We start from the raw sequence: 566,759 nt of genomic DNA, 5'->3' as shown, positions 1-566,759 counted from the left end.
CAGTTTATGTTTATATCAAATCAGAGAATCAGAGGCATTGATAAACCAAATCAAATTATCCTTGGGGGCAATTTCGCCCCAATAATTCAGTGTATTTCCATCAGTTCACAATCAAGACTATGAATCTACAGCCATGCTATAGTCTCTGTGCAGCCATACAGCGATGCTAAATACTAATGTTAGCATGCTAACCATTCTACAGTGATTGAGACATTTCAACACCACAAATATCAATCCCGCGGCAGCGCAGGAAAAAAACGTGAGGGGATCACCAACATCAGGAGGATTCATCCACTGGGGAACCAACAATCCATCCAATAGTTGTGGAGATATTTTAGTTTAGAGCAAAGAGGTTAAAACAACAAGTGTTTCCTCTTCATCAGACCACCATTCCCCTCTTAATATTCCTCTTTCTTACACTCACACTGGACCTGACTCAGACTCTCTCCCCGGATGAGATGCTGATCCTGGGAGAGTTCCTGTCAGGGCCACGTGTAGCCGGGGACCCGGCCAGGGAAGGGGGTGACTTTCCTGGGTGTAAAATTCAATTATCCAGCGGGTGAGCGTGTCTGAGCGTGTCTGTTGTGAGCGGTGGGCGGACGGCTGCCCGTTCCCAGCATGCGACAAGGGGGTTAAGAACCACAGAAAGGCCTCCATTATCCCGAGTGAGAACGGCCCATGTGGCTGGCTGCACTGCCTCCGCTCTCATTCACTCGCCTTTATAACAGCACCGCCGAGAGCCCCAAAGTTTCATTCTCTTTTCTCTGCTCTCGCTCCTTTTCTCCCCTCCTCCTCCCTCCCTTCTCTTGCTCTCCAGCTCTCAGAAAAGAGCCTCCACAATGCTGCTGGAGGGCTGGAGTGGATTCTTCAGCACCCCTGTGGACAGTGCACATGTGGACAACATTCACAGGATGTCTGTCAACTAGTCCATTAATCAACGACATCTCATGAAAGCACAATTAGGAACCTCACAACTCTATAACAGATTATCATCTCTAAGCACCCCTGCTACTCCTCCTGTACAGCAATGCTTGGTTTTTCTCGTCCAACTGCACTTTTTCACAACAATAATTAGGAAAAAAGCTTGAGTTGCATAATCATGATCAAACAAAACAGATTTTTTTTTAAGCGAGGACAGCTGCAGTGTGTAAAAGAGCTCATTCCTTGCAGTTTGAGCCCATCAGGCAGCAAAACTGACTCGCATCTGGCTAATCATTAGTGTGAGAATGGATCTTCAGTGTGTGAATAAGACTGAGGCCCTATGGAGGAGGCCATTGTGGACACACACTGCACCACTTCTCCTGATAAATGAGCAATTGTCTCCATCACCATTAATGACAGTAAATGACGCAGTGGGGAGCTCTCCATCCACTGTACAATATGAAGAGGACACTGAGGAACCTCGGGAGTTTTATGTGACATCACGTCCCATCTGCAAATTACTGACCAGTGGAGACGAGCAGATGACACACACAGGGGTCCATTATGAGTTCTCTGAAGGAGAAAAGTGGCTGCTGCAGTATGTTTACGTGCATTTCAATTACGCTAGAAAGTAGTGCAAATGTACGATTCACTAAACGAGGTATCAAAGGGATCGTTTTGATTATCTGAGTTGGGCTGTATGAAGTCCTTATCCAGAGTCAGTGTATTATCCACAGTAGATGGCAGTCAACACGCCTCCATTTTGGAGAAGCAGAAAGAGTACTGGCTTAGGAAGCATAGCAATGTACAGCTGTGGACAAAAATGCATTTTAGCCACCTAAAAATCTTCCACTTTAAAAAAAATTAAAAAGATCAGTTTACGTGTATGCTATATAAATTCAGTGCTTTACTCTGCAGTCAGACAGCCTTTTCCAACGGGAAATGGACGTTACATAAGCCAAGTATCACTCCCTCCAAAGCAACCAAAGCCCACTGGCAAAATGACTGTTGACACTTCAAAACTCTCCATCAAATGTCAGCTGATTTTCTCAAATTAATCTCTTATAAAACCAAAATCCGCATCACTGGTGTTTCCTAGCATCCAGTCAACTCTTTGTCCCCCATCAGCAGGGCTGGGTATCAGTACTCATGACCTTCAAGGTACTGGTTGAAATACCCTAGTACCACGTAGTACAAAACGTCTCCAGTCAAACAATTAGGACTGCACAAATAATCGCAATTGCAATAAAATCGCAACACGGCCAAGTGCAACATCCGAGTCACAGTGCTAAAATGCAATTTTTTGAAAAAGGAAAAATGTGTGAAATAACAGCTTTATAATGCAGTGCTGCATAGATGGCCTAAAAATCATGTTCTCCAAAAGAAAGAAAACATGTTTGTTTGGTATCACAGATATCACATCACCACAATTTTAAGATTTTAATCAGTGAACATGAAAATTGTCATGCAAAACTGATCATTTCCACTAATCGCATTTCATATCGCAATCAGTCAAAATAACTACTCTATGACATTTTTACAAAATCTTGCAGCCCTACAAATGATTAAGGCCGAACAGGATCAGTGTCTGGGGGTAAACAACATCGTTTAGCGTTAGTTAGCTTACCTGGAGCTGACGTTAGCTGCTAGCCTGCTACACAGTGTGGCTAATGTTAGCAGAGCTAGCGGCAACAGCTGCTCTGCCTGCAGGTTAATGTCTGTGTCTCCGCTTAATGTGCGTCACACATCACTCCAGTCGAGTGGTTATTTATCAGATTATTCTGTCACAGCCTACGTTTAACTTTATTTCCATTTTCTATATCAAAACAATGCGAAGCCACGCTAGTTTTACGAGCCGTCACCTGTCCGACTTTGCTAATTAAAAACATCCGGGATTGGGTGGGACATCAGGGCGCACGCGCTGAGCGAGAGGAGCCGCTGTCCGATGCGGCTGCAGCCCCGACTAGTGGCCGGCGGCTGCATAACACCTGTGAGGCAACCGTTAACTGACACTGTACATGAATAAAATATTGATGAATAGTTAAAACGACTAGTATTAATTTAATAATGGATTAATAATTAATTATTTTGTTTTTGAGGATGGAATAATTTCACACAAATACAGGGAGGCTAGACCTGTAAAATCTATTTATTTATTTGTTTTACAATATAATGTTAAGACTTTTACGTTATTGATTTCTGAAGCACTTTCTAAACCGTAAAAAAGGGAGTTCATATTTATCTGACTGCATGCAGCCATGTGCAGTAATATAGAAAATTGAGGATGCAATACATCGTTTAATGGAATCGAATCAAATCATTGACAGGATAATTGTAATTGAATCGTGAGACCAGTGAAGATGCACAGACCTACTGTTTACTCATGCAGTACTAGATTTTTTTATTGTTGTGTTTTATGTGTGAAGCATTTTGACAAGTGCTGTACAAATGAACTTTATTATTAGAAAACAGTAAATTTATCTTGCAGACCGCTCCCTCAATCGGTTGGTTTGTTTTGTTTTTTTTACTTTTTTTACTTACTATGCCATAGTCACGCAAAAACTACAGCCATGAATAAGTTACCTCATACAACCCCGCTTAAAAAAAAAAAACCCTGGACTCTCCCTGCAACACAGAAGAAATAAACAATAACCCAGCATGACAGAAGTGCACACAATAACAATACATATACAAATACCAAACAAGCTTTAGAGGGATTCCAACAGCTCAAAAACAAAACAGAAAAAAAAAGTAAATCATCATGACATGCAACAAATGTCCTGAATTGAACCAGGGATGCTGCAGACACAGTGTGGTATGTGCTTTAACCATTCAGCAACTGGAGAACCCCTGTTTAGTTAATAAGCAGCTCATCAAACTAAAAGTATAACAGTGAAGCATTTCATTCCTTCTGGGACTTTCCGTACTAAAACTACGCTTTCAGTTTATTACTTTGGATAAAAGATAAGATATGATATGTTTCTGTCACGAGGTCACTTGGAGTGGATTTTGAGTGTGGTGCTCTGTGAGTGGGACTGCTGGTCTCTCTCTCTCTCTCTCTCTCTCTCTCTCTCTCTCTCTCTCTCTCTCTCTCTCTCTCTCTCTCTCTCTCTCTCTGCATTACCAAACCTACACTGCCCTCATGTGGACACCTGTGGATCCCTTCAGTTTCAGGTGTGACAGTGGGAGAAGATTTAATCTCTGTAGTCCTGTGAATTTTTGTATGGTTTCAAGATTAACATGGCTGCAATGTCTTCAAATTTCTAGCAGTTTTAGCTTTTGTTTTCTAGTACAGTGATAGTGTTCTTTAAAATTTTCTCTGTGCAACACGAGATCACATCGTGATTGTGCAGCCTTAATTAAAACATACAGCAAATGACTGATACTGAACAATAATGATGTTTATGTAGCCATTTATTATTTTTATTTTCATTTATTCTTTATTTTTTAAGTGTTCCTTACTACACTTAGTGGGCATATGTATACGTCAAATTATTTAACATGTTACATAAAATATGTAATATTCTAAGTTATTTGAATAACAACAAAGTTATTTGTTTAAGGAAACACTTAAACAGACAGTACGTTTGCATACTGCATACTTTATCAACATAAAATTAAATTGTAATCTTTATTCTTTTATGTTTTGTGCATCTTTTGCTGTTACTGCAATCATAATTTCATCAGCACTGCACTTATACCACTATGTAGGGACATAAACTGTGCAGAAAACATATTATCCTAACAGTTACATAAATGTGAAAAGATACGGCTGCTAATATCCTCGTTGTAATATGTATTAATAATTAATAGACTGCTTCATTGCTTGATTCATGCTGGTTTGGAAAATGTTTATTACTTATTTTATTGCATTGGAAACCAAAGCTCACTGTAATAAATTGATAAGGTTGATGTACACAGCAGGTCACACTGCCAGTTTTAACAAAATGAGAAATGATAAGTCGATTAGATCAGTAATCTGAACGTCCCCCCATGTATGTTTTACTTCAACTGCCCACTAAACAAATCTATTCAATTTGATCTTTTTCCCCCCACAGATTATATATATAATACATTTTCTGTGTATTTTATTCTCAATTCATGATGATAAAAATGTTAGTAAACCAATGACTTTGGTAATCCCCTGACTTTTCCTGTAACACCAGTTCAAATTTTTCACTTCTCTGTGAAATATCTCAACATCTACCTCCGGGTTTGGTACAACATTTCGTTTCATGATCTCCTGACGATGCAGGAGATCAAAAAAGTATTTTGGTTGATCCCCTGACTTTTCCTTTGGCACCACCATAAGGTTCATGCCCGCCCCTCAGTATGAATTATAATAACTTATATCCTCAATCACTTTTCATCTGGTGCCATCATCAGGTCAAAATATGTGTTTGTCAAAGGCTTAAGTTTATGACTATCTACCTGCAAAACAAATGACATTCCCATCAGCCTCAGGTGTTCTTTGTAGTTTGGTGCTAATTAACATGCAAAAATAATCTTTTTGTGATAATTTTGACAGATGTTACAATATTGATGCAATATAAGTCACAATTTCAGTGGTAATGGTAATTTCTGCATCAAACAAATGATGATGATGATGATGTGATTTTTGCATCTGGAGAATTTGAATCCTGTTCCATTCAGTTCAAACAGAGTCAGGGTGCTGCTATGGTGCATGGTGGCTCACTGAAAGGCTCTGCTATAATAAATGGAACTAGGCCTTAATTAGTATTATTGGAAACACCTGTGTTTGCCTTAACTATTTCATTTCAATATGGCTGCTGAAAAAGGTCTATTAGCAAATATTAGCATGCTAACGCACTAAACGAAGATGGTGAAAATGACAAACATTATAGCTACTTAGTGGTGGAAAGTACATTTACCAAAGTACTATACAGGTTCGGGTACTTGGACTTGACTTTAGTATTTCCATATTACACCACTTTCTACTTGCTCTTCCCAACATCCCAGAGGCAAACACTGTACCTTTTCGGTCTCACTTTATTTTATGGTTCTTCCACCACCACTATGTTAGCATACAGACATTAGCATTTAGCTTAAAGCACTGTAGAGCTGTGGTGGCTAGTGTACTTAAAAACTATAGGCGAAGTACAGCATTAGAAGCCTACTCAAGTATCTTTTAAGTATCTGGTTGACAAATTACTTAAAGTACAAGTTACTTAAATAGTTTCAAGTTGTACCGCAATTTCAAACTCAACCAAATATCCCAACAGACGACTAAATTAGCTACAAGACAGGTTAATGTCATCAAATATGTCAATCACATCAAAGATTAACGTTACATATGAAAAATTAACTTATACCTAATGTGTTAGCATGCTAACATTAGCAATTAGTTTAAAGAAATATGCTGTTAAAATAGACTAGTCTGGCTGTAAGTTAGCATGCCAACATTAGCAGTTCGCTCACAGTACTATAGAGTTAAAGTAGACTAGTCTGGCTAAATGTTAACATGGTTACTTTAGCATTTATCTCAGAATACTGTAGTATTTAAGTAGACTAGTTTGGCTGTTGTATTTTTAAATTAACATTTAGCTCTAAGCAGAAAAGTCTGGCGATATGTTAGCATGCTGACATTAGCATATAACTTAAAGCACCTATAGGTTTAAATAGACAACACAGCTATATTATAGGCTATAAAACTGTTCATTATTATTATTATTATTATTATTATTTTTATTAGCAGTAGTAGTAGTATTAACAATACTAATAATAATTTTAATTTTAATTACATCAGCAGTTTCACGCTCAGACTTTTTGTTTCATAAGTAGCTGACAAAAGGTGCATTTATGTTTATAAAGTTATTAATGCATGATAAAATGTGTGTTCTGTGGGTTTTAGGTAACGTGTACCTGTTGAGAGGTCAGTGAGGTTGCACAAACAGACAGGCATCTTGGCAGCAGCAGCAAAGATTTGTGTGTAAGACAGAAAAAAAGTTTGAGCTGAAAGCTGCCACAGATCATACCCAGGAGCAACCTCAGCCCAGCTGTGGACAACAAGATCCAGATGTGCCATTGTTATTCTGTTTCACAACTACAGTCCCGTGACATACCGATGCAGAAGGGGGTGTGGTGTCACGTGGCTGAAACGGGGAGGTTTTATAGACAGGAGCTGCTGCTTACACAAACTCTGCCAGAGTTCAGCATCAGCACACACAGACAGGTTGTTCACCTGAAGAGCAAAGAGAGGATGGACGCAGCGTACAAGAGAGTCAATGGAAACTATGGGACAGAGGCAGAGACAGATGACCAGGGCACGAGGGTAAATAATTATAATAAACCTTATTTATACAGCACTGTTCATAACACAGGTTTACAAAGTGCTTCACAGACATAAAAACAGAAAATACTTGATGCATGTAGAACTTTAAACAAGCGCAGTGCAACAGAGGATGAATACAAATCTGGTTATGACACCTGATATTTTATTTCATTTCACCACCTTTGTATTTTCAGGAACAAATTCATCAACATATGTGTGTTCTTCTGTTATGGTACGGTCATTTTATGCAAATAAAAAGCTATTATTACATATATAATACAATATAATTGTCAGTTTTTACATCGCAACAACAATGACAGAGGCAGTCAAAGCTGGAATATTCCAGGTGGTACAGCAGACAAAGCAGGGAAATGTAAAGTTGCCTGAATAGAGGAGGGAAAACAGCTGATGTTACTGAAAAAATAGACAATATGTGCTGTCATTATCTGGAAAATGTGGCAAGTCTGAGCAAAAACAAGAATTACCAATGATTTGGGCTGCAACTAATGAATATTGTCATTAGCAGTTAAGCTGGCGATCATTTTCTTGATTAAATGATCTGTTTTTTTGGTCGATAAAATGGCAGAAAATGGTGAAAAATGTTGATCAGTGATTCTGAAAGCCAAAGGTGATGTCCTGACAGTTGTAAGAATCAGAGAAGTTGAACATTTTTCTTTAAAATGGACTCAAAATTATTATAAAAAAGTTGGTGATTAATTTAATGACTGACAACTAATCAATTATAAATCACTGCAGCTCCACAAATGATCAAGAAAAACAGGTATTTGGGCAGCCTGGATAATAATAAAAAATATCCTTTCAGTTATGGTTCTACAATCCATCAATTTGATCAAAACTGTGTTGGATACTTTTCACTATTTTCTGACATTTTATTGCAAAAATGAACAATAGGGGAAAACAGTCTTTGTTGTAGCACCAATAAAATTATCTGTTTTTTTTTTTATTTAAAAAAATCTGATACACTACTCTTGCAGTCAAAATAATCATTAATAATGTTAAGCTTAACTATTTGGAATAATAAGGCCTTGCAAAAACAAAAACTATCAATGATTAAGAAAAGTACAGATAAGCTGGAGTGAAAACAGTTTGTTGATTAACAATTCATCAATTAATCATTTAAGTAATGTTTCAATCAAAAATATATCCCCTCAGCCTCTCAAATATGAGGATTTCTTGCCTTTCTTAATCTTATGTCAAAATAAATTAAATATGTGTGTTTGGGGCTTAATTTAACATTTCAAGTAAAGACTTTGATAAAGCTTCATACTGGATGAAAATTTGATAAATAACTACCTGGACTGTGCAGGAATTTCTGCATCTGTAATGTATTCTGCTGTGACGCACCTGCAGAGGAAATGTTGGATGTGTTCATGTTTTTCCTCTCGTTTGTTAAAAATCCTCTCATGCGTGGAACATGTGGTCGCAAGAGCTGCAGAGGTTCGCATCAAGAGGTTAAGGGTGTGAAAGGTTCAAGGTTTAAGGTCAGACGCCTTAAATGCAGGAATTCCACGGCTTTGAACTAGATTTCATGCACTTTCTCTTACATATGGCCAGGCTTAAACAGAGACACACAAAATCACATCCAAACCCAAATAAAACAGCAATGTAGGTTATAAAATCTGACATTTACGCATCCTGTAGACATAAAAAGTGAAACTGCTGTTTAGAATTATTTGCAGCCATCAAGATAAACAATAAAAATGTCTGCATTTATTATCCCCTCTTCTATTTCACTGACTCCTGCAGTAACAGTAGCTGCCCCCCCCCCCGAGATTCTACTTGTGTTAAAAAATGCCTCAAGCATATAAATAAAAAACATAATCTTGTGCATGACTCCACATTTAAACCCTGTGTTTCTGCCTGACCTGTGTGTTTCTCTGCAGAGGAGAAGGGGCTCCATGTACCTGGAGGAGGAGACCAACAACAGGTCAGAGGTGATCTCCTGCATCTTCTCCCTGAAAGAGGAGGTCGGAGCTTTGGCCAGGGCCCTGCGGCTCTTTGAGGTAAATTTCCCGACTGGCTGAAGCCCCGAGATACAATATTATCGCGATACTTAAAGTCACCATCTGATATTACTGTGAGTTTTAACATTTTGTGATATTCACCCACGCTTGAGAATTTGGACAAATAATGTCCTAAAAAAAACTAAAAAGGATTAATACAGACACTTTAATTCCAATTATTGGTGAAAATATATTCTTTAAGGATTTATATATACAAAATATATGTAATTTCTTAAATGTAACGTAAAAACAAGAATTCACAATTTAAATCAAAAAGCCTTAAAATCTAAAACAAACAATACCTACTGTTAACATAGGTGTAAAAATGTGCTATTATCATCTTTGTTTTAAAATATGTGTTGGCCCTTTAAAGTTGTGTCCCAGTTTTCCATTACGTCCATCAGATCGTTATAAAAACATAATTCAATCAGGCATAAAAGGGTTACCTATATCCTGAGGACCCCTGTCTCACTTCCTGATTTTAAAAAAAGGCGGGAAACTGCTCAAGCACTGGTTAGCTTTCTATTTTTTGACAAATTCATTAAATAATATTGCTATAGCTCAACCACAGCTAGCAGCTGGTTAGCTTAGCTTAGCATACTGGAAACAGGGGGAAACAACTCACTTGGCCCTGTCAAAAAGAAAACAAATCCACTTAATCCATGTTATATATTGTTTTTAATAAAATACATGTTAATCGGGGTTCTTTAGCAGTACTGGTAGGTAGATTTTGTTAACTTTGGACAGTGCCAAGCTAGTTCTTTCCAGACTTAGTGCTAAACTAGGCTAAGCTAAGCTAAGCAGCTTCTTTCTCCACCTTCATTTCGAGCGGACAGACATGAGAGGGGTTTTGATCTTCTCTTCTATCTCTCAGTAACAAAACAGATGAGCATATTTCCCAAAATCTTATTCCTCTTTCACATAATAGGCTGATCCAAACAGATGGACGTAATGAATCGATGAGGAACTGAAACAAAACAAGCTATATGAATAGGGAATTTATTATACAAATGTTAGAGCATTAAATTCTAGCAGTTTTGAAGCAGGGGAAAGTAGGTTATGATGATTCGCTGTTGTTTTCTGGCCCTTTAAAGAAGAAAACTAAACAAACTGAGCTTATCTCAGATGTTTGTCTGTCGGTGGTGTGCAAACATGACAGGTGGCTCTTTGATCCACTGACCCACCTCCTCCTCGCTCCTCGTGCACTGAACTGCTTGGAAATGTAAAAACAAGTGATCACACATTTGCAGAGATGGAAAATAACTAAAATGATAATTAAAAGCACTCACATAAGTAATGTACATAAATGACTGTAGGTACTTCTATTCCACTATAGTTAGTTCTCTAAAAGTAGTTAACGGTTGTGTACTCTGACAGTAGCTAACGATAGCTAACGGTAGTATTCTCTAAAAGTAGCTAACAGTAGCTAATGGTAGTCTTCTCTAACAGTAGCTAATGGTAGTGTTCTCTAAAAGTAGCTAACAGTAGCTAATGGTAGTGTTCTCTAACAGTAGCTAATGGTAGTGTTCTCTAAAAGTAGCTAACAGTAGCTAATGGTAGTGTTCTCTAAAAGTAGCTAACAGTAGTGTTCTCTAAAATTAGCTAACTGTAGTGTTTTCTAAAATTAGCTAACGGTAATAGTCTCTGACAGTAGTGTTCTCTAACAGTAGGTAATAGTAGTCTTTACTAACAGTAACTAGCGGTTGTGTTCTCTAAAAGTAGCTAACAGTAGTGTTCTCTGACAGAAGCTAACAGTAGTTTTCTCAAACAGCAGTAATGTTCTCTGACAGTAGTTTTAGCTAAAAGTAATGTACTTGAACAGTAGTGTTCTCAAACAACAGATTTGCACCTGTAACACCAAATTGGGAAAATTTGATCTTGGACCTTCCTATCTTAAGACTAACTTAAGATAAGAAGTTTCCGTAAAATGGCCCCAGTGCTTTAACTTTTAATGGAGTATTTTCACAGTGTGTTTTTGGAAGGTCATTGACTAATGTGTGTGTGTTGTTTTAATACTCTTTGTCAATCAAACTGCCCCTTGTGTACGTGACTGGCAGCATGTTCATTGTTTAATCTTCAACATGATGCTATATCAAGGTTCAAGTTTGCTGTTCTTGCAGACACTAATTATTACACCCAAACATCTAGCAGGAAACGAGTCTGAGTTTCAAGTGCAAAACATCACAAGATAAAAGATGCTCTCAATTAAAATAAAAACCCAAACATCTGTGGGTCAAATTTTTGTGTGCTGGGTTGGAGATGTGGGCGGCTTGACTCTGTTCCATGTGCCAAATACAGCAGTAAACATGAGGATACTCTTTGAACCTATGAGCGTGCACTTTCCCGATCCTCCCCCTGCTCCACCCCCCTCCTCCCTCTCATCTCCAGCTTTTTCATAAAACAGGCCAAATGACCCCCAAACCAACAGCGCACCCCTCTCTCCCTGCTGATTCCCCATAAAGCGCAGCTTTGAAGAGGAAATGCTGCACTCCTTGTTTTTCGCTGTGTTTTCTGACTAATTGAAAACGACCGCTCTGCCGGGCCATGTGCTAACGTTTAGTCCGTTCATCACATGTTAATTTTCATCTTGTGAAGGTCTAATCTCCGTACTTCACCGAGCTGCACATGAAAACTGCCACACTGTTCGGGCGCATGTGACCCGGCGGTGTGGTTATCATGTGACGATTCAGAGTCACCGGCCGACCTTGACCTCACACCTCAGTCAGGGCGCCAGGAGGGCTAATGTCACCCGGTTTACAGAGGAGGGACGGCTCAGAGGGGTACAGAAATCTGGCAAAGTGACCCCTGCATCCTGCTGGGTTTAGGATTTAGGTAGAGTTAAGCTGGACCAGGTCACCAGTGGCACACATGTTGAAATATTTCTCTTTGTGCACTGAAACAGTGATATCATTGAACTTCATGAGCTTTTTCCTGACATATTTTTGCTTCCAAAACTGATTAAATCACCTAATATAAAACAGAATTGTTAACATTTAATAATAACCACCATTAATAAATAGTAAAATTACAGTTAATAAGACTTTATTTTATAGTTATTTCACTGTTAGCAAACAATTGAATTATAATTAATTACGTTTACTTATTATTAATATATAATTTGTCAGAATTTATGCTATTTTATCATTAGTTTCTGTAATACAAAATTAAGTATTGATTATTATGATTAATGGATTAATAGTTGTTGATCAGTGTTTCCCAAAGCCCAACATGACGTCCTCAAATGTCTTGTTTTACTCACAGCCCAAGATTATTCAGTTTACTGTCAGAGAGAAGCAAAGAACCCAAATAAAGTTCACATTTAAGAAAATTAAATCAGAGAATTCAGACTCTGTTCCTAAAAAAAAATAAAATCTCAAAATAATCAATCAATTATCAAAATAGTTGGCGATTCATTTAATAATATTTTAATCGTTAATATTACAATTAAATTTTTATATGCCATATTAAGTATTTGTTAACAATTAGTAATTGATTTGTAAACAAGGAGAAATGATTGAATATTTGAATTGATTTGAATATTGTCTGTTAATGATTAATTTGTTTATGAACAATCTTTGAACATTATTTGATCACAAAAAACATTATTTTGAAGGCTGTTATGAAGTTGAAACTGATGGTTATGATTTCTTTCATACATTATGTACTTAACTTACGTCACATTATGTACGTGAACTTTACTAAGTAACACACTTATTTTAACCGAAAGCATGTTTTTTTCTTAAACCTAACCAAGTCGTTTTTGCCCGTATTTTGAAAACCTGCCTCGATGCTGCATTTAATTCTTGTACTGACTGCCTCAAAGTTTGAATAAACCATCCAGCTAACTTCAGCCAATCAGATTGATGTATCCATGGACGCTTCTCGCTGTCGTCACACGTCAAACCACGCCCATAGCTGCCAGCAGTCCTTCTGAGGACACTGATTGGCTGCAACCCCACTGTACTGTCACTGTACATTATACCTTACTTATTATTCTCTTTGCTCTGATGGTATTTATGTTTTTGTTGTGTTGTTTGTTATTGTTTTTTTTATATTTGATTGGATGGATTGGACAAAATGGTAATATTAATAGTGAAAATAAATTATTGTACATACATATACACATATACCCATGAATATAAATGTGTACATACATGCCTGCATATCAAGAGAGAAAGAAAAAATAAATGAGAATAAAAAGAAAAAGCTGGCATAGATTTCAAAGGGAAATCAGTGCGGATGCTGGATTTTACTTTAACTCACCTCATCAGTTTTTGTGGATGAAACATCCTGTATACATAATAAGTTAAGTTAAATAATTATGATAGATTATGATGAGAAATCCACAGTACATCACAAAAACATCTCATGTCTTCCTTGAGATGCCAGACTGGAGTCTTTGATCCGTCTTTAGTGTCTCTTGGGGGTTTCAGAACCACATGACCGTTAAAAAAGCCGTTACATGTGGAATGGGATCCAGATGGGAGATGATGGGAGGCCCCGCTGCTCACGCCCTCCTCTTGTTTAGCCTATAGTATACAGAGAACAACACACTCCCTCTCCCGCCCCGGAGTTACACAAAACAAAAACACATTTTTGATGGTCATTACCATTTAAGATAGTCACGCTCATGAGCACGAGCCAGAATAATGAGTCTGGAAACATCCCGGGGGTGTCGTGTTCATGCTGCAGAACGACAGAAACCAAGCAGGACGATTTACTCAACGATTTCGTACTGAACCACCACAACATGTCCTGAATGTTTTTATTATGTGAGTCCAGTCTGTGTGCCTCGGGGTCAGTTTGCAGAGAGAGTTCAAGCTCTGACCAGAGGTCACGGTGGACAAATCTGACAAATAGCCTTCAATTAAGTAACAGCACAGCGCCCTCTAGTGGATGAATGAATACTGTACTGCAGCAGAAACAGTCAGTTGATTATTACATTGATTTTTTGTTCTGGCTCTGGCTCTTCTTATTTTCTTTTTTTTTTTTTTTTATTTCCTCTTATTTGTGAGTTATTAGGACTACACACTGTCTAGAGTAACGGATTATTGTTTCTTAAATTAATTGCCAACTATTTTTATAATTGACTAATCAGTTATGGTAATTTTTTAAGAAAAAATAATCAAAATTCTCAGATTCCAGCTCATTAAATGTCATTATTTTCTGGTTTTCTTATTCCTCTATGGTAGCAAACTGAATATCTTTGGGATGTGGGCAAAACAAGACATTTGAGGACGCCATGTTGGGTTTTAACCATCACAGTGATTTTTGACCATTTTCTGATTTTCTATAGACCAACTAATAACCAATTAATCAAAATGATAGTTGCCGGATTAATCAATGATGAAACTAATCATTGGTTGCAGCCTTGACTGTGTCATACATGTTTTATACCATTCTCCATCCACTATTTCTATTTTTAGCTCTGATTCCCATTTGTTTTTTTTTTACCTGTGTTGAGTCATCTCTTCTGTCCCACCTTCTTCTTCTATGATTCTGTGGACTGCAGGAGAAGGGCATCAACCTGACGCACATCGAGTCCCGTCCGTCGCGGATGAACAAAGACCAGTACGAGTTCTTCATCAGCGTGGACTCCACCTGCTCCCAGGCCCTGGACGATGTCATCGACGGCCTGCGCACACAGATCAGCGGCCACGTGCATGAGCTATCACGCAACAAAGAGAAGGACACAGGTTAGCGGGTGTGTGTGACTGTGGTGAGAGGATGTACACTGAGCAAGATAAGCATGAATCCTCAACATGATGGAAAAGAACAGAAAATATGTACAGATGACACGCTCCGCTTGTTATGAGAGGACATCTGTGTCTTCACATACAAAAAATGTTGAAATGTCAACCATGTTGTTGATTGCTTATCTCTTTGTGATAAGGCTGAGGATAAGAGTTTTAGAGTTCAGATCAGTGTGATTTTGAGCAAAGATCAAACAAAACTCTCTGAAAACGTGAGCCACATCTGAAAATAATCACAGAAATTAAATGAAATAAAACTGGACCATTGAAATTTATCAACATTTAATCTGATGCATTGCAATATCTTGTCATTCACCAATTATTTTGTTCAAAATCATCCCTTAACTTAAAGGAGTATTGCAATTTTTTCTGTCAAATGTTCAAAAGGTCATAGGTTTTGATACCCCCAACATCAGTTCATATTAACCCATCCTGAGCCACGTCCCTTTTCGCTGTCTCATTCAAACAGTTTAGCAAGGAAAGGGGAAAGTTGACCAAAGCATTCTTTACAATGTTCGTCATCTTAAATCATATATAGCATCTTAGCATGCTAACTTTACTCAGCATGAACATTACATTAACGTTTACCAGATTTCATGGGAAATCATCCAGTATTTGTGGTGCTAGAGGAAAAGAGTTCATCCTCTTTGGACCATGAACATCAGAACAAACGAAATTCAATGAAAGTCACTCCAACAGTTGCTGAGATGTTTCAGTCTGGACCAAAGTGGTGGACCGGCCGACCAACACTGCCGCCCCTCGAGCCACACAGCCAGCGTGGCTCAAAAAAATCAAATAAAAAGGAGATCAGTTCAGCTGAAATGATCCATTTATCACTGAGCTCAGTGTTGGCCGCCACTTCATGACCCCCCCCAGCCAGACTGGGTAATGGACAGCCAGCGTCGCCGATGAGACTGATGGCCCAGCGCCCACATCTCGACCCCTTTATTAGTTGTTTCCAGAATGACATTAGTTTAGCTTCTGAGGACCAACAGGCTAGGCAGGAACAGAGGAACCCTGTGTCCCGGTTCCAGACTAACAGTGCAGGAGAACATGTCAAGGTCACAGCAGGCAGAGACAGACAGGGCCACCATGGATCGTCCTCTGACCTCACTGTAGACACTGTGCTCTGCTGGTCAGGGTCAAGTGGACGACGGGATATTTATGGCCTGTTTCGGAGTCTGCCTGTTTATAGAGGAGCCTGGCAGGGACCTACTGTCTTCCTTGGGGCCCCAGGCTGGACCACACCGCACAAATGTAGATTAATGATCGGGCCCCAGTGTTTTTGAGTGTCATAAATCCATATGAACAAGCAGATGACACTTGATTGCTGTTCTGCTGAGTGTCAAAATGCCATGAAACTGAAAACAAAACCCTCCAGGAAAAACATCATCTACATCACCAACATCAATGCCAGTTTACCCTGTACTCTTTTATATCAGTCAAGATGTAAATAAACTCGCAGAGATTTGGTAGACTTTAAAACTGCTCAGTTAATTGTATAAAGTAAAAAATAAGATGCTTCCAGACTGTATCAAGAGTCTGTTTCCAATAAGAGTGAGTCAGAATGAATTCAGACGTATTTCTGTTTTTGCAAAAACAAAGATTAGAACAAACGTCTAAACAAATTGACAAAATGCTTTACATATTTAACATCAAAGTTTGATTAAACAGTTTTCTGAACTTATAAATTTTATAGTAATATTTGCAATTTTTGCTGTTTTATGTCAATCAACTAACTGGTTTCAGCGCTAAACAACAGGGATGCTATAATATATTAAATGTCACGATATCGCAATTAAATGAAGCGCACTTTAGTTGTCATTTTTCCTAAATATTATTTAAATAACATATCATGGACTTTTTATCGTGGTTTTGTTACATCGTTGCTAAACAATAAAGCAGAAAGGGGCACAGAGATAAAGTGACAAGAGCACAAACTTTTACTAGGAAAAACTATCTTGTATTTCCAAATTTGTGTTTGTGTAATGAATGCTTAATTGATTTGACCTGTTGAATAAAAACATAAATTACCAGTTTAATAACATGTTATTATCCTGCAGTGCCATGGTTCCCTAATGACATCCAGGACTTGGACCGCTTCGCCAACCAGATCCTCAGTTACGGCTCCGAGCTGGATGCTGATCACCCGGTGAGGACTGACTCATCCATCACTGTCTGTGTGCCACATCCTGCCTCTTCCTCTGCATATGTGTGTGTGTGTGTGTGTGTTTGTGTGTGAATACATGTCCACTCACGCCCACACGTCTTATGAAAGACGGCGCTGTGGAGATGACAGGCTGCACTCTGCCGTCTATTCTAATGGAAACTATCTAGACGCACAAATTGATGTCATTGCTTTAATTGAGCCCCTATAATTATAGATAATTGCTCCCTTTTGCCACCGCCATTAAAGCAAAATGTATTCATCATAAGCTGAAAAACCCCTCTACAAAGGCTTCATTTGAATATGTATTTGCGTGCTCTTGTTAGAGACGGAGTGCATAATGCTGTCAAAGGCCACAGGGTTTAGCCTTAGCAGAGGATTTCCACTCTTTGATTTAGCTGTGAGTGGCCGGGCTGCGATCATGAGATCTAACATGGCTTTCCTTTGTGTGTGTGTGTGTGTGTGTGTGTGTGTGTGTGTGTGTGTTTTCAGGGCTTCACAGATCCAGTGTACAGACTCCGCAGGAAGGAGTTTGCTGACATCGCCTACAACTACAGACAGTAACTACTCCTAAAAATCTTTATTTTCTGTGTCTGGAAAGAGTTTTCAGATGAAATATTTTTAAATGCGAGCGGTTATCAAAATTATCATAGACAAATTGGGAGAAATCACAGGTAGTCAGTGGTGGATTTAAAGGACCTGGGTCTTTGTGTGTGTAATTGAGAAGTATTATTCACAGGCACTACAAAGAGCGGCAAAACCCCATGAAACACCCACTGAGGTGGCTCACATTTACATCGCTGAAATGATGCTGTGCTCATGCAGCCTCCTGTCAGGGGGACATTTGGGGAAAACCTAAAGAAACATTCACTAGAAGATGTCAGCAATATGTTGAGAAAATAATACTGTTTACAACATTATTAAAGGAAACAGATTATGCTCATTATGCTGCCTGTGATTTCCTCTGGCTTCTCTGCCTCAGCTGTTGGTGATTTACACGACAGTTTTCTGATTGATAGACAGATTTGTGTTTTAATAGCAGCTACTTTAGCCGCTAGTTGGCTAGTTAGCTCAGAGATAAGACTGCATATGCAAGACTACAGCACCCAGTCCCTCTGAACATTACTTAGCATGGAAAATATTATAAATTCATGGTTTTCTATTGGTAGAATTTACATATTGCGTTTACAAAACTCAGCAACAAAACAGCACGAAACACAAACTGATGCAGAAACCTCGTGTCTTCGTCTCAGTGGTCAAATCATCCCTCGAGTGGAGTACACAGAGGAAGAAAGGGTCACATGGGGCAAAGTGTTCAAGGAGCTGAAGACTCTGTACCCGACTCACGCCTGCCGCGAACACAACCGGGTCTTCCCCCTGCTGGAGAAATACTGCGGCTACAGGCAGGACAACATCCCACAGCTGGAGGACGTCTCCCGCTTCCTGCAGTGTAAGTCCTCTGTTGCTATCGGCCCTGAGGCCCCACGGACGACATCTTCATCTATTACGTCACCTCGGTCAAGTGCGCAGTTATAACACGGGCATTTTGTGCTGCCACGACTCTCATTCATGAATTTTATGTCCACATTAAAGGCTCATTTTTATTCTTTGATTCTGTTCTGCCCCACAAAGCCAAAATGTTTTCCATTTGTTCAAACTAATACATGGTAATACTGCTTTGCCTAAGAAATTTATTCATTACATATATGCACATTTATTTAACATATTTAACTTTGTTTATTGTGTGTTTTGTCTCTTTTTTGAGAAATGAATTGCCCTGTTTGGAGGTGGAGAGATAGTCTGTAAGTGTAACTGACAATATATTTAAGAGGTGCTGCATTTTTTTTGGTTATTAGCATCATTCATTGGACACATAAAATTTGACTGACTGTGCTCCCTTTGTTTATTACAACAGAGTAAAAAAATATTACTTTTCCCCCAAAATATTACAGCTTTTCTCTAAATATTTTGGCGTTATCCTGGAATTTTTTCCCCCTAAAGTGACCCTAATATTTTCATCAATAATTTCATCACCATAATTTCATTCATTTGAATATAAAAATGGGGGAAAAATGATTGGTAAGGTAGAAAGTTACAGAATTATTACTATTTTAATGTTCTTTTCCAGTTGTAGCTGCAGTTTATGAAACATCCCCTCATTTATTTCATTTTGGAAACCCTGTGGTGTTAATACGGGAGGCCGGACCTGTTTAAACGCCCTACTTCCTATTCCTCGCTCCCCCCTCTCCCTCCCTCTCACTTGCTGATCTTATTCAACACAACCAAACACTCGCCTCTTTCATCTCTCCGTCCTTCTCACGCAGCGTGCACAGGTTTCCGGCTTCGCCCGGTGGCCGGCCTCCTCTCGTCCCGGGACTTCCTGGCTGGACTCGCCTTCCGCGTCTTCCATTCCACGCAGTACATCCGCCACGGCTCCAAGCCCACGTACACACCTGAGCCGTGAGTGTCTATACTCGATTCATTAAAAAAAAGAAGGAAAAATGCATCATTTGTGTGATGATAATGAATATTTTTTAAAACTTCTAATGCAGGGATATTTGCCACGAGCTGCTGGGACACGTTCCTCTGTTTGCTGACCCCAGTTTCGCCCAGTTCTCACAGGTAACTCAGTGTCCTGAAGTGACAGAAAAAACACACCACATCTACTCGTTAAAAGATTACAAGCAATATTATTGATTAACTGCAGCGAGGTTTGGTTATTAGTTTAGCTTTCTGTCCCTCAGGGGGTCGGTGACGTCTTATCTTAACATGCAAAGATGACTCTGTGACATTTCGTTCTGCTCTGCACAGGAAATCGGTCTCGCCTCTCTTGGTGCCCCTGATGAGTACATTGAGAAACTTGCCACTGTGAGTACTGCCTGAATGAGGAACATTGACATTGTTTTTACGATTCCAGTCTCAAATAAAAGCCGGGTCTCGAATAATGGCCGGGGTCAAAACAAACTTAGGTTATGTGCATATCAATTGAGTGGAATATATATTTCACTTTAATTCAGTAAATTCAACAATATAAATCTTAAAAAAAAAGTGTTATTGTCAGATTTTAAGCACTGTGCATGTATGTTTGTTAAACTACATGCTTGGATGGATAGCACAAGACGTAAGTGAGAAAACCGACCCTAGATGAACTGTGCTTGACTGTGTGAATCCCTGCCTGGGTTTTGGTGTGTACATCATATTTATATGTGTGTCCTCAGGTGTACTGGTTCACTGTGGAGTTTGGCCTGTGCAAGCAGGGCTCAGAGATCAAAGCTTACGGAGCTGGCTTGCTTTCATCATTTGGAGAGCTGCAGGTAAGACGCTCCAAGAAAACAACCTGTACATCGTGGACGTCGCGCTGCAGCCACATAAATAGTTTCCTTTCTGTGCTTTCCTGCCTCCCACTGACCGCCCCTCTGTTTTTAAAACACACTCATCACCTCGATGCACAACAGCAGCGGTGGCGGCGCAGGCAGTGGGTTAGTGGTCCACTCAGCTTCAGGTTTAATGTGTCAGTGGGGGAGTTGGCCTCCCTGCCCAGCGGGGTGCGGATCAGTAAAGTGGTTCAGTGGGTAAGTGGGGACAGAGACGGGATGAGCAGCTCGCTATCGAGGTCATAAGTTACATCAGCGGCTGTCAGCAGAGGATGTTCACTCTGCCAGGTCACATCAGCAGAGGAGCAGACCTGAATCATGCTGCACTTCCTGTTTACAGATAACCGTAACGGCAATAGAGACTCATTGAGAAATTTAAATCCTCCTCTTTCAGTACTCCCTGTCAGACAAGCCCAAACTGCTGCCCTTCGACCCCGACAAGACCAGCCTCCAGAAATACCCAATCACAGAGTACCAGCCCGTTTACTTCATTGCTGAGAGCTTTGAGGACGCCAAAGAGAAAGTGAGGTAAGAAAATGGTTTAAAGCTTCCTAGCATCTACACACAGTGAGAAGTTTTTGTTACAAACAAAACTCCTTCGTGCTGACATGAACGTCTCTCTGCCCTGCAGGAAGTTCGCAGCCACCATCCCGAGGCCTTTCAGTGTGCGCTACAACCCGTACACCCAGAGTATTGAAGTCCTGGACACCACCCAGCAGCTCAGGAACCTGGCTGACAGCATCAACAGTATGAAACACCCCCAACATTCATTATGTTTTCTCTTGTCTTTTTGAGCATCTCTCAACCCGTCAGATTTATCTAAAATCCTTTGAGCTGCTGAGAACGACTGATTTAAAGGATGGCACTCAGGTTATGCAATAAATTATGAAAAGGAAATAATAAATTACAATAAGTTCAAGTAAATCCCATGATATTATGGTCCAGGCTTCATCAGTCAATAGTTATCAACCCGCCGTGGACGACATAACAGATCTGTTTCTGTTAAATCATCTACCTAGGAAATTTTATTGATGTGCTCCTCATTATGAGTAGAAACAGAGCAAATAACTGCAATGAAGAGCAGTTTTAGGCAACTCTGATTCATAAAAATGTAGGTTTTAGGTTAGTTTTAATTTATTTTTCTAAGCTAAAATAAGATTTTCCTTTCTTAGTCCCACAGCAGGGAAATTTACAGTGTTACAGCAACGAAGATGACGGCAAAAATATAAGAAATATAATATAATATATTGCACACTGAATGATAATACACCTGACTTAAGGACTGAATATTGTACACTGAAATAAAAAATTAAATGTTCTATTTTGTGTTTTCTCTTGTTTCCAGGTGAAATGGGGAAATTGTGTGAAGCCCTGCGGAAGCTGCAGTAACTGCACGTGAAACCTGCAGCCGGAGCTCCCTGAGAATCCTTTTATTTCTTCAATGAAACCTGCGGTTCTGCTTAGCATGCGTGAAAATTATCTTTCTTTGTATTAAAACAAATATGCAAGTCAAACAATAACGAAAATATTGCTGTAATCCATTTAGTATTTAGCAAAGAGAAAAATGTGTAGCCTGTTACTTCTGTAGGAAAATAAGGAATGTACATGTAACAGCTGAAAATGTTACTGTCAGTATTATTACAGTATAAATGTTATGAACAGTTTTCTCAAAATAAGAGTTTTTCTTCAATCAGTATGTCTTAAATGACTTTAATAAATATAAACCTGGTATGTAAACAGCTAATGTTGCTTCCAATATGATGCAAAACAGCTGAAATAATCAGATTTTTCGATGCATTTCAAACCTAGAAGCATATTGAGAGATAATTTTTGTCACCAGCTTACATTTTGCTTGGCCCAATGAAAAATGTTTTGTATATGCATGAAATGTTTTAATGAAACAAATAAATATTTCTCTTCTTTATATCTGACTTTTTTTTTTTCTCTATTGATATTTACTTCTGACATATTTAAGTCAGAGACTCGGTGCTGCACATTTTCAAACAAAACTACAAAAAGTCCAAAAAAATTTAGAACATTTTGCGCTAATTGACTGTTTATTAATGTATTTATGAAAAACTGTAACTCCACTTTTGGGAACCCACAAGTGAAGGTTGAAAAACATCTTTATATCTGGTTAAAACTTCACTGTATGTGTTATTAAACATTTTACATTTATGTAGCGCTTAAAGTCAAAACTGATAACACTTTTATTGATGTCTGTGTCTATAATGCATTATAATCTGTCTGTAAGCACTCATAACACATTATAAAACATTTTATAATATCTTATAAGGTCAAGTATCATAATATTATCATTGTTGGTCATTTTTTGTAAGCACCACAGGCAGGGTTAGGCTTATTTCATGAAGGTATTTCATTACTTCTCTTAAAGCACCCAATGACAACTTTACAGTAAAATAGAATCACATTATAATGCATCATAACTGTGATGCACTATAAAATGATTGCAATGTATTAAAACTAAAGGAATTATAAAACACTATGATCCTTGCAATGAGTGAATGAATGAATGAATGAATGAATGAATAAAATGTCAGTGAGTTACCAGCGATTAGAACAAGGTATTATGATACCTGACCATACAAGTCATTAAGAAATGCTTAATAATGTCTTATAATACTGTTATAAAGCATTACAGATATTTATGAGTGCATACTACATTATAGTTTGTTTGAAACTATTTATTAAGTGTTTATACACTGCTTATAAAAAAAATGCTATCAAAAATATAATAGCAATTTAAAAAGTTATTAAAATTTAATGAATTTTAATGTTATGAATGTTTATAATCTAAAATACTGATTCTGCAATTATAAACTGACAAATTTAGTCCCTAATATGCTTCACTTGACACTTTTACCTCCACAGATCCAAATATATCGCATTTATGTAACATTTAATGACCTGTTTTGGTTCAGTGCCTCTGTGATTCAGAAAATTTCGATCCTTGCTGCATTTCTTTTTATTCTTTTTTTTTTTTTTTTTTTCAGAGTGGGTTATTTCCCCCCTCCTATAGGACTATTTTTGTCCCATTAATAGATGTAACATCATGACGCAAAACAGGCCTGAAAAAGCCAAACGCCTGTGCGCTGCTTGCGCAACTCATCTCCATAAAGCCCTCAGATGGCGGAGTATTTAAACCTGCAGTGCGCAGAGGTGATGATGGTTTTTACTGTCTGTGGTGAAGATGAAGACGGACGGGGCGGTGCAGGCGGTGCAGGCGGTGCAGGCGGCTCCGTTCAGCGGCAGGAAGCAGAGCCTGATCGAGGACGCGCGCCGGGAGCGCAGCAGCGGCTCCGCGGGCTCCCCGGGGCCCTGCAGGTACGGAGAGGGTTCCGTGTTCGAGGAGAAGGACGGCAGAGTCACCGTGAACGTCCTGTTCAGCCTCAGCAACGAGAAAAACGCGGGATTCTTCAAAACCGGGAAAATATTCGAGGTAAAAGCGCCACTGTTAACATTTACTGGTGTAAAAGTGGTAATATGATGGTTTAAAACTATTATAAGAATCCTGCATTTATCTTTAACTCAAGTTTAAGTCCAAACGTTTTAACCACCAGTAGAAAAATAATAGAAAAATAAAGTAAAAATTATTCATTATGCAGAAAAATGAGCGTTGTTGCACTGTATTTTATTACTGTATAATTAATACTGGTGCTATTTTTTGTTGTGTTTTAGAAGTGCCATAAAAAAGAATAAAAGAAAAAGAAAACAAATGTGGAAATGTAAAGATAATTAAATAAAATAATTAAGAATTACATAAAAAAGAGAGTAGAGAAATGGATAAAATAACAAATAAATGTCGAGAAATAAAAAGAAATCGTCTAAATAAAGGAACAAATTAATGTGGAAATGTAAATAACATATAAACAAATAATTAACAAAATATAAAATAATAATTATAAGCATTTTATTTTTTTTTTTCACGTTTATGTGTTCATTTGTATATATTTATATTTTTTAACATTTGTATTCATTTTACTGTGGTTTATTCTGTATAGTTTTTGAATGTATGGAGTCATAGGAGTGTCATAAAAAGAAGAAAAAAGAAATGTGGAAATATAAATATGAATACATATTTATTTATATTATAAATGTATTTATTTATTGCATATACATTTCTGTATTTAATTCTGTATTTTCATGGTACTCAGTGCTTGAGACAATTAATTTATTAGAATATATTTGAAGGATATTCAGCGCTTAATATATGCAGTTATAGGAGTGCCATAAAAAATAATAAATCTATTAAAGAAAATAAATATAGAAATTTGATTAGCTTCTGTATATATTTATAGTATATATACATATACATATATATATATGTATATATATATATAAATATAATGTACTATTAATGAATTCTAGTTACAAGTAGCTAACAACAAGTAGTTAAAGTCGTCAATCAGTAAATTCTGTCACAGTAAAGTTACAGCGGAGCAGCCGGAGGACAGCAGAGGGAAGACCAGAAAACTACTATAAAGATTATTACAAAAACTAAACAAAACAAGGTCATTTTGGGATACAGAAGCTTCTCCTCGGTGTCAAAGCACTGATTTTTTTGGTCTTTCTATCTGCGTTTTTTGACTCTTTTTCATTTTCAGACATTTGAAGCGAAACTTCTCCACATCGAGAGTCGCCCAGGGAGGAAGGTGAAGAACAGCACGACAGAGCTGGAGTTCTTCATGAAGTGCGAAGTTCACAGCTCCGACCTCGACGTCTTCATCAACTCTCTGAAGAGAGTCGCTAACGACGTTCGCTCCATCCCTGAGGAAAAAGGCAACTGCCTCTATTTACTATACAATCTAATACTCCTTTTATTTTATTTTTATTTTAATATAATAACATGCAAACAATAACAAAAGCACAATTTATTTATTATTTTATTCTCCTGTCCACATCTCAGTTCCCTGGTTTCCCCGGCAGATAAAAGACCTCGACAGATGCAACATGTTAATAACCAAATTTGATCCGGACATGGACCAGGAGCATCCAGTGAGCGTTTATATCTACTGCAAAATGTCACATCATTCATTAAATCGTTAAATTTAAAATATTTGTGGTAATTGTATGTCTTTTTCTGCAGGGATACAGTGATCCAGAATACAGAAAAAGACGAGCTCTCATCTCCGAACTCGCCTTCAGATACAAACAGTGAGTCTGATCATTTTTTAAAAAGTTCATTTACTTTATCTTCATTAATGACGAGTGTCTTAAAATATAAATCTGTAAAAGAATAAGACTTTTATTTGATTGTATATTATTTTATTTATTATTTTTATATATTTCCACATTTATTTTATTATTCTTTTACAGATTTATTATTTTTATGGCACTCCTATGACTCCATATGTTAAATGCTGAGTATCATTAAAATATTAAATGTGTTTTTGTAACAGAGGGGACGTGTTGCCCACCGTGGAGTACACAGCAGAAGAAGTTTCCACATGGTGAGAATGAACTGCACAGTTTTCAGAAATGCAGATGCAGGTTTGAGGATGATTAAAGTGCAGTGATTCGACATTGTGATGCTGTTGTGTTTAAAGGAGGGAGGTTTACCGGCAGCTGAGGAGTATTTACCCGAGTCTGGCCTGCAGGCAGTTTCTGGACAGTCTGCAGCAGCTGGAGAAAGAGTGTGGCTACGGAGAGGACCGAATCCCACAGCTCAGAGAGGTTTCTGCCTTCCTGAAAGGTGACAAAGACCCAGATACGTCATTATAAGCTCTAGAAAAGAGAAAGTAGAGAGAAAGTAGAGAAAAAGTGGAGCTCTGCATCCTCTGAACGCAGTGTGCCTGACAGCGTTTCTGCTTGTTTCAGAGAAAACTGGTTTCCAGCTGCGTCCGGTAGCTGGCCTGCTGTCAGCCAGAGACTTCCTCAGCAGTCTGGCCTTCAGAGTGTTTCAGTGCACTCAGTACATCCGTCACTCCTCTGCTCCCATGCACTCCCCTGAGCCGTGAGTCAACCACCTGACTTATTCATTCATGTATTATTCATCTTTTTTTTTTACTATTGTACTGACTCAGTTCAATCTGTTCCGACAGAGACTGCTGTCATGAGCTGCTCGGACACATTCCCATGCTAGCAGATAAAGAGTTCGCCCAGTTTTCACAGGTAAATGTGCTGTGATGCACCGTATGTTCTTTAATTTGAGTGAAATCTACTTGGCTTTAATAAGAATTAATTTGAATAATTTCAGGAGATTGGACTCGCCTCGCTTGGGGCTTCAGATGAAGACATTGAGAAACTGTCAACGGTAGGTTTTTTATTTAGATTTCAAACCTTAAATAATAATTTTAAAGGTGCCTGAAGTGTCATTTAAAGGGATAGTTGAGAGAAAGTGTTGCTCTCTCCAAACCAACCAAACTCCATTGGCAAAAATAGTTATTTACTTCACAGACAACAGAGAGTTGCTGCTCCACTGCTGCCTCAATTAGTTAGTTTATTTGTATTATTGTGTGACTTAAGTGAACTAGCCCTTTAAAACACCAAAGTCACCCAATAATACAAACTAACTAACAGATTGAGGCAGCAGTTGACCAACAACTCCTGTGTTCTGTGAGGTAAAATGACTGTTTTTGCCAATGGAGTTTGGTGGTTTTGGAGAGAGAGATATTCGTGGTTCTCAGTAGAGCCCCCTGGGTGGGTTCTACATGAAACCCTTTCAATATAAAAAGGCTTCTCAGTAGATTGTCCTAGTGGGGTTCTCGTTAGCACCCTTAGAGGGTGGAAAGAACCCCTTCTGAGTGGAACCATAATACCATAGAAGGGTTCTCCTCTCATAGAGGTGAAACTTTAATGTTGGGTTCTATAGGCAGAACTCTCTGAAAAGATTCCAAGTTGAACCTTTCTGGAAAGTTCAACCAGGAGAAAAAAAAGTTTCTCCTGTGGGAACAAGGCCATTAAAGAACCCTTTATGGTTCCAGTTAGCATCTTTATTTCTAAGAGTTTAGGTAATACACTGACTGTGGATAAGTACCTCATACAACCCTAATTAAAAAATAAATAAATAAATAAACAAATAAATAAAAAATAAAAAACTATCCCTTTAACACAACCAGACATACATTGGTATTTTTGTCCTTTAAATAAAAACAATTTTCATATAAAATGTTGAAAGACAAGCTTTTAATCTGAGTCTCTCTTCACTTTAATGGAGCTTCAGTGCCATCTAGTGGCTGAAGTGAAGAACTGCACGTTATATTTCTCCCTGCACTGTACAGAACCTTCATCCACCTTCTTGTTTGTGTTCCTCCTCTGTAGTTATACTGGTTTACTGTGGAGTTCGGCCTCTGCAAGCAGAACGGAGCGGTGAAAGCGTACGGCGCTGGACTCCTGTCGTCTTATGGAGAGCTTGTTGTGAGTGTGTGCTCTGACTTCACACACTGATATCTAATTGCATCACTGTCATTGTTTTTGCTTGGTGTCCTGACAGCGTTTGACCTGTCCTTGCAGTACGCTCTGTCCAACGAGCCGGAGTACAAACTGTTCGACCCCGAGGAGACGGCGGTGCAGCCGTACCAGGACCAAACCTTCCAGCCTGTTTACTTTGTGTCTGAGAGCTTTGAGGACGCAAAGATCAAGCTGAGGTATTCAGTTATAACTGAGAATAATGTAATCACTCAAATCAAGAGATAAAATTATATTAAACCTGCTGTTTAAACTGTTTTCTACCCTTAAAACACAAAAATGTGCTTTTTTTTGGAGAATTTTTTGGAACAAACATCTCTGCTGAGCATAAATTGAAGACAAACCACAACATTAACCCCTGATTAATTTCTTCTAAACTTAATTTATCAGTAAGTTGTTTCCCAAAGCTGATTTCCCTGATTTGACTGTCCAGACTTGAGATGCAAATGTCAAATAATCAATGTACTTAACTTTTTTAAATCAATTTAATTTAGTTGCTTTACTTATTTTACTTTGATTTACTCAAGTTTAACTTTTTCTTGCAGTTGCTCCTTCCATATTTGTTCCCCTTCCCTGAATTTAATGCAGGCTTACATAAAATGCGCATAAACGGCTCAACATGTCTGTGAAAGAGCCCTAATGCACTTGACAGTTTGACACCGGACCGCCCTAAGCTCTTGCAGACTTACGGGGAACGCGCCTCAAGTTCTTAAATGTGTACGTTGGAACTGGGCCCATGTTTACTTGCTAGCAGGCCTCTTCTTCGCTGCCTTTAGTGGTGCATTGCTGCGTTTAATGCTGCGCCGCCACCACCTGTAGATTAGTGGAATAGCGTGAAAGCGTTGGCAGGAATGCTTATTGCGTCACTCATGTGCTCTTGGGGATGCACAGGGACCCATGTGCAAAAGCATTGCTCCATAAAACTACAAGTCGTCAAAAACTTCCTCAGAAACTTTATGTCACTGTTTTCTTAATATTCGTCACCCGTCTGTCTCTGTGCATCTGTTAACACTCTCACCTCATTCACTTCTACAGGAGATACTCTGCAGCCATCAAGCGTCCCTTCGCCGTTCGCTACGACCCCTTTACCTGCAGCGTGGAGGTTCTGGATCAGCCCGGCAAGATCCAAAACGCTCTGAGCCAGATGAGAGAAGACCTGAAGACCCTCCACAGCGCCTTGGAGAAGCTCAGCTCGTCTTAAGACCAGGACAGGAGCAGATTTTCTGCAGGGATAAGAACGCAAAAGGGATGGACATCTGGCCTGTGTTAAAGGGATAATTCAGATTATTTAAAGTGGGATTAAATGAGATATTTACTGGCAGTGTTGGTGCATTACTCAGTAATTTATTACTGTTCTGGTGGCCTTTACACCTTAGAATTACCAGAATAGTTACAGTCACAACTAACTCAGAGTACCTGAGTTAATTTCTGATGATGACGTGTATGTGCAGTAGGTCAGGCAAAAGGATGGATGATGAGGGAGAGGGAGAGAGTCATACTTTCCACAGGTGGAAGTATTTTCATTATTTTGAATTTGTTTGGCTTCCAATGAATAGTATGAAACTAACTTTAGTAATATAACAAGTAATGTAACTAATTACTTTTGATACTAAGAATAAGTTAAGTATTATTATTACCTTTTAAATAAGTAAAGAATAACTTGTTACCCTCCCTTAGTAACCAAAAGACAGAATGCTGGCATTATATAAGCCAAATATTGCTATTTTCTAATCAACCAAACTCTAATCACCAATTTAACCTCGCAGAACACTGGAGTTGCTGGTCTACTGTAGCCTCAATCAGTTAGTTAGTTTGCGGTATTGTGTGACTTTGGTGTCTTAAAATGTTAGTTGAGATTCACCAGAGTTACACAATAATACAATCAAACTGATAGATCAAGGCAGCGGTAGATAAGCAACCTCAGGTAAAATTCCTGATTTTGCCTATGGAGTTGTGCTTGCAGAAAGTGATATTTGGCTTCTATGTCTGTTTCCTGTCTGAAAAGGCTGTCTGATGGCAAGGTAAAGCAGTAAAAATATTATCTAAGACATTTTTTAAGTGGCTAAAATACCTTTTGTTACTAACCTCGTCCATAGTGGTGCTTTGCTTAGCTTCCTACGCCGGTACTCCTGCTGCTTCTCCAAACTAGGGCTGCGCTGACCGCCATCTACTGTAGATAATACACAGTCAATCAATAAGTAATAGAACTTCAAATAATCTGAACTATCCTGTTAAAATTGTACATGAGATCTACTTATTCTCTTATCTGTGTGTATAATGTATGATGTGAAGATTATGTAAAAAGAAATAAACGTATATTTTCATGAAGAAACATCAGCGTTTTACGTTCCAGAGAGACGGAAAAGACAGAAAAGGTGCTGCAGAGAGAAGTCCAGGAACATGAGAAAGAGAGCCCGAACCACTACAATACAGGACTTGTAGGCCATTTTCTACTTTTTAATTCCAAACCAACTATTTCCATTTGGAAAAATTCTTGGAAGCCATTTATCTTCATGTGTTATTAAGCAAAGGGAAGGAGCTAATTATGAATGATTTAAGTATCGTGTTCCCTCAGCTGGTCAAGGCCAGAGCCAGCGCTGAGGCCCAGCACATCAGTTAGGGCCAGGTCACCGGGACCTCACAGTCGACCACAGCACGGTCTGCAGGGCTGCACTGCTGACAGACGCTCTTCTCTCTTTATTTCTCTTTCTCCCAGCGACTGCAGGATTTGGCCTTTGGGGGTTTCTGACGCACGTCCAGCGCTTTGATCTCCACACAGGCGACAGTGCATATCAGAGCCGCGCACGTCAAAGCTTTCCCCCTGCACCCTGACAAATAAAGATCCTAACCAGAACCATAAAGGGTTCTTTGGCTTGTAAACCTTAGGAGAACCATTTATAGTAGAGCCTTTTCTAAAAGCTTTTCAGAAAGTTCTGCATTTCACAGATGGTTCTACTTATAACACTTTATTTGGGTTCTTGCGAAGTAAAGGGTTATATGCAGAAGCATCTGTGAAATGTTTTACCCAGAATCCCCATGAGAACCCTTCAATGGTGTGATAGGGTTCTACCCAGAACCCTCCCTTAGGCCTTTCTACCGTTCCAGTTCAAGCACCTAATTTTGAACTGTTCTGAACAACAAAAATAAATTAGTTCAGAACCTGGAAAGTTGGTTTCCAGCAGTTTGGTTGGTTCACTAGGTGGTATCAAGTTTCCAAGGTTCTTTAACAGAACCGGTTCAAGAGCCAGGGATTATTTAGTGCCCCCTAAGGGTTCTACCCAGAACATTTCAACCTGCTAAGGGTGCTAAAACGAAAAGCCCTCAGAACATAAAGGAGTTCTCAGGATAGAACTCCTTTATGTTCTGAGGGCTTTTATCTAGAACCCACCTGAGGGATTCAACACAGAACCCTTTTATATTCTGAGGGTTTTTATCCCACCCAGGATGTTCTACCAAGAACCCTTTTATGTTCTGGTACAAAGAACCCTTTTTGGAAGAAAGAGATTTCAACAATCCTTGAAGAGCTCTTTCCTCTTGGATGAAAAGGGTCCTAAATGGAACCCTTAGTCTTACAAAGAACACTTGACGAATCCTTTTTTCATAAACACGTTTTTTTGAAATCAAATATTCCGAGCAGAACCTCAGCCCTTCAATAAGATCCCTAAGTTCTAAGAGTGTTGAAAAGAACAAATCACGATCATCTGCAGGACTCATAAAGCATCACCACCATCAACACGGTGGCTGGCGAACCCTCCCATCATCGGCCACCTTGTGTTGGGAAGCGTTCCCTTCCCATAATTCCACTGTGCAGTAAATCAAGCCCCGCTCCGGCCTCCCTAGGAAACCCTGTGTTTGTGGAGTAGAAAAAATTGTGTGTGAGGAGAGAGTGGGATAAAGCAAGTGGAGGGAAAGAGTGATCTACTGCTTGACAAGTGTGCACGGACACACACACACGCACACGTGCACGCATGCACGCACACTCTCTCCAAGCAAAAGTCAAACACTTTATAATTTCTTGTATCTCGTTCTACGTCCAGCGCCCTCAAATCCACAAATCCCCATTAAACCGCCGCCAGGATCCGAATCTTGCTGAGCGCTAAACAAAAGCGGGTTGCTGCAGCAACGGGGCGACCAGTAAAGGGATCCAGCTAGATTCTTGTGCCTCGCGTACTCGCCGCAAATCCCAAACGCTGTATCATCCTGACTCCAACCATAAGTGTTTCCTTTATTGATGTCAGGGCCATCCCATCCCCCTCGCTGGCGTGGCTGCCTCCTCCAGGGTCAGGAGGTTCACTTTGTCCTCAGGCCTGAGAACTCAAACAGAAACGATACTCCACAAGACGTGAGGGAACCTGGTGATTTAAGGCCTGATAAAGAACTAATGGGTCTGTTTATAGCTAACAAATCGCTTATCAATGCTTTATGGATCAGTTAAGGCAGAGTTCAACATTTTGAAGAATCTCATGAATGTGCTTCACATATTTACGTTTCATCTTCAGCTACAGTTTTAGAAATGAGGGTTCATCCTAAAGTGATCAGGTTCTACTCAGAACCATTTGCTTGTGAAGAAAGGGTTCATTGAGAGTTGCATTAAGAATCCTTTTCATCCAAGTAACCCCTTTAGGAAGAAGGAGCGCTTCAAGGATTGTTAAGGTCCTTTGAGAACTATAATAATTGCAATTTAAGGTGAACATTATCAAGGCACAATCGGGGAAACCCTGGACATACTTTCCCAACGCTGCAGCATCTGAAAGTCCAAACAACACAGCCTGTAAACAAAAGGTCCATCTACTGTCTACAGCAACAAAAATCACGTCCATCAAAATCACGTAAGCGATGGGTCACTTGTTTAAAAAAAAAAAAAATTGCAAAATTTTTCTTACATGCTACACCTCCAACCTGTTTTCTTTGGTCAACACTGGTGCTAACGTCCTTCATGTTTGTTTACCCTCCAGTTAGCAGTTTACAACCGAGGAGAGACTAATTGATAATGTTGAGAAGGGCACTTGAGAGGGCACTTTTCCACCTTTTCTTACTGGAAGGGCACTAGAGGGCCTTTCATTATGTTTTGACCACTGGAAGGGCACTCTAGTGAGCATTTTACGACATTGTCTTTGACATTGGGCCACTCTAGAGGGCATTTTATCATGTCTTGTCCACTGGAAGGGTAGTTTTCCACATTTTCCTCACATAAGAGCCATTGTTGTGGGCACTTTATGACACAGTCTCAGACACTGGGCAACTTGAGAGGGCACTTTATTACACTTTGTTCTTCTCTGCTGAAGGGGCACCATAGAGGGCACTTAATCATTTTTTAATCTACCATAGGGACATTCAAGAAGGCCTTCCCCTCCATTTGCCCCCCCCCCCCCCCCCCCCGAGTCCACCAGTGTGTCTAATAATCCAAATGTGAATAATTTGTTGATGGACTTTGGTTCAGATGTTCTGCAGCAGTTTTACAGGCGGGAAGTGATCAGACGGTCCATTAGAGGGATAAAATATCAAAAACGTATAATGCTTGAGGAGAATAAACGCTGCGCAACCTATTTTCATTCAGCAGTTTTCTTTTTGCCAGGTATTACGTAAAGGGTTTATTAACCATTAGGAAATCCAGCGGTTGCAGCTTTAGTCTTATCAGAAAGTGATACAGTCAAATTTTGATGATCAACAAACTCCAATCAAAAGCAGTGATGGAGCACTTTTCAACCGACTCTCTTCTACTCATCAAGATCAACATAATGGCTTCATTCTGGGAAAGCATTGCACAACAAACCAGCCGTGAGATTAAATCAAACACCGGCCTCAAAGAGCTCTAATCTCTTTCTTTGTTTCCCTTCATATCATTCTCCTCATTATTTTTATTTGCTCTCTTTTTGTTGAGCCCGGGCTTAAAGTTGGCAGGGCCGCAGAAGAATTATCTGAGGGGGGAAGATTAGGAGAAAGTTGGTGAGGATTTTAAGGCGGTCTGATCTCTCTTTCATCCATTTCACAGTTTGTTATTAGTCCACACACACCACGCCACAAGAGATCAGACTGTTTGTGGGGCATAATAGCTTCATTCAGGTTACATCAAAAGGTAACACGGAGGCACCGAGGGCAGCGACATTTGAGGACGTGCTTCCAGGAAAGAGGTGAGTTTGTAAGATCTCCAAGATGGATCATATGTTGCAGAAATTAAATCTTGATGCTGTTCTGCTCATCAGCCATCAGATGGTGTCCTTGAGTCATTGGGATTTGAGGAGCCACTGAGAGTCATGACTCATGTTTAAAAGGAAAGTGGCTCCGTTAGTGAGTCCAGTGCCCTTCCAATGAGCTTTTATACTCTTTGGAAAACATTCAGATGAAAATGGCAGCTTCTCGCATCCGACATTGACATCTTCCTGTGTTATACGCAGCTGCTCCGGGCACCACTTGCACCTAAAGCAGCACAGCAAATGTAGAGAGCAGAGACCACATTGGACTTGTTCAAACAAAAGCGTGGACCAGGAGAGCGGTAGCATGTTATGCTTTGTGGATGGCAGTTAACGCGTCCCGTCCAAGAAATATACAAGGTTGACGAACTGGTTTGAAAGAGTGGAGGTCTCCACGGCCTCTGCTTGCTCCGTTCTGTCGTGCAGAGGCATCGCTGCACAATGCAACCTAGTGTTTCAGCTGACATATACGTTAATAAAGCACAATAAACGGCTCTGTTGGACGCCCAAGTATGAATGCACATTTATCCAACGCTGAAGATTAAGTACATCTGTGGAAACAAGTGATCAGCTGTCACCTAGAATGATTCATGATCAAGTTAAAGGAGAAATATGTAACATATTTGCTGTAATAAATCACACAACCCCTGATCCATAAAGGTTGGGACAGACTGAGAATGCAATGATTTGCAAAAACTTTTCAACCTATATTCAACTGAATACGGTACAATGATAAGATATGTAATGTTCAAACTGATAAACTTTGTTTTTTGTAAATGTTCCAAAAAAAGTAGGAACAGGTGCATGTTCACCGCTGATACATCACCCTATATTTTAATTGTTGAAAGTGAAATTCTTTGTCATTCTTGCTTGATACACGACTTCAGCAGTCTGAGGTCTCTGTTGTTGTATTTTGTGCTTCATAATGCACCACACATTTTCAGTGGGAGACAGGTCTGGACTGCAGGCGGGTCAGTCTACAACCTGAACTCGTTTACTACAAAGATACGCTGTTATGATCTGTGCAGAATGTGCCTTGGCATCTTCTTGATGCAATAAGCAGGGACATTTCTAAAAAGACATCATCTAGATGGCAGCATATGTTGCTCCAAAACCTTTCAGCATTAATGGGGCCTTCACAGATGTGACAGTTACCCATGATGCATCAGTCCATCTCAGATGAGCTGAAGCTCAGAGAAGTCTGCAGCATTTCTGGATGTTGTTGATATGTCTTTCTCTTTGCATGGTAGAGTCTAAATTTACATTTGCAGATGCAGCGACAAGCCGTGTTTACTGACAGCGATGTATAAATGATGTGGATTTTTAATGCAGTTTTTAAATGCAGTGCTGCCTGAGGGGTCAAAGGTCACAGGGATTCAATGTTGGCTTTCAGTCTTGCCCCTTATGTGCAGAGATTTCTCTGAATCTTTTAATGATATTGTGGATTGTAGATGGTGAGATTCTTAAAATCCTGCAGTTTTGTGTTGAGAAATGTTCTTAAACTGTTGGATTATTTGCCCACACGGTTTTTCACAAAGTCATGAACCTCCGCCCCTCCATGCTTGGGAACAACTGATCCTTTCGAGGATGCCCCTTTAATGCCCAATCATGATACTGTCACCTGTTAACAATTAACCTGTGAAATGTTCAAATGGGTCTTTTGTTGCTCCTGTCCCAACTTTTTAAAAATGTGTCGCAGACATCAAATTCATAATGAGTGCACATTTACAAAAAACATCAGTTTGAACATTAAATATCTCCATCTGTCTTTGTACTATATTCAACTGAATACAAGTCAAAAAGTATTTGAAAATCAATGCATTCTGTTTTTATTTATATTTTATTCCAACATTTTTGGAATTGGGATTGTTTCAACCTATTAAATAAGACTTTGGACTGCTTTACTCATCTTTGGACGTGCAAGTGTTACATATTGCTCCTTTAATTAAATGAGTGCCCTCTGCAGCTTGGCGGGCGTACGGCTGCCTTGAAAGTGGAGCTGGCGGTTCTTCACACATGGCATTCCTGTGACAGCACAAAGAGTCCTTGTTGTACCGGAGGGCATTACAAGTTTCAGCCTCGTCTTCCATGTTTGGTCTGTGGAGCATCGATAATTATTCGCCGAGGTAAGATGATGCGCATCTCTTCCTCTCCCGGCCTCCTCGTGAACCGCATGTTTTGCATGTCCTGGAGTTGGAGGTGACCTGAAACGGCCCCAGACTCCCATGCTTACCAAAGCTTTTCCTATGATTACCAACCCTTACAACCAACCCCGCTCCTGCAGGGTTTGCTGGACCGCGGCCAGACCTCCTAGATTTTTCTCATCCAAACCTTCCTGTGGATTTTCTGCACACCACAGCAGGTGGAACAACCCATACAAAGATATATTCTTGATATGATTCAGAGTCTGCCATTGATAGTGAGAAAATTGAGAAACAGTGAGAGAGAGAACACCTGTGGTACGATGATTATATTGACTGGTGAAGTGGAGAGTTGGCACAGATTCCTCGATGCATTCCTTTGAACTACGGCTCTCTTGGCAGGACATAACAGACAGCTGATGTAACTTACTCTTAAGAGAAAAGAAAAACGAGCTCTTCGCAGAGACCTGACCAGCCAGGCTGTTTATCTGGAGCTGACCTGAAGGGCTGGTCAGATTTAAAAAAGAACAAAGCTCCAACACGCAACCAATATCGTACAAACTCAGCAGATACTCAGAAAAATATTTTATTGAACATTTACCAGAATAGAAACACGGGACCTAGTTATCCATCACGGAAAGTGCTGTCTACATCTCAGTCATCCAAAAGCAAAGTTTCCTGTCGCCGCCAATCACGCAGAGCGGAAGCGTCCGGTGCCAGCTGAGGCCGGATCCCACGGTGGCGGATCCGATCATCACCGGCTGTAAGGACATGTGTGATATGTGATATGAGACCTGAGCTGCAGAGAACATTAACGAGATAAGGATCTGGGCTGCGAAAAGAGTCTCACTGACCTGTGGGTGGCCAAGATGGTGGATGAGTAACTGACTACAGATCTTTCCTGGACATCCGGTGGTGGCGAAGAGGTTTTCGTTGGCTCGAGACCACCTGAGGAGGAGACAGACATCTCTTTAAGTGTCATCACACAATTAAACTACATCATAAATACAAATTTACTGACATTTTATTCATTTAACAGCTGCAATATAAATCAACATCAAAGTTTCATCCACATGTACCCAAAACTTTCTGACTTAAAGGGACAGTTTGAATTATTTACCACACAGCAGATCATTGCACACACTCTGAAAAATAAAGGTACTAACTAGAACCATAGAGGGCTCTTTGACCTTTCCCCAACCCTTTTTGGTTCCTGGTAGAACCTTTTATAAAGGTTTCATTGGAACACTTTCAAAACCAACATAAAGGGTTATACCTAGAAGCATTAGTGAGTGTTCCAATTAGTTTTAACACAGAACCCTGTACAAGAGGTTAATCAGAGAACCCTTCTATGGTGTGATAGGTTCACCTAGAACCATGTCTGCAGTTCTAACTCATAACCTCATACAACCTCATACAACCCCACTTAAAAAAACCTGAACTATCCCTTTACGTCCCTGAACTGGCAGGTTTTGGTTTCATGGAGACATAAAATCCAGATGAGAACTAAAAATAATAATAGAACACAACAGTTAAAAATATTAAAACCTTGTTCTTACTTGAATAACCGAGCTTTATCTATGTGGGCGGGTCGTTTCTCCTGAGGGTAACTGCAAAAAACACAAAGCCAAGATTTAAGAACATCTCACATCAAAACATCATGCAGCATCAAAGGTATATTACCCACAATCCCTCAGTCACCTGGAGCGAGTTATGTCCCAGATGAGCCAGTCGTTTCCCGCCACGGCGCCGACTTTGATCGTGTTGGTGAGACACCAGTCAGCTGACATTAGCGGAGACTGACCGCAGTCCAGGGACAGAATGGCCTGCTGGGTAACCAGGTCGTAGAAGCGAATTGTTCCCTTCTTCTCTGCCACCATCAACTGGAGAAGACACATACTGTTATAATGTATTTACATGCATTTTGCTTTTCATCCACCCATAGCTCTCCTGGTGCAAAATCTGTAGTTCTTCCTAAACAGGAAGAACTACAGGGTGTTTCAGCTTGAATTTCTAGTCTAGTCTCTACAAGTTGATTTAAAAAAAGTTATTTACACCATGATTTTAGCTTGAATCTTCACTGTAGATCCTTAGCTTGGAGCTATGATGACGTGCACGTGCACACCGTCTGAACTGGGTGTGTGTCTGTGGTGCAACAGTGTGCAAGCGGCATACGTTTGAAAACTGGTCAGTGGTCAAAATAAACCTGCAATTGATCTTGATGCATGAGGGTGAGTAGATAATGACTGAATTTTCATTTTTAGGTGAACTAAAATGTCTCATGAGCACTAAATCTGTAGAGAAAGAAGAGAGTGATTTCCATTTTATGGTCAGGTAGGATCTCAATTGGGCTCATTTGACCACTCAAGAAATGATCAGGTTTGTTTGAGCTGCTGAGACAACCATATGAGCATGTATCTGAAACCGACCCGTCTTACCTTAAAGGCCTCCTCCGGGTGCCAGCACACACTTATGCCAGGCGAGCGAAGTCTGAGAGTAGTGCTTTCATTTCCATCCAGGTCCCAGACCCTGTTTTTTAAGAGTCAGATAAATTAAGATGAGTATCAAAAAGCACACCAATAAAAATACCTTCTAAGGCCTAGTTTGCTTTTAATAAATTTGCACTAACATTTTATTTACAGAATCAAAGTCAAACTGATTAAAAATTCTTTGTAAAAACCCGTATAGTTCTCAAGTTATTGTGAAGGGGGTACCGAGCAGGACTTTTAATCAGTTCTAATTAGTAACGTTACAGATTGATTCAACTTGATATGTGAACTCCTCTTGGCCTAAAATCCAAAACAAAATCCACAACCTCCTAATTAACAACAAAGATGGGGTTTTAGAGCAGTTCCAAAAATAGCTTCGGCATTTGAGCCACCCTTAGATGCTTACATAATATCTGAAAGAATTCACCTTCCCGGGGTTTCTTTCTTTGTGGTGCTCGATATAAAACAAAACCACAGAGTTCACGGTCCAGATGGCCTATAACACTCAAGACAGCCTCCACCCTAACAGATGTGAGGTCAGAAGTTCCCTCATTACTGTTCGGCAAAATATTATGTTGTTTCTTCGAGAAAATTAAAGCTCAACTTCTCAAAAAATTATAAAAAACATCAGTCATGCACAATTCCTCAATAATTCCACTATAATAAGTTCAATTTATAAAATAAGTTCAATTAAGGCTCTGTCAACATTTTCAATGCAATTGTTAAAGGGATAGTTTGGATTATTATCTCCCGAAGGTGTGCATGCATGTGTGCATTTTATCAACGGACGTCAAGCTTGTCTCTCTCATTCTTGTAAAGGTGATATCTCAGGAACGCTTAGAGGGAATTTCTTCAAAATTGGTACAAATGTCCACTTGGACTCAAGGATGGACTGCTTAGATTTTGGTGGTCAAAGGTCATTGTAACCTCACAAAACAGGTTTTTTGGCCATAACTCAGAAATCATATGCTAAGTATGACAAAATTTCACACAAATGTCTAATAGGATACTAGCAGTGCTAGAGAATTACTGCTTACATTTAAGTAGTCAGCAACATTTATTATTATCATTATTATATAATTTATATAATATTATTTTAGCCACTTAAAAAAGATCTACCTAAGAAGTCTAAAGTATATTTAAAATATTTTCATTGCTTTACTTTGCTGTCCAAAGTTGCACAATAACATAAACAAACCAACTTCCCTGTTCTGTGAGGTAAAATGACTGATTTTGCCTATGGAGTCTGGTGGCTTTGGAGAGAGCGATATTTGCTCATGTAATGGCAGTTAACCGTCAGAAAATATAGCGAAAATATTCTAAATATGGTGTACACTTAAAACGAAGAAGAAAGCAACAAATTCAATCTTGTTCACTACGAGTGAGAAGCCAGAAAAAAAAAGAGAAAACAGAACCAACAAAATGCCATCAGCATGAAGAAGAATGTGAGAAATTAGATTTTCTTCAGTGAGTTGACACTGATGCTGCAGACGCTGTATTGTAGCTCTCTATATAGGCATTTTTTTTCTCCCAAAAATGTTTTGCGCTGGTCACTTGGCTGAAAAAACATGTCAAAGGGGATACATTATTTTAAGAAGTTTGGGAATCACTATTTTATGGCACATTGTGTGGGCAATGACAGACGACATGTTTTCGTCCAAGTTCATGTTTGCTCCTAATTTATCTAACTCCTGCTGGTTGTGTGCAAGTGATGTACAGGGTCCTCAGGCTTTTCCAGGGAAAAAGGGCCCTTTTCTCAGATCTGGGCCCTGAGCTGTGAAGACAGACTTATGCTGGACTCCTCTTTCAGGGAAAACGCCAGCCTCACATTACATTGAGCTATGATAGCAGGGGCAGCGGGGGAAACATCACCCTCGCCTGAGTCGGCGTTACGCTCCACTCACATTACAGCAAATGTTTCGCTGTGGGCGGCCCGCTGCCATTCATTTTCTGTGGAATACGGAGAGGGCAGCGGCATGCACGTCAGTTGAGGAAGAGCAGCTGAGAGAAGTTGAACAGCATCCTACTTTTGGCGAATCAAAACAGAGGGGTCTCGCGAGCAAACGCCAAGCAAGAATCAAAGCTCGTGTGAGGTTTATGACCAATCTTCATTTAAATAATAGCCGATTTTAAAGCTAAGTAAGACCTACGATGGCAAAAGCAGCTCAGAAACACCACGGATGTAATGGATCACTTAGACGGAGAGAACTGCGGGTCCTGAGACCTGGATCTATGGTTAACCACATCTGAACGATCCCTGAACTAGAAGAAAAGGTGGAGATTGGGGCTGCAAGTGTTTCTGGGAATATAAAACAAACGCTTGTGAAGCATGGGAAGGCGCTGACTGATGAGGTCATGCAAAAGACATCATCTAATAAAGCCCAAAAAGTACCTCCAAAGACCATCTAAATGTCAAGTGTGTTGTTGGAGAGATTGATGTCCTCAGTGGTGTGGTGTAGAGGAGGATATGCCCCGTCTCAGATGAAGACCTCAGTAAACACTCAACTTTTCCTGCCTCATCTCCCCTGCAGCAGGACAGAGCCCTGCCGAAACTCTGGGTTTCTTTCCTTTGCCCATGTGCAGACTCAGCCAGAGCCTCCACCGTGGAGCACGTGTGAGGCTGGGAAGCAAAAAAAAAAAGAAAGAAAGAAAAAAAAAAAAAGAAAAACCCCCAGACCACACCAGGAAAACAACGACTAAACCCTATTCTTTCAGACCACTAGCCAAGCAGAGCTCAATTGCACGCTACACCACCAGCGGCCAAACTGTGGTCAACCACTCTGCCCTTCAAATGGAGAGCACCGGCTCCCCAAAAAAACATAACCTTTTCCAAACGAGGTGAAAGACATGAGACACGAAAACACGCGTGACCGCCTCTGATAAAACACAGTGTAATTGCATAACACTACATCAAGCAATAACACTTTGCTTCCATGTACAACAGAGTTGAAAAGGACATCTGAAGTCCTGTATTGTGTTATCTAAGTGAGAAAACAGCGTGGCCAGAGTTACGGTTTGTCGATGTTTCCCATAAGTGGAGGAAACGGGAAATGCCGTTAGCGCCGTGTGATCTGATTTATTGTAGAGAGCAGAGTAAATAATCGAAGGTGACTCTCTGGAGGGAGAGAACCGGAGAAGTCGGATAATATAATCCCATCTCTGTGCCTCGCAGGGTCGCCCTGGTTGAGGTGCACGAGGTCTGCATCAGCATCTATTTCCACAGGATCCGCTCAACACTCGATTCGGACATCTGTTTTTAAAAATCCCTTACTTTAAAAAAAACGCTAAGTCAAATTTATTGGTCACATACACAGTTTACACAGTGCAATGTATAGTGAAATGTGTTTTCTGCATCTGACCCATCCTGAGTTTGGGACTGTGCAGCAACTGGGAACCAACTCTGGTTCTAAGCCAGTGTCTCAGTCAAGGGTTCTAACATAAGATATTCCCAAACCCATTAACTTTTAAATTTCAAAATGTAATTCAAAATAAAAAATTCAGATCAGGCTGAAAACCAACACTGAACGCCCACGATGATCGCTCATACTTCAAATCCAGAAATAATCAATGTTGTGTTTTTTGTGGTAAAAAAAGAAAAGGACCATCCAGGTTGATCCCAGCGCCAAGTTCAAAAGCCAGCATCTGTGATGGTATGTGGGGGGGGCATCATGGGTAACTGTCACAACTGTGAAGGCCCCATTAATGCTGAAAGGTACATGCAGGTTTTGGAGCGACATATGCTGCCATCCAGACGTCTTTTTCAGTGACACGTGTTCCAACAGCGTCGCTTCGTAGTAAAAGAGTTCAGGTACTGGACTGACCTGCCTGCGGTCCAGACCTGCCTCCTATTGAAAATCTGTGGTGTATTATGAAGCTAAAAAGGTGACTTCAGACTGTTCAGCACCTGAAGTCGTATATAAAGCAAGAATGAAAGAATTTCACTGTAGTCAATTAGTGTCCTCAGTTCCCGAACGCTGACTGAGTGTTAAAAGAACAGGTGATGTCTCACAGTGGTAAACACGCTCCTGTCCCAACTTTTTTCGGAGCATCTTGCAGGCATAAAAGTCAGCATGAGTGCATATTTACAAAAAAAACAAAGTTTCTGAAGTATAAACAGTATTCAATTGAATATAGGTCAAACAGTTTCATAACCAATAGTTTAAATAACATGTTGTTTACAAGCTATTCATTCGAACTTATTTAGGACATGATGAGTGGGTGGTGTTGAAGGTTACTAGAGCTCATCTGAGTCAAAAATAAGATTGGGACAGAATATAGGTTGGAAGCATGGATGAGATGTTGAGCTGCTCTAATTTGTTTCCCCTTAGAGATCATGAGAGATTGAGAAAAGCAAATAGAGGATTACTGAACTGAACTGAACTTATTATCACTGAGAACGGGGCGAAATGCTTTAAACCATATACATAATGCAGCGGCAGCAGGTGTGCGTTGTTCTGAGTTCGTCTGCGAACTCAGTCAACCTCAAATCCCCTCTGGGTGCTGCAGTGCGCACTTGTGATCTCTAGGTGGCACATTCCCCCACAGACGCGCCCTGATACCACGGGCTGTTTAGACTGCATGAACCAAATGTAAACTCCCCCGAGGGAGCGGGGAGTCTGCCTCCCCACCTAGATGCCGCGGCGTCAGGTTGCATGTTGGCAACGGCCGAGTTCCCACAACTGCAGGGGACAGTGATGACAAAGCTAAGCAAACTTATAGTAGAGAGCGCTGCTGCCAAACCTAACAGAGTGATGGAGAGGTCATGAGCCTATACATGCAGGCAATACACTTCCCACTCCCTCCCAGTTTCCTCCTCTCATATCGAGGCTCAGTTTGTGTGGGCTGACTGGAAGGTCCTCTCCTGTTAACTTGATCTATCCCTTGTTCCGCCTCTGTCTTCCTCCCGCGTCCCATATTTTCTCAACATGACAGAATTTAAATCTTTCAGCAGATGGAGCGCAATCCTGTTTTCTCTGGCCGGTCAGCGGAGGCACGGGAAGAGGAGAGTGGATGGGAGAAGAGGGATGGGGGAGTTGTTGTACTCTCAGACAAGAAGGCACTGAACAAGCCAGACAGCGAACAAGCCATCGATTATTAATCAATTATGGATTGAATCACCACCTCTTCTGATGATAGATTAATCAGTTTGAGTATTTTTTTAACTGGCTTCTTTTTTACTCCTTTAAGACAGTAAACTAAATATCTTTGAGCTGCGGACGAATCAAGACATTTGAGGACGTCACCTCAAGCTTCATTGACATTTTTACAATTTTGAGACATTTTATAGATCAAACAACTTATCTATTAATTGAGGAAAAAAATTAAATTAAAAAATTAATTAAAGTTTGTTTGTTGCAGCCCTAATGAGGTACTTATCCCTGTAATAGATGACAGCTGACCTTCCCCCAGTTTGGAGAAGCAGCAGGAGTACCGATGTAGGAATGCACACATCAAAATAAATATAATAACTAAAACAAACAGTATCAGTTTAAGTGTACTCTCTCTCTAAAATATTTTCACCACTTTACTTTTCCATTAGACAGCTTTGTTTGACAGGAAACTGCCATTATACAAGCCAAATATCATTCTCTCCGAACCAAATCAGTGATTTTACTTGCAGAACATGGCAGTTCAGGGACTGTGTCTCCTTATATTTATCAGAGATTTTAGAATGCTCTGTACCGAGCTCACCATTGGTTTCATTGTTGGATGATCACTTTTCATTAAAACTTACACTTCAACAATGATGAGTACGGCTGGTGGGCCAAACAACGGCCAAAAAAATGATTGCTCTACTTTGGCAGGCCCTGCATTGTTTGCAGAGACAACAGTGATTACTCACTTTTATGGATACCCTCTACATGGAAAAATCTGTTGCAAGGTCACATGGTGCAAAACCATATAATGTAAATGTTTTAGTTAATGCCGTTGAAAGTATAATGGTGCAATAAGTGAGGCAGTGGAACCTGTTGTCTCCGACTACCTGACTGTGGATGCTACTGCTGTTTATGATCAACCTACATGGGTTAAGTTGGGATGATTTCAAATTAAATGAGTTTTGTTTCGTTAAATTAAACTTTGTATTTTGAGAAAGTGACACCAGACTTTCAACGAACCAATCATCCTACAGTCCAGAATCTTTAACTGGTCATACTGTAATTAATCAAAATATAGGACTGTAAGAACATCACACAGATTTATTTTTTAATTTGCGCATTGATTCAGATTTTGAGATGACAGGAAATATGATTGTTAGGTGCACTGATTTTTTTCTCCAAGCACCATGAGCCATCCTGAGAATGGAAATGTCAAGTAGAGTGTCAAGTGAAGTAGTGACAAAATACTGAGTTATATTTTATTTTATGATAATAAATTCAGCCTTATTCTATCCTGTATCTTCCCTAGAGCTGCAGAAGTCTGCTGATTAGTTGATCACAACCAAAACAAAAATAATATTTGGCAACAATTTAGTTAACTGACTCATCTGTGTGTGTGTGTGTGTGTGTGTGTGTGTGTGTGTGTGTGTGTGTGTCATAATGTGAGGATTTACTTCTTTTTTCTGTTTTGTTTCATTGCAAACTGAATATTTTGGGGTTTTGGATTGTTGGTCAGACAGAAGAAGACATCTGAAGACGTCTGCGTGGATTCTGGGAAACTATGATGCATATTTTCCAATATTTTCTAAATTTTTCTCTAAGGATTAATTGACTAAACATTTGCCCGACTAATCAATAATGAAATTAGTTGTTACTAAGCCCTGGTTTTCACCTGCCTGCACCTTAAGTTTAAATCATAAAGTATTAATAAAGTGCACATGTTGCAGGAGAAACAGGCTGCTGGTGTAGAGGTGGGTGTCCCGGAGGCGACCCTGGCTACTGACACACTTTTTCCCTCCTCTAGCATTAATTGAAAGGGGAAATTTGGGGACCTTGTTTTAGGTCCCCCTTAGAGAGGAAAAATCTTTCTGCAGCTAATTGGATTTCCATATTTAACCAATTAGCTAGAAAAGCTACAAAGCAGCTCTGTGCTTACGCACAGTCACACCGGAGCATGTTGTGCTTAGCATCATGTTTCACTGTGGAAACACAGTCAGGACTTTCTGCACCATTAACAGAGAACAGAACTGAAAATCAGAAGCTGGGAACACACACACACACACACACACACACACACACACACACGGAAATAAAACGGTTTGGACCTGCAAGTGTGGTCATCACTGACGGAAGCAATTTGTTTCCCCTCTGTGGGCTCGAACACCAAATGGTTAATGTAGCTGGTGTGGCCCTCCATCACCTAGGCGACAGGATAGAAAAACAACATGTTAACAAAAACAGATGATCGATAAACTGTTAAAGGGAAAGTCTGGATTATTTGGAGTGGGGTCGTATGATGTACTTATCCACAGTAAGTTGTTACCTACAGTAGATGGCGGTCAGGATTCATGCGGAAGATAAGCAATGTACGGCTGTGGACAGGGTCAAGAATAAAAGATATTTTAGCCCCTTAAAAAATAAAATCTTGGATATATTTGGATTATTTCCATCACTTTACCTTGCTGTCAGAAAGCCTTTTCTGATGGAAAACCACTGTTACATGAGCCAAATATCGCTCTTTCCAAACCAACCAAACTCCAAAGGGAAAATCAGTAATTTTACCTCACAGAACAGACGAGTTGCTGGTCTGCCACATTGGCTTATTTGTGGTTTTATGTGACTTAAATGAATGTGAACTAACCTTTAAAAGCACCAAAATCAACCAAGAACACAAACAAGCCAACAAATTGAGGCACCAGTTGACTAGCAACTCCCTTGTTCTGAGATGTAAAATGACTGATTACGCCTATGGAGTTTGGTTGGTTTGGAGAAAGCGCTATTTGGCTTATAAAAATGCGGCTTCCCATCAGAAAGCGACTTAAAGTGGTGAGAATATTCTAAATGAAGCACACGCTTAAACTGATACTGATTTTTTTGTAGGTTAACCTTTTTTTAAGTGGCTCAAATACCTTTCGTTGCTGAGCCTGCCCAGAGCGGATGCTAACTGACATCTACTGCAGCTAAAACAATGATTAAGACCCCGCTTCAAATAATCCGAACTACCCCTTTAAATGAGTGTCTTGTAGCAAACTTGGGCTCGCTGTTCTGGCTGCGGCTCTGCTCTCTGTCAGTACGGCTACATTTCCTGTATCACTAAGTACCAAATGTCAGTGCTAAGTTAAGAAAGTTTGATGCCGACTGACAAGCTCAGTTCTGGTCAATGTGCTCCAGATGTTGCAGTACCTTGACTTCATGCCTATCCTGCAGATCAGAAGTCAGCAGGCGAAGCTTTCTGTCAGCTGCAGCGGTGCAAAATCTGCAAGGAGAGGGAGGAAGAGGAAAAGAAAGGGAGGATATGAAAATAAACAAAGAGAGAACATCAAAACAGAGTCAGACTGCACACTCTCAGAAATTAAGGTTCCAAATGGGTTCCTCCTGAAGGGCTGAGGTTCCACTCATAACCATGTGTTTCTGAGAAAAGTATTCCCCAAGGGTTCTCTGTTCCAAAGAACCCTTTTTGGAAGAAAGAGTTCCTTCAGGATTGTTGAGATGTCTTTTGTCAAGCGTTCTTTTTTACCATAATATAGAAGGGTTCTCGGTAGAACCCCCTGGATGGGTTCTAGATGAAAACCATGGAATATAAAAGGGTTCTTGGTGGAACCCCTGAGCAGGTCCCAAATAAAGCCCCTGGTATATAACAGGTTTGTTGGTAGAACCTCTTGGGTGGGTTCTAGATAAAGATCTAGATGTTCCCTTAGAGGGTATAAAAGTTCTGTATAGAATCCCCATAGACCTATTCTCTGTAGAACCTCTCACGGGGGCTCTGGGTGAAACCTTTCGCAGATGTTTACGCTGGGTTCTAGGTAGAACTCTGTGAAAGGATTGTAAAAGGCTCTTCCAGAAACCAAAAAGGGGTTTACCCATAAGGACAAGCCGAAGAATCCTTCATGGTTCTCATTAGAACCTTTATTTGTCAGAGTGTGCGGACCCAATGACAGACGACATCTCTGTCTACATACATGCCTGCAGCCGCCCAGACTGACACCTCTGGACGAGTGTGTGTGTGAGTGTGTGTGTGAGAGTGTGTGTGGTAGAAACTTGGACAGTGATCAGTAGAAACGCTGCCAGGGAGATTCTAATTGCACGCTAAGATAAACAGGGAGAAAAACAAGATTCCTCACGCCATTTACGCATGTCTCTGTTCAAAAAACCTGCGCGGAGCCAGGCAGAGGACTTTCCCTCTAATCAGTCGTAGTATACACCAGCGCCTGCAATTATTCACACAATTACACTAACTCACTTATGACAAGAAAAACACACACATATCACCAGAATAAACAGACAGCGGTTCACACATTCGCAGTCACAGGCACAGATGGATTTGGCATGATGTCACTACAAACACCCTTAACGTGCTTCAGGGTATTACTGCTACAGTAGATTAGATTATATTAGGATAGGCCTTCTAACCCGACAAATTAGCGTTGTACTTTGGAGTAAAGCGTGGAACACATCTGGCTCTTTTTTTTTCACTTTAATGTCAAACCCATTTTCTCTATTGATCTCCGACAATCTGGCTTAATACGATAAAAGTCACCAATAAAGGGGGAAACGCCGCAGAGTTTCAGCTTTGTTGTTGTAGAGAGCTGCGATTATTGTTTTAGCACAAGACAGAAACGAGACGCAGGACGAGTTTATCCTTCGCTGTGTGACATCACCACAACGTGCACTTCAACAGAGACCTGGAAACACAAAGTTCAGTGCAGGTTCTGTGTGGAACAGGAGAACTTCTCAGCTTAAAGGGTGAAAGTTCTTCGGTTTGGAGCTGCAATGCCAACTATTTTGATAATCAATTAATTGGTTTGAGCAAATTTTGCAAGAAAAAAAAAAAGGTGAAAATTCGCAGGTTCTTGCTTTTTAGGATGTCACCTAAGGCTTTGAGAAACACATTTTATGGACAAAACAAATGACTGACAGATTAAAGAAGAGTGAAAATAAGAGATTGTGACAGGATTAATTAATCAATTAATCAAGAAAATACTCAACAGATTAATTGATAATGACAATAATCTTTAGTTGCAGCTCTACTTCAGCTGCATCAACATTTGAATAAAAAGCCTGGCACATTGTTTTTTTCCCTCAAGAAAAAAAAAAATCTTCCATTGCACGTTACTTCATTCTGGCATAATGATTTTTGCAAAATGTGTTCTTTTCTTTTTTAAAGGAGTAGTTCAAAATTATGGGGGATATACATATTTTTGAGTTAGATAAAATACTGCCACCGCTCTCTGTGCATTAAGACGGGCGACACGTTTCTACTTCTTTGAGAATATGAGCGCTGGTGACATCATTTGGAGCTTAAGTTCATCCTGACTGACCCTGATGAAGACCTGCGTTGGTCACTTTTTAGTCTTTCTGCCGCGTGAAACAAAGGCATTTTAATTCTACACAAACCTTACAGCGTGCCTTGGAGTGTTTGTGAGGGAGACTTGTGAGACTCTGTGTGCGTCTTCTTGACTTTAAAGACTGAAAAATCAGTGTATTTGGTGGCAGTCGGGTTGTTATATGCGGGGAGTCTGGATTAAATAATCTTGAGATCTTCCCGTTACGAGCTGCTGTGGTGGACGGTGGCAGCCCCCTCTCTTCTTCTCTCTTCTCCTCTCTCTCTCTCTCTCTGGGCCCCCGTTTGAGGCAAGCCCGTGAGAACGTTGTACTTTTCCTGGAAGGCACAGCTACGTGCAGATCGAAGGGAGGGATGGAACCTGAGTGGGTAGTCATCAGCGCAATAACATGTGCGCACGTCACAGGGCTGGCTCGAGGGCCCTGTGGAGTAAACCACAGAAGGCCAGGAATTATCGCTGCCTTTCCTTTTCAATTACAGAAAGCTTAAACACCTCCGGAGGGACCGCCGAACCTTCCCTTCCACCGCTCCAATTAGGAGGAAACTCTTGCTTTCTAACAATCTACAGTTAGGCTCCTTCCCTCCTGTCCAAGGCCACCTGAAATAACTTGGCTCACATCCTGGCAGCTGCAGTGTGACACTGAGAGGCGGTTATGACTATTTTCACACAGTGCGGCGGCTGCTGCGCTCTCCCTACAACTGAGAGGAGTGTTTGTGAATAATCATCCTGTTGTGTTTAAAGACATAAATGTCAGGTTTCTGGTGTGGCCTCCTAATCCTATTACAATGGTCTGATGACCTCTTACATAACCAGAGGCAGGAGAGCTGCAGACGCCACACCTCAAACACCATCCTCAAAACAGCCCCTTCTGCTAATAAGGTCATTACTAAAACTGACTGATGACTTAGCGTCGGGGTTACCAAATGATTTCATGTCATGGACCCCCAAATAGATGCACTTTAGACCAAAAAAACCCCAATTTGTGAGGATTTCGTCTGAAGGAAACCCCTCTGAGTATTTTCAGGATCATTATAAATTATAATCCTTGAAAACGGGAACCCCCATTTCTTTCCTTGTTCCAACTTGCAAAAACTTCAATAAAAGTGAAAAAGAAATGCTATTCATTATTTTGCTGTGGACCCCCTACATCCCAGTCAAGGATTCATGTGGGTCCCCTGACCGCAGTTTGAAAAGCACACACTTCACATTATAGATGGACAGTTCAGCTCACAGAAGGGAATTTGTTTTTAACGCAGGGTCGGTGGTTTGATCCCCAGCTCCTCCTGTTCACATTTCAGGGTAGAGTTGGGCGATACGACGTGCACCGGTAGAGATCTGGCGGTACTGTTTTTGCTCGCGTAATTTTGCACGATTATCACATGATCTCACGAATCCAGCGGCCTCACAAAGTAACGTGATTTTAAACAGCAGGGCTGCTTCCTCAGGCCGCCCCCTAAAAGATGACTAAACCATTTATGTTCCCTTTATGTACGAAAACAGACTGCCCACGAACTCCCACCAGTCCTTTTACGTTGGCATGGATGTTAAGTAATAAATCCACTAGAGGGCGCCGGTCCCATTAGATGAGATGCAGTCTCAGAGACTGACGGAGGCCAGTTAGACAACCAAAGCAGCAGCGACCAGGACTCTGACTCTGAGGACGATGAAGACAAGGCAGGTTCAGGTGGTGACGGGGCGTGAAGCGGTTGACGATAGAGTTGGATAATGTTAGTTGATATTTATATTGTTCTGACACATTCAGAGCAAGTACCCTCTTTCCATTAGTATTTAACAGGCGGTTCGCTTCATATAGATGTGGCGACTAATTGACTTGTTGTCTTGAACTAACGACTGTGACGTGAGAGTGACAGTCGGTGGTGAAAATGCTCCCCTAAGCAGGTTTGTCAACTGCCACAGAAGAAGACAAGAAAACATGGAGGAGGAGGAGGAGAGTGAAATTGTAAATACAGAGCAGCAGGCATCCCAACCAGGCTGGTATTTATTTGCACCTGTTAACCATAAAACCTGGAACACTTGAAATTATTGTTCTCATTTAGAACCGTAAAGCTTTGAAAGAAAGTTTTACTGTTTTGATTCTTTCATTTTTAACTCTTAACTTTAAGTGTCATGTTGTTTTTGTTTGTATGGAAGTTAAAAAAAGAAGATAATAATCAATTGTGATAAAGTAAGGTATGATTATTTTAAATTTTCTTAACTGAATTTGCAGAACAATTACTGTATTATGATGATATATACCATTATAATATTGTAATTACATACTTTGAAATCTGTCAGCTTCAGTGTCGGTGGGAACACCTGAGATTTGGGAGCTCTCAGCTAAAAAGCGAGGCATTCAGGGGCTGTGCTGTTGAACAATTAAATCCTGAAGGCAGACAATAAGGAGACTTTAATGTTGTAAAACATTTATTGCTAATTTGGTAGCCTCCTGCATTAAAAAGGTTGCTGTTAAACAAGCAAATCTCAAGTGTCCTTTTATTTAAACCCCAACAGGACGCTTTCCAAGCAGCAGTTTTGCACTAATGGCACGACAGAGCAGCTCCTGAACTAACAAGAGGGGCCCTCGGCCTGGCAGAGTGACTCTGTCGTGACCTTGGGGCAAAAATGATCCCTTAGGGGCTGCGTCCACCAAAACATTTTTCCTGAAGCAAGCATATTTTTTTGAACTTGCAGTGGCAGCACCACATATTTACACTATGCTACAAATGCTAATAGTGTGATGAGGCCCTGAAGGTCTATTCAACGGATCTGCACATGACATCACCAGACCAAAAGGTGCTGGACACAAAGCAGCAGTACCTGATGGTGGGTATCCGGTCCAGCCGGGACTCAGGGCTCCAGGCGAGAGCATCGACCCGCAATTCATGATGGAAAGCTCGAAGAACAGTGAATTCAACTCCCTCGATGTCCATGTCCTCCTCCTGTGGAAACAAGTGTGTATTCAGTGAAGAATATACTGCATGATGCTGTACTGTAAGTAAATCAGCAGGTCGTGTGACGCTTCATCTCTAACCTGGAAGAGGCAGGTGCCCACGACCACATACTGGTTTCCACCGTAGGCCAGGAGGGAGGCAGGAGTACCAGAGCTGAAAGGACTGAATTCAACCACATGAACGTAGTCCTCACAGGCCACAGTGTACGTGGGACTGCGGCTCGAGTCCTCCTGCATGCTGAGTGTCCTGGTAGAGACAGATCAGAGGTTCCACTGTAATAGAACACAACAAAAGAGGACAGAGAAGAGCTTGTGTCATGATCATCAGAACAATTATGTTTATCACTGTGACAAGAGCAACAACAGATAAATAAATCAGTTGATAATGCAGCGTAGGCTGATACGACAGTAAACTGTATGTATCTGTGTATATCTCTCATTTATATTACAATATATAAATATTTTGATCCAAAATTGCATATCCTTAATAGAGGATTGTATCTAAAGTATCTCACCTGACTCTTAGTTTGAGCAGGACCTAAAGTGCTGCTTTTTGTAAAGACAATATTTGTAGTTTAATAGAAATGTATGAATTTATGATATTCTATGTATGTCAAAACAAAAAAACAAAAATAAATATTTCAATCTAAATCTCTACCTTAAGCAATAGGAGTGTGACAATATCATGACATGTCATGTAACATTACCTTCTGTAATTTTGCATTTTGCATTATCTTTATCTTATTAAAAGACTGCTACTGATAGGTGCACTGTATTTATTTTACATTTGACAACATTCATTGCCATATAATGTCACTACTTTTTATTTTATTTAAGAGGGAAAGCAGAAACACTAAGTTGAAATGAAAAATAAATTTTGTAGGAACAAAAAATGCTGGACATGTCAGATCCATTATTTAACAAAGGACATTTTTCAAAGCTGTTGTTGTTTTTCTACTTCTTTTTTTGGTATTGTTACATCCCTACTGAGCACTGATGTTGATATAGTCTCAAAACTTTATGTGTCACGATACTGACTGCTCATGTTCAGTCAAATGGCATAGAGGAAAACAAATATACTAATGAACTTCACTTGTGATAAATACAACGGTTCCTCAATCTCTGATAAGCACAGTTACGACAGTTAAATGTGACATCAATCTGACCAGATTCATGCCAGGATTAATGGAGAGCACGTCACACCAAATCCTATTTAAATATCTCCTTATTTTATACATCTTTGTTTGCAAAGGGACAGGGATACCTCGGAAGGCGCAATATGGTATTTTTTACTAAACTATATCGATAATTCTTCAATTCGGCAAACGCCAAAACGCTCAAAGCAGTGCTTTATTTGAGATCTGTTTAGCAATCTTATGTTTAGCTAAGGCTAAAGTAAGGACACAACTAATATTCCCACAACGAAACAATCAGTGAAAGTCCAAGTACACAATGCCGAATTTAGCAGAAGACCACTGACTTATAAAATGATATAATAAACCTCACGAATTAAAAGCTATACCGTTAAGCCGGGCAGTGTTCAGGTAGCTTCCTCGAGATGGGGTAAAATTACAGTAAAACGGCTAATATCCGGGTCATTTTGGTACAAGGTGAGGTAGCTATATTGTGTACGTTATCTTATGTGAGCTTATACCCACAGCTCATGTCTTCATTCGACAAACAAGACACGTACCGGCAATGTGTCACCCGACATTGAGCTAAAACGTGCCTGCTTATCTGGCTCAGACATGAGTGTACAGCTAGCTAGGATTTAGCCAAACAAAACTTTATATTTCCCGTTTTTACAATTTAACGCTCCGACTGACAACTTAATAATTAGCTGTTCGTTATAAGAGTCTATTCCGATTCACAATAACGTTATATTACTGAATGTTATACGTTACCAGCTTATTTTCAAGAGTTTCTTTGAATCAAATGGTGCGCGCGTTTGACTTGTTGTCAAGCTTGTTCCGGGTTCGACTTGGACTGTACCACTGTGTACCAACGTCAAGGGGGAGTTTTGCGCTACGTAAATGAACACATCTCAACCACTTCGCCATGTATTGGCATATTGTTTAGCTAAAAAAGTGTTAAACTACGTTAAATGGCACTTTGCAGTATTCTACCATGAAACTATATAAAATAACGCAGGAGGGAAATACTTTTTTTTTATTCAATCGCTCCTGTTGCTGTCTACTACAAGCTGATTGGCCAAGAGGCATACACGTCATCGGCAATTTAAAAATTCAAAACAGCTGCTTTTTCTTGTGGACGTGGGTGCGCTCAGAGGCTGCGACAAAAATAGAGGTTTGCACAATTAAAATAACACTTTGTGTGATTTTTTTTTTTGTAACAGTAAGTATAAATGTGTTTCTAGATTTCTGCATTGTATATGAACTGACTTACTTTGTACATTTAAGTTATGTCAGAAACATTGTGCCACCGAGGCCAACGACCAAAGGTTTTTCTTTATATCCTATTCAGAGATTTGCTTGAATTTTAAACTTAAAGACTTTATTTTCCTCCTTAAGAGTGACGTTTTATGGTTATAGTTGGGTTTTTACAGCAAAAGCTGTTTTATTCAACGCCGTATAACTTTTGAAGTGATTTTCACAATGGACTATCTTCTTTGTAAGTCTAGTAAGGCACGTTTTCACAGTTTTTCAGAGAATAATTTCCTTTTACTACTGTTTTAGGTGAAAAAAATGGAGGCTTTAGGGGAGCGTCTACAGCTGATGGTTAAGACCTTCAGGAGAGAGTGCCACAGGGTTTTGCAGTCTGAGAGGACCACCGTTCATGGAGCTGATGACATGCTGATGATGCTGCAGGTGGCCATGGCAGAAGTTAATAAACAGGTAACAGTTCATACCTTTTATTTAGAGAGCCTCTTTTTAATTCAGTTCAAAATAGTTTTGTTCTTCCTTCAAAAGGTTTGCAAACACAAATGCAGACAAACTGTGTTCACACATGAAAACAGTCTAAAATATAAGGAAGGAATATAATATAAGGAAAAAGCTGAAATATACATGGGTTAATGTCAAATACCCCAAATCCACAGCTGACCAACAACATCCAGGTTCAATGTTTATCTGTTCCTTTTTCAGAAATCACCTCCCCAAAGTTAATTTTTATTTCCCCCCTATACAAATTATTTTATTACTGAGTATCAAATAACAAAAACAAGGACACAGTGTGGCAGAGTGGCAACAAACAAACTTTCCTGCACATCAAAAATACTAAAACATAGCTGGAGTTTCATCCTCATCCTATTTTTAAATAACTAGAAATACAATTGAAATGAGCTTTCAGTTTCAATAAATCATATCCATAGGCAGAATCAGCAATTCCTACTATTTTTTTTTTCGCTCTACTTCCCTTTAAGAAAAATTTGAAAATGTTAACGACTGTTGCCGGTAAGTTAAAATGCCTTCAGTGAAAGAGGAATAAAGCATTGTCAATAGGTATGGTAAAAAAATAACATTGCACTTGACAGATAATGCAAAATGATTCATGATTAGTGGGAATGATAATTTTTGCATCATGATTTACATTTTCACTGAAAAGACTTTTGAAATCTGTTGGTGTCTGTACAACATATTCAATCATTTTTATTTCTGCAGAACACGATTTGGCCATGTTGCAATTTTTTGATAATATTTCAATTAATGCTGCTGCCCTAATTGTCAGTCTGTGTTCTGTGTGAGTTATCCGGCGGCCTGAAAACGAGGCTGTACGAGCCCAATTCACATCCTCGTCATGACATAGTTCAATTGAACCATCAGGCTGACTGTCATCACGCCTATAACTGATGACATTACCGCAGATTTCCGGCTGAGACCGCTCCTGGCCCATTTTTGAGCCGGGGGAGAAGGTCTCTGTGCTTTTGAACTGATTGGTTCCAGGCCGTCGGTAATTATGGCTGCTGCTTTCACTGTTTTCTCTCTTCCTGTGACAGCACGGCGGAGAGTTCAAAGTGGCTCTGAGTGATGTCCTGATGGCCTGGAAACACTTACTGTTAGACAAACTTCACCTGACACCCCCCGACTCTGCACGCTTGGAGAACTATGATCTCATCCTGGAGGCATACGAATCCTTCCTGAAGCGCTCCAACGCCGTGGACCTGGTTGATATCCTCTCCATGTACAAACAGCTGAGAGCGGTGGACTCGGACCCCGAGGAGCCCGTGAGCCCGGTGAGCAAAAGAGCTGTTTGAAATCAGACTGATGATAGTGGCTGATCAGATCGGAGTTAAGAGATGAATCATTTTATCTGTCTAAGTACTTCACTTTTCTTTTTCTGCCCAGATCCAGCTGTTTGAGTTCTTATCAGGGAACACGGAGATCTCAGAGCTGCCAGACTCCTCAGTCCCGTCAACGCCGTCCAGCAGAAGCAGGCCCTGCAGCCCACAGGTAGGCCCAGCCCTGCATTCACACACTAATAAAAGGTGCAACTTATTTCATAAATATACGGCAGAGTATCAGGGCCAGGCACAAAGAAAAAAAATGCAACATTTCAACTTTGTCAACATTATCAGCATCATTATCAACACTTTGACTTTATTCTCGACTTTCCAGTGTTAGTCTTGACATTTCGTCTTTATTTTCTATATTCTTGACATTTTGACTTTATTATCAGCATTTCAACTTTGATGTATCTTCTCCTTCTAACTTTTTTTTCTTATTCCTGACACTAATCAGAAAGTTGGATTTTATAAATAAAATCAGTTGTATAAACGACCATAAGAAACCCCTCTTTCCACTCTGCCCTTTACCCTTACAAGAAGTTTTTTTTATTTACAGGAAAATGCAAATCTTTTTCTCCTGCTGGCAACAATCCATCCATGCATTTACTTTCCCAGTCTTCAGCGTACTTAATTTCTGTCTGGAATCCATCCTGCTCTTATTGACAGGAACTCTATATCATATCACCTGGATTTAAGAGCAAAATGTGAATTCAATTACCGGGCAGATGTTTAAAACACAACACAGTGTGGGGCTGGACGACAGGAGCTCCTGTAACAGAGTCTCTCTTTCCTCCACTTCTTTCTCTGTCACTTGTGAATTTATGAGTTTTTCGTGGAGGCTTTCTGCTGCTGCACTACCAGATCGAGTGATGTAATTTTTGGAGTTTAATACAGGCTGTCAGCTGCTGTTTTTAGTGGATTTACTCCGCCAGTAAAGCTGCTGTCCCCTTTTTGGTAGTTTATAAACAAAACCTGGACGGGCCTCGAGCCAAAAAGTTTGACTAAAGGAATAGTTCCATGTTTTGGGAAACGCGCAGATTCGCTTTCTGGTGGAGAATTAGATGAGAAACTCGCACTTATATCTGCCAGAAGTGGTGGAATGTAACTAAGTACATTTACTCTAGTGCTCTACTTGAGTACAGATTTGTGGTACTTGTACTTTACTATATTACTCTATTTAATGTAACCTTATACTTCTACTCCACTACATCTGACTGGCAAATATCGTACCTTTTAATCCACTACATTTGTCTGAATAATAATAAAACACTGATGGGGACTCGTTTACTTTTAATACTTTGTGTAAACTTTGCTGGTAATATTAAATACTTGTACTTAAGGAGGGTTTTTGAATGCAGAACTTTACTTGTACTGGAGTATTTCTTCCACCACCATCTATCAGTAGCTTAGCTTAGCATTAATACTGGAAACAGGGTCACACAGCTAGCCTTGCTCCACCCAGTGGTCAAATCAACCAACCAGCATCCTTAAACACCCTTATTCACTTTTTTCGCAGAGAGTTCAGTAAGAATACTGCTTCCACTCTCATGTCACTTAGCTTAGCTTAGCATAAAGACTGGAAACAAGGTAACAAAATGTCCCTTCTTACAACTCTAAAGTTCACTAATTTACACATTATGTCTTGTATTTTTATTCTGTACAAAAACAGAAGTGTAAAAATTACGATTTGCCACGTCTTTGCTGGGGGAATTAAGTTTGAGGAGGCTGACAAAGAAATGATGCTGTGTGCCAGTGAAAGTCGGAGGTGGGAAATTCCCAGTTGAAATTCCCAGCTTCCAACCACCAAATGTTCCAGGTGCCAAACGTAAACAAGAAACATGGCTGGTCGTGACAAACTGTTGTGTCTTTGGCAAGTGTACACACACGCAAGTGAACTGGCAGCAGTGCAGCCTCCTCGCAAAGGAAAAGGAGAAGGATGATCGATGCATGTGGTAACAGGCTATTTGATTGTATGACAGTTTAATTAAACATATGAAGATGCACTTAATGTTCCCTTTTGGTTGATGGTTGATGATTTACAATGCGTGCTGCCATTGTTGTATCATCAGACAGCTGCTTCTTCATGAAGTGAAGACAGATTTGTTTTCCGAGTTTACAAGTAGGAAATCTGCCTTTCAGTGGTTTTCCCTTTAGGGCTGAACTGTGGGAGAGGTCTCACAAATAACCCTCCGTAAAACTACAAATTGTAATTTTTTCATTTTAAATGTTGTACTGATTAATCTAATGACATATCATGTGCTAATTAGTTAGCTTTAGAGTTGTTTGACATCAGATTTTGTAGACTTTTAACAGTCAGGTTAGCTGTTTGGCCTGTTTCCAGTCTTTGTGCTAAGCTAACCGGCTACAGCTTTATATCAATGCATATCAATTTTTAAGAGGTCTTCTTACAAAAAATGGTCAATATTTATTTTATTTTCAACAGGTAAAACGGGCAGTGAGAAGGGTTTTCTGCTCCTATTTGAATTTGCTTGTGAACGCCAAGAACGACATGGCGCTGGCGCAAACCCTCGACGTCCCGAGTCGCAGCCTCGGACGCCAGGCATTTACCGACATAAAGCACGCTGCACGGAACAACAACACGTCTCTCTTCTTGGTAAGAAACACTTAGCTTGTTCTTAGGCTTTAGCGATGACGTCTTCACACTTGACATCACTAGAGATCCAAAGCTGTGACATTAAAATTGGAGTAATCCTCTCTGGTGAAACATTTGGGTCTCTTTCATGCTTCTGCAGGCAGTGACATCCTTCGTGCGGGCCATCCAGCTCGGAGGGAAGGGCTACGCTCCAGCTGAGTCTGACCCACTGAGGAAACATGTCAAAGGCCTGTCGGACTTTGTCCAGTTTCTAGACAACCTGGAAGAAATACTGGGCGAGATTCCTGACCCAAGGTACACAATGCAGATTAATCCAGGCTTTCACACGCTCCCTGTCTTACTGATGTAATGCCTCCTCCTTGTGAGAGTCAGCTGTAAATTTTGGGAGGCAGTTTAAAGTTGTAAAAGTGTCACTGAGCTGCAATTCAAGGGAGTATAAGTGCAAATTACTCATTTTATTGTATATTTTATATATTAATGTTTTATAGATAGCAAACTGTAATACATTACAGGAAGTTGGTTTGCTATTTTGCTAAATTTGTGACTCACTTTCATGCAGCAAGTTAGATAAGATGTCCAATACACACATGTCTGTGGGCTAACTATAAAGCTACGTCTAGGAGCTGATTAGCTTAGCATAAAGACTGGTATCACTGTTCAAAGTTTTAAAAATGTGCTTACTAATAATCATATTATGAAGAAAAAGCCAGCCATTATCCCTGATTTCCACTCTTTATGCTAAGCTAAGCTAATCATGCACTGATTTTTTTTTATATTTGCTGTACAGACATTCAGGAAATGATAATGATATAGAATTGACTGTTAAGTCCCACCCTTTTTTGCTCTGTGCTCCAATAACTAATCATCAGATAGCTAGTTACATCTGATATCTACCATTTGCTAGCATTAACATTAGCTAACTTGAGGTATCAGATGCCTTTATACATTTTGTTTTACACTTTTAATCTTCAATCATTAGCTAGTTAGTTATATCTGACAGTAAATGATAGAAAAACGCTAGGTAGCTAATCTACACAAATCATTAGCTAGATGCCTATGAAAGCTAATTTTATCAAAACATTAGCAAATTAGCTAGCTAATCTACATCAATAATTGGCTAGTAACATCTGATAGCTAATATAAACAAAATACTAGCTAACTAGCTTAAAAATCTACATCAGTGGTAAGGTAAGTTGATTGCTTGCTGGCTATATTACTTGATAGCTTTTTTATCAATTATTAGCTAGGTAGTTACATCTGATAACTAATGTTAGCAAAACTCTAGCAAACTAGCTAGCTAATCTACATCAATAGTTGGCTAGAATTTTGTTAACATTAGCCAAGTTGTCACCAGATCTGCAAGCAACATCTTTTAATAAAAGATGAATTTTTTTTTTTTTTTTTTCCCCAGCAGAGAACATATCTCAGTTCAGGAAACTAAAACTGTCATAAAATTTATAAATTTATAAAGTTTTTTTTAGTTTCCTTGACTAAGAATAGGGAACAGGAAAGGAGAAATCCCTGCAGAGTAGGGGTCAGTTGTTAACTAATAAGCTTTGGAATTGGTGATAGGTGTATTTTTATTTATTTTAGTCTGGCTAACTATTTTCCCTGGCGTCAGTCTTCATGCTAAACTAAGTTAACCATAGCTAATATAGGGAATATGTATTTTTCCCAAGAAGTTTAGTTGTTGCTTTAAGTAGTTTTGTATCAGGAACATACTGCATCTTTCAGTCATGTTATATTTCTGTTTTATTGCCCAAAATGCATAAATGTGACTCTAAAACAGACACAAAGCCCTTTTTAAATTTGTCCCATATGATTTAAAATGATAGCTGGTGGGGTTACAGTAGGAGAGACGTTATGAGAGAGTCTGAACTTTGGACAGTCTCATGATCTATTTGTTTGCGGCCTACAGTACTTTGACTTTGTCACAGACCAGAGAATTCTGGGAACTCATCAGCTTCCTAATCGAACTACCTAAACTCAGATGTGTGTTTTTTTTGTTTTGTTTTGTTTTGTTTTTTAAATTAGCATTCTTTGTAATAGGGAATTGCAATATCAGTCAAAATGATCACAATTAGATATTTTTTCAAAATCGTTCAGCCCTAGATTCAATAAGTTATTCTTAAATCTTATCTGCAAGTGCAGAAGACAGTCTTTTTGCATTTTATTGTCGATCCGTGGTCGTCTTCTACGCTCCTGTCGACCCACAAGTGTGCAAAAGTTTTCTGCACTTTGATATTTTAGATTCTTCAGAGTGGCCACTTTTTGTTTTGATGGAAGCTTTGCACACTATTGGTATAATCTGAACTATTTTTTAGAAAAAAAAAAAAACAAAGAAAAAAACACTGAATGAGGAGTGTGTCCAGAGTTGTCACTGGTATCAGGCTTTGGATGCACAGTCTGTATTTTTCTTCTCGTGAACAAATCCCAGGAATTGATCCTTTTTAACAAGTATTATCTATCAACAGATTTATCCTTTTTAGAGTAACTGGATTCTTCAATCTTTCCAAAATGGGAAATTCAGATTGAAATAAAGCCATGAAATCCTGATGGTTGCAGCAGTTTTTTCTGTGCTTGCCAGAGTTAAATCACACATTTGCAGTGGCTAATCCCACATATTCTAGCACGAGCAACTTTCTATTTGAAATAATGCACCGTAACAAACTGCCGTATTTACTTTATTGTAGTCTAATCCTCATACAAACATATTCAAATCCCAGAGAAATCATCATGAGCAGATTAGGGGAATTCAGAGATTCCAAGAAAAGTTGAGCGCGCTTCAGTATCTGGCAGCGACTGAGGTCGAGGAGCACAATGAAACTTGTGATTCATGAGTGACTGAGTGGGATTTTCTTTGAATTGCTTCACTCTTTCCTGCAATTTCGACTTCAGGTTAAATTCTGCCTCCCCTCTGCCTGCTGCGGCTGAGAATTGAATTAAATTCTGAGCTCTCGCTGCCGCTGCTGCTGCTGGGAGTATTTCCAGCTGGGGTGTATGGGCCTGGCAGACACCTGTGCACTGAAATCACACCTGTGATCATAAAAATCCACCTGTCCCGTTCCAGCTCCTTATTATTTACTGTAATGACTCTCATCTAAGCTGCTCATGATAACATTTGGATTGCTAAAGCATGTTCATCTCTGCTACATCAAAGCCCGTCTCTGCTGAATAACTTGTTCCCCGTTTGGAGCTCGTACTCACTTTGATGAATTATCATCAAACCTCAGATCACTCTCCATACCATTACAGATTATTTTGGATGTCAGAGCACTTGGCACCACAACAGAAGTGGTTATCAGAAATGATTTAAGCTGCTCAATCATGTGAGGGCCGGGCTCAGAGGTCGGAGCCGTAACAACACATCGTGATGTTTGTGTAGAAGTAGACTCGACCCTCGCTGCTCTGCTGAGGCTTCTCAGTTCGTGCTCCTCGTCTGATGAGACGCTGATGAAGCGGGCCAACATGTGTCTTTCAACAGGCAGTGCCGTTACGCTCTCAGCGGAGTACTGTATTTCCTCATACAAACACCTTCTGTGGAGAGTTCAGGGCCCCGTGTTCGCCGAACATCTGTTTTCCCAAATGATTCTGTTACTGAGCCCCGCTCGCTCACATCAGAGCTGGGTCAGGATCGGACCACCGCCTCTATCCACCTTACTGTGACTACTTTTTTTTCTTCTTCTCGTGTGCTTTAGTGCCCTGGTCTTCAACAGGCGGTCTGAGATCCCTGGGGGGTTCTCAGAGTTGATGCAGGGGGCCGCCAAATTAAGTTTTCGGCAAAAAAGAATAAGAATAACTAACTTTTGGTAATTAAAGAGCAAACAAAGATAGAGGCCAAACATTAAAACACGAGCACAATCGTGTCAACTTTCATTTTCACTACAGTTCAAACTCGTTGGGCAATATTGCATTCAGTAAGGGATAATGTACAGCGACCACCATGAAACAAGCCCTGATAGGTTGACGTGTAAAACCTGAGGGGACTCATCCCGCAACAATGACCTGCCCACTGCACATCACCCCACAGTGACCTACCAAACAAAAGAAAAATCAATAATTTTGTATAAAATCTCAATTATTAAATGATTTTATGATACAAGAGCCATCATATTGCTCCTCCAGAGTTTATGATCTGAAGCAATGGTCTTTTTTTTTTCTTCCTGCACACACGCATCACCTCTGCATTGATTTATTAAAAACATGCAGGTGTTTCAGTCACAAAGATGTTTCTCAAGACAAAGTTTCTTGAGACTGAAACGTCTGCATGTTATGCAACATTTCTCAACAAAAAACTGCAGGAATTTAGGGATTTCACCATCTACGATCCATAATATCATTTAAAGATTCAGAGAATCTGCATGTTGCAAGGGACAGGGCTGAAAACAAACACTGAATCCCTGTGACCTTTGACCCCTCAGGCAGCACTGAATAAAAAACTGCATTAAAAAACCACATTTTTAAATTCACGTTTTACACCCACGTTTTTGGAATTGGGGTTGTAAATTCAGTATATGTAGTAGGGGGTCCCTGCTCCGTCTCTCTGTCAGGTAAGGGGTTCACGGCTTGGAAGAACGTTCAAGACCTCTACTTTAATGCACTTGACTGTTAGAAACCTACAGAAATGATATGTTGCTATGATTTTTGGACATACAGCGCAGACGGTGTGCGAGCACCGACGAAAATCCCCCCGAAACTTTATAAAGAGGAAAATCCTGGAGTTTCTCTGCTGACAGTCCATCGCTGAGAGCAGTGACAGTGCCCAGGGTGACTTTAACAGGGATTTGGAGCATATTTTCTGCTCCGTAACTGTTAACATTGGCAAAGCCGCGTTACAGTGAAATAAAGCTCAACTGGACGTTAACACCGAAACAATTACTCTGAGCCCTTAAAGTCAGTGTCCAATTAATTGAAAGTGAAGCTGCAGTATATCTTTTGAGACAATTCAGACGAAGGCGCTGGCTTTTCTGGGTTTTTTAGTTTCAGGAGAGAGTTATTCATGTTGGCAAATATTGGCTGAACTCTTGAACGCTATTAATTCCATCCAGATGAAAACCTGTGTGTTCTGCAGAAGAAAAGAGCTTTGCTTTCCAAAACAAATCCAAGGTTTTCTCTCTCTACCTATGGCACAATGCAGCCTTCTCAGCACGTCAAAGTGACTGTCACTGTGTTTGATTCTCAGCGCGTGTGGAGCCAGGCTGGTGGCTGCCATCAGGGCGGCGCTGGTGAAGGGACGCAGCAGCGGAGACGAGGTGCACGCTGCAGCTGAAGAGACGACAAAGGAGCTGAAGGAGAGGATCTGCCAGCTCCATCAGCTCCAGAAACGGGCTGCTAATGGAAGCGGGATGGGGATAAGCCCTGCCAGGGTAATGTATAGCCTCTGCTCTCATCCAGCCAGCTATCCTTTTGGCTTTTGTGTGTTTCCTGAACTCCATACCTACACACAAAGCCCACTTTATCTTCTGTAAGAGTCAGATATGTGAGCTGACAGGGCGCTGATTTGTGTTTGTGTTGCTGCTCCTCTTCCAGCCAAAGGCGTACGCGATCAATCATGCCACGGCGTTCGGAGGCCGGGACACTGTGAAGGTGCTGATGGCTCTGCTGGATGAAGAAGCGTTGACTCCTCTAAGTCAGAACAAGGCCGACCTGCTGTCTGAGGACCAGTCAGTCCTCAGTGGAGCCGAGGGGACCAGCGTCTTCACGTTGTTCAGGTTGTCACACAGCACAGACTGGGATTTAACAGAAATGCCTTTTGTTTTTTCTAATAGGAAGCATATGTTTGAGTTATTTCCTGCAGGATCAGTCCATCACTTTGGTCCAGACTGAAATATCTCAACAACTATTTGATGGCTTGCCATGAAATTTGCTGCAGCCAATCATGTTCCCATGATGATCTGTCCTTCTGACTTTGATGATCCCTGACTTCATTTAGCAGCGTCATCTGGTCAGTGTTTCAGTTCGTCCAACACTGTGCTGCATGACCATGTGTCTACAAAACTAATTTCCCATCAGCCTCAGCTGTACTTTAGTGCAAATTAGCAAACTTTAGCGTGCTAATGTGCTAAACTAAGATGGTGAACAGTGTTGAAACAGTGTTGTGCAAGTTTGAAGTTCAGTTCGGACATTAAAATAAACTAGTTCACATCCTTAGAGGAGCTGCAACAATTAATTGGTTAATCAATTAATAAATTAGTCAAAAATTCTCTAATTCCAGCTTCTTAAATGTGATTATTTTCTGGTATCTTTCCTCTTCTATGACAGTGAACTAAGTTGTGAGTAAAACGAGCCATTTGAGGATGTCCTCTTACATTGTGGGAAACACTGATCGACATTTTTCACCATTTTCTGACATTAATTCATGATTATTAATTTAGACAGAACCTCCTCCTACCAGAGACACTGAAGTCTTCATAATGGCATCTTAACAAGTGGTGCACAATATTCATGTTTTTGCATTAAAACATGAATATTAAATGGCCAAGATTACGTATATCTTTGGTTATTTACAGCAGTTGAGAGCATTTTACACTACAGCAGACAACAAACTTGAAGACCAACTGTTGAAATTTTCAACTGGCATGTTGAAATTCCGACTTTCCAGTTGAAACTGAATGCACCATAATGCCTGAGAACTGCAAGGAGGTGAAGAAGGAAGGAAGGAGGCGAGGCTCTAAAAACCTGCAGAAAATGAATTAAGAAATTAATAGAATACTTTGGGATTTTAGCATCAAACTGTGAAAAGCTGTAGTGAAAGAACAACAAAGTAATGACAGGTGTAGGTCTGTGAATTTAAACAAAGAAAATTAAGAAGAAAAAAAAACATTTCCGTTTTAAACGACCTTCATGGCTGTTCGAGTTTTACGAGGTGTCCATGGAATGCAAACACAACATGAAGTCCCTGTCCCCGTGTGTGTCAAACTCTGACACAGACAGCAGAGGACAGAGGCGGCACGTCCGTAAATGGTGCAAATGTTTGGTTTGGTGCAAACATCTAACCGCCAGTGTGGCAGATAATGTTCCGGGACTTCTGAGAAAAGAATTGATTTGCGACACAGACATTTTAATCTTTTGGCTTTGTGTAAAGTATCAACTATTTTCATTTCAAAAGGCTCAAGTCCAAGTGAAGTCACAAGTCACTGGTGGTAAAGTTCAAGTGGAGCTGCATGTCCTCTGATTTTTGTCAAGTCTAAAATCATCAAGTTTGGGACTTGAGTCTATACGTCTTAACAGACGAGGGTAAACCCTAGTCCCTGACTAAAATGCCTCTTTAAGTTGTCTTAACCCAATGACTTGCAAACATTTATCTTAAACATGCACACATAGCCTGTTCTGGATTAAACCATGTCTGTTGAAAGAGGGAGGATTAAAGCTACTTCACAGCTAAAAAGAGACTTTAAATTAACTTTTCAAAGAGGAAGATTTAACTTCTGCTTATTCCTGTTTGTGAGGAACCAGGGAAAGTCTGGAAGATCTAAACCAGAGGCGCCCAAACTTTTCCCTCGGAGGCCAAAACCGAAACTTAATAGTGGATCATAAGGCAAAAGGAAAACACCTTGTGACCTTGTAATCTTTTGTATTGTTAAGATAGGAAACAGGCAGCAGAGGGCCACAGGCTGGGTTTGAACCCAGGCCAATATTTTAAGGACGACAGCTTTAGTACACAGAGCACAATATATATTAAATAAATATTTTTTGTTGTTCTTTTTGAACTTAAAGATAATGGCGTAACGACACAGGTGCACATCTAAAATACGTTGTTCTGTATCTTCCCACCCATCCAACGCCCCTTTCCCACCTTCAGCTATCTGATAATGTCTAGAATTTATGGTTTACACTATAAAAAATATGAAAGTAGAAAAGAAATCGGTTAATACAAAAACAAACAAACAAGAAAAACTCAATGAATTGAGGGTAAAAAGAGAGAAAACAAAACAAAAGCCCTTCTATGTATCCGGTCTCTTCTATGGGAACAAGTACATCTTTTAAATCACCATTTTCAATAAAATACATGAACAGACCCCAGATTTCCTCCCCTTAAGAATATAGATTATCTTTTCCACTTAAAGACAACGGGACATTTCTCTCCACCTATTCTTGACCTGTTCGAGGTCTGGTCGTGTTTTTCCAAGAGAGGGCGAGACTCTGACGGGTCTCAAAGCAAGCTAAACGCCTTGTCGCGTCCTTCAGCGGTCATGTAAACAGTAGTAAGTTAAAAGTTAATATTTACTATGAGAAAGTAACCTCACAGAGCTTTGAATCAGATTTGAGCATTTTCACCACCGCAGCATTCAGAGTGGGAAAGCCCCTGAAACAGCAATTACACCAACATGAGACTCTACAACTCTGCAGTGAAACCATATGGAGGAAAATCCTCCCACACCACACTGGAACAATTTCTCTGGTCAAACATCTGAAATAAAAATAATAATATTAAAAAAAAACAGCCACTGGCTGTGGTCGGGGGGGAACCTACATTATGTCTGAGGTGGACGACACCGAATGGCTGAGATCCAACTTGTTACAAAAGCCCAATGTCGGCTCCCTCTGACCTCTGCAGGAAAGACAGAACAGTGTTTTTAAGACGCAGAGAGTGGATTTCTTTGACCGTGTAACCTTCTAGCTTTTCTAATTTATAAACCTCTTGTCTTCTCGTTGTGGCCCGGCCCTCAGATCCCCTGAAGTGTCTACTGGATGCTCTCCAGAACCTCTACGGAGCAGAGTCCAGAGCCGACTAGACCTGCTCAAACCCAAGGTAACGTGGGCCCCTCCGTCCAAAAAAGAGCCCCAAATCCAAACCATCAGTTACTTCAAATTGAATCAGATGTACAAACATTGAAAATAATGTCTTTACATCCTGTAATTTCTCCCTGGTATTATATTATTTATTTTCTTAGCTGAAGCGCACATCTTAACTGACTTCCACCGTTCCCGTTTGCACAGCTGTGTTTTAGCTCTTACTGTTGGTTTGAGGGTTGCTGTTTAAATCCAGGGCATAAAACGACTCATTCGTTGGGGATTCAAACCATTAACCAATCCTGATGATAAGTCATCCTATTGTCAGGGCTCAGCTCCATTTGCTTACAGTGCACAATGCAGCACACTGTATATCCGATATCGATACCTCTCCTTCCTTCCTCGCTGGCTGTGAGCTCAGCTCCTCTGTGTTTTTTTTTTTATGTTTTCTGGGGTCAATGTGAGAGAATCTGATTCATTATGATTATACAGACTTTTAATGCCAGCAAGACTGGAGAACATTGACTGATTAGAGCCGCAACTATTAGTCGAATGAGTAAAGTTGTCAACTATTTTAATAACTGATAAATCATGAAGGTATTTTTCCATGTAAAAAATGGCAGAAAATGCTGTTTTCAGCCTCTCAAATATTGAGATTTCCTGTGTTTCCCTGTTTAATATCATATTTAACTGAATATCTTTGGGTTCTGGACTGACAAAACTTATTCAAAGACTTTCAGACACTGGGACTGACATGTTTTACTTTTTTCTGACATTTTAAAGACCAAACAATATACTCAATTAAGCTAGACACTAATTGGCAGATTGATCTATAATGAAAGTAAACATCAGTTGCAGCCCTATTGCTATTACTAGTAATTTTACTGTGCTAAAACTCTGCATGCATCCATGCTTTTACTTGTATCAGAGTATTTTTTAGTGTGGTGTTGCAGCCTTCACTAATCCCACCACTGTAAACACTCCACAAATGCTGAGTCACCCAAAAAACACCGACCAGACCAGCTTCAGAAGTGAAGGTAGGACTGAAGTAGCTCCACTGTGTGTGAACTCCTTTTGAACATGTATGCTAAACACATTTTGTGAAATGGCTCCTTTATTTGATTGCGCTAGCAGATGTCATTTTAGCTCCCCACAATCTGGCTGCCTTCCTGTTTGAGTGCGCTGTAATGGTCCCTGGGCAGCTCACCGCTTCCTGAACTCGGCGAGCGGAAGCTTTCTGCATCAATTTCACTTTGAAGATGCCATATCAGTCGCGTAATTCGACTAGCAAGGGAAACTTGAAAGGTTATTGTTTCCTGTTGTCTGCCGAATGACTTTATCCCAGACTTGTCCAGCAGTTTCATCATGCACTGACGTCAACTGGCACACACAGAGATGGACAGATTTAGTTTCTGCTTTTTGGGACGCTTCCAGATCTCTTTCTCAGTGCCACAGATGATCCAAACATAGAAAAACGCTTGACAACAACTCTTTACTGTGACGTCAGTAATGATGTTTGATTGCATTTTATCTTGTTGTATCATCTCTGGTCGTCACGTTGCACCTGTTCCTCGTTCCCGCTTTTATCACCTGTGCATGAGAACACATGTCGAAACATAAAGCTGCTGCAGGGAATTGCTTGCACCTGCTTGTGGAAGTCCTATCAGGAATGTCTTGGTCAGGTGTGTGGGGGTTATTTCAGGACAGCCTGACCACACAGTGCCACGTTGGGCTCCCACCTGTTGTAATTGGATTAGATGTTCTCCGTCAGTCATACTTTGGCCGTGTCCACCCCTCCATCCCCTCCCGTTGTTTCTGGGGCGTTTCTGATACGTTTTATTAGCATGCAACAAGCAGGGTTAGGGTTGCATTTTTAGCTCCATCATTGACATGTACCTCATTCATGGGGTCACTGTTGTTTTAGGTGCTCTTTTAAGAAGTTCTTTTGAAAAGCACAAAGGCTTTGATCCCTTTTGTGCTTCACGGATCCACCCAGCTTTGCTCGCTGTATTTTTTCCCTCAGATTTCTCCTCCCCACTGTGGCCCGCTGGCCTGAAGGGTGAAATCCGTGGATTGTGATAATCCCAAGCAGGCATAGATCAAACGGTGGAGGAAAAGCTGTGGATCCGTGTGCCCCAGGGCCAGGATTGTAGTCTTCAGTATCATTCACTTTATCACTAACTAGGCTGTCCGAAAAGGCTTTTTAATGAGGTGCCGAGGCGTGTAGTTGTGATCAGATTGTAGAAAATGGTCTCTCCTGTTTTAAGAGGTGTGAAGTTGGAATAACTTATGATTCATCAGCTGTGATCAAATCAGGTGGCCTCTGATTAGGACCGCACAATTAATTGAAATTTTATCAAAAATGCAATACGGCTTTCTGCGATTTCCAAATTGCAGGAGGTGCAATGTTTGTTGAAGGAAAAATGTGTCTAAAAACATTTAAATTAATGAATATTGTGAGGCAGAGATGTCCCATCCTACACGTCAGATTCTACAGACTTAAATTTAATAATAATTTAATTCTCCTCAGTACTTTTTGAAGGTATTAACTGAATTACATCAGTTCAGTTCCCAACCCTAATAAGTGCTGATTCACATTAAATCAATTGGTGCCAATCTCTGAGATAAATGCTCTTGTAAGGATGTTAATGATTAATCATTAATTGACTAATTGCTGTCAAACTGTATTCATTAATAATTCATCAATAGCCTAGAAATGTCTCATTTGACATTGTTTAATCTGGCGAAGCCATTTGTTGAATAAGAAAACTTTAAATTGGAAAAAAAATAAAAAATAAAATGAGACTTTAAAAAAAAGACAAAACATCCATCTTGTTGATTCAGTGATTGTCAGGATTTTCAACTATCAGCTAAGGAAAACGTGCAAAATTTGCAACCCTCAAGCACAAAGTTCAGTAAAAGGTACTGTATTCGGGGTACTGGTTTCGGTACTGTATCAGTTCAAGTGTGAGTGGTACCCAACCCTAGTACTCACAGGGTTATGGGTTAGGGTTAGCCAATCAGAGGCAGAGCAGGGAAATTATAATTTTTATGCCTCCACACCTTTGTCACTTTAAGGGTACTGGTACAGTAATGAATGATATCCAACCCTACCTTTGTTTTTTTTTTTTTATCTAACGCCCTAATCATGTCAAATGTATTTTGTCCAGTACTTTGGTTTATGATCCAGTATCTGCAAAGACACTCTGATCTGCCTCAGCTGTACTCTGAAAACCACTGATTTAGTGTGCTAAAATTAAATACAACAGTATGACAACAACAAATACCGAACACAAAATCTGACACTGGGGGCCTCCTGTCAGACAAAACTTGGAAAATGGCATCCCTCCCCCCCCTTAGTTTAGTCCTCTTCCAGGATGCCTGTATCAGTTTGATCCCACAGACACTCGACAACTGAGCCAAGATGACCTGATATTGCTGTTTGACATAACTTCAGACTGCACCAAATACAAAAAAAAAGTTTTTCCAAAGGTATTTATTAGTTTGTGTAAAAAGTAAAACTCCACAAAACAGTTAAGAAATAGTTCAGAGGTACAGGACTCTTAACTATCTGTGTAACCAAATCATACACATTTAGGTTATTATATATGATTATATATATATACTCCTTTTGAAAACTGTTAAGATTTTTTTCCCTTCTATTCACTGAGCCTTCCCTGAAACTGTTTGGAGCCCCCCTGGGCTTGAAAAGCTTTGCACTAAACTCAGATGTGACCATGGTACAAAAACGATACCTGCTGAACAGGAGCCTGTTGCCATGCTAGAATTAGCATTTAGCTCAAAGCGCTGCTGTTACCAAGTAAAGCTTAACAGAGCAGATAGCATGGCTGCAGATATTTGGCACTCTTTCTCTTGTTGAGCGGTTATAAATGTGCAGGAGTGGGAAAGCACTTCTTGAAACATGAGTGCGAGCGAGGGCTTTTTTTTTTTTTTTTTGTTATAAACATTAAAGTAAAAGCCAGAAAGTAAGTTTTGAAATCCGGAAACCTGCCCCGAGTCATTGATACTGATCATCCACCGTGCCATCATATTAGGTGGATTAAAGTTTATTTTCTTTTTATTCCAGGCCAAAGAAAGAGTAATTCGATCCCAGTTTGCGTGTACATACAGAGATGAAGACGAGCTGCCACTCAACCGTGTGCTGGAGTTCCCCAGCACCAGCCAGGTCCCCACCTGTGTGCACCCAGCACCCAAACCCAAAAACATCCCAGCTTTGGAGGAGGAGGAGGAGGAGGAGGAGTGCAGCTCAGACTTGGTGGAGACACACACAGGTACAGATTCAAACTTTACTTCATTAATTCTTTCAGGTACTTTTATTCTGCTCCACTTCATGCGGAGAAAAGCTCAACACAAGCGGTGCAGCTTTCCCTTTCTGCCTGTTTCCTCTGACGTCACACAGCTGGACGGAGGCCCAGGCACACCCTCTGAGCTCCAGCCTTGAACCCTTCCCAGTCCGAGCCCTGGGACCGGTCCTTACCATCAGCCATTAAATGAATCCCCGTTCTATAAAACCTGCTCACACCCACATCTGTAGTAAAAACCAAGAAGCACACACACACACACACAGACTTTTTGCCCATTTCCCCTTCTGTCTTTCGTTCCGTGGGAATTCAGGCTCCGCTCCATCAGGTTACATGACAAATGTTAAATTTCAGCTTCATAGAATAAACACACGGGCTGCTTAAACTAGCAGCTAACGTCAGCAATTTCGTCACAACATTTTCCTTTTTTTTCCAACCAGCTTGTCACACTTGCTTTTGCTTTGTTTCAATCTTTCCAGCCAAGCCAACTTCTGAATGTCCAAATAAGGAGCAGAGCGGCGTGCAGCGGGGGGCTGCTCTCGGCCAGAGAAGTGGAAATGCCCAAAACAGAGGCGCAGACCCGGGCAAAAGAAAGAAAACTGGCACCCAGACGCAGAGCAAGAGCACCAAGAGGAAGCAGGTGGATTCTGACCAGCATGGAGGAGCAGAGAATGAGCCTCCGCAGAAGAAACAGCCCACGAGTGTGTCAGCCAAAATGCCAGGCAAGACGGTCGGCAAGGCCGCGAGTAAGAAGAAGCTGATAGCTGGGCAGGGAAAGCTAACCAGCTTCTTCAGAGTCTAGTGATGATGTTTGCACTGGTTTCATGATGGTGCAGTGGATGGACTTTGTCAAATGACGTTTACACAAAGCAGCTGAGTGTTTAGTTGTTTTTTCTCACCAACAAATCTTCTTTATAGTGAATGTTCCAGTTAAGGCTACAACTAATGACTATTTTCATTCTCAGTTAATCCACTGACCATTTTAATTAATTTAATGAAGGAAGAGTTTGATATTTTGAGAGATGTGTATTTCTTGCAGAGAGATAGATAACACTATCAATACCACTGTCATGACTGTAGCCTACATTAAATATGAAGCTAGTGCTAGCAGGTGATTAGCTTATTTTAGCGTAGAATTAGTAACAGAGGTGACAGATTTGTAAAAAGTTTGGCTAGAGCTGTGCAAACCATTTCCCTCAAATCTAGTTTCTGCACTAAAATAGGCTAACAGTCTGTACACCAACTACAAGGCTAGAGCTAACGGGGAGGGGTTAGCTTATTTTGACATAAAACTGGACAAACTGGGAGAGAGAAACTGCTAGCAAGCTAAAATGTAGAGTTGCTAACCTGCTTATAGCTCCATACCGGGTATTTAGTCTGAGCGCTAAATGCTAAGCTAGAGCTTACAGACAATTAGCTTATTTTAGCCTAAAACTGGACTGACTGAAGCAGCACTGCTAGCACGCTAATTTAGAAGTGCTCGTAGATGATATTTGACAAAAAAAAAACTTTGGTCAGAACCAGAAACAGTTTCTGTCAGTTCCTATTTCTATGCTAAACTAAGCTAGCCAGCTTATATCAGTAGCATCATCTTTGGCATACAGATCTGTCTTTGTGTGCATTAAACAAAGAATAACAAGTCAGTGATATCATTATGAAAACCATTAAATCTTCGCATTTGAGATGCAAATGATTGCTATTTTCACTTGAAAAATTACAAATTGTAAATCACTTATCAAAATGTATTCTAAATAGTTTTGTTAGTTAATTGATTCATAGTTTACACCTTCATTTTAAGTGGCATTTTATTTATTTAGCACTGTGGAAAATGTAGGTGACTTCATGAGTGGATCAATTTGACAGCAGATCACAGAGTCTTGATCTGGGCCCCGTTTCCCAGAGCCTTCGTAGCACTACGTGCGTCGTAAGTTGTATTTTAAGGTCTCCCTTAAGGTTGTCCCAACTCTGGGAAACAGCCCATAACCTTAAGGGAGACCTTAAAATACAACTTACGACGCACGTAGTGCTACGAAGGCTCTGGGAAACGGGGCCCTGGTCTGTACTTTCTTTCATCGCGATGTATGTGATGTATTTAATCACTAGTTGTATGGTTGATCTATTTAACCTGTAAAATTTCACTATGACATTAACTATGTAAATACGATGCAGACTTTTCCTTTTTAATAAACTTTTATTTTGTTTTATATTTTTGTGCACTCATTTTCTACAAGGAAATGCATTTCAGTGTAACGCATGAGGAAGATTATTTATTTTTTTTACAGCACATTGAAAGGAGGGCAGCAACACACATGGGGGGAAACATTATTCTTCCCAGCAGGGTCGGTACACTCGTCCTATCATACACCTCAGCACTGGAAGAAGGAGAGAAGACTGGTGTTAGTAAATCAAGACATTTAAAATAGTCTTGTGATATAATATATAACCTCAATTCCAAAAAAGCTGGGCTGCTGTGTAAAATGTAAATAAAATAATGCAATAATTTGCAAATAATTTTTGACTTTGTTTCAATTGACTACAGTACAAAGACAAGATACTTATTTCTTATTCACCCTTTTTGATTCACCTTTGGATTGTTTTATTTTATCGTGGGAAAGAAAAGAATTTGAGCGGTGTACAGATTTTGTTTTAATCAATTATACAAAAAAATAATAATCTTTTGGGGAATTTTCAGTTGCTCCTGCAATTTAATTGCAAAAAAAACCCTTAATATTGCAACATGCACTGCAATTTTTTTTTTTTTTTTTTTTTTTTTCAAAAAGCTGCTGTGAAATCAAGCATTTTAGGCTGCAACAAAATCCCCAAAACAACTTGCGAAATCCTGGAGGGACTGATATGCACTCATCTGAATTTAATGCCAGTGTCACTTTTCAAAAAAAGTTGGCAGAGGAGCAACAAAAGACTGACACCTTACTCCACATAGATCATAAAACCTTGAATGTAACACCACTCATTGAGATAAGTTGAGCAATAAAAGTTATAGAGCTTTTTAATCAGAAAAAATGTGCCTTCCCTGTTTATATGTATTTGTTCACAGATCGACATAACAGAGCCACAAGGACATTGTGGCATCTACGTATGTCTGTATGTGAAGGTATCAGGGTGTGTTAGTGTCCATGGCATCATGGGTAACTCACATATGTTAAGGTACTGTTAATGTTGAAAGGTAGATACAGATTTTGGAGCAACACATGCTGCCATCCAGACGTCTATTTTTAAGAGACGTCCCTGCTTATTTCAGCGAGACAATGCCAAGACACATTCTGCATGTGTTCCAACAGCATGGCTTCATAGTAAAGACCTGCCTGCAGTCCAGACCTGTCTCCCATTGAAAATGTGTGGTGCTTTATGAAGTACAAAATATGACAACATTGACCCTGGATTACTGAGCACCTGAAGTCAAATATAAAGCAAGAATGAGGAAGAATTTTACTCGTGTTGTTAAAAGAAAAGGTGCTATATCACAGTGACAAACATGCCTTGGCCAAACTTTTTTTGGAACATGTTTTAGGCATCAAATTCAGAATGAGTGCATATTTACAAAAAACAAAGTTTATCAGTCTGAATATTAAGTATCTTGTCTTTGCACTGTATTCAGTTGAATATCTGTCGGTTTCTACAAATCACTGAAAGTTTTTGAGAAAGAAAATGGGGTTGCAGATACTCACTGTCGAGGTCAGTGTCTCTGCGATCAATTTTCAGACTGTGTGCATCGGGGGCGTGGCTCAAGCTTCGGTCCGTGAGCAGAGGAAACCTCCGGGCGAAGGCCTGGTTCAGCCCACGAATGCTGTGTCCCCTCAGCCTCAGGTCCTGAAACATGGCATTGATCACTGATTAGATGTGACACCGTTAAGACCACACACTTCCACACTGCAGGATCCGAACTCTGGATCGTCGGACTGCAGAAAATTTGCAACAGCTTTCTAAGATGATCTTTTTCACTTGCAGCACAGGTGTTGGATCTGTATCTACCAGCTGATCCAAGCCGCAGGAACCCCAAATGGAAGAAATGTGTTTCCCCGTTTTTTACTACATCACAGTGGCCCGTTTTCTTCCACTGTCCCAGTTCACCCAGATGGCTTTGTTCTCTCCATCATGGCTGCCTGTTCCCCATTACCGCAGAGATAACCACCATGTTCATGACACACAGGAGACGCAGCCGCCAGATAAACTCTTTACACATTGCGGCCAATCGTTTGAGGGAGCACAGATATATCATCATTCTTCCCACTGTGATTCCAATAAATCTTTATAGGCTTGTGATCATTTGACCTTTTCAGCTAATAGTATTTCCCGGTTTTCCAGCGCTGCCGTAAAAGATTTTCATAGATGTGTATGAAATATTGACTTAACAGTAGACGGTGACCAATTGAAAGGGGTCAAATGTTCAGGCACAGGATGGAGATAATGTGCTCTTTGTTCTTGTTGAACTATGGTTAGCTGCGGTTGTTTATAGAAAGAAATCTCATACAATGAATAGTTATGATGCATGACTGTCATTGGCAGAGTTCGATGGCTGCAAACAGACACTAGCCAGATACAGTCAGTTGGGATAAATCAACTCTGGATAATTCAAATGGCTGGTAGCTAAAAATCTTTAAAGGGTTGGTTCACCTAAATGACAAAAAAGCCCTAAAAATTACATTGACAAATTCGACAACTTCTAAAAATAAGTGTCCTGGGTACTTTGGACAATGCTGCTACCAGTTTTCATAGGCACTATTTCTTTGGCAGGAAATTTCCAGGTTGTCCTTCTGTCCCATTCTTGTGAACGCGATGTCTTAAAGACACCTTGGCAGAATTTCTTTAAACTTGGTATGAATGTCCACTTCGATTCAAGGCTAAACTGATTTGATTTTGGTGATCAAAGCTCAAGGTAAGGGTGACCTCATGTCTGTCTCATTCTTGTGAACATGATATCTCAAGAAGGCTTTGATGGAATTTCTTCAAATTTGGCACACATATCTTAGGCTAAAGGATAAACTGATCCAAAGTTGAAAGTCAAAAGTCAAGGTAACTGTGGGCGTAACACAGCATAACTGTACCTTTCTGTAAAATTGTCTAAGTGAAGACAGCATGTTCCTCGATGGAAATTATTCAGTGGAATCACACGTCAATATCGTAATAACTTCAATTTTGCTCATTATTATGGAATAATCATCCTGTCAGCGTTTATTTCACAATAATGACCTGCTCACTATACATTATCTCTTACTTAATAAGTAACACATTTGGATTGCTAGATTTTGAAAAGTATGCCTTATGAATTAAAGAGCTAAGGGGGTTTTACAATTTTACAACCTGGCAACCCAAGGGCTTCTCATAAAATTGATCCATAATGCATTAAGAAAATGGCTTATTATCCATGAATAGTTATTAGTTACCCTTTAAACAGGTTCAGATTTTAAAAAGTCAAATGTGATGTGATACTTACCGGGACAATGATGATTTTCGGGCTTCCATCTTCATCCCTCACATTGTTGTCCAGCACAGGGCTTCTTCTGTACACTGGGTTAACCACGGCGGGCTCGGTCATCGGCTCGTCCGCTAGTATCAAACCCAGGCCATCTTGCTCTAACGCGCCATCATCTTTAGGTGCGGGCATGGCTACGGTGACTGAGTGGCTGCTCAGCTCAGAGAACAGCACCAGAGTGTACAGGACAGAGTAGACGGAGATCATGGTTTCTACAATGTTTAGTTCTGCAGTCTTTGTCTGATCTTCCCTCACCTAACTACTGTTGAGACTGGGCTCACAACCATCTTATATATTCAGAGAAGGGGCATTTTGCATCCACCTTGAAGGGCAAAGGTCACAGGAAATTTGGTATAATTCTTTCTTTGCAAAGTGTTCCTTCGTAAAGAAAGACGGTGAATAGCTCTATTTTGTCTGTTTAGACCTGTGATGTATTCAAAATGGATGAAGAGGTGAAACATGGAGGACTGTAATTACCACCACATCATCGAGTGGTGTCAACAAGGCTCACAGGAGGTCAAAGGGCAGGAATGAATTGTGGATCCTTTTGCTTTAAAATCCACATCCTGAAATGAACCCAGCAGGTAACAGGACAAAGGCCGACTGCGCCGCATGAAAGACGCACAATGAGTGTTCTTGTTGAGTCATTTTCTCTGAATGGTATGAGTAGCCGCACACGGCTGTGATGGACCATCCACAAACATCAGTCAGCCACCAGTGAGAATAATGACATGATGACGACGAGAAGAATAGAAGAAGAAGAATACCACTCATGTCTGTGTGCTAATTATGAAGCCAAAACCAGGAGGCAGTTAGCTTAGAAATTAAGACTGGAAGTGGCAAAACAGGTAGCCCGATTCTGTCTAATAGTAAGAAAAAATCTGCCTACCAGGATCTCTAAAGCTCACTAATTAACACATAAGAAAACAGTCTGGCACACATCCCTCATAAAACCAGGTCTTAGTTTTATTAGCAATGCTAGCTTTCAGTTGGTCTCTCTAGTCAAGACTAAAATATCTAAAATAAATACATAAAATTGGATGGATGGCCATAACATTTGAAATGGGATATTTATTTATAATTATTGTCATTTTAAAATGATTTATTTTTATATATGGCCATGTATAGTCATATCTTAGCTACGTTAGCAAAAGAACTGACTAGTTAGCTAATCTACATAAATCGTTTGCTATATCTCATAATTAATGTTAGCAAAATGTTAGCTAACAAGCTAGCTAATTTACATCAATCATTAGCTAGCTAGTTAGCTAGCATTTTGCTAACATTAGCTAACTTAAGATGCAAATATCACTTCTGCAGGTCCTCAGTAACTTTTAACTGCAACATAAAAGCAACATATTTAGTGAGCCAGACGCTAGCTAGTTATACTTCATCAATTGTTAGCTACATTTGATAATTAATGTTACAGCACAGACTAGCCTAGCACATAGCATACAGAGGTTCCAACAATGTGGGACTTGGGCTCATTACTCAAAATTAAATGTAATAACTTGACCCTTTAATGTAGCATTTGGCACCATCTAGTCAAATTTTACTTTGTCTAATACTTTGGCAAAATTATGTCATTCCCACGAACCTTAGCTTTACTCTGCGTTTAGTGATAATTAGCAAATGTTCGCACACAAACACACTAAACGAAGATGGTGACTCTGGCAACATTACACCTTAACAGCATGTCAGTTTCATCATTGTGGCTATATTAGCATGCAAGCACTCAGCCTTTTTTTTTTTTTTTTTTGGACTAAACAAACAATATGTAATATATCACTTTGCTTTAAAAGTGTTGGTAGGCAGATTTTGTAACTTTTGAACTTTTGTTACCAAGGTAATAGACTGATGGATGTAGCCTCATATTTAGTTATTTCAGAAAGTGGTAAGCAATCTTCTTATCCAACTCAACAGGAAGGCTAATAAATGTTTAACCGAGGCAAAGTAATGAGGCTAATGGGCCTTAATGTTGAACATCACCTGGGGTTAGAATTCCCAGGAAAACAACATGGGTTCTCCTTTTCCCTGTAAATGGTGGTAACCAAACAAAAGACATTTTTTTTCTTTAGAAAAAGAACTTTGAGGGCAATTTACTCATTACAACATGATGAAACAGTTGACAGTCTTGACAAAAAAAGATGCCAAAATTGTTAATGCCAACTTGCCACAGATGCTTAGAATCCTATTTGCCAGATCATGCAAAAGAAAAAATCTGGCAAAACATTAACAAATCATAGCAGGTAACAACAACATTTCCATGGCCAAGCCACTTATTAGTTGAGTCTAATTCAAACCATGTATAAAATCAAGGCTCAGATAGCACCACAGTAGCTTACAGGCAAAACAGCAATGGCTATGACAACATTTTTAAACAACACAATATCTGGCAACGTAAATCTGGCTCTACAGTCAGTGCTACCTTCAAGCAACCACAGGACAACTCAACTCAGTGGGATATCAACTCACACAACACAACCTCCAAATCAGACCATCAAGCCTACAGGCACAACAGTTTGCTTAAAGTGGCTTCCAGGATGCTAGCCTGACTGCTACCTGTATATATCAGCTCTTAATGAGACAATGATAGTCTCCAGGTTTGGTCTAAGAGACCGATGGAAGCCAGTTTCACGACAGGGAATATAGTACAGAATTGATACACAATGGCTCCCACGGGGACTTTATGTTATACTTACTATTGCCTCTTAAGGTACAAAGAGACAGAACGGCCCAGGGCTAGCTGGTTAGCATGCTAACATCAGTAGATAGTTCTGCAAAACAATACATAGACATCTTTAACATGTCAAAATGGTTATTTCTTCATTATCAGTTGATAATTTTAGTGACTGTTTTAAACTAAAATTCTTTTTTAGGTGGCTAAAGTACATTTTGTTGCTAACCCTGTCCACAGCAGTGCATTGCTTAGCTTCTGTGCTGGTGCTCCTCTTTGCTTCTCCTCACTGGAGGAACGCAGGTAATACACCGACTATGGATGAGTGCCTCATATAACCCCACTTTGAATAATCCAAACTATCCCTTTAAACTATTCATTTAAAGGAGAATTTGATATGCTGCAGCTCTATAATCAAGCCTTTGGGAGCGTTTGTACGATGAGCGCCCACACCAAGGTGGCGATCATCAGTTGACGATAAAATTCGGAGGCAAGCAGAAACCAAAGGGCCTCCATGTTGACATAGCTCCTCGCAGGCTTCTCCTCAGCTCAAAGAGCTTACCTTATTAACATCACAGGAGCCGTAGCACAGAGGACGGAGAACCGGGACATGAATAATAGCTATTGAACTCAGCTGAAGTGATTTTACTTGGAGCGGTCAACCTTTATTTTGTAAGTATTATTGTTGGAGGGCGCGGACTTCTACTGAAGGACTGAACTTGTCCACAGGGGCACAGCCGTTCCAGCAGAAGCACAACTGAACTTGTGAGCTTCATGCTCTGTTGTTGTAACCTTTCTCGCTCTTTCTTTCTGATAATCTCTCCCTCCCCTTTCCCATATTTCTCCTGATACAAGCTGTATTAATGCACTGACATACAGACACAGACATATAGATATATATATATTTAGACAGCAGAAATCAATGCAAGTCCACCTGATCCAAAGCTTCAGGGACCGTGTTACAGGAACTTCCTGACTTGTAGATCCTATCTTAGCTGTTTGGTAACCATAGTAATTAGGGTTAGGACCTGATTTAGGAAAAAAGTTCCCAAGTTAATGTTCCTATCTTAACTGACGATGGGAAAACTGCATTACACAATCATTTCATCTCCCCCAAATCTTAATAATATAATAAACTCACCAAACTTTAGGATAACTCTAATTTTCAGTTCTCCATCTGTAGCAGTAGCTAACTTAATAACTGGCTAACGGCAGTGTTAGTTAACAGTAGCTAAATGTAGTGTTGGCTAACAGTAGCAGTAACTAATGGTAGCGTTAGCTACAAGATTTGCTAACAGTAGCTAATGGTAGTGTTTGCTAACAGTAGTGATAGCTAACTTGTTTAATCTGTATGGCTGCTCTTTTATTGCTTTTCTAACTAAATGTAGTGTTAGCTAACAACATAGCTAACAGGTTCACTAACAGTAGTGTTAGCTAACATTAGCAAACAGTAGCATTAGCTAACACTTACTTGATGAAGGAAGTACTTAAGATAAGATTCCTAAAGTTAGTTAGGATTTGCTTCTGTAATACCAAATTGGAAAAAAATTCTATCTTAGACTGTTCTTTTCTTAATTTGAAGCTGAAGATGAGAGGTTTCTTTAGTATAGAGTTTGGGCTCGATCGGCATTCTTGGCATTTACAGAAAAAATAAACTCTGAACCGAGGTGAAAGTCTTTATCTTGTAACTGCTCTTCTAAGAAACAAGAAATCATTACCATAATTCTCTAACAAAGAGCATTATAAAGCCAAATAATCTTATGAGGACCAGATGTGATTCAGGGGGTATCCATGAACATTATTTACTAAATCTTTATGTTTCCACAACAGAGTTCGTCAAATCTTCGACCGATGCCAGTAAATTTTGTTCAACTACTGACGGTGCTGTCGCTGATTTACGGGCGGTCATGTTTGTAAGCAGCCGTAATTGTGTCCAGATTTGATTCGGCCTTGTGCTCGGTTTAAATTTTGAACTCCAGGAAGCTGCGGAGTACTTTTTTCATCAGCTCTGTCAGCTGCTTGCATCACCTGTCAGTTGCCGGTGCTGTATTTCAATCACACCGCCTACAGCTTTGTGTGTAAAGAGACCTCAGAAGTCTGGGCCCTATGACATCAGTAGCAGCATTGTTTTATAATCCTCTGGGGGCCAACACATTATTTCCTCGTCCTGTATTAACACGCTGCCTTTCATCACCGACACTCGTCTTCTAATAGAAAATATAGAGGAAAGAAAAAAAACAAACACTGTCACAGGCAGCAGAGGGGGAAAACAGCTCCAGTTCCAGGGAAATGTGATGCACTGATGCTCCACGCGTGATGTTTGATATCTGTGTGTTTGTGCTGCAGAGGCTCCGGTTGTGCCAGAGGCCGGCGTGCTGCATTCAGCAGAGATGCGGGTGCAAAAAAAAGTGTGTGTGTGGGGTGGGGGGGTGGGGGTGGTGTTGGTGGGACCGCATTTTGGGCAGGATTTTTTTGTTGCCCAGAGAACAGACCATGGTTTCCTGGAACAATGCAGCTGATGAGAGTCTCTCCAAGGAAAATAAGGCTCTGACATCATGGGTTCTTAAAGCACACAGCTGAGCCAACACTCTCTCCTGCTATAATCAAGCCTCAGTGAATTTCCACTGTCGACTGAAATTGAGAAAGAGGGAGAATCTCCTCCAATGGTTTAGACACTTTTTTTTTTACACTTTTATCTAGCTGCTAACATTCCCGCTGTGGGGACGAAGGGGACGAGTCCCACCGCCAACTTCGGCTATATTCCTCTGACGTTACACTCAGGGTGGGAACAGGGTCGTATAAACTTGTAGAAATCATTTCACCACCTCCTGATTAATCCGCAACTGAAGGGACAATAGATAATGAAAACCTGGAGGGACATCCAGCCATATTTCAAGCTAAAACAACATATTTGACAACCCAAACATGTATAAGATTCTCTAATACAACTTGCAACCCTGATCACAGCAGCACGACATTGGAGCTTCTCACTAAGAGTGACCATATTAAAAACCCTCCCCAGACTGGGACACATTATATTCACACCACATGTGTTTTCATCAGGACAAATATATATATATATACATATATATATCCCAGACAGCATGGCTACGTCTTGCCGACGTCGGCATGATGAATAAAGTTGCATCACCATGACGTCATATGGAGAGCGTTTGCTCATTGGGAAGACGTCGGCATTTGGTCAAAAATGCTCTCCAGACAACTTTGGCCGATGTAGATGTAGCCTCTCTACAGCTTCTATGACCTTTATTTATTCAGGTCGAATCATTCTATCAGCAAATATCTCATATCTCATAATATCTCATCTTACATGTGATAGGAATATGGTAATATGACAATGACTAAAGAGAGACATGACAGAAACAACTGGAGTCTGTTGTGTTTTCCACACACCTACGTGAAGTGGATATTAACTTCACTTACAGTTCAAACACACCAACAACAGTCCATAACCAGCACCAAACTATAAGAAAATGTTACACAGAGTCATATTTACACACAGAGCAGAGCAGAGCCTCCCTTCGTTAGCTGCCAGTTAGAAGTTAACTCCGCAGCTGTAAAAAAAAACACCGAAGCCCACCAGCTACTAGCTAGTCTAACAGCTAACGCTAACTAACGTTACCTGACCCTTTCCCAAATTCAACACTGATTTGTTGTCTAGATGGAGACTGTTCACGTGCTGGAAAGACTTATGGCTACCCAGCAATGGCTAAATTAAGTTAGAGCTAGTTGATACATTTGCTGGTCAGGTCTTAAGCATCTAACGTTTGCTAAGCTAGCTAGCTAGCCTGTTAGGAGTCGGCATCTGGGCTCTTCACCTGTGCTAGCATACCCAGTCAGGGCTTAACAATTTATGTTGCTAAATCCCGATTTATCTTGCTAACCATGTATGTCATATTTATAAAACAGATATTTTTTTTATATATCTACTTTAAGTGAGCTTACCTGAAGACTAGTCCTGGCTGACATGAAGTTGCCTCTCCGTCTCCAAAGCCTGCTCTCAGTTCCGTTGGCACCAATTGGATAACGTGCAATGTATCGATCCACAGCTGACCTATCGCAGACTTTGAACTGCAGCGCATAATCCCGCCCTCTGGCGAACCATGTCGCTGCTATGGTCCGATGCTTCTCTGATGCATTTACGGACGTCAGGAGTAGAATGCCGACGCACGATCTGAGGCCGACGTCGGCGAGACGTATGCTATAGCACATGTAAGGACAGGCATGGCTCCAGAACAAAATGACGTAGGCTGCATCTGAAATTAGTGCAACCTCTCATTACAACAAGCAATGTAAAAACAGAAAAAGAAAAAAAAAATTTTTTAGTTATTTTAAAAGTTTCAAAACTTTGAAACTTGAAAATCTCATTTTCTCAACTTTTTTTTTACAGGACATAATATTTACAATTATTTCATGCTCTTTAAAGCTTAAACTTTTAAGTTTAACTTTTAAGTTTTTGCTACTTATAACAATTAATTAATGTGAGCATTTGGTTTTACAGTGTAGAAAATTGGGCTAAAACGACCTGTTTTCTACTGCTTGTAATAAAAGGTTGCGTAACAAGCACAAATGGCTAACAAAATAGAGATAATAGACAAATAGATCCCTGTTCCAAGTGGATAAATTCACGGCTGAATATCACCACTGACCCTTCTAATTTAAAATGAGATTTGCACCCTCGGGTGCACTTGTTGGACTCTTGTCTCTATTTCTTTTTACATCTGGCCTTGGCTCACAATGACAGTAAAATGTGACACAAGGCTACTTGTAAATTTGTCATGATCAACTCATCGCTTGCCAAGACTGGATGCTAGCCTCAGGATATGAGTATATTTGGGATTAGAGACAACAAATGCTGAGTTGACAACAGCAAGAACAAAAGTTAAACCCAGCAAAGTGGAAATCCTGTGTGTCCTATTGGAAAAAAATGAATGGTCGAAGACTGATGAAGCCTTACAACCACTTTTCCTGTAAAACAACCAGTAGAATAAGTAGTAAAATTGGTGAGTGTAGTAAAACAGACCACAAGGTCATTCAAAAGACAATTGTGTGCTTAAGATGAGGAGTTGAAGAGTGTGGAGAGATTGTGTTTCAGAGCTCGGTCCAAATTCTGTGTCCTTAGATGCACCAGACCCTGAGTGCATGCAGATCAATGGGAACGGGACTGTGTTCCTTCCAGAACCATCCTGGTTCTTGAGGTTATCCAAACATCTCTGTGTTGCACTCCATGTAATCCAAAATTAGCACATATAAGAGAATGAACAGCCCGTTTTCAAGACATCCTGACGTTTGTATTTTACAATAATTACATCTGGATGATACTATACATCCGTATTCACTTTGATAATTGGCTTATTTGTTATGGCTTGGTCGCTGCCCAGGTTTCTCTGCACACAATTTCTCCCTGATTTATTTGAACTCTTAATCTTGCAAGCTTGCAGTCTGCAATTGGACCATTAGGGTGAGATAATTGATTCTGTATTAGTCATAGAAGCGGATGAAATAACATCCAGGGTAGCCGCGATGACCGGGACCTCGCCAACCTTCCCTGCTGCTTGCTGCTCCACATTTTGATCTCCGCCGCCGCCGTCTGCTGAGCGCCGGCCAGAGAGCCAATTTATCAGGGTTTTGATTGTTGTCCTATATACATCTGTTTAAAAAGTGCTGACAGCGAATGAGTGAGAGCTCGGCCGGCGCTGTCACTGCGAGCATCCTCCAAAGAGCTGAACACGCAGCTCTGGCCTCGGAGTGCACCACGCCCCGCTCTGTTTGCTTTGGCAGACCCCGCCACCTCTTAGGAAGTATCACTTTGTCATTCAGCACACACAGTATGCTCAGTTTCATCCTGCACGATGCACAGAGCCTCAGCTTCAGCCACGGCTTCATCTATAGCTGAAATGTCTTGGAAGTTTCTGGAAAATTTGGTTTGAAATAGTGCACATGCAGACATGATATCAAGACTGAGTGTCCTATTAAGCATCCACAAGAATCTGAATGAAAATAAACGCCTACTTTCTATTTTAACTTTTTGACCTATATTCAGCTGAATACAGTACAAAGACAAGTTAATGTTGAAACGGATTCACGGATACACTTACTGTTTTTTGTAAACATACAGTCATTCTGAATTTGGTGTCTGCAACATTTGGACTGAAGCATGTTTTCCATTGTGTTACATCATCTTTTCTTTTAACAACACTGTTACAAGTATTTTTTTTTCTCATTCTTGCTTGATGAACAACTTCAGGTGCTCAGCAGTCCGGGTTTTCTGTTTTCATATTTTGAATATTTTGTGTGTTGTGTCACATCTTAAGTCGGCTAATGTGAGCAAAATGCTAGCTAACCAGCTAGCTGATGACTGATGATTAGATAGCTAGTTAGCTGGTGTTTTGCTAACATAAGCTGCCACAGTGGTTCTTTATTCATCCATGCCCCCCTGAACTCTTTTTGGGCCTGCCCCCTAGTTTGGGAGCCACTGAGCCATGAGATGTAACTAGCTAGCTAGTAGCTAACAACTGATGTAAATTAGCTAGCTAGTTACCAAGCTGGCTCAATTGTTATTGGAGCACAGAGCGAAAAGGGGTTGGGGCTTAGGATGGGTTAACACAGCATTAGTATTGCACAGTGGGTTAGTACACTTATTTTTCAGTGTTACAACTGCCCCCACCAGGAGCCAGTCTGTGATATATAAAAGAAAATGTAAAAAGAAATGTTTTGATTGCACCCAGTCTTCCCTATTGCTGCCTTGATTGGTTAGTTTGTGTTATTGTGTGACTTTAACTAGCTAATTAGCCCAGCTAACGTTAGGCTGTTTGCTTTGGAACAAAACAGGTTAGCAACTTCCATGCTCATGGAGGTAAAACCTGTGTTTTTGTCAAGTCTGTAACGACATTATGGCTTCCGTTCCCCATTGTTGAGTTGGCTCAGACTCAAAGAGGCAGATTCATTCATTCATTCTCATAATAAATGTCCCAGCATAAGCACGCCAAATTCAAACCCTATATCAGGAAAGACTTGTGTGGATTTGGGTTTCCAGCAGCTTTAAAAGATTTGCACCTCTGCTTTGCAATTATCTGCTGTTTATGTGTCTGAATCCACAGGGTTCCTCATAAAAGCCATATAGAGTTTAGCAGTGTGATGTTGCGTAACAGAAGGAGTAATGTCTTTACAGGATGATGTTTCCCCAGAGCTTCTATGAGTGCATGTGCATGCTGCATGAAAATAACTCCCCAGCCATTTCTGTGACGTTGACAAGTGGTTTATTCAGCAGGAATGGTGAACAATTTGTCAGTATTTTTTTTTCTACAGAAGGCAATCGAGCACCATAAATAACAGCGCTGTAATCAAACAGTTTCTTGGACAGTGAGCTTCAGGACATTTTCTCATTAAACCACCTCACAGAGTCATGAATGTCTCACTAACTCCCACATTTTAGGCTTTATTGATCATTTCACACAAGTGACAAACAGACATTTCTGAACGATTCATCATAGTCACATGATCTGAAGTCGGTCTCCATCGCTGCTCCAAATATACCACTGAGGGACTTCTGTCTGGCTCACTTTGCTATCTATTACACAAGCTGTATTTCAGGTACCAGAGACAGTGTGTGAAGGGTGTATTGTAGCTGCAGTGCAGTTCAGACAAGGATGGCATCAATTAATGATCTGGGTTTAGTTCATGATATAATAATGACAAGTGAGGCTTTGTTCGCATTTAAAAAGTCTTTGGTTTGCACTGTATATCTGAAGATCTGGGAGGACCAGAGTTGTTCTCCAACCAGCTTCTTTTTCATTTCAGCCGCCAGGTCGACTGATATGAGAATTTATAAGGAATAGACATCAAAGCACATATGCAAGTTTGATCATTACAGATAAAAACACTTAAATTAATCGTTGAAAATAAGTTTTAATTCAGAGAGCTGCTAACAAATGTTTTAGTCGAAATAAATTAAACTCCTGGCATATTCTTAATGCAAGACTATGCAACTTTTGAAGAAAGTGACACAATCTGTCTTTCATGAACGAAAAGGTGAATTCATAAGCAACAAAACGCACCCTTACTCAATTCATTTCACTCAGGGGTTTTGTCCCTACAGCCATATTTGCTATGATATGAGCAGTAGCTTAAGGAGGCTAATGGTAGCTAGCATTAGCTACCATTAGCCTGCATAAAGCAAGAGTTTGACTCATAATTGTCATTTTGCCAAAAGTTGGATGACGTTCTCTCTGTACAGATACAGTAAATATTGAGCTAGAAGCCATTTAGCTTAGCTTAGCATAAAGACAGGAAATGGGGAGAACAGCTAGCTTGGCTCTGTCTGAATGGGGAAAGCTCACAACAAGACACAATAAAACTAACATGTAAAAACAATACAATGTGATTTCATGTCACTCCTCAACATTAGTCATTAGCTTTAGCTTTTTGTTCTCCTTCAGACAGAGCAAAGCTGGCTTTTTCAGCCTGTTTCCTGCCTAATCTAGGCCAACTGGCTCCTTGCTATGTTGAAGGGGAAGAAATCTGCCTCCCAGCACATTTGAAGGTCACACATTAGCACACACATTAAAATTAACATAATGTGATTTCATGTCATTTCTTAATGTTGATTTATAAGTTTGGACAGAGCAAAGTTAGCTGTTTCCCCTTGTTTCCAGTCAAGGCTAGCCATAGCTAACTGTCTTCAGGCTATTCCTAAGGGGGAAAAAATCTGACTCCCAGCAATAAAGCTCACACATCAACACACACAATAAAACTAAGTTGTAAAAATGACACAATATGGTTTTATGTCACTTCTTAATGTTTATTTGTGAGCTTTAGCATTTAGTCTCCTTTGACCAAGCAAAACTAGGCATTTACTCCTGCTTACTGTCTCGTTAGGCTAAGCTAACTGGCCTCTGGCTGTAGCTTGATAATTAACAGAAGGATATGAAAGCGTATTTAAAATGACTAGGTGTATTTCTCAAAATTCTGTTTCTATTTCTAATTCTATTCCTTGAAGCTAGATGCTGTTGATGACTAAATTTGCTGACTTGTACTTCCATTACATTATATTTTGGCATGTCACAGATAAACATAGTGGTATCTTTAAAGGTCCAGTGTGTACAATTTATGTGGATTTATTGGCAGAATATAGCAAAAATGTAATATAATATTCATATGTACATTTTCATTAGTGTATGATCACCTGGTGTTTTTGTCACGTTAGAATAAGTCATTTATATCTACAGAGGGTGCAGGTCTTCTTTCGTGGAAGCCGCCATGTTGCACCACCGTGTTTCTATGGTAGCCGAGAACAGATGCAGCAAACACTGACTTTGGATACTGCCTTTTGCAGATTTTGTTTGTGAGTTTTGTGCCCACCACAGGTTCTCCTACACACTTGGAAGGGGAGGGTGAGGCAAGTTGGTTGCAATCTGCAAGCTCACCACTAGATGCCACTAAATCATACACACTGGTCCTTTAAAACATCTGACTCGAGAGGATCTTGGGAAATGAGGGCAAACTTTTTATATGCCGTTATCCTGCAAATTAGATCATCAAAAGTTGCGTAGTCTCGCGTTAAGTGTTTTTAATAATCAATACCTTGGCTTCCAGTGAAGTGCATGTACACACACATCTCAGGACAGACAAAAGCACACCATGAATTTTAACAATCTTAATACAATTGGAAGAATCACAGTTCACAGTACTTTTGTCAAGTTATTTGGCATAAGGGATCTATATTGAGAAAATAATTCAAAAACAGTAGAAAAAATAGCATTTTGCCTTCCTGGGACCACAACATTGTATTTTCTTCTTCTTTTTTTTAATCTCCATGCATTCACAGATTTCACACAGATACATTTACTCGCTTACACTACTACCTTATTGAAACAGCTTACAAATAAAAACACTATTAAAATGGTGGCCACAAGGCTGTGCAAAAGGGAAGACCTCCAATGTAAGCCCTGCCATCTGTCTGTCTTAGCCATCTCTTGCAAGTAACAAACTACAAAATAGCACCATTATACAGTGGATAGGATTCTTAATACAGTTTTGTTATATGAACCATCATGTACAATGAATGATAGTAATGCATAGGTTAACATAAATGGGAGTACTGTTTGATTATACACAGGCAGAGGAGGCAGAGCCAGAGATGAGATGTCTTGGGCATTTTTTTTGTTTTTTGTTTTTTTTCTTTTTTTTGTGAGATAAAAACGACTGTTAATCCACATGGAGGCTTGAACAAACAGTCATGACTGTTGGTCCTCATGCAAGGACTTCTCAGAACTGTTTGCGTGTGTGTTTGCCCCTTGCTCACAGTTACACAACTCTCATTTACACTGTGGGTGCTTTGCAGGTGTGTGTGTGTGTACTGTTATATGTGTGCTGCATCTCACATCTCCAGGAGGACTTGTTATTTGCTTTTGTCGTTTGCAACATTTGCCGAATTATGTAGTGTCTCTTCAGTGGACTTTGGAATGGATGCTGTGGAGTTATGTTGCACTCTTTTGCCATGGTGGCTGGTAGGGCAATCCAAGCGACAACTGAAGTAACAAAGTTCTCGGCCTCCCTAAACTAACAAAATATAACAAGCCAAGATCGATCAATCATTAAACTTCACATCTTTCGCCACGTTTCCACCCAAAGTACCCAAAACCTTTAGTCCCAGGAACTACTTTTCAAGGAATTAAAAGCTTCCTTTACCCTGTTGTTATCTGCGTTTCCACCAAGATCTACAGACCTGTGAAGATTAACCAAATGAAGCCATGTTTCCACCCTGAAACCTTTAGTCATTACTTTCCAAGGAGCTAAAAGGTTCCTCTGCATTTCTAACACAGTCTAAATGCCACCAAAGACACCATAGACAAATTAAACCATGTTTCCACCAAAAGTACCTGGAACTTTTAGTCCCAGGAACTACTTTCCAAGGAACTAATAAGTGCCTTCAACTCACTCTTTTAAGCATTTACACTGTGATCTAAAGTCCATGCAGTACCCAGAATTTTAGTCCCAAGTGTTACAAGTCCCACCCCCAAAGTTCCTGTACTTCTGTAAAGTACAGGGGGACTTTTTGGGGAGTAATAGTAATGTCCCCGGAACTTAATTTAGACAATAGTTCCTGCAGTGGCAAAATACTAACTTTCACCAAAGGTTCCCCAGTGGAAAGAGTGCGGTGGCTTTAGTCAGCTGAAGTGTGAAAAAGTGACAGCTGTTTTTGCATGTCATGACAACAACGATGCTGTATGAAGCGACAGACATGCATAAACAAACTGGTTTCCGGCTGCAGATTTTTAAAAAAGGTTGTTGAGCATAACAAACCAATCAGAAATGTTCAGCACTTCAAGCCACACCCTTAAAGTTCCTTTACTTTTGGGAAGTGCAACTCCTCAAGCAGGAACTTTTTGGGGGTGGGATAAAATAACATCCCTGTACCTTAATTTAATTTTTTATTGTGGTGGAAATGCAATAAAGGTTCCTCTAAAGGTTCCTAGTCCTCTGGGAAGGTTTCTGAGGTGGAAACGCATGAGAAGAAGAAAAAGATTTTACTCTGGTTGGGTCTCTTAGAGTGCCTCTTGACTTGCTGTAACTAATGCTGCATTCCAGACAACGTCAATAGAATTTTCCCACCTCCTACAAAAAAAAGTACAATGAAACACCACTCAAAGTCAGAATTCCTACTTGTGAACTCAGGGCAAATCCATCTTCCCTATAATAAAATATATAATGGCATCTGTTACCTAATGCGTTGTTTTTCCTCCTCTGTGTCATTTATGCAAGAAGGCTGCACTGCTGAGGATTTAATTGATCTTACACTTGCCAAAGAAAGTCATCAATTTGTCAGGGTCAGCCATGTTTTTTGTTTACTTTTGGCGTCGTGCACCTGGAACGCTTTGAGGTCGGAAGTTGGAAATTTCAATTTGGAAATTCCAACCTCCGACGTTGTGTCGAACGCAGCATAAACTTTTATGACTTGTGTTTAACCTTGAACACAGGCCTCCACTTGGACTCAAATGTTGATCACCAACGTGACTGGATTGTTGACAAAAATCTGATTTGGCCCCGGTGGTGACATGTGAAAAGGATGCAGACGACAAACATTTTGCCTGATTGTCGCTATTTGACTTATTCCACTGACTTATGCCAAATGCACTTTGAATCCACTGAATGACCCATTTCTGACAACCAAACAAGCACCATGCAAAAGCAGGCCAAAAAACTTTGATTCAATTTAGCTTCTGGTTAATTTGACTCTCTGTTTTTGAAAAACAGGCAAAAGCACAATCTTGTTTTTGTAGTACCTACTGTTCCTTAAAATCCCCTCTAATGGTGCTTGATCTGTTGTTATAGAAGTGTTTGGATTGTAGACTCTGTCCTCAGGTTCTCAACACTTCCTGAGGCTTAGGAGGGATTTGGACTGGACTCAAACCTTCAAGGGACTCCACTTAGACAGAAGAACTCTGCCTTCAGTCAATGAGAAGTAGGGATTTGACTTGGGCTCAAGGAAAAATAACTACAACAATGTTTAAAATCTGATAATGAACCACCTGGTCTTTGTCCTTTAAAGCAAACCTTGTTTTTACTTATTAAAAATATCCTCAGTAATGCATGGTGCATGAAAACAAACTCTGAAGTTAAAATAATCAGATTTTAGTAACTGTTATATGTGACCGGTGACCAAGTATCCTGTCCTACCAAAGTAAGAGCAAATGAATCCACTCTTTCTTTCTTTCTTTCTTTCTTTTTTTTTTTTTACCTCCGCAAAGTTCAGGGGACAGGACGGACCACTCATTCTCAAACTGCCGTTCTCTGATTGGCTGAAGCCCAGATCCGTTCCCACCTTTCCTGGAGCCAGGGGGGATGCTGCAGCTCACACATGGAGGTAATAATAAGCTCTTGTTCGTGTCTCAGCAGCTAAACTAGTCTGTTACATTGCATTAACAAATAATTCCTCCCGATATGGAATGGTGCAGTGTATAAAATAATCACAAGATCCCTCATCAAAACCCTCCTTAAACACCACTTAGCTCTCAATCACTTTAAAGAGCCTTTCGGACCATTGTTAGCCTCCTCTTTGTTTTGTTTTACAGTGAACCATTCCACAGGGGTACCAGGTAAGGCCACTCCCTTCTCTCTTCCCAAGTCGCTGGGCATTTGTCCATTCGCTCCTTCTCTACATTCTGTAATTTCTGCCCCCTGTGTTGCCTCGACTTGAGTTTTTCGGATGCACCTCCTGCAACAAAAGAGAAACGTGTTTTAGACAAACAGCTGAGATACAGTAGATACAGACCTACAGGATGAAGTCAGCAAGCTTTGGGATAGATTTTGGGTCTGAAATCTGCATCTGTGCCCATAAAAACACAGCTGTTGTTTGGATAATGAAATAAAATCCGCTCTTGGAGGTAATTACTCTCTTGAAGTCAAACTGAAATTAAAATTCATGCTTGCCTGAAAATTAGAATATACAGTAAATCTTGGTGTTTGTAAGTCACATTTATTCTTTTGCAGTGTTCTCCAACACTGCAAAAAAATAGTTGAGACAACTTAAAATTTCAAGGCAACAAAAAGCAATAGATTTTTTTGAGTTCTGTGCCCAACTCAAACTCTTCAGTTTTGAAATAAACTTGCTGACTCATAATCTTTAGTTGAGATAATAAAATAGTTTTAATTGTAAGTAATAAAATTTTAACTTTAATGAATTTACACAATATAGTTTTTAAATACAACTTTTTGAGTTTCTGAAATTCAAAGTTTTAAGTTTACCTAAAGAAGGAAAGTAAATTATCTCACCAAAAGATTAATAGTTGGTAAAACTTTTTCAAAGGAGTCTTCTCAACGTTTTTTGTTTTTACAGTGAATGGGTTTGGATTTTTGGTACTGAATGAAATGGTCAGTACTATAATTTGATTGGTGCAAGATCTATGTGGGCGGGCCGCTGCTGCTGCTGTGTTCAGGAGTTGCAAAGTGGGAGGGGCTACTGGTTCTGCAACATTGCAACAGTACCATTTCAAAATGTTCTGGAAACAAAATCCCCGTTGTTACATAACACAGAAACACATAACTCTCCCTGATAATATAATGACCCTATACGTGCATGCATGGCTACCATTTTTATTGTCATTTTGGCTGTAATACTGCGCTTATTAAGTCACTTAATACAAAAGCATTTCTCAAATATATTAGTTACAAGTTACTGTAATTAAATTGTTTTTTGGGGGGATACTTGTACTATTATGAGTAGATTTTCATGTCTGTACATTTACTTGTACTTAAATATGTGTTACACAATGCAATCTATTGAGCACAATTTGAATTAATATACAAACTGCATTTTTGTAGCCATATCACTACCAGGCCCATGAACATCAGGACATGTGGATCCAAAATTGCTGCAGAAGGCCAGAGTTAGGAGTAAAGATGTCCATGATTAATCAATGAGCACCGTTACAATATTAGAGTTAATGACAATTTTTACATCATTATTCTTATTTTGATTGAAAGACGTGTTAAAATGACTATGGCGTGAAATTTTTGCAGGAATCCGTACCAAATGAAGATGTTTTTTTTTAAGTCTGTAGAATCTGATGTGCAGGACAGGACATCTCTGCCTCTTGACAATCATTCATTTAAGAACACTTTTTGACACAAATTTTGCCTTTAAACAATTATTTCACCTTTTGTGATTTGAAACTTATAGAGAAGATCACAATAATTTATATTTCCTGAGACAAGAGGTAAAGAGAATTCAAATTTTAGTTCGACCTCAAGAGAGAAATGAAGGATTCATAGCAGCAATACCACCGTTTACAGCGCACCACAATCCACAAATTAATGAACAGATGAGTGATGTGGAAGCCACTGCACACGTACTGTAGATACACTGCTTCATCTCCGGACCTCGCATGTGTCAGTGTGTTATGGTGCGAGGCCAGAATTTCAGCACATAATGTACAGTAGCAGAGTGGAGATTCTGCCTGGGGAGTGGGAGTGCCACTGGGTCTACCACAAAAACCACTTAGTTCCTTCTCTTGCTAATGGTTTTCTTTTTTGAGAGAAGGGCAAAAAGCACACGGTCAAATCTTAAAAGGATCACACTCTCCCGCAGGTTGGCAACTCAAGGATGAAACAGAGTCTGCATTTAGATCTCACGCTTTCTTTCTTTGGCCAAGAGATTAAGAGTTCAGAAGTAAGATTGTTTAAATGAATATATCTCATTTCAAAATAAAGGTTGTTCTGCCTTTCTGAATGTCACAGTGGACAGTGTATTCTTTATAGAGGTTTAAATGACACAATAAAAAAATAAAATTAGATGAAAAGTATCCACTGGCATGCATACCTTGAAGGATGAATGACTATGTCCAGATAAAGGTCTCTGTGGGAGGAAAATGAAGCCACTTAAGTTGGGTGGATTAATTTCTCTTGCTAAACAATAAGCTGCTAGTAGATTTGAACCTACTGACCCCTTAAAGTAACAGTGTGACAATTTGGAGAATAAGCTGAACGAGATGAGAAGTTTGAGACCATGCTCATGTCTGTACACTGTATATGGAACTACAGCCCTCAACTGGCTAGCTTAGCTTAGCATAAACACAGGTGGAAACAGCTAGCATTCTGTTAGGAAGTGCCCAGCATTTTTACATTTCATTAAAGCCCCACTTTTATATTACAAATTTTGTCAGTTTTTTTCTTGTACTGTGTGATGGAAAGCTGAGGCTCACGTTTCTTTCTGTGTGTTCTGCTCTCAGTACTTTTGTAGCTTCTAACTGAATCTCTGTGGATTAAAGTTTAGTTTCCCTCCTATGTCACTGTTTGTACTTTCAGGTATCTGCTTTATTTTACTATTTCTGTCGAAGCCGACAAATATCCATGACTACTGCAGAGTCGTTTGACCCAGGAATGAATGACAATTGTACCCTTTCCTAGTAAGGTTTTGTTTAGTCCAGTGTAAAAGGAACTTTTGTCACCCTTGACCCTTTAGCCCCTCCCTGTCTAATGACATGACATGAACCAGAGAATAAAGAAACCAGAGGCTAATTGTGTGTCATGGACACTATATAAATAAAATTTGACTTGACTCAAGTGCACCATGCTTTGGCAATAATGTCATCTTGCCACCACGGGCCAGGATGGGGTTATGACTGAGCGTCCACACGGGAATGTAGCATTAGCTAGTTAGCTGGGGATGTAGCTTGTTAACTCCCAGCAACCAGCTCAGCAGCTAATGGCTAATGGTGCCACCAAAGTCAACGCTTCACTCTCTATCATTATCCATGCTAATATTTATGCTACATTTTATGGACCAAAAAACTAGATTACTAGATTACTTGATAATGGAAATAATTGTTAGTTGCACCCCTAGGTCTAAAAACGACAGTTAACAGGGCCTGGACCAGCTGATTCCCATGTTTCCCGTCTTTATGCTAAGCTAAGATAGCCATCTGTTTTTTGTAATTCCATACTGAAGGAACAGGGGTATCAGTGGTCTCAATCTTCTCATCTATATTTTGTGTGCATGCTCTGACAGGAGATACCAAAACATCATTCCTATTCTTTTTTCTTCAACATTTCCTGAAGAGTAAACCTTTTTTTTTTAGAGTGTATCTGTTTGGTGCTGTGCTCACCTTCTTGTTTTTTGTCTTGTCTGGCTGCTGTGCTGTCCTACGCTCTGTGCCCTTGTCCACTTTGTGCCCTGCGGTACTAACCTTAGGTGCTCTTGGCATGTCTGTGTGGCGCTGTGCACGCACAGAGCGAGCAGCCTTGCCAGTCTTGGCAGGTGCACAGTACATCTCCAGGCGCCGCAGCTCACAGCTTTGGAAGCAGCACTCGTCCACAATGCCACGTGACCGCCGTGCATTGGTGCCATAGCCTGGTTTACCTGTGTGACAAAAACAGGAGGACAAATTAGATAGCTGAGGACACACGAGAATCTTTGGGTTAATACTTTACTTTTCCATTGTTCAAACAAACAGTATTCAGTATTCTCCTTCCTTTTTCAAAGCTTTGTTGAATACTTGATTCTGGTTCGATTACGGCATTCTATGTTCTGTTATTTCTGTATAGCAAACCACTACTGTGAATAACAGGCTGTTGTCATGGATGTAGTTCTCATCATAGACCACAGAAAAAGTCAGCTAAAGACAGCGTTTTTAAACGGTTTAACTCAAAACCTATCTGAAGCTGATAAAATCAAACAACGAGCGAGAAATGATGCCTGTTTTTCTGTTCCTCCTTCTGAAGTCACACCGTTTTAAAATGCACCAGTCAATTCTGAGCCACTAACATCGTAAACTGCAAATGTGCAGCGTGAGAACAGACAGCTTGACAGGCGTTTAGTGAATAATCAGTTCAGCCTCTATAAATCTGTTTTTTCCTCTCTAATGCTTTATATCTTGTTAGCAGAATTAATCAAAGAAATTGCGGCTGGTGGCCAGACACTATGCTTGTAATAAAAGCAGTGATAACGGCCAGGTCACGGGTCTGATTCCCCTGATATATGAACAGCCTTAATGACATGGATTTCTTCCGTGTAAAATTTACAGTGTATCACATTGCACACTCTGGACCCTTTTTGGCAGCTGCTTTTCTGTAAAAAAAAAAAAAAAAAAGGGTGTGGGGGGGGTTGCAGTCACCTGAACATTGAGAATATCACCGTCAGCCATTTTGGCCCAGGTATCCTTTACACAGAGGCCCTTCCAGCAAGCCCAAACCACAAGCCCTCTGGGCCCGATCAACCTGCAGGAACAGCCAGGCAGGCTTTGAGGCTGCAACCCCCGTTTGGCTATGCCTCCACTGTTCATTCACACTTTCATTTGGCGCAAGTCTCTCCGGTACAACATGGATGCTGAAGACGGTGGCACATTCTGCGCCAAGATAAAACCCAAAGCTCAAAGCCAGTCAAGGTGAGACGAAAACTGAATTGTAGTCTGTATTATATTGCTGAAAAAGCAGGTAAAACATTATTTAAAGGTGTAACACTCAGCTTTTTTACTCCGTGACCACTTCAAGTTACCATGACGCCAGTACTCACTTCCTTTTACCCCCCAGAACCCACCCTCTTTTGGTGGCCTTTAGAAAAACTCTGAATCTCCATTTACAATTCCCTGCTCACCTTGAGCAATATAGCCCTGATGGGCTTTTCCCTGTTACCAAATAAAATAATAATAATTTAATATGGCATTTACAAGGAGGAAATGCCTTTCCCTCTCAGAGTTAATAGCTCTTGGCTCAGAGGCCTGCCAGTGCTGACAAAGTGCATTAAATTCTGCTCTCTGTCTGCCTTGTCCTGACAATGTTGTTTTGGACTGAGAGCGGCTTTCATTCAGAAACAGAAGCATCTTTCTCCCCTGTCACAAAGCAGAGAGGAAGATAATGGAGGTGTGAATGAGAGGGAGGAGAAAAAGAAAGGGGGGGGGGGGGTGCAATAGGGAGGCTTTCATGTTGCACATCAGGTAGAATGATGCTAAAAATACGCCATGCACCTGCATTATTTAGGGAACAGAAGAACCGGATTTACCCAGATCTCAAAGTGCCAAAAACGGATGTGTTGAATTAAATATGTACATGACAAAAAAATCGTTTGCATTTTTATTCATTTAAAATGCAAATTTATTGGCATTTCTTTCTTTTCCTCTCAGTCATCTGGACAAACAGACTCTATTATTCCCCTGCGGTGTGTATCAGTGGGACCAGTCTTGGCTGCTATATCAACACCTGATGTCAAGACATTTAGAAAGAGAGAAATATGACAGTGAGCCCTGGCCGGCGATTATATAATGGCTGCTGAAAGCCAAAAGAGGGGCTGTGCCTCGTTGCCTGGCCTGTTTTTCAATCCCTCCCAATAAAGCCTTGCAAATTAACATCCGCTATTATTCTGAAAATAGCTTGCAACCCTGCTGCACAAACAGCTGGAAGGGAGAGAAAAATCAGCTGGCACCGGTTGTAACATGTAGGATAATCAGCTCGGGCAGGTTGGGGAAAAACACGCATATAATAATCAGGTCTAAAAGCTTTGGAGGGTTTTAAATGCTTCGATTCCATGGATAACTGCTGTAATCCCTCATAAACAAGGAGTTGTTTTCTGTTGACTGTTGTTAAACAAATAAGGGTAAACAACCTTTTCTGCCAGGGCTTCCTGCCTCACGGCCCTCCGCTGTTTGTAACGGACTGCGGGTGGAGGAGGCAGGGATCACGCATGTTGATGAAGGTCAGATTAGAGAGTGTGTCAGCGTTTCAGACATCGAGACGAGGTACAGTGCAGTTAGGAATCTCTTCAGCCCAGTAGTGTGGCAGTTTGTGAAAAAGTCACAAAAACTAATCAATAGATTTGAATCTAATCTACTAAATCTGCGTCCAATTAAATGCTGTCTTGCTTATGACGTGGCATACATCTGCTCACTGTAGCTGCGTTTCTGGGAGCCAAGCCTGAACAAAAGCACAACTTTACAACTTCATTCACTGATTTGGGTGAAGCCGGATTGTATTTTATGGAGAAAATATTTTCTGGTTCGTCCTCTGGCTGCTCAGCTTCAACTCTCAGTTATGTAGTTCCAGAGTTTCCTGATGGACAGATAGCTTTAGCTTACTTGTTGCTAAAGTAGCTAACTGCAACTGTTAGCTGCCTCCCAGTGAATAGGCCTATTCACCATGACGACCACAATCTTCTGAGACAACTGGGAATACAGTACCAAGGTTGTATCGAGGTAGTGTTCTTCCTGGGTTTGCCTTCCAGCATCCCGGGGCTAACCAAGCTAATATAATTGCTAACTGCCATTAGCTTGGTGCTTGGGTGCTGGGAGCCAAACCTTGTAAGAACCACCTCAGTAAGTAGCTTTTTTTCTGTCGTCAAACTGGCCTCCATTGGGTCTTGGAGGCTGTGTCTGGTCCTGGTCTACCCATGGTCACTAGAAGATCTCAGCCCGGGAAGAAGCAAATAAGAAGAAGCAAATAGGACTGCTCTCGGAACATGGACACTGTTGCTCTTAATACTGCTTTCAGCCTTAGTACTTTAAAAGTCATGCTGACTGTCATAAACAAACAAAACAAAATGTACAGTTCATTTATAGATTAAAATTTGTAAGTGGCCTGGATGTGCACATGCATGTATTTGACTGACTAATGCAGCACCTCTCCAGAAGATGTCAAAGTGTATTGTGGCATAAGCTGAGCCAGGTCAACCTTTCTTTTTACTGGATGACCTTGTGTTTTTTCTTGCCAGAGCTCTCACAGAGGTCTCATTGACATGAACGAGGCAGCCCTGTTCTCCCACACAATGCTGTCCGAACATGACCTTATGCTGAAGACGTGATTCGAGAAGTTAATGTGGATGTTATATGTTCTGGGATGTTTTTTTCCCCTGTAACTCTCAGTCTCCTTTGGAATAAATTGCATCTTCCATGAATTCAAGCTGACTACAGGTGCTGTCCTCCTCCACAAATGAGCAGCTATGAACTTTTCAGAACCTCCTTTCAAGTGCTTTAAAGAACATTAAATGATTTATGTTAGATATCAGTCAGCCAGCATCCTTCCTAACAGAAAACTATGCAGTAGTTCCAGCTGTCTTCAACCAAAGAGTTTAATCTGATGCCATCTAACATCTTTGGTTTGGTGCTTGACAGCCTCAGCACACATCGTGTTCATTCCTCTAAGGAGAGAGAGATGGCTGGATTCCCCCATTCCAGAGTGGCACAGAAAGCATCTGAGTTTTACAGCTTGGTCATGGTCAATAAAAACCAGTGGATTCTTGGAGCCTGTGCGCTGCTCTTCCTGCGAAAGTGTCAGGGAGTTTACGGCTGGGCAGGGACTATAAGAGCTGCTAAAGTACTGGAAACTATCTCTTTATCACTGGTACCACAAAGAGTTTATGGCATGAGTGAAGTGTTCTGCACCGTCACATTAGAATCACATCCAAATGCACAGTAGAATTAAGTGTTGTTCACAGCGTTATCAGTACAGTTCAAAATGGGTTAATTTAGGCTTTTTTGGAACAGTGTAAGACATCATTTGGAAATGGCTGAACTACTTATAAATGAAAAGATCCCAAGGCTAGTTTTTGAGGCCGATTTTGAAACTAATAGCTTGTGGTTTAGGGTTAGGGTCTGAAAAGTCATGTACACGACATGATTGGCATTCAAGTGGTTAAATGGTGAGAACAATGCTGCTAGGCAACTGCATCATGGACACCAAAACTGCTGATGTTTACGCCACCAAGGCTAACAACTTAGCAAGCTAATGAGCGGGTAATGCAGCAAATGCAAAGGCGTAATGAAAAGATTAGGCCGTTGGGAATATCAACATTTTCTCAGCCATCTCTGAAAACATAAGCAAACAACTCATGAACTTGGAGCATTCAGAAAAGTTCCACTTCGCTGAATGTGCGTTACGCCCCCTGCCATACAGCTTTTATGGTACATGGATGTATATAGGAGAACGGTCCTACCAGCTAACTTTTCCTGGACTGAACACAGCTGTAACGGAGGCCAGTTTGACAACAGGGAGTACAGGGCTGAGGTGGTTTTCTTGCTGGGGTTTGGCACCTGGAAAACTGGGGCTGAGACAGCTAGCTGGATGGCTAACAGAGCTAACAGCAGAACGGCATCTTTCCATCAGTTCACTGGAGAATGACCTTGGTACTGTATTCCCTGTCTGTCTTGGAGGCTTTTGCAGTTACATTTGGCAGCAGTTAGGGGTTAGCAACTTAAATCACAGACAGTTGAAACTGGACAGCAGGTAGATGTCATAAAACATGATCCAGTTTCACCCAAATCAGTGAATAAATAATAAGTTGTAAAGTTTTTGTACAGTCAGGCCAGGCGCCCAGGAAGACTCTGCTCCAGCAACATCATAAGGAAGCAAGAAAGCGCTTCATCTGATGCAAAATTATGGTGCGTTCTATGTACCTTGGAGGTCAGAAGTCAGAGCTGGGAATGACACGAGTTGACCACGTTAAGTCAGAAAAACTTTTGTGCTTCATAACAACACATGCCACGGTATTTTGCACATACAAACACAGCAACAGACAGTCCTGTGTGTAAGACTTTCACTAGTGTTGATGCGTGGAGCAGCCATATTGGATTTTGCGGTCAGGGTTGGTGAGGTTCCCCCGACTTTCCAGGTTGGAAATCCAACTTCAAATTTCCAACTGGGAACTTGGAAATTCCGACTTCCCAGTTCAAATGGAACGCACCATTAGAATACACCTCTGACTGCAGGATGAGTCATCAACTTTTTGACAAACTATAAAATATAATTAAGAACACTCGAGAATACCCACAAAACGACTTTTTTGTCATTTCTGGGCCAGATACTGGCATATAGGTGACATATAATGCAAGAAATGTGTGATAAAACACTTAAACATCGATTTTGACTTGATGGGAAGTTTAACAGGTCTAAAATTTTACCCGATGGTAAAATCAAAGGTCTCAGGGTTAACTAAGTTTGCACTAGCGATCAACAGTGTGCAGGGCTCTTTGTTAGCCAGTTGGTATCTACCACAAGATATCTTGTCAGAAGGGGGATTAGACAGTGTTGTCTCCCTGTGACCACATCTATTTTTGTTGAAATGTTGGTAATAAAATGAATACTAGAGATCAACAATGCAAAGGAGTCTTTGATACATTTACAAGGACAATTTATGAGACTGCCAAGGCGAAGAGGAAAGGATGCCAGAAAGGTCCAGGATATCAACTATGAATCTCTGTGATCTCTGCACTAATGCAACTCGATAAAGCCTCGTTTTTCTTTGTACAGAGGTCCTACATTATGTGATTGGATTAAACTGATGAAGGGTTTCAAAGGTAAAGTACTGTTTAGTCCCATGAGTGTCCTCAAATCCCTCGTGTCTCAACTTCTCCTAATGTACAGATCTAAATCTGGAGGATGCCTGCCTGTCCTTTTCATGAGATGCCTCTTTGTTCTGCTGGGTGGTAATTCACAGGAGGGTCAGAGATTTGTAGTTCAGGTCTTAATGGGAAAACGACACCTTTTTCTCAGTGATGGAGAGGACACAGGAGGTCTTTCTTCAGATCTCAGTGCCTTCCGCTGTGTGTTCAGGTCCAGTGTAAAACTAGGGAGGGGAGGGGGGTGTCCTGATCATCCTGTAATCCACATAATCCCCTGCTGCTGAGGGACAAGGCCTAGCTATGAGTGTGTTTGAGTGTGTGCGCGTGTGCGTGCATGCATGTGACATGCTGTTTGCACATTCTACCTCTTTCTCCAGCTCCAGTAGCTTTGAATAAAATTGACAGGGGACAAACACTGAGGAGGAAGTCTCATCAATGGCTGCTAAAAGCAATTTCCCCTCTTCTTTCCACCTTCAACTCACATGTCATTAGTACAAGCCAAAACACCTAAAAAAAATTACCACGTTTCATATTTGGCTGCTCCTTTTTATTAGAACTTCATGTACTAACAATTAGCTCTTGGCCACAAATGATGGATTATTCCATCGAGTCGTAATTCACGAGAGTTTGAGCATCATTCATTTCACAGAAATCAGCAGTAAGATTATATATCTCACACTCACTCTAGAATAAGTGTGAATATTTTAGCATGAACTGATAAAATATGAAGTGACTTAGGACAGGGAGCCACTTAGCACTCACACTTTAGCCAAAAAACTCCCATAACAGATCTGATTCATGGAATGAACATCGCAGTGAAATCACCCCACGGTCCTGCCTGCTAAAGCATTACAAAGACAACTGAGGATTTCTAGGTCAGGCTAATAATTGGAAAAACTGACTACGTTTGTGGATTTTTTTTTTCTGTTTCATAGACCGCAGTTTGTTTCATTACCTAAAAAAAAAAAAGAATTTCCACCAACTAGTATTTAGCATTTCTGTCAGGGTAGGAAATCTGTAGTCTTAAACTGCAAGTATGCTACTTTACTGGTGACATGCGTAAGGTGGATTGGCAAATGCACTGTGAGCACAGAAAGCCCACTGTCGTTGCAACACCGAGTCTGGACACATTATCAATCAGAGGGCTGCCAAGTTCAACACGGCCAGACCGGAGGGGAAGAGTTCAGGGAAAGGAGCACGCCTCCTTTGGCCGAGCTGTTACGCTGCCGGGTCCCGTATACGACAGAACGCAAATGGATTCTCCAGATATTTTAACAGCCACTGGTACATGTGGCGACCGAAAGAGAGAAGAAGGGAAAAGGAATGACAGCGAGAATATGAGAGAGCGAGAGAAACAGAGGAAGACAGGGAGCAGCATATTTTCCAAGGCACAGCACCCTGCTGCTCAAACCTCATCGTCTTTTCAGAAAAAGGATGGAGTGTTCGTGAAATACACCTCTTTTTCAACACAGGAAAATGTGGCATTGATAGATGGACGCTGTGCAGTTCAGTGACTGCACAGTGTAAGGTAATGCGGGAAAGACAAACACATTCCCTGTACCACAAAAGGTCTGGTCCTGCTTAAGAAGTGTATCTTGCATGAGGATTCATGAGTTACTTTGGCCCCCGTTCAACACTTTCTCATGAGATGAATATGGACAGCGGTGCTATACGTCTATAGCCTGTGAGAAACGTTTACAATACTGTAGTAAATCTCCGCTATCAGCAGCCAACAGTTTGTCACATTCTCACATCATCCGATCTCTGGACACCCTCAAAATCTTTAACATTTCGTCCACTTTAAGCTACAGCTGCAGACACTTCTTGGGACCATTTTAGAAACATTCAAACTGAGATATGAATCATTAAAATGGGACTGACCAGTGAGCTTGATTTTGAAGAGGAAAATTGCTAAAAGAGAATGCCAAAATCTTGTTGGTGCTAAAGATTTGAGCCTCGCATCTCGTCAAAGCTAAATGCAATTGCACAATTTCCATCTTTGATCACATAGTGATCTTCCACTGTCTCTCCACCTAAATGAAGACAACATGGTCAGTTACACAAGAGAACTCCTGCAGCAGAGGGAATCCAGAGACTAAAAAGTCTTAACTGGCAGAAAACTGGCAATCGAGCGGGCTGTCATGACCACTTCACAGCATGTGGCCGCTGCCAGCAGCATCTGAACGAACAAGACTCACAGCTTTGCAGCAGCTTGGTGGCTCTCCAACAACTCTCTGGCAAACACCGGTACACAGGGCCTGATGCAGAGAATGATGTTGACTGGTCCTGGAAAAGCTGCATGCAGGGGTGGAGGAATGTGGCAGTGGGATAGTGGGGAGCAGCAGCAAGGTGCATGGTGACACGACTGCCAGACAGATCTTTGATATTAGATGATTCTGCAAAAAACCCTCGGATTACGTTGAATGAGGTTTTGGAATAATCACTGCTGCTCTTTTTAAAGTATTTCTATAATATCTATGCATGGCAACAACAATGTCAGGGTAAGGTTAAGGTTAGGAAACTGAAGAACTTGATTAAGGGTCAGGTTTAGGGTTTGGTATTAGGACCGGGGTTAAGGGTTGGATGATACAGTGTGACTGGACACAAATTCTGGTCGCACACCCATTTGAAGTCCCAACATCCCAACCCAGTTTCACAGCAGTCCACTAAACAGTCACAAAAGGCACAACTTTCTAAATCTTTTCAAAGAATAAACTTATTATAAAGAGTGAGTCTGCATAGGAAGAAAGATGAGGTGGAAGGTTGGGTCAAATACAGGAGTACCACCCAAGAGAGACTGGGGTTCAGTTGCTGTTTGAAACCCATTGTCACTGTTGGTTGTTTTAGGGAAGTAGTTGTTTGAATCAAAACCTTGATCTTGTCCTAGACCTAACCAAGTAGTTTTAGTGCCTAAACCTCTTCAAGACCTTTATTTTGAAAGTGTTAGCAGTGCTAAGTGTCCATGTACACAAATTTAATAGATTACATTTTGTGACTGTTTCGCAAACTGCCGTTAGTCTGTGTTGAAGAACCTACTTCTTGGCTATACTGGGCTGTGCATGAACAAGATGGGAGTCTGCAGGTGGTGGACCTGACAGGTCCATTGTTGGTACCATGACCAGGTGCTAAAGGCTGTAGGAGATGTCACTGGTTTGGCTGAAGTATGAAAAAAGCATCAGTCCATGCAAAAAACCTTACTTGGGCCACTCAGGAGTATCAAAGACGTGAAGGCAGTTCAAGGAGGGCAGTTCAAATTCCTACAAACTCTTTGCAGGAACTATCTGTTGCTTCCAACACCGGCATATTTTTACTGTTGGAAACATTAAGAAAGGACTGGACTGTGAAGTCACGGTACACTAGGCCATCAAGCCCCTGTATAAACTACAGAGTGGACTTAAAATTGGATTTACATCCATTTTGGTGACATTTTGGGCATGATGTAATCACCTGTCAGCCGCACCACTCCACTTTAATTTTATGCAACACTGCCACAAATCCTGTGGTCAGTACTGTGTGTTGTTGCAGGGGTCCTCAATATACTAAACATGTGAGGTAACAGGAGTCAATCAAGATGGTCTTACACATTTCAAAACCCTCAACATGTGCACCAGGATAACTTAATATAACATTTAACTATCATCGAGCATCTTGGGCAGCACAAAGCCCAGAATGCAGCAATCTGAAAATGCCGGAGAGAACTTGTTTTGCATGTGGGGAGGCAATCCCTAGCAATAAAATGTTAAAATCCCTGCAAAAGACAATGCAACAGCTGCTAGCTTGTTTATGTTCACACCATTAGCAACCAGGTGCTAATTAGCCATTTTCAGTGAGTAGGCTGCTAGCACGGAGGTTGTTGTTGTTGTTGCCCGTAGCTACCTGCTGCCTGAAATAGGTGCCCTATGGCAGGCTTATACCCACAGGATACATGTTTAAACCATACATGTTGGAAAAATTATAGCAAAGATAAGTAACGTGGTTAGATAAGTATGCAAGACATGGGTTGAAAATTAGAGACAGAGGTGCAACAACGTCTAACTGACATTTTAAGTTGTACAAAGAACAGGAAGTCAAACCTGATATGAACAGGCTGGAAACTCACAGTGATATTAAATGAATAAATCAACTCAAAACCCAAAGTTTTGGGACTTGGGATTTGACTTGGGACATGATTGGACACACTTCAGAGTAACTTGTAACTTGCAAAACAATGACTTGTCCCACCTCCATCCTTAGCTATACTTAATTTTTAGCGTTAATTAGCTAATGTTGGCATGCTAACATGCTAAACTAAGATGGTGAACATCACCTTCTGAACATTTGCATGTTAGCACTGGGAGTATGTTACCATTTAGCTCAAAGCACAGCTGTGTACAATATAGTCCACTCTCACAGGGCTGCAAGCTTGGCTGTTATTATCTCACCGGTAAAATATATGGATGTATTTTGTGTTTTTTAATGGTTTTAGGACTGCATTGCTATACAGAGTCTTCCTATCCCCTGTTGTTTTGAGGCTCAGATTCACAGACTGGCCTCCTCCTGGCAACCAAACCTCCATGACTCACCACGTTCTCAAGAAGGTACATCTCCAAACTGCTCCAGGTTCAGGTAAGGTAAAGGCAATCAATTACTGGAGAAGAGAACCAACTCCACATGCACTATACGTACTGCTGAGTTCCCACAAAAAGCTAAAATCTTTTTTTTTTTTTTGAATTGGCAGCTGTAAAGTCTACCACATGTGGAAAAACGTGCATGTCTAAAATTACAGACAGAGATGCAACAGCTTCCAGCTTCATGCATCATTTGAAATTGCAGAAAGGTAAGTTGAGGTTAATATTAACATTGATAGTGAGCTAAAGCTTAGCCAATGTTACCTTACCAGCTAAGTAACTCTGTAAATCAATGAGTCCTAAAAGCTATTGCTAAATTATGACTTGTTTAAGACTCAAAACTCTAACTTTAGGACTTGGGGCTTGACTTGGGACTTGCCTTTGTTGATCTGGGACTTGTGCAAACACTTGAGACTTACTGGTGACTTGCAAAACAATGACTTGGTCCCACCTCTGGCTGCAGTGCTAATGTGGAAAACTGTGCAAGACTAAAATTAACATTGTTAGCAAGCTATTGTTAGCTTAACAGCTAACTAACTTTGAAAAACTTTGTAAATTGATGAGGCTGGACACTCACTGTTAACTTCTGACTTGTTTAAGACTCAAAGCTCAAAGTTTAGGACTTGGAACTTGACTTGGGTCATCTTTATTTTTTCCTGTTTCTTGTACTAAGACATGCTGTGTTCTAGGCTCTAGGCTGAAAAGAAAACCACATTTTGAAGTTGGTTAAAAGTTGTTGCTCAGGGTACCTGCAAAATGTAGTCACATGTTAGCACAACACATGATAACTAGCTAGCTAATCTACATCAATCGTCAGCTAGTTAGTTACATCTGATAGCTGTTGTTAGCGAAACACAAGTCTACATCGATTTTTTAGCAAGCTTGTTAGCTAGCGTTGTGTTAACATTTGCTAACTTAAAATGTGGCTATAGGCTGTCACTGTCCCTCAGCAACAAATTTTACTATCTTCAAAATTAGTTTTTCTTTCCAACATAGCCTAGCACATAGCATATCTAAGTATGCGTACTGTTACTGGAGCATAGAGCAAAAAGGCGCGGGACTTAGGAAGGGTCAGTTACTAAATGTTGGCATGCTAACATGCTAAACTAACATGGTGAACCTGGGGACCATTACCCTCTGAGCATCAGCATGTTAGCAGTGTGAGCATGTTAGCATTCAGCTCAAAGCACAGCTGTGTACAAGACACTACAGTCTCACAGAGCTGCCAATAAAATTTACTGATCTGTTTTGTGCTTTTCATGGCTTTGGATTTGTGTTACTCTACGCAGACCACTACTGCATCACCCCCCGTCGTCCCGCAGCTGGGATTCAAAGACCGGCCTCCTCCTGGCACCTAATCCTCCATCAGTCATGAAGTTCTCAAGAGGGTACATCTACAAAACCACTCCAGGTTCAGGTAAGGTAAAAGCCATCAATTACTGTAAAAGAGAAGAACTGCATATGCACTATACATGCTGCTGAGTTGCCGCAGAAATCTTATATCTTCTTTTCTTTGTGAAACTGGCAGCTGACAGAGTCTACCACATGTGGAAAATCTTTCATAACTTTGGGCCTGAACCAAACCATTAATAATGGATTGTTATGTCAGAACTGCACAGGAGTCAGAGGGACAATCACATATTATAAAAATAAGAAAATTGACTTTTGAGGAGATATGAAGCTCCTCCAGGATGTTTGGTGGAAATTGACTTAATTGATGGACGTCAGCCAAAGAAACGTGAATAATGAGGTTATAAACCTCAGCTCTGCAGTGTGTGAGCTGCTAATGTAGAGTCACGCTGTTCGTCTCTGACAGATAGATCAGGATACATGTCCTGAGAAACACTGGCTGCCGGTGGAACATTGCACCTAACCTCGGTAGCTCCATATATCCTGTGCTGTTCTGGGCTGGGTTGTACCCTTAATGGAAAAATCTGAGATTTAAATCCTGGATTCTTGGTGGAGGGTTTTCTTTGGGTCGCTTTCCCTCCTCTGGTGGAAAAAAGAAAAAACGTCACTGCAACATTTAGCTTCTACCCCTCCTCTTTCTTAGAGATAGTCAGCCAAATTCCACTTAAAGCCCTTTGCTCGTGGGCAAAACTGCGATTTGCCACCAACAATATCATTATTCCACTTTTCATTTAGGTTTGCTTGTTCAAAATCTGGGCTCCTGTCCATCACTTAAAACAAATGTGCACAGGCATGAATGTGAACTTTAAGAGAAGATGCAAGAGGAATGAATGAAGGAAGAAAGGGGAACATTAAATGCAGGGAAAGTCAAGACAAGATGTCAAACTGGCTGCTTTTTTATTTATGAGCTCGCTGGAGGTGGAGAGCTCGCTCTGGGACAGATACAGCCAACCTTTATGAATAAATAAAAAGGTGCACTTACTGAAATAAAAGCCTCTCTCTCCACACACAAACTGCAGCGTGTCGACCAGCTCCGCCCCGCACAGGGTCTCTGGGCCCGCCCCTGTTGCCGTTGGAGTCAGGGTGAGGACGCACAGCAGTAGTGAGAGGGTGTGGCTACAGGAGATACAGCACATCGCACTCTGCAGCACAGGGAGAGGGAGATTTTCACTGCTATTTAAAGACAGAGCAGCATGAGAGAGATTTTCTTTTAATTTAAAGGTAGAATACACAGGATGTTTTAGTTAATGTTTGTAAACACACCAGAAAGATAGTGTGGGTTGTCAAATACCAACATTCTGGGTTGGTTAAGTGTCCCAGACATTCAGCAAAAATAATGAGAAAGAAAATACAGGCAAGGTTCCCACCACACACTTTAGATTTAGAGGGATTATTTTTTCTGAGTCTATGCATTGTCTTGTTTTTGTGTTTTAGGAAAATCCTGCATAGTGTACCTTTAAAGCCACACTTTCAAAGCCACTGCTCCCATGTTGCTCAGTGGCACATCAGTGGTGGCAACACTAAACATTTTCCCACATTAAGATTGAACCCAGTGAGCTGGAGGCTTGTTTCTCTTAACTTCCAGTCGAAAAAAGGGAAATTAAAAAAGAAATAAAAGTGGCAGTGCAGCCACAGATGGTAACTTTACAGGGTTTTGGAGATGTGAAGGAAAATGTATTAAAAATCCAAACTTGCACTTGGTGCCAGAGTCAAACAGTCAAACAGGAGGCTGCTGAGCAGCTCTGATGCTCCGGAGCGCCTGTGCGCAACCGAGCGGAGCAGAGAGCGCGTCCAAATTGAAAACACACGTTTCTCCTTATCATCCCAGCCCCTGAATATGTCCTCATGAGTTAATAACAATCCATTTTAAACAATTAAATTTATAATATATCATTAATAACCACTTGGTGATGAGGCTTGGGCCAGAAGGCAGCTGTCAGAGCATCATTACGCACAAAAAGTGCTCCAAAATTCAAAAAGCAGCAGAATAAGAGATGCAAAAAAGCGCCAGGGATCTTTCCGATCCAAACTGAGAGATGGAAAACGGCTCTCCCGCCAAACCCCAGCCGAGGAAGCTGAGTGGGCCAAATATACATAATAAAAAGAATAAACACAGGACACTATCCATCTACATCACAACCCCAACCGCATGCACTGTCCCGACGCCCCATACTGTACGTATTTCATGTCCTACTCACCCCGCAGCCGCATGCAGGTTAGATATTTAGCACTTAATAATGCAGACTCAGCAGTAATTACTTTGAAAGTTGCAGGGCTGCATTAGGACTTTCTGGTGTTAAAAAGAGCGCAGGGCGCACAGAGGATGAGAACCCCCATTCATCCGAGCATGCACGATTCATGTCAAGATTTCCTGAAGAAAAAAGTCAATATCTTCTTATCTGGTGGGGAAAAATCAGCAAAACATGCAGGACAGTTGCTCAAAAATGATAAAAAATCAGAATAAATCCACATTAATCATGCATTTAAAAGCATTAAAATGCAAATAAGCGACGTAAATTCCCTTTTTTATTATTTTTTAACCTAGTTATCAGGATGCTCTGTGCAAATCAAGTGAAGGTGATAATGTATAGTGTCAAAGGAAATCAGGTAAGTTACCTTGAAGACATCACATAAATGCCACTGAAAGGAAAGAGCGCTAGACATCCCCACGGGTCTCCGCAAGACAAAGCCCGGCGAAAATGAACTTGTTTGAAGTCATTAAAAAACGGGGTAGAAAGAGGATGAGATGCGGGCAATGTCACATCTCAATATTCCGACTTTGTTCCATTGCGCAGGCTCGTTTTGGAGAAGTGAGATTTAGCGAACAGGAGACGGATTTAGAGAGAAAATCCCTCACATTTATCTACATTACACAGACATTTTCAACAGGAAACAGCTGGGGCAGCATTTGCCTCCTACTCGTCCTAAGTTATTCATTAAGGATTTTGGGCACATATTCAAATAACGTCATTTCTCTCCCTCTCCTTTTTTTTCTCAGAACGGGATTGAATTTTGATCTCTCTAAGACTTGGTTAGTAGTTCAGATCAAGATAGAAAAGCGGTGCTGCTGCCCCACCAGCAGCAGCAGCAGCAGCAGCAGCAGCTCACACTCACACAACACACTGTTTTATGCGCTGAAAGCTCGTGAAGGAGAAGTTAAAGACAAGCTGGAGGTTTAGGATGTGACTGCTGGTTGTCGTGCGTAATTTGGCACCGCGTAATTCAACAGCCCTTCGAACCAAAGTCTTATTTGCTCAAATAAATCATTAAAACGCTTCCCCACTTATTTGCCAGTGAGATACTAACCTGAATTTGTAATGAAATAAAATAAAACAGATAAATACATGTGAGCTCGAGCGAATATGGAACAATGTGACATTTTATTGGGGGAGACCAGGGACAACTGTAACATTTTCTTTTTTACATTTTCCTTAATAAGTCACAAACTACTCAAAATACAGTAGTCATCTTTTGATATAAGAAACATATATGTGTGTGCCAAATAATAAATTGACATATGTTCGCTATAAGGACAAGGCTACAATATTAAATTTAATGCATGAAACTTTAGATGGTAGATTGAAATATGTGGTTTGAATTGTTTAGATGTCAGACATCATATGCGTTTAAAGTCAAAATTGATATTTAAGTGTTTTTATCGCATATATAATGCCCTATATGTCACGTGTCCAACAATGACAGAAAAAGATGTTTTATAGATATTTTTGGGTATTTTAATGGTACTTAAGAGTTTGTGTTTTCCTTGAAAACAGTTAAAAATGGGCGTTACTATTTGTGTCCAATGAAACACTGTCTCGCTTATGAAGCCAGCGGAGCATTGAAGAAGAATACATCCATTTACCAGAGTGTTTATGGGGATCTCACTGTACCAACGCACAAGTTTATTACTTTATTCTCTGATTTGTGTGAAACTTTTCCCCCCTCTGATGTCCTCCAGCAGCTCAGCTTCAATTCTCAATTATTTATGTACAGCATACCCTGATGGACAGATAGCTTTAGCTATAGCTTTATTGTTGCTAAGCCGGCATCAGAACTGGGCTTAGCAGCTGAGTTTCCAGATAGAAAAAGAGCTTTACTTACTCAGCTGCTGGGAGCCAAATTCAGCAAGAAAACCACCTTGGTACGGTAACCTATTCCCACACCCACACCCATCCAACCCACACGCACAATACAGGAAAGAATAGTTGTCTGAATGTGTACGTCCATGCTGTGTTTTTTAGTCTAGTGATTGGCTAGATACCATGAACCCATGGGATTTTCTAGAAAGTTGGCACAAACCTGCCTGCCCCATGGGTCACTGCCACTCTCCCTTGATGCGTTATATATAGACGGTTTTAGCTGCGCAGCAGGGGGGCATAAAGCACAGTGCTGTTGGCTACTATTAATGCCAATCAATGTTTGTGATGTTTGTCGCTCCCTAGCTGCCACTTTTACAGAAAACACATAAGCAATAAGCACACTACTAACTGTGTCATGGGAACTGTAAAGCAAGTCTGTTACTATTTTCAGAAGACAAACTAACTTTTAATCAGTATAACTCAGTTTAAAGTAATTTTACTTTAAATAAAAACATATATGTATATAAATCTTGTATGCTAGCTAGATTTATTAGCATAGTTTGCTCATGTACATTTTTAACCAATACCCAAACAATACATCCAAAAGCCTCAAAATCATTTTGTGTTGAAAACTTCCTGCTTTTGTTCCACAGGCAGAGAGAAAATCCTACTGAGCATGTGCAGAGTAAGGGTCGGCACACTAGTTTGTTTCTAATTGGAGAAATTCAGTGTGTTACTACTGCCCCCTGTTGCAGTTGTTCTTGTTCACCCTTAATACGGAGCAAGTGAAAACCACAAAGCCTCATCTGAAGCCCTGTTCCCTCTAAACATTGTGCTTCTGTGCAGGATTTGCAGCTTTAATTGCACTTATTTCTGGTCAGAAATAGTAATTTCGCTGGTGTCTGTGTTAAAACTGAGTCAACAGGTGCAGATTTTGTGACATTTGATGCTTTCAAACTGAGTGGAAAAAATGTGTAAAAACAAAAAAAAAAAGGTGACTATATGATGAAGAGTCATATCTTTCACATTTCAGTCATTTCCTTGGAGAAAACTACAGAGCCGTACACTTTACTACTGGACTGACAAACACTTGATGGCACCCATTGTGCAGAGCCACCCACCCTCATCATGTTAAAGTCGGGCCCCAGTGTCCCCACTGTGTCACATCAGAGAAGAAAAAAACCCCAGCGATGACAGACCACAGCTTCACACAGGCCGACGGCTTAAAGGGAGTTGTTTTCAGCGAGGACGGGATATCAACACTGATCCAGTCGCTAAACATGAGATCAGTGCTGTGACCCAATCATAAAACAGGACACCGGCACGTATCCCAGCATGCTCGGTGCATCACAAGCAGGGTCGGATCCAAAGGGGACCAACCGAGGCTAAAGACACGCAACAGTTAGGGTTAAAGTGGGTCAAAACACGATCAAATGTCCCCGCCTGACATGGACAGCACGGCATCACGCTTATACTACAGATGCTACAGATGCAACGCATATACAAACTTAACTTAAAGGAGTGGAGTCCAACTTGAGGGTTGGGGCCCTTGAATGGGTCACAAGATACATGTAAGGGGTCACAAGTTGAAAGGAAATATCCATTTTTCTGACTTTTGTTTAATTTGTTGCTTTTTTGCAGTGAAACACTGGAATGATTCATAACAATTATTTAAATTACTAGTGTCAAAATGCTTTTCTAAAGATGTTTCCTCACATGACCAGACGTACGTTTCTGCAAAATGATTTTGCAAGATGAAACCCCTGAGGTTGAGGGTGGGGAGGCCAGAGCATCTGCGATTTAACCTACGTTACTGCTCTTTGCTAATGACTAAAGGAGTTTTCTTTTGAAAAACTTGGAAATGAACACAGATGGAGTCGCCCTTTAAAGAGTCGTTAGCCATTGAGCTAAATGACTAATTAATCAACAAAAAAAAACTGTAATCCTTAAGATTTCAGTCCTGGTTGATTTGCTGACACCTGTGGTTACCATAGTAACAGCATTGTGGCTTAAAACTACAGCAAACACTGTGAGCAGCTAAAACTTTAACAGGAGAGAAGCTGGTGTATCTGTTTACAGTGCAGCCAAACAAACTGGTTTGACTAAGATGTCCGTCACTAACAGTTACAACCGCGATCTGATTTCATGCTGCACACAGCGTGAGTCTGATCTCAACACAACAGCAGAGAAAAGTGAAGTTTGTTACTGAGGAGTTGGAGGTGTGCAGGCTACAGCCTTTTCTCAGCTAAGAGCTGCTTCCTGCAAGATTTAAAAATTATCCATTGATGAAAAAAAGACCACTGTCTTGATTTGTAGTCCAATTTTTGATGGACAATCTTTCTAGCTCTTTTGCAATGAATATATTATGTTCCCTGTGTAAACAAAAGAATATATAGAATAAAAGCCACTCTGTGTTAGTTAAATAGTCAATGAAGTGAAGTAGCAGCTGCAGAAATATTTAGTTAATACTAACAATAACTTAGAACAGGTTTGATGCGATATCATGGTATTTCATTGTAATCAATGAGATAAAATTGCTCTGGATTAGATGCACGCCTTCTTTTCCTCATAAGTCTAGGTTGGGAGTGGTGGACTCCGCCACTATCAATACGAAAGAGATTGAATGTAACCACATATATATATATATACGTAACTTTAATCCAAAACCATTTTGACAATCGATCATGAGAGTTTTTCTTTAACTAAACATACCAAAAATCGACTGCAACCATCTTCTCAAAGATGAATATTTATTTTCTTTTTGGACTTTTGGACTGTGTACTGACTTTGGACTTAAAATAATTGATCAACAGTCACAATAATGGTAGCTGCTGCTCTACTTAATACTGGAGCTGATAAGCCAAATTAACAGTTAGTTCATCAAAGGAAAATTAATTGTCGGCTATTTTGATAACTGATTAATTGTTCCAGTCAGTTTTGAAGCAAAAATGCTCCAAATATTCTTTGTTATTTATGACAGTAAATTGAATATCTTTGGGGTTTGGACTGTTGGTCAGACAAAGCATGCAATTGGAAGCAATTTGGGAAATTGTGTTGAGTATTTTTTTTTTTTTCACATTTTTTTACATCAATCATAATTGCAGCCCCTCTTGCACCATGACATTTATACATAATGAGAGTTTGCAGACGGTCAGTGCATTAACCAACATGTCTGCATTCAGATTCTCAGCTCCTTATCCTTTAACGTTCACATGCGGGTTCATGACCTCAATCTGTGACCTGACTTATCTTCCTTTCAGGACGGCTGCTCAGAGGCGAGACGCAGCAGCGTCTCCGTTTGCCTTCCCTGGCGGATTGCGTCACTGTCAGAAGCTGCTGATACACCGTGGAATATGATGATGATGATGCTCCTCTGATTAAAGAGACAAAGCTGCTTTCAGACCAGAGGATGACCTTGTTAGCATCAGATCAGGGACGTGGTCGGTCACTGATGCTCGTAAGCCTCTCTGTCGGTATCTGATCTGAGATGTGAATTTGTCACATCCTTCGCTGCCTCTTGACGTAAAGAAACACCACAATCTAACATGTAAATGCTTCATCACAGACTTTCCTGTTATCACTGTAGCTGTGGTCTGGCAGTATTGATGATGGGCTGTACATCTGCTGATGCAGTAGTAGGAGGAAGAAGAAGAAGAGGGGGAGGCAGAGGGGGGGCTGACCTTCCCTTGTTCGCCGTCTCTAATGCCCAGTGCTCTGAACTGTCTTGGTGCCAGGTTTCTCCCTCTCCCTCCTTCGCTCCGACTCTCTTTTCTCTTCGGTTGCGAGACTTTTGAACACCCCTCCCCACCACCACCGCCGCCGCCTCCCCCTCTAAACCCCCCTGCAGCCTTGTCTAAAGAGACGTCCGCCCCAGTGAACTCATTGACCAGGGAAAGGCTTGTTTTCACTCCCTTCTGGTGTAGGAAGGAGAAAGTGTTCGCTGCAAAAAATGTCAATCTGCAGGTTATTTTGATCAGGGGTGAGTTTTAAAGTGGAGATAAAATGAAAAATGCCTTTTTATCCCTTTGAGATCACATCACCTTTCATACTGTGCACCTATTTAACAATATATGAAAAAATTCTATGTATTTTTATATAAAAATCCAATCATTTTTTTATCCTGTTTGATCGCGTGAATTGTTGAACGAATTACACAATTTAAAAGATAATTTTACGTAACAAAAGTCGCAGTTTGTCATAAAACTGTTAACGTATCAGAAGAAATTAGGGAAACTACGCAACCAACTTTCTCCCTACACAAGCTAACGTTAGCCGCTGCACTTTTTTCCCAAAATATCAATGTCATGGGCACGCTGCCTTGAATTGACTCTTGTTAAGCCCCACCCCTTTTTGCTATGCGCTCCAACAACAGTTGAGCAAACTCGGTCAACTTTCTCCTTTTCCTGTAAAAACAGCATATAAGGTCACATCTTAATGTAAGTTAGCTAATGTAAGCAGGTAACTAGTTAGCTAATTTACATCTAGTTAGCTAGGATTTTTATACCATTAGCTAACTTAAGAGATGAATATGTTGCTTTTTATCCGAGCAACATCTTAAAATCATCTTTGGTTTTCTTTTCAACATAGACAAGTTAGCACATAACACTTAATGTCCTCCGGCTGCTCTGCTTCAGCTCTGGGCCAGAGTTTCTGCTAAATTAGCTTCCATTAGCAGGAAACAGAACAGAGCTCAGCAGCTCTCTTGTGAGCATGGACAGACCGGGACTGACCACAGCCTCAGAGACCGATAATGAATACTGTCATATACCGAGTTCCCTGATGGAAAGATAGCTTTACTTGTTGCTAAAGTAGCTAACTGCTAACTGTAGTGCTGTTAGGTTGGGTTAGCTGCACAGCTAAGTTAGCTGAAACAGTCCCGGGTTGCCAGGAAGCCTTGCAAGAAAACCACCTTGGCACTGTATTCCCTGTTGTCAAACCACCAAAGTAAAAGTTAAAAGAACCCGCCAAGCTACCTGTTTTTGCAGAAAACATGTAAATATGCAAAAGCAAATAGGACCGGACTTTTAAAAAATAAGTTTTTTTTCTTGAATTTGGTGCCACTTTATTATTAACAGGTGAGTGATCTACCTTGTTAAAAGAGAGAAATATTTCTAAAACAAAACAAATGCAAGAACTTTGGTAATATGTGGAGCTATTTCACCCCATTTGGAGGAACAAAAAGCAATAAAGACTTGTAAAGACAGACACTTTTTGCAGTGTTAACAGCATCCCATCTGGTCTCTCCTGCCAAACAAATGTCCGAGTCAGAAGGATACACAGATACAGACAGCGGTGCAGAATGCAAATTAATGCAAGTGGATGCAAGTGAGAGGACGGAGGAAGAATTAGAGTGGATGAAAAACGAGATAAAACCTGCGTGAACACCACGGCAGTGAGGCGGTGGAGGATGGAGGGGCTGGTACCCGGGATGGGAGGGAATGTGTGAGGCTGGGGATATGTCTGGGCACACACACACATACAGGTTCACATGAGGACACGCACACACATGTGAGTGCACATACATACACACCGCTGATTACGAGAGCAATCGTTCTCTGTTCCCTTGATTAGTCAGAGGGTTTTTCCAGCTCAGTGAGTTCACTGTGTTATATTTCCTCTTTATCAATTGACTAAAACAAAAAAAGCTTTGCAAAAACAATGAAAGAAGGGTATCTATTTCAAGTGATTGCAGGGGTAATTTGTGATTTTTTTCTTCCTGTGTATTACTTTCCCAAGCTTTGTGGTTAAAACAGGGTGTGGTGCGGGTTTGTGTGTGGCACTGTTGTCCATGCATTCAGAGCACATACTGTTATCAAAGCCCTCTGCTGTGCCATACAGTGTTCATATGGAAGAAATAAAGGTGCGTCATGGAGCAAAAGCAAGAAATGTTTTGATACGCTATGTTTCCGTAGTAACTCGCAGGGGTCACAGTATTTTGGCAAAAAGGCCAGGAAATTCCGTGGTGCCTGTTGATGATCAAAACTTACTTTTTCATTTAAAAAAAAAAAAAAAAGAAATCTCCAGGAGAGTTTAACTGTTTATGATCGCTGAACATGCTGGAAGTGGCAGGATTTTCATCAAACTGTGTGTTATCACATTACTTTCTTTGGAAACTAAACTTGGAGGCTGAACCCCACATTTACTGGTGATGAAAACAATAGAGGCACATTCTCATCGTGGACTTCCAGCTGCAGAGGCACTGGTTGTGAACTGTATGTACCAGTTCATTCAGCTAATGTGCCTCGTTCTGTGAGGCTGAACATACAACAGGAGGTCAACCAGAGGTGGAAAAAGTACACACGTTCTTAACTTGAGTTTAAAAAAGACTCTGGTGAAAGAAGAAGTACTGATTCAACTTCTTAACTCAAGTAAAAATGAAAAAGTACAGGCTCTGAAAGTGTAAAAGTAAAAAGTAACCGTTTCTGTGCAAAGCTAACTGAACCTCACCTCTTGTCTGCAGTCAAGACCACCTCACTGTTTACGTTTTTTTCATCATCTAAATCGTTTTTGTCTTGATCCATTTTTTTTGGTCTTGTATGTCTTTTACAACATTTTAGACTTATTACTTCTTTTTTGTCTTGTTAAACATTTTACGTCACTTTCATCAGGTCACGTCTTTTATATCGTTTTCATTGTTAAATTGTTTTTGTCTTTTTTTTGGTCCTGTTGCATCTTTTTTTTGTCTTGTTACACCTTTTACATCATTTTCATTAAGTTACAGCTTTTACTTTTTTATTGTTTTTGTCTTGTTATGTCTCTTAAGTCACATTCATCTTGTTACTTATTCGTTTTCGTCTTTTACACAGATTTCGTGTATGTTATGTCACTGTTCTGGCCGACACCCAGGATGACACTACACTCACGCCAAAGAGGTACGAGCACAAGCAACAGGCTGCGCACTGCAGTTCACTGAACGACCACTGGTGTCATCAAGAACAAGGATTTGAAAATTCCACACAGTACATTTAAAGACTGAATATTGGACTTAGATTTATCAGGTGGCCAGAAGCACGACTCCAAATGATGTTACCATTACTGTTTGCTAACAAGTTCACTTGATAAAATGTCACTGTTGTGTTTTCAACTTGCTCTGCTGCCCTCAAGTGCTCAAAAAACAATCATTAGAGGTTTAACCAGCACTGACAGGTTTGATTTGATTTGAGGCACTTGGGAGCAAAACACCCGAGTAGCCCAAACATTTTATCACATTATAAAGTTGTTTCCGCTAATGTTATTGGAATAAATGCAGATTTACTCATGTAGCTTACATGAAACAACACTGATGTGGACAACAAGTCCAATAGTCACTCTTCTTTGAACTCTGTTTTGGTCTCCACCAATTCTTTTAGAAAAATATCTTGCTTTTCACCTGCCAGTGCTGGTCAAGTAGGGTACACTCGCTTCAGCTGGAAACAAAGCTGTTGAGAGTGGATAGACTGAATAGTAAAATACAATAAATGTAAATAAAACCAAAACAAGCTAAAAGAGGCTAAAACACTGACTCTCTGCTGCCAAACTGGGTGATACTTCTCTTTGAGTTCATTACAGTGAGTGACTTTTTCACTTTACAGGTATCTCTTCAAATTATTACAATAAAATTAGTAGTTTGTGGAGCCTCAAAGGGTTAGTCACCAATTATTTTGCATGTGACCACTTTCAACAGGTCAATATTTACTTGCTCGTTACAAGTTATGACTTTTGCACTTCTACACACAAGTGATTTTTTTCTTCTCAGATTGTTTCATTCAAAGGATTTTAAAGGCCTAAAGAGGTGAAAGTATCCCCTCAGATTCAGGTTGGGACCCACAGCTGCAGGTGCAACATATGGCACTTACAGCAGAGACAAACGTCTACATAGCAGTGTTTTTTAAGGTGACTTTGGTCCTTCTTTGTGGAGTGTTTCCATTATATTGTACTTGGTGACACCAGGGTAATCCCGAGACCTGTTTGAGCGTGCAAGCATTCCGTCTTATTACAAAATCCAGGAATGTTCCACTGAGTTCGACAAAAACACAAAACAAATACTTGAACAATAGCATGTACAGTAATTACAGCCTTAATATGTGGTTTCAGTAAACACAACTAATCCTGGAGAGACAAACCACAGACGAGAGCCAAAAATGCACAGATTCAGGACTTTTTAGTGTCAGTGATATTGCAGCGAGCTGTCCGTCCGTCCCATCCAGCTTCTACTCATAATGTGCCGGCTCATACTGCAATTAGAGCTGGACGAGGGCCTGCGCGAGATACCTCAAAGCATGCGGGGAAGTGTACTGTTTGTGCTGATTGCTTATCCCACGACGAGCAGTGGTTTTTGGGGGGTAAGTAGGGCCACCGTTCCCTGGCTCGCGCTCTCCGGCTGGCTTGGGGAGTGGGTGCGGTGCTCCTCTCTACCCACCACCTGGCACCGCGGAGGCTATGTCTAGGAAAGAGACCTCTGCCAGGCCTCAATTACGGGGGGAATAATCCAGGACACACTGAAGCAATTACAGCCCCATATAAATCAATATGCTTTGGGTTAAAAAGTGATCTGCTCCCAACACTCTGGAGAGGCTCTGACTCAGTCGGCCTTTGATTTTTCTGAGAGATGGGAGCCGTTTCTCGGGAATTGGGCAAGGATGCCGCTCGAGCTGCTGCCGCTGTGGTTTAAACTGTCACTCAGGCTGAGTAAACAGTCAGGTGACACAGACTGCGAGGAAGAGCAAAAGATAAACATTGATCTGCTGTATAAACAATTGTTGGGAAATTTATGGTGCATGAAGTAAAAAGCTGCATAAACAAACAATCCTTCCCGTGAATTACAATGTAAACAGACGTCTTTATGCATGCTATAGTTTCAATATTTACTGCGAATTGAAATATGGATGCTAATGAAGGATAAACACTGTATTATTTATGTTTTAGGAGGCTTGCAGAGTCAAGAGGCTCCAACACAAGCTGTGGCAGCAGGGGGCAACACTGACGGCTCTCCCTCCCCTGTGAGGTACAGCTGCTGAGCCCCAGTGCTCGTTATCACTACTGTACTGCCATCTTGTGGTAAAAGAAGACAACTGACAAAACACTGGACAGCATCACTGGACCTGCTGTGATACTGTGGTTACCAGCGGTCTGCAGCCTTTATGATCACAAGAGCCTCTTTTGTCCAAAAAAAAAAGACTTCAAAAAGTCCGGAGCAGCAACCATTAAATTCTCTTTTTTCTCTTAAGGCTTTCTTTTTTTAATTTGGCGTTCAGAGCAGCTTATGGAGACTCAGTAAGACTGGCCACCCGCCAAAACTGAGGAGGAAAAGGCATCAAGCTGTAAATGTAGGCTATGACACAAAAAACTTGTGTATAGGCTACATATGTTTCCAGTTAAGGAACGTAAGAATCACTTTTTACACTGTAAAAAAAGAAACAGTCAAGACAAGTCAGTGGAAAATGGGCCAATGGAGAACTGCTAATGTTGTTGAATATAAGAGGAGTTGGATTTTTTTTTTACATATAGTGTAAAATAGTTATAACAGACTCTGTTTTTTTTTTATTCCTTCACTTGTGATGCATCTTTGGATTTCAGGATTGTGTTGTTCAGTTTTAATATGTTGCAATGTTTTGTGTTTCTTTGTTATCTAACAATTTGGGCCCACGTTTTCTGTTTTCACTTTGATTTTATCCTTTTTTTGTTTGTTTAAAGTCCTCATTTCAATTTGTGTTTAGAAAGACAGTTTCCCCCCCAAACGAAAATTATCTATATTGTTCTGGTGTGTTTTCTCTCAGTGGAAAACGGCTCATAAATGAAACTGCCCACATCGAGGTCTGTTGATTATCTTGAATAACCAGGTCAAGATTTCTGGAAAAGGACAAAGCTATTTTTTTTACTTTGTTTGTTTTTTATGGGCATCTATTTTATTAGAGAGAAGGCAGACATCTCTCTCTCAGACATAGTGGATATCTCCAAAACTCTACAACTCACACCTAGAACTATAAGAGGAAAAATATGTACTTTTGATTTTGGAGCGAACTGTCACATTAAATTTTGTAAAAAGACAGTTTACTGTTGACTCTCATTACCAGGTCGTCAAATACCAATGCTTTGTTAGAAAACACAAAAACAGCTTATTTTGTTTGACCAACAGCCAAAAATCCTGAAGATAAAACAACTAATTCACTTCATTGATGGACTGACAAACCTTTTCACATAAAATGAAGGGAACAAGAATTACATTCAAGATAGATTTATTTTAAAAATCCATATCAGCAGAAATTATTATTTGTCTTTATATATATATATTTGTACATCAGGGCCTCATAGATCATCAACATGCTTTATGGAACATGTGAATCAACACTGTAAAGCAACGAGGAGGGAAAAGAAGAGCACCAACTTACAAAATGGTCAAAATCAAACAGCAGAGCAAATTTATAAGAATTAAGAACTGAAGTGTTTTTGGTGACCATGATACCAGCTCATAACTTATCCTCAACATCCTATAAAAGGAAAACAACCTGCATGAATTTCTACTGAAATTCTATTCTCACTTCCTCTGTGAATGACGGTTCGATTTTCACCTCATGAGTGAGCGAGTGTTCCCACAGGGACTTTTTCTGGAGGAACGCCAACCCGCACTCCTCACACATGTAGCTCTTTGGCTTGCCGGCGTGAGTCCGCCTGTGTTTCTTCATGTGGTACGACAGCCTGAAGCCTTTATCACATATGTCACATTTAAATGGCTTCTCTCCTGTGTGGATGCGCATGTGCGACTTCAGATATCCTGACTGGATGAAGGCTTTCCCACACTCCTCGCACTTGTACGGGCGCTCGCCGGTGTGATAGCGGTTGTGGAGACGGAGCTCGTTGGCGGTCAGGAAGGTCTTCCCGCACACGGTGCACTGGTGCGGCCTCTCGCCTGTGTGGATGAGCTCGTGCCTCTTCAGTGACGTCTCCTTCATGAACTGTTTCCCGCAGCTGTTGCATGGATACCGGACGCCGATGTGGATTTGCTCGACGTGGTTCGTCAGCTGCAGCTTGGTGCGGTACGCCATGTCGCATTGCGTACAGGCCCACGGTCTCTCCTCGGAGTGTGTTCCCATGTGCACCGTGAGCTCCGAGGCTGAACGGTAACATTTCCCGCACTGCCAGCAGAGGAAGGGTTTCTCTCCGGTGTGTTTCCTCTGATGAACCGTCAGACAGTTGGAGGACCTGAACTTCTCCGGACACATGTTACAGATGTACGGGAACTCTCCTTTGTGGATTCTCTGGTGGATGGCGAGGTAGGACAGCTGCATGAAGGTTTTGTCACATTGTGCACAAGGATACGGTCCGGTGAAGTTGTGCTCCTTCTCGTAGTGTTCCCTCAAGCGTCTCAGTAGAGTAAAAGTCTTATCGCACATTGTGCACTGCATCGGCCGGTGCATCAGCTTGTGCCTCTCGAAAGCGGCCTCGTTGGCGAGGATTTTCCCGCACTCTTTGCAGTAGAGCGGGTCGTGAATCCTCTGGTGCACTTTGAGCATCGTCATGCTCTTGAACTCTTTCCCGCAATCGTCACATTTCATGATTTCACTCATTTCCACTTTGCAGACGTTTTCTTGGTGCTCCTTCAAAGCGGACGGGTACTCAAAGTGTTTGCCGCAGTTTGAGCACCACACGGGTATTTTCAGAGGTGCTCCCTGCTGGGGGTCAGCGGTGCTGGTTACTTCACTTTGGCTCGGGCCTGCTCTCAGATCTTTTTTCCATGAGAATCGGGCAATTTTCTTGTGACAAATAGCGTAAATCTGGTGTCTTTTCAGGCCGTGCATGTGTTTGAAACGCTTCTTGCAGTGGATGCAATGATATGGACGGTCCTCTGTGTGACACTGTATGTGCCTGTTCAGAGTTTTGACGCTATCAAACGCTCGGGCACAGACAGGACACACTTTAAGACCCTTTTTGTTAACTTTTCTCACAGGTGCAGATGGCAATTCTCCCGAAACGTCAGCAGGTGGATCCAGATTTTCTTTTTTACCTGCATCACTACAGTTGTGAGTGTCAGCTTCAGCCAAAATCTGCTCTACCGTCTTGCTCTGCTCCTCTCTGATCCCCTCGTGCCCGTGAATAATCTGATGCTTCTTCAATGTGTCCTTGTACTTGAAGCCCTTCTCACAAGTGATGCAAATAAAAGGACGCTCCTCCGTGTGAGATCGTAAATGCTTTGCGATGTCTGCAGAGCACGGTAAGATCCTGCTGCAGACTGGACACACTTTGCCCTCCGTCAGCCCTTCCAGTGGCGGCTGTGGAGCTGAGCGCTGCGTCGTCTCCCTCCTCTTTGGCCTTTTCAGCTCTCTGCTCTTGCAAATCTCCTTCTGGTGTCTCTTCAAAACATAAGGGTTCTTAAATTTCTTCTCGCAGAAAATGCAGTTATACGGTCGGTCCTCCGAGTGGGACTTCATGTGTCGCTCCATGTCAACTCGGCGGGCGAAATACTTCCCGCACAGAGTGCAGTTTTTGTTTTCTGACATTTCAGATGTGCTAGGATCTCCTGGGTCGTCTTCTTTAGCGCTGTTACTCATGTCATCCCGTTCGTGAACGCGCTGGTTGTGTCGCTTCATGTCATAATGGTCCCTGAATCGCTTGTCACAATTGTCACACTTGTATTTGAGCTCCCGATTGGCAGAATGAGTCTCCTGGTGTCGTCTCATAGCTGCAGCTCGCAGGAAAACCTTGCTGCATACAGGACAAGTCTTATTACTGGGGTATTTTTTTCTTTGCCTTTTAATTGTTGAGTCTTTATTGTCTTTTAAAACTTTTCTCTTTAGCTGCAGTCTTTTGCTTTGTTTCAGTGGTTGGAAAGCGGCAGGCTTTAGGGCCTCGCTGATGTCCTCTTCAGCAGTTTCCTCCTCGTTTACTTCATTTTCTTCATGATCGTCAGGCTCAACCAAATCTGACGGCTGTTCGAGCTGTATGTAGTCCAACAGTGTCACAGTTTCACCCTCCACCTGGACGGTCATACAGCCTTGGATCTGCTCTGATGGAGTCTCAAGCTGTATTTGGTCTGCATCAATCACAACCTTCTCCAGCTGAGGGAGGGACAGTGAAGAGAGGATGCAATTCCCGAAGGAAGACGGAATGGTCTGAGTTTCATCTGCGGGGAAAATAAGAATCCAGTTAGCTTTATGGTGAAAGACAAAATAAAATCAGTAAAAAGTGACTCAAAACAATTTAAAAGTTGACAATTAATCAATTAATCCTTGCAGCTCTAAAACAGAATGAATTACAAAGGATATGAATATAATAAAGGACAGGTTATAACACTGTTCGAGCGGCCCAGACGCGACTCACCGGTTAAATCGAAATGTCCCAGCGTTGTGTGGTAGAGGAGCACAGTTTTCAGATGCCGTGGGTCAGGAACAGAGTGCACACACTCCTCCAGGGCAGATGGGACGGCACTGAGCATAGATGCAGTCTGTGGAAGAAATACGAGACTACAGTAACAGAGTACAGTGTTTTGAGGGTTTTTTTTAATCTGTATATCCACTGGTTTTCAACATGGGGCAAACATCTGTACATGAACAGATAGACTCTTGAGTAATATCAAAAAAATGTTGCTAATGCATCATGACATAAGTTCATATTGATGGATATGGGGGATGTAAACAGTACAAATGTATGATCCAGTGAGTTATACTGTGGCACTTTTTTTTTGCCTTTGTTAACATTTTGGCAAACTGGCACCCTTAAAAGCATGCTGAGACCATGAATGTACAGATAACTGCCACTGGACTAATTTGAAACTGAAGAAAAAATTGAAAATGTGATGATCCTCAGGCAAGTTCTGCAGTTGTAAGTCAGGCTGGTCCAATTAATCAGCCAACAACTGTTATTCCTTGTAAATAGTTTGATCGGTGGACTCTGTAAAGGCCAATCAGAAGAGCCGGTCAGATGAAGAAGTGGCAGAGTCTAAAATTAACAACCGCCAACCGTCAAATGCAAGTAGATTTTCTGTTTGGCAAAACTATTGCCACACTGATGGGTAAATGTTTGCACCGAAAATAAATGGACTTTTTTCTTTAAAAATGTACTCAAACTGATTAATTTATTGTCAAAACAGTTGGTGATTAATTTAATAATTGATTAAATGATTAATTGTTGCAGCTCTAGGGTATTTAGTCGATACTCCCTGCTCTGGGAATGTCAGTTAAGGGAAGCAGCCTACAATCAGGCCCCTACTTCTACATGAAATCTGACTGCTGATGAAATCAGATGAACTAAGTGAAGACAAAACTGGTTCCAGTACCTGCTGAATGTCTGGGACTGGGAGAAGCTTCTCTAGTCTGGACAGGAAATCCAGCATTAGCACTTGTAGAGCGCTGTCATAGTCAGGCCCAAAATCTGTAGGAAAAACATCCTGGAACAAAGAAACGAGTTAACAGTTAGCACCCAACAACCACTGTATAGTTTCACAACACATTAATTCAGCGACACAAATCACAAACCTGGAAAAACTTCTCCCTCTCTTCAGCGTCTTTCAACAGCAGCTCAACTTGATCCACAAAGTTTGATTCTGGAAACTCGACCTCTGCAAAGCAAGGCTGAAAACAAAAAGATGCACAAATGTATTCTTGATAATTTGATGAGAAACAGAAGCACACTGCCAAATCTGACCTGCATATCATATTTAAAGACACCAACCTGTGCTGCCCACGTGGATATGAGGGCCTTGATCCGCTCCAGGTGCATATCGATGGTTTCTCTATCCGTTACGTGCTCTGCACGACACAATTCGAGAACCACCTGCGACAAATGATTTCACCTCAGGATAAATACAACTTGACAGAACAGCACCTGGAAGTGTTGTTCACCAAGAGCAGACAAACAAGATTCAGCGCTGGAAGATGAAAATCTTTAATAACAGATAAGACGTGCGGTGCCTCGCAGGTGATGCTGACATTTTCTGCCTAAGAAATATTAAACCTCTTCATCGGCTGCACCTTTACCATCTGCCAGGCGATTATTCAGCTTTTTATTGTTAAGATGTTGTGAATTTTGAGGTGATGTTGGTTTGATTATACCCTTTACTAACTGAGTGAAGGGAAGGGCTAGAATGAAGAGGGCTTTTACACTTTGTTTTGACAGCTTAATATCTGCAAAAGAGAAACCAAACGGCTGTAGGCTTGTTGTTTCCTTATTAAAAACATCAACTTTGCTTAAACACTTCACAGACATGTCATCACACAGTCTTACCCGTGCTCTGAGTCCCAGGAGGAGCTGAGCTTTCTGATCTGGATTCAAAAGTTCAGGAACAATTTCTGAGACTGTGCTGATGAACTCCTCCACCATCCCATAATCCTGCACGTTCCCCCTCTGGACAACCTGCCACATGGCTGCAGAAACCAGGCGCAGAGGAGGGATGAAGAGGCGAAGAGACGGCAGCAGAAGAGGCAACTCTGGAAGATATTTTAAGGTGTTAGACTGAGGGTTTATTGATTTTGTGGCTTTTTATTGAAAATTCAATGCATAAGATTCAAACATTTACAAGTCACACGTAGGTGCAAGCAAAGATGCTTCACTTAAAATAAAACCACTTCAAAGACATTTCTTTTTAACTGGCTAACGTACGACTCAGTGTAACTTTGACTGGTAAACACAAGTTCATTTAATCAGAATTCCACCTGGAGGGAGGCATTAAAAACAGCTTTACAGAAACAGCCAATCTTCTCCTTGATGGTCTTGTTTGCTTATGTAGGTTGTATGGAGGCATCATTAGTAAATTGAGACTGGTTCATAAACTCCTCATAGTAGTCTTCTATGGTAATAAATTAAATATCTTTTGATATTCAACTGTTGCATTTTTTTGGTCCATAAAATGTCAGAAAATTGTGAAAAATGTTGATCACTGTTACTTAAACCCTGAAATGTCTTGTTTTGTTCACAACCCAAAGATATTCTGTTTACTGTCATAAAGAACTAAAGAAGGTGAAATCACAGAAATTTGACTTTCTTTCTTAGACTACATTAACTCTAAATGATTAATATAATAGTTAACGATAAATTCAACAGTTGACAGCTAATCAATTTGACTAATCCTTCCAGCTCTAACATGATTCCAAACTTAGTGTATGTTATTTATTATATGGTAAGTAAAATAAATACACTTTAATTTAGGAATATAAACCATTTAAACTCAACATCAGCTGAAATAACTACAGTGTTTACATTGTTTATTAACTGTTTATTTGTTGAGCCTGTATTGCCATTCTTCATCATATTTCCAAACAAATCCCTAACAAAGTATTTTCAAAAATACTAACTTTTCCCCCATGATCTCCATAAATCAAGTAAGACTTCCTAGATTTCGTTTTTTAAACTATTTTATCAATTAAACTGACAGACAGTGAACATGGAGGCCTGCAGGGTCCCCGGTCAGTCGCCCCAGCCTCACCTCCACCAAGCTTGCCCCTGTTGCCTTCATGGACTAGCAACAGTGTCGTAATTAGGACACACCACATGAGCACCCCAACAAAGTGGTAAACATGGCTGCAGTGGTCATGACTTTCGGTGCTACCTAAGTTGTTGTAATGGTAAAGGCGATGTAATTTATCCGGTATGGCGGTACTTTTATTTATAGACTTTCATTTAAGAGAAGTGGTTGCTCGGTGTTTGTTTTGACGCTGGCGCGACCTTCACGTTGTCTTGTATTTTTGTTTTTAGCCACTAGCTAGCTATACGGCTTTAGCTGAAGCCCACGAAGGGAGCATCTGTCAACCGTTACAGAGCTAATTTTCAGCTGCTAACTAACGCTGACCAATGTGGACAGTTAGCTAGTTTACGCTATCTGTTACATTAAAGCATTTCTGTTATGATGAAATGTAAGTATGGATCAACTAGCTAGCTGGCTAAAAGCTAGCTTAGCTGATGTGAAGCTCCCCGTGGTAACTACCGCACACATCAGCCCGCTGTAACGTAGCACAAAGCCACCGCCATCTCAGAGCGGGGTACGCCATGTTCAAAATCGGGCGCACACAATCCAAAAGAAAACCTGATAACTCGCGATGGGCGACACGCGTTTCAGTTATCTGTGGCTTACCGTTTTCCGTTGGATGTGGGCTCTCCATTTTATCTCGGGGAATATTCAGTTAGATTAGTAGAATAACTCGGGTTTGTTGTGAGTCGATGTCCGCCCGACCCTGCGGTGCAAGTTGGCGGGGAGGAAGGGCGGCTCGATATGCTGTTTTGAGTGGTACCTATAAGGGAACCCTTGATTTGTGAAACTCTCGCGATATTTGTAATACTTTCTCCAGTGTCCACGTTATGCAAAGTACTAAGGCTTTAAAATTGGACGCCGTTGTGATTAGACTCTGGACGCTTTAAGGACAAAAAAGAACACATATGTGGGATCAGGTAAAGCTTACTGTATATGTTCACTCTCGCGAGATCTTTCGCGGGTCTGGGGATCCCTCCTAGAAAGGGCCTACACAGTGCGCATGCGTAGTCAGTAATGCACGTATCCCTGGATTCATTCAGCAGCCGCGGTCTGTAACAGGTTCAGGTCCAGTCGTACGGCCCGTAAAGACATTTATACTGTTAACTTCAGTCCAGAAAACTACATAGTTAGTGTAACAATTTAATCAACTTTGGGATTTCTTACCATGGAAACAGGTTCTTCTTCGCCTGGGGAATGTCAGGCTCACATGAAGCTCTTTTGTCGTTACTACCCCCTAGAGGCTATTTGAGTAAATGAGCCCAAACATTTAATTTTATGACAAGAATCTTCAGCGGTAAACCAGTCGACCCCTGCTGTTTCTGTCCTGGAAAACCTGAAACTGTTGAATATATCTTCTTTTCATGTCCAGTCATATCACAATTTAAGCCAAACTAATTGATCTGTTGTTAAAATGAAAAATATTGGGCGGTACATCTAATTGAAATAGTCTGACGAAATGTTTTTTGTTGTGTATTTATTAATTTAATGTGCTACTATAGCAGTTGTTCATGTGATTTGCTGAGAGGGGCTGTGAAATTGACTGCTGGAATGTGGAGATGCCTGAAGTACATTTTATTTTTATTATGTAATTATTACTTTATTTTTATTTACCCATGTATTTATTTTATTAATTGTGAACTTGTTTTAAGGGATGCTAAATAAATTTTCCTACTACCATGTACATCTGCTTATCTTTGGTAATGACAGTTTATATTAAGTTTAATCCCTGTAACAGGACAGTATAATATGTGAAAATATAATAAAGTGCTTGTTCAATCAAAAAATCCCCTCTGCTTTCATTCTTTTAAAGGTCATTGTAACTGATAATAATAAGGCTGCAACTAATAATTACTTTCATTGTCTATTAATCGGTCAATTATTTTCTTGATTAATCAATTAATTGTTTGGTCTATGAAATGTCAGAAAATGTCAGTCAGTGTTTCCCAAAGCCCAACATGACATCATCAAATGTCTTGTTTTGCCCACAACTCCAAAAATATTCATAAACTTAAACAAAATAAGTAATTGATTATCAAAATAGCTGGCAATTAATTTAATAATCATTGCAGCTCTAAATAATTATAATACCATGATGAGCTGGTTGAAAATCTCTGCAACAGTCCCCAGAACAGACGTATGAATTTACTGTGGTGTAAAGAACAGAATAATTCTAAATGCCCCAACCGTAAATCTGATTTATCTATTCACATATACAGTGGTATAATTCTTCGATGATGGGATGATGGTGGTCGGCCAGTTCCCTCTTTGGTGCAGAAAGGAATCTCCTCCCCACCAAAAAAAAAAAAAAAAAAAAAAAAAAGGAATGGGAGCCAACCTCTGCTCCAGACTTTTTATGACCTTGTATTTCTTCATCAGTCTGACTGCAGACAGTCCATTGGCTTTGTGAGGGAGCTGTCATGACTTTTAGTACCTTGAGTCATCTGCTCGGTCGAAGTTAAAGGATCGATAAAACACCCTGCTGCTGAACAGGGGCCAGATTTGTCACATTTATATTCAGGGGATGCTGCAGTGTCCTTGTTAAAGAATAAAGATATTCTAAACTAACACTGCTTTGTTTTCTCTTTTATTCCTGTGTTGATGTGTATTGTCCCTAATGTTTCGTGTTAATATACAGTATATATATAGTTCTTACAAATAATCAAAGCATATGCCTTTGAAATGAATAAATGTTGCTGATTATTAGCTGCAACCTGTTACATTGCTATTATTGTGATTGCAGATTTTTGTTTATTTATATTTATTTAATTTAAGTGAAAGTAATTGTAAATATTTTCAATTAAAACTTCAGGCAATAAAAAAGACAAATACGTTTTGCAGCTCTGAACTCAAACTTTCAAGTTTATCTGAAGAAGAAAAGTAAATTACCTCCAGTAAAGATAGAGATAGAGTTTATTTAAAAACTTTAGCATTTGAGTTGGGTGCAAAACTCAAAAATCTATTGTAGTGCATTGTCTTGAAGTTTCCGCGCCAGCTGCTCTGTGAGCTTTTATGCTCACATCAAAGAGAGAAATAAAATACTGATGAAAGTTGTGGTCCAAAATTAGTTTTTGAACTTAAGCGTGGGCTAACCGTTGGTCTAAGGGTGTTTCAAAACATCAAAAACAAGTAACTCAAAAATAATTTATAAAACATGGTGTTTTGCTGCCAGTAGAAATCGCTCCAAGTTCTGTACTTGTGCACTTGAGTAAATTTTCAAAGACTTATAAAAGAAAACAAATAGGCCATCCCTTTTTAACCTCAAAATACAGTCTTTGATCTTAATGGTGAATCTTTTTTTTAAAAAGTACTCATGCATTATTCATCATTAAATTGATTATTTCACTGCAGCCTGTCAAAGTTTGCCAACATGCAAAGTAACACTATGCCGGCAAACACAAAAACTGCAGCTAAGGCTGATGGGAATGTCATTAATGTTGGAAATATGAAGTCATAAAAGAAAGTATTGGTATTGACACTGGATGAAAGGTCATTTGTAGAAAAAAATTTCAGAAAAGTATCTCACAATGTTAATGCAAGTGAAAAATAATTTCTATTTCCACCCCATGATTCAGATCCGCTCCAAAGTTTAATGGGCTCTTCCTTCGCCCGTGCTGCACCCTCCCACCAAAATTCATGAAAATCGTGTCAGCGCTTTTTCTGTAATCCTCGGGACAAACAGACAAACAAACAGCACCAGAAACATAACCTCCTCGGCAGACATAATGAAGCAAAAAGTGACCTTCGTACGGTTTAAACTCTGGTCGTTTATTAGCTGTCCACAAAAGCATGTCATGGAACCACAGAAACTGTAGCACGAGTGTAACATTCCTGTTTGTTGTTATACTCCACCACATCCCTGCTTCTCACACCATGTATAATTTATATTTCATATATATATATATTTTGTACAATATACATGTTCTCATCAAAGGAAAAGTAATAGCAAAAGTTCATCCCTCCCCGTGGATTTCGAAATCTAGTGAATATCCCATGCATGTTTCCACTGCATCTAGGAGAAATGTTGTTTATTACCAGGAACAAATACGCAGGCAAATAAATGCTCAGACAAATTAATGGGAGAGTCTCGTCGGGACAAAGCTGGTGTACGAAGCACATTCTCAACAACATTAAACAAGAAGAGCCATGCGAACCGACATTTACTCTACAGCTTTGACCCAGTTTGAATCAAAAGCGCCAGTACAGGGGCAAGCTAAAGTTAGTCTTTTGCTAATGGCATAACATTAAGACTAATAGTAAAAAAAACAGAGATAAGCTAAAAGTATTTTGGCTTATTCTCTTATTTCTAACGCCATATTCAGCTGCTGCTGGATCACAACAAGACTTAAACTTAAGCTCACGGTTGAAATACTAATGCTTTTGAGTGAGGCTACAGTAACACTGGCACAAAAAGTGCTTGACATCATTTATGAACCTTTTTACCTCTGTGGAGACAAAATGGTTTGCATCTTTAAGTTACATTTCACCGTTAAATAGCAGGTTTTAATTCAAATGTGGGAGTGAAAAATGATTCAGTATAAAGATAAACATGTTGTAAAGATGAATTATTCCAACCAGAGTCAGTCTAAATAAATTATCAGCTCCGTTAAAACTAAAATCAGGGTAAAATCAACAGACTGGCAGCCTATAAGTTAGAAAGATTGGTAACAATTTATTTGACGGGGTGAGCATAAGACTGTCATAACCATGTCATGACACCTGTCATAAACATGAAGGAGTCTTTACAAATATTTATGACTATTGTTAAGTGTCATTTGGTCAATTGTGTCATTTTTAACATCAAGTTGACACTGTTTGCAATGTCGTTGTTATGACAACTTGACATTAATCAAGCCATTAATGTCTTTCTTATGACATCTTGACATTAATCAAGCCAGTGTCTTTGTTATGACAACTTTACATTAACCAAGACAAAATATCTTTGTTAATACAACTTGACATTATCCTGGACAAAAGTGTCTCTGTTATGACAACTTGACATTACCCAAGTCAGTTGGACATGTCAAGTGGACATTATTCGCTAGATTAATGTCCAGTTGTCATAACAAAGACATTGAAAGGTTATGTTGTCTTGTTTAATGTCAAGTGGTCATAACAAATTTTTTTTTATCTTGGTTAATGTAAAGTTGTCATAACAAACACATCTTGAACTATATGAACTTTGCATTAAAAATGACATAACTGACCAAATTCAACTTAATGACAAAAGTCATAAACAATCATAAAGACTCATTCATGTTCATGACATGGTTACGACAGTGTAATGACAGTCTTATGTACACACCTTAAAATAAAGTGTTACCGAAATATTCTTCTAAAATGAGTGATATACATGTAAAAGAAAATACACCATGTGATGTCACAAAATATAAACAAAGAAAAAAAAGTAAATCCAGGCTTTTTTCAGTCACTCGTTTGTCTGTTTATGTGTCTTTCAGTTCACATTTATACTTTAACTCCGTATCCTGTGGCATATTATTCATTGTACTACTCAGAGTAATACAGTCTTATGGAAATATTGCTTAATTTCAAAACTTTAAAGCATCTTTTTATATAATCTTTTTCACTTTTGTAAAACAAAATAGCTGTGGAATGTAAAATAAAATATATAGTGCTATGTATGTAGGTAAGAAAATAAAGTCGTAGGATAATATCTACTGTATATTTCCTTTTCTGTAACTATTTACAGAACTTAAAACCAACTCTTATAAGCCTATACGTTATATCCTCTTAAAATGTTTTCTTTTGGCCCATAACAAATATTTAATAAGTGATTTTTTTTAGAGTGCTACAATATTAAGATTTGTCTCTTATCTGAAGGTAGAGTCGGATTTATGCAGAAACATCACGACGTATGAGGAGACATTTGCATTGTAAGCCGTTAGAAACACAGGGAAGCATCTTTCTTTTGGTTTTCTGCTGGACGACATTGCACATCCTTTAAATATTCACCTTTCGTTGCATCGGTACATTCATAAAATACTCTACGTCCTCTGGTTTCCTCCTAAATCGAACTGAAAGGGTCGAGTCAACTGGGTTTTATTCAAATATCGTTGAACCGCATTAAGTTTTGACCCTTTTTGAGCGAGCGTGCGTCGTTTGAACAGCAGGGCTGATAACCCCGAGGCTGCTCTTGAATAATGAGTGTCCGGTTTGTCATTTTGGTCCTTTTAGAACTGATCAGATTCATGTAATGCACACCTGGTGAACAAGTGCGTAGGAAAACGCAATCATGTGGAACAAAAGGTTGAATATCCGCAGGCTCTGAGTTAATTAGAGACACAACATTTTGTTCACCCTCATCCTGCATCAAATTCACATGAAACAACACGTCTTTGTACTAAAGCCGCAGGCTGTAACAACCAATGGTCTCTAGCTACAGTATTTGTGAAATTATTATGATTTTAACTAAATATGTTGTGTGTTTTTGTTGTTGCACGTTTTGCAGAGTCTGGTGTGTGCTTATTTTGCATTGACCATTCAATATTTCCCTTCCCTCCCAGTTTTTGTGGACACATATTGTTTATCTCCTTTTAAGAATGATTTAAAAGCAATTATTGATGTGGCAATTATTTCTGGACTTTGAGATTTAATCCCTTTTTTAAGTTGAAGTATAAAGGTTTGTTTGTTTGCTTAACACTGTGAATTTGATGACTGATGAAGGCCCTCTGTATTTGCACTTCAGTTTTTTTTTCCTGCTGCTACTCAACATAGAAACAGTATTTCAACTTTAAACTACTCCTTAGTATGCCAGATAAAGACTCAGTATGTCCCAGTACAGTCAGTAGTATGTTTAGTGCAGTGTGCCAAAAATACCAGGATGTCCGAGTGCATCCGGTGACATTTTGCTGCATGCTTTTCTGGCTCTTTTGACCCGCAGTCCTCCGTGCAGCAGAATACATGTCACATTGACTGAGCGCAGACAGATGACAGCTCATGTTTACTGTAGTGGACAGCTCCAGAGTCTACGGCACTCATTAGCCTCTGTCACCATCGCTGTGGAGAAGACAAAGGCGCAAATCAGAGTGGGAGCAAATTAAAAATGCTTTGTTGTTGAAAAAAAAAACAAAAAACAAAACGCAGCTATAGTTGCTGAATTAATCCAAAACTGAGCCAGATTGAATAGTGATTCGTTTAAGCTGCAGATTGTTTTCCAACTCAGTAAACTTTAACTTCCATCCATCGTAAGCAAACAGAAAATCAAGCCTTGTTATTGTATGTTTATTGCTAAAATGCATCTTGGGAGTCGTAGTTAACGCCTACCTTGACCTTCAACTTTCTATCAAACAAAACAGACATTTTCTAACACAGTTCTTAATCTTTTTTTACTGATGAGAGAACTGGGAAAGTTTCATGCTTTTTGAATAGAAGCTCTCCAACTGTAGTTTCATCCAAATTAAGTGCAGATTTTGCACAAATCTGGGCAGAAGAAAATGCAAATTAATGCACGTTTCCTCAAACTACCATTACACGAATATCAAGATAAACAGCTGGTGGCACTAATTCTCCAGTTGGATGACATTCTACCATTTCAGAATAAAGGGTCACAACAAAAAATCTCAAATGTATGAAAACGATCTGGAAATCGAGGTGGAAATGTAGAATGTACTTTATGTTTTTTCATCTTACAGTCTCCTTACTGGTCAACATGAATCTGATGTTTTCATCTGCAGCATTTATTGCATGCAAATTTGAAGCAAACTTGAAATTTTGCAAGAAAATCCAAATTACTTGATGCGTTTCCATCCACTGGTTTGGAGCAAATAAACCAGGTTATGCAAAGTGTAGTTTTGTCAGAAGTTGTCGGTGTAGACTACGTTCATAAACGAGAAGAAGTGGAGGTCACGAACCAGAAACAAAAGCAGTTACTTGTCATTAAACCTCAAAGAAGAAAGAGAACAAACCAGTCGAAAGAAGAGGTCGTCTAGAATTCCTGTACAACTGGACAAGTTCTGAGTCAGATGTTGCTTATAGAGAAAAAGGTTAAAAACTACTTAAAGTGAGCATAAAAACTTTTTTAATTCTGTTGTTTCCATCAACTTTTTCTGATGCGACACGTCAAAATGTGCATTAAAATAAGTTGATGCAAACACAGCTGCTGTCGTGTCTCTAATAAACTCGTTAGCGTGTGGAAATTCACCTTCTGTTTCACAGAATTGACGCTACTGAGAAATTCATCTGAGGCGAAACCTAAAAGAAAAAGCGACTTTTAAGATGCATCTCGTGGTTCTACCCTGATCGTCTGGAATGTGTCAGAAAGAGCAAAAATAATCGAAGGGAACGTCGTTCAGCTGGAACAATCAACACCCTGCTCAGCCCTACCGATCTACACAGAAAGCACACCTAAAGCGGAACGGAGGAGTCAAACAAACAGGTTAAACATGCAACTTTTGCATAAACAGACACATACAGCAGGAACAAACTGGGGAGCACATTCAATGAGACTGGTGTTGTCAGCCAAGCGAGTGTAGGAGAATACTGTACATCAGTTTACAAAAAAAAAAAAGAACGACCAGCACGATGACTTTAAAGGAACAGTTTGGATTATTTGAAGTGGGGTTGTATGAGGTACTTATTAATACTTACTACCAACAGTAGAGGGCGGTTAGCACGTCTTCAGTTTGGAGCAGCAGAGGCGTACCGGTACAGAAGCTAATCAATGAACTGCTGTGGACAGGGTCAGCAACAAAATGTATCTTAGCCACTTAAAAAATCAATATCAGTTCAAGTGTACACTAAATTTAGAATATTTTCACTGCTTTACTTTGCTGTCTGACAGCCTTTTCCGACAGGAGACCGCTGTTACATAAGTGAATATCGCTCTCTACAAACCAACCAAACTTCATTGAAAAATCAGCAATTTTACTTCACAGAAAACAGGAGTTGCTGGTTAACTGCTGCCTTGTTCAGTTAGTTTGTTTGTGTTACTGTGTGACTTTGGTGTTGTAAAAGGTTAGTTTGGATTCTCCAAAGTCACACAAACTAACAGATTGAGCAGCAGCAGACCAGCAACTCCCATGTTTTGTGAATTAAAATGACTGATTTCACCAGTGGAGTTTGGTTGGTTTGGAAAAAGCGATATTTGGCTTATATGACAGCCGTTTCTCATCGGAAAGGGGTGTCTGATGGCAAAACAAGGTGGTGCAATAGTCTAAATATAGCGAGCACTAAGTTTTGATTTGATCTTTTTAGACTGTGCTGCTGCCAGAGAACTGCTGACTAAGATTACTGCATATATGTGAATAAATTACAAAATAATAGATTTGTGTATATGTCCCCTGATGGTCTAAATATCTCTCTACGTTTGTAACTAGTCGCTTAATGCATGTCTTGAATATTTTGGCAGTAAAAAGACATGTAGTTATAGGTAGGCAGATCAAAGCAGCGGTAGACCAACAACTCTGCTTTGTTAGTTTAAATGACTGATTTTGTCTATGGAGTTTGGTTGGTTTGGAGAGAGTGACATTCAGCTTATATAGCAGCAGTTTCTCGTCGGATGAGGCTGTCTGAGGTAAAGCACTGACATTATTCTAAATATAACATGCACTTGAACTCATATTGATTTTTTAAGTGGACCTTTTTTTAACGAGCTAAAATACATTTCATTGCTTCCGTGCTGGTGCTCCTCTCTGGTCTCCAAACAGGGTTGTGCCAACATCTATCCACTGCAGCTAATACACTGATTACTGATGAGTACCTCGTACAATCCCATTTAGAATAATCCAAAATATCCCTTTAAGGACGTATTTACACTGTTCTTTTAAAGAGAAAGTCCCTGCCAATCAAAATCCATCTCCAAAATCCCCGCTCAGTCAGTCAGTTTTGCAGTGGATAGAAAGTTAATAAGCAGCGTTTTCCCCGTTACTTCCCCTTGAGAAAGTGGTCCGTGAAGTAAGCTCTGCATAAAAAGCAATATCAGGGCAGCTCAGTTGAGTAGGTGTCATGCAAAAATAACAAAAAAACAAAAAGAAAAAAGAAAAAAAAAAAAAAAACAGTGTTCATGGAGTTAATTTCCCAGTTGGACATCCGTGTTTCAAGCATACGTCAGCATAGATTTCACTGAGTGGGCCGTCTTTAAGTTTAATCAGCGCTGCAGCAGTGTCGGCCTCGGTGGAAGTTCCTGTGATCAGTTTGTCCTCCGGCTGCACACAGTAGATATAACACAGTGAAACGTATCCAACATAGAAGTGACAGAATGTAAAAGTTCAAAGAGGTCCACCTAAAAGCCCGTCCTGGTGTTTGCTACGAGTCACTTTTATTGGTTGTATAGTAGGATTATATTTTGGCATGTGTCAAACTTTATACTGCAATGGCGTCCACTTTTAAAAAGTGGTGTTGTCTGTAAACCAAAGTCTCATATCAGATGATGAGAAAGCTGCTTTTATTGATTCTACTCTACCTTTTTTAAGCGAAAAAAGGTGTATTTCATGCATTTATCTTATATGAAATACGGTAAGTTTCATAATCACGATTAGGTCTAAGTGATACTGCTCGAGTTGTGTGTGTGTTTTTTTTTTTTACAGTTTTTTTCTTATTGTAAGGGTGTGAAGTGATCATCGGGAGCTATAGAGTTCAAGCCACTCTCTGATTTCGTCACGTTCGCCAACATTAACTCTCAGAATTAAAGGGAATCCCTGACGTTAAAACATCCGACAGCCGGCGGGGTGGGGCCAGGACACGTGGACGGGGCCGTGGTGTTACATGGATGCTGTGGCTCCTCCGTGAGAGGACGGCGTCACACCACGGAGCCCTTGGAGGTGGAGAGGTGGATGGAGCGGATGCGTATGGCCAGAGTTTTCTCCAGGTCCTCGAGGATGTCGGAGTAGATGCCGGGGCTGGACACGGGGCTCTCGGGGGGCTGGGGTTCGTACAGCAGCTGCTTGAAGCTGTCGAGTTCGATCAGCAGCACCATGTTCTTCAGGAAGTAGCCCTCGATGAACGCCGTGAGCTCCGAGGCACCGAGGAACTACGGGGGAAAGAAGATGATGAGTTTTTAAAGGCATACTATGCAGGATTTTCCTAAAAAAAACAATGTATAGACCCATAATCCTGCTGACTCTTCATCACTTATGACTCACTAGAAGTGTGTGGTGAACCTGCTTTCTGCCTGTATTTTCTTATTTTCTGATATTTTGCTGCGTTTGCGACGTTTCTGTGTCAAACTGTGTGTAGCGCCCAGCTGACACAGCACACAGGGTCTCTATAAAAACTAAATACTTTGACAATTTGTCCAGTTGTAGGTTGAAATAGAGACAATATTGATTAGTTTGAAGGTATTTCTCCAAAGTTGTATCTAAATCTTCGAGGGAAAAATGCTCACTGCAAAGACTGAGAGTTTACAGACAAGCTAGCAGCTCTGTGATTGCAGCGCTTTGTGCTAAATGCTAACATTAGCATGCTAACGTGCTCATAATGAAAGGCTAACATTTGCTGATTAGCTCCAAACACGAGTACAACTGAGGCTGACGGCGTGTTGTTTGGCAGTTTCTTACATAAACCAGTAGTAAACTGAAGATTTTCAGTCTGCCAGCGGTGGACTGACCCATGACTGATTCTCACCACAACATCCAAGCTGCTTTCTCTGCTGCTTCTCTCAAAGGTTTTCTACTGACACGTTCTTGCAAAGTTTCCTCTGGAAGTCAGACTTTTAAGGTCAGTGGTCCTTCCTTGTTTTACCAAAAGACATCTGGCTGTGTTCACAATCTAATCGCTAACTTTGTTTGTCTGTCATTTGGTGCTGGGCTCGAGGTGCACAGGAGGTTTTTGTCTGTTTTTCAGTGCCTGAAAACTGTAAACTTTTACTTTCACTTCAGTGAATTTACTCAATATTTTCAAAATATACTGTTTCGAGTTCTGAAATTCAAAGCTTCAAGTTTATCTCTATGATCTCAGCAAAAGATCAGTAGCTGGTAAAACTTTTTCAAATCTTAAGAACTTGAGTCGGGCTCTAAACTCAAATGTATTGCAGTTTGTTGCCTTGAAATTTTGAGTTTTCTCAACTTTTTTTTTTGTTTTTGCAGTACAACCTAAAATCAATATAAAAATTAGGAATTAAGAAACAAATGATAACAACATTTGCGGAATAAACAAATACATCTTTAATAGGGTTACGTTTATCTTTTATTATCTTTACTTGCTTATTAATATTATGTTTGCGTCTAATGTAACAGTTCATTACAAGGCCGGCAGGGAAAGGCAGGTTAACAAGGACATTTGATTAAGACTTGACAGCTAAGTTGATTAAATGTTCTCCGTCAGCGGCAGAGTGTCACCTTGGCGTGTTTGTAGAGGTCTACGCAGGTTTCCGTGGTGATGTTCTTGGAGCAGATGATCTCACAGTGTCTCTGAAGGGCCTCTAGTTGGAAGAATTTGGCTGCAGAGAGGAGCTGCAGGGAACAGTACAGCCACACAGAATGAGGCACAGGACTCGGGATTAGAAACGATAATGCTCGCGTTGTCGCTCAGCAGCCCGCGGTTAAGTCTCTCTCTTACCTCCATAACTTCAGTGTTGCGTATGTGCAGTGACTCAGTGCCTCCGCAGTACAGATACTGCATGACCAGCTGAAACACAGAGCAGACAGCCTTCAGTCTGCAGCATCATATCCACAGTTAATTCACCGTTTCAACGTCTGTCTCGACATCTATCGAGTCTGTCCTTCCGGGGAGACAAACCCCTCTTTGCTTTTGACTGATCCAAGAGCAGAGCGTCATAAAACCCTTTGAAACAATTAATAATCTAAATTTAAAGTAAATTCTAAGGAACTTGTATATTAAAAATGACAAAATACAAACCAAAACTAGGATGACGTATTGACATATAAGCTGGTAAAAGGATCCTTGTTTTCTTTTGGCGTACTGCAGGACAGCGAAGGTCAGCTACGCCTTTTGGACAGATTTGAGAGGAACAACTTCAAGAGCAGAATGACTCACAAAGAGTCGTCTCTGTATCGAGACAGGCTCCGTTCACTGGACAGTATGTGCTCCAGTTCTGAGCGTCTCTTTTGTTTGAATTTGCACCACATCTCGTCTGCCAGTCAAATCAACGTGTGTTGCTCTGTGCAACCCGAGTCTGCCATGACTGCGACCACGCGACCGTGTCGAGGTGGGTGGCCGTGACGTCCGCAGAGAACGTCTTGTTCAACAACATCTAACACTGTACAGTGTAAAGTTACAGTTACAGTTTTTTTTCATGTTAAAACATTTGTTATAAAAGCAATTAAATTTAATAAGTTATAATAAGTTGAAAAATAATCTAATCTATTTCGTTTCAAAACTTTCCACCACTGATCATCATATGTCGTAATCGGGCCCTAATTTTTTTTAGTTGCAGCCATAAGTGACTTTGTATTTTAAGACAAAACCTCCATTTAAAAGGACAGAGAGCTGCACAGTTTCTCTCAGATATAACGGGACTAAACAGAACTCAGCTCGTGGTGCTCAAAGCAACAAAAAATAAATCTGAGAGCAGATTCATGGAGAAAGAAGATTCGACTGCAGAGGGAAAAAAGATCAAGTGGAATCTGCCAAAGAAAGAAAGTAGTTTCTACATGAAACTGCTCACAGCGAGGTCTGTAAATTACCTTGAGTAACCGGGGTCATGGTTTCCTGTAAGAGACACTGCTGTTGACTTTTTCAAATGTATTTTTTGGTGCTTTGAGCTCCAAAAGCCGAGTGCCTTCTGGTTCCATTATACTGGAGATTGAGCTGAATGATTTTGTAGAAATATCTAATTGCAACTGTTTTGACTGATATTGCAGTTACGATATGCCAGAGGAAAACACATCAAAACGATTGCGGTGTGTTATTTTTTTTTCTGAGATCTGCACTAAACAAAGATGTTTTCTGAATGATGTGTTGGCCAGGACGCCTCTGCAGGACCAAAACATTTAGTTTAAAATGGTATTTTGACACACATTTTAACTTTAACAAATATTGTACACCCCGCGGTTTGAAAATTGCAGCAGACCATATTGCAGTTTTGATAACATTTTGATCCTAACTGGAGTGAAACCTCCAAAACTCTGCAACTCACTCCAAAACCATTGAGATGGGGTGAACTGTCCCTTTAATGACTTCTGGTGCTTTTAGGGTAATAAAGTTCTTACATGGAAAATATTATACTTGACGTGGCTGATCTCGATACAGGTGTTCTCCGCCGCCGGTCGGTTCTGGAGCAGTGACTTGAACCTGGATGAAAACAGAAGGAATCATGGGTATATTATAGCAGAAAAAAGGAAAATAAATAAATAAAAATGCACCAATAAACAGCAGAATTCTTCTTTACCTGGGCGAAGCTGTGAACAGCAAAACTTTATGTGCATAAAACGGTTTCCCCTCCACCAGGAACGTAACGTCAGACATCTCCTTGTTGTTAAGGAAGTGCGGATCTGGAACGAAAGAAGAAGAAGAAGATGACAACAAGATCCAATAAAAACATCCAGACCATGCCTCATTAGTCAAGTCTCCTAAACCACGGATGCAGAACAGCAAACATCCAGAGATTAAGCTAATGTGGTCATTAATTACTCACAGAGTGATTCATCACTCAGCTATCAGCGCAACTTTATCAAAATACAACAATTCCCCTTTTTCATTAGTATTCCAAAACGCAGCCAATAGAATTTGATATCCGCTCCTTTGAGCTGAACGTCCTGATAAATTAATTAGTTGTCAAAGTTTTTAAAGCATTAAAAATTCCTTCAACACACAAAACCACAAAACCATTTGTCATTTTTATTCAGATTAACCACCGGGTGGAGCTGCAGCACGGTCACATCCTGCGTTTTCATCCTCTGATTATGAGAAACACATGATGAAAAATGGAAATGTGGGATTCTGTTACTTTCCCAACTTCAAAGAGTCTTTTAATGCCAGATCAGACTGATCACATCGCATCATTACAGACGTGTGAGGACAAATATCAGCTCGCAGAACGTCATCGTGATAAACGTTCAAAGTCAGATTTGTGTGTCAGAGACGATTACAGAGACGCTGCTGCTTCATGTGTAAAAATGATAAGAATGATGGTGTTTTAACTACATTATGAACTGAAATACATCAATATCTCTATATAATGTGGCAGTTATTCACCACTAATGACTAAAAGACGGAAAGTGTAAAGACTTAAAGGGACAGTTCACCCCAAAATCAAAAATATTTTCCTCTTGTGAGCAGTTTCATATACACTGCAAAAAAAAAGAGAGAGGAAGTTGAGAAAACATCAAAATTTAAAGGCAAGACTGCAATGGCTTTAAAAATTTTCAAGTTTTGAAAAAGTTTTACAAACTACCGATTTTTTGTTGAGATAATTCTCTTTTCTGCTCACAATAAGATCTGTGGATTATCTTGGTAACTGGGTTTTGATTTGTGGTGAACTGTCCCTTTAAAGTCTTTATGGGTTAGAGTTAGCCTCAACATTTAATCCAAATAATTTAATGAAATAATAATTTACAATCCCCAGTTCAAAAAAAAGTTGGGATGTTCTAGATAAAAATCTAAATAAAAACAGAATGCAGTGTTTTGTAAAAACTTTTCGACTTGTATTCAGTTGAATGCAACACAAAGAGAGGAATCTGACGCCTGCAGCAGGTTTCCTGTTTACCTGCGATACATCACCTGTTCTTTAAACAACACGTAGTTTTTCGCCTCAACATGTTGCAGGCATCAAATTCAGAGTGAGTGTATATTTAAAAACAAGTCAATCAGTTTTAACTTTAATTATCTGTTATTCGTACCGTTCTCAGCTGAATATAAGTCGCAAATCGTTGCGTTTTGTTTTTATTTACACAACTTTTTGTGTTTGATCTTCATTAAATCTGCAAAGGAAGGCAAATATAAAATAAAATATGAAGAGTAAACCAGCAGCAGTTTGATTGATATTCCCCCGAAGTGCACAATAAAAAATACATGATTCAAGAAAACTGAATGTGTCTCATCAAACCAACCCAACACCAGTTTGACTGATGCTCCCTGAAGTGCCCCCTCAAAAAAAAAAAAAAACATGGTTTAAGTGTTTTTACAAATGAAACCTGCATAAATATTTTTTTTAAAAAACAAGCTCTCCGGCTATCACCAAAAAAAAAAAAGTTAGACCACCTTCCTTTCAGCGAAAACATGATTTGTGCAGCGATCGGCGACTTAAGTTTAAAGCCTCTAAACACCCACACAGGTGTTTTCAGTTAACCTGACTGATTGGACCTGTGATCAGGACTGTGTGGGAGTCTAGACTACAATTAACTGACATCTTCCTGAGCCTCCTGGTGGCTTTGTCGCGCCTGTTATGGTGAGATAAATCACACCTTTACTTTTCTTACTGGTAGATGAGATTTTTTGACCCGATAAATTCCCATCAAAGCTGCGGCCTCCTTCAACCTGAGCAGAGAACAACTGAAACCTCGTCTGTGGGTGTTTAGAGGCTTTAAAACTTCTTAACATAATTTAATACCTTTTTTCATGATCATATATTTACTATTATATAGATTATTTTTATGTTTTTTTGTTTTTTTTCATTTCTTGCCTTTATTACATGCCTATGATGTTATTTATTTATTATTATTGGTCTTTCATTTGTTGTTTTTCATTGGTTTTATTTGTTTGTGGAACTTAAATACTGTTTTTTTTTTGTCTTTTTGGAAATTATGTGCTGTCATGCATGGAAGGGACGGATGTGGAGGTCAAGGATCATCAGGAGATCTGGAGGGAGAAATGTCACTGTTTCCCTGTATTATCAAAAAATAATAAAAAAAGATCATTAAAAATCATTTACAGATCCACTTAAAGGTAAAATTCAACACTCTTCATATAGATTTCCAGTCAGTGTTGATGGTAAATGCCCTCAATAAACAAAAGCAATAAATTTCTCATTGCTGCTAGCAGTGCTGACAGTGCCTACATTTACCAGGATGCATTGCATGCAAGCTTTTGACACCCACGCCCATGTTGCCATGCTATTACCTCTCTAGCATGTAGCTATTAGTCTGTTTGCCAAAACATAATTTTAAGTGACATTAACACTCATGGATACTGAAAATCTGAAGCTGTAGTTCTGCCTCCAGTGACATCACTGTGACATCACTGGATAAACAACAAATTTTGTAGCTTTTTCAGTCAATATAGCATCACTGAGGAATTTATTGCTTCCCATCAACACTGAATGGACACACACATAAAAAGATGTGAGTCTTTGCTAAAACCGTCCATTATGAGATGAAGAGCTTCTTCCTTCCTCGTTACTGCAGCAGCGACTCTGTTCGATGGAGGTCTGTGTTTCCAACTGAAATAAGCCTCCTGCACATGAATCCACTGTCACAACAATCCCACTTTGAGTTTATAAATCAGTAACGTCTCCTGACAGCCTGCCATCACATGCAAAAACACTTCATTTAAGACATTTCAATATCTTCTGAGGCCTTTCGTTGAGGAAACTGAATTTAATGCTTTTTAAAAACTTGCAGAGAACCTGCAGATAAGTGTTTTTTTTTTCTTTCTCCCCTTTCTGACCTCCATTCCCTGCCCTATAATTTCCACTCCCTTAGCAGACTGATTGGCTGATTCTCTGAATAGCTTAAAGAGAAAAGGTAATTCCTGCCACAAAAGTACCCTTTTCTATGAAATTTATTGAACTGTTAATGGTTTCTGGATGTTTATCACCCTGAGTGGTTTGCATAAGCTGCAGAGCTTGTCAGCCTGTTAAATTGCATGTACAGGCCTATATATGGGTTTTCCATTGTTCAAATACTCTGACAAAGATCCAAGTTATCATTATTAAGCTTTTGCAGCAAGAAGTAAGAGTGCAGACCACTTTTCTCTTGACGTTATTTCTGATGCATGATGGAGATGTATGTCAAATATCGCGCTCTCTCGCTCAACCAAACTCCATTAACAAAATCAGTAATTTTACTTTGTAGAACACAGAAGCTGCTGGTTTACCGCTACCTTGTTCAGTTAGTTTGATTGTGACTTTGGTGTTTTAAAAGATTAGTTTGGACTCACAAAAGTCACACAATAACACAAACTAACCAACAGATCAAGGCCGCGGCAGACCAGAAACTCCTGTGCTATGCAAAGTAAAATTGCTGATTTCGCCTATGGAGTTTGGTTAGTTTGGATAGGGTGCTATTTGGCTTATATAACAGCTGTTTCATGCCATAAAAGACTATCTGACAGCAAAGTAAAGCAGTGAAAATATTCTAAATGTTGCACTCACTTAAATGGATATTGATCTTCTTAGGTGGACCTTTTTTAAGTGGCTAAAATACCTTTTGTTGCTGACCCTGTCCACAGCAGTTCATTGCTTAGCTTCTGTGCTGATACTCCTTTCCTGCTTCTCCAAACTAATCTGAACTACCCTTTTAAGCACAGTTTGGTGACCTCATCAAAGTTGGAGAAAAATCCCCTTCTGAAAAACAAGAATCTTTCAGCTTCACCCTGCTGTCACCTCCTCGTCACTGCGCTTCATTTAAAGCAGAAATCAGAAGATAAAGTCGAGGAGCACTCACTATTTTTAACTCCAGCTCTCTTACCTAAGCGCGAGGTCTGTTTCTTCTTGATCTCTGTCAGCTTAGGGATGGGGAAGGGCCCGTAGCACTGGGTGAAAATGACTGACAGCTGCTGGCTTATCACCTCGTTCTGCAAACACACACCAACACAAAGTGAGGACAGAAACTTTCACACAGATCAGGAGTTTTCTGGCCTCTGTTTTTCATGAGCTATCCAGGACAAAAATTTATGCAAATGTATGATAATATGGTTTGGAGTGCAACTAAATATATGCAAATGTGAGCGTTAATGTCACCCGAGCACATGAGCGCAGGACGGTTTGTATTCCCAGTTTTACTTTGTCTGATGTTCCCCTAACAAGCATTTTGTTTACATGCAACATGAAAGAAAGCCCCGGCGACCTTGCTGGCTCGCAGGATCTGGAACATGAGCGGCAGGCCGTGCGTGATGAGCTCCTCTGTGTACTCGTCCTCCTGGATGCAGCTGAAGTCTTTGAGCAGGCCCTGGATGAGCGGCCGGCGGTGCTGGATGAAGCAGGTACGCAGGGACTCGAGCCAAGTGTGCAGCGTCCAGGGAACGCCTGGGAATGACACCACGAGAACAGTGAATACACACACGGCAGAGACGGTCCGGTTCAGAGGCAGTTTCAAGGGCGACAGAACCGACGACCATGTTTCCATCACTTTATGGTGTTAGCGTGGGTTGAAGGGCGATTGCATGGTGGCTGTTAGGATTAGCGGAGAGTCGGAGGCTCCGGCGGGAAAATAAAGGCAGCACTTGAATATGATTAAAGAATGTCCTGTTAAAAAAATGGCTGCAGCAGTATGATGAGCACTGAATGGCATGTATGTGAAATTAACATAAATTATGACATGACAGTGGAGGCTTATGTGATTAGTTGATTAGTGGAATAGAAATTCAACCAATTTTGATAAGCGATTTATCACTGAAGACAAAATTTTATTTTAATATTTGCAGCTTTTCTCTTTTATATGATTATTTTCTAGGAGGTTTTAGAGACAAAACAAGCAACTTAAAGGTGTCACCTTGAGTTTTGAGAACTTGTGATGGTCATTTTTCGCAATTTTCTGACATTCAACAACCTAAAATCGAGTTCTTTCTTGACTTTGGAAAGAGTAGTTGATGAAACAATCTCACCACAAGGCCTCTTCACATAATCTCAGTGAGATTGGTTAGGGGTCAACTGCTGCTTCCAAGGTCTAGGACAAACGCTTTTTCTGATTTCAAGCCAACATGAAGTCTTTAAAGGAATAGTCCGACATTTTCTGAAATATGTTTATTCGCTCTCCTGACAAGAGTTATATTTTGGATTATTTAAAGTGTGGTTATATGATGTACTTATCGATATTCAGTGTATTAGCTACAGAAGGAAACTAAGAAAACAAAGAAACTAAGAAATAAACTGCTGTGGACAGAGTCAACAACAAAATGTATTTTAGTCACAGTACCAGTTTAAGTGTACATTATAATTAGAATATTTTCATCGCTATTCTTTGCCAACTGACAGCCTTTTCTGATGGGAAACGGCCGTTATCTAAGCTAAATATCACTCTCCCCAAACCAACTAAACTCCATAGAAAAAATCAGTGATTTTACCTCATACAAAACTGGAGTTGCTGGTCTACTGCTGCTTCAATCTGTTAGTTTGTTTGTGTCATTGTGTGATTTCAGTGAATAAAAACTCACTTTTTAAAACACAAAAGTCTCACAATAACACAAACAAGAGGCAGCAGTAGACCAGCAACTCCTGTGTTCTCCGAGGTAAAATGACTGATTTGTCTATGGAGTTTGGTTGGTTTGGAGAGAGTGATATTTGGCTTCTATAATGGTGGTAATCTGCTTCTCCAAACTGTGGATGTGTCGACTACCATCTATGTAGCTAATACACCGACTATAGATAAGCACCTCATACAACTCCACTTCAAGTAATCTGAACTACCCCTTTAAGCCAACATGGACAAAAAATCCTTAAAGTAATTTTCAGGAAATACTTTTATTGGCTTTCTTGTTGGGAAGTTTTTTTTTTCTCTTCTACGGTTGTTATTTCATTATACTGAGGAAAGAGATACCCATACTATGAGGATAAATTATAAATTCTGAAGGCGAGTTTCTTTACTTTAAGCTCCTTAGGGCTACGTTAGATGATAAGATTGATACCGCTCTCATAATTGTCCGTTAAATATGAAGCTAAAGCCAGGAGATGATTAGATTAGCTTAGCACAAAGACTGGAAAAAGGAAGAAAACAGGCTGCGTCTGAAATCACTCACTACCCACTACACAGTCCACTACAGAGGGAGTGTGCCATTTTGAAGAGGCGTCTGAATGTATAGTGAGAATTATTATTCCCTATTTAATGGACTTAAAGTGTCTCACAATGGTCACTAACCAAGCTGGAAGATAGCAACAGCAATGATGTAATTAAAAACAGATAGTAGTATGCAAGCATCGAGTTTATATAGCAGATGTGCAGTCGGGATGCTTGTAGTGTGTATGCATGCAGACACCTGCACAAGGGTGATAAGCCCCTACAGAACCACAACTTGTTGTTTTTACAGTTTGTTTTTTGTACGGATGCAACTAATGAGATATGACAAGTTAATTAGCGAACTTTAGAGGTGATGGTGGGTGGATTTTGTTAGCTTTGGACAGAGTCAGGCTAGTGTTTCTTCCTGTTTTCAGTCCTCAACCTTCATTTTTACTTGGAAATACACTAAGGTAGACAGCTGAGTAAAAAACACAAATAAAAGCTCCCAGACACCAACAAACACCGATAAGAAAGTTAGATAAAAGTGGAGATCGAAAATAAAAACAGTAAAAGCCAGAAAATGGATAATATTCTTAATGATAAATACAACCCGTTAAATTGAATGAATCAATTAAAACAAGATTATCTGGAAGTAAAATGAGATACAATTAAAGATTTAATTTGCCCTCAGGATGAAACGAGGTAAGCTTTAGATTGTTCTGCATGTTATTCCAGGTTGCAGGTGCACAATCAGAAAAACTAGATTTTCCAAATTCATTAACCACAGCTGGCACCTGCAGCGTAATCCAATCACTTGAGGATGTTTGGCAAGGGCCCACATAAAAAACAACAGCTCTGAAGTAATGTAATGTGGTTAAAGAACAATAAAGCCTTTTGGATAAATAAAACCCAGGTCCGTCAGGCCTTACAGGGAGAGAGAGAGGGCCACCCAACAGCTCACAATCATGAGTACGATAATTATCACCAGTGATAAATCTCAGAGCCGAGTGATAAACAGAATCCTTCACAGTTGCAGCTGAAGCTCAAGTGTATAAAATATCACCATAGTCCAAGACTGTAGTCTTTGCTGAGTTCAGTTAACCAGCAAACATGAGAGTGGTATCAATTTTCTCATCTCTTGTTAAAGGACCAGTATGTAAGATTTAGTGCCATCTAGTTGAGAGCTTGCAGATTGCAACCAACTAGCCTAACCCTCCCCTTCCAAGCGTGCAGGACAGGCCTCTTTGGCTCTTAAACAACCTCAATTGGTCCCTTTTATCTTTTTTAAAATATGAAAAAAGTATATAATTGTTATTTTATTTTAATAACCTGCTAATATTCTCTCAAAGTGTATGGTAGGCTAATTCGTTCTTGTTTATGTCTGTTGTTCACAGGGTGGGAAATGAACTTTTTATACTACCAGCCAATAAATAGATATATGTTAAAATTCACCAGCTACAATAGTAAATCGTTATTTTGTGTCTGAAATCTACCAGCCACTTTCATATTTTTCCATGATTTGACTGGTGGCTGGTTGTAATTTCCCATTAAGCACAGAGACAAATATTTAACACAGGCTGTTTAAGCAGAGTGAATTTTGGAGGGTCAAACTGGATGAAAAACAACAAACTACTTTTAATCTAGCATTACAAAAGTTTTTGCTCCAATAACAGTTGAACAAACTTGGTACCTCAGTAGACTTTCTCCTTTTCCTGTAAAAGAGACATAATGAGTCACATCTTAAGTTAGCTAGTATTAATGAATGCAAGCTAATTAGCTAGCTAATGTTAGCAAATCTCATAGCTAACTAGCTAGCGAATGATTGATGTAGGTTAGCTAGTAAATTAGCTAGTGTTTTGCTAACATTAGCTAATTTAATGTCAATACATGTCGATTTAACAGGTCCCCCAGCGACAACTTTTCATCATTTTGAAAATTAGCTTTTTCTTTTCCACCTAGATTAGCCGAGCACACAGCATATCTAAGTACAGGAAACAGGAAAGGAGGAAGTTAACTGAGGTACCAAGCTCGTGCAGGTGTCACTGGAGCACAGAGCAAAAAAGGGGTGGGACTTAGGAAGGGAAAATTTAGGAAACTGATGATGTAAAGTAAATTCTTGATTTTACCAGTCAGACGTGAACATTCAGCCCCTTGGCAACTTATATATAAGGAGATAAGGATATAAGGAGTCCTGGTTGTGTGCGAGCGTTTCATGGTTGGATGAGTAGCGGTGATTGCTGAGAGCGCGACAGGGACAGGGACAGGGACAGGGACAGGGACAGGACGGGACAGGACAGGCACAGCATGAGCACATCTCCAGGACAGCTGGAGGCACCAGAGAGCGATGCATGTGCGCCAGGGGAGCATGTATTAGTAAATCTGACCTAAGCTGCGGATGTCTATGGTGATGTCCACATGGCCGTGCTCTGCGCTATGGTACATGGCCTCTCTCAGGGCCCTCAGTTTGGCCTTTCCTGTTCGCAGGGTCCCTCCGCCGTTGGCCTGCGGCACCAGCCTCTTCTCCCCGGGCTCCGAACCCTCGGCCAGGATCTCCTCCAGGGACAGAACGTCCCCCTTCTCCTTCTCCGACTGGGCCAGGAGCTTCCGAAATACATTCCTGCAGAGAAGGAAGGAAAAGATAAAAAAAAAAAAAAACAGACAGAGATTAAAGCGAACCGAATTACACAAACTTCTTATCTTAAGACTTAAGTTAAGATAAGAAGAGTCTCAGATAAGATTTTTCCCAGTTTGATGTGACAGAAGCAAATCCTAACTAACTTTAGGATTCCTATCTTATCTGTGGTTTGAAAATCTTTTGCTTCCTGCCAGAACCTTTCATAAATGTTCCACATGGAACCTTTTCAGAGGGCTCTACCTTGAACCCAACATAAAGGGGTATACCTAGAGCCATCTGCAAAAGGTTTCACCCAGAACCCTTTCTGAGGGTTCTATCCAGAATCTTTCCATATTCTAAGGGTGCCAAGAAGAACCCTCTCAGGGGGTTCCACCAAGAACCACATTATAGTCTAAGGATTCTAGTCACACTCTTAAAAAAATAAGGGTTCATCCTGAAGGGTTGGTGTTCTACCCAGAACCATGTGTTTCTTAAAAAAACCTTTTTGAAAAAAAGAGTGTGTAAAGGAGTTCTTTGTGAGACTGCTGGTTCCTTTAAGAACCTTTTTAGTTCTTCAAGGATTGTTGAAATCCTTAAAGAACTCAAGGGTTCTTTGTATCATGGTATAAAACGGTACTTGGTAGAAAAGGTTCTTGATAGATCCCCAGGAAGCCTTCTGAATGGAACCATAACACCATAGAAGGGTTCTGTAATAGGAGGTTGTGGATGAAGCCTTTCTCAGATGGGTCTCGATATAACCCTCTACGTAAGGTTCTAGGTAGAACTCTTTGGAAGGGTTCCAAATGGAATCTTAATCAAAAGTTCTAAGAAGAACCAAAAAGGGTTCTCATATGAGGACAAGCAAAAGAAGGCTTTATGGTTATAGTCAGCACCTTTATTTTTAAGATTGTAGAATCTGTGCAGGAGGTTCTACTGAGAACCCTTTTATATTACAGTACATAGAACCCTAGATGAAAGGGATTCAAACAGCAATCTTTGGGGGTTTTATCCAGAATCTTTCCACTTTCTAAGGGTGCTAAAAAGAACGCACCACGGGATTCTACCCAGAACCCTTTTATATTCCAAAGGTCTCACGTAGAACATGTGTTTTAGTCTGCAGATTCATTAGAACAGCGTGAAACATTACAACACCCTGTATCTGCAACAGAAAGAGGCAGCAGGAACAGATGCCCCCCCCCCCGTTTGGAGAAGAATGGACTTCAACACGTATCGTAACCAGTGTGATCACAGCCTGAAGATGCATCACTGCACCATCTGCTTTAGTGAGGACGGCTCGTTTAGACCAACATCGCATCATATCCTGTTTCTGAGATTGTTTGATCACTGGTGACAAGTCAGTGGGAGGCTCACTTTGAAGCCGGTTATAAAATGTCCTTTCATTGCCATTAAAAGTCCCCCGAGAGCGAGTGCACATCAGTGAAAGAGCAGATTAACCACAGTATTTTCTCTGGCTGTGTCCACAGATCCACATTACACAGCCAAAAGTATGCAGACCCCCAAAGATGACACCTTTTTGTGACTGTAGAGCCACGAGAACATTAGTGAGGTTGAACACTTATTTTAGGTGATATGGCCTGGCTTGCAGTCTGTGTTTCAGTTAATCCCATGGGTGCTGGATGGGGTTGAGGGACACTGTTGAAACAGGAAAGGCTCTTTTCCAAATGTGAAGAACACAAGCGTAAGGGGTGTCCACATACTTTTGGCCATATAGTGTACATGAATTCCATACAAGATTATCAGCTGTCTTATTGCAGGGTTAGATACGAGGCGCTGGATGAGACTATCAAATATTTTAATCCAGACTTCAATCGGAATTTGACTTCACTTCACGCTTTGTCTTTTAGTGCATTTGCTGCCATGTTGAAACCCCCTAATACTGTTATGGTTATAGAAAGGTACATTTAACACATAACTTTATCAAATCACCTGAAAACAGCACCAGGCTGATACAGTATAACCATACAGACATAACTAGATATTCTGCTTTCTTATTTATTTATTTTTTTCTACTGATTACTGAGGCTGATAGAAAAAATAACAAAAATATCCCCAACTTATCTGCATAAATTTACCCTGACCGTTGCACTGCTGCACATGCATGAATCAAAATACAAGATGTGCATGGAGATGCATAGTCTGTGTGCCCTGAACCCTTTCATCCCTCTCCCTTGACCCCTCCATCCCTCCGTCCCTCTCCCTTGACTTCTCCATCCGTCCCTGTTGACCCCTTCATCCCTTTGCCTCCACCCCTTAGTGTAGCTCATATATATTTACTTGGAGGGCATCTGTTTAGGAGCATAATAAATAATTCAGGCTTTAACTATTTAACTTAATTAAACTAATGAATGAACGATGCTGTCACCTTTAACATCCTGCCAAACCCTGTTTAAAAATCTGGCAGTCTATTAAAGCATTGCTTGATAGTCTACATGAAAAAAAGAAATGAATCGTTGCATATTTAAACAGCCAAATCTGATTTGACTGTCAAATTCTGAGTGAAGTACAGTCCTAGTTTAAGTGTTTCTCCTTTGACATGAAGATTTCCTTGCAGAATGAAACAGACTATAACAACAGTGTTCAGGTCTTTTTTGTGTTTTCATGCCTGGTACCGGTAATTGTCATTCAGGCCCTGCCAAGGAACGACAACTTTTACACCCCAACATCTCACAAACAATCTTAATGCAGTTGGAGCCTCCTCACGACACACTGCAGCATGATCGTCCTGCTATAATTGATTGTCTTAATAATGCTGCATTGTGTTGTTGGCTTGCCACTCCACTCCACTTCCTGACAGCTCTCACTGCCCTGAATGTTAATGCGCTTTATCTTAACTCAGCTGCAGGGAAATGATGTCAAACTGGAGCCATAAGTGCCGCTGAATAGACTGCGGCTTATCGTCGCCTGCCGTCTGACAGGGAAACCCAGATATCTGCCTCTCACATGCTGCAGGATTGCGCGAGAGGCAGCTGCAGCGGGGCAGAGTGTGTAAATGGATCAATACTCTGGTAATGGATACATCTCAGGCTGCCTGGCGCTGTTGTATCGGTTCCTTTGTGTGCTTGTGATCGCCTGTATTACCTGTGGCCGTGTGCCGCCGCCAGGCTGTACGAGTTCATGTCTCCCAGCGGAGCGGACGAGATGCCGTTTCGACACATGGTCCCGATCATGGGGTCGGCTCCTCTCTCCAAAAGCAAACTCACCAACTCAAAGTTACCTGAACGGGACGACACATGAAACACATGAATATAGGATCAATACACTAAAACACAGCTTATGTTTGATGCTTTGTGGTGGAATATAACTAAGACACTGTGTTTATAAAATAGGGTGTTTTTTCATTAATATCTTGACAAGCTTTTATCAAACAAGCATGACAAAATATACACATAATATAAGCTCAGCAAGCCCCACTTACCTTTCATTAGTGATATAATTAACTTTAAAGCCACTTATTTGTTAATTCGAATGAGCTGACTAGGTCATTTTGTCATCTGTCCCTGTGCAACCACTTTGAATAACCAAAACAATTTGTCACAGTTTCTTCATAAGTGATTTTCACAGTTATTTGACCAAATGTTCAGAACTACTGCTCACAATGTCAGCAGCGATATTTTCTGTGATGTTTTCTCAAGAAAAAATCACAAACCTGGCATGCATATTGCTTCCATATTACTGTAACTGAGTTTGTGCTGAACACAAAAAATATGAAACACTTCAGAATCACTGTGTCTGATGATGCTGAAATTTGCAAAAAAAAAAAAAATATATATATATCAAAGCATCGCACAGTCACCACAGCTTCTCAGTTTGGGCTGAGACCTCAAAGAGTTATATTTCTATTTGTACTTTTTACTTCACTCCTACTTCTCTACTTTGCAAATTAAGGTGGAAAAAAGTACTTTTACTCAAGTATTCTACTTAAGTTTCAGAGGGAAATATTTTTTCTTCACTACCTGAGTTGCAAATTTTGTTCCATTTCCAGGTAAATAGGTGTTAATTACCAAGTAATACAGTGGAAATTACTTAGAAATTACCCACAAAATATCTTAAAATTTCATGGTTAATTAGGTGATAAATAACAAGTATGTTTTCATGTAGTGGGTGGTAATTACCAAGTGACATTTTTGAAATTTCTTATCACATACTTACCATGAAATTTGGCGGTAATCTGAGTTTTAGAAAACCTTAAAAAAGCGTTTCTAAAACTCAAATATCTGAGTTTAGAGTTTGATTTAAAATTCAAAAATATAGTGAAGGCATGTAAAAGAAATATTACTTGTAATGGAGTATTTCTACAGTGTGTTATTTGTACTTTTACTCCAGAAAATAATCTGAATACTTGTTTGTACTGGTGCTGAAAATGTCAACTTTCTGAGGTGAAGTAAACCTGTTTGAGTGTTTCTGTTGAAGTGTGCAACAACAACACATAAATCATCAAAATACCTTTGCACATTCACTGAATTCCACACGGTTGCTTTGAATGAAATCGAGCGACTGCAGCAGTGAGATCTGCTCCGTTGAGCACAAAACGAATCACAACTAATCCCAGATGCATTCTGCAGAGCGTCAGAAGAACAGAAACTACTGTAGGCACCAGTTTAAAGGTGATTTATACACTTCAGCACTGATCTTATCTGGTACAGTAGAGACTCAGCTCATTTAAAATCAACTGGAATGTAACGTGAATGTCTGTGTACTCGCATTTCTTATTTGAGCTTTTATATCCTTGTGAAGTTAATGTGACAGTAAAGTAAAACAGGCAGCAGGCGTCAGAGAACCTGCATGAAACCTTAGAAAGTCCCCGACTCTGTGCTGCAGTTATTCATTAACAAAATTAGCTCTGGGATTGTGGTCTTTATTCCGTCTACATTATTTATTATTTAATGAGTGGGACGTTAATAGCGCTCATTATACGTGGCCGTGCGTTTTTAAATCACTCGTTACCTTGGCAACGTGGCTGCCAGCGCCTTGCTAAGGTCAGTCAGTGTATAACACTAAGATTCACCACTGTATGCCAACTTGTTGTGTTTGAATTGACTTTGATTATTTATGTTTGAAAACTTTAATTAGGCTTAATTAAAAAGTAGCAGTGTAGAGACATTAAAGGTCCGGCGTGTGAGATTTACGGGGGTTTATTGGCAGAATATGGCAGAAGTGGAATACTATGCTCATAAGTATGTTTTAATTAGTGTGTAATCACCTGAAAATATTTATTGTTGTGTTTTTGTTATCTTAGAGGGAGCAGATCTTCTGCCAAGAACAAAGAACACAGGTCCTTTAATTCCAAGTTTGTTTGTTTTTTTTTTTTAAAAAAAGGGAAATACACTTAGTCACTTTCTTGCCAAGAATTAGTTCTGATGATTGACACCGCTCTCATGTCTGCCAGTTTGATTTGTGGCTTGAAATAGCAGTCAGTTAGCTTAGCTTAGCATAAAGACTGGCAATATATGGAGAGGGAGTAACAAAATCGCAGCAACAGCTTTTAATGATGAGCCTAAAAGGAAGCAAAATTTAAGTGCAGGAAGTGATATTTTTTTTCACAGGATGGTGAAGGCATAAGCTGCCCTACTCTGCCTCTGATTGGCTATTCTTACCCTAATCCACCCCAGTCTCACCCCTCATGCCCACACCTTTCCAATCCAATTGACCCAAATCAACAAAGGCAACGAGTTGCCTTCTGGGAGAAACGAACTGCTGGATTTATGAAGGCTAAATGATCAAACTATTCCTTTATATGCAAACATTTGGTTTTCACAGACAATTCCTATTTCCCATAAGGCCCATTTTGATTTGATAACAATATCTGCTGAAGGTTGTTTCATACATGGCTGCACAACAACTATACAGCAACACAATCATGAGAGGCAGCATTTAAAATTCTCTGCAGTCTTGACTCTCAGATAGTAATTGAAAGTGATAAATTAATTAGATGATGCTTTACAGAGTGAGAATGCCTTCTGGTGAGCTCAGAATCAAACGTGTCATGACTAATCCCTCATACGCTGCACCCAGAATAACAATACTTGGGTCAAATACACACAGCTGGGATCTAAAAGTAGACAATCTTCTGCCGCCTGTATGTGATTATTACCTGCAGCAGCGGCCAGCTGAAGCGGGGTCTCTGTGTAGTTCTCCGCCCCATCCTGCAGGGCGCCCTCCACATTCGCTCTATTATCCAGCAGCAACTGTGGCGGGGAGGGAGGTGGATGGAGAGGGGAGGGAGGGAGGAACAAACCAGGAGGGAGAGCAGGGAGGAAGAAAACAGGCGAGGGAGAGACGGTGTGTTACACTCAGGTTTGGCAGGAGGAAAAGCCTCAACTGTTGGAAACCTAAACCACCTAATTTAAAGATTGTCCGAGCTCTAGACACTGAACACACTCCTAGCTACTCTCCCTCATTAGCTTCTGTCTGGTGGGCTTATTGCTGGTGAGCTGAGCAAGAGAGAATCAGAATGGTTTCTCCTTCTTTCCCTCCCAAAAAAAAACAAACAAAAAAAACCCCCAAAAACATCTGATTGCGGTGGTGCAGATTAATAATTGAAAAAAGTCCTGAGGGCGACGCTGTTCATCAGGCTTTCAGCCAGTGTCAGCTCACACAATAACTACTGCGATAGAATGTGCTATATATTAAAAAAATGAACAAAACAGTGAAATTTGGCATCCTTGAGGCTGCGCATCAGGCTGGCTGAGCTCTGCTCTGTTTAGTTTGCCTCTGGAAGTTTTCTTCCTGCTGCTGTAGGAGTTTTAGACTCAGTTATGGTGAAACCAGGGGGCTGCGTGACTCATCTACACATCTTAAGAGCATACATTATTAAAAACAAACTAAAAGGGATAGTTTGGACTATTTGAAGCAGGGTTGTATGAGGTACTTCTCGACAGCCAGCGCATTATCTACAGTAGATGCTGGTCAACACGCTACCCAGTTTGGGGAGGAGACGAGTAATGAACTGCAGCAAAATGTCAAATTTAGCCACTTAAGGAAAAGTCTAATGAAAATAAATCTAGATCAGTGTAAGTGTAAGTTATATTTAGAATATTTTACCACTTTGCCTTGCCGTTTTCTGACGGGAAACTGTGGTTACATGAGCCAAACATCCCTCTCTCAGTCAATAATTTTATTTGCTGGTCTGCTGCTGCCTTAATGGTTAGTTTGTTTGTGTTATTGTGTGGTTTTAGTGAATCCAAGCTGACATTTTAAAACACCGAAGTAACACAATAACACAAACAACCTAACCAATCAAGCCAGTGGTACACCAACTACTTCTGCAAGCTAAGCTAAGAGTTTGGTTGGTTTGGGGTGATATTTGGCTTCAATAACGGCGTATTCTCATAAAAAAAAAAAAGGTTGTCGGATGGCAAAGTAAAGTGGTGAAAATATTCTAAATATAGCCTGTAGTCCCTGTCCACAACAGCACATCACTGTAGAACTTTAGTAATGTTATTGTTTAATTCTCCAGAAATGGCCCCTGAGCCAGGAGTTTGACACCCTGGATTTATGTGCTCAACCTGTACGTGTAAAACAGAAAGTAAAACAGCCTGTTCTGACTGTTGACCGCTGTTAATAAAGACTGATTTGAGAACTCAGAGGCGGGTAAATGTTTGTTGGCTAGCAATGATGCTAACAAAGCAGAAACATGCTGCATCGATCATCTGTGCCATCCTGTGTGCCGAAACTTCCAAAGAAAAACAGGTGTTGGCGTAAACGGATTTTCAGGTGGCTGTAGGAAGACGTGGACAGAATGGCTGAACAATTTTGCATAAATATCCAAAAGTGATTATTTTGACTGATATTGCAATTGCGCTATGATTTGTGATATTAGAGGTAATGATAATTTTTACACCATTATTCTTATTTTGATTGAAGAACGTGTTAAAATGACTATGGTGTGGTTTTTATTGCAGGAATCTGTACCAAATGAGGATGTTTTTTTAAGTCTGTAGAATCTGATGTGCAGGACAGGACATCTCTGCCTCACCACATTCATTAATTTAAAAGTTTTTTGACACACATTTTGCCTTTAACAAGTATTGTACCTCCTGCAATTTGAAAGTTGCAGAAAGCCATATTGCATTTTTGATAAAATTTAGATTAACTGTGCAGCCCTAGTGGACAGTACGGGTTCTCCGGAGGTAAGCTGGCTGCATTTTACGGTCCGTATTTTCCGCCCACGTGGCGCGCTGTGTAGCCACGTCAATTTCAGATGCTCTGTTTGCCACTTAGTGCAGGTGCAGTGAGAAGAAAGGCACTGACGTTTGAGGAATCGATTCGTGGCTCTGCTCTGACAGCAGCAACCTCAAAATTTCTGACATCAAACACCTGACAAAGCTGAAATTTGGTCAGACTCTAAAAGGGAGTCGTGTGGCTCAGAAAACGGGTCAGTGTGCGTCCGGCTTTAGCTTCCTGCAGCAGAACTCTGGGGGCAAACTGTGTGGTTTCTACTGTAGATAATACACTGACTATTGATAAATACCTCATACAACCCCATTTCAAAAAAACAAAACCATCCCTTTAATCTGGACAGTTTGTCTTGACCAAGTCCTCTCCGCATGACTTGAGAGTTACTGCACAGATCAAGAAGGAAAGATTAAAAAAAAATAACATATGGCATTATTTTTACTATTATTATTATGATGCACCATAATAATAATAATCATCATCATTATATCTTCATTTTGGTGCAAATGTCAGGGCAAGGGCCACATGGTTAATGGTTACAGGTCATAAACGTCACTACCTGCACGACAGGGACGTGTCCGTGTAACACGGCGAAAGTGAGTGGCGTCCCCTGGCGCGTTTCAGGATAAACTGAGGGGTGCTTGTTTACTGTGCTTGGCACCTGGGAAGTCATAGGTGAGGTTCAGGGAGAGAGATATACAGCCATTAACATTCACAGCTCAGGGCGGGGAGGGGGAGGCAGAGGGGGGGGAGAGGGAGCAGCGAGAAGCAGTATGCAGGAGGAGAAGTGTAAGCAAGAGGGAGATTTTCCTCTTGAGTTTTACAGAAAAAAAAAAATCTTGAGCAGCTTGACTCGTACCTCTCGTCTCTAAGCGTCTATCTGCCTGGGCACGGCTCTCTGACCACACTCTGCTCTATCTATCTATCTGGCTCGCTCCATCTCTAAACAGAGTTTCATTTCAAAGGGGAATGAAACCAGAGAGAAAACACAACATTGGCAGGGACTACAAAACACTGTCAAGACGGGTGGTGCTGACTCATGAACAAAGCAGCCGCGTCAGAGTAAAATTAAACAGCCGTACAGCCTCGACGCTGCTCTGTGATTTCTAAAGTGGCTTCATCACGGAGTAAATTATAGAAATTATTGCTAAATGTCGCCTGGAGGAGGCCTCTTTCCAGCAGACGTTTAATGTAATGTCACATTTCATTTGAGCTGCGATGCTAAACAACAGAGGGGCTGTTAGTGTTTTTTGTGTTCACAGTGATGAATTATTAATCACTTTGTAATATCAGGCGGTTTCAGCAGAAACGCGGGGCGTCGCTGACTGAAATATCCTAAAATATCACCGCTCGAGAGCAGCGTTTGAACGAAATGATTTAAAGAGTGCAAGGTTCAGTCAGTGATATGCAACAGCATCTGTTTTTAATGTTACTTAAAGGTTTAGTTCACCCAAATTACAATCAAAATGACACATTTTCTCACTTGCCTTGCAGTGTATTTAGCCATATAGTTTTATATATTTATATGAGTTTTCCCTCCATGCAACGGTCTCCTTATATTGTATGCACCATTCCTATTTTTAAATTTCCCATTTTTATAATATTCCTATTTTTATTTTCATGAGTCCTCCGTTTAAATTTATTGATGCTTCTTCATATTTTTGCTATCCACTTTGCTGCTTTGCTTGCTTGTCCCCCATTGGCTGTTTAAAGACTGAGGAAGACCCGTAATGGTCGAAACATGTTGGCACTTTAAACGATTTACCAACTATAATAAAAGCTTTTTAATATTTTCCTTATTTTTTTCCTTTCTTTGATTAGTCTGATTAGTCTTTTCCTTGTTTTCCAAGAGCACAGACGTGTAGTTCATTGAGTAAACAGAGCAAACAGTCAACTGTCTTCTTTTGCAAGAGCTTGAAAAGAGACTTTTTTTGCATTTGAGACAGACGCAGCCCACAGTCTCTGAAATCGCAGAGTTTCTCAAGTCGAGTCTGAAGATGGATGTACGGAACAAATTCCCCATGATCAAAACTTTCCTTGAGTCAGTACTCCAACACCTTCCAGACTGGAGTGCCTGAGGAGAGAGGTTTTTAACCTTTGAAGTTTTGTCAGAGAGACACGTTTTGAAAAACTTCTCCTGCGTCACAGAAGTGTAAATAGAGAGAACACTGGTTGGGTGAGTCACCACGATTTGAAAAGCCTGTGAACTGTTACTGTATGTAGACGTGTGTTTTGAGAAGCTAACTGGTTCATTATTTGCATGTTTTGTGCTAAATGAGCCTGTGTGTTATTATTTTACAGGCAGCTGTGTAACATGCCTCTGCTTACAATACAACCAACATACACAAGGAACCCAACAGGGTTTTTTATTTCTGGTAACTTTAACTTTTTTTAATGGCAGTGAGCTTGTAATGTAAAAGGATCATTAAAGGATTTAGAGAATCCAGAGAAATATCTGCATGTAAGGGGTAACACTGAATGACTGTGACCTTTGACCCATCAGGTGGCACTGCATTAAAAACCCAAACATTTGTCGCTGCATCTACAAATGCAAAGAGAAAGACATATATCAACAACATCCAGAGACGCTGCAGACGTCTCTGAGGCCCGAGCTCATCTGAGATGGACTGACGCAGAGTGGAAAAGTGTGCTGTGGTCTGACGAGTCCACATTTCACAAATCATGGACGTCGTGTCCTCTGAGGTAAAGAGGAAAAGGACCATCCAGATTGTTACCAGCACTAACTTCAGAAGCCAGTAAGTGCCCATGGCATCATGGGTAACTGTCACATCTGTGAAGGCCCCATTAATGCTGAAAGGTACATGCAGGTTTTGGAGCAACATATGCTGCCATCCAGACATCTCTGCTTATTTCAGCGAGACAATGCCAAGACATTTTGTGGACGTGTTCCAACAGCGTGTCTTCGTAGTAAAAGAGTTCAGGCTCCAGACCCGTCACACATTGAAAATCTGTGGTGCATTATGAGTGTTGTTAAAAGAAAAGATGATGTATCACGGTGGTAAACAGGCTCTTGTCCCAACTTTTCTGCAACATGTTGCAGGCATCAAATTCAGAATGAGTGTATATTTACAAAAAACTATAAAGTTTATCAGTGTGAACATTAAATATGCATTTAACTGAATACAGGTTGAAAAGTTTTTGGAAATTATTGTGTTTTATTTGTGTCTGTTTTACAAACTTTTTTGAAACTTGTAAAATATGTTTCTTTTTTGTGTAAATTGGGTGAACTAATCCTTTATTAAACACTGATCAATCAGATTGAACTCCGCTTTGCTTTAGAGTCAACACACCTGCACTAAATACAGGCACTAAACTAATGGAGCAATCACAACAGTCAACAATGAGGTCACTATGGTGGAGGAGAGTCCATGAAGCGTTTCTAATCTCGAATATTCTAACTACGACTAAAGCGGCTACACACACACTCACACACACACACACACACAGAGGACACACTGCAGAGACAAAATCAGGATCTATCACAATAAGGCTTCACTGTTACATTTAATACTCTCGGTTAATAAAAAAAAAATGCAATGAATTTCATGCGTAATACGGCGGTAGCAAGTTACACTAAGTGCACACACTTGTACAACATTAATACATTATTGATGTGGTGTAAAGCAAACTGCTGCTGAGTGTCTACAGTGTACAATGTGATGAAATGACTGCCTGCACTGAGGGTTTATCAGTGGGTTCTTACTCTACATCAGAGTGGAGACAAACTGTCACTGTTACTGTGCAAACGATGCTCGCTTATTGCTTATCATTATCAGTGCACTTCATGTAATAAGCTGCCAGGAGAACAGAGAGCATGCCGACAGACAGCAGGTGAGACAATGAAGACAGAGAGGAGGGATAAAGAGCGACACAAAGTGGGTCCATCGTTTTCACTGATACATACACACACAACAAAATAATGCAAATGAACGTTTTGGACAAAAAAAACCATGATGAAATAAATGTGGAATCAGCGCGACAGACTGACGATGGTGTCTCGTGAACACTGACTGACCTCGCTGTTGATGTCGGCTCCGGCGTCGAGCAGCATCTGGACCATGGCCTCGTCACCTCGGACGCAGGCGTACATGAGAGGGGTCATTCCCTGTGGGAGGGAGGCGGGAGGAGGGTTACGGGGGTCGGACTTTTTCATTTCTTTTGTAGAGAGGAAAGGCGGTGAACTGTATTTCTTCCAGGGCTTTTCAGTCGGTCACAATCTTCGCCTGACAGTCCCTTACGCCCTCTGCTCTGAAGGCCTGTGGTTTCGAAAATACGCTCTCTTTTTTATCTTAGTGTTATTTTGACGTTCAGTAGTCAGGTGACCTTCATTGTTGCGCTAACAATAATAACAAACACATGGTTAACATTACAAATTGGTCGCAGTTTGGTCAGATTAGGCAACAAAACCACTCGGTCAGGTTTAGGAAAACTTGATGTTTTGGGTTAAAATAAGCAGTTAGTTATGTTTGAAAGTTCAGAGTGTCAGTTTGCCATAATATATTTCTGTCATAGTTATTATACAGTATGATGATTAATCAGGCTGTCTCCCAATTAGCTCTGTATAATTTCACTATCATAGAAGAAAATTAAAACTATGACATCCTGAGATTATTGTGCAGTTCCAGTTCTTTACAATTACTGATGGTGCATCCTACAAATGGGCTGAATTATCTTACAAATATGACAATTATCTTACACCTGGCAACAAAGGCAAAAACTGTCCAAACATCACCAAAATACACATAATGTCCTTACGTTCTAATGCATTTTCAGACTCCAAAACACATTTCCAGTGATATTTTCTCAGTGATCTTGTTGTGCATTAGCAGATTAGTTGATTGGAGTGCTGTCCTGTTATGATTTGTTGTTGAGCTGTTTTTGAGACTCAAACAGCTAAATAAATGTCCTTGAGTGTACTTGAGTATCTTCATTATCGTGATTAACAAACTCCATGAAGTTTTATTGTGAAGGCAGATTCTTCGGTCATTTGTTTGTGCTACAACATGAAAAATGTGGATGTCAGCGCCATCAGAAAAGCCCTTAAGAGACTAATAGAAGTCCTATAAGGAGCCCAACAACAGCAGTAATTCTATGGGAAACCTACAGGAAGTCTTTCTTTATGTGGTGTTCTTTAAATCACCATGTTGTCCTAAGGAACCCATGAATCCCATGCATGCTAACCAGTCCCATGACTAAATATTGCACTAAAATACACTCAGTATTCATGCATAACATACGACTCAGAGCCCATTTCTTCCTCATCAGTCAGACACATTTCCAGCAGCTGCTTGCAGGCTCTAATTTTCCAGAGTATCATCTTAACGGCCTCAAAATAACTGTGTGTTTTTCGACAAGAGCGACAGCATAGGTGGGCTGTGAAACTCCTCATGTAACATCTTATATCTCCACATGCCACCATATGCACCGAGCGCTCACTCGAGCCCGACACGCCCACGCACATTATGCTTAGCGGGGCAGGGTGAAGCCGCATCTAAGAGAAAAATAACAAAAGCTCTTCACTGTAAGTTGTTCCCATTTATCCGACTATCTGGACCAAAACAAAAGAACGTTTTTTTAGAGCGTTTTGGAAGAGCTTCCATAAAACTGACTTCAATCATATGTCTGATCTGGGCCATTATGTTCAACAGAGGCCTTTTACGACTCGCTCATAACACACCGAAGCACTTTATGTTGAAGACTGATATCCCTTCGTGGTGATTCATTCTTAAATATTTCCTGGACGCCGATCTACTTAATCAGCAGACAGATAGAGAGCGATAGACGGCGGACCCTGATGATCATCGTGATGAGTTCAAATGCCTCTCAGCCGTGATGACAGGCCGCAGCTTTTATTTTACTGCTCCTGTATAACACGGTCTGGTCCCTTGCACCGTTTAACTGGTTTTACAAGTGAATAAAAGCCTTTATGTCACCTCGGCTTGTTATTTATGGGAGGACTGAGGAGGAAAAGTGTCAGTTAATGCAATTTGTGGACCTGTAAATACTGAGAACTAATTCAGGACTGTTCCAGTCAAATAATCTGACCGACTGTGGTGTGAATCAACCTGCCAGCAGCTGCAGTAAACATGAAACCACCGTGTTCTCTAAAAGCAAAAATGGAACAAAGGGAGGTCACTCTTTAGTTTACAGTACAATAATATGATATAACTAGCTGTACTTTGTTTTACACACAGTATTAAATTAGACAAAACTATAAATAAGATGTTCTTTAAAAGACAGTATTAGACTCTTCATTACACTTTATTAGAGGGTAACACATCACAACAAAACTGTACAATCAACTAAAGTGTTATTAAGCTTTATTGGGGGTAATTACAGACACATTATAACAGACCTGTACTGTAAACTTAAGTGCATTGTTTCCTCCTTATTAGACTTTATTAGAGGCTAAACTAAAGTGTATTATTTTCCACTGTTAGACCTTTATTAGACTTTATTAGGGTTTTTTGGGGGACAAATTACAACAGACCTGTACTGTCAACTAAAGTGTATTGTTGCTCGCTGTTGAACCCTTATTAGACCTTAGTGGAGGGTAAACTAAAGTGTATGTTTTCCTACCCTTTATTAGACTTTATTAGGGGGTAGTTAGGGACAAATTTAAACAGACCTGTACTGTAAACTAAAGTGTATTATTTCTTACAGAAAAACATGTATTAGACGGTAATTATGGATACATTACAACAGAACTGCACTGTAAACAAAAGTGTATTGTTGATTGCTGAGGTAAAGAGGGTAAACTAAAGTGAATTATTTTCCACTATGAGACCTTTATTAGACTAAGTTAGTGAGTAGTTAAGAACAAATTACAACAGACCTGTACTGTAAACTAAAGTTTGTTATTTCTCACAGTAAGACATTTATTAAACTCTATTAGATGGTTATTAGGGACACATCACAACAGAACTGCAGTGTAAACTAAAGTGTACTATTTCCCATTGTTAGACCCTTATTAGACTTAGAGAGGAATTAAGTGGCGATAATACACTTTAGTTTACAGTGCAGGTCTGTTGTGATGTGTCCCTAATTACCGTAGTCCTTAGTCCAGAGTGAACTGGTCACAGTCTGAACTGACCTGCATGCACAAACAGAACAGTAACAAGTTTAAGTTTGCTATTTTATGTTTCACATAATGCAAATCTTATTGTTTGTTACTGTTTGTAATGTGTTTGTACAGAACGTGGTGGTTTTTGTTGGCACAGGTTTACTGTTGCTCCAGGAGTGAAGTACAATTCTTCACTCCAGCTGTATTGATGCATGTATTGTAATTTTGCAGTGCATTTAAATGCAAAGTAGTAAAAAAAATAACAAAACCTTCTAGCATAATGTTTACAAATGAAAAAAAACACATGGATTGTGAATTGGAACGCAGATTGGTGTCTCAAGTCAGAAATCTGAAACACTGGAACCCGATACTGATATTATTGGATCAGTCCCATCTCTAGTTTCACTTATAAGTTGATGTGCGATGAAGGCCATTAAATTCATGAGCAGATGATAACGAGGACGAGGAGGAAGAGAGCCAAGTTTTAAATTACGGCTTTCTGTGGAGCGGTGGCTGTCACTTCTGCATGGAGGTGTGTGAGGACGCAGAGCCGGAGCCAGGAGTGGTGGGATTGATGTAAATGGATTCACAGAAACAGATTTCATCCAAAATTTCTGGCTACATTTTAACTACATCTGTCAGCAACCTCTTCACAAGAGTCTTTGAAGACGCTCCGGGTGAGTGAGTGACGTAAAAGTCACACGAATCCCAATTTGACTGTTCACAGTGAAGTCGCAGCCCAAAAAATTAGATGTGTACCTGATGTGAAGTCTAATAAGGATCTAATAACGGTCTAATACTGTCTAATAAAGAACATAATATATCTGCTTTTTATCTAATTTGATACAAAGTGCATCTTATTAGTGTGCTGTAAAATAAAGTGGGACATAAAGGGGCTACATATACTGTATAAACCCTACATATCTGGAGGTTCTTAGAGTATCTGAGTGGAAACCTGCCAAGAGTCTCTTAATTGGACTTAACCAGGCACGACTTTCTGACCACGGAAAATCTGATTGCACTATTAGCTTCCACTTAGCAGCGCAAGCAATAACCAATATTTCCATTGACCGGGGAAGGTAGAAAGTCCCACATGGCGTTAACACTTCATGCGGTAAGGCTGAGGTATCGACCCGACGGTCAAACCGAACCCATCAAAGTTCAGTTCAGGAAAAGTGCAGCAGTATCAAGCACAAATGGAACAATAGATCATTCCTTTGTTCCTCCTTTTATCTATAAACAGAGTGAAACACAAAGCTGCTGACAGTCTGCTTCTCTCATTTTCTCTGCTGCCTTTTACACTCCTCATCCATATATGTATAAGTTTATCTTCCCACAACGTACACATAACAATAACAGCAGAACAGATGTCTGCAAGGGAACAGATGGTGAAGCATCTATATGCAATTCCACCACAACTGCCAGATGCAACCGGCTGAGGTTTGCAAAGTTTTAAAATAAAGTTTTTTGTAAAGTCAAAGTTTTGGCAAATCTGCATCATGTACAAGTTTGATACGAGCACTTCCTGTTTGCACCACAGACAACAATCGTCTAGACTGATACCGAAAAAAGAGGCTTCAGTGTGAACGGATGATTACAAACTAGAGTTGAAATCATTGATGAATTAATTGATTGGGTGCCAAACCCAGCAAGCCCTAATAATAATGAACTGGTATCTCAGTACAATGAGTCAGTGTCTTAATGAGATACTTTACAAGTATTTTGATAAATGCTCTCATTATTTTGAGACAATAACTCACTATTTAGAGATAAAACTCAATATTTCAAGATACTAACTCATTATTTTCAGATACTTTTCCAGTGGTTCATGGCTGGCTCGAAATCTGACCCACTAATGTAGCGCCGCCTGCGCCGCCAGTTCAGGCAGTCAACTTGAGCTGCACCGCTGAGCACGTGACACGCCTCACTCTTTGTACCTTCATACCAAACGCACCCTTCCAATCGCTGCCTGCTTTTTATAGCCCCACCACCCCAGCATCCACCTGCAGGCTCCGACAGGGTTCCAGACTTTTGCTCGTCACTCCCTTATATCCCTACGTAAACATAATCTGTCGGGGAGCCTAGATGCCAAACTCTAACTATGTTTTGCTGCTGAAATAAACACCTAAAAACTACAACTTGAGTTGTCTGACTGAACTGGTTATGTGCGAGGAAACTGCGAAATCAGCTGGGGTAGTGTGGGCGGGGCATTAAGGCCACTACGGCTGCAGGGCAGATAATATTTCGAGGGGCATAAAGCCAAACTGAGGGGGCGCTGCGAAATTCCAGCCCTGGTTGGAAGGAATAAACACCAAGGAACCGCCATTTTCATGTAAATAATGTGCGTTTTGAAAGTTGCATTATGGCACAAGAATTCAGCACACTGCATGACTCATAGCGAGCAGTCTGTGCCCAGCGTGTGTGTGTGAACAGGGATGGACTGCCAGGTAATACTTGTTAGAAATTCATTGTCTTTATCTCTCTCTCTCACTATCCGTGTGTAGGTGTGCGATGTTAATGGCGTATATACATGTAGGAGTGTGTGTTAAGTGCCGGACCTGTTCGCTCATGCTGTTAATGCCATCAGGCCCCAGCAGGTTCACTGCCTGCTTGACCAGGTCCGTCCGTCCGCAGTTCAGCATCCTGAAGCCCAGATCCTGCAGGAACTTGGCCTCTGTGGAGGCTGCGTCCAGCTTCCTGGTGGCACAGAAACAATCCTCCGCCCTGCAGATGGAAACAGCAGATCCATTACTGTGATTAAGTGGGAGCTTATCTCAGAAATGGATTTTGAGATCTGTGGAGATTCATCTTCTCTGCTCAGTGACAGAAACAGAAAATCACTCAGCTTTTCACAACTTAAGCTCCTGGTATTATAAAATTATCTGCAACATTACAAGTTTATTTCAACTATTGAGCTTTTTGCGTTCAAAGTCAATTCACTAATGTTTGCATTTGTCAACACATTTTCTTTTTCTTGCTTGCTTCCAGGGGCAGATATAGAGGGGTGGCATGGGGTGACAGCTGCCAACAGGGCTGGGTATCACTACTCAATCATTTTTAAGTATTTACTGAAATAAATAATAAAATAATCTTCATCTGGGAGCTTTTGCAAGCAAATATGTGATTGTTTATGATTAAATTGGTGTATATTTCTGTCATCCCTTAAAGTCTCTATGCCACACTCCTGCCACCTCATGAATATTTCTCTAGATCTGCCCCCGTTTGCTTCTAGTTTTCTACTTTCTTCATTTCCTAAAGTAGCTTTTCTCCAGGTAAGACTTTTGCCGTGACTCATTATTACTCATTCATGTCTCCCGTAAAGCCTCTTAATTCAAGCTGCGAGCAGCTGTCACAGCAGACGCTTCCACGGGGCCACAGAGGAGAGGAGAACTTTTTTTTATCATGTTTGTCCAATGTTACGTGACAATTACAGCTGACATGTGTAAGATGTTAATTGACAATTCACACCTCTCAGTGGTTCATTTATTATTCCTCTGCAAGCATGTGAAACGCGCTAAGACCCTTAACCCGCTGACGCCAACACAGAATCACTGACTGAGCTGCCGTTTGACAAATACTGAGCGTGGCTACATGACTGCTGTGGTGAAACAGAGGGGAGAAAGAGGGAGAGAGGGGGAGACAGAAGACGGAGAGAGGATTTATCCCCAAGTCACGACGCAAGCAGATTAGTTACTGCTGTCCATTAAAAGACACAAGCACACTTCATTTAGCGACTGCCAAATCTCATGAATAAACTTTAAACTGAGATATTACAGTTTAACAAGACTAAGAGTCTGAGGCTTTACATAGCTAAATGCTAACATCAGCATACTCTCAATGTATGGCTTGACAGGGTCAGGTTTTTTTTTTAGCTTTTATGCCTTTATTAGACAGGACAGCTGAAATGAGGAAAGGAAAAGGGGAGAGAGTAGGGGGATGGCATGCAACAAAGGGCTGCAGGCAGGAGTCAAACCAACGGCGCTACTGCATTTAAAGAGGCTACAAGGGTGCAAAAGCATGCACTGCGTCTCCAGTTTAGTATTTTGTAGTCTTAGTTGAAGTCTGAATTATGAAGTGCAAGGTAGTAGGTCTGGCGCAGGGACTGTACGTCTCCGTGCTTTGGTTACGTCTGTGCAGCGACACACAGAAAAAAAGAGCTGGGTGAAGGTGAATATAGATCAGCAGGTGTGGTGATCAGTCTCACCACTGGTCTCATCGTTCTGAAACAGCTGAGCCACGACGTGCCAGCTATACCAAGGACAACTCAGCTGTATGAAGAAACTGATTTGGTGATCATCACACTTTTTTAGCAACAGTAAGATATCTAACCTCGTAGGTTGTATTGTGCAAACCTGGTGTTGTTTTCATGTGATTAAATGAAGGTAAACACCGCGAGTGCCCATGTATAATGTGCTCTAGTGCTGCTGCTTTCAGGCACTGCAGTGATTTCATGGACTGAGGGAGAAGCCTTTGATACAATACATAGCAGCTGTGCTCTAAACTCATTTCGGCGAGCAATATTCAATTCCCTGAGTGAAGTTTACACCACAACTACTGACCCACATCCTTTAATTACAACATTAAGACCTGAGGACTATGATTGATCATTAAACATGTATAATGTGTTGGCGTTCACTACCTTACTGCCCTGGTGTTTAATACTACTGAACTGGAGAAGCTGGAGAAAATAAAATCCACCTTGAGATGGCACAAGCATAAGTTCTCGGAAGTCTAGATGCCTTTTTTTTTTGTCATTTTGTTCTGGAACTGGGGCTTTCATAGGTGTACTAAATAAAATTTTAACTCCTAATAATATAATTTTATATATATAATTGTAATTTGTCCTGATGTAAATGCATGTGGTGCATGCATAATTACATATATGTATGCGTGCATGACACACGTAAGTGTCCTGGTGTGGAGGTTTGAAAATATGGTCACCCTGTCTCAGTGACAGTGCTAACATGCTGCTGGTTTAAACAAAAGCCATTTAAGTCTGGACCGATGAGGCGGCTCCACCAACTGACCAACTAACATGCAACGTCATCCTTAAACGCTGCTGCTGTGGCTCAAAAATTTCCATAAAATGACCTTATTGGACTTTTGCTGCCCACAATCACTGCATCTTTCTAATTTGAAAACTTCGAAGCCAAGGCTAAAGCAGCTGTTCTCGAAGTTTTGAGTGCCAGTTCAGGGAACCAGTATATGATTGAAGGCTGAACAGGAAAGCCTGTGAACTTGTCGCAGGATTTGTGATCGGTCTCATAATTCAACATTAAATTACTTGAGCAACGAATTAACCTGGTTGCAGGTTAGACAAATCACTTTGCCTGTCCCTCGAGATCAAACGAAGTAAGAGTTGATCCATTTTTACTGAAACTTCCTTTCCTCCTCAACTAATAACACCTCCTCCACTGATATTGCTAACTTTAGCTGACAGCACTAGCATCTATGATAGAATGTATGCATTCATTTCATGTCACGTTCTTTGAAACCCCCTGGAATGACAGCATTACATGCACCTTCATTTCCTCACACTTTGACCCGTCATAGCAGAAAAGCAGAGGTGAAACTAATAACACTGATTAACACCTGAACCAAGGTGACTAATTAGCATTTGTCGCACATGTTTGGTGTGTCAGAGCGTCCATAATGAGACAGGCCTATTACGATACATCCTGCGATCACACTGATAAAGGGAGTCATCTCAATCTGAGCCGGGAAGCTGCAATTTAACCCTTAAATGGTTTCTGTATCCTGGAGCATGCAGTCATTTGACAGGCTGTGGGAGGAGGAGCGTTACGTGGCTGAGCTTTATATTAAAGGTCATGTGATTTCATGTCAATATTAAAAAATATGAAATGAATGGTGGCACATATAGACAACGTCACTGGTTGTTATATATTTATATTTATTCATATTATGTGTTAGGGGAATTTTGTTTGAGTAAGTTTCATTTTCACAGCTTTGATAACCAGGTACTGAATGTCTGCATCATGAGGATACATCATCAGTCAGATCAGGGTATAAAGCAGAGATGACCACTGACAAATATATTTTTGTTTTAGGCTGATACTAATCAATAATATAAAGGCACATGAAATATTTAGAAAATGTGAAAATGTTAAATTTCTACCCTAAACAGACAATGTATCAGAGTTATTTTAGCCTACATACATGTATGTAACATCAACCTGCCAAGGGACTGCAGATGGAAATTAACCTCTGGCTATAATCTTGCATATTTACATATTCATTAATATGCACTGTTCCTATTTTAAATAAATTAGACAGATAAGAAAATAGCAATTGAATTTCCATAATATTTATATATGTACTTATATGCCCATTTCAGGATTAAGAACATTGATAAAATTTTGGCTGAGGGCCAGATTTACACACTATAACTTGACTTTTATGGAGAATTATTGAAGCTTTGAAGATATGTGTGCATAGCTGGACCTTTTGTTTGACCTGAGAGATTTCTGAGTTGAGCTACTGGGCTTACAGGCAGAAATTTATGATGATTAAACACTTCCTGAAGCAAGAAGGAAGCCTGAGCAACAAACTCACTTCAATTAGTAACTGCTAAATCACATGAACAAGCTTTTAACTCAGACATTACAGTTTAAGAAGGCAGCCTTTTCCGACGGGAGTAAACCAAATGTTGCCTCTCCAGACCAACCAAACTTCATACAAGAAATCAGTCATTTTACCTCGCAGAACATGGAAGCTGCTGGTTCACCGCTGCCTTGATCTGTTAGTTTGTTTGTGTGATTGTGTGACTTCGGTGAATCAGAACAAACTCTTTATAACACCAAAGTCACACAATAATACAAACAAACAAACAAATCAAGGCAGAAGCAGACCGGCAACTGCTGTGTTTTGCAGGGTAAAATGACTGATTTTGCCTTTGGAGTTTGGTTGGTTTGGAGAAATGAAGGAAGCTGCAAGTTAAGAACATTTAAAGTACGAAAACAAAATAATTCTGGCTTTTATAAGATGCATATTATCACAGTTCTTGTCAAACTGAGGGTTAGATTTAAACACTATAACTTGACTTTTTTGGAGAATTTATTGAAAGTTTTGAACAGACGGCTGCCCTTTTGTTTGACCTGAGAGATTTCTGAGTTAAGGTACCGGCTTATAGGCAAAAATTTCTGATGATTAAACACTTCCTGAAGCAGGAAGGGCTCAGTCCTGCTGGAGGCAAAAAAGACTTCCCATACTTAACTGTGGCTCTCCTTCACTCACTGAGGTTTAACTAAACCAGTGAGATTATCTCTGCCTCAGTAAGACTTTTCTTATGTGGATCATATGCTTACTTTATTTGTCGTGGTTCACAGTCCACGCCGGGGAGCAGCAGCCTGGCGGCCTGCCTCACATCGTCGCTGTCCACGGAGAAGCTTCGTCGATGCTCAGTGTGTGCGACCGCCACCCGGATCCACTCCATCAGCGGAGGCAGTACCAGGAACGGCCTGCAGGGGGAAACAAAAGTTGGTTCGCTCACATCAAATCAACGCAGCTGTAAAATTGGATCTTCTGTGAACAAATTATAACATGTAGGAGTGCAACTTAAACTTAAAGGCCCTGAAAATGTATTTTATTTATCACTATTTCATTCTGACTGATGGGATCCCACACAAACATACTTTTTCTATCCTACCAAACTTTGAACTTTTTAGGTTATTTCACAGTCTTTCTGTGCTTGTCTCGCTTGTTTGAAGCGGGTGAGACTCCGCTGGGAAAAAGGTGACAAACCGTCGTGCACCAGTCAGGATTTAAATCAGAATCAGACGACAGTTGATGGGTTGTTTGGTCGCAGTCAGTAAAATCAGATCAAACCACACCCACACAGTCCTGGTGACGAAGATGAGTTTTTGGAGTAAAGTGTTAAACTCTTTATAAGTAATACCATAAAGGGATAGTTCGGATTATTTGAAGTGGAGTTGCATCAGGTACTTATCCATCATCAGTGTATTACCTACAGTAGTTGGCTGTCAATACACCCCCCATTAGGGGATGCAGCAGTGACAGGGTCAGCCACCTAAAACATCTATATCAGTTTGAGTGTAGACTATATTTAGAATATTTTCATCGCTTTATCTTACCTTCAGATAGCCTTTTCCTGTGGGAAACTGTCATCATGTAAGGCAAATATCCCTCTTTCCAAACTAACCAAACTCCACCGGCAAAATCAGCAATTTTAACTCACAGAATGGGTTATTGTTGCCTTCATCAGTTAGTTAGTTTGTGTCATTGTGCGACTTTGGTGCTTTAAATGGTTAGTTCAGTTTCACAGAGGTCACACAGTAACACAAACAAACTAACCAATCAAGGCAGCAGTGGACAAACAACTCCTGTGTTTACGAAGTAAAATTACAGACTTCGCCAACAGAGTTTGGTTCATTTGAAGAGAGTGTTATTTGGCTTATATAACGCAGATTTCCTGTTGGAAAAGGGTGTCTGTCAGCAAGGTGAAGCAGTGAAAATATTCTTAATATAGCGTACAGGTGGACCTTTTTCTAATCGGCTAAAACACATTTTGCTGCAATGCAATGCAACGATAATCCAATTATTTGTGATTGTTTATTAATATGTGTGTGTCATATGCACAAGAACATGCATTTACAATTGTTTTTAGAATTTTAGCAATTATATTATATGTAATATGGTGATTAATGTGACTTTTGTGCATCAAAATACATTTTTCAAACTGATAATATCACATAATCCCTGAAAACAGGGATTCATTAATGCTCCGTGTTATCTACTGACTTGTTTTTTCTTTATTCAAATAAAATATCTTAATAAAGACTCTGGTCCAACACTGATAGCCGCAAACTTTGTAATTAAAGATGCCCTTACAGATAATTGGAAAGGCAGCATCACCAAATCAATATTCATAATTTATAAGTCAGATGGTCCAGAACAGAAAGAGATCTAGATGCTGCAACCTCCTCTAAATGCTGTTATTACCTTCTTTAATCAAAATCAGTAATGGGTCTTGCCTGGCTGACATGTTCATATTTCATCATTTATTTCCTGGACTGGTGTGTGTGTGTGTGTGTGTGTGTGTGTGTGTGTGTGTGTGTGTGTGTGTGTGTGTAATCATATAACCTGTAAATCACCTAATCCGTCTCTCACATACACACTTTTATGTTGTTCAGCCTGCTATTTATCTTTTCCCCCCACGGTGCAACAGCAGCTAAATTCAGGTCAGTCATTCATCAGACATTTAACCCCTTTACATCGAGTTCACAGGCAGAGCGAGCTGTTTGTTGTGCTTCACAAACAGGATTTTTCTCTTCTCCTCAGGTGCACAGAGTCACTACAAATTAGATACGAATAAGAAAACATTTGGATTAATAAATTTAAAAGGTGACTTCTTGACTCCTCATTAATGTTCCTCGTTTCCTTGTTTGATTTTTAACGTTAAGCTAACGACCATATTAACCTATCAACACTGTGCTGTTTAGTTTTCCTCAGATTCAAATTCCCAAAATGCACTGCATAATTTTTATTTGCATGTATATAAATAACTATTTATTAAACAGATTTAAATTCTGATTGGTCAATCACAGCATTCAAAGGTCTGTTATTTCTTGCTGCCTTCAAATGGAACTGGTGACATGGAAGGTCGTGTACATGACATTCTGAACTTTCAGAAAACTTCCAGTTCATGATGTCACGAATACGACCTGAGGGAGGCGTTCAAGAGGACACTTCTTGTAAACACGCTCAACACGACCCCGTTGGAACGCACCATCTGTCAGTGACAGAACAAATCATGGCTGTGTGCTAGCAAACAGCGCTAGCACTCTGAGGCAATTAGCTTAGCATAAAGGCTGGAAGCAGAGGGAAACAGCCGGCCTTGCTCTGTCCATAGTTCAAAAATGCAACAACACTTCTAATGTGTTAGGCCTACAACAAAAATTACACTGTATTTTGTTTACTTAATCTATACACAAACATAAATATAATGTAAATAATGTGAAAATCGTAAGCTAACCGCCTCCTAGCTCCGGCTCTGCATTTAAAAGGACAGACATGAGGATATCAATCCTCTCATCTTACTTTCAGCACAAATGTGAATAAATATATTTCCCAAAATGTCCACGCTTTTAATGACAGAAGTGAACAACTCACCACTTGCTAGTCCCCAAGTTAGTTTTGCTAAGCCTGTGCGGATCCATTCTCACGCTGCATATGCTAATGAGAGTAATGATAATGGTGGAATACTACCACTTGAAATTCATATTAATGTTTTAAATAATGGGTCCTTGATCGCAGACAGAGGAAGACAAAAGCAGTCTGTGATCATCGATTTAGCAAATGACAACTGTTGTTGACAGCTTAACTGTAACTACCTACCTAATTAAGCTAAACACCAGTCTCCACCTGACATCTACGTTTCCAGCTGACTTGTTTTTAACTGATGTGTGCAAACCTAAAGCTACCTCAGGTTACATTGTCTGGGGTCACAGGATCTAAACAGGAATGATAAGTGCAAGGTGACTGTTTTTTTGCTTTTTTTTTTTTTTATCATGAAATTACATGTCTGAAAAACACCTGGGAGTGAAGTGCCTTTAAAGTAATTTCTTGGTGCTCTCAGATATCCATTCAGTCACATCAGCCTTACAACACAATGCAGACAATCACTCTCACAACCTAGATAAAGAAACCCTGAAAGAAAACGCAGACAGAAAAACTGGTAATAAGGCTCTTATCCTATTCAGACGTCTTTTAACAACTACAATACCAGTCATAAGAATTGTGAAATTATGTCTGTATGTCCAAGAGGGCTTATTCTTTCACTGAAGCTACTATAATGCACACTTCATTTAGCATTCTGTCAATGAAAACTGGAGTGAATAAAGGTATTTATTCAAATACTCCTTGACAGTGACTCCTGTACAGTGATTTAATCTTATTTAAAAAATCCCTTTTAAAGTATTTTCAAACAGCTAACACAGAGTGGATGATCTGATGTTAGCTAAAATCCCCTCAAATTACATTTTGGGGTTGTTCATTGTGCTCTCATAATGTTAATAAAACACCACATGATTAAATGAGCTTTGCTGTATAACATTTATACTTTATTATAGTATTAATTTGTTTTAATGGTTTAATTTAGAAACAATCCCCTTCTTTACTTTTGCTTCCTATTGTGTTAGCTTTAGCATAACTGTTACTAACTTTTTAGTTGTTGCACCATGCCCTTTTATTTAACCTCATCTGTTAGAGTACATCTTAAATCTAAAATCTTAAATCTTTGAAGAAAACTTTGGGAACTTATTGTCTAATTAGCCACTGAGCTAAGCTAACGAGCTAGCAAGTTTACAAGCTAACTGTCTGTAAGCAAACTTGTTATGAGAAAATAAGTTGTTGTGACAACTAGCACTAGCCCAGCTGCTTAGCACGTTAGCCATTAGGACTCTCAGTTACAGCATTGACAGAGCTAAGAAGTTTACTAGCTATCTGACTGTTAGCGAACTTGTTATGATTTACAACCCTGAAAAATCAGAAGGCTAATATGTTAGCTGTCAGCACAGCAGTTGGTTCAGCAACTAGCCCTGCAAGTAGTCACTACATCACCAAGCTTCATGAGCGAATTATGTTATGAAGACGCAAAGATTTTAATCGTGCCACTTTCTTTAACATACTTTATCCCCTAACCTCCTAGTCAGATGCTAACAGTTGGTTTAGGCCCCTCAGCTACTTACATCTCTGATTGACCAAGTGTGCATGTTTTAAAATTTAATCTAAATATAGATTAAATATATTATATTTAACGGTGTCATCACCTGTAGTCTTGTTTCATTTGGTCACTATAAAGGATATTTTGCATCACAAAACAGAAAAGTGATTGTTTTTCTGGACTCAATAAACTTCATGGGTCTAAATTATCTCTGAGTCCATCTGCTGGCAGTGTCTTTAGTAAATCCTACTCATTCATAATAATTATCCTCTTAGGCTCATAAAAATGGTCCTTTTCTCTGCATTAGTAAGCTAATGACAACCTGAAGAGCCTTGAGATATACTTAGCCTTCATGTGCTTTTTGCAGTTCCTGACCCTTAAAGCGGGACTTTGAAGGACGGTCACACTTTCACACATTACACACAACCTTTATTATGATGCCCTTTTTTTTAATGAACGCTAAACAGAGTACCTTTAATGACAAATGCACTTATTCTACAAGAATAATTATAGTACAGTTCCGGGTAATTCTGACTCACCAGATCTACATTTAGATTATAATAAAGCTTTCAAAACCACAAAGCAGTCTCCAATGCACATTAGAAAACCTTAAAACACTATATTAAAGGGGCTAGTTTCATGTTATAGTCAGTTAAATTATATTATGAATCCATCAGTGAAGGTCCCTGTAGAGCTCTTCTCCCTCACGACCCTCTGGCGACTATAATTTCTTGAAAATAATGGTTACAAATAGAACCACGAACCCAGCTGAGAGAAACCATTAGGGACTGTTGTGTTTACCATGTATGCAGCTGCCTGGTCCTTCTGCAAATTTGCTGTAAGCACATGTTTAATCAAGGCAGCAGCTTTTGGATATTGACACACTGTGTTTGACTAGTCTACATTTCGTGTGCATCAGTTTCTCATCCCACAAACCAGAGCTATCCTCGTCTTTACACCTACAGTCTGCCAGGAATTTGAACTCCTGGCACGAGTTTTAAAATAAAGCGAGGTTTTCACTGCTGTTTAGTTGCTGCCGGCTGACTAATGTGACAATTCAGACCTCCCTTTTCTCAGAGCTCGTGCTCTCACTGATGGCTGCCTCCCGAAAGACATATATATACTGTTCAGGGTTTGAAAAAGAGGGAGGCCCAGTCTGGAATGAAAACACTGAGGGTAATGTTATCCGTCGATACAGACAGCAGGCCTGCAGTGGCGACCAAGACCAGAGCTGCCAGTGTAGAAATTCCCTCCTAAAGGGATAGTTTTGATTATTTAATGTGGGGCTGTATAAGTTATTTATCCACAGTCAGTGTTTGGAGAAGCAGTCCTGCAGCAGGTTGGGTACCCGCATAAATTTATGATTGCAAGCACGGGTAAAAATGAACTAATTGCAGGCAGGCAGCAGGTGAGAACAATAATGTAACACATATGTGGTTCGGCTGATGGACGACCTCACTGTCACTTATTTGCTCGTAAAACGTTTCAAAAAGTATTCGTCTTTGATGGCTGCAAATGTGATCACTATGGAAACACACTGACAGCTGCAGGAGCGCAGGTGCTGCGCCAGTTGATAACACAAGCGAGTGACTGTATGTGTTTAATCACGGTTCTGGGCGAGTGCAACTGGACTTGAAGACGATTGCAGGTAATGAGTCGGTTCTGGTTCTCAGGTTTGCAGGGTCGGGGTTGCAAAACTGGACCCGTACATGACTCTGGAGAGGAGTACCAGCATGGAAGCTAAGCAATGATCTGCTGTGCAGAGAGTCAGCAAAAAAAATATATTATACACCTTATTTAGAATATTTCCATTGCTTAACTTTGCTGTAAGACGGCCTTTTCTGACTGAAAACCACTTTTATGTAAGCCAAATATCGCTCTCTCCAAACCAACCAGAGTCCATAGGTGAAATCAGTCATTTTACCTCACAGAACAGTTTGTGTTATTGTGTGACTTTGGCGAATCCAAACTGTCCTTTTAAAACACCAAAGTCACACGATTTCACAAACAAACCAACAGATCGAGGCGACAGAAGACCATCAACTGCTGTGTTCTGCGAGGTAAAATTCCTGTTTTTGCCGGCGGAGTCTGGTTGTTATGAAGACTTGCTTATGTTTCCTGTTGAAAGGGGCTTTCAGACTGCAAGGTAAAGCTGTGAAAACTACACTTGAGTTTTTTAGGTGCACCTTTGTCAAGTGGCTGAAATACATTTTGTTGCTGACCCCGTCTTCAGCAGTACGTTTCTTAGCTTCAGCGCTGCTGCTGTGTGCTGACCACCGGCTACCGTCTGTCAATCCAATCCCATATCAAATATCAAATAAGCTGAACTATCCCTTTAAGAATAAATATTTGGGCCAAATATTCACATCATGAACTATAATCTACTTCAGCTCTGTTAATATTTTAAAATCCTCCAGATTCTTCATCATATAAAATTTAAATTTAGAGCAATAAACCAATTTTCTTGGTCGAAGACTAATTTGTCGTCAGGTAGATATTTAAAGCTCAGGTGTGTAAGATTATTTCATCTCATTTAATCATATTCAGCCTCCCTCTCATCTCACTGTGTTATTCAGGCCCTTTCTACATGTCTTCAACCTTTCAGCAGAATGCTAAATAGAGAATTTTCTCTCCGGGGACCCGAGAGCCTGCTGACATGTCACTCTGCCTGACATTCCTTATGCTCCCCAGGGTCGTCAGGATGGAGTTTTATCTCCTCGGAGTGGAGCAAAGATGTTGGAATATCTGTCCATCCGTCCATCCAAGTGAAGTCCCCCCGGTTGCCATCAATCTGCTCGATGCCTAGGGAAGTGTCAGCGCTGACCGGCCCACGCAGCATCTTACAGGATCGCTTGTGGGGCGAAAAACTTGTGCAAGAAAAGTAGGAATGTCTCTACTAACCTTTGCAATCTAGCTCCGGTGTGCCACTAACTGACAGAGGCAATATGGTTGAAAGGATATACGTGTCAAGATGGAGAGCTGCCGGAGTTTGTGCCAGAAAATGCGGGTGACAGACGTTTTGGGAGATTGGATTTCAACTTATGCAAACACTTCTCAGAGATAGAAATCATCTTACAGTTTGATTTAAAGCTTGATGAGTGGAGGCAGAGGGACACATATGGTGAACAAGTTAGATAATTGGCTAAATTAAACGGAGAAGAAGGGATTCTTGTCGTTTTTGGCTCTGAGAGTCTTTCTGAATTTCAAGAGATAACATCATAAGCGCCCGCTGAGGCTCGTGCCATTTGAAATGCTGCTTTCTGTTGCCTAAATTTGCAGTCATTAGTGAACCTAATCCACTGTGCTCAGGTAAGAGGGCCTCATTACAGAAACTTTCTAAATCTGAAATCCTACCTTATCTCAGTTTAAGATGTCATTTAAGATTTTTGGTATTATAGACATATGTTCCTCCTTGCATTTTGGAGGAAAAAAATCATATCTCATTTTAGGATAGGAGTTAGCCTGGCTCAAAACCTCTGCCACAATGGCGGACATTTTGGTTACTCATGATAATCCTGCCCCCAGACCCTGACATAGTGGTTCCTATTCTCTTGGCTTAAGCAAAGAGTTGGTGCTAATCTGGCACCGGTTTGTTGGCTGTCGAAACACAAAGACCTGGTTCTAAATTAGGTTCTGACGCTGAACAAGCCCTGGAACCACCTCAGTCGAACAGAGCAAATAGATCCACTCACACCTTGCACTTTGTTGGCTGTTCTACTGATGAACTTGGGCGTGACTTCACTTTGAGTCAACATAAAATGCCTGAACGTATCTGGTTCTTTTATTTTGAAAATTAATTGGATTTTCTCTGCTTTTTCTGTCTCTGACTTCCTGCCTACTTGTTCTGCTTTGTGCAGATTGATGCAGCATCCATCAAAAATAGACTTGGCGCACATTTGAAGCGGATGAGTCCAGGTGCCGTCTCTCCTCTTCCTCTCCTTGCAGCTCTCATTCATTAGTTCCATATTGTTGGCTGTTACTGTTTTACTGCTCTGACATGCAGTATGCTGGTGCTCAGGTTTGCTGTCTTCTGTAGAGTAAAATGCTCTCAAATTGTTGTTAATAACTGTTGGATATAAGTTATCCTAGCCAATCAAATTAAACCACAAAAACATGAACATCATGCACCATTTAGTATAATGTCATTATATAGACTCACTTTCTCTCATTACTCCTAACTATGACTGACTTCCAGTGTCCCTGCTAATCATCATCAATCCTGAAAATCATAACGATGAGTTATTTAAATTTAAGATGAAGCAGATCTACAGGCAGAACAGCCAGACACCATTAGACCATCTTTGGCAAATGCTTGAAATAATAATATGAATTACGGCGCCTCCCTCCTCCATCTACGTCTCTTACACTTTTAAAATATATTTTTCATATGTTGTCTTTCAATTTTCATACAGGATTGCGAGCATTTTATATCATGCATTTTGTATTGCTTTATTTTCATTTTATTTAGATTCTATGTTACCAGATTTTTAGGCAACCTGTTCTAGATTTGGATTTAACCTTTAGTGTGACAGCAGCATCATTTCCAGCGTTGCTGCTGGACTCACCTCTCGGTCTGTAAGGTGACTTTGGACGGCTCAACGTTGGGGTTCTCCCATTCCATCTGTGGGCAGTGCATGAAGTAACACAGGGTATACAGGGCCTCGGGCTCCCAGTGCACCGTGGTGCTGGTCTTCTGGTGGACCGGAGTCCCGTTGCTGGGGTTCTTGATGTGCAGCGGCTGCAGGTGGTGCATGGCCCGGGATACCAGATCACCTGGAGGAAAGTTTTATACATGAGAACAGTGCATGGATTTCACTAACATGTGGAAACACTTTCTTTGCCAATGAGATAAAAAAAAAAAAAAACAATCCTTTAAGTCATTATGATTACAAACTTACTTAAAATAACGAGTTGGATTGTCAAAATAAAGACTTAAATCATTATTTTGATATACCAAGTCATTATTTTGACAATCTAACTCATCTAACTCTAAGTCAGTGTGTTAAAATAATGACTAAGTATCTCAAAATTGTAAGAAACTTTTCAAAATACTGATTTAGCATCTTGAAAAATAAGAAACTTTCTAAAATATAATGACTTAGTATCTCAAAACAATGACTTCCTATCTCTCATTCTCAGGGTTTAGAGGGTTTTTTTTCCATCACACTGGCAGAAACAGGCTTCCATATAACACACTGTGATACAGATACAGGCAGCACGAGAAAAAAAAAAAGACACAAATAGAAATCTGTTAAAGATAAAATAATAACAATGTGTACTACACCGAGGGAAGATCTAGTCATTATAACAAAGTCCTACGCGTTTGTCTCAGAGCACAGATTCATTTTCTGCACCACTCCTTTGACATGTGACTACTCGCAAGCACTTCTGTGATGAAGAGGAGACGCACTCCCTCTGATTCACCGTACATTCAGTCATGCACATATGCCCACACACTCCTTGCTGAGTGGGAAATTGCTGCCTTGAAATCAAATCTTACGCACATCGTGCCTCTCTCATCAAGTAGGAGTCTGAGCTCTTACTCTGTTCCTTTATCTTCAGCGCTTGTTTTCCTCTCGTTATTTTTTCACACAGTTTTTCTTGCGTGACCATCGAGAGAGTCACAGAAAAACAAAAAGATATGTGTCAGCGTGCGCGTTGATCTGTGAAAAGCTTGGGGACTTCCTGCCATTAGAACTGTGATTGTAGGCTGATGTAGGAGACACAAATGTTTTAATTTTGTCTGTTTTTAGCTCACGGATCTTAAACGTAGCTACCAATGCCTCTATCATGAGTGACCAAACACAAACAGGCAGAAGACCAGACAGGCTGTAACATTTTGTAGTGGAGTCACAGTGTGCTCTTATTTTGAAAGATACATGTGTAGTGAGTATAGACAGGAAGTAGCTCCAGTGGAAATGCAAGTCTCTGTACAGGAGACTGCCAGTAGCTGTACAGTGGTGTTCAGTAATATAGACAGGGTTGTCCCAGTGAATCCTTAAAAGGATAATTCAGATTTTTTGAAGTGGGGTTGAAGTTGGGGCTGTTGGCACATGCCAAGTATTGCTCTCTCCAATATATCAATATTCTCTTGTAACTCTCCAGCAGAAAGGGAACAAGCTTGTTTCCCAAAACATAAAACATTTTGCTTTATTGGATGTTATTTCAGTATATAAATCAGTGGTTATCAGCCTTTTCAAGTCACGACCTTCTGGAATAATCGGGTTAGTGTTCGGGACGCTGCTGTTCGGGGTTTTACTGTATGACACATGAAAGCTCTCAAACTCACACAAGAAGAAAACTGCTTTGACTCTAATAAACACACTCAATAATATCAATTGGTACGGCTGATGTGATGTGAAAACAGTTCCTGAGTCTAAAATAATGTCCTCCTTTCCCATCATGCTTGTTGAGTAGTGTTTTCTCACTTTTTTTCTCCTTTTTTTCTCTCGATGTTCCAAAACGCAAATGTCACTTTTTGTTATTTTGGTAATTGCATTTTTTGTGCTGGCTTGTAGTCCTTTAACGAGGTGGCTGTTACACCTCTTGAGCTGTGTTTTGCACGTTTTGAGTGCTTGTTCCTCATGTTGAATGTCTTCAGAGCTGCTTTCTGGCTCTCATTCCACCCTGCTTGCCATAATATTTTACTTTATTTTATTGTGCACAATTAACTGGTGTACCCCATGTTGAGAGCCACTGCCTTAAAGAACCATGTCAATCTCAGTCAGGCTTGCTTGCTGCTACTTTTCAGTTGCTTTTTTTTTTTCGTGCATGTTGCTAGCAAAATATGTAGGAGGAGGATGTCCCCGTTCCTAATCCTGCCTACGGAGCTCCGTGGGCTTTGTTGACTGTCAGTGGGCACAACACCATCTGTTTGACACACTGGGCGATGATTCAGAGGCCTGCAACCAGGCTGCCACGTTTCCAGATGTTATCATAACTGATAGGGACGATGGCCAGAAATATGGAAAAGAATAAGACGCAAAACACGACACTGACCCAGTTAGAAGAAGCAGAGAGGAGCACCTGAGCAACGCACTGCTGTGGACAGGGTCAGCATAAAATGTATTTTATCCACTTCAGTCACTAAAAAGTCAATCACTTTAACTGTACGCTATATTTAGAATATTTCCACAGCTTTAATTTTCCATCAGACAGCCTTTTTCTAATGAGAAGTGGCCATTATATAAGTCAAATGTCAAATTTTACCTCACAGAACAATCAGTTAATTTGTTCATGTTATTGTATGACTTCTGTGTTTTAAAAGAATAATAACTCAAACAAAGAGAGTGATATTTGGCTCATATAACAGCGGAAAAGCAAAGTAAAGCAGTGAAAACTGACTGATTAGCGATAAATACCTCTAACTTTGACCTATTTGAGAATGAGAATATTTATCCCAAGGTTCTGAGGACTCAACAATTTTCAACACCAGCCGCAGAGATTAAATCAACCTTTATTCTAGGCAAAGTAGAATATATTTTCTGGTATCTTCCGTGATAAATGGGGTCCATTGCTTTAAGTAGGAACCTATTTCAAGCTGTGCGTATACGCAGCAGGAGCAGGGAACAAATGAAAGTCAGTTGAATTTTTTACAATTCTAATAGTTTAGGACACCAGAGGAGGCATGAATTTCAATGTTCGAGGTTCAATATGTGTGTGCTACGCAGGCAGATATACAGTGCTGACATTTAGAGAGCCATAATTCTCTAATTCAGGATTTTGACACCTTCACAGCAGCTTATCGATGAGCTCATTAGTGATGCATTTAAGAATAACGACGTTGCTCTGAGAGGGAAAATACTGCAGCGTGAGCCTGAAGCGCTGATTTCTCAGAAAAATTAATATCCATATCGATCTAATTATTTACCTGCTTTACTGGAACGCTGGAGGAGGCTTATCGGGGAACACAAACACTGCCTGAATCCGGAGAGTTTCATGCATTCTCTTACCGGATGCATGAGTAATATGTGAATAAAACATTATGTGTGAAAAGTCTGCAGCGCAACAGTAAACACATCGCAGCTCAACACACACTCTCTCTCTCTGATCTTGTTTGATTGTTTGCTCCAAAAATACCCCGTCTGAGGAGCGCTGGTCTGTCTTGAAACCTCATTCCTTAGACAGAATGACACGGTGAGTCGGCGCCCAAGGTTCTCCATCTGTCAGACTAAAGGCCCCTGACAGAGTTCACAGGCAGTCAGACATAAACACATCGCGCTGCTCGCTGCTCAAGTTCGCATACTCATAGACTGGTATCTAAAAAGAATTAAAGACATGAGGACATAATTGAAAACAAGGCCCTTTTTCTGTGATTGAAGATGCGCGGCGGGATAAGGCTCCGGGCTCCAGGTGTTAGACAAACATGATTAGGTATGGTCACTTACTACGATTAGTCAAATGCAGGACAGGCAGCTCCTGAAGACGCTCAGTGCCGACCAAAGAAATCATAACAAGGCTAATGCTGAGTTCATACTACAGGATAGTAACCCTGATTTCCTACAAATGCCCTCAGATCAGAAGCGAATCGGTGCTTGCAAATGTGTGAAGTGGGGCTGTGTTTTGGCAAAAATCTAGCAATATGATACGTATGAAAACTCTGAAAAATGTGTACTTTAAAAATAGTGAAGTGGACCTTTGACCTTTCTGATAAAAAAAATAAAATAACCTCATCATTTTATACTATTTGATGGACAAAGTGTGTGAAAATCAACCATGAGACCAAGTGGACATTTGCACCAATTTTGAAGAAATTCTATGAAGATGTTGCTGGGATACCACAGTTACAAGAATGGGGCAGGCTTGAGGTCACACTGATCTTGACCTTTGACCTTCAAAATCTAATCAGTTTATTCTTGAGTCCAAGCAGTGATTTGTGCCAAATGTGAAGAAATTCCCTCCAGGCGTTATTAAATGCAACAATCATTACTTGCAGCTCTGCAGGAATCCTTGACCGTGCTCCACTGAGCAGCTTGCAGACTGTTTGCTATGCATGATGGGTACTCAGTAGCATTTTGAAAGCTTTATCAGGTGGATTCATTCAGCACAGAAAGCCTTTCTACTCCAGGTACTAGGTAGGAAGTCCCTGTACTGCTCAGTGTGAGTTTACGCAGTGTGCTACTGGCCTGAATATAAAGAGGAGAAGTGAGACATTAATAACGATTAAGGAGATAAAGCAAAGAGAAGTGAAACATGCATTTACATTACAAACCTCCCTCCTCTCTGCTCAGTGGGAAACAATATAAACAAACCGTAAACCAGACAACAGAGAACCACTAACTCCAACAACCGACGACGCTCCCTCGGGGTTTGCAGAACTTGCTGAGCAGAAAAAGAACTCAGTAACCCCCCGCTTTGTCCATAAATTATAGGCCACATCTCGTTTTCTACAAACATGTTCAAACATGTTAAGATAATTAAAAAACGCCGCCATCCGTCTGAGCTCAGGCCTGATGATCGTCAAGATTTTTTTTATTTTATTTATTTTTTAATCTTCATTAATTGTTCTTGTGACTTTGGTTTTGTCAGCAGGACAACATTTGCTCCCGTCTCCTTTGCTGTAATTATCTAAGAACACTCCTATGGGGTTCATGCTTCATCTCATTTGAATTAATCACAAGGGACAGCTTAGTGTCTTCCTTTTCTCCCAGCCAAGTCCTTCCCTCTTGGAAGGACTCATTACAGAGCAAAACTTTGTTCCCTATTCCCAAAGTAAAAAAAAAAAGAAGCGGTAGAACAGCATAAAGCAAGAACTCCCCGCTATAATGAGATGTCAACACTTTCAATTCTGTCATACAGCAGCTACAAAACCCGCAATTACCTCGCCTTTCTCTACTACGTTACAACCAAAGCACAGGAACCAAAGTAAGTTTGGGGTTGAGTGTTTTCATGGAACTAATGACTTCTACATAAGAAGATAAAAGTAACTCATTTCACCCCCGACTCCACAGAAGCAAAAACTGCAGCACCTCTGCGAGGCGGGACTTTGGCACAGCAGTGCTAACGTTAGCATGACAACATATTTATTTATTTTTGTGGTGGGCTGCAGAGGACTCACTGCCTCGGTACGTGGGGCGCGTACTCTACCAGCTGAGTTTTGCCACCCCGCATGACAATATATGTATAAGCCCAACGTTAACGTGCTAATGATGGTAGTAGGTATAATTATCATGTTCACCCGCCTAGCTTAGGGTGTTAGCATGCTAATTAGCACTAAACACAAAGTTGAGGCTGATGTCATTAGTTTCGTATGTGTGGATTAATGACTACTGACCATTGTGTTGCCTCAGGACAACGTATGTAGGGTTCATGTTAATCTCCGCTGGTTGCATGTGGCAGTTGTGGCGACATTGCAGTAGGTGCTTCGCCATCTGTTGCTTGGCCGGGGTCTGCAGTCTGCTGAGTGACCTCTTCTAGTTTGCAGTGTTTTTGTCCTGTCTTGTTGTATTTAGTTGATTCAGGTAATTGATTCGTGGCTTCACACTTTTAAAATAACATACTTTTTAATCAGGCAGGAATCAAGTATCTTCAAGTCAAAAGGCGCAAGTCACGAGTCGTTTGATAAAGTCCAAACTGAGTTGCAAGTCTTAGATTTTGTCGGGTCGAGTCTAGAGTCATCAAGTTTATGACCTGAGTCCACACCTCTGCTTTATAACCAGACGTTTTGGCTTTGATGTTTGTTAAAAGACTAATTTCCACCTCACAAGTCATTAAAAACAAAATCTTTCACCTCTGACTCCTGAAAAAAAAACATGTCAACACCCCGACCACCGAAGCTTTAATGGTTATTTTCTCTCCTTTTCCGCAGCAGCTGGTTAAGGTTTCTTGTTTACATCGCCATCACTGTGCAGTATGTACTCCTCTGCAACAGGTTAAATAAAACACGGTGTAATTTTGTTCTCATAACGTGAAGCCACAGGGATCGTGGTTTGATTTATTTTACCTGGAAGAGAGTGTTTGACGGAGAGTAATTTAACTCTGCTAAGCTCTTATTGCAATGTATGAGCATGAAACCCAGAAGGATTTTTAAAACTAATTATGAGTCCAGTAATATGCTTGTAAAGTAATTATACATGTGATTGTATTTTTGCTACTATAAGACACACAATAATAATTCAAATGCTACCACATGTCAGTAGGCCCATATTAAAGTATTAAAGGTTTTATTTTCTCATCATGTATTCTAAATGTAGTTACCATTGTGTTTCTGCCTGTAAGTGAGGTGATGTACTCCATGTTAATGTGAACTCTGCTGCCCTGCCGCGCTGCATGAGGAAATCATTCACATTAATATTGCAAAGTTTGAATTCTTCCCAAGACTTTACCACCCAGAAGTCATGTGCTGCTCCATTAGTAAATGATGCACTCCTCCCTCAGTCTACAGCACATATATTCTTGTCAGTGTGTGATGGAGGGCATGGACGGATTATGAGACAACGGGTCCCTGGGTGCAGACTTGTGAAAAAGGTCCCTCACATCTCTTTTATGGGTGTATATTCAGATTTTTTTTGTTTCTTTGTCATCGTTTGTTATGTCTACTTGTGGTGATTTTGTGTCTCTTCAAGGTACTTTTGTGTCTCTGTTGTTGTCTTGTGTCTCATTGTGGTAGTTTTGTGTCTTTGTAGTATTTTTATGCCTCCTTGTGGCTGTTTTGTGTCTATTTTTGGTCTCCGTGTGGTAGTTTTATGCCTTTTTGTAGTACTTTTGTGTTTCTGTAGCATTTTCGTGTCTCATTGTGATACTTTTGTGTCTCCTGATAGTTGTTTTGTGTGTCTGATACATTCATGTCTCTTTGTGGTAGTTTTATTTCTCTTTGTGGTCATTTTTTTGTCTCTGTGGTAATTTTGTGTCTCTTTGTGGTACTTCTGTGTCTCCCATAGTCTGTTTTTTTTCTCATTGTGGCCATTCTTTGTAGTACATTTTGTGTCTTTGTAACCTTTTGTGTATTTTTTTAGTGTGTTTTTGGTCCCTTTTTGATAATTTTCTAACTCTGTTGTACTCATGTGTCTCTTTTAGTGTCTTGCTGTGGTAGTTTTGTCTCCTTGTCTTAGTTTTGTGTTTCCTCCTCGTAGTTTTGTGTCTCCTCATAGCTGTTTTGTGTGTCTTTCTTTCTCGTTCAGTAATCCATCCATAGACCGACATTTTTATTTTGTCTAAAGTCTAAAACCCACAGTTCAGACCTTTATTTAAACAGACTTAGTAATATGTACTCCTCCACTGATTTGAGGCTGTTTTTTACTCATTTTGTTCTGTATTTTTTGTAAAGATTCCTTGTTTTCCGTCTCCTCACTGATGTGCTGCAAAATTAGAGGGGAAGCAGTAGAAATTATTCATGCGAGTTCTGATAGTATTTGGGAGCAAATTCAGGAGATTCATCTCCTGCAGCTACTCAGCATGGAGGCGCTTCTGGGGAAAAGAAAGCCTGAATCCATCAAGAGAGCGAAATCTTTACTGGTTACGAGACGGATGAGCATTTGGTATCATTTTATCTTTCAGCAGGCTCAACGCACACAACATGGGAACATAATCCTCTGAATCTGATCACTAACTTTGAAACACTTTAATTACCCTGTCCAAATGGGACGCATGAAACTAAGGCGTGAGGAGTAAATGAACTCAGACAAGGTCAACAGGTTCTAGTTATGTACAAACAGGAAACAGGCCATCACACCCAGAGCGAGTACGCATGGAAATAATGTCGTAAATAAAGGCTTGTGTACTCTTTTCTGTCAGGTGGAGGCACTTCTAATTAGTCAGAACCCCATGATGATCAACAGAAGTGTGAGGAAATGCCAGGTGCAAAACAAACACATTATAGATATGAATATTTACTCATGTAGTCTTAATTATAGAAGTGCTATTGACTAACTCTTGAAACTGAAGACACATGGCCTACTTTGAATGTTTTTTTGAAGCAGTTTGTGTGCGTAGAAATAAAACTAAAAGATAAAGTTTTTTTAGACACTTTTAGACTGGAATGTTTCTTTTTTGTCGAAGGAAAAAATGATCAGTTTTAAAATCGACCCATTCAGATCTACACTGTCCCGGGCTCTTCATAACTGTTTGCACCAGAAACCTTTGCGTGTGTAAAGATCACACACATTTACAAGCCAGATAACCAACTTTTGCTGTCTGGGGTGTTAAAGGAGGCACATTTTAAGGTTAATTAAGATATGCCAGGTTCTGCACAAGTAACAAAATCACAGTATTCCCAAGTCCAATATCCAAATCACAGAACCAGAACCAAATTGCAATTATTTTGAAAAATGAAAAACCATTGTAATGAAGGATGCCCTGGCCTAAAAATCTTATTTGCTTGGTACAAAAAAGAGAAATGAAAACGAAATGAAAATTTTAAAGCAAAAATTATAATTCCAGCTAATCACATTCGTAATTTGAGTCAAAATAAACGCAATATGACGTTTTGCCATGTCGCGCAGCCTTAAAATAGACACATATTAAAATTAATAGACTTGACCAGACGTGAAGTGTTTTTAAAGCACATTGCCGCTAACTAAAATAACAGTCCACAAACAAGCCTGTAATTCAAGCAGACAAAGTCAGCCGCGCCGACTTCTTATCAAACGTGACCCCAGATTATCATGGCGAGACAACTGTTGTGTTCCCTAATGGAGGACAGAGATGGAAGACTCCTCCGCTGTCCTCTGACACACTGTCATGGCCTACAGCTCCCCGGGGGCCCGGCCGAGGACATTTAATCATCACTTGGTAATACGACCGACTCACAGCTCTGCCTTTGGGGCACATTAGCAATTCCATGGCAACTATTAATCACAGTCAATTACAGGACATGTCATCATCAACACAGAACTAGCAGATTCTTTTACCAGCGCTGCTCAAGTGGAAATTAATCACCAGTGGACTCATTTAATACGGGACATGTGGAGGAAGGCCAATGATAACCTTCTGTGTTTGAACAGGGGATCAGCTGACAGATAGTACAGCAGCTGCTTTTAAAGGGTAAGTTCTGTATTTTTTTTAACCTATTCTTCCATCTTTTTGTGTCTACGGGGCAACAATTTTTGAGACGTAATCTTATCTTCTACATCTTCATTCAAAGTCAAAATGTTAGCTTCACAGACCAACTGCTAATGTTAGCTTCACAGACCAACTGCTAATGTTAGCTTCACAGACCAACCACTAATGTTAGCTTCACAGACCAACCGCTAATGTTAGCTTCACAGACCAACCGCTAATGTTAGCTTCACAGACCAACCACTAATGTTAGCTTCACAGACCAACCGCTAATGTTAGCTTCACAGACCAACCGCTAATGTTAGCTTCACAGACCAACCGCTAATGTTATCTACAAAAAAACCCAACTGCTACTGTTATCTAAAAAAAAACTGCTAATGTTAGCTTGACAGACCAACCTCTAATATTATCAACAAATATCAAATGCTAATGTTAGCTACATGGAGACCTTTGTTACTAACGAGTAGGATATGTTTTATTATTCACCAAACTAGCCTGGCTCCCTTTGCATAAACACTAATTTTAGCTTTGTTCAGTCTCAACAAAAAGAAAGTAAAACTCACCAAAACTGTTTTGGGTAGTGGGTGTGAAAAGAATATGGCTGTACGCGCCACTTCTCTCCGCTGTTTCTCTGATTTCTGACCTCCCTCTCACTCCTCTTCTGAAATTTTCACATCTTTTGCTGTAAATTAAGGGTTTATTTTGAGCAAACAACTAGAGTTGGTGATAATTGGAGCAGCGGAAAGCTGAGCCAAGATGTTTTTGGTGAGTTTTATTTCGTTTCTGTTGAGTTTGAATGAAGATGACAATCATGATGTTAAAATTACAGTTTTACAAGAGGTAGTCTAGTTAGTTTGGTGAGAGCAATAAAATATATCTTCATATCTTTAAAAAAAATTCTATATCCTTTTCATAATGTTGTCAGCCACTTAAGGTCCTTGCACCAAGTTTTTTCATGTGTTAGCAATATTTTTTGAACCTGTATGTGGTCAAAGCAAGCTTTCGCATCAATGACAAACTGCATGTGATTGACATCATGTTCAAAACATTCAACATTATTTCACAAAACTATGTTTTATATGATAAAGGGGGAAAAACTACAGAAACCGTTTCAGGATTTCAAAGACGATGTGTGGAGAGGAACAGCAAATCAGCTTCAGTGTGGCGATGGTGTGTGTATCGAGTTTCAACAGTCTAAGCCCGTTATCTGCTCTGAAAATACACACTCTGACACATTTATCCTTAAAGTACGGGGAGCCTCAGGTCATCGTCACTTGATGTTGATCTTTTTTGCAGTGGTGCAATTTTTTTTTTAGCTTAATAATTTACTCACAAAATCAGGCATGTTGAAGTTTTGCCTCTGAATTATTATTATAGGCCTTTGGACTAACAATCTGTGGACGTCAGTGACAGAAACGAACATTTTTACTGTTTTACTTTGACGGTTGCCTGGATGGATTGTGTCGTAGCTTAGTTTTGCTTCTGCTGGCTGAAGGACTCACCTAAACACTGGACCAAGTTAAAAAAAAATTGTTGTACCCATTAGTCATTTAGACACAAACGCATGAGAAAATAGGGTCCAGGTTGAAAAATACCATTATGTTACCCTTTAAGACTCTCGGCTTGGTGATTTTATAATCCAAAGTCACACTTTTACAGTAACCTGGCGAGGATGCAATCAGAGGCCGCGTGGCCATCTGGAGTACCGATGAGTTTACCCGCTGGGCCAGTCAACCTGTGAAATAAACAGGAATGAAACAAAAGGGTAAAAATATATCCAAATGCATTTTTTCTTGTCCTGTCTGCAAGCAAACAGGCTCAGTAGAGGGAAGGCAGGGAGGGTTGGTCACAAGGGGGACCGCTGATCCATCTTCTATTCTTTCTTTTTATGCTCTGAACTCGAAGTAATGAAAGACGCCGTTTATATTCTGAATAAAACCCAGAAACATGGAAGAGCAGCAGGCCACCATCTGCAAAGGTGGGGCTGAAAAAAAAAAATCCCTAAGAGACAGCAAATAAAGTGCCTTGCTTCAAATGCTGCACAATGATTCATTCACACATCAGAGCAGCATGAGTGATGTTCCAGCCATTGTACGGTCTTGAACTGCTGCTGAAAATATCATACACACGGTTTGCTCACATGGATGACTGAGGCAGAAGGTATAAAAATAACAAAAATTAGATATAATAGAGAAGCTTTTTGTTGAGCTTAGAGAATTCGCACCAGGAAATGCTGAAAATATCACCCATCAGCTGTAAAGCAGCAGAGTGGACCGCTCACTATAGCAGCTTCATGTCCCTCTTCTTCTTCTACTTGCTTGTGCCAGTTTTAGAGAAAATTGCTGTTGTTCTTAGCCAGAAGCTAGCAAGCGTCATGTGAATCTGCATCATTACAAACAAACTTTTCATGCCAGATAGTGTGGAGAGCAGAGGAAGACTGGATGGAAAGACGAGTGAAGGAGATAGAGGGGGGTACTGAGGTGCATGCCTGTTAGCTTGCTTTGTAGACCCTCCCTTACTGGTCAGTGCAGCTTTAAAGGGACTAATGGAGGCCAGTGATGACAGGGAATACAGTATCAAGGTGGTTTTCTTGCCAGGTGTCCCTCCTGGCATCCACAGACTGCATCTGCTAGCTTCATAGCTAAGTCAGCTAATAGCAGTTAGCAGCTGGCTACTTTAGCAAAAAGTAAAGCTATCTATGCATCAGGAACCTCTAGAGTTGACCTCTGTATTATATTCACTGTTGGTCTCTGAGACAGGAAGGCTGCCGGAGTCTGCCCTCCAAACTCTAAAATACCATGAAGGATATCTGAGAATACCTACAAAATTAAGACAGGGAATACAGTACTGAGGTGGTTCACTTGCCAGGTGGTTTGGCTCCTAGCACACTGAGCCAATGGTTAATAGCAGTTAGCCACTGGCTACTATAGCAACAAGTAAATCTACTGTATCTTTCCACCAGAAAACCCTGGGACTGAGCCAGCTAGCGACACAGCTTACTTAGGCAGTTGGTGGTTGGCTACGTTAGCAACAAATTAAGCTATCTGTCCATCAGGGAACTCTGTAAATGACCTCAGTATTGTATTCCCTGTTAGTCTCTGTTCAACCCAGTGACCATTCGTGTTCACTGGACGGCTGCTGATCCCAGTTCCACTGTCCACGAATGTCAGCTAACAGCTACAGTTATCAACAGTTAGATTAGCTGTTTTAGCAACAACTAGCCAAAGCTATCTGTCAATCAGGAAAATCCTAAAATGCCTGAAAATATCTACAAAAGCACCAAGGTGGGTTTTTGTCGGGTTTGGCTCCTGGCAAACTCTAAATTAAAAAACTCTAAAATACAATGAAGAGTACATGAGAATACCTACAAAATTACAAAAGGGACTACAGTCCTGATTTGTGTTTTTTTGCCAGGTTTTGCTCCTGGCAAACTCTTAATTAAAAAACTCTAAAATACCCTTAAGTATACCCAAGAATATCTACAAAATGACCTTTTGTCATTTGACTCCATGGGAAAGTTTTGGTGTCATGCATACTTTAACTTTATTGATAAACGGTTCAAAACTTCATGTAATGTACAGTTTCTAACCAGCCACTACACCACAAAATACTCTGGAGACGGTTGCTTAAAAGGGAACACTTGAAGGCAGCAGCAGCATCTGTTTTACCCCAGGATCCCTCGACAGGGGGGTTCAGAATAATTCATTGAAATGGTTTTGAATTACAAATGAAAACAGCATGTCTGAAAATATTAAATTCATTTTAAAAAGTTAAAATCTAATGGCTTGGATCTCTGTTTTCTTCTCTGTGCGTCTATTTGTGAAAGGTCAAACATCCAGGGTGGTTCTTTTACCTGCGGTCCTCCCAAGAGGACATTTTGACTAAAGATGTCGATTGAAGGTCCCATGACGCAAGATGCTGCAAAATATTATGAAATCCCTGTTCGCTTGTCACTCCTTTGTTTCTGTATCGTGTCTGATAGAAGCAGTGCCGCAGAAACCGTCATGATTCCTCCTTCTTTCTGGCCATTAAAGCGTCCCACAGAAGCCCCTGTCTGCTGCAGCTGTCCACTCCTGGACTGATGACTGAGAGAAAAAGTAATGAAACAACACCAGAAAAGCCCGATGCGCCGACCTAAAACAGCTGCGACGGCTCATTTGTAAAAGTCCCAGGGATCCCTGGAATAAGTCTATTCATTAACAACTGTTTTGAAGTTGGTGAAAATAATACGAGACCCGTCTTGATAATGACTGAAGAGGTTTCTGAGCCGTGGCTTCATTTTGTCTCATCATCTTGCCTCACTTTTTTTTCCAGATATTTCCAGCTTGTGGAAATGGAGCAGGAGATTACACACACTATCTCTCTCCTTCTATTGTCATCATCTTTCCTGGAACTCACAGGAGGGGACTTCTAAATGGATGCCACTTTATTCTGTCTAATGGCTCTTTTAGGGACTTTAATGGCTCTTCTGTGAAGATCTGCAGAAGCACTACTGCAGACTGCTGCAGTGTATAATAAATAACTTTCCTATGTGTGGTCTTGATTATCCACTGTATCAAATGTGCTTAAATAGTGCAGCACCATTCATATTTCAGCTGAGGGCTTATTTTTATTCCTTTTTTAAGATATGCATCACGATTACAGTACGGCCGGAAATTACTCGCCCTGCTGTTTCCTGACACATGGCAACAAATCGAATCAAAAGTTCATTTTGGAAAGACAAATATGTGTACTTGTGTGCTCTGGATGACAAGTGCAGCTCATAAACTGTAGAGAAAAATATGTAAGAGAAAAGTAAATACGCATTGTTAATAATAAAATACAACTGTACAGTGGCATTTAACAAAACTAAAGCTGGCTTTAAATGATTAAAACTAGTTGCAGTTTGCAAATTACATGAAACATAAATTCCAGCTTGACAGTTACATTAAGCAGCTCAAACTTAATCAAAGTCTCCTGCAACACAATTTAACAGTTAATTTCACTAAAATTAGCTGACTAGAATAATAATTGTTTTCAAGCATGTCATTGTAATTATATTTTCATCTTTGTGTCTTATTTCGTGTAATGGCCGTCCCAGAGAATATGAACAGAGCTACTGGTGCCGTGAAACAGCATGGCAGGCTGTAAACTTTACACACTGAGTCTCTAAATCAACACAAACCACAAAACTAACTGCGATGGAAGTGGAGAAGAGTGATAGAAATGGAGCACAGACGACGCTCTGCAGCAGCAGCGCACCGCGGAGCTCACGGGGGAGGTGATGTTTGCATGCGTCTGTTTTTGCCACTGACAGGTTTCAGATTGTTCTAAGTGTTTGGAAAGGATTGCAACAGTATGAGACCTTCTTTTAAAGAGTAAGATACGTTTTGTTGAACTAGGAACAGCTGGTTTATTGCTCTTGCGGAACTAACCAGACTCCCTGTGTGAAAATAGGGATGCTTGGATTTTCATTAGCTTGTGTGTTGTATCCACTGTAACATTCACTATGTAAACTTTATGGGTAAAATGGGAAGTTTGCTGATAAAACTCAGGCGGCAGTAGAAAATTCATATTGAGACTTCTTCAGGCTGAACTGGAGTATTTTTCGGGGACACTTTTTTTATAGTAACCCCTCGAAAAACTACCAAAGTAAAGCCTTTACTCACTCTTGTCCTTGGTCATATTGTCTGTCACTTTCTGAATCTGAGATTAAAAAAAAAAAAAAGAGGCACCTTAGCCACAGCTGGTCAAAGCACTCAAAAAGAAATCCAATAGAAAAGTAATGGGAAAAAAACCCATCTTTTGTAGCCACAGAATTTTAAAAAATAAGGAAGAAAACCATCGGAAAAAGTCAAGTCACTATAAAATCATACTTGAACTTTGGCTTGTATTTGCTTGAATTGAACTGATCATCTGTATATGTGTTGTATTTTGTGTGTATTATGAAGAAATTTAATTTCTTTGCACAATCCTGTGTTGTATAATAGTATAATGACAATAAATGACATTATATCCTTGAAATACTCGTCCAAACAGCCTCCACCAAGTCTCACAGTAACCTTGTGATAAGTATGTGTGAGTTACTGACTTACTTTTGCATGCACAAAACATTCAGACTTTTGCTCTTATTCCTAAAAAGACAGTATAATTTGTAAGCTGTTTACGTGGCTAATAAAAAGGAATCTTCCTCTAATATTTGCGTTTACATGCAGCCGTGCATACTCCGATTAACATAATCATAAAACAAACACAGGAACAACAACAAGCAGCGAACACAGCCTCCTTCTTTCAGTCATTAAACCACCGTCTCGAAAAGGTTGATGTTGCAATATTTGCGCATGTTCAAAAACCAGTGGACATCGAAGTATTTTATATTATTTCAAAGTAGGTGTGTTTCTCCTGAAACTGAGGCTAAAGCTCGCTGGGCCTAATACAGAATATCCAAACCTAATATGCTGTTTACATGACCCCTATTAAATTTGTAATATTATCATAATCAGAATAATAGTGGAAAATTATGGTGCATGTGAACGAGGTCCTTCATAAACTGGCTTCCTATGAAACCTGAGACTCCTACACCTCTTAATGACAGAGGTTCAGTCAAAGTACGAAAAGCTTTTAAGCCCTTTTAGAAAGTCCCCTTTCACTGACGCACTGTTGCAATCAGTTACTGGTATTTGTCTCCAAACAGCTGCTCTGTCTTTCGTCTTTTTTTCCGGGAAACAGTGAGGTGAGAACTACGAGCAGCCTGTTCAATTCACCGCCTTATTACCCCAAAACTTCCATTAGCCTCCTGGTCTCCGTCCAAAACGCTCAATTAGTGACTCTGCATTATCTCTCAGCAGCGCTGCTCTAAACACAGAGTCTATGGTGTAATGTCCATCGTACTGCAGCAGGACTTCAGTGTAAAGTGGATGTTAAACACGGATAACTTCAGCCCGTCCCTCAGCCACTGCAGTCGCTAATATTCAAGAGGCCGGCTCGAGCAGCCTCGGCTCTCACACGTCAGGCTTATGGGTAATAATTATTTATGAAGAGCATCTGCCCGTGGGTGTTGTACCTCTCTGAAGAGGTGTCACTCACTTGAACACTTACACAGTCGCGTGAATCCGCCTCATCAGAGGAGGAAAGCAACAAAGTACAAAGTGGCAACTCCCTAACTTCTCACACAAAAATGTAATCCTTACTTTTTCAAAACTGGCTTGTTACTTTAGGTTTGATGCATTTGAGGAGAATTATGGATTATCTTTATTTTGCATCATTATGTGCCACCTTCCCAACATCAAGACTGATTACAACCTAAATGGTTGAGACAATTCCTTGTATTCATCAGTGCATATCAGGCACGACAGATCAATGTAAAAGAGGTAACAAGATATAAAAAAAGTAACATGTAACAAGACAAAAAAAGATGTAACAAAACTTAAAAGACTCAACAAAACGCACAAGCCATGAGACAAAAAGCACACATGAAGACATAAAAGAGGTAGTAAGGCTTAAAAGAAGCATTAAAAGTAACAAGTCAAAAAATTTGTTACAAGATGTAACAAGACATAATAAGATATAACAAGCCGTAAAAGCCCTTTCAAGACAAATAAAAGACACAAGATGTAATAAAATAAGAAAGGCCGAACAGACGCAAGAAAACGTAACAAGATGTAAAAGGCCTAACAAGATACATAAAATGCATTAAGATGTAAAAGACATAACAAGATACATTAAATGTAACAAGACATAATAAGACAGAAAAGACTGAACAAGACGCAGCAAGACATAAAAGACGTAACATGATGTTAAAGGCCTAACAAGACGCATACAACGTAATAAAACAAAGGATGTAACAAGATGTGAAAGCTGTAACGAGACGTAAGGCCTAACAAGATGTATAAAATGTAACAAGACAAAAAATATGAAACTGTAACGATGATGTAAGAACAAGACATAAACTTTGTACTTTGACTACATTTCAGAACCTGGATCTTTTCACTTTCATTTGAGTAAAGAGGTTGAATCAGTGCTTCTACTTTTACCAGATTCTTTTTTTTATACAAGTATCTGTACTTCTACACAAGTAAAGAACCTGTACACTTTTGACACCTCTGCACCTCATTGGAAATGCAATGCATTCAATAGACTTTAATTACAATCCAACACTTGGGCAGTGCGACAACATAGCAACGGCATGATCAGATGTCCACACGGACAAGAGACGTAAACGGAGGCCGCTGACCTTCTACATGAGCAGAAAACAAAGTAATCCCTGCTTAATCTCCAATTACAGAAAACTGGTGGTTATTAAATTCAAGAGTCCTCAGCCAGTGTTTGCGTCCTGGTGGAGCGAACCTCTCTTGAACAGGACGAGAAACAGTTTGGTCCTGTGTTTGACTTATACAATCACTTCAGTCACGGTGTTGTTGTGTTTTCTAGTCCCTTTGAGTCTGTAAAATGAAGAACACAGTTTGTTTGGGCGTGATGGGTCATTCTTTAAGTGAATCTTTGGCTCTCCTTCGTTTTTCCCCATTCGCCGCTGCCAGCCAAGCCACCACGTGATGCATTCTCAGTTGGCAAGTAAACTGCTGAGATCTTTATCCACCATCCGTCCCTGTTCTCGCTTTGTGTTTTGTGTTTGTGCATCATGCTTCAGAAATTTTGTCAATGGATTACAGAGGACAAAAGAACACCAAGGTGAAAAACAAGTCTAGGAATGCAATGTTGATATATGTGTCCTTTGTCATGGAAAAAGCAAACAGAGATGCATGTTTACATCTTCAGATGGAGTCTCTGCCTGCCTATGCAAGTGTGGAGACCGTTAGAGACACGCAGGTTTAACTTTTGTAGTTGCTAAACCACAAACATACCATGCAGTGCTGGTAGGAAATGATGTTCCTCTGGCAAAGACTCATAAAAGTACTGAAAAGCAAATTACATAGGTGGAATGGCTGCAAAGAAACTCAATACAAAGACACAAGTGGATGCTAAAAGTCACAAGATGGGAGTTGAAAGTGTTGTAACTTCAGATCACGCTTAACTCAAGGCTTTATGAACTCACACAGACAAGAAGCTAAGGAGTGAAACTGGGTGAAAATAACAACTGTAAATTACTGTTCGGATAGTAATAAGGTAACAACTTCTGTAAGATTTTATTTTGCTGGTGCAGTTTTTAGTTTTACGTGTCTTTTATTTTGACGGACCTCTGGCAGAACAGGGATCTTGCATCTGAAGGTCAGTAAATGATGTGAATATGGAGGGAAAAAGGGACAGGTTATATAACGTTACTCTGCAATATAAAATATTGTATTGGATATCTAAGTGCCTAATTGGAACTGGATCAAGGTGCTGTGTGATTCAATTTGTTTTATGACTTCATGTGATTTTTATTTAACGGTGAAGAAGTGTTTGAGTCATGAGCATAACAGCCATGCTAATGTTAGCTTCTGACAGCAAGGTTTGAATGGATAAGGAGGACTGCAAAAACATTCCAGCTGCCCAATTTGCACAAATAAAACAAAGGTAAAAATGTGCTTTCTTTTCAGTCGAGGCAGGCTTGCACAGCTTTAGCATAAGCCGCATGCCCAAAATGTTTTGAATAATCAAAACGGTCCTAGCGCGTTAGCATGCCAACATTTGCTAATAAGCACTGACGCATGTTATTAGTTATGGTGGTGGACCAATTGAAAGGCAGACATTGCCATCCCTGGAGCCATAATGGACTAAATTTGGTTGTAAAGTTCAATTTTCTTTGAACATGACAAACAACTTGAGAAAACTCATAATTTGAAGGCAAATGCATTCACTCGAGTTTTTAGTTTTGAAATGGTCATGGTTTAGGGGAGTTGTTGTTACTCCCTGATTTATTTTGGTTTAGCCTTGAGTCTGTTCTCTCTTCAGATGTTAGTTCTTCTTGTCTGTTGGTGAAGTCTACTCATATTTTCTTGTGGCCTGTAGCCTAGTGTTCTTAAAAAACTTTTATTTTTCCCTCCTCGCTTTCTTTGATTGATTTATTATTTGGTTAGACTTTTCTCTGGTTGTCAACTCTCCCTGCCTACTTTATGTAAGCCTTTTGTCTTGTTTATTTGAGTTTATTAAATGTCATTGAACTGCTCCTGTCTGCCTCCAGTGTCTGCATTTTGGTTTAAACCTGTATTTATTGAATCGTGACAGAAACAAAGTACAATGAAACAAAGTTTGCCTGTTAGAAACCCCTCAAATTTTGTATTTTAAAACTTGATGAGTGAGCTGTGAACCTGATGTGTCATTATATGGTTGGTTCTGGGGCGTTTTTAAAACTAAAAGACTCAAGTTTATCTAAAGAAAAGCAAATTAATACAAGAAAACATTATTAGTTGGTAAAACTTTTTCAAAACTTAAAAGTTTGAAATAGGCTCAAAACTTTAGAACATCTGTTGAAGTAAGTTGACTTGAAATTTTGAGTTTTCCCTGCATTTTTGTTTTTACAGTGTAGGTTATATAGACTGACATAGACAGCATTTTAAATAGGCTCTTAAACTTCAGTATGAGGTACGACTTCACCTTAAAACATTTTCATTCCAGTTCTGTGGAAACAAGGGTTTATATGTAACCCTGACATCTATAAAGTCTGATTATAGTGTATACATGTAGTACACGTTTATTCATTTTAGTATCTTTGCAAAGTCTGTGACCTTTTCTAGAATTTAAACAATAAGTTTTGTAGGTTTGAACAAAACGTGGCTCTACAGCACGAGTTTCTAATAAGTGGGGTTTAATTATTTGACCTGCAAAAAAGCCACAACCACTGGAAAGTTAGAGCATTCTGAATTAACAGGTCATTTCAAATCTTAATATGCCTTCTGTCTTTGAATTCCTAGCATATCCTAGAAGTCTAAAAATGATCACTTTCATCCACATTTAGCTGGATGTCTTTTGACCTTGAATGCTTATGAGGCTTCAGCCATTAAATGTCACAGACGCACGGCTGCAAACTGAGAAAGACTCCCACTGTCTGAGTGATTCATCTCAGAAAATGTGTTTTTACATTTTCCTTTTGAAAAATACTCCAGTTATTCGTCATGCGGCTCTTTAATCGATATTCTAATCTCTGCAGCACTGAGCTGCTATGAGTGAGTGGGATCCGGTGGCAGGTATCGGGGGACATTAAACCATTATACAATAATGAATCCAGCCTCACGTAATTACTGCAGCGTGCAGCAACAGCCTACAAGATTTTCCAGCGTGTGTCTTTTGTGTGAGATGAAGAGGTGTGTGTGGTGCGCGTCTGGAGGATTGTGAGGAGGGTTGTTTGTGTCAGCATGCCCCCGCTGTCCTCCTAAAGGTGCTGGGAGACAGATAAGGAAAATGGCCGCACCCTGTTCCAGTGACTGAATGAGCCGGCCTCTTCTTTAAAGCCAAGTCAACATTTTTTTTTTTTTCATTTTCTAATCCTCAGTGTCTCTAAGATGGACAGACATGAGGAAGTGAATGGCACTGCAGACCCCTGAGAGGACGGGGAAAGTGAAGCGAAGAGGACAAAATGACAGCAGGAACCTTTCCCAGCACATCCAGATATTGTTCTGCTTTGACGTGTCCATTAGAGAGACACTGAAAAGGTCACGAGGGTGACATTATTGTCAGCAGCTGGTCAAAATGGGATTATTAGTTCAAGTCTGCATGAAACAGGAATCGGAGTGCTATTTGCTTCCATATAAATATGTGCTTTCTGTTTTTCCAGGCAGCTAGGAAGGGACATGTGATGGATATTGATTGGCCACCACTGCCATGCCGGGCTGGGGTCCCCCTCATGTATGTCTCTGGAATTGATTTGACATAACCATGTTTTTTACACTTGTACTTATTTATGTGAAAGAACAACACAGGACAAATGTATTAGAAAAAAAAACTTTGTGAATAAACAACTTTCTTATATCATGATAATTTCAACGATTAAATCAGAAAATTCATTTATTGAAATTATCATGGCAGGTGCCACGGACCCCTGTTTGAGAATCACTGCATTGGCCGAGCTGACTCTTCCTGGGAGACTCGGACAAAACACTGTCTCTTAGACCAACAGAGGTTGGACAACAGGGAATACAGTACCATGGTGTTATAATGACAGGGCATACGATACCATGTTGGTTTTCTTGCCAGGTTTGGCTCCTGGCATCCCGGGGCTGAGTCAACAATTTTTTTTTTTCATTTTCTTTAAGATGGACAGACATGGCGAAGTCAATAGCACTGCAGACCTCTGGGAGGAAAGGTGAAAGGTGACATTAACATCAGAAGCTTAAGTCATCTGCAGTTCCACTCTCAACACAATGGGACCACAACATTTAGCCTAACGCACCGATGTACCATACTGTGGCCAGCTAGCTAACTAATTAATGTTCTCTACAAAGCTAAAAGTCAAAGATTAATGAGTGAATGTCATTATATTATTGGTCAAGTACGCATCATATTTTGTTTTACAGGAAGGAAACATGATTGGATTTTGATATATATTTTTTATTTTATCTTGACTTTAAAGAAATGCAGTCTTAAAGCTCAAACTGCATCCTGTTTTCTGTCTGGTTGCTGTTTCTCTGAGCTTTTATAAACTTGAGAAAATCACTGTGATGGACTCATTTCTCTACTTTTTTTGCTCTTGTCTCTCACCCGTGCTGAGAAGTGGGTCAGACTGTATGAGATTAGGAAAGATGACGCATGGCGAAGCAGGCAAGGTATTTGAACTCTAATATAATGAAAAATGAGAATGGTATGGATGGAGATGAAATGTAACACCTCCCTGTGAATCTCCTCAGCCCACACGAGCGCAAAGCTAACCCATTATCTTACATTCACATGGCGAGAGTGGGATAATGGAGCAGAGACGACGAGAAGGTAGTGTGAGTCACAGCTTTAAATAGGGGTGACATTAATGAAATCTTGTTGAAATATAGGTTGCTAAAAAAAGACTGTGAAGGGTATTTTTTAATAATAGTTTGTCATGAGAATAGTGCTTGTTTATGGATAGAAATTGGAAGCATATGGTCTTTAAAAAAAAGCAAAAGGAGACACTCATGTGCACTCCAGCCAAAATCATAGTAAGAAAGGTAGTCAGTAAGCAATTCCTGGAAGAAGAGAAATACCATCCCATCCGCCGTGCAATTTTCTGTACCCTTTCAAACCAGCGTACCTCTCCTGCAGCTCTGCGTCCAGAGAGGGATTCCTCAATTTGTGAAACCCACTCAGCCCTGAAGAAGAAGCACTCTCCCTCTCTGCCTATGCACAGTGGAATACATGATGACTCATTTTTTTTCAAGCTGGTTATTGTCAGCTGCAGGAAAATACACAGCAAGCGATGCCTGAATGTTTCAAGGGCACAGGCCTGTGATGAACACCAGCGTATCATCATCATCAGAGAACTCAGTTTTTGAGGATTTTAATCCTGATTTGGTGCAGCAAGTAAAGTTTAATACAACAGCAAACACTTTTTGAACAGCTACTTTGTCGAAAATACACCTGAAGATCTGCTGCAGACCTGGTGTATCTGTTTACTAAGGCTAAAAAAATTAAAAACTCTGGCTTACAATGCTGCGTCGTTTCCTGTGAAAGCCTCGTGTGTGAATTTGAATCCAGGGCAGGAGTGGCGGACTCCGCCACGACCTTTAACAGCTACTTTATACAGAAAAGAAATGCCAGCCATAAATAGCATCAAATATTGAGTCTGATTTCATGAAAATATTGAGGAATACAGCTTTAACAAATACTTTGAATGTCTGTCCTCCTCTGTGGTGGAGGCACACCCAGCTGCAGGAATGGAGGGCCTCATTGTTAGAGGCCTGCACTGTATTACATTACAGCGTTTATTTGCCCAGCGGCTGCTCTCTGACCCTCAGGGCGGCCGCTGCTGACAGATGAACGGCCTTTCTCTGTCACACCTGGTCACAATATGTCAGTTCAGCGCCTATAGAGCCTATACGTCACACACAGAGCCGCACGTGAAGGAGAACAGAGAAAGAAAGTTATCCTTCATGGCAGAGTGTCAAGAGAAATGGGGAGGAGTGCAAACACCCGGAGCATCAACTGCCCAAATCCGCCACCGGCGATCTTCTCCCCTCGCTCGGACAAAGACATGAAATATGAGCGCGTTAGATAATGGTGACCTCAGAAATAAAAGAGTTATTTTTCCACCTCAAGAGAATGAAATTATGGATATAGTGATGAATGTTGCTCTTTAACAGCCTCTTCTATTATCCATTAATTACCAAACAAGTCGGGTGTGAAATTGCCCTCGCAGTCGGCTCTGTGTGGCCGCTTCACTTTCAAGTGATCTTATTTATTGCTCAGATATTGAGCTAATAGCTCAAAATTGATCCCAATTTAAACAATTTCAATGTGCTGAGGTTTTAAATGCTTCATGTGAGGACACAGTGTCTGAACGTCAGACACCTGCTCTCTGTCATCGATTTGTTCCAGGTCTCTGCTGTGATATTAGAGGTGGGGCGTGGAGTATTTTTATATTAACCTCATTAGCGCATTATTTCTCATTATGAACATTAGTGCAATTACTGTAAACCAGCCAGGCCACCGCTGAGATGACTGGCAGCCTCTTCTCTGTGTTGTACATTGAATGCCACAAACGCTTTGCTCATATACACTGAGATAATCTGTTTAGTCTTAGGCTTGGAGAGTAACTGATTACATGTAACAAGATTACATAATTAGGGTACAAAAAAGGTAACCTAAGAGAAAGACATAATCAGATGACATTTACATTTAGTGAAAAAGGGGATTATTAGTGGGATTACAATTTGAAACTACATTTTAAAATAAAACAAGACAGTCATCATGGCCTCAAGTGGAAATACTTCACTAGGTGGAAATTTCAACAGTTATTTTGTTATTAAATCAGAGGATAGGAACAAATCACAGTGCAGTGACAAAAACATTTAAAGGAAATAGCAACAACTAATGTTAGCCACACAGACCTACTCTTAATGTTAGCTGCACAGACCAAAAACTAACATTAGCCACACAGACCAACTTCTAATGTTAGCCACACAGACCAACTGCTAATGTTAGCTACACAGACCAACTGCTAATGTTAGCGACACAGACCTACTCTTAATGTTAGCTGCACAGACCAAAAACTAACTTAGCTACACAGACCCACTCTTAATGTTAGCTATACAAACAACTCCTGATGTTAGCTACAAAGACCAACTGCTAACATTAGCTACACAGACCAATTGGTAATGTTAGCTTTACAGACAACTGCTAATGTTAGCTACACAGATCAACTGCTAATGTTAGCTACACAGATCAACTGATAATGTTAGCTACAAAGACCAACCGCTAATATTAGCTGCACAGACCACCAACTTAACTTTGCTGTGGGTGGGAGCGGGCAGTCTAACAATAAACTGTGGGTCCTGTGATTTAACCAGAAGATGAAGTCAATACATGACTTTGAAATAAAGATTAACACATTAATTTTATGGTCTGTTTAATTGAACAGCTGCAAGTAATGTCAATGTGATCGCACACTAGAACATCCAACAGGTTAGCATGTTTTTATTAATACCAGAGGAAAAAAAAAGAGGGAGTTAAAGTCCCCCTCAAGCCTGACAAAAAACCACCATGTTTTTTATTTAAAAAAATGCAATCTATAATTCATTGAAAGCAAATAGTCTGAATTGAACATGAGTGCTCAGATCAGAGCTCTGTTCAGTAAACAGGCAAATACAATATTTATCTGTAATTAAGTTTCCATCAGTGTAAACTAGATGTGACTGTAAGTAGAGTCACTGCATTAATATTATAGCAATTTACATAACATCTATAAATATTTATTCAACTACCATTCATTTGGAAAGTATGACAACCAATTTCATAGTGTCATTTGCTGGATTGTTATAAATATATAAACACTCCCAGTTTCATTATTGAATGTGAAGCAGTTTCATGAATAAAAAGAAAAGTTGAACTTGGAATTGATTTGTTGACAAAAGAAGCTGCAAAACACAAGAACATTTTAGTCCAAATGAGAAAAAAAATTCAATTTCTGATTGGAAATGTGTTTTCTCAAGGTACAAACTGAGCACCTGATTAAGCTGAAAAGAAAACCACAGGCAAGGAACAGTGATAGTGAATATACATGCTGTTATATAGCTGGTGTCCCCCTAAAATCCCTGGGTAATTGCAGCCTAATGCATGATTGGAAATGTCTTTTCAAAAGAGTGAAATCACCACAGTGCATTAGCAGATCACTGAAAGTTCCCTCGTACTGTGGAGCCAGAAAATGGCCAGATTGTGTTCCTTTATTTCTAGCTTCTATACACATGTCCTCTCATAATACTGTTATTTTTTTGTTTTTGAAATATTAATTCAATGCGGCTGTCCCCTGGTGCTTTTTGTGTCAGGACTCATTGAAATTTATTTTGAAAACATGTTCATTATTATTATTATTATTTTCTCTCATACTGTCATAGTGTGTTTTGTTTCAATTCGTGTGCGAAGGCGAAGACAGATTCATACAGAAAACAGGAAACCGCACTACATCTGTCTAAGAAGTAATAACCCCTGGCATTTACTTATCTACAACAGCCTTGTGGTAAAATTGTGGTTTTGTATCTCATCCTTGCTTCTCTGGCTCAGACTTGTGCCAGAATCGAGGAAAGGCTACTGTTACTGCATAAATCTCAAGGAATAATGTTCAAAAACGCCTAAAAATGTCACAAAACATACTTTCTTTATCAGTCCTCTTCCTGCCTGTGACTGCTTTATTTAAGCCTTGTTTTTGCCTTATTTTACATCTGTTATTCTGTTCTATGAACGACCTGCTGTATTACAGAAACTTCTTAACTTGCGGATCCTGTCTTAACTGTCTGGTAACCATGGTAACTCGCGTTAGGCCCTGATACATGAGGACAGTCATTACAGATAAACAGTTCTTATGTCAGTGTTCGTATCCTGTCCTAAGTCTAACTTTTCCACCAATTTCTAAATTACTAACTGGCTAACAATAGTGCTTGCTAACAGCAGCTAATGGTAGTGTTAATTAACAATAGCTAACAGTTGTGTTCATTAACAGTAGCTAACAGTAATGTTCATTAACAGTAGCTAACAGTAATGTTCATTAACAGTAGCTAACGTGTTAATTAACAGTAGCTAACAGTAGTGTTCACTAACAGTAGCTAACGGTTGTGTGCACTAACAGTAGCTAACGGTTGTGTGAGCTAACAGTAGCTAACGGTTGTGTGCGCTAACAGTAGCTAACAGTAATGTTCATTAACAGTAGCTAACGGTTGTGTGCACTAACAGTAGCTAATGGTAGTGTTCACTAACAGTAGCTAACGGTTGTGTTCATTAACAGTAGCTAACGGTTGTGTGTACTAACAGTAGCTAACGGTTGTGTGCGCTAACAGTAGCTAACAGTAATGTTCATTAACAGTAGCTAACGGTTGTGTGCACTAACAGTAGCTAACAGTACTGTTCTCTAGCAGTACTTACAGTTGCTGTTTGCCAAAAGTAGCTTACAGTAGTGTTCACTAATAGTAGCTAATAGTGCTGTTTGCTAACAATAGCAAACGGTTGTGTTCACTAACAGCAGTAGTTTTTACTAACAGTAGCTAACAGTACTGTTCTCTAGCAGTACCTGTGGTTACTGTTTGCCAAGAGTAGTTTACGGTAGTGTTCACTAATAGTAGCTAACAGTGCTATTCGCTAAAGTAGCTAACAGTAGTGTTCACTGACAATAGTGTTCATTTGGTGCATTCAAATGTGGTTGTGTTTACTGTGTTTAAGGGTTGAACAAACTATTGTAAATCCAACAAAATGCACAAAAGGGCAAATACTTTCTTAAAACGACTGTGCACTGCATTCTAGCTAACACAAGAGAAACAGGAGTAAAAAGTCCATTTACTGCAGACTGTTTTATGCTGTGGATTAATACACATTTGTTGCTCTATTGAATATTTCCGGTGAGACTGATTTAAGACAAACTGTGTCTGTGTTCATGGTAATGAAGGAAAATGTCAGCCAGTGCAACAGTGTGGCTCATTCATGTGTTTTTTTGGACAACAATGGAGCTCTGTGGCATAGAGGAATAAGATACAGTATATCATTTTTAGTTTGGGTGTTTTGAAGGGATTTTTTTGGCTTTAAACAAAAGCTACAACCAGACTTATCCATAAAATGCATGCATGTATCAGAGAGGCTGATTGCACACACGTTACCCTTTAGATGACAGCCAAACTGCTCTTGCAGGCTGTTGCACCTGTTCTTGATCAAGTTAAATCTGTGTCTGCGATGAGGTGTAAAACTCTGAGCAAATCTGTCTCTTTAGGTTTCTGGCAGTGGCAGATGGTAGTAGCCTACATGCTAAAAGCAGCAGCCTTAATGCGATCATCATACACTTGATAAGCAGATTCACACTCATGTTATTCAGTGACTTGTACACTGCGGATCAATCTGTTCACATAACTCCACATGAGGAGGAAATCATGCCGCAGCACTGAAACCCCCTAAAATGACTGCGAGCAGTTGGCATCAACTGTGTGACGGGCCACATGTCAACCTCTGGCAGCGTCCGACTGGCCGACCCCGGAGGTGAGGAAGCCCAGCTGAGGCAGCGCGGCGCGGGGAGTCAAACACACGGTGCATTAAACAGGAATCAAACGCCAGCCTGTGCCGCTTTTCCTGCCTTCTGATCCGAGAGCGTGACATTCTGTTCATGCATGCTAATGATGCTTTCAAAGAGTGAGCGGTTATCACTGCGTCTACCTGCACCGTCCCTGTATTCTGTGTGTATCCTTTAGCAAACAGCAGGCAGACAAAGTTTGCAGCTAGCTGGTGAACATAGTGAAGCGCTTAGCTGCTTAAAGCAACATTATGTAACTATTCTAGCTTAAAATAACAGCTTCAAACTTATTTTTATGCTACACTGACTTGCAAGAGGGTGAATGGCGTCTCTGTCATTCCCATTTTGCCCTTGTGCGCCTGTTCTTGCACTGTGCAACTTTGGTGGGCGGTTTGCAACAAGTGTGTAACACTTTAGGGCACTAAGTCACACTCACTTTTTGTGAAACTGGATCATATTTCATGGAGAAAATGTTTTCTGTTTTTGTTTCCTCTGATGTCTTCTGGCTGCTCTGCCTCAACTCCCAGTGATTTACAGAGATTAGAGGCAGGACAACGTAGCTTCTGTTAGCTAGTTAGCTTAGCCATACTGCCTGGATTTGGGGCTCAGAGCACCAAGGAAGTGTCGATGTTTACAGTGCTGGCGCGGGAGCTTTGGGCCACTGGGAGGAGGAGGTTTTCATGGTGAGGGCGGAGGGAATGCTGGCAGAGAGCGGTGCTGGTGGCGTGCAAGAACTGGAGAACCTGGAGAAAAACCACGCGGACATGAGGAGAACATTCAAACTTTGCACAGAAAGGTCCTGCCGCTGACACGAACTTCCCCAGCCGGTGTGACTTACAGTTCTTTTTACTCAGCAAGCAAATGAGCATTTAATTGGTTATAATAATGCACCTCCACATGTCAGTGTGAATGAAATGTTACTTTGACCAACAGATGGAGACCTATCCAAAGACTCCAAGTCTAAATTTTAGATTAAAAGTTTTGAAATACTGGCCCCTGATTGTGTTTTGTGCATGCGACCTTCCTATCCTGGTTTCAGACCTGGATCCAAGGTCTTATCACGGATTTGAGAAACATGGATATGCTACCTGGACTCCTGGATACTGTGTCATGTAAACACCTTTATCCAGGCTACTGAACATTCTATTGGTACAGAACTGAGTGGTTGCCATGGTGATGGATTCAGATGCAGTTACATACAGATGACCAAGCGACCTGGATACTGTAAGAATCACGCATGCAGGAATATGAACAATCAGGTTTCTCAGTTTCAACGTAAATGTCATATCCTGAATATGATCAAAACCAGGAAACCTGCGTGCATGTAAACACAGTCACTGTCCGGGCGCCAACATCTGGCCAAGTTGCACCAAACGATACCTAAATTCGACACTTCACTCCCGTGGGCCCTCAGCAATAAACTCGCTACGTTTGAATGATCCCCCCACAAAAAAATCGACGAAAACAGACGCGCACACAGATTCCTCCCTCATATACACCATAAATCTAAAAGCTCTTGCGCAGATGTTTTCCTGAGTATAAACTGTAAGACTGTGAGACGTTAAGGACGGCATGTTTCACAAACTGATTGCAGACTGAATTATTACCGTGACACAGCACTCGGTGATGGTATTTACAAGAAAAGGCTACAATCAATGATGCATAGTGAATGTCTGGTGTATAATGTGCTCTGGGGTCAAAACAAACATTCATCCAGGACAAATGTGCACAGATGCAAACACACACACACACACACACACACACAGCCACACATAGTGCAGATATCTGGAGGGGACAGGATGATGTAATATGTGACCGCGGAAAGGATGAGGGCAGAGGTGGAGGCAGCAGGGTGTCAGAGTTACAGGTGGAGCCGTTCCTTTCAAGTCGAGGTGAAAAGCCTCGGAGGCGGCGACCTTGGACTTAAAGGTCCCTGGGCGGGACTCATAAACAGGTGTTAGAACAGCTGTAATAGAACAGTTCCTGGCTGCAGCGTGTCACGGGGTGAGGGGGAGGAGAGGGAGATGGATGAGCGGACGGTAGAGGAGCAGTGCGTTGGATTCAGACCACCATGACGGCCCACATGGACGGGGAGTGTGCATTCCTTCACACTAATGGGGCTATTTGGCAGATAGTTATGGAAATAAGTCCTTGAGTGGATCTGTTTTAAGGAGCATAACAATTACTGCTGCATTTATAATATAAAATACAGTGAACTTTATACAGCTTAATTCATCAAACATTAGTGTCTGAGAGCTAATAACTGTAGTCTTAAGTAGCTAATATTTAAGGTCAAGATTTAATATCTTTAAATTAAATTTGTGGGAAAATTTAATGCCAGTTTAAGTTTAATATAATTCAATCTTCAGCAGGGTAGAAAAGGTTAAAAAACAGCATTTAAACAGATCATCATGGGCTACCGAAAACTCCCTATTCCAAAGTTAGCATATGATCAAATAACAACTAAAAAATATATGTTGATGCAAATTCTTTGAACAGAAGCACAGAACATGATGCAGTTACTCTGTGGACGTGTGACCTGAAGAGGACGGGATCTGATGGCACAGATTTCAAGTTTGAGGAAGAGAGAGAAAATAGCGAGGGGAGAAAGAGAGGAGCCAGGCCAGAGAAAGCAACAGGAAGCGGCCAGAGTTCGGGATCATTTAAAGGCGAAACAAAACAAAAACTGCACAGTCAGGGTCCGTCGTAAAAACGAACAATATACGACCACCTACAACCTAAATTAACCTTCAGTTTAGCAAGTTTTATTAAATGTAAGAAATGTTACAACATCCTTTTTGCTCATTATTTGCCTCAGGAGTAATAAATTAAAACTTTGTGTTAGTTTTGTTGGTAAAATCCCCACACTGTGTCTTGTGTGTACTCACTCAGCTCTGCGATGCTGCCCACCCGGGTGGCGAGCAGCGACTGTTCCAGCGTGCGGAGCTCGGCCTGGGTGTATCCCTGACACTCCCCGGCCCGGCCCGAGCGCTGCTGGTCCCGGTGAAGGTTCAGACTCTCCGGCAGGCTCAGGACACCTGCAGACGGCACAGAGAGAGCGGAGGCGAAAGGTCAGCAACGGATTCAACTTTCAGGAGGGGGGGTGGAAAGAGAAGTTTTCATCTGCAGCACATTTCAGCTTCTCACTTTCTGCTGATCACATTAATCTGTGACATAACAGGGGAATGCAAACTGTAAAGCAGAACACAAATCAGCACTTCCAGTTAAAATATTCAGTTGGCGAGCTCGATGCAAAACCCTAACACTCACTTCACACGCAGCAGCCAGAGAGCAAACATTTGTTAAAATGATTAAACATGGAGACAAAGTCGCAGGTTAATAGCGGACTGCCCTGTACATCTTAATTCTTTGGCGAATACATCACAGCTGCCATCATGAGCACAAACTCAGAGTGAGTGTTTGAGTGAATGAGATGTTGATTTATTTAGTCCCCGGTGATGTGTGGCAGCTCTTTTACACAAAGGTTTCATTTTAAAAATAAAATTAAACGACATCAAATACTTATCTTTGCCATAAATCATCTGCGGTGAATTTTGAGCCCTCCTGTAGGTGATATTACTCTCTGTTTGGCTTTACGCCCGACTTTTAGTTCACAGCTCTAATTTCAACAATTAGGCAGCGAGCCACGTTTGTTACTTCAAAGCTGCAAAATGAAAACACAACCTTAACACTGTAAAAAAAAAAAATCACACAGGGATCAACCGGTGTTTTCTCATGTAGATTAATGTAAATATGTTTTATTTATTGAAGTGAATTAAACTTAAAATTTCTATTATTTCTTTTCAGAACATTTCAGAAATTTAAGCCTTTTGACTTAGTTAATTAAAATTTAATAAATTATAATAAATGTTATAAATGTTGACCAGTTGGTTCTACTTAATATTTTAAGCTTACTGATGATGTTTCTCAACTACAAATTAATTAATATCAAGTTTGTTTGACTAGAAAAGCTGATATATTTTGAATTATTACAAAATTAACTCAACTTGTCTTTTCAAATTCAGTCAACTTGAAATTTGTGACCAAAAAATTTGTTGGGTCGTTTTCTCAAGTACAGCTGAGTTAATATCAAGTTTATTTGACTAGAAAGTTTATTTGCTTTAAATCGTTACAAAATGACCTCAATTTGTCTTTTCAAATTCAGTCAACTTAAAAATTCTGACTGAAGTTGTTTGCTTAACTTAATATCTTAAGCTTATTAAATATGTTTTCTCAAGTACAACTGACTAAATATCAAGGTTATATAGAATTATTTGTTTTGAACCATCACATCATTTTGTCTTTTCAAAGTTAAAGTTTTAACGCAGCCCAGACACTAACTTTTTTAAAGGTTAAAACAAGTTTTTTTTTTCTTACAGTGAACATAAACAGCAGGATGTGTATTTTCCTTTTGCTTCTTGTGATCACAGGTGTGCTCTGTGTTTTTTTTTTTTTTTTAAACACACAAGGTGCAGCAGATGATGTTGGCTCGAGAGTATTAATCCATTTAGGTGCTGTTACTGCAGCCAGGCTTTGTTTAGCCGCGGAGAATGGCTTGTGACAGATGGGATATTGAGTTTTTCGCTACAGGAGAATGGAAAGCAACACCCTGCCGAGTGCTAATCCTAATGACATGGCGCAGGGGAATACGCCGTTTCTCAACAAACTGTAATTACAAACATGGAGGAACTTAGTCAATTTGTCTGTGCGGTGTGATGCCAGCATGTAAGACAAAAGATCCTCGCAGAAGAGAGACAGTGCAGCGGGCTCAGGAGTCTCTTTCTGGAGGAGTTTTCCCTCCATGGAAAGCAAGACTCCGGATTCCTCCCACTATAGTACGTCCTCTCCTTCCCACAGTGTCCAGCCCAAGAATTCCAGTATTCCCCAGTCCCTCATCTTCCCACAGCCTTTTCCGGGGAGGTCGGCTTTTTTTGGAATCTCCAAATAATGTTTATAACAGCTTTATTTCTACTGACCAGTATTGATGGAACAGCTGGTATTAGGGCGTGTCTCAAATGGGATTCCTCGCGTGAAACTGAAACAAAAAGTGATGTTTTTGTCCTGCGGTATTGTAGCGCTTCTGTATCCTGCAAACAATGATTTGGTGATCTGCAGGGAGGAGGAAACCAACCGTTTCAAAGATTTCTAACTGCTGTTTGAACAGAATTTAAATGACTATATTTCAAGGTGAAGTCTGGAGCTACATCACACAAATACAGTGATTTAAAACTCTCGAGAGGGTTATGAAAAGACATTTGTATGACACATCTTTTGACATGCAAATCACCAAAGCATCGCTAAGTTTATGAATTAAAGATATTTTGCCAGTACATCACCTCTTTAAGAAGTTAGGTTAGTGGTTTTTGTAAGGATTTTTTTTATTGGTTTAACTTAGGATTTGGTTTATTTGGACCTTAACTAGAGTTACGGCTCAGAACTTTGCTGCAAATAAAGTACAAATAAAGTACTGCTTTGAAACAAAATGACCTGAATCTTTGGGAGCTGGTTTCACTGGAGACATTCAGAGTGATTCTAAATGGCTTTGAAGCAATTACACCTGGCTGCTGCTGCTGTTTTGAATGCTGATGAATGTTTTTTGACATTTCACTTTGTTTTCCTTGTAAATTGTTATATTTCTGCTCGATTTCAGAGAGCGCGTAATTGTGTCGCTGCCTGTCTTAAAGAAAAAAAATCTCAATGACACCAGTGAAACTCCTGGTTAAATAAAAGGTTAAATGAAAAACAAAACAGGAAAAATAAACTGGATTGATCGCACTGCACATTCACTTCACAGTAATTCATCAGGGGAAAATGTGGGTGTGTAAAGATTGAGAGATTCAGATACAGAACCACAGATTCAGATTCATGAAATTTGGGAAAATCAATTCAGAAAGGCAGACCTTTCAAAATAATCCTCGCTGCCTGCACTCCTGAGTTTTCAGGTTGAGTAAAGTTAAACTTCAACCAACATCTGTACTATTACTTGATGTGCGTCCTTTTGCCACCTCCGCCAGAGAAACCCCGACATCGAGGGGAGGCCGCATCAAAAAAAATTTTTGTACCTCTCTGAAACAGACAATCTGACAATCGCGGCCACTTCGTGCAGCGACTGTCCAGGTGAACTGAGGTGAGAACAGCTCTCAATGTTTTCACCCTTTTTTCATCCCAGAGATCAGGGAGGCGGCGGGGGAAGCTGTGACGGCCTCACTTTTACCTTTTAAACACGTCTTACGCACCGTTCCCCTCGAGCACGGGCATTAAGTATGTGTGAAGTGTGAAATGACCCCCCTTAAACCTGCATTAATGGACAAGCTGTAAACACACCTCTGACATTTTTGCACCTTTTAAGTTGTTGTAGCGAACTTGTTAGCAATTATCTGCTGATTAAACACAGAGAACACAGAGAGAAGCATTTGTATTCTTTTGAAGTTGTGTTTCTGGACACCTGATGAATGTGAGCTGCCCTCCTCCGACTCCTGAGGGAAATATCTCCCTGATAAATGCTCCTCCAGCACCAGCTAGTTTCTAATGCGTCTCTCTGCTCTGTGGTGCCGTGCAGGTTTTCTTTTTAGCAGAGGTAAGATCAAGTAATTTTCTCAAGTCTTTGCGGTCAAGTCACAAGTCAAGACTTTGAGTTTTGAGTTCTAGTTTGAGTCCAAGCTGTTGCATCTTCATCTATAATTTTCAACTCAGATTTTGCATTCAGTTTGTTTTTTGGTGAGTTTTGAATAAGAAGAACAGGAGTTCAGTAACACAGTTAGCTACCCTGCAACTTGATTGGATCCTGGCGGAACAAAGTGGATACGGTGAATTATAGAACCAGTTTGTTGGCTTTAGTGGCGTCTGGTGGTGCAGCTGAATAATGCTCGTCTCACTCTCCCCTTCCAAGCATGCAGGAGAACCTACAGTGGCAGCAAAACTAGTGTAGAACGCAGAAGGCCCTATCTAGAACCAGTGTTTGGTTTGTCTGTTCTGAGCTACTGTAGGAACATGACGGTGCAACTTGGCAGCCACCATTAAGGAGGACCTGGGCTCTCAGTAGATATAAATGTCTCATTCTAAGGTATTTACTATATGCTCTATGGTGGAAGTGATTTGTTTTTCCCTCCTCCTCCCGAGTCATTATTGTTAAAACACAAGTTCAATTGCAAGTCAAAGTCAAAGTCATGGTACTCGAGCCTTTTTTCTTACTGAAAACAGCTGCGTCTGGAAATGGCACTAAAGTAGGCTGTAAAACCAAAGCAATGACTTCAAAGATGCTGAAAATACTGAAGGGAACCACAGAGACGAGCGAATATTCTCTGAACAACGCCCCTCAGATCCATGTAGCCATTCAAGTCATTGTTAATGTAAATTAAAAAAAAAAAAAAAAAAATCAATTATAGCAGTTTTAAGTTTGTAATTAAACCTCTAACAGCAATGAGGCCGGCTAAATCCATTTCAATGAATATGAATAAAGACATGACTCAATGAGTTTTATGGAGCTGAATTAGGACTAATGCATGTTTTTTCAAACAAAAGGTCGAGGATCAAGAGGGACTCTGGTAGTTATTTTCAATAAAAAAAAGTCTGAAACTGCAAAGTAAACAACATCAGTGCTGCAATATGCTCAGCTCTGCAAATGTCAAGGGAAAGCAAAGCTCCCCCCTCAAAAAAGAAAAAAAAAAAAAGTTAAAGTAAAAAATTCTGAAAGCAGACGCCTCATGGCAAATAGAAAAGCAGGAATTCCTCAAATCTCGGGTAAAAAGGAAGCTGTCAGTTCCTCTCCATCTCCCGTCCCAGAGTGGAGCCCAGAAATCTCTTTAACGTCCTCTAATCACCAAAACCAGATTTCCACTCGCAGCTTCCTCCGCTGGAGATTCTGTGGCTTTTTGGAGGGAAAAAGGTTTGAATAATTCACAGTTCTCTCCGTAATCAAGCCTCCATCTTCACCGTCGCCACAACAACTTCTTTTCCATTTTTCTTCCCTACTATTCTTTTAATATAATCCTCTCTTAGAAATAAAGGTGCTAACTAGAACCATAAAGGTTCTTCAGCCCACATGTGAACCTTTTTTTGGTCCTTGTTGCAGCTGGAACCTTTTCAGAGGCTTCAATGTAGAACCCAACATAAAGGGTCACACCTAGAACCATCTGTGAAAGGTTTCACCCAGAACCATCGATGAGAGGTTCTACAGAGAACCCCTCTATGGTTTAATGGTTCCACTCAGAACACTCTCTGAGGATTCTATTCAGAGCTGTTCCACCTTCTGGGTGCTAACAAGAGCCCAACAGGGAGAACCTTTATATATCCCACGGGTTTCATCTAGACCTTTTGATGTTTAAAGGGTTTTATCTAGAACTCAGACAGGGGTTCTATCAAGAACCTTTTTACATTCTAAGGGTTTATCTAGAACACACGAAAGGGGGGTCTGCTGAGAACCTTTTTATATTTTAAGGGTTTTACCTAGAACCCACCCATGGGGTTCTATCAAGACACCTATTACATTATGATACAAAAACCAAAGGGTTTAAGAGTTACTTTAGGGGTTTCCATAATCCTTGAAGAACTCTTTCTTGGGTTCAGTGGGTGAAAAGGGTTCTTAAGTCTTACAAAGAACCCTTTTTTTTAAGTACATAGAACCCCTACTGAGAAACTTTTCATGTTATGGTACAAAGCACCCTTCCCGAAAGAGTTCTTCAAGGATCTCAACCATGAAAATGGTTCTTAATGGAACGCTTAGACCACTTGAGAAACCCTGCCTTGAGAAGCAAATGGTTCTGGGTAGAACCTCAGCCCTTTAGGAAGAACCTTTTTAGTACCTTTATGTCTAAGGGTGCAGGGAGGCCTTTGCTGCATTATTCATCCCGTCAGATCAAGACGTATAAACAAGTCTGCAGCTCTCACTCTCCCTCCCACTTCCTCTACATGTTATCTCTCACCAACACTTGGCTTCTCCACATAGAAAAAAAATATTTGATCCTAGGTGCTGTTTGTGTAATAAACATCAGAGGTGAGGAAGAAGTCAGTCTCGCCCCGTGGAGACGAGGAAAGAAGGAGGCGGCGGCGACGGAGGGAAGAGATTGGTGGGGGGGGGGGGGGGTGCTGACACAAACGTCTGATTAAAAAATGACAACAAGCAACATGAGACAGGCGTGTTTTATAACCTCATATTTCAACCGCATCTTTCCGTGACCCCCGAGGCAATTGGAGGAGCTCAGTGGTGTACGTATACTCGAGAAACAGTCTAATCCCAGATAAACAGATATGACCTGCATTTTCTATTTCCTCCTCATATCTATCGCCGTCGGGCAGATGAAGACGGAGACTGGGTCACGGGGACAAGACTGCTTTAAAGCTCCGAGCGGCGTACCGAACTCCCCCAGGTCATATCTGCAGAAATACTGCCGCTCGTGCAAAGCATCATAAATAATGTACAGTATATCGAGCCGTACGGGCATTTGCACACAACAGCTGTCTGTATGGGGATAGATCATTTGAGAAAAAGGTTCAATTTTGCAGAGAAGCAGAGGAACAAACATACAGCAAAAACAACAACACCAAAAAAAAAATCACATGGCCTAGAATAAAGCAATTAATATAAAACTCACAGCTTGAAACTGAGGAACAAAGATACTACTCTTTGATATTATCCAGCCTTTAAGTCTGCAGACGCCGCCGTGTTAATGAAGCAACTTCTCGACCAGGTTTTTGATGTTTACATGGCCTGATGAGTCGAAAATGGTTCAAGAGAAGAAACAACACAAGTATGGCTTCTGTTCAGTTTTGGAGATGCTAAAGGTTCAACTCAGTTCACTCAACTCAGACAAAACTGGAGTCTCTGGTGATGCAAAGTTGGTTGTTTGACAAGTAAAGCCATCTTGATTGTGCTGAAGTCAACAGCACACACGTCTTTTGAATAAACTGTATGAAATGACTGTCCTGTTAGCAACAGAGCTATGCTAATGAAGCTGCTAACCAAACAGTTGCAAACTGACAGGTTTATTTAGCCTACTTTTTTACTAAATTAATGATGTTAATCATGTAAAAAGAGTTGCTTTCCAAAATGCTGAACCATTGAAACTATTTGGAAATAGCATTTAGCTAAAATACATTTATAGATAAAAATAGAAAATACTGAAAAGCGCTGCCTGGTATGATTTGGTCGCTCACTCAAACATCCAACTGTGAGATGAGTTCAGTGGAGCGAAGGCTGCAAACCTCCTAACAAATCATTACTCAGTGTTTACTGAACCTTGATGGAGGTGAATGCAAGCATGACCTGCCAGATTTGTCCTTTCTATCAATACATGAGCTGACGACCTTGTATCTTCAGAGTATCAAACTTTCCAGAAACTCAAGGAGAAAAAAAAGCCACGATTTCAGCCTCATGATGGAAAAGTTCTGAAAGGGTTTTGAAAAGATTTCAAGCGACAGAGAGGCGTGATCCTGCAGCTAAAAATGAAAACACAACAATCAGCTTCACAGGCCCAAATCGCCTGACAACACTTAAAATATCTCAAGTGTTTTCCCAGATCCGCCACATCCACCACCACCACAGAGGAAGAAGGATCTGAAGTCCAAGAGCCACCAAAGAGACTGTTATTCCGGCTTCAGAGGCAGCGCGCACCAGTTTCACAGGTACAATGTGTTTTCGAGGAAAACAGCCCTGGTTTAATGGCACACCTTGACATTTTCAAGTATGTTTTTTCTGCACCGCACTTGTTGCTAGACACATGGTGAAAAACATTTCTATATTTGTGAATTACTCAAAAAAAAATATCCTTGTTAGGTTTTCTCACTGTGCCAGAGGTAATGCATCATTCCTGCCTGAACCTCTGCTGCCAAATTTACCAAAGTTTGAGTCCAGAACTCTCACACTTTTTATTGTTAAAGTAAGTACATTCATGATATTACTGAATATAGGTAGGGTTGCAAATAGCGCTAACCTTTATAATTGATTTATCTGCTGATTATTTTCTCCATTAATCATTTCAAACTGAAAAAATAGTGAAAAACTGCAATCATAAATTACTTAAAAGCTAAGGTGATGTCTTCAGCATTGCTAATTTGTCCGACAAACAGTCCAAAACAGTCTTGTGCAGCTCACGTTAGCGGTTGGTCTTAGCTGTAAATGCTAGGAGAGGAAGAAAAGAATAAATTGGTATTAATAAGTAATAATGATCCTTTTTTGTTATGATTCCTGAATTGATTTGTTTATATATATATATATAAATAACTAGCGCTTGGTCTGCTAGCTTGACGCTAACGCTTTTACTAACTCTATTATACATTTTATTTGCCACTTTTATATGCAGTCATGTTCAGGGTTTTGTGAGGAAAGTTTTCAGGTTAAAATTTCTATGTGAAGAATGTTAATCGAAATGCTGAAATTGTGATGTGTGCAGTTTTAAGGGTCTCTATTAATTTTGGTCTAACATCACATTTTGTTTATTCTTATGGCGCCAGCTTGATGAGCAGGAGCAGCTAAAGTTTACTTCAAAAAGTATTTTACTGACCACTTTTACACGCTGAACAGCAATGATGCTGCTGAAATAAAATTCAGAGAGACTGACTGATGTGATGTGCAGTGTGTTTTTTTTGAAAAAAGGAATCATGATATACAGTCTCTCAAAGTGCCACCACTGAATTTTTTTATTTTTTGCTAGAAAAATGGTTTCTGATTAGTTTTCTGTCAATTGACTGATTGAAAAATACGGCTCCCAGCTTTTAACTATGTGGTTTTTCATGCATTAACAAATGTGACACAACCAAGTGTGTGCATGTGTGTGTGTGTAATTAAAAGCTCATTATACAGCTCTTTCTGTCTCTTGCATGAGAAAAGCACCATTTAAAAAAAAAAGGTCCTTTAAGAAAAGAAATGAGAGACGGGACTGTCTGGAATGTTTGAGATCAAGCCCAGGGCGTAATGGGATTTCGTGATCAATGCCGTCTCTTTACATGATGGACAGTCAATCCCTTCTGACTGTCTCGACCACTCAAGAGCAGAGAAAGCTCCACTCCTTAACCTCTGAACAGCCTCCTCAAGAGAAATCTCTGCTAAACGAGGAAAACTTTTAAGAAAATGAACAGTAAAGCTCCTCGATGATGACATTTTGATCCGCAATGAGCCTCGCGCGGGCGCCGAGCCGAGCCGCCGCTCCTCTGCATGACAAGCCAAGGTCAATTAGGTCACCGTGAGGCGACGGACCATCAGCTCCAACATGTGCAGGTGCTGCGGCACCGTCCACACGGCTCAGCTCCCTTATTTTCTGCAGGAATGTCCAATCGATTTTTCTGTAGCGAGAAAGTGGCGCTCTCCCCTTGTCAGTGAGAAAACTCTGCCGGAATATTAACAGGTAGTTGCCATAGCAACAGGCGAGTGCTGCCTAACAGCGTAGTGATTGCCTGAGCTGGAAAAGCAGCATTTCTTTTTTTTTTTTCTTTTTTTTTACTGTAAGTGAAAAGCACATAGACGAGAAAACTCTTGAGCCCCAGAGCCACATCCACATGGATGACCGGCCATGTAGCAAAAAGCATCTCATCATGGGGGGATGATTCAGTCGGGTAATTGCTGCATCCAGTATACCAGTGAGACATTTATTCTCTCATCAATAATGAATGAATGTACTTGGGACTCAGACCACATTAGCAGTGAAATGGCCAAAATGATTAAACGGCCGACCCAACTGGCTAACTGCAAATGTCAAGCCGTAGATCCATGACCCCAGCTGTTGGTGGAGGCCCACAGCAGTGGAAGAGAGCGCTCCGAGCGAGCACAACTGCACCCGGTACGATCCCATTGTGCATTCATGGCAGTGGTGTGAGGGTCTAATTAGTTATAAATGTTTTAAATGTGGTCTCAGCTTTAAGGCTCCCGTGTTGAGCAGAAGCTTTCATCTCATCTGTAAAGAATAATGGACCATGTGGCTTGTTGACGTCAGCAAGCAAACCAATTATACCAATCTCACAATCATATATAGATTATATGCAGCCTCACCATATGGGAGCACTAATGCATTGTGGGAAAACATATGTTAAAGGAGGCTTAAAATAGTTCAGAATAATGTTCTTTTTCAATTTTTTTGTTCATAAAATGTTCAGAGAAACAGCAGGAATTCTACCACACAGCCAAACGGCCAGTGCCATGGATGCCCCGGCGTGTGGCTAAAATGCCCCGTCTAAAATTAAATACCCACACCGCATTTCCTGTTTTGAACTGGTCGTTGTGTCCTTAAAGGAAAGTCGTGGATTTCCTCATTTAAAACTACAGGCGACGCAACATTTCTCCCAGCAGGATTTATCCCACAATGACAAAAAAGTTGGGTATTTTTTAATGGTATTTGAGTTTTTCTTTTCCTGCAAAATGATTAAAAATTGTTGATGACTCATGCTGCACTCAGGGGAAACTTAATTCACTGATTTGGGTGAAAATTGATCATTTTTTACTGAGAAAATATTTTCTGTTTACCACTCTGATGGCCTCTGGCTGCTCAGTCTCAACTCTCAGTGATTTAATTACAGAGTTTCCTGCTGGGGGGAAAAAAAACTAGCTTTAGCTTACATGTTGCAAAAGTAGCTAAGCTGCCAGTAGTGAGAAACAGAACTGGGATCAGCAGCCTCCCAGTAAACATAACCAGTCACTGGGACTAACACAGCCTCCAGGACAGATATGGAATACACTACCAAGGTTGTTTTCTTATGTAAAGGTAGGTTTAATTGTTGCTAAAGTAGCTAACCACTAACCACTGTTAGCTTGGTTAGCTTCGGTTGCTGGGAGCCAAACTGAGCAAGAAAACCACCTCAGTACTGTTGCCTTTTCTCTGTCCTCAAAGACTGTTTTCATCCTGGTTGTGTTCGCTGGAATAATAATAAGAAGTATTTATCAAAGGCAAAAGTGACCCTAAAAATGAAAAAATTAACTCCAGGCCTGAAGAGAGAAAAACAAACCGAGTGCAGCACACATTAGTGAACTTTAAAAACATGCAGGTGAAGAGTAATGAAATGTTTTTCACCTGTGACAGACTGCTGACTCTTTTGGGGGGGAAGTTATTATCATCGCTTCCTGCTGTGTTGAACTTTGTGTTTTCTTTGTGAGGACAGACAAGGTCAGAGTCTCGACGACCAACAGGCTTTGAGTATTTTATATTCAGAGGATAATCCAACCAAAATGATGATGTTTATTTGGAGATAACTAAGACTTTTATTTTCATGGTCATAGAACAGCATAGTCTCACAGTAGTTAATGAAATTGTATCAATTTATTTGTGTAATAAGTCAAATCAATGTCTTATCCACTGTTGTTTATATATTCACTTTCAGCTTAGCGATATTAAATACGCAATGTCCAGTTACTCTTTCAAATTAAAGCAGTTTAAACCATAGATATAGAAATGTAGATACCTCATTGGCTGCTGAATGCAGCTGCATGGTCGCCATATTGAAGAGGTCAAGATCAACATGTAAACAACAGAAAGCGTCTTGACAGAATCAGATTTTACAGCAGAATCGACTATAACTCACTCTTCATCGAATTCGATTTCTTACGTTTATAGCAAACCAAGTTTCATGAAAATCAGATCAGAATTAAGTGAAATGTGGTGGAGCTTGACCTCTCCAATATGGCGGATGAGCAATCGCACATTGATTTACAATCATGGCATCTATGTTTCAATATCTGTGGTTTGAATCCCTAAACTGTGGTTTCCTGTGTGAATGTCCGATCCACTCTGACCTCCGCCTCCACTTACATGGACGTCGACGAAAGCTGGGCTGACTGTCACGACAAACAAGGACAACTCATGTCATCTGCTTTGCATTTAAACACTCAGCCGGTTCAAACTATATCGTTCTGGAAGATGCACAGGTTTAGATGAATGTTCATACAATCCACAGACACTACCATAAAAGTGGAGGGAAAGAAGCAAGAGTCTAATTAGCAGAGCTGAATCAGGACACAGATGGCTCGACAGAAGACAGGATTTAAGTACCAAATTAAGCACCAAATTGTACATAACACATGCATGCCTATATTAAGACTGTAACTTTTGCTACCTCGGAAAAAGGTCCAGCAAAGAGTTTTTCCCTGAGAAAAATGAACTCTTTTAATGCTTGTACTGTGATTACGACTCTCTTTCACAGAAGTTTCATTAATTTTTTAAAACTTCTGTATTATTGCTTGGTTTGGAAACCTTAACTGTCCAATAAGAACAGTCTAAAACTGTCAGAGATCTCAGGGAGGAGTCAGACAGGGGAATAAAAGACTCATAAGCTGTCGATGTGCTTAGAGTATTAGTAATTAGCACTTGTACTCTGGCTCATTTGCACACTTGCACCTCTGCATTCTTGCATATTTGTCCTTAGTATGAATTCCCATTTCCTTGCACTAGTTATGTGATTTATTTATTGTTTTTGTTGAGGTTGTCCTCATGCATTGTTGACCTGTACCATATAGCGGCTAATGTTAGCAAACTTTAGATAGATGCTGTGTAAGTCGATGTGTAAATCTGCTGACTTAATGACGCTGCAGTCCTTGCACTCCAGACGGCAATAATAATTATGTTTTCAAAGCAGCCAACTAATGAGAATCTTGGGAAATTAAGACAAATTCAATGTGTCATAATCCTGTAAATGTCACTGGTGGCCCCTGGAGGCTGCGGCTGTACAAAGGTTACCTAGTCTCCCTTTTAAAACACCATGGAAAATTACTTGATGTAGTTTTATAGAAGCATTAGATGTGCTCGGTAGCTGTGTCAGACATCGCACACTTGTAAATAACCCCAATTATATACATAACTAATCTCTATCCTGCAAGATAACATTTTATTTCTACAAGATAAAAAAAACCAAACTGGAGCCAGAAATAATTTAATTAGTTGGTTAAAATAAAATAAAAATAAAAAGCAGAGATTTTTTGGCTGTCTGTCATTACAGTAAGGGTATAAGGAAAGCCAAAGAGGAAGCTAATGAGGCCAAGAAACTTTAATACAAGCTGAAATAATGAAATCTGTTAAAACTAGGTCAGTGTGACATGAAGTGACATCCACTTAAACCCAGACAACAGTAAAGTTTCACACCCAGTTCCAGTGAATTCTGTATGACCTTGCAGTTTTGTCCAATCACAGCAACTTCTCAGCAAATTTGACCAATCACTGGAGCTTCCAGCATCTTCCACCAGTCACAGGACTCGTCATACAAACGTCACACATGTATGTCTCAATGAGTCAACTCAATGTTTCATTATTTCCTGTTTTTATTTTGAAAACAGCACAAGTTTTGTCACTGTTATCGACATTTATGAATGCTCTGTGCGCTTTCATATTTTAGATCTTCAAAGAGATTTTGCCTCTTTTAGGAATATCCCCCCCGGGTGCGTTTCTTCATTTACAAAAAGCATATTTTGTTAGAATAATTGTAATCGTGAGCCTTTTTGGTAAGGTTACTTGGAACACTGAATTGTGTGCAGTTTTATTCTCCCTGGAACAATTTGCCTTTTGTTAATTAATTGTACAAAAAAATCAACATTTTTAACTTGCTCCTGTAATTTCACTGCAAAAAAAAAAAATGCAACACGCATCACAATCTTTCAGAAAAGCTGTCAAGTATTTTAGGCTGCAACAATCCCTCCCAAAAAAGCCTGCAAATTCCTAGAGGGATCTCAAAGCTGCATTCCACCGTCAACCACAAGATTTTACTAGACTGTCTGGAAAACTGGGTCGGACTCTTTAGCACAGTAAACTGGTTTGAATCCTACTTAAAGGACACAGACTACTGTGCGTCTATAGATAATAAAACATCTGAGCGGACCAAAAAAGACCCGTGGAGTCCCCCAAGGCTCCACTCTGGGGCCTCTTCTGTTCATGTTACCATAATTATGCAGACGACACACAAATTTACATATCCATATCACCACAGACTGTAATCCCAAACAAGCACTCAGTGGTCGCGTTGAACAAATCGACACCTGGATGTGCCTGAAGTATCTTCACGGACCGAAATACATTTCTGATCTTCAGCCATGTTATGAACCAGTCAGACTCCTCAGGTCGTCTTTCTGTCCCCAAAGTCAGGGACTACTTTGTCTCCTCAGATGTGTAATTACCTATAGAAACAAACGTGGCCTGTGGAGTTCCCCAAGGCGCCGTTCTGGGGCTGCTTCTGCTCGACATCTGCACGCTCCAACCAGCTCAGATTACAGAAGACAACAAAATATGTTACTGTAATTATGCAGATGATGCACAAAGGTACATAAAGACATCACTAGAGGACTTTCAGCCCTCAGCTTCAGTCGGTAATTTTAAAAACTACAAACCAAGCCAGAAATCTTGTTGTATTCACAGACTTCATGAATTAAAAATGAACTAAGCACGGAGAAGCTGCATTCAGTCTTTATAACAAACTCACAGAGGATCTGCTGCAACTCTCTGTTCTTTTAAATCAAGGCTGCTTTTTATTAAACCACATCTGAGGCTTTGTCTTAAACTGCCATGCAACTTTTACTTTCCCATCTTCTTTTATTTCTGTTATTTAATTGTACTGTACTATTGTCTTATTCGCTTTTGCATTTCGTCTTGACGCCTCTCATGTTTTCTGTAAAGCACTCCGAACTGCTTTATTGTTGAAATGTGTTACACAAACAAACTTGGCCTTGTCAGTCATCATTTCACTCGTCACCAGATCTGCTTCCAAGTAACGTCCGTCTGTTTAAAACTCCAGTCGGCACATGGTGACGGTCCTCCAGACCACCTACTGCATCACGGAGAACAGCTCAGTTTGGTGTGGGTGCCGTATCCTGACACTGGCCTTATGAACGTTTATTTCGCTGGCTCTCTGCGCTGATTGTCTGCATGTTCGCTGTGCAGACGGACAACACACAAAAAGGTCTGAGAGAGTGCCACTATTATCTTTCTCACACAGTGTGAGAACAGCTCTTAATGGAAGTCCCGGCATTCTTGCTCCTAAAAGGGGCGTCATAAAGGTCTTACAGTTATTATAAAACAGAGCTCATTGAAGATCAAAGCCGAACATAAATCTGCTGCTTCACATTTAAAAGGTTTCAGCAGCACAAAATTTGACATTAGTCTATTGCACGTTAAAAATAAAAGAAGGGGCGCGTCCCGTTTTCTCTAGTTTAAGACACCATCGCCTCAGGTTTCGTTTTAATCTCCCTAATTTCATTCAAATACAGGGGATGGACGCTGGTGGGAAACTTTATCAGCTCATGAGCCAAGTAAAATAGTAAAGTAGAGTTTCTCAGCACGTCGGAGAGGATGTTGAACTCATCAACTACGAGTGAATCTGCTGCACTAAAGCATTACAGGCCTTTTGAATTTCTTTATAGCTCACAAGAGGCTGTCTGCAAGTCAGACTGGTGTGTACGTGATCTGATGAATAAAACTAAAGCACATTTCTCTGAGACAAATATGAAACACTGACTATACGAGCCAACACGGCATAACGTAAGATATACCTGGCAAGAATAAGAGCACTTTTAAAAATAAAGAAGTGGTTAAAACTAAGTAAAATCAGGAAAGGCTGCACCTGCAATTCACTCAGTCAGGCTTCACTTTGCACTCTGGACTTCAAAATGTCCTTCTTAAATCTTACGAGGGGCTGTCCCCAACTAATCGAATCAAACTTGGCCAATCATTACAAATTTTGGACAATCTGGACTTTTTCTTTTCAGTTCAGTTCAGTGTACCACACTAAATTCCTCTACAAGGCTACGAGTTTATTTTAGCAGTAAGTGTTTTAATCTTCTGTGATACGAAATCATCAGATTTTCACAAGCGTGCATCTGAGACCATCGGTGACAAAAACAGGCACAAGCAAACAAGCAAGCGTCCTCTTTCCTGTGCAGTCGGTGGTGTACAAGTGGCTGCTGCAGCACATCACCACTTCCCTTAGTCATGTGTTTCGTCAGCTACTGCAGCTAATATATATTTATGATTACCCTTATTTATAATGTCCCTGTGCATTTTTGTAACGCACACTGCCTGACAAAAGAGAAGAACAGCTGCTTTACTAGAAGAATCTCAGTCGTCTGAGGAGTCTACAATTAATGATTTAAGTCTTCGACCTTTAGGAGGCGGCCCTACTAAAAAGATGCAAAGCCGATTTTGAGAATCGTCTTTTTCTAGAGCGAATGGACTCAAATATTTATCCTCTATCTGCAACAAGTAATAAAACAGTGTTTATTGTGCAATGAAAATTGCTGAGATGAGAGAATAAAACATGAAGAAGCACTACAAATCAAATCATGGTTTGTTTTTCCGGAGGCTTTGAAGGAACAGAGAGGGAAAGTAAAGGGATCGCTAACATCTTTTCACCGGAGTCAAGTGGGCTTTGGTCATAATGATGCCATTAAAATGAAAGAAAAGGGATGCCTGTGGTGACTTATTTTATTATTCCATTTATCCAACAGACTGTTTTTATTATGGTTGTGTACTTTAAGGTGCCATGCGTAAAATGTTTTGGGACTGACGCTGCCTGCGACTATATGTGCTTTGATTCTAAATCAATCAATTCCCAGTCTTCCCCCAAATTATTATTTTTTTTTTTCCCAAAAGAAAAAGTAATTTTTGCAACACTGACAGCAGTGAAGAAAATGATTGAATCCTCTTTATTTTAGAGGTCATACTTACTCTTGGAGCTCTCGACGGCTTGAATAAATGGTGCCAATGAGTACAGATTAAGTTCTGGCACAGTACAGCTGAATCCTTGACAAATCTCCTGTAAGGTCAATAAATTGCCTCGAGCTTTCTCAGTCCAGTGTGCTTAGATATTAAATTCCAATTTGGTCTATATTTGTGTGTGTTCGATGTGTGTTTGTGTACATTCTTTTTCATTATTTCTGTCGTCTGTTCTATTCCATATTTGATTTTTCATCATAATCAATAATATTACCTTGGTTGCAATGCATCCCGAGACATCTTCTTATGCCTTGAACCTGCTGTATGTCTGCTCATTTAAAGAATGCTTGTTCTTTGTCTCTGTAATCTTATATTTCTTAACGTCACATCAATTCTAATAAAAATTTAATTGCAAATTTTTGAGTGTTTGGAGTCTCTTTTTGTGATCAAATGCATTGTGTGTGTCCTTGTTGAACGCATTACTTTAATGATAATAATGAATTTAAAAATGGAGCACAGTGTTTGTCATTGTTGAGACATTTATCAATGATCTGTGAACTTTTATATTTTATAATTTTGTGCCTGATTTTGCTTCTTTGTGGATTACTCCTGGGTGCATTTTTTTAAATTTACAAATAATTCATATTTTGTTATATTTTTTGTGATCCTGAGGCTTTTTGGTTACTTCAAACACTCAGACAGCAAGTTGTCCTAGAAAAAAACAAAGAAATATTGCAACTTTTTCTTGTAATTTTAGTTTTCTCCCACAATTTCATTGCAAAAAACTAACAATTGTTAGTTGTTAATTGTTAAAAAAGCCCATGAAATCTTGGATTTCTTTTATCTGAAAGTTCTGCTGACACTTTTCACTGTTCAAACACCCGACCTCCACCTGCTGGCTCTTAGTCCGGGTTCACCTTTTTCAGGGACGTTGTTATCGTCACTCCCCACATCCCGCTGTGCTGAACTTGGTGTTTCCTTGTGGGGAGATGCAAGGTCAGAGTCTAGACGCCCGACGGGACCAGATGGATTTGATTACAAATATGAATAATTCGTTTCATTAGAACATTTCTCACCAACTGAGATTGATCAGAAATTCCTAATATCTAAATACAACTAGGACAGTGATGTAAATGGTTTTCCAACTCGGCCTCTCATTTTTACAGCCTGTAAAGTTTCCCCTCCGTTCATCACCAGTTTTGTTTTCTCTTATGTAATAAGCACTTCAGCCTCATGGGTCCATTAATGTGGCTTTTGTAATTGTATCTTGTTTAATCTTGTGTCGCTGCTCACTGACCAGAACATTTCTCCATCCGTTCATTTGCATTCGAATGATCCATTGTTTTTCATCTCACTTGCTTCCAGAGAGAAATCCACCAGTGTAATATCTTCTAACAAGCTGGGGCCTCACATCCTCATAAATAAGTCAAAACAAATAAATGTATCCGGCCATGTAATGGAAACACATGCAGATGTGTTTACTGGGAATGATTTTGCAGCGTTGGCTCATCCGCCGCTGCTTCTCACTAACGTTGAAACTTTGTTTTCCTCTCTCTGATCCTCTCTCCATGTTTGCAGACTTTCTCTTCTCGTCATATTTGCATATTTCTGAGATGCATCACTGCAGTCTTTTTCTGTGTGTGTGTGTGTGTGTGTGTGTGTGTGTCTGTGTGTGTGTGTGTGTGCCCTTGGACTACTGTGTCAAGCAAAGCAAGCACTACAACTTTCTCTGACTGAATGAAAGTTTTGCTGAAAATTCTGCAGCTGAACATAAAATCAACTCCAAACTGACCAGCTTTGAGTTGCTAATATATTCAGATATTTCTCAGAAAGGTTTAGGTTTTGGTCTCTCAGGGGAAGTGGAAAAAGTTAGTGATAATATCCTCCATCATCCAAGTTGCTTATTTACTCATCCAGCATCCTTATCATTACTTTAAAGTCATTTTTATGGCCACCTGATGCATGTGAGACCAATATTCACTCTCTTTTTGCTCTGTTTTTGGTCTCCTCCACCACCTCCAGAGCGAAACATCTGGCTCTTTAGCTGCTAAATGCTTCATTGTGTTCACCAGCTAGCTGCTAACTGTTTCTCACTGCTGTTTGGTCCTGAGCAGGTGGTGTACAGTGAGGTTTTTAGAGGTTTTTCACTGAAAACAGCTGCCTGCTGCAGTCAAGAACGATGCTGTCAGAGACGAGAGAGTGAACCAAAACAAGGAGCTGAAAGATGCTAAAACAGAAAGAGAAGGTCAGGTGATAGTACCATTTTTTTCATACTAGCATTGTATCAGAGCTTAAAAATCAGGTATCATGACAATAATAACTCCAACTTGTACTTAAGTACAATACCTGTGTAACTGTACTTTGCTTTCCACCACTGCACATGTATCATAATACACCAGCGCACGTGATAACACCTCCATGACTCTCACAGTATTTTCACCTCCAGTAGTCTGATAATCTTCAAGGTCAGAATGTCTGTGGCAAACAAAGAGAAAAGCTTCTCTAACAGAAATGCCAGACTCTCGTGTCCACGTTTCTATTCAGTGCAAAATGTGACTTCATGAAACATATTTCTATCTGCTGTCACCACTGATGGGAGAAGTTCTCAGATCCTTTACTAAAGTAAAACATAACGATATAAAAAAAAACTCCATTACAAGTAAATATCCTGCAGTCAGAAGTTTTATCAGCCATTATATCGAAAGTGAAAGCCCCATGTAGACACTGCTTTCTTTGTACAGACTCACAAGCCAGAAAGGCTGAGGACTACATGTTTAATCCCTGTGTTTTGTAAGATTATTGTGTTTTTTAAAGGGATAGTTCAAATTGTATGAAGTAAAGTTGTATGAGGTACTTATCCTTAGCCAGTAGATTAGCTACAGTAGATGGCGGTTTGCGCGCCTCCAGTGCTCTTGATGAGATAGAGCACATATAAATTAATAATAAATGATAATAAATATATATGTTAATGCACATAAAAAGAAAAGTTAAGTAAAAATAGTGTTTTTGTTATCAACTAAAGTAAGTGATTTTAATAGAAAAGGTCAAATCTGACTTCTTAGCTGCTGTAAAAATGATAAACTTCCTAAATGATTGCAGCCAACTAAATAAAACCAACTGACATATGGCGTAGACTCTTGACGTTCCCTTGACAACTTTGATCTCTAAACTTTCAAAACCCCAAAATTAATTCGGCTCACTTTTAGCCTTACACAAACTGCTACAGCATTTACCAATCACAAGAGACATATTTGTTTTCAGGCGCTGCAGCAGATGGCCTTCCAAACAACTTTCTGGTCCTGTGCCGAACCCACAGCCGTGCAGCAAACAGTAAAACAGAAACGTCTTTAAGTAAAGTGAGCCGACACCTTTGTTTCTACGTGATCTGTATCATCATCTGCACTTTGTATTCTGCAGAAAACCAACATGAGAAGTCATGTGTCGGTCTTGTTTCGTTGCTTAATATGTCTGCAGAGTCCTCAGCGTTATGAGGAGACTAATCCTTCATCGTTTGGGCACCTTTATCACGCCAAGCCAGATGGATTGCAGGTGGCACGCCAGATGCCTTACTATATTTACGATCTCCGTTGAGACCAAGGGGGTCATATCAAGGCTTGAATTAAATCGGCACAACCTTCTCTGTGCCGCGAACGCTCCTGTCAGTCAGCCTGCTGTCTGTGTTATGCAGATATTATATATTCCAAATGAGTGGTCTGCATTCCCCTGGTGTAGATGCCGTGCGAGGTTCAGTGTGTGTTCTCAATGGAGACGTCTGACTCATCCTAATCACCGGGGGCGAAGAGACAGCGAGGCAGCGTAATGCAATCAGACGCAACACAAATATCAGCCTGTGCGTAACGAGCGGGGACGAGAGGAGACACAGTAGTGTCAAAGAGGGTCAGTATTAAGTGAATAATGGGAATAATAAAGCAAACGCACATAAACCTTTACGTATGGATGGATGTCTAATACAAATAAAACAAGGCCTGCAGGTTTTTACGGGGAACCAAACAGGTTGCAAACATTTGGATGCTTTTAATAAACAAGCATCGACACACCTTCGTATGAGTTGAAGCAATGACACTACATGTGCAAAACTGGAGCATTTTTGACTGTTTAAACTCTGAAAAACAAATCACATATCATTCTGTTGGTTTCAGGCGTGATGTCTAATATTTTGGTGACGTTTGATCAAAGACTGAGCAAAAAAAAATGTTTTACAAACACTACAAATTACATCAAGATATTAAACGTCACTGCAGACTCACGCTTGATATCTACTATCTAAAGCAGTGTTTCCCAAACCTTTTTTTTTTTTCTGGGGACCCACTTTTAAAAAATTACAAAGTACTGCGAACCAACTGACCCTTCCTAAGCCCCGCCCCTTTTGGAACCTTGGTCAACTTTTTCCTGTCCTGTTTTCAGTACCTATGTGCTAAGCTACACCAAGCAAAATGCGAAAATGTAAACTTTATCGTTACAGTGCCACCTTGAGGTCAATTACTGTCATTTTTGTTGCCTGAACGGTGGGTGACAGAAAAAAAGAAACAAAGAAACAAAGACAGACAGAGAGAGACTATTCAGAACATAAACAATAGGCGAGCGTCATTGCTTGAACCCTAAAAACATAAAGGACACTTTTTCAACACATAAATCTTCTTAGCAAATATTTCAGATGGATTTTTCTATTAGAAATCATCATTTTGCTCTCAACCAATGTGAAATACACAAGAGCAGGTTTACCCGGCCGTATTGTTTACATAAAACTTTAATATCCCGCAATCAACTCTACTTTATGGTGTGAATAAAACCTTCCAACAGAATATTCCAAGCCAACTTTGGTGTACTGACGACATAAAACAGTCCACCAGCGTTTCTAATACAACGGGGAGAAATTATCTCATCAGAACCCGAATCTTTGTCCACGAATTTCTGATTTTCTCAGCAATTCAAACAGGCCTGGTGTCACTGACAGCTGTTTCCTCAGGTGGAAAATCTACAGAGCCAGTTGGAGCTTTGTGAAATAGATTGTGAATGTCGTCATTTTGGACCAGAGAAAGAGAACAGCGACTGAAAGATTGCAATAAAAGTTGTGATAAGCCTTGATGAGGTAAACACAGCTGTACAGGTTGTTGTGAGTCGACCTGCAGAAATCAGGCCTCTTAAATCTGCATTATTCACTGATCAACTTAACAAATGTTAAATCAACCCCTCCTAGCAACCGCTACCACAGCTGCTGATCTATCAAAACAAACAGGAAAACAGAGAATATGAACACAATGTCAGGCTGAATATTAACGTGAAAATTTAAGAGCAACTTAGTGAGATATTTTCAAAGTGCAGACCAAAGAACAGACCCTTTTTTCATTTTGTAATGAGAATAATGATACTCCAGTATCATGAAACAGACTGCAATAAAATCATCATATGTTTGTAGTACTGCTGTTCTGTGAGAAACACAAATCTCTAAAAGAGTCAACTTGTGACGAGCTCAGAAAAACAGTTTTCAGCTTTCTGACTGTGCATTTTCCTGCTAATCCAAGAGGGTTTTTTCAAGATGTTTATTTTGGATTAATAAAGAGGAGAATTTTCTAAACTCATAAAGGAACACTTAATCCTTCAATTTAGTTTAGTTATTTGGTTTTCACTGGGCGGGACAGGTAGGAAAAACTAATCTGAAGAGTAACTAGTAACTAAAGAAGACAAAGGTAGTGGAGTAAAAACATACAATTATTGCCTCTGAGATGTAGTGGAGTACAAAGCTGCATAACATGGAAATACTAAATATCCGTGGCAACATCTTAATCTTAATTTTGACTATAATCCCTAATTGTGGCCAGCATGGGGCTGCCTATGGTTCCCATGCCCATGTCCCATTGGACCGAAAGCCATTTACAAGTCTGACATCCTATTATTCCAAAAACAAACATCCATTGCTCAAAAGAATAAAAAAACAAACAAACAACAAAAAACAACAACATTATCTCCTGCAGTTGTTGGCTCTGTCCATGGTGCTGAACTGGTGGGGCTCTTGCCCCAATATATTATCTGTCTGTCCTTACTGAAAACCACTCGACTTTACTGTTGCAGACAAATTTACAATGTAGGAATAAAATCATGAGAGTTTTACCTCAGTTTGTGGAGACCCCGCCTCCTGAGTCATAGAGGGTTAGTGTAACTAACCTCCCTGCAACCTTAGGGAGTGTGTGTTGTCAGAGCAGCGGGCCTTCAGAGTAATGGCCATTTGTTTTTGGGACAGCTCACTGTTTTCGGTCCAATGGGCCATTTTTTGGACTACTGGGGATGTATAAAGTTCCATAAAATGGAAATACTCAGTATCACCAATAACTATAATTTAATCTTATTTTGGACCACAGTCTCTAATTGTGGCCAGATCGGGGTGTTCACCCATTGTTTCAAAACCCCAATGGACCAAAAGCCATTTACAAGTTCAGAATCCCATTATTCTGAAAACAAACAAATGCCCATTGCTCTGAAAGCAGCAGTTGTTGGTTCAGTGACTGCTAGCTCTGTGGTGGACTTTTGGTGTAGTGGGCATTTGTTTTTTGGGATCATGGTTTGTCGGACAATTGGACTTTTGAGTCTAATGAGCCATTTTTCGCACTGTTGGGGTTTTGGACTAATTGGCCATTAGAACAATGGCCCATTGGCTCATTGTTGAGACCAATGGCACCTGATTGGTATCAACGCTGACAGGGGCCTAATTAAGTAGTTTGAGATGGTCCATGGTCCCCATTAAATTCACTTTATTTGTCAGAGCACATTTAAAATTCAGTCTGGCCTCAGACTCAGTTAACATCATGCTACTGTACATAAGACCTATAGTGAAATATAGAGGTTGTTTCTCAGTATCAACAGATGACCAGAGTCGACGTCACACAAAAACCAGACAGAAGAAGTTGAGTGGGTGTATCCCTGACCACAACATGCATGAAGGAAAACCCAAGTGACCTAATTAAGAAGCTTTTTAAACAGAACTTTTCTTTTCTTTTTTTTTCAGAACAGTCCCTCTGCTTCATCAGCTAGCAGCTACAATATGTTAACGTTTGTATTCAGTTTCAAGCTTGTACCATTTGCCTGAGGAAGATAAACAACATCTGTAAGGATGAAAATGAAACAAAAGAAACATGGTGTTCACTTCAGAAAGTACTTTAAAATTACACAGCCGCCTATAGTGCAGGCTGCATTTACATTTTAAAAGCCCTGAAAATCTCAATTAGCTTCTTGCTGTGAGGGACGAGGTGCTGCTGTACAAGAAAACACTGTTTTCTTCCAAAGCTTGAGCACTTTGGGTTATTTCACATGAGAGATTAATGATCTTTAAACCGGTTTAAAGTGGACGGGTCTCACTGGAAAAAGACACAAGGCATTTTTAGACCAAACGCTTCTGGGGACGCCCTAAGAGGAACTGCCCACCGGGGAGCTCCCCCAAGAACAACATACCTCCAAGGGCTACTTTTCTTTTTGCAGTCACACCACCAACGCTGGAACACTGAAAGGACATGAGCTGACTGATGGTTGGTATAAAAATGTCACGTCTTCACAACATACAACAAGGCTTCACTGATTCTGTCCATTTGTGTATGTTTTGTGCCATTTTTTAAGGCGGCCTTATAAACTGTTGCTTACATGAATAACTTTTTAAATACTTTTAAAAATAGTGGCACACTGACATCACTCAAGGTTCCTCTTATGCTGGAAGATTAACCTGCTCTGAACCAAAAGAAATTTTCTGCAGACACAATAAACAACTCCTTTTAGAACTATGAATAATTTCCATGAGGACCAATGAGGATTGAGCAATATTAAATTAACATATGAATATTAAAAAACATGATTATTTCATGTTTTGCCAAACCCAAAGAACTTTAGTTTAAATTTCACATAACAAATACATAAGAATACATTTTATGAAATGCATCAAATTATAATTTTATTTATTCAATTAGTGTATATAAATATAGCCTGACCAATTCTGGAGTTTGAGGCTGATATTTTAAAAAAGTGTGAAGTGTAACTGTTTTGTAGTAGAAAAAAATTTGCATTTCAGTGCTCTCTGGTGGACAAACTATGTAATGCAGTGACATAATGTCAGTGTGGAAGAACAGAATGAAAATTATTTGTTGTTTGCAGTTTGTAAACAAGTCAATACTTTAGCATGCTAACTTAGCTAACTAAGCTGCAGCTACCTGTCAAACAGAAAACAGGCCAACTCCACATCACCATTACACAAGTTAACATTACACAAACTACACAAGCTTTCCAGACTGAAGCTCAATTTCATCATACTGGGAGATTAAGAGGGATTATTTTTTATAAGAGTCTATACATTGTTTTTAGGAGAGAAAGCAGTATTTTAAAGTTGTTTTCATAGATTCAGCATGTTGCTGCAGGTACTGTGTTATGGCCACATTAAGGAGCATCAACACCACCTTTTGTTTGAGCTGTCAGTCTCAGTCTACATCAGGGCTTCCTCGCAGCGCTTCCGCTCTCAGTCGAACAGCGTTTTAGGAGAATTACCTGATCGATAATGTTGTCTTTTGAGGGGATTTTTATTTGCATTAGACAGACTGATGCAGTGCATGAACATCCAGCCGGTTCGAATGAACAGCTGAGGTGCTTTAAGGTTGCAGCATCTTAATTTAAAGGTTCCCACAGGCGGCGGAGGAGCCTGTAGGTTATCACATCAGACACGGTTTCATATGGAAAACATCCCAAAATAAGCTGCCGGCTGCCGGGGTTTTATGTACTTTAATGACTGATTTAATAAAGTTCAACATCTTGCCTGTTCTGAGAGTCCCACAAGAGGAATATTACATTTCAGCTGTATATAGAAAGTAAGTTGATTTAACGGTCAGTTCAAGGTAGCAGGCGATCACACATTTACACCTTTTTTACAGTGTAGAGACTCTTTCCACTGGGTTTTTCACCAACACTACTTTGAAAAAAGGATCCCAAAAGGGTTCTTCCTGAAGGGCTGAGGTTCTACCTAGAACCATTTACCTCAAAGAGAGGGTTTGTCAAGAATTCTTTGTAAAAACTAGAACTCCTTCGGCGAAGGTCATTTGTACCATAAAAGGATTCTTGGCAGTAACCCCTCAGCGAGTCCTAGATAAAACAATTGGAATATAAAAGGTTCTAGGTAGAACCTCATGAGTAAGTTCTAGATAATACCTTTGGAATACAAGAGGGTTCTTGATAGAACACACTGGGTGGGTTCTAGATAAAATCTGGCATACAAAAGGTTCTCCGTAAAAATCTTGACTGTGTTCTAGATAATACTCTTGGTTAATAAAAAGGTTCTTGGGAGAACCCTGGGTGGGTTTTGTTCTTGTGCAGCCTTAGGAGGTGAAACAGTTGAGGATAGAACATGTCAAGAGGGTTCAAGTGGAACCATTACACCTTAGAAAGGTTCTTTGTAGAACCTCTCATAGGTGGTTCTGGGTATAAAACTCTACAGTAGATAGAACTCTTTGAAAATGTTTAATATGGAGCCTTTATAAAGGGTTCTACCAGGAACCAGAAAGGGTGCTCCCATGGGGACCAGCCAAAGAACCCTTTACAGTTCTAGTTAGAACCTTTATTTCTCAGACTTTAGTGTAGGTACTGTCACCAGGTGTAAAGAGGTAGATTGATATTACTCAGCTCCTCCCGAGCTGCTGCCATGTGAACCCAAATAGAACACGTCTCTAATTTGGCACGGGGCGATGTTGACATTTGGAACGTGTGCCCTGTGGGAAGGGTAACGACCTCTCATTAGGATGCCGCTGCCGTACGACACCTGATCTGTTCTCTGTATTCAGCGGGATGTTCTCACACTGCATCAGTCGGCGGAACTCAAAGAAAAATCCCCTCAAAACGGACCGTCATCGATCGGGCAATTCGTCCAAAATGCCGTTCGATCGAGGCGGCAGGAAGAGACGGACCCGTTGGCTCCTGAGGTCATCCGCCAAAACACAGAACTCGGGTTGATCCTCCTTCCCCGCGGGTCGTATCAAAGTCTCCTCCGCTAAGATCCTAAAACCCGCTCTGGCTCCGGAGGGAGGGACGCTTTCAGAGGAAATTAAGCAATCTATATCTTCTGTTAGGAATAAGGAAAACATCTGTCAAAGTTGTCCCCCCCTCCTACAAAACCCTGGGGGAGTTTCAAACCACCTCTCACTTCCTCTGAAGCTACAGAAGCCTGGGAATGACACATGCAATGAGGTTATAACAGGCCTGAGCAGCCTGCCTCATTAGAAATCACTTTATCAAGTAAACTGTGGAGAGTCAAAGTCGATTCTTGACCCCGACTGTGAGATTTAAAGCTACGGAAAAGCTAGAGGGTTCACCTTTAATTGTAAAGGTTGATTTATTTTAAGCACGATGACATTCTCTTCATTGGTTAAAGGGATAGTTCAGATTATTTGAGGTGCGTGGGAAGCTAAGCACTGAACTGCTGTGGACAGAATCACCTAAAAAAGATCAATATCTGTTTAAGGGTGCACTATATTTGGAATATTTAACACTTTTCAGCCTTTTCTGACAGGAAACTACCATTATATAAGCTGCTGTATCATTTTCTCATTGGCAAAAACAGTTATTTTCAGTGAATATGGGTCCAGAGCCATAAGTTGCACACCCCCTGTATCAGTATACAACTTTGCCACTTTATAGATTTTATTATTTTTTCAGTAATTGCTTTGCATTTGGTGCAACAATGCTCTAATGATATTTAATTAAAGTAAGTCATCAGTAGTTTCAGCACAAATCTGACAGTGGCGCCCCAGAGCCCCACGCTGACAATAAAATTCTCATTATAAGAACGATCGGCAGTAGAAAAAGGCTGGGAAACGACTGCAGAAAAGCCGCATTTGTCTGGGTTCAGGTACATTAGACACACATCTGGATGCACTTTGTCTCTGCTGCAGCCTGTAGGTAGCTGCTAAAAGCCCGACACACGTCCATACGCCACGTTCATTTCATATGGGATCCCATGAGACTGAAGACTGCAGACCAGGGGTACTCAACTTTCTTTGCCCCGCAAAATGACAGGGGTCCAGGGGTCAGTTAATAAACAAAAGACTACATACAAGACAAAAAAATGAAAAAAAAAAAAAAAAAAAGGCAGATAACTCCATTTTCTTTGAAATTCCTTGTTTTCAAATTAATGGACTTATTAAATTAATTATTAACTAAATAAACATGGTACAAGTATTGAGACAAGGCCTCTTTCGTGTCACTGGACGACTCAAGATGTTTGTTAATTACAGACTCGGTTCCATGAAATGTGGGTTTGATTACCTTGAACGACAGACTGAGTGTCCGTGTTTGTTGGTTTTCACACATGCCGAGAGCTTTCAGAGGCACATGCCAGATGTAATCGCGGCTCAGATGTTGACATGACTAGCGGAAACTGGTGAGTGCTGTACATTAACTCACACACACACACACACACACACACACAGGTGTTTTCACTTGTGGCTGATTAGCGCTCTTCTCATGATGTAACTTCCAGCAGAGCTGGAACACACAGCTTCAACCTGACTGGAGGTCTAATCAAGCAGAAGATTGAGAACACCTGTGTGGATGTGCACAGCTCCTCCAGCACTACCTGCCCTGTTCAAACTGTTCAAACTGTTCAAACTGTTGAAATCTTAAAGGGAAAGTTCAGATTATTTGATGATGCTGACATGCATCGAGTTTGGAGAAGCAGAGATGAGCACCAGGACGATGTTAAGCAATGCACTGCTGTGGACCTCTGAAGTTTCTTTATTACAAATTTTTATTAGTTGTGTTGCGCTCTGACGGCTGATGTTTGCGAAGTTAAAAAAAAAACAGCTATAATAACCTTGTCATGTCATTTTTTGAGGCTTTTTGAAGCAAAGATGATAAACTATCAACCCTTGAGACTGTCACACTTTCAGAACCAGTCATTTATGATAAATTGCATCTAGGAATAAGAAACAAGCATTTATTTTTCGCCTTTATACCCAAACCATATAAAAGAAAAGTGGCTAAATAATGAAAGCAGCTCCAGATAACAAAGGTTGTAGTGATTATACTAATGAACAACCTTATTATGTCTGCCACAGATGGTCACTTTGTGCTGCAAAGCAGTAAAAAACACACTTATAAATCTATTAACAACAGCAGTCCCCTGTCTTCTGGTGAAACCACCGTTATATAAGCCAATTATCGTTCTCTCCACACCAACCAAACTCCACAGGCAAAATCAGTAATTTTACCTCTCAGTAAACAGGAGCTGCTGTTCTACCGCTGCCATGATCTGTGAGTTTATTTGTGTTATTGTGTGACTTTGGTGACTTAAAAAGATAGTTCAGATTCACTGAAGTCACACAGTGCCTCAGACAAACCTAGCAGATTGAGGCAGCAAGAGCAGCAACTCCTGCTTAAATTACTGATTTCGTCCATGGAGTTTGGTTGGTTTGAAGAGAGCAATATTTGCCTCATATTTCTCAAAAAAAAAAAAAGGCTGTTTGACGGCAAAGTAAAGCAGTGAAAATGTTGAAAATATAATGCACATTTTTTTAAGTGGACCTCATACAAACCATGCATTAAATAATCCAAACTATCCTTTTTATTGTTTTTGTAATTTTGAAATATTTTGAGGAAAAGTTTAAAAAGATTTTATGACTTTTTCTGCTGTGGATGCTTCTTTATTACACTTTTTTTTACTGTGTTGCACTCTGATGAATGATGGTTATGACTATGTTGAAATAACAGCCATAATTTTGAAGCAAAGAAAACATTTCTTTGAAGCAAAGAAAATAAAACATCAGCCCTCGAAGCTGACACATTTGAAGAACTAGTCATTTCCTGCCTAGATTATTTCAAACACTTCATGAACAGAGGTTCTGGTTAATGGGATCCAGATAAAAAAAACATTTATTTTTGCCTTTTTACCCAAAAGAAATAATAGAAAAGTGGCTGGATTATGAAAGCAGCTCCAGATAATAAAGGTTGTACTGATTATACTAATGAACAACCTTATCAACTCTGCCACAGATGGTCATTTTGTGCGTCAGAGCAGTAAAAAACACACTTATTTATCTTTTAACTGCAGCAGTCGCCTCTCTTGTGATGATATTTCACAAAGCAAAGGATGAAAATCCACTTTGAACAGAGACAATAGCCGTGACGCGAGTCAAAAAACCCATGCAGATCTGGACTGGCAGCTCTATATTTGGGGGCGATGTGACTTAGTCTTGATGTTAAGGTTGCCGACATGGCTGATGCGACCACGCAGCGGGTCACTGGGCCGCGGGGCATCGCGGCCAGTCGCGGAAGGTTGGGAAGTGGCTGAGGTTACGCAGCTGTGACTGGCCGGGGCCCCGGCGGCCGGGCCTCCGACGATTTCACACGTCCCAGCGGTGCAGCAGAGCTCTGATCCCGCAACGAAAAGAGCGCCAGCACGACAGAGATGATCAAGAGAGTGTGAAAGAACAATGAGGACGAAGCACAATGAACCTGAAGGAGAAGCAGACACGTACAGCGGGAGAATAAAATGAGGGAGAATAAAGGTGATTGATGTGTGGGGATGGCAGAGAGGAAGCTGTGAGCGCAGGAAAGAGACAGAGAGCAAGGATGTTTTTATCTTTCAGCTTCACAGTGATCGCCTGTTTGAGGACTTATCCTCTCTTCCTGGCCTGAAGGACAGTGACCAGCTCTGGCAATAAAAAAATAAAAAAATGTTGGAGCACGGCTCAACTTTCCCTGCAATAAAACTCAATGTCATTCTGCAGTGCTCCGTGCTGGCAGATCAAATACCCCACAAAGTAAATGGGGTAAATCTGCTGTTTACCTAAAGCTCGTCATGATGCAGAGCAACATTTCCAGAGGTTTAGCGCCGTCTCATCATAAACAGCTGTGTTTTGTTGTCCGATAAGCCTTAAAACTACAACTCAAACCAGCACACATGGATCATATTCCTCTTCTAACGTGTAGAAACGCGCCCTCATCAATGCATTTTCTTTGTGTGGTGCTGCTTTCAGTTGCTAAGGCTTGTAAATGTTTGCTTTTTACCAAGATGCAGTCTGCACAGAGCGATCAATAACCCTCATGCATCAATGTTTTCTCTTATATTTGTTTTTAAACAAAGCAATAAGAGTAAATTTTGATGAATCGTGTTTGATCTTAAATTGCATGTGTGTGGAAATTAGCAGTTAGCATACAGAAACGTCCGAGGCAGCAGACAAACCACAAACCAACAACCTGCTGACATGAAAATAAAGGAATACAAAAGAAAAGGAAATGGCGCCAAAGGATGACAAAAAGAAACTAAATAACGAATAAGCACATTGGGGCATCAGTGGAGAAGTTTCTCTGTTGTGGGTGGGGTGCAGCGGCGTTGAAGCTCCACCTGTTACCACAGACAGCGTTACGTTTCTCACAGATATCTGCTTGTCCTCGTCCTCAGAGGCGTCTCTCTCAAACATCCTGTTTCGCCTGTAAGCTCAGAGTATTATTTGCTTTTTAAGCGTCGATGTTTAATAGCCTGAATTTCTCCAAACTCCTTCTCTGTTCAGCTCCAGACTAGGGTTGCAAATTTTCAAGTCTATACTTTTACTTGTACTTAAGTATGCATTACTAGAAGTAATCTACTTACTTTAAAATCATAAATTGAGTATTGAGTATAATTTGAATTAATATCCAAACCTTTCATCTGCATTTTAGTGGCCAATCAGGTGATCTGATCACAAACCGACCAATGAAAACAACGAGATACAAACAAAAAACAGAACAAAACAGTGCAGCAGCACAGTAATTGATTAATGATGATCAATCATTAATCAATTACTGTTAAGATTTTAACAAATTAAAAATGTATTCATGGATATGTAATCAATTAAAATTATACATAAAATAATAAAGAAAATACTAAAAAAAAACCCAGAAATATTGAAAATGAGGGAAAAAACAGCTTTGCATCTAATAAATTATCAATGATTAATAAATAGTTTTCACTTATTGGTTCAGGAAAACGCACAAAATTTGGAACCCTAGTTTGGAGAGTTTTGGTACGAATACTTTGTACTTTTACCTAAGTATTTTTCTAACACCAGTACTTTTACATGTAATTGAGTAATATTTTAACAGTGTAACAGTACTTGTTTTTAGTACTCTTTCCACCACTGGTAACTAGTTACTTCCACCCCTGTTTTTAAGTACAGTACTTGAGTAAATGTACTTGGTTACATTCCACTGATGGACAGTGATGTAGCCACAGATATAAAGCACTTTATATTTAATGGGATGTACTTTTCCTGCGGGGAGACGTTGCTCTTATAAACGAACACTCAGGTAAATGAAGAAGAGCGGCGGATCAGAGAAATGTCAACCCTCTGACCTTTTATTTTTCACTAATGTTGAGCCGCTGACATCTCTGATAAAACCTGGACATTCGCTCGAAGTGAAAGTGCAAAGTTTAATAGTTTGTGGAAGTGTGTTTGTGGTGATTCATCTGTGTGCGTGCGTGTGTGTGTGTGTGTGTGTGTGTGTGTGTGTGTGTGTGTGTGTGTGTCAGCCAGGCTGCGGCTCCTCTCACGTTGCCATTCCCAGGCCGACTGCTCCGGCGTTAGCTCGTATTAACAGTCAGCCGTCTGTCCACTCCTCCCTCGCTTGCCGCCGCCGAGGGGGTTAACGTGACCCGCGGGCCCCTCGAATATCACCCAGCCGCAATGTTCTGACGTCCCTGGGCCGGCCCAGATGGTCGCCATATGTCTACACACCACGTACGGCGAGCCGGGAACACACCAGAGCAGACAGGGGCGAGGAGCGAGCGCCGAGGTTTGTTTACCCATGAGCCCCTCTGGTGTTTGTTATGTGTCTGTGGTGACATCTGATATTATGTGCAAATAACGTGAAATACCAAAACAGTGAAGCAAAAAGGCTCATTACTGAAAAAAAGACGTCTATAATTGTCTTAAATGTTTCATTACACCCACAAAATTAAAGACTTTATCCTGTTGTGCCTCGAAAAATCAGAACAACAGTTTTGTCTGCTGTGAAAAGATGAGTAATCATATAGTTTGTTGAAATAAATGTTTCTTTTTGTAGTGGGTGGTTTACACCTGGAGAAAAACTACTTTTTCTGCCATTGTTGATATTATCAAGATTAAACTAAACAGTTTTTTGAGAAAACTTCTTTTATTAAAGCAATAAAGTTTACAGATAACCTGAGTCTAGACTTTTAGCAATCAATCCTGTTACTTACTGACTCACTCGTGAACACTGGGCTCAGACTACAGCGGCTGTAAAATCCTTATCTGTTTGCATCACACACACACGAGGAGAAAGTTTTTTCAGAGATGCTATCAAGCATATTGTCCAAAACAATTCCTTACGTATCAAAAGTCCTGTTATTTAACGGCAGCTCCAACTTAAAGCTCCGTGTTAAACACAGACGTCTCTGGTGAACCGGCCTCACAGCTGCAAACAGACTAATAGCTTGCAGATGGATGGATGAACTCCACATTCTGTTAATATACAAAAAATGGCCTCTTGACTTCACAGATTCATAGCGAGTATTGAACACTGGGCTGCCCACACGCACCAGGCAGAAAACAGAAAATATATAACATTGGAAACGAGCTATCGCTGTAATTAAATCATTAGTATAATTGTTCTGCATGTCCTCAAAGTCTGAGGCAGGTAGGAAGGGAGGGATCTGCTGTTGTTTTTGTTTTCTTTTCTTGTAGCTGATTGCCAATTTTGTACTGATCAATGCCAGGAAATTTGTGATTATATTCATTTACCCTGTAAACAAACCGGTGGCGTCTCCCTACAGCATGAGCATGAACGAATGCGAGACGTCGGAAGAAGTTTACATTCTTCAACTCTTGCACTCACTTTTTATGTAACGTTACTTTTGACAACTATTACAAAAATTAAATTTTTAGTGAAGGACAGATTTAAGTCATGCAGAATACAATAAAAGATATTCTCCTTCCATTTAACTTTTTAACAAGGAAGAACCCTGCCACTCTGACCCGTCCCCTCCCGCCCCCGCCTCCAGTGTCCAAAGGTACAACACTGGTCTCATATGAAAAGATAACGCAGAATAGAAAGTGAGAAAGGCCTTGTAATTTAAGTGTCAACCCTTGCTGCCTTTTATCTGTTGTAGAACGGAGTTGAACATTTCAACCACTGATTTCACCAAGAAAACATCACGCAATTACTATATATTACATCAGTTATCAATCATTTATATAATCTAAGTAAATTTATCAAACGTGCTGGTTAGAGCCTCTCAAATTAGAGGATTTGCTTTTTTTCTCTGGTTTTGTCGGGACAAAATTGAACCTTTTTGAGTTTGTTATTAGACTTTTCCACAGCAGACATTTACACTTGTCATCATGGTACGAAAAGCAGATTGTAAAACCAAATGATCAAATTAATGAACTGTAATAACTGGTGAAAACTTACAAACTAACTTTAAAATGTGGACGTGGCAGAATTTTCTTTCTTTTGTCTCTGTTAAGCTTATTAAATTCTCCATTAGTGTGAACTTTACTGAACATGAAATGTAGGTTTGTATACTTAAAATTACAAACATACACTGATGTATGTTCACCCTGCAGGTAAATCTCGCCTCCAGTCACTCGCTGTGTTATAATAAATTACTTTCAGCATTCAGCATATTAAATTAAGAGGTGGGCAGGAGATGAATAAATGTAAAATATATACAGAGAGAAACAGCAGAGAACAGTCAACCTACGCGTCTTTCTCACAAAGGGTCCAATTAGAGAGAAAAGGTAAAGCGAGCATCAATTAAAAATGTGAGTCTTGGAAAAACAAACAATTTTAACAAGGGTGTAAACAAGTTCAAACAGTCGATATGGATTCAGAGAGAGGAAAATCACTTTCCTTCAAAGACAGAAGGAGTTGGGAAGTGCTGGATGTCAGTGGGACGTGACAAAGCACGTCTCAGTGCATGAACATGAGCTGGCCGCATTTACTGCAATTACTGTGTCAGTGACTCTGATTCAAACAGCTGTAAACCACCAGGAGACACCTGAGGACGAGTCACGGCTGACAGCAGGTTGGATCATGTCTTTATCACATGCACATATGGACAGATACGGTACACGGCTTCACTGGTGCACACGTACAAAAAGTGTCTGTGCTGACGGACGCTGAAGGATGAAGTGACTGTTGAAAAATCCACCGCAATGAATGAAAAACACACCATGTACAGTAAACTAATACATGACCAGAGAGTTTTTCATAACAATCAGCCTGATCGTAGTCTAAACACAGAAGGAAATAAATGCAGACTCACTCACATCTCATGCAGTTTTGTTTCTAAATACAACCTGAAGAACTCTTGTATACATCAGTCTGTCCTGCTGCTACACAAAAAACACTGAGCTGCTGAGAACTGAATCCAGAGGAGACGTATGTTTGTCATGTGGTTAATTTGTGTGTAAATCTCTTGAACAGAGCTACTGAAGGATGTAACATTTCATACTGACACTGCTGTTGGATTCTATTGTAACATACCATGACATAATGTAACTCATCGTACCTTGATGTAATGTTACATAACCTAACGTAACGTAACATACTGTGACGTAACGTAAATATAACGTAGTGTAACATACTGTACCATACTTTGACGTAATGTAACGTAACACAACATAATGTAACATACTTTGACATACTCTGACGTAACGTGAATATAACATAGTGTAACATATTGTTACATAATGTACCATACTTTGACATAATGTAACATAATGTAAATGTAACGTAGTGTAACATACTGTTACATAATGTACCGTACTTTGACGCAATGTAACGTAACACAACACAATGTAACTTACATTGACATACTGTGACGTAACGTAAATATAACATAGTGTAACATATTGTTACGTAATGTACCGCACTTTGATGTAATGTAACGTAACGTAACATAATGTAATATAACATATTGTGACATTACATAATGTACAAATAACGTAACGTAACATACTTTTATGACATAACTTTCTGTGATGTAACATAACATACTTTGACGTAATGTAACATAACGTACTGTGACATAATCTAACATACTGTAACACAACAAAACATATCGCAAATTTAAAAGGGAGTCCAGATGATGAAATTAATGAAACAGAACATTTTGGTGTGGAAAATTAACATTTTCTATTAGGAATATATATCCTGAAATATAGAAAATCTGAAAGCCAATTTTTATTCTCAAAACTAGAGTCAGTGTGACATCCGGTTCACCGATCAGGAGAATCAAACAATTATTACCATAATGTCATTTGACGAAAGAAAGGTCAGAGGAAATTGTTCTCATTTCCACAGAGACAGGGTGAAATTACTTCTCTTCCAACGTATTTTCAGGACATGATTTTAAAAAATTCTCGTTAAACTGGATGTTCTTGCAGCGCACGTTGGCTCTGCAGGAAGGAAAAACGCCCTTGTCTCTGGGTTTTCGTGCGAGTCTCCCGAACAAATCATGAAAACCACAGAAGCGCCCTTCACCTCATTACAGCATTATGGCTGATGTGTCTTCAGGGACTCAGGTGTGGTCGTATTATTACGCCTCACTTCCCTCACTGAGGAACACAATCACATCTCTGAAAGTTTTCAACAGACGCTGTGCTCCATTTTCCCGCTTCAATTATGTTCAATTATTCTCAACCGGAGCCCCCAGATGTTGAGCCAGTTGTGTTTTGTATTGCAGCTGAAGTTCTGAGTTTCTGCTGCTGATGTTTTCACAGACCGGCCATCACACACGCAGCTCACGATCGCTAGCAAATTTAGATATTTATTCAAGTCCGTCTCCTTCAAAAAACCTTCATATGCAACACGTTTCGTTTGCCGAATACATTCAAGAGGAGATGTGTTTACTGCAGAAGCCACGATCTTTTTAATCACACACACAATCTGAGGTCATGTGAAGGAGGCTGAGGTGGATGATCAGACAAACGAGGAGCAGGGAGAGCTGAGTTTGTATCCTCTGGTTCAGATTAGGCTTAGTTAGTCTCTACGGAGACTCTGGTGTGCGCGGCCATGTCGGCCCAATGTTTTTGCCCTCCAGGTCACCGTGCATGTCACATGACTGAAAACTATGAATACGACACAATTCCCAACAGACCTTATCGATTAAAACTGAGTTAAAATGTGCATAAATTAACATTTTTTCATGCATCACCTTACATTATATTGATGCATGTTATTGAAAATATATTGCATGTTTAAATACTGAGACAAACTAGGTTTTTCATCAGTAAAACAATAAACATTTTAAAAGCTTTATAAAAAAACGAAATCTTAAACTTGGAGAATTCCTGCCATAGTTCAAATTACATATTTATTGAACCGAGCCAAGTCTCTAGTGCCAGATTAAAGCCTGACAAAAAGACTTAAGTCTGTCCAAGTCTAAAGCATCCAGTTGTCTCCGGTGTCAAAGTGCTTCCACCTTCTCTGCTCTCGCTCCTTCGCCTTAAACGAGCGCTTTGAGTTGCTGAAAAACAACCATAAAACATTCATCAGGCTTTCGCTTCCAGGTGCAGATGAAGGGAAAAGAAGGAAATATTCCGACGGCGAATGTTGTGCAGGCGCCACAAATTAGAGAGTAAAATGCACTTTTGCATTATTTTCAACCAAAGCTCAATTAGACTTTTGTAAAACTTTGACGAATCGGCTACAGGCGACGTCTCTGCAGCAACACGCTCATTTATATTGATGTGAAACCACAGACTCTGACTTTAAGTTAAAGTCAGAAGTGTGAAACTCAGTGAAGCAGAGCAGTAAGTGTGTGCGTCGGCTCGATCACTCAGACGTCAGGTGGTAACCTCCGGTCCCCCTCCCTCCTGCAGCCCTCTTAACACCCGTTAACAGTGAGAACCAAGAGCCAAGTGGGACCAGACACACGGAGAACCCGGCCGCCACAGAGGGCGAGTTCTGCCGCTGTGATTATACCTCAAGAGTGTCTGGACCGTCACCTCGCAGCCTCTCCTCTGAGCCGAATTAACTGAGCACACTCCAAGAAATACGGGTTCCAAAAGGGTTCTTCATGAAGGCCTTTTCATCTCTTTTTGTTAAAAAGAGCTCTGCAGGGTTCTGTAGAGTTTGTCAGGGATTCTTTGTGCCATAAAGGGGTTCCTAATAGAACCTCCTGGGCGGGTTCTAGATAAAAACCCTTGGAAACTAAAAAGATTTCAGTGAACCCCCATGAATGGGTTCTAGATAAAATCCTTTGAAGCTAAAAAGGTTCCCAGTAGAACCCGCTGAATGTAATCAAGGTGAAACCCTTTGAAGCTAAAAAAATAGTTCCTGGTAGAACCCCGTGGTGAGATCGAGTTAAAACACTTGAAATATAAAAAGGATCTCAATAGAACCCCCTTGGATAGTTCTAGATCTAAAACACCCTTGGTGGGTCCTGGAAAAAATCCTTGGACTCTAAAAAGGTTCTTGGTAGAACCCCCTCGGTGGGTTCTGGATCTAGAACCTCTTTGGTGAGCTCTAGATAAAACGTTTGGAAAATAAAAAGGTTCTCGGTAGAACCCCCTAGTAGGTTTTAGATCTAGAACCTCTTTGGTGGGTTCCTGGTAGAACCCCTCTGAATATGTTCAAGATAAAACCCTTTGAATATGAAGGTAACACATGGGATATATTAAGTTTCTTGGCTAACAAGAACCCCCTCAGTTGGTTCTTGTTTGCACCTGTAGAAGAACAGTTTTGGATAGAACCTCCAGACAGGGTTGTGAGTGGAACCATTACACCATAGAAGGGTTCTCTGTAGAACCTCTTACTGGCGGTTCTGAATGAAACCTTTGCAGATGGTTCTAGGTATAACCCTTTATGCTGAACTTCCCGAAAGGGTTCGAAGTGAAACCTAAAAACATTCTACCGAGAACCAAAAAGGGTTCTCCTGTGGGGACAAGCCTAAGAACCCGTTATGGTTCTGATTATCCCCTTTGTTCCTCGGTGTGCAGCGGAGGAGGAGGAGGAGGAGGAGGAGGGGTGGGAGGACAGTTTGTGATTTTTGGTAAAAGAAGAAGAAGAAGAATATCCCCCCTCGCGTGTATCACATGTCAGATTAGCATAGCAGGCAGAGAGGAAGATGATTTGGCATGAATGTTGTGCTTTGAAATCTGAAATCAGACTTCACCGGCTCCTCTTCCTCCTCTGACAGCTGCCCTTGCGTGACTTTGCAGCGCTGACATGCCGCTCGCGGTCTGTTAGAAAGGAGATAAATCCTTGATGGGTGGCAGAAGAAGGAGAGACGAGGAGCTTAGTGTCGGGCTCTGACGGAGCCTTGAAGCCAGGGATCGGCTCCTCATGAACATGACGGGAGGAGTGGAGTTACATGGTCACCGGCTCGCTGCCTGTCTGCCCCCCCACCTGAAGGCTAATAACCGAGGCTCCTGATTCTCTGCAGAGCTGTTGTTAGGGAGACTATCAGGTTGCTCCTCGAGATAACAACAAAGAAGTTTTTTAATAAGAAAAGAAGCACCATGGCCATTCTTTGACTACAAAATACATCATTAATCTGCAAAGCCTAGCTCCGGGGCCCGCTAACAAAAAAAAGTTCTGCAATAAGTCTGGTATCATTTATCAACTTTTAAGCTGCAGTTTTTTTTCTGTGTTTTTTATATTAACAAAAGATCAAATTGCCATGTCTTATTGCATCTTTCAGCTTGTTGTGTGGGTGTCATCTTTCCAGAGGAGCTGAAGGTGATTATAGATCAGCAGAAGTGGTGATTTTTTTTTAAAGCTACTACAAGGAGCTTTTGACTGGTTATGAAACAGTCTAAGTTCTTACTGATGCCTTTATATGACCGATATAAATTAACAAGACCATCAACGAGAAGATCTGCATTGTCTGTATAGTTTTTCTTAATCCCTGCCACTCAGTTGGATTCCCCTCGAAATCTGATAAAATGAGTCTGTGTTTACGTTTTTCCAGGCAAAGTTACAGTGAGTAGCATGTTAGCCAGTTAAAAAGAAGCAGTTTTATCTAGATAATTTTATTTCCGACATTATATTTTATGATTACGGCACAGAAACACTGCAGCTTTTCTCCACAGGGGGCCTCCAAAATCAACAAAATATATAAGTACTTCCAGCAGCTTTAAAACGCAGGTAACAGGTCTCAAGATCAGCTCAGCAAACAGAAAACTTTATCTAGAAATGTTTTTGAGTTGATTTGGTGATGCTACTTTAACAAAATTTTTAGCACATCTCGCTTAATAATTAATGTTACACAACAGTGATGCACTGCAGTGAGTTTGAAGGAGAAAACATGCGCTACTTTTAATAAAATTAAAGTTCATTTAAAACCAAAAACATTTGTTTGTCTTGTCATTATATTTACTGATATATATATAAAAAATCTTATATATATAAGTATATTGATGTGAACCACAACACTCAAACCTCCAAGTTAATAAAGTTAGATTTCCTCAAAAGCTGCACTATCTACAGTGAGAGAAAACACTAGAAATATTTGTATAATCCTGCTAATTCCTATTAAAAATGCAAGATCATCTGTAGCTAATGTATTCATTTGTGAGACAACAGAAGGACGGTGGTTTCCAAGATGAAAATTTAAATAATGTAAAGGATATAAAAGCAGTTTCTTCTACATTTATTATGCTTTTTTTCCCCCCAAACTTTGCTCTTTTCACCTCTAAATACTACGCAAGTCGAAGAAAAATATAGTCTTGAGCTGACATGTTCAGTCTGTGTGAGAGGCTGCAAACTGTTTTAAGAGGTCAGCAGCTGAAACGGTCGGGGATCACTGACACCTTCATGAGGATGCTCTTTTGTTATCTGTGTCCGCATGGCAGCATCACATCTCTGCAGGAAGATTCGGCTCAAGGACCCGGAGCGCGGCGGCTCGCCTGTCAGGCGGGTCAGCTGACAGCAGACGGTGACGGGCGGTGCTGACTCGTGGAGAGGCCAGGGGCCGCCGAAGAACCTGGGTCAGAGCTCCGGCGGGTGTCACATCAGGGCATCGTCTCCTCCTGTCACCGCTGCGCCGCCCCAGGGGGGATGGTGGGTGACAGGGCACGCTGTCAGCTGCGCGTTTACAGCGGATGTGCCGCCTTTGACCTCCGCTGTCACCTTTTAACGCAGGTGTCAGGTAAGAAGGCTCCTTTACAACCCCCATCTGACGTGCAGCTATGAAATAAGGCTACAAGTTAAACAAATAAAACGAGGAGGGGGTTCAACAAATTCTCCGCCTCCCCTCCTGCTGGAGCTTCTCTCTGTGTCCCGCTGCCATCAGCCTGGATTAGCTCCCCAACATTACTGCAAAATGAGACAATTACTGCGCAGAAATGGCACATCATGACCGCGCTGCAGCAGGTGCGTCGGCCGTCAACCGTGGAATCTCCAAATTTACAAAGAGAAAACAATCAGAAAAGGGCACCGTGACTTCATTTGTCTTCATCTGTCTGCGGGTTTAGACGCCGATTCTGTTCATTTTCTACGACGGAGCGAAGACAGATGGACAAACAGGTGCTGATACCATTTCAGTTTAACATTTGCATTTATTTAGCTTCTAAAAAGGAAGTCTGTGAGGCTCATAGAGAAACTGATCCATGCATCTCGCTGCTTATTGAAGGAGAAATCTGAAATATATTCACCATGATGTGTCATCAGAGGCGTTAAGTTCATATATTCGCTTCTCTGTCAATAATGCCCCAGCCATGATGTCCTCCTTTTAACTGAAATTGCTATCCCAAGAATGTTTCATGTTAATTAAAGTTCAAATTAATGCAGAATGTTTGTCAAATAAGTGTCTGTTTATGAGTCATAAGAAATCATTAATAATCTTGCAGGAATCTCTAACGTTTGTCCCTCCAGGAAGCTGCGATGTTGCAACAATTACAGCAAATTCAACCAATGTCCATGGATTCTGTCTGACCTTGCAATTTCGTCCAATCACCGCAACTTTTCTGCAAGTTTGACCAATCACAGTAGCTTTCCACGGGTTCCACCAACCACAGCATTATTATTTTTTGTTTATTTCAGCACACGCCCAGAAAAGACATAAACACAAGGTTTGTCATTGTTACTGACTGATTGATCAATGCTATGAGCACTTTTGTGTTTGCTGTTTGACCTCCACATTTTGCTTTTTCTTTCTGCAGTTATTCATTTACAAATAAAGCATATTTTGTTAGATTGAGAATGTTACAACATTCAGAAAAGAGTGTGTGTGTGTGTTTTTTATCTCCCTGGAACAAATCGCCTTTGATTTTTAATGAATTATACAAAAAAATAACAAAAAAGAAAGAAAATTGTGATGTCGTTTCACTGTATTTTCACTGTGAACTTGTAATATTTTTTAGGCTTCTGACAGCCGGTTGGACAAAACAAGCAATCTGAATGTGTTACCATTGGTTCTGGGACATTGTCTTCTTTAGTTAAACCTGCAATAACCAATTTATGGACCACCTGGGGCCCCTGTGAGCAAAAGCGGTAGTGTTTCCACCATAATAACCACAATATATAATGTCAAAAATAAAATTATCTCCTTCTTATTTTTAACTGTACAACTCACCTTCTCAACAGGCTTGTTTCATCTGATTTCAAGGAGAATCTGACCCGATGACAGGCACCGAGAATAACTATTTACACAGATATAATCTTCAGTATTGAATTGAAACTGTTTCATAACCAGTTAAAACTCCTTGTCAAGCTATTTTGCTTCAGAATAAACACACAGCTGTAGTGTGTGGTGTAGATGTTTTGCCACTGAATGGTTGAATAATCTCAGAGAATGTCCTTCCACTGAGCTGCTGAGTCTTTACATGTTTCTTCTTAATAACAATATGAAATCTAAAAATAGAAAAAGCAACACATCCAGGTCTGTAGAGACCTCGAGAGGCAGATAAATGAAAGTAGAGCAAAAACACTATCTGTGGTGCAGGACTAAAAGGGTTAACGGTCCAAGAGAAAGTGTTTTTGCTGCGAAGATTTCCGTTTTTTTAAAAATATACACCCATCTAATCAGCCCAAATTGCATCTGCTGTACTTTAACTGCCATAAATTTTTTACAGTTTGTCCAAATCTATTTCTGGCACCTGGTAGAATCAGTGGTATAAAATCTGAAACAGCTCTCTGCAGTGAAACCTGCACCAAACACATGGAGCCTTCAAAAAAAAAGACAAAACAAACAGCTCTCTCTCTCTCTCGGTATGAGGCCATGAAAGTGCACGGTTTGTTTGTGAGGCAGAGCTGTGTATAAATACGTCATGAACTGTCAGAGGAGACAGCAGCTCGACCTGCATGATTGACAGGCGGGCCTACTTTAACTCCTCTGAAGCTGTTTGGTTAGAGGCGGGTCTCGGATCAAACCGACCTGCCTGGTCACATTTCCTGCTAAACCTTCAGCTCCAGGCAGTCGGAGGAAGAGGAAGAGGAAGAGCCAACCTGACAAAGACGGTCTGGTTTATACATGAACTCCTGCATGAATTAAACATGCAGACAATTCCAGGAACTCCGAGCACCTTCTGATACACAAACCAGAGCCGCGCGGAGGCAACTGTGAAGCGAGAAAAAAAAGTAAACCTGTCACCACACCGACGCGCGATGCGGCCCCACGGCGGGTCAGCCGGAATATAAATAAAAACTGCCTTGGATTGGTGGAAAACTCATACAGTACAGTGTAAATTCTGCAGAGTAAGGACAGCATCAAACTTCACAGTTATCCCAGCGTGCGGGGGCGACGTGACTGCTTATTAAAATTCATAACTCTGACCTGTAGTTGTGACGCCCCCTCCCCCGTGAGCTAATCAGTGGACGCTACAACGTCTGGATTATATGAATCATTCTCTCAAGTTTCATTAAAAACTAACAAACAAACAGATAAACAAGACAGATGGATGGAGGGAAAGCAGCACATAAGCTCGAGCTGTATGTAACAACAGAGGTAAATATAAAGGTGAGCACACGACGCCCACTCCGCAGTAATCAGACGGTAAATAATCCCCAGTGGAAAAAGAAATCAATTACTTATGCAGTAAAGTGTTGATTTATGCTGTTAGAAAAGATGCTATCTGCATATTAAAATCACTTTAGATGTGTTTTGAATTGGGATTGAACCAGGTACTTATTCATAGTCGACACGCCCACCAGCATGGAAGCTAAGAAGGTCAGCAACAAAACGTGTTTTAACCACCTAAAAAAGCCCAGTCTCAGTCTGAGTGTACGCTATATAGGGGTATCGTATCGTATCGTATCGTATCGTATCGTATCGTATCGTGTCGTATCGTTTGGAATCCGATTCCAATTCTGCTTATCGATTTTGGCTCTTAACGATTCTTAATGATCCTCAATTCCAATTTTTTGAGCGCCTGCCAGCTTTAAAGCAAAGCTATGTTAAATGCTAATTAAGTTAAGCTAACGTTAGCTAGACACCCATAATGACAGTGGTCTTTTCTTTTTGGTTTCTTGAATATTTTGGGGTTTACTTAAGCCACCTCAGTGTAACAACAGAGACTATCCATGCCTTGCAGAGCATTTTGTAGCATAGCATTTGCTAAAATGCACAAACGCATCAAATGCATCAGGAGACAGGAAGACATGCATGTATTCTACGTGTTTGTCAATAGGCATAATGTAGTTGCCGTAACAACTGCTCCCACAAGCTGGAGTAATGTAAGTAATGTTGGACCAATGTTATAATATTGCTGTCAAAAGAAATTGTGTTAATGTTAAGCCTCATTTAAAGCAAACTAAATAACAATAGTAGTTCATGAGATGCTGAAACTGTTTTTCATGTTGAGTTTTATGGAGGTTTATACTGCAGTTGCAAGCTGCGTTAGCTTTGTTGTTGTTGTATGGAACCAAGCCAGCTGTGATCCTGGACCCCTGTGTGTGCATGTTTGTGTTGCTGCTATATATAAATCTACTTGATAGACATTGCCTGTAGGTAATATTATAGCTACAAGTAGAAAACAAATGGCCACACTGCAGGAATTCATTTGAAATGTTGTGTAACCATGATTAGCGCCCAGGTGCTAGCCTGAAAAAAGTTCCCCACCGGGCAGGGAGATGAGAACCACAGATACCGATGCACCTATACGTGTTACTGCATCAAATTACTTCATTTATCATAAAAGAAGTAATTTGCAAAAATCAAATAAAAGAACGGCACTACAGTGATACTGCGCCACTCAACCTAAACAACCCCAGGAGAAATTCTGTCTCGGCTACAGAGCTCTACTGACAGCGAGGTCAAAGCCATGAAAATGTTCTTAATATAACGTACACTTAAACTGAATTTTTTAAGTGGCTGAAGTACGTTTTGTTGCTGACCTCGTCCACAGCAGTATGGTGTAGTTAATACACCGACTATGGAGCACTTGTGCAATTACTTCCTTAAGCAACCAGCCTGAAAAAAAAAAAAAAAAAAAAAAAAACACAGAAAGGTGAAAGTGAGCTTCAGGTGGGTTTATCTTCCCTGATCATAAGCAAGCAATCTTGGTGACCCAGTTCTGGGCAGAAACTCCCTCAGTACAGTTCTTTTTTCAACCGTGTCCCGCACCATATGGCAGGCAGCCCGACTCTGTGGGAGTTGACGTGGGAGTTCGGGACAGCCAAGAAAACGACAAGCCTCAGTCAGCCAGAGAGGAGAGGATATTCCTTCTTCAAAAGAAAAAAAAAATCCAAAACTCCCTGACTTTTTGACCCCGCTGCGAGCGAAAAAGCCCCCTCATCTCCCAGCCGGCCGGCGTCTTATAGTATGAGAGTGACGCAAGAAGGAGGATCTCAAAAAGTCACAGTCTCCCCGCAGCATCCTCTGCAAACCCACCTCCGTCGACCGGCAGGGCTGTTGCCTAGTTACCTGGCTCTGCAGAAGTGCAGTGAAGCATCGTGGGCCAACGTGGGGACCACTTCACTACCCACACCTACTGTGTTACCAAGAGGCAGAGAAGAAGAAGTGTGTCAAGTTGTTTTTCTTCGAAAAGGAGATAAAAACAGACGACACATGCAGGAGAAATACAGCTGAAACCGCTAATTATGATCTGAATAATACAATTTTTTTCAGTATACTCTTATTTGCTAAGTACACCTGGTGAAAATTAATGCAACTTTTCGATCATTTCGGAGGGTTTAGTTTGAGGTGATGTTGAGCTGAGAGGTGCTTCTGTTGCCTCCGGTGTTTTATCAGCTGCTGCAGTGACAGACAGGTGGCTGACTCGCAGGGCAGGACTTGAACCAGACAAATTGTGGTGAAGCGCAACCGCGACGTGTCTGCTATTTCTGTTCTTTATGTTTTCGGTCTGTCTGGCTGAGCTGAGTCGGGGGGGTGGGGGGGGTTGCGGCATGACATGACCCTTTTATATAGAGGAAAAGAGCACAAGCAGGTCCCCCATTGTCAAGGTGTATTCAAAAAGTCTGTTCCTGTCAGCCTTTTATTGCATTTCAACCAAGTGTAAAAGGTTTCTAGTGATATTTTCAATTCACAGCTGTGTATGCACAAATTCAAAATGTGGATGAAACATGGATGCATATTTTTGAGGCTTGTCTCACACCCGAGGGTTAAAAAAAAATCATTCACACAAAACATTAACCTTGACAATAGATCACAATGCTACTTTTATGTGAAAATGGTTGCTTTGCATGACGAATCATCACCATTTTAGCGTCTTTCAGCTCATTGTTTTGGTTTTTCGGCCTGCAACTTTGCATCTTTTGGTTCGCTCTCACCGCTTTGATAATCCAACCGTACACTAGAGGTGGATGATTGGTTGTTTTTCTTCTGGGTGAATTCACTGGGCAACTTTCTGCATTTTATTTTGCTAATTCAATGGTCTGCAGAGCGACAGGCGCTGCTTTGTGACTCTCATTCAGGGATGACAAGTGCACTAAGCAGGAGGGAGAATGAAAGGAAAACAGCCTGTAGAGTCAGAACATTTCCACATCTAACGTGGTGAATTATGGATTTATTTCAACCAAAACAGAGTTGACAGTGAAAAGACAATCCAAGGCGGTTTTGGTGAGTTTTTTTCTTTTGTTTGAATGAAGTGTGTATTACAGTGAGTTAACAAGACAATCAAGCTTGTTTTAGTTCAGTAAAAGAGAGAAACAGTCGCTGGTTGATGGGCTGATGGTTTGCCGATTGGAAAAATTTAACATATCGCCCTGACAGCTCGGCACCAAAGAGCAGACAGACACAGCAAAAATCAAATATCACAATACTTTTGACCGAGTACATCAATATCAACACTGCAACATATTGGTACTTTAACAAAATGATCCTCAGTAATGTGAATATAATGACTAAATGGGTAAAGGCAAAATAATAGAACAGCTAGAACAGTCTGTGAAGTCTCTGAAAATTATACCACTTTAGCGTAATGTAGCCTTTAAAAGCATGAAAAGACGACACTTAAGCCATCATGACATAGCAATATCCAAAATCCTGGACCCTGTTATTGTGGGGATCTCAGACCCCCAACCACGGTTCAAACGACAAGCGAACTACGGCCTGACAAGGAGATGAACTCCCCTGAAACCCAGACAGGAGAGACGGGTGACATTAATATAATGTTCTCAAGCCAACAACGTTCAGTGACTGTAGGTCCAATAAAAACTCTCCAACAAGACTAATTTATTAATGCAATCGATCTAAAACCAAAAATGGACGAACACGTCTGAAATTAAAGCCTGCATATCTCCGTTTTGGCCTCAATTTCCACTTTTGAGTTTTATCACAGTTTTAATGAAGCATGTTCCTGATACTGAAATGCCATTCTTTTAACATCTGAACTGGACCTTTTCACCTCCACTTTCATTTTAATAGAACTGGAAAAGTACTCAGAACAAAAATTACGTGCAGACTTGTAAAATAACCTATGATACTATATCCAGATTTATCAGTTGATTTATATTTTGTGTTAATAATCTGAATCTGCAAGTAACTAAAGGTGTGAAATAAATGTAGTAGAGTAAAAGGTACAATATTTACCCATGAAATGCAGTGCTGTTGTAGAAAGTAGCATAAAATTAATAAAAATGTTAATTTTTTTGGCAAATTAGAGGCATTGAAAGTAGCCAAATTAGCTTTTAGCAGGTCCTGTTTGTAATGCATCCTTGGATGTGCAGCCAAGTATCAGAGAATTTACTTTGATACTGAAGGAAACTTAACAACATGATGATTCAGTTCTGCAGTTATAAGGAGCAGAATTTACTTCTGTTTTCCTGGTGGATTTAAGAACACTGCATCACTCTGTGCAAAGAGGTTCAAGAAGAGAGTTTGTCTACTAAAATTCAGTACAAAGAATTAGACAATAAACTGCCTGGTCAGATCAAAAATGATGGGATCAGACACAAAATAAAATCTCTTAGTGGCTCTTTAATTCCCAGACTGCATTTAAAAAATAAAACAGCATTAATTCTGTGATTGTGAAGTTTTTTTTTAAAATCACAGTGATAAAAGGACAGAAAAATGTTTTCCATTTTCCAGATAAATGAATATAGGAACATTTACAGTAGACAGACTCTTGTTCAATGCCTCCTGTTAACAACTCTATTGAACTGCAGTTTTATGGTGTGTACAAGACCTGACGAGACTCTACTAGACAGTGCAAGACAATACCAGACAGTACTGGACAGTACTGGAGAGTACTAGTCAACACTAGTCAGTACTAAACAACACTAGACAGTACTAGACAGTACTAGACAACACTAGATAGTACTAGAAAGTGCTAGACAATATTAGACAACACTAGACAGTACTAGACAGTACTAGAGAACCAGAGAACACTAGAGAGTACTAGATAGTACTGGACAGTACTGGACAGCACTAGACAACACTAGTCAACACTAGTCAGTACTAAACAACACTAGACAGTACTACATAGTGCTAAACAATGCTAGACAACACTAGACAGTACTAGACAGTACTAGAGAACCAGAGAACACTAGAGAGTACTAGATAGTACTGGACAGTACTGGACAGTACAATGCAACTAGAGAATAGTAGTTTAGTAGTATTTATTTAGTCACAAAACTTTAAAAAAAATATCTTACACCATTAGCTCACTGGGAATTCTACAGTGCATTTATGAGATTTTATTTTATTTTTTTTACATGAACTGCAAAATGAATTTTTTCATTATAAAATAATAAATTCACTGCCACTCTCCAGGGTGCAGCCTGTGCCAGACACACACACACACACACACACACACACACACACACACACACACACACACCCGGACCTCAACCTGGCTTTATATCTCCCCTCTGGATTAGACAAAACCATACAGAATAAACACAGTTTATCAAATCAGTCATCTTACACCAGTAAGATATGATTCTGCTCATAAGTGTAGTGTATCACCACTGAAGACAACCTGCTGTTCAGTCTTTCCCTCAGTGTGGTGGAGATAACACACACAGTGATACAAAAAAAAAAACAAAAAGAAAAAAAATCACTCATCTTTAGTCTGACAACTTCATTACACTTTCATCTACTGGCACCAGTTCTGTGTTTTATCAGTGTTTATGGGGTGTTTTCCTGAACATAAACAAAAACACACCTCAGTAGTCGCTCTTTTTTCCTGCTACAGCTGCTTCCGTGTCTCCAGCATCTTAACGAGCGCTCCCTGACCTGTGAAAACGCTCTTCAAACATCCCGCCACTGCCGTACTGCAATTTTTTTAAAAATTACTGGCCGACAAATGCAGTGAAATCAAAACATCACTGATAAGATCGCGTAGCAGTACATCTGTGAGGCTCTACTTCACCATGTGAGCGAGCACAAAAAGGAAATCTCGTTACATTCGGAGGAGTGAAAAGTTTCAAAGTTGTCTGTTTTTGTCTGACAGTTAACTCAGTGACCTGAAGTCATTCAGGAATCAGACATCCAGCTTCTCCAACAAACGCCACAGAGAATAGACCCGCTATTAATAACAACCCTGCAAACGACACGTGCAGCATGTTATTAGGTCTAATACGACACCTCGAGAGGGAAATTTCAACCCCACCGCATCGCTGTTATTGTGTTTTGTTGTGATTATTAGTCCTCTTGCATTCTCTTCCCCGCTGACGGAGGCTCAATCATGTTTAAACGCAACCCCTCGCCGTGATAATTTTCACAGCCAAATGTGTCTCCCGCCGCCTCGGTCGGCTTTATCGACATGAAATAGGTTTCGATTGCCTTGAACATGATTTTCATACGTGAAGAGCATCAAGCCGATGCGCCCGAAGATTGATTTCATGGTTTTCTTCAGACTGTAACGCCTGCTGCATTAGCCGGCTTGATTAGCATATACATGAAAAGGTAGCTGTTATAATAATATGTTTCGTCTCCATTAGACATGTTCCTATCAGATATGAGTGTGGTTGATGGACAACAAATTCCCATTAATTATCCAGCTCGCACCAGACTGTCAAGATTTGAAAATAATGACTGTACTCAATCACTAAATTTGAAATTAATGAGCGCTATTAATACTTATTTCTTTATCAGAAGCAGGTACAGCCTGAACAGGCAAATAACAACTGTCACTGACATGGTTTTTCTTCTCATTAATACTCTCAATTTCTCAGGAAAGTTGTGAAGAAGTGCACGAGAAAAACAATTATTAAAAAAACTTGTTATCCAGATTTGTTCAGTTGACAAATATAATAAAATTAAATTAAACAAGACAGGGTTCAGCATTTTGCAGTTTGACAGTAATAACTAAAATGAATGTGTGACAGGAATAGTTTGACATTTTGGGAAATAAGTTTATTTGATTTTTTTTCCCACTGAGAGTTATATCAATAATACCTTCCAGGGCTCGGCAAGTAAAATGCCATGTTGGGCAAGTAAATCTATCAGCTCACTTGCCTGTCTGGGCTCGAGTGGTAAAAAACGAAGTAACTATTTTGATAATCGATTGATCGTTAAAGTAATTTTTCACACAAAATACCAAAAGATGATGATTTCAGCCTCTTAAATCTGTAGGTTTCCTGAATATCTTTGAGTTTTAGACAAATAAAATGAGACTTTTAAAGACGACATGAACATTTTTCACTATTTTATAGACCTTGCAGCCCTAGACTGAACATAACAATTAACTTTAGCATTTGTTCTTTTTTAATTACTGCTAATAAAACAGTTTGCACAGGGGCAAGTAAAAATTTATTCTGGGAAAATACATGTCTGACCCGCTTGCACAACCTGGCAAGTGAAGAAAAGCATTAACGTTGAACCCTGCTCTCTTGTTACGATGCTAAATGTGAGGCTACAGCTAGCAGCTAGTTAGCTTAGCATAAACAGTGGACGCAGAGGGAAACAGCTGGCTTAACTCTGTCCATTGTATATATGTTGTGTTATTATTGTATTTTATTATTATATATGTTGTTTTGTATGTTGGGTTCTATTTTTGGAAGATAATTTGTTGAAACCACATTTCTGTGACAACTTTTAAGTTCAAAATTCCACACGCAATTGTGATCTAATCTAAGAATAGTTATTTAATTTAAAATTATATGTATTTATTTAACTTTTTCTTCATTTACTCATTGTTTGGTGTGTGTGTGATGAGAGTCTATATTATATTTTCTTTCTTGTGCTGCCCGTCCTGAGAGTTTTATGCAGTGTATGTATTTTCCTTTTGCGTTCTCACGTTCTAAATTAATAGAATTATAAATAAATTAAACATATAAATCGATAGATACTGATGTGCTTTTACCTTGGTAGTTTAATCATAATGTCACGAATATATTTAATGTTGAAGAAGGTTAACAGACCACCACCACCACCAGTGTTTTTTCTATAACAGACAAAGGCTTATATTTGTCAGACGTGAGGGAAAATGATGCCGTCGCCTCTTTAATCTTTGTGGATTGTTTGAGGATTGATTTGCTCAGTTTGGTCCTCTGAGGCCTGAGATTTGACGAGGCTGCGTCCATCATTCGAACTCATCACGGTAGCGCTTTACTTCTTCTGTGTCATTAATAAAGGTGCCCTTTGGCAGCCACCTCTGTTGCACCGTACAGCCCTCCATTATTGTTTTTTTTTGTTTCTTTCGGGTGGCCGTAAGATGAAAAGAGTTTACCGAGCATGAAAATTGATGACCTATTTCATTCACACTTGAAGTAGGGCTCTAATAAATGAGCCTGGCAGAGTTTTGTGCTTTCTATTACTGAGTACTTGAGGGGAAAAAAGGGCAGGTCTGTACTGTACAGAACTCTATCTGAAAGGCTGAAACCTGATCAGCCCACGCTGCCGCCGCCGCCGCCGCTCTGATACGCTTCGTCCTATAGGTGTTCATCCACGGGGCTGCAAAATGGATGATTTGATTTGAAAGTAAATCAGGAGAAGCTTAGGCGAGCCGAGAGGAACAATTGGGGATGATATCCTTTTCACTGCGGTGACAGAATATCCTTCGTTTCCGAGGCCGTGTTTTCTCTCAGACTCTGAAAGGATGTTACTGCAGGCGCCGCACCTTTGTTGTCATTTACTGAGCGACTCTGTTCAGCCTGAAAATCCACGCCTCATTTGGTTAAAAATGTGAGGAAAAGTCAGGAAATTTCTCCTCATCGCTTTCTCTTTTTTTTTATATTCACTGCTCCGTTTATATACTGTAAAAAAGTTTTTGGGTTTGTCTTTTTTAGTCTATTTTATCTAGTTCTTACAGGATTTATTTCACTTTTTTATCTATTATTAATATTGCTTTTAAATCAATTTTATTGTACGTCATGATCAACAGTTTTAGTCCTTGTTTTTACTCTCTGTTTGAAATACAAAGATAAAGTTTGAAGTTGACAGATATATGAAGTTTTATTTGTTCAAACTAATTCAACTCAAAGTTTCTAGCATTTATTTTCCAAACACTTTTAAAAGACACTGAAACACTACTAAAAAGTTTGTTTGTTTATTGTTTAAGTTGAGAAAATTAATAATTTAAAGGCAACTGGCTTCACTTTTAGCTTCAATTTTTGCGTTTCACGTTGAACATTAAATCTTACGTTTTGAAATAAACTAAAAAGTAATTTATTTAGTGAATAAATGGATTTAATAAATTTATTTTGTCCAAACTTGAATTTGATCCAAAACCCCAAAATTTAGTGAAGACAGTTGCCTGGAAAACTTTTTTTACAGTTAATTATATTTTTTTGAAAAGTAAATCATCTGAACAAAAGATTATAGGTTGGGGAACTTTTTTAGTTTGAATTTGATCCAAACTCAAAAGCAGTTGCCTTGAAAGAGTTTTCTCAACTTTTTTTTTTTATAGTGTAGCTCAAGTAAAGTAATATTTTGAACGAGCCTCATTCAGTTTTCTGCTTTAGCGACGGCACTTTACCTCTGTGGATTATAACAACCTGAAATGACACCCTGTTCCCTTAACCTGCAATTCTTAATTCATCAGGAAGTGCCTCAGTCAGGTTTCTGTTATTACAGTTTTGTCCATCTGATGTCATTATGTCCACGTCTTCTCCGTCTCCCTGAAACCAGGCTGTTAGGTTGTTAAGGAGACGTGTTTTACTTTTGGGTAAAGCAAGAATTTATTTGTAAAATTAAAAAAATGTATGCCTCAATTTTATGCAACAGTTATTAATTGTTTATTTGAAAGCAATCATATAATTGAGTACATCTGACTTAAAGCACGTACGTTAATTTAACTTGTTTACTTGATTTGAAAAAACTTTATTCACTTGTGTGTTTCCAAATGAAGTATTTTTTAAGTTCTCTTTTTCTGAGTAGCAGATTCCCAGCAGTTTCAGAGTTAAAACTCTCCTGAGGATCTCTCTTATCATATTTCAAAGAAAACATACTATAATGAAAACTTGCTGTGTGTCCTTAATACACTTTGAGATAAGTCATAATTGTTTTCGCAGTAATAAAAACACTACGAACCATGATTCAGTCCCTACACCCTTACACTTTTCAAATTGATTAAATTCACTGGCAGCAGTTTCACATATTGTCTTTGTGCCGATGCCGGAACAAAGTGTCTCCGACAGGAGCAGCTGCAGCTGCGAGCTCTTTGTTTGACATGAAGAAGTGAGTTTCCAAACTGAGAAAATGTAAAAAGGAAATCAAATTTGTTGGCAGAGTCCGGCAGTATTATTCGTCTGGAAAAGTTTATTTTGAATCATCACAAAATTAACTCAACTCAACTTGTATTTTCATATTTGGTCAACTTAAAACTGAAAAGTAGTTGGTTCAACTTAATATCTTAAGCTTATTGAACGTTTCCTCAAGTACAACAAGATTAGTATCAAGGTTATTTGACTAGAAACAATTATCTGTTTTGAATTAGTACAAAATTACCTAAACTTGTCTTTTCAAATTCAGGCAACGTAAAATTTCTGACTGAAGAGTAGCTGGTTCAACTTAATATCTAAAGCTTACTGAACATGTTCTCTCAAGTACAACTGAATTAATAACAAGTTTACTTGAAAACTTTATTTGTTTTGTATCGTTACAACTTGTCAACTTGTCTTTTCAAATTCAGTCAACTTCAGTTTTTAATTGCAGCCCGGAGATCTTTTTAAGTTAGTTTTTCAGTTTGTTTATTTTTTTTTTTTTTTGCATGTTTCTCTCTCAGTCTGCAGAGTCATGACTCAGTGAAGTGGTCCAGAACATCTGGTAGTTTCCCTCTCTGCTTGCTCTCCACATGTTGGACCAGATCCAGGAACAGCAAACACACGCTGCCTTGTGCGATAATAACTCCACATATCAAAGCGAACGGTTACCTTTTTGGTCTCTGCTTCTATCTATACTTTATAATCCTTCAGGCTACTTTCCCCTTTTTGTTGTTATTTATTCATGATACCAACAGCCTCTGCGTTCCTTTATCATCACACAACTTATTTTACAGCGAGCGGACGACTTCAAAGTTGTGTAACGGATTAAGATGTTGCACGGGCGGCGCTGCAAACTCAAGCATCCTCGAGTAACAAGCTGGGGGAGTAATTGAACACTTATGAGGCTCTATCACCATCCCTCAGAGCCTCTTCGAAAAGAGTATTTAGTCACAAAGGCATAAAGCCTAAAAAGCCTCTTATTCCCCCCCAACCCCTCCCATCGGCACCTGCACTACGGCGGCAGCTTTGCCAAAAACTTTTCAAGGCTTTTTTTTCATTTTCAAAGGCTGCCAGTTCAAGGGTAAATAATAACAAGTAAATAAAAGCAGTGGATATTTGGAGGAAACCATTTCCAGCTCATAGTTGCCTTTGTTTGAATTCTCTCTGCAGGAATAAAGACGAGAAAGATTGACAGCCAGGCTTTAAAAACAAGCGATTAGGTGCAGCGACAACAGGCTCAGCTGTATTCATTTGGCTGTAATTCTCACTTTTTCATTGATTAACTGAAGTTACAAGATCTGTGTATAACAGCAGATTTTTTTTGTGATTAATAAGCTATGAATCATAATAAGGGAAGAATATTCAAAACTTAAAATCCTCATGATTTGTTTGACAGTAGCAATGCATTATGGGAGCCGCTGTGGTCAAACTAAATTGCAGACCGACTCTCCCATCATCAATAGAAGATCTTGGTGAAAAATTAATGCAACTCTGGACAGAAATAAATTGCATAAGCTTATTGTCAATCAAAACTACACATTCAAACAAAATATCTTTCTTAAAGCGGGACTTTCACTCAGGAGACCAGGGTTTGTGTCCCATGCTAATGTTGCTCAGTGTCTGCTGGATGCATAAATGGTCAACTGTCTGCAAACACATTAAATGATAATATGTCATGTTCGCAGCTTGTTTGCAACGACCAAAAGTGGCTAAAAAATTTTGTTTTTGCAAGTTTAAGATTCTTACTTATTACTTATTCATCACTTTTTTTTTGTTTGTTTGCTGTCAAAAACATTTCGGGAGTTCTGCCACCATCTTTTTTTCCAGCTGTGAGCAGCTCCTCCATCTCCTTTGCGTATCCATTGTGAATCTGGACAATTGACCATATTTTGTATGCATGCTGTGTGGTTTAATACTTCACTTTGTCACTTCTCCGACACACTGCAGACTCAAAACCTGCTTAGACTTTGTATGTGCTTTGAATTTAGATATTTGCACATACGAAAACAAAAATAAACACTAAATATTAGAGTTTGGGAGTTGTTCTAAGCAAAAAGGAGATGAAACTGGTATCATATTTTAATTTGCCAGGAAGTGCACAATGACAGTGCATCAGAAGTGTGAAAAAAAATCAGAAAAACCTGAAAAAGAGATCAACTCAAACACAGAAGAGGATTTATGGAAACTATAGTGGCTGATGCAGGTTGGTCAAATTCACACACACACACAAAGACACTATTATACTGCAGTTTGACTTTAAAGAATGGAACTTTTGCAGGATAATTACAGCCGGAGGTCATTTACTGTTGGATTGTTAATTGGTTTTCTCCTTTACGGAAACAAGTAACCAAATGTACTGGAGAGTAGTTTCACAACACATTGCCAAAAATCTCCCCGGCTGTGCTCATTAGGAGACGGGCCTCTTCTTCCACCAGGTATATCCAAAACAAAAGTTTGGATTTGCACCAGCAGGATTTATTGGTGCTTCAGAGTCTTGTCACATTCATCAAATTTCGTATTCTGAATTTCCTTTTAAATATGAAAACAGTTTGTGCGTGGTCCGGACCTGTCGTACCGTCGTGTGCAGTCAGTCTCATGTTATCCAAACTAAAGTTTTTCCACTGATGAGTTTGATTCATTCAGTTTGGAGACATTTTGAGTTTGAAAAATAAATTACACTTCATAATTATGTTGACATTATCCTGTTTGACTGCATTTCAAATGATAATTTAATTGCAAATTTACACACAAAGCCCCTCATGATTAATTTAACAATGTATAATTATGTATGTATTATTATGTATTATTATTTCTGTCAGGTGTTTGCGCTGCAGGTAATTGAAGTCGCCGTCCATGAGCGCATCCTTCACCAAAGCCATTTTCATATCGAGGGCCTTACACTAACTTACAGTTCACAGACACACGCTCAACGGTTTACACAGTCATCTGAAGTTACGAGCGGTCGCTGAATCTGACGTGGCCTTTTATACAAAAAAAGTGTGAGAAATTTAAGATAAGATTAAGAAAAGACTCTTAAGCCCAGTGCCTCTATTGAATCCTGTACAGAAAGAAACATAAAGGATTGAAAATATTCCTCTTTTTATTTGCTTTTCACTCTCTTTTTTCTTTCAAATGTTTTATTATCCATACCGATATAATCAGCATTACTACAATCATTACAATAGTTATAATGACAACAGCAACAACAACAATTGCAACAGCAATAATCGAGCAGCACACTTCACTGTGCCTGTGCTTTATTCTATCGTGTTGTATTATACTGTCTGTAAAAATGGAAAAGTCAATAAAAACTTAAATTTTAAATATAAGTAACAGAGCTAATTTGAACAGACTTAACAACAGACTTCTCAGCTGGTTTATGCTAAAACACCAGGCACTTTTCAGCCCACAAAACACACTACCTTATACTAAAATTAGCCCCGTGATGACTCTCCTGATAGCTTCTTATTAGATGAAACAGGGAGGAGGGGAGGAAGCGCTGTGCTCTGAGCGAGCTGTAGCTGCAAGGCTGGCACATCCCGGTGAAATTAATGAACTGAACTCAAACACAACATTAAAACTATAGAGCAGAGCTACTTAAGAATTTATTGTAAGTGCTGTATATCTGCAAAATCCTCTGAAATACGGAAAAACAAGAACGCGGCACAGAGCTGCTGGCGAGGAAAACATCCAGTGCCCACTGAGGGAATCACTGCTACCAATTAAAAGTGAGATGCAATCAGGCTCGACGCTCGAAAATAACAGTGAAGCTTTTGTGTTGCTTTGTGTGTTCAGAGTTAGAGGGGAAAACTACACAATTTCCACAGTTTGACTTCTTCAATCTGTGCCTGAGACCTCAATTTCAGCCTTAAAAATCGCACTCCACTCCATACAGTGAAGGACTGCACATCCTCACACGCACACTCGCTGTGTGTTTCCCTTCAAGTGCACCGGGGGACTCCGGGTTATGTAACGCCGTCCAATTAGGGAGCTGGGTCAGCTGGAGGACCAGCCGTCCACATTACAGCAGCTTCTCCTCCGCTCAGGGCGCGGCCAGTCCTTCTGCCCTTTTTTTTTTTTTTTTTCCCCTCCACTCAGAGCACTTTGGCGGCCGAACGCGAGTGGCACAAGTCGAACTTCCAGCCGCAGCGGCGGACAGGAAGGCCGCCTGGCGTCTCACGCATGACCTCACCCACTGGGATAGCATAAGATATACATAGATGATCCGTAAATATACACACCAGGAGCCAAGCATGTGGCTTTTTGCAGAGGGAAAAAGGGATTAGCAGGGGAGAAGAAATCTGCAGAAACCTAATGTTTATTTTATCATATTCTGTCTGTAAAGGTGCAGCTCTTGCTAAAGATGTTGTGCATGTGTCATGTGAAAACACCACATATGCTGTACTACAAATCACTGGGTCAAAATGTATCCAATCTGGGTCAGTATTACAGCAATTTTTCAAGCAAAAACACCCAGTCCCAGGTTGTCAAATGCATATATTTTGTGATGCGCCGAGGGTTTTTAAGCGACAGCAGCGTAAATCCATCTGCATCAGATGAAGCAGTATGAAGAATCAGAAAGTCTGGAGGAGGTGGGCTGAACGGATCAGTCAAATCAATGCAGGAATTTCAATTCCCTTGCGAAACCAGACATTATCGATATCTGAAATTTGGTGACTAACCAAGTAGTTTTGGTGCCGAAACCAAACCAAACCGCACACGTTAAGCATACAGACGCTAAAGGGTACCTTGTGCATCAGTATGAGACTCCAAGGGGCGTGAAAGACATCTGTGTTTGACAGTCTGGCTGAACATTCCCTCGTTTCAGTCTCCAGGATTTGTTGCCTTTCTTTTTCTTATAATATAGTAAATTCAGTTTCTTTTGGTGTCGGACTGTTCGTTGAATCTTTCAAGTCTCTCATAAGTACAAAAGCTTCAAAGACGATCTGTTTGCAGCTGCTCTACTGTGAGAATTTGCTGCTTTTGTCTGTTTTAAATCATTAAAAAAAAATCCAATATCTTTGTGTTTTGGACAGTTGATCAGACAATCAGCAAATCTGAGGATGCAATCTTGTGTCACAGTGACGGACACGTTTCACTGCTTTCTGTCGATCCGTCAAAGACAGAACGAGTTAATGAGTGAAGAAAACAGCCGTTAGTTGCAGCAACACATCATCATTTCCTCAAAAAACAGTGCATCCACGCCGTACTTTCCTATTTTCTCATCATGTTGCTGTGCTCTTGAGACTTAACAGTCCTCTTTTGTTCAAGTATGTTACGCGGTGGAGGAGACCAAAACAGAGCTAACACAAGGGTAAATACTGGACATGTACATAATGCAATGTAACGTAACAGCTTAGCGTAATGTAACATAACTTAAAACTCCATGGGTGAAGGTTGACTCAAACCCTGGTCTTCTGGGTAAAAGTGATTTCAAGCTTTGCTCCTGTCAAAATATCTGCAGCCAGTGGAGGTCACTACCTAACAGTATCTACAGACGATCTATACGCCCGTTTTTCTGGCGAGGACGGGCTGGGATTTAATGAACGGATGGCTAAATAAAATAAATTCAAGAATAAACAAATAAAACCAGTTTAATGTTTTAGGTCCAAAAATATCCTGGACTACAGAGGATGCCTAAAAAAAACGTGAAGAATCTCCTCCTCAGCCACTCACTCACAGAAACACAGACCCTGCTTACTTTTTCAGTTGTTTTTCTTATTGAGGTCAGAGAGAAACAAAAAGCTCCATTAAAGTGGCTGTAGGCTGCCGCGGCGAGATGAATTTACCGCCGGTGTCTCACCTCATTATTCACAAAAACACACAGTCAATTCCCCTGAATTGCCGGGGAAAGCTGCAGACAGGTAGCTCCTTTAATGAGGCACCGATTCTCACAATCTCTGTACACGGAATAAATTCTCCAAAATGTGACCAAATGAGACCTTTCTTGTGTGCCGATTTGCATAAGGCGCTTAAGTATTCCACTGCCACCTGCCGCGCAACATGGCGCGGCCGTGTTCGAGACATGACACAAACTTCCCTCAAGTTAAGAGCACAGCCTGTTCGTCTGTATTGGAGAAATCTGCAGTGCAAAATCCTCCATTCAGAGCAGGTTGAAACGATGCCGTACGCACGTCGCTACTTGGCTGGAAACTCCCGAGCAGGAAATGAAAACAAATGGTGTGACACGTTATCTTTCCTGGAGCGTGGAGTATAAATATTTCACTTTGAAGGTTTTACATCTTTGCTCCAGAAGGATCTTACACTCCTGTCCTAAATCCACTGCTATTACTGATCTGCCCCTACATACCCTGAATGGGTGGAGGCTTTACATAACACCCACTCTCTCTGCAAAAAAACAAAAAAAAAAACACACACACACACTCACACGCTCACTCTGGAGCGAGAGAGTGGCTAGAAATGTACCACAGCTGGCCCAAATAGAGCAGATCCCTCAAATAACCCTGGTCATTGTATTTTTTGCCTAAAAAAAAACAACAAGGGGGTCTGCGTTTTCAGAGGGGGGCATTTAAATGGAGAGTTCAGATTACCTGAAATGGGGTTGCATGAGGTACTTATCGATAGTCAGTCTATTAGCTACAGTAGATGGAAGTCTGTATGCCCCCAGTTTGGAGAAGCAGCAGGAGTACTGGTGTAGGAGGCTGAGTAATGTGCTGCTGTGGACAAAGTCAGCAGCAAAAGTTATTTTGGCCACTTTAAAAAGGTCCACCTTAAAATATCAATAATGGTTTAAGTGTATGCTATATTTTCACTGTTTACTTTGCTGTCAGACAGCCTTTTCTGATGGGAAAATGAGCCAAATATCAGTTTCTCCAAACCAACCAAAGTCCATAGAAGAAATCGTCAATTTTAACTCACAGAGCTCGGCACATTCTGGTCTACTGCTGCCTCGATCTGTTTATTTGTTTGCGTTATTGTGCGTCACATGAATCCAAAATACCCCAAAGTCACACAATAACACAAAAGCAATACGGTAGCAGGGCAGCGGTAGATCAGAAGCAGCAGTGTTCTGTGAGGTAAAATTACAGATTTCGGCTATTGAGTTTGGTTGGTTTGAAGAGAGACAGTTTCCTGTCAGAAAAGACTGTCTGGCAGCAAGGTAAAGTGGTGAAAATATAATATAAGTATAGCGTAAACCTTCCACAGCAGTACATTGCTTAGCTTTCATGCCGGATCTTCTCTGGTGGCATGTTGGCCGCCATCTACTGTAACTAATATACCGACTATCAATAACACCTGATTCAAAGACACATCAAATAATCTGAACTATCCCTTTAATCAGTCTGGAGCAGAAATAAAAGGAGGAGGAGAAGAAGAAGCCCCTGGCTGTGTGCGAGCTTTTCTCTCCAGCACTTACAGTGACAAAGGTGTTTTTGTGTAAGCCCATCCACGAGGTTGAACCTCAGTGTGTCTTGTAAATCGTCCACATTAGAGATATCAAACAGTCAGGAGAAGATATTATTCCTCAGATAGAGATCTCTCCCTCCAGGCTGTGAATTAAGATGAAAGAAAAGCGGCGGCGGCGGCAGCAGCAGCAGCGAGGTTTTGGTGAGTGCAGTTTGGGCTGTTTCAAGTATCTCATTTCATCCTGATCAATTTTCCACAGAATGTGTTTTAGTTCTCTAAATGCTGTGCTAATCCAATTTGTTGGCATGCTGCTTTATGGCAGTCTAAGCCCTAATGAATGAAAGGCCCTGGAGGTTTTGCTGTATGTTTGTGTGCGTTCCTTAAGAATCAAAAAGTGACCCGTTGTTTCTTCATCACAAAGACATTTTCTCAGCAGGCTCCTTGTGTTTACCTCACAGGTACCTCCTAAATAAAACAGTGTTTTCAGGAAGAATACCTGCAATCTGTTTTATTGACCCAAAGTACAGTCGTTTTCTTGCTTAATTTTGCAGGAGCCTTCTGTTGTTGTGCCTAACTGCCAGATATGATTTCTTATAGCTCTGGCAACAAAGAAAAAGTAACACCTGGAATCATTTGTTCGAGTGGAGGGAGAAAATCACCTGGAGGGATCGTTTTTATTACACAAATTAAAGATATAATGATGTTTTGCGTGGTCGCACGCAAAAATGAGTACTGCAAATAGTGAAATGGAGCCACAGTCTGTATATTAAAAAGGTTGAAACACTATTTGATGTATGAACTATGGTTGAAGCGAGTTGTTTCCTCTCGCCGCCTCCTCCCCAGACTGAAGCTCAGGCAGGCTGCAGGAGTGCAAGACGAGTGCAGCATTGTAATGTGGCAATAACTGCCAATTAACTATCGTGTTTAAAGTTAAGTTAAGCCCAAAGTTTTATGCTGAAAAAAAAGCCCACTGCTCTGAAAATAAACACTTATATTGAGTTCAGTCACTGCCTGCCAGACTCCATTAACATTTTTCTCAATTTAAAGTTTATAAACCCTTACTCTTTCTAAAATAATAATAATAATTTCTAACAACTCATTAATAGACACTTAAGTTATTCAGCAAACATTCGGCTTTATTTTCGACCCCGATTAACTTGAAACGGGCAAACAATTACAACTACTAATCCAGCCCTGAGCGTAAGAATCCCCCAGTTTTCCTGCTTATTCCTCCTGTCCGTACCCACTTTTTGTTTTCTTAGGGACTTGATTTTTCAGTTCGGCAGCTTTTAAAACTTTAGTTTCGGGTTATTTAACTTGATGGCAGAACATCCAAACACACAGCAGCATTCAGAGATTTTTATGTCGCTCGCTAGATGACAAGAGGCACCGTCATGCAATGCAAAGTCAATGGAGAGAGATAGACTGTTTTCCCCTCTGGTGTGGGCGGGGCTTAATGCGCTCTTAAATGCACTCCATCTCTATATCCAAGCGTCTTGGTTTCGCCTACCTTGGCAGGTTTAATGAGACAATAATGGAGACGCAGTGCAATCGCCAGCAGGAGTAGCTTCTTTATATTTTCTGTCCAACGTGTCAAAAATGAAACTTTTGGTTAAAGCACCTCTGAGGGGACACGACTACCTCAAATACAGGAGGCTTGTTTCAGTTGTGACGTGTTGTGATGGTAAAAGGCTCAGAGGTTGATGTCTTTTTGCCCAAAATGATTTAAACCACTTTATTTGGAGGTAAAAGCATCTGAAATGTAAACTGAAAACTGTGCCTGTGTGCAAAAATGGCAAATATTGGTCAGAGTCGACGCAGGATTTCGGTGACGGGTGATTACGACGGACAGTTTGAGTAATAATCTTGCCATTTACCTTTGTTTTCTCTCTGGGGTTTGTTTAAAACCTGTCTGCTCGTCTGACTTCCTGCCCATCAATCTTTCAGTCCCGGCTCCTCTCACCTGAGGACACCGGTGCAGACCACCCATATCTGACCAGAAATGTCAGCTTGTTTTAGGGCCACGTCTGCTCTAAAATATGTCAGAAAATCAGGAAAAATGGACATCACGGTTCCCTGAAGACCACGTTGATGCCATCATATTTCTTGTTTTGTCCGACCAACAGTCTCAAATCCAAAAATGATCAAATTACTATCAAATAAGACAAATGTTTGGCATTTTTGCTTGAAAAATGACTTCAAAATAGCTTCTTAAGCTCTAAAGTCTGCAGGAAAAAAAACCTAAAAATGCTAAAAAATAAAAATTGTGAGTGTGGTGTTGATTTGCATCATTCACCTGCATTATAAATGTTAATATTACATGACAGAAAAACATATAAACAAGCCCTGAACACATGAAATACAGCAAATCTGATCAGCTTTTCTCTCTTGGTCTCACAGAAAGGCATCAAGATGATGTATATTTCCTCATTTATTAGAAAAATCTGACATATTGATGTCATACGATGGTCAGACAAATTTAAATTGAACAAACAGAGACCCTGGAGATTTCATTATGTTAAACAATCATACAAGCAGCCAGATTAATTAAGGTTAAAGTCAGAATCAATCCAGATTAGCATGTACTTGATTAAATTGGCCAGAGTAATTAAATGGCTTCTCTCCTCCGTCAGTCAGAGGAGCAAAGTGAGAAAAATCTCCATGCTGTTCGGCGTCGAGCCAGCTGACTTTCCCCTCTGCAAAGGAGGAGGAAAAAGACTAATTCTGAGCTGCAGTGATATGAAGAATGACAAGTGGAATCCTTTCTGCACTTTTCACCGCCGCTCCAGTGATTTCCAAACCCCACCCCACCCCACACTTTATGAATAGTTTGCATGAATATAAGACGGCGAACTTAAGTGAAAAAGACTTTGTGGAAGGTATCATTAAGCGGAGGTGATGTGAAATATAATAATTCGGGCCTCACGGCGGCAGATGCCTTCCAGAGCAATAATGAACGCGTCAGACGTGGAGCTCTGACAGGAGCTTTGGAAACAGATGTTATTACATCTAAAGTTCAAATGAGGAGCGAGGGAATCAAACTGGAATGGATTTTACTTCTTTTCTATAAATGCACTAATGATGTGACCCGATTCTTTCCTCATCTGAGGGACACGATAGTTAGGTTGAGTTGTTCAGAGTTTTAATGATATTCTTTATTAAATTGAAGCTTCACAAGAGCCGACAGCTTTCAGCAAGTCAGCTGAGAATTATTGACAACTGGAAGATTCATGTCTGACAGAAACTTTAAAAATTATTAATACCATCATCCTAATTCTACTAATTCCATTTTTTGGGGGGAGAAAATTTATTCTTTAATGATTTATATATATATGTGACTCATGAAATATTTTGGTTTACTTTAATTTGGTTTATTTTCTAAACTTCCTCTGTGCCAGAAAATACTCTTGTCCCCAGGCTTGGGGAGTAATAGATTACATGTAACAGGATTATGCAATGTGGATATAAAAAAAAAAAAAAAAAACACCAAAAACAAAACAATTACAATTTTACAATCAAGAATGAAACAGTTGCCAATTCATTATCACAGCCTGAAATGAAAAAAATGCTTCACTGGGTGAAAATGTCACCTTTTTTGTCTTTTAAATCAATTAATTCATCAATAAATTGCACACAACAGAGGAAGGAACAGCTGAACAAACTAATAAACCTCACAACAAAAATAAAGCACTTAGAAAAACAAAGACTTATCTATTATTAATCAATTATTAAATGTCTTTTTTTAAATTTAAAAAAGTCACTTTTCTTTTTCTTCACTCCTCTCTGACAGTAAACTGAATATTCTTCATTTGTGGACAAAATAAAACAGTGATCTACATTTTCTGTTATTTTATGGACCAAATAAATAATTAATTGTCAGATTTAATAAGAAAATACATCACTATGAGGTCGGCCTGTTACAAGGTTTAATAGCCAAGAGTTTGATCTTTAAATTAAAATTTTTCCAGCCTTTTTGAAGGTTTAGGGTTTTATCCCAGTTCTGAAGAGTGAGTGTAAACTGAAGCCTCAAAAGAGCCATCACACACACACACACACACACACACACACACACACACACACACACACACACAAAATGACAGCTATCAACCACTCCAGCCACTCTTCACATTTCTGCCTTTTGGCTGCAGATCCAAGAGTCCCTTCTGCCACAGCCGTCCAAAATAAAACCATGTAAAGACGTGTCTGCATGTGTTGGCGTGTCACCTTGTGTATGACAGAACACGGGACGACATGCAGCATGTGGGTGCATGAATGTATAAATGTGTAAATACGACCATATGTCCAGATATAGCTCATATCTGTGTGTTTTTCATGTGAGACACAAACATGTGCAGGCTTTGAGAGCAAACTCCTGGGACAATAAACACTGCTGTATCTATACACTGTAAGCTGCCAACATGCAGCGTGGAGTGTCTTTATATTTGACTGTTTTAGTGCCAACAAAACCCTAACAAGGCTAACAAGGCTATAGCTAAGCTTGCAGCCTTGTGAGGGTATAATGCTCTTTACACACCACAAAAGAAAACACTGGATGGGAGACAATTTGAGAAGCAACTTTTACAAGTGGGGCAAAAATATATATATGCAGTTTGGCCTGAGGGGCAACCATGGCTGCAGATAGCTCTGCAGCAGCATGTGAAATAGAGTTTTGGGGGCAGAGCCACACTGGTTACTGTGCAAAAACTTTCTAACTTTTACAGAAACACAACTTTATTACTTTATTCACTGATTTCAGTGAAACTTGACTGCATTTTATCAAAAAAAAAAAGCATTCTGGCTTTCTGTCTGATGCCGGAGCTTCCTAGTTAGCACAGTTAGCCATGCAGCTAGCATTAGCAGTCCGTTTACAAGAGCTGGCACAGTCCTGGTCATTTCAGTTGAGTCGATTGTGCTCTTGTATGATCAAACTGTCAGTGGTTGAGCAGTCGCTGGTGTGTCTTTCATCAGGAGAGAAGCCCCTCTTTAAATCATTATTGTTGTGGAGGCGACCCGCCGGCTATTTTATTGAGTGGGAGGCTATTTGCTGCACATTTACCGGCTTCAAACTGACACCGTGTCAAAAAAACAGCGCGAATCATTACAACCTCAGAGGACAGAAGAGCTGAGAGGATGAGATGTTTATTTTTGATGACAACATGTGTGGATTTTGCTCTGCCCGGCTGCTTTATATCTACAGGGGCAACGGTCTGAGCTCAGTGATAGATCGATGCCAACTGTCCATGACCTGACTTCAAACCTGCGAGCTCTAAGTTTTGCCATGTTTTATGTTGTTTTAGTGCTTATTTTTCCTGTTGAATTTGGCAGTAGCATGGTGTCAGTGTGGGTATTCCTACAGTCTGAGGAGCAGCTACAGAAATCTCTTAGCACATGTGTACTAATGTTTAGCTTCTATGTTTAACAAGCTAATATTTACTATGTAAGTGTGTCTGCATGCTAACTTTAGCATGTTATGTCACCAGAAGTCATCCCAAATGAAGGCTAAGAAGAATTCAGTTAATGTAAAGATGCCTAAAAAGGGAAAATGAATGGAAGAGGAATGAATACTCTTCAACAAATGAATATTTCTCACCAGGAGGCAGCGCTAGAGGTGTCAGGGAATCACCAAAAAAACACCAGAATTCATCTTTTTAGGACCGAGAGTCTCCGTGTTGAACTTCATGTGAATCCATCAAATATTTGTTTAGGACAACACTCTTGTGGGACTAAAAATGAAAAGTGTTTCCCCCTGAACTTTAGTTATGTAAAAGTGGAAAATCCCCTGAAACAGCACTCGCTCAGAATTGAAACCAATTTAAATGAAACTCTTTTAAGTGAACTGGCAGCTGCTTTAGGCAGAGAGAGGAAGGTTTCATTCTAGGATTTACAAACCGACACCCCAGAGACTGTTGAATATATAATGCCTCCAAACCCTATTGCAATCATTTCTTTGCTCTCATGGGTTTCAGCAGAGGGGTGTTGAGTCGCCTGTGAGGGAGCCCGTATAGGAAGCCTTCTATCATTTACCAAAAAGTGCACGCAAAGTTCCTGAGCAGGAATACAAGAGTCAATCCCAACAAATCCAACTGGGTTCCAGTTACAACAGCTCCAAAAAAAAAGGGATGAAACCATAAGGTCGCAGTAAGCAGCTGTTTCCTAGAATCCTGTTCAGCTCAGTGTGGCTGTAAGTGTTTGTAATTTTCCTCCCTGCAACATTTAAAAGTGATGCGTTGACAAAAAAGTGCAGAATTATGGAGGCACCATATTGATTTTTGCTGATGTACAGTATGATGACATTTTAGAACTCATTTGGCTCGGGTTGCTGATGGTGATGCCGATATGTGCACTTTTCTTTTTTTTCCACCATACCATCTTTTTAAAGAAGAATTTGAAATGTCAATGACAGTCAGGGCATCAAACCAGTGATCTGTGGATCTTCACAACACAAGACATCGTAGTCTAACAATTGTATGTGTTTAAATTGAAAATTAAATCAAACCGTGACCTTAAAAATGAAAGTCAGACCCCGACTAGATTAATTTAACTTTAATATCTTACTCTGTATGACTGCATGACAAAAAAATAAAGTATTAAGAGCTGAACACTTTCTCATCTGCAGCACAGACACACAACACACGAGACCAGAAAATAACTCTGCAGGCAATCAAGCTAATCTCCAAATACAAAGAGGGGTTTCCTAATGACCTGCAGAGATTCTGATCTACGTCTGCACGGCTCTGTGCTAAATATTTACACCACATAATAAAAATTGGCTGAAGCACGGAGCAGCTGGAGCAGCCCGTTGCCCCTCCCACTGCTCCATCACGGCGTGCTCGCCGTGCCAAAAAGGTGTCTGATCACAGACGGGATGTCTTCCTTTTAAAAAGGTCTTTGTTATCTCCCCGCTGTGATCTGAACGTCGTCCTGTCCAAACAGATAAGAGACGATCAAAACGGAGACATCACGTCCGCGCGCCGACATCGCACTGATACAGCAAATCCAATGTGAGTTTTACTTGACCCGCTGTGCGTATACAGTATATTGATAACACGTGGCAGATGTGGTAAACATGGCGATGGAATGAAAGGGAATGTGATGTGAAAGGCAGTGAGGTCAAATGCAGATCAGATAAAAATGCTTCATAAAAAACAGTCCTGCAAACATTATCAGCAAAATGCACAGCAGAATTGTTATGTTCATTTTTGCCCCTTGTCTCGCCTCCCACATATTGAGACCACGTCCCACACTTTGATTTTCTCTGTTTTTCAAAAGTAAAACCACTGCAGGACAGATGCTTTTCTAATATCTGGCTTTTATCACAACAGGGCCGTGTTTGATGTCAATCAAACACACCTGGGTCAAACGCAGGTTATCCTGTGTATCTTTGCCACCTACGCTACGCCCAACGGGAAAAACAGGAAAACAAGGAAGTGCTGCTACAGTAGAGGCTGGGAAACTACTTTTCTCAGATTCTCAGGTTCTTTATTTTTCAATTTTACACGGAGGGGTGGGGTGATGAGACACAGTACAGAGGAGTCTCATAAGAAAAGTGTGGCTCAGACAGAGATGTGCTGATCTATGGATGCCTGCTTAAACCCAAAGATAACTGCAAGACAGATGAAGTAACAGCAGCTGAAATAACGAGGGTTTACCAGCATGTGCAGTACTCCCAGTCATACAGGTCAGCAGGCTGCAGTTACCTGTAACCTGCATGTGTGCACCCGAATCAACCAGAGTGCAGCTGAGCATTAGAATAGAAGTATTTATTTTTAGGTTTGATCAAATATCTCATTAAACAAGTCTGTCTGGGGATGTTAAGTTTCTCTTCAGGCTATTAATGTTACCTCCAAGAATAAGAAAAATCTAAGATAAGTTGGACAGAGTCACTGAAAAGCATAATAATAATGATCAGGTGTAGTTCTATAATATCTATTAACCACTATTAAACAGCAGCGCACTACTACCTTACATTGTCTGGGCTGCACCAACAAAAATGAGTTCATCCAGATTTAAAACTGAGCAGAGCTCTGTTGCACAAGTAAAAACTAATCTTTGTTCAATAAATCCTAATTATCCTATTATTATTATTATTGTACAAACTGAAATTGAATAGCCTAGTTTAATCAACATGGTATGTGCTTGCATACCCAAATTAAAATACATTTTCTAGAAAAGCAAATTAGAAATTAGCGCTGTCAAAACCCAGTAAGACAAAGGAAAGCCATTAATTATTGGCTGCTCTGTATTCCTTAACAAAATGTTACCTTATTTCTCAGCTAGCTAAAAAGATAATAAATCATGACATTGTTTGCTAAGTAACTGAGCTAAAAAAAAAAAAAAATTAACAAAATGTTGCATTGTTTGCTAGCTAGTGCAAAAGTTAGTTAGCCCAGTTAGCCTACTCATGATGGCTCTAATTTCCCCTCATGTTAGAAAACATATTAAACAAATTAATCAGCAATATGGATAAATAATACAAGATTTTAAAACAGACAGCAGCATAAATAAGAAAAAGTATTTCACATTTTAAATCAGAGTTTAATTTAGGTTTAGCATTAAAAAAAACCCCAAAAGGTTTGAGGTGGGTTTAAACTCAGTCATAGTGAAAGCTAAAGGTAACCATAGCAACAGTAGATGGATCTTTTTTTCATCACTTCCTTATAACATCAGTCAACATCACATGCATGGAGAAACAAAAGCAGCAAATTATTTTGTAACTCCAGCAGTTATTACATCAGAGGTTGCCACAGACCTCCATCTGTTTCTGGGTTTCCTCCAACAATGGCTTCACTATTCCCCCCCTCTAATCAGCTCTGATTGTTTTTCTTTTCTCTACAAGCTAATGCTAAGTGACAGATCCAGATCCTGTAACATGCTACTTCCCTAAATATCCTCTTAAGTTACACGTTAGAAGCCACAGAGACCATAAACTCTTGCTTTGAGCATGGGGGGAAAATAAAAGCCTGGCAGGATTTTAACCTTGGAGCTTGATTAAAAGTTTTTTTTTTAAACTACACCGGGGAATTTTAAACTTTTCATCTCAAAATTGAGTGAGGTCCCTCAATGCCAAATCTAAATTAGTCTGCGCAAATTATTTGGCAGGTACTGATGCGTGTTATTACATTACAGGACAAGGACAATCTGGAATCATGTATTAATTCATTTGCTAATTAAAAGAAATATTTTATTCTCATTCAAGCAGAGTCAAATGCAGTCCTGTGCAACCACGGTGGTTAAAGAGATTTTTGATTTTAGGATTCTCCTCAACATTAATCTCTAAGTCTGACCCTTTTTGCTGCTTGAGCCCCGCGGCATGCTGGGTTTACGGCTGCTACTTTTACAGTAAAAACACTGGGATGTCTTATATAATGCTGAGTGAGCTGCCAGGTGAATTAGAGGCCGGCACTTGACGGGGAAAATGTTTATAGACAGAGGAGCTACGCCTCCGACAGAAAACCCCCCTGTCGGCCCACGGAGCTGCAGAGAGGCTCTCCGCCCGCCTCGCTGAAGCGTCCTCATCAGCAGATCTGGAGCGTTGCCACGGTCAGGCCGGGTCACAACTCACAGGGAGCTTACTTTAATCAGAGGCACGCTTCCTTCCCCACCTCCTTTCAGCCGCTCGGAGTGGATTGTTGTGTGCATGAAAGGAAACGCGCTCGCTGCAGCAGGAGCTCCGTGGGACTCGTGCACCGCAGAAAGAGAAGATTGATCTGATACCCACACCAGTGACGGTGTTTGCTCAGCTGGAATGGTTGATATTGACTGCAACTTACTGAGCATGGGACAGAAAGACAGACTGTCTATATCCTTCAGTTAGACCCAGAGTTCAGTTAGAGTCAACTCACTTAAAGGACTCCTTTTACCTCAACTGTGAGAAAACGATCATCAGAATCTTCTCTGGTAGACAGTTCAATGACCAATATTTGATTTTATGAAGTCATTAAAAGTGATCAGTGTTATCAAAGGGCCCATTTTACTTGCAATGATACAAAAATATTGCCATACAAGAACATCGATGCTAGACGATTCTGCAAAACTTTCAAGGATAGATTGAGGTTAGCCTTGGGTTGTATAAAGGTATTACAGCGTACCAGGGTATTAACAAATCCAGACAGTATGATTGTCAGTACTGTCATAAATACAGGCTCTCCTCTGTCTAATAAACTGATATTGTAGTGTGCACCACGCGCCACCAGAGGTCAGTCTCTCTACTGTTGGACAAGGCACACTGCTGGTATAAATCTTGCCATTGGTCGCTTGGTCCGAGCTACATGCTGAAAATAGCAAATTAGCGCCTGGGACGCTAATTGTACGAGCATAAACACCCCCTAGCAGATGTCACCAGCGATGTAGCCATTTTAATGCCAGAGGTCACCTTCTGACGTGCAAATGTTCCACCAAAAAGTTCCCTCTCAGCACTATTTTGCAGCAGCACCATCGCTGCATCCTGGGCTTAGTGCCGCCCAAGACATTTGTGATTCATTTAAAGAAACGCAAACAAGGCAGGGCTTTTTTTCTCCTACAGCAGATTGTGCACGTGTGGAGCGAGACCTTCCTCAGCTTAACAAGCTGAGTAGCAGTAAAAAAAAGCGAGCACTGAAGTTGTCTGCCTGGCAGTAAATGTACAGTTTAGGTTTGAGTTTATCAGTGAATAAAGGCTGCAGCTTCTCAAGCTTTTTTTTTTCCATGCTTTTGTGTCTAAGTGACTAATGAGGTTTGAAATTGGTCCAGTACTGAATGAGAAGACTGATGTGATCCGTATGAACGCCATCAAAGCACCACCAAAAGTGCTTGTTTTTACCACTGACAGGCTTTGATTGTTATTCTAAGTGTCTGACAACATTATTGAAAGGATCCCTACACTGAGAGACACTGAGATATGTTTTGTTTAACCAGAATCTGCTCTTGCCAACTCATCCAAAAAGAGTACGATGATGACTTTGATAAAATACCCAAATAAAAGACAGAAACAAAATGAAATGTCTAACAATCACCAGCTCTCGTTTCTTTGAAATAAACTCTTAATATACAGCGTGGGATGTGAAAATATTGGGAGAGGAGCGAGAAGGATGTCGGAAATCAAAGTAGCAGCAGGACGAAACAACGTGCAGAGTGAGAATATTTTCACATCTCACTTGTGATATACTGTTTACATTTCGCCACATATGCATTTAAATTAGCCAGACACAGATCAGTTTTTGCTTTTTCCCTGCATCACATTGAAAAAGACAGGCACTGCTCCAGTCGAGTGGTCCCTCACCAACACAGATCAATTAGTAGTTACAAACAATACAGCTGCATGTTTCCTGTACGGCAGCGTGCATCGAAACGTCTCCCTATTGCTTTAATGTGACGGAGACAGTGAAGGCTAATTTCACTGTCATTTCAGCTGCCATTATCACAGGAGGAAGAGCCTGTAACTAGACCTCTTACTGGCGTACTGACAAGTCTCTCATCAGGGGAAATATGCCCATATTGGATCATTCCTCACCTCATGATTTGCTTTTAATTGCAATGTTCAGTGAGTGGCACGTCAGACTTTGATGCAGGAGACTGGAGTTCACCTCTCGTCCGCGAACCGCCAATCAATGATCGCATGTCTATTAGCTGACAGAGAATTTTTTCTTTAATCTCGAGCTAGTTGTCATGTACAGATGTTATTAAAAAAAAGTGTTGGAACATAATCCACTGTTTTGCAGAATTATCCAATACTGATGTTAAACTTCAGAGGAGGAATGCAGTTGTATGAGGTTATGAACACATCTGGCTAAAATCTGTCTCAAACTAACTTCCAGGGAATTAGTTTGTTGTCAGTTTCAAATGTTTCTTGATTGTGTTTGGACTTGGCAGTCAGGATAGCGATCTGCAGTAGATGATCTGAAGGTCGATGAGAGGGGGTGCCATCCCTCTTGTTAGCAAAATGACCAAAAATGCCACCCCTCTCTCCATCCTTTCATAGTCTAGTCCGCCTGACTCATCCATCTTTGTGTAATCTATGGCCCTGACCATGGCTCTGAAATATCAGCAGCCTAACTGTGCTGTGGACTGATAAACCCATGGCTCTGTCCGTGGTGCTGAAGTAGCACACGGATTTGTAACTGCACCGTTTTCTCTACATGAATAAACAAATCAAATGTGACTTGAGATGTGCCACCTTTTAAATTTTTTTTGGAATATACTCACTGGATTTTGGGTTTTTAACTCCACTGAGAATTCCACTGTTGAAGCGCAATCTCTGTTTTTACAAATGCTTTTTTCTCTCACTTCCACCCTTCTGTCTGTTTCATCTTGGATGTGAAATATTCTCTAAACTATATGCTTATAGTGTTACTGTAAAAAATCTAAAACTTCATATAGTCTGCTCCCATTGGAGCTGTTAAAATTTAACAAATCGCCTACCCCTCTGGGGTACAAAATACAAGGGTCTCTATGGCTTGACAAGGTTCCAATAATGATGTGCGACTAAATATTGCTTTTAAAAAACACAAACAAACAAAAAAATCATGTAGAATTATCAAACAGTGGTGCCGTTTAAGCGTTTTAGCATCTCTCGGCTTCCAGGTTTTCCAGCCTGCATCTCATCTGTGTTGTTTCAGCTCTTTTTGCTGTTTTTTCCAGATACAGCAAACTGTTTTTTCAATGACAATGCTATAAAAACTCACTGTACACTACCTGTCCGACACCAAACAGCAGACAGACAAAGTTAGAGACTGAAATTATGCAAAAAGTGGAGTGAGGCTTCTTTAGTGACGGGGGTGCAGTCACAGGTAGCTGGTCTGGCTAGACAGCCATTTAATTCGGCCTCCTCGGCTCCACTCACACTTCACCTCTCGACCTCTGCGAGCTTCACAATGGCTCTTCATAAACCTGACATTACTGACGCTCTGCGGTTGACCCTAATTGGCCAAAATATCCATCAATTCAAGTATTATGAAAAAGATAAATTAAAACAGAACTCTCCTTCAGCGGCGAAGTGTTTCATTTCTTACACAACATGTTTTATTTACACTGGAAAGAAATTAAGCCAGAGAGCTATAGATATTTTTACACTGGTGAATCATAGCTGCCGTCACTAATAACGAAGACAGAGATTTTGTTTTTAGTTGCAACTAGACACCAAAGGTTTATTTAATACAGAAATGTCAATCCTCTCGTCAGATATTGTGTAAGTCGACCGAAGGGCAAAACACTCCAACTTAAAGTTGGAGTTGAAGTTAGTGCAAGAGATCAACTGGGAGATGCAGTAGTAGATTGTCTTCTCCTCTTTACTCTCATTCTGTCAATGTCTCTTTCTCCTCAGGGCTCATAAGTATCACCTGGGGTTCAGATGATGAACAGTCGATGGGCATGAAAAGCCCTCAGCTGACACACAAAACCACCCCAGACTATCATTCATGCTATCAAAACAGAAAATCACACTTCAGAGACTAAATATGTACCCAGCAATAAAACCTGCAGCTGAAATTACACGTCCAGCGGGTGAAATATTACATGATTTACAATTTATAAGGTTCATCAGATAAATTTCAGTGTGAAAGTCAATGTCATCAAACTTAATATCCTGAATTTTGATTCCATAAAACTAATGAAGGCGTCTGATATTAGCTAATGAAATGTCAGGGCCCAAAATTAAGCCTATGCAGGTGGTTATTAACCATGAATAATTAACAGTCGGTGTGATAGAATAACAGAGTGTGTGATAACAAACCTTATAGTAGTGCATGTGGTATGTGTGTTGCACCCGTGGGAAGAAAATGAGACAGGCTTGTTCCTCGGTGCCTCTCAATGACATCCCGCTGATTTTTAATTTTTCAGGAGAGAGTAATTTAACACATCGGGCCTTGTTCTGGGAAGCCGGCTGATTAAAACTGGCTCTACGTATTACCCAGTGGCCACTTCCTCGCATCAAGAGACCCGCTGTAAAGCAATAGATTTAAAATCACAAACAAAATCATTAACAGCGGCCTAAAGCTGTAAATCATCGTGCTCCAATTAAACTTTTTCAATCAACTGCTGGTGAAACAACTGGTTAATTAATTGATAAGGCAAAATTAATTAATTACTATTGTCATTTATGAAGAAAAATAATTTTTGGGGAATTTTATCTTTTTGTTTTATAAATTTTAAAGGGGCATTATGTACAAATTGAAAGACTCACACTCCAAAAGAACAGGGGGCACCACATCAACAGAGTAATCATTAACTACTACTAACTGTAGCTGCCCCACAGACTCCTCTTCTGTTATAAATCATGTCGGTACTGTATTCCCTGTCATCAAACAAAAGGGAAATGGGAAACATCAAACCTCAGGCTCACTGGTTGTTGACTGCCACCCACACAAATGAAGGAAGGAAGCAGAATATCACCAAAGGAACAGGAAACTGCTGCTAACTGTAGCTGCCCCCAGAGGCAGAGTCCTGGTCGGAGCCACCGTAAATCACCTCAGTACTGTCCTCCCTGTCGTCAAATTGGCGTCTATCTGCATATCACGAGAGTAACTTTCTGTTTTTTTTTACTATTTTCTAACATTTTGCTAACCAGCATGTACAACAGAAAGGATTGCTCATCATCAGGACACATACAAAACAGCTATAACTCTCCCTGTTCCAACATCATCGAGGATCTGACTCACCCAGTAATCATCTATTTAATCTCCTTCACCTTCCGCCAGGAGACAGAAGAAACATCTTTAGTCACACATCTGGATTCAAGAGCAATCTGACCCTCCACTTCACCCCCTCTCATATACCACTGTTCTGGCATATCCTTTATACGCTTATGGAGAACTGCGGTTCCCAGAGTGTGGAATATAATGACTGTACATATGGTCTGTTACGCATTAGACCAACTCATCGTACACTTCCATATCTAATTTTATGATCATATGGTTTCGCAAGTTAGTATATTTATCAAGGGCTCGGAACAGAACAAGATTCATCCTTTTGCATTTCTAGGTCTGAGTAAATTTTCAACTGTTATTTGTATTTTTATGACTCAACTACGGTGGCCCTGAGAGGTCAACTCATTGTAGCTCAAGACATGCAAATAAAAAAAAGAAGACAAAAGAGAACATCCTCACCAATTTAACAGCAGTGCAAGTGCTGCATTAAAAAAATAAAATGCTATAAAGAAATAAAACAGGGGCATAATAAGCAATGCATTCACCCGAGCCCATCTGTTTAATAATGACAACGTAAAGACAACATAAACAAATACACACTCAAGCTAATTAGCTACAGATTTAAGTTTCAACATTCAGATGATACAAATGAGACATTATTGCACATATCTGCTATACACTTTGTATTTTGCCACACAAATGTGTAATGAGGTTAACAGCGCCTGTATCACTGAGTAATGCAATAACTCCAACAGCCACAACCGTGGCAACAACTTGCATCAACCGAAAAGACAAAGAGCACGAAGAAGCAACAAAACAGAATCAACAAAGAAGATAATTGTTAGTTACAGCCCTAAAACTAATGAAATGCTCTTTTTGGATTGCTAACTAACCATCTTGTGCCATTTGCTTTCTGCTATCTCTGGATGCCACACAGAGATACAGCAGGCAGACTGACGAGGATATTTAATAGACCATTGAATTCTGCAAAAATCCTGCTAATTACCGAGCTCTGTTTCCACCAGCGTGCTTTTGTATAATAATCCGATTAGCGGGGCTTCTTCTCATCCCGCCATGCAATACATGCACACTGACCAGATGCACAGAGAGCTCCAAATTCAGCCAAACATTTCACTTATGTGGGCTGAAACTGTTCTGATATTTCAAGGCTTAGATGTTAAGTTTTGTCTGCAGAAACTTACAGCCAGAGGAGACTGCATTTGTTCTGCATTTAGGGGTTAAAAAGTAGAAAATAAAACCAATGGCAATGAGTGTTTTTCTGCTATTTTGGACTTTATTATTCACATACTTAGTTCGGATTATTTGAAGTGGGGTTGTGTGAGGGACTTACCCATAGTCAGTGTATTAACTACAGTAATATGAGAGACGAGCCCCCAGATGCACTGCTGTAGACGGGGTCAGCAACAAAACATATTACGCTACACGTAGACCACTTTACCATGCATTTAAACAGCCTCATCTGATTAGAAATCAATATTTTATGAGCCAAATATCACTCTCCTGGTCTACCAGTCCCCAAACTAACAAACTGACAAAGCCTCCACTTCAGAAACCAGGGTGAAGTGAGGATAACGCAGCTAACGTTAGCCATGCTGCTGACTTAGCCGCTATGGGTGAGTGCAAACACCTGAAAATATCCAATGCAAAATACATCACACTCACCCCTGATCGATCTCGGTATCAGCTCAGGGGTCTATGCCCTGAAAAATGTTGAAGACCCCTGTTTCGGAGGGTTATCTCAGACTCACATAAGTCGCACAATAGCACAAAACTCACGGACTGAGGCAGTAGTAGAACAAGAACTCCCTGGTAAAATTGCTGTTTTTGCCAGTGGAGTTTGGTTGGTTTTGAGAGAGCGAGATTTTGCCTAAATAGCAAAGGTGACAACAAGGTAAAGCAGTGAAAATATTCTAAATATAGGGTGCACTTAGGTGGCTGATACTGATTTGTTTTAGGTGGACTAAAATATGTTTTCTTGCGGATCCTGTCCATAGCAGTAGATTGCTCAGCTTCCCACACTGGTCCTCCTGCTGCTTCTTCAACTGCCATCTACTGTAGGTAATACACTGAATATGTATAAGTGCCTCATACAGCCCATCTGAACTATAGATTTAATGTCTAGATAGATTTTGTTCATATTTTCTAAGAACGGCACAGTGCAGAACACAGTAACCTTGAGTGCACTGCAGTAAGTGAACATCCTGCGTGTGTTTTTCATTAAAGAACAAATGGAGAACAAAAAAACATGTCTTCCTTTTCAGGAGACACAGTCTCCCTCTCCTTGCCTCTCCCTGAGCGGTGCGTCAGCAGTCAGCCTCATCCCTCCACACAGCAGCGGCAGGATTAGACAGCAGTGTTGCCATGCAAGGCTGGAGCCAGAGTTGCCCCTGTTAATAGCTGCTGTGAGATTAAGGGAGGTAGACAGGGCAGAGACAGCTCATAAAGACGAGGGCTGATCTAAGGCATACAGGAGGCGGGAGGGAGGGGAGAGGAGCCAGGGGGGCCCAGCCAAGGTGCGGGGATACCCCCATAAACCTGGACCATAACTCTGGCTGACAGGAGCCACTGATGCCAGGGCAGGTCAGGGTTATGAAGATCATGTTTTTACCTCTGAAAAATACATCAGCTGCTGTATTAGGCGATCACATGCGCTGAGGTGATGCTTACAGGAAAAAGCTCCATCTTATCAAGTCATTTCCGTCCATAATGGAGGCATTAAAAAGCACATTTTCTTAAAATAAGTGCCAGTGCAGTACGAATATGTCGACCTGTTTTCAATAGAAGCCAATTTGTTTTAAAAGCTTTCTTGCAATGAGTGTGTGCATCCTGACAAGGGACATTAAGGCTTGTTGGTTCAGTCAAATCAAGACAATTGAAACCACATTTTGGAAAGCAGTTTAAAAAAATCACTGCGGATATGTTCACACGCTATAAGAAAATAAGACTGCAAGGACTCAATTACAGACTAAAATAACTAAAATAAAAACAACATGAGTTAAAGGAGTTTTTTGGAGTCCTTCGTGTGCAGGATAGATGGTAAAAACCCGAAGGAAGTACGTCATGTCATGAAAACTCTGTGGTGTCCCCGGCTTGGACTGCAAGGACACTAGAGGACCAGCTGTCCTTATACAAAGTCCCTTTATGCTACACAAGAAAAACCTTCTTTATGACACACACAGACTCTACAGTGGGTCATTAAAATGGCCCAGAACATCCAAAAGGATACTAAAAGACAATACCCACCCACCTCAGCCACAGCCTGTCCACCCTGCTGCCATCTGGCAAGAGATACGTAAGTATCCACTACCGTACCACCAGACTGAAGAGCAGCTTCTTCCTGCAGGCTGTAAGATTGCTTAATTCATCCTCAGCACTCCACCATATAAATTAGTTTGTTCTATATTTTTCATGCTGGTCTTCTCACACAACACACCACTCCTCCTCACCCTGCACTGGCTACTGTTGGCTGTTTGAATCCGATTCAAAACCCCAAAACTTTGCCAACCACGCTGCAAAGGGGCTTATGGCCATCTGACATCCAGGACACGGTCAAACCATACAACTCAGCCCATTCACTACGCTCTGCTACTGCACAACAGCCTCACTAAGAGGTGGTAGCGAGCAAAAAACTCTTCACATCAGACAGAAAACTCACCTGTGCTACACCTTGACCCATGAGCATTTTTTTCTCTTTTATTCTCTTGTTGGTTGAAATTTAAAATTCAAAGCGTTTTTGATGAAGTTTGATGTGACTCTTGCAGTTGTTGGGTTTTATCCACGTGGCTGAATGCCGTTATTGTGAGTCAGCTAAATGAATGTAATGTAATAATGTCGCTCCACTTGCATCAACATTGCTGAAATTAAACTTGATTTTAGAAAATACTTGAAACAAATCGATTTCCATAGGAAAAAGAGACCGCAATGACTTAATTACAGACTAAAACAAACATGTTCTGCTTTCTTTCCAATAAAAATCTGATTGTTTCAAAAGTTCTGTTGAAATGAGGGTCTGTACTGTATCGTGAAACATGGAGGCAGAATCAAGACAAATAGAGGCTGCTCTCAGAAAATTCTTAACAAAATAAAATGTTTTGCATTAGAAGCAGAGTGAATTATTCTTCCTGTACCCACTTTCACTTGACTTGACTTGAGAAGAGTATTAGAGAGTATATCTGCATGCTATTTGCCAAGAATACTAAGTTTTCCAAAGTATTAAGAAATAAATTGGTAGAAAAGCCTCTGAAAAAGCGTCGCATGACACTAAAACTCTCAACTCGACGCCAGAATAAACGGTTTCAAGTTGATCTGCAGCTCAAAGAGGAAATTCTGCTACTCTACTCTACATACCGCAGTATATACAGTAGTAACTTTCTGTGTTTTTTGCATTTGAGCTTCAGCTACACATGGTGATTTACTCTTGGATCTTTGGCAGAGTCTCCAGCCAAAATGGTTCCAAACTTTCTCAGTAATGAAAGCATGCAAAGCAGGGAGCCAGCCTCTTTTTAGTCTGGCTCTTTATTTTGTGCTCTAATTGCACCGCTGATCAAAAACTGTAAGATATGTTTTTGTTAGAGCGCTGCACAGTTTGACTCAAATTACAGCCTTCGCCAGGGCTCATGGAGAAGACGACAGCTCTGATGGAGTAATTGAATTAGACTAATGCTCATTTAAGTGTGGTGTCCGTCATTTATATGCAAAACTATACCTCTGAAAATATTCCATGTACTTCTTTCTTGGTCAAACTTGAATCTGTTTATCGTGAGGATATTTGAACGGTTAATAACGCTGTAAACGATGGGCAGTTAAACAGAGATAAACCAAAGTGTTTCTGTGTCAGAAGCGGTGATTTAGAGATAATATTTCTGAAAACAGAGTCATGTTGGTACAGTGAGGATCGATGCATGTTCTCCTCCGGGCGGTGTCCACTCCGGCTGGATGGCCTGAATGATTTCTGCCATCACGACCCGCGCGAGATCAATAATCGCTCCTCCTGCCTCGCTCATCACCGCCGCGGCTGCTGAGATTATTTTTCACTCCTGATTATCAGGCGAGCTGCAGTCACTGCCGCTGGGTCGAGCTTAGGTTAATTGCAGACTGGAAGGGAAGGTGATAGTGAATAATTATGTTAAACTTATTTACAAAACACTGATTCTGCTCAGTGGCAATGCTGAAAAATATAATGTCATATACCATACTGCAGCAGAAAGTGAAGGCTGTGAATAAATACCTAAATTTAACCAAACTCAACAATAGTGAGGGCGCTATTATTGCAGATATTGTAAAAATTATCATCTAAATTGCTGCCATTGACTGTTATTCTTGTTTATAATCAATATAAACATTCTGATAGGCTGAAGAAAAACATTATCTGTGTACCATTGTATGTCCCTAACACACACCACCAGTACATCGTGTAATTACTAATGCATCAGTGTGACAGATTTTGGAAAACCTCATTTGTAGGTCACACACCTGCGGGGGCGCCACCGGGGATTTTGGGCCCCAGGAGAAGAAATCACATTGTGCCAACCACAAGCCACGTCAACCCTGTGCTACTGCTGTACATTTGATATGATATCCTCTAATATAATACTATTTAACAAAAAAAAAAATCACTTACAACCATTTTGTTAACTTATTTTGAACTGCATGCACCAGAGAAATAAATAATCCTGCAGGAAACTGACTAAAATGACCTTCAGTTGTGTATCACCACTAAATGTCAAGTAAATAACCATATTTCAATCAGCATGAAGATATTAATAAAGTATTATTTAAAAAATTTCTCAGTCATTTGATGCTTCAAACTGTCCAGCATCCAGTACAGACTATACTATAAACTACTATATTTTTGTTTCAAAGAATAATCATTATGTGGAAAAATAATAAAACTGTTTGCTTGTCACTGTGAATGATTTTTATATATATATATATATATATATATATATATATATATATATATAATAAAATATAATAAAAACCAAATTGTCATTGCCAAGTTGCACTGCAATTATGCCAGTTGACATGTCATTCAACATTTCTCGTTGTTGTCAAAAACAAGAAAATAAAAAGAAACTATTAGTTTGATGCATGCATTGTAAATAAAACACTGATAATATTTTAATATTGAAAAAATCTGCCTACATTTTCAGGGTCCCTGTCAGTCATGACCGTGGTGCCGCTGCACACCTGGCTGCGTGACACAAACATGACGCAAATTATGCACCAAGAGCTATAAATAATATTCAATATAGTTTGAGGTTAATCAACAAAATAGTTTACACCTGCACAAAAGCCAATGAATGTGAAAATTTCCCATCACAGAGATAAAAAAGGACATCTTCTAACTGTTTCTTTTGTTTGACAGACAGTAAAAGACAGATACAACACACGTTTTACACCCTTTATGTTGTAAAGTCTTTACCAGTTATGCTCTTTCACAGATTAAAGTAAAGTAATATAGCTTGACTTTTGCCATTTGCCTTTAGCCAAACTCTAAAGATCCAACAGTCTCCACAGTGCGGCCTGTTGGCATCTTTCATTCGATCCTCTGCACCTGTATGATCAACATCTTCATCTTTCACATCTCCAGTTTGTGATGCTGGATTGCTGTTGAATTATTCAAACCAAACTTTGGAAAGTTTCTTCCAAAACAACAGAGGGCATTATACAACTGTTTTTTAAAGGATGAATATAGTCCCCAAGGACCTTTACGTCCCAGTCTGGAGACGGCATACCGCTATACAGTATAACTCAGAGCAATAGGTGTAGATTTGGGAGGGAACGTGGGGAGGGCAGGGGCTAGAACGTGACTCTTAGATGCAAAAGTGCCTCTGGAAAAGTAGGTGGTGGCGGAGTGCAATCTCAAAAGGGATGGCTGCAATCTGCAGTGCAATATTTTTTCAAGTTTACTTTTGGCAGTGTTTGGAAAGTAACATTTTAATCAGTTGTTGTATTTACGCAGCTGAAATGTACATTTATTTCTATATCATTTCAAAACACAGGTCTGTGTGAAGTGTTCTGAATGTGCATAAAGTTTTGGACAAGTGCAGAAATTGTGCTAAAACACACATGAGCTATTAAAGTCAAGGGATGTGAATCAGTGCCACATGCACGTTTTAAAGGCTTACATCTCCAAACAAATGACACAAAAGAGGAGTAAATCAATGCCTACATGTGTGTCGACTCAGCAGGGATCGACAACAAATCAGAAAAGCAGATCTAGAGCCAAATAAATGTTTGCTTTACTGCATTAAAATTTTCTTATAATCTGAGCTGTCACCTGTGTTGTTTTTCTTTGCATTAATAAAGACATTTTCAAGATAGATTGATGCAGAAAAGGCAAAAAACTGGGGCACACAAATCCACCAGGATGCAGAAAATCAAGTGTTCATCAGTGCTGAAATAAAACCTACGCCCTTGACTCAGAGTAACACGAAATGTTTTTTTGTTTTTTTTTGTTGGTAAAATGTGGCACCAGTTGTATTCCACTTCCCGTCCTTGAGAAGTAAATTTTTTAGAGGTCAGCATATTTGAGGGTAAAAGTTGCATCTCGTTGAATTTTGGGCCCTGAAAACTGGCAGAACATCCGCCTGTGTTGCAACGGAAATAATGACCTCCCTCTACAATGCTGTGCTTGTGTTTTTCCGCTGTGAAAACCCTGGAAAGACACAAACTACGGTGTAACAGCGATGTGTTGGCCTCAATAACCTACAGAGCGCCGTGCATAAAGTGAATGAACAGGCAAAGGTAAAAAGCACAGCACTTTCTAAACAACGCGCCTTCAGATAATCCATAACGTCAAGTAAAAGGTGGCTGAGGGATTCTGTGATTGCCTCTTAAAAAAGGCCATTGTTCACTGTCATTGCCAGAACGGCGTTGTCCTTCTTCTCTCCATTTCAGATCAATACGAGAGCTTAACAGAGCATATTTCAAAATCCAGCGGAATGAAAATCTTCAGAGCGAATTCAAATCTCTTTGCAAAGCCCCAATTCTCTTGGCTATCCCCCCCTTTGCTTCCCTCCGAGGAGCCGCCGCCGCCGCCGCCGCTCTAAATCCACAAGTCAAGCTACGACGACTCTCTGATCACTGCAATGTGAGACCTTGTGAGTCACAGCTGATTCAATTGATCCCCTCCAGGAGAGTCAATCCTGACTCAGTGGAGCCAACAGGGGCAGCCATTCCTGATTAATACCTCTTCTGGACGCGCAGCAGCTGTCTAATTTACTGCCTCAGACATACAGAATGATCCCTCGCCCCCTCTAAAGAAACATATCAGCGGTGTCGAGCACTCTCACACTTTTCTGAGGGAGTAGAAGGAAATGAGCTCCTTTCTTTCTTCTTTAACTTGATTGTTTCTCCATTTTTTTTTTTTCTTTCATTCCCCCCCTCGGTCTGTCTCCCTGCTTGTCTCTGTGTCAGATGATCTGCTGTGAAGTGAAAGCGAGGGGGGGACTGCGACAAATTCTAATTCAGCCCCTGCAGCAGCGCTTCACTCCAATCGATCTTTTATCCCTCAGCTGCCTTATCTGTTGGATCACTTGTCTGAAGAGTAAAAAAAAAAAGGGCTGCCTTAGCAACAGAGGATAATTAAGAGATTGGACAAGGAAAGAGAGATAAAAGTGGAAGGTTTATGTCATCGGAGGAAGAGGGAGAGGTCTTGTTAGGGCGCAAGAAACTGTTGATATATACCTCATATGTAGGGGACAATTTATCCAGTGCGTCTGCAGGGTACATTTGAGCATCGGTGTGGAAAAATAAATGCACTGTCTGGTACATTAGATTTGTTTATTCGTCTGCTGCCATGAGGCTGAAAGCATCTGTTGAGCAGCACTTCTTTTCTTTTTATAATGTCATACTGACATGATAAAAAAAAATATATATATATAATCAGATGAGATAATTGCTCTTTCTTTTGCAGGTCAGGTCAGGAGCGTAACTATCAGAGCTGCACACATGAGACTCGAGAAGTGGGATTATTTACCCATAGTCGTGCATTAGCTACCGTTTTTGAGAAGCGGAGATGGAGAGGGGCACCAGCGCGGGAACTAAGCAATGACCTGCTGCAGACAGGGTCAGCAACAAAACATCTTTTACCCATCTAAGCGTATTCACTTCTTTTTGATGGGAAATTGCTTTTAAATAAACCAAACATTGCTCTCTCCAAATCAACCAAACTCCATAGCCAAAATCATCAATTTTAACTTGCAGAAAATGGGACTGCTGGTCCACTGCTGCCTCGATCTGTTAGCTTGTTTGTGTTATTTTGTGACGTCAGGTTTTAAAAGATTAGTTCTGGCTCACCAAAGTCACACAGCAACACAAACAAACTAAAGGATCGAGGCAGCAGTGGACCAGAAACTCCTGTGCTCTGTGAGGTAAAATTGCTGATTTTACCCATGGAGTTTGGTTGGTTCAGAAAGAAAAATATTTGGCTTTTATAACGATGGTTTCCCGCCAGAGAAGGCAGTCTGACAACAAAGTAAAGCACTGAAAATATGCTCAGGGATAGAACCACCAACCTTCTGATTAGTCGCTGCTTCACAATCATCCACAGGGTAAACCTGCAAGATTTCACCACGTCACTCAGCTTCCAGGACTTCCTGTTTTGTGCTAATAGAGTTGCATGTATGCAGCTAAGAGTAAATAAAAATGCCCAAATTGTATTTAGATTGTATCTCGATAAGAGAAATGGCAATTATAAACGGGGTCTCACGCTAATAAGACTCGCCAAGCTGGATATCCTGCACTGGAGACCGATGCACTGTTACTACAGTCAAGCTAAATCTCAGCTATGTGTGAAAAATGGAAGTGGACGTGACAAAAAAATTGCAGAGGAAACGACCTCAGCGTCCTCACTGGTAGTTATGTCCCAGAGACACATCACTGCACTACTATTGAGAAGATGACACTTGGTTGAGGAAAACTCTGGAGACACGTCAGTAAGCTTCACATCTGAGAAGAACCGAGAGACTTTTCTGTCAGTCGTTCTATGAAAAAAATCTGACTTTAAGTAATACTCTGTTTAAAGTTTAGATTCCAGCCTGTTTCCTCAACATGCACTTACGTAATTACACACACACACACACACGTATACACACACACACCTCTTAATCTTTCTGCCTGACAGTTAAGAGAGGGAGGCAGAGTCCCGCCGAGACATGCAGACAGTAGATTGTCCAGCCGTGACCTCTCAGCTCGGCCCGCCTCACCCCGCTGATGTGAGGAGGGCTGACAGCCTGGCCCAGTGCAGGGAAACAGCGAGGCCACAGGGGCATTCTGGGAAGAGACCGGCTTCTTCCAGAGTGCTTCAAGTCAACCAGCATGCAGAATATGAAGCTTAATGTTATAATATTTCAGATTTTTATTGAAGCAAACCCTGCTTTGATGCTATTTATGATAATATTCCGTCCATTCGATGCATTTGCTATATTTTTAAGGTAATTAAAGTTGTAGCTGGAAATTTCTGTCATATATTACAGCCTGGCTGTCAGGCATGATTTGCAAAAGAAGGGTATCAATAAGAGTGAAAAGGGAGGTTTACAGGATTGTGGCACTGACAAAGAGACAGCAGGCAGAGCTGGAGTTAAAGATGCTAAAGTTTTCAGTGGGAGGGACTAAGATGGACAGGATCAAGAATGAGCATATTAGAGGGACAGCTCAGGTTATAGGGTTTGGAGAAACAGCGAAGAGAGGCGAGACTGAGATGGTTTGTACATGTGAGGAGGAGAGATGCTTGGTATGTTAGGAGGTTGGTGCAACAGGAAGATGCAGAAGACAGGAAGAGATGGAAAGAGACAACAGGAGCTCCTAACAGAAGCAGCGGAAAGAAGAAAAGAAGATTATAACCTTGCTGTTTGCTGTTCACTCTCTCAATAGAGTCAGAGTTGTTTATGGAGCCAAAGTGAAACAAAAAAAATACAAATCTCATTCAAAAATGCAGTTTAAAATCCAACTGATATATGTAATAATGTAAATAACTTAAAGTCAATCCTTGGATGTTTCAACAGTATGTCAGGCAATTCATTCATTCTCCATGAATTAAAAATTAGCATTATTTATTCAATATTTCTGTTAGATAAGATAAGATAGAACTATATTAATCCAGAAGGAAAGTCTTGTGCCAGAAATTGCTCAGTAACATAAGAATAAAAACAATAGAGTGATAAATATAAAGTATATAAGGAGTAAATACAAAAAGCAGTGACAATTAAAATCATATTGAAAAGTAATGAAAAGTAAATGAGTAATATTGCACATGATGATAATAATTTTGCACATAAAGGACATTTTGTGTCGACCTTTAACAAACATCATTTCTCATAAGCACTAGACCAGACTAGACAGAGAGGAAGGAACAGCGTGGAGGTTTTTAGACAGAGGCTATTGTTGCGCAAACATTATGATCGCCTGTACCACTGTCACAGAGAGGAACTATAGTCATGGCCATGGACCCAAATGATGTCACCTGCGCAAGATGGCGGCACTGGTCTCTGGGATATTTCGGCTTCATCTTTGTTCAGCAGGAGGAAGTGGAGACACATCGTCTACGGTCCACACCAAATCAACCAGGGCTAAAGTTTTAATGGTTATGACTTTAAACCCTGGACATCTATCTCATTTATTGACTCACAGCAGCCACCTGAATCCGCAATAAAACCCATGAGGAGTGAAAATATGAAAAAATAAACTTATCTATGCCATTCCACTAGAAAGGATTGGATTAAATGGTGCGTGACAGGCCGAATAAATACCTTCCACAAAGTTCAGAGAGACCTGCAGCACCCAAATAAACCCCCAGAAAGCACTTTTTATCCCTTTCTTGCATCTTTCAATAGAAGTCGCCTTCATGACTTTGACCGCTGACCCTCAGAAGGCAGCCATCCAACAATATCCCGCTGATTAAGTCCGCTTGCTCGACAGCCAAAAAGCGCGTGTAACCCTGACACGGGGGATCTCTCCCCGAGCCCCCCTGCGGCCTGCGTACCCTTGTCCTTCACAGAGAAACATGACAGCAAACACGTAACACGAGGGCAGCGGCTTATGCATCTTCATGGTGGCACCTCTGAATTATTCACCGAGCAAGCTTCAGAGCTGCTTCTAAAATACTCTGCAGGATTTCGGCTCCCTCTGTTGTGCCCTGACACGTTACGTAACTTTGTTTACAAGTGCAGAGCGTCATGATGTGTGGAGCTGCACTGCAAGCAAACACAGGTAACTGTTGAGATGAAATTTAGGTCAACAGGTGGAGAATAACAGAATAATAAACTCAGATCCGCAGCAATTAGTGATTCAAGAGGCCATGTTATGCTCCTTTTAAGGTTCATGCTGTTATTTGGGAGCTTTACTCGAACAGGTTCACAGGCTGTAATACTCAAAAAACTCTGTATTTTCCACACTTACACTGTGAACATCACCATAATAAAAACTCCTCAACCAAAAACTTGTGGGAAAAGCGGGAGGCTGCCCAGCAGGACACTACAGGTTTACAGTCTGAGCGAGCTAACTGCTAAGTGCTAATCAGAGTTAGACAACACTACAAAGCAAATTAATTCCTGCATTTTGACTATTTCTTTGACATGTTAACAACATGGCTAACAGTAGCTGAGCTTAACTAGCACTGCAGTATAAACTTCCACAAAAAAGCAACATGAAAAACAGTTACTAGCGCCTACTATTCTTGTTATTTGGTTAGCTTCAAATGAGGCTTAGTTAGCATCACACAGCAGAAAATAAGCTTCAGGGAAAAAGATAGTTTCACATTTATCTCTACCAACATACACCTTTAGCCACTTGTTAGCAACTGCCTTTTTAAAGGTACATTTAAAAAAGTGTAGCATTTTATGATAACGATATGTCAGAGCTAATGAAGTCTGGTTTTACTAGGGCTACTCAAACTGCTAACATGATCTGCAGTTAAGGAAGGCTGTGTTAAATTGTCTTTTCTGTATTATTTTAACATTTGAATAGGATGGTCAGCAAATTTAAGGACACAAAAATATTAGCGTCTAAGGATGCACCTGAATCCAAATATGCTATACAAATAATGCTATTAAAACAGATTTCTTCACCCAAAAGTTGCCTTTAAGTATTTGTGGAAAAAAAAAATTCTGGTCTTCTGGTTTCTATCCAAACACAGAGACAGATTTGTTGGCTGAACAGATACAGATACAAATACCCGCAATGTCTTCTCTGTGCACCTCTTATTTCTGTTGGAAAATAAAGGCTGGGTCACAAATGAGGCCTTTCAGACCATTCAGGAGCAGTGTTTTCTGAGACAGTAGCTCCCTTTGGTGTGAATTTTGCAAACGTTTTACATGCGCAACAAAAGCTATACAACAAACAAATGGGAAGAAAACCCAAAAAGCATAATGCAGAGGCTTTACAACAGCACACCAGATGTCCATGAGGAATTATTCGACATTTTTTGCCTAAAAAATGTGCATAAATATTAGATAAAGAGCACAGCAGCATTCAGCATTTCGTCTCAACACGTATTCCATCTTTATTGTATCATTTATAGCAGTTGTTCCTCTGTGTGCGCTGGCGTTCACTTATTCAGGGGGCTCTTTAAAGGCAGCGGCAGCTAACATCCAGCAGGCGAGTTAAATCATACTCAGGCTAAATGGAATTGAGGGGCTGGTTGAATCTTTTGACTAGAACTCTGCCTCAGACTAACTGACCTGAGTCAGACACACTCCATTAGCTAATTGTATCCCTTTAAATGACAAACGCGGGAGTCAGAGGGCAGCCGCCGCGTGAATACTAACAGGATCTTACCGTGAGATTTTAAACAACCTATAGTGAGAAAGGGAGAAGGAAGAAGAAGAGGAGGGAAGAGGAAATCAAGACCCAGCTGTGAGATTTGAATGCGATTTACGCTGGAAGAACTTGGAATAACTGAAAATAATGAGGGAAGTGGGAGTGAGCCGAACAAAATTCAATCCTCTAATGCTGTTTCACATCAGTGGAAATGTTAACCCTTTTCCTATTCCTCTGAGGGGATGAATGATAAATCACTTCTCCTGTAAGACACCACAGCATTTCAACCGTTTCTCCAGCTGGCCGAGGTCACCGGCTGAAATACCATTATTACACCTGGGATGAAGGTGTTAGCAGCACACTTTATGCACTATGCAAGAACAACCCGTTATTTTATTTTTTTTACTGGAGCTTGTGTTTATATCTAGCAAATGCCAGAAGATATTTCTTCAAAAAAATATATGTTTCTAGTACCTTGAAGTGCTGCACTTCACAAACGCAATAATGATCCCCACCAGGAATAAGCCAGGAGTGGATCATGTAATCTCTTCCATGTGTGCGAGTGCGATCACTGGACCTACAGATTGTCCACAGCTAATCTTGAATACTACTCAGCCTAAATTTTTTTTGTGCAAAAGTTTTAAGACATGATCTTCTCCGCTTTTCTTAATTCATATGTTCTTTGGAACTGACGTAAACACGTAAATTTATGCTTCATCACGTTGAAAATTGTCTGTTTCTAGACATTTGATGCAACTGTCATTATGTGTCTTCGCTGTAGATGCTACTGGCGACTAATTTCCCTGTCGATTAAACGCAAACTTTAATTTAGACTAGTTGACTAACCTAAGAAAACACTGAGAAAGCAGTTAAAATTGAGCAGATTTATTAATTTATAATGTTAGATGCTGTCTGAAGCCATTAATCACGGTCTGCAATCGCCAAATCGTACTTCAAATGCTGCTGAAATGCGCTCTACTTTGCGCTGTGCAATACAAACCTTACACACATACAGTGTTGCTAACATTAGCAGTGCTAGCAGCAGCAGCTGCTTTGCTTGCAGGTTAACGTCCGTGTCTGTGCTGAATGTGGTCACATGTTGCTCCAGTCGAGTGGTTATATACCAGTTTATTCTGTCACAGTCTACAGTCAACATTATTTCCATTTTCTAGATTAAAACACCGCCAAACCGCGCTGGTTTTACGAGCTGTCATCTGTCCAGGGTTGCCTGGGCCATCGGTGCAAACGCGCTTACGGCGTATGGTGAGATTTTTCATTTTTAACATTCTGTTCTTTCCATCTAACAAACATGAGAAGGTATTTCTTGAAACACCTCCCTGAACTGCTGAACTAGACAGTTATTTCACAAATGCAATCATTCCTTTAGCTTTCATCTTTAGCAGAAATACAAACTTTCTAAATTCCTAAGGTGTCTTCAGTCTATTTTAATGAAACCTAAGGTGGTGGGAACAGGTGGAGGCGAACAGTGTGCGATTGTTGGTTTATTTATGGTGGCACAAGCTACAGCAAGCAGAAGTATGACTTATCACCTCCTACAGCTACTGCATACGTCAATGTATAGAGAACTTCTTCTGCTTTTAGTTTACTTACAGTTAGACTCCAGGCTGCATATTTAGAGCACCTGAAAAAAAAAACAATGCGGTGTACTACAACTGTGGAGCGTGACGGTGTAAATGTTAACTGAAGATTGCCTGGAAACAGAACATGTATTATGTATGATTTTTACTCTTAGTCATTAATCTTTTCTTGGTCAGAGGAGTAGGCGGGAGTCCTGAATTTAAATCATCAAGTTGTTTACTCTCAAAGTTTCATTCATTCACAAAGAAAAGGCAAAAAGCACCATTTTATTTTGACAGAGCTGTATAATAATTCAGCCTGTCAGCATGAAGCGAATGGTGTAAATTTTTCCCCCCGTCCTCCTCATCCTCAGCAGGCGTAGCAGCGTCCCTCCAGAACTTGAGATACGATCTCATGTGGTTTTGTGGTCTTTTCATGTTCCTTTTTTTAAACTGTAGTCTTCGCAATTTTTAATTTTGCACTGATGGCTCCGTCTTTGTTAGACTGCTGGGTTTTGATTTGTAAAGATCAACAGATCACCGATTTTATGTCACTTACATTTTCAAATTTTGCTTTAAAAAGAAGTGTTTTCTCCGGACTGTGTGTGTGACTGTGTGAAAGTCCTGTTTCGCTATTATTTGTGGGCTTTTATGCCTTTATTTATGTGAAAGATATGACAGGAAAAGGGGGAGAGAGTTGGGGAATGACATGCTGCAAAGGACCGTGGGTGGGAGCTGCTGCAGAGAACTCACAGCCTCTGTACATGGGGGCGAACGCTCTACCAACTGAGCCCAACCCAATCTCCTCCATCTGTGGCCTTTCACTCTCTATACTATGTTACCTCATATATTTTTTTCTGCATGACATTCACGTGTACCCAACATCAAATGGCACGAAATGACACGCAGATAAAGAGTGCAAACACCTTGTATCGCCCTTCCCATCCAAGCATGTAGGAGAACCTACGCTGGCTGCAAAAATCGTGCAAAATGCAACAGGCCGCATCCGCCTGTATCTAGAACCAGTGTTTGGTTAGTCTGTGCCGCGTTACGGTAGAAACACAGAGGTGTAACATGTCGATAAGCAGCTCATTCTAGAGTAAGGAAAACTCTCTAAATCTTAACCACTGGACCTTTAAGACATGGCGTGTTATTCATATGCCATTTGCTGAGACCAGGCTGGACATTTGACTGACTGGGAGGGTGGATTTTCTCACATTTAGAGTTTTTTCTTTTTCAGAAATAATGCAAAAGTTTCCTCATCCTCGACAAGCCGCACAACACGAGGAAAACTGCAGTTAAAGGAAGCCAAACGTGACAGAAAATGTTATACAACATGAAGCGGAGGCTCACGGTTGGGAATCTTTTTCCTTTTGATCAGCGAGAGGAGCAAACATTGGCAGAGTGGTAATTACACAGTGATAGAGAGCCTCTTGCTATGATGAACAGCCCTGCTGCATTCATCATGCTAATTTCAGCCATCTGATGCTCAGACGCCTGTCGCAGGGCGTGACGCCTGACAGCCGGAGCCAGGAACCGAAATTTACCTCCTGACCCATCTGCTGGTGACGGGTACACCCAGAAATCCACCATCCCATCCAGACAGGTTTATTACCGGGCATTAAACTGCAGCGTGTGCTCTTAGAAATAAAGGCGCTATCCAGAACCAGAAAGGGTTCTTCAGCTTGGTTCCATGGGAGAACACTTTTTGGTTCCTGGTGGAAACTTTAATAAACCATTTCAGAAAGTTCTATCTTGAACCCAACATGAAGGATTATACTTCCAAACATCTGTGAGAGGTTTCACAGAGAACCCCCTATGACAGGTTCTATAGTGTAATGGTTCCACCCAGAACCCTCTCTGTGGGTTTTATCCAGAACTGTTCCACCTTCTCTACCGGGAAACTTTTTAGATTCCAAGGGTTTTATCTATAACACACTCAGAGGGTGCTACCGAGAAGCATTTATATTCCAGCTGCTTCATCTAGAACCCACCAAAGATGGTTCTAGATCTAGAGCCCATGAAGGGATTCTACCAAGAACCCTTTCATACGCCAAGAGTTTTGGCTAGAACCAACCCATGGACTTGTCCTTTTATCCTTTTTTCCAGAAAGGGTTCTGTAGATGAAAAGTGTTCTTAATGCAACTCCTAGTCTTACAAAGAACCCTTGACAAACCCTTTCTTCAAAAAAGGGGTTCTTCAGATGCAAATGGCTCTGGGTAGAACCTCAGCCCTTCAGGAAGAACCCTTGTTTCTAAGAGTGTGCCACTTCTAACAGAAACAGAAAAATCATCAGCGTGTTGTTTGTTCTGCTGGAAACTTTTTGTGCTGTGAAGTAAAATGAACATCACAGCTCTTTGAGATTTGACGCACCAGTTTTTAATCATCTTCATTTTATTTTATAATCTTCTCGTGGGTCATATGAGGGTCATGTTATTGTTCAGACAAAATCTCTGCTAGCACAGAAAAAAACACAGTGATTTCAGCTTGGCACTAAATCAGAAATAAATAACCACCCAACCAGAGGTTGACCCCATTTTATTTTCTCACCAAAGCTAATTTTTCCTGCATTTGGCGTGCGGTGGCAATAATTTCGATTGGTGGCCAGAGCACAGTGTTGCTGCAGCATCAAAGCCTCAAATCCCTCCTGGAAGACACATTAAAGCAAATACATGAAACGCTCTGTAACAGCAGCATTCAACACAGCTAACGGGGATCCCACACTCATACAGTACTGTGTTTGCTGCAGTTTGGTCAACATGAGCTTGATTTTACAGGTTTGTAATGCCTCAGTATTTTCATATGAAGCAATGACAGTCCTGAGAAAGTTTCATTAGTACTTACTGGAAAAATATAAGTTGGAGCTTTGCCCAGAGGCAAATTTCACATTTCTACATTAACTGACCCGCTGTGCACTGAACAAGACACTCTCTGGGTAACGATAGCAACGCAGCTCTTGGTGTACCTTCTGTTGCTGTGTCTGTTAAGCTTTTTGTTCTTGCACAGCACATAATGAACTTTACCTTATAATAGTGGAAGACTTGTTTCTCAAATGAGGCGTCCTTGATTTCAAATGAAAGTGGAAAAAAGCAGCCTTCTAACAACTCTGGTCATTTTTGCTGGCTGAGAACGAGGCCAGAGATGCTAAGAACCTTGTTTTTACCTTGGCAGATTCCAAAATGGGCTAACCTCAACTTTAGCCTAAGACTTGTTGGCCCTGCTCTGAAGCAGGGTTAGCCCCAAGTTTGTGGGGTTATCTCACCTCTGTAGTAAGCTAGTTCACATGCTAGCCAGTCATGCTAACATGTTAGAGCTTATATTATGAAGATCATTTAATCCATTCCTTACACTTATAGTTGGTCTTACATGTTTGATTTTGGACAGACTAAATGTCAGGTAAATATTTTGCCTATAACCCAGTCACCAAACAATATAAAACACAGGTAAATGTGAAGAGCGCACCATTTTCTTGGTAGACTTTAGGAAAAACACATCAGCAGCTCATAGCCCAACACACAGAAATATTAATGCAGAAAACGAAAGGTTTGCATCAAAGCTGACCTGAACTGCACCCTGAGTCCTTAATGGTTTGATACGTTCTAACTGAAACTCACAGCCAGCTGTTCTCAACTAACGCCGGCCTCCATCATTTTCTTGCATTGTGCTCTCCTGGTTGCAGGGCAGTTTAAAATCTCTGTGATTTACGGAGCACAGGTGGTCCCAGTTTTTGATAAGAGCAGGTCATTTACAGTATATTAGACGTTGGGGAGTAATGGATGACATGCGGATTACGTAATTAGGATACAAAAAATGGTAACTGTAATCCATTACAGATTCTGACAAATTTTAAAGAATGATATACTGTACTACCATGTACAGTGTGCACTCACAACAAGCTAACCTTACAGTCAATTCTTTATCATGGCCTCTAGCGGAAAAAAATGCTTCTCTGCCTTCAGATGTGAAAATACTGTCATCATCTAAACACTCAGCATTTAATTAAATAAACATTTACAGGTAAGACTATCCACTAATGCTAGCTTCACAGACCAACTGCTAACGTTAGCAACAGAGACCAGCTACTGATGTTAGCTACACAGACAAAATGCTAATGTTAGCAACACAGATCAACTGCTAATGTTAGCTACACAGAACAACTACTGATGTTAGCAACACAGACAAAATGCTAACGTTAGCAACACAGATCAACTGCTAATGTTAGCTACACAGAACAACTACTGATGTTAGCTACATAGACAAAATGCTAACGTTAGCAACACAGATCAACCACTATCATTAGCTACACAGAACAACTGCTATTTAAATATGTTTAATAAAATTTAATCTAAATTGCATTAACACATAAAAAAGGAAGAAATACCTGGACAAACATTTAGAACATAAAACGGTAAACATAAACAGGTAATCAGTAATTGTTTTGGAATATATTTTTAAAATAATCCTCCAAAGACAGCACTTATTCAGCAAACTAGGTATTAATATGGTATGCAATATTGTCAGATAATACCTGTTGTATAAGTGACAGCTCGACAAACCAGGTAAAACAGAATAAAAGATAAAAGACAAATTGCAAACAATGTGACACATGCAGATAATAATGAAGCTGAGATATAAAGAGTAAGGTTTGAAAGGATGCAGCTGCTTTCTGAAACAATTTAAAGCAGGAACTAGTGTGCCGCGCGGTTCACTGGAGCATGAATTAAAAGAGGAAGAAATAACAAACCACCTGAGAGTTAAAAAACAATGGCCAACTAGCGGCGAAAAAGCAGCCCGGTAATGAGATATCACACTTCCTAAACTGTTAAAAAGAACAAAACACAATAAAAGGAATTATCAGCTACAGCTCAGTAATGAGATGTCACACACATCGAATTGTTAAGAGAGGAGGATTTTTCTCTCATGCTTCCTCTAATCTGTTACACAACATACCAACAAAATAATGTTTGCTTTTTATGCTGCCAACTTCAGAGCAATGAAATAAAGCCAGCACATCCACTGGCTGTAATACAGTTGGAAAATGTACAGATTCCAATTTCACAACTTGTTAGTCTGCGGTAAATTGTTTTCATGCTTGGCAACCGGCCTGAACCATTACACTGCAAGTAATAAGTGAGAAAGAGTACAAACAGCTCAATGTTGGTGCGACACAAAGAGGCTTACCTGTAGTGGACAGCAAGGAGATCAGGTCCAGTAGCATGGAAAAGAAAGAGAGAGATAATTAGCTAGGATTAGCCTCTTAAATCCAGCTGAGAATACAGAAACACATGGCAGGATCAGTATAAGTCATAGCACAGCTGCATTTCAGGATCTTTCTTACAAGAATTATGGCCAATGTAGCGTCCAACATAAGATGCTAGCTGAGTCTACTTATATTTTAAAGTTTGCATGAAATCGCTAGCTGTAAAAACAAGCAGCTAGGGAGGGACTTGTCGCCGAAACTGGTTGGTGGTTATATTAGCTAATGGGGCTAAAAATTAAGTGGTTATGGTTAGCTACTTTAGCAGCAAGTAAAGCTATCATTCTAATCCGGAGACTTTGTAAATGCCCCCGGCACTGTATTCCCCAGTAGTCTTAGAGTCTGTGTTCATCCCAGTGACCTGCTGAGCCCTCCTATGTTGCCGGCTAACAGTCACAGTTAGCTGCTTTTGCGACACGTAAGCTGCTAAAGCTAGCCGTCCATCACGGAAATCTGTAATTAAATCACTGAGAGCTGAAGCTGAGCAGTCAGAAAGGAAACCGGAAAATATTTTCTCCATAAAGTATGATCCATTTTCATCCAAATCCTACTAAAGTTATAAAGTTGTGCTTTTGTACAGTGAGACCACTTTGCTGAACGAATGTAGCCTCCTTTAGCAACACCCCGAGTGCAGGATGAGTCATTAACAGCTTTTAATCGTTTTCCTGGAAAAGACTCTGAAATACCATTAAAAATACCCCAAGAGTGCTTACAAAATGTCTTTTTTGTCATCATTGGCCCAGATACTGGCATGTAGATGACATATAGCTCAATATATATGTGATTAAAACACTTAAAGATCAATTTTGACTTCATGGGACCTTTAAGGGTCTATCACTTTAAAGCATTCAGTTGAATTTGCTCAGTGATTGTTCCAAGTGGATAGCACATAAATGGCCTGGGGGTAATTATCTATTCAATGATACCATAAGCATTAAGGGTTGATGGATGCCTCGGTTTTCTATTTAAGGCCCCCTGAGGAAGCTATTACTGTTCATAATCGGAACAAAGAAATGCCCCAACCATGTCAATGAATTATTCCACTTTTCTAATTTCAGCAGTAATGATTTTTAAAGACTGGCACGCATGGAGGAGAATTCCAAGAGTTTCCAATGACATTTCTAACAATCCATTTTTAGTACTGTACACACTGGGTTTTCTCTCAAGTTGCTATGGCGACCCAGTGGACACAGTGAACGGATGCAGGCCTGCAGCAAGGATTTAGAAACAGTGGCTCCAAGTGAGCCGTCCCCACAAAGGACATTTTGACCAGATTGCAAAAATTAAAAGTTTAAGATCGTCTAATTATTTTTCCTGTTTTTTTTTTGTTTTTTTTTTTAAATCAGTAAACTGTTCAATCTGTTTTCTGCAAATGCAAACGCATCTCCACACAGATTACCAACTTGGCAGAGTGGGCTTCTGCCTTTGGGGTTCCAGGCTGATTAATTAAAACTGATTAATATTAACTGAAACGGAAAGAGCCTTCAAGGGAGACTATGCAACACATTGAACTCAACTACATTTCCCATGATACTCTGCAGTCAGTGGCTTTAATGACAACATTCCTGAACATGAAAGTGCATTTTTGACCTTAGAAACCTTAATATTACATATTTTACACGTTGAATCAGTGTCCACTTGTTCGTTTTTTTCTGGAGCTTTCATCCACATCTCATTTTCTTCCTTGTAGATTGATGGACTAGTTTTATCCTAGTTTATTGCAGCCACTCTATGCAAGTATAAAAGAAAATGTCATCAGCGTGTCATCCGTTTGCACCACTATAGCGGTAAACAATGGACGTAAGCAACAATCAAGCCTTTGCAACAGGGGTATTTATGTGCACGGGGAAAAAAAATGAAGAAGAAATCACCTGAAAATAAGAATTGTTGCATTTTTGCTCATAAAATGAGACATTTATATCTACAGAGGTCATGGGTCCCCTTCATTGAGGCTGCCATGTTGCACTGCCATGTTTCTAACATTAGCTACTATTAGCCACAACAAGCTACTGGCCAAACCAGAGCAAGTAAGGCTGTGAAGCATGGACTGAAGGGTGCGTTTTATTGCTTATGAGTCATAAAAAGACGTGATATGTCATCAGAGATCAAGGAAACATGCTAATCTGAAATACTCCCTACTTTGAAAATCCTACAGCTGTAGTGTCTTCATTTAAAATTTCCATTCTGGACCAGAATAGTTTGCCTGTTTTGCATTAATTTCAGTTCAAATTAATGCAGAATGAGTTAGCGTCTGTTTATGAGTCGTAAGAAATCGTTTATACTCTTGTAGAATGAGTAGCAGTTAAATTGAGCAAAATGTTTATGGGGTTTGGCAGACAGAACTCAAACTCCAGAGTGTGTTTTAAAGCTTTTGCTCTCAGGATAACAGTCTTGGCTTTACATTTACAGACAATATAACCAGCTGATCAACTTATAGCATGTCTCCAACTCGCCATTTGGACTGCAGTACTCATTTTTGGACATGCAATTGCGACATATTGCTCCTTTAAGGTCTCGTAGGTGGGTTTAAATAGTTTTAACATTGCAGCTGATAAACTTATATCTAAACTTAGCTGTTGAAAACGGTGGGCTCAGCAGTGGCCCACATCTCACTTCTTGCCTCAGGGCTTGCTAGCGGATTAGTCCAACCCTGATTCCTCAGTGCCAGGAGTAAAATTCTGGTTGGAAAATACTAAATTTATTTAATTATTTATAATAATTATTGCTTTGCTGACCTAAAAGGCTCATTTAAATACACATGCAACCACTAATAAGTTGTATTTTTGAATTTTAGTACATACTCTTACTTTGTTGCTAAAAGCTGCAAATAGGCAATGGCTGCATTGATGTTGTGCATAGAAATAAATGCTTGATAATTGCTTCTGGTTCATATTCAGCTTAGATTTTTCTCCAAATCAGCACAAAGAGTGAGGTAATTCCACTAATACAGTGTGCAACTTGTTTAAGGAATTTCCTAGAGCTGAATATGAGTATTTTTAAACAAAGTCAAATCACTAAACCACCAGTCAAGAAATAATATTCTTGATTTAATGAAGCATTGCCGATCTATAATAACCCTGACCTATTTGAAGTAGTTAAATAAAAACCTTGGATGTGTTTTAGTATGTTGTGCGTTGGACTGTGGCTAAAATGGATTACTGGCAAGCTCTCAGATGTCCAAGGCTACGTGGATGTCTGTATGGGAAGATGCAGCACAGAAGCACAGAGGGCAATCATCCCTCCATCAACTCTCCGCCTTATGTAACTCGCCACCCACTGGAATAAAAGCAGGCCTCCCTGTCAATCAAACGGTCAGATGATGTGGGGGAGTAGAGGAGAAATGTGCTGCAGAGACAGAAACACAGCCGAGGTTCATTAACACTCCTCATACCGACACCTTTGGAGTAAAATAATTATTCTGAGGAATGAAAGGAAAAGATAAAACGACGGCACGGTAAAAAGGACGTTAAACTTTGAACCGGCGACATCACAGCGTGGCTACGCAGGTGGTGTGCCAATTTGCTGTGTGCGTCGGCTTTTAAACAGGTCTGACAATCACACGTTTAGCGCTTCGAGAACAACATGAAGGAACCGACTTCACAAAAACAGCACACAAGTATTTCATGAGATTAAAACAAATCCCTCGTGAGATTTCATAAATCTGAGCTCATCAACAGATGAATCAACAGACCGCTTCACACTAAATTGTCACAGCTGACCTTGAATCAAATTTCTAACGCAGTCTCAACCACTGTCTGCTTGATGAGGATGTTGATGAATTTTAATGCTTTCACAACCACTCTTACAAAATATGTTTATATATATCACTAATTTGCATTGCTAAATATACTTTAGAGAAGAGGCTGGTTGTTGCGAGGAGCAGATATTGTAGATAAAACTGAGTTGAGCCGACCTTTATCTTTCATCAACCATGCACTGATACAGTCAGTATGATCCATAAAACGCCAGAAAATAGTGAAGAATTTCAACCACCGCTTCCCAAACCCCGAGGTAACGTCCTAAAATGTCTTGTTTTGTCCACAACACAAAGACATTCAGTATTCTGTGATAAATGACCACTTTCTTCTGATGATGCGGCTGCTGAAACAAATACCAATCATGGTATTTTCTGCTGCTTTTTGTGTCTTATCAGGTCAAACATGCCCCTCTGACAAAACAACTGCCCCCCTGGTAAAAATTTGTCTAGAACTGTCACTGGCAAAATGTGTCACGCCTTTGTTGTCAAGCCTCAACTGATCATTTTCAAATTCTTCTCTAAAAAGAAGAAATGAAGCTTTGCTGTGTTATTATTTGATTATTGAATCTGAAATCAGAGAATTTTGTTTTGTTTTCTTTAAAAAATGACTCAAAACAATTAACCGAATATCAAAATAGCTGGCTACTAATAAAAAGTTGCCAACTAATCAACTGATTTACTAACTAATCAGTGCAGCTATAGAACTGAAAGTAAATGCAAATTAGTTGCATTTACATGTAGTTTTCAGGAGACACGAATGTAAAAAGTTTTTTGTAAATTTTACGGAAACTTATTGACATCTGGATGCCAAGAAGTTACAGAAAAAGTGTGCATTTAGATATTATTATTGTATTTTTAATTACAGTATTATTACTATATCTTCCACTACAGTATTTCAGCAGTATTTACTCTGGTAATATGTTCCTGTAGAAAACAATCCAGTTGCAGTACCTTTCTGAAAAACCTGCTCTTTTTATTTGCTTCTCCTCACACTGATAATGGATAATTGCCTCATAAAACCCCACTTCAACGAAACTATCCCGTTAGCGTCAACTTGATCATCTAGACTTTAAAGAGCTCTCGTATTGTCAAATGCTTAACCGCCAGAGAAACTTTTACCTGAGGCGAAAGTCCCAAAGAGATGTTTATCTGTTCACCTCTGTAATATTCATCAGCCCTGAATTTTAATGGGTAACTTGACTGAAAAGGGTAAGGCGAGCACGTTGCTAAGGAATGCAAGAGAAAAAAAAAACTCCTCAGATGTGTCAGATCGTCCGCGTCAGGCCCAGAATTTCCCGGTGCAGCGGTGCCAATGTGAACAGACGTTAACCTGGATGTCAGACTGTCAAAGTGAGGCACGTAGAAAATCCCCCCTCCCCTCCCCAGCTATGTTCCTGTGTCCAATTATCTCCCAGAAAAAATGACATTTACTTGACTCCCCGCAGATGCAGAAAGTACCCAAGGAGACAGGCCTGAGAAGAGACTTGAATACTAAGTACAAATGGAAACACTGAGGAAGCACCTTAATAAATCAGCCGAAGGTCAGAGATTTGCTTGGAGACAGCGCGGTTTAGGGGGTCAGCTTAACCGAGACATGGCCGGGGATAAGAGCTAAACTTGCAAAAACCAACCAACACTTGTGAAGTTCGGCGGCGGAGGGTTACGTCGGCCCAGAGAGCTTTTCCCATCTCAACTGACTCAACGAGGTGTAAAATATTCTGCTCTCGTTCCCGCATAATAGAAACCGAACCAAAGGGAAGGAAGAATGACAAAGTGACAGATATTTTAGCTGCTTTTGATGTTTTTTCTGACAGTAGAGGAAACCTTTGAACACCCAGAACAGAACATTTCTGCACAGGTCGTGGGTCACTCATGCTTGAGTGAATCCTAAAGATTTAAATAAGTGTGGAAAGTTTGCAGAATGATGTGAGGCTTTAACTTCCTTAAATTCTGTGCTGAGTCAGTGAAACTGGAGAGAAGTTTTGACATGAATTCACACAAGATATTAAAAAAAAGGAAAAGAACCAAGAAAAATAGTTGGATTCTGAAAGTATTAAAATTATCTTTCTATTGGCAGCTTTGCATATTTGGCCTCCGCTGTTAATATTTGTTCCCAGAGAGCAAAAATAATAATCAGAAGTCAGATGTGCCTCTTTGGAGGTTTCAGTATTTGATCCAAAAATTGTTCGGCACCATCATCAGGTCTAAACTTCAGTTAATAAGTAAAGTTATTTCTTTTATGACAGAATACCTGCAACACTCAGCTATACTTTGAGTTTATTACAAACTAGCAAATAATTGCATGCTAAAATGCTGCCTGCAAAATATCAGCATGTTGGTGTAGTCATTGTGAGTATGTTAGCATCTTGACATTAGCATTTAGCATCAAGTTCAGCCATGTTCCCAGAGTCTTATGATTCCAGGGTCCTAAGTTCCTGAGGTCCAATCTTCCCAAGATCCTATACAGGGATGGAGGACATAGACTTTGGGAACGTAAGACCCTTTGTCATGTTCCTATCATTTTCATATTATTTACCATTTAACTCTGAGGAATGACTTGTCATGGTCCATTTATATGTCATATAAATCTTGGGAATGTATGACCTTGGGAACATAGGACCTTGAAGAACATTTGCCATTACATAGAACCTTTAGGAACAATGACTGCTGACAGAGTATACTCAAGAACATAAGAAACTTAGGACCCTGGGAACATAGGACCATTTGCATGGTTGAAGTATGTGACAGAAAAATCTGGGGAACATGGGACATTGGGAACTCAGGACCCTTGGAATATGTGACCTTTTGTTAAGTTCTTATTATGTGCATATAAATCTGGGGAACACAGGGCCTTAGGAACATAAGACCTGGGGACCTTCCGGCCCTGGGAACATAAGCCCCTTTGTCATGTTCTCATTATTTGCCATATCTCTCTGGGGAACACAACGTAAAACCCATGAACATAGAACTTTGGGAACACAGGAACTTGGGACCATAGGAATGACCACCACTGCACTAAACTGAGTTGCTAACATGCCTGTAGGTTCTTAGTCTTGTCTTTATAATTTGACTCAAATAGTTTCCACTCGAGTGCACAAAACTTCTATTTTCCATATGTTGCCAACTTTATCTGCAAACATCGATCGACGTCTCCGGTTTCTCTATGGGTGGGTGAAGCTTTGGTGGGGTAACAAACTGAATAAATCGATAAAACACCGCCCGCAGTCTTCTTATAGGTTTCTCACACAACTGTTCTCTGTTTTTGTCCACGGAACAGATCAATACGCACTAAAAAAGAGACCGTCTAAAAATCTGCCAGGGTCCAATCTTGACCTTGGAAACAGTATTTAACAAAACAATCTTAACTCGAGATCCACTTCGATGCTGCTTTTGATCATATCTCCTCATCAGCAGATGGAGTTCGCTCAGTGTCTAAGAACTGTAGGGTTTCTGAGTGGCTAAATTGACCTTGAGGAGAGCATGTTTTCTCAAAAGACCAATTAATACATTTGCTGGTTATTTCGTATCAGCCTGTTGAAGACAGCCTGGCTGCAGATGTCACTTATTTCTTGCTTTTGGATGCTTATCGTGTTGCTGCGACGTCCAGAGTGTGAATCTGAGCAGGGTGCTTTATCTTTCTGCAAATACTCCCATCCTCGCTCTCTGCCGTGCCCCCAAAAAATGCAAAAAATAGACACGACATGACTGTAATTTGTGATAAACTGCCACTGTGAAACCACAGACAAAGCTGAATTTGTCATCCCCTTGATGAAAACCCAGGGCTGCTGTGAGTCTGCCGCCCTACAGAGCGAGATAAGCACCAGCGCGACTGCCAGAGAAACCTCCACTGTACTGTAGGTACCGTGTCTGTGTGTCCCCCGTGGCTCTCTGTGGCTTTTTTTGTAAGATAAAAGAATGACAGGCTGACCTTACCAAACCCTACAAGCTGACAGAATGATTTAACCGAGCCGCTGATGAGTGAATTTGGCAGATTTCCCCCGAACTGTATAAACACCTTCAGACAACCTCCACTCTTCAGTCGAGTACTGTCTGGAGCGGTAACAAAGCCAGCAGCCTTCTCTTTGAATCGGGGCATTGATATGACGAGGACGCGTCCGCAGAGAAAACAGAGTTCACTATACATTACTGATCGGCACATAAAGAGACGTGATGTTTACTCTGCATTTCTCTCTTTCTCTGTAGGTTTTCTACATTCCCTCTGACATGAATGCCTTTAAAGTTCACTCGTATTACAATGAACTTTGCATTGCGACCGTGCTGTCGCCATGACAACTGAGGAAACTCCATCCAATCAGGACGACAATGAAGTGTTTGAAAAAGGTGAGACACTACATGTGAGAAATGAGAGATATCACCATGAGACTTTCCCAGAAGATTACTTGCATTAAGAAAATTATCTATTTAAACATGAGTTTTCTGAAATTGTGTGTATGAATATGCAAACTATTCATTATCTAATTAAATATGCACGGACAAAATTCTTGTTTCATTTTGTTGACATATTAAAATCAAATGTATTTACAGAAAGAATGTTACAGTATCTCTTTTTATCACTCCACAAATCAGAAAACACTGTCAACAGCCATAAAAACAGAATTTTTTGCCATGTTTTAGGTTAAAAAAAATATTTTAAGATGTCACCTTGGAAAATAGTAATATATAATTAATTCTTGAGAACTCAAAAATCATGTCCTACCAAAAAACATCTTTATTAATTAAAAAATCAAAATTAATTTAAAATGTTCATACCAATACTCAACTTCAATTTTTTTTTTTGGTCAATTGTTTTTTTTTTTGTTTGTTTGTTTGGTTTTTTTTGGTTTTTTTTAAATAGTGTTTCTTTAATGAAAATGTGTCACAGAAAGTTGTGTCCTAGATTTCCATCAACTCAGTCAGATTTTTATAAAAACACGATTTCATCAGGCATAAAAAGGGTTATCTGTACCCTGAGGACCCCTGTTTCACTTCCTGGTTTAAAAAAAGGCGAGAAAACCGTTGAAGCACTGGTAAGCTTTCTAATTTTTGAAAAGTTCATGAAATAATATTGCTGTCAGATGTATCTCAACCATAACAAGTCTGTAGACCCTCTAAATCAAAGCTAAATAAGAATTCAGGTTTAAAAATGTGTATTTTGATTTGCATTATGTGGACTCGTAGCAACTTTAAAAAGTAAAATGAATGCTCATGACAACTCTGCTGTGAAACGAAAAACAGTTTTATCTTTTAAAATATATTTTTCCAGCATAACTGAATAGTAAAAATCGAAACCCTCTCAAAATGTATGTTGCTGTCTTATCCTGTTAATCAATTTGAATCCCCTGATATTTTGTTGTAACGTCAGGGAAATGATTTCTGTAATTTATTTGAACTTACCAATATAAGTATCAATAAATGGTTTGAAAGAGTGGCAGTTATTACTAGAAATTTGTGCCACCACCCTCATCCCACTCACTTCTCTACTGTGATGAAATATAAATCCCTGCAAGGTCAAAACATTCCCACTGCAGCGAGCACGACAGGCACATCCAACCTGCGGCCGGGCTACTGTAGCCGTGGCTGTACTGTAATTGAGCTTGTTAGCTGGAGTTCAGCAGAGATAAAAGGGCTGCTGCCTCAGTGTGAGGCCGGCTGCGACACGGTGGATGCAGGATCTTGAGCAGCTCTGTCTTTTGAACCGGACTCACGCTCCACTGGGCTTCCGACTGAGACTGAGCCGGCCGACCGCCAAGTTAGACAACAGAGACTGCGGGGACCCAAAAACAAGTACCAAAGTTGAAGCTTCGGTGGCAGAACTCCTCAAATTAAGATCTGAGAACTTTCTGGGATAATTCAACATTTCTCGATACAGAACCTGGGCAATATGGCTTTTGAATAATATCCAGGTATTTTTATGCTTATCCGTAGAATATGATGCATTGTTGCTGACTAACCAAATGTATTTAAAGCACTAAGGGCTGGGCGAAGTGGACATTGGTGCTTTCACAAAATATTAAAGGAGAAATCTGTAATGACAACAACACCTGCAGCGTCCTCCTGCAAAAACTTTAAAACTGTTGAAAATGCACTTTTGCGGTAAGATGACATGCTGTTCTGTTACGTATGAAGAGTCCTGTGGCTTTGATTGAATTTGACCGTGTAGAAGAAGTGGGGTGTGGTGGAACAGTGATGCTACGCGTTACTCTGACGTCTCTGTGGGTTGGGAGACTCGTGGCTCAGACACGATTTGCATACATGATTCACAGCAGCACAGCAGCACTTATTCCACAAGTGTGTGTTTTGAAAGTTTGGTGGTGCGACACGGTGCAGCGTCAGTTCTTTCGCTGTCTGTTTTGAAGAAATGAAGAGGAGAGACGGGAGAGGGAGGTGGGAGTGCTTGTGTTGTAAGAGCGAGGCAGCAGGCGTCCAGCCAGAGTGGTGCAGCGGCAGGGGGAGAGAGAAAACAGAGAAAAGTTACAGCAGGAGTTCCTTCATGCCAAAAGTGAGACATACGCGCGTCCTAATGAGATGTTTCGATTCGCTGGTGCTGCATCGACTTTCAATTGACAGTGTTTTGACCTTAAGGAAACAAGAAAGGAGAAAGCTGAGCGAGGATCCAACAGCTAACAAGCTTGCTCAACTGTTATTGGAGTACAGACCAAAAGGGGCGGGACCTGGGAAGGGTTAATTGGTTTTATGGGGCCTAATGTGCACTAGGAAAAAATCCTGATACCATTAAACGACCACAACCAGCCTGAACCGTCTGCTGAAACAAGGATCCATGGATTCACGTTGTTTAGGCCTAATTCTGGGGGCAGACCAGGCAACATTTTTCCAATCTTCTACTGTTCAATTTCCGTTCTAAGCTGACAGGATTGTAACCCGGTGTGTTTATTCTGCGGCTGTAGCTCGTTCACTTCAAGGTTTGACCTGCTGAGTGCTCAGAGATGCTCTTTTGCTTTGCGCTGTTGTGACGCCTGGCTGTTACCTGCCTGAACCAGTCTGTCCATTCTCCTCCGACCTCTCATTAACAAGCCATTTTCGCCCACAGGAGTGCCGCTCGCTGTTTGTTTCTTGTTTCGCTGTATCCTCTAGACTGTTAGGTGTGTGTGTGTGTGTGTGCGTGTGTGTGTGTGTGTGTGCGTGTGTGTGTCAAACCATCCAGTCGTTTCACAGTTTGACAATTTCATGTTATCACCTCAGTCACATTTTGACCTCACACCACCACCTCCAGCTTCACCTGTTCTACCTCTGTACACTCTGAGAAATAAGGGTTCCAAGAGGGTGCCTCCTGAAGGGCTGAGGTTCTACCCAGAACCATCTGCTTCTGAGAAACCCTTTTTTGAAGAAAGGGTTCCTTATAAGACTATGGGTGGCATCAAGAACTTTTTTTTTTCTTTTTTCCTTGCAGAACTCTTTCATCAAGGGTTCTATGTACCACAAAAGGCTTCTTGGTAGAACTCCTTGGGTGGGTTCTAGCTAAATCTAAACATACCCCCATGGTAGGTTCTAGATCTCAAATCCACTTGGTGTTTAAAAAACTTGAGAGTGCTCTAGATAAAACCCTTGGAATACAAAGGAGTTCTTGGTAGAACCACCTTGGTGGGTTCTCAATAAAGTGTACAATTGTTGGCACCCTTACAGTAAAAGGTAGAAAGTTCTAGGTAGAACCCTTGATGGGATTCTCGGTAGAACCATTACACCACAGAAGGGTTCTCCGTAGAACTGCTCATAGTGGGCTCTGGATCAAACCTTTCACAGCTGGTTCTAAGTATAACCCTTTATGTTGGGTTTCTTTACAGGGACAAGCTGAAGAACCCTTTACGGTTCTAGTTTGGGGTTTTATTTCTCAGTGTGTGTGCGAGCTGTTAAACTCTGGCGGTGACCATGATGTCTCCGTGTTCTGCTCAGAAGCCCGTCGGCTCTGTGTTGTTGCAGCCGACACGTGCAATCGCTGCCAGTCGCCCAAAGGTAGTAATGTCACACTCACTCACATGGGACATTGATTACCAGGCGCTTGTTGGGTCAATGATACAGCCCACATAAAGTCTGTGGGGAGGAGTTGATTACCAGCACGTCTGTCATTATTTCATCCAGACATGCCATTATCTGCTTATCGACTCTGCATTAGAATTTAGACTCGGCATTGCAGTGTTTACACCAAAATGTGACACTTACACTCCATCAGTGTTGCAGCAGTGCACTACTTACAGCCACTTAGAAAATATCCACCTAAAAAAACTATATCAGTTTAAATGTACGCTATATTTAGAATATTTTCTCTGCTTTACCGTGCCATCAGACAGCCTCCTCTGATGGGAAACGACACTTATATAAGCCAAAAATTGCTCTCTCCACACCAACCAAACTCCATACGCAAAATCAGTCATTTTACCTTGCAGACCACAGGAGTTTCTGGTCTACCGCTGCTTTGATCTGTCAGTTTGTTGGCTTTATTGTGTGACTTCGCTGCTTTAAAAGGACAGGTTGGATTCATCAAAGTCACCAAATGACACAAACAAACTAACAGATTGAGGCAGCGGTAGACCAGCAACTCTTGGATCTGCGATGTAAAATTACTGATTTTGCTAATGGAGTTTGGCTTGTATAGCAGTGGTTTCCTGTTGCAAAATGGCTGTTCAAACAAAATCCTAAATATAGCATACACCTAAAATTATATTGATTTTTTAAAGTGCGCAGTAAATTTTTTAAAGGCATAATTGATGAATTGATCGCGCAGTTCATTGCTTAGCTTCCATGCTGGTGCTCCTCTCTGCTTCTCCAAACTGAGGGGTACATTGCTATCCATTGTAATTCATACACAAACTATCAATAAGTGCTTCATGCACCCCCACTTCAGATAACCCAAACTATCCCTTTAACTGACTTCTTAGCTGTTTCTCTACTGTTTCACTGGGTTCCAAAAAAAAAAATCCCAGAATTATCTTGGCTTTTCATGCTTTATAACAAATCCCATCTGCTCCCCTCTGCACTGATTCAAGCCAGCTTTCTGATTGCACCACCCAGTAAACACTGCCACCCTTCACTTCAAACCAGATCAAGAGAGGAAATATTGACCTCGTATAAAATTCAAAGCAACGCACAGATTCAATTAGGACTGCAGATTGAGACAACGACCGAGAGGAGAGAAATAATATACTCAAATATTAATATGAAAGCTGGGGGAAAAGGGCAAACATCTTGAGAGAAAAGAGAAGCAGAAAAAAAGGCAAGAAAGAAAAATGCTGATGAAAACTGAATATAATACAGCTGTTCAGATACCTTTAACTCAAAAAAACGCTCCTGTAAAATGACTAAGAATAAAGCCTTATTTGTACCAGACTAGTATTCCCTCATGTGATTTAAAAAATTAGATAAGTAAAATCTGTATTTTACTCAAAATTACTGATAATATCTCCCAGATATGATGTCAAACTTGTGCATAACATCAACGCTGCAGAGGTGGAGGGTCTGTTCTTCAGCAGTCACATTAATAACATAGTTTAGAGTTGTTTTGTCCTTTGTCCTGCACATGCTATGATCATAAATACACATTTGCAACTCATTTAGATAAAGCAACAGATGCTTTGTGGCTGTACTTGAATATGACCTTCATTCTGTTGCTCCTAACCATCATCACTCATTTTAAACATCAACACAGCCAATCTCACAGCACAGATTTACAACAAATTACAACCCCAAATCACTGAGATGCAGATTTGGATGCCTCTGTTTTTGGCTAAATATGGCAGGTAATTTGTGCTGGAATTTTTACTGTAAAAATTATGGACTTGGCAGAATTGCATGGGATTAAAATCACAGATAACTTCCGCAATTATTGCAAATTACCAGGGCTTCTCAAGTCTAAAGAATTTGCTAGTCTAGTAATAGTTGTTTGAGGCATGAATAGACCCGACTGAAGGTTTTGTCCATTTATTTCGACATAGTACAACCTCACACGAGTGTTGTCGGCCCAAACACAGGTATAAACTAGAAGAGATCACTCAGTACAGCGCAAAGCTCCACCGAGCAACAGATGAAGCACCTACTGCAATGCCACCACAACTGCCAGATGCAACCTGCGGAAACATGACCTTCACATGTCGCCCCAAGCTGAAATAAGATTTCAAACAGCAGGAAACCACTGTTACGTGAGCCTAATATCACTCTCTTCAAACCAACCAAACTCCATTGGTGAAATCAGTCATTTTATCTCAGAAACTACAGGAGTTGTTGGTCTACCACTGCCTCGATCTGTTAGGTTGTTTGGTCATTGTGTGACTTTTGTGAATCCGAAGTATCCTTTTTAGAACACCAAAGTCACACAATAGCAAAAACAAACTAACAGATAAAGGCAGCCGTAGTCAAGCAACCCCTGCATTTTGTGGAGTAAAATTACCGATTTCACCTATGGAGTTTGGATGGTTTGGAAAGAGTGACAATAGGCTTCTATAACAACTGTTCCCTCTCAGAAAAGGCTGTCTTACAGCAAAATAAAGCAGCAAAAACATTCTAAACATAGCATACACCTAAACTGATACTGATTTTTTTTTAGGTGGATATTTTTAAGTGACTTATGTTGCATTCGCATTGATTCGAGCAGACGGCAGACAGAGGACACCTGCTTGGACTGGACAAGAAAAACAATCAAGAAGTCTGACAGAAACAACACCCAACGCTATGTGGTTACAGTGATGCCGTATTGTTTTTTGTGTATTATCTATAGCAATATGTGTGACTATAAAGTGCCGCTTTCTCTAATTGCTATTTAATTGCAAACTTAATGCAAACTGCTTTGTGTATCCCATCTTCATGTTTGGATATGTCAGTCTTTCTTGTCACAGCTTGGTAAGTTCCTCATATAACCTTTAAAATACCTATAAAATAATCTGAACGATCTCTTTAACAGAAAAGCAGCTGGAAGAAAAAGTAAGAATCTCAGATCTGAGAAGATCGAGGGCACAAAAGGCCAAAAACCAAAAGCTGGTGATATAATACAGCTGTTCAAATACCTGTGTGACCTCCACCTCCAAAAACACCTCCCTTAAAATGAAGAAAATCTCCAGCACGACGCTGAAATACTAACAAGGTGGCTGCAACTAAAAAAAAAAGGCTAAAATCTCCACATGATCCCTTGTCTGATTTTTCCATCTACCTTCTTCCACACATAAAGGTCGGTTGCCAGCTGACCTCTAACAGGGCGGCACAGAGCCGAAGGGAGGAAGCGCACACAATCCGTCGGCCCTGACCCCGCTGACGTAGATAAAAACTATCCTGAGGAATACTGAAGAGGCTCGTTCCGCCCGGCGCCACCCACCATCTCAACATCCTCTTCCCTCAGGGCGTCTGCATGCTCAGCCAGCCATCCTAATAAGTGAGAACCGGCCAAGGAGCCGTCCCCAGTGGGCGTCTTGCACTGTCTACTCCTGCATTAGATGGGCTGTGAGGTCCTTTGTCCTTGTGCTGTTTGTATCAGTAGGAGCTGTCTCACTTCATTACAATGCAGCTGAATGTGTCTGTGCAGGGATATAGATTCATACTGCATGTTGGGGTATGAAAGGAACGGTAATGCAACTTGTCTCAGAGGTCTTGTGGGGATTTATTAATATGGCAGAAATGGAGTAAAATATGCACAAGTATGTTTTTATTAGTGTTTAAGCACCTGAAATTAAGAGCGGATATTTTAATTTCACTGTTGGGAGAGCAATTTCTGTAGGGGACACCAAAAGTGCTGTATAATGTGCTGCTGTAGTTCAATTGTTTGAACACGTCTCCTAAAACTTAACCTCAATTTCTCAAAACTCTAAACACAAAACTGGAAAGAATTCACCATTTTCTCTTCCAAAATGAAACACTGCACTCAGAAGTATGTCCTCTCTTCTTAAAACTGATTCTTTCCACCAAAATGATGCACAGTTATCATATGGATATCTCTCAAATCATCACTTGAAACAAAGATGTGCAGCCAGTCAGCATCCTAGGACGGACTGCTGACAGCTACACGCGTGGTTTTAGGTGTCATGGCAGCAAGAAGCGTCCATGGAAGCGACTCATCTCGAACAAGCAATGGCGGCATCTGATGTTAGTGTAGATACTGCTTTTATTTTGTTTGTTTGTTTTAAGTACCTGCCCTTTTCCAAACAATTTCCAAGGACGACTGGCACGTGCGGTTATTTTTGTCCCAAAATAGGCTGCAATTTTATGTTTTACACATAATAAAGACTGTTACTGCAATGTGCTGCAGTACAGTAATAAAGTAAATATATCTTATAAATACTGCATCGACACAATCACTGTATCAGTACAAGATATAATTCGTATTTGTGTATCTAATGAACTCCTACTGGGCTAACAGTAACTCACAACCCAGCTTCCCAGAGTTATACTGTAAATGCATAGTTAATGTGTCATTGTTAGAGTTCTTGGGCACAACTGTTTCCTGTTTTGGCAAAACTTTCCTGTACTAATTGTACATGTGACTGAAATGAGAAGCCAGACGGTAAGAAAATGTTTAGACTGCCTTTCTTGGAGAGTAGCTTCGATCATTGTTAGGCCATGACTGAGTACACGGTCAACTAAACTGACACAAAAACTTAAAGTCTGCTCCAAGAGAGCTAAACCCTGAGCACATTTCCTTTCTTCACTTTTTTCATTTATGCAAAACCGTAATCACGAGTCACATCATTTTCCTCACTTTGCATCATCTAGCACACATTGTTCACCTGGAAAACACCGGCTTTCAAATTGCAATACTCTTATCGCCGGTTGGTCTCGCTCACTTCTCACTTGTTCAAACTCAATTGACACAACACTCCAATCATGAGTCAGAGCATGAACGAGGCCTCGGGTGACCTCTACTGAGTCTGGGGGAAAAAAAATAAAAAATAAAGAGCAGCATGAAGGACAGAGAGGAAGAGGAAGATTTCGAATGAAATTGTTTGGCACTCAGATGTCAGATCGGTGTTTCCCAAAGTCCAAAATTATGTCCTCAAATGTCTTATTTTGTCCACAAACCAAAGACATTCAGTTTACTGTCAGAGAGGAAAGCAGAAAATATTCACATTTGAGAAGCTGGAATCAGAGAATTTTATATATGTTTTTATTTTATAGAAATATTGCTGTCTTTTGGCATGAAAACCAACATTTTTCATTTTAGCTAAATACCCTGTATTATTAATATGCATCTGACATTTGTGGCAAAGCAAACCGCTTGAAAATTGGTCAAAAATTCAATGAGTTACAATGATTTTAATTGAGGATAGACGTCCTGCCTCCACAGACATGCAGGCATTAGGAGCTGCCCCTCACCGAGATGCTGCACAAGATTCACCTGCAAGACTCAAATTCAGTCTGTGAATATGTTTTATTCTACTGAGTGGTAGAAGTAAATAAAATTTTTAAAGCTCCATTGTTTACATTGTCTGTCAGTCCTCTTCTTCTTCCCTTGGCTCTTTCCACTGCACTGCAATGACTCTTGTGTGTTACTACCACCAGTGCCAAAATGTGAAATGCTGTAGTGTGAAACTGTTGGCAGAGATGTGTGCTCTGTCTCCCACATGCAGTGGCGGATTAAGGTGGCTGTGGGCCCCCAGGCTATTCTCTGTGCGGGGGCCACCTTATTCATCATGCTTTACCAGAGAGAAAGTCATTTAGCGCCACGCGTGAAAGTGCGGTGGGAATATTACACGGCCCACACGCACGCACACTCAAGACAACACGTCCACAGTGCATCTACAAGCTGGTAACGGCTTTCAGCTTTGTATTTGAAAACCAAATTTGACCGTAAAGGGTAAGTTCATCCCAGAATGACAAATAAAAAATGCAAGAAAATCATGACCCGGTTGCTCAAGATAACCCACAGATGTTTTTGCAAGGAGTTTCATGTAAGAACTACTTTCTCTCTGCCGTAGAATGTGCTGCAGCTATTTTCTTTTCAACTAAAGAAAGTAGTTCCTACATGCGAGGTCATGCAAAAAGCAAAACAGGTGAACTAAATGACTTAAGACTTTGGGCACATTATTAATACACCATTTGGTGTGACCCGGCTGGAACATAAAGTTTCTTTACCCATCAAACTTTGACTCTTTGTCCATTAAGCTTTAATTTCTTTAACTTGAACCGATGAGTTATTTGTGCCTGCAGAGCCGCTGCGCCTCCGAGGAATTAGTCTCACTTAATGAGTCCTTCACCTAGATACCTCTGATTCATGAACAAAACAATTAATATTCATAAAGTGTTCATAAATAGAGACTTGATACTAAGTGTTCTCTGAACGGGGCTGCGGTGGCCTCATAATTACCCACAATTCATCACTCGTGCAACTCATTTGATTATGATGGCTGATCTTGTGCAGCAGGAAGGGCGTGTGCCCTCTCGCTGGGTGTCTGTGGCGGCGGCGGCGGCGGCGGCGGCGGTGGTTTCCGTTCTGCCACATTAATCGCAAAATCTACAGGGCTGTTTTTATGCCAGCGCAGGGTTGTGTGGAGGGGAAATCAATTCTGAGTTACACTGTGTTTGGAAAACAGCCCAGCCAAAGTTCCTATGTTCACGTTTAATTGCATGATGTAATGGTGAGTGATGAGTCGGGGCGGGTGGGGATTTAGTGCACGGGTGTGTGTTTCTGTTTGTGTGGTATTCTGTCTCTATGAGGACCTTTTTTTTTTCTGGAACGTGAGGATATTTCGCTTCTTCCAAGAGCTGTTTTAGGCTTATGATTCAGTTTAAGGGTTAAATAAGAGGATCAATACCACTCTCATTACATTAAGGTAAACATTAAGCTGGAGCCAGCAGCCTTAGCTTAGCTGGAAACAGAGGGGCACAAATAACCTGCAGTTTACACCTCTGAAGCTCACTAATTAACACTTTGCATGTTGTTTGTTCAATCTGTACCAGCACAAAAAGGACATGCTGCAGCTTACAAGAGGTGAGTGACTTCTTTATCATCGCCATGAGGTTGCCAGGCAACCATGAGACTCCAGGAAGTCGAGCCAAAGAAGTAGTAAAGCACATAACCTAGAATAAAACCACAGCTTGTTATATTTATGCTTTGGGTTTTTTTACGGATTAAATAAACGAGATATAATGTGGTATCTTGCAACAGGAGAGAAGTGAAGTATAATGGAGCACACAGACTGAAGGCAACACACTAATCAGTCAGAGTCTGCAATAGATCTTTCTCATGGCAGCCATATTGATTTGAAATACTAGGATAAACACGGGTGCCGTTCCATTTAGGGTAGCAGGGCCTTTCCAGTGAACCAACATGCACAACAGCGATGGAAAACATGCCAGCAACTATTCCAGCAGCAGCACCACCTAATACGGACATAAAGTAAATAGATCCACATTTTTTCCCCGTTTCTTTTTGCTAGTTTCTAAATTTCTCAATTAAACGTTAGAGCGACGAAGGTCCTCTCAAGAACAGGAGTGCAGAAATGCGTGTGTATACATTGAAACACACAGAGGATATTATGAAGTTCTGGGAGTTTAAATCCCCAATTTGAGCAGAAGGGATTAAAGCTGTCCCAGTGAGTCCTGTGACAGTCTATTCCCTAAAGCGGGACGACAGATGATGACCGAAGATAACACACAGTTCAATTTAGCGCAGCAAAGAGGAGAGCAGTTTCCATCAGTTTCAAAATACATTTAGAACAATCTTAGAATAATTATTTCTCTGTGGCATTTTCGTTTTTTTTTTTTTTCTGTTTCCAATTGCTGCTGTGAAAGTTTTTATCTGCACAGTTCCAGTCCAAAAATTCCCCTCCAAGAGCAGCGAATGATGGCAGCAGCAGAGGAGGACGCTCTGCCAGCTCTGCCACCTCGTTGCCGAAGTTTGGAAGACTCTGGCGAGAGGGGGGGGATGAGACTCTCTGATGTCATCCGTGACCCGGGTCATCTCGAAAGCCCAGAGCAGAGCCGTAATGGCCTCCTCCACAGTCACTGCGCTGCGGCCAGGAGGACTGGCTGCGGCTCAAATTAAGGAGCCATAACAGGCCCATAAATTTGAAGGGAATCTGCTGTGAGCGCCGGTATGAGCAGAGGACAGAGAGGCGAAGAGCAGCAGCTAAGTTTTATCCCCTCGGAGTGCTCTCTCTGTGGCCAGCACACTGCTGCGCCCTCCATAAACCATAATCTGATTGCTTTAAAACACAATTTAAAAACAGAGAGATGAACAATGTGCATCTGCCGTGCAGCAGATTCACGAGGATTCTTTTTTTTTTTTAAATTAAATAAATGGCAGTTTCACATCCTCAGAAAAAAAACAAAACAAAAAAAACCCCAACTCTGGCTTCACTCCCACACTCAGTAATGAAGGTAATGTTCCCATAATTGCCCTGAATCTCGGTTTGGTCACCATGGCAACCCGATCAAATGTGCTGCAGAACAAGACAAACTCGGTGCAAAAGACTCTGAACAAAGAGACGCCTTTGCATATTTACAACTTTTTAAAAAATACATTAAGCACTGGTTTCCTCCCAGTTAGAGTGCCGACGGTGGAGAATAATTCAGAGCCTCATTCCTCTGTGATTTCTTTGTCCTGCTTTGACTTTCAAGAGAGGTCTTTGTAGAAAAACCTAACATTTTATATGAATATGAAGCCACAGCTCAGTGGAAGTTTTTATCAGAAGTTAGAAAGATAGATTTGAAACTAAAAGTTACCAAATGATTCTGCATTTTTTTCTTAATCGTCCCATTTCAAATTTCTTTCTTCTTCTTCTCACACTTTTTGTTGCAATAGACGAATCCGGCAAAGTGCTGGAAGCTAACAAGCTGCCGTTGCTGCCGTGGCGTCTCCCGACAGTTTGAGCCGTCGTAAGAAGTTTAAAATTCTCCACTTTCACACTAATTTTTTAATCTAACGTTACTTTTCAACAACTATGTCTAGGATGTCTGGAGGAACCTGCGCAGTTCGGCTGCTCCAACAGTCGTGTCAAATTTCAACTTCGGCTTTGTTTGTGAAAATCTTAAATACCTGATGAAAAATGTGAATTCATATATAGTTTTTAATAAATATTACACACTACTTTATCACCATCCATTTTTTCTCTTGTCCATTATTCATCTTTGGCTGTTGTCACAACAAACGTCTAACTACTGTGTAAAATTTTAACAAAATGAATATCAGCATCCTAAAAGGTCCCTTCATCAGTTACTGAGGGCCGCTGTTTATCGTCATCAATCCAGTTTATCCATCTGTCGTTGTTACCAAGCAACAGCAGACACGGCATCGAGAAGGAAACCCCAGATCTGCAAAATCTTGCGAGAGTGAACATTTCGACAGGAGGAATGTGGCCTGATTCTAACAAATTCGGGGTTCCCTTCTAGACCCAACCAGCCGACACCGAGAGTGATGAAAACGACGTGCCACCGCAGCAATGGCGGCGCCGCAAGATGGCGGATCACACAGAGCAGTCGCCAGATTCATCTATAGTTTTATTGACGAATAACTTAATATGACAAACTAAAGCATCTATTTTTGTTGTTGATTGGTTAAATGTTGTGGTTGTATGCCTCCACCAACCAATCAGGTTGCAGTTTTCCTTCTTATCTGTCCTGACATGTGTGACCAGTGAGAAACACGCCGTCTTCACTGAGAGGCTGTTTTTTTTTTTTACAGGGGGAGGACGGAGCGGTAGTCAGTTTACTCGGTTGGGAGCCACTGGATTAGAAACTTGACTGAATTTAGCGGCGATGTTTGGTGTTGCCAAAGGCCTGCACATTTAAATTTTCATTTCAAGCTACTTTATTTGTCCCTCAAGGGGTAATTTCACTTCACTTAATTTCAAAATTAATAAATGACATCGCTGTAACCATGTTCTCTGACGAGTGAATTCACTGTGATGCCCTGAGGCTGGTATTATCATCTTCTACTACTCTAAACACTGACAGTCATTTTAAATTTCATTCTGTTACATCTGGTTATCATATGAATTATAGCAAAATGCTTCATTTTGCTTATCGCTGCTCATTATTTCCTTGTATTGCCCCATATAAAGTATCCTCTGCTCAGAATCTGAATAACTGACACAAATAAACTAAAACTTTCTGTTTCTAAATTTGTCTGGCTTTTCGTCAGTACTTTTTTCCGTTGTTGATACATTTATTTATGCATTATAATTTTCCCTCCATATGAGCACTAATTTTGCTCACTTAAATGTGTTAATCTGCCTGATTTCTCTGGGTCTTGACCTCCGAATCCGCCCACTTCACTGAGTTCACCGATCCTCATTTCTATGGAAACAGAGAGCAAGGAGTTGATGAGTTGCCAGATCAGACACGGGTCTAATGTTTTTGCCTGCTGGTTTACTGAAAAAAAGCAATAAAATTTTTAGAAAAGCTAATAATAGATGAATAAATGTGGGCTGAATGTTGGAGCAAGTGTGTTGCCAAGTGTGTGTGTGTGTGTGTGTGTGTGTGTGTGCATGGAAAAGGAATAAAAACAACTTATCAGAATTTACCATCACCTCCAATATTAAATGTTTATTTAAATGTATATTATATCTGTCTCATATGATTTACTCATAAAGGGCTACTTGTGTATTTGTCTAGTGTAACATAAGAATTAAGATCCAAATAAACATCAAACAGTTTTGCGCACATGTTTCGTAGAAATTTAACATTTGTAGTTGTTTTGTTTTTATTTTTGTTGCTGTCATTTTGGGGGATGTGAAGGACATAACTGCTTTATTGTGATGATGACGATGGTGACAATGTATGTGGATTTAATGACATACACACTGTAAAAAAAAATGTTTTAAATTAAAAAAATGTAGTGTGCAGGTTGCCTTAAAATTTTAAGTTGACTGAATTTGAAAAGACAAGTTGAGGTCGTCTGTAATGATTCAAAACAAATAAACTTTCTAGTCAAATAAATTTGAACCAACAAATCTTCAGTCACAAATTTTAAGTTGATTGAATTTGAAAAGACAAGTTGAGGGAACTTTGACTCAAAACAAATAAACTTGATACTAATTCAGTTGAACTTGAGAAAACATGGCGAATAAGCAACAACTCTTCAGTCGCACCGACGAACTTTACAAAGTTTGATTTCCTTTTGCATTTTCTCAGTTTGAAAAGTCATTTGTTCACTTCACAGCTGCAGCTTCTCCTGTTGGAGACTCTTTGTTCCAGCATCAACACAAAGACAATATGTGAAACTGCTGCCAGTGGATTTATTAAATCTGAAGTGTTTAATTAGGGACTGAATTCTTACATTCATCACGGTTTATTATTGTGAAAATAAACAACCATGACGTGTGAATCAGAGACACACTGAAAGTTTTCATCATAAATGTTTTCTCAGGTGTCAGGAGTGTTTTAACTTTCAAACAATGCATGCTGGGAAGTTTGTTAATATGCTGCTCATGTTTCTCTAGAAACTTAATTTAATGAGTTGACTGAACTCTCATTTAAAGTCAACAGACTTTGAGTTCTGAAGTTAATTAACTTGAACAAATAAAACTTTTATTCAAGTTGCAAATTTTGTGCATTGTCCTTAACCGATTGTTGAAAATGTTAATTCTTGATTAATACTCGATAATCGATTCTTTTACTAACAAATGACTCTGCCATACTGCCACTTCAAAGCTATTGATTAATTACCAATTAATATTATTATCATTATTACTAATATAAGTGTTATTATTAGTAGAATTATTAGCATAATTATTTTAATTTTCCTTTTATTTATCCAGGAAGTCCCATAAAGATTGAAAATCTCTTTTACCACCTCGCCAAGGTAGCAGCCAAGATTTTTCAGATAAAAGATATAAACATTTAGTAAAATTTAACTGTATCTTTTCCATCTTTTCCATGAAATGAACAAATAAATTTCACATCTAACATCAGTCTTCTCTGAAACAATGCATTTTAAAACCACAAGCAGTCGACATTAGTTTGATTTTTCCACCACGGTTGCCATTGATTTGCCCCAAAAACCTGAACAAACAGGCTGTAAAGTAGAAAAACAATAAACCCCTGCAGTAGAGACCCCGCTGCCTGTCAATTACACACACACACACACACACACACACACACACACACACACACACACACACACACTGTTTTGAGACACTGTTTGCAGCAACTTGGCAACTGAAGCACGAGGGGTTAAAGTGTTTGCATCTGCATGTGATCCGTCAGCGCTGTGAAAGCATGTGACCAAACAGAATCAGAGAGCTGCTCATGTGTGAAACCGCTACAAGTGCACGAGGAAACGTTTCCGCAGGCGGGCAGGCGGGCGGGGCTCAGTGTTTATGTGCAGCTCGATGTCAATAGTTCGCCTGGTCAGCAAAGTTTGTGTACGCGTCGCGGTTGAGCAGCAGTGACTTCCTGACTGAAGGTTTGCATCCATCCTGCAGATTTAAGGTCACGGCCTATTGATCTTTAAAGAGCACAATTAGATCGGCTCTGACTTAGTGTTTGAGTTTCTGATGACTGAGGCTGCAGGTCAACATGTATCACAACGTGTCGGCGTGGAGTCCGCGTCATTACCTTTGTCGTGTGCGCTACAGTTTATCAAATTAAAAGTAATTACAGACTTCAGAATGGCACACACAAGGTTATACACACTCAATGTCCAAAGACTAAAACTAAAGACATTTTCTGTATATTTTTTTATTTTATCTTACCCAGTTTTATAGGCCCTTTAACATTAAGAAAATAACAAGATGAATGTCATTTCCTCCTTTTATGATCATGTGTAACTTTATGTATTTGATGCATGCAGCGACAGATGACTGTCAGCTGCAGCAACGACATCATGGTGAGCTCACCTGCTTAACCTCTGGCTACAATAAACTAAAGACTCACTAAATGCAACATCTGCAGGGATAAAGGATGCTGGATCATCCACATCAAACACCTGGACAGGTGAGTCACTTCTTGCTATAAATTAATATGAAAGTTACTGCAGCAACAGTGTTGAGCAGTAAGGCATTACTCAGTAACAGTAAAATACTGTAGAGTTTATGACTTTATTTCTTTTTTCTTTTATTGTGCAATACAAGTGACCAACATGAAGACATATGACTCAGTACAAGACAGAAAAGAGAACAAACAATGGTAACAACAACAATGGTTGTTAAACAACAACTGTCAAAACAGAAACTATACTACTATACTATATTTTTTCAGTCATACCCAAAGACTGGATCAGGACCCACAGGAGGGTCACAGGATATTTTACTTGGGTCCTCGAATAAATAAAAGAGTATAGAGCAAATTCTGCAAACCTAAGATTTATATTTGCAGTACACCTTTTATAAAGCTTTTGAAATGTGGATGTTGTTTTACTGAGGAGAGGGAAAAACAAAAGCCTGTTAATTCCATCTGAATGCACTTATTTTGTTTAATTCATGAAGTAGGCTGAAATGTCCCATGTTGTTTTCCCGACGAGAGGAAATAGAAACGATGAGATGGCCTGTTAACTCAATAAAGCATCAAGATAATATAAGACGATGCAGAAATGGCAGTAAAAGTTCTCATTTGAACTCGGCTTGTTTGTGATTTTTAAACAGTGGGTCCCCAGGAAAAGAGTTTGGGAAACACTGCTAGATATTACTAATCCATGTTACACTGCTGAGTTCTATTGTAGTTTGCACGTCTGCATCGATCATCCCCACGCCACCCACCCCAAGTTATTATTTTTTCCAATTTAGAGACCTACACCCACACCTCTTCCTGTCTCTTTAGGCTTCTTACCTTTTGAATTATGTTGAGCACCACAAGCTTTCCAGGTGATTTCTTTATTGTGTGTTGTATGGATGTCTAAGTGTTTTTTTTTTTCATTATCATTTTAATGATCGGGGAGTTTGGTTTGGACATTCAAGCAGCAAAATTAAAAACTGATTTAGATATTTCTTAGTACTTGATTGAACTCATGTAGACGCTCCTGGAGAGTGTTAACTGAAGAGCTGATACAAGTTTGGGAAGCGTCAGTCTCGTCAAGTGTTGTTTTACTTCTGCTCACTATAATCAAATTAAAAACACTGAGGCTTAATAAGCCCAGACTTAATTAAAAAGCCATCAGGAGCCGCAGCAAACTGTCTGCCGCCGACATGAAGCTGACGGGAAAATAGTGACAAAACTGTGTGTTTACGACGGTCACTCTGTTGAGATGCTGATTTAGCTTCTGAGCGAGAAACTCAACGACTCTAACACCATTTCAAGAGAGAAAATACTTTTAATGCTCATGTTCGTCTTTTCTATCCACAAAAAAAGCCTCAAAAAGCGACTGAAGAGCACCAACAGTGCGTCTGTTAGCAGGCTGCCAGGTTAACTGCAGTTATGTGCTCACAGTGACCTTCCTCTTTCAACATAATTGTTTTTGCTTCTTCGTCACACCGGGTCCTTTGTGAGGGTAATCGTTTCATTATGGCAGAATCCATTCTGCACCTCGGCAGGCTCATTCATCGAGGCGCTTTGGCCTCTCGTGTCGCTCGATTCGTCAATCCGGCTACCTGCGTCTCCCACTGCCTCGCTTTCCAAATCCCACCTCCTCCTCTTCCTCTCTCTGTAGTTTCCTTTCATCTTCTGAGTGCCATCCTTCTTTGTTCTTATCAGGAAAAAAGCAGAAATTTGTTTTTTTTCGCTCCTTGTGAGTGGTCGCACTGTGATAGTGGGCTTAAATAAACTCATTTAAAAAACTCTGTGAGGCATAAATGTTTTTTTATAAAAAGATCATGCTGTTTTCTGCCAGCGTTGACGTGCTCCTACAGTGTTGTCTGTCTGGTACTCCTTGAAGGGGCCCCCTGACCTTTATTTTGCTTTCCTGTTTTGGTAGACTTGGTAATTTAGTCCTTTAAAACACTGAGTGAAAATATTTTAATGCCTAATTTTATGATTAATCTAGTTTGACATAAAAGAGTCAGTTATATAATTTGCAGAATACATTTGACGGAAATCTGTGTCATGATTTTTGCTCTCAGGGACAGTTTGTTCCACTGTGTTTTCAGTCTGAAAGGGCCGAGCTATTACAAAAAATAAAGGAAAGAATCTGGTTTGACGTGTTAAATCTGCTAAATACAACACTAGATGTCAACAAACAATGATGTGTTATGTAAAGATGAAATGCAGTAAAGACTTCCTGTGGTTTTGTTTGTTCATTGTGCACATTGTACAAACTAAATAACTTTTCTTATGTGACAATGCTTTGTTTAAGATCTGGGTAGATCTTTTGCAGGTCTGGGGTTCCTATCTAGACACTAAAGGCAAAATTGCAGCTGTCTAGTTATAATCTTTTGCAACTTACAGATAAATTCTACACTAAAATATGTGAGAAATAGGCAATGCAGTAACAGAATCTTTGCATTTGTGAGCAGTGTGAGGTCAGATGCTGTGACCCAGTTGTATAGCCATCACATTATAACACACATTATCACATTATATTATAGTTTGAATGCCTTTCAAAACTGTTATTATCTGACCCTGCTACAATTTAGGTTTGGTTAGATTTAGACACAAAAACAACTTGGTGGAGGTGAGGAAAGATTTTGACCATGGCTAAAAGAAACCAATGTTGACTACCGATACAGTACTAAATGCCATCACACCTTTTGTTTATCAAGAAGACCTCCCTATGAGCTTTTGCAGCACTAATAGCAACTTCATATTATCTCCACCTTTTTTCACAAGAGATCTAATTCATGCAGTTAGTAGGGGTCCTTGTCAGGTAAGTGTAAACATGGGCGAATTTGTTGATTTTCTGACATTTTTCTATCGAGGAAAGTCTTTAGGAGCACAATACCACTCACATTTAGATTAAAACATGCACATGATGCTAAATGATCATGTTAGTCAGCTTAGAATTATGCTTTAATAATGCTCATGAGGTGTTCGGTTTTCTGCTGTAGGGTCAGTGGGCAGTCACAGCATCCAGGGACCAGTTTTGAGGTCAGTGCTTCGGTCAAGGACAGAATTCCTAACAAGTCACCTGAGTATGAACATCTGTCATCTCATGTGGGATGAAATCAGAGCTCCCACAGGAACCGATGCAACACTAGGAGGTCATGCAAACTCCACAGAAAAACCTGCATGTTAACCAGCTGAGAAACATTGGATTTCTTGTTGACGTTTGGACAGCAAATTTTCTATTTGGCAAAAGCTGTAATTTCCCGTGTTATAAAATGCCTCGCCTAATCAGAAACTCCACTGATTGCTGACCGCCTCGTTGTTGTGAATGATTAGGGCTCTCCATCCTGACTTTAATCTTTTTCTGCTTTTCTTTTTCCCGGAACAATTGTCGAAGCAAACACAATTATTTCCTCTTTCTTCATGTGCCTTGTTGAAGCAGTCCAATAAATAAACAGTGTTAAGCTGTGGTGTGTCCAGCACAGCGAGCTGGACCAAGCACTTGTGCTGGAATAATTAGGCGCACCGTAATAAGACATACAGGGATTTAGTGTAATGGACCCATCTTTTTCAAGTCTTATCTATTCAGGCAAATTAAACTGAAGATTTCTAGTATTCATTTTATCTGTATTAAGTTTACCTCAACTGTTTTTTTCAAATTCAATCAACTTAAAATTTGTGGCTGAAGAGTTTTTGGCTCAACTTCATATCTTGAGCTTCCTGAACAAGTTTTCTCAAGTACAAATTAATTATTATCTAGTTTCTTTGACTAGAAAAGTTTGTTTTGTTATGAATCATTGCAAAATTTCCCCAACTTGTATTTTTAAATTGCATCAACTTAAACTTTGTGACTGAGGGGTTTTCTGAATAACAGCTGAATAAATATCAAGTTTAATTGACAAGAAATACCCAAACATGTGGACAAAATTACCTCAACTTGTTTCCACATTGAGTCAAATTAAGACTTGCGATTGAATATTTATTTGTTAATATCCTACCCTTACTGAACTGAATTAATATCAAGTTGATTTCATCAGAAAATCTTATTTTGTTTCGAATCATTGCAAAATTACCACGACTTGCCTTTTCAAAGTCAGTCAATTTATAATTGTAAGGCAGCTCAGACATTTACTAACAAACACTTTATTTTTTATGGTGTGGTTGTGTTCCAGCATGGCCTCTAGTGCATGTTTTACTCTCTAACACTTAAATCTGTGATGCTGTGCAAATGCAGCAATCAGAAAAACAGAGAATCCAATGCAAGTAAAAGCGCCAGCGATATTTATGAAACAATTTAGCGCCTCCTGCACAGCCGGCAAACATCTACGGCTTCTTAAGTGAGTGCAGATGACTCAATTGGGCCGTGGTTCAGTACGGCAAGTCCTGTGCAACTAGATGTATGACAGATGGGATGCTTTAGGGCTGCAGAGCACAATGACAGTCAGTCAATAAAAGACCAGCGGGGAAATTACAGCGGGGTACTGCTCAGGGCACAGAGGTCCATTACCATTACCTTAACAAATGTCCCCCACTTGCTCATCATTCTCCCTAACCCACTGAAAGCCCTTTTTCTCCTCTGTATACTTTTCTACAAACAGAAACGCACATTCATACTCCAGCGCTACAGATATAAAAAGCTGCTCTCCGTGTTCCCATGAAGCGCTGTATCCCTGGGATGGATTGAGCCCACGTGGCGATAAGGGGTGTGATTATTCATTTGTGTCAGAGATCTAGTGCCTGGAGATAAGATGGGCCCTCGGCAACAATGTAGGGCCTCAGAGAGGGTAGATAATCGAGCCACTGACCCCTGTAGTATGCTAGACTCAACCACTCGCCTGCTTCCTCTCTGCTTTCTTTCAGCGGGCTTTATCTGCTGGGAGTAGCACAGCGTTGCGTGCCTATCTTACTGTACCAGCTTGGCAGCGTTCCTGCACGCCGATGTCAGTCCCCAAGGTACAAAAGCCTCTGTACGGCTTAGTTTGTGTGGAGAAAGCAAGAGGGAGAGGAAAGCGCAGAGGGAGGATGGAGGAGATAATCTGGCACATGGCTCCTGTTTAAGGCCTGTGGATCTGGAAATGAGAAGGAACGTACACGACGGCAGAATTATCGTATTTTCTTTCCAAGGTCTGTTTATCTGAGTAGGAAGATAAATACCTTCATGTCCCAAAGTATGAAATGAAATGAATTGTACATGCAGTGTACTGTACATGAGAGTTCAGGGCAGCAACTAGTGATTATTTTTATGATCGATTTATTTATTTTCCGAGATAAATGATTAATTTGCAGCCATGCTAGTGCAGTGGCTGTTACCTCAGAATTTGGTTGTTTGGTTGTTTGGTTTCTTGGTTGTTAAATTGTTTGCCTGGTTGGTTGATTGGTTTAATGTTTGGTTGTTTGCCTTGAGTGATAAAATTAGAAAAGATTTACTGAGACTTTTGCTGATTAATTAGCGATGTAGCTAGACTAGAACACAGGTAAAGGTCCAGTGTGCAAGATTTCTGAGAATTTAATTGCAGAAATGGAATATAATATTCATGATGTACAATACAAAAAGTAAGAGTTGTTGTGTTTTTGTTACCTTGGAAAAAGCCGTTTCTATCTACATTCCTTCACTTTCATGGAGGCCGCCATGTGTCATGGCCATGTCACAGTAATCCAGAAGAGACAAACCAAACACTGGCTGTACTTTCACAGCAGTTCTCCCACACAGTTGGAAGGGGAGGGTGAGGTGACATGTTTGCAATCTACAAACTCACCGTTAGACGCCACTAAATCCTACAGACTGGTCCTTTAATTATGGAAAGTTGTTAAAGAAGTGAGGGCCAGAAAATGTTGCCTCAAGCTGTTTTTTGTTCACAAATAAATTACTCAACTAATAATGTCTGAGCTAGCCATGATGTAGAGGTACATTAGAAAACCTTCAAGTGTGCAAAATACATTCTGAATACAGTTCAATACTTCTAATGGCCTGCCTCTAATGCCATGCAGCAGTAGTTTGCTGTACTTGTTCCTTTTGAGGGCAGCTTGTATTAGAGAACCCACCACGCACTAATGCAACGAGACCCCAACACCACCAAGATAAGTAACCTTAAATAATCTACTTCAACAAGTTTTTGCTTTCATCTTTCTCTGAGTCCTCAGTCTGACACCGCTGCACCTGCTGAAGGCTGAGTGAACGCGATGGCTGGCTGGCTTCAGTAACATTAATATAAATCTAACCCTGCACCTGGAGGCTGCGATCAGTCAGTGAAGCTGCTAAAGAAGCGCGGCTGAGTGGTCTAATCACAAGCTTGAAAAACAATTCCCAGACAGGGAAAAAAAAAAAAACTGCCATATAAATGACCTTTCATGAGCTTGTTATGTCTGAGAGTGTTTAACTGTTGCACCGAGATTAGCTAAAGATGCCACGGCGTCGACGCTGCGCGCAGTAAATCTCACAGATGACATGTCCAGCATACAGATAGCCTCATTAGCCTCTGATTTATGTCAGTGAGGTGGAACGTTGGCGAGTGGTTTCATGTGGTGACAAGAGCGGAGAAAGTAAAAGTGAAAGTTGGATTTTGTGGTAAGAAAAAGGAACAGGGTTATTGCATAATTAACACAGTCACACACAAAGTTTGGTAGACACACGTTGAGTCACCATATCTTCATGAGAAATGTGTTGAACAACCCGACTGAGCTTTTTCTACCACTCAGTTTATGTACTGTATACTAAAAATCATCCACTAGAAATCGCTGTGTTGTTTTTAAAAAAAGTTTTCAGACAGAAATGAAAAAGTCACTCTGGATGTGTGAGCATATTTTTCAAACATATGATCATTTCAGCTGTGTCACAGAACAGAATTATGTTAAAACAAAAGAAAAAAAGTCTAACTAGAAGAGTACAGATCCAACCAGGCAACAGGTGGTGAAGCACCTACTGCACTGTAACATCCAAAATCATTTGTGCTGTTTCATCACCACACAACAAGTTAGCTTTTTATTCAACTTTTGCTAAATTCTGAGGTATTTGTGAATGCATTGTGATGCTTTTACCATGAAGCGGCGTCTCGACCAGTTCGCAGTGACATGTATTTAAAAAATGGTGGCGTTTTTTAATATTATTGTTTTTGCCCCAAGAAAATAAAAAAGGTAAAGAACTGATTTTTTCATTGCTTTTCTTCAGAGTGAGGACGTTAAAGGGATAAAGTACTTTTACAGAGGTTTGGTGTCATGTTTGATAGAGGGTAGATGCAGCTGGAAGCAGAGTTTTTCTGCATTCAGCATACAAAAAATACCATCTGTACCACTTTAGTTACCTTTAGGGGCATCCTGTACTAGAGTGCCAGGTACATAATAATAATGTGCACACTGGTGTTATTTTAATAATTTATGCAGTCCATGTTCCTGCATTCTGTGTAGTTTTGACTAATCTTGTTATATTTGCATTCGTCCTGCAGGATAAATTCCATTTATTTTAGGCAAACTGGAGCAAGAGTGAAAATGATGCCGTCTCTGTGACCTGCACAAATAAATATGTCATCCGTGTTATTCCAAAACCACTTGGTGATCTTGTTTAACAAACGCAAATGTCAAGATCGGCTCGCCGCGGCCCAGCTAAGGGCTGCGCTTGCCATTCACAGTAAAGATCACATGCATGCTTAATCAGGTGTGAGTATCACCGAACAAAGAGGCAACATCATCTCAAGAACTGGCCTTGGGGCCCGTGTTCTGGTCAATTAGAGAATTAGAAGTGTCAGGCTGGGTCTTTTTGCTCCGCTCATTTATTCATAAGGCTCTCTGGAGCCCGTGGGTCTGGACTATGAGGCCGTCGGCGATGGCTGTTGAATTTTATATCTCCTTCACACATTTATCCTGCAGACAGAAAGGCAGTCATCTCGGTCTAACTGCTGGTCCTGGAAGGTTATTCTCTGAGGTTACACCGACCGCCACGCTCTTCAGCAACAGCCTCTCAGCTCTGAAAACACCCTGGTGGCATTCTCACCAAAGAGATGGCCTCTTCACCTTCACTAAATCATTTGGTAGTGTGCCTCAAACTCACAGTTTAATGACATCCCTTCTATGTAGCTCTAGGCACGCATGCAAGTGTGTGTAGGAGCCACCAGCTGGTTATAAATTAATTTCAGAAATCCAATCTACACTTAAAAGTCTGTCACAGTGGCTCCAACTTCCAATGTGTGTGTTTTATTTATGGATAAATGTGCTGTTCCCACTGCACTATTAGCCTATGGAGCTCTAAAATGGACCAAATGTATTAAAAGGTTATCAGATAAATACTCATCAAATTATAAAAATTGACTGTAACATGCAAATACATGGCCTAATAATAAGCATAATAAAATACAAGTCAGGAGGAATCAGGAGAACAAGTGACTAGCTAGCTTAAATGAAAATACTGCTAGCTAAAAAACAAACAAACTGCACACTAGCCTTTTTAGCTAGCTAGCCACTGAAGCTAACTTTTGACATGAAACTACACCAATCAGGAATAATCATCCATATCCTGTACTGCATACTGCTGTAATATCAATGAATGCTAACTGTTGGTACAGTAGTTAAAGCAGTTTAGCTGTTAGGTTAACACTTACAAAGTTAGCTAGCTAACCAGTATCGATGTATTCAGTTATAATTTTGATTTGTTTGACAACATTTTACTTTATTTTGTCAGTTTCAGGTCACAAGTCAAACTGAAAATGTGATATTACTGACTTATCAATAATGGAAACTGCTTACTTGCAAACATGCAAATCATATGAGATATTAATAACCAGGTCACTTATGTTCATGTAAAGATACTAAATCTAAATCCAGTATATTTCACAGACCATAACAAATGATGCCAATGTTGAGTTAGGTTGAACAAAGTTGAAAGAAAGTTAAAGTAATTTAGACATTAAAAAATAAAACTCTTAGTGGATGTCTGGCCCGAAGCACCAAAGTGGCCAGAAACGGCCCGGCATGCAATCTTTGAAATTCTCTGATAGGTGACTTAAAACCATCCTTATTTTTAACTTGAAAAAGATAAGGCACCCAGGAGTTTTAGCATCTCCACAAACTATTTCTGGTGCATTCCCTGAAGGAAAGCAGCCTCATCGCTCTATAATTCAAGACCTCACTTTAAAAAAAAGTGACACACAGGCAGGCACAAACACACCGACACACACACACACACACTTTCTCTGATTGTCGTGCCGGCGAATGAGACGGAGATGTGCTGATGGTGGGAAGAAAACACACAAGGGTGAACTCTCACACGGTTTCATCCATATATTTAATGCTTCTGAACTTACATATATTATCTTACAGGCTATAGTATGGTAATGTGAGCTGCATAAATTTGTCTCTTAGCCTCTCTGAGAGAATACATTTCATAAGAAACTGAATTTTTAACCACTAGTGCAGCTCCTCTAGGAATGGCAGCGTCTTTCTGTCCGTCACTTGGGTCCAGACGGAAATATCTCAGCAACTATTGGCTGGATTTCCATGAAATTTGGTTCAGACATAAATATTCCCCCTCCAGAATAAACTGTTCTCACTTTGTTGAACTTTTCTTGTAGCACTTCATCAGGTCAAAAATATTTATACAAACTTGGTTTATGACTAAATACCTGCAAAAACTAAAGACATTCCCATCAGCCTCTGCTGTACTTTGTGTTTAGTGCTAATTAGCAAGTCTTAGCATGTTAACATGCTACCCAAAGATGGAAAACATGTTAAGCACTATACTTCCTAAACATCAGCATGTTAGCATTGTCATGTGGCTATATGTTAGCATGCTAGAGGTAAAAAAAAAAACTAACAAAAAGATGTTGAAAATTCACAATGACACAAAAAAGACAATCACTACTGTCAATGTTGAGCAGCCATCTTGGATTTTGAGGTCAGGGCCGGGGAGGTTTCTCTAACTTTCCGAGTCGGAAATCTGACTTCTGGGGGCTTTTCATTCGAAATTTTCCAACTGGGAACTCCAGCTTCCCAGTTCAAATGAAATGCACCACAGACAGCGCCTCATGTCTGTAGATTAGTCCTTTTTGTCTTCTATCGAGTCTTCTCTTCTTAATGAAAAAAATCTGTATTTCGATTTTAAAATTAATAAAGTAATATAACACGAGTTAAATCTCCCTCACATTAAAGCTTTTATGCCTCAATAATTGATAAAAGTGACTTGACAAGATGGGGATTTCTGCAGTGAATTAACAATTAAAGCTATCAATCTGTGCCAGTAATAATAAAGTACCTGAAGCAGAGCGGCTTATCTTATCTCGAGACAGAACTTCACCACAGTCAGTCTGCGTGAAGACAAAGCGTCCCGTCAACTTTCTTTTGTCAGATACCATTTTCTTTATTAGATATGTGACACGAGCTAATCTACCTCCCCTATCTGCCGGCTCCCGCTGAAACTTTTGACGGCTTTATTCATCAGCGTCTATTACACACCGGGTTGAAATTGGACACTGATATGCTCATCAGTCAGTTTTCATCAGCCCTGACATGTTGTCTCTGACATCGCCGGGCGAGTCCGCCGTGCATTTCAGATGAGGCCTGCTCGGCGAGGTGCGTCAGCCCCGCGGCCCCGACTGCACGGTGACACACTCCTCTCACCGCGCTCACCGTTTGGCACCGGCTCTCCATCTGCAATCTGCATCACACTCTCTAATGAGTCACAACAATTCGCACCCAATATGAGCTGCATTTAATGACACGTCGGCCTCCCACACACATGCTAACACACACACACTGCTGTCTTTACATTGCTGACTTTTAAACATAAAAACATACATATCAAACTAATTATTCTTTTCATTATCAATTAATCGAGTGGTTAATTTTCACAGTAATTGATCTTTAAATGTGCATTAACAGATTTTCTGGTTGATTGACGAATGACAGAGTCCTTGACCGACAAATTATCACCTTTTAGGTTGATTTGGTGAACAAACTATTTACATTTGCAACAGATTTGGAGCAACACAGCATCCGTTCGGGTTACGTAATGGATGTCCAATACTTTTAGCCAATTTTGACATTTTATTTCTTGATAGGGGATTTTGCTAACTCCTGAGAAAAACATCTGGCAATCAATATTAACCAGATGCCAAAACAGCTGCAACCAGGCATCAGATGACATCAGAAAAATGTGATTCAGTGTATTTTAGTTTAGTTTACCATCATAAAGGAGTAAAGAATCCATGAAATATTCATATTTAAGAAAATAGGAGAGAATTATGTCTTAAAGTATTACTCAAACTGATTAGTCGATTATCAAAATAGTTGGCAATTAAATTAATAATCGATGGACAATCGATGCAGCTCTAACTGCCTGAGTTTTTAACAGATAATCAGGACAACAGTGATGTTCATTAGATATAGTTAAAAAGCCGAGTTAGCCCTACAAGCTAATGTGTTCTAATAAACTAGTCACCAGAAGAAGATGCACAAAAACTGCATGATCACCTAAAGATAAAAACATGACATGAAAAAACTCTGTGAAAGGTCTTTGACTGAGGAGTCAAATCTTCAACTCAACCAACAGTCCCAAAAATGCAAAGGTGCTTCATTTTAAATTATATTAAAAAGTAAAAAATCCTCACATTTGAGAAGCCGCACGCAACAAATATTTAAATTAATTCATTTTCTCATTTTGTTTGTCCAGGACTCTGACTTATTTGCAACCAGAATTTGAGCAAACCTGTGCTGAATAAGTAATGTGTGTGGGACTCCAGGAGGCCCGTTTTGTTGATTTAAGTGATGACATTGCCGTATCTTTACTTAAAAAGCCTCCTTGTTACCCTGCTGTGTCAGTGACATTTATTTATATAATCCCAAGCAGCCATAACTGTCGCCCATCCTTTTAAACCCTCAAGTGAGCTGATTGGTGTGATTTTGTGGGGACTTGGACATATTTTGATTGGACAGACCTCTTCACGGAGAGTGAAAAATAAGCTCTCCCTCGTGGCCGTCCCCCCGGCAGTTAGTGTTTACTGCCTTGTTTATTTCTCTTGGCTGCCGATCTCCCAGCAATGGGCCCACAAGGTGCACTTCAGGCCGGGACACAGGCCAGCCAATTGGGAACTCGGGCTCAGATTCCCTGATAGTCCTGTCTGCTCCGTCTTCTCCTACATTATGTTTCACCGAGTGTGACACAGTGGTTATACGGGGACACGTGTAAGAGAGAAAAAGACAAGCAGGTATAGTGTGACTATTTTCCAGACAGTTGAACAAACTGCTTTCTGGCAGCAGGACAGAGTTCAGGTTATTGGAGGCGCAGAACAACAACAGATCAATGTTGGTTTAAGTTAAGAGCTGGGAGGGTTTTTTTCATGTCACTGAGCTCAAAACGCGTCCAGAGGAGTCCCACATGTCAAGATGTTTGTTGTCGATGACTACAGGGTCAGGAGGCGTTCTTTTAAAATGTATTCCAATGCAGTTACTAATTACCTTAATCCAAATATCACAGTTTTAAAGTAATGTTACTTCATGACTTTCCATTACTTTTGGATTACCTCAGTATCAAATATGATCAAATTACTTAGCATAATATAAAGTTTTAAAGTTCGTTGTTAGATTTATTAATTGTACAGGTTAGTATATATTTAGCTAATTGGATTTCTGTGTAGCTAATGTTAGCAGCTAGTCTGTATTGCTAACATGAACCATTGATCTGTATAGCTAACATTAGCTGTTGGTCTCTGTAGCTGATGTTAACAGTTGGTCTCTGTAATTAACGTTGGCGGTCAGTCTGTCCTGTTATTTTTTCCCAAGTTTCTTTAAATTAGACGTTGAGTTCTTGGAAGATGACAGTATTTTCACAGCTGAAGGCAGAACTGTCACTGTACTGTGACTATTTTCTGATTTAAAGACAAAATAATGTTGAAATTTACACCCAGTGAAGCAGTTTTCACCAGAGGCCATGATAATGAACTGACTATAAGATTAGCTGGTTTCACTGACAGCAGAGTGGTGCTGTGAAACTCATGATGTGCTTTAATGTGAGCACACTGCACATGGTCTCATTCTTTATTTTTAAATGTATTTTAAAGTTGTAATCCTGCTAATAATCTGCTTTTTTTAATTTATCGAACTGACTGCAATAGTTACATTTTTTGTATCCTAATTACATAATCCTTTTACATGTAATCCATTACGCCCCAACCACTTGCATGTACGGAGAGAAGAGTTAAGAAGGAAACAGTCTCCAAGTATAGTCTCTAAATAGTATCATTTCTAGTGAACTGTATTGTGGGTCATCCTTAATTTAGTTGGAGACCCAGAGGAGTTCTATGAAAGTCCCAGGACCACAGTTTGTGGCAGGTTTTGGTTTCAGATATGCAAACATGTCTTTGAGGCAGAGCTGCCCTGAAGGCAGCCTCAGTCCCGGGTCGATGTAAATCTTCAAGTCATACTTCATTGAATGTTGACTTGAAAGACGTCTCAGAAAAGTTTGTAGCCGACTTTTCCTCTGAGGACGGCAGCTGCAGTCAACTTTTCACGGCAGTTACAGTTTGTTCCAATGAAGATTGGAAAAGGTTGAATTATATTTTTCTAGAGACTGCTTGTTAAGATAATATTATACGCAATCATGATGCTAATTTCCATTAGCGCACTTATAGTCATTCCCATTATGTGTTTGCGTCAAGCTAACAATCTACGAGGTAGTTATTTCTATATATAAAAAAATCAATTCAGCAATTGGAAATTTAAAAAAATAAAGTTTTTTTCATATACAAATGAGTATAAGAAGTACGGCATGACACGTAGTTGTTTTTGGCTTGATTAGCCATTTACCTTTGTAATTATGTTAGCTTGCTAGCATGTTAGCATAAACAGATGCTGCAGGAATAAGTCCTAAAATCCAGAATTGAGTTAGCATTATTGCAGGGGGATGTTAAACTTCATTGTGCTGAACACTAGTCACTTAGTTGGGGTGTTGTCAAGTCATATGACCGTAGTGTAGTTTGTTTATAGCCTAATGTTAGCTTTTTACCTCTGACCATTGCATTTATGCATTTATTTTCTTCCTGAAGAAAAAAAATGTTTGCTACAGACCTTATTTTCTGCACAAATCCAACATAAAATCCCACAGATTTTTCACCCGGAGAACCAGAGCGATGCTAACTTCCCAGTTAGTTGGCCTACAAATATACGATATAACATCCCTGCAGCGGTTTACTCTGAAACATTCTGACAAAAATAAGTGCCAGTAACATATTCAGTTTTCAAAAGGGCAGTGGGTATGGATTTTGTAAAAGTCTGAAGCTCTTTTTTTTTGCTGTGAAACCGGGTCAGTGGAATCAATGCTGACTAAACTTCAAACGAGAGCTACCTTTCATGTCACTTTTAAAGCGAGCGAGTGTTTGATATAAAAAAAAAAAATAATACATAAAAAACAACTCAGGTCTTTGGTGGACTATCCTTTCATGGGCGGACCAAATAACTTCAGCCTTAATAGGAAGTCAAACTTAGTTTTCTTTTTAGAAAAACAGTCTAGTAAAACTGCTTAAAGTTTTACTAGACTGTCCAATAATAAGACAGTCCAGGTTCACTGTGGCTGTGACCGGTGAACCTTTATAATTTCTGCGCTAAAGTAACGTTTAATTATCATGATGGGATGATAAGAAGTCATTTATATTTTATTATATATTATAGTTCATTATTATAGTTATATTAGAAGTCAAATTATGCACATGAAAACCCTTTTTATCTCCTCGCAGTCAGGCCGTATAATTCACAGATATTCAATTAAGATCCAAAGATTTTATTTTATGTATAAATTGTATCTATTACTAAGAATCCCTGCAGTTCTTGCAGGACAAGTTACAGTTCACCTCTTACTGAACCAGAGAAAGTGGGGGAGTGGGTCATCAGAGGGACAGAAAGAGAAAGCGAGGTGTTAAAGCTGCTCAGTTGTTAAGATGCGATGAGATTGTTTATTATAAAACTGGTCGAGACTCAGAAGGTGTGAAACAGAGTTGACAAGCTACATTTTTTATTTCATTTTTCTAAAATTAGCCACTTTATTTTAGGATGCACATTTCTGAAAAAGCTCTCTGTTACGTGTTTTATTTTTAAATGAAGCCATTATTTTACTTGAAAAGGACATTTATTTATCATTAGAGTGTTTCAATGTGAAATCTGTTGTTAAATGACTGAATCGTACTTGTGAACTACACACAGACGTCGATGCAGCTACGAGGCTACGTCAGAGGCACTGAATCATGAAGGAAGTTAGACATCATGATGTCTCTGACCTTTGCTCGAGGATGTTTTTTTTTCTCTTTCTAGAGCACGCAATGTGAAGTTACCTTTCTGACTCACATATTCCTCCATTTTCTGACGTCTCGCCTCCCCCTGTGTGTGACTCAAGTCACGATACGTATCAGGAAGCACAGATTTGTTTGGCTGAATAGCATCAAAGGTGGATAAATGGATGGATAAATCAATGCCGTAAAGCCGGGTGGTGTGAGGTCATCAGGTTTTATCCCTATACTGCGAGCCTTCACCAACACAACATTACAGTTCCACAAATCCAGATTTTTTTGTTTATTTAAACGCCGGATAGCTAACAATATGTTGGGACTACTTAAGTCTGGGTTTACTGAGCTAACACGATCCGTAGAGAACATATTGTGATTACAATTTACAGTTTACAGTTTCATTTAGCAGATGTTTTAATCCCAAGTGACATACATGTAAGAGCTAATACATCACAAGCAGGTCAGGAGAGGAACTACATGAGTAAGTGCCGCGGAGAAAAGTTCAAGTCTGACAGGACGCAGGTGCTGCAGGCGGTGTGAGAGGGAATGTGCATCAAGTGCATTAGATGCATTGGATTATTTTCTTTTTTTATTTATAGATGTCTTGTGCAGCCAATCAAATGCAAAAGTGTTCATTAGAGCTGGGCGATGTGTTAAAATTTTCAACCATCGTCAGGCCATCGATCGGCGAGTGGCGATGTCTTCGGCCCCCCCTCCCATCGTCTCGGGTCCCAGCTGGGAGACGTGCACAAGCGGCGAATTCACAATGTTACGCACGCTGCAAATGTTCACTATGTCCAATAAACAACATAAACCACTGATTTTTCTTTTTAAACAGGGAAATAAAATTGCATTTTATTTTGTTTGGCGCACAAACTAAAGAAACCAACTATTGTTGTTATTTTGTCTCTAACCCGTGTGTGACTGACACATCCAGCCCCAATTATGCTATTTTCAGCTCATTTTCATTTTCAACTCAGAAGCAGCAGCGGTTGACATAACTTTTGTTGTGTCAATCAAACATCATTATTTCTGTATACTGCCTTCACCAGCAAAAAAAACAAAAAAACAACAGCCAGTCTCATCCAAACTTGTCGCCATATTCTGACAGGAATCTGACATCTTCATTCCTGATCCCACCTGATCGGTTTGGTTGTGCAGAACACCAGACGCAGGTGGGCGGTGATTCATAGATTCAGAGGTCTGTAACCAAGCTACGGAGGCTTAACTCAGCCAATAAGATGGTTTCTACCTGAAGAGACGCTCTCTCTCCAAGACATATTTATATAACTTCATCTCAGACGTGAAACTCGTGTACCTGAAGTCAACATTTGCTCTCACTGGTCATTAAACATATCTCACCTCCTCCCTGTATCTCCTGGCTACCTGCTTCGACCACCTGCGGCTGCCTTCTTCCCTCACACTCCTCCTCCTCCTCGCCTCCCCCTCCCCTCGCTCCCAGAGGAGTGTGCTCACTGCGCGCTGCCATCCATCAGGCTTGTCATCGGTCGCTCCGGGGCGGTTGGCGAGGACTGCGTGGGACTCGGCTCATTTCCCTGCTCTGATTATCCCGGCCTGCTCAGCGGGAACGAGCCCCTGCCACTTGGGCCTCCTCCTCTGCCGCTGCCGCCGCCCCCTCTTTCCACCTCCTCCTTCTCCATCTCCCTCTATTCGTTCCCCCTTCAGTCTCAGATTGTCGCACTCCCCCATTTATCGCCGATCTCGTCGCCTCTTTCCCACTTCCTGTTCTCCTACACGGATCAGCATGTATGACGTGTGCAGTTTATCTATGTGTGAATACATGAATGCAGGCTCAGAGTGCCCCCCCCCGCCCCCCCAGGCTGCAGGAGAGCCGGGCTTCCACCAGAGATGAGGAGAAACCTTCATTAAAACAGCTCCGTCTGGCAGCATGGGATTCCCCCTCTGTCTAACAGCTATCGCCGTTTCATCACGCAAACTGTTAAAAGACTCTCCTGGTGGATTCTGACAGTTAAATAAGTGTGGCGTCCAGGTCCTGCTGTGAGCGGCAGTGAAAAATGTACGACAATCCTTTATTTATGTGAAGCTGGAGACGCCTCAAAGGGAATATTCCTCTGATAGAAATCTCTGCATTTAAAATTCAATAGAAGTTCAGGGTTTTCTGTAAGAATATGGAAATGTCAGAATTTGATTCTCATATTTTAAACCCCCCTCCAGACACGTTTTAAAGTATGTAAAAATATGATTAATATTTTGTTTAACATGGTTTTCCCACATGCAAAATTCAACTAGAATCACCGCCTTGCGGTCGTACGCCTCCATCGACCAGTCAAGTCGCCGTCTACATCAATGTCCAGACTCACAGAATAACGGCAGGAATTTGATAAAAAGATATTAAAGGGAAAGTTTGGCCCAAAATCAAAAATACATAATTCCCTTCCCCGGCCTGTTGTGCTATTTATCCGTCTAGATTTTTTTAGTGTGAGTTGCAAAGTTATTGGCTGTAAAGATGTCTGCCTTCGCTCTAATTTGTTGAGACAAGATGGCAAAGCGCCAAAAAAGTATGTTCCTAAAATTAAACAGCAACGTCTGTTTCCAGAAAATCATGATCCAGTTACTCTAGATAATCCGCAGACCTTGCTGCAGGCAGTTTCATGTAGGAACTACTTTCTTTCTAGTAGAAATGAAAGTAGTTAGAAGAAGCAGAAGTACAACAAAGTGTTGAGATTTCTCATGTACTTGCCAAAAACGCAACCTGCTGCCACATAACTGTTGTTTGCTCTAACACAGCTGTCTTTTATTTTGAAAGTCCAGCGTTATCCAGTGCAGAATCAGTTGATTTCAGACTCGAGGAGAATGTCGACTCGAGAAGCACATGGAGAGAATGCAGAATGCAGAAACATGGCAAATGAAAATAAACGTTAGGTTGAACTTTTTCTCAATTTTAACTTTTTATTCATTTGTAATATAATATTAGGTTGTAACTGTTAGTTGCCATCCATGTAGAGCGTCATAGATTAGTTTAAAAAGTCATTTATCACCCAGATGCTTCAACTCCTCCCATCTTTCGAAGCATCCATGTTGTTTCCACGCTACAATTTAAAAGCTCATGAACACACCACTGTCAGAAGAACAACTTTCCAACTCAGGTGCACATGAATGCACAGTTTCCTAATAAGTTCGCCTACTAACAATCTTCTTTCCGCTGCCCTGAATAGGCCAAAACATAGTTATTGCAGGTTTAATCAGAGTGCAATTATGACAAAATGATAGTGCTACATTCGGCCAATTGTTAGAACAATTCAACAAATAAAAATGGCTACCTCTTGTACCTCTTCTGAAACCATTTTTAACTGACTTTTTGGGTTTATGACTTGTTTAGTCAAAAATAAAACAATTTGAAGCAGATAACTTGAGCTCTGGGGGCTTTAAAGGGACACTTTTTCTAATTTCCTGCAGCTCTAGTGAAAGTAAAATAATGAAAAGCCTTTCTCTCACCTTTTCCCTTCGCATTTCTGCAATTTCTTCCAGTTCTTATCTGCTCTGTCACATCCGTTTTCCCACACAGTCCGGGCCGCTACATTCACAATCCTGACGTCACCATATCTGACCAATGATCTTTCTGCCCACGTTCCTCCAGCCTATCAGTCCTTGGATGCTGCTCTTCAAATATCACTGCAATTACACCCCCCCATCACCACCATGACCAGTGAGAGTTCCCATCAATCACCTGCCGGCGTTACGCCGCCGCCACCTCCTCCAACTAGACTCCAGGGGATCCAGTCCTATCTGCTAAATTTAAAATGGGCCTGCATGTAATTCAGATTCACAGGGACGAGTTTAATCACCGAAGTCTATCTCTGTTGCTAACCTCAATAAATATCGGTATATACTAACAGCTTATCTCTCCTCTGTGAAATGATGTACTGTTACAGACTAGGTTCACCAGCGAATTGTTAAAAAAGCCATTACAGAAGAACAGCTCCTAAATCAATGTTCCTATCCTGACGGGGGTAATAAGTTTAACTAACGTACTTATAATGTCATCATTAAAACTTTATGAAGAAAACATGGATGAAAAAAACTTTATTAAGATTTCCACATACTTTATTATGCACTTATTAACGATAACTATGCACTTATTAACAATAACAGTAACTTACTACATGTTAATAAAGCCTTTATTATGCACTTATTAACAGTAACTATGCACGCTGGGGTACAAGATCTAAAGTGTGAACAATACTTATTAATGTTAACAAAGCCTTTATTATGCACTTATTAACACTTAACTACACTTTGGAGGGGTACAAGATCTAAAGGGTGAACAATGCTTATTAAAGTTAATAAATCTTTTATTATGCACTTATTAACAGGTAACTATGGATGTTGTGGGTACCAGATCTAAAGTGTGAACAATGCTTATTAATGTTAATAGCCTAAATCCTTCATTATGCACTTATGAACAGTTTATCATTCCTTAAAAAAAAAATCATTTGACTGAAGCAGATTTGACAGGTTAAACAATGGCATTATGGGTAAGTTAGTTAAAATAGCAAATTTCTTGCTACTGCTAATTGTTCATAAGTGCATAATAAATGATTTATTAACCTTAATAAGCACTGTTCACACTTAAGATCCAGTACTCCCCTGAAAGCAAAGTTAACTGTTAATAAGTGCATATTAAATTAAGTATGTATGTATTTGTTTATAATGGTATTGTAAACAATAATTTCTTACAAGTGCTTAGAAATGTCTTATAAGCTAACAATAAACATATCGTTAGCAGTTACATAGTCTTATTAACACAATGATGTTCTTAAAGCATCTTATAAGGGCCTTATTACCTATTAACTAATGCTTATTACAAGCATCTTAATATAATGTATGACCTATTTTTGTTTATTATTAAATCACTTTGAACTGTATCTGCTCCGTCTGTATTTTTGGGTCCATCCTGCTGTTTGCTACTTTCTGACACATTATAATAAAATTTTAAATAAAAGCCGTTTGCAGGGCCGAAGACAGAATTCAGCTTTCTGCTCTGCTGTCAGGACTGTCGGTGAGCCAAACGGAGCGAGTTTCCTTTTTTGCTGCTTTTCGAGTGCCTCACATCGGCTTGACAGCCCCGACTCCCCGGAGGCTCCTCCAAAACGCCGCCTCACACAGCGACCGAGGAAGTTCATTTGGCACGGCCGCTCGCAGGCATGAGCTGGCCTACTTTTAAAGCCCAGTCCGCATATCCAACAGGCTGAACTAGTCTGGCCTCCCCTCACCTCCCAGCCTGCCAGCCACCATATCTTGAGCCCCCCAGATGAGGTTGGGAGGATCCGCCGAGGGTCTGCGTCATCTAAGGCATGTCCTCGCTGTCTACTGGTCCATTTACACTCCGCTGAAGTCATGACCCCATCTGCGGCTGAACGGCGAGCCTTCCAAACACACACATGGGCACAGCAGGCGACAGTGGTCATTTGGGGCACTTGGATGGCGGTGGCTTGTCTATGGCCCAAATAGGCATTGAGGGGAAACATGCATCAGTGCATTAAATTACCGTCTGCAAGCAGATTCTCAGCTGTAAAACAGACATAGAGTAAATTATCTAACCTCATAATCATGCAGCAAAAATTATTTGCTGCACAAGGCTAAAAGAGGGCACAGGCCTCAAGATATATTTGCAATTTACGTCTCGTATTCTTATTCTTCATGTTTTGAACACATTTTTGCAGAATGTTCCCTTCCTGACCACATTTCCTCCCTCGTCCAACCCAAACAGTCGTAGAAAATATAGAAGAACCACAATATGTGGAAACATGAAAACAAATCACTAGATGAATGTAGACAACACATCATTTAGAAAATAAACTGGACGTCAGTACGCTTTAACAGAAGTACTTGTCAGATGGTCTAGCTGCGTATGAAACCGCCTCACCCCAAACTCTTCACAGTTCAGAATTTCTGATGCCTGCATCCAGGAATTTCTGCAAAACTGACAATCCAGTAATCGTGCCTAGACCTCTAACAATAGCTGCTGCTGAAATAACTGCAATAAGCAAAATTATTATAATTAGGACCATTTTATGCCACTAATAACAGCATAATCATGCAAGCACACTCAAAGAGCAATGAACTTCTTCATTTTTAAGAATATTCAGACTTGTAAGAGTGGTTGAGTTTGTTGACAAAAACTTGATAAGATTTTTTTAAATGTAGGAATTAATGAGATATTGTTGTGATTTCAGCATCTAATTATTAAAAATGCAGTGTCGAAAGAATAATAAAGTCATGACAGGTGCAGAACTGTGTATTTCAGCAAAGGAAATACACAAAAAAAAAACAGTAAAGTACAGTCCTTTTTCAAACAACTTGTGGTCATGTGAGTATAGATTTTTGACTTTACAAGGTGTACTTAAATGCATCATGAAGCCCTTGTCAACCTTTTTTACTTCTATAGAAAACAATGTGCACTGGGAGTCGAACACACGCCAGATAATAGTCTTTTCTCCTTTTTTTACTTTAAAACACACCTTTGCTTATTTTTAATCAAATTTAGACAAAGTTTCTGAATAGTTCAACATTGTATATTTTGGAAGTTTATCTTATTTTGTTAAATGAGTGATAAAAATATTTTCTGCTGTAGGAAAATGTGATAAACCCCTCAGAGTAATGTGTCAAAAAGAAACAAATAGCAACTCCAGTACTGAAAAACTTCAGGCGATGGTTTTTTGTTGAATGCCTCATTTATATTCCAGCCCTCACCAACACAGACTGGGTATAAAATCAAAAGAAAAAGTTTACGAGTGGAGTTTCCCTCTCAGGGTCTGTAGCTGCTGCTGCTTCTTTTCACGTCGAAAAAAATAAACCCAGTCGAGGTGGTTCGGCCATCTGATTGCTATGCCTCGCGATGCCTCCCTGGTGGAGGTTTTCTGGGCACGTCCAAATGGGAGGACATACTGGGGCGGACCCAAAACACACTGACGGGATTATTTTTCCCATCAGGTATCTGGACTGTCTAAAGATACTTCAGGAAAAGGTGGAGGAGACGGAGGCAGACGCAGGCAGCTGTTTGGGAAATGTATGGATGGCTGGCAAAAGTACACAAGTATCTGTTACTCAAGTAAAGTACAAATAGAGGTGTAAAAAAATACAGAAAGTAAAAGTCGCCCTCTGAAAGATATTTGTACCTGTTTCTGTGCAAAGCTAACTGAACCTCACCTTTTCTTCGCAGTCGAGTCTCCCCTTCTTCTCTGTTTTGTCTTCTTACATCTTGTTACTTTGTTTTCATCTCATTACATCTTTTTCATGTCGGTAAGTTTTTTACGTCGTTTCTGTCTTGTTACACTGTTTAGCATCTTTTACATCTTGTTACACTGTTTTCGTCTTGTTACATCTTTAATGGCATTTTTCACCTTTTATCAATATTTCCCCTCAATGACTGACGTACCAAGCTTGTTTTGAAAATGTAAAGAGAAGAAAGTACAGATGTGTGTTAAAATGTAGGGAGTCACATAAAATACAGATACCTGAAAAAAGTACAGTAACAAAGTATTTGTACTTAGTTACGTCCCACCTCTGCTTATACAACCTAATTCACATGTACTGGCAAATATGAGTAGGTATGAAAGAAGCCAAGGCTGTTGTTATGAACCTTTGACAAAGGCTGTCTCACCCAGGACACGACACAATGCTGTGAGTGCAACAAAACAGCAGGAGCATAGCAACTGCAGCAACGCCTGTTCATGTGCAGCTACGACGTGTGGGTGTATGACAGCAAAGTCAGCGCTACTCAACACTGTTATTGTTTCCACAGCGTCCTGTGTAGGCCTGTGGCACAATCAGAAGACGCTGAAACATGTCGCTGTGTTTTCAAGGTCCAGCTGCGACGGCATGCGGAGGAAATTAGGTTAATATTTGTTTTAGGAAATTTTATATCTGCAGCTGCGTTTGCAGGGGTGAACCGCGTCTGGTTGGCGGAAAGTGAATTAAAAAGAGATGAATGGTGTTAAAGAAAACAAATATAGTGAAAGTGTTTGTGTGCAGTGGACCAAGAAGTACAGCTGCATGATGATTATCTATCTCGCCTGAAGGTCTGACATAATCACCCTGAATCTATAAAACCCAAAGGTTAAACACACAAATCAAAAACCAGGCTGCAAATCAAGGGCTGCACAAGGTATAGCTGCACACAAAGCCTGAGTCAACAAACCTTACAAGACTAAAACCAATGAAGAAATACTATTAACAAGTGCGGTTGATATTGCATGACAATAGAAGAAGGTCTATAATTTCATTTCCTGCTTGTTTATTTTGTTGTGTCGCAAATCACAATCTTTACAGCAATACCAGCCACCATCTGGATGAAGCTTTGCATTCTTCAGATTATCGGTGTGGAAGGAACGACAAATTTTAAAGACATCACATGGCCCTCAGGGAAGATGTGATGGACGTTTTTCACATTTTTTTGACACCATAAGATTTTTAAGAGGTGAACAAAAGACAATGGTAGCAGGAAATTTGCATGAGGGCAACGCGAACAAGGAAAAGACTAAAACTGTCAGGGAACAGGGTCATCCAAAAAAATCAGAAGGACGCCGACCTGCCAAAGACAAAACGAGGAGATTGTTCCTAAAAACGAGGGGCTTCCTGGGTCACATGGAAAGAGGAAAAATAATCAAATATGAGTAACTATTCAAAATGTAGTAAGTGGTCATTTTATATAAACTATGTATTCAATTATAATTTAGAGAAACTGTGATATGTCGTGACCTTGGCTATATCAATGACTATATTATCAATGAATATGAGATTTTGGTCTTGTTGCACAGTGACTCTGTGCCTCAGAGCTCCACTGTCGTCTAAAAACTAGTAACCACACACTGTTGCAGTGGATGACCTGTTCCTTTACTAAGCTGAACACACACACACACTATAAACTATTTTAAGTCATTCCCACACACACCATCCTGCTGCTCTAAATACTCACTAGAGAACCAAATGTGTAGTAATCCGCAGCTGAAAATAGTCCCCAACCAGTGCAGTGTTTACTACCGTCTGAGTGATGATTTCCCTCATTTTTAAAATACTGAAAACTACAGGTCAGGTTTGGAGAGATTTGTAAACATTTGCATCTTCAGTTTTTAAGTCAGGAAGTTCCGAGAGGCTAAAGTCAGTGCTACACTTTCTGTGTCAGTGAGTGTGAGCTAATCACCAACTGTTATGAGCAAAGAAAAGTTATAAAACCTCTCTGTATGTTTCCTGCTTGGCACCAGACAGTAGACAGACACAGTCAGTGAGTGGCTGGTGAACATAGTGGAGCATTTAGCAGCTAAAGAGTGAGATGTTTCCTTCAGGATTTTGGTGGTGGAGACCAAAAATGGAGCAAAAACACTTTTAACACGTAGCAATCTCGTCATCTGTTCCTGCATTTTTATTCCAACAGTTTTTGTTTTATTTCACTGTCTGTTTCATTTTTATGTGCTTTTATGCCTAATGTTGTTTTCTATCAAGGTCTGTTGGTGCTCTGTGTCTGGTACTTTACAAATAAAATTTATTATCATTATCATTATTATTATAAGAAGAATGAATAGACTTACACACAACTCCAAACTGTTGCTTTGTGTCTCTTAAAACAGATGTGTAAATAGGCGACAGTTTGCTGCAGATAGTACACAAAACTTAAATCAATGCACCATTGCTTTGACAGCATAATCTCAACATAATCTTCACAAACTAAAAAAACATTACAGCGTGATATTTTGACATACTCCAAATGAATGAAACGTAATTTCCCGCAATGTAGCTCTTTCTGTCTTTTTTCATTTCTCTAAGTTGTTCCAATTATAAGCAGCTGGTGTGTGAGCTCCCTAAACTGACACTCGAACGCGCTGAAATGCTCGTGTTCAAGCTGTCCTGCATGGCGCCTAACTAGACCTCAGAATAGTCTTTCCCCATTAGCCCGATCCCAATTACCGCTCTCCACAATGCTGACTCATGAGCGCCGGCTAACAGTTGCAGATCATCACACACCCGGTAACAAATTAGCTCGCTCGACAGAAAGGTTATTATTTTTTGAGGCTGTCAATTTGTGCATTAGGTAGAGAGGTTTTCCACCGTTGGGCGTAATTATTCTGGAGACTTAAGATTTTCAAAGAGGGGCTCCGAGGAAACAAGTGATCTGAAAAGCAAATTAGAGCCGTGGAGAGATGCAGCGTTTCCCTCCTCCAGAGCAGAGCCACTGTAAGTACAATCTGGAGGCTATTTGTAAGAATGGCTTCACCATTAAAAGCGGAAATATATTGGATATCTAATTTTGTTTGATCTGAAGCCTTCTATTCGTTCGCCATCGCTTAACCCAATCACAGGGGAGTTTTATCCCACAATGCACTGGGGAAAAGGAAGTCTGTTACAAGACAAACAGAATCTCATTTAAAACTCTGGGCAGTTTCAAGCCTCGAGCTTCGGACTGTGGGAGGAAACTGCAGCGCCGAGAGAAAACCCACATGGACACGCAGAAAACATGAGAAAACAACATGATCCTTATTGTACATGCACATATTTTCACATTATTAGAGGAGCACGGATCCAATACAGCAGACCTACACAAGTGTCACGGGTCAAATATATTATCTACTCCAGTAAAAGTTTGCAGCTGTCTCGTCCTCATCAGGGTGTTTTCTGTACATCCTGTACGTTCTACTGAGCGCATCACCATAGAGTTCATCTTTATAAAATACTTTTCACAGAACACAGGTTGCTTTACATCACTGCACACAAAACAGTAACACAGGTAATTGGTCATAAATCCAAGTATTAGAATCACCACAGTTTCTGCAATTTGTCCTGTGAGGGGAAATCAGGGGATGATTAAAGATATTAGCATCACTTAGGATCCTCTGGGGACCATGGCAACAGCTGAGCATGTAGATGCTGCAGCAGGTAGCTCTTTAAAATTTCACTACTTTTCTCTTTATCATCTCTGAGTTTTTGTGATTTTTGTCTACACGTGTCCAGGAAGCGCTCCTACACATTAAATTAGTGTTTAGTGCTAATTGATGATTGAATGTCAATGATTTTGCAGGTAAATAATCAAAAAGTCATCAGGATATTAGGATCTATGACCCAGAACTAACTTTGTAAACCTTTAACAAAAAATCGGACGGACTGGATTAATGTCTGATTGTTACCTGACATACAGATGAAAGATCCCTGTAGCTCCTCACAAATTATAAATATCTTAAAAGAAGAAAAGCAGAGCCTTGGTGTTGGATCAATACTTGGTCTCGACTAATACCCTGAGTTAAGACTTTAAAATCAATCAGGAGCAAAAAAAAAGTTGCATCTCTGCAAATGACACTGAAGGCCTGCAGTTATGTCTCACAGATCTGTTACATAATCCAGTTCAACCACAGTGAGAGTTCAAACACAATCATGCAAACTTACACTAAAAAGTTTTTCTAATCAGGACCTTTGTGTTACATAATATGGAACATAATAGCAGATAATGTACAGCTCTCACTGACCCCTCCACAGCTATATTCCCTGCATAATAACACAACCTGCAGCGATGTGGCCCTTTGCACCGCTCAGTAAACATCCGTCTGCACACCCACGATACACATGACAGCAGCACCAGTGACTAGCATGTGGTCAGAGGTCGCCATGGAAATAAATCATGAGATGCTGTGTCCTGTGATTCTGTAGGTTTGTAATCAGATAAAGTCATTCTGAAACCACACGGCTGCTGAAATTCATGAGAACATACGTCCTAATCATCAGGTGACACGTCAGGAGCTTCTGAGATCAAACGCGAGAAAACTTCAGAGAACAACAGACGGATCTGACATCCTGTTCAAGCTGATTGCTTTTAAAATAATGAGCACCTATTCTACTGTACTGAAGGTTCACTGTGTGTGTTTTTTGTCCATTTTGACTGTGACGAAGACGAGTGGTGCAAAATAACAAAGTATATTTAACAAAGCACCGCAGTGACGAGCAGTTTTCTGCTATTTTATACTTTTACTCCAATATTTCAGAGGGAAATATTGCACCTTTTACTCCACAACATTTATTCACTTGCACATAATATATAATTTGTTTTTCAAATCTTATGCATTCTTATAAATTATACCCAACAGTATATGAAGCAGTCAAAATAAGCTCAACCTTATACCTACAACATTTAGCAGAAGAAGACAAAGAAGAAATTTTTTTAATTTAACAGAATGTATTGCAGATTGTTTTTATCCACTAGCTTTTGAAGGCAGCATTTTTTGTATATTTGATGCTTTTTCTTAATTCAAGCTTAACATACACATATACTTTGCTCTATTTGAGTTTTTTTAAATTATAGTTATTTATAATTATTAGAAATACAGCTCAAAGTTTAAGGTTTCAGTGCCCTGATATCATTTTGGACAATGAAGTTTAAGAAGGTGGCTGAGACAAAGATGCAGGTGGCTGTGAGCAGCGTGACGGGAGACAGGAGACACTCGTCAAACATTTAGCTCTCACGTCAACTTAGGTGTGCCTCATGGATCCATCCTGGGCCCCTTACTCTTTTGCGTATATATTATTGATCTTGCGACTGTATGACCTGATGAAATGACCCGCATGTATGCAGATGATACCATGATTTATGCGCACACCTTTAATTGAGACCAGGCTGTAATGTAACATGGACATTTTCGTTTAATAATTTATTTGCTAAAATTTCTGCACTTTATGGTAAGTATGTGCAGAGTGTCTCGCTCTTTACACTACGCCTGTAAAATTTAAACGTTTAAAACTGACAGGAGTCATTCTGCACAAAGGGCACTTTTAGGTTTTGTTTTATAGTTTATTTGCTAACTTTTCTGCACTTTTACTGAAGTACTGATCTGAATATTTCTTCCACATCACTGATGAGGACATTGCAGTTTTTGTCTTTTGTTCCCCTCTTAAAAATCTTAAGGTGTCAAAAAAATGTGAAAAACGTCCATCACATCTTCCCTGAGGGCCATGTGATGTCTTTAAAATTTGTCATTCCTTCCACACCGATAAATATTCAACTTATAATGATTTAAAACAGAACAGCGTCCAATCCCCAAAGGCTAAAACCAGCATATATTCCCCTGACGCACACACAAAAATACACAACTAAAACAGTGAAATCAGACAAGCATAATCCTCCACTATTTCAAACAAAGGTCTAAATTAATCCAACACAAAATTTCAAACATTTACACCAACACAGACAACAACTCTTCTCTGTTTTTGGATCAGAAGCGGTGTTTTGTGCCTCTGATCAGCCTTCGGGGGAGGAAAAAGCTGCATTTTAGCAACAGAAACCTTTTCGTGTGTCACCTCGAACGCACACAGCATGTGAACGATCTTTGAATGTGACAGAAGTGTACTTTCAATTAATCCAAAAAGAAAAGAACCCCCAGCAGAACGTTTCAGACACTCGCTTGATTCTCCTCGTTTGTTTGTTTTTGGGGTTTTTTTCCATGAGAAAAGGTGATCGGAGCCGATTTCTTTGAGTCTTTGTCGGAGGAACTCTTGTTTGTGTCCCCTGGCGGGCTCGTTGCGTGAATGCACATCAGGCTTGTTTGTGTGTCTGCGTGTATACTTCAGTGATTAATGGTGTCAGCCGCAAAAATGTCTGACAGAGCAGTATCTGTAAGGCTCGGCACAGATGAACACACACAATAACAACAACAAAGAGCGGCTGACTCCTGGGACAGTCTGACAGTGGAGGCAGAAATTGGTCTACATCTGTTCCCGTAGACTTATTGTCATGCTAAAGATCACTCCTTATACACACAAATAAAGTGTTGACAAAACATAAAAGTTTTATAAGTCGAGCGGTGATGTGAAAGGGCACAGAGGGGAGGTGCAGAATATTTATTTCCATGCTTCAAAACGAGCACCCGGGGGCCACGGGGAGCGTCGTTTCCCTCCATCTATCACACAGTAAATTCTCCCCTGCATATAATTTAGTCTGTCGGATCACATTATTCGTCTCCTGTGTCACCTCTGTGACAGCTCGCTATAAGCACTGGAATTATTCAGGGCTGGTCAGCTCGCTGTCTCGTCTCCGCGCTGATCAAACTGGAAGAGACGGCCGTCTTTATCTTTATCTGCGAGAAGTCTGGAGAAATGCAAACAGACAGTTGTATTTATTTATTTATTTTTAATAATTATTAAAAGTAATACTCATTTTTGATGTTCTTTAGTTTTTTTTTTAAGTTTTCTTTCCTTCATTATTTGTATTTGTTATATTTATTCATAATTTTGTTTCAAAATGTTATGCCATTTTATTTGTAGAATTATTTATTATATTTTTAATATTTGTTTATGTTTACAAGTCACACAATATCATTATTTCTCAATTTGAAGATTATTCATTGTTTTTATTATTGTTTGTTTTATATAACTTTAAATCTTTCTGCTTAATTTATTTTTATAGGGATGCACCGATACCGATAACAGCATCGGGTATCAGTCCGATACTGTCGTCAGGTACTCATAAAACTACTCCGATACCCGACAACCGTTACCACGTCACGAAAAGTAGCCGCTCGACACAAACAAACATCTGAAGAACCGCCATGATGCAGAGTTCGTGACGTTTGCTGATCTTACCTTCTTCCTTTAGTCGTGTCGTCATCATCATCGAGCTGTCCTCAACATCTAATGACCGCAGAGACTTTGGAAACTGTCCGTTAAAACTCCACGTCCAAGTCCAGGTGAAACTGAAATAAACACCTGTCCACCTGCAGACCGCAGCCGGCCGCTGTCCATGAAGTCCTGACGGCTGTAAACTAGTTGATGCGTCGACAAATTAATCCGAAGACGAAGAAAAAACACCGCCGCCATTAGTCCGTAACCATCTTTTCTTCCTAATAAGCTGCTAAAACTTCTCTTTGTGAAATTATTCTTCATCAAAGCGGCCTGACAGCTCAGGACACGGAGCTCTCTCTCTCTCTCTCTCTCTCTCTCCCCCTCTGGGGTTCACAGCGGGGTCAATAAAACTGTTGCACACATGGCACCACACTCATACCTGTCCCCCCCCAAACAATGACAGGTAGGAACTAATTAGCTCTTAGACAAGAAGAAACTTAAATACTACACATGTAAATGTGAGATTAAAATACTAGATAAAATGCTGTAAATTATAATGAAAGAATTATCATATATAACACCATTTATAATAGTAAACTTAATTCTGCACGTCCACAATAATGTGAAATTATTATACTGAAATATTTGTTCAATATTCTTTATGAATTATTTCATATCTTTAGTTTTTCTCTTAATTTTTTATGTTGTCATGTTTTTATAGTTGTTTTTTTTTTTGTTTTGTTTTTTTCTTTATTGCTTATGATTTTCATAGGCCCAATTATTTATCAAAATTGTTAAAAAAATGTGTCATGGTATAATATAAATATTTTTTCTCAATTATTGATTGTTATATTTCATTATTTGTTATTATTGTTTTTATATAAATAGTTTTTATTTAATTTTGAAAATGTGTTTTTATATTAATATATATTATTTACAATATAATTTTTATTTTAATAAACATAATATTTATTTTCTTTATCATTTTCAAATGTTTTACTTGGTTTTTGACTATTTGTTTTTATTTTCTATTTGTTTGACTGAATTATGTATTTTTACTTTGTTTTATTTTGTGATCCAAGATGACAATATTTATTTTATCAAGGGTATTTTAACATTTGTCTACATTTTTTAATGTTTAAGTCATAATTTATTTTTTCTGTTTTGTTTTATTTATGTTGCCTTCATGTATTCTTTTTTAGTGCAACTAATGGTATAATTTCATTTACTGAGTTATTTATTGCTTTAATGGCTTTTAATTTTGGCATTTTCAGTCCTCTATACATTGTAAGACATAAATCTATGACATATTACGATATTCATTTCATTCTCTTGTAATGTGTTTTTTATTGTTTCTGTTTTGAGACATTCATTTATTACCACATACTGCACTATTTGATAAATGAACTGCATTTATATAACACTTTTCTACTCTACCGACCGCTCAAAGCACTTTACAACACATATCAATATTCACCGATTCACACACACACACACACACACACACACACACACACACACACACACACACACACACACACGTTCACACACTGGTGGCAGAGGCTGTCATTTACAGCTCGATGTAATCGTAGCCTTTGCAACAGTTTCCCCAGTGTGGGCTTTAAAAATAAATAAGTAAATAAATAAAATTGTGACATCCAATCCATCTCTCAGCAGGAGATCTCTCCCCTGTAACACGGGCCTCTCACCTCTGGAATGAGCTTTCTAAACACATAAATACATCAACACTAAAACGTGGATGAGCCTGATCCTTTGTGAAAGAAGAACTCATATCGGGACACTCTATCAGCCTCACTCTCTGGACCCAGGAGGACGCTGGGATTTATGCAGCAGAGAAGGCACTCAAAATGATAGCGGCATGAGAAGAGCCGGGGTGAGAGGCCCCGAGAGCCGGCCAGGGGTGGGTGTAAGGGTGGGGGAGGTGGGGATAGCCTGGGAAATGAAGGCATGATTGATGTTTCCTGGGCAATTTCACAGCCCTCGACTTCCAGCAGAGAGGCAGAGAGAGAGAGACGGAAAGAAAAAGGACAACTGAACTGTTCACTCTGAAAAAAAAAAAAAAACTCCTGAAGGAAGTGATCCTGAGTCACCTGAAGATGTGAAAGTCTGCAGCCACTTACTGGAAATAAGATGTAAATGGGTAACAGTGGGAGTTAACTGCTGTAATGAATAACATTTCCAGTTTTAGCTGCGTCAAATATGACACTTTTTCTCTGCAGAATCATACCAATCTGTTTAATCATGTTTACCTGAAAGGAGCAATATGCAACAATTGCACATCCAAATATGAGTAGTGCAGACTAAATAACAAGTTTGAGCCATAGAACATGTATTAAATAGCAAGAAATTCTATTTTTTGTTTGCCCATGTCTCATTAATTAAGAGTTAAGACTTTAAATTGATGCCGAATGCTTGCCGAATGAGTAATAGTCATAAGAAATCAATAATAGTCTTGTAGAAGGCACAGATGTTTATAACAGTTCAATTGAGCAATTTGTTAATGGAGTCTGGCAGGCAGTCACTTAACTCAAAGTCCAGAGAGTGTATTTTCAGAGCAGTGGGCTTTTGTCTTTCAGGGTAACAACCTTAATTTTACACTGACAGGCAATGGACCGTGCGCTAAGCCCCGCCCTTCTTAGTTACTGTTGCTATGCCTGCCAAACTTTTCATTTTCGCACTGCATTTACAAAAAAAAAAAATGGCAGTAAGTGTTGAAACACGAGGTGTGTGATTCCTTAGAGACGTAAACACAAGCAGATTCTCATTTCTAGCGGACGATGGTGGATTTTTTTCGCCTAAAATAGTGACTCACAAGCAGATTTCAGAAGTATGGCTGACTGATGTAAGCTAATGCTAATGCTAACATCTGAGAAGTCTCCCGGTGACATTTCAGTGTTTCCATCTGACATGGTTTAAAACAAGAACCCTGTGAAAGTGTTTACGTAAAGTTTGCTAACAGCTGTGTACATGATATAACCTTAATGTTAAAAGACTGAGGCTAAAGCTAGCTTACATCTCAGGAGCCAGGATAAGAACTAAGCTAACCCATCTTAGAGCCAGGGAAAGATGCATCGTCGTCGACCCACTTTGATTCTGCATCGGCCCACATCCTCCTCCTGACAGAACAAATGCAGATACGGTGGTATCTAACAAGTTTGTCTGGAGGTAAAGGTACTGCAGCTAGTAAGCTAGCATTAGTTAGCCAGACTTGCTAACGTTTGCAGCTTATGTTAGAGCAGATGAAGTCAAATTACAATGCTGCGCTTGTCTTGCACTCATGCAGTGCCTGTCAGACTCCATTAGCATATTGCACAGTTCCTGCTTCTGTAAGCTTTTGTAAGAGTGCACTTAGTAGAGAGCAGATGTCTGACAGGCAGCAGATCTTGGAGAAACTAATGCAAGTACAAAGTCAAGCAGTTCTGAAGCATTTTATCCAAAATCCAAGCACTTTTCAAACCTTGAAAACACTACATTAAAGTTGAAGTGTTTCCAAGGATTTCCAGCACCTCTGCAAATGCCAGTCTGTCAGCTCATTTTACATCCTGCAACTTCAATGTTTTTCTTCACTCTCACTACTCTCATCAACCAGTGTAACCAAACAACAAAAAGACAACAAGCTGTGCATATTGGAGCATTTAGAGGAGATATTTCCCACAGGAGTTAGAGGAGATCAAAATGGAACTAAAAGTCCAGTAAATATTGGACTTACATTCATCAGGAACACAGAAACAAGACTCTGAACGAATGCTAATGTTCCTCGGTGTCGGCTGGATGTTTAAACAGGCAGCTGTTTGCTAATAAATTCACCACGTCCACTTCTTAAGGTAATAAACATGTTGTGTGTGCAGCTTGTTTCCAAGCCCACAAGTGCCCCAAGAAATCAATTAATGAGCTTTTAGTGTGAGCTTCTTTTCTCATTTCTAACATTTCTAAAACACTGCAGCACAGTTGGCAAAATGATTAGATGCAAGACCACAGCTATGATGCATTAAGGCTCCAGGCAAAACATTAAATACACTGATGTATTGAATCATACGCCATTATGTCTCCTCATAATTTCATTTACAATAATCACAAACGAGCTAATGGAGACAAAGAGAAGCAGACGAGACAGAGACGCTAAAGTAAAGCAGCAAAAATATTCTAAATATAGTTTACATTTTTTAAACAAGCCTTTTTTTAAGGCGGCTGAATTACATTTTGCAGCTGACCCTGTCCAGATAGAAATAAGGGGTTCAAAAGGGTTCTACCTGAAGGGCTGAGGTTCTACCAAGAAACATTTGCTTTTGAAGAACCCTTTCTTGATGGGACGGTTTGTCAAGGGTTCTTTATAAGACTAAATGTTCCATTAAGAGCCCTTGTCATTCAGAGAACCCTTTTTAGAAGAGAGAGTTCTTCGAGGATTGTTGAAAACTCCTTTGTCAAGGGTTCTTAGCAATTTTAAAAGGGTTCTTGGTAAACACTTAGAATGTCAAAAGGTTCTTGATAGAGCCCTTTGGATGGATTCTCAATAAAACTCTTGGAATATAAAAAGGTTCCCAGTAGACACCCCCCCCCCCCCCCCGAAAGGGTTCAAAGTTTAACCTTTATAAAAGGTTCTACCAGGAACCAAACATGGTTCTCCTGTGTATTTAGCTCCTGACACCAGTCCGCCTGCTGCTTCTTCAAACTGGGGGCGTGTCGACCTCCGTCTACTGACTATGGATAAGAACCTCAGAGAACCCCCTCTTCAAATAATCTGAACTATCCCTGTTTGAGGGATGAAGATTTGGATTTTGCAGAAAAGGAGCTTTGTGAAATTTTGGAGATTTTCTCTTTTGATTTTTCACTATTTTCTGATATTTTTTTGGAAACAAAGAAAGAAAACTGTCTGAGATATTTGCAGCAGCAGCTCAGTGTAGAATTTATGCACTCTCACATTGACTCAGTCTGACTCACACATTTAAACTGAGCTTTCACGGAGCAAAATGCAGGTCAGGGACAGAGATGCTACCACCCCCCTGATGATGCATTCACGGGCACAAAACAAACCAAAGTACAAACTGTATTTTGATGACGGTACCAGGCAGCAGCCCCTGGGACATTATGATGGATTGTGGGTAACTGATGAGATTGAGAGTCTGTTTTGGGAGAGTGTGGGAAAAATCTGCCGCGGTGAAGCCTGAGGATTATCTGCTTTGAATGTGTGGACGCAGGGATGGTATCATGCTGCTGCCTCGTGTAGGTGTGCATTAGCATAGGTGAATGAGTTCCCGGGTGAACAGGCTTGGCGTTGCATGATATGCATGGATACCTGCTGTATCTCTGCACTTAATGATGGCGGAACTCCGAGATTCAAGCTGTTTAACACTTTAACACTGTTTTTTTCTGCTCGTGTTATGAAATGATGGTAAATTCACGAGCTGCTCTGTGCAAACCTGTTACTGCTTCCAATGAAAATACAGCAGATACTGTAAGTTACACAAGCTGTCTTTGTTACACTTGGGTGCAGCAGCAGGTGAGTGACAATGCAGCATTGTTCACTGGCTCTCATTACTCCTGTGTGTGTGTGGGTGTGTGTGGGTCTACTGCTGTACTCTCTGGGGAGCAAAGGTTCCAAAAGGGTTCTTCTCACTGGACTGAGGTTCTACACAGAGCCATTTGCTTCTGAAGAACCCTTTGTTGAAGAAAGGGTTTGTCAAGGGTTCTTCTTTTTCCAAAAGGAGTAGTTCATCCAGGATTGTTGAAATGGAAATGGTTCATTGTGACATAATATAAATATTCCTGTTGAACAGACTGACTGTGTTCTAAATAAAACTCTTGGAATATGAAAAGGTTCCCAGTAGAACCGTCAGGATGTTTTTTGAACAAAACCCTTGAAATATAAATAGGTTCTCAGTAAAGCCCCTTGGTGGGTTCTATATAAAACCCTTCTTCCTAAAAAGATTCTCTGTAAAACCCACTGAGTGTGTTCTAGCTAAAACCCTTGGACTATGAAAAGGTTCTCTGTAGAGCTCACTGAGTGTGTTCTAGCTGAAACCTTGGAATATGAAAAGGTTTTTTGGGGAACCCCCCCCCCCCCCCCGGTGGTTCTCGATAAAAACCATGGAATACAAAAGGGTTCTTGGTAGGACCACCTGATTGAATTTTTGATAAAATCCTTGGAATATAAAAAAAAGTTCCCAGCAGAACCCTCAAGGTGTTTGTTTTAGACAAAACCCCTGAAATATAAACAGGTTCTCAATAGAACCTCCTTGGTGTGTTCTAGGTAAAACCCTTGGAATATGAAAAAGGTTCTTGGTAGAATCCAGTGGGTAGGTTCTTGTTAGGGTCCTTAGAGTGTGGAACAGTTCTAAATAGAACCTCCAGAGAGCAGTCTGGGCAGAACCATTACACCCCAGAAGTGTTCTCTGTAGAACCTCTCATAAGGGGTGAAATTTTTTCACAGATGGTTCTGGGTATAACTCTTTATGTTGGGTTCAAGTTAAAACTCTCTGTAGGGTTCAAGGTGGAACCTTTATAAAAGGAAAAAAATCTCATATAGAGACAAGCAGAAGAACCCTTTAAGGTTCTTGTTAGTACTTTTATTTCTAAGAGTGTAAGTACTCTTGTACTTCGGTCTCTATAAGGACCAGAAAATGGTGAATTGCTCTGCTCCCTCCGGGTCAGGAGTGAGTTGTTGCCCCCAGTGAAGGATTTCAAGTATCTGAGGGTAAAATGGAGCGTGAGATCTACTGGTCTCAGCAGAAATAAAGCGATTTACTGGTCGATCTACGTTACAACCCTCACTGATGATCACAAGCTTTGTGTAGAGACCAAAAGAATGAGATCACAGATACAAGTGTCTGAAATGAGTTTCCTCTGTAGTGTGGCTCGGCTAAACCTCAGAGATACGGTCAGGAGCTCAGATATCCACTGCTCCTCCACCTCAAAAGGAGTCAGCTTAGGTGGCTTGGTAATTTGATTAGGATCCTCCTGGGTGCCTTTGGAGAGTTTCTGGGGTCATCCAACTGGCAGGAGACCCTAGGGTAGACCCAGAACACACTGGGGAGATTATATATCTCATCTGGCTAGGATCCTCCTGGAGAATCCTGGTTTTAAAACACGAGTAAACCTGCTAAAAAAAAAAAATAGGCGATGACACTTTGACACTTTTTCCCGTTGCCACGAGATGAGCTGCCCTTATGTTTTTGTTTTTTTGTTTTCTGATGTGCACTGGAAAGACAAGATGAGACAGAAAGACAGAAAGAGCAAAGACAAAGAGGCTGTCAGTACTTTTGCAGCTTCTAATGGAATCTCTGTGGTTTAATGTTTAGTTTCTTCTCTGTGTCGCTGTTTGTACTTTCAGATATCTGCTTTAAGATATTGTTTCTTGTTCACTTTCAGCTCAGGAGTTGTGTTAACGAAAACCAAATATTTCCTGTTTTTGCTGCTTCATAATAAAAGTATTTAGATAATAAAAAAAACAGGTGACTTTTACTGTCAAGAATTTATTGGAAGTAAAATGTTTTTCCATGGTTTAGACTAAAGACAAGCATGACTCAGTAAATACAAACTGTGAAGCAGGTCCAATCCTCTTAAATTTGGGTATTACAGTCCCTACATACACACATAGTCCACCCACACAGGTGTTTTCACTTCTGTTGCCTGATTGGACGTCTTCTCAAGACTACGTGGGCGTGTACAATTTGGTTTTTATAGACATCTCTTTCATTCACCTGTTGCACATTTCAGGGCGGGCCAGTTTACACCTTTATCTTTCCCATTATATCCCATGTAAGTTCCACCCACCTTCAACCTGACAAGAGGAGCTGAAAATACCTGTGTGGATGTGCAGGCCATTTAAATTTCCTCACTAGTTATATCAGTGTAAAAAAAAAGAGCAAATTCAGTTTATGGGTCACTTTAGATTAGAATAAAGTTATGATTAAACTGGATTTATGGTTGATGCAAGGGGTTAATTAGAGTCCTGCCATGGATACCTACGGTGTAGATTTAAATATATTTATATCTCATTGTTCAGACGGATGTATTGTACATGATCAGGCCTTATCGTGTTTTAATTAGATTCCCCAGATTAACTCTGATTACCCCTTTTCATTCTTTCATGATATGCATATGATATGGGACTAATTCATGCAGTGGCCATGTTTACATTGAAGTGATCACTGTGAGGAGACAGAAGGGGAAGAAAGAAGGAGAATATCATGTCTCTTCATGATGCATCAGAAATTTAGGGCGAAAGGAGAAAAGTGCTCATGGTTTCCACGTATCCAAAACTAAGCCACATCCCCTTAACCCTAACTGTACCTTTGTAGCTCGGGGCCAGGAAATGCATCATGTGAACGAGGGTCCTCACAAATATAGACACACATATGTGTTTTGCAGTGTGGAACAGTAACTGAGTAAATTTACTCAAGTATTGAACATAACTACAATTTTGAGGAGTATTTCCACTTTCACTTTTAACTCTCTTTATGCTGTTTTGACTTGCAGTACTTGTAGTAATCTTTTCAAACTATTTTTGTCATTATGTACCTACATGCCACAGTAAATTTTTTGTATGACAAAACCTGCTGCAGTAAAAAAGATTCTGATTTTGAAGTTACACAAGGTGCTCAACAAATACATTATGGTGTAAATTATAGGCTGGAACTCACAGGCTGCCCAGGATAAAGTATATAAAGTAGTTTAAATTAGCTCCACATTCACCAGCTGCAACTTTAAAGTGACAAACACAATGCATCAGTAATTATAATAAACTAACATAATGTACATTATTCTGAAATGGACTGTCCTGCATAATGTTGGCTGTCACATTTGGTGCTTTAAGTATTTTTTCATGGCAATACTTTTGTACTTCTACTTAAAATTTGAATGCATGACTAATACATGAACTTCTAGACTGTAGTATTGCTACTTTTACTGAAGTATAAGATCTGAGTACTTCCTCCAACACTGGTGTTTTGCCAATTTAGTGGGAACTGCACGGAGTTAGAAGCTTTCAGAGTGTGGAATATTTTTTTGCAAAATGATGAAATGTTGCTCACCGTCGCTCCGTTAAAGAGGACTCGAGTTTAAATTTAATTAGGATTGATTTCGGGTTCAGAGAAGAGCTAAAATATTCATGCAGCCATGAGGTTTGTCACTGTAGCACCAAACACTTCCACAGGTGCAGAAATACAAACACGCACAAGTGCCAGTATGTATCCAGACACCTGTTTGTGTGTCAGTAAGCTGGTAATTGGCAATGAATCAGGATTTGGTAAACAGGAGCTGTGATGCAACCTGTCTACATGTCCGCTGTGCCTCTACTTGTCTGTCACGTCGGCCAGAAGGCCATCGGATGACGCAGAGCAGGTTGAACCAGACAGGTGGCATAGCTGTGTAAAATAAATAGAGAAACCACGGACTATTCATATGTATAATGACACGTTAAAGCCACACATGACTCCACAGACACCGTCTAAACAGAGGAACAAAGCTTGGCAACAACTCGAAGGATCAGTGGGAAAATATTTGTTCCACATGAATGAATATTCTATCCAATCAATTTTTCAGTTTCAAATTAACTAACAAAGTGCTCTATTGGAGTCCTTGGAACTGAGTTTTAGGACTCAGTGGGGGTGGAGTGGCACTTCTTGTTTGCTTTTTCGCTCAGAGAATCCTGCTGTCTATTGATTTCATAATCCTCCTTCTTTCCCTCGTAACGTCTCCTTCTTTCTACAAGCACAATACGTTACATTTGGACCTGATCAATAACCTGCACACAAAGCACCAAAATGATCCATTTATCACCTCCAGCGCCCCATTCAAACACTTCAGTACAATATGTTGAGCAGGTCAGTGAGTCTGCCCTGCAGATTCAAAGATTTAAAGAGATGTCACCGACTCTGGGCTGCTAACATTTACTTTTTGGAGCAATTTCAGGTGATTAACCACATATTCATTAAAAGCATTTTGATTTTTACCAACTTCTGTAACTTCATATGAAAACAGAGAGCGCTAGCAGGTCAAACCAATTTTCCACCTGGGCACGACAGTAGCGATTGCCAGCAGAGCTCTGGTCAGCCAAAGAAAATCTTGATCGACTGAGATTCTGCCCGCTGTTCAACCAAACGGTCGATTGATGGGAAAACAAATCCACAAGTCATCTCTAGATGAACTGAATCAGCCTCAGTGCAATGAAAACCCTTTTCCGCTGAATTAGCTCTGGTTTTTGAATCGGTTCTCTTCAAGATTCTTGGATCCATCACGTTTCCACCAGTTTGAGCAAAACCATCGCAACCTGCAGAGTATGACACTTGGTTCCCAAAAGAAAACCTGCTGTTTTTGGGTTCCAGCTGGGAAACAAATTTTTATGTTCTGAACTTTAATCTTAATAACTCAAAATATAAGGTAAAACTAGAAGCCATATTTTCAGTCTCAGCAATCAAAAGCTGATCCCTATTTTCTTAAAGTTAGTGCTGAATGCTGCTGACACAAAAATGCCAAATTTATCTGCTTTCTTTTCAAGATTTCTTATAATGATTAAACTTTATAGCTACTACATGCTGTCAGTGTCTCACTTTAGAAATACAAACAAAAAAACTGTCCTAATTAAGAAGGAAAACAGAAACTTCAGAGATCAGGCTGAGACGGCGTCAAATGTTTAATTAATCATCTTCTGCGTGAGAAACAGGCGAAGGTTTGTGGAGTAAAGTCACAGAGGGGAGCTGGAAAGAGCTGCAGCCGTGAACTGACTGCACGGAGCAGAAGTTCTCCTCGTGCCTCTCCATTCACTGTCTGTCTTGTAATCGTTATGAAACGCTTCATGTCAGTGGGTGGAGGTGTTCCTGCCTACACAATAGCAAGTGATCAAAACTGCCACAGCTTCATGTGAGTCAGGTCGAGAGCCGCTGCGCACGTCGGGAGTTTACTCCAGTGGGACTGTGTCACTGTCGCAGTCATTGAGAAACTTTTAAGCTTTTAAGTGCGGGGTTTCAAAACAACAGAAAAGTAAACGGAGTTCCTTTTGTCACTGTGGGTGTGTTGGCGTCGGCGCTTGTCAAGTCAGGATTAAGTGGTGGAGTCGACAAAGGAAACCAGGGGAGGGACGATGTGTTCAAGTTCCAGTTTAGTAGAAATGTGGGCCTTTAAGGGAAAGTTTGGATTATCTGAAGTGGCGAGACAACATTATGTCCTTTCTTTGGACAGCAATATAATATTTGCTGATATCACAAAGTCTGCCAATTATTAAATTAATCGGCAACTATTTTGATTATCAGTTAATCATTTTTTAAAGAGTTTCTTTAAAGAAAAAGCTTCTTAAATGTGAATAGCTCCTTGTTTCTTCACTCCTTCACTCCAGCTGCAGACCAGCAACTCCTGTGATCTGCTAGATAAAATGACTGATTTGTTTGGTTGGTTTGGAGAGAGTGATATTTGACTTATATAATAGTGGTTTCCCATCACAAAAGTCTGTGTAACAGCAAAGTTAAGTAGTAAAAATCTTAAACTGATATTGATTTTTGTTGCTGATGCTGTCCACTGCAGTACATTGCTAAGTTTCTCTAGTCGTACACCTTTATGTTTTTCCAAACTGAGGGTGAGTCAAGCGCCATCTACTAACACACTGACTATCAATAAGTACCTCATACAAACCCACTTCAAATAATCCAAACTATCCCTTTAATCACAAAGGCTATACTTCCCTAAACTACATTACCCAGAATGCTCAGTATCCCTATCATTGGCCTATTTTGTGTCACTGTGGCACCAGATGGTTCTCCCCAGAGCAAGGAGCCTAATTTCCCATCACCACCTGGGAACAGCCAGAAACTGATCCTGCACTCACCGTTCATTAATTAAACGCTGTAATGACGTGCAGGAGAGGCCGCCTGTCCTGTCGGGATGTAACACTGAAACCCTGCAGCGCGGCGAACACGAGGACGCGGACATGCGGTGCAGGAGACTCTATTTATCTGCGTCCACTTCACTGACCGGTGCAGCGTTTTGTCCTTACTCTCCACTCTGGGGTGAAATAAAAACATGAAAATAAACTTTCCACATGATTATGTTCATCATCGATTGTTGTTTTCAGTATTAATTCAGTAATTGTTTAAATTTGCAATTTGAGCTGAGACAGATGTTTAAAAACAAACAAACTTTTTAATTATAATTTTTTTCTAGAGCAACAAGAAAACACAATTAGACTGTCCTAATGCAATTCTACACAGAGTCAAAAGATGATTATGTTTCGCCAAAAATAATGAAAAATGCCACTTCCAGCAGTCATAAACAGATATTTATCTACAACAAAATAAACTAAGCTACAAGGTCCACTTACTAACACTTCAGCAGCTTTAAATCACATCTCACAGTCTTCACTCAGCAAATGGACTTCAGAAAATCTCCAATTTGCTGAATAAAGACAGTGAGATGTGGTTCAAAGCTGTTCGATTCAGTCTAATTGGCTTAAACTCACCACTCAGTATCAGCGCTGCTTTCCAGGGAGTCTTGGGCACATATTGTATATCAAAAACAAACAACAAGACAATTGGAACATAATAAACAGTTGGTACAGCCTGCTGATCAAGTCTAACAGTGTCCAGATTTCACTTTCCCTTTGAAAGCCTGCGGACTAGTTTGTTCCTGTGCAGACCTGCACAACTGCTTCCAGAGAAAAGCACCACGAGGCTGCAGGCTGCGGCGAGGATCCCGCGTTTCCAAGAAATTCCTGAATTAACCAGATATCAAAACTGCCATTTCACCTGCCGTCGAGTGACTCATCAAATAACTATTTTAGCGGCATCGATGCCTGTGAGCTATTATGATTTCAGTCACGTCAACAGGTACTTCAGCTGATCTGAAGGAGTGAACCAGAAGCAGTAAATTAGTAAGAAGCACACAGGGTTCAACATTAAACAAATTCAGGCTCATTAGATGTCAGTAAATAGTTATTTGCAATATAAAGATGGAATGGGTCGCTGCTTTCCTGTATTATTGTTGTGTTTGTCCAAGTCCTGCTCATTCTCCCGTGATAACAACATTTTAAGCAAGAAATGAGCAACGCTGGAACAGAATATCGAGATGTTTTTGATCAACACTGCTTGATCTACGTTTGAGGAGCTGTTGAACACTCGCAAGATATGTACGTGTTTTATAATGTGACAAGTGTCTGGTCAGGGAAAGATCATATTTTGGGTTAAAATTATCTCTTTCACAAGATTTTTTGCAGGTCTGGGGTTCCCTTCTAGATACAGGAGCCAAAATGGCAGCCACCCAGTTACAGTCTTTCTCGTTTTACAACTGAAGAGTCACTAAAATGTGCTTCTGACATCATTTTACTGAGAATGTAGGAACATAATCTTGATCCACATTTTTTCAACATTCCTAGTTTGACAGTTTGATCTGAGTTTTGCGAGCGGTGTGTGTGTTCAGGCAACACTTTCTCCTGAGCGTGCATTTGTTTTGGTGTGAGATGCCGGGGCTCTACAGTGACCTCTAGGTCAACTCACAACAACTCCAACAACTCAGCGTCACAGTGAAAGATGACTGTGTTAAGTTAAGCGTTAAATTGTGTTTTGTTTTATTAAGTTTACATTCAGGCCACCAAAAATGTACTTCGGGGGCCACTAATGCTTGATAATATTATCCTCTTTGCTTTCATTTAGGGCTGATTGTTTTCATTAGTGATTAATCTGTCAATTATTTTGGTCCATAAAATGCTGAAAAATGTTGATCAGTGTTTTGCAAGATCAAAGCCGACGTCCTCAAATTTCTTGTTTTTGTCCACAACCCAAAGATATTCAGTTTTTCTGTCTTAGAGGATGAAAGAAACCAGAAAATATTCACATTTGAGAAGCTGAAATCAGAATTTTTTAAATTAAAAAAATGACTCAAAATGATTAATTGATGATTACTGCTACTAATCCCATTTATTTAAACAGCTGGACTTTGTAAGCTTGAAGACGAGAGACACCGTGCAGCATTTAGAGACTCTTCTTGGTACATCACTTACAAGTATTACACAAGCATTACACAATTCAGTGCAGCCTGACAAATTACGTGTTCTTAGCCAGCCGTCTGGATAAAACTGTGTGAAGGAGACGCGCCACTGCTGGCCACCAGCTGAAAGAAATCACATGTGAGGTGTTTTTTTTTTTTTCCTCATGAAATCATCCAAATACGAACATTCAGCTCTTAATCTCTTTCTGATCCTTTAAAACCAACTTATTGCAGCTCATCCACACTTAAATGACAGCCAAGCAGAAGTAAACAAAAGAGGTTATTGCACTTTTGGTTGGATTGTTTTTCTATCGGAAGTCAATGTGAGAATTAAAATGAAAACACATGAAGGGAAAAGCGAAATTGGATCTCGGACAAGCATGGAAAGAACTGTGAAAAACCTTTCCTGTTGATTCTGGAAAAGCCTTTAATCACTGCTGCTACAACACGAGGGACAGACTAGTGGAAGCCAAGTCATCATGTTATAGTTTGTGGTAATCTGTGCTCGTCGAGGCTGCAGGGAGACATTAACTAACTATCCGTGTTCACATTGAGCAGAAATGTGAGGCACCGGCGGCGCGCAGCCCCACAGGAAGGCGACAGACACAGAGCTACAAACACGCTGAGGTCAACTGAAGACGCTCTGAGCCACCACGAGGAAAAAAAACATGAAAGACTTTGTACGCGGGGTAAAGGAGAGAGACATAAAAGACTTCCTGTTTCTGGAGGAAGTTTTCATGAAATTTACAGGAAGCCTGGTCTGCTGGAGAGGAGAAGAAATGTCAGTTGGCAGAATGAAAGGAGAGAGAAGGAAGGCTGGAGAGGGAGGGTGAGGAGTGTTTTTTTTTTTTTTGTTTTTCTGTTATACTGTCTGTCCCCGAATGTCTGGATGTAATATCTGCAAAATATACAGAAAAAGGCTCTTTCAAATAAACATGTAGCAAAAAAATAATGAGAGACCTATGACAGTCCAACTGAAATGAAAATTTAATTTGTTCATTCATTAATTATTGTTATTTACACCATAGATTCCTGATTTCAACTGTGCAGGGGACAGAGTGCAAAGGTCTACCTCTCGCTTTTAGGGCTTTTCTGTACTCACACATTGCCGTGCTGATTTGCATTTCCTTTCCCTCTTACACCTCGAACCGAGTCCAACAAAGACGGGCCATCTCCAGAGTCAGGTCAAACCGGGTTGCGGTGATGTTTTTGCCACATCACAACAAACCCCTGACTGCTTCAGTGCATTACCTGCTGGTATTAATAATCACTGAGGCAGAAAAACATCATTTCAACATTAATCAACATTATAATGAACACAATATAAACTGCACAGCAGCTTGAACTTTGCTGCAGCAGCAAGGAGGAAATGACAAGTTTATTGCCTGTGATCTGTCACTGTCTGTCTGCACAGCCTCGTGGAAGTGATATTTTACCTTCATGTTATAAACCAAGGCCGCGCATTTTATCACTATCTAATTAAAATCAAAATATGGCCGGGTGCAATATCCAAATCGCAGAACCAAATTGCAAAAGGAAAAATGTGTGAGCAAACAATATTATAATGAAGCACTGAAAGAAAACATGTTTTTTTTTGGTACAGACCCAAAAAAAAGTCACACCATCATGATCACCATGAATGACAAGTAACACGCTAGTTTGCATTGAGTCGACAGCTAACTAAGCCTGTTTTTTTTTTTTTTGTTGTTAAGATACAGCCGCTTGACTCGAACCTCCTTGAGCTCCCGTTCAGTCAAAAAGCACACTTTTGAGTGGGTAACCCTGTTGTAATAGAAATACAAACCCCTGCTGTGCTGGGCTGACGTGCCGAGTCAAACTGAGTCGAGCCAGGCCAACTCTGTGTGTGGAAAAGGGCCGATAGTATTGACCAATCATGCTTGAGCGGGCTATGGTTGCATGCAACATTGGCTGAAATGTAATCCCGGATGAAGATGATGATGTAGTTTCTTATTTTTCTGAATTTATCTGCATTCATATGCAGTAATCTGTTCAAAGAGATTAGCTTCAAACTCGTTGCTGCACCCAGGGGCTAAAGCTAACGCTGAAAAGTGAAAAAAAAAGTTCATCAGCCCACCAACGTCCTCTTTTCTACAACGCAGGACAAACACATTGCTGAATGTGTGGCAGCTACCAATTATTCAGGAGGTGTTGAAATAACACTAACAAAAACTGATCGTACCGTACTCGAGTAAACGCCCACCCAGAGGTATGAAGCTCAGATGCTGTCTCCACAAATATGTCTAAAAGAAAAAACAGTATTTGTCCTCTTTGGAAAATATGCACAATAGCCACACTATCACCCCAGTTTTGTTGTTTCCTCCTACAAAAACGTACACAGAGGAACTGTCAAAATCCAGTTCGACTTGACGGAAGTTGCTGAAAAAGAGTCTGGAGGAAAGAAGTCAGTGGAGAGATAAGCATCTGTCACTTTCATTCACTCTGAAGTACAGTGAGCAGAGAGGCGGGTGTCAACAAACTCAAACACAGACAGAGTGCAGAGCAGCACTCAGCCAGCATTCAGATGGAGGCAAGAAGCTGAATATAGAGTCGGATTTAATGTATTTCTCCTCACATAAACAACTTGAACTCCAGGAGTCTGTAGTAAGTGCGTGAAATAATAGCAGGGGGAGGATAATAAACACAGGGGGGAGTTTCTGACTGATGCCTGCTGCTTTTAAAAACAACTCACATGACGCTGGAACAATGAAAGTCATTTACCCGGTTGCATAATTCAGCAGCACAAGGGCTGGGTAGTAATGAGCAACCAAACCGAGCTTGAATATAACGCTGAAGTGATATGATTGCATCCTACGTTACGTTGGCTGTTTTCTAACAATCGTTTTAATGAAACGTTAAACTCAAGAGAGCAATCAGCCAGTTTTATTTTCACTCTCTGACCCTTTGGATGAGCGCCCACACAAAGCTTTTGTGATGCTAAATTTTTTGTTGATCCTAGGCAGAAATTCTCCGCTCCGACAGCAAAGAGAGAGCTAAAGTACAGAGCAACACGAACGGCGGTTCAAAAAGGACACATGAAAAGTCCCAAAGTGACAAAAAAAAAACCAATCACTGACTCAATAAATGACTTTCAGAGGATGTGATTATTTTTTTTTTTCAACATCCTCATTCCACGTCCAACGATGACATCAGTGTTACAGAAAACCAAACATTTCACAACAGGTCAATGAGTTTGACTCATGCGATTACATATGAGCTTAAAAAAACGGCAATAGTTTCAGTCATAATCATGTTTTCACAGCAGTCGTGATATTACACCCATTCTTTAGAACAGGGACAAATCAAGTCCAATCAAAACAACTTTAAAAATCATTAATACAAACACTCTGATTCCAATTTACTGTGAGAATTTAACCTTAAAGCTTAAATGGTTAAATGTTTTAGTTTGCTTTAATTTTTTACTTTCAGTTCTAATTTCTCTGTGCGAAACATCCTTATCCAGGAAATAATTCAAAGAATTCAATTCATTTACTGCAACTGAGGCATTCTTGTGTGCAGCATTTGAGTCCAAATATCCCTACGGGGATGACAAGGTATATCGTACCGTATCGTATAAATAATATAAAGCTTTTTTATTACCTTCTCAATATCACTGCTAATATTACTTTCGATGTAACTGCCATTATTACTTTTTCTATTTAGCTTACTTTAACTTTTCTTACTTACGTTGTTATTCTATTAGCCACCTTTTCTTCGCATTTGACCCCCAAACACTTTATATTTTATATAATCTTTATTTTTTTAGCATCTTTATAGAGCATTTTTCAAAAGTCACAGTTGGCTTAATAGCCAAGAGTTTGATCCTATAAGATCAATTTTTCCAGCATAACTGAAGAGCAAAAATCAAAAGCACCTACAAATATGGTTTTGTCCCAGTTTTAAAGTATGAGCACTGCTGATTTCAGAGAACTCCTGTGAGTCCAGCTCGGTTTTATTCTGAAAAATATCTCAGTGGGATTGTTTTCTCAAGCACAAAGTCTTGTGAGCGACAAGAGCCCCAAAAACATCGTTTGTGCTGAAGGTGTGATCAAAAGCATCATCATCATCGAGTTCAAAGAACAACCGCAGGCTCGGGTGTACGGCGTGATAGAAACCTGACAGGGAGGAAAACATACAGTATAGTTGACAAGATACAATGTGGTTTTTACAGCGAATGCAAACAGTCTGATTAAAACCTCACAGCACGGCAGACTACGTGTTACAACATCACAGCAGCTTAACAAGGTGTCACTTTTGATTTTAAATCGACCTGTTTCTCAGCTGGAAGGATTTTTTTTTCTGCCTTGGTCTCCTGGTATCAAGCCATGGAGACGTTTTTGAGATATCCGTCTCCTCAGTGGGGAGGAGGATGTGATTTTAAAGCATCGCAATACGGCTTTTCTGCAATTTCCAAATCGCAGGAGGTGCAACATTTGTTAAAGGTGTGTCAAAAAAAACTTTGTGAGACTGAGATGTCCTGTCCTACAAATCAGATTCTACACACACAAAAACATTTGGTACAGATTCCTGCAAAAAATAAAAAATCAAGAATCAATCAAAAATAATGATGTAAAAATTATCATTACCTCTAATTTAACAAATCGGATCCCAATTGTAATATCAGCCAAAATAATCACAACTAAATAAAATCTCTCAGATTTATTAAAGATGCACTTTTTCCAGTTTCAGTCCAACTCCAGTGCCTAAATCTGCTGATACAAATACTGACATATTATCTCCAAATTGTTACTAACTCTTGATTCAGAGCAAACTCAGAGAATTCTGGGAAAAAACTATGACGACTACTAAATACCCTTGTTGAAGTGTTTGATTACTAACTTTGGCTGTGTGCATAAAATTGCATTAATAAAAACTGTGCAATCTCCAGTAATGATATTGGTTCGGCTCAGTTCCAAATCTATTTGAAATTAAAACTTGTCTTCCTGTAGAAACAAAGTTCTAGTGATTCTGTCTGCTTTCAACGGACCCTTCAATGACATTTTAAAAAAATTCAACCCTGATTCACACAGTTCTGAAACACCACAAGAAGTGCAGCAGAAGTGAAACACACAGGGAAAAAAAAAGCCCCATGTGATGAGAAATCAAAAGTAAAACCAATCTCTCTGCATGATCAGAAATTATGCTGGGTTTTTTTTGTAATGTGGATGAACTGACCCTCTGAGGAACCTTGTGTGAGACTGTTAACATTGTTCTCTGGTATTAATGTGACTCTCTAAACACCCACACAGGTGTTTTCGGTTAACCTGGCTGATTAGATTTCTCCTCAGGTCTGCGTGCAGCATAATTGATTAACATCGTCCTGGGCCTCCTCTTAGCTTTGTTTTAACTGTTAGGGCGGGACAAATTACACGTTTATCATTCTTATTGGCTGGCTCCAGCCCACCTTCAACCTGAGCGGAGGTCTAATAACTGAAAACACCTGTGTGGGCGTTTAGAGGCTTTAATGGTGCAGGATAATAAAATAATAATGCAATAAAATCACATACTGTACACCACATACACAAAATATGTAGCATCACTCAACATACTTATGTAAATAAGCACTCTGCTTATTGTGTATCACTTCCTGAGAGCCTCTTCGCCAGCTGGAGACGTGTAACCATGGTAACCGGTGCCAACAACGAACTAATTTAGTGATACCTTGATTACATTTAACTGAAGCGTTATCGACACTACACAGACCTGCTGCAGTCACTGCCTACCATTATCTGTTATGTTGCTTTCATCACCACTGCAATGCATTGTGGGATATTCGTGCCGGCATGGTGTCCACTGGTTGCACACTGTAGTTTTTCCCTGAAAAAGAGTAAGCACCTCACATGATATTGGTTTCGGGGGCTGCAACTGACGATTATCTTCATGATCAAATAATCTGTCAGCTATTTTCTTGATTGATCGATTGTTAATCGATTAGCAGTTTGGTCCGTTAAATATTAGAAAATGGTGAAAAATGTTGATCACTGTTTTCCAAAACACGAAGATATTCACTTTATTGTCATACAGAACTAACGAAACCAGGAAATATTTACATTTGTGAGGTTGAAATCAGAGAATTTGGACATCTTTTATTAAAAAATTATTTTTGGCGATTAATTTAATAATTGATTAACTGATTAATTGTTGCAGCTCGCTATCACCTCTTGCGGTACAAAGTGGTATTACGAGACAGGACAGGCGAGGCTAGCTGGTTAGCATGCTAACTTCAGTCAATATCTCTGTAACATAATACACAGACATCTTGGACATAATGATATAACTTATTTTTTCACATTCTATTAATTTCAGGTCATTTTTAAATGTTTCTTACATATTTCTCCTTTAATAAATAAAAAAAGTTCTTTGTCCAGAAATATAGCACAAAAACAACTATGACTTGAGTTCAAAGTAAAGCAGAAGTAGCATCACAGCTGATGGTGCTTCATGTTTCCCTCCAGGACAAAACTGTTGTATTAAGTTTGTGTTCTGCCGACAGATAACATCAAACAGCACAGCATCTTCTGACAGCCACTGTCACACAAACTGTGTCGACATCAAAGAACTCGAGAACCTCCAGACTTTCGGGATGCGTGTCGTCTAATCACGCCGTGGCATCAGCTGGATGCGTTTTACAAACTTGGAGTCTCTCAATTATCATTTTGACATCCCAGCACAGATTTCCATCGATTCCTACCTGCCCGTCCCGCTGAGGCCTCATCAAACACAGCTAACTCCAGCACCAAACGGCCACCTGTTGTACCGACTTCACACCCATAGCACGAGGTCAGGGGTCAGCAGATGGAGCTGATTTACACGCAACGGCGCCAGAACGTCTTTCAACATGGCGATGATCAGGGTGTGAAAAAAATAAAAATGGAGGAAAGGGTGGAAACACAGCAAAAGAGATGGATGGACGCAGCCAGTGAACACTAACTAAAGGCGTGAAGGCATCTATATGTCGAGGGTGTAAAAAAAAAAAAGGTGTAGACATCAAGGACGAGTGACGTAGCAGGTGTCTTTGTCTCACTGTTCAGCGAGGAACCGTAGCAAAGACGAGTCCACAGGTCTTGAGGTCTAGAAGACGTTTTATCTCGGCCACACATGCCGATCAGATCAAACGTGCCGACGTGGACCTGCGTAACGGGTTTTAAAAAATGAATGAGAGGAATTATCATCTTTGTTCTCTGCAGCTCCCTGGTGTTTCCCGTTGCTAATTCCTAATCTTAATGACTACCAGATAAGCACAAGTGTTAATTAAAGAGAGCTGCATAATTATATCTCAGAGGGACCTGCGCCAGTGGCCCCTCACCACCGCCTCCTCCAGCTGACACTCTAGCCCGGTTTCTCTTCGCGCACTTTACTCCCTCACAACATTAAGCATTCGGCGCTCTGACACTCCTCTCATTATCTCACCCTGACCCAGTGCTTTCACCTACTTTCTGAAAATGGAAGGGGATCCACGCTCCAATGACATGGAAGTAATAAAACCGCAGCGTTTTGGGCCTGTCCCACTCGCCCAGAGCGGAGTTACAGGTGCTTCAAGCGAAATATGAAATGAAAGTCAATATTTTCACACGCCACTAACATGGAGGGAAACTAGAAACGGATGCAGGTCATAAAATACATCTTGGCTTCAAAAAAAACACTTCGCATAACTTCACAGGCACTGATCGCTGCTGAAAATGAAGCGTGGTGGAGGGCTGTGGGTGCAAAGCCTTTGGTCTTATGAAATTACCATGACATAAAAATCCATCACGACCAGCTTGCCCGGGCGCTCGTGTCTCCACCAGAATGACAGCAATCTGTCAGCTCATCTGCGAGTCCACCCCAAGGAGGAGAAGGACGGGCGGAAAATAATAACAGAATGGACAACAAAAGGCTTTTGCCAGAATCATGCGGTTATGAGTTGAGCTTATTAAAAACCACAGTGGAAAATAAATATGCAAACACCGAGGCCGCCCTCTAGCAGAGAACACAATAAAATATGGTGTGAAAGAGCGAGAGCGAAGGAGGAGGGAGAACAGACACCCCGCTGCTAATTTAATAAACTGACTATAGCAGGGTATGCAATTCCATTATGTTGTGTCATCTGTCCTGCGGAGGTTGGATCAGTTCCTCGGGGAAGGTCACAGCAAATGACAGACGTAATCAGATGCAATCAAGTCATTCGGGATCCCAAATTTAAACGTCGCCCCGGCAGGTTTGGAAGCCGATGAGCGTGCTGACGTCACTCGTCATTAGGGGGTTTGACATGACTGACAAGAGGGAGTCAAACGTGGTGAGAATTATATGTCAGGAGAAACCCACCTGCAACATTTTCACTCATGATATTTGTATGATGTCTCACCAAAAGCCGAGCAAACATATAACAAACATATTGTGGCTTTTGTATAGCTAAGTGTACAGAGTATTAGAGACAGACATGGGGAAAAATATATATTTTGCATTTTGAGAATTGAGAATTTTGCGTCTTGACATTTGAAATGTCAAAAATCAAATCAAAAAAAGTCGAAATGTTGAGCATGAAGTCGAAATATTCAGAATAAAGCTGAAGTGTTGAAAATAAAGTTGCAATGTTGAGAATAAAGTAGAATATCATGATATAACAATATCAAAATATAAGACTATATCTGTTCTCATCTCAGGATATTGACAAATTGCATATTCAACATTTTCACTTTATTCTTGAAATGCAAAGTATGTTGGGTTTTTTTTATTTGGCACGTTCCAGTCATAGCACCTATTGGATCCCACATACAGATGGAAAAAGTCTTCGAGGTGTGGCAGCCAGGATGTGTTGATCCAGGAAACAAATATGGAAAAACTGCCATTTGAATTACAGTGAATTTTTGGGGAAGTAGGACAAGTCATGCATCCTGACGAGTGGATGCACGTCAGCTTGTTATGACTTGACAAAGAAAAACAGTGGGTTTTGACATGCATGGTGCCCTTAAAGGCCTGTCAGCACGGCAGACGGTTCAGCCACGCTCTTTAGTCATCCATCTTACATGAGGAACGGACTGAGTTTAAGTTGAGGTTATGGTTGGATAACTACTGCCATAACACTGTCATAACCATGACATGAAACCTGTCATGAACCCAAAGGAGTCACTGATATTATTGAGATGTCTTTGTTATTAATATTAATCAAGACAAAAATGTCTTTATTATGATAACTTGACAATGACCAAGGCAGCATAAATGACCAATGTCTTTGTTACAACAAGCTGACATAAGACAAGACAGGCATAACCTGCCAAAGTCATTGTCATGACAAGTTGACATTAGACAAGACAACATAATCCGTCAGTGTCTTTGTTATGACAAGTTGACATTAGACAAGACAATACAACCTGTCAGTGTCTTTGTTACAGCAAGTTGACACTGGCCGAGACAACATTGTTACAACTTGACACCAACCAAGACAAAAATGTCTTCAAATCGTTATTATTCAAGACATCATAACCTGTCAATGTCTTTGTTACAACAACTTGACATAAGCCAAGAGACAACATAACCTGTCATTACCTTTGTTACAACAATTTTACATTAACCGAGGCAAAGATGTCTTTGTAACGACAGCTCAACGTTAGCTAAGACATAACAATAGATGACATGAACTGTCAATGTCTTTGTTATGTCATCTTGACATAAAGCAAGACAAACGTCTTTGTGACAACTTGACATTAGCCAGGACAATACAACGTCTTAATGTTTTTGTTATAACAACTTGACATTAGACAATGACACCATAAAACGTCATTTATTATGACAATGTCATATTAGCCAAGACAACGTAACCTGTCAGTGTCTTTCTTACGACAACATAACCAAGTCACGACAACTTCGTACTAACCAAGACAAAAATGTATGACAACTTGACATGAACCAAGACAATATAACCGGTCATAAACATGCTTATGATGGCATTATGTCAGTCTTACGCACACCCCTTTAAATAAAGGGTTACCATCATTTCTGTGAGGATAACCTGGGTGATTTTGAGAAACAAGGTCATCCTGCTGATGGGTGTGTGATGAAAAAGAAGCTCATGAGTCACTCTGAAACGAAAAGATCCACCCATCCTTAACAGTCGTCAGGTGATATATAACATGTTATAGGTGTCACTAGTATCAGAATGAGTGTTAGTGAGATTATATGACACAGCAAAACGCTCATGAAAGATGCATTTAACACCTACATTTGCATCATGAATCTGCACGTTCTGAGGAGTGTTTTATGCAGAACGGTAAACAATCAGATAAATATAATCGGAATGCACAGGTTGGACAGCAGTGTGTGCGGCTGAAAACAAAGGATGTGAAGAAAAGCCTCTGTTTAGCTCTGCTCGTTAGTCAGAGCAAAGAGGCTGTCACGTATGGTCAGTGGGAGTGCAGAGCGACGTGGATTCTGTCATTATGTGCTGCACCGCTTTTGTTCCCCAGGTGAAATTTTAAACGAGAGACAATGTTTCAGACCAGAAGGATTCCCCTGCTTCTCTCATTCGTATTCCTGGCTTTGTTTGCTCAAAACTACACAGGAAAGAAAGGGAGAAATTACAGACAGACGAGTGTTTGATTAATACGGCGTGTGATTGGGGATAATTTCACCACAGGTCTGACAATTCAATTTGAATTGTGACATTTTAATGACTCGTTCTCCTTTAAGTGTGGCCGGGCCTGTCACAAACACGGTGTCTTGAAACAGCACATTTTAAATCCTCACATTTTTCCCTTCCTAACTGTGACAGAATGACATCATGCCGTTTTGTGCGAGTTCAAATTGTAGCCTCCTCTGCACCATCAGGAAATGATGCGTTCCTCGGGTGGGAGTGGAGGGGGATGCATGCTTGGCTCCGCATCCTGTCTACAGAGAAAGTACCTGTTTCTCCTCTGCAATTTCAAGGCAAGCAGCCCTGTGTGTGTGTCTGTGCGTGTGTGCGTGTGCGTGTGTGTGTGCGTGTGTGTGTGCAGCATCTTCGCCCAGGCTGAATATCAGTGTCAAATGAGGAGGTTTAAAGAAGATGGATGAGGGCATTGAAGGGTGAGAAGAAACTGGAACAATTAGTCCATAAATCAGTCACTCAACTGGCAGAAAATGAATCATCAAGTATTTCTGATATCCAATTAAAACATATCAGGTATTTTCAAAGCAGAAATGACAAACATTTTCTGCTCGCAGCTTCAGAAATGTGAGAAATTTTCACTTTCATATAATTGTAGATTAAATGTCTTTGGGTTTGAGCTGCTGGTCAGATGAAAGGAGACATCTGAAGACGTCACCTTGGGCTCTAGGAAACTCATTTTTCTCTGAATTTTTTAAACATTTTATAGTCAAAACTATAAGAGCTGCATCGATTGATCTACCACTTATTTATCGTTGAGTGAATAATGTCCATCGACACAGTTCATAACCGTACTTTTGGAGGTTATGTCACATTTTCAAACCAAAGTAACATCTTTTTTGAGACCAAACTCAAAGATTTTCAGTTTGCTGTCATGTAAGATGAAGAAAAACAGCAAATATTCCCACTTTAGAAGCTTGGATCATCAAAATGTTTTATGTGTTGTTTTTAGTTAACTAATAAACAATGTCTTTTTAGCTAGCCCACAAACAATTTACTGTTTTGTAAACTTTTTAGCTAGCTAGAATGCAATAATGTTTTGTTAAGAAAAACAGAGCATCCAGAAGAGGGATTTCCCCCTCTTTTAGCTCCCAGCAGCACACACATTTACTTTTCTTTTTTTATTTTATTTGGGTGAGCGATCATCTAATTGATTTAACTCTAATTTTGATTAGATCAAAAAACTTGGATTTACTAAACAGAGATTGGTTTATAATTGTGCAACAAATCTGCTTAATTTTGCTGCAAATGTGGATTTATTTAGTCAAACCTAATTTAATATTTGTTGGCGCAACCCTGAATTTCAACTCATGACATCACTGAGGAACCTATAAGACTGAGACTTCAGATCAGTTTCTCTTCAGGCTGTTTCTGGAACAATCTTTTCTGGTGATATCATCGAGGAGTAACTCATCCACAAGACAAGTTTCACACGCACGAAATTCCATCTTTGTTTTTCACCTCTCCTAAGTGGTCTCACGAGTGCTGAAAGAAAACAATCGCACTGCAACAATTAGATAAAGAGCAGCAATATGATTTTTTGGTTGCAGTTTGGCTCTCGGTTAAAGGATAACATTTCAACTCCCTTCTGCTTTATAGTTTCAGCCAACTCATTCAGGGCTTTGGATAAGAGGGCCAGCCCACACTGACAGCTTACACCTTCTGGAGTGAGACAGTAATAGCATTACCAACAAGGCCAGCACACAATATAAACACAAATCCTAGTTTCTGCAAAATCACGACTCACATACTGTAGTATATGCCTACACACCATGCTCTGCCCGCAGTCTATCATAAACAGTCATTAACATTCCCATTCTTCTCTAATGAAAGTCTGAGAACACAATAGCTCCAGAGAAATAGAAGTTGGAGCTTGTTTGATCTTTTTCCACCATAAATACCTATTCTGACAGTTCCTGTTTCAGGGGTGGGCCTCGAGGTGTAAGCTGAGGGTGATAAATATTCAACAAACTGTCACGTCCTTTTGTTTGGGAGTGCAGATACACGAGCCAGATAAGAAAGCAGTGATTATTCCCCAACAGCGATTATTCACCAACATAATTGCACAGTTTATAGTAGAGCCAGACGGATGTATCTGCTGACCAATATTATCACCCTAATATTGGCCTATCACAGCTACATCAGTCCATCACTATCATTATTATTACTATTATTATTAAACTCTATGTGCAGCATTTTGTGTATATTTGATCTTTATTTTCTTAATTCAAGTTTAACACTCATCTTTTTGTTCTATATGTGTTTTTTACTTATGTTTCTTTACTAAATATGTGCTTATGTATATAGTATATGTTCTGTAGAATATTGGCCGTTATATTGATATCAGAATTGTTTTTATTCCCTCACATCAGCATCACCCCAAAAAGCTAGCTTGTAAATAATGTAAAGTTTTGATAACTTTTTAGCTAGCTAGTAAATAATGCAACACTAACTTTTTAGCTAGCTAGAGCAGTGTAACGTTTTGTTAACTTGTTTGTTAACCAGCAAGCAATAACATTTTGTTATCTTTCTTTCTAACAAGGAAACATTGTAACATATAAACTTTTTAACTAGCTAATAATTAATGTAACGCTAACCTTTTAGCTAGCTAGCAAACAGAGTTACACATTTGTGTTTGTTTTTGAAAGAAAATTCAAATTTCTTCAGCCGCTTGTTTCTCGATCAGGGATTCCCAAACTCCCAATTTGAGAAGATTTTTTTCTTAAGGAAATCTCTTGGAGTATTTTTTAGGTTCCACGATTCAAAATGTCCATCAGTGATCAAACTAGCCTCACTTTAAGTTACAGTGAATCAAATCAGCCAATCCTATTCCTTCCCTTGTTGTTTCAGCCTGCAAATACTGTGGCAAAGCTCATGCTTTTGCTGGGGACCCCCTACAACCCACTCAAGGACTCGTGTTGGTCCACAGGCCCCACTTTGAAAACCGCTCTTCTAGATATTTCTTGGAACACTTGAACATGCATTTGAATTAAGTATTTTTCGTATGTTTTTTAGGGGGGAAACTGAATGTGATTTGGCTTGCATGGTGGATTTCACAGTGGATGTTGAGACGACACGCTGGACCACCATGGTGTCCAATCATATTTCAGCAGATCATTTCCCAACAAATATGATTTTTCTCTCTTTTGGACGTGTCTTACCGCTTGAATTCTTGCCGCAGATGAGGTGCTGGTAGTGCTGCAGCAGCCCCCACACCTCCGAGTCGTTGTTGATGGCTTGCTCCAGAGACTCCAGCGTAAACTTGGGGATCCCGTTGTCCCTCTCCACCAGCGCGCTGCGCAGGACGCGGCTGAACACCTCTCTGAACAGACTCTCCATGCAGGCGGTGAGGTAAATGGCCGCGTGTTCGTGGATCCTGAGGGCCACCCTGCTATCCACCATCCACCTGAAGAACTTCCCCACGGAGAAGACGAGCCCGCAGCGCTCCGACTTGCCGCGGCTGAACCGGTCCCCGGTGCTCATGTTGTAGAGGGACAGGGCGCTCAGAGCCGCCGTGATGCAGTTGACGGAGATGGTCCATGAGAGCACCACCTTGATGGCGCTCTGGATCTCGTGTTTGGTGCACTTGGCGTAGCGCAGGCTGAGCCGCTGCGCCTCCCGGGCCACCCTCACCAGAGCGCGGCTGATGAGAGCGGACAGCCGCGCCAGGACCTCCGGCGGCGGGTTGCCCACCATCAGCTCCTGGTCTTTCCTCAGCGCGCCCTCCACCTCGCCCAGGCTCCATGGCACGTCCTCCAGCTCGGGCAGCTTGGCGCACTGACCCGAGCACTCCAGTATCTCCGTGTCCTCCGCCAGGACGGTGTTGACTGTGTCCAAACTGTTCTGTCTGCTGTGCATGGATTCGGTCAGATGCCAGCAGTTGCCCCCATGCGAGACGGACTGATGCGTGTCGGAGCAGCACAGCGACACGCTGGACGACCTGACCGAGTCCGCGGCTCCACCATAACCAGAATCAAGCGTTAAATCCTCCAGCGTCCTCACGACTGTCTTACCCTTGCCTGCCATAACTGCACCGCATACTGTTGGGTATGCGTGGTCTCCAGTTAAACGCCACAAACTCGGTTCCTTCTCTTTTCTCAGCCGCTGTCCGAGGGCTTTATTGTATTTCCCAGCTCAAAGAGTGAAACGACAAGACGCGAAGCTTCTACTTTCCTCCGTCTCTGAGTGACTGGATGTCTCCGATGTCCTCTTATCCACAACTTCACTTCAGACGCGTAACCTGAGAGCGCACAAACCCTCCGCGCTCACTGCAACAAGCAGCGCAGCGCAGGCAGGCAGGACTCCTCCGATGGAGAGGTGGAGCCTGCAGCCCCGCGGACTGAAACGAACCAATCGGCGTCTCCGTCAGCTGTGACTGACAGGGACAACCTGCCTGCTACCTTTCAGCAGAGAGAATACCTGGTGAAACACAGCTGCAGACTCACAGAAACACACGTAGGCCGAGCTGTGCCAGCCAATCTGATATTTGTAGTCGAAAAGCTGCAGTGTCGTGTAGGTAGATCCCCACTGAGAAAACATGCTGGAGACACACAATACAGTCTCTACAATGCACAATGACATTTAACAACAGAAAAGATAAAAACAACATATTCAGTGTTTCTATTTTAACTAAACTACCACATGAAACTGCCTTAATTTGCTATGTACAGAGAATAAAAATATGTATCTATAAACACACTACACATATACATATGGACCTAAATGACTACATCAAACTACAATGAGACACAAAATTACCAACAGGCAAAAACATACTACAAAGAGACATAAAATAATCAGAAACAGACAAAAACAGAGACACAAAAATGACACAAGATTGACACAAAAAAGGTCAGTGCTACAGCAAAGATACACACAGTTACCACAAACAGGCAATGAACAACTACAAAGAGACACAAAATTACTACAAACACACACAGAACTACAATAAAGAGACAGAAATGAGCTCAAAGAGTCAGACAATGACCACAAGATAAAAAATACTTCAAAGAAACACAAAGTGACCACAAAGAGACAAAAAAAACTTCCACAAAGACACTGGGCAGGTCTCCTCTGATGGAGAGGTGGAGCCTGCAGCCCCGCAGACTGAAACAAGGCAATCGGCGTCTCCGTCAGCTGTGACTGACAGGGACAACCTGCCTGCAGAGAGAACACCTGATGAGACACAACTGCAGAATCACAAACACACACAGAGGCAGAGCTGTGCCAAACAATCTGTTTGTTTGTTTGTAGTCGAAAAGCTTCATTCCCACTGAGGAATCACATGATGGAAATGCACTCTAAATGTGAACCGATGACATGTAACACCAGAGAGAATGAAAATAACACATCCAGCCTTTTTATTTTAACCATACAGCACGAAAATCAGAAAATATCCGTAATTTTTCTTCTTTTTAACCACAACATTTACCAGACAATCAAAGCAGCTTTGATTGAGGCAGTTTAAGGCTGTACTTGTCTATAAAAGCAGCTTGCAGTGCAATTTAATCAGACTTAAATGAAATGCACACGTTCACCACAATTTCATCATTTTCTGTTCCTTTGTAGTCATTTGGTTTCCCTTTAATGTCATTTTGCATTTCACTGTGGCTGTATGATTGACTTTATAAGTTTATAAGGGTATAAGTCCTGCCGTTGGCCGCAGTATCTCAGCATTCGCTATCTGCGTTTTCAAGGTCCCATGGAAAGAAGGACAACCTCGGAGCTGCAACCTACACACTGGAAACTGCTAATTCGCGCCTTGGATGCTAATGGTGTGAAAGTAAACAAGCTAACAGCTGTTAGCTTATAGTCATTTTAATGCCAGACATCACTTTCTGATGTGCAAATGTTACATCAAAACAAGCTTCTCCTCGGATCTATTTTGCAGCAGCACCGTTGCTGCGTCCTGGGCTGGAGAGAGGTCTGACAATGTGAGACTAGTAAATTATTAAAACTGTCTTTTTGCATCGTGGCCACGAGTTACAGACGACCTTCCTTGGCGCCTGTACTTTTTCATGGTCGGTGTTCCTTCTTCCCACTCAGCACATAATATACCAGAAAACATAAACATCATAAAAAGCATAATTTTGGGAAATCCATAAAGGACATCGAGTGCAAGTCCAAGAAAGTGCCATATTCACTCTGTGTTGAGCAGCTGAATGCTGCGTAGGATCAAAGGATGTGATGCCTCTTTTAGTCCGCTGAACCTTCGCCCTGAAGACATTCAGGCCTTAGGTCTGCTATGAGCTCGTGAGCTAAATTCATGGTGTACTGATTTGTTATGTAGGTTGGTTCCCAAGTTGTCTTGCCACTCAGTTTGATCTTGTTTTGTACAGACAATACTTTCCCCCAACTCTGAATATCACACATCAGTATATACTGAATGGACATCTTGTAAAAGGTCTTGTCAGTATGTTCTGCCCACATTAAAACCTGTCGCTTTCCTTAAAAAACAGTTATGTTGAGCCTTTGCAAATGTAGCATTGGTGTTAGCATTCTCTCTCAGTTTGCTATCAACTCCAGTACTTGGTTGCCGTTCATAATTACAGGCAACAAAGAGGAGTTTCTTCTGAAATTATGAACATTTCTTTAGTTTTCTTTGGCTGGGTTGCACCAACAAGGATCAAACACAGTTATGGTTTAACTTTAAATTGTGTTGCACCAAACTCTTTCTTAAATGAGGAGCTTCTCTGCTTAGCTATAACTAAGCAAACAAACTTTTTAGCTAGCTAGCAAGCAGTCTAGCATTTTCTTAACTGTTTAGCTAGCCACTGAGCAACATAACAGATTTAGCTAGCAAACAAAAGGGGGACGTGGCCTTGCTGACTCGGGCTGGATGGCATATTGCTGGTCTGACAGACCTTTTTCACAGCAGCCATTTTGACATGAAATAGTGTGATAAACACAGGTGTTACCACTGAGGTTCCATTACATTCAGGTCAAACTGAGTCGAGGTGCTGCTATTGTACATGTGTGGTTCATCGGAACACCTCTGCTACACTAAATGGAACAGGACCTAAATTAGTATCATTGGTAACACCTGTGTTTATGCTGCTGTTTCATATGTACAAAATAATATATAATGTAATAATAATGTCTTGTATTTGTATAAATTATTTGTATTGTGACAATAAAGATATTCTGAATGAACCTCTGTTGTGGAAAATGTGTGTCTTTACTTTTGAGAGGGTCCCGCAGTGAAAAGCTGTTGCTTTTTGGCATGCTGTTCACACCTTCTGATCATTTTAAAAAGTGAAAGTGAGTCTGCAGCAGAAGTAGCTTTCCTGAGAAGCACCGCCATAAGCTTTAATGCCTCAATCCCTATAAATATTTTTACAGTTCAAAGCACATCAGTCCGAGATACTTCCAGCACCTGGAGCATGGATGGATTACTGAACGGGCCTAACTGGGCACAGGCACAGGGGCCCAACGTGTCGGGGGGCCACAGGGCCAGAGCGTCTGTTTGAAGTGACTGTCAACATTTCTCCACGAAAGTCAATCAGATGACTACAAAGAGGAAGAGACACAAATGAAACTACCACAACCACTACAGAGACACAAAATAACTACAAAGAGACAAGAAACTACCACACAGACACAAAATGACCAGAACAAGACAGAAAACTACAACAAAGAGAGGCAAAATAACTGTAACGAGACACAAAATGACCACAAAAGACAAGAACTACTATAAAGAGACACAAAATGACCAGAACAAGACAGAAAACTACAACAAAGAGACACAAAATGACCACAAAGAGAAACAAACATGGCAACATAGAAACACAAAGCTACAAAGAAATATAAAATGACCACAAAGAGACAGAAAACTACTAAAAAGAAACCTTAAATAACCCATAAGAGACAGAGAAATACTACAGAGACACAAAATGACCCCAAAGAGACAGACAACTACTACAAAGAGGCACAGAATAGCCACAAAGATACAGACAACTACTAAAAAGAGAAACAAAATGACCACAAAGAGAAAAAATTGCTGCAGAGAGACAAAAAATGACCACAAAGAGACAGAAAACTAATACAAAGACACACAAAAGGACCACAAAGAGATACAAAGTTACCACAGAGAGATAAAGAAAGATAAAACGGCTATAAAACAAGAAGTTGCCTCTCTCAGTCTGGATGCTCCTGGACAGGCCTTTTAAATGTCTGTTCCCAGGGGCCCGTTGTCTCATAATCCACCCATGACTCTGTGATAACGTGGACCTGCAGTCCTGCCTCGAGGTTTAGCGTCACTCCATCACGATGTTGTTGATTTTTCACCATAACATGACATTTTTGTCGGGCCACAAAAACAAAGAGCGAGTGAGTCGGATTCTGAGGACATGCTGAGAGGAACAGTTGGTGGAACGATGATTCACGCGTTCTGCTGGGGCTTCTCCTTGTACGTCTGAGCTGGACCAACCATCTGTCCACACTGCCTGCCTGCCATCGCGCCAGAGGCCCCTTTCATATTTTCTTAGCATGACACTGCACCGAGCACGCCAGCGCCGAGAAACTTACTACGCTGGAATCTTTTTCGGAGGGACGGTGTGACGCCCACTCTCACAGATTGACTGACAGGGAAAAGTGTAAAACAAATCACGCTGCCAGTATCTTAGTGTCATTGTTTGGCTGACAAATGATAAACAATAGCATTAACACACTGAGTGATGGATCACAGTTTTTATCCATGCCAGGACCCTCCACATGGAAACACACTGTGGGCCTCTGAATGCTGCTGGATCAAACTTTACTTGGATGTTTAAGTAGATTTTTGTTGACTGAATATTGAATTATTTAAGTGTCAGCATAAGGGAGATTCTGATAGAGCCAGACAGATATATCAGTCGGTCAGCCGATGTTATCTTCCTGATATTAGCCTGTGACATGTATACGTCATTCCATGTCCGCTAATATGAAAACGTTATTTTTATCATGTTATAAATAGAAACTTTTGTTTATAATGTGACACATTTCATGTTATAATAACTTATTGTTATAAAAGAAAACGTTTTATGTTATATATCATGTCAACTTACATTGTTAGAACACATTGTCATAAAAATATAAGTTAGACTATCACATTATAACAATATTTATCTTATCGTTATAACATAAAACATTTCATGTTATCTGAGGCGTAATTTACAGTAAGCAGGTCATAGTTTACATAGTGTGATAACTTATTTCGTAAGAATGTGTTGTTATAACAAATTGTGTATTGTTATGTGTGGTAAGTTTGTACATCATAATAATGTGTTTATGTTTTATATATGTGTGTGTTTGTGTATCTGTGTGGGTTCATTTACAGCAAATGAGTACAATCTATGATTATTAAAAATACCTGAGAAAGTTTACTTATTCACATAACAGTATTGGCTATACTGACACTGACATCGGCATCAAAAATCCAGTATTGCTCTGCTGACAGGTGGTGGGAGGAAAACTTTTCTTGCATAAACTCCATAGAGAAAATGACTAATAAAATCCTTTTTGATTGAAATATAATAATGCATATGCTTATATACACAAAGAGTAGTAGAGTTTTCCATGTCAGCAGACGTGGTCATTAGCACACCTCCGTCCTGCAGCCTGTGACATTAACTGAGTTCATCCCCAGCAGTCTGTCTGCCACAAGCTCTCTTGATGCAATGCAGCATATCTTGCTGACTAACTAAGGTGAGAGCGGTGGAGGTGGGCAGCTGTCAGCTGCTTCTCTACATGCACTGTGGTCCTCCAAAGCTTGTCCTCACGTATTAAGCATTGGTTGCCTGGTAACAGCAAAATGATCATGATTTTCCCGGAAAGATGATAGATTGTTAGTATTTTGCCAGCAGAATGAGTGTGTCATATAAACATGTTTCATGCTGTACAGTCACGTTTTTTTAATTGGCAAGTCATTACATGTTGTGTTGTTCGATTTTCATTTGTGTGAAGTGTTTGGTGTGATTATGTTTGCAGTATATTGCTTTACGCTGGGTTATATACAGTACATACAGCCTGTATTGTTAACATTTTTCTTTGGCTTGTTAAAAAATGTTTTATACAATATCTGTTTTGTTCTCAACTGATTAAATAAAAAAAATACATTTGGTATTTCTAAAATATGACCTGTTTTGAATATTATTTGTGGTTATAATATTAAGATTTATAAGAAAAATGTGTGTATTAACATAATTCCATGGTTCTGTGGAAATATTGCTTCAGTAAGTGTAAAAGACAAAAGACACAAGTTGCAGCATCCACTACACAACTGCTTATTATCATGTATGGATGAATTTCATTACTGTAACATCACATGTAGGAGGAGGATGTTAGTGACGTGAGGTTATGCTGCCACTCAGTGGTCAAAACTTAGTACTACCTCTACAGCCACTGGCTGCATTTTGCATCTTGCATAATTACAAACCATTTTATGTAAGAGAGAATATTGTGACGCATTTCTTATTCAGGCATTAAATAACACCAGATATAGAAAAAAATAAGATTGCGTGGTGCTACTATCTACTATTCACGTTTATTATGTCTATTTTCATGCATTTTATTCTCATCTTTATCTTATTTTACTATTATTATCAAGTGGTTTGTATTGTCCATTATATTTTTCATTATTTACAAGTTTTTTTTAATGTTTATTCCATCTTTTTATATGAACCACTTGGTGCATGTAATTTCTTTGTTGTGAAACATTTTGAGACACATTTCTTGGGTGAGACGTGCTATTCAAAAAACTTTATTATTATTATTATTATTATTAGTAGTAGTAGTAGGAGTAGTAGGAGTAGTATTAGTAGGAGTAGAAGTATACTTCTAACAATACTAATATAATAATTTGGACAATTTCGACATGCATGCAACTTACATAAGATATGGCTCCAACAACAAGTCAAGGCAAGTTTATTACTGTGGCAGCAAGGCAAAATATTAGCATGCAGACAGTAAGGAGAAGAAACAGTGTTGTGCAAAAATAGTCCAGAATTTACTTTAATAATAGTCTGTGAGGAACAGAGAAGTTTTAAGCCTCGATTTAAACAACTTAAACGCGTCAAACATCTATTAAAATCATTGATCCTTGTTTCCATAAAATATCTTAACCAGCAAGGACAGACACTTTTCTGACCCTGATTCAGTTTTCACCATCGAATATCTCTAATATATTTTAATGTATCCTGTTCTTGTCTGCTGTGTTTTGATGTTGTGTTCGCACATGTAAGCAGAGACAAAGTTCTGCCTTTTGCTCGCAAAAGGTAGACAATAAAGTACTTTTCCATTTCTATTTCAAACCAAGCGTGAAAAATGTGGTAAAGTTCATTTTAGGGGCAAGTTTAGGCTGTAAATTCACTTTAATCTCAATCCAGCCCGCTGAATGCGTATTATTTGTCATTTATAGTCGGCTTTCAATGTGCTGCTGCTTCATACAAAACTACTCTTGAGTGTTTTTGTACTACAGTATTTATCAATGTGCGCAACGTTTCTGGTATTAATTGCGTCAGAGGCTCTACTGCTACTACTACTGTACTACTACAGTACTACAATGACACACACACATATGCACGCAGGGTGACGCGTGAGAGCCGCGCGCTCATGCCAGACTTCATGTGCTTATCCGGGTTCTTTTATGGTAAACAAGCCAGTGGAGCCTGGAAGCAGGCGGAGACATTGTTTTTGTTGATACCCTTCAAGTTTTACACTTTTATACAACCAGTATGTCTTCTAAATCTATGCGCACATCATATGCAACAATTTACATTTCACTTTTTTGTCATTATGACTTGTTGTAAACCCCAAATATACCCGAGCAGTGTTAATCTCCGTCTGATTTCACGTTTTTAGTTATATAGAAAAATATTTAGTTAGTTATTTAATTAGATATTTGTTGGAGGAAGTGTGTGAATTCGCTCGCAAACATACGAGGATGTTCGGTCTACTGTAACAGGTCACAACTCAGTTACTATGGCAAGTATGTTAACTTAGATGTTGCTGCCTCGTCTATTTTGGTCGTGTCTAGAAGGAAACCCTCGATCTGTGAAACTCTCGTGAGATTTATGTACGCAGTTTCTTTATTGTGCGCCTTGTTCAAAATAATTATGTTTTATAACGTAATAAAATCAGAGGTTATGATCTGCTTAGGCTTAGAGGGACAAAACACTTGGGTTTGGTTAGAGAAAGAAAATTATTGGAGTAAAATTGTCACTCTCGCGAGATATTTCGCAAACTAGGGGTTCCCTTCTAGACACGACCGTTGGCTGTGTCGTCTACTCTCGGGCAGAGAGAGCACGCTGCAGAAACGTGACCACGCTGAGAAACGCGCTCAGCCGTTTGGACCAATCAGAACGCTCAAGACCGTGTGCGTCTCATGTGGGCGTGGTCACGAGTGTAGGTGCGGTGAGGAGGTTGAGCGGCTATTCGCGAACGTTGAGGAAAATTTTCTTGATATAGACACCCAAAACAACCGCTCCGGAGTGAGGCAGATGAGACATAAGGCACCGAAAAGGACTTTTGACAGCTAAGTATTCGCCCAGCTTTCATTAGGACGACGAATTTAACCGAATCGCATTCAGAAATTGTATTTACATAACCAGCTTTCTCGGCATTCACGGCAGCTGGGTCTTGCCACCGTGTCTCGTGGTCGTTAGCGGCACCAACCGGCATAAATTACAGACTAGTTAATTACTCTGTCATTAAATTTAACACAAATAATGTGTTTTAAGTGCGTGCCCGCCAAAGCGTTCTAGTACATGTATATTTATACACGTATTTTTTCACTATTCAGAAAAACAAGTTATACAACAAGATACGCTCACGCTCGTCATCAAACCGGGTCCTAAAGCCCGCCGTGTTGTTGCCTGTCACATTGCCGGAGAGCGCGATATGGTTCAGCAGCCAACGGTTTCTAAATTCTTCGACATTATGGAAAAGGTTCTGTTAGAGCAAGGTTAATTACAAAGTTGGACTGAAAAACAACGTTTTTTGTATGCTAAAAGAGCATACAGGCACTTTTCTCTTCATACGCTTGGATTCCCACGTTTCTTCTGTTTTGTCTTGGATATATCTTTTTTTTTTTTAAACTGTCAGTGAAGTCGGAATAAGAGTGAACCGAGCGCTAAAGGACTTCTTATAATTCAAAAAGGAAATAAAAGGACTCGTCCAGTTGAGTAATGGTCATTAATACGATCCACTGGTTCAGGAAGGGCTTGCGGCTCCACGACAACCCGTCGCTCAAGGAATCTCTGCTGGGAGCGGATACTGTCCGCTGCGTCTACATCCTCGACCCCTGGTTCGCGGGATCTTCCAACGTTGGGATCAACAGGTGGAGGTGAGCAAAACAACCAGCCGGGCATCCATCTAACAACATGCAAAACACATGTACACAGTGTGGGTGCAGGGGGATCACCACCATACACGTACTTCCTTGCTGTGGTCCTTGCATGCACATGTGGATGCATGAGTTTGGAGGAGAGTGCATGATTTTTTTTATTGTTCAGTTATGCACTGGACAGTTGAGCATTTCATATCCAGGACTGCATTTTCTGATAAGCTGAAATAATTAGTCTGTTTACAGATAAGTTATGTGCAACTGTTGATAATGAGTGCAATGTTTGAGTCACTTTTCAAGCAAGTAATGCCACGCATTTGCTGCTTTCTACTTCTTATATGTAAGGATTTTAAACTTTTCTTTGTTTTATATGAGAGCAAAACTAAAAGTCTTTGTGGGGCTGATCAATATGGCTTATAAGTAATTTCTTAATGTTTTAAGGCTATGCAGATATAAGATGTATGCACATTTTCTCTAAAATAACACACCATAACTTCTCAAATACTGCAAACATATGATGATCTTAGGGAATATGATGAATTTCTGTAGATTAAACAACACAACAGTTGGGCTGGGAAATATGGTAAATATCAAATAAAACATTATTTTTGACCAAATACCTCATTATAGTGCCAGTGTAACAGAAATGTCAACATCACCTTAGGCTTTGGGATTGTCACTTTTAATATTTTTTTGACAGAGTGATAAATGGACTAATCAAGAAAGTAATCAACAGATAAACTGGCAAAGAAATCACTATTGGTTTCAGACCTTATTAGGGTTGCAGCTAGCAATTAATTTCTTAATTTGTTCATCATTCTTGTGATTAATCAGTCAGTTGTTTGGTCTAAAAAAGTGGTGAAAAATGTTAATCACTGTTTCCCAAGGCTCAAGACCATGTCCTCAAATATCTTGTTCTGTCCACAACCCAAAGATATTCAGTTTGCTTTTTCACGGAGGAGTAAAAAAAACAGGAAATGTTTAATTTGAGAGGGTGAAATCACAGAATTTTGTCATTTTATGTTTCAAAAAAATGAAAAACGTTTAATGATTAATTAAAGGAGTTGCTGATTGATTTAATAGTAGACAACTAATATCCGTTGTAGCACTAGTTGTGTGTATTGTACCAATAAGGTTTTATTTTTAGTTCAGATATATGCACTGGGCAATTGTGCATTTCACATCCAAAACTGCATTTTTGTTGATGATTGGAAATGTTTATTTCAACTCTATTAGTCATCTTATAGATCCGTTTCAACCACTCATAACCATTTAATGATTTGAGTCACTTCTGAACTAAAAATATGAAACTTTTGATGTTTCCACCTCCTCGTATGACAGCAATCTGATTATCTTTGGGTTTAGGACTATTTGTGAGGGAAAACAAGTAATTTGAAGATGTCACCTTGTCACTTTTAATATTTTTTAAAACTTTTTTGGACAAAGTGATTCATGATTTAATCAACATTCATTAGATTATAATGGAAAGTAACTGTTGGTTCTACAGCCTTGATATTGTCCATTTTGTTTGACTTTTTAATGCAGTGTATTCTAACTATGATACACTTTGGTGAAGATGTGTGTTAAGTGCTGTTCACTAGTACAAAATCATTGCATGTTTCAAAGTGTCTGTAGAAACCTAAGCATGTAAGCACTGGGTAATGTACCATAACCGTAGAGACACTCTGGTCTTTGAATACCTTTAAAGGCCTGGAGGAAACATGTTGCTGTTTTACATAATCCTCGGCTTAAGGTGGAATGTGACATGGATATTGCTGGTATGGCCTACATGCCTCTCTTCTTTTACTACTGCTTTAATGTGTTGTGTGTCTTTTATGTGCAACTGCATGCGCGACCAGCGTGATCAGGACTCCCTGGAAGAAGAGATCTAGTATCTCAGTGGGACCGTGTGATTCATTTAATTTTTGACAACTAGTCAGATAATTGTTGCGGCTCTAACGTAGAATAAACACATATAGAAAGCGTGTAACAGAAATATTTGGCAAATATTTGTGTACGGCAGGTTTATCTTTATGAAATTGTCTGCCACGCTGTATATTTTGTTTATAATGTTGCACAAGCAAAATCTAACCTCTTCGATTGTTGGCAGAGTTTTTGAGAAATAACCAGATGCTTAAAATTTATTTAAATGACAGGAAGTGCTACATTATATAAGATAATATTATTAAACAGTTTGGCTTGTATTACCTGGATTGTGACTGATATATTACACTGTTATGGAACACATATACCAATTTGGATACTGATATGGCTGAGAAATAATATCCCAGTTTATTTAATCCTAATCATGATCCATGATCTTAACTACAGTCCCTTTTTAAATAAATTTTGAAATGCCTTGTAGACTAAAGCCAGACTTCATCTTCATTTGCACCAGTAAAACGTGATATTGCATTAAAAATACTACACAGGTTGCAAAATGGTGATTTAATCTGAAGTTGTAAACAGAAGCTGAAGGATAGCATAATTATAAAATAACACTTTTCAAGTACTCACAACTCAATTGCATTAACAATATGTTACCTGAGGAAGAGCCATGTGAAGTAATTCGTCCAATCAACGTAGCTATCAAGTTGACTACATCACTCTGTTAGCGGGTCCGCTAATCAATGAGGTTATGTGAAATTTGTAACAAAAAATAAGAGGACGTTGAATTCCAATTTGCCTGAAAAGTAGATCATTAAAGCTTCGCATCACGATCTTTATCTACATCATCAGATTGCCCGCACATAACTGATCTTGACATCATAATACATAATGACCAGTTACTAATATCAGTGTCAATACGATGAGTGATTCCTGCATTACATCATGAGAGCAGTGGAGGTAAATAAACCTTCATCTTTACCCAGTAATTATCATAAAACCAAACATCAATTACACTGTCAGATACATAATTAAATGAGGACACATAAATAACTGGTGCTGACATCAGACATAATTCATAATATTACTTTCTTTTCTCCTCAGAAGATATGCCATTGATAAACAGTACTTTGGTGTGTTGATGCTCACCTCCCTGCTAGACTGTAATTATTGTCAAAATGGTTTGCAGACTTCATGCTTTATAGCATGAAGTGTTTTTTTTTTAGCTAACTAGTTTGTCCCAGAAGTTACCAAACTGTGTCACATCAAGGATCTGTAGGTCAGACCACAGATCCACACTGTGTTCCTAGATTATGAGGCAGTGTAAAAGACATCGACATCATCAGTTATTTCTTCCATGGGGAGATTAGAGACTTGGCAAAGAGGAGCCTCTCCGATATCCTAAGTGATTAATAGGTTTGAAAATGTAGTCCTGAGATGGAAATAGGGAAATGTCTTCAGACTTAATTAGTCTTTCACATTTGCCAGAGCGGAGAATAATGAATTAGCAAGCTTTGTTTTAATCTCTTTGAATTCATTCTAAGTAATGGAAGGTCGTCTGCTTCTTTAGTCTGAGCTGTTTGGTGTGAACGTCACAAAGAGAGCTTGGACGTCGAAAATGAAATCACAGCGATGTATTTCAGCAGGATGGTGGTTTACTTAACCTGTTCAAAAAATTACCTTTAATAGGGCTTTATTGAAGGTGGCTGTCATAGCGGTAAGCTGTCAGTCTGGCAGTAAATGTACAGTTCAGTTCCAGGTGTCAGTTAATAAACACTGAAGCTTCTTAAGAAAAAGTTTGTGTGCTGTTTCCCAACTGCTGGCAAAAGTGAAGGTGGTAAGCCCCAAAGTAAGCTGAGCAGGAAGGGCTAATGTTAATGCTAATGCTAGCATTGTACCTGTTCAACATAAGCTCCAGCTCAGCTGTGTGATTCTTTGTCATTTTTTCTTTGTTGAAAACAGTTGTTGTTGTTGTTAGCATTAGGGATATAAGAAAATATTGATACACTTGAGTATTGCGATATTATGTCTTATGATTTTGTATCAATTCTCTAAACACAGTATCTTGGTATTGGTGTAGGAAGCTAAGCAATGTACTGCTGTGGACAGGGTTGGTAGAAAAATGTGTTTAAGCCACCTAAAAATAGCCCACCTGACAAAAAATCAAAATCAACTCTAGTGTACACTTTATTTAGAATGTTTTCACTGCTCTATCTTGGAGTCAGAGGCTTTTCCAATGTGAAACCACTGTTATATTCTCCAAACCAGCCAGACTCCATTGGCAAAATTAGTAATTTTACTTTGCAGAACATGGGAGTTGCTGTTCTACCGGTGCCTTGATCTGTCAGTTTGTTTTGTGACTTTGGTGATTTAACGTTCAGTTAGTTAGATTCACCAAAGTCACTCAGTAACTCAGGCGCATTGCTTAGCTTTTGTGCTGGTACTCCTCTCCAAACCAGGTGCTGGTAAGCCGCCATCTACTGCAGGCACCTGAATTTGACCTGTATCCCCACATTTCATTGGTGAAGAGGCAAGGCATGACTTAAAACTAATGTTTTACATAACCGACATTTACCGAGCAGACTGTCAGTCAGCCACAGTGTGTGTGTGTGTGTGTGTGTGTGTGTGTGTGTGTGTGTGTGTGCCTGTATAAGTGCAAGATAGGGAAAAGCTGTTTGAGTCTAGTGACAGAAATACGTATATGAAGCATTACAGGCTCATGTGACCAGAGATAAGAGCGAGGATGGTTTAGGTTAGTGGAGACTGGTGAGTTTTCCAACCTTTAACTCACTGGCTTTGTGCTCCTCCTTTCAAACCTCCACCCAGGACACAACATGAGTCAGCCTTCAGTGTTAACATGGAAAGTTCTCCATGCCTAAACAAACAGTTGGCATCTTTTTCAGCTGGCTCGTTCTGTGACCCAGACATTAAATCTGTTGCGTGCAGTCAGCAAACTGCTCCTGTGTGGAAACTGGCAGTTTTAACAGTCTGCACATGCAGCTGCTGAATGAAAGAGCTCCTGAGGTTTACAGTACAGTAGGTGTCTCGCGGGATGTTTTACTTTCCTTTCCTGCTGTGCAGTCTGGTTTGCGTTGCGGTCCCATGCCGTCACTGGAGGAGTGGGGCAGCGGCAGCAAAGGCGTGCCTGTTATGGAGCATCCATGTTATGCTTCCACGGTTATGCAACAGCAGCCTGGGGTGATGCAGAGCTCACACGCAGATCACTCGATATGCCCTGATTCATTCCCTTTATTTTTTTTTTATGCACATACAGACATAGACATAAAATAAATTCCTTTATCTCTAAACACAGTAGAGGTGCACTGAAGATATTATATATTCTAGAGATAGTTAAAAGATCAGTATCTCTCTTAAGAGTCAAGAGGCTTTTTTCTCTGTGTTGAGAATTTTGTGTCAGAAGTAATGAGTTTAATTTCATGTAAAAGTCTTGAGAGAAGCCATCCAGGGTGGGGAACTTTTAAGACTGGAGAGGCCTGTCATTAATGTTAAAATTAGAGTTACAGACGTATACAAAGGCTGATGATTTGCTGTTAAATCTGACCTTTAGTACTGAAAGATAAAAATTTGATCACAGAAAAAAGTCTGCAGAAAGACACTAGCTGAGATTTAGTGGAGCAAAGTAGAATTTTATGATGCACTAGCATGCACTCAAATGCATTAAACAGAGAGTTGTTTCTTCCACAAACTACTAAAGCTGAATCAACACATCTGAAAAAGAGTTTCAGCAAAAAACTGAACATTTTTACCTTCATGAAGGTGAGATTTATTGCAGGACTGTTGTGATAGTGATTGTGACTACATCAGGTTTACCTAAGTGTACCTAATAAACTGGCAACTGAGTGTTAAAATGTTGCAAACTTGCAGTGCTGCAACTAATGATTATTTTCATTATCAATTAATCTGCTGATTATTTTCACAATTATTCAGTTAATCGTTTAGTCTATAAAATGACAAAAAACTTGTGAAAAATGCTCTCAACAGTTTTCCAGAGCACAAAGTGACGTCTTTATTGTTTCTTTTGTCCAAACAATAGTCCAAAACCTAAAGAGTCTTCAATTACTATCATGAATGACAGAGAAAAACAGCAAATCCTCACATTCGTGAAGTTAGAACCATCAAATAGCTTAAATGATTACTCAATTACCAGAATAGTCAATTAATCTGTTCAGCTCTTTAAACATAAGCTGAATAATTATGTGCCACTGTTGGAATATAAAAACACAGACTCTGATGCATTAAAAGAGCTATTAGCACTCAAGCCATTGTGATATTCTTTCCTGGTCACAAAATAATGTGCTGATGCAGTGGGCGGACTGTGCTGAAGGCTATGAAAAGCTTCACTGCAGCCTTCAGCTTCTGTTATAAACGCTTGTTCCTGCAGTAACAGCTCACTCAGGTTATCAGTTTTCTGTCTTGTGTAGACGTGAGCAGTGTGCAGCACTGCCCTTTAGATCTGTAATCCGAGATGGTTGCATGAGGCGGGTCAGTGCCGGATGACATAATCGTGATAACTTTCCCTGCCCCCTATTTCTCCACGCACGATGAAAGTAGGTCAGTGTGTTAGTAGCAAACCTTTCTCTTCGTTTTGACCTACTTTTTCTTCCTCTGCTGCAGCGAGACACCCCAACTATCTGGTGAGCAGTTTAACTGTGGGCGCTAATCCAAACAAAGCTGCCTCCATCTGATATCTGAACGCTTTGTGCTTGAAACTGTCGAAGATGGTCCGTGGAGTTTTGCCGGGTGGCCAGAGTGGTAATCAGTGTGGAGCTGCTCCATGAAAGTGTGTTTATAACAAGCAGGAGGGAAGCAGGAGAACCGCATGGAAAAAACACACACCGATGGATTTTTTTTGTGCCTTGCAGTTTAGTTTTTATCTAAACACCCTGCACTCCTAAAAATAACGGTGCCAACAAGAACCATGAAGGGTTCATCAGTTTATCCTCACAGGAAAACCCTTTTTGGTTCCTGTTCAAACCTTTCATAGGTTAAGGTTCTGTTTTGGAGAGTTCTACCTAGAACCCAACATAAAGGGTTATACCAAGAAGCATCTGTGAAAGGTTTCACCTAGAACCCCCTGTGAGATGTTCTACAGAGAATCCTTTTAATGGTGTAATGGTTTCACCCAGAACCCTGTCTGAGGGGGTTCTGAGCCTTTCCACCTGCCAAGGATGCTAAGAAGGAACCCACCAGGGGCATCTGCTGAGAACCCCTTTATATTCCAAGAGCTTTATCTAGAACTCACCCACGGGGTTATACAGAGAACCCTTTATTAAAAGTTTTATCTAGAACCCACTCACAGGGGCACACTGAGAACCCTTTTAAATTCCAAGGGTTTCATCTAGAACCTACCCAGTGGGTTCTATGGAGACCCTTTCACATTCCAAGAGTTTAATCTAAAACCCAGCCAGGGGTTTCTATTGAGAACCCTTTTAAATTTTAAGAGTTTTTTCTAGAACCCACCCAGGGGGTTCTGCCAAAACCCTTTTATATTCCAGGAGTTTTATATAGAACCCACTCAGGGGGTTTTACCAAGAACCCCTTTATATTATGGTTCAAAGAACCCTTGATGATTTTCTTCTAAAAAGGATTAGATGGATTACAAAGAACCCTTGATGAACCATTTCTCCAAAACAGGGTTCTTCACAAGAGTAGGACCTCAGCCCTTCAGGTAGAACCCTTTTGGAACCCTCATTTCTAAGAGTGTAAATGAAGACGGATGAGGTTCATTGCTGTGTTTGAAGCGTCTCACAGAGGTGAGCAGACGCAGCAGAGCAGCGAGCAGAGCGACTGACCCCGGAATGATTCCCTGCAGTGGACGGATAAATCTTGGCTCGGATGTTAGAAGGCTACTCGGTGACCATCAGATAAGACTGTGGTCGTAACCGTTTCCAGATGTGAAAGTACACAGTGTGACTGTTTGAGAGTGAAGCAGGGTGTTCCTGGAAAAAAACATCACTCAGTGAACGTCTCACTTAATCACGTCCTATAGGTCCAAAATAGGAAATCTCTACTCAAAACACTTTTCTCTGTAGCTCTAACGTGCAGCTTTCATACAACAGAAACAGCACTGGACAACAATCCAATCCTATAATCAATCAACATGAAACTATGATTATATTTAGATGTAATTTTGCAAAATTATAAATTAAATTTGGAATATGAAATACATCTGAACGAAGAGTATTGAAGTTAACATTTCTTAAATTTCTACTTAAGTTGCCTAGAAACTCAAGCTGTGCAAGACTGTCCAGACATCTGTTAACAAAACACATATTTAGAAAAAAACAAAACCATCCATTTAACTTTAACTACTCAATCCCAGTAGCACATACAGTGATTCTGACTGTTGGAGGGAAAAAACATCAGGTTGTTCCTTTTCAAAAGAGACCAAAACAATGCATGTAGGCCTACTACTTTGGGTATTCGCAGGATTGGTGTTTTTGTCTTATTTTACATGGATTTACAGGAAAGGGAAGAAAACCTCAACATGTATCGGTGTACAGCACTCTTTCCAACCCAACCCTCACAGTCTGCATGCTCTTTAATCCAGTTCCTGCTCAGTCATAATGTCACCCACATGATTTGCTTTTGAATGGCGGCCTACACTCAGAGCCATGAAGAATGAATAATATAATCAGAATTTGAATGATAATTCATCATTCTCCACATTTACCGAAACATGTGTAAAAGCAAGCACTGTTCCCTCATAATAAATAATGGAGCACCAACCATCCAGCCTCTTCAAAACACTCATAGACTGTCAAAATGCACTATTATGTCCTTTGCTGTTTCATAATGGCACATGATTTATTAACTGAAACATTTCCACTGTGGTTATAAATAGGAGAGTGACAGTTGAGTATTTTGGTTTCGCTGTCAGTGCTAAGTTTTTACAGTCCCCTCACAACACCCACCCAGCTTTCATATCAGTGAAAGACATGATTTTAGACCTGGACGACACAGGAAGCTTCCACCTACGAACTTTGGTACCTATAGCAACAACAGGAAGCACCATATTACTGCCGCTCCGCCTGCATGCAGGTTTGGATCTGTTTGTGTGTCTCTGCTCGGATGTGTGGAGAGACAAAACAGAAGCTCAGAGCAAATTCAAGATAAAAATAAGGATGAAACAATATTATTATTAGGTTGTAAAAGTAAGAAAGTATCGCTGTCGGTCATATTTGCTTCAGTTGGGTTTGTGCTCATCGACGTCACATACAGTGATGATTAAGCTCGTGTGTATGCAGGTCGGTTGACTCATACACTGGCTGCATAATTTGGCTTAAAGGATGAGTTCAAGGTCTGTCTTTTGAATTAATCAGGTCTGTCAGAAGCAGAAGAGCGCATGAAAAAAAATTATGGTTTTTATTTCCTTTTCCTCACCACAGTAACCTGGTCACACTTGTTTATTCATGCAGATTGGGGGTTAAATTGGGCTGTTATGCTGTCAGGATCATAAAGAAGATGAAAGGTGGTGCCCTCAAGGATGATCGTCTCATTTCACTTTGTTGTCCTGCCGGTTTCAGGATATTTGCCATTATGAGTCTTACGTCAAGAGGTATTATTCAGAATTTATTCAACAGGACGTTTGCAAGCTTCAAGCAAAGACATCAGTTTAAATTAATTCATACAATCAAGATCATGGAATAATAGAACATATGTGCTTTAGTGCCAAATTAGAAGCACAGGTCCTCTAATACACACATCCAAGTACATAAAAGTTATGATTTGTATGAAATTCTGCAACCTGAAACCTCACTTCACTTTAAAGTTGAGTGGGGCTGCAACAAATGATTATTTTTGCTATTAAATATTCTGCCAATCATTTTATCAATTTGTTGTTCAGGTAGAAATAGTGAAGAATGTCAAATCAAGGGTTCAAGTTTGAAATAAAATAAGCCAGAGAGCTCAACTGATTTTGCCTTTTAGCACAAAACAAAAACAACTCAAGCCTTTTTGGCACTCAGAGTGTGTGGTTACACTGAGTGTGATTTGTCGGTCTTTATAACATCTGATAGAAAAGCGTGGGCACTTATCTCATTCACATTCTGAATTAATGAGATAATTTTTCATGTAAAAATGTCTTTGGAAAAGTTGCAGAAACACTTAACTTTTAGAAGTGGTTCTCAGGCTGCATCAGCTTTTGGATGCAGAAACTGAAACTTTGGTTGCCATTTTTTAGTCACCTTCTATTTTTAGTAATTAAGATGCAAAGCAGTTATATGTCAATTAATCCTGAAAATATGGCAAAACAATGAATATGACTTTATCTCTGTATGCCTGTATGAGGGAAAATACACCAACAAACGTGCAGCTTTGTCTGGTTCTGTCAGAGCAATATTTAGACATCACTTATGCAACAAATATTACAATGTATTTCATTTAGGGTGCATATTGTGCTGTTTGCTTTCCCTAGTTTTCATATTTTAAAAAGCAGTTGCCACAGATGCCAGAATTGGTTACTGTCGAGCCTTGCCCTCAGTTTTCCCAAGGCGACGTCTTAAAATAGTGTTTTTGTCTGAGGAGCAGTCTAAACTCCAAAAACATTCAGTTTATTGTCATGGAAGGGTTAGAAAAGGAGCAATATTCACATTTGAGAGGCTGAGACCAGGGGATTTTTGAATTTGTTGTTTAAAAAATTACTGAAACAGTCTGATATAATGTTATCTAAAGTCAAGGACTTCAGTAGTCTTGGCAGTGGTTGGAGATTATGAGACTTTTCTGCTGGTCCTGATTTTGCCACCATTTTAACTGAGGTAGCTTTCCCTTTAATATCTCTGGTTTTAGAGCATTATAGACAATTTTGCACATCACTAAGCCCTATGGTAATATCTGACTGTGAAATATGTCATTTGCAGGATTAGCCAACACCAGTTATTCCTGCTGACTTCATCTTAGTCTCGCGGTACCAAACGATCAGAGATCTTGCTGTCTTCTGCTGGTCTGGGTTTTTCTAAATGCAAGGTAGTTGCTTACCTCACCAGAAACGATGCTCTGCCCCCACTTTCTATTGTTGTAAGCACATAATGTCACTGCCACCAATATAAAGAGCTGTCCTAAAGACTTTGGTTCAGTAAATGAAGTTTTTTTTTTTTAATTCTCTGATTGTTTCCACCTAGTTTTGGCAACGAAAGTATTACCTGCATCTACCCACATCTTAACATTTTTATTACCGCAAACCACAAATGTATTTTATTTGGTGCAAAGATAATCTGAGTGGATCAAAATGTTGCGCATTTATTCTAATTTATGGTTTTCAGTGTGCAGGTGTTTCTCTTTTCATCAGTGCTGATCTCCAGTAGCTCTGCAGCTACATGTGATGTATGATTACGTCTAAATCTTAACTTTTTCCCACAGAAAAGCTACTGTGGATCTCAGTTTAAAAGTATGCATGCCATGATTATTCTGTCTGGTCTTAAATATGGAAAAATAGGTTGTATAAATCTGAATCCTGCAGGATCAAAAGTGTAAACAGTCTTTGTTGGACAAACCCTGTCATGCAGCATAACAGCAGGGTGTTTCCTCATGTGTCAACAGTTCCCTTTATTTATTTGTTTTAGTAACAGTTGTCCTGAATGTCCAGTTCCCACACAGTTCTGTTCAGCCTGTGACTGTGGCTGAGGCTGAGGCTGGTTATCTAACAGTGTAACAGAAATGGGCTCCTTCATCACCACTAAAGTGGCTGTTAGTCCTCCCGTCTCTCCTGGCTTACCAACATCAGATTAGTCAGACGTTTCTGCTGACTCACACACCTGCTCCGCTCAGACTGTTGAACCTTCAGCCTTGTTGGCAGACACATTTTCATCCCCCTGATTTTATTACAACACTTGACACACTTTAGTAAGGTGTGGCTCTGATTGTGGAAGTGCACATGTTTACTTCTGTTACTTGTGGAACAGTAAATGAAAAGAGATTAAAGTTACATGTTATGTCATTAATAGATATGCACCGATTTCAATTTTCTTTCCAATTTCCGATTTTTTTTTTTTAAGGGTCTGACCTGCCGATTCTGATTTTCAGTCTTTCTAAGGATTTTAATTGACAGCATTCACAAACATTTTTGCAACTTTTCTTGTAAAAATTAAATTGGATGTTCATAATAAAACACTGACTGTTAAATATGACATTTTCTCCAAAGTCCTCCAGGTTACAGCCAGGCCTTATTATATTTTCATATCAAGATTATGAATAGAGGCAAGTCGTTTTGTCCATCTAGAACCAAAGATATTCAGTTTAACGTGATAATCAAAAAAGAAATGCAAGAAATCTCCATACTTTAGAGGCTGAACATTAAAACATAGCATTTTACTTGCCCTGGGCAGGCAGGCAGTCCTTATCGTTGAGCCTTGATAAAGTCATAAAATCATCAGATAAAAAACAAGAAAACAGAAAAATATTCATAAAATATTCTCAATGAACTAAAATACAGTTCAAATTAAGGCCGCAACTAACGATTAATTTCATTATTGATTAATCTGTCGACCATTTTTGTGATAAATCCATCAGTTGTATGGTTTATAACATCATAAAATGGTGAAAAATATTGATCAGTGTTTACCAAGCCCAAGGAAACAAAGTAAAAGCAAGTTAAGAGTCAAGTAAAAACCAGGAAATGCTGCCCAGTAAAAGTTCAGAGTTTTAAAGAGGGACTCACTGACTCAGCTGACCTGATTTCCTCTGGCAGATCGTTCCAGAGCCGAGGGACTCTGACTGCAAACACATTCACATTTCAAATCCGTGCAGATGACTTCTATTGTTCTGGAACAGGAACAAGCATCTGTCTGTTTCCCCTTCTGTCAACTCCACTGAAAAAAAAAAAGAGGATTTGTTTAATTAGGTCATTTGCTTTAAATCTTCACACTTCCAGCGTGTCAGCATCTAGTTGTGAACGCATTAATATGTTATTTTAGAAAACTGCTTCTCGGAGTAGGGTGATCTCGCTGCACCGTCCTGCATAAAATTAGCATATCAAAGAGCAGATTGAATTAAAACTGCTGCTTCATGTTTTGACAAATCCAGAACAGCCTGAAATAATCATCATCCCACAACAGAGGAGCTTTCTTTCCTCGCTGATTGCGAGTAACACGATGCCCCTTTTTTCCAGCTTCGACATGATCACAGCTCCTGTTACATGTTTTGGAATATTTAACTGCATATTGTTGTTACTGTCAGTGTTTTAACCGCTCATCCTTCACTCTGTCGTCCTCCAGGTTCTTACTGCAGAGTCTTGAGGACTTGGACTCCAGCCTCCGTAAGCTCAACTCTCGACTCTTTGTGATACGAGGCCAACCCACTGATGTCTTTCCCAGACTTTTCAAGGTAACACGCTCATCTGACATTAACATAAAGCTTTGAGGTGCAATATCTATCATTTCCACATTAAAGCTACCGCAAGGAGTTTTTAATTGGTCATGAAACAATCTCAGTTTAATGCCTCTATATGAGTTACATATTAAGCAAACAGGAGAAGATTGACTGTCTGCATAGTTATTCTTAATGCTTGCCATCAAGTCGGATTCTCATTTAAATCAGGTGAAACGAGCCTCTTTACATTTTCATAGCCAAAGTTACACTGAGTAATATGTTAGTCAGTTAAAAGGAAGAAGGATGAGATTTCAATTAGAAAAGTTTATTTTTGACGCTATATTTTGAGGCCATGGCAGAGGAAACGCTGCTGATTTTGTCCACGGGGGGCGTGCATTGTGTACTTTTAATATCCAAAATATTAACAATTATAATGGGCCTCATGCATGAACATTTTTGTATTCTTATCTTACTTGTTTTCATACGGTGCCATATCAGATTCAACAAACACTTCTAATTTCAGATAAACATGTAAATTCTTGACATAAAAACATGATGAATGCCACCTGTGCATATTTGAGCTCCTGAGAAGAATTTACAGACCAGTAAAACCATATAAACTGTGTGTTCTACCATACATGTCAGGAAGTGTGCATACGTTTTGGGCTTTAAACAAATATGCCTGGCCAATGAGTCAAAAAGTGAATTTCAGACAACCCTATTCATTCTCAGTATGTCGACAACCAACTCCCCAGATCCACTTTGTTGAAACCAGTGTTATGTTGCTGAGCTCAAGTTGGAAAAAAATTATACCAAGTATAATTTCACTGGCATACAAAAACTTGGCGGTTGTCGACAAAACACAAATTGCAGTATGCAGCACATGCAGGTCAAAAATTAGAGATGGAGACAAAACAGCTTCTAACTTCGTTCAGCATTTGAAGTTGCACAAAGAACGGTAAGTTGAGACTCTGTGGTTAAAATGGCATTGCATTTGCTAGTTTTGGGATTTGTCATTCTTGACTTGAGACTTACTTGTGACTTGCTAAACGACTTGTAACAGCAGAATTACATACGGTGAGTTTAAGGATGCTTGTGCAGACCCTGTTTATTCTACTGTGCAGCTCACAGTCGCTCTCTGTTCTGCAGGAATGGAAGATTTCTCGTTTGTCTTATGAGTACGACTCTGAGCCTTTTGGGAAGGAGCGAGATGCAGCTATTAAGAAACTGGCCTCTGAGGCTGGAGTTGAGGTGACAGTTCGCATCTCCCACACCCTCTATGACCTGGACAAGTGAGTCAACATCGCGTCTGACCGCATCTGCTTTAAGGCCATCTGTGAAACAACTGTCGGGTCTTGAACTCTCTCTGTGCTCCTGCAGGATCATAGAGTTAAATGGGGGTCAGTCCCCTCTCACCTACAAGAGGTTCCAGACCCTCATCAGTCGCATGGAGGCAGTGGAGGTGCCCGCGGACTCCATCACGGCGGAAATCATGGGGAAATGCACTACGCCGCTGTCCGAAGACCATGACGACAAGTTCGGGGTCCCCTCCTTGGAGGAGCTGGGTGAGTGAGATTAAACTTTTTGGTCCACATCAGTACCAACACCAGAGCAGTTTAGATTCAGACAAACTCCAAAATGAAACTCATTATTAGGGTGTTAATAATGTTTTCTTTTAAACATGATCCCTGCAGGTTTTGATACCGAGGGTCTGTCCTCAGCTGTGTGGCCGGGGGGAGAGACTGAAGCCCTCACACGACTCGAGAGGCATTTGGAGAGGAAGGTCAGTCAAATATCTGATTTCCAGATGAGAAATTCTTTAAAAAAGTCTCTAAATAAAAAATTCTAATTACTGGTTTGTCATTTAAATTAAAAACAGTCAACTATTTCCTTAACTATTGACAAATTCTCTTCAAACCTTTAAAAAAAAAAAACAGGTTCTTGTTCCCCAAGTTGAATTGTAGTTTGATCTCCACGATCTTTTAGACTCATGAATACTGAATAAAACATTTCCATGCAGTCATTTCATATCTGATCATGTGACTCTGTTGCCATCAGGCGTGGGTGGCCAACTTCGAGCGTCCCAGAATGAACGCCAACTCGCTGCTCGCCAGCCCGACTGGCCTCAGCCCGTACCTGCGCTTCGGCTGCCTCTCCTGTCGCCTCTTCTACTTCAAACTCACCGACCTCTACAGGAAGGTAGGTCATTAAACGCCTCCAAACACAGAGAGCACAGTTCTGGTACAATCTAATAGTCAGCTGAATTATTCTGCTGGCCCCAATATAAGATAGAGAGTGAGACTGTGGCGGTAAATCAGTGCATTATGGGTCATCGGTAGCCTCAGTGTTGCTAGACTCATGAGTTTCTTCAAATCTGTCTTCTGTTGGTTTAAAGTCTTGAAAGTCAAAAGCTCCTCCTGACGTTTTTGCTGCAGAAACATCAGCTGATGTGAGGCAGTGTCACATGATATTCTGATGAGGAGTTTAAAGACAGCGTGAAAAATGATTAACAGCTAAAGAAAATCGCTCTGATGCCTTCCACGAGTCTTGACAGTAGAGTGTGACCGATAAACAGGATGAAGAATTGGCTGCAACTGAAAATCTACCTGGACAAACTACACAAATGTGAGATTTATACTGAAATGGTAGTATTTTAAAAAAGAACCATTCATTTCTTAAGTGTTTTTTAAATAAGATGTATTCAAATTGTGACTTTTTTTATGCTATAGTAATTTTCTGATTAATTGTAAATTAAGGTTGTCAGAAGTATTAAGCCAGTGATACTTTTTTGATTCCTTGTGTGTAAAACGATACAATATGTGTTTATTATAGAACTTAAAGTGCTGAAGCCAAAAAAAAGAAGAAGAAATAATTGTCTTTATTGTCCTGCCTGAAATGTAGCTTTCAGCAAAATCAGACAGTGTTCATTGACCTTCTCTGTACCAGCCTTGGACGTTATTTGTTTCTTAAAACTAATATTTTACTGAAGTTTAAAACTCTGGTATCGTGACGACTCCACTGCAGAGACAAGACACATGAAAGTATGCTGTCTCTGTCTGCACACTGCCATTTTAATCAAGCAAACTCCTTCTACAGCACGTGTGAGAGTGATTTACTGCTTCCATTGTTTATAGCACCACCTACTGGCTCCCAAGTTATTCTGCAAAGAGGGGAATTATTCACATCAGTCTTCATTTGTTGCTCTGACTCCCTCTTGAGGCGTGATGTTGTATAATCAGACTTTAATGCAAATATAAGGTAAGGTTTAGGAAAATGTCAGTCTGTTTTTTTTAATTATTAATACTTACTTTTCATTAGTAGTCATCAGAGTTTGCCCAGCAGCAGTTGTTGCATGTGATCAGGTGGAGGCAGGACAAACCGGAGCTCCTCTAGTTTAAATGCTTACTGCTGACTGAGAAAACAGACAGCAGTCATAGTTTCCTAAAATCCATCTTTCAGTTCATTTCAGATTCTAACATCAAGTTCCAAGCTGTCATCATGTTTCTTCCCAGTTCTTTGGATGTTTAATATGATTTCCGACCCCTCCAGGTGAAGAAGAACAGCTCCCCTCCTCTGTCGCTCTACGGTCAGCTGCTGTGGCGCGAGTTCTTCTACACGGCGGCCACCAACAACCCCTGCTTCGACAAGATGGAGAACAACCCCATCTGCGTCCAGATCCCGTGGGACCGCAACCCTGAGGCGCTGGCCAAGTGGGCGGAGGGCCGGACCGGCTTCCCCTGGATCGACGCCATCATGACCCAGCTGAGGCAGGAGGGCTGGATCCACCACCTGGCCCGACACGCCGTCGCGTGTTTCCTGACCAGAGGGGACCTGTGGATCGGCTGGGAGGAGGGCATGAAGGTAAGGTTTTTTCTTATAGTATACTTTTTTTTTTTTTACTTAATATCTATTTGAATATAAAATTTATATCACATTTTCTTTCTGGTTCCTGTTTGCTGCAGGAATGAAAAATAAAAACATATAATCATATTTGTACAGTAGAATCTACTGGACCTAGTATCTGGGTCGTGATTTCTGGAAAGAGACACTGGTTTTTAAATTTTTTGGTGCGTTGAGCAGCACAAGCCGAATGTAATTTAGTCCCATTATATTGGAGAGAAGGCAGACGTCTCTACGGCTGAAATCTCCAAAACTCTGCAGCTCACACCAAAACTGTGTAGGTGGATAAAGAGCAGTACAAACCAGAGGAAAAATATATTTTTTAAATTCTGTAGTGAACTGTCCCTTTAACCATCTCAGCCCAGAGAAGTCAAATATTGCATGTGAATATTTGCAGCTAACAGGAGGCTTGTTGATGTTTGTCTTGAGGTGTTTGAGGAGCTGCTGCTGGATGCAGACTGGAGTGTGAACGCAGGCAGCTGGATGTGGCTCTCCTGCAGCTCTTTCTTCCAGCAGTTCTTCCACTGCTACTGCCCCGTCGGCTTCGGCCGACGCACTGACCCCAACGGAGATTACATACGGTACGCTGGCATCTACCTATACATGGTCTCCAGTCTAACTAACTGTGTGAAACGCTGTGCTGCTGAAATTGTGGCTCAATTTATTGGAGATAGTGATGAAAACTGACATGCTTGAGATGTTTTTGCTCGCCGTAACGATAAATTACAGCCTCCTGCATCTCTTCACTCAGGCGCTACCTGCCCATTCTGAGAGGGTTTCCAGCCAAGTATATTTATGATCCCTGGAACGCTCCAGAGAGCGTGCAGAAGGCCGCCAAATGTATCATTGGAGTGCATTACCCCAAACCCATGGTGCACCACGCAGAGGCCAGCCGCCTCAACATCGAACGGATGAAACAGATCTACCAGCAGCTCTCCTGTTACAGAGGCCTCGGTAAGAACACAACACCAGATCCAGATGATGTCTTTAATATTCATATGAAACAGGATCAACCTGAAATGACAGTTTCCTGATGTTACGAAAAGACTGTTACATAAAAACAATGCAGGTTTAAAGTTCCCGTGAAACAGTCAGCAGAGTGTTGATTACTTACACATATTTATGTGCTTCTTGTAAAAACAGGCAGTTAGGGAGGGACTTGTTGTGGATATTGACATGTTCAGTAGCCAGTAGTGCTGAATGTATGTTATACAACCCATCATGTTGCTATAGCGATTAGAAAACAGTTCCATTCTTGGACTGATGTCTCCCTGTGAACACAGCTAACAGCAGATAGCAATTAGCTAATTTACCCACAAATAAAACTATCTTTTCTTTTCGACTCTGTAAATGGCCGCACTGTTGGTCTTGGAGGCTGTATGTGGTCCCGGTCCGGCCCCGTTCACTGTGAGGCTGCTGAGCCCGGTTCTGTTACCCAGTTCTGTTACTGTATAATTCTACTTTGTGTGGTTGTATATGTCACAATAAACCTTTACCTTTAAGACATATGTTGTTAAAACACTTGAACATTGAAAAAGAGAATTTGGCACTGGGTCAAAAAAGTAGTGTCAACAGTGTAAACAGATGGCCGATGAGGGGCTTTCCAGCTTTCTGATGAAGGCAAAATGTCAAGAAAATGGTGAACAAGAACCTGTCATGGGGGCTCTGAAGTGGAGTTAAAATGTCTGTTTTCTCCAAAGTCAACACAAATTACACCAATAATTACCTTAAAAATTCTACTTTAACTGTGATTTGCATTAATGTAATCTTGTATCTTGTTATAAGGCGTTAATGTCTGTTGCGTGTGTCTTCAGGCCTTTTGGCTACAGTTCCGTCCAACTCTAACGGCAACAGAAATGGAAACGGTGAGACAGGATTCCCTGTTGAAGCTTCACACGATGCTGCGACTTCATCCGGTACGTGGCATGAAACACACAGTACAGTCTGGGTCCTTCAGCGATTTCCTTTAGCGCTGAAGTTGTATCCACGCAAAAGAAGAAGAAGATCAATTTCTTGTTTTTGTTTTTCCAGGCTATCAGATGCCGGTTCACTCCCAGGCAGACTGGCAGAGTGGTGTCATGATGTACATGCAGGGAGATCCACAAACCAGCATGGCCACACACCACCAGCAGCAGCAGCAGCAGCAGCAGGGTGAGGACACAGTTAGATGTTATGTACCCCAATATCTTATGCTCACTTTCCCTTTATACAACATTTATTTTCTCCTATTTGTCGCCCGTAATGTTGTTCTGCAGCACCCATGAGTCCTACTTCTCTGCTAATCCTTGAATCTCCCTTGAATTCCAGGTTACGCCGGTCCCAGTTCCAGTGTGATGTGTTACACCCCGGGCTCACAGCAGATTCCTGGTCCTGCTGTTCAGAAAGGTGAAAACCGATGATACCAGCGAATACGAAACGTCTTTAACAGTCCAATGCCTTTATTCTAAACTGTGCCTCTGTTTATACTCAGTGACTGAGATATTAAAACTGTACTTTCAGGGTTACTCTCTAAACTCTGCTGCTGTTTTGTTTTATTTTTTAGGACCTGAACACCACTGCACCACTCAGACCGGCGGCAAACGCCACAGCGAGGACTCCGGGAACGGCAAAGGCTCTAAAGTCCAGAGACAGAGCAGCCACTAGAACGGTCAGTTGGAAACTTAACTTATTCCTACTGAAACATTGGGCTAACGGGGATTTTAAAAAACTATAAAATTGTGCACAGGATATAAAAATACAAAGAAAAATGTCTCGGTCTGTAGGATGTTCTAGCACACACAGATCAATTTAAGAGTTTTGTTTAGAAAAAACTCAGGGCAAAGCGGGGATTTATGCGACTCGTTAATAATTCAGAAGTCATTAAATTCACTGAAGGCTCATGCTGCTGATGTTTCAGTGCTTCTGTTAATATCACTGCAACCGAAATGTCAAGATTGAGGCAGAAATGAACTCTAAGTTGATACTGATTTAAATAGAAAAGTCCTTGAATAACAAGTGGCCGTTTGCATAGAGGATCTTCAGAATATATTTCCAGTAAAAATACACTTAGGACGGCATTTTTCCATATTTTTGTTTTCATCAACAAATTCCACGAAAAGATCAAAACAACAACAGTCCATTATTCTGTCTCTGAATAATTCTCTTGTTTACTCTGTCTGTTCTCCAGACTTCTTGAACTGGACACACAGACAGTCCTTCAGTAGGATTACAGTCTCTTCATGGGATTTATTGATTAAAAATAAAGTCCTTTTAGGCAAAAGATTACAGGCAAAAACATGCAGTTTTTGAGATTTTTCTTTTGTACATTCACTGCCACTAGAGGTCGCTGTACACCACCAGTATCTCAGACCAAAACAAATGCAAGCTTCATTTACTCAATAAAGTTGGAAAGTATGTCACTATATTTACTATTTCTCGCATCAAATGTTTTCAGGAACATATTTCTGTGCACCATTTAGCTGTAATATGAGAAATGTTGCGACCAGCAGCCACCATTTTGGGTCAAACTCTGATCAAACTGTTAAACTATACAAATATGGATCAAGATTACACATAATCACTTTAGTTGCTTTCTTTTTCAGTATATGTATGTGTATGTATGTGTATTTTTCAGTATACTTGAAACATATATCTTGAATAATTAAATTACTGTGTTGGCTGAAATGTGACAAAGTTATTAGATATATTTTGATTCTCAGTTCATGTGTGTGTCTCTCCGTCTCGTTGCAGGAGTGTCGCCGTCAGTCACGCCGTGTACGCAGCCCGACACAAAACGGACGCTATTTGGACTGACGTTTTTGTTACAGCACCACACTGTTGCATGAACACACCTTCAGGAGGAGCAAACAGGCCCACCGTTGAAACACATTCACCAGTTTGTCAAGTAAAAAAAGAAAAAAAAATGGGACTGTATATGACATTATCATGTGGACTACGCGGCCCGGTCCAGTGGAGACGTCACTGGAGCGGCTGTTACACTGTGCTTATGTTTGGGGTTAACGTTGCCGGGACCCTTGTGTATATAATGAATTTGCTAATTTCTGCTCACATACAACTTGTACATATTTGGATATTGTATGTGTGTTTTTCTCTCTTTGTGTAGTCATAGACCCATTGATATATTTTTGATATGAGAAATCATCATGGACGGACCTTTTTCTTTCTGGAAAATTTTCAATAAAAATAAAAACATTTATAGACCGTCCATTCCAAAAAAAAAAAAAAAAAGAAAGGAAAAAAATGGTGATAAATCTTGTATCTATTCTAATGCCGCTGCCTGTCTGCTCATTTATTCTGCTTCCCAAGTTTCTCCCTTTTTGAGCCATCCAATGTATCTATCAACAGTGTTTTCATCATTTTCCTTTCTATCTCAGTACTAGTTGACTCGTTCTGTTCTGTACCACTGTAGAGGCAATATCAGTATGACGTTAACTATCAGAGTTATTGCAAAAAGGCGACGGGAACACAGACTCTTCATATCATGGTGCCCTTCCCCTGTATAATCCCCCCCAATAAATGTACCACTGGAGAGAACTTCTTCACCTGCTTCTTGTTTCCTCTCAATGTGCTTGTTTAATTAAAACTGGGTTAAACATACAGAAACGGTGTCGGCTGTGTTTCTTCGAACGTGAAGTGTTGAAAACAGTCACACTGTCAGATACTTAAAGGGACAAAAATCAGAAATGCAGCTTTTTCTTCTGGTCTGTAGCGCTTTTTATCCCTCTAGATCCACGATTCATAGTTCAATTAATAATACTTTAATTTTTTAAACCGGAAATAGTTCATAAATGACATTATAATCTAAGTATCTGTAACTCTTAATAAATATACTGATACAGGATGTTGGGGGCTGACACCGATACTGATAGAAGGAAGTAACAAAAAATAAGAGGTTGGCCAATATTCTTTATTTTTATATACGAAAATCAAAAATGATGACAAGGCAAGGGAACAGTAAACTTTCACAAGTATTTTAATAACTATAGATAGAAAAGAAAACACAAATAGGACGACTTGAATTAAGAAGAAGGGCCAAATTTTCATAAAATGCAGCCTATAAGTCTAAAAAAACCAAAACAATCTGCATTGTATTCGGTAAAAACAAATGTCAGATAACAAGAAAGTGTAAAAAAAAAAAAAGCTATGTCAAATGAAAGGGATCTTTTACTGAGAAAAAATTGAGAACCTCTGATCTACATGTTGACATCTGTTGTGAGCAGTTTCACACAGGAACTATTTTGTTTCTACTACTTTCAACTACAACCCCCAACAATACGGTGCATCCAAGTCTGATTGGTGCTCTGGTTTTATTCTAAAACAGATGTAAATGTAACTTAAAGGACAGTTTGTGATGAAGATTTACTCTTTTTTTTTTAAACAAGTCTTTATTAGGGTTTCCAGAGTTTAACATACAGCTGAAGATGGGAAAAAAATATTTCTAGTGCAGATATAAAGAAAACATAAAAAATGATTTGACTCTTCTGTTGGCTGAGAAGAAAAGCAGCTTTTTGACACTTGATGTAATTTAAAAAGATAGAAAAGTACAAATTTAGACGTGGCATTTATTGCTCATCACCTTCAGTTACCACAATTAGAGCTGCACAATGTGAATTTTTGCATCAGAATTTTTATTTTCACTGATAAAAAAATATTAAAATCACGGTGATGTGACATTTGTAGGAGTCTGTACCAAAGAAGCACATTTTTCTTTTATCAAAAAACTGCAGTTTCTGCAATTTTGATATTGCACTTAGACATATTATGATTTTTATAATACTTTATAATATTTGGATTAATTGTGCAGCCCTAACCACAATCATTTTGTCACTTGCAGTAGTACATCCTAATTTACAAGAATGACAGGCAACGATCGGCACTTGTTTTTCTTATGTCACTATTTCACTGTTTATCAGTACATGACTTTGACATATTTGTCATATAAAATACATCCAAGGTTTCAAAACAGTCACAGTGTCATATTTTCACGAGAGCCCTCAGCATCAAATCCTCGATGACGGCCACACGCTGAAATGTTTTAGTATCAAAATAACACTGACCGCCCACTTTCTGAGCAGCTCCAGTTCCAGAGGTAAATTTCTTAGTTATTCAGTTCACATTCAAATGATACCTCGTCTTCTTTAATTTAATTTCGGTCATTATTTCACACTAATATTAGTGTTTTATATTCCTCTATTCAGAATGTGGGTGGGATTTTCACTTCTGGAGCCTCACTGTTGAGCTCCACATAATTCATGCATCTTGCACAAAGGTTGAGTTGTGAACTGCTTCTCGAAATGAGCATCAAACAACATTCGCAAAACTTCAATTTCTTTTCAAATGAACGAAATATAACAGCATGTCGCAGCATATCGACAAATTCAGTCCTCAGCAGATCTGAGCGGAGCTACGGGGTTGAAGAGCGGCCGCTGCCGCCTGAGTTGCAGCTTCCCGTAACTCATCTCAAAGTCCTTCTTAGTTCCCACGATCACGTCCAGGCTGCCGGAGCGCACGTCGTACCCGTAGGACGCCAGCTTCTGGATGCGATAGAGCACGATCTGCGTGGTGAGCTCCATCACGTTTGGACACTCCTTCACCTGCTCCATGCTCACGCCGACATCCATCAGTCCGTGGAAACGCCCCATGAGGGTGGGTAGGGAGTAGTACAAAATGGCGGGGCAGCGGATCACTATTTGTTTGAGTTCGTCTTTGGAGCAATCGAAAGCTTCCTCGATGTACGCCAGCGCCTGCTGCATGGCGTCCGGCAGCAGCTCTGCGATGGAGGCCCTGAGGCTGGAGACCAGGCTGAGCAGCTCCTCCGTGGTGAAGCCCTGCTCCCTCAGGAAGCCCAGACTGTCCCTCCAGGCCTCCGCCGGCCGCAGCAGGATGTACGGGTTCTGGCTGAGGAGCTTCTGCAGCCACAGGCGCAGGTTGCCCTCGTCTCCGCCCAGGTCCAGGTAGGTCTCCCTCAGGGTGTGGATGACCTCCTTGTTCCGCTCCACGGGGCGACTGAAGCTCTGCGGGGCGCTCGCCATCAGCTTGCCGATGATCCTCTTGCTGAGGCGGAGACTCTGCAGGTAGAGGATGTTGGCCCGCTGGTTGTCATGGTGAGTTAATGTGAAGAAAGATGCCGGGAACTTCTCGATGATCCCCATCAGTTCGCGCTTGTTGGGACACACGGACACCCAGAGGTCTCGCTGGGCGGCCGCGTCCTCCGGCCGACAGAGGACGGCCTCGGGGTGAGCCTCCAGGATGCGGGCGATCACCGGCGTGTCCGCTCCCATGTCCCTCAGCAGCTCGGCGGTCTCAGACACGTACGCGGAGTTCTCAGACAGAATCCAGCCCTTGAACTTGCGAACCTTTCGGATGTCCACAGAGAGTTCGTAGAGGGAGTCCACCGTGTGCTGGTTCTCCAGTCTTTTGTTGGGTGACGTCACTGTGCAGGTGGACGCAGACGGAGGCCGGAGGAGCCTCAGCCTCTGGCAGGAGGTGCACAGGGAGGCAGTGGTGACACGCAGCATTGTGGACACTGTAGTGGATCTGCATGGAGAACAAAGAACATCTGTAAAGCCAACATCAGAACTCATCACAGCAGAGATTCTCAATCTGCTTGGCTTTTTATGACCCCTCATCACAGGTTATACACTCAGTTTCCAGTTTTTTAGGCACATCCAGTCAACTTTGATCTTTACAATCTCACAAAATATCAAATATTATTCAAATCTTTAAATAACTCAAACCCTGATCTCCTGAGTGAAATTCCTGTGTTTGTTTGAGCCATTCATTCTCTCCACCTCCCCACTATTTCGCTCCTTATGGTTCTCCTATAAACACTACGTCCACTAGGGGTCGCCACCTCACAATACACAGACATATTTGTTGGAAATTACTGCATTACAGGATTGAGATTTAAGTTTTTTATGCTTTATATTTATGCTTATTTTATCTAAGAAGGGGTGATGCACATTAACTGACATGAGCAGATGAGTCCCATTTTACAGATGTGCCAGATATAGTCATAGAGGCTAATTTTCATCTTCAGTCCCTGGCAGGTTAATGGTATACAAGAAACATTAAGAACAACAACAACAACAACCTGTAGTTAACTAACTATAGTTAATTCATGCAATATCTCACTCATAGCCAAAAGTAAAAATGTCCAAGATTTGTCTAACTCCACACTGATTTATCTGCAGAAACACATTGTTCTTTGCTTATGACCAAACCTGAAGGCTTTAAAGTTATTAAAAGCCTTGAGTTTAGCCTCAGGACCCTCATGCATGCTGTCACCGCACCATCTGACTATAATTAAAATATATTTATAGAAAGTCAATGGACTAAGTGTTGTATCTTTGCAGAAATAAGGCATTCTGTGCAGAACCGCTTATCTCTAAACAGTCAACTTTTCATGAGCTGAGAAAAACAGCCCTATTTTTGCCTTTGTCACAATTCGTTTTCCAGCTAATCCAAGACTAAACTGTCTCAACCCATTAAGGAACACTTTAATCCTTCAGTTTATCACAGACACTCACATTAAAATCACCAAGTTTAAATAATATAGAGAATAAAGTACAATGTTTACTTCTGAATTGTAGTGGAATAGAAATATTAAGTTGCACAAAATAAAAATAATCCAGTAAAGTACAAGTACCTCGAATCTGCAGGCTACTTAAATGCAGTACTCGAGTAAATGCAGGATACTTAGTTACATCACAGGCCTAGATGCATGTGACTCAACAGGATAAAGTTGTTGTTAAAATGCATGGTTAACAGTTGTCCTCAGGTGGAACAAACACAGGGAACACTGTGTTCTGACTGCTGGCTTGCAGCTGTGTTATGTATGTACTGTGTCGCATATAGGCTATATAAGGACCAGCGCTGACAACCACACATAACAAAAGGACACGTTAAAATCATGCTAAACGTTAAGATGACACAAAGAAAACACATAAAGAATATCTGGTTGTGTAAAATGAATTATAAAACAGATTATTTTACCAGATTTCAAGCCTTGCAGCAGCCGAGGACTCCGCTCAACACACCCACTGCTCTGCTTTCATAACATGAGAGGAGGAGCTGAAGATGAGAAGCACATGAGAGGCATGTGGTTGCCTACAGGCTGAGGGGAGGCTTGTTTTCCACATGGTAACCCCACACGCGCGAAAGATCTCGCGAGACTGATGATTCCAACCCAAACTCTGTCCGTTTCCTAACCATAACCAAGTGTTTCTTCCGATATATTCAATGAAATACTAAGCACAACATTTTGTCGTTATAAAACACAAACGTTTATTTGTTTGCTAGACAAGGTACGCAGATGTCGCGAGAGTATGGCGTCTAGGGTTCCCATGGATACACGAACAGCGGGGAACAAGGCGGTGTTTCATATCCAGTCCCGCCTACCGGACCGTTTAAGGCGTCGCCAAGCATCTTTTACTACCTGGACACCTGTGAAAGTTACGTCCATCAAGTTTGAAGGTAGAATTTCACTTTAGCGTGAATTATAGATGCAACATTGCAGTTTTTAAAACTAAAATATCAAGGCAGAATCGTTAGTTACGGGTGTCTGTTTCAAATCTGCTTAGGTCGTGTCAAGCTAAACGTTAGGTTAGCTAACGAGCTAACACAAGCTAACATGCAACATGGATCATCGGTAACACATTTGTTTACCCTGTAATTTCATCTAAAAAGGTATTTTGCCTTGTTGTGTTATTACATTCATTTTTGGCTAGTAGTGTACCTAATTTACTAAAGGTTTATTTCTTTATGCATAGCCCATATAATATGTGAAACATGAAATATTGACTTATTTGTTAATAAATTCTAAACAGTAAACATTTAATGGAAAAATGTTGATTTTATAATTGTTGTTAAAATTTGTACAAGTAAGACGAAACTGATACTATTGATAAAGCCAACACAAATGTTAAAGTTTGTAGAGCAAAAATTAATTGTCTAAATAAGTGGTTTTCTTTTGTTAGCACAAAGGTAACTCATGGAAAAAGAAGACTTGAACTGCTGGGGAGACAGCTGTGACGGTGGAGGGTAAGTAAACAGCAATTGTTTTTCTCTTCCTTTTTATTTGCATATACAACAAAGTCCCTCAGGATATAATCATTCACCTTCATCGCTCATTGGCTTTTAAATATTTATGTTAGAGTGTGTATAACAAAACAGACATCAGCTGACAATGAATAGAATTGAAAGCAGTATTTGGCATGATATAATCTGTTCCTTTTATCAGGGTGGACAATTAATGTCCAGTGTTCTACTGGCGTTAAAAAAAATAATGCTAATAATGTTTAATAAATGATCAGTACCACCCTTTTATTGAAAGGGTTTTTTCTGTTTCTCCAAATCTTCAGTCTAAAACTATTCCAGACGCCTGCTCTGTTCTGGTCAGGGGTCACAGTCGGGTTGCAAACTGTAAACACCTTCCATCAGCGATAATTGGTAACATTAATGATTACTTAATCGATTAATTGTTATTTAAAAAACAGAGAAATTTTGCATATACCAAACAATACCAAATATGTTTTTCCCACTCACTGAAAGCTTAATTTCCGCAGTAACATAATGCATATTCTCTGACAGCATTACATAGCCTATGACAGTTAAAAAGATGTAAAGGCCTACATATTAAACACATATACTTAAATATCAGATACCATGAGGGATGCTCTCCTAAAAACAATCTCTGTTATGGTTCAGATTTTTATTTGACAGTGGATTGATTTTACTTGATAGATTTGAAACATTTTAATTGATCGATCAGATTCCTACAAACCAATAAAATGATCATCATCAACCAGTTGTTTTCAAACTGCAGCACTACAGTACAGATACCAAAAAAATGACTTCATTACAGTTATGTGAGTTGTAATAGTAATTCTTTACTTCCACCTCTGTTAATGTCTTCAATTTGTCAGGGATGGTGACAGACAATATTTTACTTTTCTAAAGAGAACTTGGAACATTAACTGAAGAGGAATACTGTAGGACACACTTTACTGTACTGCACAGTTTTGACCAGAAGGGGTCGCTGTGAACACAGGGACACCTACAGGAGTAAAACTGTATAACTGGTGCTTTCCATTAACTGCAGATTTGTCTATGAAAAGCCATAACTTAGTGACTCAGTCTGGGGAGAAGGACTGGTTTGATTAGGACAGGAGAAATCAATCTTTATTGTGGATGCAGGTTCATTATTTATATTGAAGAACTTCTATTTTTAAGCAGGGTGTCCTCTTTAAGAACATCCTGACTGTTTTTCATTTTGATGGCAGTTACATTGAGAAGTTTTTGTGTATCACTCTGTTCACATTGAGCTGTGTTAAACAGCAGAGGGAGTTCTGCCTATTTATAGTCGTCATTTGTTGCCTTTCTTTGCTGATAGACACAGTTGTCCCTTGCCACCAGCAACTCAGAGTGCCTTGATTATACTGGAGCCACCTGCTGTCCTCATGTTGTGCACAGGCATGTTATAGTGGAGCTCAGTCCACTCTGTCTGGCATGAGACAGACATTAGACATTCACACAGGCATTAAGATTTGTTTTTTGGTCTTCCAAGGCCACAATTAGCCTTATCTTCACTCAGCCGGAGCTCCAGAAGATTGACATTACTGTAACGTAACCCCCTGGAGATCATGTGTTATCTCATACCACATACATGTTCCACACAATCACGTCAGAAGCTTTACTCGAAGGAGGCGTGTGGGACAGTTTAATTGGGTTTCTCAACAGACACAACAGAGCACCTGTCTCTCCCCATCAGTTATCTCATCCTCTAAAAACTGCGTTTGTCCTTTTCCACTGATAACTCAAGACTCCGCAGCACAAATTCTTGACATCAGCATTTAAATGTTGCCGTGTGGGAGCAATTACACTTTAATCCACTCAACGCTGAAAGCAGAAAGCCTCCAATAGCAAGAATGTTTTAATTACATTCCAAAGTGGAGACGAGGGTGGAGCAGTAAAGCTCATCTTGAATGTCATTGTTCTTATTGAAGGTCTTAGTGTTGCTTTTCTTTACAGAAATAACTGTTGTTATACAAATATCAACATTTAAAATGCACCAACTGACAGCTATAAAAATAGTTTAATAATAAAGGTGCTCTATAGACTGGCGTGAGCAGTGACAGATTACATACAGTGGTGTTACTTAATTAGATAGAAAATAATTATTAGTTAAAAAAGGTACCTGTATTGCATTACAGTTACAGAAAAAAAGACAGAATCAGATCACAGATGCATTGTGTAGCTGATACAACTGCAGATGTTCCCTAAACAGACCAACCACTAACATTAGCTACACAGACCAACTGTTAATGTTAGCTACACAGAACAACCACTGACTTTAGCAACAGCAACGTTAGCTACTAACATTAAACACAAGCGTAAACATAAACACAGTTCCTGTAAGTTTCTCTAAGTTTACCTTAAGTTTGAGTGTGCATAACTACTAAACAATTTCACTATATTTGTTAGGCTATTGAGGTCATGCAAATGTGCCTGAAAGTAATCAAGTTACATTGCCTTAATGATACTGTTAACCAACAATAAATGTTTGTTCTGAGTTTGTCACACCACAGAGATGTGTTATTAACCACCAAGACAAATTTGAATGATTAAAAAAATCACTAAATATATAAAAGTAGGTCTCAAAATCATGAAAAATTGAGCAGTTTTCTCTCTCTAAATGATAATTTAAGGGTTCTCTCACTGAATGAGCAGCATTTTTCAATATTATTGTGTCAGGTCTCAGTATTTTTTCCTTCAAGTCTCGAGTTAAGTCACAGCATACAGACAGCTCTCGTTTTAGCTTGTTCATATTATTTATTTCTATAACGGTTAATTCTGAGGAAAAACAGGACAGGAATTGGGATTCGGGGCAACTAATTCTGGACTGTACCAAATTTTTCAGGACGTCTGGTCACTTAATACGGGGCACAGGATGTTCAAGGTAATGGCTCATTTTGGAAAATGTGACAGCTGTAACTTCCCGTCATTAAAATCCTCACCGGCTCTGACGTACTTAAGAGATTGGAATGTGCTTTGTTAATGGACGTTCTTAAACACCATGGTGGCTTTTAAACTGTCATGATGGATTAGAGAGTCCCCCCCTCGTGAAACAACCACAGGCTACATAAGCCGTGACACATCAGGGCTCGGCATTGCTGGTGGTTAAGTTGCAATTTTGAGAAACTAGCAACCAATTATTAGCCATCAGTGGCAACCACTAAAAAATAGGGTCAGCAAAATATGTACCTCAAAATAAATAATATTTTAAGATTTTTTGCATCATCTGAATATTGCTGTTACAGCTGCAGTGTTTTAGAGACCATCGCGATGCAAATTAAGTTGATTGTGAGGTGAAAAGTTTGACTTGCTTGTCAACATCACAAATGTCCACTGACAAAGAACCAGATGAGCCTAAAGAAACAATTTTAAGTCTTTGGAGGTCAAGAATCCCAGGATCTTTGAGCTGAACAGAAAATTATCCTGTAAAACATGAACAACATCACCTTGATAAGTCATATATCCAGTTCACTAGGTGAAGATCACACATCCAACAAAACCAACGGTAACTGTCATAAAGCATGTAAACATTCTTTAATTTCACATTTTTATCATTAAGCAGATGTTTAACTTCATAGAGTCTTAATTTCTTAAAATAAACACATTACTTGCAAAAGCAGCAAATAATGTGATGTAAACAAATATTTCTTCTATCCAAATATGACTTTTGCTTTTATCTAAGTACATTTTTTCGACATTAATATAATATTAATATAAATCAACAATGCTTTGAAGGCACAAGAATTAGGAGTGAATGAATATCAGGATAGAAAACATAGCATTTTCCCAATTTAATGTGACCTACCACATCTGGTCTTCTGTCCAGATACAGAGACAGATAATTTTGTAAATAAATTACAACTATTTTGATAATTGATTGATCATTTTGAGTCATTTTTTTTTTATAAAAAATGCCCAAATTTTCTGATTTCAGCTTCTCAAATATGAATATTTTCTGGTTTCATTAGTCCTCTAACTGAATATCTTTGAGTTTGTGTCAATCTATCAAACAAACACAGGAAAAACCAAGCCACAGGGAACACAATACCATCCATCCATTTGTGTTTATTTGTGTTATTGCTAAAGCAGATGCCTGGTTGCCAGCCTGGAAACCACATTTAACAGTTAGTGTTGAGCCCTGTACACTTTTCATTGTCTCTCATGTCTCTTGTGAGAACCAGACCTTCAGTATTTCTTTAAGCCTTTAAGAGTATGGATGTTATTTGTCCTGGATGATAGTAGCCTGTGCGCTGCTTTGTTGGGCTGGAGAGCACAAGTATGCGTGTGCATCTGTTGTGTATCTGAAATAGTCTCTCATCCTGTCCTTACAAAGGAATGAGGAGTGCTGCAGGGTCAGAATACAGAGCGGTGGGGGGGGGTCTTTCAGGGATGATTGGGGGTGTGTGTGGCTGACAAGACTTGGTGAGGAGAAAATAGACTATTCCATCTGTCTCAGAATCTGCCCTGCTGCTGACCTACACTCTGGAGACTTTGCTGAGCCTGTGGTCACATGGTGCACGCCAGGCCTTAAAAACCCTCAAGCTAGACGCCGGGTCCCCATCATCTCTTGTGTGCGAGACACCAGCTGGTTTTGGTGTTCATCCTCCTTGTTTTTTCCCTAGAAAGCCTCCGAGTTACTGTCATGTCAGACACTGAGGAGATTGTGGAGGAGTACGAGCAGGAGGAGGAAGAGGAGGAGGTGGAAGAAGTTGAAGAAGAGGAAGAGGAGCAGAGAGAACATGAAGAAGAGAAAAAAGAGGAGCATGTAGAGGAGAATGAGCATGAAGAGGAGTCCAAACGGAAGCATAAGACAACCTATGTGCCAAATATTGCTCCTCCAAAGCTCCCTGATGGCGAGAAGGTGGATTTTGATGACCTGCACCGCAAGAGAGTAGAAAAGGACTTCAATGACCTCCAGACTCTGATTGAGTTGCACTTTTCCACCCGTCAGAAAGAAGAGGAAGAGCTGGTCGCCCTGAGAAACCGAATTGAACGGCGTCGGTCTGACAGAGCTGAACAACAGCGTGTCCGCACCGAGCAGGAGCGCGAACGGCAAGCGCGCCTGGCTGAGGAGAGGACGAGGCGTGAGGAGGAGGCAGCCAAGCTGCGTGCTGAGGAGGAGGCAAAGAAGAAGAAGATCTTCACCAACAAGTCCTTTGGCGGCTACCTGCAGAAGGTGGATCAGAAGAAGGGCAAGAAGCTGACGGCACGCGAGGAGAAAAAGAAGGCCCTGATGGAGCGCCGGAAGCCGCTCAACATCGACCACCTGAACCAGGAGAAGCTGGCGGAGAAGGCGCAGGACCTCTGGCAGTGGCTCCACCAGCTGCACGCCGAGAAGTTTGAGTTGGCCGAGAAGCTCAAGAGGCAGAAGTACGACATCTACGTGCTCCGAAACCGAGTCAGCGACCACCAGAGAGGCTCCAAAGCATCCAAGACGTCCCGCGGGGCCAAGGGCAAGTCTGGCTCCTGGAAGTAAGGGCCGCTCCGACACAACTGGACGGCCAAGTTGTTTCTGGACTATTTGGTGCCTTTGTATCATAAAAGCTTTCCCAGGAGTTGTGTATGTATAAAATCTGATTGTTCTAACTTAGTGCTGCTGGTATTCAAACTGTGGTTGAAGACTTTATTAAATCTGACTGAATGTGTGGTGGTGTTAATTTCACAACTGTGCTTCATGATTGTTTTATCTCTTCATGATTGTTTTATCTCCCGTACCCCATAATCAAATATATATATATTTTCCTCTTATCTGTAGAGCTATTTCTCCATCTAGATTGTTTTTGTGTGAGTTGCAGGGTTTTAGAGATTTTGGCAGTAGAAATATCTGCCTTTTCTTCAATGTAACAGGTCGAAATGGCACTTGAAAAATAAATTAACAAAAATTAACAGCAATTTCTCTTTCCGGAAATCATGATCTGGTTTCTGTCTTTCTGCAGTCGAATCTACCAGAACTACTTTCTTTATACTAGAAAGAAAGTAGTTCCTACATGAAACTGCTCACAGCCAGGTCTGTGGATTATCTTGTATTTTTTGGTCACTATGACCGACCAAAACAATCTAAATGAATAAACAGCACTGCAGGTAAGAGGAAAAACATGTATTTTTTATTAATTTATTAGGTATTAGTAGGGACCTTAAGTGACATGAACACACTTAAGGTCTAGTTAAGCCTTTTTTCTTTTGTTAGAAATTCCCTCATCTCTACAGGACTGCCAAAATCTTTCGTTCAGCCCCAGTAGAAGCTGGTTCTCAAAGTTCTTTGTTTCAAGGCACCTTTTGGATCTAAAAATCTGTCCTGTGCTAAAAAGCCTCTCACAGGCAGCTGAGAGGTTCCCTAGATGCCTTTTCTTGGTGGTTGAGTCTTCCTCCTCCATTCAGCTAAAGATACCTGTCAAGTGATGTTACTTTAATAATCATGATCAAGTTGTTCTCGCTTCATTCTAACTAAGAAACATCTTGAAACATGTTTCTTGAAAATAGTGCCTCTCAAGAAAGACTTTTTTGTTGCCATAGTTGATTAAATAACTGGTAAAGAGTGTCATTTCGTCAGTGAGGGTGTGGTTGTGTTAAAATCCAACAGGTGGGGTGCAGCTGACTTTTTAAGAACCTAATTTAGCCTCTGAGGCTGCAGTGCACTGCAGGCCTGCAGTGTTTTTAGCAAAAAGACCCCAACTGTTGCCTGAGAGGTCAAACCCATGACCTCGAGAGTCTGCAGAGGCTCCACAGCACACAGGAGTGTTTGATGTCTGAAAGATATGTCAGTGAAATCAACAAAACAGTTCTTAAAAACAAACAAACAAAAAAATTCTCACCCCTTCTGCAATGAAAGATTAGACTAATCTTGCCATGACATATAAACTAAATGAGGAAGAGTAAAAGGCTGTTTATACTTTTCTTGTCTGCACAAACAGAAAGTAGATGACAACTAATTTAAAAGAGAAATTGCCACTGGCTGGAAAAATAATTAAAAACAAACAGTTTTTTCTGCTTCTATTCAGCTCCCCGTTTTTATTAATCAAATCCTGATTCTGTTGCAAATGCCAGTAAACACAATTTACAAGGATTTTGTTTATTTAATCAACGGCATCAAAACGTTCTTTTGATTAATATGTGTTGGCACAATTTCTTTGTTATGTTTTATTGAATATTTCATGTCTCTAAAACCATTTTTTGAATCATCAACTTCTTTAGACCATCTTAGAACTGTTTTTGACATCAAAATTATCTTCAGCTCTACATTTGAGTTTTGGAAAACAAGATTAAACCTTAATTAAAAATTCAATAAATGCAAAATGCCATAAAAATAACAGTATCTGTATTTAAAAACCCAATTAAAATGTAGATGTGATGCAGTTTGATCACATCGACTATCAAAGACTCAAATTATAGAAATAAAGGAGGAAGCAGTAGCAAATAAGGTTAAGGGCAGAAATAGAGGAAAGATGTCTAAGTGTCAACAGTTGTTGGCAGTTTTCAAAGTTAATCAATGATCAAACTTCACTATAACTTCCAACAAACGTGATAAAAGTAATAATATTCTATTCCTCCTTTTGCGAGGGACCAACTATGGTCCCTCAAGGACCCCTGTTGGTCCCTGAACCACAGTTTGAGAACAACTGCCCTAAAATATCATCCTGCTTTAGGTCAAATGAATGTTAAAGTGTGCAGTAGTGAAGTATTGTTTCCACTAGATGGCACTAGAGCACCAGTTTGTAGTAAACAGCTTTTGATCACACGTCTAGAAAAATTACATAACATCACTAAATATTGCATGAATGCAATACATGATTTTTAATTAATTTGATAAAACAATTAGCTCAGTTTCTATACATGTGTTATTCATATCACATTCAGATTCAGATCAACTGGTCCAGCTCACCAGACATTAAATACACAGTAGAATACACAATAACACCGCAATAAATCAAAATAAAACACATTAGATCACATTGAGAAAGAATAAAACAGTAAAGCCAGATAAAAAGAATCAATCAAAATGAGTAAAATCCAACTTGATTCACAAAAGGTGCAAGTGACCAGCTGAGAGACCTGTTCATTAAACCCAGATGCTAGGCTGACTCATGTCTTCCGCTTGTTTTTACTTTAAATCCTAAAAATCTCTTTCAGTTTGCTGTTCCAACTGAATTTGAAGTGAAGAGGCTGGGTGCTATCCTGTAAAATCCTCTTGTGAAACTTTTTGGAGGATGAGTTTGACGTACGGGCTGGTGGCTGGTGGCATCTTGGCGACAGGCGTTTCCAGTGATGCTAATTAATTCCATTTAGTGTAGCAGAGGCTTTCCAGTGAGCCAACATGCACCACAGACTCTGTTTGACCCGAACAGAGTGTTAGCACCAACGTCACAGTTCAGCAACACGTGTGGAAGCTGCTAAACCTTACAGAGAAGGACTCGGTCAGCAGGAAAGGGTGTGATTTTTCGAGAAACTAGGTTAAAGGGACAATTCACCACAAAATCACAAGTACATATTTTCCCCCTGGCCTGTCGTGCTGTTTATCGATTTAGGTCTTTTTTGGTGTTAGCTGTAGAGTTTTGACCATAGAGACGTCTGCCTTCTCATTATAATGGGACTAAATGGCACTCAGCTTGTGGTGCTATAAGCGTGGTTACTAGATAATCAACACCCCTTATCGCGAGCAGTTTCATGTAGGAACTACTTTCCTTCTAGGAGGAAAGAAAGTAGTTCCAGTAAATTCTAACGTAGGTCGACTACAACCAAGTCCTTCTCTGGGAGTTTTAGCAGCTTCGCTTCGTTTTCTTGAACTTTTCCGAGGTGTAGACATCCTGAAATCAGCTTCAGTATCTCCGAAAGGTGCGCATTTGAGTTACAGACCAAACTGTGATGTAAGTGCAAACACCTTAGTATCACTGGTAACACTTGTAATTACTCTTACCTTTTAGAGTCAAAGTGGTTGAAGTGAAAGAGGTCTGAGCCTGTTTGTTGTTGCAGCCTGGCTTGGTCATGTTTGTGCATGTTACCAAGCACATAATGCTAATGTGGTGACATGTAATTTGAGACTAATTGAAAAAGCTTAATAACCAGAAAGAAAAGCTCAGAGTTTATTCTTTCTTTGTGTGCTGTTCAGACAGATTTTTCAATGCACAGCAGGGAAAACACACTCTTCTCCAATAGTAAGTCGGTGAACAGCAGTTAGACGTGAGGTATGCGAACATTTCTCTCCCATGCGGTCTGTGATTGTCAGTCAGGTTGGGGCTGTAGATGCCATGCTGCTGTTTTGCTCTCATGGCAGTGACAAGCCCATTAAAGCCTTCCAGACACGGCAGTATGCCAACAGGTTACCATAGAGACAGGGGGAGGCCGTCTATGCGATCAGGTCTCAATGCCCCCCTGCAGCCTCAACACGCCCACTCATACACACACACACACACACACACACACACACACACACACACACACACACACACACACACACACACACACACACACACACACCATCACCTCAGTTTAAAGGTGTGTGGGTCTGTATTGATGATGTGGTGAAAAATGCCTGAGTTGACAGCGTCGGGACGCAGCGGCGGTGCATCAATCGAGTCCGCGTGTTGCACCGAGGGAACAACGTGTTCCCAAACTCTGCAGCTGCTGCTGGAGTTAATCTGATAACAAGTTGTTGGTGGTGTTTCAGTTTCACTTCAGATCTACACCTGCTGCTGCTCTGTTTTGAATGAAAGAAAGAAAGAAAGTATGAACTTTAAGATGTTGCACATGGAGTCAAAATGTGCCCACTCATATGTGTGTGCATAAGTGTGTGTGTGTGTGTGTGTGTGTGTGTGTGTGTGTGTGTGTGTGTGTGTGCGCGCGCGCCAGGAACAGCAGCTGTAGGCTCACTGGGGGGGCGTCGTCTGCTCATTAGTACCCAGCAGAGAATAGAGGATAATGCAAGTGCTGATTGACAGTCCTGAGCCACATTTTCAACTGACCACAAACTTATTATCTGGTTCAGTTGTCCATAGGATATTTGTATTTTAATCAGAGTGATGCAGATCTAATCTGAGTTATCTGTTGTTGTTTTTGACAATTTCTCAATGTTTGTTCCCTGAGCGCTGACTGGCACAAAAATGTCCTCTATCCTCAAACAGGATTAGAGATATACCAACAAAGCGTGACTTCTTCAAAATGTAACGGTTTTGGGAATTCATAGCATTTAGATATTGCACAACACATGTTGTATGATTTAATTTCAGAAAAATAAGATGTCAAAACTACTTGTTCGTCCAAGTTACTGACAGATGATAGACATTTTTAGATTACTAAGTCAGCACATGTCTTATTTGTGGTGTAATAATGTGATAAACACATGACATATGGCTTATGTGTACATGAGTTTGGTTGCAGTGTACTCTGTGGCACACTGAAGTATACAGATTGTTCTTGCAAAATTTTCTGCAACATCTGAAACTGTATTTGGTACAAAAATCACAGCTGTAAAGTGGTTTAAATTTTAGGGCCAATATTGATATCAGGGAGTAAAAAATACAGCAGCAGCAGTGGCTAGCAAAGCCTGGTTTATTCTACTATTCAACAGGTGAATAAAGCTGAAAACTCACAGCTTTTACTCACTGTCTAAAAACGGATCATTTACAGAAGAACTAATTAAGATTCCTCAGTCATGAAGGAAGAATGAAGATGACTGATAGTTTACGCCTTGTAGTTTTTTTTATTATTATTTGTGGTTTAATTAGTTGATTATCACCCAGTGGAGACATAATTGCAACAAAAATTGTTTGAATCGATTATATGAACACATAAAAGACTCTAACCAGAGTATAAACAGCATCTGGTCGAGAAGACTGCCTGCATTTCAACAGAGCCGTGGAGGAACAAAACAATACAAGTGATGCCTTTCTTGATTCAGTCATGATGTCTAAATTTCCCATATGTGCCTCAGTGTGTATTTAACTCCACAGTAATGTGGCGTAATGGCTGTCATGAGCCTGTGTGATGTAACTGCTCATGGTTCCAATTAATTATTTACGATTTTCCTTAATTAGAATTAAATTAGATTATGCCTGTTGGTAAGCACCGTGAGAGATAAAAATCCCATTTTCAGCCAAAGCTGTGTGCATCAGGGTTTTCCATTTTTATTAAAACACTTGTGTTTTATCTTGTGTTGGTGCACAGACCCTTTTTACATCCAGTGACAGCAAACAGAAATACCTGTTTTATGACAGAATGAAACTGCTAGAAATATACAAAAGTAACAACAATAGCTTGTCACATTATCCCAGCTTTTGTGTCATAAATTCAGGCAGGCAGCGGTGTCTTTTCTTTCAACTCTCACTCATCAATCTTTCATTCCAGAAGGATAATAGAGGGAATAAGTCTGTTTTTCCACAGTAAACTACAAATTAAAGCATAAAAACTGCTCAACATACAGCCTTTCATGAAATAATGCTGAGAACATTTTACATTTTGGGATCAGTGATAACAAGTAACTGTATTTAATCAAATACGCTGCAATTGTGAGGTAATGGCATATTACTGGAATATTTCGATTTAAGGGCTGCAACTAAAATAATAAACATCGATTAGTCTATTGGTTATAGTCTAGTCAAAAAACAACCAGGTGGCACCCAAGATGACTTCTACAAATGAACCAAATGCTTTTATTTAGTTTACAATGATATAAATCAGAGAAACACAACAAATCCTCACATTGGAGAAGCTAAAGTCAGAGAATATTTGACAGTTTTGTTGAAATTCTGATCGATCTAGCAGTTTGAGCCCTGAATTAAAGTGCCCAGCGGTATATAAAGTAGTTAAAATAAGCTTCATCCATCTGCAACAGTACATAACTGAAATGCAGCTTACATATTAATTTGTAAAGGATAATGTGCAGTGAGCAGATTGGACCCTGATGCAACATTAGCATTCATTTAGAGTCATGTTTGTGTCCACCTGATAAATTTCAGTCTGATATTATATAATATCTGATATCTTTAGCTGCTAAATGCTCCACTATGTTCACCAGCTAGTCGCTTACTGACATTTTATTAGAGCATTTTCTCTGAAAACGGCTGCTTGCTGTGGCTGAAGACAACACAGAGCAGCAAGAGTGAACCAAAACAGTGAAGTTGTCAGCAAGACAACTAAACAACTCGGTATAAAGCTGACTAAAACTGTTTCCAAATAGTCATCTGATACGTCAATATCATAAAAATATTGATGGCTGTTAATTCTGGTACTTCTGTACTTTTAATTAAAGCTACTACAGAGAACTTTCCTATTTTGCTGATTTTGGAGGCCACTGTGGACAAAAGCAGCAGTGTTTCCACCGCCATAACCACAAAACTTTATGTAAAAAATTAAATTATCTAAGGAAAAATCTCCTGCTGCCTCTTTTTAACTGGCTGACATACTACCTATCTGAGAAAATGTTAACACAGACTCTAAAACTCTGTTTTAAGAAGAATCTGACCCAGCTGCAGACATTAAGAACACAAAGAAAAAGGCAATCATTTGCTTATGTAGGCCATAAAAAAGTTTCATGACCAGTTAAACACTCCTTATAGTATGTTTTAGTAAACTCTGAAGGCAAGACTTTTACTTTTGATGGAGTATTTTCACTGTACTGTGATATTGCTACTTTTACTTCAAGATCTGAATGTTTCTTCTACCACAGGCTGGACTTAAATAGACACATTAATCACTTCAGTTAACTTAAGTGGTTAATGTAGTGCCTTTTATTAATTAGGCAGAGAATTGGGTGCTCAAATAATAATTGTGAATTAACCCACAAGATGAGTCTTGCCACACGCCACTTTATTAAATTAGGAGTGAATTCACAGGTTAAGTAAGAATTAAAACAGTAATACTCATATGTGAGGCTGTTTTTGAACATTTGTACCTCTGTGGTAGGTGGTTTCTTTATGGCAAACATACTTAACTGTGTTGTTCTACTATAAACACACATACACACCAGTGGGGAAACGAGCTTTGAGAAATGCCCGTGCTCCAGCTCTCTGGATGCCTTTAGCCGGTGGATAAATTAGCCTGCCCTGGAGACAGTGCCGTTTGGGCTTATCTCCAACCTCCTCCAAATTGAGGTGGGAGTTGGTAGCGGCCAGAGGTATAAAGGAGATTTAGCCTATCCGACAGGGCATTAATCTCTGCAACTCCTCAGCATCCTGCAAGTTTTCGAGCCCCAATCCCTCTGGCCATGTAAAGATTTGATGTCGCCATGCATCCATCAGGACCTCGTTGCGACCCTTTGACCCTTTGTTCATACACGGCTCTAATGTTTGTCTGTTATACTGTAAAGTCAAGATGCAAATAGCAACAGTGGTTCTTTAATTAGCAAGACACTTAACCAGATTCTTCTCAAGTGGAGGCTCAGCTATCAAGTGGCTCAATCTGGGCATGCTGCCTGCTGCTCCTTAATTAAAAATATATATCATTTGATGATTTATGACAAATTGATGTGACTCCTTGCTGTGAAGTACAGTGGTGACTGTAGACTGGTTTAACAAAGATGTCTTGAGCTGGAGCTGCTTTGAAAAGTTGTTCATCTGGAGCCACTGGAAGTCGTTCTGGTCTCACCCCTTCCCTTGACGTAACACCATACACCATACAATATCTTTACTTTATTGTTCCCATGAGACACTTGACTTGTAGCTGTTATTAAAAATAGAACAAAAAACATGTAGTTCATAAATACAGTACAAATAACACAGAAAACAACAACCATAATAAGTCTTTGGAGACCAAAAATTCCAAACAAACAGGTTGTATTTACTCTATTAGAAATGAAGGTGCTGTAACTTTTCTTAAGGTTCCACTTGGAACCTTTTCAAAGAGTTCTACCTATAATCAAACATAAAAGGTTATACCTGAGAAAAGTTCCACCAAGGACCCATTATGAGAAGTTCTACAGAGACCCCATCTGTGTAATAGCTCCACCAAGAACCCTCTCTGGGGGTTCTATACAAAACCATTTCACTTTCTAGGGATGCTAACAAGAATCCACCCAGGGGGTTTTACCGAGAACCTGTTTACTTTACAAGGATTTTATCTTGAATCTACATGGGGAGTTCCCCCGGCAACCCATTTAGATTACAAGGGTTTGACTGAGAACCTATTTATTTTAAACAGATTTTACCTAGAACCCACCCTGGGGGATTGTACCCAAGAACCCTTTTACTTTACAAGGGTTTTATCTAGAGCCCACCCTGGGGGATTGTACCCAAGAACCCTTTTACTTTACAAGGGTTTTATCTAGAGCCCACCCAGGCGGTTCCATTGAGAACCCTTTTAAATTACAAGGGTTTAATGAGAGGATGGATTTAATGAAAGTTTTATTGAAACTTTTCAAACCATGCAATCAGCTTTGTAGGGATCCTGACCAAATCTTCTCATCTTCAGACCTTTGATTGTGGTTGGCAGAAGTGCATATTGCACATCTCCTAACATCAACGATCACAGCTGCAGGATACAAACCTTATTCAGACTCAAGAAACGAGGAGATATGAAAACCAAGGGGCAGGTCAGCTTGGGTTCTTTGAATGGTGCGATTTAGAACTGATCGAAAGGTTGGCGATGCAGTAAAGAGGACCAGCTTATTTTTTTTCAGCACATTTAAATGCACACCTACTCCAAGACTAGGCAATAATACCTCTTTTTGAAACAAGAATCACTAAAAAAAAGTAGATTGTCTTCGATCGTGTTCCTGTTTGCGTTGGATAGCACTCATTGCTCATTTAAAGTGTGGGATATGCAGATGTATAGGACTGTAGGATGGTATACTGCTGTAGAATATTCAGGGCCTGTGAGTGAGTCATTCCAAGTGAGTGTGTGTGTGTGTGTGTTGTTCTTGTTCCGTCATGTATCGCGGGGAAACACTATAAATATACGTAAACCCATGAGGTTACCTAACAGCTTCCTGGCGGCGGCGCCCACAAACACATTGTAAGGACACGGGTCAAAACCATGACTCACCACTGGAGTGTAGGAGCTCAGGCTGTTCATTCATGAAAAAAAAAAACTCAACTCAAATTCAGCAGTGACATTGCAAATCTAGCTGCTGTTAGTACAAACTTCAGATGAAGACATCGACTATGTGGGAAATACTGTAGAGTTCATGATGTGACATATTTACAAGAGCTGTCAAGTCGACATCAAGTGTGTAAGTGGACAAATAATGCTTAATGAAATGGTAGCTTTGATTGAAGGTCTTGTAGCTATTGTCTTCAAAAGTGGAGATACTTTTGTGATGGTTTAATTGTGAGGGATGTTAATGCTGTGTGAAGCTTTTGTTTAACTTAAACAAATTTAAACCCATCATCAAGAAGAAAATACTAGTGCTGGAAACAACAGTTAAAATATCTGTTGCAGATGTGGTTTTAAGTACTAAATCAAAGTTTGAAACAGTAAAATGCCTCTGTCATGACTTGTACTACATTCTTAATTCTCAGGAGTAATGTGGGTGCTGTACCAGACCATTGTGGTAAAGAAGGCAATTCTGAAAGGCAAAGCTTTCTATTTACTCGTCGATCTGCATTTCAGCCCTTGCCAATGGTCATGAGCTTTAGGTATTGACTGAAAGAATGAGTTTGCAGAGACAAGCAGCCACATTGAGTTTCCTGCATAGGGCTCAACCTTGAGCTGGTATTAAACTTCCTCACCCATGAGTGGGCTAAGGTCTGTGTAACATCACTTTTGTCATTAGAGGCCTTTGTGTGGACACCCATGTACCTCCAGTTTGTTGTGACCATACAGACCCATCCCAGCAAACTTATGGCTCCCATACATGACCAGCAGTAAAAATGCTTTGCACTGGCTTTCCCATTGTTTTCCTGTGGAGAGAGTGGTGGTGCCTGACTAAGCAGCACCGCTACCCTTGGTGTGGTGGATTTGCCCCCAATCGCTGTGCTCAAAGTTCAAATTGTTTGAACTTTGACCTTGTTTGCCACTGACCTTTTAAAGCGCAACCAGTGAGATAATAGCTGTATGTGACGATGCAGCCAGAAGCAACAATACATATATAGAAGCAACACAAGCAGAGGAGGGAGAGACTGAGAGTCTTGAAGGGAACCCTTGCAAGATCTTGCACGAGTGATCATTTTAACAGTTCTACAACATCACAATGAAAGAACAACACGCACAAATCTCACATGAGTTTCGCACATTAAGGGTTCCCTTCCAGAAATGACCAAAGAAAAGTGTTTTAGGGTTCTCCAAACTCTGTAACGCAACGTTAAAAACAGACTACGTTCTCGCTTGTGAACGAAATGCGTGGCGAAATGTGAATGGTTAGGTCGGGCTATGAGATTTGTAAGTCGTATAACTTCAATGCTAAAGTTAGCTCGGCCATTTGTATACCACACAGACATGAGGTGTAGTGCTGCTTATTATGTGAGGGCCCCTTTAGCCCGCTGCCACCACGACCTGACCCTGGCAGTTCATGGTGGCAGCAGGCTGGTGTGAAGAAAGCTCCAAAAATGTTTATTTAGATAATAAAATTGATATCATAAACGTGCAGTGACTAGTTGATTAATGGCTTGAATTGACAACTACTGGTCAGCGAAGAAAATCTTTAGTCAGGGGCAACCCATTACAATCACTACCATACCAACCACTACCATCATTTTTGCTGGGATAACTCATGTCAGCGCTCTGTTGTCTGACATTAAGCTTGCTGAAAGACAGACAAGTGTTTCTTACCACATGCTGTCATGCATGTCATCCATCTCATCATCTTTTCAGATTTTGCTCCTCTGATGGATTTGAGATTGCTCTTTTTGTAAATGGGTCCCCATGCTGCATAGTGACATGATCCTCCTGAATTTGCTTACAAAATGCTGTCAAAACTTTCATTTATAACTGTCAACGCAGCCTTCACAGTTCTCAACCAGCAAAGAGGCAGAAAAAAGTGTGGAGAAAACAAAATCCTTGAAAAGCAAATCAAAACAAAAGATTCCAATCATATACTGGGATATTAGCACGGGACTAATATATTAACATGACCTCTGTGTTTCACGAAATATGGTAGGTAAATTGCAGTTGAATTACTTTAAAAAATGTATACGATGACCTCTGTAATTAAATTATTAGAGGTTGCAAAGACTATAAAGAATCAAAAACTAACTTTGGACCTCTATTCTAAACACACTGTCTGCAGAGTTGCAAATTATGAGCATGCCAGTGATTAATCTTGCAGAACAGTACATGTGAGGACAGTATTTCTGTGAACTGTTTGTTCCTGTGTAGTTACTGGCAGAGGTCTGACGTCTGTATCTGTATTTATGTCTTCTGTTCCGGCAAATGCGTCCCTGTATGCCCCGGCCCACCTGCTTCATTCGGACATTGGATGTGTCTCCGGTTATGAATCGGCGTACTGCTGGATGAGCCATACCTGTGACGGAATGAGTGGCATGTGATAAACGGCTGCATTTAGATTCAAGCTCACATCCTCCGCTGTGTCCTCTCTGTCTCTTGGGTGATTCATGCCGACTCCTCCACCTCTGCTCGCCATGTAAATCAGCGGAGCAGCTGGAGTGGCCTGTTCTCGCAGACCCTTCTCCTCCCAACCTGTTATTACCACGTCTTCCCGCCACTGTGACGGTGCTGATGATAGTACCGCTGCTCACACCTGTTGGAGCCACAGTGACGCCTCTTGTATCCCCCTCTCAGTGGCGTTCACGATGTCTTAATTACCATCCGCAGACTAATTTTGAAACAGGGCTTTATACAAGTCTGAGTCAGAGAGTATCAGAGGCAAACAGGGCAGCAATGATGATCTCACAAGAGGGAAAATCATTAAGAGGCCTTAAAAAGCTTTAGTTTTAATCTCTGGCAGTGTGAGAAGAGAGAACACTCGCTGTCTCAAAAAAACATTTGGATGGTGAAGCAAAGACGTCTGTGTGTTATGACAGAAATGTTGTCTTTGTGTTTTTGAACATTCTTAAAATTAAACACGCACATGAATTGAGATTATTCTCTACGAGATTCTTGGAAGTTAGGTGCTATCTAAGTGAACCATTGTATTCAAGGGTGTCCTCAGCACAGCTTGAAAATATGACACTTTGGTCCCCAAGAAAAACATGTCGAATCTGGCTGGATCCGCTGAGTTGACTGATGGAAATAAGGAGTGTGACGACACTTCTGTCTGATATCACACAAATGCCTCACTGAAGAACAAAATGATTTTGCCTAAACAAAGCTGAAAAAATTAAAACTGGTGGCCGTTAACATAAACCTATAGATTCTAACATTATCCGTGAGAGTTTCGTGGTTCTAGGAGACAAAATAAACATTAAAAACGAGAATACAGAATAAGGAAAAACATGTCCTCTGAAACCACAAGTAATTACAACCCTCTTGCTTCAGGGGCATTCTGAACGCCACAATTAAAACGGTCACACTTTAAGTTCAAAAGCTCCACTACTGGTCTTAATATGAATCCGCGTCATGCTTATTCATGAGTTGGACGTTTCTGTCAAGACAAATCAATTGAAGGAGGGAGAGTAATGAGAGAAGATTCCTCTGCTCTTACCCATGGGGTAAAACATCTATTTATAGCCACCTACATCAATACATCCCCCCTCCGTGTCACCTCTGTCCAGTGCTTCATAAAGCTAGCTTTGCAACCTTTCATCTCCTCTCTGCTACTCATGGTGATGGTTGGTTCCAGCAGCAGCAGCACTCGACACATAACAGCTTCTTTCACTTTTCTTCTCTTGATATTTTAAATGCTTGAGTAGCTCACACTCAAGTATTCATACAAGATGTTTCCTGAGTGTTTTATTCCAAAGATTACAGATGATTAAATTCTTCAAGTGGCTGCTTGATTTAAACTCTCCCTTCTCTAAACATCCTTAAAGGTATAGTTCAGAGTATTTGAAGTAGGGTTGTATGAGGCACTCATCAATAGTCGGTGTGTCGCCTACAGTAGATGCTGACAGGCTCTAGGGTATTGAGGACCAGTACTAAATTGGTACCGGTTCCTGATTGCTCAGTACCGAAGTATTATTAATAAGTTGGACAAACAGTGTCGCTATCTGTATTTATGGAACATTGATCTGCTCTATAGGCCGCATTCAGACAGAATCAGGGTTTGCAGCGATCAGCTACAGGGCTAAACAGCAATGTGTGGGGGGTGTTCAGTTCTGCTTAGAACATAACTGCTGTGAAGCAATCAGAAAATAATGTTTTATTTCTCTGATTCCTTGGACTTTATCCCCATTCAGTCTCTCTCCTCCTCTGTCTCCCTCTCAAACACATCGACGCAAACGAAACAAAGCTTCTTGTGTTGCTCTTTTGCAGCTTAAACTGCAGCCAGACGCATACGTCAAAGCTGGGTACACAAAATAAGCCAAGCCAGCACACAGCTGGGAGTTCTGTGTTTCTCCAAAAGTTGACTCTGGTTCTACTTTTCCTCTGCATGACGCTGCCTTTTTGCAGCATCCTCTCCGGTGTGCAGTTGAGACGTGAGACACAGAGAGAGGCAGAGTGAATGTAGCAGGGTGTCTGTACAGTTTAAGCTGTTTGTCCGTGACAACACTCGCTACAGCGCCTCAAAATCCCAGCCAAGTTCCCCTGTGTGGAGTGCTGCTGGAGGGAGTTAGCTGTTAGCTCTGACGTAGCAACAGCACATCCCTAACTGGCAGGGCCCCAGTCTGGAGAAGCAGAGGACCCTTTTCCACCAAAACTGCTCTGGTTCTTGAACTGAGATTCTATAATGGAAATTTCCTGTCAGTAAAGGCTGTCTGATGGCAAGGTAAAGCTGTAAAAGTGTGCTAAAGATGCACACTTGTGATGCGCGGTGTGGTTAATCTGCGAGGTGCGCCAGCCAGGTCATAAAAATTGATATTCTGATTAATAACAGATAGTTCACAGGTGGGAAATAATGGTTTCCTCTGTCCTGTCAAGTTTATCACTGCAGGTTCTAGTTTTGCTGCTTGAATCCCCCACGATTTGCTGCAGTGATATTACTGCACACATGTAAAGGGAACTGAAAGCAGCCTCTCTAATCATTAAAGTAAGTCGTTAAGAAATCTCCTGGAAAGTTTGTGCTGCTCAGCATCATTTAAAATGTAATGTAGTTTATAGAAAGTGGTAGAGGTGCAAGTTGGAAATGGGCTGCCTCAGTCCTGTCAGGTTTTGCTGCTTAGATCTTCACATTTGCTCCAGTGACATCACTGCACGCAGGGACACAACTGAAAGCAGCCTCACCAATCTTTAAAGATTGTTAAAGAAAACCCAATAAATAAATCACTTGGATGCTCATGTTGTTCAACATCATTTAAAAGGTAATATAGCTTGTGGGGGTGGGCGGTGGTTAGATGATTTGGATAATTGATTATTTTTTTTAGTGCAGAGGTTGTGGGGCAGACCTTTTTTAAGTGACTACAATACATTTTGTTGCTGACCCCATCCACAGTGGGTCAGGTAGTACGCTGACTACCAATAAGTACCTCACATATGTTATGTAAAGTAATCTGAACTATGCTTATAAACACTTAAAGAGTTCAAATAGTCCTCTCCTAATCCAACCTCACACCTCCTACACATTACTCCTCCTCCATACCAAGACAGGAAAGAACTATTCATGTCAGATCAGTGTCAAGATGTAGATGAGCCTCTGAAACTCTGCCAGACAGACAAATCATTAAGCAACCACAATGTCTGCCACTCGACAGATGTTCCAAGATGTCAGGAAGATTTATATTCACTCCGTGCAGATGACCTATCAAGATAGTTTTAAAGAACGCTGCATCTCCCTTAGGAGTTGAGTCAAAAATTAGCATGTGTCGGTGTCTTTGTATTCATGCCTTCCATGACTGCAGTGGAATCATATCTAATACTATAATCATACATCATTTACATATTTACTGGAAATCTTTTGCATCATAAATTTTATATTTTAATTATGTAATCCAGCTCCTACCAGATGCACTCTAAGCATGAACACGTGCCCAGGAGCCATGAATTGTTTTAATGGAGACACCGAAGGCCATAAAAACGCCCGTTAGGCTGTAATGGGTGGTGGCATTACATAACTGTCTGTCCATTTACCCCTTCAACTGTAATTGTTCTTAGAATAGAACCAGCCACCGCCATCTCGCATTTAATGAGTTGACCTCTGACCTTCTGTATCCAACTCGCCATGGAAAACCGAGCTATAATAAATCAGTCTGTGCACGGTGGTATCTTCAGATATGAAGTGCCACTGACTAGGAAATGTGGTAAATACAAGCTCCGTAATACCAGACAGATATGGTAATACAACTCCATTTTAATTAATACAAAAACAAATCTTAATACGCAGCGTACTGAATATTTTTCATTAAATGAAAAGGAGAAATTAAGGTCTTATCATATTGGCATCGCTGAGGCTGTTTGATAAGCACCTGATGGCTGATTAAAGGCCTTCCAAGGTGCCATTAGTCAAAACAAGACATGTCTTCAAAGACTAGGATTTGAAAGAAGCTCTCATCTTTACTTTACATCTTCTGTGTTGACAATTTGAAACCGAGATGGATAATTTCCCTCGCCTGGGTCCAGATCTTTGAAACTGCCCACTCAACCTAATTTAATGTTGTCATAATGCCAGAATATTAAACTTCAGTACAATACTAGTGGTAAAAAAAAAAAAAAGACATGTGATACTGCTTTCAATACCATGCCTGTCAGACACACCTTCAAAGCAGTTTCACAACATAAAAATATAAACCTATTTATCCCAACTTAAATTTTGAAACATAAAAAATAAGGCAAAACATATTCGAAGGTGTTGGAATTTGGTATCGAATGACAAGGCATTTTTCCGTACCTTGTAGACTGTAAGCATTTCAAGCTGTTTTAATTGTGTTTAGCCTGTATCATGGCTGCTAACTAGCTAATGTTAGCTTTTCACTGTCTGGTCCGACTCTGCTGTGAGGAGAACATAAAGACTCCATAACATTACAAGGACTTTTTATTTCTTTCTGTGGCAGCAAACACAACACACAGCTCAGCGACACACTTTACGGCTGACTAAAGCAACATAACCACCAGGCCAACACGACATCTGTGCTGCAGAATTCCAATGACGTTTCCATAGATTTTGCACAGATTTTGCACATAATAGAATAGAATAGTATAGAATTCAGTGTTCATTAAGAGTTGCAGTTCCTTCATAATACACACAAAATACAAATAAAATTCAGAATAGAATCGAGTGAAAATATAAAACCAAATAAATACATATACACATACACACCCAGGAGATTCTGCATTTTTTACTTTGGTCGACGTCTTCACATAAAAAGTTCGACATCTGGGGAAACAGTGTTCATCAACTTGAGCAACCTCAGGAGGTGGAAATGTTCTGGATGGAACCTCCAGAGAGGGTTTGTATAAACATAAGAGTCCCGCTCCCTCGCCCTGCTGGAGTCTTGTGTGTTGCGTCCTGTCCGCTCGGAGTGTGATCCGCCCCTCACGTGCAACAGCCCAATCCAGGATACCGTGGAGCTGGTCTGGCACAACAGTCTCTGATGTCCCGTTGTTTGGCCAGTCCAGTTTCGTCTGTTTCAGCCTTAAGACCCAGCCGTAGCATGGCTTTAATCCGCTCTCCTCCTGTCCACCTGGGGCGGTCGCCAGCAGTGATGCATCCAGCTGATCTGGCTCAGTGTTTGAAAGATGCTGACTGCATTGTTAATGGTCTCAGGATCCGCTGTTCTTTAATCCAAACCCCATATCTTTATTTTCCAGTGTCTACAAGTGTATTTCTGTCATTGTTATAAATAAATCTGAAAAATGACAGGTTAAAGGAGAAAAATTACACAGTTTAAAGGAGCATCTTACATGCACAGCCATTGCCATCGTATCAAACACATAACCATGTATTTATTGATGTATATTTGTATGTATGTGTGTTGTTAATCATTGGATGAAGAATTAATGTTTCACAAACTAACTTTCCCTCTCTTTGCTCCACATTGAACATTGCATTTTAGTAGCCATGTGTACTACGTTTTATGCTGGTTGACTTTTACAGCATTTTGTTTTGAACCGTTGATAATTTAATTTAAAGGTTCTACTAAAATCTTCTAAATATTTCTTTCAGCCCTGCTTGGGGATTGAGGTTTAGGTTGTGTTAATGGAGTGTAACAGGTTGAGAATTCAGTCTGATATCAGGCAAAATTTTTCCCCAAATAATGACTAGTCCCGCAGGTGCATTGTGGAGCCACGAGGTCCAGTCTCCTCCCAAGTCTTGTAGAGCAGTGGTGTTAAATACCCAGCAGAAATAAGCATTCAGGAAATGACAAAGCCTTAATCATATGCATCGCCACATGGTGCTATTAGGCCCTGCTAACTAAAGATACAACTCCACTCTAAATATGGGTTTAGCGTTCAGCGAGTGGGCAGCTTCCATTGCCACGGAAACTAATGCAACATCCCCCTTTTGTCTGTTTCTATCCAATAACGTTGATCAAAAGGAAGTTGTGCTGCGTGTCACGCTGCATGAAAGATCAAAATGTTCTCTTTATGTTTTACCATCAAACGGTTGCCGAACGAGAAAGAGGGGAAGCAGCCAGCTTTTTTTATTTTGTCATGAAGATCTTAAAAGCATCTCACAAACTCAGGGCCGTGTGTCGCTCAGTGGAGTGGTTATGTAACGTTATCATTCGCTTCAGCTCGAGTGTGAGCAGCGGTTGAAGGCTGCGTGGTTCTGACCAACCTCAGACATGAATAACAAGTGTTCGGAAGAAAGAGTGAGACTTTACCAAAGCTCACCACACTCTGAGAAATCAAGGGGCTAACTAGAACCATACAGGGTTCTTTGGCTTGTCTTCATAGGAGAACCATGTTTGGTTGCTGTTAGAACCTTTTGCAAAGGTGCCACTTGGAACCCTTTCAGAGAGTACCGCCTAGAACCCAACATAAATATATTTATAGTGTGTTGTACCTAGAACCATCTGTGAAACGTTCCCACCCAGAACCTCTTATGTGAGGTTCTACAGGGAACTCTTCAATGGTGTAATGGTCATACCCAGACCTCTCCCTGTAGGGCTCTCCAGAACCTTTCCAAAAACCCACTCAGGGCGTTCTACTGAAAAGTTTTTGTATATTATACAGGTTTTATTTAGAACCTACTAAGGGGGTTCTACCAACAACCTTTTTATATTACAAGGATTTTAGTGAAAACCCACCCAGGGGGTGCTGTGGAGAACCCCTTTGTATTACAAGAGTTTTACCCAAAACCCATCCAGGACATTCTACCAAGAACTCTATTATATTCTAAGGGGTTTACCTAGAACCCATCCAGGGAATTCTACGAAGAACTGTTATATTCCAAGACTTTTTACCTAGAACCCATCTAGGGAGTTCTACCAAGACCCAATTATGTTCCAAGGGTTTTATCTAGAACACATTAAGGGGGCTCTAGAGGGAACCTTTTTGCATTCCAAGGGTTTTATCTAGAACCTACCTGGAGGGTTCTAAGAATTTCAACAATCCTTGAAAAACTGTCTTCTAAAAAGGGTTCTTAATGGAGTATTTAGTCTTACAAAGAACTTTTGACAAACCCCTCGGAGGGAAATGGTTCTAGGTAGAACTATGGCCCTTTTGGAACCAGTATTTCTAAGAATGTACATGTAATGACTCTGCTCTGCGTTTGTGCAAAAAGTTCTAGTCTGTCATTTCCTGCTGTTCAGCCTTCAGTCTGGTTGATTATGCCATTTTCGATGCAGACACTTGTTGCTCTCCAGTCCAGCGAGAGGGAAAAGTTATTCTAATTATTGACTTGACTTGAGAAGCAGCTGACAAAAGGCTCCATCAGACACCAGTGAAAGAAAGATGCAGCACAAGACAAACCTAGAATGTGTGACAGAACCATAATTAAACGGACTGTATTGACTGACACTGTGTTGCTGTGTCTGTTACAGCTGTGGACAGACAGCTGTGGACAGTTCAACAAGGTGACTCTCTGTTATTACTCAGACTGAATGTGAAGTGAATTCACACCTCGCTTCATTTGTACTATTTTAACCACCAGTGTTTTTGTTCGCTTTGTTTGTTCACTGTAAACAACCGATGCAGCAACAGTAATGATGTTAGCTTTAGATAGCTAAAAACACACTCACCCTGTGTGTGTGTGTGTGTGTGTGTGTGTGTGTGTGTGTGTGTGTGTGTGTGTGTGTGTGTGTGAAAAGCCTGTTAAAAGGATAAGAATTTAGCAAAGGTGTGTGCTGTTAGCAAGATCTCTTTCAAGAATAATCTGATGAAAATATTAATTTTATCTTCCCAGACAAAGACAGACATACTGTGACTCTTCATTTTTTATTTATTTTGTTAAAATACATATGAAACAGATACAATAAATCATATTCCAAATGTTTACTTTGAATCGTTACAAAAGTTATCACAAACTGTACACATCATGACAGCAGTTGCAGTTGTTCTTGCTCAATATAGATTCAACCAATATGCAAACAATTACAGCTCAAAGCTCTAAACTCCTACACATGGAATAACTTGATAAGGTAGAGTTGGCTTCACTGGGTCTCCAGTCGGACGAATTGTTCACAACTATTACAGAACGCGTATAAATTTCACTCAATTACAAGTTTGAGCTCGTCAAATTATCACCAAACAATAGAAATACATTGTGATGTCTCTATTTCCATATTTTTACGACAACTTCTTAAATTCCACTTTTGAATATATACAAACAGTGCCATTGACAAGTAGCTATACATAAATGTAAACACAAAGTTTGAAATTTGAAATACGCTAACATATTTATATTTCTTACATTTGACCTCAGTGTGTGTCTTTTTAAAGTGGTGAGAGGCATGCTACAAGTAAAAATATTTCTTTTTAATATTAAGGGCAGCGCTGGGGGAAAAAAGCATCTTTATATGCATGTGCAAGTTAAGTTAACAGTACATAGCCTTTTTCTATTTGCTATGTTGGTTTCTTATTACCGTAGTTTTTTTATTACTCACATATAAGGAGAAGCTGAGTCAATGTTCTGTGTTAGATGCACTGAACTTCATTTTAATGGCTTAATGCAAAAAATATACATATTTGCAAACATTTGAGTGACTCTTTAATAGATTATAACTCCCTGAATTTGTAACTGGTGAGGAAAAGTTGTACGATAAAGTTTGGTTGAATTAAGATTCGGTTACTCTCTGTATTCTGTGTTTTTGTGATGTTTTAGTTCCTGCTGCTACGCCTGTCAAGCTTTCCATTTTCACATGGCACATTCAGTTTACAGTGACAATGGTGGAAGAAATACCCCTCGTAATTCATAGTAATTTGCCCAACAATGGCTCTTTTATTTCAGACAGAGGTTGACAAAAGCAGCCGCTTATTTCTTAGCCTGGCTTCGCCTCGGGTTCATTTTCCACTTCCAGGGGGGCGTTACCGACGGATGCAGACCAGAATGCCCCTGCCAGCTAGATAAAACCGCAGCCGGTCCGAGCAACAAGTGACGAAGTGCTGAGCGACACATACAGTTTGGAGTGGTGTTTGCTCCGTATTCAAGCCTGGTTGCAAACTTTCTCGTTTTACATCTAAAATGTGTGTGGTGAGAAACCAGCAATGCAGTAACAGAATCTTAAATCATATTTTATCAGCACTGCCTAGTTTGACAGTTTTATCTGAGTTTCGTGAGCCTGCTGAGTTGCACTTGAAACATGTGACTTTTCTAATCTGGACTAGTGATGCTCCTCTTGTCAGTCATTGCATCAAACCCAAATCTCTCTTCAGAGTTTGTGTATTTTTCTTAACTGGTAGTTAAAAACATTAACAGGTCGTTTTAATCGATTAGCAATTAATAAGATACAAACTGCACGTCTTTTTCTCAGTTTAAGTTTTATTTAAACATTTCTAGCGGCACTTTAATTATGTGAAACATTAATCCATGAAGCACAAACAAATTCAACCAACAGATTTATAACACAATAAGGCTCTCGCTTAAAACAGCTACTCTTGTTCACCTGTTTTTATTTAATAAGTGGCTCTGCAAAATTAAGCTAACAAAGCCAAATCAAACCGTGAGTAAAAACCTGTGACTTCTGGAGTAATGGCACACAAAACATAGATTATCAGTTAATAAAGTTTTAATCGGTTAAATTTAAACAGCGACTTATTAAGTAATTATTAATCATCATTGTCCCTAGACTGAGACTTTTCTTTTTTAACCTGCAACCTCACAAAATAATACAGTATAAAATGTTCCTGGCCCTGGATGTAAGGCTTGGTTAGACTGCTTCTGTACGTAGTAAGCTAGTTAGTCGGCTAATTTAAATCGGAGCCGAGAAACACACTGTTTGATGTGTTAAATTTCCATTGCATTTTGTTCAATGTGGAGTGAGAGGGCAAGAAACAAGAAACCAAAGCTTGACAGGCCTGCTATGCCGAGTTGTGGTTGCTAAGCTATAATGTGGCACTATTTTCACGCTCTTTCCATCTGTTTATACCATTTAAAGTAGTGATATATTGACATCCTCTCATAAAGATCATCGATTTACCTTTTTACAACCACGTAGAGCCAAAATATGAACCAATGCACCATTGTTCTTTAGCATTACTTCAGTTTTTTAGCTTCAATATTAGGGACATTTGCAGTGTAAACATCAGTTTAATTATATTTAATTCAGTTATGGACATAATAAGAGGATGAGTCTAATTGTTTAGTAATATGCTGCTAGTTCAATTTGATCTGGTGTTTACAAAAAGAAATATGAAAATCTTTATTATTCTACAAAGTGTTTGGAAACAAATTTAATGTAAAGTTATTTCAAACACACTTTGATGTGACCTCTCTGTACATATGTTTGCTACATGTGTCTGCTACAGTTTCTCTGAATCTGAGAGACCTGTTGACTCTTCTAATAGGTAACAATGGCTGGCTAATGGCCGGTTTGACACATCTGTGACAGATGAATTTTACGAGAGATTTACCCAGCCCTTGTTGACGCTCAATTACCTGCATTCTTCAGCCGAGACCTGGATTTATTGATTGTTTTTTCAATCGAGCAAATGTTTTCATGGCATTGAGCAGCTTAGCCCTTTAGCTTTGTGCCTTTCAAAGTAAAATGCTAATTCACTAAAGAGCTCTTCGGCCAGAAAAATGTTGCTCAAAATATTGAGTTTGCAAGTGAATTGCTGAGGACTCCTTGCAGCGAGGCCTACCATTCATGCGGTCTGTGTAAATGAAGCCTTGCTGAGGGTTTTCGAAGCAGATGTATGAAAAACAAACCCTTGAACTGAATGACAGTGAGTGCTGTGCATAGCCAGCTCTGTAGAGCACTTGAAGAACTGGAGTCCAAATGAATGGAAAAACTATTTCAACACAACCTATAGAAACATATAAGAAACATGTCGGAATGAGGTTTCAAACAACATGCTCACAAGAGACTCATAGGCAACGTGACTTTCCAAACGTCTGGTTTCTTACAGACTTGGTGTCGTCACTCTACCTGTGGTCTTCAGGGTGTCTGCGGAGGTTTGGGTGACGGACATGAGCCTTGACTCTCAAAGCTTGCCGCTCTTCCCGGCCACTGCAAGGTAAGAATGTCACAAAACACAACATGTTACAGAGGCATTACCATCTTTTGTGGTATCTAAGCAGGTTATGACTCTACTCCTCAGGATGTACTGTGATCATAGGCAAAAGAGTTGTATCGACCCAGCAGGGTCGGGTCACATTAAGCAGCAGAACCAGATCATCACACAGGGGAAAAACAATATAGTTTTTTGTTGTTTTTTTTAAATATACAGCATGCAACAACTTTGATTTTGACCAGATACAGTATCAGTGTATTTTGTTGAATGTTGTTGACAGTGTTGTTGAAGCATAAAAAGACAACTATGTGACAGCATATTATTTGTATGACATGATATGACATAGGATCTTACATTTTGTCTACAGTCCTAAAGATACTGCACACTGTTTACAAAGTCTACCCTTTGTCAGCCTGAAAGTTGGTTGTAAAGTGTTTGCTCCTTCTTGGAGAATAGTGACCAGTCAGCTTGAGCAACTTTCTCTGTTCAGACACAACTGAAAAATCTGGAATAAGTTTGCAATTTAAAAAAACAGACAGAATCACAAGTGCACGATTATTTGTCTAGTCGATCAAACGTCATTACCGTCACTAGTTGACACCATAAATACTTGTCGGTTAAACTATTTATCATTATTTTATTAATGTACACCTCTGTTTAACTGCTGCCTCTAAGATGTTCAGCAAAGTGGGACAGATGACAGTTTGTCAGTATTTTGATCTAGAAAATATAACCGCTTGACCAGAGCAATGTGTAACCACATTCAGCACAGGCACATGGACATTAACCTGCAAGGTGAGCAAGCCGCTCGTGCTAACATGCTGCTAATGTTAGCTGTGCTGTGTGGCAAGCTGGCAGCTAACGTCAGCCTCGAGTAAACTATGTCATTAACCCACAGACACTGTGATCCTGCTCAGTCTGAAAAGTTTTGTGAGTTGTTGTCATGTTTTGAAAGATAATGTGTTCAATTCACAGGAAAAGTTCACAGCACAAGTCTAACAGTTAGAGAAGTCTGTGTTAAGTTGTGCTAAATTGCCTTTTCTGCATAATTTTATATGACATTTACACTACATTTGGGCCACCAAAAATGCCCTTGGCCATCACATTGAGGATCTTGGTGGCCAATGAGGCCAGGGCTTAAAGATATTAGCAGCTTATTAGCAGCTCTCCCTGCTTTGGATTCACAGCAGTTACGATGGTTCCAATATTTTGAGCAGTAGGAATAAAACATTAAACAAGGAAGGTTAAAGCTACATTCAGCAGCAACATCCTCTTCTCTTTTTGCTGCGTATGTCTAAAACAGTTCAATCTTAAACCTCACTCTCTACCCTGTTCACTTGTGAGCATGTGTTAAAACCTCCTAGTCCTCCGTTGGCCTGGACACTTTCCCTGTCCTACAGCTGTCTCAGTTGCTGTACCTGGAGTGTCATTGTATTATTGATTATGTTTAACACTTCCTGCATGTTTTTTGCAGTATAGTGTTAACTATTGTATAAATTGCATGCTGTTGCATATTTCACAGCACAAAGTATCCCCTAGAATAGTATGTAAATAGTGAACACAGTTTGTTACAGAACAATATTTTGACAAGAAGGACATGGTTTTTGCCTATGATTACAGTTCTTAGCATATAAAGATGTTTTACCACTGAAAATGAGTAATCACCTGTATTTTCCTATTCGTCAGATGAAGAGTGGGTGTGGCAAAAGAGGAAGAAACATTGATAGCATGTAAAATATGAAATTACATTAAGCCTCTGTCAGTATTTACACATGGTATCTTATTAGCTGGCAAACTAAATACCTAAATATCAAACTAAAATAAATACCAAAGCTTGAAACTTCTCTATGAGGACATGACTTCTGAGATGCTGTGTTTTAGGCACTTGGTCCTGCTGTTGGTCTACCATGATATATCTCTTTTTAATTTCTACATGAGTAAAATACACAAAAGTAAGACAGTGTTGGAGTTGAACAGCACTTAGACCAACCAAGGCTCTCTGTTTTCCCTGCAAAACACATTTCCTATCTCTGTATTTAATGTAAATATATTAAATTAATGTAAGTCTACTTGACACAAAAAATATCCCTTCATGCTAATTTTTTAAATTTCTTTTTTTGGTGGTGGTCACAGAAAAATACCCAGACTTTTTAGAGAATAGATTGGACTAAAATAATTTTAATCCAGCTTTGTTTGTCCCCATGTATCAAAAACTTGTTCATTCTGCTGCGAGTGAAGGTCAGTGAGACTCTTAAATTTTAAAATATTTCCAAAAACTAAATGGTAACTTTTGAAGAATGTTGGCACAGCTGATGGCATTTTCACCTCAGTTTTTGCAGTGGGTATGTACATTTTCCATTATTCAAAATAAATACAGGTACATTGCTGGATTTTGTGTTTTAAATAAGAAAGCCTGAGAACTAAACTAATATAAATCTCCATGAAAGAAATTATGGAAGAAGCTCAACTAAATGGAGCAGGGATCAATGTCACGTTCAGGAACTTCTAGAAAGCTCTGTAAAAATGAGTCTGTACCTCTCCCAGAGCGTGCCAGTGTGTGATGGGTTTCCGCGGATAAGCCAGCATTTCGTTCCAGTGATCTCGTCCAAGACCCTCAGCATCTGGCCCGGTGCGACACACACCAATCACCTCATTGTGTCCAACCCTGTCAGCAGTAAAACACACATTTCAATGCAAATTGTAGCATAAACTTCTAGTGGTCCTGCAACAGACACAAAAACATGACTAATTGAAAAGTAAATGCATATTTCACCAGTCTTAGTTTAAATAAATTATCGAAAACCATACACCAACACCTTCTGGTCGATTGGTTGATTAGTTGGTCGCTATGCTCTAATCCCACCAAATTCTCATTGGTCAGACAGTAGCTAGTGTTACTTTAATAAGTAGAGAAGCGCTTTTTAATCCGTTATTGTCAAGGAACAAGACAAGCACTGTCCTGATGCATTTTATTTCTGAGTGACGGGCTATTTACTGAACATGACTTTAAACTCTAAAGTTTTGCCATGTTTTATTTTGTTTCAGTGTTTATTTTGTAAGTTACCGTGCTGAATTTTGCTAATATGGTTACTCCCACGGGCTGGGGAGATGTTGGACTGATGTTGTAATATTGAGGGATAGTCAAGAGAAACTGTGTGAACTTTCAGCCTCAGTCGAGGGTAGTTGGTTGGATGCTGGTAACTGGTTGAAGAGTAGGTAGTATTTCAGTAAACCAAGATTTTCATTGGTTGTCTACAGGCCTAGAAATCACTTAATCATGTTTCAAAAACAAAATGTTCAATATCTAGAAAAATGTAAATGTTTATCAAGTCATCTCAAATTTTCAATTCAAGTCCCACACATCTGGCACACCATATCTCATGACATTTAACTCACCGATCATAATCCATCACCATGATGGACAGACTGACTTGTTCCACGTTCTCCGGTGGAATGTCGAAGATGATGGCCTCGTTGTACGTTGGATTAAGTGTGCTTTTCTTGGTGGTTGTTTTCCGCTTCTTTAACCTCCGTCCATCACATATCAGGTAAACCTTCACATAAGGGTCTGGGAGACACGTTCACTGTCATTTAACAGCTTGTTCATTTGTACATATGTTTAAATTGTAATTAAATGGGATGATGTGAACAAAAACCTACAGTGAAAAGTGTTCGAGAAAATACAACCTACAGCTTAAACGTGCATCTCCATATTCTGACAGAGGGTAATATTTTCAATAATTTGCACTCACTGCCCTCCCGATGTCTCCTCCCCATTTCCATTCTAAGTGGCCACCTGCTGTCTGGTTTCAGCTAAGTTTGATTTATGGCTCAGATTGTGCTTTTGATGTGAGCCACATCTTATTTGCTGTCGGGTTACCTGAAGAGCCTGTGATGTCCATGGCTTTGAGGTTTCTGCATTTGATGACTGTTAGGGTCATTCTCCCTGCTGTGGGGAGGTAGCACAACGAGTACATGATCTCTCCTAGGTCAACACTCTCCTGGAGGACAAAAAAAAAGACAGACAACTGAGTGAATTTCATCCATTTTAAATGCTTTGACTGCGTTCTGGAATCAAAATACCTTATCAATGTAGTGAATAATGGTAGTCAGATTTTGTCAGGTAGAACTTAAAATTTTATGATTTTGAGCCACAACAGCAGGATCTAAGGCTGGTGATGTTGTTTCGTCCATGACTTTGGCCCAAACAGAAATACGTCAACAACTACTGTATGGTTTGCTATGAAATTTTGCACAGACATGCATGGTCACCAGAGGATAAATTCTAGTTAGTCAAGTCAGTAGCGCCACGGGGCACTTTTCATATAGAGCAGGTCTAGACTGTACTGTACTGAAAAACTCTCTTTTAACAAGCAGAAACCTCGACATAAACCTCAGGGTGGGCAGGCAACTGCTGTGACTTAGTTTGATAATCCCCTTAATTTTCCTCTAGCATCACCAAGAGGTTAACTTTTTTTTTTTTAGTAAATTATTTTGACAAACTTTACATGAATTTCAAAGAAGGAAAAAAAGTAAATTCCCACACACGTGTATCACCTCTGCATTGATTCATTAGAAAAGTGCAGACGTTTCATCACAAGGTCTTTTCTCAAGACATAACAATCTTAAGTAAAATGATGATTTAAAATCCCCAACTGGTCAAGAAATTTTGCATTCTGCTAAACACCAACGTGCTAACACTGCCAATGTGAGCATGATAGCATGCTCTTGTTAGGATTTATCTAAAGCCACCACTAAATAAATACATCCTCACAGAGCTGCTATCATTGCTGTGGACTGTGAAGTCTTGTTACGTGTCTCTTAAGCTTTACGTGACTTAGCTCGGTTGTTTTGGCTGTATTTGCTAACCAGCAAAGCGACGATTAAGGAGTTTGACACCGCTGCATGGTAACAACCCTTAATACCAACTTCCTTCCCCTGAAAAGCAAAGTGTTTTTCAAAGTGGCTGCTGCCGCTCTGGTCCAAGGCTGTGATGACCATGGATGTATTATAGAGAACTGAATACAGCATCGGAGGTGGCGGGCCTCCTTTCATTCCTATTGACAGCTGCTTAGTGACACATAAAACCTACTTTGGTGTCAGAGCTGCCCATAGAGCAAGTGCATTAGAGACTTCCTTTGGCCGAGCATATAACCTCCAGTTTAGCCTCCACTAACTTCGATGGGATAAAATGATTGATGAATTGTGCTGGAACAAACTCCTGCATCATAATATTGTCATTATCACACGCATAGAGGCAACCGCTTCTTACCTCTACTGACCAGAGGCAGTGAGTTACCATGCAGCAGTGTGAGGAGACCTTTAGAGAACAAATATCTATTAAAATTATTAAAGTACTCAGATACCTTGTCTAGTACAAACATGTTATGGTTCACAGCAGGACTTGGTCAGACAAATGTTATTAAAGGCATGTCACTGCAGTCACGTGGGAACCAGCTGATCAGTTTTCTTACAATTTTCTGCATCTTACCCTAATATGTTAAAGATTGTATTGTCGTAATAATGTAATTTAATGTGTATGCTTAGCTTTTATGAAGCTGGCAACTGGCAGAGCTGCTAGCACGTAAATATAACTTTATGCTTCTTTTCTTGCAATTTAGTGAACTTCAAAACCGACTTTGGATGCACATTTGAGGGAAAAGAATAAACTATTGAGAAATGAACTCTGTGGAAACTGAAAGCCCTCAAATTATCTGAAAGCAGTACTGTGTTTGTTAATTTTCAAAGCGACTGAGCAAAGTTTTATCCAAGACTACTTTTTCTGGTTTGTTGGCAGTCGTGTTCCTATTATTGTAATCTGAATAACTTTAGTAGCGCAAGAAATCATAAATTTTGTATCCCTGAATCACTGAATAGAAAGATTATTTCCAGTTAAATCAGCCATGGAATGACAGACTCCTGCCCACAAACTGTTGGATATGGTCCATATGCCACAAAAGCTCTTTCACACAGAGACATACACACTTTCAGAATGATACACCAACACCTTAATCTCAAGTATAAATCCACAAAGTACCTGAAGCTGCCCTCAGGTGTATCAGCAGAGGAGAGAGTTTTCAGGTTAATCTGTGGCCTGCAGTTAGAAGAGGTAATATAATCCTCATACTAGACTACACAAGCAAAGATAAGGATTGGCTCAAGTGATATTCTGTTGACTAATTTAACTCGATTTACAAGACATTTAAATGCTCCAGCACTTAGTAACTACAAGAAGGGTGACAATGGAAATAAGTCCTGTGGTTTTCTTGTGTTGCTCTTTTAAAATGAATTGTAAAACAAACAAAATTCTTCGGTTTTGGTGTTTCGCCTGCCTGGAAATGTTTTAAAGCAAAAGCAACCAGAAAAGTTCACATTTCTTATCCATGTCAGTGCTGTTTACTTTCTCTGTTCTGTAGAATCATGTAAAAGCATCAGTCTGTTTCTGATAATTACTGCATTTCTAAACTCGAGGCTGCATAAACTGTTGAACGGCAAAAAAATTAACACCATCAAACTAATTTTAGGAAATCAAGAATAATTTTTCATAAATTTGCACACAAAACTGAATATTAGATTTGGGCTGGTTTAAAAGTTTTCAACACAGTTTGATATTAAGGATAATACCGGACCAGGACTGCCAGGACTCAGTGAGTTTACTCAGTGTTCTATCAACTGAAATGCAAGAGGGCTTTTAATTTGAAACAGAAATAGGAAATGTTGTGTTTGTATTCAAATGCAGAGGTTTGATCATCGCCTGCCGAGGCAAAACGTCTTTGCTGTTGGTTCAGGCTGTGACTCCACCCCCTCAAAGTTCATCACTGTTGAACTCGACGCAAAGAAATTACGTAAAATCACAGCCGCTCCACTTAATTCACACGTGTGACTGGGCCCTAATGCAATAACTTTAAAAGCACAGACAAACAAGGCTTCAGGCTTCACATGTTCTACGCTACTGACAAACTTTGGCTGACTAGCCTCCATGCTAACAGAGCCAACAGGGTTATATCAGAATCATATTGAAAAGGGAAAATGATGGAGTTGTTTGTTAACTTTCCAGCAATTTATTTCACAAGCTAGTTAGCAGCTCTGCAGCATCAGAGTGTGCATCTCAGCTGTGATGCACACTTAAGTGCTGCAGAGACCGCCCACATTTCCCATGATGCCTTCTAGTGCTGGAACACAGAAGTAAACTTAACAAAACTACTCAGCAGTTTTTTAAAGTTTGCTGTTTTGTGTTTCAAAATGCAAATGTTACTTTTTGTTAGTGTTTGTGACGTGTCTATTCAGAACGTTGGGGTTTATGTTGTTGGTAATTGTCATTTTTGTGCCGGATTATAGTGCACCATGAGTGAGGTGGCTGTATTTAATATGTAATTGGAAGAGAAACTCTTGCACTGGATGTCATGTAAGGACCAGAGCATCTTCTTAGAGTCTGGATATGTACCAGAAAATCTGAATTAAAGAAACTGTGGTTTGCTTGAACAGCTTTAAATAATACCAGTTTAAGTTCATACATCAAATTAGACCATTAGTAACAGAAATGGAGCCAACTCTACTAATTATATGTCTCTTCTGCTTCTATTAATATAGCATACAGAAGCTAATGTGAAACTGAAAACAATGGCTCAGTGTTTATCACAATGAAGTCATTCATAAATAAAGCGGAGGCTCTTGAGTAAGCTGTGATAAGTGTTAATGTGGGAGTGAAATGCATGTGGCAGTGTGGCTAAATCACTGCATCTTTTTTTTTAGCAAGAGTTCATATGAGGACATACTACCTACAGTCCGCTGTAACTGTGCGACCTGTTTAAAGTTTGCGAACATATTGCTCCTAACAAAAAATAAACAGTAAATTTATTAGACAGTTTTATTCTGTTGCTATATTTACTACAGTAGAACACCCGGCAGTTTCTGGAAAATGTGTGTGGGTGTTTGGCTGATGAAATGCATTTCCCAAAGCATATGAATAATGCAGTGTGTTCCACCTGCCACTTTTGTGGAACATTGTTGATGAATTCAGGCTTTTAGAAACGATTCAGTGCAACAATTCATGTTTTAACCTTTCTAAAAACAATATAACTTCACATTCACTGCTACTCAGCTGTTCTCTTTCTCAGAAGTCTGGTTCAACATTTCTTACATGGCAGCGTTGTGAGGATTTGGCAGTGCGTCAGTGCGAACCCCGGCTCACCGTAGTTGCTGCGTGAATATCCTTCCACACGACAGCCTCCCTGGAAAGATCAGAGAGTTCAAAGAGGTTGTCCACCACCACTTCGCCAATCATATCGTGGCTGGTGAAGCGGTCAAAGTCGTAGACGCTGAAGTGCAGCTTGCGGTTGCACAGCTCGTCATACACCACGGGGAAACAGAAGGTCTCGTCAAACATGGGGTTCAGATTCTTGCGGTGGACGCGCGTCTGGAACTTCTTCTTCCTCTCCGGCAGAAGGTAGATCTTCACGTAGGGGTCAGAGGTGCCCGTGAAGTCTTTGGCAGGCAGGTCCAAGGCCTTGAGGATTCTCACCACCAAAGCTTGCTCCTCGTAGTCGTAGCGCAGCGAGAAGCTGAGCTTCCCGCAAGTCTCCACGGGCTCTTTGGCCTCATCCTCTGAGTCCACAGATTTCTGCTTGTAGAGTTCAGGCTTTATTCTTCCGATGCTCGCTGTAGAAGACTGGCGGAGAGGCACTGTGTCCATGCTGAAGTCAACGCTGGTGACATTCATCTGACGAGGCAGGTGGCGCCGGAATGAATTGTGCCTGTTGAAAAGGGTAAAGGGCATTGGGTAAATGTCTCAAGTGACAGTGTTATGCATGAGTGGCTTTGTTATGATGGGTGCTAATGGTTTGTCAGGAGGGAACTTCATCTAAAAAGCATGATGCATACTAATGTGGCATTCATGGAACATGTTTTGACACAGTAAAGTCCGTTAAAATAGCTCAAAAAAGGTTTTTGGTTGCTCTTTAGTCCTCAAGATAAAAGCACAATAATCTGGTGTAAGCACAGAAATATTCACTGAGCAACTACCTAATATACTGTACACTGTTAGAAAAAAAGGTTCCAAAAGATTCTGAAGAACCCTTTTTGGAAGATAGAGTTCTTCAAGGATTGTTGAGATCCTTGAGGAAATCAGGGTTCTTTGTACCACAATATAAAAGGTTTCTGCGTATGTTCTAGATAAATCCTTTGAATGTAAAGCGGTTCTTGGTAGAACCTCCTGAGTTTGTTCTCGATAAAACCCTTGAAATACAAAAAAAAAATCATGGTAGAACCCCCTAGGTGGGTTCTTATGGGTACCTTTACAAGGTGGAAAGGTTGTGGGTTGAACCCTCAGAGAGGGTTCTTTGCACCATAATATAAAAGGGTTCTCAGTGAAACACCCTTCCAGATAAAACCTTATGTAAAATATAAAAAAGATCAGAATAGAACCCCTTGGGAGGGTTGTTATTGCCACCCATAGACGGTGGAACGGTTCCTGATTGAACTCTCAGAGAAGGTTACACCATAAAAGAGTTCTCTGTAGAACAGTAGAACCTTCTACAGAAAGTTCAGCACAACTCTTTATGAGCAAGATAAATCCTAGCATGATTTTTGTGATTTTATCTGTCTACATAATCAATAAAGCAAACAATTTCACACAAACAATCTTTGATGAGATCTTAGTTTTTTTATCAGCCATCGACTTTTTTAATCTTGTGATGAGGTGGAATCAGTTTTTGGAAATGAGATGAACTGAACTCACATGACCTCCAACTTCTTTGTTTAAGACTTTTGAAAACGAAAATATAAAAGCAATAAAAGTAGGGTTTTATCCCTGGTGTTAGTTGTAATCCCCAGTGTATAGATTGTATGTTATGATTTAAAGAGGCTTAAAGGTCAACAACACAACTGCAAAACAAAGGGTTATATGAGGTGAAGTGTAATGACAAATAGTTCCTACTATTCTCTGTCCAGTTGTCCAGTCATTTTTTTCTTTTCCCCTGAGGTCTGCACTGGCCACTGGCTCTTGTAGAATATACAGCAGTCTGTTGTTTACAATACTTGAATATAGAATTGAATTTCATCTGCGCTTCCTGTGCCATATCATTTGTGCCATGGCTGTCAGTTCGCTGTGATTGTCTGAGGGCCAGTTGCTAGGTGACAAGATTGGCGAGTCAAACCATGGTTTTCTCGAAAGATGTTAACATCACAGAACTTTGCAGCCTCCAGGTAATTTGTATAAGAGCTCAAATCTGAATGCTGGAGATTTTCATTTCCCAAAACCACAGCCAGTGGTGACAATAATGAAGAAAAATATCTCAATTTGGCCACTCGGGATTTTATTGCCTGGTACAACTTTGAGAGTAAAACCAACAAGAAAGAGCTGTGTGTTAAATTGTCTTTGAGGTATGTCTCAGTGTCCTACAAAATCAAGGTTGTTGAGTCTTGATTTCAGGCAAATTCAGCCACTTAACTGAGCTCAACCAGTGATTATTTCCATCATCAATTAACCTGTTTGTCATTTTCTTGATTAACTGATTAAATGTTTATTCCATAAAATGTCAGAAAACAGTGAAAAATGTTATCAGTGTTTCCTAAAGCCCAAGTTGATGTCCTCAAATGTCTTTTTTCACCCACAACCCAAAGATATTCAGTTTACTGTCATAGAGGAGTAAAGAAAACAGAAAATATTCACATTTGAGAAGCTGAAATCAGAGAATTAGGATGTTTTTTCTTTAAAATGATTCAAAATGTTTAATCAATTATCCAAATAGTTGGTGATCAATTTAATAGACTATTAATATTTGCTTAATTAATTAATCATTGCAGCATGTATATATGATGTCAACATTTTAAGCTATTACAACACGCATAAAGCAGATTAAAAGAAATGCCTCAAAGAGTCATTACAGTTAAGTGTTGTCTTGGGATTGAACCACATGAGAGCTACACTTTAAGCCTCTGCTACACCGTTAGAAATACAGGGGCTAAACAGAACCATATTGGGTTCTTCAGCTTGTCCCCATTGTAAAACCTTTTAAAAGGTTTCAGTTAGAACCCTTTCAAAGAGTTCTACCTCAGAAATGCTGTCTGGTGGCAGGGTAAAGTGGTGAAAATATTCTAAATATAGCATACTCTTTTCTTCTTTTTTTTTTTAAAACCTTTTTGTCTTTATTTGATAGGTGACAGCTGAAGATATGACAGGAAGTGGTGTAGGGGGGGGGGGTGACATGCAGCAAATGGGCCACAGGCGGGACTCGAGCTGGCAGCTGCTGCAGACGGCTGATAGCCTCAGTACATGGGACGGACGCTCAACCAACCGAGCTACAGGGGGCGCCCCATATAGTGTCTACTTAAGCTGATACTGATCCGAACTATGCCTATAAGCAACACAATACACAACAGAGATTTAAGGTGTTTCTGTTGACCTAAGATTGGCCCTAAAACAGTATTTGGACTTAACTTAAAGAGTTTATTGCATGTGGTGGAAGTTTTCGGCAGTTTGTCATTAAAAAAGGAAATAATCAGTGAACATCAGGAGTCACTGTCAAAAGAATGGGTGGAAGAATTGAGACAGTGGGCGGTGTAATCTTTAAACTGGCCTTTCTGCATCCCTGGTGGGTGTATAATTCATGAAGCCTTTGGTCTCCACATAATTTAATTAACGAGCCTAACGACAAGCCAAGGCAACTGTCAAAAACGGCTGAGAAACTGAGCGCAGCTGCCTGTTGCGTCCCACCAGAAACCAACCGTCCACCCTGACAGCTCCCACCCCACAGCACTGCTAATTATGGACGTTGTAGTTTAAACACAGTGCTGGAAAACAAAGAGAAGCAAAGGCTGGATTAATTACTGGGGTTGCTTCCCGCCGTTACCATAGCAGCTCGACTCACACGTACAGGAGATTATAGGGTTCGAACTGAAGCAAGGAGACGTGCTGAAGCCCTGGCTGATGAGCCTACAAGAGGGGATTTTTTTTTCTGGTCAGACAGAGCAAGAGAGACACTATTCAACATGTGCAGCAGTGTTTCAAGGTCACCAGCCAGTCTGTGGTGCTCTACATGACACGTGCCAAAGCACCTCAAGGGCAGTGGCTACTTTGTCACGAACTGTCAGGACAGCCTCTGCTTTGTGTAGGCAACAGTTTTGTGTGTTCCCCATTGTATCATGGGAGAGGGGCAACAAACAAAAGTGGGTTAAAAAAAATGCTGCTGTAATTGTAAGCAGCAGATACATGTGTAAAAATAGCTTGTCTTCATTATTAGAAAAAAATTTAGAGGAGTGTACAGGTAAACAGATTTTAGAGCCATGTAGGGTTCTTCGACTAGGAGAGACTTTTGTGGTTTCACTTGGAACATTTTCGGAGCATTTGTACCAAAAATAAATTGGTTCATAACCTGAAAAGTTGGTTCCCAGGTGGAACCAAAATAGCAGGTTTTCCTTGGGAACCAACGTAGCGGTGTCATATTCTAAGGTTTTTTTTTTTTTTGGCATTTTTGCCTTTATTGACAGTGACAGCTGAAGGTATGACAGGAAAGGGGGGTGAAGAGACAGGGGATGACATGCAGCAAATGAGCCGCAGGCAGGATTCGAACCAGCGGCCGCTGCAGAGGACTAACAGCCTCAATACATGGTGCGCACGCCCTACCGACTGAGCTATAGGGGCGCCCAGCGGTGTCATATTCTATAGGTTATTGTGCAACCGGAACTAATTTGGTGGAAAAGAGCCTACTGAGGGTTCTGGATGGAACCATTACACCAAAGAAGGGTTCTCTGTAGAACTTTACCTAGGCACTTTTCTATTGACATATGTATGTAGATGCCACACTGACCGCTGAGGCTTGTTGCCGAGTTACGCCACCGCCACTTTTGTTAGGTCAAGACAGACCTGTGAACAAATGCATGTTATTGGTTCCCAAGTAAAACATGCTATTTTGGTTCCGGTTGGGAACCAACTTTTTGAGTTGTGTACCGATTTATTTTTGTTGGAAAGGCACCAAATGGTTCAAACTTAGGTGCAAGAACTGGAACGGGGCTGGTTTCATGTTGGTACAAAAGGTCTGTTTGGGGGCTCTATCCAGAACATTTCCACTTTGTAGGGGTCCTACAGGAATCTACCCACAATTTTTATTGGAAACCCTTTTATATTGCAAGGGTTTTATCTTGAACCCACCCAGGATTAAAAAAAAAAAAATTAGAAGGGTTTCACCTATAATTCGAAGAAGAATATTATGTTCTAAAGATGAAGCAAAAAATGATTGAATTCTATAGATTGTATATTGTGGTCATGATCCATGAGTTTCTATGATCTGTGTCAAAGATACCAATGTTTAAAGTTTAAACATCTTTTAACACTCATGTTTTCAACAGTCCTTTCTTCTAAGAAGGGTTCTTTGGATGAAAAGGGTTCTTAATGGAGCCTTTGTCTTACAAAGAACCTTTGACAAACCTTTTCTTCAAAAAAAGGTTTCTTCAGAACCATATAGTTCTGGGTAGAAGCTCAGAACTCTTTTGGAACCCTTATTCCTAAGAGTGCAGTGGGTTCATGTTGGGTACCTGGAGGAGGAGGTTGGCTCAGTGGTCTGCCTCTGGATCTTCGCCTGCTGGCTCAGCTTCTCCCTCAGGGCTGTTTGCACCTCGGCGGGGATGTCTGGAGACGTCTGGCTGATCTTCATGGCCGCCTCCAGGAGCTTGACAGAGCTCCGCCCGTTCACCTTCACCTCCAGCGGGTACTTCTTCTCCACCTCTGCCGCTTTGGACTCGTTGACCAGCGGGGAGTTGGGCGGAGGCGCCTCGGGAAAACCCACGTGGAGGCCATTTTCGACATGGGCTGACAGAGGCTTGCTCCTCCAAATGGGCCAGCACAGCTTCCAAAAGACAAAGAGAGAGACTACCAACAGGGCGAGGCCACAGAAACCCACGACCACAGCAAGGAGACTAATAGAGATGTCTACATGTAACCATGGAGAGACCCATAGAGGAAGACAGAGACACATAAACAGGAAAAGAGGTAAGCAAGGGACAAATATGACGGACAAACATGCAATGGAGAAAGAGAAAAAGGGAGAGAAAGCAAGCTGTAAGAAAGAGGGGGCAGCATGTGCACCTGTTTGATAAAGCAGGACAATATAAAGTCATATAACACCTCAGTGAAGGAGCCACAGCATCAACCAATCACATGTTCAGTGACTGAAGCTTCAACCAATCACATGTTCGGTGACTGAAGCATCAACCAATCACATGTTCGGTGACTGAAGCTTCAACCAATCACATGTTCGGTGACTGAAGCATCAACCAATCACATGTTCGGTGACTGAAGTGGAAAAAATATAATTTAGTCTTGAAGAAGTAAAAAAAACAGAACCATATAGGGTTCTTGGGCTTTTCCCCATAGAGGAACCCTTTTTGGTACCTGATAGAACCTTTTATAAAGGTTCCACCTTGTCAGAGGCTTCTACCTAGAACTAAACTTAGTGGGTTATGCCTAGAACCAACTATGAAAGGTTCCATCCAGAACCCCCTCTTTAATGGTTTAATGATTCTACCCAGAACCCCTCTTGTGATTTTATCCAGAAATTTTACACCTCTAAGAGTGCTAACAAGAACCTGTGCAGGGGGTTCTACCAAGAACCCACTGTCATTTAAAAATGGTAATTTTTCAAATACAAAGTTTTCACTCATAGAAATGAAAGTGTTAATCATAAAATAAAAAGGGTTCTTTGACTTTTCCTATAGGAGAATGCTTTTGGTTCCTTTTATAAAATTTCCACTTGGAACTCTTTTAATTGGTTCAACCTAGAACCCAACAAAAAGGGTCATACCTAGAACCATGTGTGAAAGGTTCCACATAGAACCCCCTAAATTCTACAGAGTAGCCTTTTATGGTGTAATGGTTCCACCTAGAACCCTCTCTGGGGATTCTACCCAAAACTTTTACACTTCTAAGAGTGCTAACGAGAACCCATAGTCATTTAAAAATTTATATTTGACAAATACAAGGTTTTCATTCTAAGAAAAAAAATGTGCCAGCCAGAACACAAAAAGTGTTCTTTGGCTTGACCCCATAGGAGAACCCTTTTTGGGTTCTTGTAGAACCTTTTAAATAGATTCCACTTGGAACCCTTTCAGATGGTTCTACCTAGAACCCAAACTTAAAGGGTTATACAACCGTACTCCTATAAGGAGTTCCAGTTCTATAGAGAACCCTTCTATGGTGTAATGGCTCCACCTAGAACCCTCTCAGGGAATTCTATCCAGAACTGTTCCACCTTGCAAGGGTGTTAACAAGAACCCACCCAGGGAGTTCTACAAGAACCTATATTCATTAAAATTTGTCATTTTTAAAATGCAAGGTTTTCACTCTTTGCAATAAAAGTGCTAATCAAAGAACAAAAAGCATTCTTGAACTCATCAACTTGAAGCAAATGGTTCTAGGTAGAACCTCAACCTTTCAGGTAGTACCCTTTTTTCTAGGAATGGGACATTTCCTGCTTTGATATTTAATTGCAAATTTTGCACTGATTATCTATCATGTGAAAGGACTCAAGCTGTCCATAAACGCAGCAGAAATATTATTGATTGTCTTGTCCTGTTCACAGGACGTCAAATACTAACATTTGGGCTGGAAAAGCTTCCACACAGCAAAATAATGAGAAAATAAGGAAACAGCAGAGTCTCTGCAGATACAGACGTCGTGTCTGTCACACACTTAAGAAAATGTTGGATATTACTGCCTTCATTCAGCCTGTAAATGCAGCTTTTCAAAGAAATAAATGGAGCAAAAGACAAGAGAAAGGCAGGATAATAAATTGGCTGCCTCTGTCTGTTTTCCACCTGTTGCTGTTTCATCAGTCTGGACTGAACTGCAGCAAGATGCGTAACAGGTAGAGAAACATTTTAACAACAGTTTAACACGATAAAACACACGAAAGTAAGTGTTCTAGTAAAGTTTGAATAAGTGAGAGCTGTTGTTAGTTTCTTTCTTTCTTTCTTTCTTTCTTTCTTTCTTTCTTTCTTTCTTTCTTTCTAGAAACGAAAAGTGATTAATTTTGGGGATTGGATCAAGATAAAATAATGACTTTATTCCATTTACCTGCGTGTCCTTTACCTGGTATGCTGCTCTCCAGGGGAAATATATCCGAACATTTCTCCCGGTCGACGTGTCCCGTGAGACAAAGTTCCGTAACGATTTGGAGAGCCCTTTGGCACAAGGTGATGCTGTCCTCCGTCCGGACACTCATGTCTCTCCTGTTAAGCCATTGCACGCCGGAGGAGCCAGGAGGGCGGCGGTTCATTTGGGCACCTTTTATGCGCCGCAGAGTGCAGCCTGTCCGCTGGAGACAGCAAGGAGACACGCTGCGTCCTGATCCATATCCAGCGCGCACCGAGGAGCGACTGGCCAGACGCGCTCGCTGCGGTGGAATAACAGGCGGCGGGGTGCAGGAGTCCAACCCTCGACACGTCCAATAGCAATGCGCATCAGTTTGCAAGTGAGTCCTGTCAATTGGTGGCAGTAACGGGATTACTTTTTCTAGTAACGACCAGAGAGTCCCGACGACCTGCGTTTGTGTGTCCCCGCCTCTTGTGCAACACATGCAGATTTTATAGACTCCAGTCCTCCCAACCCCCAACAGGTCTTTGTCCCCTGTAACCCTGAAGCGTGTGCAGAAGATGATACATGAGGGATGATAGTATTAAAGGTCTGCAAAATAAAAATTGATTTTACAAACGAATTTGCTTTAGAAAAAACAATAGATATATACATATTTAGAGGTAATTGTGCATGACATATAGACAGACAGATAGATTTATAGATAGATAAACAGGCACTGAAGAACTCAAGGAGGGGCAAGGGGAGTGACTGCCCCCCAAGTGCCCCCATGTCCAAAAAAAAAAAAAACCCAGCAAAAGTGCCCTCTTGGATAAATTGTCCTCTGGGGTGACCTTACTCTGGACAAAAGTGATAAAATATGCTCTTGGATGCCCCTATGCAAGTGTGTGTTTTTATAGAGGTGTAGTAGTGGTATTTTAAGTCACAAAATAAAACTGTTTTAATTGGTTGGGTGGTCAGTCTGTCGGAGGGCTTGGTTGGTTGGTTTGTTGGTTGGTTGGTAGGTATGTTGGTGGGTTGTTTGATTGATTCCTAGGTAGGTAGGTTTGTTTGTTGGTTGATTGGTGTGTAGGCAGGTAGGTGGGTTGGTTGATATGTTGGGTGCATATGTATGTGTCATGAACAGACACAGATAGACTTAGTTTCCCAGTATTTGTTGTAGCTGTACTTACTTTTTTTCTCATAGTTTCCATCATATTCCACCCTTTCTGAGTGTGCAGCACTTGTGACTTTGTGTTAACTCAATTTTCACAGTTGGGCGTAGCAAAAGTAGCAAATATGGTGACAGGTTAATGTGCCTTTGACCCACGTGTACTCTGTTTGACTGACATTAAACAGCACTGTGATGACAGCCCTCAATGCTGTCTTCACAGCCGGTGGATAAAAGCCGGTATTTAGAAAAGTGTCTGTCCTTCAGTCGTCTGAGTTTTGAAAAGTAGAGCTAATCAAAATGTCGGACAAGGGGTAAATTATATATGTTTAACATATATATAGATTTCTATGTTTATTTATAACAATATAATGATATGTTATGTTATGTTTTGTACTTATATTTTCGCTACCTGACTGTTAACAAGTCGTTATGTAAGGCAGACCTTTCCCATTTTTATTTTTTTTATCCATATAATTAGAATTGAAAACAATCATTGTGTACAAAAGTACAGAAACAAACAATGAAGCTTTATTTCTGCACTTAACAATAGATATAACCAGTGAATGGACTAATTATAAAAAAGATGATCTTCTAATAAACGTAAACACCCGTAATTTTAGAAATTTAGTAAGTTGTAACATTAAAATAACAATGATATTCTTTTTTCCCCCATATTTTTAAATGAGCAAAGAGCCAGAATTGAGGTCATCAAAGAGCTGGAGTTGGCATGATGCAGGTTTAATTCGCTATAATCACCCACGCATGCTACATTCTTACTAAAAATATCGATAATTTGATGCAAAATATTTAATTTAAAAAATTACTGATCATTGTTAAAGTAAATATGATTAGAATTTATCCATCCTTTATATATGTAGCTGTTTATCCTGGAAGGGTCGCAGCAGGCTGAAGCCAGTCCCAGCTGACATTTGGCAAAAGGCTGCGCACACCGTGGACAGGTCACCAGTTCATCACATCACTCATCATGACACATACAGACAAACAGCCATTCACACTCACATTAGGGAAATTTAGAGTCACCAGTAGTCTGCATGTCTTTTGACTGTTGGACATGTGGGTCATGTGAGTTTGTGCTGGTTCACATCACATTAATTTTCCCAAACACTGTGTCTTTGTGTCCCAGGTAATAATCTTTAAATAATTATGCTGGCAGTCCAGGACACTTGTAACACGTTTCCCAGTTTCCCCAGTAAAATTCAACGCGTACTAGACCTACCAGTTATTTCTGCTATGAGCTTAGGTGATCTACTCTACAGCTAGTTCAAGTTAGTTTATTTGTCATTTCCACTTATAGAGTCTACATCAGTGAAATGTCATTTCTCACGGCCCACAGTACTAACACAAAAACACAGTATGTACATAGAAAACAGCAAAGTGCAATAACAAATGAGAACACAACTAGAAGAGAGCTACAAACATTACATGTAAAAATTTGTCAAAAGTATAATCAACAGGTCGGAGAGCTGGTGCAATTAAATGTCAAAGAACACTGTAACAAGTTTAAATGACTAAATACTCAGTCTGAAGATGTAAGTCATATTTTTTCCCTCTATAAATCAATTTAATTAATGTTTTTAAAGCAGTTACGACTTTAGGGCACACTTGAGACGTAGTCTGTGTGATTGCTCACAGCTTCTGCTCTTCATCTTTTATGATTGCATATTGAACGGTTCTTTTCATTTTTTGCATCATATAATCACAGAGATACACACATGATTAATGGCTAACCAGTCACTGACTTTACTGTTGTTGCTAAAAAAGTTATTGAAAGATCGGCTTGGATTTTGAATTACCCAATAAAAATAAGGTCTGTTATAACTTCAGATACATAATAAATATTCGGATTATTATTGTTGAATGTAATTATTTTTGGATGCCTTCATGTAAGATCTATTATCAGCCACAGCTGCTGAATTAAACACATTACAAAAAACGTGTGACAGCCAGAAAGTCAACAAGATCAAGTTCAAGGATGTTGTTGTCTTCACTGCAGGAGCTCAGTCCTGATCCAGCCTATTTTCACTGGGTGTTTCTATTATGTACCTTAGACTCCATGCTAGTGGGGGGCTCAAAACCAAGGGAAACTGGACATTACTGTATCAAAAGAGAGACCAACAACAGCTGTAATGAAAGGGTGACAAATACAGCTGAGGGTAATTCAGTAACTTCGGAGCCATGGCTGCTGCTCAAGCTGTCCTGAAGGAAAAGTGTTCAACAAAGAAAATAACCCAACAGAAAAGAAAAAAATATTTTCACAACCCTACCAGAGCCATGTGACATTAAGGACCTATCACATATACAAGAGTGAAGAGAAGTAGTTTTGTTAATATTCCTGTCCTCGTATTTGACACAGTTCTTGAGTTAACATTTTTACAGTTCATGTCAAAGCAAACATTGGACGTTTTAACCTTGTGAGTGGAAGAAATGAAAATTCACTGAGTCAATACATTTTTTCCATGCATATTAAGTATTATAAATATGTATGTTCAACAGTTTAAATCAGTGTCACAGGATACTAGGATCAGGGGCTTTTTTCTGCATTTTTGCATTCACCTCCTGTGAACTCATTTTACATGACCAGACTGACACAGTACACGTCTCCTGTGGTGCCTCTTTTAATGCACATCTGAATTCATGAATATTAGAAGTCGGCATTTAGTATGTAAGAAAACCGTGTGATAGAAAAGTTAATTTTATACCATAACCTCTATTTCTGAGACAGGCAGCACGGCTCTAGGAATGACAATGAGACTGACTTACTGACTGAAATATCTCAACAACAATTGATGGAGATTTTGGATGAACATCTATGGTCTCCAGACTCTGAATGACTTTGGAGATCCCCATAATGTCATATTTCCATTCTGTTTTCTGCACTGTTTTTTATTGTGCTCTTTTAATTATATCATGTTGTAGCACCCTCTTCTTCTGCACTGCTTTAATGGTTTTTAGACTCGAGAACTGGAGCCACCTACTGCTTATCTCGATAAACCAACTCCTAACCACATAATGGTAGTGGATAGAAACAAGCATTTATTCGCATTTTCTTTTTCAGATTTACTTGAAATTCGTTTAAAGTTTGCAGTACATTTGAATGGAAACACGACTATTTATGGTCTCCAGAGGATGAACCCTAATGACCTTGGGGATCCCCTGACTTGTCCTCTAGTGCCACCATGAAGGGGCCTTCACATGAGACTGCAGCACTACAACCACTTCGTCCTGTCTGCCAGGCATACAAATGGCTCAGATAACTTTAGCTCTGGATGTAGCTAAGTTCATAAACTGTATGATTCAGAAATCTTATAACCCAACCTGAGTATTCAGATTTCGCCAGGCGTTTGCAGGCGAGATCGTAGTCTGTTTTTAATGTTGTGTTACAGAGTTTGGGGAACCCTGAACCACTTTTATTAAGTTGTATCTGGAAGGGAACCCTTTTTTGCAAAGTTCTCACCAGATTTTTCTATGTCTTCCTTTCATTGTGATGTTAAAATGATCACTCTGGCGAGATCTTCCACGGTTCTGGGGTTTCCATCAGTCACTGTCTCCTCTGCTTGTGGCACTTTGACACATCTTTGACACATTCAGCTGTTATCTCATTGGTTGTGCTTTGAAAGGTCAGCGACAAACGAGGTCAAAGTTCAAATAATTTGAACTTTGAGCATAGTGGTCAGCGGCAGATCCGAGCCGTGTGCCATGCCGAGGGTAGGAAATCAATGGGACAGTTAGCGCAAAGTGTTTTTACCGCTGATCATGTGTTGGGGCCTTAAGGCTAACATTTGTGATGTAGAGTGAAATATCTCAACAGCTGCTGACATGAAGCTTTCATGGTCCCCAGAGGATGAAGCCTCATGACCCTGGTGATCCTTGGCACCACCAGGAGGTCAAAACTTTTGCTTCTCCACTGAAATATCTATATATCTACATAATAGATAACCACAAATGTTTATAGTCATTCATGTTCCTCACAGGCTGAATTCTAATGGCATTGATGTTTCCTCATCATCAGCTGGTTGGCATTTAGAGTGGAATATCTCAACAACTATTGGACAACAATTTTTCAAATTATTAATTGATTGACTTTTTCTATAAACTGTCCATGTAACAGTTTGGCTGAGCCCAAGCTGATGTGGCATTGTTTGTTATGTGTGTCCAACAGTCTACAATAGATATTTAACTTAAAATAATATAAAACAGACAAAAGAAGCAAGTGAACACACTGGAGAAGCAAGAAGAATTGAATGTTTGGCATTTTCCTTCCAAAGATGACTTAAAACGATAAAGTGCATCAAAATTGTTTGTTGATTGATTGACTAATAGTTTGTAGTTACAGCTGTAGGTCAAAACTTCCATATTTTTTTTTCTTTACAATGAGTGATTAAACATTTAGACTTTTAAAAAGATTCTTACATTCTCCAGTTGTAATAATGTGCAGCCTATACACCAGATTATGAAGAAGTTTTAATATTTTGTCAGCAAACATGCATCATAGCTGTAGACTCCTGTTTCTGCAGCAGTTTGAGACACCAGATGATTAACGACAGCACAGCTCTGATGAACTCCATCAGAGTCATCACTGCTGTTCACTCCAGCTTGTTTCTGACTTGAGATTAAGATCCTCTATTTAAAAATGATCCCACTCTCCCATAAGAGTGATGTGTCACATTTTTTTTTTTATCATTGTCCCCAATGCTGTCCTAAGCCATGAAGCCAAAAACAGAACACTGACAGGCAGACCTCCATAATTAGGCCTTAACCAACAGAAGAGGAAAATAATCAACTGTTGCACTGAATTACAGCTGGCGATGCAGAGTCAATTCAATATCATGTAAGTGATATGAACCACATACAGCCAGCAGTTTGGCAGTCAGGGCTGTGTGGAGTATAATGTAATCATTTAACAGGACAATGCTCTTTAGGACACAAAGGGACAATTAAAACATCTGGTTGGACGCCTCTGGTGGCATTTTGCAGTCTTGAATAACCTTGTATCAGGCACTTTTGTGTATTCAAGACAATAGGTGCATCTCTTGTCCCCAGAGTGTTTTATCTCCCATGGTGGTTTATTCCCAACCCCAAATCTCCTGACTTGAGTGACGTGAATCCAAAATGGGCTGTCTGCGAGACAGACAACAGTACACACACTGTCAGGAAACTGTCTGAGAGATTGCCTTTGTGTCTGAGTTACTGTCCTCAGTTTACGTCCAGAGCAGAGTGGCACTGTGGAGAGAAATAAACAGCATTTGTGCAGCAGCCGAACCCACGGGGACGCTAGAAAATCAGCTTCACTTTAAAATGCATTTTAAATGGCAGTTATAGGTTACTAATTGGAGCGCTGAAAGGAGGGAACGGTGGATGATGAAAGGTGAGTGTGTGATTATGTTAATGCTAAATTGTAAACACAAAAGTAATCACTGCCCACGCCGTCTGCACTGCCCCTTTGTTATCTGCTACCAAACAATAAAGAAAGAAGCAAAAAATTTAGAACACCAACTGTGCCTCTTTTTCCTATCAGGACTGATTTACATTATACTCATATCTGCATTGCAGTGCCATCAAAACAAGTTTGATATAAGATGAATTATGGTAGATTTCCAAGGAAAAGTTAGTGTTTGTTATCATTTGAAGATTCTTGCAACTTTCTGAGACAGAAATCTGACTTCAGGGTGCGTTCCAGTTTACATTATACAGCTACAGTCCACAGAGGGAAGAAGAAGTCCAGGTGGTTGGAAGGATCAACAAAATATTAGACATAAGACCACTGTTCACCAAACCTTAACCACAGTAGCTTCAGATCAGAATAACTCTTACTTTGAGACAACTTTTGGAATGCAAAGTTACTATATTGTCCTATTAATAGAGGCATCGGATCAGGAAACTCTGAGGTAATTACATATTTTGTTGTGTCTTTTGGAGATTTTTTTTTACAAGATGCTCGCAACGCCTGAATCTAAAGGTTTCAAGAGAGATCATCTCTTTTTTTTTGCAGTTTATTTTCAAATCAGTTTATTCAGATTGATGCAAAGTAATGTATAGGTATTCATCATGTCTTCTGTGATTAGTACGTCTGACAGACACTTTGAAGCCTTTATCTTCCATGGGCAGATGACTAATTAGATAAATTAACTTGGACAATTTATTAAATAATTACTTCCTAGGAGACTAAATTAGCCTGTACAGATGTTTACCGAGGTAATACCAATCCTTACTGCACCACAGAGGTTTTATTATTGTTATTATCTCTGTCAGGTGTGTGTGTGTGTATGTGTGTGTGTGTGTGAGGAATGGACCTGCAGCTTGTCTACGGCTAATCTTGCATACTACTGGGTCCGTCAGCCTAATTTTTGTTTGGTTGCACATTCATGACTGTATGCTTAAGGATCTCAGTGATTCACAATTGTTTGAAAAACCTTGAAAAACCTTTTTTATGCCTTCACACCAGACAGACATTGCCAGAGGCGTTATGTTTTCAGATCATCCCATTATTGCAAGATTATATTTTGGTGGTCAAAGGCAAAGTCACTGTGACAGATTTTTGGCCATAACTCAGGAATTCATATGCAAATTATGACAAAGTGAATCAAAATGTTGGTGATTACATTAAAAACTTCAGCTTGGACTGAAAAATGAACTGATTAAGCTTTGGTGGTCAAAGTCAAGGTCACTGTGACCTCATGTCCATCCCATTGTTGTAACTGCAATATCTTAAGAATGCCTTGAAGGAATTTCTTCAAACTCTTAATCCAAATATTCTTTTAGGGTTGCTTCACGGAGATCAGCAGTCTACTAGTGCACGAGTGTGCTCTTCTAGTTAAGCACTCACATTGATTTTTGACTGATAAACTGACCTTTGCTCCTTTGCTCTGTTGGTAAAATACTAATATTTAGTGTCTATCAGTATGTATCAAAACTAAGTTATTTAATTTTTGGCAGTATTCTTTTACATTTTATGGCTATGAAGCTCAGAAAAACTGACTTTCTAACATTCATCAAGAAAATTGGAACTAGTCCAATTTTGCACTTACTATGAGTTTTGCAGTTTTACTATGAGCTTTGGCAAATTACACACGTTCCAAATATTGTCAGTGCCCAACTGCAAATAACTGACTAGACACAACAGACCATAGACTAAATATTTAACTATTTTTCACACTGCCAGTAGAGAATTTTTGTGAGTAAAACTGTAATAGAAAAGGGTATATCTCTATTTCTAAATTTGGTTGCATCTCTTCCTGTTGGGTTTCAAGAGGACAGAGCCTGAGAATGTCAAATGTCATGGTAAATGTCAGTGGAGAGGCCACCAAGACCGCAGTGTGAAAGTGTTCATATCTGCGACGGAGGGTACAAAATGTTCAGTTTCTGCTACTTACACACGAGGGTAAACAGCAGTTGAGTCTCTCTGGGTTATGTCAAGCAGAGCAAATAAAGGAAGAAATATTGTTTGGCTTCAAGTGTTGTAACATCAGCAGGAGTTTTTTTAGTGTTAACAAACTAACTAACATCAAATTAAAAAGAAAGCTGTTCATCATCTTCGGCGTGATGATGTTGTGATATTTCAGTGACAGCCGAGGAGCCTTGTGGCGACAGACAGGCTTTAAGAACATGCTCTGTTACGTTGGCTGACATTAAGGGGAGCTGCCAGTGAGAAATGATTTAATCATTAACATTCATGAGCGGGAACATGGGTGGCTTCCAGCACGCTGCGCCGCTGCCTAAAACAAAACACAGCCAGCACAACACAGAAATTACAGGCGTAATTGATTATTTTGGAGACAGTGAGAACATCATGAGAAATCGGAATGCATCAGCACAACTTGGGGTGGAGAGCCAGTCCTCTGTGAATGTCAAGCACGCTGATGTGGGAAAGAAAATCACAGAGAAACAATTAGGTTATGCAATGTTTATCTCTGAAGAGCTGGGGAAGTTTCTCAGCTCTCGTGGCTGTTTTTAAAGCTTCTGGAAAACTAAATCCACAATAGCTGCCTACCTATGTAATTTAATATAATGTGTATATATGTATATGATAATAGTAAGCATGTAAAAAGTGTTAATCTGAATTTGAAAATGTTTAAGTTTTTGTTCTCTTCCTTGTATTGGGTTTGAATAGGGCTTGCTCGTGCTCAGATATTTATTATGCTGATTGCTCAATTAATTCCAAGAACCAATCCTAAAAAAATCTGTCAGTTTCTAGGTTGTCCCACTGAAACGGGTGCAACAAAACTTCTCTGCTCACTCAAAAACATTTCACCCCGCAGAAATCAATATCAGTTTAAGTGTAAATTATATTTAGAACATTTTCACCACTTATATTTGCAGTTAGACAGCCCGTTTTTCATCAAGGAACTATTACAATAGCTGCAACCAGCTAGACGTATGTACATGCATGCATCCAAGTCTGCATACATTCACACACACACACTCAACCACTTGACTTTTGTTGCTTAAGTAGCAACCAGAAAGAGGAACTCTGCCAAATCCAGTGACACCGACTCAAGGCTTTGGGGCAACCGCTCACCTTATTGTTATAGACATATAACTGCCAGTTGTCATGAACAGTTAACCAGCTGTCTTATCACAAAATCTTGTGTGAATCAATCAGTTTTAAAGTTACGCACTTTTTTGCGATGAGCCACTGCCATTGGCACACCTCCCTTTAGCAAATTAGCCTGAACACACCTTCACACATGTGACTTCAATGTCAAATTCCAGCCTCCTAGGGTGAAAACTGCGGCCGCCAAAGGCTGGGGTAAAATTGCTGACTGACCAAACACAGGGTTGCAGGTGCACCGCTGCCTCGACCCGTAACATTAGTTTGGATCTGAACTAACATGTTAAAACACCAAAGTCACACAATAATACAAACTAACCATTCAAGGCAGCTTAGACCAGCAACTTCTGTGATCTGTGTGGTAAAAATGTTTTTGTCCAAGGTGTCCTGTTGGCTTTTAAGAGAGCATTGACAGTAGCCTCACATCCCCACTGGAAAAGGCTGTCTGACAGCAAAGTAAAGCACTGAAAATGTTCTAAATATAGTGTACGCTTAAACTGATATTGATTTTTTAGGTGGTCCACAGACAGCAGTGCCTTGCTGAGTTTCCCTGTTTTGACTCTTGACCAAAATCTTTAGCAAATATGGTCTGAAATGTGCTCATTTTAGAACTAGTTTTGTTTTATTTTTCCATAAATATGACTGTTTATTTTCACTCAGATCTGCATGGATGTTTACTGAGAAACTAAATGTTGATGTTATATATGCATTTTTACTATTTAAAGCCACATTTCCAGAGGCTTTAAGTTCTTAATAGTGCTCTCGTTTTTAGCAGTTTTCAGTTTTCTTGACTTGCCTCCCAGTGTCGACCACAAAGGCGGGATGTGCGAGGCTGGATCAATTTGTCACTTAACAGCTTAATGACACCCCGGCTGCCCCTGTAGCATCCTCCTAAAAAGACTATTTTGTGTTAATTATTCTCACAACACTTGAAGCCGCCGCTGAAGGTGGGATTTGTTGGCTGTGAGTGTCATTTGGCAGATTTAAAAGCCTCAGCAACATGACAAGGATTATTTTCTTATGTTTACACACTCCAGAGAGCAGTGTCTCCACGCTCAATATATTTTTTGAAATGAGGAGACATTGAGCTGTTTAAATAGGATCGAGATGCTTAGTCTCAAGCAGTAGTGGAAAATGAAAATATATAGCTTTGATTCCCCAAAAGAATGAAAATGACTCATTGTAATGTGGGGGAATCAATTCCTTCTTTGCACATTCTGAGTATGTAGTGCTTTTACTCTGGTGAAGTGATGAAATTATACTCAAAATGCCTGCGTACACGGACAGCTGCAGACACCAGGGACGCCTGTTAATCTTGCTGAAGTCCACTTTGAGGACACATTCCACACATATGCAGTAGACTGGCATCTGTTGCATCCGCATGGAAAGGCCTGTGGACAACAAATGGGGGGTACACAGATGTGCTTTCCAACATTTTTATATACCCTTTGGAAATCCCTGGCAATCAACCTATTGAGTCATGTAGATATGAGGACCTGTTGGATGTTTTGAGCTACTTTGGTGCACACAACACAGACATATCGTCACTTTTTAGGTCAATTTGTTGAACTTGTTAGCAAACATCATTAATTCTGAGTCATGTTTATTTCCATCTGATGAATCAAGTCCAATTTTCCCTCTTGGTTTAGCTCCATTTTTGGTCTCCACCAACTCCCTGGACAAATTTCAGTCTCTTTAGCTGCTAAATGCTCCACTATCTTTACCACCTTGCTGCTGACTGCATCTATATGCTATTTGGTGCTCAGCAGGTAGTGACCAATGGGTTTGTAGAGCTTTTCTCTGAAAGCAGCAGGCTGCTGCATCTGAAAAGGGCACTATGAAAGCGGTGAGAGCGACTCAAAAGAGTAAAGTTGTGGGCCGGACAATTGGGGTCTGCTTTAAAGCTAGATTTAACTAATACTTTTCTGTTGGATCCCATTCATATACATAGTGATTATAACCACTTAAAGCATGCATTGATTGTGTGTCAAGACCTTTTGTAATGAAACATATATAATTTAAAGCGTCTCTTTATGGTTTCACACTGTAATTTCCTCATGATTTCCCATCAATGGATCAACACACAAACTCACCAATTATGCTGCAGAAGACATTAGAACACATTTACGAGCCTCCCGTTCGAGAAAAACGTCTGATTTGCGGCTAACCTGTTAAAAAGACATCTTTCATTCCCCCCATGGAACAGGTCTGATTTAATCACAGGTTTCCTAATGGCTCTGTGGTTTAATTAGGCCATTTAAAGGTTAACTGCCAGGTCTGCACCCGCATCCACAGCGGTCAGGCATCTTTCATCGCCACGCTTCCCCTGCTGCAGTCCTACCAACCCCACACATGACTCTGAAAAATATATATGGTGCCTGTTTTCCCTGTATATTTTTATATAAGTGATTAGAGTTACCCAGCATACATTCACACCATGTCGCCTCGCACAAACTCGTTTGTCACAGCAGGTCTTTATACAGAGACTCACATTTGTCCTCCCACTTTGTGGCACACGCACTACATCTAACACAGACTGCAATTAAAGTATTTTAACTAAAACAATAAATCTTTAGAGTCAAACACTTCTTCTCTTTCATTTGATCATTTATTAACCACAAGACATTTCTGGCACACACTTATGAAGCTTTGCATCAGTGACAATATTTTATGCTCCATGAGATGTTTTTATACTTTTCTTTGTGTATGAAGGATTTGATCTCTTTCATCTATTTCTTCTCGAATCTCATTGCGACACAAATTTTCAAGTGAGACCTGGTCAAAACACACACTGTTATTTATTTCTTTTTTTTTTATGATTCACATTTTTTTTTTTCAGTTTTACATAGCAAACATTAGTGCAAACACGAGCGCATACATATAGCAAATATCTGGTGATAGGAGCTGCAGTGCTGATGTCATGTTTGCCACTGTGTTACATCACCTTTTCTATTAACAACACTCGGTATAAGTTTGGGAACTGAGAAGACAGCAATCGTTGAAGTGAAAGTGAAAGTGCTCAACAGTTCAGGGTCTCTGTTATCATATTTTGTACTTCATCATGCACCAAACATTTTCAGTGTTAGACAGGTCTGGACTGCAAGCAGGTCAGACTCAGGCTGAACTCTTTTACTATGAAGACACGCTGTTGTGACACCTGCAGAATGTGTCTTGAAATGAGCAGGGACGTCTCTGAAAAAGACGTCTGGATGGCAGCATATATTGCTCCAAACCCTCTCGGATGCAACAGTCACCCATGATGCCTTGGGCACTAACAGACCCCCATACCATCACAGATGCTGGCTTTTGAAGTTAGCACTGGTCCTATTCCTCTTTAGCCCAGGACACGAAATGATGTCCATTATTTATCATTATTATCTGAAATGTGGACTCGTCAGACCACAGCACACTTTTCCACTTTGCGTCAGTCAATCTCAGATGAGTCTGTAGCGTTTCTGGATGTTGTTGATATATGTCTTTCTCTTTGCATAGATGAGTCTTAACTTGCATTTGTAGATGCAGCAACAAACTGTGTTTACTGACAATAGTTTTCCAAAATGTTCAGTCCATGTAGTATCCTTTATACAATCATGTGTGTTTGTAATGTTTAATTTCAAATATAACAAATTTCTTCATATCATACGGGCTATACCAGGGCTGTAAGTTATGATCAAACCTTTATTTCTATAATAAACCCCAGTATGAATCATAAGTCAGCCTTTCCCTCGCTTCATCTCTGTTTCACTCTGGCGTGCACACACTCACACTCTTGCCACGGACACACTCGGCTAAGCGGTGACTGATCACGCTGAGAGCGCCTCACTGGGATGTTCGGAACAATTACCTCTGCCTCGCTGCCACTCAGGACCCCTCAGGTGAAGTCATTATCTTAACCAGAGGCTGCTCACTACAGTCACAATTAATTCACATTAACAGTGGAACCGGGGCCACCAAGGGCCGGCCAGATGCATGGCTCCAATTATACTCATTACTGGACAAGGCAAGGTCCTCGAAATTGAGACTTTTCATAAAAGCCAATTGTGGGAGGCTTCGTTTAAATTGTAGGTGTAAGGCAATGTTGAAGGAAGTATTCAGATCCTTTACTCAATGAAAACTACTAATACAAGACTGTGAAAATACTCCACTTCAAGTTAGAAGTCCTGCATTCAAACCCTGTAAGCATTATCAGCTAAATTTACTTTCCAAATCTGCAGTTTCCTGTCAGTGTTTTGCTGTTGTATCTGATGTTTCTAGATTAACTTTACTGTTGCATTAATGTGTACGTTGCATTTTAGTGCTGTAGTTGCTAACGGTTCAGTTAATTTTATACTTTATATTCTATTACTTAGTTAAATCAACTGCCAAGCATCATATTCTATAAGATCGACATGTTTGTGATGCTGCTGTGCCGTGAGAACCATTCATCTTTTTTTATGGTGTCAGAAAAACAGCCTTTTTCATCTTTATGACAAAACATTTCCCACCTAATCTAAATAGCTTATGTAACTTCAGAAATAGGGGAATTTTTTGAGCCCATAAAGCAGTCCCACCAGGATTTCACAGGCCTTTTTAAGATTTTGGGATTGTTGTGGCCTCAAATACTTGATTTCAGCTTTTCTAAAACAAAATTGCAATGCATGTTGCAATGCTTTGGGGCATTTTTTGCGATGAAATTACATTAAAATTATGAAAGAAAGTTGGATTTTTTTTTTTTTTTTTTTGCATAATTCATGAAAAATCGAAGGCAACTTGTTCCAGGGAGAACAAAACCGCAGTCTGTTCTGAGGGTTCTAACTAACCTTGCAGCAAAAAGGCTCAAAATTACAAAAATGATGAAAATCTGCCTAATTTGTAAATGAAGCAGTGCACCAAGGGGGTATTCCACAAAGACAGATTCTTTTTTGAGCTCAAACTCAGTCAAAACAGCATAAAATTAAATGAAAGTGCACAGAGCATGAATAAATGACAATAACTCTGACAAATGTGTTCTTTTCAGTACCTAATAATAAAACAAACTGTTGAGTTGTTCATTGAGATGTACATGATGTCGTGCAGAATTCACAGAGATTGCTTTGCAAGAATCGCAACATTGCAACTTCCTGGAGGGACTGATGAAGAAACACGTCATCCTTCAGTTTATCAGAAAATTTCTATTTAAAAATCACCAAATCTGAAGATACATAGTTTTCATTGGACAGGAGGGGTATGAAAAATTCTAAAAAAGTAACTAGTAACTAAAGCTGTCAGATAAATGTAGTGGAGTAAACTGTAATATTTGCTGCTGAAATGTGGTGGATAAGAGAAGACTATTTCTCTTGCAAAAAACACATATCTTCCGATGGCTCTGATCCAAACCACTGACTTTATTTGACAATAAGGTCGTTTATTTTCCTCCATCTTCAATTATTAAATAGCTGCACGGGAGACGTGGCTCTGATGGGCTCTCTGTCCTTCTTCCATCTTATCTAATTCTCTCAGCATGAAGACAAACCTCTAACAATGAATCCTGGAGAGGCTGAGCCTTTCGAATACGTGGTCTGCAGTTGTCTCTGATGTAGTGAAGAGGGGTTTCTGTTTTCAGGAATAATTCACCAAAAAAAATTTATCTTTTGACGTGCGCTGCATGAGTCTGCAGCCGTAGCAGCACCAGTGGTGTAGTGCTGCCTGGAGAAGTGGGTACACTCTTGATTTATGCACCAATATTTTTTCAGAAATGGCACATCCAGCAAACCTGTTATGAATGCCGACATGTACAGTGTCAGTTCTGCAATCAATACCGCCTCAAAGACCATCAGATGAGACAACTGCATCATTATACAGTATGAGTGAACTCTTCCTTAGTCCTCAGTCCACCCACACATGACTCTAAACTAATCTCTCACCTTGCAAGCACCTTGGGCCAGATGTTCCTTTTCTTAAACTGTCTCTTACGTTTCAGTCAGAGATTAGTTTATCAGGGGATTTTTTATCTTAGGATGCCTCTGATTGGCTTACTCTGATATTCTGACCCCAACTCTAATTAATCATCCCTCCTCACGCCTTCGCCATCCTAATACAAATAAGACTGCCGTGAGTATATATGCAGACTGAAAAATAAGTAGGTACAGTCCTTATACGTGCATATAAACCATTGACCAGCACTTCTGTAGGGTTGTTTGTCTGTTTTCTTTACATGTTGATGGTTGGTTGGTAAGAATCAGTGTCCTTAATGTCCAACATCTCATTCACACCTAGTGTTAAAATGTGATCTGGATACATTATTAAGATAAGGAAAAGGGCATGCTAACATAAGGTCCGATCCATACAACAGTCTTGACAACATATCTGTACACAGATCACATTTTAGTACCGGGTGTAAATTTAGTCCAGGATTTTTCTTGTTCCTTGTTCCGCAGTGTGTGTTTGATGGGCTTCAGACCAGGCAGAAATATGAGAGTGCCTCTAATAAACTGAAAACTCTGGGCTACTTATCAATTAAAAGATCCATTCTCTCAAACTGCAAAGAGTGTAAACAAAGCTGTTTTTCCAGGGACTCTTGCAAGTAACATAAAGATTAATTTAAAGCAATAAAAAATGCTGAAGAGGATGTAGTACACATATTCACAGGCGCTTATTGCTAAGCTTTAATAGTGTACCATGTTGGTGTGCAGTGTGTTTTATAATTTGATGGGAAAAGTTTTTCCTTTTCTAGTTCTTAATTTTTTGTTTTCTGTGATTTTTTATGCTCGTGTGTTCATATCAAGAACATTACAAGGACATACTGAACACATCAGGACATGTTGCAGCCTCGCTTTGCTTTTAATCGTCTGCTCCTGCTTTTAAGTTCAGATTCATTTTCCCCTTTTTTACTGTACATTCAGTTTGAAAAAAGCAAGTATGACCTTCGGCCACGCTAATCATGATAATCAGTGTGCCGTCTGCGGTCATGTCTCTCTGATTAAAGGCACTGCAGCGGGGACGGTATCAGCGAGGATGAGCTGAAGTTGGCGCTGGCTCGTTGAGTGTTTTTCATTTAACGTGAGCTTTGTGTTTACTGCAGCTTCTTTTTTCCCTTCAGTTTTAAAGGGAGAAAGAACATGAGGACTTCATGCTCTTTTCAAGGGGGTAATTGTTAGGTAATAGATAATAAGGCCCTTATAGGATGCTAATTAACATTAATATGTGTTAATAAGGTGTTAATAATAACATAATAAAGATGTTTATTGATAGATTATCATGACATGGCTCCCCTCTCTACTTTCTCTAACAGGGTATCACTGTCCAAAAGCCTGATATTAATAATAATATATTTTTTAGTATTATAATGTTATGTGTGTAATGTGTTATTGTGTATGTTATTTAACTGTTAATAGGTGCATAACAAATGATTCATAATCATAATGATCATTGTTCACACTTTAGAGTTGGTATTCCTAAAATGAGTGTTTATTATGCTATTATTTACAGTTATATAGTCTTATTAACTCATATTAATGTTAATAAGCATCTTATAGGGTCCTTATTACCAGACCTTATTATCTGCCATATATATACAGAATTAGCTACACATTTCCTTACTGCAGCAGTTTTAGGTGTTGCTGTAAAGACCTTGTGTTGTGGTAAAGACTCATTCAAGCCAAACAAATGGTAACTTTAGTATTTTGAAACCTGGAGCATAATTTCCCGTGTCACAGTGTCCTGGCTGCTGGTCTGTACAGCTAATGTTAGCTTTTGGTCAGTGTAGCTAACATTATTGGCACTGCACATGGTAGTATATTATTCTTTACTTTCTTTTATGTTGTAATTATAATCCTGCTAACAATCCCCATTTTTTACTAAATGCATCTGAAATCTCATGTCTCTTTTTTCTGTAACTGTAATTGAATACAAATACCTTTTTTGTATCCTAATTATGTAATCTTCTTGCATGTAATCCTTCACTCCCCAAGCCTGCATATTTATAGTTAAAGTTAACATTCATAGAGGTTGATTTTTACCGATTTTGAGTCAAAAATGCCTGTGCATGCAGAAACACTGACAAATTAAAACATGAGGGAAGATATTGATTTGTTCCATACATGCTCTTCCCTCCCACGCCCTGACAAACGTGTGTGCTTTGTGTCTGATGGGTTCTCCTCCAGATTAACTAATCAATAACCGAGCGGCCATGCGGTCGTTTCTACCAGGACATGGGAATTAAGCATGTTACTGTATAATTCATGGCATTTGATTTTTTCTGTTTAATCACTTCCTGCTATTCTTTCACCCTTGGCTCTTTTTAAGTATTACTACAGAGAAAATAAGAATTTAATTCATTGTAGCTTAAATTATTAATTTATAGTTTACAGTAAAAAGTGCATAAACAGATATTGCAGGTATCACACTTTATTTCTTCTTCATAAAAGTGACAAATACTTTCATATTTCATGGGGGAAACCACTGTGTCTCATCATCTCCACTCCTCTGTCCAGAGATTACTCCAGTGCAGACATCCACAATTCACCGGTGTTGTCTTTGATTGAGCTGTTGTCATGGTTACCTGGATGTTTGATAGATACGCGGCTGGACCTGGAGAGACTCTCCCCCACTTCTCGCGGAGCTATAATTAAACACAATTTAGAGCAAACTGCCGCGTTAATCCCTCTCGGTGTCGGCAGGCGCAGGTTGTGGATATTGCGGGGATGTGGAGAGCGTGGGGCAGCCAAGTCGCCAAACTCCCAGTGTGATCCTCTGGAGAACACGGGCCATGGCGTGATAACCGCACACCAGCCAAAACAATTGCATTGATTGTTCCCTCTTTTGTAAAATCATTTAATTGCAATGTTTTTCTTGAAGTCTGGTTTGTGTGCATGCTTGTCTCATACATTATGTCCAATAAGATTTGATTGGCTCGGATAGACGGCGCTCAAATCTGGATAATTATTATATTAAATGAAGGTTAAACTGAGTTACTTAAACTGTAGTTAATAGTTATTTCACTGTTAAGATACTCAAATAATGTTTATATATGCTGTAAAAGCCCAAATAATCTTTATTAGCTCTTTAATAAGTGTTATAAGCATCAGTTGCAACTTCACAATAAGCATCCAGATACTGAATCTCATCAAACATTTCTTAACTATGAGACTGATGCCACTCTAGCATCAGTTTTGCACATGCAGGGTCAAGTTGGCAATAATAAATGTACAACATTTGCGTAGACTTTCAAAATAAAGGCACAAAAACTACTCAGGAAGGTTTAGGGAAAGATCAGCTTTGGGTTAAAATAAGTAATATTTAATACTAGAATCTGACTTACAATTACAGCATTCTGAGGTCTGTTAATTCCCAATTAAAAACAACCCCAACCAACCAACCAACCCCTTAAAAACATCCTGTGCAAAGGGCACAATGGTGCTTTAGGAGAGGTGGCACATATCCAAAAGAGCACACACACTCATATTATAGTGCAGTCATAATAATATTGTTTACTAAGGTCACTTGAAATTGTCCAAACAGATAAGGTAAAGGATGGAAATATAAAAGCTATTATATAAATGGAGAATTACAAAAGAAACAAAGAAGAAAACTCTCCATACAAAACTTTTGTTCCATTACCTTCTAAGCTTTAACTTTTAATGATAAATAAATAAAACCACAGCCTGACCAGGGACAAGGACTGCAAATTAGCTATGGCACTGATTGCATTTTTTTTACTTAAATGTAACATGTGTATCATCCTGACAAATAAATTAATTAAATAAATAAGTTATAACATTATCATTTCATCAGTTTGTTAACTGTGGACCGTGGGTTTGATTCCAGCCTGTGGTCCAGCTGTCTTATACAATAAGAGCATAAAAGACCCCAAAAAATGACTGAAAAACAGTGAACAGTGAAATGTATTAAACATCAATTTATCATTTATTATAAAGTGTTACTGAAGAGTCATGATGACACATGAGTGTCAGGAGTCAGCCTGAAACAGATTTTATTTCACTTACGATGTGAGTCACACTGCAAACATTTTAGAAAATAGACCACTTTATTCAGTTAATCCCCGAAAGAGAGAAAGAAAAAGACACAATAACTTGTTCATTTGTCCTTCTCCATAAAGCTGGAGACAAATCTCATGAGAAGACGGCAGACGAGACAGGAACACATAATCCCAGATAAAGTCACAAGGCCTCTGCAACATTATTAGAATCTCGAGGTGCGTTTGACTGAAGTCAACAGCGCAGACACCCAAACAAACCGGGCTGGAGACACGGTGGAGCTACTCACACTTCATTGTCTAACTTTCACTGACTGGACACTGACCTATTCTGAAACCCTCACCCACTCACACAAAGTAGGACTGTGAATGAAGCTTCTTCTTCTTCAGTATCCAAGTTTTTTTTTTATTCCTCACAAGGTTATGAGAGATAATGAGGCAGCTGGGTGGTTATTAATAAAAGGCAAGGCTAAGATGCACCATGGTGGTTACATAAGAGTGGATAGGTGTTGTGTTATGTAACACCTGTTGTGCAGCTCCTGCTGTGAGGGACACACATCATACGAAAATCACTCGGTTTAACTGAGAAAAACACCATAAGTCCTCTAACGGTGACAAACTGAGTCCAGGTTGATTGAACTCTCTCTTTTCCACATCGTGTTGTAGTCCTGTGGCACAGGAATGATTACAGACTTTTTCAGGGTTCAAACAGCCACGTAAATTAGTTAATTTGATTTGCATTTAAATCACAATTAATGTAAAAAAAAAAAAAACAAACAAATCCTGGTGACAACATGCGCCGGTGGTCGGCTAATTGGAGAATGTGAAACAAGCACTCGTTTTTAAGCCTCGACATGATACCCAGAACTAATTGTCACCAGCATGACAGGTTGTAAAATTTACAAACTGAGTCCCTAAATCACCACAAACCACAAAACTATCTGTAATGGTATGCAGTATGGATACTTTTGCATGTTTTGTTTTTGGTTGTTTTTTGTGTTTGAAAACCGTTTTTAAATGAAAAAAAAGACCATCCAAACCAAAAACAAAAGATAATGCCTCCATACTGCTCATTGGATGTAATCCAAGTCTCCTAAAGCCCCGACATGCCGTTCACTTACATGAACACACCTCACACACGCAATTCAGATGGTTTGTGTGAGTGTCTCCAAAGTAAGAATCTGCGCTTAAGGAGACTTGGATTGCGCCGGGTGAGCAGTATGGAGGCATTATCTTTTGTTTTTGGTTTGGATGTTTTTTTTCCATTTAAAAATTGGTCATCATTCATTTAAATTGTCTGGGAGATTCTCGAACACTGTTTTCCTGTGAAACTCCAGCAGTGTTTTGGAGACTAAAAAACCAAACCCGACCTTCAAATGGCATGGAGGGTTAGTAGATAATGACTGAACTTTCTTTTTGGGTGAACTATACCCTTTTAATTCACAACCTGAAGGAGCGAGGAGCGTGCAGGTGCAGGTGACGCTGCACGGCGGCTGCTGCAGCCTCGGGAGAAAACCTCCATAGATCCACTGACTTTATAACTGAACTATAGGCTGATGCACTCCTTTACTTTGTCTTACCACAGATGACTAAGAAAGTGTGAGTCATAAAACATACTCATGTGGGCTCATATGAATTTAGCGTGGCGAGAGAGGACCTCGCAACAGCTCATTAGTGCCTGCCTGTCAAAAAAAAGCTTAAAATGTGTGCATAATCTAAAGTAATTAATATTTTCCTCATAAATGTACATTTTTTCACCCATCTGAACCCACCTGCCATTCATCTCATGTATTAATTTTGTATGATCTGCCCCACACAGTCTGTGTGTGGGTATAACTGCAGCCCACATCTCTAATGTACACACTACTCAAAGAAATGTTGGTGAAACAAGATGAAAAACTCACTAATTCAGGAGGTATCAAAGGTTGTATTTTTCTGGTAGTTAGGGTAGCAAATATACATAATGTAGAAAATGCGTAGTAGTACACATCTCCCATCTGAAACGCCAGCACACACACACACACACACACACACACACACACACACACACACACACACACACACACACACAATCCTGTGTAAATATATGGGCAGTCCTGAGAGTGGCCAGTTGGAAACTTTTAACATATCACTCAACCCCACGTTGAGAGGTGTCACAGTTGCCCATTTTTGTTCCTAACGCCCTTCATCTGTCAGGTTAGTCTATTGTTGAGCAAATATCATGTAGTCTGAACCCGGCGTAAGAGGTTTTGTGGTGCTGTTACATATTTCTACATCCCTTTGCCTCTAAAAAACATTTGTTTGAATTTCTTGTTGTTTTTGTCTTTTGAGGAACAACCAACGCTGTCATTTTTCTGATGCAGACAGTCTCGCAATTAAATCCCCTTCAATTAAAAGTCTATTCAAATGACAAACTCCAGACTCCATACATATTCACATCACTTGTTGATCCTTTCTCGCCTCAAACCCACTCACAGTCTGCGAAACAACCTGATAAAGGATGAAATCAGCACCCTGTCTTGCCTCTGGTTTGGACCAATGATGCTATCGGGCTGTCTGGGTGAGCCGTAGAGATAGCGTGCCTATAGGGAGGAGCAGCTCATCAGCACATCACCTGGAACAAAAGGCCAAGGCAGGAGGATGGGATAACGCTGTTGTGTAATCGCAGCTAACAGAGACGACGCTTCGGTCTTGGTCTATCTCCTTTTTATCTTACTGGTTTATCAGACTCGGCGTAATGGTTTGGGGGAATGGACGGGACGGGGATGTAAAAGCCGGCGATCTGTGTTGTCAGGCTCCTCTTTATTTCAGGCTTTTAGGGGGGCAGAGGTTTGAGATGTGGAGAGACGGAAATAGCAAGGGCAGAGTGAGGAGAAGTTCTTGATGGATTTAGATTAGATAACTGTCTGAATTTTTTTGCTGTTTTGCAGGAGAACACTGGTCACCAAACATGGATATAAACAATTTCAGGGTTGGAAATAATCAGCTAACTGGTTTGTGAGAGATGAAATGTTTTTGACAATTTTTTTTTTAATTTTGTCATTTATTTTGGTCCTAGTTAACATTTTCACAGAATGATAAATAAGTAGCAAAAGGTGACAAAAAAAAGTCATTAAATTGACCAAATAGGTGTGGGCTGAGACTTTAGCTTATTACACTTCCCGCTTTGTTTTTACATAAATTTTCCAATAAGCTGTGCTTTCACTTCTAGATTCAAGCTTTAAACAAGCAAAAAAACATGAGACATAACAAAAAAAGCAAAAGAAGTCAATGTTCCAGACATTTCATATACTAATGTTCATATCTCATTCTTATACTTAGCACTTATTTTAAGGGTATTCAGGGTATTGTTTCATACATACCTAGGAAAACCGCTCAGGGTACATCTTGTCCCCTTCTTCTCCCATGGTGTAAAGCAATGTTCGTTCTCAGAGAGTGGACAAGAAAAAGTTAATCACAGTAATCCAGGGTTTTTCCATGATACATAATTTCCTCTAGTAAGAATGGCACATTAAGAGTAGTGGCCAGCTCCACTGTTTGTGCAAATGGCAGGCTGTGAAATTTCAGTCCAGCCCACAAGCCTTGAAGTGTGAGCACCCTGTGACCATAATAGACTTCCATTACACTTTTGAGAGCCGCTCTTTCTGCTCATTAAAGTCAAAGGTGGACCGGTGGATTGCCTTGACTCTACGCAAGAGCAAAAAGTCCATCGCAGAAATTAAATGGATTCACCTCAGTCGTAAGCAGGCCACATTCAAAGCGAGGTAGTGGTTTCTCGCAAACACACAGAGCCACTTGGCAGATCTGAGCTTGTTTGCTAATGAATTAACAGCAGTCACGGCTCCTCTGGGCCTCCCGTGGAGAGGATGAGCACTTGAGATTTTTTTTCTATTACAGCGGAAGCACATGTGGGTGATGAGAGGCCTCGCAGACTTTTGTATCTGTTTGTGTTTTCCTGACTTTCATTTCATTTATTGCTCTCTTGAAACTGAAAAAAAACCCAGTACAAACGCTTCTCACTGTAGTCTGTGAAGTAAACAGTGGTGGAAAAGGTACTTAAAGTCTATACTCAAATAAACAGAATGAGCCCTTTAGGACTACAGAGGGCGCAGGTCCTTGCATGTTGTACTGCCACTTGCACTGGCTCTTGATTCAGTCTGTCGAGTTTGTGCAAGTCTTGCTGCCACTGTAGGTTCTCCTGTACTGTAATGTACTACTCACTGTAACTTTGTGTGGGAAAATGTGAGCAGAGGCTCGGTTCCTCTGATTTCGAAGAGAACCTGACCCGTTAGCAGTCATTAAGAATAACCATACAGACATACGCTTCTCATGGAAGGTCTTGTTAACTGATGTAGCTCATATAGAGGCATCAATAATAAATTTAGGCTGTTTTATAACCAGTTAAAAACACGTTGTATAAGCTTTGGTAGACAGACGGTCATTATTATTGTATAAATGGTATGTTTAACGTAACATGACCGTGAATCAGTCTGTTTTCTACATGAACTCATTTGCCTTCAGGGATTCTGATAACTTTTTGAAAGTAAAGTAAAAAGTAATAATGAGTTCAGCTGTCACTCTGTGCCTCAGACTGAATGCTTTCTTTGAATTCGCCTCAATTCAGCAAAGTGCTCCTCGTCTAAAGCCTCTGAAGCATTTCTGTGTGGTATTAACAGAATGACGAATTCAAAATGGCCTTTCCGATTACCTCTCTGCCATCAGTGGGGTAAAATGCAAGCACTTTTACACACGGCTACACACTGTATGTCGTAAAATGGAAGAAATGGCATTTGAATGGAAAAGAGTATCATTTGAAGTCATAGCCTGCATGTGTGAAAGAGATCATGAATTTTTGTCAGGCAGGTATGCAGAGCTATCCATTAAATATCTCATTAAGTATTTTAATATGTCCACAGGCAGGGATCCACAGAGGATCAAGACATTTACTCTCCTCATTAACCATTCAAATGACAATCGTTGCTTTCTGGCCTCCATAGACCCAAAAATAACCATCTGCATAGAAATATTCAGTAACACTTTACTAAGCATAAGACTGTCATTGCACTGTCATGACACCTGTCATGAAAATGAATAAGTCTTTACGAAGGTTAATGACCATCATCAAGTGTAAATTATGATTTTTAAATTAGAAATGAATTATGAACTTTACAATACAGTTGTAATTTGTCAAGTTGACATTTTTGATATGTCTTGATGACTTTATTAAACCAATAATGTCTTTGTTATGTCAACTTAACACTGACCAAAACAACAAACTGTCAATGCCTTTGTTATGACAACTTGACATTAACCAAAGCAACATAACCTGTCAATGTCTTTGACATAACAATGTGTCATTAACCAAACCAATAATGTCTTTGTTATGTCAACTTGACATTGACTTGATTTACAGCTTGACTGTCATTAATCTGGCCTTTCCATTAATCTGGAAAGTTTAATGACATCTTTATGACAAGTCCAAATTATACTGCTTTGCTTTAAGTCCAGGAATTATTCATGACACTGTTACAAAAACATTTGAAAGTGCAGTAAAGCATAATGACATCTTTATGACATGTCCAAAATGTATGGTTGGTGTCAGGTTGTCATATTAAAGACAATAACAGGTTATGTTTCCTTGGTTAATGCCAAGTTGTCATAAGAAAGACAATGACAGGTTATGCTGTCTTGGTTAATGTAAAGTTTTCACAGAAAAGACAATGACAGGTTATGTTTGCTTGTGCCATCTGGAAGAGGAAACAGAATAAAATTAAAAACTTCTCCAGTATCAGTTTTCATTTTAAGCATCTTGTATATTGACCCTGATAAATTTAATTAAACCATCACGTTATCTGCTTCCACACACACGGTGGATTATTATAAGCATGTACCTGTCGGCTCCTCTTGGCTGTCCTTTTTCTCCTGGATGCTTTGTTTCTCTCTCTGATCCGGTCCAAAGTGACTCTGGCTGAGACCCACTACACCGGTGAGGTTAATAAAAAAAAGTCTCCTGTCTATGAATCCCAAGGTCACAGATGATGTTGCTGCATCTGAATATTCTGAGAGGCTTTTCTTTTCTCTTGCCCCCATTGAAAAAGCTTTCTTTGTCATATTTGCGTTAACTCACTTGCTGCTACATAATGACATGTTGGAGTAGCTAGTTCTTGAATTGTTCTGGAGTGATGTTATGTTCTGACAGCAGGAACAGACCCGCAGGTTCTTATAGCTCTTGTCAGCTATGTATTTACATGTGTGAATCAATGTACGTGCATAATTTATCTTCTGCTTATAGCCAAATTATGTGTTTGGCGCTGCTGCATTAGTCCTGCCAATCAGAAGAGTCTGGCTCGAGTGTTACTGCTTTACATACCAGCTGTCTGTCGGCTGCTGTTAATCAGGGAGAAAAAAGGAAACTGCAGAATTTTCAACACATCCTCACACCTGAAGGACGGAAACAGGTTGATTGCCACTTACCCCCACCTACCCCCACCTACCCCGACAGTGTCAGGCTTACTTTCACCGCCATAATGTTACATAAGGATTGTTAAAATCCTCGAAAAACTCTTTTGTCAAGCATTCTTTGTACCATGAAAGGGTACCTTGGAATATAAAAAGGCTTCTGGCTGGATCACCTGAGTGTGTTCAAGATAAAACCCTTGGAATCTAAAAAGGTTCTCATGTAGAACCCTCTGAGTGGGTTCTATATAAAACCCTTGGAATATAAAAGGGTTCTTTGTGGAAGCCCCCTTGGTGGGTTCTATATCTAGAACCTCCTTGGTGGGTTTTAGATAAAACACTTGGAATTTGAAGGGTTCTTGACTGAACAATGTATTGAATGGATAAAACCCTTGGAATCTAAAACGGTTCTTATGTAGAACCCCCCTGAGTGTGTTCAAGATAAAACTCTTGGAATCTAAAAAAGTTCTTATGTAGAACCCCCTTGGTGCATTCAAGATAAAACACTTGGAATACAAAAAGATCCTTGGTAGAACCCCCTGAGTGTATTCTAAATAAAACCCTTCTCAGTGGAACCTAATAAACATATCCAAAGTCTTTAAGTGCATGGTACAAATGTCCCCAGCATACAGGAGAAAGAGCCAAGTCAAACTGAATAAATGCATAAATTATAAAGTGCCTCAGATAAAATGCATTTTTATGTGGTTTAAATAAATTAATATGGCTACATACAGTAAGTTATTATTTAAAATGTCAGAAGGACGAGAGGTGCTGCATTCAATCCTCCACATCCTTTTTCCAGAGGGAAACATTTGTGAGAGGACGACTGCAGTGTGAAAATGATCTCTGCACCTTCCTGATCATCCTGGTGGTGTTTTAGGGGAAGCAGGGCAGCTGGCATTCTGTAAGTCTGGAAACTCTGACCTCCGTCCTGTGCAATCGCCTCACTCATCAAGTATGTGGCCTTTGCCGTGTGATGTAGCACCACTGCTCGTCTTCCCTGAAGCTTAATAAGTCCAATTTCACAAAAATGTAATAACGTCTTCTGACATTAGCACAGGCATTCTTTATTTCAGGCAAAGCAGGCGTCTTGGCCATGAAACACTGTGGAAATCCCTGCCTCATAATGTTAAATACATTTTTCTTCTCAATCTGAATCTGAGAGGAAAATGTCACTGAAAGTGTAAAAGTGATAATATTCTCTTTTCTATGACTGCTGATAGACAAATGCAGCAATTCTGTCCTTATCTGTTCAAAATTCATCCACATCCCTTTGGTTTTTATCAGTGTCAAGCAGTTATTTCTTCAGACTGCAGCATTTCGTCAAAGTGTTAAGGGATAGATCAAATTATTTGATGTAGAGAAACAGGGAGGGGTACCAAAACAAAGATAAGCAATGCACTGCTATGGACAGAGTCAGCAAAAAGGAATTTTAGTCACCTAAAAATCAATTGACACATCAAACAATTGCCAGAAATTTCTATTTTTTGAAACAGACCCTTTTGGACCCTTTGACAAAATTAAAAAATATATATACATGATTTACATAAGTTGGACATTCATGAAACAAATGAAAAAAATCAGTGATCACAAAAGTATTGATTTTAGTTTAGTTTGGTTAGTTTGGAGAGAGCGATACGTGCTCATATAACAGCCACTTCCCAGACATTTCGTAGCAGATCATTTCACACACCAGTTCTCCTGCTGCTTTTCCAAACTGGGGACGTGACGATCAGCTTGTACTGTAGCTAATACACTGACTATGGATGGAAGTGCCTCATACAGCTCCATTTCAAATAATCTGAACTATCCTTTTAACCTCAGTCTTCGATGATATTTATCACCCTTTTTCTTCAAACCCACCACTGCTGCAAACTGAAACATTCTGACAGTTGATTGATAAAAAAAAACCCACTGGTGTTTAGTTTGGAGTGGAAAGGTTAAAGGGTGTAATCTTGGAGGGCTCTTCCGTTCCACCAGAGTTTGAGTAAACATGCCTGCTGAGAAAACATACACTTTGGTCAGCTTAAACAGTAATTTGTATGTTTATGTTCCTAAATATCCCACTGCCACCCAACTCCCGCTTCCCCTTCCTCTCTCGTATGCCCGTGCTTCATTACTCCACATCTCCCCTAACCTTTAAATACAGATGCATTTGCTCCCCTCCCGGCTAGCTGGGTGGTTCTCCTGCTGCCTTAAAGGTTAATAGATTTCCCGCCCCCCCTTGTGCAGCGGAGTACACTCGGATGGGAGTCATGGTCATGTTGCATGTGCTTCACATTTGTCCGTTTGAGACGTACAGTGACAGCAGAATGACAGGAATTTGATTGTGCCCTTCTCTTAGATTGACCTGAAAATGCTTTTTTAAACTTTTGAAGGATTTATGCAAACATTTTGACAGAATTCGCACAAAAGACTGCCCTCAAACACACCAAATTTGCTGAATGTTATGCAAAATTCTCACACGTTTGCGGTTACAAAACGGTTTGAACCCAAAAGCGTCATCCAGCTGCTTCAGTATATCTTGTCTCTGAGCGCCGTTTTTCATAAAGAATAAGCTTCAAACTCTGGCGAAGCTGCGTTTTGGTTTGTGGGCAAAGTGGAAGCCGTAACAGTTAGTAACCGTGAAGGGACTCCCACTGTTCACCCATAGAGACGAGGAAAGACCGAGCACACACGCCAGGGAGAGAAGAAAGAGAAAGGATTGAGCTATCGGAAAGGGCAAGGCGAGAACCGATGGGGCAAATTGATTTCTCGCAGGGAGACAGCAGCGCTGATGATCATGCTTCGTATGTTGCGTTACATAAGCATCTTGCCACAGCTGAAGGGAATGACAGAAGTAAACAAGGCATAATTGCGCATACAAGCAATCGGTAGTGACAGGGTCGGAGACGTGGGGCCACTGGAAACCAGAGGGGGAAAAAATCCAGCACTGGAAAGTCACCAGGAAATCCAGTCGTACAGTCTCACATCACCGAGGGCTCGTTAGACACAACATGACGGAAAAAAACAATTTATATCTGCAACAACATGGTGGGTTGGGCTTTCAAATGGTTATAAATTGACAATACTTTAGTGGTGACAGCTGCATTCAGAGATGATTTTGCCATGAATTTTAGTCATTAGCAGAGGTTGTAAAAGAACACACATTATTTACTCAAGTAGAAGTACTGATATTTGTGTAAAAAAACACTGATGAAAATACTGATTGAACTTTTTTACACAAGTAAAAGTGAAAAAGGACAGACTCTGAAATGTACACAAAGTATACAAGTCTCTTGTTTCACATTGTTCTTGTCTCATTAAGTATTTTATTCATTTTTGTCTTGTCACATTTTTTACATAATTTTTGTCTTGTTTCGTCTTTTATGCCTTTTTTGTCTTGTTGCGCCTGTAAGTTGCTTTTGTCCTCTTTTGACATCTTTTATTTCTGTCTTGTCAGTCTTGATGTTGGGAAGGCGGCGAGCAATACTATTGACTATTGACTTTGACTATATTGAAAATGTAAGGAGTAGAGGGTATAGATATGTGTGTTAAACAGGGAGTAAAAGTAAAACGTTCTCAGAAAAAGAAATACTCAAGTGTTCAGGTACAAATACCTGAAAACTTAACTTAAGTACAGGAACAAAATATCTGTACTTTGTTCTTCCTATCTCTGTCATTTGCTTCTTATTTGATTTCAGTCAGATTTTAGTCAGCAGTGATGCGTGACCACACATCCCTGTTGTTGACACATTAAAGGTGAGGTGAGGTGAGCGGTGAGCTGGAGGTGAGAAAAACAGGAGGAAAGTACATGAAAATTACTTTAATACATATTTGATGAAACCTACAGACAAGATGATGAGATCGTGTCCTTGCTGACTGGATTTTCATCAAACCATACCTTGAACCAGGAGCACAGACTGCATCCACACAGAAACAAAAAAACAAACATAATGATGATAATGATGATTACTTTGTGTTATTGAGTAAAAGAAAATAAAAAATACAGTCATGCTAATGACTGTGAGGCTGTACTTAGACACAGCTGTGCTAGTGTTTACAATGTTCACCAACTAATATTTGCTAATTAGCAATAAAAACAAAGTATACCCAAGATGGATGGGTATGTTAGTAGTTTTTCATGAATACGCATGTTCATAAAAGTTTTGACCTGACGATGCAGCTGGCTGAGTCTGTACAGTTCATCCTGAGGGGAACATGGATGGTTGTGAACAAATTTCACGGCAATCCATCAAATAGTTGTCATTTGACAGCTGACATTTCACTCACAACTACAAATGTGAACTTCATGATGGCATCAGAGGAAAAGTCAGTGGATCATCAGAATCAGTAGGAATGACCCTCTGGCGAAATGTACTGAATTTTGTGTCTTTTGAGACGATAGATCTAATTTTTTTACCTGATGAAAAGCTAAGGAATCACTAAAGTTATTACAGTTAATTCCAAGGATAGTTGTTGTCTTCGTTGTTGAACAAAATTCAATTTGTCACTAAAATGAGAATAGCCTCTCCACTTTAAAGAGACAGTTCACCCAGAAATGAAAATTCAGTCATTATCCTCTCACCCTAATGCAGATTTAAGGTTGGATTTATTTTGTTAGTTTGCAAAACACTGCTGGAGTTTCACAGCAAAACAGTGTTGCAGAATCTCCCAAACAATGGAAGTGAATGGTGACCAGTTTTCAAACATAAAAAAACAACTGGAAAGAAGCTATAAAGTGCCTCCATACTGCTCATCTGGCATGATCCAAGTCTCCAAAAGTCCCAACATGCCGTTTGCAAACCGTCACACAGTTCAGTCGGTGTGCATGTGCACATGAATGTGGCTCCGAGCTAAGGATCTACAGTGAAGGTTCAGGCTGAAAACATGGTGTAAATTACATTTTTTTTTAAACAGCTTGCAATGTCAGGGCTTTAGGAGACTTGCTTTACACCAGACGACCAGTATGGAGGCATTTTAAGTTTTTATTCTTTTGTTTTTTAATGTTTGAAAACTGGTCACTGTTCACTTTAATTGTTTGGGGGATTTTGCAGAACTGTTTTCCTGGAAAACTCCAGCAGTGTTTTGTGGACTAAAAAACTAAACTCAACCTTGAGGGTGAGTAGAAAATGAATGAATTTTCATTTCTGGGTGAACTGTCTCTCTTCCTTTAATGTATTTTAAAGGTAATCATATGATAACAACTGATAAAGAAAACCATTTTAAAAAAAGACTGAAAGAGAGATTAAGCGTCTCAACCACACGTGACATAATTCATACACCTACAGTTCTTATAGCAATAATGAATCAGATAAATGAAAGAAAGGCCAGGGTTTTGGTTTCATTCATCTAATTTAAAAAATATCTATGCACTATTCACAGAAAGCTGCAAAGGTCAAATCTGTTCTTTTGTATTTAAATTAGATTTTTTTGGTACCATCATTTGTTGAGCTTGTTGTAGAGCAGAATGAGCATTGATTCATGTAAGTGCCAACTCATCTGATGGGAATAATACACTGTTCATTTCAGCACAGACAGAAACCCATTCATTATCAGTAGAGTAGTCCTGGCTGTCTCAGTTGATGGCACCACTGATTAGATTCTTACATCTGTACTTTCTTAACGTCGTGTTCACGCTCATGAATCTAGAATAATCCATCTGCAAAGTCACAGGCAGGCGGCTGTTACAGTCACAAAACATCTCAAAGCTCAGCAGCAGACATTCATTTCAAAGAGCCGTTCGGTTTCTCTGCAGTCGTCTTAAATGATGTTGTCGGTGATGTTTTGCCATGGGTCATGGTTTATGTCTGAAATAAATTCTTTTGTAACATTAGAATGGCTTTTCGGTAAATAACAAGGATGCGTCGTCGAGCCAATCACAGCACAGTACTAGTAGTGTGGAACAGAGGTGGCAAAAGTATTTATACGTATCTACTCAAGCAGAAGTACAGATACTCGTGTTAAAAAAAAGACGAGGAGGCAAATGCTTAAACTTTTTAAGTAAATATGAAAAAGTACCAGCTCTGAAATGTACTTAATGTGTAAAGATAAAAAGTCGCCCTCTGAAGAAAAAAAACTGAACCGCAACTTTTATCAACGCTTGAATTTCCCTCTTGTCTGTCACAACTTTTACTGTCTTATGTCTTGTTATACTTTCCAGAGTTTACATTTTGTTACCTGATTGTCTTGTTAAGTCTTTTAAGTTGTTTTCGCCATGTAATACTGTTTTCGTCTTGTTTATTCCTTTACGTTGTCTTTGTCTTGTTACACAGTTTTTGTCTTGTGCATCATTTTCATCTTGTTTACTCTTTAATGTTGCTTTCATCTTGTTACATAATTGTCACATTGTTACATTGTTTTCAGCAGCTGCAGTAAAAAACAGGAAAAAGTGTGAATATAAAACGTCCACATTTCAGTTTTCAGAAATCAAAGTTAAGTTAAAAAGTTAAAAAGCCAGCATTTGTGATGTTATGTGGGTGTGTTAGTGCCCATGGCATCCTGGGTAACATCTGTGAAGCCTCATTAATGCTGAAAGGTACATACAGGTTTTGGAGCGACGTACACTGCCATCCATCCATCTTTTTCAGAGACGTCCCTGCTTACTTCAGCGACATGATGCCAAAACACATTCTGCATGTGTTACAACAGCTTGGCTTCATAGTAAAAGAGTTGAGGTACTGGACTGACCTGCCTGCAGTCCAGACCCGTCTCCCACTGAAAATGTGTGGTGCATTATGAAGCACAAAACATGACAACAGAGACCCGGGACTGAAGTCGTATGTCAAGAAAGAAATGAAAAAGAACTTTAACAATTAGTGTCCTCAGTTCCCAAACACTGACTGAGTGTAGTTAAAAGAAATCAAAGGCATCAAATTCAGATTCATTGCATTCTGTGTTTATTTATGTTTTACACAACGTCCCAACTTTTTTGGAACGGGGGCTGTATTTTACAAAAACTTCACCTGCAGCTAAGCCAGTCACCATCAAGAACCTGAACCATCCTTTTTTATAAAACTACTTCCACAATATATGTTGTGCAAAGTTTCATAAATGGTGGACGTGATTCACGCTTATTGTCGGCCCCACTTATTATACAACATTAAAAACCCACATGGCTCTTGTGATCACAGAACCGGACCTGCTCCGATCACAGGTGAGCAGAGGAGCGTTCACTGAGCTGAGAAGCACTTTGAGTTGAGAGTCTGTGCATTTATTATTTAATACTGCCTGACTCATGAGTCATAACGCACAACTGTTGAATACACTTCAGGCTTTTGTGGCGGTGACTGACATGTTGTAGCGGTCTTGTTCTAGTGTCAGGAACATTCTCATCACTGCTAACAGACCATTTGGCTGTGACAAAGTTGGCAACGAAGACGGGGAGTGAACCGTGTCTCTGAGAGGCTTTTCTCTGCTCATAATCAAAATTGCTCACTGGCTAGACAAGTTCTCATTGTCTCTCAGTGTGCAGTGTACTCTGCTTGATGCGTTTTTGTTCAGTACTGGAAATTACTGTTTACCACTATGTTTTTTTTTTCCTAATTGCAGCTTTAAATCTGTTGGAAACTGTACAAACAAATACTAAAGAGAAGCTCACGAAAGAACTCTCAGAAAGTCTTGCATTAAGTCCGTCAGTATTACACAACTATTCATTTTCATGTCCAGCTGAAAAGAGGTGGGTTGCAAAATTGGATTAAATTAAATCTTGCAAACTGAACTTTTGCTGAACATCTTGTGAATACATCTGCTGATTACAGTGGTGAGGGGATCTACAGTTATTCTCCTTCTCTTTATTTGCCTTGCTTTTATGTTTGGAGTTGATATTTAGATTTATGTGGGTGGGTTTTCTCTAACGGCTGAGTTTGGTCTGGACTCTGGCTTTATCTCTGACATTTTAATAATACCATCTTCAGCGCGAGTGCAGCTTCGGACAATTTTTTGTTTTGGAAAAAGTCTAGCCTGAAAACAAAAAGCAGTTCAGCCTGTTTCATCAGGGTTTAAAAGCAGCTGGGCCTGTGGGAGTGGGTCAACTTTATTCTGTTTACTGTAATATTATCATTCTTCTTATTTTTCCTCGAAGCATAATATTAATTATAATTGTAGTATTAAACGATGGTTGGGGGTTGATGGTTAAATTCTTAAGGTGAAAATGGATAATAGCATCTCAAAATGCCCTGGAATTAAATTAGATTTTCATTTTGTTTTATTGAACCAAAGTTTTAATATTAACTTTGGATTGTAAATGTTTAAATATTAAAACTTCACTTGCAAGATTTTAGAACAGGTGATCACAAAGCAACATTTTAGAAAGATTGGTTTATTTATACCACTCTCAACAATGCAAACTATAAGACATACGTCAACAACACTCAGAGACGCTGCAGACTTCTCTGAGTCCTGAGCTCATCTGAGATGGACTGACGCAAAGTGTGAAAGTCTGCTGCATCCAAGCCAGCGTTCGTGACGGTGTGGGGGTGCGTTAGCGTCCATTAAGTCTGAGGTTTTGGAGCAACACATACAGATGACATCTTTTTTAGAGACGTCCCTGCTTAGTTCAAGCAAGAATTACATTTTTATTTACATTTTACAGCGAAACCCAACTTTTTTTGGAACTGGGGATGTATCAAAAGTAAAGGTTGAGCCAGGTTGGATCTAGTTTTACAAACACGATGCAAAACCTTTCGACTCTTTCTCTGCTGAAATGGAACATCAGGGTTCAGTTGTAACATGGAAGCGCCTTAACAAAACTTGTGATGCTTTTATGGTGAAACAGTTTAAAACCCTGGTTTAGGTTTAGGTTAGGGTGGAGATATACTTGTTTTAACTATGCGTTCATGTGCGCATGACGTCTGCCTCGTGTGCCCTGTGTCCATTTAAAGCATTGGTGAAGAAAAAAGTACAACATTTTCCTCTGAAAAGCAGTGAAGTAGAAGTAGAAGGTGAAATCAAAACACTCAGTAAAGTACAAATTCATCAAAACTTTATATTAAGGATAAAAGGTGGCAGACAGGCTGCATCCTCTCCTTTGTTGTCTCCTGCCAGCTGGACTCTAAACAACTCACCGTGCTGCCAACAGGTCTCAGCGCCCTGGCAACACAATTACTGGACGTCCGCTCCCGTTCCCTTTTTGTCCTTCTCAAATCCATTACGGCTTCGACCACCCAAACCTTTCATCAGACCTGAGAGCACATTTTGATGGACGCGCGGCCAGTTGTCAAGCTAATCAAGGAGTCTGCGAGGCGCTGCTGCTCTCGGTGTGATGTTGAGTCCGTGAACGGAAATAATGAGCCATGTCCCGCCTGTGACCCACAGCTAATGCTGCACGCTGCAATCCCCCTGCCCTTCTCCCTCACAAACCTCAATGTCAGCAAACAAGAACGCTTGTTTCCCGCAACGACCTGACTGGAAATTTCTCTTTCATGTATAATTGCTAATGAAGTAGCTTTGGAGATTACTAGTTGCCAGGGAAGCCCAGTAAGCCGTTACATTATTGAGGTTAGAGGTTAATTGCGAGCAAACTGAAATATGAGTACATTCACAGCCTCTGCAGAATCCCATTATCAGAAGCGAGGCGGACATATCGGTGTTGATACGTCTGAGACATCCAGTGGCTTAGGTGTGATATAAAGCTATATTTAAGTCCCAGAGTTTGCTGCATGCACACAAGCAAATTAATTTAATGAATACATGAGTGGTGCAAGAAACGAAGAGGAACAACCTGCACTTACAGTCAGCATGAGCAATGACAGTAAGAAAAGAAATCTCCTGAAGAAATACGTATGCATCAAAAACAAAAAATGCCTACAGTTTATTGTTATGATATATATATATATTTTTTTTTTTTTTTACTTTATAGCAAGATATTTTCATGTTATTTCACATTATATCAAGATATTTTCAAGTTATAGCAAGATATTTTCAGGTTATAACAAGATTTTGTAACATTATTTCATATTACAGCGAGATATTTTTACGTTATAGCAAGATAATTTCATGTTATAACCAAAGAGCGATATAACAGCTTCAGTTCCCCATCAGAATTTGTCTGAAGGATCTATATCTGTATTGATTCTTTCCATAATGCTGTCAGACACTTACAATACCAATCTGAGCCTGTCAGAAACAAGCACCTTTAGTGGACTTTTGCCTTGAAGGGTTATGTTGCAGACATTTAGTCCGTCTTAGCTCAGGCTGCGCAAAAGTAGGACGCAGGTTGAAAAATACTGGAATGACCCTTTAAGACGACAGAGCAATTTCACCAGAATGTCCAGCTCAGTGTCTGTCCTGGAGCTTTGGTTTCACTTCACACCATCTTCATCAGCAGACGTCGGTGGAACTCTAAATGTGCAAGGTTCCATTTTTCTGAGTTCTTTGAGGACTCATTGTCCGCGCTGGGTTCTCACTGTCTGAGAGATCACACTTTAAAATGCAGCCTGAGATGTAATACTGCAGTGTAGTACTGCAAGAATTAGGTACCAGTAAGATAGTTACTGGGTTCCTGCTGCTGCTTAAATGCAGGGACAGAAGAAGAAAAAAAAGACTACGGGGAACGGAGGAGTAAAAATCGTCCGTTTGAGATGAAAAAATTCAGTATTCATTCCTGTAAATATTGTGTACCTTTGAGGTGATGGAAAACAAAACAGTTACTTTACTGCTCCCCCACAGTTTTGGTACAATATTATAACTCCAAATAGCTTTTGCAGAATATCTGTGTTATTAACACCATTTTTCCCAAACATCTGTTCTCCAGTAAGTTACCAGTGTTCACAAAACTATTTAACGCATGATCTCTTTTCCCTAAAACCCCTATAGTCTTGTTTTTAATAAGTAATTTATTGTTGTAATTCACACAATAAGCATTTAATATGATCGGCTGGTGTTATTAAGTGTTACTGGTTGATCTTTACTGTTTGTTTGTTTTTTCCTTGACATGAATAATCTCACCACAAGGTTGTTTTGGAAGCTGCTCAATAGGAGTTTTATTGCAGCTTTTATTGGTATTTTGATTTTATTTGATAATGTCAGAAGAGCTACAAACAGAAATTGCACAGAGAAAGACAGGAGACTGTACCCTACAGTAACCTGCCAACAGCAGCCCATACTTACTTACTTTACCTTAATGTGGTGCCCCTGCCCCTTTTTAGGTCAAAGCGACCCCTCTAATTTAACAATTTAATAGCATAAAATGAGGAATACTGTGTTGCTTTGTAGCTATTAAGAGCTGAAATCCTGTGGCCAGTCATGCAAACAAATATGTTATGTCATCGCTGATCACTGGTGTCATTATCAGGGGGATTTCTTAAATGTTTATTACGTTTCCTACTTTCCACCCCTACCAAAAAAGTCTGTAAACGCCCCTCGTCTTTGTACAGGATAAATTCAAGAAATTGAAGTTGACAAATATCCCAGAGCTGTTTCCTCTGTTCTGATAGCCGTTTGTGCTTCCACAAACACAGCACTAAACAGGTTTTACCTCCATTTCCTACATTACTTCACGCTGTTTTACAAGGTTCATAATGAAGAGGCAGGTCAGCTCGATCGATCTACAGACACAATCAGCACACGTAACAATTCGGTGATGAAGTGTTCGTCACAGATTTACATGTATTGACTGGCCCTTTCATCCTATCTGCAGATGGCCGAAATCACAGATCTCCTACTTTTACTGTCCTTTGCTCTTTGGAGAAGGAAAGAAAAATTGCAAACCGTTTGTTTTAATTGTTCGACATGCAGCAGCTGTTAGTCGCGGTGATACTTGCTTGTTGTTGCTGGCCCGTATTGGAAAGAAATAACAGACGACCAGTGTTGTCCTTTAGCTGCAAAGACATGTTGCTTGTTTTGTAATATTGAGTTCAAACAGGTTTTTGGTTGTGAAATCATTCACATTAGTTCCTGCACAGTAAACAGGATGAAAGACGAGACAAATATAGAACAGTCAGCTGGATACAGTGTACTGAATGTACTGAGTTGGAGCTCAGACTCAAGCAAGGGTGGCACAGAATGTACAAAAACTGAGGATCGAATCTTGTAGGCGAGGAGTTTCTTCACCTCTGTGTGTTTGTGTAACTTACTGATGTCAGGTGTGTGTGTGTCCCAGACATCAGGAAATGGCGTACTAGAGCTGAACTTTAAAGGTGTCTGCTGAATGTCCCTGGAATCAAAGTAAAGGGTGTTGCTTTTCATTCAAGACTCCCTCACCTCAGACACCCAAAGAGAGACGGGGTGGAGTGGAGGAACATGGGATTCTGATGATATTTCTCCCAAAACCCTGTAACATCATGCACTTATAGCTTATAGTAAATGTCGGCAAAAACTGCATTTAAAAGAAACAAAAAAAGCTCATATTTTTTATGTCAAAATCCTTTTATACTCTTGCATTATGACACGAGAGTCCGCTGTGATGGCTTGATTAGTGACTGCTGCAGCTGACCCTTCACCGTCCAATCATAGGCTGTAATGGGAACGTCAGGCCTGTCAGACTTTGCATTTGCATTCTCTGCATGTTTGAAGAGGTGTGCATGGGGATCTAAGAAGAACAATACTCTGTGTCCCATGTGAACACCATATGTTCGGTAAAAAAAAAAAAAAGGCAGTTTATTGGATGGTGTTTTACTGGAGATGTGAGGGGATCGAGTAGAGGGATGAGAGGTTTGAGAAATGAAGGGTCAAGGTGAGGGATGAGGGATGAAGGGTCAAGGTGAGGTTTGAGGGGTTTGAATGATGAGGGGGTTGAGGAAAGGGATGAGGAGGGTCGGTTTGTCAACAAGCTGCAGCGCTAGGAACCTGAGGGGTGAGGAGGAGAGAGGTGAGGGTGGGGACACGTCTCAGTGAGCTTTGTTGCTCTTTCCCCAAAAGTTCCTGGCAGAGACCCAGGTGGATACAGGGAAGACGTCCCCGCGGAGGAAACCTGGAACCTGGAACGATCACCGAGCTGAATGATACCTGCAGAAAAAATGAGAATGTGGTCTTGGGCAGGGAGGGGTCATGAGACAAATGGGAGAGGGTTGGACATCCTTATATAGGTGTGCAGAGGTGGTGCAGTAGAGGTGCAGGTGACTAATGAGATGCAGATGATTTGTGTTTGCAGGAGATGCAGGTAGTTTAATTAGCGAGATGCAGGCAATAGAGTTTGGGAGAGAGTGCTGTGGTCCTGTTCCTGAATCAAGTTCTAAAACTTCATCTTGTGAGGAATGAATTAAACTTTATCTGCTCTCTTGTCTTTACCAGCTCTTTGTGCGCTGCACTCCTGAACCAAAACAGAAGGTGCAAAAGACCTACCACTTTGCATTTGGCATTTACGATTCAGATTTCAACACTGGGCGCAAAACCTTAAACTGAGGGTGCAATTCATGCTTGTGCACCCTCATAGAACCGGGCCTGCTGTAACGTAAGATGCAAACTTCTAGCTAACTGCAGCTAAACTCATGGCCAATTCCCACCAGGGGTTAAACTGGGATTTGTTAAATGGGGGGTTTTAGGAGGAGGATGAGGGCTGGTGCAGAATCTGGCTCAACCTCTTAGGTCTAGCCTGAGTTAGCTTAGCTCTTATCCTCTGGAGGCAGTCATGGTCAGGCTGATCTGGTTCGGTGACCGTCTCAGCATCTGCTGTACTTAATTTAATCCCTTTGCTTCCCTTTCCCACTATGACTGTCATAGCTTTGTGTTTTATTTTAAGAATTTCCCGTTTTATTTTGAAGTTTTGCCTTCCCTCTTGTTTCTGTTGCTTCACTTCCTGCCTGTCTGTTTTCCCGCCCTTTCAATCACTGATTGACCTGTCTTTTGTGTAGCATCCCAGCTTTTTACTCTGTTTTCCTGCTGATTATGAACATTGTTTTTGCCTTCTGTTGCCTGTGTTTGGACTGCCTGTTAATCCCTGTAAATCTGCTGTATAGTTCTGTTTGTTATGAGATCACTTTAAACTATTGCTGCTGAGCCTGAGTCTGCACTTTGGATCCATCATATTGCTTTAGTTGCTTTCCTCAACACATATATAACTATATACATGCGTGTCATACTTCACCATCTGAGCACTGTTTGCACTGTTTAGCCCCAGTCTTTTAGCTTTAACATCCAGCAGCGACAGCTTCTGTAACATCTGGGGAATCTGGTACAAGTGAAAAGTCAACAGCACAAAATTGCCGTTTGTTTCATTTTTAAAAAATCTTCAGAATACCACGTCAGAAGGCTTTTTCATCGTCTATGAACAGTGAAACTCCGGTTCACCCTGCTGTATCTGCTGTCTCAGTACTAAGCTGCTATAAAGGGAAAAGCCGAAGGGAGCTTCAGCCGGCATTGACAGGCTGCCACCGAACTGACGCAGGAAACCGCAGGCTGATCCTTTAAACCATTACAGAGTGAAAGTGTCGCTGACCCGCGGTCTGTGTCAGACGCTACTGCTGTTGCTGACAGCTATTAATACATAATGGAAGGAGAGATGACATGAATCAGTGCCTCATCCATCCTTTATCCATCAACATCCACACCATTTTTCACTGGTTAAACTTACTTTTTTTGATTGTTTGTGTTGGAATTTGGAACATTAACATTATTATTTTTTTATTAAATATTAAGTACTAATTTTATCTCATTAAATATGAATATAGTAGCCAGTTATTATTGTCATTTTGATTTTACTAATTAGCAGGAAAGCATCATGTTTCTCATAAGCAGGCTTAGAAGTTTACTCAGCCCTCGGGGGATGTTGTTAGGGGTCAAAGGTCACTGATAACCTTTAGCACACACGTGTAGCTAAAGGTAAACTCTACAATTCAGTACAAGTACAACGACAAATAGTAGACCAGCCTGTTATCTTCACATTATAGGACTGTAACTTAAATTTAGCCCAGATCTGGAGTGCTTTCAGTTTGATGACATTTAACTGGTTACTCTTCCATTTTCAGGTGATATTTTGGCCTCATTGCTCAGACGAGAAAAATGTATCCTGTACTATGAAGGCGAGGAGCTGCAAGGAGAGCTGCACCAAGTGGAGGAAATTCAGGTATTTGCTGGAAAGATCACTGAAAACCTGTACTATAGGTATAAGAAATATAATAAAATATTACTTAATTACAAGTAAAAGTATTGGTGTTAAAAATAATCAAGAAAAAGTACAAAGTATTAGTTGCAAAAACTACTACTACTAGTACTTTTAAGCGTCTCCAGACTAGGGTTGCAAACTTTCTGCGTTATCCTACAATGTGTTATCCTAATCATAAATAATTTATAAGACACAAAACCACTGTTTATTTATTTTTTGGTAATTTTCTCATTTTAAGTCAAAGTTTAATTTTCCTTATTCAACAAATGGCTCCGCCAGACAAAACAATGTCAAATGAGGTGCAATTACTGCCATGACTATTGATTAAATATCCATGAATAAAATTTGAATTAGTTAAATTCTTAATGGAAATTAATTGACTGACATCTTTAGTCGAAATGTTTGCTGCTGCAGCATTTTGTTTTTGTATCTCATTGTTTTCATTGGCCTGTTAGAGATCAGATCACCTGATTGGTTCCCAAAATGCAGATGAAAGGTTTAGATATTAATTCAAATTGTACTCAGTACTTTCTACTATAATTTTAAAAGTAACTAAGTAGATTACATCTTGTAATGAATATATAAAGAATATTTATGGATAAACGGATCAGAATTTTTGGTCAGACCCTAGAGGACACTTACATAGCTGCTGACAAGGGTGAAATAATTTAAGACTTATTATATATTTTATTATATTTTGACATTTCTGTAAAAATACTGCAACACATGAGTGAGTTTCTGAACATTTGTATAAAACCCTTCAGGGAGAAATCTTTTCAGTGTAACAGGTGGCCATTTAAATCCAGAACTACCAGCACATTTGACTCTACAGGTCACCTCTTGAGTCCTGTTTGAATGGATGAAAGGAGTGATTTACTGCTCGATGGGGGGAAAAAGGAACAACCCTTTTGAAAAGAGAAGGGCAAAATCACGCAGGCTACAAGAAGACATCAGCGGGAATCATGCGGTGGTTCTTTCAACACAGCAGTCAGGTGTACAGGAGCAGGAGCGAGCTGTCTAGACGACGGCTGACCTTTCTGTTTTGACCAGTGTTTCGCTGGATCTCAAGGCTTTTTGCTTGTTTTTGCATAACGCAAGTTGACTGGTCACAAACCTTGACCTTTCTCTTACTCAAACTACACAATACTCCTCTAAATATGGGCTCATATGAATTTGTAACAAAGCGTGCACATTTTATTCTGTTTTTGTTTTTGTGAGAAAGTTTGCCTAATTATTAATGTATTCTGTCATGAATCTTTGAGAGTGTGCGGGGAATAGACGACTCTCGGTTTATTATCCAGCAGAAGATTGACACCCCCAAAAATATCAACTCCTTTGATAGAAGCCACCGTCATTCTGTTGCAGCAGCTCAGCAGACAAACCTTGAGCAACCTTTCCAAACTTTTTCTTCAGTGCACGACCCGGTTCGTCAGGTGGGAATTTAGTGCGTTTGTTTGTCTTGTGATGTTAGTGTCAAACACCTCCAGCGCAGTGTTTGAAAAGTGCACAGTTGGTCTTTTCCTGGCTCCCATCCAGCACCCCCCCTGCTGAGTTTTCCTGAGGAGTTCAGGCTGTTCTCTCGTCCTGTCATCAACAACAACAACAACAACACACACATAAAAAAACACACATTTATTGCAGCAGGTCACATTTTGGAGAAACTGCCCCCTCACATTTGGATTAGTCCCAGTGAGGAAATCACATAGCTGCAGGGTACAGCTAGGAAGAAGGTAGGAAAGATAAATAAAAGAGCAGATGAAGGAAAACAACCAAAAAATCTGAAAAACAGCAAATATACAGGATGTTCTTTAAAGAGGGCTTTAATTAGCAGCGTTTTATATACTGTAATCAGGGCTGCGAGGGTTAAAATGTATTCTGATACAGTAACTGATTACCTTTTCAAAAATGTAGTCATTAAACTAATCCAAGAATCACAATATTAAAGTAATGTAACTTCATTACTTTCCATTATTTTTTGGATTACCTCTAAAGTTAGTGGTTGGTGTGTGCAGCTCATGTTAACAATTGGTCTGTGTAGCTAATGGTAGCTGTTGGTCTGTGTAGCTAACGCTAGCAGGCGTTCTGTGTAGCTAACATTAGTGGTTGTTCTGTGTAGCTAACATTAGCAGTTGGTCTGTGTAGCTAACATTAGCGGTTGGCCTGTGTAGCTAACATTAGCAGTTGCTTTTACCTGTAATTGTTTTCAGATTAGCTGGTTTCACTGAGACCAGAGTTTTGCTGAGACTTGTGAACATTCTTTATCTTAAAATGTATTTTAAAATTATAATCCAGCTAATGATCCCCATTTTTACTAAATGTAACTGTAATCTGATTACATCCTATTTTTTGTAACTGCAATGGAATACAGTTACCTTTTTTTGCATCCTAATTACATGTAATCCATTACTCCTCAAGCCTCACTGCAATATGTTTCTGCCCTTTGGTTAATTTCACCTTGTGACCAGCATTTTGTTGTTGTCTGCGCTTGGCAGACTGTTCCCATCAGCATATGATGATTTGACAGTTTTTGACTGATTCACCTGCAGTCTGGGCACAGACGAGCTTGGCCTCTTCGAGCTCTGTTGTCTCATGCGGCTTTAAAAACTCTCATATCAGAATCCTGGCCAGCAGCAGCAGCAGTGTTTGTCATTATGATTAAAGCCCCTGTCTGTAATGTGTGTGCTGGATTCCAGATTATACCTTTAAACTTATAATCCACCCTGATATTTTCACAGTGGCTCCAGGCGATCCGCCCACCACTTTGGTCCAGACTGAAATATCTCAATAAACAGGTCTGTTGGATGGACCATGAAATTTCCCCTCAAGGTGAAATGTTCGAATTTTAACTTTTCCACACCACAAAATCTGGTTTGGTTGGATCATTTAGTAAATCATACAGGGCCAGAACTGATATCTACATTTTTTATTATCAAAAGCTGTTTTACTTTAATGTAGGGTAGAGCAGTGTGTCATTATTGATGACGTGAATGCATCATTAATAGGCTAAATCTGCCAAAACAGAGGAATTCTTTCACAGTTACACTAAAAGGTTAGTATATTAAGCCATTTTCATATTTCAGGTTTGAGGCATATTTTTTCAGTTCCATAAAATAATTAATTTAGATAAGTTTCAATAAGCTGCATATATATTTAGGATAACTGGTCTGCTAAAGTATATTTTGAGGATTTCCCTCCTCCTCCTCCATTCTTCATTGTTGCAGCTCCACGTTTTCTTTTTTTTTTTTTTTCTTGGGGAGTTTAGTTAAGGTTTTGAACAAATTTGTAGTGAAAAGCCTTCCTCCTACACACGTTTTCATTCCCGGCTGTGGTACGTCTCCAAACGAAGTTCCTCTTTCTTTCAGCTATCACCAAGTGTCGGATTAAACGGGGTAAGGTGGGCACCGCGGCGAGTTGCACGTGTGTGACACGTGTGCTGTTTGAGTGCGCAGAAGAGACAACAGCAGTGGAGGAGCAAAGAGCACGCACACTAAATGCTGAATTGTTTGCACGGACAGTTCTTCTCTGTGATGAAATACAACTGGTACAACACAGAGCAGAGAAACTGATCACCTCGTGGAACCGATGCCAGAATCAATCTTCCAAAACGGGGAATAGTATCTGAAGTTATCGAAACCATCAATTCAAAATTTAAGTTTTCAGCCTCAGCGGTACTTTGTGGTTAAAACAAATTGGCAAATGTTAGCCTGCTAATATGCTAAATTAAGATGGTAAACATTGTAAACACTACACCAGCAAACAGATATAAGTGTTTATCGCTCCTCTGTGCCAGAGAGGACCGACAAACTTTATTATACATAATGCAATGGTCTGAGAGTTAATCTGAGGGCTGATGAAGTTGACTTAACTTTTTCTACAGGTTGTTTTAATTGATAGATAGATGATTGACATTGATTGACTGATTATTCATTCAAACGTCATTCACTCTTCAGAAAACAGTGTAAAGCAGGAAAATATACAAGATATTCCACCTTTCTGCCTTCATGTTTTTGTTGTTCGTGGTTTGGCACAGCAAAGGAGAGTCTATTTAAGAGGAACCATATTTCACACTGTCAAAGCTAATATTAGCTCCTTATCCCCTCAAGAAATTATGTAATATTATCTCAACGGGAGGCAGAGGTGGTGTTTACTGTACACATGGATTTATCCCTCAGTCATTCTGCGAGAGCTTAGCTGGCAGGAGATTTAAGACAGGATTACCAAAGCAAGGACTCAGAGGGACGCCCACGCGTAACCAATTGTTTAAACCTGGGGATTTCACAGCACAACTATCAACACCTCACATTTAAACTGAGCCTCCGTCAATCTGTTTGCTCACTTATGAGACATGCAAAAAACAAATGCCTCGGAAACAGACCGAGGAGGGTATATCTTCACGACAGAAATATTTGGACATGAGGACGTCTCTGGAGTGATCACTGATTGGACACATGATACAGTTTCAGAGCGACAGAGGATGACAGTTCATAATCAACCACGTATTGTTTTTGTAGTTTCTTCTGGAGACCTTTATGGATGGTTACAGAATAAGCTGTAATTTCAGTGGTGTTAAATCTGCCCTAAAAATGTAGTAAAACTAAGTTTCAACACTGTGGAGAAAAAAATGGTCATGAAAACTCAATAACATTCATTTTGAGTAATTATTCCTGGTCATCTGATGGCTGTCTGGCTAGTTTTAGATGTTCACCAACTAGTTGCTCAGACTTTGTGTTTCTGCAGTCTGGTGTTGGGCAGGTAGCACGCTGTGAGTTTAACAGAGCGTGCTGCTGAAAACAGCTGCCACAGCTGGAAACCAGGAGTTTAAGAGTTTTGGCTGGACCTTAAACAAAAAAAAAAAACAGCTTAACAGCTACATAAACCTGCAAAGTCTGGTGATAATTCCTGGGATGACTTCTTTTGCATTACAGGTAGTTATTTAAGTGCACACTGTCTTATACCTGCAGCACTTAAGTATTAATGAGGGGATTCATCATCCGTGGAGCTGCAAATGCTTGATAGGAGAGTCAGCATTGTTTTTGTTTTGTTTTTTTGTTTTGTTTTGTTTTTTTAGGAAAATGTTGCACATTGTACTTTTAAAAATGCATTAAGGGTTTTTGTCTACTTGGGACCAATGAAGCTGCAAACACAAAAGCAGTTTCCACCATAATAACCACAATATATAATGTCAAAAATTAAAATTATTATGCAACTGTAAGCACAACTTTGACATATTATCAAATTATCAAAGATGTTACTGTGAACCTGTTAGCCATCACTTTTCATCTGATGGATGTAAGTCCAATATTCTCTTTCTTTTAGTTTTGTTTTTGGTCTAAACCAACTGCTGAGGGACATATCTCACTCTTTAGCTGCTAAATGCTGCACTATAATTACAAAACAGTTGACACTGCAAGAGAGTTTTGAGCCAGTTTTGAAAAAGTTTTACCAGCTTTTGTTGAAATTGTTTACTTTTCTTCTTCAGATACCCTTAAAGCTTTGAATTTTAGCCTTGTGAGCCGAGAAGGTAGTGCACACTGTGTTTTTAGAGCAGTAAAGCTGTGGGTCGTAAAATCAAAACAGTGAGCTGAAAGATGCTAAAATGCTCTGCAAAGCATTTAGCCATGAAGCTCTCTCTCCGTTCAGATGTTCAGATGTTATGGCAGAGTCACAGTGGGAGAGATTTATCGATTCCTCCATCACAAAGCATGTAAATGTCGCACTCACCTTCAAGTACCCGAATAATGACACACAAATGCAAGCGCATGCACTCAAAAAAAAATGAAGTGTCTCTTGTTTGAAGGAGGGCGAATCTTCGAGGACGAGGCGGTAACGTGATCTCCTATAGTCGGACAGACAGCGGAGCGGAGGCTCAATATAAACATAATTACATTTATGACAGAAACTTGCCACATCTCATCAGTCAGCGGAGCAGAGAGAGGCCGGCCTGATCCGTTTTGTTGTCCGTCCAGACAGCCGAGCGGGGATATCGCTTCATCCACTTCTAGCATATTAGGCTGCTGCTAATTGATTTAATTGGATGAACCACACAGAGTGTCTCCTCTGCGCATCGCCCACTCACAGGCTCTGTAATCACATCCTTCACACATCTGAAGATCCTCTTATTAAATGTTTTATCATTTCCTCACATCTTCATACTTGTATTATTTAACTTCAACAATTTAAGGCATTTATCTTATTTCAGAGCTGCTTGAGGAACCAAATTAGCACAGATTCCTTATATTTATCCTACACATGCTTCACAGTTGCAGTTTAATTACTTCTTTTGCAGAAACTTTAAGTATACAGCAGATCAGGATGATTAATAACGCCTGATTGATGCCCTCTATATGATTAATGTTCATACTTTACTAAATCCCACACCCTTCTGGCACAACATATGCAACAACATCCGACGTCTTGGTTATTGATTATGGTCCAAATCCATTATTTACGCAGTATGATGTGGGTGTTGTTATACCGATATCATGCAAACAAGCAGAAATAGAACAGCATGTATGGCACTGAGCATATGTGTCTTTGTATTCGCGTTTATTACTCAGAGAAACTGGAGGTTTGTTTTCCAAGCTGCGCGCTCACCCTTAAGGTGAGTTTAAACTTAGAAACATCAAACTTGTTGCCAAGACAGTTTTATTAGATGTTGAATCAAGAAGAAGAAGAAGAAGAAGAAGAAGAAGAAGAAGAAGAAGAAGGAGAAGGAGGTTTGCCAGGAGAGAGTTTCAGTGACACCTCAGAGTGAAAGTCAATACGCTGACACTCTGCGCGACAAAACAAAAAGTGTCATTGTAAACACGCATCAGACAGAAAAATCTTGACTGCAGGCCTCAGTTACACACTTAAAGGGAAAGTTAAGATTATTTGAAGAGGGGTTATATGAGGTACAGAAGCAGAGATGAGTACCACAGAAGCTATGCAAGAAACTGCTAAAAAACATTTATGCATATGCTTAAACAGTAGCTATGCTTCTTGGGTCATCAGGTCTCAGCGGCAGGTTTATCTGTGTGTCATCCATATGACAGTGGAAAGACATGTTGCGACGCTGAAGAATTTGGCAGAGTGGGAGCATATAAATAGAAAATAAACAGCTTGCGAGCTTCAGTCCATCAGTTTGTTGAAGAATGGCGTCCTTTATTAGTCCCCCTTGAGGGAAATTTGATACATGATTCACTAAATTGTTAAATATTTTTTACACGTAGGCTTGTGTACAGACATGCACATGCAATTTGTGGCAGAGGTGGTAGAGTGATGCACAAAAACAGGCCTGGGGTTTCACCTCGACAGCACCCAGGAGGTGCCACCAGCTACCAGTCCTCTCCTTCTTGGCCCTTCCTTTCTTCCTCTCTTAAATGGAAAGTTGAATGTGAGACATATTGTGCAGAAAGCCCACCCATGACTGTTCTTTCTGTGTCAACTCAGGAAGTTTGAGGTATCAAAGGGAGGGTTGTGTGACTTTTACAGAGCTGTGATACTGTACTGTACTCACATCCTATTTCACTGTGTGGTATAATAACAAAACAGTAGTAATTTTACCTTGCAGAACACGGGAGCTGCAGTAGTTTGTGTTATTGCACGACTTTTTAAAACACTGAAGTCACACAATTGCACAAACTAAGAAACTGATCAAGGCAGCGGTAGAGGAGCAACTCCTGTGTTCTGTGAGGTAAAATTATTATTATTATTAAATAATTTTCCCAATGGAGTCTGGTTGAGCGACATAAGTTCAGCATCAAAGTATTCTATTTGGAACGGCAAAGGGAATCAGGAAGGATGGGTTGTAAGAGTCGAGGGATGATGGGGGTCGTCGGGGTGAGGGATGACAGGGGTCAAGGGGAAGGGAGGTCAGTTGTTGAGCTGAGCAGCTAGGAACCCTGGGGGAAAAGTCTCGGCGAGCTTCGTCGCATCGTCCCCCTCGGTTCCTATGGAAAAAAGAGAGGGATCCTTGGCCGGATGCGGTGAAACTGGTGGGTGACCGTCGAACTGTGTGTTACCTGCTGGGAGGGTCATGGAGACTGACAGGAGAGGGCAGGATGTGCTTATATAGGTATGCACAGGTGACTGGAATGAGAAGCTGTGGATCTGATTAGTGGGATTTGTAGGAGATACCGTTGTTCTGCTTAATTTGGGATGTGAAACAAAAAAATACATCACAAAAAGTAATGTGTTTTTCATGGAGCGATGAAAATGGTAACGTCTATGTTTCCAGCTGCTGAGGGCACTTCTGCAGACACATTTTGTTGTTACTGCAGCAAATAAAAAGTGTTTTGGAGCTCAGTGTGGACAACACATCAAACATTGTCCTGCCTACAAATTGTTCAATTTGTGTGTTGTTTTTTTTTTTTTTTTCAGTTAAAACATTACCCATGACTCTCTAAAATCTTGCTGTGCTTCGCTTGCCAAGAAGCAAAAACCAAACAACATCTTTATCTGCTTCCTTGCAGGTTATGCTTCTTTAAATAAGGGACAGAGCGATAAAAGCTTCAGAGCATAAACAAACAAAAAGGGGTTTTGAATGCCGCATGTGTAGCTCAAGCACAAAAGGACACCGTTTAACAGATGAATCATTTGTCGGCGTGCTTGTTGATTAAATACGGTCGGCTCAGTCGGGCTCCTCTAACCCACACGGTGTCACAGAAAATTGGGTCGATGTAGAAACGATTGCCAAAATATGCTCGTCTGCATTTTTTTTTTTGTTTTTTTTACCGGAATGATCAACAGGGTGGAATAAGTTCAGGTCAGTGTGGTGTGTGATGTGCCTCCAGTGGCACAGTGTGTGCTGTCTACCCAGCCGAGAGCTGCAAGTGATGCTCATGTGTGTGTCAGTGAGCGTGTCGTTGATATGAGAGCAGAGACGAGCTGCAGCCTGTTGCTAGGTTTCCCTGCGCTCTGCCTGACAGAAGATGAACCCAGCAGATGCTTTTGTCTCAGGAAACTGTCCAATTAGTCAGTGATTGTATCAGGTACACGATGTCTGCATGATGTTCTCAAAACAAAAAGAACAGAAATCACGTGATAGTAATAGAAATATTTCTCATTAAAGCCCTTTGTCTGTCAATTATGAGTCAGCTGGCAACTAATTCACAGGTTCTGTTTATATCAAGTTTCATGTTTACTTGTTTTTATCGTATTTATATAGTGTTTTCATCAGTCTCCTGACTTCACATGCCGTGAACTCTCATCTGTTTTTTCTATTAGATGTGGACAAACACTAATAACAGAAGCGATAAAGGAAATTAAACATCAACAACAGCAATAGTAAAACACCAGCAGTGCTCAACAGATTTATCTCCATTACAAGCTTCAAGAAGAAGCTTGAAGTGGAACTTGAGGTGGATTTGTTTAGTCAAACTACTGTTTTGAAGGTCAATAAATGGCTGTCATGCTTTACAAAAGTGACACAGAATAAAAACAGACGACGGGAGCGACGCAGAAAATCAAACAGGAGCAAAATCAAGACTCAAGGCTGTGCAATGGCAAAGAAAAAAGAGAAATATGTGAAAGAACGGTATCTTTAAAATACAAAAGCAAACATTTTTTCAAACATGTATGAGGTTTTTTTTTTTGGTTTGTTTTTTTACTGCACTGGGCACCGACAAGATTGGAAAATGTAAAGCTGTCATATCTTATTTATGTCCTTCGTGCATCAGTTTGCGCTTTCACAGGAGTTAGTTACTGTCACCGTGACACTTTTTTGAAAACATCCTATTAAATTTTCACTTTAACTCCAAGTATAAATGAGGCAGATGCTACTCGCACCCAAGCTGGAATAGCCAATGTTTCTTTCGACTTTATTTTCGACTCTTTCCACCCAGTGTGGGTCAAAACCAGTCAGCGTCCTTTTTGTGAGTTTTAACTTTATATGCCCTAATTAACAAAGACATTTAACTATATTCTTGGCTCTGTGCAGCTGTCCCTGAAGTAACCCTGGTAATAGTTTTTACATCACTTTAGAGGCAAAACAGTCATTTTCTCCTTACATACAACAATACAGGGTTCCAGAGTGCAGCAGGAATAAAATGATCAGATTATACCACAGTTAAGAGTTTAAATGCATCATGCTGGCAGGGTGGGTCGTGTCTTTGAGAGGGGAAGTTCATGATCATGATGGCTGTCCCGGAGTGAAACTAATTTCCCACCGTTTTTGTTTTTTTTTTGACTGCTAGTAGCGCTGTGGAGCAATGCCTTCATGAGTGGGCTGTTTTATTTATTCTCCTGCAAACACACACAAGCACATTAGTGATACTGTATACATTCCTGCCAATGGTTTCACACTATACCACTGATCTACAGGTGGTAAGAAACACAGCAGTGTTCATTAGTAGTAAATAGGATGTTTCAAAATCTTAGCCTTACAATTATGAGGAAGGAAATGCAAAATAATTTGGGTTATCAGTTTAGTTTCTTCCTGGATTGTTTAGTCTTCCCTCAGGTGTCTTTACTTTACTTCCTGTCTTTATCTTTTGTGATCACTGATTAATTTAGTTTGCAACTTGCTTGCTTTGCTTGATTTTTTTAAACCCTAGATTATGGCAAAAAGTTGACTCACAGTTTGAGGCGCATTAATCAGTCTTTATTTCAGCAGCATCATTGCTATATTGCACATAAAAGTAGTAAATAAAATACTTTTGGAATAAATGTAAGCTGCTCCTGCTCATCAAGCCAGTGCCATAAGAAAATAATAAATAAAATAAGCAATCAAATTGATTCAGCAATCAAAAAATAAATTCAGGAATCATTAAAAGAGTCAGCTCCTTTAATACTGATGAGAATAATCTCTTATTCAAGCCCAAGCCAGGTGATAGAAAGATTTGGGTCCTTTACAGTTTCACTGTTTGCAAGGCAGTAATTCTTCATCCTGAATTCTTTACGCTGGCTCCCCATTAATTAGGAATCCAGTTGAAGGTTTTTATGATCACTTTATGATCGCTTGCTACCTTTTAATCTAAGATCTGTGGGCAATGTAGACACCTCGACACCAAGCTGTTTAGACCAGCCCTTGTTTAGCATCTTCACTGGAAAGGCGCTATAATGTCGGCCGCTGCGTGCCAAAGGAGAACGAAAGCGGCAAGAAGAGGTGAATCACAGCTTTGGCTGACTGACATCACATATTTGCAGCTGTGGAAAGAAAACGAGTCATCGAGCGTGCTTGGTTCACTTATTGGGGATTGGTGGACTGTAAATGCCACCTGCAGGCAAACAGTCCCGGTTTCAAGCTGTGATCTGCGTACTTCAATGTGGAAATACATTTCTTAGACCTGATTTCTCATTGCAATATTTCCCATCACATAATTGGATATTATTCTGCCATAATTATATATATATAAAACAAATGGAACATGAACATATGCATCTTCCCACATACATCTGTTCTCACTCGCATTACATGTTTTTGAAATGACAGTTCTGTACAGATAATCAGCAGCCTGTGAATTTCTGAGTGTAGTTTGAAGATGTTTGAAGTTAATCATTTATTTACTTGAAACTCCACAAGTGCCATTATCACAACAGCTACATTTCCTGGGCTAAAAAGGAGAATAAAGTAATTAAATGAACCATGTTCAGCCTGTGAAAATGATGTTGTCTGTGGCTGTCGAGGAGTTTTGTCAAGTCTGAAGATGTCATCGGCCTGGAGATGACAAAATTAAAACACAGTTTTTTTTTCTGTCTTTATTCAAGCGTGGTTCATGGATTTGAGAGCATGATTCATTGATTTCACATTCAGATTTTGTAATGCATTCCCTCAAAACCCTGCACTCATGCTCAAATTGCACTCATCGATTATTATTATGCTTTAGTATGGTTATTTCCTGTCCTTGATTTGCCTCCTTGTGTATTTAGTCTGAGTGTGTCCCTCTTTCCTTTGCCTTCATCTCTGCCTCAGGCCTCCCAGCCTTCATATTTCCCCAGTGTTTTGGACTTCTGTTTGATTTTTTGGACTGATTTATTGGCCTTTGGCCCCCTGCCCCTTTGGATTTTCTTGGCTTTCGACAGTTTTTTCTGTGTTTTTGATGTCTGCCTGGCTACCTGCAGGGCCACAAGCCTTTTTACGTTTTTTACTTTGCCATTAAATCCTTTGAGTTGCACCAGCTCTGCCTCAAAGTAGTCTGCATTATGGTCCGTGCTCTTGTAGTTTCTCCTACACTGCCTGACATTGTGACAGTTGTTGGTGGCAATTTCCTATGCTCCAGCTTCAGTCCTTCTCCTCACACTCAGGCTCCTCTCAAATTGAAAGACCACACTCTTGAATAAAGATAGGGGGGGGGGGCTGTAGAAATTGGAGCATGAAATTTGAAAGACGTGCATTTATCAGGCAGGCAGGGTTAGCTGTGATAACCTGCATTGTGTTGATGCTCATTTGAAATTCAGTTATCTGTCAACCCGGGTGTTATTTTCATGCAAGTATTTTTTTCTCCATTGGGTAGACATATTTATCAGTCCTTTCAGAAATTCATGTTCCAATCCAGCGGACATTTCTAACACCGCAGAAAACAACAACAGCATCAACAACAAACATCAGCAACAGAACACATTATTATAAACCTATTCACACATTGTTACAGAATTTTTCAATCATCAAAGTGCTACTGTTCATTTGTAATGTCTTTTTTTGTCTCCTATATCAGGTCCAAAGTGTAATTACCATGGTTAAGACAGGATCTGCAAATCAGGAAGTTCCTGTAATGTGGCAGCAGCTCATAAGCACAAATTGTAATAGACATTTTTGAGACCACTTGGGACTCACAGATCATCATCATGCAGCCTTCCTTTTGTCCAGGACTCTTACTGGACATGTTGACTGTCTTTTGCAGTTTGTTTTTATTATTCACAGACAACAATAAATACCAAGCAATAAAACATTATGACGGTTAGCCAACATTTTACTCACCACTGCTGTTGCAGAGATTTAGGAACATCTGGAGGGATCAAACTGCACATTTCTACCATGGAGGTAAACCAGTGCCCAAATGCATAACCTACCTTAAGTTTCAGACTTAACTTGGTCCCTTATCCAAAATATTTCTCTGAGCTAAGGTGTTCTCTAAGGAGTGTTGCATAAAGCCTCTTAGGTTCTCTCCTTGTCTGAGTGTTTAGACTGAGGCTTTCACAGCTGTTACTTCACTGTGCACTTCAGTTACCATGGTTATGCTTTACTCACATCATCATCCTTTAATCTTACTTGACACCACTATGGTCAGTGTTAGCTAGCTTCAACAACAAAGAAAACGAAAAGCCAGAATATGAAATGATGTGGAAAGAGCAAGCACATAATCCAAAGTAAATTTAACCCATCCAAAACAAACACACACAAGTGACAAATTCAAAGTGAATGTTAATGTTTGTCTTTATGCAAAGTTTCTAGCATCACTAGTGGTGTCCAGTAGTTTTCTCTGTCCTGAAAAATGCGTCTTGGTATCTATTCTTTGTGTCATTCTTTGTTTCATCGCTGTACTTTGCCATCAGAGAGCCTCTTCTGACTGGAAACCACCGTTATATAAGGCAAATATCACTCTATCCAAACAAACCAAACTCCATAGGAAGTGGCCACAGACAAGGTTTTAAAGCGGTTGAGTTTGCATTGGGATACTCAATATTGTCTGAGTTCTTCAACTTCCTTTGCAGAGAAAAACTCAGTGACACTGTTTCAGTTGTTAAATCAGTTCTGCTGACACTGTTCAAACCATTTAATAAGGCGCTTAGCATTTCTCTGTTACCGCTGAATGTCTGAGGACCTTCACTGCCTGCCAACATGGCTGCACACCGCCTCAAAGAGCCACCGGTTGTTTTTTTCTTTGTTCCCTCTTCTCTCTCAAATGCTGTCGAGGCGAAAGTCACTTCGCAGTTCATTTGTGGTCTATCGCGTCTCTTTCGGCCTCTTCACGTTGCCGTGGCTTCTGTCCACATCTGAGCGTGACGTTTCAATTGGCTCTCTGCAGGGCAGCGCCAACTTTATTATTAGCCTCCTGACAATCAGGGAATAATTATGGGATGTCAGGGGGTTCTCTGTGGCTGATGGACAAAGCTATTTGCGGCGTGTTCCTTTCTTTGTTAGCGCAACTTGCACTTAAGAGGCAGAAGGGACGGCATCCATGTGACACGCAGGGCTGAGTGACTCTTCTCAGCAGCCTTGGAATAGAAATGCAGAGCTTGACTCCTGCGGTCAGTGGTGACGGTTGCTAGTGTCTTGTCACAGTATGTAAATCAGTTGTCACATGTGATTAACCATGTAAATCCCTCTATAGACAATGTGTAACATGGATGAATGCTGAATGTGCAGAGGGAGAAATACACGTCAAACAAATCAACCGAGTTTTGAATTTGGTGAGTTTGACGAGTGGTGCCGATGAGTGTTCTTGGTGAGAAAAATGAGCAACAATGACGCTTTGAAGTGCCGTGATGAATACCACCTCACCGAGGTGGCGTACATTAGGCCACGGATTTGAACCCATCACTGAGGGGGAGGCAGCGGGAGGACTCTGGACCCTCAGGGACCCTGCCACCTGAGCTCCCAACTCATTAATTATCACCCTGTCAGGTGTGTTACATAAGATATAACAAAGGAATGTGATCTCCCGGCCCTCATCAGCAGGGAGCTGAATGATGAAATAAAACCGTCTCAGCGTCTCGTAGCTCGGCTCTCGGCTAATGAAGGGCTCACTCATCCCATCGAAATTGATCTCGGCAAATCCTGTGGGTTTGACGACAAGGAGTGTTTCAGTCGTGTCACTTTAGAAGCTTTTTACTTTCAATTAACATTTCTGATTCTCTTCAGACTAAAAGACACTCCTTTGGTCGAAGTTTGTTTTATTACAGTTGTATTTCATCACAAAATCAATCTGGGGTCGTATAATAGAGAGCCTAAGTCACGCCCCCTCCGCTGTGTCCCGTGGGACGTAAATTTGCAAAAAAACATGAATGTTGGTCAATAACACAAGACAAATTATTTTTTGATTCTGTTTGAACTGTGCCACATATTAAACATATGTTGTTTGTCAATTTAAAACATAATTTTACAGGTCAAGAAAGTTGCAGTTTGTGGCAGGTTTGTTTTAGTTAAGTTTTGTGTGAAACGGCTCGTCTCACACCATCTATATCACACCAAACTCGCTGTCCTCACCATTTTTCAGGCATGTAATGTTGGCAAGGAAAAACAGAATATCATAAAATCAAATAATAATGTATCAATTGCATGTTTTTTTTTGTTAGAAAAGAAGAAAAAGGGGACAATTTTAGCAACATCCCAATAGGTAAAAAAGTAATGGCACAAATGCATAGATATAAGAGGTTAAAGTGCCGATTAAAGTAATTACAGATCAATAAAAAAAGAAAAAAAAAAAGAAAAACCCAGATAAAAATAAATAAATGTGCATACATACACAAGCAGACTACTTCAGTATCTCAGCAGCTATTGGATGGATGGTTTTGAAAATTAATACAGACATTCTTGGTTTGTGACCAAATCCCTGGAGAACTAATTACATCCCCATCAGCTGCCCTTTGTGTTTACAGCTAATTAGCATCCCAGTTAAGCTAATAACCGTAGTAAACAGTACCCGATAAACTCGAGCATGTTATGTTGTTTCTGAATCGCAGTTTTCGTCTTTCTTGCCAAGATCGATACCACTCACATGTCTGTAGCTCAGCGTAAAGACTGGAAACACAGGGGAGCAGCTAACCTGGCTGAGTCCAAAGGGAAAGTAAGTCTCTGTCGATGTGGGGACTGCTTGTCCAGTCCGAGAAGCTAATCTCGAATATTGCTGAACCGATCAGCCTGCGGACCTTTGCGATTCACAATTTTTGAAAAACCTTTGGCAGCAGCCGTCGCCACAGGCATTGTGTCTTCAGGTCGTCTCATTCTTGTGAACATGACATGTCAAGAGCTTCAATTTTGGCACGAACGACCACTTGGACTGCCTGTTGCCTTGTCAAGGATCTGCACTCTACTGAAGGACCTCTTCTAGGTTTGAGTGTCCTTTTATTGTGACCAGCCTGAGACACACCTGTTCAAACCAAATTTATTAACAAAATCTGAGACAAAAATATTCCATTTGTGTGCATGGAAGAAGTCCTAGATGTTTACTTCAACCCATGGGTGCAAAAACAGAAGTGTTAGGTTTATATCAGTGGAGCCAAAGCAACAATAAACTCAACTACATGTGTTGTGTAAGAACTGAAATTGCCGATTGGGTATTTAAACTAATTTGTGTGAACAGTCACAAGCTGTTAAGAATGAATTACAAACGTTCAAAGCTTGAGATAAAAAGCAATTTTGAACTGCTTGTTGCCTGCAACAAGGTATGACATGGTAAATAGTTTTTTATTTCTTTGCAATTTCCTCCAGGAATAAAAGACAACCTCTGCGGTAGAAAAAATATATAAGACATCAAATAAAAGCAGAGGGAGAGCTGCAGCTGCAGCCGGCAACAAAGAGGAATAAGAGGCCATTATAAAAGGGCTAAAATCTGGATTTACAGTGCGTGTCCTTATGAATTCTTTTCAGGCTCAAGTATCCATTGAACTCATGCAGTTATTAGACTTCCTATTCCTGCTTGCAATAACAGTGCAGTGAAGGGTCACATCTCATCTCGGTGTGCTCTGGATATTGTGCATTTGTCTGTGGACCTGACATTTATCCAGCAGCATGTCAGTGGAAAAAAGACCAAAACTAATGATTGTTTTCAGTATTTTGATTGCTTATTGATCGCCACACACCGTGGATGTTCTTTTACAGTGTGTGAACGGAAAGTAGCCGGTGCATCTAGAGAAAAAAGGGTAAGCGCATAAGACGATAACGAAGTCATGATGCCTGTCTTGAATATGAACGTTTTGAATATAAATGACGGTTTCATTTATGCATTTTTAACACAAAGTTTACATTGTTTAAGATGTCGTTGGTACAACTAGACGTTGGGAGGGTTACTTTAAAAATGTAGCGGTAGTGGCCTGTGCAGCTAAAATTAACTAATGTTTAGTATAGATAACTGAAAACTCTACTCAAGTACAGTAAGTATTTGTACTTAGTTATTTCCCACTTCTTGTATTTAAGATGACATAACTGACCAAATTACATCTAACAACGACAATCCTAAACATTCATCAAGGCTTAATGTTATTGACAGATGTTATGGCATGGTTATGACAGTGTAATGACACTCTTATCCAAACCCTTCAACCCTTGTTTCTAAAAAAAAATTTTTAAAAAGAGTCTTATGTGACATCTACTTACACACACTTCACCATGTGGGGGATTCAGTGCAGCTTTTAGAACCTGCAGGTGACTCAGGTGTGAATGACAATTTCTATTTACGGGACACTTTTAATTTCTGTTTTGCTGGATATTTCTGTAGCCTGAGTGCTTCCACCTCCATTATGTGCACCAACAGGAGCCCTTGACCTGGACGCTCCTGCTCCAACCAGAACAACTTGACATCCATTCAGCTGCGTTTCTTTTGAGTCCCTCGTGACTCTCTCGCCATGCAAAGAAATTAAAAATTGTCACAGGCTTGTATAGCTACTTCCAAGCAACAAGGTTGCCATGGCCACTAAAACCACCATGCCACATAATGGGATGCTCTGGGACGTTGTCTCCAGAGATTGTGCTAGATAGGCAAAACACCTCATGAAGCCTGAATGACAGCCGACTGCAGTTGAGGCTTTCAGCAATATAATTTCCCTCTGAATGATTTAAGCAATGTGTCAGTTTCAGGATTTCATCAACAGTATAAGTGCCGTACTCAGAAAATCATAAAAGCCTGACAAAGGTTGTAAAAAAGTGCTAAATGCTTTTACTGCTATGATTGCTATATGATGGGGCGCACAGGGACGACTGAGGCTCAGAGGAATATGTCTAATGAGAGTCATTTGTGAGATCAGCTAACATGTGCTAAATGGCACCAGACATACTGAGACAGACGTATTCACAAAAGCACGTGAGGCTGCCGATACAGAAGTGTTAATTCTCCAGGAAAACTTTTCTCTGACTCCTACTGTGAAGTTAGCTTGTAAAAACACAAAACTTTTTTATGTGCAGAGTAAATATTTTGAAGGTGCTTCAACTTTCTCCTTTTAACATTTCCTATCAGCATTAATTAGATGTGATGAGCTAATTAATGATTGATGTAGACTAGCTAGCTAGTTAGTGTTGCACTCTTAAAAAAGGGACGACTCCTTTTTCTGTTTGGCAACTTTATTTTTCCCCATGCTGGTCACTTGCAGAACAACGACAACAATTACCTCACTGCCGTAAAACACACCAGTGTCGTGCTGTGTTGCTAAAAAAAACCCAAACAAACAAAAAAAAACAGTTTTCCTTTCCATACAAGCAACAACAAAAGCAAGAATAATACCAGGATCAAATCAAATTGATAGATTATTAAAATGAATTCTGTACTGGACAAAAGTAAAATTAAATTGCAACTTTCTGTTCAGTCTAACCAATTATGTTTTCCATTAGGGATTTTAACGTATTTCTAGGTCACAACAATAGCTAGAGTTTAGCTACAGAGAAAATACTAGCTAATGCTTAATGTAGCGAGCTGTTTTGCTCTAACTAGCTAGCAAACTGTTGATGTAGCTTAGCTAGCTAGTTTGCTGGCGTTTTGCTAACATCAGCTAACTTAAGATTTGACTATACAGGTCCTTTGGCAATATTTAAAAAAGAGGTTTGCTTTTCGATATTGACGAGCCTGGCACATAGTATATCTAAGTACAGGAAACAGGAAAGGAGGAAGTTGACAGAGGTTCCAAAAGGGACGGGACTTAAAAAGGACGGGTATACAAACTTATTTTAGTTTCCTGTTTCTCACAACCATCCAGATGTGATAGTTGAAGTCTGGATGTTTGATTTTTAATGATGCATCGATCCAGTACAGGTCTCAGGACTGAAACCGACCGTATCAAGCAAACTGGGCATCAGCCAGACGCAGACATTCCACATTAAATACAGATTATTCGTCATTGTCACTGTAAAAGTGTCATGTGTAATGTATATTATTGTTGTGTATTTTTCTACCTGGACCACAGTTTCCCACGCTTTGTGTCTAAGTGACTAATGGGGACAACAATTTCTGAAATTGGTCCAGTATTGAGTGAGACCGCTGCAGCTGTCAGCTGTGAAATGGGCTGCAATGTCCAACTGTAATCCATATGGGTAATTGCACTCGTCAAAGTACGAAAAGTGCTTGTTTTGCCATTGACAGGCTCAGATTGTTATTCTAAGTGTGTGACAACATCATGGCAGGGATCTCTATAGAGACAGACCTTTTTGTTTCAGCAGAAACATTTTCAGAAAGTCATTTTTATCATTGTAAAAAGTCTGTTGTTTGGTCAAACCCTTTACTCACTGCATTACATGTGGAAATAGATTTAAGATGTAATTTCTTCGTGCTGCTTCTCTGATATCTGACCTCCCTCTTGTTCCTTTCCCAATATTTTCACATTTAACGTGTTGATAAAAGGGTTTATTCCAACCAGACCAGAGCTGATGATTGTTGGAGCAGTAGAAGACATTTCTGGCGAGTTTTATATTGTTTCTGTCGAGTTTGAATGAAGATGACGATGATAAAATGACTGTTTCTTTAAATAGAGTCTGGTGGCTTTGGCAAACTTTCTCTTTACTTTGGACGTACTTTGACAGAGCAGAATTGGATCAAGGATTACACCACAGCCTGTTTTGTGGCAGACAAAAGCAGCACTCTGTAAATATAAATGACTCATTCTTATGTAAAGAAAACACAACTCTCATTTTCAGGTGATTTTTCTCTGAACTGGTATCAGGAGAGAAAAAATCCAATCACACATCTCTAATTTTAGATTTTCCAAGTCTCGGGATGATTTGCAAAACATGTCATTTGAAAGAAAGTGTTGCTTTGCCTTCATCCACCTGACTAATCCTCTGATTCATCTTACATCCCCACACTGTGATGACTGTCATTATGAAGATGATCTGGTAGCACCTTACAATTACATACACAAAATGTTGAGTAATTAGCAGTGAAGAAATGAGTAAAATTATTTTAAACGCTGTATAAAAGGTGTATTGCAGATATAAATCTTAAATTTGCAGGATTTCCTTCAAAGTCTTTAATTATTTGACCTGTGGGTCCCAAACCAGTCTTTGGGAATGACTGTCCTAAAGTAAAGATATACACAATACTGAGTAGTTATTAAGTAGTTAAAAATAATAATAATTAATTCATTATTCTCTTATAATTAGTTACCTTTTTGTGTCCTCTAAAGTAAACTGATATATAATACTGTGTAGTTACTAATTACCGAATCATTGCTTCATCATTACCCGTCAGTTAGTTACTCTTTTTGTTTCCCTTCAAGTAACTCATTAACTACACAGTATTATCTTTTCTAAAAGGGACACAAAAAGAGTAACTAATTAGAAGGTAATGAGGGATTACTTAGTAACTACTCTGTATTAGTTACAAGTTATTTCTGAGTTGTTCATTAACTAATCATTAGCACAGTTACTCGTTAGCTAACGGTTAACTCATTTGTGTCACGAGCGATCTTTGGCTATAGAGTCATACTTCAGCTGGAAGGCCGTACTCTATCAGCATGTACTATATTTATCTTCAAGTGCAGCCAGTGAACGAGTGCAAAGAAAATGTGTTCAGGATGTCAGATACTGTAGAAAAAGCTGAGAGGGGACAGAAGTCCGCTCTGCACTTAAAAAGATTTCTGTGAAACGACTGCTAATGGAAGCATGTGTTCATCATACTGCACCAGGCGGCTATACCATTATCTATTTATCAGTGAGTCAGGGCAGTTTAAGCTTACTGTCGTTAAGTCAAACACCATCATCTGCACTATGTCTGCGTGTTGTCCACACTACAGTCATGGAGACAGATTTCCTTCAGTTATTCTGCTCCTGCAGGGACAGTCTGTTACATCATGTCTAGAGTACATGCACTTGCTTTATTAAGAGACAAAGTCAAGGCTTCTTCAGAGGGCCGACTCGCTGTGTTCACTCCAAAGATCCTCTAACTCCACCTGCTGGTCGTCTCCGTTTCTGTCTCCACGTCTGTCTGACAGACACAGACTGGGTGAGAAAGTATTTATCAGGAGACTTATTTTTTTACACAAATAAAAGGTGATTACTCTGAAATGGACTGGGGATTAATATGACCTTTTCCAACTAAGAATAGGACTTGTAATTTGCACTTATTACTAATGTGATTTGCTGTCAATTTGCTCCCACCCACGCTCCGGCCACTTTATGACAGCTCGGCTAACTCTTTCGTCAGCTGCCCTCACTCACTGCACAGCTTAGGTTCTTTTCTTGCTCTTGCTGATGCTAAAAATACTGCAAGTTGACTTATTATATGTAGTTTGCACGGGCAATCTGCTCAGTTTCACAGTTTTAAGCCTTATGCTGTCCTTTAGCCTATATTTACACTCTATACTGACCTGTATTCAGTATATTTACTGTATTAAATATACTGCCATTTAACTGTTTTTGCACTGAGTACATAAAAAATATTGGTTACAGCAGCACAAGAAACTGACTAGATAAAGATACAAAAAGGAAATAAACAGTGGAAGAAAATAAAACATTAGGAGATGTCATGCTTCTGTGTTTATGTGGATGGGATGACAGTTTATCTCAGTGTAAACTTGAATTTCTTTTTGACTAAAAGGACGTTGGAACGTTAAGACGTCCAAATATTCTTTTAATGTTGGAGCAAACACTGAAAATCCTGTCAATGTAGAGGGTTTATTAGGAATTTCTAGTATTTAAACTTTACTTTCTCTTTTTGTGTGTCCTAAAGTAAAGTGATACATAACACTGAGTTACCGAGTACTGATTCATTACTTTATCATTACCTGCCCATTAGTTACCCTTTTTGTGTTTTAAATAGTTATACATCATACTGAGTAGTTACTGAGTAGTAATTATTCAGTATGATGGATCACTTTAATTTAGAGCAGTGTTTCCTAAACTTTTTTCTTCTTTTTCTCCCACTTTTTAAAAATGACAAACAATCATAACCCAGTTAGCGAAAGACCTTATCAATAATTTCTAGGAAGAGTTCCTTTGTGCATAAATGAATGTTCCTCACTATTTTTACTGCCATTCCTGCATCACCTCAAGTTACATTGACATGTTTTTTGAAAACATATACACATGTGAAAACTTTAGAAATGACAAAGAAATTAATTCTAATCTGAGTTAACTGACCATTTCATTGTTTTGTTTTTTCTTCTCATCAGGAAAACAATATAGGACATTTTTGCCTGCTTCATAATCAGTTCGTCATCAAGCCTCTGCAGAAGCCTGACAACAACCTGATCGTTTGAATCAGGTGTGTTGGAGCAGGGAAACATCTAAAACATGCAGGACAGGGGATCCTGAGGACCAGGGTTGGGGAAAACTGCTTTAGAGGACACAAAAAGAGTAAGTAATCATGAGTTGTTGTTGTTTTTTTTTTAAATATTCCTTCAGTGGTGGAACAGTCAATATTACTACAGTGTTTCCTTTCATAATTTTACTATTTTCCAATTCAAAATAAGTGGAGCAAAAGTGTGAAACAGCATAAGACAGAGATACTTGGGTGATTTAAAGTACAGGTACCTTATAAAAATGTACCTGTACTTGAGTATTTAGTTACTCTCCGTCCCCAGTGTTAACTCATGTTATATGAGGTAAGACAGTTCATTTGAGGTCTTTTTAAAATGCACAAACTGTCTCCTTTGACAATGTGTGGACACTTTTCTATTAGCAGCACTTGAGGTGAATCCAGGTAAAATCCATTATCGCTTGTTCAACAACAGAAATCAAACCATTAAATGCAAATGAAGAGGAGTGGAGAAAATAAACAAAGCACCTCCTGAATGAAAAATTAAAAGCATTGTGACAACTGAGATATAGCTGCAGCCCACTTGACATGTCTTTGTTTTGGAAATTTCTCACCTAATTACTGTCAGACACTTTGATTGCTACACTTGTTCTCGGAAGCCTTTTTACCACTGACATCAAGATATTTTGCAGATTAACTGCAACAAAAGGCTGTTTGTTGCTCTAAAGGAGGACTGACAAACAAACAAGTGTTGCCTTCAGGGTCTCCTCCTGATGTTTTTTTTTGTTAACTTTTTTTATTTTATGGCCATTGAAATAGGCTGTTTGTCTGATTCTGAAAAACACCACTGCACAGTGATTTTTAAAAATACTTTTTAAAGAAGCAGAGGAATGAGGAAAACTGTAGTAGGTTATGTGACACACTAAAAAGTCCAAACGTTTACTGTTATATACCTTAAATCCAACGGATACTATATTTTTGCAGCCAATGCTGATTTATATTTGAGAGTTTGTACAGATATTTAATTCTGGAGGTTGCAGAGTAAGACTCTCTACAGCTGAAGAATTAACATGTCAGTGCTCTCTGCTGGACAATATTTGTAACTGCATTATAAATCACCTCGAACATCAAATTCTACACTGCTATTTCTTGTTATTTATTGGTCTCCATTTACAGTATACATCTGTACTTGGTGGGACTGCAACTAACAGTTCTTTTAACTGGCAATTAATCAGTCAGTTATTTCAAAGAAATTCAGTCTACGGTCATAGAGGAGTAAAGAAACCAGAAAATATTCACTGCAGAAATGCAGAAATTAATGTAGAAATAAATAAATGTAAAAACATGGAAATAGCCTTTTGCAATGCCAAAATGTATTTAATTTTTATTTATCAATGTATTTATTTATATCCGCTTTTTGTTATTCATTTATTAAGTTATGTATGCGTCTAATTATTTATTTCTACGTTAATTTATTTGTATTTTTGTACTTTTTTGATACAAAAACATGAGGAATACAGTTAAAAATGTACCATTTTTTTCTTTTCTTTTTTTTTTTTTATTTAATTGATGAGATTTGTAAGGCATTATAGATGATCAAATCCCAGTGCCTCTCCCTGTTTTAGGTGTTTCAAAATACAGTTTAATTTCATTTGAAAACTGCTGAATACTGGCTTTCTTTTAGACTACTTACTTTTATACAGATACAAAAAACTTCCCATATAAAACTGATTTTTAAAATCAAACATGACAAAATCATTTTTCCCTGATTTTTTTTTTTTTTTTTTTCATTTTTTGTAAATTAATGTCAGTCTCATGAAAACGTGTATAACAATCTGCTAACAAAATAATGGTTGTAAGTCCCCCCAAAAAAGTTCTCAAAGTGATAAAATAAAATGATTTTTTTTTAATTAATAATAATATTTTTAAATTGTCATCATTGGCGTATTTATCATTTATATTTTTATTTCTATACTTATTTATTTTAAAGACAGGTATCTCATTAGTCATGCTGGGGGCGTCGCGTCTTCAAGTCAGCTGACTCGGGCTTCCGTAGCGGAGCACCACGTGACCAGGAAACAGGGAAGTGTTGTCTCAAACAAACAGGGCCGAGTCTGTTCTTCTTCTTCTTCTTTTTTTTTTTTTCCTGCAGAGAGGACTCACAGACAGTATTTATCGCCGTGATAAGACACAGAGCGGAGGGAAGAGGCGGACAGCTTCTGTAGTTTATGATTAAATTATTAAAAATGGGCTCGTATCGCTCGTGTCCGCTCGGTTTAGTGAATTGTCTCCTAATCTGCGTCACTTTGTGGAGCCACCTGAGCAGCGGGGTGTTCGCCAAATCTTACCGGAGACCAAACATTGTTCTGATCCTCACAGACGACTTAGACATCGCTATTGGTGGTCTGGTGAGTTGATTTTTAGTATTTTCGTGCTTTTATTGGATGTGGTTTATGTTTTTTAAGGGGCCCATCACAAAGTCGTGACTTCGTGTTATTTACATCTCGACTCTGTTCAAGTCAGGTGTGGTCAATTGAGTTAATGATTCAACTAGACATTTAGTCCAGTCAGATGAAGCTGACTGCTCACATTCCTCCTGGTTGGTGGACACATCATTGAGGCATGTCACAGAGTCAGCAGCCTGATCTCAAATCTGCTCCCACAGTTTACAGCAAACACCCCCCCCCCCCCCCCTTCTCAAAGCCCTCGTCTGGACACATACATCCAGATTTCATCGACAAAACTTGAACGTTACATGCATGACACCCTGGTAGACTTTTGCCTCCTTCACCAGGCTTGAAAAATCCTAAAAACTGAAACACTAAAACAATTTTACTGGTATTTCCAAGCTAGAGATCAGCCAACATGTTGTCTAAAGCTTTGTTACATCAGCTATGTTGGAAAATTGTTTGTATATTATGTGATTTGATCGGTCTGTACACGTGATATCTATTGCATGTCTGCCTGTACAGGGAGAAGGATCCCTCCTCTTCGGCTCTTGCTGAGGTTTTTTCTGTTTTTTTTCCCCTGTAAAAGGGTTTTTTGGGGGATTTTTTTCCTCACGCGTATGGAGGGTCACAAGGACAGAGAGTGACATACACTCTACAGCAGTGTTCCCCAACCCTGGTCCTCAGGGACCCTTGTCCTGCATGTTTTAGATGTTTCCCTGCTCCAACACACCTGATTTAAATAATCAGCTCATCATCAAGCCTCTGCAGAAGCAGAGGGAGAGGGAGCAGGGAATCAGGGGTCCCTGAGGACCAGGGTTGGGCACCACTGCTCTACAGATTGTAAAGCCCCCTGAGACAAATCATGATTTGTGATTTTGGGTTTTATATATAAAAATTTGACTTGACTTTGATCACTCGGATGGACCATTATTGTTTATTCTGATGATAATTTTCTTTGCTCTATAAAAGGTCAGAATATAGCAGTAAAATGTCCCTCATTATCCCCCAAAACCTTCTTCAAATAGCTTGATTTGTTCAAATAAAATTCACAAAACGGTTTACTTTTAAAAGAGTAAAAATTATTTACATTTGTAAAGCTTGCATGAGTTGTTTTTTGGTACTTTTGCTTAAATAATTAAAATTAATGGCAGTCACCTTGTCAAATATTTCACCTTTCATCTTTTCAGCTCCAGTCATAACACTTGGTATAGATTAAAATATGTTTTAAATCTATGGATGCTCAATATAGATACTGATAACCGATAATTACCATTATAGAACCTGCAGTTCATGCACACCTGAGACTAAGATATATCACTATAACAAGAAAAACAAACAACAGTTCTAACTCTTCAAATGCTCATTTATTTTTTTCTTGTAAAGTTCATCAAAAAATATACTTTGGCTTTCAGAGAGCATGAAGAATTCAGTTTAAATTCTCTCTGTTAAAACAGATACTGTCATCTGCAACCAATACATCAAACTTTAGTTGAGTTGAATATTCTGATCAGTTTAACTGGAGGTTATTTAAAATCACTGTGACACTGGGATTGAGGGAAAAAGTGTAAATGCATTAAATTCTTTCTTTTAAATACTTAATTACCTGTTAGGCTGATGAGGGATTGTCTCTCCATTTTGTCCAGAACCGTGTGATGTGGTCTGGTATAAATTATTCATTGCATGCAGGGTTTGTGAACTGGTATTCTTTGAATTCGCAGAGACGAGGCTGCATCTCAGTCTGGCTGCCTTCATGACTAAGCTTGTTTTCTATAGAGAGCCCACAGCATCAGCACCTAACATGGATGCTGATGCTGTGTCGTGACACGTTACTCTGTTAATGTCGGTTCATTGATTAAAACCAAACTATATTTGAATGTCTCGTCTCTCTTGTCCTTCCAGAGTCCACTCAACAAGACGAAAAAACTAATCGGTGATGCAGGGATATCATTCACAAACGCAGTAAGTATCATCGACATCATTATTGTCCCTCTCACTGTAATTTAGTGGCTGAAAAAGAAGCTATTAGTCTCGCAAAACAATCTGTAAGAAAGGCTCCACAAGCCACTTTCCATCTCAGAACGGAGCCATTTTCCACCTCTCATCCCTCTCTCCTCCGTCTATCCCCTCAGTTCGTTGCCAGCCCGCTGTGCTGCCCCAGTCGAGCCAGCATCCTGACAGGGAAATACCCCCACAACCACCACGTCATCAACAACACGTTAGAGGGAAACTGCAGCAGCGTGGCCTGGCAGAAGAGCGAAGAGGCCCACACCTTCCCCGCCCTGCTGAAGGCGAGCGCCGGCTACCAGACCTTCTTCGCTGGGAAATATCTTAACCAGGTAAGAGACGATACGACTCCATAAACAGCCTTTTTATTGGTTAATACAGACTGCAGTGTGTTTTTCTGTTCGGAAACTCCTTAAATAATAAGAGTACACATGATATAATATATACATTTGCATTGGATGTAGTGTTACTTTGTTAAAGAGGAAAAAACATTTATCTGAGGAAAGAAGGAAGTGATGAATCATTTCTCTTAATGGACCAGATGTGTTTATATCTGCTAATTGCACTTCCTGTTGTTCATGAACCTGCCTGTAAAAGAAACTGCTTCAGGGTTAGAGATGGAAACGCCACTCCCAGTATTGATTATGTTTATGGATTCGTTTCTTTTTCGATCCCTTATTGGCTTCCTGATCAATTTCCTGTCTGGAAAAAAGTCAGTCACAGGTTCTCGGCGTCATTGTGACCAGTTTATCATCTCTGAGTCTGAACACTGTGTAGAAACTGAGTAGAAAAAAAGTCATGCATGTGACTCAGGGGAGCAAAAGCTCCACTGGATTAAATTAAAGAATATTTGTACAGCTTTAGTTTTCATTCAGGGTTTCTTACTCCAACAAAAAAATCTGTTCAGCCTGCCTGTATTGTGTTCATGTTGTCATAACACAGGATGTTTGCCCTCAGTAACAGATATTCTATTGATTTTAAGCCCATGTTGTGGAGAAAGATGTTTCAGCATGTTGCTGAAAACATCATTTTACAGACATTACAGCTCGCTCTTTTGTCTTCTGTCTTCATGACATGAAGCCACGCTTTGGACTGTTTCTTTCTCTGTGCCGTGTCTCCTCAGTGTTGCACTTTTCCAGCAGCATGAGTTTGATGTCATTGTTTTGCAATGTGCAAATGCTCGGGACAACGTATGTAGGAGGTCATGTTAATGTTGGCTAAATTCTGCAAAAATCTCTATTTGTTGCATCTGGCAGTTGTGGTGGCATTGCAGCAGGTGCTTCGCCATCTGTTGCCCTGGGAGGGGGGTCTGCACTCTTCTTGTTAATTGTGGAAAAAGTCACAAGATGTGCTTTCATGAGATTTAATGCCATGATGAAGTCTGACTGTGAGAGCTGCTTGTGATAAACAGACGGTCAGAAGCAGAACTGGGACGTCTGCTTACCAATTTCAAAGCCTTTTTGTCTTGTGACGTCTTTAAAAGTCAAACACAGTCAACTTGTGAAAGAGTAAAACTGCACAGAGTAGTTGATGGCCTCAGCGGACAGATGAAAATTAGCGTCATAACTTTGGGAGAGATTTTAGATTCTTACATCATTACAACTTTTTTTTTTATCTTAGGAAAGTAGGAATAAAGTCAAACCTTTTTTTACTCAGAAAGATGAAGAAATACACTCTTTTATTACTCACCGTTTAGACTGCTACTGAACTACTGATAAAGTCTGCAAGAAATCTACAGCTAGTTCAGACTGCGGCCCGAGTCTTAACCAAAACCGAACACGGATCACATTATCGCACTGCTTCAAACACTCTCCCAGCAACCTGTAGTTTTTAGAATTTCATGTTCCAGCCAGATCGCTGAGGTCCTCAACACTTTCCTTTAAAACGTTCGTTATATGTTCTGGTGAGAGCGTCTCCTGTTTTGTTGACCTTAAACTGTGGAACTCACTTCCTCTGGACATTCAGATGACAAGCTCAGTGTTTTTAAAGTAAAATTAAAGACCTGTCCCTTTAATCTGGCTTTTAATTTTTAATTGGTTGTAATGTTCTTTTCCATCTCCTTAAAATTTCTAGATAATCTAATTTCAAAGTCAAATTGAAGTTGACCGTCACGCAGCCATCCTCTAACTAAATTTCTGTTGTTGTTTTTATTGTAATTCAGATAATCAGACTGTTGAAAAATGTGTCAGATCTGATTTTGCACATTTATCCACGGTGGTTGACAGAAGCTGTACTGTATCTACTTTTGTAGCTTTGTTTTTAAACATATTTTGAACAGTTTTCTTCTTATCTTGTTCTTTTCTGCTGTAATGTCAAATTTCCCCTCAGGGATCCAAATAGTCTTATCTTATTATATATTGTTTGTGTGTTTCAGTACGGGCACTCAGACGCTGGCGGAGTCGAGCACGTTCCTCCAGGCTGGAACTTCTGGGTCGGACTGGTGAGTCGGAAACTTTTAACCTTTCAGACATTAAATCTACCCCGAGGCTCCTTCCTGTCTGGCATCGTGGACCAGATTTAGACAGAATAAAGCTTCTAGCCATTAAACCGGCCATGTCAATAAAAACCTGATTAAAATCCAGCGCAGCTCAGTTCAAGAACTTCCAGACAATTCACAATACCATGAAGATTGTGACATGTTGTTTACAGGGAGTTAAGGCAATGATGCACAAAAAAACTCCCAGACTTTTCTCAGACCATTGTTTTTGGTCTATAATTGGTCTGTAATGTAAAGTATTTCCATATTACACTGATTATCTCGTGTCGTGTTAACCATAGTCGTCTAATCATCGTCCTGGGCTCCACTGGACAGTTTTAATAACTCGTAATTGATTAAAGGTTGTTCAAAAAGGTTCTTAAAGCAGGTTCTTAAGGAGAGAAATAAAAGTTTGGGTGTGTAACAGTGCTTCATAGTTCAGTCTACTTCACGCGTCACTCTGAAGTTGATGTGACTGGAGTCTCTCTGCAGAAGAAGCCAGACAAACAAACAGGCTAAAATTAGATTTTCTTGAATTTCCTGTACGTTTCTGACTGGTGCACAGAAGTCATTGTACAGAGGTCACAAACAGCTGCAGGGAGACGAGTTTATCTTCACTGTTATTGAAGCGGTCTCGTGACTCGACGGCTTATCGTGAAACACAGAGGCGGACTGATGCGGTTTGTATGGTTTCGTTCTGCAGAGCGGGTCGAGTGGACGCCGTGTCAAACGGCCACCGTGACGCCCAGAGTGCTGATCTGAAAAAACCTGTTGGATCACATGTCAGCTCAGTACATGTGACCATGATTAATCTGAAATGAAAGTTTGTAATCTGACACTTCACTTTGAGAAAACACTTGAATCAAAGGGAACAGTGAGGAGTTAAAGCAGCACTTAAAGCAGAATTTCATTACAGAGCAGCTTGTGTCACAAGTGTACAACAAGAATAATCAGTTTCCATGACTGTATCCACTTTACTAAGTACAGTACGCTGCTAAATTACAGCACATGCAGTCAACACTTGAGGAAAGCCTGTGAGTGCTGACCACTTAAAGACACCCTATGAATTTGCTGTTACTCCACCAAATTATTGTTTTATTGTGCTCCATATGCAGCCTCGGTTCAGTGTTTTCTACAAAGATATTCACTAATAAGGACTAATCCTAATTCATTGTTTTCCACAACTCTGTACAATAAAAATTTAAGAAATAACTACAGTTAATCCAGTTTAATAAAAACTTTATTTTGAAGTGGGATAAACTATTGTAGAATAAAGCCTAATCAGAATCAGAATCCGCTTTATTGGCCAGGTATGTGTACACACATGACTCCTGGTGTACTTCAACACACAGTTCTTGGTTTAACTCAAGGTTTTTCCAGCAGCAGAAGTGTTCAGAAGGGACTGGTACAGTCTGGTAAAGTAGAACTACTAAAGATATCAGTCACTGTTCTTCAGTTCCAAAGAATATTTAATCAAACAAACTCTGATTAGCACCCAGTGAAACTGATTCACTCGTTTTTGTAGCTTTTACACACAAATGACAAAGTTTTCAGGCATAACAGAGCAGCACCGTTAGATCAGATTCAGCAAATATGTCTCATTAAAGCAAAAATAAATTATGGGTTAGGATTAGTGCTAAAGGGCGACGTGTTCGCTGTAAAATGATCAGCACTGGTTTGCACCAACTTTTGGTAAGTTCAAGTCGACACGAGTCTTAATGACCACAAGTTAGTTTGTAATGAAAGCAGCTGCTAAAATTAGTTGCACCACGATTACTTCAGGCATAATCTAACCAGGGTTGCTAATGATTCATCATTAAGAATTTAACCAATAACAAAATTGTTGTGTGTTGTTGAATAAGGAAACTTTTGCGTTTTAAATGCACAAAATTTGCAACCCTACTTCGGACATGAAGCCTTAACTCCGGCAAGTTGCCAGTCAACGATCAAAGACGGAAGTTTCATCGTCATGGTTACTGTGAACATGAACTTTTTGACTGGCTCGTACCACTTGGCATCGTAGCACATCAAATTCAGCTACATCAGTATTAAAATATCATATCAGTGAACTTGGTCTGTATTGGATAACTCACTAAAATTACTACAATATGTGAAAAAATGATGCTGTGCGGCAGAAAAAAACAATCTGACATTTTATGATTTACTCACTAAGGACAACTGTACTATTTTATTGTATTTATTTAAGTAATATATAAATCACAACTTGGTAATAATTTATGCTATCAGCCGGCTGAGTTTGAACTTTCACAGCTGGTGCAACAGACTAGAGAAGTGTAAAAATGCTCAATTTCAAAATAAGAGTATGTGATGGATGTTGTTTGTGTTTTCCAGGAGAAGAACTCTAAATACTACAACTACACTCTGTCGGTGAACGGAAAGGCTCAGAAACATGGAGCCGACTACAGCAAAGATTACCTGACGGACGTGCTGGTGAGAAAACCGACGCATTTTACAGTTCATCGAATCAAAGACCCGAACATGATTCCAGTTTATTGTTTAATGTTTTATTTTTAATACATGTTGGCTGGAAATGTTACAATGTTACACAACTAATGTCATATTAACAGTTGACATTCTTCTCTTTTAAGAATTAATACTTTGTTGCATTTATGTCTTTTTGTGTTTTAAAAGTTTAAGAAAAGTGGAAAAAAGAGTTATTCCAACTTTAAAGGGACATTTCACCCCAAAATTAAAAATACAGTTGCCCCCTGGCCTGCAGTCTGTTTATCCTTCTAGATTTTTGGTGTGAGTTGCAGAGTTTTGGAGAGATCATTTCCAGACAAAAATGTTAGACAGGTCTGGACGCTGATGTAACAGGGGCAGAATGTGTCTCGCTGAAATAAGCAGGGACGTCTCTGAGACAGGTGTCATCTGGATGGCAGCACATGTTGTGTACCTTTCAGCATTAACGGGCTTCACAGATACATCATCAGTTTTTCTCTGTGTCCCTCTCCCGTCTCTCTCAGGCCAACATGTCTCTGGACTTCCTCCAGCATAAATCCAACTTCCAGCCCTTCTTCATGATGGTGTCCACGCCGGCCCCCCACTCCCCGTGGACGGCGGCTCCTCAGTACCAGAACCGCTTCAACACTACCAAGGCTCCCAGAGACCCCAACTTCAACATCCACGGGAAGGTAGGACTTCACGTGTGACTTTTTTGACCCTCCAGTCACGCCAAAATACAAATTAAGCAATTAAATACATCCCACCCCATGTTTTTAGTTGATTCAGTAGCCAGCATGTTTACTTTCTGTCTCTTCTTCAGGACAAACACTGGTTGATCAGACAAGCTAAAACCCCCATGACCAACTCATCTGTTCAGTTTCTGGATGATGCTTTCAGGAAACGGTGAGTTTTCGCCTTCCTCTTTCTGCCCTCGTCTTAATCTTCCTCAGCTCCTCTGTTTATCAGCTCTCCTTTCTCCTCCTACTTCTTCTCCTTCTTAAGGTCTTACATCCACCCATAATAAAAACTTTTACTTAGTTTTTGCCTGCTGATAAACATGGCTGTTTGTCTGATAGTTGTTGGACTGTTTTATGAGGTGTGTTTTTATGTAATTTGTTCCTTCGTTCAGTTTGGTTTGACGGCAGGTGTCTTGTTGTTCATCCTCGCCTGTAGGTGGCGAACCTTGCTGTCAGTGGACGACCTGGTGGAGAAAATAGTGAAGAGGTTGGAGGTCAGAGGTGAACTGGACAACACATACATCTTCTTTACCTCCGACAACGGCTACCACACAGGTATGTAGCTGCACACACAAACATCCACACACATTAAAAAAAAAACAGAAATGTGTAGCTGCTGTCAAGAAGCAGATGTTTTCAATCCCGTTTATCAAATCTTTGTCGACAGATCTGAGTGAAATTAAATTTGGACAGAAGTAATAAAGTGTGGATGGAAGAGCGTGCAGGCATTGATTTTTCAGATTGGTCCCAAAAAGGAGAAACATGACAGTTTAATTGAGTTTATCACTTAGGCTGAGAGTCTGCAACCTGCAGCTCTGGAGCTTCAGTCGCTCCCTCTGATGTTTTTTTTTTTTACCATTTTAATTTTCATTTATCGTCGTTGTAGATCTTTGAAGAAGTTGAGAAAACTTAAAATTTCAAGGCAACGTACTGCAATAGATGTTTGAGTTTTGAGCCCAACTCAAATCTTTGAGTTTTACAAACTCAAAAAAAAAAATTATAGAGCAGATTCTTTCAGGTGAAAGTGAATGCTAGGAATTTTAATATTTACAATGACAAATCAGGTTCACAGCTCATAGGCCTGTTCTGCAGATAATCAGTGGAAAAAACTTAACTGACCCTTGTCATTTTTCTGGAGAGTTAAAAACAGACCAACCCTTTTTCTCCCAAAACCTTTTCTACCGTCTCACCTGCTGCCTGTGTTCAGTCACAGAGGGTCTCTGCTGACTCAGGTGGCATGAGTCTCCCCTGGTTTGGAACAAATCTGTAGTCAGCTGTACTTTGACAGGTATACTAATCAAATCCAGCCTCTCAAGAGACATAATCCAATCATACATTTTTTAATGAAGTTGATAAACGTCTTTGGAACTGACAGCAGGAAAAACATACACAGACATTTTAAAGATGAAGTACGCTCCTTCTTTATGTCAAACATCACAAGTTCACGGCTCATTTTAATGTCAATCGGTTAAAGTGAGAAAGAAACGATCCAGACAAAGAGGTTTTAAGTTAAAGTGTTTCTGGTTTCTTTCCTCGGTTTCAGGTCAGTTCTCTCTTCCTCTGGACAAGAGGCAGCTCTACGAGTTCGACATCAGAGTTCCTCTCATGGTCAGAGGACCGAATATCAAACCCAACCAGACCAGCCAGGTACACACACACACACACACACACATTAATTTAGGCTACTTTTGACAAGCCTTAATCTCCAGGAAACTATTGGGTTAATTTTGAAGAAGATGAAATTAAAACAGGAAACACACTGATATTACATTCATGCAGCTGACTTAAACCAAATGAATCCCTGTTTTTGTCAGATGCTGGTGGCGAACGTCGACCTCGGTCCGACCATCCTGGACATCGCCGGCTTAGACGTCAACAAAACGCAGATGGACGGCATGTCCTTCCTGCCCGTCCTGGTGAGATCACTGAGCTCAGTGTTGTTTTTTTTTTCTTTTTCAGGGCCTGATTGATAAAAATAGACGTAATGTCATCATGAGGACGTAGAGGTGAAGCATCACGCTGCCAGCCTGTGATTTCACTTAATTCATTCTGTTAAAGCTTAATATCGTTAACTCTTTAACTCGGTCATAAACAACATGCCTTCTTTCTCCTGTTGGATCGTTTGCACGCTGGAAAAACACAAAATCGGCACCAAAATTTTCACCTCAGCTAAATCAAACCCAGAGATGAAGATGTTTTTTATTTGCCTGGTTCAGACAAGAGTCCTGCTCACATTTAAATTTTATATTGTTATATTCATGTCAAATCAGATCAAGTTCACTTTATTATGAAGTGTAAACAAAGTGGCAGTTTAGTCCAAACTACAAATATCCATTGTTTTTAAAGGAGCAGAGTATTTAAACTCATGTTTTTACTTTGTCTTTATTTCTGCTCTTGTGCTGCTGCAACACCTGAGTGTTTCTCTGAGGAGCAATAAAAGCTTCTCTTATTTTAGACCATTTCTAATAATAAAGTGGAAATAATGTTATAGTTGCAGAGGTGAAATTAAGAAAATGAGTGACATGAGTGAATGGTTGTTTCTGTGTCTCTGTCACCAGGAGGGGAAGATGAACAGCAGCAGCTGGAGGACAGACATCCTAGTGGAGTATGAAGGAGAAGGAAGCAACGTGTCCGACCCAGCCTGTCCTCTGCTGGGACCAGGAGTGTCGGTACGAGACGAAACTTTAATAGTGTGCAGGAAAGAAGGTCTAAAGAGCAGGAAAACAAAAAACTAAAATACCCCTCTTTATTCTGCCTGTCATTTTTCTGCAGGAGTGTTTCCCAGACTGTGTGTGTGAGGACTCGTACAACAACACGTACGCGTGTGTGCGCACCGTCGCCCCCTCGACCAACCTGCAGTACTGCGAGTTTGACGATAATGAGGTGCAGAGAAAAGTCTATTTTACAGTGTTTACAGTGAAATCACTTTCCAGTGACCCACCTTTTCTGTATGGTAAAATGTAATAGTCTGGCTCCATCTGGTGGTAGCATGAAGAATGACACTGTGGTGTGTTTGTCCCCTGTAGGTGTTTGTAGAAGTCTACAACGTGACAGCAGACCCCTACCAGCTGTCCAACATTGCAAAGACCATCGACCAGGAAGTCCTGGAGAAGATGAACCATCGGCTGATGATGCTGCAGTCCTGCGCCGGACAGTCGTGTCGGACACCCGGCGTCTACGATCCAAGGTCTGTTCCGCACCAACATACTCAATAGTTTTACTTTAAAGTAGCAGGTCTATTTTACACACACACACACACATTCCCCCACACATTAAAAACTAGTCATTTTGTTGTTGACAAAAAGTTTATTTTGCACCCTGCTTCAGGTCATAAAAGACAGAGAAAAAATGGAAAGAAAACACAAAAACTAGGCACCTGATTCCTGTTAAATAACTGGAGAAAGCAGAAAAGGTTCAACTACAGTTTGCATTTTTGTTTTATGCAGATCAGATGTTTTAAATCTGAATTCTACCACTTCAAAGTTTTAAAAACAAACACCTAAAAGATCTTTTTTAGTAGCAGTAGTAGAAGTACTAGTAGTAGTAGTGTTAGAAATAGTAGTAGTAGAAGGAGTAGAAGTAGTAGTAGTAGCATGTCTGTGAGTATTCTCATTCATCCAGGTCATGGTACTCATATCAAGGTTTGTAGTAGGCAACTGGACTTGATAGAGTTTTTGAAGACGTTTCGCCTCTCATCCAAGAGGCTTCTTCAGTTCTGCCTGACTGGTTTGAGAGTTCAGGTATTAAACCTAATGGGGTCGTTAGTACCTAGGGGGGCATGTGACTCGTGAGTTTCACTTGGGGGGAGGTGTGAATGAGAGTCGTTAAGGACTCTGCTGTCATGTGACTTGTTAGGGTCACATGATTTCAGGTGGGTGTCCAACTGCCTGGGGAGTGATCTTAAGACTGCATTGTATGTGGCAGATAAACTGCCTCAGACCTCCTCCTCTGTTGAGAGATGGCCGTTCCAGGTTAACAAAAATGGCTTCTCTCAAACCACTGAATAGGCGCATGGCACAACACAGGAGAGCCAGTTCCTCAGGACTCAGCAGTCCATCTACATCTAAAAGCCACAGGACAGTCCTTTGAGGATGACAATGTCCGTATTTTGGCCAGGGAAGACAGATGGTTTGAGAGAGGAGGAGGTCTGAGGCACAGTTTATCTGCCACATACAATGCAGTCTTAAGATCACTCCCCAGGCAGTTGGATACCCACCTGAAATCATGTGACCCTAACAAGTCACATGACAGCAGAGTCCTTAACGACTGTCATTCACACCTCCCCCCAAGTGAAACTCACGAGTCACACAATGGAGGGGGGGGCACATGAGTCACATGCCCCCCTAGGTGCTAATGACCCCATTAGGTTTAATACCTGAACTCTCAAACCAGTCGGGCAGAACTGAAGAAGCCTCTTGGATGAGAGGCGAAACGTCTTCAAGAACTCTTATCAAGTCCAGTTGCCTACTACAAACCATTATATGAGTACCATGACCTGGATGAATGAGAATATTCACAGACATGCTACTACTACTTCTATTTGTAATACTACTAATACTGCTCCTTCTACTATTACTGCTGCTGCTAATACTACTATTACTACTTCTGCTACTTCTACTATTACTACTTCTACAACTACTGCTGCTAATACTACTACTAGTACTTCTGCTACTACTACTGCTACTTCTACAACAAACCTTGATATGAGTAGTAGTACTAGTAGTATTAGTAGCAGAAGTAGTAATAGAAGTAGGTTTGAAGATTTCTCCCATAGAGTTCCATTGTAAAAACTATAAATGTGAGAAAGCTCAAAAGTAATAGCAGCCATGTCCTAAAAAAGCTGAACAGATTAGTAGTTGAATGGTTTAAATAGCATAAAGTATGAAGGAGTTGAAACGTCAAAAGGTACAGAAGTAGAATAATAATAAAGTAATTTAGTAAGTAAAGTAATTAGTAAGTAATTAGTGGGAATGCCTTTAAAACGATATGACATTTTTACTTTGTCTCAGTTTCTGTTGAGATTGTCTTCCTGTAATTAGTGGGAATGCCTTTAAGCATTCCCACTAATTACAGGAAGACAATCTCAACAGAAACTGAGACAAAGTAAAAATGTCATATCGTTTTATTTTACGGGTCCATTATTTCCGACCAATTAAATTTCCAAGAAAGATAATTTGAACCAATTATAGGGAAAGTAAAAAAATGTTCTTGAGAGAAACTCATTTTTAAATCTTTTTAAATATTGAAGAGTCTTTAGTCTACACTAAGAACTAATTAAAGGGACAGTTCAGATTATTTTAAAACAAGTATTTGTTGGACTTCCAGAGTAAAAAAAACAGTTTCTCCAACGTGTTTAATTTGTTGGCTCTTTGATTGTTTTTCTCTTGCTCTGAAAATGATCCCTTAACACATCAGCATTAACTTCTCTGTTTTGTTTTCTCAGGTATAAGTTCGACCCTCGACAGATGTTCATGAGCCACAGCTGGCGGCTCAGCAGACTCAGACAGAAGATGAAGTAAGAAGAACCGATGAAGGACGAGGAGAAGATGGATGGATGTAGGGAAGGAGAAGACGGAGGAAGAAGGGCTGTATTGTATTTTGTATCCAGCCTTTCCTGCTGTTGTTGCCTTGTTTTTTCGGGCCTCCTGAGCCAGTCTCTCTTTCTAGATGAGGATGGAGAAGGGATCACACGGGGCTGGGGTTTTTGTTGGAATAGGCAGGTTGCCATAGAGACAGGAGGCCTCTCTGGGTGCAGGATCCACCTGTTCAGCTTCCAGTTCGGGCTGCCGTTCAGCGAGTTTGTCAGTAGGTGCGCAGGGAAGCCAAATTATTCAGGACGGATTTACAAGTAAGCCATTAATTCAAATCCTGGAAAAAAAGTTACTCATTTCTTATGAATTCATGACTGTTTTTCCGTCTGCTGAGAAAATTATATCCATGATCCAAACAGAAGGGAGTTTACAGAGTTTTTTTTTCTTCTACTCGTCTAAATACAGGGTGCCTCGTTGTTGATTTTTGGTGCATTCGGATGATCCTAAGATGGAGGAAATTTCTATATTTATCACCAAGAAGTCTCAAACGGTGGAGAAAGTGATTAACGTAAGCTGTTACGCACATTCATAACCTGTACCATTCACTGCAGGTCGTTTTCCTTCCAAATGTAGCGCAAAATTTCACCAAATTTTCAGAAACTTAGCAGAAGAAAATGCAAATTAATGCTTCTTTACATACTGTCATGTGAATATTGGCAGCTGGACTGTTCAGAAACCCCAAAAGTCCAAATAATGTCATAGAATTTGTGTTTTCGCTGCAATGGGCGTTTGCTTCCAGGCTAACATGCCGTTGAGTCCAGTGGGACATTTTTCAGACTTTTGGTGTTTCAGAATAAAGGGCTGTTGGAACAAAAGAGCGCCACCTACAGGAAGTCCAACAGACAACACGTCACAGTCATCTCACAGAAATTAGTGCCTATTGACAAAGATGGAGATCAAGGCCTGCATTTAACCCCCCAGCCATTATTTTCACAGTCAACACTACACTAGATAATTGATTGAATAATTATTGACTGTTTTGTTTTTTTTGTTACAATAAACCAGGTGGACAGAAGAATCGCTCGGCTGAAAATTTAACAAAAATGCCAAATTTCTTTAGCAAGCAGCGGCGAAAACGATTTTCAATCAAATGTATTTTAGTTAAAAAGGAAGTTTTGTTACTAAAAACTAGACCAAGAAGTGGTTTCTAAGATTTGGTAGCTCCACCAAGGCGATGTTAAATTTAAGAAAAATCTGATTTAACGCCTCACGACTGAAGCCTTTAAGTGTTTCCAGCAACAGACGAACATAAATGTCACATCATTTCAGAGATTTATCAGGACTGTGAGCTGTTCAAGCACCTTTTTCAGTTAATTTCAAATTAATTGTCAACTTTTCTTTTTTTGTTAATTTATTGATTTCTTTTCCTGTTGGAATTTTAGTCCATCACATTTTGTACATTTCATACTACGTTTATTCAAGTCCCAACTGACAGAAAAACAACTATTTCAGTAATGATTTCATGTTAATAGCGTTTCGCTGAGCCAGATTTTAGTACAATACTGAGATTAACCCTCAAATGGGGAGGAGGAAGTGGTCATTTTAGAAAGACAGAAGGTAAAATCTCACCAAAAAGTCTTTTCTCCATAATCAGGATTTAAGTTTTAGTTTGGCAAGAACTTAACTCCAAATAAAATGTTTAATTTGATCCGTATTTTAAGATTTTTTAATGCGACAACTCCTTCAAACTTTAAGGGAACTGATTTTTTTATTTGGATTTGTGCCATACGGTACATTTAGACAACAACAAAAAAAGGAAACACTAATTTCTTAAATCTTTTTGCAGCCCTGCCTTGAAATTTCTGTCACTGCTGAAACACGTTCCTTCTGTGGGGAATTTTAGATATATTTTAGCTCAAAGTTGCCAAAAGCCTGCAGTGATACATTCATTTTTAATTTACGATTAAATCTGCAGATTAAAATCCAACCAAAGATCTAATTAGGGGGCTTCAGAGGGAAACTCCTGAGTATTTAGTTGCAGCCAAGTGACATTCAGAAAGTCGAGCGACGGTTCATCTGCATGACATTTGTTGTTAAAGACCGAATCTTTTTTTTGTGTGTTAATTTTGTGAAAGACTTTCTTACTGACAAACTGGCTGTTAATTGTGAATTTCTTTTGTCCACCTGTTCCACTGCTTCTGTCGTTATTCTTGGATAATTCGCTCATGCGGCTCTTTCTTCCTCTGTAGTCGGTTTCTGTTCTGACTTTAATGTGACGACACTGAGATTTAAAGTCCCGTGAGACTCGACACACAATGTGATTATTTTTTCCTCCTGAAACTGATCACTTTGTTTCAATTCACTGATGCACTTTCCAATCTGTCAGAACTGTTTTGTTGTTTTTGGAACCCTTAGTTTTATTTTTCAGAGCAGTTTTTGATGATGATGTATTTTAGGCTTGTGTGTTTTTGTCCAAATAAACAAATTTAAAAACATCACAGAGGGTTGTGCTTATTTAATCTGCAAAATTATTATCTCATTTTAACTTAATTCTTCCACTTATATTACTTTGTATTACGGCAAATATAAATAAAGTAGAAAAGTCCTAAAATGTCTCGAGTCTGTAAATGTCAGGACTTAAAAAGATATTTAGAGATTAATTCATGATATAATACACATGAGATGTTATTATTTACTTTTAGAGAGATTTTTTCTTTAGCAGCAGATAACCTGTAAAATTGAAAGCCTTCTTTATGTACTGACCTTCATATCTTATTCACTATTGATGGGAAAAGTTTCTTTCTTCACTCATTCAAATGTAAATTTAATATAAAATATTCATTTTAAAAATCTAACGTTACAGTATCTGTATTAATAGTTTACATTTCGCATCAAAGTCAGTTTACAGGTGGAAAACTACAACATATGTGTAAAAAGTTGTATAAAGCCTTTTTTTGTGCTGATAAAATGTCTCAAGTGATGTCACAGGAGTCAGTGTTGGTTCAGTCTGAAGACCACAAAAAAGATCTGAGGGTTTGGAAAGTGAGCTCACCAGACCTCTGTAGCTGCTCCTCATCTCTGCTGCAGGCTCGAAGCTAATTTAGCTGCTACATTATAATTTTTCTAATTGAAATGCTAGTTTATTGGTTAAATAATAGTTTTAGCTCACCATTTTTGGGACACTGTCTTTTGCAATAAATGACAATGTCCAAGTTTGATCAATGCAACATCCACATGTTGGCTAAAAACCTTAAAAATGTAAAATCCAGGAGCACCACAAACGTCCTCGTAGCTGCTCAGTCATGTACAGAAACTTGTCCAAGAATAAAAAAGAATAAGCCTACGTTTCGTTTTCCATGTTCAGCTGTTGTCCGTCATCTGCTCTCCCATCCCTCCAGGAAGGGCAGGAACGGCAAGTCGGTGCTGCCCAGGTACGTCCTCCCCCGGTGCTGGAAGACGTCACTGATGGCCCACGTCAGGCGGCCTTCAGGATCGTGCAGCGTTCCCACGATCTGGCCGTCCAATCCCAGCTCCAGGACCAGAGCGTAGCGTGGCAGCAGGAGGTTGTACCAGCTCAGAGGGATCACCTGGAAACACAGAGATGATCAGATTAATGGAGTCACAGTCTGATGACATACAGGAGGCTGAACTGTGAAACAAACTCAAGATGAACCAGAAACTGTCAATTAATGAATTCTATTCTTACTGTTAACTATCAAAACTTCATAGGTCATTTTTAGATTCATGCGTTTTTTTATTCACATAACAGCATAAATTTTATTTTTTTACACACATACATACACACATACTAACATACATACATACATAAATACATACTAACACATGCATACTTACTGACATACATACATTCTAACATAAAGGCATACTAACATACATACACACATATATATACTGACTAACATACATACATACTAACATACATGCATACATACATAAATTCTAACATACATACATACTGACATATATACATACTAACATATGTACATACATGCATACTTACTAACATACATACACACATACCAACATACATACACACATACATACTAACATATGCATACTTACTAACATACATACATTCTAACATACATGCATACATACATACTTACTTACTACCCTACATATATACATGCATACTTATTAACATACATAGCAACATACATACACACACACATACATACATACATACTGACTACCCTACATATATACATGCATACATACATACTTACTAACATACATGCATACATACATACATATTAACATACATACACACATACTAACATACATACATACATACTAGCAAACATACATACATACATACCTACTAACATACAGGCATATACACATACATTCATATATACTAACATACATACTGACACATGCATACCTACTGACATACATACATACATACATACATACATACATACATACTAACGTACATACATACACAGACATATATATACTGACTAACATACATACATGCATACATGCATACCTACTAACATACATTCTAACATACATGCATACTTACTTACATACATACATACTAACATACATACATACATACTTACTAACATACATACATGCATACTAACATACATACATACTAGCAACATACTAACATACATGCATATACACATACACACATACATACATACTTACTAACATCCTTACATACATACATACATACATACTAACATACATGCATACATAAATACTAACATATGCATACTTACTTACATACATACATTCTAACAAACAGGCATACTTACTAACATACATGCATACTTACTTCCTAAAATACAAGCATACATACATACTAACATACATGCATATACACATACATACATACATACATACATACATACTTACTAACATCCTTACATACATACATACATACATCCTTACTAACATACATGCATACATACATACTAACATGCATACATACTAACATACATGCATACATAAATACTAACATATGCATACTTACTGACATACATACATTCTAAAATACAGGCAAACTAACATACATACATACCAACTAACATACATATTTACTAACATACTAACATACATACATGCATACATACATACTAATATAAATACATACATACTAACATACATGCATACATACATACCTCTTAACATACATACATTCTAACATACATGCATAATGTATACTAACACATACATACATACATACATACATACATACTAACACACATGCATACATACATACTTACTAACATATATAAATACTTACATACATATATACATTCCAACATACATGCATACATACATATCTAACATACATACTTACATTCTGACATACATACACACTTACTAACATACATACTTACTAACATACATGCATACATACATACTAACATACATACACACTTACTAACATACATACACACATACATACTAACATACATACATACTAACATCCATACATGCATACATTCATACACACTTACTAACATACATGCATACATACATACATATTTACTAACATACATGCACACATGCATACCTACTAACATACATACTTACATACTAACAAACTTACATACATTCTAACATTCATGCATACTGAACTGTGAAACACAGTCTAGATCAAACAGAAAGTGCCAATTAATGAATTCTATTCTTACTGTTAACAGTAGAAGTACCAGGATTCTACAAACTATAAGAACTTAAGAGGTCATTTTTAGGTTAATGTATTTATTATTCAGATAAAAGAATAAATTGTATTTTTTACATATATACATACATACATACATACATACACACACATGCACATATACTAACATACATGCATACATACTTACTAACATACATACACACTAACATACATGCATACATACATACACATACATATGCTTTACAAATGAAGTTGAATTTGGATGGATACATACATACTTACAGACATACATACATACTTACATACACACATACATACTTACATACACACATACATACATACACACACACATACATACTTACATACACACATACATACTTACATACACACATACATAGATACATACTTACATACACACATACATACATACTTACATACACACATACATACTTACATACACACATACATACTTACATACTTACATACACACATACATAGATACATACTTACATACACACATACATACATACTTACATACATACTTACATACACACATTCACACATACATACATACACACATACATACATACTTACATACACACATACACACATACTTACATACACACATACATACATACACACATACATACACACATACACACATACATACACACATACATACTTACATACCGACATACATACATACTTACTTACTAAAATATGTACATACATACATACTAGCATACATACATACTAACATTCATGCATACATACACACATACTAACATACATACATACATACATGCATGCATACCTACTAACACACATACATACTAACATACATAATAACATACATACATGTATACATACTAACATACTAGCATACATACATACTAACATACCTACATACATACTAGCATACATACATACTAACATACCTCCATACATACTAGCATACATACATACTAACAGACATACATACTAACATTCATGCATACATACATACATAGTAACATACATACATACATACATACTTGCATACTTATATACTTGCATACTTATATACATACAGACATACTTACATACAGACATACTTACATTCACACATACTTACATACACACATTCACACATACACACATACATACATACTTACATACTTACATACACACAGACATACATACATACTTACATACACACATACATACATACACACATACATACATACATACACACATACATACTTACATACACACATACATACATACATACATACACACATACATACTTACATACACACATACATACAAACTTACATACACACATACATACATACATACACACATACATACATACATACTTACATACACACATACATACATACATACACACATACATACATACTTACATACACACATACATACAAACTTACATACACACATACATACATACATACATACTTACATACACACATACATACAGACATACATACATACTTGCATACTTATATACTTGCATACTTATATACATACAGACATACTTACATACAGACATACTTACATACACACTTACTTACATACATACATACATACTTACATACATACTTACATACACACATACTTACATACACACATTCACACATACATACATACACACATACATACATACTTACATACTTACATACACACAGACATACATACATACTTACATACACACATACATACTTACATACAAACAGACATACATACTTACATACACACATACATACATACACACATACATACATACATACTTACATACACACATACATACAAACTTACATACACACATACATACATACATACATACATACATACTTACATACACACATACATACTTACATACACACACACATACATACATACATACATACTTACATACACACATACATACATACTTACATACACACATACATACTTACATACACACATACATACATACACACATACATACTTACATACACACATACATACTTACATACTTACATACACACATACATAGATACATACTTACATACACACATACATACAAACTTACATACACACATACATACATACATACACACATACATACATACATACTTACATACACACATACATACATACTTACATACACACATACATACATACATACATACTTACATACACACATACATACATACTTACATACACACATACATACTTACATACACACATACATACATACACACATACATACTTACATACACACATACATACTTACATACTTACATACACACATTCACACACACATACATACATACTTACATACTTACACACATACTTACATACACACATACATACATACTTACATACACACATACATACTTACATACACATACTTACATATTTACATACACACATACACACATACTTACATACACACATACATACATACACACATACATACACACATACACACATACATACACACATACATACTTACATACCGACATACATGTACATACATACTTACTTACTAAAATATGTACATACATACATACTAACATTCATGCATACATACACACATACTAACATACATACATACATACATGCATGCATACCTACTAACACACATACGTACTAACATACATAATAACATACATACATGTATACATACTAACATACTAGCATACATACATACTAACATACCTACATACATACTAACATACCTACATACATACTAGCATACATACATACTAACAGACATACATACTAACATTCATGCATACATACATACATACTAACATACATACATACATACATAATTGCATACTTATATACTTGCATACTTATATACATACAGACATACTTACATACAGACATACTTACATACACACTTACTTACATACATACATACTTACATACATACTTACATACACACATACTTACATACACACATTCACACATACACACATACATACATACTTACATACTTACATACACACAGACATACATACACACAGACATACATACATACTTACATACACACATACATACATACACACATACATACATACATACATACACACATACATACTTACATACACACATACATACATACATACATACACACATACATACTTACATACACACATACATACAAACTTACATACACACATACATACATACATACACACATACATACATACATACTTACATACACACATACATACATACAGACATACATACACACATACGTACATACTTACATACACACATACATACAAACTTACATACACACATACATACATACATACACACATACATACATACATACTTACATACACACATACATACATACAGACAGACATACATACACACATACATACATACTTACATACACACATACATACATACTTACATACACACATACATACATACTTACATACACACATACATACTTACATACACACATACATACATACTTACATACACACATACATACTTACATACACACATACATACTTACATACACACATACATACTTACATACACACATACATACATACATACTTACATACACACATACATACATACTTACATACATACATACATACATACTTACATACACACATATATACATACTTACATACACACATATATACATACTTGCATACACACATACATACATACTTGCATACACACATACATACATACTTACATACACACATACATACATACATACATACATACTTACATACATACATACTTACATACACACATACATACATACATACATACACACATACATACATACTTACATACACACATACATAGATACATACTTACATACACACATACATAGATACATACTTACATACACACATACATACATACTTACAAACACACATACATACATACTTACATACACACATACATACATACTAACATACATACTTACATACACACATACTTACATACAGACATTCACACATACATACATACACACATACATACATACTTACATACACACATACACACATACTTACATACACACATACATACATACTTACATACACACATACATACTTACATACACATACTTACATATTTACATACACACATACTTACATACACACATACATACATACACACATACATACACACATACATACTTACATACCGACATACATACATACTTACTTACTAAAATATGTACATACATACATACTAGCATACATACATACTAACATACATGCATACATACATACATATTTACTAACATACATGCACACATGCATACCTACTAACATACATACTTACATACTAACAAACTTACATACATTCTAACATTCATGCATACTGAACTGTGAAACACAGTCTAGATCAACCAGAAAGTGCCAATTAATGAATTCTATTCTTACTGTTAACAGTAGAAGTACCAGGATTCTACAAACTATTAGAACTTAACAGGTCATTTTTAGGTTAATGTATTTATTATTCAGATAACAGAATAAATTGTATTTTTTACATACATACATACATACATACACACATACATACATACTTACATACACACATACATACTTACATCCACACATACATACATACACACATACATACTTACATACACACATACATACTTACATACTTACATACACACATACATACTTACATACTTACATACACACATACATAGATACATACTTACATACGCACATACATACATACTTACATACACACATACATACTTACATACACACATACATACATACACACATACATACTTACATACTTACATACACACATACATAGATACATACTTACATACACACATACATACATACTTACATACACACATACATACATACTAACATACATACACACATACTTACATACACACATTCACACATACATACATACACACATACATACATACTTACATACACACATACTTACATACACACATACATACATACTTACATACACACATACATACTTACATACACATACTTACATATTTACATACACACATACACACATACTTACATACACACATACATACATACACACATACATACACACATACACACATACATACACACATACATACTTACATACCGACATACATACATACTTACTTACTAAAATATGTACATACATACATACTAGCATACATACATACTAACATTCATGCATACATACACACATACTAACATACATACATACATACATGAATGCATACCTTCTAACACACATACATACTAACATACATAATAACATACATACATGTATACATACTAACATACTAGCATACATACATACTAACATACCTACATACATACTAGCATACATACATACTAACATACCTCCATACATACTAGCATACATACATACTAACAGACATACATACTAACATTCATGCATACATACATACATACTAACATACATACATACATACATACTTGCATACTTATATACTTGCATACTTATATACATACAGACATACTTACATACAGACATACTTACATACACACTTACTTACATACATACATACTTACATACACACATACTTACATACACACATTCACACATACACACATACATACATACTTACATACTTACATACACACAGACATACATACATACTTACATACACACATACATACATACACACATACATACATACATACATACATACACACATACATACTTACATACACACATACATACATACATACATACACACACACATACATACTTACATACACACATACATACAAACTTACATACACACATACATACATACATACACACATACATACATACTTACATACACACATACATACATACAGACATACATACACACATACATACATACTTACATACACACATACATACATACATACTTACATACACACATACATACATACTTACATACACACATACATACAT

At 39.9% G+C, this 566,759-nt stretch overlaps 13 protein-coding genes across 19 annotated transcripts; 6 read left to right on the top strand and 7 right to left on the bottom strand.

Annotated features, from left to right (window-relative positions):
* The first annotated feature begins 7,058 nt into the window (after nt 1-7,058).
* Nucleotides 7,059-22,113, top strand: pah (phenylalanine hydroxylase). Its single transcript, XM_084711132.1, has 13 exons — nt 7,059-7,213; nt 9,118-9,237; nt 14,750-14,933; nt 17,054-17,142; nt 17,650-17,717; nt 18,411-18,607; nt 19,482-19,617; nt 19,710-19,779; nt 19,969-20,025; nt 20,376-20,471; nt 20,926-21,059; nt 21,163-21,278; nt 21,877-22,113. The coding sequence occupies exons 1-13, from the start codon at nt 7,142-7,144 to the stop codon at nt 21,918-21,920; spliced, it is 1,383 nt and encodes a 460-aa protein (XP_084567258.1). The 5' UTR covers nt 7,059-7,141; the 3' UTR covers nt 21,921-22,113.
* Nucleotides 22,114-23,473: 1,360 nt separating this feature from the next.
* On the top strand, nt 23,474-29,282 carry th2 (tyrosine hydroxylase 2). Its single transcript, XM_084711134.1, has 12 exons — nt 23,474-23,991; nt 25,157-25,331; nt 25,459-25,547; nt 25,639-25,706; nt 25,952-26,002; nt 26,099-26,244; nt 26,370-26,505; nt 26,594-26,663; nt 26,749-26,805; nt 27,813-27,908; nt 28,005-28,138; nt 28,995-29,282. Exons 1-12 carry the CDS (start codon nt 23,743-23,745, stop codon nt 29,158-29,160), a joined length of 1,437 nt encoding a protein of 478 aa, XP_084567260.1. The 5' UTR covers nt 23,474-23,742; the 3' UTR covers nt 29,161-29,282.
* Nucleotides 29,283-36,861: 7,579 nt separating this feature from the next.
* nup37 (nucleoporin 37) lies at nt 36,862-54,136 on the bottom strand. 2 transcript variants are annotated; one of them, XM_084711172.1, is made up of 10 exons: nt 53,691-54,136; nt 52,250-52,441; nt 52,036-52,157; nt 47,060-47,132; nt 45,982-46,076; nt 38,730-38,820; nt 37,993-38,174; nt 37,851-37,901; nt 37,146-37,239; nt 36,862-37,052 (listed from the first exon to the last, which is right to left on the bottom strand). In XM_084711172.1, the coding sequence occupies exons 2-10, from the start codon at nt 52,403-52,405 to the stop codon at nt 36,939-36,941; spliced, it is 978 nt and encodes a 325-aa protein (XP_084567298.1). In that variant the 5' UTR covers nt 52,406-52,441; nt 53,691-54,136; the 3' UTR covers nt 36,862-36,938. The 2 variants fall into 2 exon arrangements, with proteins under 2 accessions (XP_084567298.1, XP_084567299.1); XM_084711173.1 differs by having other exon boundaries at nt 54,073-54,105.
* Nucleotides 54,137-54,873: 737 nt separating this feature from the next.
* parpbp (PARP1 binding protein) lies at nt 54,874-73,079 on the top strand. Its single transcript, XM_084711299.1, has 10 exons — nt 54,874-55,023; nt 56,124-56,360; nt 56,473-56,577; nt 58,855-59,025; nt 59,165-59,319; nt 64,208-64,391; nt 64,555-64,736; nt 67,696-67,777; nt 71,846-72,050; nt 72,560-73,079. The coding sequence occupies exons 1-10, from the start codon at nt 54,874-54,876 to the stop codon at nt 72,880-72,882; spliced, it is 1,794 nt and encodes a 597-aa protein (XP_084567425.1). The 3' UTR covers nt 72,883-73,079.
* A 1,172-nt stretch (nt 73,080-74,251) lies between these two features.
* Nucleotides 74,252-77,910, bottom strand: pmch (pro-melanin-concentrating hormone). Its single transcript, XM_084711089.1, has 3 exons — nt 77,533-77,910; nt 75,767-75,908; nt 74,252-74,452 (listed from the first exon to the last, which is right to left on the bottom strand). The coding sequence occupies exons 1-3, from the start codon at nt 77,776-77,778 to the stop codon at nt 74,403-74,405; spliced, it is 438 nt and encodes a 145-aa protein (XP_084567215.1). The 5' UTR covers nt 77,779-77,910; the 3' UTR covers nt 74,252-74,402.
* A 13,509-nt stretch (nt 77,911-91,419) lies between these two features.
* igf1 (insulin-like growth factor 1) lies at nt 91,420-112,181 on the bottom strand. Of its 3 annotated transcripts, none has more exons than XM_084710731.1 (5): nt 111,726-112,181; nt 110,092-110,251; nt 96,955-97,127; nt 95,589-95,624; nt 91,420-93,485 (listed from the first exon to the last, which is right to left on the bottom strand). In XM_084710731.1, the coding sequence occupies exons 1-5, from the start codon at nt 111,771-111,773 to the stop codon at nt 93,426-93,428; spliced, it is 477 nt and encodes a 158-aa protein (XP_084566857.1). In that variant the 5' UTR covers nt 111,774-112,181; the 3' UTR covers nt 91,420-93,425. The 3 variants fall into 3 exon arrangements, with proteins under 3 accessions (XP_084566857.1, XP_084566854.1, XP_084566858.1); XM_084710728.1 differs by having other exon boundaries at nt 96,874-97,127; nt 111,726-112,164; XM_084710732.1 differs by lacking the exon at nt 95,589-95,624 and having other exon boundaries at nt 96,874-97,127; nt 111,726-112,169.
* An 11,204-nt stretch (nt 112,182-123,385) lies between these two features.
* LOC146306956 (uncharacterized) lies at nt 123,386-130,412 on the bottom strand. 2 transcript variants are annotated; one of them, XM_084711186.1, is made up of 7 exons: nt 130,227-130,412; nt 128,384-128,586; nt 127,832-127,933; nt 127,636-127,731; nt 127,437-127,547; nt 126,482-126,605; nt 123,386-126,284 (listed from the first exon to the last, which is right to left on the bottom strand). In XM_084711186.1, exons 1-7 carry the CDS (start codon nt 130,252-130,254, stop codon nt 123,685-123,687), a joined length of 3,264 nt encoding a protein of 1,087 aa, XP_084567312.1. In that variant the 5' UTR covers nt 130,255-130,412; the 3' UTR covers nt 123,386-123,684. The 2 variants fall into 2 exon arrangements, with proteins under 2 accessions (XP_084567312.1, XP_084567313.1); XM_084711187.1 differs by lacking the exons at nt 127,636-127,731; nt 127,832-127,933; nt 128,384-128,586; nt 130,227-130,412 and having other exon boundaries at nt 126,482-126,624; nt 127,437-127,534.
* Nucleotides 130,413-137,618: 7,206 nt separating this feature from the next.
* Nucleotides 137,619-395,142, bottom strand: abtb3a (ankyrin repeat and BTB domain containing 3a). Its single transcript, XM_084710907.1, has 17 exons — nt 394,048-395,142; nt 215,465-215,614; nt 184,567-184,774; nt 175,626-175,778; nt 170,859-171,024; nt 165,253-165,342; nt 161,776-161,877; nt 159,133-159,226; nt 156,120-156,255; nt 152,791-153,023; nt 148,541-148,719; nt 148,163-148,268; nt 143,926-144,028; nt 143,747-143,828; nt 142,134-142,202; nt 141,914-142,027; nt 137,619-140,607 (listed from the first exon to the last, which is right to left on the bottom strand). The coding sequence occupies exons 1-17, from the start codon at nt 394,910-394,912 to the stop codon at nt 140,377-140,379; spliced, it is 3,081 nt and encodes a 1,026-aa protein (XP_084567033.1). The 5' UTR covers nt 394,913-395,142; the 3' UTR covers nt 137,619-140,376.
* An 8,101-nt stretch (nt 395,143-403,243) lies between these two features.
* Nucleotides 403,244-425,860, top strand: cry1a (cryptochrome circadian regulator 1a). Its single transcript, XM_084711037.1, has 14 exons — nt 403,244-404,207; nt 417,326-417,434; nt 418,569-418,711; nt 418,800-418,984; nt 419,114-419,202; nt 419,478-419,618; nt 420,969-421,280; nt 421,749-421,900; nt 422,071-422,273; nt 423,134-423,235; nt 423,351-423,470; nt 423,627-423,704; nt 423,862-423,966; nt 425,049-425,860. The coding sequence occupies exons 1-13, from the start codon at nt 404,050-404,052 to the stop codon at nt 423,960-423,962; spliced, it is 1,893 nt and encodes a 630-aa protein (XP_084567163.1). The 5' UTR covers nt 403,244-404,049; the 3' UTR covers nt 423,963-423,966; nt 425,049-425,860.
* Nucleotides 425,861-427,641: 1,781 nt separating this feature from the next.
* Nucleotides 427,642-428,973, bottom strand: LOC146306953 (transcription termination factor 2, mitochondrial-like). Its single transcript, XM_084710961.1, has one exon. It carries the CDS (start codon nt 428,945-428,947, stop codon nt 427,697-427,699), a length of 1,251 nt encoding a protein of 416 aa, XP_084567087.1. The 5' UTR covers nt 428,948-428,973; the 3' UTR covers nt 427,642-427,696.
* A 6,963-nt stretch (nt 428,974-435,936) lies between these two features.
* tnnt2c (troponin T2c, cardiac) lies at nt 435,937-437,038 on the top strand. Its single transcript, XM_084711064.1, has one exon. The coding sequence runs from the start codon at nt 436,036-436,038 to the stop codon at nt 436,867-436,869; it is 834 nt and encodes a 277-aa protein (XP_084567190.1). The 5' UTR covers nt 435,937-436,035; the 3' UTR covers nt 436,870-437,038.
* A 22,543-nt stretch (nt 437,039-459,581) lies between these two features.
* On the bottom strand, nt 459,582-476,917 carry syt10 (synaptotagmin X). Of its 3 annotated transcripts, XM_084711202.1 has the most exons (8): nt 475,993-476,917; nt 473,457-473,850; nt 468,118-468,679; nt 463,807-463,927; nt 463,323-463,494; nt 462,462-462,591; nt 459,842-459,922; nt 459,582-459,719 (listed from the first exon to the last, which is right to left on the bottom strand). In XM_084711202.1, exons 1-7 carry the CDS (start codon nt 476,492-476,494, stop codon nt 459,851-459,853), a joined length of 1,953 nt encoding a protein of 650 aa, XP_084567328.1. In that variant the 5' UTR covers nt 476,495-476,917; the 3' UTR covers nt 459,582-459,719; nt 459,842-459,850. The 3 variants fall into 3 exon arrangements, with proteins under 3 accessions (XP_084567328.1, XP_084567327.1, XP_084567329.1); XM_084711201.1 differs by lacking the exon at nt 459,582-459,719 and having other exon boundaries at nt 459,796-459,922; XM_084711203.1 differs by lacking the exon at nt 459,582-459,719 and having other exon boundaries at nt 459,796-459,922; nt 476,008-476,917.
* A 64,664-nt stretch (nt 476,918-541,581) lies between these two features.
* Nucleotides 541,582-555,151, top strand: gnsa (glucosamine (N-acetyl)-6-sulfatase a). The gene is made up of 14 exons (XM_084710800.1): nt 541,582-541,886; nt 543,828-543,887; nt 544,058-544,264; nt 546,307-546,372; nt 548,761-548,859; nt 549,396-549,563; nt 549,695-549,777; nt 550,048-550,166; nt 551,155-551,258; nt 551,426-551,527; nt 552,170-552,280; nt 552,384-552,494; nt 552,638-552,798; nt 555,055-555,151. The coding sequence occupies exons 1-14, from the start codon at nt 541,707-541,709 to the stop codon at nt 555,128-555,130; spliced, it is 1,647 nt and encodes a 548-aa protein (XP_084566926.1). The 5' UTR covers nt 541,582-541,706; the 3' UTR covers nt 555,131-555,151.
* Nucleotides 555,152-566,759: the final 11,608 nt, after the last annotated feature.

Source organism: Lutjanus erythropterus, chromosome 22, assembly GCF_056507025.1.
Source record: "Lutjanus erythropterus isolate fLutEry1 chromosome 22, fLutEry1.hap2, whole genome shotgun sequence".
Classification (NCBI taxonomy): domain Eukaryota; kingdom Metazoa; phylum Chordata; class Actinopteri; order Lutjaniformes; family Lutjanidae; genus Lutjanus; species Lutjanus erythropterus.
The sequence above is the reverse complement of the archived record's forward strand: the minus strand, read 5'-3'. Positions and strand labels throughout refer to the sequence as shown.

Coding starts and splice junctions, on each gene's coding strand:
- pmch (XM_084711089.1), bottom strand. CDS start 77,778: ATGATCTCCGTCTACTCTGTCCTGTACACTCTGGTGCTGTTCTCTGAG. Junction 75,909..77,532: donor CGAAAATCATCATTGTCCCG/GTAAGTATCACA, acceptor GCCATGTTTCAG/GACCTGAGGCTGAGGGGACA. Junction 74,453..75,766: donor CAGAGACACTGACCTCGACA/GTGAGTATCTGC, acceptor TCCTTCTTCCAG/TGCTGAGGTGTATGATAGGA.
- parpbp (XM_084711299.1), top strand. CDS start 54,874: ATGGAGGCTTTAGGGGAGCGTCTACAGCTGATGGTTAAGACCTTCAGG. Junction 56,578..58,854: donor GCAGGCCCTGCAGCCCACAG/GTAGGCCCAGCC, acceptor TATTTTCAACAG/GTAAAACGGGCAGTGAGAAG. Junction 59,320..64,207: donor GGCGAGATTCCTGACCCAAG/GTACACAATGCA, acceptor TTTGATTCTCAG/CGCGTGTGGAGCCAGGCTGG.
- gnsa (XM_084710800.1), top strand. CDS start 541,707: ATGATTAAATTATTAAAAATGGGCTCGTATCGCTCGTGTCCGCTCGGT. Junction 543,888..544,057: donor GGATATCATTCACAAACGCA/GTAAGTATCATC, acceptor CTATCCCCTCAG/TTCGTTGCCAGCCCGCTGTG. Junction 549,778..550,047: donor GATGATGCTTTCAGGAAACG/GTGAGTTTTCGC, acceptor CCTCGCCTGTAG/GTGGCGAACCTTGCTGTCAG.
- LOC146306956 (XM_084711186.1), bottom strand. CDS start 130,254: ATGGAGAGCCCACATCCAACGGAAAACG. Junction 127,934..128,383: donor TCCTGGGACTCAGAGCACGG/GTAAGACTGTGT, acceptor CATTTGTCGCAG/GTGGTTCTCGAATTGTGTCG. Junction 127,732..127,831: donor TATCCACGTGGGCAGCACAG/GTTGGTGTCTTT, acceptor TTTTGTTTTCAG/CCTTGCTTTGCAGAGGTCGA.
- syt10 (XM_084711202.1), bottom strand. CDS start 476,494: ATGTGTTGCACAAGAGGCGGGGACACACAAACGCAGGTCGTCGGGACT. Junction 473,851..475,992: donor ACCAGGTAAAGGACACGCAG/GTAAATGGAATA, acceptor GGTTACATGTAG/ACATCTCTATTAGTCTCCTT. Junction 463,495..463,806: donor GGACATCACAGGCTCTTCAG/GTAACCCGACAG, acceptor CGTGTCTCCCAG/ACCCTTATGTGAAGGTTTAC.
- igf1 (XM_084710728.1), bottom strand. CDS start 111,773: ATGTCTAGCGCTCTTTCCTTTCAGTGGCATTTATGTGATGTCTTCAAG. Junction 110,252..111,725: donor ATTTATGTGATGTCTTCAAG/GTAACTTACCTG, acceptor CCTGTGCTGCAG/AGTGCGATGTGCTGTATCTC. Junction 97,128..110,091: donor AGAGAGAGGCTTTTATTTCA/GTAAGTGCACCT, acceptor TTTGTCACACAG/GTAAACCAGGCTATGGCACC.
- pah (XM_084711132.1), top strand. CDS start 7,142: ATGGACGCAGCGTACAAGAGAGTCAATGGAAACTATGGGACAGAGGCA. Junction 17,143..17,649: donor AGCTGGATGCTGATCACCCG/GTGAGGACTGAC, acceptor GTGTGTTTTCAG/GGCTTCACAGATCCAGTGTA. Junction 19,780..19,968: donor GTTTCGCCCAGTTCTCACAG/GTAACTCAGTGT, acceptor TGCTCTGCACAG/GAAATCGGTCTCGCCTCTCT.
- tnnt2c (XM_084711064.1), top strand. CDS start 436,036: ATGTCAGACACTGAGGAGATTGTGGAGGAGTACGAGCAGGAGGAGGAA.
- abtb3a (XM_084710907.1), bottom strand. CDS start 394,912: ATGGCAGGCAAGGGTAAGACAGTCGTGAGGACGCTGGAGGATTTAACG. Junction 159,227..161,775: donor GACACGTCCCTGTCGTGCAG/GTAGTGACGTTT, acceptor TCCCCGCCACAG/TTGCTGCTGGATAATAGAGC. Junction 153,024..156,119: donor GCGGCGGCACACGGCCACAG/GTAATACAGGCG, acceptor CCTTCTCTGCAG/GAATGTATTTCGGAAGCTCC.
- cry1a (XM_084711037.1), top strand. CDS start 404,050: ATGGTCATTAATACGATCCACTGGTTCAGGAAGGGCTTGCGGCTCCAC. Junction 419,619..420,968: donor TCACCGACCTCTACAGGAAG/GTAGGTCATTAA, acceptor CGACCCCTCCAG/GTGAAGAAGAACAGCTCCCC. Junction 421,281..421,748: donor GCTGGGAGGAGGGCATGAAG/GTAAGGTTTTTT, acceptor GTTTGTCTTGAG/GTGTTTGAGGAGCTGCTGCT.
- th2 (XM_084711134.1), top strand. CDS start 23,743: ATGAAGACGGACGGGGCGGTGCAGGCGGTGCAGGCGGTGCAGGCGGCT. Junction 26,245..26,369: donor GGTTTCTGCCTTCCTGAAAG/GTGACAAAGACC, acceptor TGCTTGTTTCAG/AGAAAACTGGTTTCCAGCTG. Junction 26,664..26,748: donor AGTTCGCCCAGTTTTCACAG/GTAAATGTGCTG, acceptor GAATAATTTCAG/GAGATTGGACTCGCCTCGCT.
- LOC146306953 (XM_084710961.1), bottom strand. CDS start 428,947: ATGAGGGGTCATAAAAAGCCAAGCAGATTGAGAATCTCTGCTGTGATG.
- nup37 (XM_084711172.1), bottom strand. CDS start 52,405: ATGCAGGAGGACTCGAGCCGCAGTCCCACGTACACTGTGGCCTGTGAG. Junction 46,077..47,059: donor AGGATAGGCATGAAGTCAAG/GTACTGCAACAT, acceptor CCTGTCGCCTAG/GTGATGGAGGGCCACACCAG. Junction 37,240..37,850: donor GATAAAGCTCGGTTATTCAA/GTAAGAACAAGG, acceptor TCTCCTCCTCAG/GTGGTCTCGAGCCAACGAAA.